Source organism: Echeneis naucrates, chromosome 13, assembly GCF_900963305.1.
Source record: "Echeneis naucrates chromosome 13, fEcheNa1.1, whole genome shotgun sequence".
Taxonomy (NCBI): domain Eukaryota; kingdom Metazoa; phylum Chordata; class Actinopteri; order Carangiformes; family Echeneidae; genus Echeneis; species Echeneis naucrates.
Genome location: NC_042523.1, coordinates 10,414,544 through 10,968,251, shown reverse-complemented (window position 1 = coordinate 10,968,251; position 553,708 = coordinate 10,414,544). Strand labels below are relative to the sequence as shown.

At 39.4% G+C, this 553,708-nt stretch overlaps 17 protein-coding genes across 30 annotated transcripts; 8 read left to right on the top strand and 9 right to left on the bottom strand.

Moving 5' to 3' along the window:
* Positions 1-10,680: 10,680 nt before the first annotated feature.
* Positions 10,681-15,131, bottom strand: LOC115053178 (zona pellucida-like domain-containing protein 1). The gene is made up of 9 exons (XM_029517744.1): positions 15,035-15,131; positions 14,511-14,731; positions 13,939-14,123; positions 13,768-13,840; positions 13,526-13,623; positions 12,093-12,173; positions 11,610-11,778; positions 11,409-11,511; positions 10,681-10,817 (listed from the first exon to the last, which is right to left on the bottom strand). The coding sequence occupies exons 1-9, from the start codon at positions 15,129-15,131 to the stop codon at positions 10,681-10,683; spliced, it is 1,164 nt and encodes a 387-aa protein (XP_029373604.1).
* Positions 15,132-17,382: 2,251 nt separating this feature from the next.
* Positions 17,383-22,934, bottom strand: LOC115053456 (zona pellucida-like domain-containing protein 1). The gene is made up of 10 exons (XM_029518174.1): positions 22,829-22,934; positions 21,099-21,319; positions 20,802-20,983; positions 20,332-20,404; positions 19,560-19,657; positions 19,174-19,254; positions 18,803-18,974; positions 18,607-18,712; positions 17,762-17,791; positions 17,383-17,555 (listed from the first exon to the last, which is right to left on the bottom strand). The coding sequence occupies exons 1-10, from the start codon at positions 22,932-22,934 to the stop codon at positions 17,383-17,385; spliced, it is 1,242 nt and encodes a 413-aa protein (XP_029374034.1).
* A 6,313-nt stretch (positions 22,935-29,247) lies between these two features.
* Positions 29,248-46,513, top strand: picalmb (phosphatidylinositol binding clathrin assembly protein b). 6 transcript variants are annotated; one of them, XM_029517177.1, is made up of 22 exons: positions 29,248-29,848; positions 34,630-34,772; positions 34,884-34,959; positions 35,054-35,156; positions 35,619-35,712; positions 35,851-35,962; positions 36,100-36,206; positions 36,322-36,363; positions 37,470-37,555; positions 37,721-37,844; positions 37,944-38,077; positions 38,596-38,696; positions 38,845-38,997; positions 40,360-40,452; positions 40,642-40,752; positions 41,850-41,966; positions 42,064-42,094; positions 42,196-42,295; positions 42,472-42,531; positions 43,669-43,773; positions 44,159-44,264; positions 45,083-46,513. In XM_029517177.1, the coding sequence occupies exons 1-21, from the start codon at positions 29,719-29,721 to the stop codon at positions 44,249-44,251; spliced, it is 2,115 nt and encodes a 704-aa protein (XP_029373037.1). In that variant the 5' UTR covers positions 29,248-29,718; the 3' UTR covers positions 44,252-44,264; positions 45,083-46,513. The 6 variants fall into 6 exon arrangements, with proteins under 6 accessions (XP_029373037.1, XP_029373040.1, XP_029373038.1 ...); XM_029517180.1 differs by lacking the exon at positions 38,845-38,997; XM_029517178.1 differs by lacking the exon at positions 44,159-44,264.
* Positions 46,514-48,211: 1,698 nt separating this feature from the next.
* sytl2b (synaptotagmin-like 2b) lies at positions 48,212-63,948 on the top strand. 4 transcript variants are annotated; one of them, XM_029518075.1, is made up of 21 exons: positions 48,212-48,322; positions 49,534-49,684; positions 51,199-51,362; positions 51,687-51,798; positions 52,916-52,964; positions 53,041-53,143; positions 53,231-53,657; positions 53,724-53,929; positions 54,085-56,547; positions 57,192-57,314; positions 57,402-57,452; positions 57,556-57,650; positions 57,742-57,852; positions 58,090-58,259; positions 59,444-59,546; positions 59,669-59,830; positions 60,046-60,130; positions 60,901-61,003; positions 61,100-61,305; positions 62,391-62,571; positions 63,406-63,948. In XM_029518075.1, exons 2-20 carry the CDS (start codon positions 49,584-49,586, stop codon positions 62,537-62,539), a joined length of 4,983 nt encoding a protein of 1,660 aa, XP_029373935.1. In that variant the 5' UTR covers positions 48,212-48,322; positions 49,534-49,583; the 3' UTR covers positions 62,540-62,571; positions 63,406-63,948. The 4 variants fall into 4 exon arrangements, with proteins under 4 accessions (XP_029373935.1, XP_029373934.1, XP_029373936.1 ...); XM_029518074.1 differs by lacking the exon at positions 63,406-63,948 and having other exon boundaries at positions 62,391-63,055; XM_029518076.1 differs by lacking the exons at positions 57,402-57,452; positions 63,406-63,948 and having other exon boundaries at positions 62,391-63,055.
* A 1,235-nt stretch (positions 63,949-65,183) lies between these two features.
* LOC115053176 (zona pellucida-like domain-containing protein 1) lies at positions 65,184-73,052 on the bottom strand. Its single transcript, XM_029517740.1, has 11 exons — positions 72,880-73,052; positions 68,424-68,539; positions 68,125-68,351; positions 67,701-67,885; positions 67,538-67,610; positions 67,351-67,448; positions 67,185-67,265; positions 66,890-67,061; positions 66,686-66,785; positions 66,222-66,251; positions 65,184-66,039 (listed from the first exon to the last, which is right to left on the bottom strand). The coding sequence occupies exons 1-11, from the start codon at positions 73,050-73,052 to the stop codon at positions 65,903-65,905; spliced, it is 1,392 nt and encodes a 463-aa protein (XP_029373600.1). The 3' UTR covers positions 65,184-65,902.
* Positions 72,989-78,109, top strand: LOC115052722 (heat shock cognate 71 kDa protein-like). Its single transcript, XM_029517003.1, has 9 exons — positions 72,989-73,136; positions 74,899-75,108; positions 75,201-75,406; positions 75,693-75,845; positions 76,047-76,602; positions 76,697-76,899; positions 77,014-77,212; positions 77,291-77,523; positions 77,624-78,109. The coding sequence occupies exons 2-9, from the start codon at positions 74,904-74,906 to the stop codon at positions 77,819-77,821; spliced, it is 1,953 nt and encodes a 650-aa protein (XP_029372863.1). The 5' UTR covers positions 72,989-73,136; positions 74,899-74,903; the 3' UTR covers positions 77,822-78,109.
* Positions 78,110-78,649: 540 nt separating this feature from the next.
* Positions 78,650-79,850, bottom strand: LOC115053475 (lens fiber membrane intrinsic protein-like). The gene is made up of 4 exons (XM_029518210.1): positions 79,676-79,850; positions 79,007-79,156; positions 78,791-78,925; positions 78,650-78,711 (listed from the first exon to the last, which is right to left on the bottom strand). The coding sequence occupies exons 1-4, from the start codon at positions 79,848-79,850 to the stop codon at positions 78,650-78,652; spliced, it is 522 nt and encodes a 173-aa protein (XP_029374070.1).
* A 6,106-nt stretch (positions 79,851-85,956) lies between these two features.
* Positions 85,957-128,587, bottom strand: LOC115053174 (roundabout homolog 2). The gene is made up of 25 exons (XM_029517739.1): positions 128,467-128,587; positions 120,483-120,809; positions 110,459-110,616; positions 108,976-109,096; positions 108,745-108,883; positions 107,030-107,157; positions 102,500-102,624; positions 100,330-100,501; positions 99,672-99,877; positions 97,424-97,505; positions 97,034-97,202; positions 94,633-94,799; positions 94,209-94,330; positions 93,835-94,051; positions 93,161-93,279; positions 91,219-91,396; positions 90,202-90,417; positions 89,268-89,310; positions 89,036-89,172; positions 88,652-88,936; positions 88,263-88,401; positions 87,070-87,389; positions 86,735-86,851; positions 86,436-86,615; positions 85,957-86,099 (listed from the first exon to the last, which is right to left on the bottom strand). The coding sequence occupies exons 1-25, from the start codon at positions 128,519-128,521 to the stop codon at positions 85,957-85,959; spliced, it is 4,065 nt and encodes a 1,354-aa protein (XP_029373599.1). The 5' UTR covers positions 128,522-128,587.
* On the top strand, positions 128,557-179,656 carry esamb (endothelial cell adhesion molecule b). Its single transcript, XM_029517738.1, has 8 exons — positions 128,557-128,617; positions 172,043-172,188; positions 173,185-173,386; positions 174,586-174,741; positions 176,132-176,176; positions 178,674-178,796; positions 178,874-179,003; positions 179,185-179,656. Exons 1-8 carry the CDS (start codon positions 128,557-128,559, stop codon positions 179,654-179,656), a joined length of 1,335 nt encoding a protein of 444 aa, XP_029373598.1.
* A 1,488-nt stretch (positions 179,657-181,144) lies between these two features.
* Positions 181,145-186,507, bottom strand: acad8 (acyl-CoA dehydrogenase family, member 8). The gene is made up of 11 exons (XM_029517317.1): positions 186,358-186,507; positions 185,322-185,422; positions 184,885-185,054; positions 184,472-184,581; positions 184,290-184,366; positions 184,046-184,183; positions 183,777-183,912; positions 183,163-183,260; positions 182,864-183,016; positions 182,682-182,784; positions 181,145-182,598 (listed from the first exon to the last, which is right to left on the bottom strand). The coding sequence occupies exons 1-11, from the start codon at positions 186,473-186,475 to the stop codon at positions 182,543-182,545; spliced, it is 1,260 nt and encodes a 419-aa protein (XP_029373177.1). The 5' UTR covers positions 186,476-186,507; the 3' UTR covers positions 181,145-182,542.
* A 396-nt stretch (positions 186,508-186,903) lies between these two features.
* Positions 186,904-189,192, top strand: thyn1 (thymocyte nuclear protein 1). 3 transcript variants are annotated; one of them, XM_029517319.1, is made up of 8 exons: positions 186,904-186,978; positions 187,745-187,803; positions 187,885-188,060; positions 188,152-188,220; positions 188,425-188,517; positions 188,616-188,711; positions 188,798-188,948; positions 189,037-189,192. In XM_029517319.1, the coding sequence occupies exons 2-8, from the start codon at positions 187,755-187,757 to the stop codon at positions 189,081-189,083; spliced, it is 681 nt and encodes a 226-aa protein (XP_029373179.1). In that variant the 5' UTR covers positions 186,904-186,978; positions 187,745-187,754; the 3' UTR covers positions 189,084-189,192. The 3 variants fall into 3 exon arrangements, with proteins under 3 accessions (XP_029373179.1, XP_029373180.1, XP_029373181.1); XM_029517320.1 differs by having other exon boundaries at positions 186,931-186,978; positions 187,752-187,803; XM_029517321.1 differs by having other exon boundaries at positions 186,956-186,978; positions 187,733-187,803.
* A 599-nt stretch (positions 189,193-189,791) lies between these two features.
* Positions 189,792-194,027, bottom strand: LOC115052879 (vacuolar protein sorting-associated protein 26B-like). Its single transcript, XM_029517318.1, has 6 exons — positions 193,339-194,027; positions 192,331-192,487; positions 192,029-192,193; positions 191,352-191,527; positions 191,113-191,255; positions 189,792-190,919 (listed from the first exon to the last, which is right to left on the bottom strand). Exons 1-6 carry the CDS (start codon positions 193,559-193,561, stop codon positions 190,782-190,784), a joined length of 1,002 nt encoding a protein of 333 aa, XP_029373178.1. The 5' UTR covers positions 193,562-194,027; the 3' UTR covers positions 189,792-190,781.
* A 6,671-nt stretch (positions 194,028-200,698) lies between these two features.
* Positions 200,699-212,590, bottom strand: jam3a (junctional adhesion molecule 3a). Its single transcript, XM_029518173.1, has 9 exons — positions 212,527-212,590; positions 204,894-204,965; positions 204,675-204,788; positions 204,323-204,475; positions 202,991-203,193; positions 202,067-202,166; positions 201,063-201,192; positions 200,917-200,968; positions 200,699-200,796 (listed from the first exon to the last, which is right to left on the bottom strand). Exons 1-9 carry the CDS (start codon positions 212,588-212,590, stop codon positions 200,761-200,763), a joined length of 924 nt encoding a protein of 307 aa, XP_029374033.1. The 3' UTR covers positions 200,699-200,760.
* Positions 212,591-223,639: 11,049 nt separating this feature from the next.
* Positions 223,640-281,210, top strand: igsf9ba (immunoglobulin superfamily, member 9Ba). The gene is made up of 21 exons (XM_029518172.1): positions 223,640-223,712; positions 238,295-238,492; positions 244,661-244,807; positions 251,277-251,428; positions 256,083-256,200; positions 259,258-259,399; positions 261,094-261,239; positions 263,219-263,361; positions 263,699-263,839; positions 263,953-264,072; positions 264,218-264,368; positions 266,192-266,315; positions 267,886-268,061; positions 270,765-270,991; positions 271,576-271,660; positions 271,751-271,912; positions 272,507-272,552; positions 274,080-274,166; positions 274,882-276,507; positions 280,777-280,907; positions 281,002-281,210. Exons 1-21 carry the CDS (start codon positions 223,649-223,651, stop codon positions 281,208-281,210), a joined length of 4,395 nt encoding a protein of 1,464 aa, XP_029374032.1. The 5' UTR covers positions 223,640-223,648.
* Positions 281,211-287,943: 6,733 nt separating this feature from the next.
* Positions 287,944-310,777, top strand: LOC115052849 (rho GTPase-activating protein 32-like). The gene is made up of 22 exons (XM_029517250.1): positions 287,944-288,094; positions 292,980-293,090; positions 294,030-294,135; positions 294,887-294,978; positions 295,245-295,329; positions 298,294-298,380; positions 298,471-298,608; positions 298,791-298,883; positions 299,868-299,990; positions 300,183-300,260; positions 300,662-300,743; positions 300,860-301,009; positions 301,740-301,842; positions 302,623-302,767; positions 303,166-303,248; positions 303,524-303,631; positions 303,767-303,912; positions 303,994-304,207; positions 306,194-306,342; positions 306,521-306,595; positions 306,683-307,357; positions 307,532-310,777. Exons 2-22 carry the CDS (start codon positions 293,005-293,007, stop codon positions 309,787-309,789), a joined length of 5,076 nt encoding a protein of 1,691 aa, XP_029373110.1. The 5' UTR covers positions 287,944-288,094; positions 292,980-293,004; the 3' UTR covers positions 309,790-310,777.
* Positions 310,778-324,622: 13,845 nt separating this feature from the next.
* On the bottom strand, positions 324,623-457,465 carry cadm1b (cell adhesion molecule 1b). Of its 2 annotated transcripts, XM_029518084.1 has the most exons (11): positions 457,373-457,460; positions 363,253-363,273; positions 358,733-358,879; positions 353,227-353,379; positions 351,671-351,808; positions 347,350-347,508; positions 345,604-345,700; positions 345,159-345,331; positions 337,330-337,380; positions 327,778-327,906; positions 324,623-327,624 (listed from the first exon to the last, which is right to left on the bottom strand). In XM_029518084.1, exons 1-11 carry the CDS (start codon positions 457,446-457,448, stop codon positions 327,506-327,508), a joined length of 1,263 nt encoding a protein of 420 aa, XP_029373944.1. In that variant the 5' UTR covers positions 457,449-457,460; the 3' UTR covers positions 324,623-327,505. The 2 variants fall into 2 exon arrangements, with proteins under 2 accessions (XP_029373944.1, XP_029373945.1); XM_029518085.1 differs by lacking the exon at positions 363,253-363,273 and having other exon boundaries at positions 457,373-457,465.
* Positions 457,466-480,952: 23,487 nt separating this feature from the next.
* Positions 480,953-550,166, top strand: ncam1b (neural cell adhesion molecule 1b). Of its 3 annotated transcripts, XM_029516845.1 has the most exons (21): positions 480,953-481,225; positions 509,454-509,528; positions 510,105-510,314; positions 512,360-512,503; positions 513,545-513,682; positions 514,521-514,638; positions 517,849-518,009; positions 520,337-520,479; positions 529,138-529,167; positions 532,608-532,758; positions 532,977-533,164; positions 533,455-533,551; positions 534,530-534,703; positions 535,463-535,591; positions 537,742-537,744; positions 539,298-539,426; positions 539,943-540,116; positions 541,380-541,382; positions 542,354-542,552; positions 545,144-545,260; positions 549,918-550,166. In XM_029516845.1, exons 1-21 carry the CDS (start codon positions 481,174-481,176, stop codon positions 550,036-550,038), a joined length of 2,556 nt encoding a protein of 851 aa, XP_029372705.1. In that variant the 5' UTR covers positions 480,953-481,173; the 3' UTR covers positions 550,039-550,166. The 3 variants fall into 3 exon arrangements, with proteins under 3 accessions (XP_029372705.1, XP_029372704.1, XP_029372706.1); XM_029516844.1 differs by lacking the exons at positions 529,138-529,167; positions 537,742-537,744; positions 541,380-541,382 and having other exon boundaries at positions 539,298-539,422; positions 539,936-540,116; XM_029516846.1 differs by lacking the exons at positions 529,138-529,167; positions 537,742-537,744; positions 542,354-542,552; positions 545,144-545,260; positions 549,918-550,166 and having other exon boundaries at positions 539,298-539,422; positions 539,936-540,116; positions 541,063-541,418.
* The last annotated feature ends 3,542 nt before the right edge of the window (positions 550,167-553,708 follow it).

Here is a 553,708-nt window from a genome sequence, read left to right as displayed (position 1 = left end):
GCTGACTTCTATTTGGCAGCATTTTTTTTTTTTTTATAAATTGTTTCAAGGCTTTTTGATATCAATAGAGAAAACATAGGGTGAGAAATGTGCAGTGACATGCATGATGCTCACCATGACACCTATTATATGGCTTGATCCAGGTCAAAAGCCCGATGAGTGGGAAAGTCTGCATTTCCATCTGACAGTGAACTTCATTTTCAGTCTGAAAATTAGCTAATCAGCTGATTTCAATTAGCAATCGAAGAATCTCTTTGAGAAGTTTCAGACTGGCTTTTAAACTGATGATGAAAGCTCTAAATGGCTATTTATTATGAGCTAATGGGGGGTAAAAGCATCAGTTTTGAGCCATTCAGATTTCACTGTAGCTTTTGACACCAAAGATTATGTGATTTTCCCTGATGCTGCCGCGGCATCAACAGCTTTAAAATGGTTTGACTCTCTGTGTTGGTAATGGAAATTCTAGCTCCCCTTCAGTTAGGGATTTTCCTTCACGTTCTGTTTTCCTGTCATTCCTTGCTCTTGGGTCATTGGACAGAACATCACCACCTCACCTTCACCTCTTACGCAGAAAATAAAAAAATAAAATACTAAATGTATCTGATGACCCAAGAAAAAAAGGGAAAGGAAAAAAAAAAACTCAAATGAACTTCTCCTTCACTGGCTTCATATTTCTTGGAGGTTAAAAGTGCCAAATGTTAGCTTGTCGTTGAGGGTAACTGTCCCCAATGTCAGTCTTCTTGGATCCAGGTCACATTATGCTGTCTACCATTTTAGGTTATGTATGATTGTGTCAAACAGCAGCAAAGTCAGTGTGCTTCTTTAGCACTTTAACCACAACTGAAATATTTTCACAACTTTTGAGTTGATTGCCGTAAACTTTGATCCAAACATTAAGTATAAGTCTCAGGAACGTCATTGTGTTCCACCATGATGTTGAAATTTAGGCTGACACTTTATCAGCCACTGTACATGTAATCATGTAATGAACACCTTTTTAACCAAAAGTATTTATATTCAATGTGTTTAATCTCTATTTATCCTCAAGTTAACTGCTTCAACTTTTGAACTTAATGCCGTTTTTAAACCATCAGCATTTTTTATTGTCCTTGTTTTACTCACTATTCACTATAATAACGATAAGCTCCACTCCTGAAACAACATATATATTTTAACTTCGGTCGGTTCGTCACTCACTTCACTCGGTTTCAACAGTATTAGCGCCGTCGGCCATATTGGATTACTTCGGGCTCACTCGTCTGCATTCAAAGTCACGTTAAGAATCTTTACACATCACAATCACAGCCTGCGGCTTTTACACATTGTATTACTTCCACGTTTCATTCCGATTATGATTTCTGTGCATTTTACCTGCAGGAGCAGCAACAAAACACACGAATATCAGCCCCGCGTGCATCACTCGGAGTCGGCCGTCTCACTCTGCTCGTGAGCGGCGTCAGCTTTTGACACCTCGTTCACACAGCGCCCTCTGCTGGCCAGGTGTTCCCACCATGTAAACACAAACACCCACCAGAAACAAAGACAAATACAAGATGCTAACTGTGCTAGCTGTAGACATACCCGATATGTCTGGTTAATCAGAATAGAGCCGATCGATCGATCGATTCGTCTGTTTATTTTAATCAGTCAGCCAATAGAGCTGTAGATCAGCTAATTGGAGGACAGCTGCAAGCCAACCAGAATGGAGCTAAGAATCGACCTATTAATTTTCAGTTTTTCAAAAAAAAAAAAAAATAAATAAATAAATCTCTAAAATGTTTGTATATGCAGGCGGCTTCGTTCTCTGTCATATAGTTTGAACAGATAACAGCATTTCGCTTTCCACTTTAGGACAGAAATGGACTTTTTAAGCACAGCTTAGCTTATCCCCAAGTTATCCCTTCTGTCGTTAAACTACCTATCAAATGTTATGTTTAACATTTAATGAGTTACTGTAAGTGGAACATTTCTGTTCACAGCTAAGCCTCAAGTTGAATTTGCTTTTCGAACCCTTTACTTTGTAAAGATAGGATCAGTTATTGTTTTGTATGATGTAATGCCAAGGGTTTTATTTCTATAACCTTGTGTTTCAGTTGCCCTTTCTGTGTCCTCGCTTTGCATCCTTGACTATCTCAGTTGTGTTAGTTTTGTATATATATATATATATATATATATAAAGCAAACCTTATGTCAGCTTTTATCCCTCATCCTGCCTCCATCTGGCTTCTACTTAATGCAAACATTTTACTTTTAGAGACAGTTTGTGCAAATATATGACATGGGTGATAAATCAAAAACGATGCCATTCGTCTTATCTTTCTTTTGACGTATTTTCCAGCGTCTAGGCTGCAGCCTTCAGAGTAACAAAGCAGTTCAAGTGGGCTCTCAGACAGACTCTCAGACAGTGATGCTGTCACGCAATAAGAAATATAAGGTACAATGACGATGCCATATATGACTCCGTGTACAGATCTAGATAATAATAAACAACCAAATCTTTGGCTTCGCCTCAACAATGCCCAGGCTTTTTACAGGGCTCCCTTAGCGAGAGGCCTTCTCAGCTGTACATTATTGATGGGGTTCAAATTGAATGTGCCTTTGTTCCCCCAACGATGGATACAAGGCATATTTCTCCCTTACAGAGAGAGTAGTGCTGAGTGGTGGGGGAGGGAGAGGATGGGTGACTCACCCCCATCCCATCATGCAGCGGCTAATTCATCCATCACATTAAGAGGTGCCACATCAATCATTAACAAGTAGTCCCCTCTTGAAAGGGTGATAGACAGCTTGACAAATAAGTTAAGATGAAGTGGAGCAAGGTGATGCTGGGTTTTTTTGTTTTTGTTTTTTTCATTTTTTTGGGTATTTTATTCAAGATCCAACAAGAGAATATAGAAATTTAGCAATGAAAAGATCCTAAATAGTTTGGGCCATTACTCTAAAAGGAGGAGAGCTATGGATATGGATATTATTATTCTCTCTCAAATTTAAAATTTGACAAAACTGAACTTGAAGAAGTTTTCAAATGCTTTCAAGACTTAGGTGGCTGGACACAGACAATGCAGATGATTATATCTTTGGTGACCAGCTCTTTCATGCTTTTTTTTTTTTTTTTTTTTTTTTTTTTGCACACAGGTGAAAAATTAACACTCCGATAAAATAGAGTCCTGGAAAAACTTTCTGGGGATTCTTCCTGCAGGTTTGGGGAATGATGGAGACTGAGCAGGATTATTTTGGCCTTTCTGGGGAATTTGCCATTTCAGCAGACTTTCTTCTGACCAAAATCCCAAGATTAAACTACCAAAATCTCAAATCTGTTTGTCCTCAGTCAGCATACCTGCACCTACTCTTAACGTTACCTGATGAGTTGTGTGATTAAGTGTTGTAGACATGACCAACACCAGGGTATTTAAGGTTCTGAGGATCATATAACTCTATTTTGAAAGGATTTAGTTCGGATTAGTTGTTGGGCTTTTTTTACAAAGCCCAGTTTTCATCAGTTGCAGGCTGAATTTCTAGCCCCACCCCCACCACAAAAAAGTCTGAAAACAATTGCACAGTACCTGCACAAAAAAGTGAGGAAACCAACTTAGCAATTAACTTGTGAGCATAGTGGATTCTTCCCTCAGGAGTTTTTTAAGGCCAAAAACAATTTAAAATGAATACTAAAGCTGCCCCATATCTGCTACATGTGCAAATTAGCTAAAAGTTTGACATATATTTCTTGGTTTGAAGTAATAATGATGATACCAATATTCTTATGGCTTTTTGAGACTAATAAATGGTTAATTCATATATTAAATATGAATCAATAAGGCAGGTAATTATTTGTTCTTGAAGTGTTTCAGGATCTCTCGAGTTAGTCCATCTGTCAATATCTAAACAGAGATCAATACATAGTAAAAAAGAAAAAGATAACAGTGGACGCCATCGTGTTTTCAAAATGTAACTCCAACAAGAGTATATAGCACACTTAGAGGAACTGTAATAAATTTTTTTATTTAACAGTTCACAGAGAAAATAAAGAATTAATCACATCATCATCAAAAATATTCTCCAATTATCTTTAGAAAATCATTCACATCAGGGAATTGAATAGGGGAAATATGAACCAAAATATGTACAGTCAGATACCTGCCTCTGAGCGAGACCAGCTGTCCGGGATTCAGGTAATTTTGAACTGAGGGAGCAGCATATTTAGATTTTCTTTTCCCATTTCAGTACGGGCTTTAGGGACAGATATCAGCAATGGTGCCAACTTCCCATACTTTTTTTAGTATGCTGTGTCTGTCGGTGAAATTGAGGAAAACAAAGAATAGCATTAAAAATGAAGTGCATGCCGGTGGACAAGTCTTCAAAGTCTTTGAGTTGACCTATACCAGCAAACCAGGCCCACCTGTGAGGAAGGACTTTAAGTCATATATCTGTTGTATATCCTGCATGAAAGTCATGACTCAGGCAGATTAATGTTCTTAGGTTTCGCATGAAAAACCATCCTTGATTAAGAAAATGATGGTGAGTTGGCGCTGATGGATGTGTTTAAGTACAGTTTATGAGTCCTTTATTATGTAAACAATGTGACCCAGCAGTCAGACAGCACAAACAGCCCACCCGGTAATATTTCAGTCAGCAGCGTGGGGATAGGTAGGTGGGCAGGTAAATAAATACAAGACATGTGGGCAGCGAATGATTTCATTTACTTGTGTCAAGCCAATGAAGTCATACTGGAAGAATCCTTTCATAGCAGAAACTGCAGGGCAGACAGAGGTCATGCTAAGCTAACAGGCTTTACTATGAAAACAGCTCTTTGGAGACAAACACAAGCTCCAAGTCTAACAGGCTGACTGTCGCAATTCTGTGGAGACTCGTCAGACACCATCAGAATAGTGAATGTTAACAAAATGATGTTGTCTCCTTTGTGTTTTTAGTTATATCTTTGGTAATCAATGATTTAATTCACCGTGAAGCACAAAGGCAACAGCTTCCAGCAACTTTGAAGATGGAATTTTTTTCTTGCCTGTTACTCTGAAAATTATTACTTGGAAACAAACCAATACACTTTAAATGTCAAGATTACAACTTTGAGCACTTCATTTCTTTTTATTAGCTCTCTCTTTTCGCTTAAGCGATGATCTTCAAGTGATTTATAAAGCCTGTATAGTGCAGGTTTGATCAAGTGCTTTAAAAAATCTAAGGTGTGCTCAAGTGCTACCTTCAGTGGAGTTTGGGTAGGCTGAATGATTATTTCTACTTCTCTTTCTCACACTCAGGCTCACACTGGTTTTACTTCTTTCTCACACCAAGAGGAGTGTCTGAGCAGCAACTTGAACTGGCATGTCCACAAATAAATAAATAAGCAACCAGATAAATTTAATGCTGTATATATGGTTAACATCACTGAGTACAGGTGGTGTGAACAAGCCACCTACAACAACATAGATATAGAGTATGAACTGACAGAGTAAATTCTCATCTGCTCGGGTTAGCTAACAACAAGAGAAATCACATAGACTCTCAGCAGGCTCAGCCGTATGGAAAAAAAAATTCTATTTCGCAATGTATCTGCAATATTTATTCTCAGAAAATGAAAATTTGCATCCAAGACACAAATCTAAATACACCGTTAGGACAAAAGATGATTAGCACATTTAATTATACATTTATTTCCCAAAATGTATCCAGGTGCTGAATTTAATAATAGTGACTCCAACTTTTGTTTAAATTTGTTATCACAAATAATGTCTTCGTTGGCATTTAACTGAGCTGAACTCAGAGGAATCTGACTGGCTTGAAGTTCACTCTTTATCCCTGAAATTACACCATTCCTTTCTACAGTTTAATGTCGGTCTCAAAGTCTCCATGGCAACTGATTTACTTGAGAAAATCAATGCTTATCACAGGCCCAAGTGCTCATATTTTCACATGATACATTATGCTTCAAGCAGCATGCCAATCAAACTGATTTCATGAAGCTGTCTTGCCTTCCTTGGATTCGTTTTTCCTCCCTACATTTTGCAGTTATTCATGATTGATTGAAATAATCTTTCCTGACATTTACAGTCATGTCTTCTGGTGTCCTCCCTTCACCGTTGTCCAGTTCTGCTCTCAATTGAAATGGGACCTACACTAACACATCCACTTCACACTGACGCTGTAGCTACACGTCTGCTGCATTATTGTGCTATCACATTAACACCCGTGCTAAATGAGAAAAGCATCTCAAAACCTTGTTGAAATAACAAATAGGATATTTTTTTCCAAGCTCAAGTAGCCCCCACTTTTATAGCAGCAAGGTCGAAATGGTGAAAAGATTTTGGGGGGCTGCTATTGAATTTCTCACTCGGAGTGAGCAGTAGCCTGTCTGGCTCTTTCTACATTCATCCAATGTGCAAGAAAATAGAGGAAAGATTCCTGCAGTTTAAGTCCACATCACCACGAACTCAACAGCTGTGTATTTAAGGAGTACATTGTCTGACTCAACTGGCAGTTCAACTCTCAGAGGAGCCAGAGATGTAGATTTTTTGTTTTGTGTGTTAAACCTGGTATCTACATTTCCTACAATTTCAGGTGACCAGTAACATTCGGTTTTGATGCTGGTAGTGGCCTGGAGCCATGAGGTTAAATGAGGACCAGCTTTCAGACTGAGGTCCGGTAAGTTCATTACCTTGTAACTCCACACTCCCAGACGCTTTTCATTTTTAAAACTGTTGTCCATAGGCCCATTGAAAACTGACTCCTCTTTAAGCAGATCAATATTTATACTTATATATAGTAATGCAGTACTCACCAGAACCTGCAACAATTAAAAAGGAAAAATAAGTAAATGCGTGCAGTTTAATTAAATAGAACAATAGATTTTTTTTTCTGATATCCATATTGAAGATATAAGGAAAAACATTTGTCCATTGAGTGTGTTGTTTTGAAAGTAATTTAACCTGTGGCAAATTTACACACACACCGTCAATATGACCACATGATCAAACAGGAAACTGACTTCGACAAAAGCTGCATCATCTTGAGAAAAATACACCACCAATAAGGGCAACAAACATCCAGCTGAGAGTGTTAGGCGCTACCATGAGGTTGTAATCAGGTCAATGAGCACAAGCAGTTTGTGTGTTGAATGATTCAATTTACTGACTTGGGCTGAGCAAATGAGGCTGAATTGGAAACATCCATTCAGAGGAAAAGTTGCTGTGCAGGCGGAGATCAAGCCAATCCAACGGGCTGCGCTATAAAAACATAGCTAAGATTTCATCTCCTGCAGCTCAGTGGAAGCAGCACAAGCTCTGAGTTGAAGAGGCTGACTGACATGCTTCTGAGTAACTGGATCACAACAGCTACAACAACAAAAAAGAAAATAATAATAAAAATAAAAATGTCAAAAGAGTGGAAAAGAACTGAAGGACATTTTCTTTATTGATTCATGGTTTGACTCACTGTGAATCTCAGAGGAAACAGCAGCTACTGCCAACTGTTCAGGTCTTTGCATGTGACTAAATTCATGATTGATGCTTGGAAATCACTCAGTGCAGCCCAAACGAACCGTTAACAACAAAATACGAACGGACTTATTGGAAAATAAATATCATCGTTCTAATGTGAATTAATATTTTTTCACATTTTCACTGTCCATTCGCTGAATATAAGAAAGGCTTAACTATGATCTTAGGACATTAGAAATGGGAAAGGCTAATGTGGCTCAGTTCAGAGGCAGAAAATGTTAACTAATAGGCTTGTTAAAAGGCGGTGTTGGTGTTTTATAAAGAAATTGTCAAATAAGATAGTGGTTTGAAGAAATGAATGACTGTTTTCACTGTTTATGCTGCTTTAACATAAAGTAACCATCTTTCAATTTAGCTACCATGCAGATATGATGTAGTATTCATCTTCTCATCAAGGGACCTCTGGCATGAAACAAAAGGGTGGGACTTGAAATGTTGACCTCCCCTGTAAAACAGAAGAACGTAGCAGAGGAATGCTGCTCTGGGCTCTCATGACATGACATTAAACTTTGCTCACAGTTTCTGAGCTTCACTCACCACAAAAGGTTAATGGAACAGGCAGACCTTCTAGTACAATACTTTTGTTAAGTTTTTTTTTTTTTCTTTCACATTTACCTGCTCTGAATCCATCCCAGCTTTATTCCTTAGCACATTAGCACGTCCTATCAGCCCCCATGACCACAACTGTCACACTGTCGCAGTTTATTCCAACTCATCATATTCCTAGAGTCTCCTTGTTCATACATCTGCCCTAAATTACAGCTGGGCTATCAAATTTTCATGATTTTGCTGTCTACTACATCTAATGTATAGCCCACAGACACACTCATATGCATATTAATCAGAATGGAAATGACAGCATAATTATTCTTTCAGCCGAGCACAAATTCAACCAAAATCTTAAGTCTGATAAAAAAAAAAATAAAAATAAAAATGGACAGTTTCATCTTCCTCCTGGAAAGAGATTTCATGCCTGTTGCCAAAAATAGTGTGAAATAAACAGTTCCAATGGCAGCAACACAAACACTGCTTACAAAGATGCATCACAACATGAGCTGACTTTAAATATGATAAGACATAATAAATATGCACTGTCAGGAGCAACATGAGCAGAAACTGCAATACAAATTTGAGGCTGCTCTTCAATCCGTTTCCCCCATGGCTATTAACATTTTAGAGGGCAAAGCAGCTGGAACCAAAGGTTAATGTCCACACCATTAGAGAGCAACAGAGCATGCGTTTATTCCTGTTTTTTTAATTAAATTACAGAGAACTAACAAAGGGTGATTTGTCCTCAACATACAGTTACCTCAGTCCTAATGGAGCTCCAGCATCCAGCTTGGCTGATTTATATCCCTTATTTTTTAAAGTGGGTCGTCCTGTCATGGAGTTTGTTATGGCCTACTTCACAAAACAGGAACTTGTAATTAGATCATTTGTCAAGTAAGTTGTTGGTCTGTTAATTCTTTTGAGGATATACGAAAGAAGAATCCTCACTTTTCCCCGGGTCACTCAGTAAATTATAAACCTGACGTCCTCATGACCACATACACCAGAAAAAGGGGCCGCTTGTTTCCTCTCTTTCGGAGAGTTGACACAACTTAACCTTGAAAATAAATTTGCCAAAAAAAAAAGAAAATGAAAAAAAAAAAACAATCTTATCCTGGTATCATGAGTCAGAGCTTCTTCTTTTCTAGATGCTGACCTATCCAAGTTGTGAATTAATTAATGACACAGCGGCAATTACACAACAGAAAATATCAGCCCTAAAAAAATGGGGATTAGACACCCTCTAGTGGAGGATCATTACAAATACATTGTTCAACAAACCACAACACAATCTTTTTATGTCATTGGAGACAACCTCAAAGTGAACGAGTCTTCAGGAAGCATGAAACACGACATACATATTGAACAGCTCCACTTTCTATACGATCCACATTCCTTTAGTTATAAAACAACACAGAAGTGTGTGTTCCAGTTATGCACAGTCTGATGAATTAATCCCTTTTATTTTCTTTCGATTCCCAGGCTGAACTGAAGATAACCAAAGCCTTCTTTCATGTGGACTGTGAGGTGTTCTCCAGCTTACAGGGTTGTAACATGCAGCATGTGCAGCGTCTGCTGTTGGAAGACACAACTTCTTGTTTCATATCCTGCGAGTTTTAATACTAATAATGCATGAATAACAAGTAAAAAGATTGCACACATATACAAAGCAGCACACAAAGTTTCTCACATAAGTTGCCGCAGACTATAGTCTATAAGTCATTTCCCCTGATATAATACAGGTTTTATACCTCATACACAACAAGTATATTCTGTCAATAAATAACAAAAATTACCTGATACCTGTAAATCTTTTTGGTTTTTTTACACTAAGCCATTTGATCAGCAGAATGTGGGGTAATGTCACAATATCAATTCCATCTATGATTTAAATCATTAGAAACATGTTACTACAGGAAAACATGCAACGTGTCAGCTCGGGCTTGTAAAAATATAAAGCATGCTGCTTGTAAAACCGTCTAAGGTAGAAGGGCCTCATGGTGAGCAATCCATCATATGTGTCATTCAGGTTCATGAATCATACACAGATGTTGATGTTTATTCATGGGCTGCGTGGCAAATAAACAAGAACTCTGAGTACATGAATCAAAGAATATTTAAATACCGACAATAAACCATTTTTAATGTGAGACAAAAATTTACAAATTCTGATTTATTATCATGAGAATAGTTCAGCATTGTGGAAATGATGTATATTTCTTCTCTTGATGAGAGTTCTCTGAGAAGATTGATGCCACTCCTGACTCATCCTTACATCTGTTTCTTTGGACTGAGCTTTTGAAGCTCAGTATCTACCACCCTCTAACTTGTTTTCTGAATTAATTCCCAAAATGTACAGCTATTTCCTTAAAAATAGCACTGAATATTCTTTCTCTTTTCTTTCTTTCCTTTATAACAGCAGGTGCATTGATCAGACTTCGCCTTCCATAATTTCTGACAGTCTGCAGAGAAACATTAAGTGCTCCAGTCAAAAGGTTGATTCAGTAAAGCAGAGTCCTACATATATACATTATGCACCTCCACCATTATGCAAATGCCACCCTGTCAAACCCATTATGTCATTTAGTCTGGGCTGAACTCTCTTCATCAACCTTATGGGCTGCTGCTAGCTTAGCTGTCTCAGTTTACGATAAAAAGATGCCGCCATGAAAATGGCTGCCACCCCTATCACAGTGAGGACGGCCACAGCAATTCCCAGGCCAACAGACGTGGCCTTGCCATCAGACTGGGCACCAGACAGCGCTGTGCACAAATGAGAGTGACACAGTTATGGGATGCTTTAGAAAAGACACAATGAGTTACTTTTCACTTCTGGAGGAATTGAATCAGTGAAAGCTTTGTGAATTGGTGCTCTCATGGCGTTCAAGTCAATATATTTCATACTCACCCTCTTCTTTAGACAGAGCAGCTGCAAGAAAGAGGGAAACTCTAGTTTATTGTTAGCGGTATTTTCATTTCATGTCTTCATATGGGGGATATAAGAAAGTATTAGGCTCTATTTTGACAGCAATTTAACATTTATCCTGCTGATTTATACACAGAGGTGAACTGCCTGGGGCTACCTTTAGCTTCCTGTTCAGCTGAGAGACATGAGACAGCGGTTAACTTTATCCACCTCTCAGCAGGAACTCAAACCAAAAATGTTCAGCTTTAATTTTGGAGTTCACGTTGACATTTGACTCATAAACTCGGAGCAGAACACATCTCATGTAGAGGAACACTGTCACGTCAATGAAGAAGAAAAATGTTTAAAGCTAAAGGGAGCTGTCATGACAGGCGGGAGATCGTTTGTCTGGCTCTTTCAGATTCTCAAAAAAGTAAGAGGGGACGTACGGTTCTCAGTCATGGCCCTTATAGCTGCTGTGAGCACAGACGGCTCAGTGATGCTCTCCTGGACCACAGCAGTCTCCACACTCCTCTTCCTCCTGTTGCATTGCTGCAAATTAGCCCAGGTAACAAGACATGGGTTGAGCAGGGTCTAAGAGATTTCTAATAGGAAACATGCAGAGAGAGGCGAGGGGGGGCTCTCTTCACCTTGAAAGCGCTGCAGGTGGTGCGCTCGCAGAGCCGGGTGATGCAGTGCAGATAGTAGGTGGAGATGGTCTCGTTCTGCTGCTCAATGAAGCGGAATGCCGGGAAGTAGAAGCGGGCCTGTTGGCTATCCCCGTTCTCCAGCATGGTAGTCAGCTGATCTATGGAGCACCTTTCAATAAAAGGCGAACCTCACAACTGCCCCGTTTGCACATCACAAGGATACATGCAGGCAGTGTATTAATGATAGAACAACAAGTAGACAACATCAAGACTAGGGCTCCCTCTGGATTTTGTGGTTGTGCTTTCCTTATTACATGGATGAGAGGAAAACCTGTAAATATCGGTAAAGGTTTAGCTTAAAGCTGGACTAGTGGACCGAGAAAAAGACCTCATTATCGGGCCTCAATGGACTGAAAGAAACTTTCCAAAGTTCAAAAAATTAGGCTGCTCTTGTAAAACATTTAATATGTTTTTGTGACTTACGATACAAAAAGGTTAAAGAAGGTGGAGTTGGTCGGCTGTGGAGACACAGAGGCGTAGCACCGGTCCAGAAGAACAAAGTACCTGTGGAGAAAGAATGAGGTCCCCAGCACCGAGTCAGAGACTCCAGGTCACAGGTGGAATCCTCAAATTTACAATCTATCAAGAGACAGTCATGTGTTTGGAGACCAGGAGATGGAAAAGGTCTTTTTATTTGTCCAAGAAATTTGAACGTGTTTCTACACGTTTCCGTCTTCCAGAACCTGTACTTATCAAACCATTAAAGGCAAAAATTGTGAAAGTAAAATCCCTTTAACATTGACACCGACACACCGACTTTAGAATAAATGGTGTTTCTCATAATTTGTGATGATGAGTTAGATGCCCCAGAGGTTTCCTAAGAGACGAGTGCAGAAACAGGTGATTGCTAATGCAGACATGCCTCGGAGTGAACGTACAAAGTTTTAAGATGGTCATTATGAATAATGGATGGAGTGAAAAATGAAAAGTAATTTGTTTCCTTTACATTTTCTGAGCCTCTCCATTGTCTACACATTTCAACAGTGCAACAAAAATGTACACATCAGATTACAGTTAGATTTTCTATTAATTTTAATTTTAGCCCGTTTCCATTTTATCTGTATTTATATAAAGCATTAGATTGATTTCAATTATAATAGCAAATATTAAGGATTTCGATTAAAAACATGAACTATATTAAAATACAATTTTGGAATAACAATAAGTAACACTAACAGTCCTGTCTGTGTCTTCTGCTCTAAACCTGATATCCTGTGTTCCCTTGTGAGCTGGTCTTAAAGATTTAACTTTAAGACAAACGTTTTTGTTTTTTTTGGTTTTTCAAGTAGACATGAGTCGCCTCATAAGCGTGTCAGGGCCCGGTAGTGTTGTGTCTGGTCCACTTCCTGTTTTATTCCGAAGTGTTCCCTCGTCTAGCTTTTTTCCCTCCAGTTGATGGTATCCCATACCCTCATGTGATACAGCTGTGTCTTGTTAACTCCAGTGTATATACGTGGTGCGTCTTGTTGTTTCCCTGTCAGTGGTCCAGCGCCTACTGTCCAGGTGTTAAATGATCAGTTTTGCTTCTTTGGATTCTGCATCCGGTGGTTTTGTACCTCTGCCGTATAGTTTGGATTTACGGTTTATTTGACTTTTGGACTGACTGAAATGACTTGAGAACTTTACGTCCCTGTGTTCCTGTCTGTTTTTTGAGTCCAGTTTGTGCCTGATAAAATGAGTCTAAGATACTCGGTTCATATCATTTGCTGTAAAAATGATTCTATCGGTTCTGATGATCAGCAGAGCCATTGTCTGTGAAACTTGCATCCCAGCAGTAATTGAGAGTTTGATAAATACAGGTTCAGGCATAGACAAAGAAAAAGCTGTGGCTTGGATATAATGTTGATAATTCTTACTGTGATGTCAGGTTTGACGCAACCACCTCCACGTAGATGTTTGTTCTCAATTCAACACCCACAGCTGGCATAACAAGGGGTGTGGTGAAGTTAACATCCTGGGAAAGGACATGAATATTAATAACAAAAGAGACTAAAAGAAAATTTTCAAGCTGTCATATTAGAGTAATCTCCAAGAGTTACAATTTGCAGCGGCTGCAGGTAGGAATGAGAGCATGCATGGTATGTGAGAAAGGTGGCACCTTGTACAAGGACATGCTCAGAGTACTGATGAAACTCCCGTTGTTGTCCTTCACAGCAATAGAAGAGGAGGACCTGAGAGGAGAGAAGGCATCAGATCAGACTTTCCCTGGGAGAGAAATTCATTAAGGTGCAGAGTGTTTTCAGCCCATATATTCTAAATGTGTACTTACACATCCACCTGAGTGTTGTTGATGAGGTACTCCAGTGGATAAGTACATGAGTAGTAATACTTGAGCTCTGCATTGTAAGTGATTGTTCCGAATGTGGGGTCAAAGGATCGAACCACTCCACTGACATTGACGGACTGGATGTTGGAGAAGTCTGAGAATATCCCTGTCCCTGGTCCGCTCGTCGTCTGAAGAATTATTTGTGAGAAATATGATTATTTACGAAATGGTTAAAAATAAATGGTAATCAATATTTCTTGGCACAGCAGGAAGTGATGAAAGCACATCTCTTAACTTTCTCTTCAGAAAGGAGGCTGGAGGGATTTGTGACATATGGAGTCAAGAGCAGAGTGATTTACTGCATGTTCTGCCTGTCTGGTTGAAATATTTTTACTTTTATCTTGAATGTCCTCTTTTCCTCCTCCACCAACTCCTGTCTAACCCACAACTCAGCACACAGATACCTTCTACTGGCCTATATCTGTTCTGACGCTCCTCAGCTAAAGGTTAACAAGCTCCATAATCACAATCCCTCAAGACATGAAATCAGGATTCATCACTGATGCAAGACTCACCAAGAAATTACTCCCGCAGGCATTTCCTTCTCTGATGGGGAAGCTGAATCTCACCAGAGGAGGTGCCACTGATGTATCCAGGGTCCCCTGACAGGCCGCATTGTCCCGAATGTGGTTTAGGATCAGTAGGCTCTCGTTGTATCCAGTGTAGACAGCTGGGCAGATTTGAATGGCCAGGTCGATGGCAGATGTGCCGCACATCACAGAAATATCAGTGTATTCTGATGACAATGAAGGTGGCATTATCATTGAAAGATATTGCAGTATTTCTCATTCATTTCATTAGAGTTTTGCTAATGAGAGCCAAAGTCAAACATGCACATTAATACAGTCCACATATTAGGAATATTTGCACTGCAACTTTGGTATACCTTTTTAAACATTTTATAAAATCTAACAATTGAGGAAATTAAATATTGGACTAAACTAAATAAATATGTATTTGGCAAAGGTCCACATCTGATCTAAAATGAATACGTCCTCCTCAGCCTGAGAGCAGAACGTGAGAGCGAAGGTTGTCTTACCTGGTGGTCTTGCAAACACTCCACAGTCAGATAAGCTGAGGGCCTCTCGGCCCGCAATACACAGGGAGGTCAGGATAAGGAAGCTGAATAAAGCCATCTCCCTACTCTGGCCTCTGTGAAAGAGCTGGGGCAAACACAACAGATGTCAAACACACCAAATCCTGAAAAAAAAAATTAAAAAATCCAGCACAATGTAGAAGAAAAAATAAAATCACTAAATCCATTCAGGTGATTTTAATAAAAAAAAAAAAAAAGAAATTAAATGTTTAATCCAGAGTTGCCAATCGAGGAAACCCTGCCGTTATCAGGATCTTACCTCCTCAGTCACTTCTCTGGTTCAACATAAGACAGCACTGGGGTGTTTTATATATGTTGACCATGACTGTTGTGCAGTCACATCACTGTTTTCGGATTGGATGGAAACAGGGTCAATACCACTTTGGTGGGGCTGTCTCAGTCTGTGTGAACAATTTACTTTTTATGGCTGAAGCACAGTGGTCCTCTCCTGGAGGCAAATGATGAAACCGAAGACAGGCCCCTTCAAAGTTATGTGCTTAAACAATATCTTCCAGGCTTTGTGCTTTTTGTGGGAAACGCAGCCCCCTTTACCAACTACTACGAAACTTAATAAAGTAAGGGAATGTTTGCTTTTCATCCGCCTGGGACCTCACACACAAAAGAGGAAAGAGGGCATGTTGACTTCTGAGGTGTTTGTTGGTTTAATGTATCCTGAAAGTCCCTTAATTTGGCAAATTGGTACAAAAGATGGATGGGTGGTCAGAACTTAGTCATATGTTATTAGCAGCTAACTCAGCAACATTGTGTCTCACAGCTGTAACTGTTATGTGTTGCATCACCAACACAAGACTTAGAGCTGAATTTTGGTGGTTTGGAATTAAAGGGAAAGTTCCCATTATTTTAGAGGCTCGTTCAAAATGATGTTAATGTTTAAGTTGAACTGAATGAAGATAATTGAAGGATGGTTAGAAACATGATCTTGTCAGGTGAGCCACCTGGGAAGAGAAAGCTCTGATTGGGGTCAAGGTGGAGGATGGGCGTCTCCATCAACATATGAAACCATATGAAATGCAGTACAGACTCTTATTGTCATGATGTGCCCTTTTAAATATGCAGCGATACAAGCACTTACATATGTGACTCAAGGTCTTAACAAAGTAACGTTTCTTTGGTTTTGACTCACCTGAACTCAGCTTCAACTTTCAAAGCCAAACCCAAGCCTCATTTCTCAAATGTGCAGAGAGTTTAATCAATTACGGCTGATAGTAAACCGAGAGGGGAGATGATTGCGTTTATTCCTCTCATTTCAGGTGTCTTTGGTCATTGTGGATGCTGAATGCATCGCAGAATGGCTGTTGAAATGAGGGATTAGAGTGAAAAAGTGAATGCAGCAGAGGCATGCGGGGCACAAAAACAGCCGCAAAGACGACACGTGATATGCAGTTGCCGCCAACAGACATTTATATAGGTCAGAAGAAGAAGAGAATCAATATGGGAAAAATTTTAAGATTAATTCTGTCATCAAGTGAACGCTGGTGGTTCTGAGTATTTTCCTAATTTGACATTGTGTGAACATGACATTTTCAAAACTTTCTCAGATACGTCCCAGTATTGTTTTATATCATGTTATGAAGGCTAAATAAGGCTAAATAAAATAGCAAGGATCAGTCTAACAAACACATGGAATAGGTTGATGATACAATAATTTAATAATGTCCATACAGAGTAAAGCATACATGCAAACTGGAGTAGAAACACAACAGAAAGACTATGTAGCAACATAATGACAATAAAGAGGTCGGTAGGATAGGTTAAAATACCGCAGATGACATACATTGTAATTTTGTTGTATATGTTGGTCGATATGTGTGTATGTACTGACAAGTTGTTGCTGATATTAGAATGCATTCCTGTTAAAATTTAAGTGTAAGGATAATAAAATTGTGCTGCCTTCATTATGGTAAATTATAGAGTTTCATTGAGTAACTTTCATTAACAATCATTATTTTCATCTATTCCAAATCATTATTACACTGTGCAGTTGTATCCTGCTCTCTAGACTGATTAATGCATCTCCTCCTCTAAAATCTCCAATTATGACTACTCAGGGCAATATTATTTAACACCTCTTGCTTTTGTTACATTCATTTTTGGAATATTTCTTCTTTTTTTCCCCCTCATTTCTGTACCTGGCTTTCATGTCCTTGTTGTTGAAACACTTCAGAATGTATTAAGCCATCATAAAGAAATTGTGTCAACTCCTTGTCATGAAGTGTGCCTACACTGTAAATATTTTTATAAAAATTGTTATTTTACTATATACATTTCGTCTATTTAAAGCTGGGGTTCGAAAGACCTGAGACAGTGTTCGCCGGGAGACGGGACTTCTGCAGAAGGTGAAGTGACAGCAGGACAAAACCCACGCTGACCCCACCCAGGATGACTACACCTGAGATCAGAGCATTGGTCACCGGGTTCATTTGCATGGAGGCATCTCCAGATGCTTGAGGGGGGAAGGTGAACAAAAGCACAAGCTTAAACAAGACGTTTCTTTTTTTTTATTATTTTAATATTAATTTTTTAGAAAAAGCACTGGCCACCCTTTGTTGCTGCCTTAAATCATCAGTTTCCACAGGTAGCCACTATCTTTATTCACAGATTACACTTAAATCCTTTGTATGTTTGGTAACATTGTGTAACAGAGCTTACCAAGTTGAGAGTTGTTGGCAGGGGTTTCGTCTGAAAGATTATTTTAAGAGCGTGAGTCATTTTTACAGCAATGTCATTCTTCAGCAGCTCTGTGTTTCATGATGTGAATTTAAAGGGCAGCCTGTTCATTAATCTACAGCTAGAAGCCAATTAGCTTGGTTTAGCAGCAGGAAAGTTAGTGTGACTGCATCCAAAACTAACAGAATCAATTCACCACCAGCAGCTAGAAAGTGTGATTAATAAGCCACATTAGCTTATTTGTACATCATAAAAAATATAAAGTGAGTTTTGCTTTTTCTACACAGCCTATATCAGTATTAACAGCTGGTTACTTAACAGTAAACAATCATTGTGAGTTCAGCATCAAACATCTTCCCATTATGTGACGAGTGCTGTCTCCAGCAATGGAAATCAATGTCAGTGTCAACTTTTGTGTTTCCTCTATTTCTATTTCTATTTCTTTTTGTTGTGCTGAAGTTAGTGAGCTAACCAGCTTATTCCAGACCAGTCAGATCGCCTCTTTGTTGTCAAATACTGAGTTAATGAAGCAACAAGGCTTGCTCAAAGGCCATGTTATAATCTCTTTTATTGTAAACACAAAGATGGCAGAAGCTCTTGGCAACATTGCTGTTAATACTGACAAATAGCTCCCCGAAGTGTGAGAGTGATCACTGTGGCAGTTTTATTCTTTGTGTTTTTGGTTTTTCTTTCTACCGATTGAACTGGATGCTGGATTTTGTATTAAGGACAAAACTGGGAGAGTTATCAATCTTAATATTAAGCTCTCAGCGGAAAAGTGCATAATTGTATCTCTAATCTTTTATCAGTCAATTTATCCTTCATACCACTCCTGGTGATAATTGGTCCGGCTGTGATGACTGCGTTCCCAGATCCTGCTGGTCGGGAATCAAAGCTCTCCTCTTCATCCCGCCTGCGCCGTCGCCCACAAATCTATCACATCACATTATCATGTTTCAGGCTTCAATGGGGTCAGACAACAAGCATGGAGTCAGAAGTGAGACTCATCGTTTTTATACTTACTGGCATGAGCATGATGCAGTCATCTGCCCGGCAAAGCTTAGTGACACAGTGTAAAAACACTGTTGACATCTTCTGGTGTCTGTGCTTAACAAAACGGAAAACCTCAAAGGAAAAGCGCCCTATCTGACTCTTCCCGTTCTCAAAAACCGTTGTCTGCGGGTCTTTGTTACAGCTGTGTTAAAAAAGACAGATAAACATGTACATGAACTGTATATGCACACAGATTTAATGTGTAAATGTACACTTAACTGCTCACTGAGTAGAAAAAAAAGCATTCATGAAGATAAGCCATTTGGAGGACCTGAATGGGTAACAACTCCCTTTTGTGGTTTATCAAGTCATCATCTTGAGGGGCGAAAAGGCAAGATTACCCAAAGAAAAGGTCATAGCGGAGTTCATCATTAGGATTCCCTGAGGGCGTTGTGTAACAGTAGTCCATCAAGATGTTCCACCTGCAGAGGGACAAATGGGACGATACAAATCATGCTTTTTCTGCTGCAAGCTGGCGCCTTCTCTTAGAATAATAATATAATTGTCTAATGAATGTAAACAAAGAAAAGGGAAAAAAGGCTAAAAGTGATGATGGGAATAATGCTGTAATTGACCAAAACATCATCTCTGCGTTACTCAGGTTGTTGTTGTAGATGTGATGGCAAAGTATCTGTTCCAATAGCAGAATTTCTGCAGATATTTCTGAAATATGACAATTTGGAGAAAATCAAAATTTAATAATGAATGAACAGATGTTATCTGGTACCGTTTGTCTAGGTTTGTGGCTTTCACAGCAGCAAATACTCTTGTTTTGAGAGGCAGTCCAGCCATGGGAATAGAGAGAGGTTGGTTGTATGTCGAGTCCTGTCAAGAAAGAAAAAGAAAAGTCTTATTTTTTCACTCAAAAACGTGAGGCTGGGAGCCAGAAGGAAAGTCTGGCCCTGGCATACTGAGTAGTCATTACACTGATGTTTCTCTATATTCATGCTATTGTCAACAACCTGATGTAAGCAATTAAACCAACATCCAACATTTTATTGTTCAAATGTCTTCTCCTGTGTGAAGCACGAAACAGGCTTTCATGTAGACATAAAGATTTGATATCCAAATAAAGCTGGCAACGTTTAGTTTTTTTTTTTTTTTTTTTTTAAACAAATATGAAGTGAATACTGCATTCTTTAGGAACTTATTCCTGTTGCAGATTTATACACATTTGGGGCTCTGGTGAGTTTAAATGGCAGAAATAAATATGTTCGAGGTAAAACTGAACTACAGTGCCTAATGTCTGTATATGGTTATTTTTGGTACTTTCAGAGGATTTCTTAATTGAAAACGTAAAATATGACACAAGCAAATAAATTTGATCAAAACATTGAGAGATTCATTACAGGAAATACAAAAATGACTCAGAGATCATGAACTCATGAATATTCTTCTAAACCTTGTATTTAAAAGTTTCATAGCTCGTGAATTGCCATAAAACATAATGCTATGATGTATGATTGTACATAATAAGCCGAATGCGGCGGTGAACTCACATTATACAGGATCAAGCTCAATGTGCTCACAAAAGTACCATTGCTGTCCTTGACAGATATTGCAGCAGAGGAGCTGTGAGGAGTTGGAGACACTTATTTCAAAGTTGTTTTTCATCTTTTGGTGGAGTATGCTGCACTTCAAAACAACATTTTGAAAGAAGAGGTTATGATCTAATCCATATAAAAAAAATTATAGTAACTTTTTTAACTCACATGAACAAAAAGCTATATTTTCAATTATGTAAATCACCATCTGAGTCCTTAAGGAGCATATGTTTCATAAAAACAAAAATTATAATATACAAACCCACTTAGGCGTTTAAGCTAGATGGTTTAATGTTACCACACTTTGGGAAATAATGAACAATGCTTTCAATGAAAAAATAAATCTTAATATCAAATCCCCTGGGTCACTCTGAGAAGGTCAAGCACTCTTTTGAACACTAAGTGACTTTTTGGCATTAACTTACGATGCCAGCTGTGAGTTATTGACCAAGTACTCCAGAGGGTAGCTGCAGCTGAATTTATACAACAAACCAGGCAAGTAGCTGATAATAGCTGGTGGGTCAGGGGTGTCAATATAGCCCGCGACATTCCCAATTTGCACCAGAGATATGTTCCCATAGGCATTGGCCCCATAGGCTGTGCTGACCTGCAGAAACAAACATTTCAAATAGCCACTTTGCTTTTTTCACAAGTCAATAAACAACATTAGGAAGGTGTCCAGTATACATGCTAAGAGCATCGAGTATTTATGTATTCTTTACCACCAAGCTGTTACCACAGGCCTCCAGAGTGCTGAGGCTGATGCTGAACAGAACTGCCGTGGGGAAGGTGTTGTTGTTGATGAAGCCTCGGCACTGGGCGTCACCGTGGTGACCGTTCAGGGCCAAATCTGTGTCAGTGTAGCCGGAGAAAAGCACCGGGCAGAAGTTGATCTTTAAGGTGATGGTCTGAACCCCACAGTACACACTGATGTCCCGCTCACCTGCAGGGACAGAAAGGAAGGCAGGCAGGTGAGTCCTCTTGACCCCGGTCACTGCTTCTCTGCCATCACTGCAGTATTCACCAATCAGACATCAAGGGGTGTCTGCTTAGATGATGGACAAAAATGGTTGTCCATCATCTGTTCTCCACTGCTTGTGAGCAGTGAGAACCACTTACCAAACAAATTACTCCAACTCACACTAAAGTGTAAAAATCTCAAGAGATAATATTATTATGCACATGTATGCTCAGAGCACACATGGCTTTTTTATACCATATTTTTTGAATAAATCCCCCACGATATGCTTTGTTTTTTTTTTTTTTACGTTAAAGTTATGTGTGTAAAAGCTCTAATATCCCTGAAGGAAAATGTCTGAAATGTAAAGAAACAAAATTCAAATTAGGGGAGAAAAGAAGTCACGTAGCTGGTTTTGATCATAAAACCCCATAAGGACCATTGGATGGATGAAGGTGTGAGAAAAATAATCAATAGAACACGGCAGTTTTATTTATTTGTGCTTTATCGGGGGGTTGCTGAACTAACTCCATGCATACATCTCTCTTCAACTATTTTCGAGTGGTAATTTATGAGCAGGAGCAAGGATTGCAGGGCACTTAGTTTTGGAGGAGCAGGCTAACAGATTTTAAGTCTAAATCTCAGTAAATCTCAGTAATAAATTTGGATTGAAAATGTGAACCAACACTATGCATAAGCAAATGGAAGCTGCAGCTGTTAAAAAGAGCAGCAGCATCACAAAGAAGTGGTTCAACAAATATAATCCATCCTCGTTATGGGTGTCATTTATATGCTGCTTTATGTTAAGCTACCAATTTATTAAGTACACCTACCTCAAACGTGTGCAATACAACTCTGTAATCAATCCTGCTTTAGAAAGGTTGTTTCTTTTTTCCAAATAAATAAATAAACTCTCATTTGAGCAGCTGTTGTCTTGAATCCTGTCTTATTGACAGGTTCGAGTGTAGACAAACTATAAGACCACTATACCTTGTATAACCATTTCTCCTTAGTCATAGTGTCTCCATTATTTTGTCCAACCCCTGGAGAAGCACTCAGAATCTTTACTTATGCATAGATGTAATGTACCAATGCGTAATTCAATTCGAAGTAAAAACCTTTCTGTACAATTTTGTCTGAAAAATATAACAAAATAATATTTTTTGTTACTTTGAAAAGTAGCAAAGATAGTCCAGATTATACAGAATGGTTTTTAATTCGAGTTTCAATATTAATGCATCTCATGTTAGCATGATTGCAACTGTATCTGGTCGTTTTAGGGCAAGATTGACAATTAAATTGTAAAACAAGTTACCGCATGCGATATTATATTTTAATATAAATCGTTCTATACCGCACATTCATGCACAGAGTCACAGTGACAGAATTTCAGTACAGCGGTACAGCATGTATACCTGAGGCACATATCCGCATTCAGAACATAAGATGGAAAAGAAAGTAGAGTCTGAAAAGAGTTTCAGTTAGTCTCCTCACCAGGAAACCTGCTGTGGTAGTTGGCATCACAGTTGTATCCATTAAACTGTGAGGAGACTGAAGAAGTGCTAGCCGTCAGCAGGAGGATGAAAAACATTCGTGTCATTGCAGCACCTGGGAGAGGTTTGCCCACTGTCATCTTCAAAGGGTCAACATTGCATTAACCACATTCCTCAGATATGTGTTAAAAACAAGGCCCTTATCTCAAAATTAGATGATTGACAACAGCGCTCTTCCGCCTCTCTTGTTTCCTTGACAGCCGCACGCTCTGACCTCTATCAAAATGGTACAACCTTTTTTTCCGAGGTCCTCTAATCGTTGGTATTCCGTCTCCTCTGCCCCCTTATACCTCAGCTGCTCACGCTGTCCCCAAACCTCTATTAGTCAACCCCTTTTAAACTGAGGTCACCCTTCTTTCTCTCCAGCTCATTTCATTCCACTCCCCCTCTCTCCACTTGTTTACCTGTTTCCTGCTTTTTCTAAAGTAATTGTTTGCAACTCCACTTACCCTGGTTTGTGACGAGAGAAAAGTTCAACACTGCGGCTTATACTTTTGGTAGCATCAAGGACCTAGACCAAACACAATGTCAGCCCTGCGTGTATCTGTTGTGGGTGCACAGATGAAAAAGATAGAGGATCTCTTTATCTAAACATTTCAACAAAAACTCACTACAGTGCAGAACATGGGAAAGTCTGTCTGATCTGAATGGCCTGGACAAATCTTTTCATATTGCCCAGAAACCTGAGCATACTCAGAGGGTTCCCATTCGTTTCTCCTCAGTTGGATCTCTGTCTGTCAGCCTGCACAAACGGTGGGCCTCAGCAGGGGGGGCCCAGCCCAGGAATTAAGCTGTCATCAGCTGCCACTGCAGCCCCCATTCACAGGAACATAAAAGTCAGCTCATGGTCTGATGCAGGGCTGCATGTGGGTAATTGTGATGCACAAAGCATCATTAGAGTACAGGTATTCATCAGTGCATACACCTACACCGTGGTGTGTTCAGTGTTACTGAAGGTAAAAGTGAGTTCTTAAGTCTGCTTTATAAAGTTTTGATCTTTAATGTTACTTCAGTTATTGCATTATAAAGCAAAAGAAGAATTAAAACGAATATGAAGAATATCTTCCTCTTCTCCAAATTTCAGGTTTTTTGATCTTTAATTGATGTGTAAATTTAAAGAGCTGTAAAGTGTGGGGAGGTACACTGACTTCAAACTGCACATTATAATCTCCATAAAGAGAGAGGATTTATTAAAGAGCATATTAAAGAGGTGTATTAGACTGCTCTGGTTTTATCTAGCTGTCACTAATAAACTACCAACCATGAATCACATTAAAAGACCGAAGTCTGTGCCACTCTCTCCTTTCTTGGCGGCTCCTTTTTTTAAAAAGGGCAGAAATAAAACTGGGGGTGCTATAGGTTTAAACATTAATCAAAAGGGTGTATATGGCACATTTCCAGTGGATTAATACATATTTAACACTTTTTCTTACTGATGTGTACTTAAACAGGAAGTCACAGACACAGTCATAAGCTACACTTCCTTTCCAATCAATTGAATAGCCTGGATTTTTTTTCTCTCTCTCTCTTCAGTAAAATTTCTGTCACTAAACTGACGGTTTGAATCAATTAACTTCTTGTTTTCTGTTATTAGACCGGTGACACAAACGGCAATTTAAGTTGTATTTTTGGGAATTATCATTATTTCCATCAGTCTGTCCCTCAACAGAAAATCAAATTGTTCCATTTTCAACTATTTCAACACAAGGTCGACTCGCTGTTCTTGAGATTTTGGCCATAACAGATTAGATTTCTTATTGGAGTTTGCCTGTTGTTTTGAAAATGTAGGTCGGCAGTTCCTTCAAGAATGTTTGTGCAGTACTGTCTTCTTGTATTCATCTCACTGTGTGTACGCTGAATAACCAGATGTAAAATTACACAAAGGAGCTCACAGCTCAAAATTTGCCTGAGGGGTCACCTGGAAGGTTAAGCTGGCAGTTTGCCCACCCATCTTAGGTATTTACAGCTTAATACTGATTTTCAATTTGAAGTTCCTCTACATCGGCTTCACACTTCATGACTAATTTCATCATCACTGCACTATAATATGCGCTGGCAGCACATATCAGATGATGCATTACTTTTGTGGCCAGACTATCAATTTGCATTGTATGGAAGCTACATTATTTCCTCCAGCGCCGAAAAGCCAATCTGTTTTCTACAGCTGAAATTATTTGAATTACTGACACTCATCAATAACTTATTAATGTCCCAAACTGATTTCTATTTTCAAATGTAAATATGCTATTTGCTAGTTTCCAAGATTTACATAATAGTAAATTCCACTCGTTGAAGTTTTTAACTCAACAAAATTAGCGTTGCTCATACTTTCTCACAACAAGGACCCCCATTTGATACTTGATTGCTCTGGGGTCCATCTTACCAGGGTTGTTATACTTTAGAGAAAGTATAACAAATATGTCATTATTTTCAGTCAGATTCAGTCTCTGCTGTTTCCTCCCAAACAACAACACACAAGATATTTGTGTATGAGCACATAGAAACATTATACGGCAGAATTTTCCCTCCCCACTCATGTCCTCACCCAAGAACTCTTCTCTGCGTCACTCTGTTCAGACTCATCTTGGCCTGGGGCCTCATGTGCCGTTCTCACATCCTCACTGTGGGCCTTGCAGGTACCCGCTGGCCCACAGCTGGCTGCAGGTATTGCTGTTCACTCCAGCTCACCTGCCTCTGTGATGAGGTAGGGCTGAAATCAAATATGAAGCTCTTACAAGCAGATAAGTTCCGTTCAGAGCCAACAGGATCAGATGGCCATGTATGCATGAAATGAATACATATGCTGAACCCATTTCTATCCTTCTTATTTTACAAATCCCACCCAGCAAATGACCTCTTTAGCTTGTTTGTGTTTCAGCCGCGTGACTTTCTGTACGATTTTCTTTAAGACTGGAAACTACATGCATGTACACAGAGAGAGAGGGAGAGAGCCATAACTATTAAAAATACTATTTTTAATTTGAAATTAAAATAGATATTATTTTATAGGTATATTAAAAAGGCCAACTTTTTTCACCATATGTTGGACCTTATTGTACCTATTGACTCAAATGTTGTAGGAAAACCTTTTTCATCTCCATCCATAATACCACCAGTCTCTGTGCAACACTTTGGAGCTTTGTGAATGTTTCCTGCAGGTCTTCCTTTTTCGAGGACTCAGACGTACTGCCACACTCGGATCTGACTGATATAGTCGTCTGTATCTGATCAACCTGAAACATCCAGGCTCAACAAACAGGCACTTAAATCACACAATCTGGACCTCATCACAAAACCTGTGAGAGTGCAGCTATAACCTTACACTCCAGCTTTAATGGAGGCAGGAAAGTGAAGTCCTCATCAAAGGCCATGTTGCAATTTGATCTTCGATAAGCAATCTTTGAAAAAGCCAGAAAACTTTTTTTTTTTTTTTTTTTTTAAACACAGTATAAGGGAACATTTATAAAATGTGCTGGGAAAAAATATTGTTTATTTCTTATCATAGCTTGTATTTGTACTACAAATTCAAGTGATGTGCATAAATTGAAAAACCTGAAAAAAGTAAATATAACAATTTAATTTCTAATGCACTACTGATGCAGGTTATCAAAAGAAAATGTTTTCTCAAGTTGGTCTTTTTGAAATCAAAAACAAATGAACTTGGCATTTTTAGTGTTTCTGTGCTTGCAAAGGTGTCTGGTGGCTGTAACCTGTGAAAATTCCCAGCTGAGAGGAGAAAACAACAGCCTCACCTATTGTTCATGTATGAAACCCAACCCTGTATGAAGAGAACCACATGTGAGCTGCACTCCTGTTCAATACCATGACCTTGTCAAAGAAAAAACTGTTTTGTTATTGCAGCCATATATATGTAACTGGACTGATGCAAGGCATTTTATTTTTATTTGGGTCAACTCACAAAAATTCAAATCAACTTTCACTCCTTAGAGTTAGTAACACTCAAGAATCAGTCAGAATCAGACCTGATGTGTTGCTGCATGTGAAAAAAATAAATTAGGTGACTGAGATCACAGTAAATGTGTTGAGAGCTGTGATCTAAAATTGAGTTTGGTGTAAATCAGTGGATATGTATGTTTGTTGCAAGTTGAGTGTCTTAATTGGGGCTGATAGGAGATGCACAAGTGAGGCCTGTGTTAAACTTCATGTCTGGAGATAATGATGGCATCGTGCTGCCCCCCTGTGGTTTTTGTTTTTCTTTGTCGTTTCATGACCTGCCATGTTTATTTTACCTGTTAAAAAATATCCAACAACTGTTTTTCCTTAAATTCCTTAAATCGGTGTTTGTGGTGACATGACCTGGGGTGCATGGGACCCGGGAGAACAGGCTTTAGCTAATGTTTGAGCTTTTTCATTGCTGCACCTAAACAAAGTGTAATTCCACCCCCTCTTCAGTGGGAGGCAGCGGTGCTTTCATGCGGTGTGCCATTAAACGCTGGGGATGAAGAAAGACCAGTGTGTGTGTGTGTGTGTGTGTGCAGAAAACATTAGTCAAATGAATTGACAGACATCACAGCCCAATCACTCTGATAAAACGCTTGAGTCTTTACATTAATCTGTAAAGACTTCATCACTTTGATTAAAAAAATCAGCACAGTTTCTTTCATTAATTTCTTTTTGTAGGTTAAAGTGTTTTATTTGCATCCGACATAAAAACTGCAGCTAAATCAATCATGCAAGTCACAAAGCTGACTTGCTGTGGCCACCCTGAACAGGGAAAAGAAGGGGAAGGTGAAAGAAAGAAGGTTTTTTATTTGTTATGCTCCTGAGATAATGATGCTGATAAATTGTATTTTTTTATTATCTTATTCATTTCATTTAAGTTTATTTTGCAGCAAGAAATGGTTTGAGCAGTTGTTGTAAGTTTGTGTTATAACTTGTTTCCTGGAGATTGTTGCAGCAGTCGCATTCTTTTTTTTTTTTTTTTTAGTGTGTGTTCATTTTAATTGGTATACAATGTTATGCAGAGGTGTAGGCCTACTTGAAGCAATTTTATAGACAAACACAATACCTATTACTAGAATAGTAATACTATATTAAAAAACTTTGCGTGTGAGACATTTACTGCTGAGTTTACTGCTTCGTAGGGGGATCGTAACAGAAAACAATAGAGAACCACTGCCTTAAACCTTGATGACCTTTTATGTTTCATAGCTCTAGTTGTTTGTTTGTTTACTTGAAATGCTGTACTTTCTATGCTTAATTTACAGCTTAATCTATACCAGTTATGCTACATATGAAATTTTACATATAAAACATATGATAGGCTTATAAAATATTATCAAACCTGCAAATTTATATATATGCAGTATATTTGTATATTGTATATATATGTATATATTGCATATATAGAATATCTGGTTCAAATGCATTTTAACACCAGTTTGATGAGGTTGAAAACACAACAGAACACAAGGTTTTAATACAATAATATTATATATATATGCCCAGTGTTTTATGCACTTAAGAAGGATAGGCTTCTCTAGAAGATTGAAGCTTTTTTAATGAAATTAAGACAGATGATGAATTTGTTTTTCAACAGATCCATCTCTGTGGCAGATGAAAGAACTGATCATGGCTGAGATAGTGGATATGAGTAGGTACTGTATTGTCAAACCAAACTAGTGGATTTTAAAAGGGCCATAAATGACTAAACGTAAACCAGGCTTGGTCAGGGTGACTTTATCCTAAAATAAAGCTTTGAAGGGACTCGGTGTGGGAAAATAAAATCATACACATCTGAAAGGTTGGTTTATGGATCACCCATTTACTGAGGACAACACTGTTTGTCTCCCCTTTTTGTATTGTTCTCATGACTGTGTCTGAACTGCTGTAAAGTAAAACAATGGATCAATTCAGCTGCAAATTCTCCACACACCCAGAAGAAATGTGGCTCTGACCCAAAAGGTGTTCAAGTTTTGCACAGACAAGCCTGTTCTCCGTGTGCCCCTTCTCCCCCGGGCCTCCTCCTCTCTCACCCACCCAGGCCTCCCCTTCTCACCCCCCCTCACCCACCCAGGTCTCCCCTTCTCCCCCCGGACCCCCCTCACCCACCCAGGTCTCCTCTTCTCACCCCCCTCTCTCACCCACCCAGGTCTCCTCTTCTCACCCCCCTCTCTCACCCACCCAGGCCTCCGGTCCCTCTGTGCAGGTACACCTGCTCCACAGGAAGCCCTTCACCGCCTGACTGACGCCCTGCAGGCCGGTGTTTGGAGCCTTTTCGTGCATCCCCCCCTCAGCGGTCTTTGCTTTTACAGCGAGCAGCGGCTGGAGGAGGAGGAGGAGGAAGAGGAGGAAGAGGAAGAGGAAGAGGAGGAGGAAGAAGAGGAGGAGGAGGAGCAGGAGCAGGAGCAGCGTTAGCGGCGGCGGCGACTGGAGGAGCGGCGGGGCCAGGCAGGAGAGGAGACACAGGGATCCGGTGTGCCACATCGGGATGAGACCGAGACAGAGACCCGGGCTGGATGAGTCAGCGAGCGGACTCCCTGAAATTTGAGCGCGTTTGGGCGGAAGCGACTGAAACAAACTACCATTTTTTCTATTACTGTTGTTGTCGTTAGATTCCGCTTCTCTTCATTCCGCCCTCCTCTGGCCCGCGTCTGCCATAGCCTAGTTCAGATTTTATTTCCAAGGTGGGAGAGAAAAGGGGAGGGGAGGAGGGGGGCCCGGTAAGGTTGCGGAGGAGGTGGAGGTTTTGTTTTATACATATATACACACTTTTTTTTATTTTTGGAGCTGCTATCCGAAGATAAGCCGGAGGTGAAGTTCACATTGTATCTTTTTCGAAGTGTCTTTTGTTGCGCGGAGTGAGCGAAGATGTCGGGGCAGAGCATTACGGACCGGATAACTGCAGCCCAGCACAGTGTAACGGGATCCGCCGTGTCCAAAACTGTGTGCAAGGCCACAACTCACGAAATAATGGGCCCGAAAAAGAAACATTTGGATTGTGAGTATGTCTTTTATGCTGGTTACAAGTGTTAAAGTGAAATCACGGCGAAGCTGAGCCGAGTTATGGCGATGAGATGCAAGGCCGCAAAGCCTCAGGACAGGCTACATGCTACATGCTACATGCTACAGCCTGTCCATGTCAGGAAGATTATACTGTTTTAACACCGAGGCCAGGCCTTTTCACACGCTTCTAAAGATAACCAAGAAGCATTTCAACATGTAGCAGCCTTCATAGACGCTTGTGTGTAATTATCATTATTTTTAGCCCCTAGCTGCTGCCCATCTAGCTTGCCTAGCTGCTGTGATTTTTGTCGGTTTTGCTCTCTTGTGCTTCTGTTTCTCATCTTTGTTTACCTCCTGGCTGTTTGACTCGGTGTGCAGGCTATACAGCATCAAATCAGGGATTTGTATGTGGCAGGTAAGCCTTATAAACCGGTGTGAGCAGGTGGGCCCCTGCACTTGCAGGCCCTGAGTCAACATTTACAAGAATGCTTGCAGTCCAGTTGGATCTTCCATCTTGGAGGGTGCACCTGCAGCCGGACCAGTCTGTCTCCTGCCCTGTCTCCTGTAGTGAAGGCATTGAGTCATGTGATACCTGCTACTGTTTCTCCAGGTGCTGCAGGACACAATGTACGGGCAAAATAATGATGATTATAATAAAAAAAATCACAAGCTGGCAGCAGAGGACCAAAGCAGGCTCCTATATCTATAACCTAACATAAGCATTAAAGCTTTAATCTTTTTCTGATGCACTCAGTCGGAGAAGTCAATAACTGTCTCTACTCAGAAATGCAGTGTTAGATTTTCTACAAATCGATCTGCGCTTGGGAATGTATGACGGCAGAGATAAAAGTGGTTTTATTGAAGGCCCTGTGTTGTCAAAAGGGTTCAGTCACATCCCAGTAAAACAGGTGGATACTGCATCTTAAGGATTCGTTGAAATGGTCTGTGGGATGAAGTCTAGTGAGACCCAGTAACTGTTCAAACTTGGTTAGTTGTGGTGAATATTTTTAGGTTTGATGTTAAAGTTTCAGACTCCACACCTGTTGTGTGGCGACTCCCCTGAGGTGAGATGAGTGGAAGTTGGCAGAGTGACACCCTGTTGGCTCATTGCTATTCAGCCAGGAATCCACTGTGACTGAGATGTCTCAGTGTCAGCCTACGAGCTCGCAGATAATCATGTGCTGCCCTTTTTGCTCTGTGTTGAGAAATTAGGGAGGTTTTCCTGTTGCTTTGACAGCCATGTGGGCGCAGGTTTTGTCCAGATTGTTTTTACTGGCTTAATGTCAGTGTGAACACCATGCCTCATTCACATGCTGTAGACACTATTACTTATTGTTTTGTATTATCCATTAGTATATTTTAGGTGAACATATGCACTTTGTTTGAAATATGACAGTATTGGTGAGAGGCAGTACAAGAATGGCCAGGGCCAGGGTACCCCTGTGTCCATCAATCAGCAGTTGCAACTCTTTGGAAGGTTTTCTTTTTGCCATCACAAATGCACCATCGCTAGAGTGATACAGGTTTTATGAGGCCCTTCACAGAGTTCAGCAGTCACCACGGAAAGAGGTGGACACCTAATTTGTGTATATAATATTCAGGCTTCTGACACGTACTTTGTCGAAGACGCATTCCAAAAATATCCAAATAAGATCAGATGTTATATATAACATTATGCAGATATAATTGGTGACTATACACAAAACGTCAATGAAACAGGTTGACAATTAGATGAGTGTTTAAAACAACAGTTTTATCCAAGTTATAGTAATAGACACAAAAATATTCAGTTCACTCAGCAGTGAGATGAACAAAAGGGAAACATACTCACATATTAAATGTGTAAAATTAATACTTGTGATGTTACATAGACTATCCAATTACCAAACCAGATTCTCAATCATTCAGTTGAGGTAATGTATTTCCAGAGTTTCTGTTCTAATGCCCAAAAAGTACTTAACTTGTAAACACAATCAGAAATAAGCAAGCACATGATCCTAATAAGCCCCATTAATTTTACATTTTATAAATTAAAATAGTTTTTAAACAACAAACGCTGACTGACTACAAGTCATTCTACTAGAATTGACCTAAATTGTTTTCATATTTGGCAACATCTGGACTAATGATTCAAAACTTAGCAAATTATGATTTTGATGTCAGTTTTTAGTTCTTGGCAGGTTTTATGATTAACACGTCTTATTGATGAATCAATATTATGTAATGATGTGATTAGTAACCATGTGAACTTTATTTCTATGGTATCTCTCTGAGTTTATTTAAGAGGAAATAAGTTGTGGAAAGAATCTCAACAACATGTATAAAACATATGTTGAACATGCAGATGGTGGCAAAACACAAAAATAAAACAATATATCAAGGAAAACACTAACTCATTTAGAGTAGAAAATATAATGAGGTTATACAATTGGCAGCCTCTAGAGGTGGGGCTTTCAAAAGCATTTAAAAATGCAGCTCTGACTCTGCTGATCTATTTCTGAGGAGGAATTTGTTACATGGGGCTGAGGCCAAAATAGTAAAATCATCAATAGCCTTACTCTGAAACTTGGACTGTAAAGCTTTAGACAGTATCATGGTTTCTGATCTGATTTTCTGACAATGGCTTGACATGTGTGAAGAGTTCTGTTATTTATGTTTTGGATCAAATTAAAGATTCACTAAGATAACTAATATTAACACAGTTTTCAAAGAAATGTGCACTAAGTTAGTTATTTACACACAAAACAGTCCAAAAAGCAAACATGACAATAGCTGTAAGAGGTGAAGTAGATAAGGAATAATAGTAGTGGCTAGTCCATAGATTTCCAACAATATACAACACTTTAAAGTGACATATTCTGTCAGACGATATCCAAGACAAATGAAAAAATCATCAATAGACAGTTTAGCTACATCATGCACTGTCATGGCTTTTACATGAATTAATTTGCATCTGGTAAATTGATTCAACAATAAGTCATTCATGTCAGCCGGTTTGAGCATTTTGCAGACTGACTGTAATAGAACAGTGCAGTCAGTTCCTCCTCCCCCCACTATTCCTCCTACTCGTGTCCTCTCCATCATCATCTTCTCTGGGCAGTTCAGCCACCCATGCTAACTGCTGCTGCTGCTTCTCTAGAAGGTTATCCTGTCCTACTTTGAGTCCCTCTGCCTTTTGAAAAGTCAAATATAGGACAGAAAGAGCGGCCCAATTTACCCTGTCAGTCTGATCACCACTGTGAATGGCGGGGTCATTAGCACTGATGGGCTTGGCTGCTTTGATTAGCATCATTCAACCAGCACATGGATGTAACGTGAGCATATGAGCAGAGATGTGGGACATGTTTCGCTGACATCTGAATGCTTTACACTTTATATCTGTCTGTGGAAAGAATGTTTTACTATGAATTAATAATTAGAATTGGGAATTTTGTATTTTATTCACCCTTATCTGCTGTAAGAAAAAATACTCCTTAAAAATCTGATTTCCCATTTTAGGGCAGTTTGAATAGGATAATGGCCCTTATTAGGGCTATTTACATTATCAGTGAATTAGTTTCATATGTTGATTTATTTATACCCAATGAGTAGTTTATATGAGGAAAAAGTAAAAATGGCATGACAATTTCCACTGCCAGTACTATAGCTACTTTGAAGATGTGATATTTTGACAATTTTAATTGTTTATTGAATACTTTTGAACTAATAACAGTCCAAAATGAAAATATTTTATTAAATTAGGCAAGCAACAAATACATTTATGCATGTATGCAATACATGCGCACCATGAATGACTTGAACAACAAATGTTATTTAAAAAGAACAATAATAGTAATAAACAATTTTGTGCCTTTCTTAACATGTTATGTGATGTATTTAATCCAACCAACTGCATTGAAGAGAGAAATGTGATGTTTTTTAAGATAATTTTAAGATCCATTTTTAAACAGTATAAACTGTTAATTCCATACTTTCAGTTTTAATCTGTGAAAAACATCTACTGGAATAAAGAAGAGCGGTCTGTGATTCAAGCTGCTTACAGGTTAACAAACTGCACACAAGCATGAGCCACACCAGAGTTAGTTTTTCTTCCAAAAACTAGTAATAGGCGGCAGCAGGTGTTTGCTCACCGGCTCAACATTAAGCCTGCTTGACAATAAATTCACAGTACATGGGGTTAATTATGACTAAGTCTGCCCTTATGGAGGAAAACTGGTTTCTAAAAATGTAATTATGTTTGGTAATAGAGAAAATGCATCACAAAAATCTGAACGTTCTGTCCTGTACATCAGAAATCATCTAATCATCATCTAATATCTGGAACAAGCTAAAATAAGGGATACAGCTAATTATTGTTTTGAGTGTCAATTGATTTGCAGGTTATTTTCTTAACTGATTTAAGAAGTTAGTTCACAAAAAAGTTTTATACATTGAAAGACCTATGTCAAATGGGTTGATGGTTAGCAACAGGAAGAATTGAAAGGAAAGACACAGATGAAGAAGTGATCTATCCTCCATCAAACTTCAGTTCAGTCCTCCATGTTCAGCCATTACCATTAAAATATACTCAGATTCTTTCTTTGGGTTCTATTTTGTTACGTGATGGGATGCATTAGAGATTTGCACCCTGTTCAGTATTGCTAAATTTCTATTGCTACTTATGCTAATTACAAATCACCACATGGCAGTCTATTGTTGTATTGATTATTACGTATCTGCTGTCTAATGACGGTCAGCTGGACCTTGTGGTCTCACAAACTTGTCCTCTTGTTTCAGATTTGATCCACTGTACCAACGAGATGAACGTCAACATTCCCCAGCTGGCCGACTCACTGTTTGAGAGGACCACCAACACCAGCTGGGTGGTTGTGTTTAAGTCACTCATCACCACGCACCATCTCATGGTCTACGGCAACGAGGTGAGACTGTTCAGCAAACAGTAACAATATATACACAGCTGATTATCTTTAGATTACATTTGTTTTTAACTATGACTGTTTTGTTTTTGTGTTTCATAATTTTTCATTCAGCGTTTCGTCCAGTACTTGGCTTCAAGGAATACACTTTTCAACCTCAGTAATTTTTTGGACAAAAGTGGATTACAAGGTAACAGTTTGATTGTGACTATTCTGAATTCATCACACTTTCAAAAAGACATTTATCTAAATAATAATTAATTCCCTGTGGCATTTTTTCCCAGGCTATGACATGTCCACATTTATCAGGAGGTATAGTCGATACCTGAATGAGAAAGCTGTTTCCTACAGACAGGTTGCGTTCGACTTCACTAAAGTGAAACGCGGGTAAGAACTTCAAACAATCTACAAAATCAAGAATGGGATTTATTTATCCCCCCAGTTTTTGTAGGCTTTTCTTAAATCTGCAACACATAATTGTTTGTGATATATTTGACATGAAAAATGTAACTAGATAATACAAAATGTGCTTCACAGTTTTCCACCATTCAAATCTTCAAACCATTATTCTTGACCAAAATTGTGAACAATAAGAAAAAGCAAATGCTCACATTGATGAACTACCTGAATGATTTAATTAATAAAATTTTTTAACTAACTTTTACACTATAAAGGCTACATTCATTCTTAGAAACTTTCAACTTTGCAACCAAAACAACACCCAACTAATCAGCTGGTGAAAAATCAGAGCAGCTTTGTTATCATGTGTTAAGAACTTCAGTTTGCTTCCCTGTCCTTCCCTGTCCTCTTGGCCCTCTTCCTGCTCCAACTCTCCATGTGTTCACACAGAGTGGACGGTGTGATGAGAACCATGAATACAGAGAAGCTGCTGAAGACCATTCCTATTATTCAGAACCAGATGGATGCTCTTCTTGATTTCAATGTGAGTTTCAGGTGATGCCTCCCGCAGCTCAAGTGTGCTGATTGTGCTGAGGCTGCCACAAACAAACATGCATTACCTGAGTCCATAGGAGAAAATTATTCTGGAGAAACTGTGAGATTATGTCTTGCTTTCCCTCAGGTCAATGCCAATGAACTGACTAATGGAGTCATCAACGCAGCCTTCATGCTCCTCTTCAAAGACTCCATCCGACTCTTTGCTGCTTACAACGAAGGCATCATCAACTTGCTTGGTAAGGCCCTTCGAACAGTTTCAACATTCTTCTTCTTGGTTAATTTTAACAAATATTTTTAGTGTTATAACCCTTTTGATTTTATGTATTTAATTCATTTTCTTTTCTTTTCTTTTCTTTTTTTTTTCAATGAACAGAGAAATACTTTGACATGAAAAAGACTCAGTGTAAAGAAGGACTGGACATTTACAAGAAGTTTCTCACCAGAATGACTCGGATATCAGAGTTCCTCAAAGTAGCAGAGGTAATTCACAGCAAGTGTTGTTGTTTTTTTCCCCCCAAAGCTGTCAATCAGTCAGTCCATAAGTACCAAATTGGAGCAGAGAAATTATTTTAACACTGGTTTTCTCTTTTAACAGCAAGTGGGAATCGATCGAGGCGACATTCCTGACCTTTCACAGGTAAGCAACTCAACGTGAAAACACAAAGGATTTCTGCTCTCAATAGGAAGTTTTCTTTGCTTTCAGTGTCTTATTTTCCAGCTCTAACTGCTCTTTCTCCCATCAGTGTTGTCTTTGTCCAGCAACAGTTTAGTACATCCAACAATGTATCAATAAACAAGACACATTGCATGGTTTCCTTCTCGAACGCATGTTTGCCGGAAGAGGTGGTCTTTTCTCCTGTTTCTCGTTTCCTCTTCTGCCTCGCCTTCTCTTCCTCTGAACTTTACCCTCTTCTTCTCCATCTTTCTACAGTACATAAAGGTGTAAAAGTCTTCACTCAGTGTTTCACAATTGCAAACCCTTGAGTAAATCTGCGCAGTGACAGTTACATGTATCTGAGTTCAAAATCAGCTGCACATACTGGTCCACTGTTGGGACACATATTTCCATCAATGTGTTTAGTCCCTGAGAGCTGCATGTAAAATGCATTTGCCCTCTGACCATCACCACCTTTATATTCTGTATTTTCCCCTTATCTTTCCACTTTAGTTCACAGTTTGTGTAAGTACTATCATTTCACTCTTCTTCTATGTCTGTGACTTGCCTCAGTGTTGTCTTTTGCATGCCTCTGCTCTGACTTTGTCTCCTACATCGTGGTGAAAAACAGTTGAAGGAAAAAACTCTTGCTGTGGTAAAATTTTGTTCACTTTATTATTGAGGTGTAAATCCAGTGTAGGTCATCTACTGTAAAATGGCTGCCCTGTTGTGCTTAGACACGACCAGTTCAACAACGAACCAGGTTGTTGAAAGTGTCGTGGTGCAGTTCGTCATCCCACACAGATCTTACTCTCATCCAAAGTAGCTTTTTGGTTGGAATGCGGTCATTGATCAGTGGTGGGTAACTAACAGACCAAAACTTGGAGTTCAGCAAATGTAACTTCCTGATCAGACACATTAATTAGCTACCCAAAATTTGGATTTTAATGGTGTGGTGTGTTTTGTGCTGTGAAGTGTTTTCTGCTCAATCTTGGTTGCCCACCACTGTCTGTTATGGTTTTAATGTCCATACAGACTACATTTTCTGTCTCAGGAACTTGCTGATTGTGTGTATTTTATTATGACAGGCTCCCAGTAGCCTTCTGGAAGCTCTGGAGCAACATTTGGCCTCTTTAGAGGGCAAGAAGGTCAAAGACTCAACTGCAGCCAGCAGGTACTGCCATCACTATCTTTTATTCCCTGTCATCTTTTCCTACTGTCTCAAACTCAGCCTTCTTTTCCCATCTGTATTGCTAGAGTATTATGAAGCATTAATGGATCAGTAGCAGTCATTCCTCTGTGCTGCACCTAGTGTGAATTTGCGTTTTTTTCCCTGCAGGGCCAGCACTCTCTCAAATGCTGTCTCATCGTTGGCCAGCACGGGTATGTCTTTCACTAAAGTGGATGAGCGAGAGAAGCAGGCAGCTCTGGAAGAGGAACAGGCTCGACTCAAAGCTCTGAAGGTTATTGTGCAATCAAAAAAGAAATATATACATTGGCTAAATATGTCTGTGGTGTCTCTATTGTCTGTATATTTGATCTTGGTTTTCTGGAATATTTAGGAACAGAGGCTTAAGGAGCTCTCCAAAAGGCCTTCCTTCACTACTACTGATACGTCACCTATCTCTACCACCGGTGGCACGATCAGCACAGCACCAGCCATCGACCTCTTCTCAACACCCAGCTGCTCCAATGGGTACTGCTTCAGTTTACAGTATAACCCTTTTCAAATAAAATCTTTTTCTGTTTAAGTTGCCTCAATGGTGGAAAAATTATATTTCCCAAACTAATTGTGTATTCTCAGCTTGTTGAAGGATATTACTGGATTTTAGAGTTTACCCTTAATTAGTTGATTGAAAATACTTTAGGATTGAAGATCACTTAGAAAAACTATTTTAACCTCTGGCTTAAAACTTCAAATTTTTGTTTTTGATTTGGGTCCGTATGTGTGAGTCTTAGTTATCTTTTTATTGTCTTTTATTTTTTAATTTCCCAATTATATCCGTGCTTACTGAGTCATTCACATTGTTCTCGACAAATACATCATTTTGGATATTGTGACACAATATGTTAAAAGCCTACATCCTAACCATGTCAGTGTGTTTGTAAATACAGTTTAGGATATTTCTTATTGCATCTCAAAGGTTGACCTCTTTGGTCAAATGTAGAAAAAGGGGATTTCTTTGCAAAGTTTTTTGCTATCTGTCTCTGTAGTGCAGTGAAGATGGAGAGTGACCTTTTTGACCTGCAGTCAACTTTCCAGCCCTCCATGCAGTCAGGCTCAACAGGGCTTCCAGTGGCAACGGCATGGGCAGGTAAAGGCTTTCCCTCTCCCACCTAACTTGTGTGTTTTCGGCATGCTCTCCTTCTCTTTTTGTTGTCTGACTTGATGATGCCCTCCTCTCCCTCTCCACTCTCTGCTGTCTTCTTCTATTCTGTCTTCTCTTTCCTCTGCCTGCCTAGATCCTTTCACCTCTGCTGAAGCTGGAGATGATTCCATGCCAAACCTCAACCCTTTCCTCTCAAAACCCGTTGTCGATGCTACTCACTTACCTGTCGTGTCTTCAGATGCTGTTAGCTTTTCCTCTAGGACTTCTGGTCCTGAAATGTTTGGTGGTAACAACTCATTTTGTTTTTCTTCTAAAAGTCTCATCACTCTTGTTCATTTCTCTGTAGTCACATATATGCATGATAAGTTTGCATGTTTCTGTGCTGTTGTGGTTTGAATGTGGATTATCTCTCTCTGCAGATGCCTAAATGATATCTTTCTAGAAAATGCATATCATTGCAGTTCATACCAAGCTGCATTATGTTGTTTTAATAGTGAAAGCAAACCTTATCTCCTCTTGTATATTAACCAGGACCCTCCATGTCCCGCTTGAGGCCATATACCCATGTTGCTTTACAGTGACCTTTCATCCTCTCTCAATGGACTTTTTAGTCTTGCATTGTAATTCCAACATGCCGTACAGCTTTAAGATGAAACCTGTTCTTCACTATTTTTGATTCTCCAGATCGTTACAATCCCTTTATTGACACAAACTCATCCGTTTCAACCAATTACAAACGCACAGTGCGGATAGAACACTCCATCTCAGGTACTATGATGGCTCACCATCTCAGCCTATGTTTCCTGAGCCCTGGCAAACATAGGATCCTATAAAATAACCCTAGGGCAATTGTCTTGATGTTTATTATAGAAATGTGGACATGAACACACATTAAAAGAGAAGTTTTACACTTTTGGGAATATGCATATTGGCTCTTCTTCCAAGAGTTATATGAGAAAACTGACACTACTGTAGTGTCTGTACAGTTAATATGGAGGTGCAGCCACTGGACAGTTATCTTAGCATAAAAACTGAAACCAGGGAGGAACCTTTGACCCTGAATCACCGCACCTCACTGATTTTTACCTTGTTTTAATCTGTGAACTAAAGTGTAAGTGTAAAATAACATGCTGTTCTGCTATAGTTGGCTATTTACCACACTGCAGTATATCGCAGTATATCTCAGTATATCAGTATATCTCGCACCTATACATCCAGCATTACTGATGCAAAAGGTATCTAATGCCTCTAGCTGCATAAACCTAAAAGTAATACAGCTCAAACATTGTTGCAAGGCTGTTTTTGTACTTAATGTCTGCCTTACTTTGGATAATGCCACGTTTATTGTACAGAGTGGTATCAATTGACCTATTTGGAAAGTAAGTGATTAATCATATTCCCAAAAATATCAAACTCCTTAGGTCCCTGCCTCAGGGTTGCTGTAATTCTCTGAACTATTTTATCAGAAATTTTCTCAAACGCTTTCCACAAAAGCAAAGTTATGTACGTGGTAGCCGTCTTCTTCCTCACCATATTACTGTCATTTTCCTCATCTCCCTGGCCTGGTCTTGAAATGTCTTCTCCTTTTGCTCTTTCTTCCTTTTTTCTTTTCTTTGTCTTCCTCTCCCTGCTTCCTGTGGCATGTCAGACTCCTTCTGTGGTCCAGTGTCCATTGCCCAGCATCTCCCACACCAGGCTCCTTTTCCCTCTGAGCCCTCTACTGTAGCAGGTCTATTCAGAGGTAGAGTACTGCAGCACATTCAGCAGCAGATCAATACTATTTTTTTTTCTTCCGTAGAGAAGCTTTCGGTATTCAGCAAAAACATTCAGTGATTGATATATGAACACTGTACTTATAAACCAAAAGTTCAGTCATTTCATATCACATCAACTTTTAACTACATCTCTATTCTATCCAATTCTTCTCAAGGATACTCAGCACCACAGGGCCCTCCGCAGCAGTCGGCAGGGGGACTCCAAGTGGACTTTGAGTCAGTATTTGGAGTCAAAGCCACAGGCACTAACAGCGTCAGTTCTGATGGTGAGGGTTTCACATTCTTGTTAGTAAAAATGTAATACCTGTGCAATAGTTTTTTTTGCAGTTCTAGCAAACTTAATTTTAGTTTGTGGATGAGGAATTTCAGGACTTCCTCACATGAAGCTTTCCTTTTCGTGGAGCATAAAACATTACAGTACATGCAAAAGTCGTTCAGTAGAAAGGAGTCGGCCAGAAAACAAGACGGACATGAAATGTTTCAAGATTAGGAGGCGCCAGCATCTTAAAGGCCTTTTTAAGATGGTTCACTGATTTTATTCTATACATTCTTTTGATGGATCACCTGTAGCTATAGTTGAAATACCAGAGAAATCTTGATGGCAGTATTTCTCCTAGTGCTATCTGGTCCCAACACCAGATGTGGTTCAGCAGACTTGACTTAGTCTTGTGACCAGTGCAAGAACACGTTATCATCCGACTTTACTTTGACTTTTTACTACACAGTCATAATCTGAAAGCAACACAAGTCTTGTCTTATCTTTGGCCAACCCTGGCATAAAATTAAACTGACCAAAGTTTAAATTGTTGTTGTTTAAATTTTTATTCTTAAATCAAAGAGGCTTTTAAAATGCTGCTGGCAGGGAGAACTGGAAGCCAGACTACACATTGACACTTTGGAGTGATTTGCAGCCATTTAAATGTAATGTAATGGGCTGATTTCAGTCAGTTGTTTTTGTCTTAACCACATCATTTCTGATATTGATGACTTAGAAAAATCCATTTTAATAGGCTAAAGCTAAATGTATTTATAACAGATTATCTGCCATTCATTTTCTTGATTTATTGATCAATTATTGTGTTTGTAAATGTCAGAAATATGCCCATTATAATTTCCACCAGCCCAATGTGGTGTCTTCAAATGCCTTGTCTTCTCCAGTCAAATAAGAAAATATAAAATCAATTCCAATATAACTAAAAGAGTCCGTCCATCAAAATGCCTGGCTACTTGGTTTTATGTTGTCTGTTTTGATGGAGTTTGTGTCTTCAGTGATCCTTTTCATTCTTTGGAGAGTTGGGACCAAAATACCAAAATACTTAGTGATTCACTTTTGTTGAATCATCATGGCTGTTTGTCTTGTCAGATATTACTGGAGGCATCCTAAAACCAACTCTAGCTGGATCCAACCAGCCGTCCAGTCAGCAGCCAGAGAAGCTGGTGTCAGATGACCTTGACTCCTCCCTGGCAAACCTTGTCGGCAGTGAGTATAACTCTTTGCTTGAAAGTGCAATAATTCAAGTTTGTGTTCATACATGTAGAAAATTACATGTAAACACTCTGTTAAATGTCCTTCTCAGACCTTGGCATTGGAAACGGGACAATGAAAAAGTAAGTGGTGGATCATGGCTCGGCTTTATGGAAATGGCAGCAGCTCAGTGCTTTCAAGGCACTTACAAACTGGAGTTAACATCCACCATCTTAATCTACAGTGACATCCACTGGAGCCAGCCGGGGGAGAAGAGGATGACCGGTGGCACCAACTGGCAGCCCAAGGCGGCGCCAACCACGACCTGGAACCCCGTCTCCATGGTGATGAACACAGACCTTTCACTGTAGTGCTAACTGCACTCTTCATCTGCATCTTATTTTACTGCCAAATGGCTGTCGTCGTCGTGCTATGATGCTGTTCTAAAGGCATTTGTTTTATTTTTTTAAGGTAATTTGTGCTATAAATTCTCACTGCTTTATTTTTTTTCTTCCTTCAGCAACCGTCAGTCATGGCCTTCCCTGCCACTACACCCACTGGCATGATGGGATATGGCATGGTCAGTATTATCTTAAATGTTCATTACACATTTTAATTCCTGCTCACGCCTCAGTGTTGATGCCAAAAATTAAATCACATATTTTATATCACATTACACTGAATGTTGATGAAACTGTTCAAACTTTGCTGACTCACTTTTTCCTGAGTTTTGACTGGTTATCAACTGTCTGTTTGGTTGCCTTGTACACTGTTCAAATACAAACTTAGCAGCTGTCATAATTTCATATTTTATTTAAAGCGCAACTCACGGTGGACTGTATAAGAATGATGCTCCATGCTGATGTGATATTATCCTCATGAGATGTATGTCCCTAAATTAATCGTGTATGTGGCGTCTGTAGGGTGGCAGCCAGTTTTTCCCCAGGCCCCCCTGATAATTTATGGCAGCCATGGTTCATGTAAAGCAAATTCCGTTGTTTTATTTTTACCTGCTCTTTTTCATTTAGAGAATAAATTAAATATAGTCAGCTATTGTTTTGCCGTTATGAATGTTCTGTTAGGCTTCACAAATAAAATTAACACTGAGGGATTCTTACTTTTTTTTTATTTCAAGCACACACTCATAAATATTTCATTATGGCAGCAGGCACAGGGATTTCTTTACTGTTCATTTTTTCTTGTTTTCATTGCCATTCACTTCAGAAACTAGGTGATTATTTAATACTTTTTTTTTTGCTGTTTTAATGTACAATAGCAGCATTTGTGTAAAAAATTTATAGAACAAAAGCCATTTTGTGTCAAGCTGGATATTTCTTTGAGTTTGGTTCCCTCCAGTGGTCGTACAAAATATATTTTAAGTTTATTAACCCCACGTACTTTTAAGCTTTAGAATGAATTCTTTGCCATTTGAACCAGCAATGTAATCAAGTACAACCTCCCACCATTTAGTGGCAGTTCTGGAGCTTTTTGATGGAGTTTTATAACAAATGCTATGAAATGCCAACTTAGAAAAGATGTCCTCAACGCAAAGTGAAGCCAAATAAAAAAAGACCTTGTGCCATTCCTCGTCTGCTGGGTCAACAGATAAAGTTCACATGATGATTGAAAGTAGAAAATGAGCCCAACAGTAAGATTTCGTCAATAATGTCTGAACTGCTGTACAACTAAAACAACTTCTCTAATCTCTGTGCTGCAGCCTCCACAGATCGGCTCAATGGGGATGATGAACCCACCAGCTATGATGTACAGCCAGCCTGTGATGAGGCCACCCAACCCCTTTGGCTCCGTGTCTAGTGCTCAGGTGGGTGTGTGGCAGTTGGACTCTTGCGCCAAACTGATGCACAATGAAGTCAGTATCTATTTGCACAGTTATCAGGTTGAGTAAATCAGTGTATCCATTGTGGTGTGATGTGTACCATGGTTAGTCACTGTGTAAGCCTGGTTGTCAGTGTGAACACTGCTGAAGATGATGACAGTTTTAACAACGGGCCTGTCACCCTGTTGAGCTGAAAAGGTCCAAACTGTGAATCATCTCTATCCTTGTTTCTCCCCAACATCTACTTTTTATTAACCCTTCTTCCATGCATCACAGCTTCTCCAAACTAAAATCATCCCTCCTACAGTCTCTGTACTGATTCTGACTTCTCCTCTGGTGATCCTACTTCCTGTATTTCTTCCTGAAATAGCCCTCCGCAGCCTCTAGTCCTTCCAGCCAGAGTCCTCTTCGAGTCCCTGGACAGGACCCGTTTGCACACCTCTCTCTCAAGGATTTCTTGTAGAGCATCTCTTTAGGTACAGCATGCTCTTTGCTTGCGGATGCACCTGCATGCATTGCATGCTCATTGCTAATGCCCTGTTGTTTTTGTCATACTTGATGTCTTATTCACCTGAGCAGGTGCTTTGTGTATTTTTGTGAGTTGTTCTGTTGTGGCCTTCGTTGCCTGGACATTTTAAAATTAGCCAGAATCTTCCTGATCCTTTGTTCCTCCACTGTCATCGCATATTGCTCAAACCTGTTTTCTCTGAAGTGTGTCTCTGTAGCAGAATTTAACTAATTGAATGTCTGCTAAGCTCTGGCTCTATAAGTTACTGCAGTAGCTACCATCTGTTGATTTTAGGTATGATGGCATGCTGAAAGAGTGAACCTAAAGCCAACAATCAAATAAAAACACCTCTGTCCTTATAAGAGTGAACATTTTTACATCAGGCTTTTTTTATTTCCTCTAAATCTAGACACGCATGATATAGCTGCTAATGTTAGCTCTTTTTTTTTAATAAAAAAATTCAGTGAATCTCACTATATGGGATTTTTAAATCTTGGGTTTGCTTATTTGTTCAGGAAAATTAGCTAGTTTAATTTGCTATTTACTGCTCCTGCTATATACCATTGGATATACTGACAACTATGAGTGATTTACAATAATACTGAAAAAGAATTTACAGAATCTGCAGTTGATTTTCAAGCCAATTATGGACTTTTATTTTGAAATTGACATCAGACTGAGCTTTTCGGTGGAGGGTTTTAGTTTAGTTTGACTTGACAACAGTTTTTTTTTTTTTTTTTCCCCCATTTCTACTTTGGCTAACATCATCTGTTGCTCCTCTTGCAGATGCAGTTCATGTAATTTGAAGAAAAGCGTCTCTTGGAAGATGAAGCACTTAGCAGCAAAGCTTTGTCCTCGTTGCAGTCTAACTCTTCAGAGAGATATTCACACGCCCCCAAATACAGACATGTCAATAACATGATGGTACAACGACTGTCAGAAACCATGGTAACCATGTCCAAATGACGTTTGGCAATAGCTCACACCCATTATTCTATAACTTTGTCCGAGACGTCGAGTGATGCTGCTGTCTACCCCCCTTAAGAGGATATCCTTATCCATTTTACAGTGTAATCTGTAAAGATAGTTGGGTGCTGAGAAACTTTGATGTTATGTATTTGGAAGTACTATGGTTGGATGTAAAGGCTTGATGTTGAGCGACGAGGTGGTGGACGATAAAAGAGAGCAAAAGTCCTTCCCTTTCTTGATCCAATCATCAGTCATCCATTTCCCTACAGTTATTTAACTGTCACTCAGTAGTGATGCTAATGACGTTTACACCTGTTTAGTTTTTGTCTTTTTTACCGTGTTTACAGTAGACATTCCTTGTGTGTTGTTTGTATTTATTTATGATTATTGGTTTAAGATTGGGGAAAACAATAATGTAAAATCTACAGTACATTGAACACCTGTGGGAGTGCTTCAGCATTAAACAAGGATCTCATTGAGAGGTAGAGTTAAAAATAGCTGTTATATAAATTACACCTATTCAGTGGAATGATAGAGCACTAAATATTCAGAGTTTTGTGTTAAGAAAATTTTTTACTAGATGAAAGATTTCGCAATCTCCATTGTACTTCAAGTGCAGGGGTTAGAGTATGAGTCAGTAAACATTATATAGTCGATTCTGTGCCTAGGGTTTTTGCAATGGATCAGTTTCCTGTCTTGTTGAAGAAACACTTCATCCATGAATCTGAATCGTCGCACTGGGTGGTGGGCTCCATTTGCTTTAAGCTTGGCATGCCATTGACTCACTGACCGTATTCAAGGCTGCCGTTACTCTGAATGTGGAAGAGTTGTCTTCATGTTGCACACATCTTTCCACACTACAGTTCCTCAGCAGGAGTTGGGGAGGGCAGGGTGTTGGGGGCGTTTACGAGGACGGAGTGTGTCTGCTTGCTGGTTAGCTAATGGAGAGAAAAGGTCACAGAATTGATGTAAATGAATTGTATAAATGATCCAGAGGACCGGGGTGGAGCGGGGGAGCGCTGTTGATCGGCACTCTGTGTATATAAAAACTGACTGTTCTTTGAGTGCAAAAGTGAAAGATGTATGAAATATGAAATCAATTCAATCAAATTTGACTCTACCTAAGTTTGATTCAGGATACTCTCTGCGTTTGTCTCCGCAGATATTTTCTTTAAGTAGTTAGAACGTGTAGCAGACAATGACTGAAGTCTTTTCTTTCTTTTACAAATAAAGAGCATCTTCCACAAACTCTTGTATATCTTCTGTCAAAATGAATGTTAAAAATTTGTAGCTCAATTGGTAACAGTCTGATTTAATGTGTCACATGAATTTAAAGATGCACTTTAATTCTGTAATGGACCTAATGAATGTTAGGTTTATGCTGGTTGATTTTTATTTAAATTTCATCACAACACAACCAAGTGAAGTTATGTCATTTCTAAAAATCATTTGGGATGATGAATAAAGCCAGACATCCTTTGCTGTTTAGCACTTCTCTACGAGCAGTGCATGTTTCCTGATCTTTCACAGTTTAACTAAATACAAATTAATATCCACCTTTTGAACCAAACTTCACACCTAAAACACAACCTCTAACCTTAACTTCCCATCATTGATCAGGCCAATGAATGAAAGTGAGGAAGGAAAAACTGTCAACACTAAAGGTCATAATCTACAAACAAGTGAATGGAGTCACAAGTCCAAAATGCTGTTCCACTCATTCAAAGTGTAACCTGAAGTTAGCGTGTCTGCAAAAATAATTTGTGGTTTTGTCTTTGCAATCATTTAAGGCCAAGCACTGAGGTGCAGAGGTGATTCGCTGTCACTGCTGTTTTTTGTCAGGCTTGTGTCTGGATGGATGGGAATGAACCAGGTGAAATAAGTGCTTATTATTATTATTATTATTATTATTATTGGTGTTGTTAGACCCAAGGGACTGAGGGGGCCCAGGGGCTCCAGCACAGGCTCTTCTGTGACTGATGAGCTCTACCGGGATGTCTCCTGGGAGCCCTGACTGTCGGGAATGACCTCAGGCTGCCTTGCTCTGTCCTGCCTGTGAGGGTCCACACTGATATGAACATATGGACACAGTGAGGACACCTGCTGGACACGGCGGACGGACGGACCTTCCTCAGTCAGAGTAGACCTGAACCTGCTGCCTCTGACAGAAACAGATCACTATTCAGAGCTGTGTGATGCACATCTCCTCCTCTTCTTCCTCCCCTCCTCCTCCCCCTCCCCTCTTCTCCCCTCCCCTCCTCCTCCTCCTCCTCCTCCTCCTCCCCTCTTCTTCCTCCCCTCCTCTTCCTCTCTTCCTCCTCCCCTCTTCTTCCTCCCCTCCTCCTCCTCCTCTCCTCCTCCTCCCCTCTTCTTCCTCCCCTCCTCTTCCTCTCTTCCTCCTCCCCTCTTCTTCCTCCCCTCCTCCTCCCCCCCCCCTCTTCTCCCCTCCCCTCCACCTCCTCCTCTCCTCCTCCTCCGTTCTTCTTCCTCCCCTCCTCCTCCTCCCCTCTTCTTCCTCCCCTACTCCTCCCCCTCCCCTCTTCTCCCCTCCTCCTCCTCCTCTCCTCCCCCTCCCCACTTCTCCCTCCCCTCCTCTCCTCCTTCTCCCCTCCCCTCTTCTTCTTCTCCCCTCCCCTCCTCTCCTCCTCCTCCCCTCCTCTTCCCCCTGCCCTCTTCTCCCTCCCCTCCTCTTCCTCTCTTCTTCCTGCCCTCCTCTCCTCCTTCTCCCCTCCTCCTCCTCCTCCCCTCTTCTTCCTCCCCCCTCCTCCTCCTCCTCCTCCCCTCTTCTTCCTCCCCTCCTCTTCCTCTCTTCCTCCTCCCCTCTTCTCCCTCCCCTCCTCTCCTCCTTCTCCCCTCCCCTCCTCTCCTCCTTCTCCCCTCCCCTCTTCTTCTTCTCCCCTCCCCTCCTCCTCCCCCTCCCCTCTTCTCCCCTCCTCCTCCCCTCCTCCCATCCTGCCCGGGGACTCCAGCAGCAGCCGGAGATCAGCAGAGCAGCCAAACTCTGCGCCTCTAATTTTCCTGCAGCATGGGACTGATATGAGGGATCTGACGGTAAAGGTAGGTCATATGTCCGACACCGGCAGAGTCCAGGGCCACTGAGAAGGAGAGAATAACTTTGTTTCCGGTGTGTCAGGGCCACAGAAACTGAGGTACCTGTGGAAGATGAGCGTTTTCTCATGATTCACTCAGCAGGAGCCCAAACTTTTGACAAACGCTGTTTCCACTGAAAAACAAATGATTTAACGGAGATCTGAAACAGCTGTGGGTGCTATGACAGGTTTAACTTCAGGAAACAATGTCGTCGAGGGAGCTCGATTGAATTTATTTTTCATTTAACATTTTATCACATTCTAACATGTCAAAGTGTTCAACCTGGCAGAACCATGGTATCCTGATGTTGACAATAATATCAATGTTTAAACAAAGCAAAGTGGATATCATGTTAATATTAATGTCCATTAAGTGTAGTTGTGTATTTGTTGTGCAGTTGCACAGCCTCCCTACAGTTTCATTTGAATGTAATATTCAGAAACAAAACACATAGTTAACACATTTTACTTACAATGTTCTATAGAAATTGCAATAATGTTGTGAAAGCTCAGCTGAAGTGAGTGTGGCTGTTAAGTCTACCTGTGAACAACCTGTTTCCTGAATCAATATTTACAAAAGGGGAAAGTCGGATTTCAATAATTTGTGGCTGGGAATATTTTAACCCTTACTTAAGAATGCGTACTGAATATTGAAGCACTCGAAAATCTCTCCATTAAAGATAAAGAAATGTTAATTAAAATTAATATAATACACAATAAATGCTTTTTAAGAGAAGCAAGATTTTAGTGGTGCAGCTGCTCAAGATGCCAGCCAGGGCGCCCCCACCTAAGGATCAGGCCTCTCCTACTTGTCACAAGAGAAATCATTAAGGGTTCTGAGAAAACATCAGATTTTTTTTTTTTATGAACTTTGTTCAAAATGTTCAAGGTCTTTTTCCTTTTTAGATTTGATTATTGAAATGAAAGCATGTGAGAAGTCTGAACTGTGGCCAAAAAGTTTGAGAACTGGTTGAGTGAATCGTAGTTTTTTAGCTCACTTTGTTGTTCTTGTGTAAAATCTCTATGCGTTGTTATTTTAAGTGTATTTGTCAATAAATGGAGCAGATGTAGCCGACCAAACTGCACAATAATGAAGCTATAAAATATGGCCACAAGGAGTAAGTGTACGTCTTTCTTCGAAAGCTATGTGAATTTGTTGCCACATGTTTTTCCCGGCAGTGATCGTTCGATGCACATCTGTCTGCTGAGAGAAGAAGAGGGGAAGAACCATGATTGACCTGAGCCACCTGACGGAGGAGGAGCAGGGGGTCATACTGGCAGTGCTGAGGAGGGACGCCGAACTGAAGAGGGCTGAGGATGAAAGAATCAGGTGGAAAGAAGAACAATCTTACGATTTAGTCAAAGCACGGAAGAATCTTGAATAATTGCTCAGCTTCTGCTCAGAAACACGAGCTGCAGTGTTGTTGGCTGACATTTGAGCTAATGTCACATCATTCATCTGATTTCATTTCAAGGCTTTAAGGAGGACTCTTGCGTCTTTCCGATACGTGTTTTGTCACACAAGGCCTGTGAGGACGACACTTGTCTGGCCATAGCAGAGTAACACAATAACAGCTTGGTTGGCCACACAAGTTGCTTCCATTGCTTGGAAGCCTCAGTGTGAGATGAACAATTAGATTAGAGCCAAGTTCAAATGGACAGAGAGGAGAGGGAACAGAAACCCTTGAAGGCATCGCGGTGAGAGACAACTTCACCTGTGAGCAGCCTGATGGCCAAACATTCAAACACAGCAGCTGGAAAATCCCGGCCTGCTTCCTTTCATCAAGCTTTCATCAGGTCAAATTTACAATCGGCGGCTCCCAAGCTCTTAGTTGAACCTTTGGGAGGAGTCAGACATTCCTGTTCAGCACATTAAGGCAAACAACAGCCCTCATGTCTGTTTTGAGTTCTTCTTCCCAGTCACATAACGCAGTCACAAAAACAAGTCTAAAACAAATGTGCCGACTTTGATTATGCGCGTCATATCAAGTTCAAGAGTGGAGAAAGTCGTGAAGCAATGTGCTTTTCATTTTGTTTAATGGAATTGGCTTCTTCATCTGCAGGAGGCTGAATGCTCGCTGTGTGTAAAAGGATTAAGCCAACAGCCTGTAATAATGTGCTGCCCTTTTTTCACATGACTTTGGTGGAAAGATGCGTTTGAGCGGTCACATAAAGATGCAGGAATTTCTTTTTTTTCCCCCCTCTTAAATTCAATTTTAACCAGATGAAAATCTCTTTTTTTTTTCAAATTCCTCTGTTTTATCAGATCATGTGCAAAGGTTGTATAAAGCCGATAATAAGTCAGTGAAAAACAGTGAAGCAGAAGGAACGTATGTTTTGATAATATGTAAGTAGACGATTATAAAATAGTGAAACGAATCAATGAAAGAAAAACAATAACTGTAGCACACAATAAAATCTAATCTTCAAGGCAATACTTAAGTTCCTTTATCAACATAAATCTTTGGCAAAACAATGAGTTGAACAGAAAGTCATTTGTGACCATGTGTGAAGAACTTGTGGTGTTTTGTCTCCTCTTTGTCTGTCTCTGGCTTTATATTTCACCTCATATTGAAACATAAGGAGTTTAAACGCTCCTTAAACTGAATAAAAACGGTGTCAGATTCTCCATTCAGTTAAGCAGCTTAAAGCAATTCTTTTCTTGTATTTTATCAATAGTCATCATGTTGAGAGGAACTATATCCAGACTATTTTTTCTCTTTTTATAACTTCTATTCAAAATTAAATGGCACTCAGATAGGATTAACACAGTGCATGAAAGAACAATAACTGACTCTTAAGTTTAAGCTTTTGGGCAAATTTTCTTTTGTGTTTACCAAACAGGAAACTGGAGAAAATATTGAGCAGCAGCTCAGAGTCAGACAGCAAGCTGAAGTACCTGACTGGAGAATGGTTCTACGAGGCCAAGTCCCACAGACACATGGACAAGATCCACGGCTCAGAAATCATCCTGGCTTCCATGAAACAGAGGAAGGCTGCTGGTCTGGGTGTGTTGATAAAGGCCGTCATTAGAGCATGTTTGCATCTTCGGCTCTTATATTTTTCACCTTTCTTCTGTGATGTTTTTATTATCTTATCGATGACAGCCTTCAGCACTAAAAAGAAAAAAAAAAAAAAACCTAACGTTTGAACCTCACCTGAGCCTTTGTGGTTTTTATTTCTCACTGCAGGGAAAAGCGCCAGCATAAAATAGCACAGTTTGTGAAAATATTGGATAGAAATGTTGCTTTCGCCCCAGGCAGAGGTTTTTTATCCTTCTGTAGCAGACTGTTGCCATCTGCCTCAGCTCAACATTCCCTTTTCACCCGCAGATGGAGCTGTGAGGACCGAACGACCCAGAACACCCAGCGGTCGAGGCTCAGACCTCGTCCCTCCACCAAAACCTGCCAGATGTTTGGAAGCTTTACGACCACAGGAGATCAAGTACACGGTCATTTCTTATTCATACATGTACCCAGTGGTCAGCGTGTTACCTCTTCAGCCTGCCGTGGTCCTGGCTGTGCTCAGGGTTAGGGTTCTGGGAAACGTGTCAACCTGTTAACAAGGTCAAGAGACTTGAAGAAGCGACAAGTCACATTTTTAATCTCATCGTGAAGCCTATATCGTTGAATTCTCCAGAACAGAAGCTCTTCTCTCTTTCTATGAATATTCATGTTTATTTGTTTGTGCCATGTGTCTGCTGTCTTGTGACTCAGCCTGTGTAAACATAGGTGGCGATGACTGAGAAAATGTCTGCTTTATAGTCCAGCAGCAGCTCACACCTGTTTGCAGTACAGGATGTGGTCTGACAGACGAAAGGAAAAGAGATGAAGTGTTTGGTCGAGTTTTTAACTCAACGGAGCACTAAGAGCTAATTACTCTGAATGAGAAGTGACTTGACGTCAGTATCAATGCTATTTCTGTAATTAAGTCCCAAGTATCACTGTCCCATGCCACTGATTTGGAAAATACTCTTTTTTTTCTTCACTTGTGATGTTATTTTTATCCTTCTTTATAATTGTAACTTCATTATAGCAAACACTTACTGAATATTGGACACTTAGAGAGCAGCTGAATACAGTAAAGGGTTCTTTCTCTGTTAAGACTTGGCAAACAACACCAAATATATGAAGTAACTTGTAAACCTTATAACAGGACTGCCAATATTTGCTTTGGCCAGGCTTCTGTGCTCTGTGCAGAGGGCTGCATGTTTCGCAAACTCTGTTTGTAGTATGCAGCATAAAACCTGTGCTGCATTACTCAAGCAAGCATATTTTAAATAGTTGTATCCTTTTTTCAGTTGCTGTGCTTTTATCCTGCCGAGTCTTCTCATACTCATACTTTTGAAGTTCCTTTGAGATTTTGCTCAGGAAAACATTTTCCTTTTTGATATCAGAGTTATACACAAGCCAGTAAGCCCCAGTCATGCATACAAGTGTGCTACACTTCTCAGCAGTGTACACGTCAGTGTTAAATGTTCTTTATCTCTGTAAAGATCTCAACATTGGCATGCCTTTCAAATTGACTTTACTTGACAAAACCTTTTAATTTTTTCCTCTAGTGATGCTGAAAAAGAGAATCCTAATTCAGCCATCCGTTCTCCAAGATTGGTGGGTATATGTGTTCAAAAACATTGGTGTTTAATTTTTACTTTTTACTTTTTTTACTGTGGTCATTTTCTTCAAGCCAAGGCACAACCCTTTCAACCGTGCATCCCTTATTGCTGTTGAACCACCTGAGAATAATAATGACATGTTGACCGGTCAAGACCAGCAGTCATCTGAGACAGGTCTGAATGGAAATGGAAATTTAAAGCAAACATATATGTTAGGAGGCACAAAGTGACTCTGTCGTCCTTCTTCTGTGTTTCACTTAGAGCCGACATCTACACTGAGGAATCATCCGGCAGGAGATGCCAGTCAGACTTCAGGCTCTGTCATTTTAGAGGGCTCTTCTGTCGGGTTCAAACCAGTGCCAAGGAAGAGAACTTTTCTCTCCAGACATCAATCCTGTCAGTCGGAAACCAGTGGCCCGGGGTCAGTAGGATCAACAGAGATCATTCCTGCCTCAAGAAGAGGCCTCCAGGGTGGCTCCAGCGGGAGCTCCACCCAGTCCGGCCTCAAGAGCCAAGATGAAACGCCTCTGAAAATTGCAGTTCCTGCGTTTAATGAAGCATGTAAGTCCACTCAGCCATCCAGCTCTGCAGATGAAGCCTACCAGCAGCCACTCTGTGCTGTATCTCAAGTTTCCTCTAACTCCAGTCTGGAGAAAGACAGAAAGCCACCTTCCATACCAAGAGACAGGTCAGTGGAAAAAATCTTTTAGCTAAATCTTTCATGAAGTCCCATTAAAACCATGTGTACTTTCAGGCCGATCACATATATGAAAGGTCACATCTCACCTGAGAGAGAAACAACAAAGAGCAATGAAGGAGATGATCCGACCCAAAGACAATATGCAGGGCTGAATAGTGTCGCCCTGCACACAAGCAGCATTCAGGACTCAGAAAGAACGCACAGCAGCGTGGGAACAACAATGAGGCCGGAGGAGCTGAGTTTGCCCCAAAGCACCATGGGTGAGTTCAGTGACAGCCTTGAGTTTATGTACTTTATTTAAATGCATATTTGAACTAGTTACTCAGTGCCATCTAAGGCAGTGGTTACAAGCTTTCTGTCAAGTGGACCTTGAAGATACGGCGACTTATAAGAGCCAAGAACTGTCTTTTTTCAGATCCTGATCCTCCCGTATCTTATGATCTCAACTTTATTGATAAGTCTGATCTGCAAACACAGAAGAAACCAAATCAGAAACATGCATTCAGCTTATCCACTCAGGCGACCAGTCCCATCGGCGATGATAAGGACTCCATTGCGAAGGTGCTGGACTGGTTCAACCGCAGCATAGACAGCAGTGATTGGCTGAATACAGATGACGGTCTGGAGACCACGAAAAGCTCTGACAAACACGTGGAAATCAGCAAAATAAGGCGTGAAGAAACACCGAGAAAAGATGGTGGGGGATTTAAAAGTGAAAGGAAGAAGGAAATTCTTGAAATAAAGGGAATCAACTCACAAAGATCAAGTTATGAAGCCAAAGAGCTGAGGGCAACAGAAAGAGCAGGCAACAAAGAACACACTGAAGGACAAGAGGTGGTGCAGAAAGATACCAGAGAGGAAATGCTGCTACAGGAATTGGAAGACAATGACAATGAAAGCCAACCAGCCCAAATCTCTCATCTGAAGTCATTCTGGGAGAAAAGCATCCCAGGCCATAAAATACTAATCAGCAAATCAATCGCAGCCAGCAACCAAGGGCAGCAACAGAGCAACCCAGCAGTGGAGGAAAACAAGGAGACTGTGAACAACCCCCGCGTAGGGATTCATGAGAAGTATCGCTCAGATCATGGGGATGAGAGAGACCAACAGCTGGTAATCGGTCCACACAAAGATACTGGAGACAATGTTCACTCAGAACACAACCAGCTGGTGGAATCTGAGGTGATGGATACTTCATCTCACAGGAACAATAATGACAACTCAGATTATTGTTATGATAAATTACTGTTTAGCTCCTCCGATTCTAAAACAACAGACCCGGACACTGAAAGGTTAAGCGTTACAAGACCCAGTGCTCAGCCGAGGACAGGCGACCAACCTAAGCCAGAGTCTAAGAGCATCCCGTCAGTCAAACCAAATCCAGCACCTGATAGTAGTTCAAGAGAAACCCCACAACTGTCGAAAATGATGCCTGAGTCTCACATGGATTCTTTTGTCCACACAAAGAAAACTCCAGACTCTGACAAGCTCTGTTTCTCTAGAAACAGCCCACATATGGACTACAAACCAAGTGGGAGTGATGCGCAAAACCCATCAAGAGCGCAACTTCACATAAGTTCAAATGAAGACATAAAGGGGCGGAACAATGAGGACAACAGCAACCAGCTGAGCATGTCTCCTAAACAGATAGAGGACAGAAATAACAGTTCTCCCTCAAAAAGACAAGATTTACCACAACAAGAGAGTACAGCTGAGAGGATCAAGCAGCTCAAATCTTTCTGGGAGCAGGAGAGAAACAAGCCCATGTTTTACTCTGGCAAACCGAAAGCTGTTGGGAATGGAAAAGTTGCTCGTGGTGCAAATCAGGCCATGAGTAAAAGATTTACAAAGTCAGAGTACGATCTGAGGTCAGTTGGAAATAATTCAGGCAGTGATGAGGAAGATTCAGACAGAAATCATGATAACTTTACCATTCTCCCTTTGAGTCAGAGAATAGAAACGTCACCCCCTATCCTCAGCGAGCGCCGAACCCAGTTCAGCATCCTTCGCGAGTTCTGGGACGAGGCCACATCAGATTCTCAGGTAGCATTTCCCTCAGAGAAACCCAGAAGCCCTAGAAGGAAAGAGCCAACAAATGCCCATCTTCCCACTCAGGAGTTAAAGAGTGGCGAACCAGATATTTTCCGCTTGTCCACCACTGTTGAGAAAGCAAGACCAGCTGCTGTGAAAGCATCTCTATCTCCACAAAATAGATCCACGTCCCCACACGATAGGCAGATGGGGTCAGGGTCCAGAGCAATGAACGACAACAAAAACAGCCCGTCTAATGATGTGGCAGCCGGGTTCAGAACGAGCTCAAAGGAAAGAGAGAAATCAGTTCAACCACATGGCAGTTCAAGGAAAGAGATTCGCTCTCCTAAGAGCAGAAAAGACAACTTCAGCACTTCAAGCAGTCGAGGGAATTCTTTCCGTCGCGCCAATAGTATGTTCATGCTGAGTGTTTCTGATGAAAATGATCAAGGAGAGCTCAAAATGGACGTGAGCCCCGTCCACTCCCACAGCAGGAAGCAAAGGCAGAACACTGAAAACAGTGAGACTCTGACTCCACGCGCAAGAGCATTTGTCCCCAGAGACTACAGGCATTACCTGGGCGTGACGGATAAGACCAGCGTCCACACCTTGCTCGCCCCAGCTCCAAAGAACGAGGGGCCAGAGGGGACGTTGGGATGTGAATATGACCTGACCGGGCCCCTGACAACCAGCACCCCACTGAGTTCAGAGGAACGTTACAGCAAGAAGGGTAACAGGTCAAGTCAGCGTCCCCAGTGGGCGAACTACAGCAGTTCTGACACTGGTCAGGAGTCGTCTGTGAGCAGTGCATCAGAAACTTGGTCCAACTCCAGGAGTAGTTCAAACCGTGAGCATCAACTTCAGTTTTTCTGTGTCATAGAAATCACTGAACTATTACACTACACTGTAATTTACTATAATATACCAAATCTTTTAATACGAGATGCCACGTTAGTCAGTTGCTGGCGAAACAAAACAAAACAAAAAAAAAGTACATTTGTTTGTAAAACTGTTACATTGGGAGTAAATGCTGAGAACTAAACAGTGAAGGCCACGCATTAACAAAGAAATGGATTTTTTCTACAGGCAACATTAAACGGACAGTGCATGGAAATAAACACTGATCTATTGGGTTGTTTCCAACAATATCCTTGATATTATGTGCATGTTAGATTATCTCTATTGGCTCAAAAAAATCAGTCAGCAATGTGTGTACCTGGAGTCAGCTGCTCATGTTTAATTTGTGGGCTGAGCAAAACATAGCTCTAACTTTATAGGCTGCACACAAAAGTTTCATCAGCCTTCCTTCACATGACAGCTTGTTTGAATAGTTTTTTTTAAGCAGGGCTCCTCCCTGTATATCCCTCCAGCTCAGTATTCACATGATTGTGTTTCCTATCATGTCAGTGGCTGCCTCAATTAATTTGAGCCTGGAAATGTCTCCTCAAGCAAACAAATAGATAATTAGGGCTTTTCTTCTCTCACCGACAGGTGCTGGAGGTGAAAATGATGAGGAATACCAAAACCCAGTCAGGAAAGCATTGAAGCGAGCAGAGGCTCGGCCGAAAAACCTGGCCAGGAGCATGGAGGACATCACAGCACCTTTAGCACCAAGTGAGTCTGTCGTCCAAACTTTTCGACCGCACCAATCATTTGGATTGAGACTTAGGTGACAAGAATTCCTCTGATTGTTTCTCACAGCCCAAGAAAGAAGGCAAGAGCCAACGTCTGACCTCAAACGCGTTAGAGATGGTTAGATTGTGTGATTGTCTTTGTTATGAATATTTTTGCCACTGGCAGTCTCGTACAGTGTGTATACAAAGTATGCTTTACTTTCCTATCAAATTCTCTTTAGTATCATCCATCCCTCCTCCCTCCTCATCCTTATTTTTGGACCCAGAGCACCTGAAAAAGATGAGCAAATCAGTTCCTTCATTCCTACAGGAGGAGGTAAACCTACATCATTTAGTGCAGAAGGTCAAATCCTGCTCTGCCTCCCAATGCACAGAGCTTCATGCTCATCCTGCTCTCCATGTTGCAGGATGCTGGCAGGGACACTGACTCCATCAGCAAGGACAGTTACCATGGAGGTAGCCTAAAGATGGGCAGCTCGCTGACTGACCTCACCAGCTCCTCTAGCAAGGCGTCCTCTGTATGTTCACACACAGCAGCATGGCTAAGACATGAGCATGTCTACCATGTCGACGTTCCTCTTCCAAACCTCACAGCTGTGCTCAGTCCTCTCTATTGTAAACCGGCTGACCTGAAAAATCAGAGGCCTCGCCCTTTGAAACTTTACTGAAAGCCTCCAATTTAGCCATTTATGAAAAAATTGCAGTCTTGATTGGAAATGCAAAATGTTGGTTTGCTTGTTTGCGTCCATTTGCAGCTGAGTGGAAGTGTCATGACCATATACAGCGGGGACTTTAGGCACGTGGACGTTCAGGGAAACATCCAATTCTCCATCAACTACATTCAGAGGCTCAGGGAGTTTCACATCTTTGTAGCTGGCTGCCAGGACTTGGCTGCAGTTGATCCAAAGAGGGCTCGTTCAGATCCGTGAGTACTTTACCTGAATTTCATCTCTGCTTAATGTGTTTATACTGTGTAGCATTTATTCTCTGATTATTTATGACCTGCAGAAAAAGACACACCTTTTCTTGTGAGGCGTTGGCCTGTGTTCTAAAGCCAAAAACAAGCTGCACACACTTAATGTTTAATGCAGTGAGATTTTAAAGGCCCTGTAAACAGAGTTTCTAACTACGGTGTTAACAATAGCCTCCTTCATGGACATTTAGTTCATCATTTCACAAATAAGTTGTATGCGTTTTTTGTGCCTCCATATAAACATTCACTTAGACTCAACGATGAAGTGATAAGATGTGGGGGGTCAAAGGTCAGCCACTGTGACCTCAAACACCTTGTGATGAACAGTGTGTCTCAGTAAATATAAATATTGTTCACCCAGGCTGAATAATCCGATTAGATATTTGTTATTACAGGTCAAAGGTCACAGTGACAGTTTATAGCTGTGTCCTGATTGGTTAATCTGTAGCCTTGCTATAATTGCTGGTTAATATATTGTGATCAGTTTTTTTAAATTTTGGGATTTGAACGAAATAACCCCCAAGATTATTTTGAATAAGTATCAAAATCTCATATCTCTTATTTCACATTTTTTACAACTCACAATTGAGTTTGGTGCCATTTTTGTCGAGGGGAGTTGCCAAGATGGCGAATCCCGCCCCACATCACTGCCAACAGTTCTTTGTCACTGAGTCAGTTTACTCTGAACTACGGGAGCCCAAGGAGGTCTTGTAGTTAAAGAGAAAGCTGATCTTCATTAAAAACAAATCGACCTTCTTGATTTAAAACAATCTGATTGTTTGTATATTTGTATATTATATTATATTTGTACATTCATTTGTATTCTGACTTGATGGTGTATTTGCTGCTTTATTTTGATTGGTTGGTGTGTGTTTGTGTTCTCATTTAATTGATCCCTGATTTAACTGATATAACTGAATACAGTTAAAAACATTTGCAACTTGTTTCACTGCCAGTGTGCCCAAAAGTTAAGTTATGAGTGTCCAGTTTCTGGTCCTTTCTTTTATTCTCTAACTTAGCTGAAGAACTGGGAGTCATGATGAATGGCATAGTAAAAAACATGTTGGTTTATGGGGTTTGCCTCCTAACTGTGACTACTGCCATATAAACGTAACTTCTTCGTTTTCTTCTTAAAGGTATGTGAAAAGCTACCTGGTACCTGACAAAGCTAACCTGGGAAAGAGGAAAACATCTGTGAAAAAGAAGACACTTAATCCAACTTTCAATGAAATCCTCAGAGTAAATATCCACACATAAACATAATAGGCCAGCTGTACTCAACAGACGTTCTCATGCTGAATACTTAAGACATGCCTGAAAAGCAAAAGAAAAAAGCAGCTCCCTCTTCTCTGTCCTCACAGTATCGTGTTCGCATGGAGTACCTCAGAACTCAGACACTCATTCTCTCTGTTTGGCATCACGACACCTTTGGCAGGAACAGTTTCCTGGGTGAGGTTGACGTGGACCTCTCCAAGTGGGACTTTGACCACGCCCATATGAACAACTCAGCTCTGAAAGCAAGGGTAATACGAAAGACACACACACACACACGGGTGGCTGTATTCCCTTTTTATCTAAGATTGTGGTCAGCTTGCTCACTTCCCCAGAGTCTATTTGAGCTGGTTATATCACATGTACTGTAGCTATTGTGTAATTTGTGTACAAAGGAATCTTAAGCGTCATGGGGATGCCTGGGGATGGACTGTTTAGGTAATGTATCCTCTGTAAAATCTTTCAGATTACATCCACTCAGGCGCCATCAAATGGCCAAGGAGAGCTGAGGCTAGCCATTCGTTACCTGCCTCAGATCACGCACAGTGAAGGTCAGCACACAAGTCCTCCTCCAAAAACTAGCAGATTTAAATAACTTCTTCTCCAGGCAGTTTTACGTACCACTGTGAGCATTTACATTGGGTTATACTTCAGCAGAGAGAGACACAGTTTGGTGATTTTCATGTCCATCACAAATAAATGTTCAGTAACAAAGACAATGCTCCTTAAACTAAACTAAAAATCTTTAGTTTTCTTTGGTATCACAGTGTTTCAGTGATAATAAGCCCTAATTCATCCAATATATCTCAACAGAGAGGGCTCAAGTTGTAGCTCACAGTGACAGAGCTGAATTTCCTGTTTTTATTTATTTTATTAAATTTTTTTCGGAATTTGCTGTTTCACTCTTAAGACTTCACATGTATTTAATATCAAATTCTAAACTAAGTGGGGGTAATTTATCTGACTAGTTTTGTGAAGTTATTTAATGTAATCCAAAAATTAATTACTAAAATGTCATCTTATCAAATTGTAAAACTGCAGGTGAAAGCAAGGGAGGTATTCATTTAATCTTATTTGATGCAGTATTTACTGAAGCCTAAACAGAAATACAAAGCAAGAAAACAGAGTGATTTAACTTTCAGAGTAATGTTCACTAGCCGCAACTCATCTCATTTGGCCGGAAATCATGACAGCAGAGCAACAGCCAATATATTTAAATTCTTGTTTTCACTTTGTTTTTTGATCAAACAATAAGCTTGAACTTCACGGGTTGCGTAATCACAGGATCAGAAAAAAGTTGTCTCTCATTTCTTCTTTATAGGTGTAACTAAAGACAATCCCCACACTGGAGAGATTCACATTTGGGTGAAAGATTGCAAGAACCTGCGTCTAATCCGGGCCAGCATTGACCCATATGTGAAGTGGTATGCCCAAAATGCTCTGCACCAGTAAGAATTAGTTTAACTTCTCCAAATTTGTCAGAAACATTTCCCCTTTTTTTTTCTCCTCATCATCTCAAGCTATATGCTGCCAGACACCAGCAGGAAGAGTCGGCAAAAGACCCGTGTGCTGCGGAGGACAGCGGATCCCGTGTTCAACCACACAATGGTGTACAATGGCATCCAGGAGGCAGATCTGACCGAAGCCTGTGTGGAGCTCACCGTCTGGGACCGAGACAGGATAGCCAGCAACCTGCTGGGGGGCGTGAGGATTGGAGCCGGAACAGGTATTGGAGGGCAACTTACTACTTATTTGTTTTATGCTCACACTGGAAAACTTTTGGCCAAAATATGTTTTGCACCTGTAGTGGGTCATGAAACTGAGGAAACTGCTGCGAAGCATCACTGACGACTGATATTTAATCCAACTTATTCTGTGTGAGATCGTAAAATCAAAATGCTGCACATTTATCAAATTGAATTTTGGGCTACAACTTGAAATTATTATTATTATACTGACAAACATATAAAAACCAAGGTGAAAACTTATTTAAAAAACAAATAAAAGCTGAGTTCTTTAACAGCTAAATGCTTCATAGTAACAGTGACATTATGACACGTTTCCTGTTTCGTACAACTAAGATGTTATTCTTGCTGAGAGGTGACATTAGGTTTTTTTTACTTCTGTTCATCTTGTAGGTATTTTTTTTCTGTTTCATGCACTCATCCATTCTCCTGCTGAAGGTGTGTCTTATCATTAGATATTTGCACCTGCTGCACAATTTGTAATAATGGCAGCTGAGCATGCTGATGTGTCGCGTATGTACATAATATTCAACTGGGCTAATATAATAACCGTGTCTGTGCAGACTGATTTCAGCTTTCAGCACCAGTGGCCATGAATGGGAAACAAAAGAAACAAATATTTCACAGTATGAGTAACATGCAACAGAGACTGAGGACTGAGAGTAGTTCAACACAAATTTCTCATTTGAAAAAACTGAACAGCAGCCACATTGGACTCCAGTCTCTGATTGTGTTCATGTAAAGCTGTGAAATGTAAATTCACAAAACACATTATGAAATAAATAGGAAACCTGAACTGAGTCATTATGTGCAGGAGGCTGTGACCTGTTTGTATCGTTTCTAGAGCAAAGATTGGTTCACATGTCAGTAAATATAGGAGTTATTTCCATTTACTTCCATTATGAAATGGTAAATATCATGAAAAAAAGTGTTTCTATGAAAATGAAAATTAATCTCATACATATACACAAGCTGTAAAGTTCCTAAATCTGTATCACTGTCCAAGTAATAAAAAATATAAGTTGTCAATAAATGTTATGTTAAATGATTTTATTTCTCTTTCTAGGTAAAAGCTACGGAGCAGTGGTGGACTGGATGGACTCCACTCCCTATGAGGTGGCCCTGTGGGAGCGAATGTTGGCTTACCCCAATGAATGGGTGGAGGCTGTGCTCCCATTACGAATGTTGAATTCTTCGAAGGCTGCTTTCAAATAAGTGGACGTTTAAAGGCAATATATGTGTGAAAGGTAATAACACACAAAATTAATTGCTTTAAAAGTCCAGTGTTGTGATTTGAATTCTAAATATTATGATAAATTAATAGTGAGGACACTGCAGTGAAAAATTGGGAATCAACTGCATAATTTGATAGCAACTGGGGTGCCACTTAACCAAGCATTTCCTTAAATGGGAGGACACTTTCAGATCTTTATTGGAACCCCAGTGGTGTTTCAGGAAAAGGCGGAAATAATAAATATCAAACCCCGCTGAAGAGTGTTGCACTGTTTAACTGTTTAACTACACAAGGTAACAGAAAATTAAAGACACCTACCGGGGTAATATTTTGACTTTTTAAAGGAGTTTTAGCAAAAATGTCACTCTGCAAAAAACAGCATGGAAGTACTCAGGGAAATGTAAAAGTTACATGCATTGATGAGTCATCCCATAAAAAGGTTTAAAAAAAAAACAACTGACCTTTATATAACAAAGGCATCAAAATACCAGAATGAAGTAGTATTTCGTAATTATTAGAAGCAAGACTCCAAACATCTTTATGCCTCCACATCAGGCCAGATGTATGATATTTAACACTTGTTCCTCCATCCATCCGTTTGTCAGTTCATCACTTTCTTATGAACATCTCTGTGTGACTCACTGGGAGAAGATCTTCAAATATATGTGACTATTTGCACAAGTGAATGGTACGAAAATTCACTTGGATTCGAGGATGAAAATTAATCAGATTATCACACTATCAAGACATAAAGTGATTGCAGAAATGCAATGGCAAATAGACGTGACAGTAAAAAAATGTTCTTTTGCATTTAAAAAACATTTCTGTTTATTATATTGTCTTAAAGACTGGCGGCCTGCCTGGGGTCTACCCCGCCCCTCGCCTGATGTGAGCTGGGTTTGGCTCCAGCAGCCCCGTGACCTGGAAACGGAAAAAGGGGTAGAAGATGGATGGATGGATGGATGTTTTCTTATATTAGATGTTTCTCAAATGGCCACAATAATAACAGTTGAAATATTCAGGGTGACTTTATTTTGAAATAGAAAAAAAAACAAACCCCATACATTTCTGCACACAAATTTGACTCTAGTGAGACATAGGTCTTCCCAAGCTAATTTTACTTTGACTCTTTTCAGTAGTAATAAAACACAAGGTAATATGCTTTTATTGTATTTATCTTTAAGAAGCCAACAATAAGAGCATAAACTGTATCTTTCTAATGTGACCTTGAAGTGATCTTACAGATTTTCATCTGTGTTATCTAACCTAGTGTCTGTGACTAACACATTTTGTACAGTATTGTAATAACTGGCATTTGAATTTGTCAGCATGTCTGACAGATGAGAAACCTTTGCAGCTAAATGCCACAAACCGGATTAAATAAATAATATACAAACATCTTTCACAAGTCTTTCCTTTTTAATTGTCCTGTTTGTGGAAGAAAAGTTTGAATCCCTGATATTTACTGAGACTAGCTGTCCCTGCTCACACACCTTTTTTAAAATGTCATGTCTGTTTGCAGGATTGAAGGTTTCCAGGTGATGAATCTTACTAACTACTGATCACAGGACATTTTCTCCAATATGACCCACAAGCATTTATGCTTTTGAGAAAAATGCCACAATTATTAATGGATGGATTACAACATTTTGGCACACTGGTATCTCCTTCAGCATTAACTGCCTTCACTTTGTTGAACCCATAAGATTTGTTTGGGTGTTTTCATATGAGTAATTCATTATTCAGTACTTATTCTGCAAACGTTACCACATGACTGCAATAATTAATGTGCAGTAAAAGAAAACACATTTTAGAAACTTTACCACAGGATGCAGCCATTTATCAAATAACTACAATTTTGACTTTTTTTAACGATGAAAAAGCATCCATCATGGCAAGAAACTGTGAAAAACTTGTAAAGGAGTTCAAAGAGTGAATATTTTCATTGCCATTGACTTACTTACGAATTATGTTATGATATTACTGCAGCAGAGAATCAAAGTATTTTCACTGGTGGATATTATTTACTACTACAACAAAATACGGTTGTTATCCAAGAAAGACTTTTTGTCCAGCTATCTGTTCTCCAAACTCTTCTTTGATATGCCATGAAAGAGTAAAAAGGCAAGAAAGGAAACTTGTCAGACAATAGAAGAATACTACCTGGGTGTTAAAAAGTCCTCACAGTGTCTTAGGTGTTTTTGAGACGAAACTCAACTCTCAGCCATAATTATGACCACGTTCATAATATCGTCTGATACTGTATACCACACCCACTGACTGTTAACCGATAACAAGATAATCTTGTGTTTCTCCCCTGACCCATCAGTGGTCTAAATGAGTCTGCCTGCACCATATTTATACACCTGAAGTGGCTTTGTTAAACTTGTTCATTCCAGAAGCTGAACATAAGGATGTTTAGCAGGTATAATAGCATCTTTACCACAGTGTAGCTAGTTAGGCTAATAAAATTTCATTACTATTGTCAATAATTGACCATAAACCAACAAATCTGGCAAGTTTAAACGTCTGGTGATGATTCCTTGATGAGTAAAAGATCACAACTGATATGAATGTTCCATTAAATGTTCTACTGGGGGCATTTCATGCCTTTATTAGATGGTGATACAGATGACAGCATATGAAGGTCAGAATGATGTAATGCTCAATGTGATTGAGATGCAATCCATTTCCTGTCTTCATCCCTAACTCAAGGGGACACCCCCGTCTGTAACTGATTTCATAACTGTAGTTGTTAAAATATTTCACTTAAAACCACAAATAATTACATGATCACAAACCCAAACCCACACATCATCCACAAACCCTTCAGTCTGGTGCAGACCGACATATCTCACCAACTACAGCAGCTCAGTGGTGCAGTGAATCCGTGATCCATTCAGGCCTGTCCTGAATCTGGTTATCCCCAGATTTTTGGTCGCTTTCGTTCAACCAGTCTGTTCAGCTAAAAAAGACAAAGTGTGTAATGCAGTGTTTTAAAAAAAAAGAAAAAAATTAAAAAAAAGAAAAATGGAAATATTTAATACTTCTTCATTCTTATTGAAAACCTTTTGAAAGCAAGCAATTTCTAACTGATTATAAAGAATGCCACCAATAATTAAATACTGCAGTATGACAGGTAAGGTGATTAAAGCTAACACTTAATCATGATAATGTGTAGAGATTGTGTCCCTCATCTCCACATCAATGATCTATGTGATTTAAATTGATTAGGGAAGTTTCATGCCCAGATAATTACTATGGTCTTATGAGCTTTGTATGGTAAATGGAAAACTGGCAGTCTGAGAAGTAAGCGAAGGGACTCCACTTTCGGTCAGGGAATCTCACTGGATGATGGGTTTTCTTCGCCTAATGTATAACATAAAGTATGCAGCCATGGCGACGAGGAGAATGGACAGGATGACGATGCATACAATCACAGCAACCACAGGGCTGCTATAGTTGCTCTCAGATGCCAAACCTGTAGGAACAATAAAAATCGATTTAAGATATCACACATCAATGTGCTTCTTGTGTATAAGATTTAATTTACTATTTAAATGAGTCCATCCAAGGCTAAATAATTCAGGCTGTTACAGTATGATGTGTTTCTATAGATAATCCCATACAGTGACAGACAAACGCACACAATGCAATTCTTACCATGAGAGGCCATGAACGTCGGAGTTTCTCCTGAAAAATGCCAACAAAACTGGGTCAGTAATAGACAGGATTCATTTGTTGTGTCAGTGGGGATAATATAGCAGCCCCTTATCTTAGCTTAGCTCCGTGCAAAGGCTGAAAAAAATCCTCTCCCCAGCACCTTTAGAGCTCATTGATTATTATCTTCTCTATCTACTCAATGCATTTAAGGGCATACATTTTGTGGTTTTGTGTGAAGCTTAGATAACCACCCTCTGACTCTAACATGCAGGCACCAAAGTATCTGTCGCTCTCTAAACAAGAAACCAGATTGGCCAACCCTAACCCTAAAACTATTCATTGAATCGTATAAAGATGTCCTGAGACATAAAACAGCCCCACTTTACTGTATCTATCTTTTCTTTAGTCAGATGAAATCATTTGAGTGATATTCTGTAAATAATACAATGTCGTGAAAGACGCACCAACGCTCTGTTTGCTCACGAGTATGGCGGGTGAGGTGACTGTGGTGTTGGCTGACGCGGCTTCGGTCTCCCTCTTCCTCCTCTTCTGAGAGTTACAGTTCTGTTGAGAATGAACAAAGAGAAGCAATGTGATTTACCTGCATGACGCGCTGATTGTAATTAGTGACCCTTAAAGGTGAGTTTATTAAGAACAGGTCTACTCACAGGCAGTAACTTTGTACATGAGGACACCTCACAGAGTCTGGTGACACAGTGCAGGTAGAAAGTGGAAATCGTCAGATTTTTGTGCTCCACAAACCTGAAGGCCTCAAAGGAGAAGTGCGCCACCTGAGACGCCCCATTGAGCTCCACCTTAGTTTGTGCGTCACGTGTGCACCTTGGTTGACAAAGAGACAGGCAGTGTTACTCCACATGGGGAAACATAAAGCCTCTCATCTTAAGTTGAGCGTCAGCCGAAGTGGGAGATATTATGCACTGTAGTTAAATACATGAGACTCACCCAACGAAAAGATCATAATAGATGTCGAGGAATGGATACGGATTTGTTGTTGCATAGCATCTGTCCAGCAGCACGTTGAACCTTCGAGGGCAAACGGGTAGATTTAAAGTATTTTCTCTTTTTAATATAAGTTACAGTTTATTGTAAACAGGCAAACCCCAAATACCTGTCTGTAAGATTGGTAGCTTGAACTGCAACATAAATCTTGGTCTTCAGGTTGAGTCCTGTTTGTGGGATATTCAGCATTCTTTGGTAATCCTTATCCTATTCCAAAGGAAAGCGAGAACAAAGTCCAGTTATAAAATGCTCAAATCTAATATCTCTGCATGTCTAAAAGCTGGGACTGGCCTTACTTCGTAGAGCTGCATGCTTAGGGTGCTGATGAAGCTGCCGTTGTTGTCTCGTATGGCAAAATTTACACCTGATCTGTATTGAATGAGACAGAATTCACAAACTTGAAACCACAGCCAAGTCCTGCTTCCATGTCCAGGGCAGGATGTTTCGCAGCATACTCACACGCCCAGTTCAGTATTGTTCAGGAGATACTGCATTGGGTAACGACACGAGAACTTGTACAGGATCTGCGGGCGATAGGTGATCATCCCTGCTGAGGGATCTACGGAGGTAACAATGCCAGAAATATTGACGAACTGGACATTTGAGAAATCCGAAAACTCTCCGCTTCCAATCTCATTGGTTATCTATTGAAAAAGAATCACGTTTCAGGGAAAACGATAATTAATATCAGTGTCATGACCATTAGTGGTTTTATTCCAAGAATCCAACAGACTTTTATGATATATGACGGTATATATTTCTCTATATATATATAGAGAGATATATATGTGTAATTTCTTTGAGACATAGAGTTACTCAACTGCTGTGAATACGATATATGTATGTATAAAAATAATAGAAAGGAGTCTGTCACGAAGAATACCTTGAAGTCACTATTGCATGTAGAGATGGCAGTTTGGCTTATGGGGATTTTAAATCTTAAGACCGGTGGATCAACGCTCCAATCGGCAGTCCCCAAACACTCAGGTTTGTTTAACTCATTGTTCAGGACCATCAGAGACTCATTGTACAGAGCTTGGTACACTGGGCAAATATAAATACTGAGGTCCATGTGCTCAGTGCCGCAGACCACCGTTATGTCAGAGTTTTCTGGGAGAGAGAGAGAGAGGACATGAATGTAACTGTAAGTGTGAATGACTTGTAAAAGAAAATGTCACAAACCTGGAGGTCTGTTTGTAGAATGGACAACGCAGTCTTCTGGTATCTGGGCTTCAGTCCCCAGAATTAGTGCCAGCTGGCACACAAGGAGAACCAGCCTCATTGTTCTGAGTGTTGACCTGTGAGAATTAGATTAGACAATGGCAACACTTGAATAAGGCGAAAGCACTTTGAACGACAATGGGCAATTTTTGGATGAGTTAGAGGATGATCTTTAAATTATATCTAATGTGTCAAATTGATCTTAAAATGAATCCGCCCAAAACTGTCGTACTTGTTCTTTAACATCTTTTTTTTTTTTTTTTTTTTAGGTAATTTTAACAAACTCTTGCACACATTTACAAAAGCCTGTAAATGAAATACTAAACTACTGAAAAAAAGAGCTGCATCAGTTATATTAGCTCCTCACCTGCAAGTCTTCATGTTGTGTCTTGCTGCTCACTTCCAGATCTCTCCATTTATACTGTCGCCCCATCCAAAGGGTGTGTGAGGGAACATCGCAAACAATAGTGTAACATGAGTTGAGCCCTGAACATTGTCATATTTCATGGACTGCAATTTTAGATTTTATTTTTTTTTTAATCAATGTAAAATAATCTTAATTTTGTTCAAAATGACAATTAGATCCAGCTCACTTTTTGATGTAGCTATGCTGTCAAACATTTTTTGAGGACAGACAGGACTATATTCTGGGGTTAAATAATGAAATTAGTTAATTACATATACAAATTGAGTTTATATATGAGTAATTTTGTGCCAAATAAAGAGGCATCCAATAAGTCTGTAAGTGTGATTTTACTGCTGTAGCTTAACTTCCTTATATAGACCACACTTTATGATTTAAGTCTGGTGAGACCAAATCAAGGCTTTGCATCCTTTTAAAGGGTTACAAGATAAATGCGAGAAAAACTGTTGTTTCAGTGAAACCAGAGACACATTTAGAGAGAGAGAGTGAATTTGCTTTTATGTTTAAATAAACCTAGAGCAGTCAGCTTTAAATCAATTCAGAAATCCGTTGGCAATTATCTTAAATTTGGGTCAAAGATAAAAATGTATATTGGGCCATATAAGCTTAATGTAATGCGACGGAAGGACAATGAACTGCTGCCCTACAGCAGGTATGGGTAAGAGGATAGTTGGATAGGAGACCATAATGTATGCACAGAAGCAAGTTTCAGGTAACGATTTATGGTCGTTTTATGAATTACCAGTATCAGTCATCTGATCAAAAGTTTTTATCTTTTTAGATCTCTTAATGTAATGTCTTGTTTGGTAATAGATCAGTTTTTGTTATGGCCTCAGGCTGTAAAGTGTAAATAGAAAATTTCTGAGCTATTTTGTACTGTCTGGAGAGAAAAGACACACCTATCTGTGAAAGTCTTTTGTGAAGCATCATAACATGAAAGGAACTCCTGAGCAACCGGTCCCCAAAGAACGGCACCACAATACACCATGAGGGTACAGCCTGAAAACGGTGCCTGTTGGATTACTGCAGTCATATCCTATGTCAAATGCCAGTTTTAATCTGTCTTTGTGCTCTAAATAAGCATTTGTCTGCAAGCCACGCCGTCAGTGTCACTGAAGGCATCTTTCTTCAAAACTTGGACCCACAAGCAGTCTGGTCACCCCGGGGAGTCACAAACACATTTAGGTCAGGACCCAGGATCACAAACACAAGTGCTCTCTACCAAAAGGCCAAAAGTTTGTTAGTTGCAAGTCTTTGAAATATTAAATTCACACAAATATAGTTCTTTTAAAATTTCTTTTTAAATAAATACAGTTTGTACACCATTTATCAATCAAATAGCAGCTGAGGAAATGACACGGGGATGGCTTGGACTTTAAATGGACATGCCAACTGATAAAGACAATATTTCTTCATTCATATTAGATCACAAACCAAGTTTATTTAAAATGATTCTTGTGGTTTTGATTGGCTGAAATTGCCATAAACTCAAACCAAGTTTGCTTGTAAAGCTTTCCATCTCATCTCATGGATTTGAGTGAATGGAGGCACCACAATAATGATCAGAATTATAAAAAATTGTCACATAACCACTTGACTTTTTTTTTTTTTTTTAATCATCAATTTTATTCTTAAGCATGAGAATACATACACTGACGACACGTGTAAACATGCAAACTACAACAAATGATGACTGAACATTGTTTGGACATTATCGATAGGACAATATTGTAAATTATTCTATTCTTCCTCTTTTTTAATCAATGTTGAAAAAAACAAACAAACATGGCTTTAGATGTGTCTATTAAAGTCTAATTTATCTCCAGCTGCAGAAGCTTCCTCCATTTTCCTTACGTTTATGTCCTGACTCCTTTTTTCCTTTCTCTGCAGACATATTACTAGCAATGCTAGACAGGTCTGTACATCATATCGACATGTGTCCAGGGATAGGATTCACAGAAATGTAAGGAATGATAGACTGCATACACAACGGTGGAAACATCAGTGTATATTTCATGCAAGTATCAGGGGACAAGTACCTATAGTGCTGCAAATGTAAAGGCAGCGACTCTTGGGAACATTATTATGAAAAAAACAATGTTCATTCACAGCCTGCATTACATAACATACATGTTGAACAGTTAGCAGTTTTCATAACATTGCCAGTTTTTACAGTTTCTCATTGAAAAAAATGTTGCTTTGATTTCAGCCTCAGCCTGTGCAGAAATGTGAAAACCAGATAATTCAACTAACAAGCAAGTACAGCAGTTAACTGGAAAAACAACAAAATCATTATGTTCAGGCCTGTCAATGTGTCGCACAGTTCATCTGATAATTTGCATTTCTCCATTTGCAGCTGAGAACGAAAATTGGAATTTAAAAAAAAATCATATTTTACCCCACAGTATATGGTTATTGTTCTGTTTTGTGTTACTGCTTCTTACTGCAAATTTTATTTTGTATAACACAGAGAAACACTGTATGCTATTTGTTAGATCTATCTAATCTGATCTTATCTTTTTACTCCTTTTTTTTTCTCTGTTGTATAGTTACAGGGTCAAATTAACTTTAAAGTATTGAACTGTTTAGTTTAACTTCACAATAGATTTCTTTTCAACGCCTCTTGGCTGTAACTAGACCATCTTGTTTGTTTAGTCACACAGTCAAACACATGCAACACCCGAGCTGTTTCACATGTTGTGACAGGTACAAGGACTCTTTTTTAAAAGGTCACATGAGGACACAGCTCATGCAAGTACTGTACTTTAGAGGATAAAGTAATCCCAGTGGTTGCAAGAAAACCCTATGATCCTTGACCCACTTTTTTTTAATCACACCCTGATCTCAGTTTCAACTCTCTTATTAATAATTGGTGTCACTCAATACATTGTGTATTTAAGAGATATTAACCTCCATATCAGTGTCATCGATGGGACTAAAAAGATTCACTTGGTTTCTACCTGAAATTTATAGGTGTGGTTAATTTTGCTCATCATTTCTCTCCCAGTCTGCTAGTTCTTTCACTTACTGAAATTCACAGCACAACAGTTTAAAATAAAGGTAGCTCTGTGATAACTTGTGTAATCCCTTCGAAAGATCACTGAGCTAGCCCCTCTCTGATTGACCATGTGTCCAGCTTTGGTCAGCTGCAACTAAATTGGAGTTGTTGTCAAACTCAGATGAACATCCAGTAGTGTTGTGATTTTAGCTCGTTGCCAATAGACTGAACACACCTTTGCGCCTCTTTTTTTTTAAGCAGCAGTTCATTCACTTTTCTTTCTGATTTCTCTGTGACTGCAGGGAAGCGGAGGAGCTAAACTAAGCCTCCACTCTGGCAAATGTTTTTATTCTATTGCTATCATTATTATTATAGCTGAAGGAGGCATGAAAATGTTTTAATGGCCACCAAAATGAACAAGCAAAAAATAGTTGAGAAATCACCCTAAGATAGATAGATTGATACTGTATTGAACTCTCAGCCTGTTTATAGGGCGGAGGCCTCTACATGCGCACTTTCTTACCGACCCTCCGTCAGGGTGTAGTCCTCCTACTGATGTGTCATTCGTGAACGATTCGTTCATTTTGAACTAATCTTTTGTATGACTCGGGTGTAACAAGTCATCTCAATGGGTGGTTCGTTCTTTTTTTCCTGGTTTGCGCTTGCACAGGCTCAGGTTTGTTCACGAGTGGGTCTTTCTGCTTCATATTCACTGTGTAGAATGGCTGCTTCGTTCACGACTCATAAAATAGGGTCTTCGGTTCTGAGTCTTGAATTCACTTGAGTCATGGCTGCCGCGCAGGCTCAGTGTAGGAATGAGTGATTCTGTCACGACTCATAGCTACGCGTGTTGTGTTGCTCCTCAGTGTTTGAAAGCCGTCCTTTTTCAGTCACTACTCAAATAACAGCTACAGCGCCACACTGGTTCCGATGAACGAAATGAACGAACGACATGGGAAAAAAAAGATTCGTTAATTTTACTAAAAGATCGGAACTTCCCATCAATAATTCCTGCTAGCAACTGCTGCTGCAGTCGGTCGGCGGCCTTTCTCATTGGCTGCAGAGCGGAGAGGGCGGGGCCAACCGCGGAGGATTGGCCGCCATCGCTCCTCCTGACTTCTGGAGAGTTCTGATGCGGAGGGGCGGCGGCCCGGGACCAGAGCCCCATCACACCGACAGCACACGGAGGACAGCCGTGAGGACAGCCGTGAGGACAGCCATCTAACGCAGCAGAGCCGGTGAGCTGCAGCAGGTGAGTCCAGCGAGGAAGAAGACCACTGAGAACTTTTAGCAACCGGAAGTTGTCATCCTTTTCGAACGTTAAAAATGAATCCAGCAGCTGCAGCCGTCACTTTGAACGAGCTGATGTTTGTTTTTACGCACAGCTTATTTCTGTCCGCGTGTGGGAGCTATGTAGAACTTTTTATAGTCAATATCAGTGAACAAGGTATGGACAGATGCATAAATAAATGAATAAAAAAATAAAAGCTGCTGCCGTCCTGAGTAAGTTCTGTGGCGACTGCAGAAAAAAAAACAGCCGCTTCAGGAAATGGACAGTCCAGAAAGTTCCCGAGATCCCGAAGTGGGCGGCGGCTGTCAGACACAGCTGATGGTGCAAGGAGATAAACACAAACACCCCTTTATCGTGTCCTGCAGCGAAAGTAAAACTAATGTACGTCCACTCGACTTTTGTAGATACTTCAGCACATCTTTCCAAATACTTGTGTTGGTTTTGCACCTCGTAAACACTGAGCTCCGTGCTGTGGACAGAAGCAGTCACTTGCACAGAAAACCTAACCTGCGCCATATCCAGCGTAATCTACAATGATTGCACTGAAAGATGTCGTGATTAGGATGTGTCTGTGTTCAAAGTATGATTTCTTTTAGGTTGCATTAGTGTCTGTGAGTACCTAACCAGATATTTAAATGCAAAAAAAATAAAAAATTGAAACACAATACATAAGTTTTCTTTGAACGAGAATGTTATTTTTAAGTGAACTGTCACAAAGAAATGAAGAAAAATCAGGGACTTCACAAACTGACATTTATTAAATTAATTTTCCTCGTCTGTCTGTCTGTCTGTCTGTCTGTCTGTCTTTTCATATGGCATACTAAATTGATTTGAGTGCCTTTCTTTTAAAAGCAAAGCAGCAAACCCTTGTATTTTTGACCCTGGAACCTGAAAATACCCATTCCTTGCGTTTTCTGATTGATTGATTGATATGACTAATTGTTTCACTTCGATTTCTTTATCAAAGCATGTGAAACCTCCCAAAATGGTTCCGTTCCCTCTCAGGATGACCTGCCACAATTATAGAATCATTTCCTGGTTTGGGTGTCAAGTCTCCCGTGTGGGTTAACATTTAGCTAACATTAAGGTATATTGATCATCTGCTACTATAGCAACAGTCGGCACATTTCTAAGAAGTTACATCTCACTGAGTCATCGCTGTAAATTTGTTGCTGTCAGACTAGGAACACATCATCGCCTGCTTTTTGTCAGTATATAATCCAGCCCATTAATCAAAGTAGCAGAAAATAAAATTGATGCCCATTTTATCTCTGAAAGGCATCTCAGTTTAAATTTATAGCTGGTTGTTTTTTCTCAAACCAAAGATGATCACTTAAATGTCACACTAGACACTGTTTGTCATTACCCAAATGATGAATCAGTGAACACATAGTGAGCAGCTTATCAGGCTACTGTAAACCTGCGTCCTAGAACAGACTCCTGCGTCTCTGTTGTCATAATAAAGGCAGCTGTTGCTAAGCTGTCTAAAGTAGGGAGGCTTGAAAACAGGTGTTGTGGACCTCCACTTCACTGAGACAGTTTGTTTCCACTTCTGTTTGAGCAGATCAGATGCTGATAATAGCCTCATTACCCCATACGACCAATGTGTATAATGGCAGCCACCCGCAGTGGTCAGGGACAGCTGAAGTTATTCAAGTTTTATGTGTAGATTTTTACTTCATTGCCAGTGTATGATTAAATGGGTTTTCTTTCATGTTCTCAGCAGACATGTCTAAGGGACCAGCAGTTGGCATTGACCTGGGCACTACCTACTCTTGTGTAGGAGTGTTCCAACATGGCAAAGTGGAAATCATTGCCAACGACCAGGGAAACAGGACCACGCCCAGTTATGTAGCCTTTACTGACACTGAAAGGCTGATTGGCGATGCAGCCAAAAATCAGGTGGCACTGAATCCCAACAACACAGTATTTGGTATGAGCTTTTGTTATTTATTATTTTTTTTATCTTTTCATTAAGCAAGACTCAGTATTCATGGTTGTTCATCACATCATTTTATTTTTCAGATGCAAAGCGTCTTATCGGTCGTCGGTTTGATGACAGCGTTGTCCAGTCAGATATGAAACACTGGCCCTTTACAGTCATAAATGATGCGTCACGCCCCAAAGTGAAAGTGGAATATAAGGGTGAGACCAAGACCTTCTACCCAGAGGAAATCTCCTCCATGGTACTCCTGAAAATGAAGGAGATTGCAGAAGCCTACCTTGGCAAGGTATAACTTTTTTTTTTTTACATACATCTTTTCAATCTTAAATGCTCAGACCAAAGATATGGGGGTGTGCACGACCAACACACACCTTTCCAATTAACACCACAACTAAACTTATTTTGGCTGCAAGACTACTAAATTTGTGTCTGCCATTTTAGGAGTTCTAGGAGAACAAGAGCTCTGTTAAATCCAATATAACTCCAAATGATGCAAAAATTTGTAATTGGTGTTCAAAATGTTATAAATGTCCCATAAAATGTTGTGTCATGAAACTCTTTCCTTTTTGCAGACTGTAACAAATGCCGTAGTTACTGTGCCTGCCTACTTCAATGACTCCCAGCGCCAGGCTACCAAAGATGCTGGGACCATCTCAGGGCTCAACGTGCTTCGAATCATCAATGAGCCAACAGCTGCTGCTATTGCTTATGGCCTTGACAAAAAGGTACCAATAATTCTGTGGGTACAGCTTTTTTTCAAACAGTTTAAGAATCAGAAAGGGTTTTTTTTCGCATTTATTGTGTATTTTATGTAACGCTGTAATAGTTTTGCACGTCCTTAGCACCACAAAAGAAATTAAGTTTTGAAAGGAGTGTCTCAAATGCTTTTTACAGAAAAGTAATTGTCAAATCATTTTAAAACACAGATTGGATCTGAAAGAAATGTCCTCATCTTCGACCTGGGCGGTGGCACATTTGACGTCTCCATCCTTACCATTGAAGACGGCATCTTTGAGGTGAAATCCACAGCAGGTGACACACACTTGGGCGGAGAAGACTTTGACAACCGTATGGTCAACCACTTTGTCTCAGAGTTCAAACGCAAGTACAAAAAAGACATCAGCGACAATAAGAGGGCGGTGCGTCGTCTGCGCACAGCGTGCGAGAGGGCCAAGCGCACCTTGTCATCCAGCACCCAGGCCAGTATTGAAATTGATTCTCTGTATGAGGGCATCGACTTCTACACCTCAATCACCAGAGCCCGGTTTGAAGAGCTGAATGCAGATCTGTTCAGAGGCACTCTGGAACCTGTGGAAAAGGCTCTTCGTGATGCCAAGATGGACAAGGCTCAAGTCCACGACCTTGTGTTGGTAGGAGGCTCTACTCGTATTCCCAAAATCCAGAAGCTCCTGCAGGACTTCTTCAATGGGAAGGAGCTCAATAAGAGCATTAACCCAGATGAAGCAGTGGCTTATGGTGCAGGTGTGGTCCCTGTTTGGCCATATGTATATAATGGCATCTAACTTGTACTCATAAAAAGCAATACAATTGAACCTCAAATCTATTTGTTTTGCAGCTGTGCAGGCAGCTATCCTGTCAGGGGACAAATCTGAGAATGTGCAGGATTTGCTGTTGCTCGATGTTACCCCCTTGTCTCTGGGCATTGAGACTGCTGGAGGGGTCATGACCGTACTCATCAAGAGGAACACCACCATCCCCACAAAGCAGACCCAAACCTTTACCACTTATTCAGACAACCAGCCTGGGGTGCTCATTCAGGTGTGACCAGCGTTGTTTATCCTGTACTCAGCTAAAGATGACACTTTATTGTTCCAAACATTAAAGTGTTTTGAGTCTTCATTGATGGGCTGATCTGATGGATTTTATTCACAGGTGTTTGAGGGCGAAAGGGCCATGACCAAAGACAACAACCTTCTGGGAAAATTTGAGCTGACAGGAATCCCCCCTGCTCCGCGCGGGGTTCCTCAGATAGAGGTGACTTTTGATATCGACGCCAACGGAATCATGAACGTATCTGCAGTTGACAAGAGCACCGGAAAGGAGAACAAGATCACAATCACTAATGACAAAGGTAACATCAATCACTTTCTCTTAAGTGCGAAATTGTGTATACAGCATTAAATTCACTCTTTGTTCTGCTGCGGTTCAGGTCGTCTGAGCAAGGACGACATTGAGCGTATGGTCCAGGAAGCAGAGAAGTATAAGGTTGAGGATGATGTGCAGAGAGAGAAGGTGGCTGCCAAGAATGGTTTGGAGTCTTATGCTTTCAACATGAAGTCCACTGTGGAGGACGAGAAGCTGAAAGATAAGATCAGCGATGAGGACAAACAGAAGATCCTGGACAAATGTAATGAAGTCATCAGCTGGCTTGACAGAAACCAAGTATGGTTGAGAATTTTATATTCATAAGTTATATTCCAGATTGGCATCTGATCAGAGTGATACTGAAATTCCCCCCCTTTTTTTCTCTCTCTTTTCTCAGTCTGCAGAAAAGGAGGAGTTTGAGCACCAGCAGAAAGAGCTGGAGAAGGTGTGCAACCCCATCATGACCAAACTGTACCAGAGTGCAGGCGGGGTTCCAGGAGGGATGCCAGGTGGGATGCCAGGTGGTTTCCCCGGAGCTGGCGGAGCTCCTGGAGGAGGAGCATCCTCTGGCCCAACTATCGAGGAGGTCGACTAAACTAGAGGTTGACCAGACTTGCATGAGTTTGTTCTCTTTCCTCTTTCAAGGTTATTGTGACACATATTTAGGTTCATCAAATCAGTTTTCTGATATATCTGGTCATATTATGCCAGGCTGACGCTTGACCCTGCACTGTGGCTTTTTTGGTTAGCAGTTTTTCTGCACAGCACTGTTGCATTTAGTTAAACCAATTCATCTTTTTTCCTCTTTAAATTTGTTTTGTGGTCAAAAGGGTTGGATGCTACTTTGAAGTTAAAGACTAAATAAAAATCTTTTGCAATTTGGGCTTGTACCTTATCTTTTCATCACCTTAAAGGATTAAAAGGTTCACATTTATTACATACAATATTTTCTTTCTACTTACTTGTGTCCCCACCACCTCCAAAAACCAAACTAACACCCTCATCTGTTCCATCTGCTACATCACTCCCTGACCAGTTCTACCGAGTTAAGCACCTCAACAACCGAATTGTCTGTTAAGTTTCAGTTCGCTTGTTTTTAAATTGTATGTTAAAGCTGCGCATTATCTTATATTTAGCGGTTAGCTCATAACTTTGTGAAAACACCTTAACGCTACAATTGGAAATACATCTTCAACTATATGAGGCTCAACACTGGTTCCAGAGACGATCTAACTCTACACCCATGTTTAAAGTCTTAAAAACACAGTGAGACAAAGTAGACAACAAAGCCATTGTTTTCCTAATTTATTTTGCTTTCCCATGGATATTTAATTTAGCAGTAAGTAGTTGTAAAGTTCATCAGGATATTGCTTCTCTTGGTCGTACATTTTGGACCAGTGTAGGTGTTTGAGTCTTAGGCAGGTCAGCGTGAGTTTGAGTTTCTTGGGCATTCGTGCATCCGGTAGGCACACATGTAGAAGATACCTAGAAGAAAAGAACATGTTGAAGGATAAAGGCACGGCTGCTGCAGCCTTGGCAGTTGTTCACGTGGTAGGATGAATACCTGAGAAGAAGGTGAGCACCACCGCCACCCAGCCCATTATGTAGGACCAGGAGAATCGCCAGCTGCCATAGCGTTTACCGTAGTAGTTCACTGTTACTCCAGTGTAGACGGCCATGGCCAGCAACACAAAGAAGCCTGCAGAAAAGGCCCAACCAGCTTTATATGAGCAACATCTTTAGCCAAGGATGGGATACAGCTATGAGGTTATGAGCTTACAGGAGATGAAGAAGAGGATTCCGGCTGCGAATGTCTTATCAAATCCGTCAAAGGAGGAGTAGTGGATGAAGGCCATGACGCCGATCACAATGCCGATGAAACAAGCCAGCAGAGAAAGAATCATGAAAGCCCTGGTGGCATCCCAATACGCTGTAGGTGAGAGGAGACAAGGAAGAGCTGACACATGAGACAGCAGACTCAAAAACAGGCAGCTGTGGCAGATTCTTTCCACTAAAGAAATTCAAAATCTTTCGTAGTTTTTTTGTTGTTGTTTGTTTTTTTTGTTTTGTTTTATTTATTTTTTTTTGGTCGTGCCCCAACACTATACATGTGTTTCTTCATTTGTAGCTTGCCATTTAGTGTTCTAGCCTGTGCAAAAAAAAAAAAGAGGATAAATGATTGTCACTGTGACACTGTTCACACAGGAACTTCTCCTCCTCCAGATTCCATTCTGGTACATAAATCTATTTTCTTGTAAAAATTTACATGAGAGCAACACAATTTTCCAATTTCCTTACACTTGAGCTCCGGATTTCCTGAAAGGAAAGTAACCCCAGTGCTGATCAGGGTTAGTGCAGAGGTCACGGGCTGACTGTCAGTGAATTCATAAATATAAATGAGGATCTGCCTGCCTACACTCATGCAGTGGAAAAGGCAGATGAATCTTACCAATGCTGTCTGTGTGTGTCATGCATTTCCCAGGCACACAGTACCGCCACAGGCCCTGGTGCATATAATTGCTGGAGTGACGGTACTGCATCCAGTAGTCAGTTGCCGTGGAGACAATGAGGAGTATGTTCCCAACTCCGGCACAGAACAACCCACCTCCCATGAAGCTGTACATCCTGACAAAAAACACTGTCTGTCAGAGAGAGAGAGAGAAACGGTGCAGGTCAGGGCCCTGTCACATTTAGCCCAAGCTGAACCAATTACACTGGGTACCTCCTGTTACAGAGCAGCGAGCCACACATGAATAAAACAATATATACACAACAAGATGCCACAAATGGTATGCTGCCAGTAGACGCATATGCCTATGGAAACATTTGTCATCAGCAGCCAGCTCTTTTTGACAAAATCATTAACCTCTAACACTTTTTATGCTGACAAAATGTTTCAAACATACATATTTTGATGTGAAATTCGAACCAAGAGCACAAAGTTTCTAAAAATAACATACAGAAAGCTCAAGAATAGAAAAATGTGGATGAAATTATTTGAACTTTAACTCTTAAAGACAATTTTTCACAACAAGAAAGAGTGGTCTAAATACAGGGTCCAAATATTCACCGCTAAATGCAAAAACTAATTACTTGCTGTCTTTTCAATTTAAATGTAGAATGTGACTTCACAAATTATGATTTCATATTGATTACATACCTTAAGTCAGAGATTCCAATATTTCAGGTTGTCAAAGCACAGAGGAGCCCAATATTGGCCAGGGCAGCAGGAAAGTTTTGTTTGTGTGAAGGAAACCAAGCGAACAAACGGGCTGGTGGAACAATGGGCCAAGCTGGGCCACAACCAATCACAGAGGATGAGTTTTGTGTTTTAGGGAATCTGCTGAAAATACAAAACTGGTAAAGCGCTGCGCACATCTCAGTGATACTGATGACACAGGGCTTTTAATTCAAAGTGCTGCACAACCATCCACAGTTACCCCACAGCCTGAAACAGGCGTACCCATATCATTGTGGAAAAATTCATTTAACAGAGATTATTTTAAGCAGTAAAAATGTAAAAACTCAATTTCAGTTGCTGTTTCTTTTAAATCCTGTTTGTAATGTTCGTTAAGCAGCTTTATTTTCAGAAAATATCAGTTACTTCTTCCTTTAAATTGCAAATCTCTGTGCCAGTTTATTTACGTTTTTTCTATAATTCAAATTATGCAGTGTGCTCTTCTACATAGAGCAAATCCAGCGTTCCTATTTTTCATAGTAGAAGTAACGGAGGATCTACACATTGTGACACATTCTGAGTTCATCCATCAATTTTTACTTTTCATCTAATATATAAATTATCTTCGTTTAAAGGGTGCAGTTGGTGGAATGCATTTTAGAACAGAAGTCTTTAGTCATTTATAGAATAAACTTGGGCACAACTGACAGCATGAGTTCACAGGACACAGTACGTATGGAGAGCTTAATACATATGTTTGTAAATACAATCTGAGTGTTACAGTTCCAGTACAGTTCCAGTACCAGTACCATTTACATTTATTACTTACTTTGACTTAGGTCTTCAGACCATTTTATCAGGGTATGTGTTCATATTAGTCTTTTTCTGAGCACAGATTGAATTTCAGTTTTCTATTTTGCTGTCACTGTCATCATCCTCATCATCATCATCATCATCCTCATCTTCCTCCTCCTCCTCATCATCATCATCTTCCTCATCCCCATCTTCATCATTTCATCATTTACCATTTCATCAACATCATCAATATTTAGTATGCATGTTGTCATCTAGTGAATCGAACTGATTTGATATGAAGCATGCAAAGGTTAGATATGTGTACTCCTCGCCCTGTGAGACAGAGATTCAACAGTCTTACTAGTCGGTGACATTATCCTGATTAATGAAACTGACCATTTAGGTGACACTGTATCGCCCCTGTCTGCTGTTTCCTGGTGTCTGTTCAGGTTAAAGTGGTGGTTTTAAAATGACATAGCCAACATTTGGTGGTGATACTGGGCATCCAGGTCATCATGTGTGTCTCAGTTAAAACCACTAGGTGGTGCCTTTTATTCAGCCTTACAACAAAGATTGACAGGCTGCTTTGGTTTTCTCTCATGGTTGCCAGAATGGAACAGAAGAACCGTTTACTCATCTATTTATTGATTTCCATAAAATTATAATAATGAAATAATCAACGAGCTCTATTCAGGAGACATTTCAGGTGATTGTTTGAATGGAGGTCACTAATACAGATGATTTTTCTCATTTATTTTATCATAATATGCAGACTTCATGGCTTCCACTCAAAAAAAGTGATTTGCTCCTCATTGCCCACCTCTGTTGCCCAACACACAGTGGAAACTTTAAATCTCCTGTGTTTTCACACTCCACTGTGAAGTAGGAAACACTTTGGGTCTCCGTTGGTTAAATCCTTTGAAATGAAACATGTTGATATTAATTATGGATTTTTAAGTGATGGAGTGGGACTAGCTGGAATTTCAAGATTTCATGATGAGAAAACTGTCAGAGCCAAGTACTTAGCCTAACAACATGTCTGAAGGAATTAATAAAAGCAAAATGTCTGGATATAATTTTTTGACACCATTAACGAGACACAAAATGTCCTGTTGATCTAATGGAGTGCATTTTATGTACTTGTGAAGTGGCCTCAGTAACACACTGACACTGACCGAGCTCAGACCCTTGCATGCATGCCACAGGGGAGTGGAAACCTCAGAGACCCTAATCCATGCTACAGACCTAAAAGCATAAAACTGTAAAAACCCTCTAAATTGCATTGGATTACCATTATCCTCCCAGCATGGTAGTCCCAGTGGGTGTTTGCCAGTGGCAGAGGAGTCCAACTCTTCCCATCTCAGGCACTCACAGCAAATGAAGGTGCAGACGTTAAAACAGCCTATCAAATCCCACAGCTGTCACTTTTCAGGAGCCATGCAGGAAGATGAAGGTTGCCTCCTCCCAGGCAGCAATGTTCACATGCAGGCCTTACAATACTGCTTTCTGAAGACGGCGCCGAATCATGCTCACTATCTTCTATCAGAGAAGTCATTTTACTGGAAACACGAGATAACAGCCATGACTTCATTCAGAGCTCTGGGATGTCTGCCTCAGATGGAAATCACTCTCAGCATTATTTTCATCCTCATACTGACACAGCTCGCATGCTACAATGTTCAAGTTACCATGTAGGAATCCTGAACATACTATTATTATATTCTGAATACAGGTTTGAAGTGGAATTGACAATAATTTGGTTTTGCTTGATTCACCTTCAGTCTTGTGTCCTTCACTGTGATTGGATTTAATATAGCTGTTTCCAAACTGAATGTGACATATGGGTGCACTTCAGATTTTGGCGAAGACATTGAGTGCAGTGAGTGGAAACAGACTTTTTCCACTTAAGAACTAACAGAGGATGTCGTCCAGTGCATGGCTCGCAAATTTCTAGAATTTCCTTCTAACATTTGGTTTACCTGCAACTGTCAAGAGGCTAGTTTAGTAAATCATGTGCAAAAAACATCATTTACAGAGCATAAACTATGAAATTGTATGCACAAATTCTTTTTTTGTCTGCCAGTGACATCTCACAGGTCCCGTAGTTCCTCAGCCACGTGATGGTAACTGTAAACAATGTCAGATTACTACAAACAGACAATTTTGAGTGTGTGTCATCGCTTTTGCTGCTCTCCTGTGACATTCATCATACTTCACTTTAGTAACAAATGTTTTATTGGTCAGTTTAAAAATGTTGACAACACATTGGTAATCTACAGGGATATTACAATATACAGCCACACAGCAATGAGATTAAAACAGGAACACACATAAACACTGCACACATACACATACACATACACACACACACACACACACACACATACACACAAACACACGCAGACCAACGTGATGGGTTGCTGACAAATTTTCTACCACATATGTTTTCCAGTCTGTCATCAAACCACTATGGTTTCATGGGCAGGAGTAAACAGTAAAATACATTCAATAATCTGCTGTACAATAATGTCATAGTTTACATTTACTTCCCATTGCCCAAAAATACAATACTCCCCCCTCAGAGTTTATTTCCCAGTTTTAGTAATATATCTGATAGCGTCTTTTCAAAAATTGCAAAGATGCCTATGTACACAAAGAAGGGTAGAAAGAAATGACGAAAAATAAACATTATCCAGACAAATCATTCAAATAAAATAAAAAAAGAATGCAAACAGTTGGCGAAAAGGCAGATGGCAAGCCTTGATGCTCTACCCTTAGTCCACAGTTTTTAATTACCATGGCAACAATGTGATGGTTTGCAAACAGAGGAAATTAAAGTAAAAAGGAGACCAGCTTCCATCTACACGAGGTTCTGGAAAGAAAACACACAACATGGAGACTGTTGGAACAGAGGCAACAGACTGTACTAACAGTGTCACATAAACAGAGTGAGCTACAGAAGCAAGGAGGCTGTTTGGTACTGCAGAGCACAGTCAATGCTGGTTTTCATTCTATTTTTTTAAGTTGATATTTTTATTCATATACACACTGAGCAAATTATTTACCTCGTCGTTTATTTCATCCCAAGTAATCTCAGTAGGAATTTTCCTGATAAGAAAAACATAGCACGTAAATAGTTTTCTAGTTATAAGTTATAAGAAAGTGATCAACTGGTCCAGCTATTTTGAGCTGAAAGGTGAAAGCCAAGCATGCAAAATGTGAAACGTGTCTGAAGACAAACATACAAGCAGGAACATGAAGAATAAAAATGCAATGATTAATACATATTCATTGCGATTTAAATTTCATTCATGGGAAATCATGTCTAAACCAAAATTAAACTAAAATGGCTAACCACTTTTTCCAGTGATTAGTATCAAACCAAATTATATTTTGCAGAAACTTGCAAGAAAATGATGGACAGGTAAAATAATGCATTACCATATTTCTAATACAGGTAATCTCCATTCCTAATTTAAATATTTATCATCTTTGCTCATATGTAAATTTAGTTTCTGGATGAAAGGAAACACAATCTGGAAAAGCAGCCAATATAGAAATAGGTAAATGAGCAAAATGCAGTGAAAAAACTTGGCATATATGAAAAATGCAAGAAAAGATTTGTTGATGTTTCTCCACTTAGGAGATGAAAACATCATTTAGAACAGGAGCCATAAATGAAACAAACATAAATATGATATCTTCATCAGGTATTCCACACAGTTATAGTTTGGTTGATGCTTTGACTGAAGCATCTCCAATTATATCTCATCTTTGTGTCCTCTTTCTCTTTTCTTATGGTACACACGTGGACAATTAGCACAGCCAGCCCCTTATATTGTCTCCTTTGACAATTTACTGAGAAAACCGTTGAAACTTTGAGACGACTTTGGATGAAAACTTGTCATGGTTCTGCTGTACAATTTCCTGCTCCTTATCAGCTGACATACAATCGCACAGTGTGTGTCAAATGCAGTAGAGAAGAGGACAAACTGTCTGATGATATTGGAGTGATAATATTGCAGTGCTAAAATATAGGTCAGGCTCTAACGCAGAGGAGAAGTAATCCTGCTTTTCTGTGCAGCTCAGATTATACTGTAAATCCCTTTTATAAATATAAAAAAATGCACCTTTTATGAGAGTTCTTTAAAATCAAATTTTGCTATTGTATAACTAATCCTGCACACAAACGTCTTTTCTATCTCCCTAAAAATACAAAGTGAAGTAACATTACTATTCATGATATTGCCTCAAAAAGAGACCATCAGTTTAAAAAATGAGCTTCGAAGTGATACTTGGACACAGAGGCGATCTGAACCATTTAGCTCTGATATGAAAATGATGCGTTACCAAACCCGTTGAAATCAAGTTCAATACTCCTCCTGGCACTCAGCATACATCAAACATTTGACCTTCTTTGAAGCATACAGGAAGTGAGTTTCATTCCGATTTGGGGCGCAGTAAAGGTTTGCTTTCATGATTGATTTCATTTCCATATATTAAATAATACATGTTTCTTCAAATCACTCATACACTCAAACTTGAGAGACAGGTCTGAATATTCTCTCCATATATCTGATACGTCTATATGTCAGAACATTCAACAAGATGACAACTTTTTGGAGAAACTATGTCAGATTTTTTTGTCCCTCCAAAAACCATGACGAGCTTGAAGTTGAAAAGCAGCTCAGACTGCCTCCAATTTAATGATGAACTGTGTTTGACCCAAACGGCAGACAGAGTCTATTCAGCTGTTCCTATTGCACGTCTAGACAAACCTCATCTCTCCTGTCGCCAGTGGTTGAGGTTTGTGGAAAGACTCCTCCACCAGGGGACCCATTGCCTGACATCTGGACCTTAGGCAGGAAGTTGGACTGTCCATATGGGATTACACTCTCATCTGGAGATGACAAACAATTGACTCAAAGTTCCAGCTGTATTTATATAGGTTAAATCCAAAGTCATGCAGCAGACTGAAAATAGACCCCCTGCTACTAAAAGCAGGGCTGCCGCTGCCGGATAACATGTTCATACACTGGTGGTTTGGTTTTTACTAAGCTTAAAGGGATTTATAGAAAGCATCAAAATAATAGTAAAACACATCATCACAGATGTCCAGCTGTTGACACAAGATGGCATTTGTTGCAGGGGGAGAAATTGTTCTTTTTTCACAGATTATCTTCTTTAAACTGATGACAAAGACTGAACAATGCAACTGAGGTGAACACATGCTTACCCTGCGATAACCATTTGGTAGCTCCTCTTTTCTGGGATGAGAACGGTTCTCCTGTCATTGAAAGTGTAGGTGAGTCACCAAGCTCTTTGTTTTCACTGTCTGTTCGGCTGCGGCTCAAAACATCCGACCACAGTTGCATGGAGTCCTCTGTCGAAGGAGGAGCTGGTGCTGGGGGGAGTTCTGCGTATGATAGATCATTGATAATTAATGTACCACAGAGAAATTTATTGAATACTGATGAGTATAAATTTTTCCTCCCTATAAATGACAACAGATATGATACAAACCGTGTGTCCTACCTGCTTGGTTGTGTGGCTCTCGCCTGACTTGTCCTTCCTTGGGCGTTTTCTTCTTACTCCTGGATCTGTGAGGCAGAGATGTGGGGCTCAACTCGCCAGCAGGAGCAGGGGATTGTCCTGACAAGGAAGCACATTGATGTCATCTTCAGGACACTTAGAGGGAAGTAAAGAACACTGAGCTGCACTTTGACTAAATGCGACATGATTTTCATGTACAAATACTTTCTGTGGGGTAACATCATAAACTAAATTATACATGGCACTGTGTAGTTGTGTGCTGCCTCTTAGGAAGCAATTTCTGAAGATGTGAGGCGTAAAATTGGATTCAAACTGACCTTTACCAATATTTTCCCCCGTCAAAGTGTCTGCCCATTGGCTGGTGTGGTACACCTCAGTGGCATCCTGGGCCCTGGTGTTGGTAAACACATCTGGGTTGGACTGTGAGACCTGGCTGCCCAAGTGATGACGGGCCAAGGGGTCAAAGTGCTGGAGCCGCAGGCTGTCACCAGGCTTGTCTGTATCTCGCTGGGGGGAAGTCATCATTGGTGGTGCGTCTAGTTTGGATGGGAGGCGGGAAAGCTCCTCCCTGGACGCGTCCATCAGGTAGGTTCTGGCAGGCAGCGGAGGACACCAGTCATCATCTTCCTCCTCAGAGCTAAAGGACAGAGTAACAGCAACAAGAGTGTGCGTCTCTGAGCGCATGAAACCAACCTTCAATTATTTGCAGTTACTTAGAATGATTACATCAGGAATTATTCAAACTCTAACATCTACACAATGACAATCCCAATAAAGTGATGTTTAGTTGGATGTAGATGGTCTTAGTGTAGTGTACCAGCATGGTAACTTTTTATTTATTTCTTTATAAAGGAACAAAGTGAAGCACAAATTTGGCTTCCTTAAAAAGCAGATCAGATAGATCAAATCAAAGATATCATCCACTGTGCTACAACTTCCTTAAAATATTAAAGACGATCAAAACATATGAACAAAAACAACAGACAAAACTAAATTCCAGCAGGGTTCCAGAGGGTGCGACCACCCCTGTGCTTTGTGTTGTCACTTCAGTGCCGTCGGGGCTAATTAAATGATGGACGTGTCATTGGAAATGGAAAAGTACTAATGGAGACTGTCAGATGGTGGCTAATGTTATTACAAACGACATGGCACAGTCAGAACTGCCCTCTGATCCCTCACTGTTGTGTCCACAATCTAATCTGTCAGAACCAGTTAGAGGAGATGCTCTCCTCTGAACCCCCAAGCCCAATTGACTCAATGCCCCTAGAAGCAACTGCTGCTAATTTGAAAACTCACCAGACTAAAAACTTCACTCAAGTTTTGTTTGACAGGCTTGGCAGAGTTACAGGGCAGGTTTCATATCCATCTTCCTTAATTCTCTCTGTCATGCAGGTGTTGTCAGGGGCCTTGACGCTACCAATAAACTGGCTGAATGGAAATTGGATAGAATAGGAAGAAAAAGGGCCTTGATGTAGAGCTCAGGCTACATGTGCCGAGAGACAGTCCTCACCTGTGCTGCTCTTCTTCTTTGTCTGCCTTTGTATGACCCTTGTCTTTGTTGGCAGGAAGAGGGAGTGACAGAACATCGACCCAGGTGAGAGAAGTTGACTTGGACGAGGACCCGCCAGACTTCTGCTTTGCTGGTTTGTCTAAGAAGACAAAAGCACAACGTGACGTGATTTAAACAGTCACAGCTAAATACAGGCTTCTAAAAACCCATTTGTCCCCTGCCTTGCCTATAAATATATAAATGAATGAGATATAAAGGAATAACATTATACAAGCACATTTCACAAAAAAGAACTACATTTTATCATAAAAATCTGTCCTGCAGCGAACAATGCTGTGTTTGTATTACTGGCATATTTGAGTTAACACCATGTTTGTAAAAATGTTCACCATTATTTTTCTTGGTATATTGGAGTTTGGCATATTCAGACCCAGACTGACAAGACTGGATGGTCCACTGGTCCAGGTCCTGCTCCAGCCCCATCAGTCCTTTGTTGGACAGTACTGGGTTGCTGCTGTACGGGTCAGGACCCTGGTTGTAGGACATGCTGGAATAGGTGTCGTAGTACGCCAGCAGGTCGTCCCCAGCAGCTGTGTTGATGGTGCTGTAGATGGGACTGTCGTTGGATGCCGTGCTGCGTTTCTCTGACTGGTTGGGATAGGTGATGATACCAACTGCTGAACAGCAAAAGACTGGGTTACATTAACAACAACCATTTGTTCAGTAATTTAAATTTGGCTGTTATCAAAAAACCTAAGTCAATGAGCACTTACTGTTATAATATCTGTCGGAGTCCAGTTTGACAGAGCAGCAGTTGACTGAGTCTTTGCTGCTATGATTGAGGTTTGGAGTGGGCCAAGAGTCAGCCAGCCAGGGGTAGTTACCCATATTTGAGCCCAACAAGCTAGGCCTTAAAATGGAGGTGAGTTCATGTTAATCATATTGTACATCATTTTTAAATATGCTGCAAATATTATCAATATCAAATCTCAGTCTTCATCTTACCCTCCATTTATGATCCCAGATCCTTCACTGTGAGCAAAGCCAACTGGAGCAAGAAAAATAGATCAGAAAAGGCAAAACTTTTGTCCTTAGGGCTTAATCATGCCCAGTTCCACATGAACACTTGATCCCACATAGGCATGCAGAATGCAGTTGTAATTATAATTATTTTACAATTATGGATGTAAGGTATAAAAATGGCATTGGATGAACTGTTGAACTGTTTCTTTCTTCTACTTCCTGTATCAAGACATCAACATCATTTAAATTAATGGAAGATGGGAACAGAAGTCATACTAAATATTATACAAACTTTAGTAGTACTTTAAGCAATAGTCATTCGGAAATATTAATGGTGGACTTAATATGTTCTTCTTAAGACCTTGAGCCATCCACTGAGTATTTATGAAGATGAACAAACACGTTTCAATGTCAGTAAACAACTGATGTGTTTATGTGTAATATGAGCCAAAGGGCATACATCTAAAATAAACTGTATGCAGTGGTTACTGTTTACATATCGTTCAGTGTTTTGCTGTGTTCCTGCCATGGAAACTGCCCAGGGGCGATAAATATATTTTAATTAACTGAACATGTGATGAAAGTACTGGCATTGCTTTTCAAACTGCAAACTAAAATTGGAAACATGAATCGCTGCTGAAGATATCGCCAGTTGTCTTGAAGGAAGTTTGTCATTGTCGCATACACAATGAATTAGATGTGACCGAGTTGATCTGATGGCCTTTGAAATTCGTCCTCGCTCATTTAAATTGAAGCTTTTTTTATTGTTTGCAATTAATTCCTACCTGACATCAGAAATACAAAAGTGTTTATCTCTTAATTAAAAAAGCCACATTTTATTTTGAGTTCTCCATTTGATGCACTGAACATCCACGCCTTTGCAATAATACAAGTCAGAGCATCCTCTCAGTCTCACCTGCTGGTGTGTAGGCAAAGGATGTGGTGTAGTGTCCCAGCTGCTTCCTTCGTCGGTGGCGGCAGTAAAGCCAACCACTAAAGCCCATCAGCACCAACCATGCAGCAACGCCCAATCCCGCAATGAAGGCCGGCTGACGGACAACGCTTGTGATCTGCTCTGATATGCTGAGATTGCCGCCTTGTTTCACAGGTCTACTTTTGTCCAATGGCTGAGCTGAAAGAAAAACAGACAAGTCAGGGCAACCATAGCCGTCAGCATCTTAACTGTAAAATAAAATGGCCTTTCTATGTGTTCTTATGCCTTACCGTATAATTTTGATTACAGAACAATAAAACATTAATTTTGAAGGAGTAGCTCAAGATTTTGACATAAATTTATAATTTTTTTCTGACAGAAAGATGAGAAAATTCTGTACAGTAAATATGTTAAATACCATTAATGTAAATACCACAGGGCAGTTTAGGCTTTGGCTTAGCATTCAGATGGAAAATAAGGGGAAATAGCTAGCCTGTTTACAGATAACGGAACCCAAAGTAAGCCCCTCCAGTCACTTTCTTCAAGATATGCATAAAAGACATTATGGGAATCCTGCAGATACTAAATCAGCCAAACACGGACATTAATCTAAGTGAAATCAGCAACAGTCATAAAGAGGACAGTGAGGAAGCAGAGGGAGCTGCAGCAGAACACAGTGATGTAACGTCTGTAACGTACAGCTGAATGTGGATGATCAGCTACACAGCTGGAGTTAATCAGCCAATGGAGCGTGATTTCAATGCTCTGTCTAAATGAAGCTTCAGTTGTGTTTTTACAGGGAACAACACTAGACAATTTGCTCCTTGTTACTTCTTGGGAGCTTTGTCAAGAATGTTTTACATGTTCACATTAAATGTTAATTCATTCACATGGCACAATCAGCATTCACACACTCCATTATTCTGAGCTCAGCTGACCGGGAGCACATATTGCCATATTTCTCAATCTGCAGTAGCTGTAACAGTTTGAGTGACTCACTGAGAACCACGCTGACAGGTGGGCTTTGAGCACCTACACCCAGGCTGGTCACAGCAGCCACCGTGACGGAGTAGTGGACGTCAGGCAGCAGGCCTGTCAGCAGGATGGACAGAACCGCTCCATCCACCGTTCGGTTTATCTGCTTCTCCTGATCCACGCTGCTGCCCAGACACCAGACCTGATTGACAGCAGACATGTAGGGTTTTACGTGTGATGTTTAAAACATGTAAACACAGGAGGACATTAATTTATCCTGCACACCCTGTGATAAGACATGGCCTGTCACGAGAAAAATGCATACTGCGTGCTCTTCAGCTTTTGGCATTGGAGCTTAATCTGGCAGTACAATTTGTAGAATGACAGCAAAGATAGAGAAGAGATGAAAGAAATGGTGATATCAGTGCAATGACAGATAAAAGTCACATTTAACATCTTGATTCTGCAAATACAGCGCATGACTCCATTCATGTGGGATTTATGTTGGACAGTATATGACAATGGTGTGTAAGAAATAATCCCTGAAGGAAAAGTAACAAAGCCATCATGTTTAAATCAATTTTTTTAAATGTATAATAATGTTTATAAAATGCCCAAATCTTGACAACAAACACTGAGAAAGACAAAAAGCTGCCTTTGACTTAGTGTGCACTGCTATACTAAATGTCACCTTGGCTCTGAGACAAACAGCACCAGAGAACCTCTTTTCCTGACAGACACTAATGCACCACAGCTTTTGATGACACCAGCATCTTGCAGTTCCCCCAGAACATTTTTCCTATGGCTGCAATCTCACTGTGGGTTTTATCTGCACCAGGCACAACCCAAAGTTGCTCCAGAAATAACCTCCTTCTTCAGTGGTGCTGTAGGTGGTAACAAAGTCACTCACTCACTCACTCACTCACTCACTCACTCACTCACTCACTCACTCACTCACTCACTCACTCACTCACTCACACACTCACACACTCACACACACACACACACACAGTCTTCTTTCCAAATCACTCAACTAACCACTGAAATCAGTACATGACAAAAGACATGACAAGCAAGAAAAGGCAATTCCAGGAAGAAAAGTACTTAAAGATGAAAAGACTTTGGAGGTAGGTGAGTCTCTGCTGTTATAACACAAGATAAAAAAGATGTTGGTAAACCACAATGACAATGTTTTAAATCATGATTTAAATCAATTGGCAAATTTGCGAGATCAGATGACGCCTGCTTGACTAATGGATATCCAATAAAATTAATCTTGAGGTTGTTATTATCAGCTAATATTGTCTCACCAGATCTGTCGGGAGGTGTGAAAAATACTGATACTGTACATTACATTGCTTAGTATAATGAAAACACCGGATCCTGTAATTCCTTATAACATTTCATTTTTCACACCAAAGCCTTTAAAGGTTTGCACAAAATACTGACTATAGTTCTAGGAAAATGGAACATTTAAGCGGATTAAGTGTGATCGTTGCTTTTGGCAGATGAGCCAAGCATGCAGACACAGATGGCGAGAAAAATAAAAACAATAGAAATGCATGTTCAATTTAATTTTATTCTTTTTTGCCTTCTGAGAAAAGTGGCCTGATGATTAGTAATCAGTGTTCTGCTCATGCAAAGAGACAGATAATCAGAACTGGGTGTTTTTTCACCGAGCAAACAGATGACAGACTCAGTCGGTGCTCAGCTGACAATCTGATGATAAAACTCAGTTTCTTTTGGCTGCTGAAGCGCTTATACTGGCAGCAGATAAGAGGCAGTGAGTGACTATTTGTTAATTAAAAACAGTATTTGTCATTGAAAAGACAAATATGAGCAACAGAGAGCAATGACTGCGTAAAAACACAAACAACTTTGCTTGAAGAGAACAGTTTGTTGCATTTTACTGTCAGAGTTTAAGGCTGCATCACAGGCTGCTGTCATTGTGTGATGAGCGCCCCACCTTGTATTCTCGAATGATGCCACTCTGAGTATTATGGGTTGGAGGCTCCCAGGACACACTGATACTGGAGCTGTTGGTCAGCTGCACCACTGATACAGCCTGTGGAGAAGCACTTAACGCTGGAAACAGAAAAAAGAAGAAAATCATTAATGGATAATAATAATTACGATAATAACTAACATGATTTGGTACAAATGGGTGAACTTGAATGAAATGTTTCATTTAAAACAACACAAATATTATTACTATATACTATATAGTATATATATTATTTATTATTTTACTAGTTAATCATTTGAAACATTATTCTCTTTTTTGTGTTCTGCTGATTCACAGATCTCTGACCAAGACTCACAATTATGACCAAATTAATTTCAATATTATTGAAAATTGTGCCAATATTATCTACACAATGTAAATAGCTATCTCAAGGGAAACTTTCAATATAAATAGAAAAAAAATAATACGTCATTATGTATAACTAAAGCTAAACCAGCTTTTTCACCTCGAAGCTGTTTAATATGATACACTTTATGTTTTTGTTATTGTATTAATCATTAACTTTTACTGTCATTTGATCCATTTTCTTTCTTTTCAGCTTCACTTTTTCTGTACTTATGCTGCAGAACATTTCTCAACTATAAATAAATAAGTAATTGAAAAGCTTTCCTTACCCTCCTCAGGGGTACGCAGCAGAACCATTAGGCTGTCGTGGCCCTGTAGCTCATTGAAGTAAGGGCGTATCTTGATCTCATATTCTGTACTGCTTAGCAGATCCACTAAGATGGTACTGTGGTCCGTTGTGTCTTCTACATCCTGGACCATCCAGGAGTTGCCAATAGTCCGATAAAATACACGGTATCCTTGAACATACTGAGACTGACGGGCAACCTGATGAAAGTTGGCAAGACCCAAAGATATCGAAACATCAATTCACATTTGCATCAGTAATCAACAATGGAATTTCTTTCTTTTTTGTTTATGCTTCATTAATCTGAATTGCCCGAGGAGCTTTTGGAGTGAATTTTTGGACTTTTTCCAAACTCACCATCCAATAAATCCTGGCACTGGTGGGAGAGAGAACCACAGGCTTTTGCAGGTAGACAGACACCTCTCCAAGTTCTCTCTGGACCTGTCTGTGGTCCACACCCTGTTCAGTTGGACTCCCATCTGATACAATAAAGAAATACATTCAATAGTGGCCAAAAAACCTGCTGAATTTAAGCCATGAGCTAAAAAAAGAAAGCTTTTTGATGAAGTGCTGCATTGCCAAGGGCAGAGGAGCATCACTCTGAGAAAGCAATGTATTTTGAGACTGCACAAACCAAACATTTACACGGCAATTTATCTTTGACTCAGTCCTACATTGAGTATATCTAATTTTGCCATTCTTACAAAATACAAATTGAAATCAAGTTTTTACTGTCTAGAATGATACCAAAGGGAGAAATCATTTTGCTTATGTAACTCACCCTGTGTCCTGACAGGCTCAGAGATTGGGCTAGGGTCACTGAGGCCATAAGAGTTGACTGCTCGGACAATAAAGAGATAGACAGTGTTGGGGAAGAGTCCAACAACTGTGTGTCTTTCCTGCTTCACATGGTCCGCCACCGTTTGCCAGGTGCTGCCCACTGACTGACTGCAGGAAATAATTGATATTTTCTCGTAAGACACAAGGAAATTATAATATTTGATTAATAAAACAATTAAAACTCATATTATCATTCTATTTCTCTTGTATTTAAACAAGTGAGTTTGATCATGATTTAATGGTTAAAGTATTTTTGGAAGGCCTCATAATGGAGTCACACTTGAAGGTCAAGGTCTTTGTCCCGAAGGTGTTTGGGGCCTTTAAAATAATAATAATGCTAATTAAACTCACAGTTGGCAGGCACTCTACAAGTGCTGCCTCAATGGGAAAACGTGCTGCCTTCTTTCTTTGTGTGAATATTCATTCACTGTTATCTTGAAAGCACAGCTTCATTATTATGCAATTTTGAGATAACAAGGTAATGGGTTTGATCACAACTCTTGGCCAACTGCTGATGAACTGATAGCAAAGATAGATGCAAGTGAAGCAGACAATGTCAGGAAGATCTTAATCTGACATTCTGGGTACAACACAGGCAATGTTGCCACTGGAGTCCCATTTTTCAAGTCATCCACCTTAAACCTTGTCTGGATGAGAAAATTGTGGTATGTCAACTAAAGGTTGCAACTAAAGGTTATTTGCACTAATATTTTTTTTTTCTTAATGCCTGAATTGTTTTGGTCACTGAATGGTGAAAAATGACCATCACTATTTGCCACATCACAAGGTCAGATAATCAAATATAATGTGATATATCATGTTGTTTTGTCCATCAAATATATTGGATGAGCATAACAACATGATATGAACTGTAAACAATCTGTGAATGTGTTTTGTTCACAGAAAGTGAACAAAAGATGTGAAACTGCTCATTTCATTAACCAGGACAGAGTCAAAAAACCAATTCAAACCAAACCAATCTGAGCAGGCTGCCATACATGCATCTACAACCAAATCAATGAACAAATTAATGGGTAAGTATATAATTGTTTGTTGGACATGGCCAGTCTCAGCTTGCAGACAGAACAATGACAAGCTTTACTGCTTTTTTTTTTTTATAGCTAAGTGTGATATCTGCAGCAATTTCCTTTCATCAATGTTTTTCCTCCGCAGCTTTTCTCCTCTTTAAAATTCATAAGGAAATGAAGTTTTGCTCCGTCTATGTTAAAGTAGCATCAGAAATATTAGTTTACATGTCTTGTTCTGTTCCTGCTGTTGCTTGAAAAAACAAACATTTGCAAGCAATTTGTCAGGGGTGGCGAGTGGAGCAGCGAGCACGTTGTTATCATTGGCTGTGCATGTACATCTTCTACAATGAGCGTCGACACAAAGCTCACTGAACCCTTTGTACACTGGACCAGCAACCCCCCCCCGCTGCTTCTGCAAAAAGTGAGCCCTTCAACTGAACTGGCATCCCATCCTCTCATTGTCCCACGACAGGACTGAGCTGCTGATCTGACCGCTGCAGTAATTGTCTCCCCTCTTTCACTCACTGTCTACCTCACTAAAGCCAGTGGTTTTTAGAGCTGCCATGGCTCTCCTCGGGATAAACACTGATGAAGTGAGTGTCACAGTTTCATTTCGGGACGTCACTTAACAGAACACTTGCTCCCTCGGGCGAACACGAGTCACTCCAAAACTGTAATGACTCTAAATGAAGATGACTTCATTATCTGGAAATAGTATGAACTAACAAATATAACAGAAAGAGAGAGAGTGTGGATGCACTTCAAATAGCAACAGATAGTGAGTCCTTAATCAGGGGTGGAAAATTAAGTAGGGGCTGCTTGTGCTGAACGTTACCTGACAGTAAAATTTGTGTTATGCACTGAAGGATTTGTGTTTATTTCATGCTCAAATGATCAGTAAAGTAAAAAAACAACCAGACAAGCAAATATAGCTGCATGTATGACAAAGACAATTTACTCAGCCTGTAAAAAATGTTAGCATGCGCTTGCCTTGCTAATTGCACCTTATTAGACACACCTACAACTAATACAACATAAATCCTCCTCATTAATCCTCCCATCAGGAATGTTATTAAATCCAGTTTGTGTTCAAACTATCTGCTGCAGGTTTTGCTGCTGTTAAAACTGCATTTCATTACACAGAAGGGTGTTTAAATATCTGCAGATTGCCCCAAAATTAAAAATCACTAACCAAAAAATAACTAAAAATCACAGGAAATATTCTCAAATCAGATGTATGTATGCTAACTTTAAATGAGCCTGGCTGTATTTTGGTGCAGTAATGCTGAGAAGAAGCTGTGTGCCACTGTTTACCTGAAAGCTTCAATAATGTAGGAGGTGACAGCAGCCCCGCCCTCGTGGGGGTTAGACTGCCAAGTGAGGGTGACAGTGTTTTTGGTCACCTCTGTCACAACTGGTTTCTGTGGAGGCCCTGGAAGCTGGATGAACTCAGAAACTCTGGATACTGTGGGAATTACATTCTCTATAACAAGCAGGAACAAGTAGGAAAACAACAGATCAGTGCTGAAACTGCAGTTTATGGCTTTTTTATTTTATTTTTTTTGGGGAGGGGAGGGGTTTCTATGTGCTTTTATGAAGAATTTACATGAGTGTGGAGCTTATTGAGCACAGGAGGTTAAGTGTAAAAGTGACAGAGTGTGAAATGTATCAGAGAGACAGCGTGGAAAGTTTTTGTGTAAGTACCTCTGACAGTCAACATCCCACTCCAGCTCGTTGCCCCTGTGGCGCTGGATACCAGGCATGTGTACAGCCCAGAGTCCTTGTTCTGTCAAACAGCACACAACATGTGAGCAGTGTTTAATTCTTAATGGATGTTTTGGATCCATGCAGACAAATGACAAACTGTTCAAGGCAAAATCTTGTTTTTAATGTAGACACTCTCCATTCGTGTGGCAGTGTTGTAAGTCAGCAATACAGCTGCATTAGATATAGTTTTGGGGTACTCCAATAAACTTCAAGAATATTTTACCTACAATCTACAGTTTGCAGTATAAGTTCTTCACATATTATACCTGTAGCTACATACAACACAGAAATATAGAAGTATAGAGCAATTTATATAAAAATGAATCAGTGATTTATAACATCAGTGTTAAGTGAAGTAGTTACCAACTTAACCTCAACCTTATGCACTGTTTACCAAGAAGTGGGAAAATGGGAATTTCTTACAGAGATAGGCTCAGTTTCCATTATTATTTTTAACTGGAAACTTTATTCCATGTATTTCTTGAGTGTTTTCTTTTTTCAGATGTTGATCTGGTCTTGTGTAGTCGACAGTATGCGATTTAAATACAATTTATGTAACACTAAAATGTGTTAACACAAAATGGACATATTATCACTTCATAAAGTCCATACGGTGAACACATTTGCTAACAGTTGTCTAATTACACAATACAGCTGACAGATAGGCAGCACGGCAGCATAGAGCACGGTGGTTGTCCCACAATAAGAAGGCTGTGGGTTCAGTTCTTGGGCCTGGGGCCTTTCTGTGAGAAGATTTTGTTTTTCTCCCTGTGCTTCTGAGTGTGAGTGTGAGTGGTTGTTGGTCTCTGTGTGAGTGAGTGAGTGAGTGAGCTGACAGATACTGACAATACTCTGTTTTGTTCTCCTGAATGAAATGTCCATTTCATTTTCTCCCCAAGAAATGTTCACCAGCTAGCTGCTACCTTTGTATGTTTAGATGATGTGTGTTTATGTGGTGCAATTCTCGCTGGTTTTGGTTTTGGTGGTAATATTGGTGGTAATATTAACAACAAAAAAAGTTTTTTTCTGTTGTTAATAAACAAAATATTGAGTTTAGCAGCTTTAATCAGATTGTCTTAATACTTTTTTGATAGCAGATAATTTTTTCATGAAATATAATCCATGCACACTGGTACATTTCCTCTGAATAGCCATGACATCAACCTCAGTAGCTCTAAAAGCTTCAGTTCAACACATCACCAGGCACCACACCCTACCCACCCTCCTGTTTACATTATGAACTGTACACTCGCACTCACACGCTTCACTGACACTCTTGCTGTTTGCTCCAGCCTTGTCCTGGCTGAGAGCCAGTCTGCTGGAACTATCATCAGATCATATGAGCTCATCCGCAGCAGTGTTGACCTCTGGCTGACAGACAGCACAGCGTGTGGGCAGGTGAACTTCCTTAAATGACTCCAAATACTGCTAAAATATGGATGGCTGGTAGGGGCATCAGCAGGGTAAATATTTTTAGTGCCTCGCTCGTCATCTCCATTTCCTGTATTTTTTTTCTCCCTTGTCATCCACTTGATGCCACACTAATGCACATCTTCTGTTCCATTGAGCACATTGGCATGGCAGATTTCCCCCGCCTCAGTGGTGCACTGGACCAAATCTTAATGCTCCAAGTTTGCTCAGCACCACTGCTGAGAAGCAGGATGAGAAAGGACGGGAATAAGCAGAGTTCAGGCAGCAGATTTAATTAAAATGCAGTTAAACTATTTATCATCTATGGCCAGTCAATTAGCAGAAACGATGCTGCTTTTGCCCCGTCATTTGTGCACTCGCTGACCTCCAGGTGGGGTTACAGCACAAAGGGGCTGCTGACTGCTCTTCAATCAAAGCAAAGCACATTAGCATTTACAAATAAGCACCTTCATTAACATTACAATTACACACTGTATGAGCACATAATTGTGCTGGAGACATATGCACTGCCTTGGAGAGATTGGTCTTTGAAACTCAGCCTCCCCTTTATTTACAACCACAAACCAGATTCATAATGGAAATGGAAAAAAAAAAAGTCACATCACTGCCGCATTTTGGCTGTAGACAAGGTAACAGAAGGTCAGAGCTCGAGTGGAGAGTTTACAGAATTCTCTGCAGTTAAATTTAAAGAAAACTAATCATTTTCCCATGAGTACCACTGACTCACCACATCAACACACACACACAGACTCACCTCAGTGTCTATTATTTGTAAAGTGCCATTATCCATCAAGGTCAGTCGAGGTTCAGTTCCCCGAACTCTCTCGCCATCTTTCTCCCATGAAATCCTCACTGAGGGCCCACCCGTTACACGGCAGTGCAGTAGTGCTGTTGCGCCCTGAGATACCGTCTGATTGGCTGGGCCTTGGCGAATGATTGGCGGTACACGACCTGATGGACCTGCAGACCGGAGAGGTGAGGGAGCAGAATATTATGTTAGAGGTGTCACCTCTTGCATATCAGCTGTATAGCAACGAAAAGTGTAGAATATATTTGGAGGGCAGGGGGCCTTAAGGAAATTAAATACCAAGTTATGATCGATTACAGTTTCAAAGGTGAGCATGTTTAGGTGCTTAGTAGGCAGAAAAGTATCGGCTGCATAGTAAAGCAAAAAAAAAAAAAAAAAAAGTTTCCAAGCTCTCTGAGAAAAAAACAAAAAACAAAAATTAAACCTGAAATTCATTGTCCTTTCTTCCAGCACAGGATCTCTTCATTCTTGGACTTAATGAGCCTTATTGCTGTGCACCTACTAAGTAATTAATATCTTTCTCCCTCATTAGCTGATGGTGCAGAATAAAGAATTACCTTCTCTTTCCCAGATTCAAACATAACTGTGTGAGCTGGAGTCTCACCTCCCTCCACCTCCAGCAGCGCCTTGGTCAACACACTTCCTGCCACACTAATGGCCTGGCAGATGTAGAAGCCAGAGTCTTCGGGATGGACGTCCGTGATTGTCAACTCCCCGCTCATGGAGACAGAGTAACGACCAGACTGCGATGGCGGCTGACCAGGGAATAACAGCATCTAATCACACAAACATGCACAACAAGTTATTCATATGGCATCCATAATCAATCTACCTGTGGCAGCATTTCTATTTATTGTCAATTAATCTATTTATCATCTTCAATTATTCAGTTCATTAATTTAGTCAAATGTCAAAGAAAAATGTTTCTCAGAATTTTCCATAACCCAAAGCAAGTTATTAAATTTTCATCCATATATCCAGAAAAACAACCCAAAACCCCAAAAGCTAAATTCTCATGCTGTTTCACTCAGGAAGAACTCTACTATTTTCATCAGTTTGAAATGTAATCTTTCAATAATTAAGAAAAACATAGCAACATTATTCTGGCTTCCTGTGCATCGGCCCAAGTCCAGTTCACATAATGCATGACAATCAGACATTACGTCCACATCTGGACCAAATATGCCACACAGAGAAGATCTCCCTGTGTGCCTGTCTCTCTATGTTTCATATGTTACAACAGCAACTCTTCAGAATCTTTGCTTTATGAATTACTTTAGCATAAAATTACAGTTTTTTGCTACTAATGAATCTGCATATTATTATTATAGATATATATACATTTTGTAATTATTCTTTAAATTTCCAACCATAGAAAAAGTTAACCAGCAAACATAACATTAGAGATATGATAATTCATCACATAAATTGTTGTTGTTCACTTTCTGGTGATCAGCTAATCGATCAACTGAATGACTATATTAATTATATGTTAACACAATTATTCAGGGCATATCCTACAAACATTTTAACATTTTCATAGTGGTAAGAATGATGTTGGCAGGTACTGGATGTTCACCATCTTAGTTTAGCATGCAGTACTGCTTATGTAATATTTTTTAGAGACAGAAATCCGGACAAAACCTGTCCCTCTTGTCATGAAAATCATTAGGTGCTATCACCATCACCAACTGGGCACCTTAATTGTATGTAAAAAAAAACCCACTTTGTGTCAGTTCATAGTTGCTGGGATTTTTCAGTCTGAACCTTACAGTAGACTGGACATTGCCACTAGCACAGCAAGGACCAAAGTCAGAATGGAAGAGATGGGTTGCTGTGTTTTTTTTTGGGGGGGGGTGATGCCCACTAACAGACATTTTAGAGCTTCTCCTTTCTGTTTTTCTGAGAGTGAGACGGATGTGAACAAGGGGGAAAGGACACACATCAATCCATTCAGCCATCCATTTCATTCGTCTAAGAGGCTTAGATGTCAGTAGAAGGACCAAGGTTATAAGGCTACAGATAATCCCCCAAATACAGCAGAAAGCTCAGCAAACAGCCAAGGAACGAGTCAACCATCCTGCAGACTGAAACTTATTCACAAAATCTGCAGCTTAACTTCCTGTTTGCTCTCCGAAAAGCTCCTGGAAACATCTGAAGCTGCTTCTCCAAGTCACTGATCCCAGCTGCTGCTAAGAAACAGGGTATTTATATTTGGGTACAATGTGGAAGGAGGACAGTGTTTGTCTGCAGGTTTGCCCTGAAGATGTGGTTTCCACACCTGGTGTACATCCTGCCAACCCTCCCTTCATCTCAGTTATTCCTCCCCCATCATTGCTCTCTTACACCACGGTCGCTAGGAGGAGAATCATAGCTCGCCAACGCATTACCACAGTGCCTTCCAACACTTTGTCTCCACTGATATGTGCGAGCCAAATGCAAATGTGCCACATTCTCTTGTTCATTTCTCGCCTACCTCACTCGAAAAGTGTCTGAATAAGAATGATTAACTCTGACAAAACCCTGCTCATGTTGCGGTGAGTCATGCTTGTTTAAAACAAAGAACATGTGAAGCTCTGCTTATAGATATGATAAACAATACAGTTTCAACAAGGTTTTTTTAAAAAAAAAAAACATCTCTTCATCACACATAAACAATAATCTAAGGCTTGTTAAAGGACAAATGTGTACATGAAATTTATTGTACTGCATGTCTGCTGGGGCTTGGGCGTTCTCCATTTGAGGATGTATTGTTCTCTGCTCCAGTCTCTTACCTGGCTGCCCTCTTTCTGCCAGAAGATGGCAGGTGGAGGGTTTCCTGTAGTACCACATTGGAAGGTGATGCTCCTTCCCTGTGTGGTAATCTGATCTCTGGGCTTTGAGGCAATCTGAGGCGGAACTGGAAGAGAAGAATCAAGTCACCATCAAGTGAAGGAATGAAAACTGTGTCAAAAACACATTTTTCAGATATAAATTTCTTTGGCTATTACTATGAAATAAAAGTCCTGGATTTAAGGTATTATGACTGAGACGTACTGAAAAGCATTACAGTAAAAAAAAAAAGATGCAACAACTTACAATAAATCTATATTAAATGTTTAAATTATTAATACACAGATGATTGAACAACACTTAGAGTCACTCTGCCATAAAATATATCGTTTTTGTCTGGCCGGCAGTATCGGCCACAGTATGTAAAATACATTTTATGTTTCACTAAAAGATTTCTGCAACACCGCCGCCCTCAGACTTTCTGACCCTCACCGTGACCCTTACCACCCTATTTCTAAGATGGCGACTGCCATTGCAAAAAGAAGAAGAAAAAAAAAGGAAAGTTGGCTGCGATGGCTGCCGCTCCCACGACAGGCGGAAATGTTTGCATTTCTTTCCTGTGATATACGAAACGACAGCAGACTGTGGCAACTCTTTAAGGAGTTAGTAAGGAACTCAATGTCAAGAGACACCAACGGTCGAAAGATGCTAATGCCTCAAAGCTAACAGGGAGCAAAAAAACCAAAGCAATGTCACAGCAGCTTTTTCACAAACTATAAAGAGTCACATCTATATACCACGAAACTAACTACTAAATAATGCAAACCTTTCACGAAGATAAATTTATCAGAGACTGGGGTAGGACGACGGTGGAGAATATGTGTCCCGAGAAGAAACAAGAGTTTGCCCATGTTAGCCTGGCTGCTAACACTGTAACGGAGATCTAAATGGCTTCCAGAGCCCAAAGGACCAAACAAGAGGAAGTGATTTATGTGCTCCTGTTTGTCCGCCGTGGATGGCATGAAACTACGATGGATTAAAGTCAACGGGATTATTCCGGCCGGATCACCTGCCGTGGCTGGCTGAGTGGATTATCAGCCCTCATCTATAACAACGAAGGAGGTAAAGATATTAAACTCTCTTCTTTTAGCCACCTACATGTTCTCTGCGCTAAATACGATCTCAAATATGATCGTGTTATGAAGCCGATGATAAAGACTATATTGGCTTTATTTGCTGGCAGGGCAGTGGCAAAGTGGTCGGTGTTGGTAGTGGTTAAGAAGGTGGTGGGTTCGGTTCCCGGCCTGGGGCCTTTCTGTTCGGAGTGTGCATGTTCTCTCTGTGTCTGTGTTGGTTTCCTCCCACCGCCCAAAGACATCATGTTTGGTTTAACGGTGACTTTAAATTGTCTGTAGGTCTGAGTGGTTGTTGGTCTTTGTGTGTCTCTGTGTGTTGGCCCTGTGATGGACTGGTGACCCCACTTTCACCCAATGTGAGCTGAGATTGGCATTTATGCTAAAGCCCTATCAGGAGAATGGTTGGCCCTCACCTCATTACACCTCTGAAAAAACTTTGGACACCCTTGGTCCTGGGGCTCCCCCCTAAGGGCTGACTTAGTCCAATGGGCCAGAAGAGAAACCTTGATAAACGTCCGCTTTTGTTTTGTGAAATAAATGAATTACTTGTTGAAGTATTTCCTACTCCTATCATGTAAAAATCTGAGGTCACATGATGACACTATTTGGAGTAAAAGTATAAAATGACATATAATTTGATATTTAAGTACCTGAGAAAAGTAAATCTTGAGTAAATGTGTGTAATGGCTTCCCCTGCCTGTTGAAATGAGTCGACGAAGCAATCATCAGCCCCTAACAAGCAAGATTTAAGAGCTGTCTCTTTAACTTTTTGATCCGTCACTAGACTTTCTTCACCCTTTCATCTTTAATTAGGGACGTCACCCCTGTGTCTTCGGAAAAAACTCATCATCACAGCGCAAGGCAGCACCATTCTGGTGACATTTACTCAGTTATTTTGGGAAAGATCTGGGCAGAGCTGCCAATTTTCAGCTCGGGTCAGCTCACTGTGTTATCTACATCATGCTGAACACTACCATTGACCTCACGTCTGAATAACCAGCTTCGTGTCAAATGAGGCTCGTCAATAGTCTGGATTCATATACTATAAATCAGTGCATAGTCCCACACATATTGGCACGGTTTAATACATGAGGAAACTGAGTCATCTCTGTTTTAACGGTCTGAGTGAGAGTACACTGAAGGTATCTGATATACTCTGTGTTGAAAACAGCTGCACATGAACACGTGGCAGACAGTGTTTTCCATGGACTCTGAGGACTAGTATTCATTTTATAACTTTAGTCATTATTTAATACATGTGTGTCTCAGATGGGGAGGATTGAGATTCTACACAAACTATTGATATCTGATATACATCTTATCTGCTGAAAATGAGCTGATCAGATTGCTCAACACCTTCCTGTAAAGAGAGCGCCTGTCTGATCATCTAAGTCAGTCTCACTGGAGAGCACAGCATCAGTGAACTCTTTTCCCTTTAACAAACAATGAAAAACAAATCTAATCTCATAATCCCAGGCATCTGTGGTGGCTATTCTCAGTAACCAAAATTTTCATAAAACAAACTCATTCAGCACAATAGCAAATAATTTTTATTTTTTTCTTCTCAACAAGCTGTAATTATTATGTTTGGTATTCATTGAGATACTTCCTCCACAGTTTTTAGGTTACATCTCAAACATTAAGCCATTTTACTCTGTTTCCTGCACTTGTCTTTTACTGTATTTCACAATGAAAGAAAACAGACCAACTTTTTAACTGATTTTGGTAGACTAGTCTGCGGCAACATTGAAATACTTTACCATAATAAACTTTTAGAAATTTCATTCATCATCTGTACTAAAAGATAAGCTTGTTCATTCTCTTTAGTTGTTTCTTCTGGTGGTTAATTTATCTCCTGCATCCAAACTTGGATATTTACCTTTGCCCGAGTTCATGCTGAATATAAAACACCCTGTCAACAGCAGTGTTCTAGTTGTATAGGGTGTACTTCGGGGAGCAGGGAGCGAATCTAACTTTGATGCTGTACATTAGTGTAACTCTCACTTGATGTTATCTCTGCCTAATCTGGCCCGGACCTTTTTGAAAGGAAAGATTCTTGTACTTCAAGGGGTTTTTATGCTTCAATAATGGTAGAATAAAAATCAAGGGTATTTTTTTTTTTTTTTTAATAAAATGAATAAAAACAACAGTTACAACCAATTTTACTATTCCTAAAGGGGCCCTACAAGTATTCCAAAACTATAACTATTAAATGGTTACTACACAGGGTTCACACATGCATGTTGCTGTAGCTATCAGAAGTAGTATTCAGCCTTGTAAGCACTGTAGAATTCTTCTGATTTGGAAACATGTAAGAAAGATGTGACTGTTTACCATTCATGGAGGGTGTAGCAAAAACCCTGTACAATTGTAGCTGCACGTAAAATGCAGGCTGCCCGTACTACTCATACTATCACCCATGCTATGGACTCACTGTCTGAATATCGCATCCTTTGATGCAATTTTGACCCTTCATAATTTCCAAAGTGAATTATTGAATGCTACTTTAATTATTTTTATATCTAGCATTATTAAAAAAATAACATTGTTTTTCTGCATGTGATAGCGCGGTTGTGTTTCAGAGAAAAGGATAATTACATGTAATAACAATAACAGTGAAAGTAATGGAATGATAATGAAATGATGAGAAATGTCGCCTCAGGTCAACCCATGCCTGTCCTTCCACTGACTTGTAATTAAAAGTCTTAAAGTACTGTGGTCGCAAGTGAGAGAGGGATTTACATGGTGTCACAATATCCTGACACACTCCCCCAACACAGCAGATGTGTGTTCGATGAGAGTCCTTAATCTGATGTACATTAAGTCCGTCTGTGGTTTGCCTAACATGTCAGTCCTTAACGGAAAAACTCACAATTATCCATTGAGTGACAGTTTAAAAACGATTAAGAAAACAACAGAGAAAAGAGATTTTTTTTAAAGTAACTGAAATGGATGAATTTCTGAGCCACAAAAGGAAACTGCAGAGAGTATAAAAAATGAGCCAAAAAAAAGGATGAATAGAAAACTGCTAAGTCATTTAACCCATGACACACATACAGAGAGAGGAAAAGGCAAAGAGAACGAGGCGGCAAAGAGGAGAGAGATAAAGTAGCAGGAAGAGACAGGACGAGAGTCATGTCTTATTAATACTGAGACTGCTCTCTGGCAGTGAGTTAAAGCACACATCTCCCAAACATCTGTCAAATGGCGTAATCCACACGGGTTAGCATAAGCTCCTGGCAGCACCACTGGACACGGACTCACAAAGACACACTGATATAAGAGCACAGAGCATTGAGCCATGTGCCTCTTTGTTACTTTATGTATGAGCACTTTTTTATGCATGTCTAAGTATGTGTGTGTGCTCATATACAGTATGCCTGATGTGTTTCTCACCGTGGACCTGCAGCATGGCCGAGGCCTCTGTCTTGCCCACACTGTTCTCAGATGTGCAGGTGTAAGTCCCTTCATCCTGTTCTTTCACACGGAACAAACGGAGGCTGTTGCCATTGCGAATTTCAAACCTGCAAATGAGAAAAGGACATGATGAGAGCTCTAACGTAGAACTGTAGCAAAACATAAATGGCCATACTAATCTGCACAAAGTGAGGAAAATCTTCCAGTGGTACAAGATAATATTTCTTTGCTTGTCAATCAGCCTATTGCAGGGATTCTTTTTTCTCAATCAGGTGACAATATCTTGAAACAAGTAGAACAATGTGTCCTGTCGGTCACTGATTCCAGGAGAATTCTTGAAACAGTCACCAATCAACCAGAAAGAGAAAGGATTATCTCCCAATATTTTGGAGAAATAACATTTTATATCTTGAAAAAATAGAATTTTCTGAGAAGAATAATTTTACTAACCAGAGTACACAGAGTTAATTCAGTTTTTTCTGTCCAAGCAAGATATAAATTGAATCAAATAAATGTAATTTAATTTATTTTGTGGACTCATACACCACAGAGGGAAAAGATAAAAGTTATCAAAGATAAAAAAAAAAGATGAAAGACAGACCATGATATAGCACTTCAAAAAAACAACAACTGGATAATATTGTCATCATATTAACTCAAAGTACAAATAAAACACACCATGACTCTGATCTAACTGTATTTTGGAGCTGGACCGCTCAGGAACTAAAATGACCAATTAGGCGTGTGACTATGGCCTGATATGTTGAGCACAGTCGCTCCATAAACATCTTTGTAAGGTTTCTGGAGGACCTTACGGCTCAAAAGACTGAATTAATTACAGAATAAATGTATCACATTTTGTCCTTAATTCTGTAACATTTCAGTAACTAGCCTATATGGGTTTTATACAATGTCAGAGGCCTAAAACATACAGAACATACAAAACAGTGTCATATTTGCACTGATTAGATAAAAAAGATTCAAAATGTTCATTCGTCAACTGTAAAGGTGCTTTTGTGCAGTTTAATATCCTTGAGATAGAGCCAGACTACATCCTGTCCTTATGCTAATATAAGATGATTGGCTACTGGCTGCAGATTTAGGCTCAAACTATTCCACAAACTCAGAACTAAATCCGTCCTTGTTACATTTAGTTATTATCAAACTATTTCTGGTAGCCATTAAATCTGATATCATGTCAGCACCATGATGGGACAGTGTATTAAAACACACAAAGCCACATGCCTTTTAATTACAGTTTTTCAAAAATTTCAGATTGACCTGCAAGAAAAACAACCCTTTACATCCCGGAGTAGTGACAGTAATGTATAAGTCATTAGTTGTGTGCAAGTCCTTTATTTTTTACAGGTTTACTGTATTATATAGGTTTTATATAACTAACTATAACTATATAATGTTGAAAAATCAAAAGAAATTGTCAGAAAAAAAAAAGACTGAAACGGTCACGGCAGAACTCTAGAGAATAATTAATCTTCTTGGGTCTCCTCCCCTTATGAATTTATGTTAGCAGACTGATAGGCATAAATTACTGACCAATAAGTCCACATATAACTTTTCTAGGTCACATGAGCTAATAATCCAACACACAATCCGGCTTCATGAAAGGCACTTTTTATACTTTTTATGTACATGCGTTGCTAGTCTGACTCTGTGCTCATGGCCGTGACTCTCACCTCCCACGAGGAAGCTCTCCTCCTTCTCTACGCCATCGCACAGTGGGTGCAGGATCTCCATGGACCTCACACAGGAAGTCAACTGTCTCTTCCTCCATGACGACTTGGTTCACTGGCCTTCGTACCAACACAGGACGCTCTGCAATGGAGAGAAAGCTTGTCCATCTTATGCCGCTTAAAAGATGTGATACCACTGCACTAACATTTGCTCCTTAAATATCATGGACTCACCGTATACCACCAGCTCTGCTGGATCACTGTCTCTCTCTCCAACCATATTTGTCCCCACACACACGTACATCCCAGCATCACTCTTTCTGGTGTGAGAGATCATCAGCTTGCCCCCACGCATCTGGAAAAACACCATTGTGACAGCGTCAGTGTTTAGGATGCCCTAAATGAAAACACCACGAGTACAACACAGCACTATCCTCCCAGCCGTTAATGGAAAAGTCATCCACATTTAGATAGCCTTTCCTTGCTTATAAATTATTAATCCTTTGTGCGAAGGCAGTGTATGAGTCATAGTGGCATACTCAAGTCAAGTGGTGAAATATAAGCACATTTATTCAAGTATTGGTGTAATTGTACTTATCTTGAAAATGCTATTTTCTAGCCAAGTTGCGATCCATTACAGGTCAGTTCTTCATAAAGAATATATCATTAGAAATTGTTTGGCCTTAAACAGCCTTTTGAATTATAACACTCACAGGGACCAATTTGACTCCTTTTTATTTTTGTATACCCACTAAGTGGCACTTGATCACTTTCACTTAAGTGGCATTATGAAAGCTGTTTCTCTACTTGTCAGGGGGTGTTTGTATGATGAATTTTACAAAAAGTACCCATCAAAAATGGCCAGAGATTGTCTGTAAATTTTACATGAGAGGAAAGGGAAAACACAACTGATAGCAAAATCAGCAACATTTCCAGTCTAGTGTAAACTAATTGTGTTGAATTAGAAGCTATTGAAACACTTCAAGGGATAGTTATTGTAAATGTGCCTGTATCTCTGTTTTTGTCATTGTCGTCAATTCAAGATCAAATTGAAATTGCTTTAGTCTGTGTCTTAATGATTTCTCAGTCCACTACCCTATATCTGGATCTCACCATAAACATAAATTCTTAAAAACAAAAAAATTGCACATTACACTTTTTTCCCCTAAATGTCAATATAATTTGACAAATGTTCTTATCCATGGATTCATGTAGGTTAGGTGCTGTGGAGTACAGCAGCAGAACAGCGTATGTGTTCATGTTAAAAAAAAAAAAAAAAAGCAACAGTATAGTAAAGGGATATATTTTAAATTGTTTTCTTTCTACAGCAGAGAGAAATAACCTATGTCAAGCTTTGGCTACTCAGAGAATATGTTGCTCTCTGGTATATGTTGTGCTCATTGTTAGTTTTGGCCTTTTTGTGGGATTTATGAAATGCAGACTATATCACCTGCATTAAATACAAGGCTTAGCAAGACTTATAACTAAAATGTTCACTGTATGGTTATGCAGGCCATTTCATGCAGATTTACCTTAAGTATCCCATTTAGACATATTGTAGGCTAGTTTTGAAAATGGTGGGACATTAACAACTGGAGCAGCTGCCACCAAATGGCCAAAAAAAAAAAAAAAAAAAGAGTTGAATAACTATATTTGCTCATTATTTTTCAACACAACACAGTGAGAGTACTTGCTCAGTGTTTTAAGTTAAACTCACAGAGATGCGTTCATCCTTGGTGCTGACTCGGACATTGTTGCGTTTCCAGGACACAGTGGGTTCGGGGTGTCCACGTGGAGGCACACACTCTAACACAGCAGGCTCACCAGCAGCCACCACCACATCGCTCGGGGCCTGCCGGAAATCATCTCTCAGGACTGAGATGAAAACACAAAGAAATCTAATTAGCTTCAGAGACCCTGTCTGTCTGATGTATTTAAAAACAAAGACTGGAAATCAGACACACAGGTCAGTGAGCAGCAGCGCAGACAGAAGACCAGCTATCATCAAGAGAAACACCAGTTTGTCTTGAAAATCCTTTGGGCTTGTTTTCTTTACTGAAACCTTCTTCTCTTGCTTAAAGTTGGCTTCGAACACAATAATTGAGTACATCATTTTCCCCGGCAACATCCTTGTTAGCCTGTGTACTGCCTTAAAAATCTGCAGGACTGCAGGAACTCAAATTGAAATCAGCACTGAACAAGTGAAGCCTATCCCTGTGCCAACCCTGATGTTTGCACTCCCGCCACCCCTGGATGACAGCAGGATGAGAAGTTTGACACCGAAGCCTTTGATATCGTCTAATCTTGCGCTCTGATTGACAGATGAAAGCATCAGTATGAACTGTGAACTGAAGCTTTCACATGAGACCGCATGTACAATGGAAACTCGTACTGAGATCCTGACAAGCTCACATTTTCAAACATGGACACACATACAGACACATGCACGAACAGCTTCAGACGTCATATTGGACCACATCCTGGTGGCTACAGCCTCTTTTTTGTCAGTCAGAACTTTTCATTGTGACATAATCACTTGCTGCAATCTCTTTTTACACGTTCATTCATATATTAGCTAGCTTTCCTGGATATAGAGATGAAAGATCATTTTCTGTCAAACTCCGATCCATGCTATACATCAAACCTTCCACTTCTCAAAACTCCAACTTCAAAAAAGCAATATCTGATGCCTGTATGATCTGATCTGATCGTAATTAAAGAACCATAATTAGGCACAGCAAGCCTGTCAAGTAAAGGATTTTAAGGGTAGTGTCTTTTTTTGATCTTTTCAAAACCAGAAGTTCAAGGCGAAATTCATGAAACGGATAAAACTATTTACTTCTCTGTTCTAATTCCAAATGTTAGCACAACCAGCATTAAAGGATACTTCAAGAGGGCACTGACTATTATTATGTCGGAGGAAAAGTAGGAGCAACAGTTACATCTAGACAGCTAATGGATGAGACTCTCCTATAGCTTCTTGGGAAAAATCATCCCAACAGTCTTCATTCAAAAATACTATTCTTTTTTATTATTTATTTTTATTATTTATTTTTGCTTGCCAAAGCATGTCTTTTCTGTCCCTTCTGTGTCTGTGTTCCTATTGAAAAAATCTTGGACAGTGAAGAATACTGAAGAGAGAACAGAAAGCAGAGTATACTGAATTATGCACATTTTCAATGAAGCTTCTCTAGTCCAAATACTGTTTAATGCTTCATATCTAGCACTTGTCTTTGCATGTTCAAAACTTTTTTCCCCAGAAGCCTGTGCCAGCTTCAACTCGCTAAGAAAACAAATAGTTAGTGTTCAAAGTCACTAACTCATTCACTCCTCCGTATTAGCTTTTACATGGAGTTCGATGTGGAGGACTTTATCATGAGCTCATCAGTTAAAGTGATTGGCCACAGCCTTTTTCTGCTTTTCACCATCAACAATGTATGATTGTCTGCATTGATTGGTTAGTAACCATCAGCAACAGCACAAATACAGAAGGACATCTCCACAGGCATCACCATGAAGTAGACTTAACCATCCGAACAACACAGTTACTGTAACGCAGTCAACTCATCCGTCACCTTTTGGAGCTAAACTCCCACAAAATTCTAACATTTAACAACACAAAGGTTTTATCTTTACCGTTATTTTTATCAAGTACCTCGTTTACAATTTTAGCATTAAAATTAGGAATAAACCATGCACCCGACCACCAGGTACATAACTAAGGCAGATTTTCCGGTTTGTTTGTCAGTCGGAAACATTTAAAGTGAACTGAAACCAAGCGTTGCACAAAATGCAGACTGACCATTAGGTTACAGTGGTCAGAGATAAATAGGGGTGTGGCAAAAAATCGATTCATATAAGAACCGTGACTCTCATTTACTAAGATTCAGAATTGATGTCCTAAATAAAATGTCCCAAAATCTATTTTAAAAAAATAAACAAATCCGCAGGCTGTCTGCCTCCATTTTGTATGTGGTATGTCCTGATGTCACCACGGAGCTGGTTCTGGAACGTACACATGCATGATAAGCACCAAAACAAGGAGAAAACTACAATAATGGAGGAAAGCGAGGTTCAACCGGCCCCATCCACGTTGAAGGCAAAGATTTGGACTGATTTTGGTTTTTACCCAAACCCTATAAAATCAGTTTTATTTTTTCCCAAATTCTGTTTTAATTTTTACATTTTTTCGGTTTTTAATTTTTCATTTCATTTCATGAGGATCCTTTGCACACCTATAGTTTGAAGCAGAAATCATTATGAATCAAATCGTTTTGAATCAAAAAATCGAATTGTGACATAGTAAAAGATTCCCACCACTAGAGATAAAACATTTTTGATTCGTGAAAGGTCTCATTTGCTTCATTTCTGTTTATTATAAATATTCTGAAATATCATCATATATATCAAATATCATCATCATTATCAATTGTATTTTAAACCAGGCACAAGAAGTCTCACTGACCTCTGCAACAACAGCCAACAGTGGTGTCATCTCTTCTAGTCTCATCAGGATTTGTGACATTACTATAATCCACATTAAATCAAGTTAATTAAGCACTTAGTTGTAAGACAATTACTCTGAGTACATTTAACTAAGTCTATGCCACATTAATTATCTACCACTTGTCCAAGACAGGTCTGTGTCAACACGGCCTGGCCTTTCATACAATATTCACACCCATTATGTTTGAATGAAATCTCAGTTATCTGAAAACAAGAAATCTGTCCTCACTCTTGTTTGAGGGCAGTGATTGTCTTGGGTTAGCAGCTATTAATATTCCAGAATGAAGAGTCAGATAGTTTTGCTTCAGGTCTGAATTTGTTCATCATTCGACTAGCTCCCTAATTTGAGTTAATCAATCACAAATACCTTTCTTAAGGTATACTTTATGACACTGAAATGGCAGTTTACTCTTTACCTTATGGTAGAATGGCATTTGTCATTTCACTTTTTTTTCTTTTTTTTTTGCCCTGACATTTAGACTAAGGGGAAGTGAGAAGTCTTTACAAAATGGAAACTCATTCAGGACTTGTAACCTTTTTGACATTATTAAATTTCCCATTATGCAGCAGTGATATTTTAATTATAGCTCATACTCAAATCCTGCAATACATCTCAGAGGAGGTGATTAAGTGACACTGAATAAGCTGACCATAGGTATGAGTGAGCTTGTAGGCACAGTGTGACCATCTTCCACAGAGAAGGAAAAATCCTGAAAGACAATTAGAAGTCTTCGCAAGAGCGCTAACAAAGACAGGGGTGGACACAAACCAGTAAAGGCACTCACCCTGCTCTCAAAGGTCTCTTCACCAAATAACACCGACCCTGTTCACTTGGCTGCCTGTTTCAAATGCTTTGCAGAGCTGAAGGGCTAATTGAAAACACTGGATTATTTTTAGACCTCCATCTGTAAGGCCTGGTTAGACGGGTGCACAGAGACCTTTGTTTTACTGCCATGGTGACTGAAGTGAAAAAGTTATGGACGGAGCTAATCTCTGAAATGCACGCACACACACAGACAGACGCAGATACACATTCACATGCACGCACACACCTTTAGCATTTGAAACCCAGAGTCCCCAAGGCACAGACTCTCAGAAAGTGGGACATTTGAGGGTGGAAACACATGCCAGAGAGCAGAATATATCCCCAAACACTGCGTAACATGAGCTCCAACATTTTCTTTGAAGCTGCTCTCAAGCTAATGTGATCCTTCCTTGCTCCTTCAACATTAGCGCTAAGTTTCCCACAGATATTTGTGTGTGCAGATGATCAACCAATCTCCTCAGAACCCCCAACTCCCCCAATAAGGGGCGACTGTCCCTTGCTTTACGTTTCAGACATAAGGCAACTAGACCTGGTAAATAATCTCCTAAACCAGGCTTAATTCTCGTGTGTCCATGCCTGCACGCTGGGCTAACATGGGAGTGTGGTTATAGCAGGGCAGCTGAGGTTTGACCCGGCCTCTGCTGAGACAAATCCTCAAGTCTCCAAGGCACTTCCTGTGAGCTTAAATAATGGCAACATATAGCTAAATGACTGTCAGCAGTTTCCCCATTACTTCTGTGGGCAGTACTTTGAGAGCACCGATGCATTTTCATATTTTTAATATCACAGAGAGATACAGATGAGGAGATTTAATCTACCAGAGAATATTCATCACTTGAAGTGTAGAAAATGTACATTTGTATTTGATTTGCAATTTGTACACATGTATCGGACTGAGTAATATTGAGTTTGGTGTTTTGTTTTGTTTTTTTTTTTATTTGTCATTAATTGATGCGACTTAGCTGCAGATTAAGTGGCCACAGGACAAATTAGTTAACAGTTCACAGACCATTTACATACCCAGCAAGTTGAAAGAACCATGATGGGTGAGTGTGACTGACAGGATAAGAGGGAAAAAAAAGCTTTTGTGCTAAATTTGAGGTGACAGTGAGTGTGGGGGCTCGACAATGTGGGCTGGACAGATGGATGGATGATTTTCAAGCTCAGTGTTTCCACAGCTGACAGGTAGGACGTTGGCCGCAGAGGTTATAGGATGGTGAAAGTGCTCATTTTAGGAGCCTCAGACAGCCCAGTGTCTGGCTCCTATTGTTCTTTTATTTTGGAGAGCAGTTAAACCCGTTAGGGAGGTGGACTAATCCCATTGCCATGATACTGCCCTGTCAAAGCTAATGGAGGCTTTGCCTACAGAGAAGAGAGATTGCTTTAATCCATTCATTGTCTGATTGTATTGATGGAGGATGAGAAGTGACTCTAGGGCAAATGGTCTTTATGAGAAACCTTAGGCCACAAATTCCTTCACTTTCCCAAAATGCACTGATGTTTCAATTACACACTTTGGGTGACAACAACACATTTAGGATTATTCACAAGACTTGACAGGGTTCACATAAACCACAGCTGTGAGGATTTGAATGATTGTATAGTATAAAGTGGCCGACAATATGAACATGCTCTGAAACGACACTAAATCATATTAATCTGGGCCGACATATCTGAAGACTCTCCAGTGAAAGGAGACCATAGAGCAGAAGAGGGCAAGAAACAAGCTGCAACAGAACTTTGATTCCTTCGTAATCCCTCATCAAGGGTAAGAGGAACATCTGGCTCTAAAGCCTTTTAAGCAAGTTTTATTTTTCATTTGTCCTACTTTATTCTAATCCTGCCAAATCATGTGACTTGTCTGCTCACTCAGACAGGCAGACATTCACAATTTTGAAAAAGACCCTTCTACTCTTCCCCCCTTTTATGTAGCAAAAAGGGGAAAAAAAAGGAAATAGATTTCACTCCATCTCCACTGTCTCATCATTCAGTTGAGACAGTCATTCGGGCAAGTCAGCTGATCACTGAGTGCTTGGAGGGGGGGTGGCTGAATGATGATGCCTCCTGGCTTATCCAGTAAAAGGAAGCTCCTCTCCAGGAGGTAGTCCAGAGGGGAGCAACAGTGGGTATATAAAACATGACTGGTGGACCTTGAGGTGCTACCAATAAGCGTTTAAGCAAATGTGCATTGAATAGAGACAGACTCTGCTGAGAGGTATGTCTCAGTTTTTGAGGAATTATTTTTGAACACATACCACTATGACTCAGAGTTGAATTTGACATTTGTCTCTCCTAAATTTCCTTCTGTTATTTGAAATATGAACTCTTACCTACCTTATTCTTAGCCCCATATATTACTGTGCTTTGGGACAACTCCTTTTATTCCTGTAACTGGCTTGCCATTTGACAGTAGTATTATCTGCTGTCTTATGGCTTTTTGGGGAAAAAGCAATAAAGTGAAAACTATGCAGAAGTTCACATGAAAACAAGAGAAAAGACATGACTTGGCTTGTCAACATCAACATATTTGACAGCAGAATCAACGTCAACATCAATTTCCCAAAAAGTGAATACTGGTGTTGTCATTAATTTTCAGAATCATTTCCCCTACAGTAACACTGTTAAATAGAACACATCCATCGGTAAAATACAAATGACATTTAGGATTTATCTAACGGTGTCTTAAAAAAGCTATTTATTTTCCTGTTCTGTAGCAGCTCACTTATGATGGAACCAAGAAATAGAGATCAGTTCTTGACAAGATGTTCCGTCAGCTATTCAACCACACATGTCCACACTACGCTGTTGAGATTTGTACAGATGGTACAGGCTCAGAATGAAACATTGGGTCCAAGCAGGTTCAATCATATCTAATTTATTTATAGAGGTTACCTTTGCAAAACCTTTTCATGACAATAAATCAGTGTTCACTCGGGAAGCTTAAACTCTATCAAGCCAGATTTTTCACCCCCTGTACGCTGGTCTGTGCTGGCTGGGTAATAAACTGAGCCAACTAATTCTCCACAGTCAAATAGGCCTAGTCATACCTGGTTTACTGTCTGGTTATTACCGATACTTTTAGCTGTCACACAGTCTAAATACTAGGGGTGTGCCAAAAATGTTCATTTAGTACGATTCAGAATCGATTTAAATCCATAATAATCCAATAATCCATTTTGTATGTGGGATGTCCTGATGTCACCACAGAGCTGGTTCTGGAACATACGCATGCACTCAGCCGGCCCCTTCGCTGGTGGGGGGGCGGCCTTATTAGTCACCCCCTCAGAGTATTTCCCTGACGGATACTTTCCTTTTTATTCAAAAAAAAAAAAAAAAAGGCTAGGGTTAGGGTTAGAGTCTAGTCTCTGGGGGGGGTCACTATTCCTTGCTGTAGCCCAGTCCATTACTCGTCACCAATTAACCAATTAGCTTTGACATGTTCAGGTGCTCCCACTGGGAATTGAACTGCGCCCACTACGCTCAAGTCACCACATTCATTCATTCATTCATTCATGGGTAGGGGTGTGCGCATTATTAGTGACCCCCTCTGAGCATTTTCCCAACATTTACGTTCCTTTTTATTCCGGGAAAAAAACTTTTATGTAAAATGTCGGCCAACTCTGTTATTCCGTGTTTATAATGAATTCCGTTTTTTCGTAATTGCAGATTTCATAGGGCTCTTTTTACCAAATGCCCGGGAAGACTGAGCTTGACATCAGCTTTGCAGTGTGCAAGGTTTGCAAAATGAGGAACCCATGTTTAACTGCACAATATTTTTTATTATTATTTTTTTTTTAATAAAGAGACACTTTTATTATTTTTTATTACTTAGAATAAGTAATATTATTATTATTATTACTTATTACTAAGAAACAATTCCATCTCAGCATGGATACATTTTTAAAACTTAATAAATGTGAAAAAGACACATTAATGTCTCTGTTTGTCATTCTGTCTTGCAAAGCAGACTGGGAGTAGATCATTAGGATCCTTTGCACACCTATAGATTGAAGCAGAATTCATTACGAATCAAATAGTTTTGAATTGAAAATCGATTTTGAATTGAATCGTAGCCCCAAAAATCGAAATCGAATCGTGAGATAGGAAAAGATTCCTACCCCTACTAAATACATAGTTACAGAGTGTACAAGTCATAATAAAAGCTACAATATACCACCACAGCAGCTGCAGGGGTTGCTTAAGTAAACATTTTTCTGTATTTCACTGACTCTAACATGGTCAAATGTGGATGTTAATCACACTTGTGTAAAATTATGAACTACTAATGCCAATTACAGAAGTTACTCTGTATTGTTTTCAGCACATACGCATACCACAGCTGTGTGTGTGAACTAAAATTCTTGTTACAGCTTGAAACCAAAACAAATGTGTGTACCTGTGAATAATGTATTTATTACAATAGTCAGCAACACTTGTCATATGTGTGTGTGGCATTTTCTCAATATCTGAATCACAGTGTGATTCAGATATTGCTCCTGACTAACTGGATCCAATGCGGGAAGGACAATGTGACTCACAGGTTTGCAGAGATGCGTATCAAAATAGATGCAATTCCACCTTAACATGGATGGAATGAGTGAAGAACAAGCCTGTGAGAGCACTGCAGGGAAAAGTCTTAGTCATGCAGCAAAATACATTATGCATCATTCACTAACAATTAATGAGTAATTGATGTGGTTAAAACCAGGTTAGTGCCTGTGCCCGACTCAGAGCTGTACTAACAGCTGAACAGATGCATCAGTATTAATTACTGCTCAGTGGGGGCTTAAAGCTCTTCTTCCTCCCACCTGTTGTCCCTCAGACTCCTGCCACACACACAAACCCACACACACTTCAGTAAGACCACCAGTGTACAACTGGCCCCTCATTAACACTGCATACTTCCCCACCTCCCTGCCAGAGCTAATTGGGTCACTATTTACAACAGAGTCAGCACAACCTTACACAGAGGGGAGGGGGAGTATAAGACCACCACCATGCTGTCTTAGCATATGCCCTCACTGGCCTGAGGCAGTGAGATTAGGACAAAACAGACAGTTATTAATGCTGTTAGTCACTCTGTACCCAGAGGTGAATCACCCCTTTACCAATATACGACTGGATCGTAATCTTCAACTCCTCACAATGTAAAATTTCATTATCAACAATGTAAAAGAGTGTGACAGTATCTTATCACAGCTGGCTATTTGCTTCGGCTTTAAGGTTCCCAATATACAGCGTATCCGAGGAGGCTGTCACTATTTTTGGACACAAGCCACAGATGAGGTCAGCCAGCCATGAGCACTTACACATACTGTCAGGGAGGAAGCCTCAGGATGGTTGGTGGAGGAAGATGCTGCTCAAATAGCTGTTTTTTGGGTTTTTTTTTCTGTATCATGAGGATAAATTCGACCTTGCTAATCTGTCATGCTCCTTCCCCTAATCAGACCACAGACTAATCCATTTCCTCATGCCAAAGAGAGCTGCAGCTCAGCCCAGGGACGAGCCACACTAGCAAGGGAGAGGGAGACAATGACACGTGTCCGGGATCAAAGAGGGAAAATAATAGACTCGGCTTCTTTTTACCTCAGTGCACTCAACAAGATATGAGAAGGTGCATAATCCCCGGCTGTACTACTCTTCAGCTACATGTTTAGAAGGAAAATAGAGCTATAGATGATCTGCCTACACATTAATTCATTCATTCATTCATTCATCTTCAATCGCTTATATGCTTCTGGGTTGCGTAGGTTGCTGGATCCAATCCCAGCTCACACTGGAAGAGGACAGGGTACACCCTGGACAGGTTGCCAGTCCATCACAGGGCCCTGCTTACACATATAAAGTACAGTTTTACAATGATCTACAAGGAGCTGAAATCACACATATGTATTTACTATATTTACAAGTACCATATTCATTTTCGTTATCATATATCATATATATTCTTTCGCTTCATGGCATTCTTTGAAAATCTGACAGGAAACCAGTGCATGAGATTCAAATGTGAAAGAGGAAAGCCATATTACTTCTGTGAACTTCTTCAAAAAGGTTGTTCATGGTGACTGCAATAAAAACCCTATACAAGAAAACAGGACCAAAGTACATCCATTCATTTTTTTGTCACAGTAACCCAAAATTAGGTCCAACTGCATACGACAGTGCTTATTACTGAATTTATCTCCACATGCAACACCATCCTATTGGGGTTGGTTCCTACAGTTGTTTCATGTCATTATTCTCTCTGTGGATCTCCACAAAGCTGCCTGACGGATGAAAAAAGGATCTGGGACACGCTGTGGGGCATCTGTATACTGTAAACACTTGTATGTAAATGTGTGTAGAGCAAAAGGAAACACACACACACACACACACTTTTAGGACAGTGATCAATAACATAAAGCCTTACTTGCAACCTCCAGTGAAGCGTTACGACTAATGGCTTCTCCGATGTAGTTGCGAGCCACACAGGTATAGACGCCTTCATCTGGTTTGCTCCGACGTCCATGTACGATGCGTAGGAAAAAGAGGGAGCCACTGGGCAGGAGCATGCGGTGGGAACGGGGGTCATCTTTGTCGGTCTCCACACGTTCACCGTCTTTATACCATTCGATGGTGGGAGTTGGTCGGCCTTCTGCCTTGCAGTTGAGGGTGGCCGGTTCCCCTTTGGAGACAATCAAGTCTGAGGGGTTCTCCACTATTCGAGGCACACTGTCCTCAAAGCGTGCCCGGGACCCTGTAATGTAGAGATGTGGACAGATATTTTCTGAGCACGACCACCTACCATTCATGAACACACATCATCTATTTGTAACAGTGCTGAGAGGAATAAAGACGCTTGAAAGGTATGAATATGTTTCTTTGGAGTTGCCATACAAAGACGCAGACAGTGTGGTTGATAACTGTGTGTGAGTGTGTGTGTGTGTGTGTGGAGAAGAAGTGAATCCTGGCTAATCTCCCTTTGAAGGCTGACTCTGGATTCAGTGCAAAGCGTTGCATATTCCATTAACAACCTGTTACACACATTTGTTCCTTCAAAAAAGCAAAAGAATGTGACCGCTGTTGCTTTGTGCTTAAGAGTACATAATATATAGCAGAATATTTACCAAAAGACACCAACTGTACCAAGGAAGCTATCACTCATGTGATGTGATAGTGGCCAGTCTTGGTGTCAATCAGGACTGTGGCAGAGGCAGAAATAATAGCTGGTGGAAAGGTGGAAGTACTGTAAGGAAAGGGAGACCCAAGCTGAGAGAATGAGTGAGGCATAGAGATATAGAGATGCAACTCCCATACTCCCTCTCTCTAGGGATCCATTACTATCTTCCCTTTGGCTGTAAGGGAAAGGCACACTGCTTTAAGACCCAAGGTAAGCTTTTAGAGCAAGACCAAATGTCTCTAACAATGTGTTCCAGTTATAAAAATGAATAGTTCAAAATGCCGTGGCTTTTAGTTTAGTTCTTAGGAACAGATGGTCTCACCCTCACTCTCCAGGAAAAAAAAGAAAAGCAAAAAATGGCAAGAAAATGAAATGGCCACTGTGCCACTGATTATCATGGGTCTCTCTTTGAGGCATTATTTCCAGTACATTATCTAGACTGCCTGAAAGTCTACCATTATCATTTGAAAGAAACAGTCAGGACTCACCCAGTGACACATATGTTGTTGCACATTTCACTGTTATATTACACGTAAATCTGAGGCCTCAAGATAAACCCTCACTTTTCTGCTGTAAGCAGATTTATGTCTATTCGGGAACTGATTTGATCCCTGCAGGCCAGGAATCACCATCATGGCATAAACCTGAGGTAAACATCTAAAGAGCAATGAGCGCTCAAGCTAACACCCCGGGGTCACAAATCAGGACAGCTCAAAACACTAATGCAGGATGTGGATGAATACTAATCGAGCTGTTAAAATGTGCCACAGCACCTCCACTTAGTCTTGACATAAAAGCACACTTTTTACAGACTGAGAACAAGTGTACTGTAAATGGTCTCATGCTATGTGAGTGTATGCTGATGTGTTAAGATATGATAATGGTCTTTCCTTTAGATTACATTTGATCAAATTTATACAGTGTTTGTGCAGAGTACTTCCAGAGTGTATTGACTGGATAGTTAAGCATATAACGACTCATCTGACTCTTGTTTGTTCAGTTTTGAAGACGTGTGTCCTGGTGGTTAACTGTGATTTCAATCATGCAAAGGCTGCACTGGCAGTTTCAAATCCCGACTCATGTAATGTCGTTACATCACAGTGCGTGCCCATCCTCTTCAATCATAACTTGTTTTTGATCACAAAAACAAACACCGAATAAGAGAGAGATGACCTCTTAAAACAGCACAGTATTGCATTTCAGTGAAAACAGAGAACTTATGAGACAGACTGAATCAAAATTGATGCAGCACAGGAGTAGTGTGTCACACTGGATCATATCATAAATATTCTCACTGTGGGGCAACAGTGCTAACCACTACGCCGCCGCACTGCCCAAGATGTTAACAACTTCACATTGTTATCAGCAGCAGTATATATTGTTGGGATTTTTTTTACTTTGAAAAATAGAAAGGTCTCATCGGAGGGTTGCACTTGTTGACAAATCTGCCAAAGCTCTAACAACCAGAAAATGTTTTTTTTAAAGGAATTAAATTTATCACAAAAACCCTGGCCCCAAGATTATAACACAGTACAACAGCATAAGTGTGTACGTGTGGAATAGTGTGGGTTATTTTCTCAGAACTGACAACAATCCTTCAAAGCCTCATGAGAAAAATAAACAGTTGTTGTCACAGGTTTAGAGGGACTCGTGACTCATGTCAGGTAGACTTGTAGCAATGTGATCATATGAGCCGATCAGAATATTGATCTTTCACTTATTCACAGGAAAACAGACAACCACATAGATAAACCATTGATCTTCAATTGAAAACAACAATTAACAATCTGTCCTTTTAATGTTGCTATACACTTTTGTTAAGGCCCATTTGTTTTGCATCGTTTTCACTGTTCCACTGCTTGGACTTTGTCTAAAGCTTAAAAATGTCACCATGACAAACTGCTGTGTATGCCAATATATGTGTAAAATTAGTACTAATAATAGTTAATAACTCCAACCATGCAGACGTGGTTGAGTTTAAGAAATAGTTTTGGTGGCTGGAGATCAGTTATGAACATTTAAGGGCACTTGTTGCAGCTGTAGTTATGCATGTGAATCAATTTGATGCAATGTTGATGTATTAGAGAAAAAATCGTCTTGTCAAACAAAAGAGCACCAAAACAGCTTGAGGTGGCTGTCCTGTGACAAGTGTGCAATCAGTAAAAAGTCTTAGCCACCTTGAGCACGACAGCAAAGCATTTTTTTGTGAGAAGGAATATTTTCACAGTAATGTTTACTTTGTGACAGGAAGATTGTGGTGCAGCGGTTGAAAGCACCTTTCAGCAAACAGAAAACTCTGTCAGCCACAATTTGTGACACAGATAAAACATACAACCATTACAACCATAATGGGGACCACCGTGAAGGTATGTTTTTAGACAGATCATAAACACAGCCCATTAGAGCCCACGGTGGCTCCTCACAGACATCAAAGTGCACATAGTAATTTGGAGTGTGCCTTGGTTTCTGTGAAAATTATTAATCTGGGGCATTCTGGTGTGAAATGACTTTCAAACTTACAAGGGATGAACAAGCAGGGGAGGACATCATCTACTGATGTCATTGTGGCATTTCAGAACAAATTACATAAACACAAGAAGAGATGTTTCACAATAGTGCTTCAGTTAATTTAAGCAGTTGTATCAGTTCATGGAGTTCACAGCTTTTTCCATATGGTGCAGCAAGTCACAGCATTTTAATCACAAGGAACATCCTCAATTTACTTTACGTTCAGTTTTATGAGGATGTTATTAAAGACCTCAAAAAAAGAGTCTTGACTGCTTCAAGTGGATTCTCTGCAGTATTTACAATGTGCTAATATCCGACAAGTTACAAAAAGGAACCCATGTTTATCAGTTCTACAATCCGAGCCCTGCACTATTTAATAGTTTTTACTCTTTCTATTAAAGAGCACTGTATTGAGTCTCACAATGCCAGAAATCGTTGTTCAAAACAAGATAGGTATGAACCATCATCTTTGTACTGAAGTTTGGGCCAGATCTTCCAGAAACCTTCACCACGATGTGCAAAACAGAACTAATATAATCCATGAGAGTGAATGGTAGTCAACCTTGAGCAGTCAACCTCGCTAGATATGGAGGGGACACTGTGAATTTGAGTTTTTTTTTTTTTGCTTCATGCAAGGTTATCATGCAGCAGAATATTCTCAAAGCTAGTCTGCACAAATTAGTTTGTCAAGGTGAGAGGCAGAGGTGCTTTTCAAAGAGAAATACACACACACACACGTGTGGATATTATGTCAAATATTGACAAATAGTCACTTCTTTATTTTATTTAGCAGTTACAATCATTCATCTTATGAATCTGGATAATAGCCTCCCTTTTAACAATGTCTGTGGTCTCCACCATCCCCTGGGGGCAAAATCTGACTCTTCATCTGTTAAATGCTCCACCAAAGTCAACAACTAGTTGTTAACTGTCTGTTGTTAGTGTTGAGCAGAGGCAGTGTTTTTAGACCTGTTGTGGTTAAGACAACTCTGTGCCACAGGCTAGAATCAGGACTACGAGAGGAGTGAACAAAAACAGTCAGTGTTGGACATTGGAGCTGAACAGTGAGTTGAAAGTAAAAAGGTCTGGAAGGCCAGGAGAAGATGCTGACTCCAGTTGTTCATCACAAGCTTTCCATGCTGTTAAATAATTTTTACATTATTATTTGATGCTGCTGTTACAAAAACAGTGATGCTGGTGTCCTTAATTTCCAGGTACAGGCCTTATCCTTTATAATGCAGTATAGCTGTGCATGTCTATATGATCAATAATGTTCCAAATATTGTCAGTAACGTCGGTTATGAACAGTGTGGATGATTCTTGGCTTTCTCTCCAGTTGAATTAACAGAAAAATAGCTACAGACTCATTACAATGTGATCATGTTTGGATGGTTGGTTAGATGAAGTAATTCCCAGGATTGCGTATGATCTGTGAAAATTTCTCCATTTACTCAAAAAGCATGCAAAGAAATACAGAGAGCAGGCAACCACAGTCAAATAAAAGCCCATTAGTGCTGCATGCAGCTCTGATAGACAAGTTATTGCATCGTTCCTAATTGCAAACTGACACACACCCACATGCTTGCTCACGGCATCTTCTACATTTCTGCTTCATCAAACACCAAGTTAGCAGGCAAAGAGCTGAAGGGGGAGCTCAAGATTGTGTCTTTAAAAACCCTGTTGATTCAGGCTAGATTTGGCGTTTCTTGGCTCCCAGCTGTTGCATTCCATAGTGGCGGCCATTCTCATTAATTAGTATTTACAAATATTAACCCTGCATCCTCCCCCGGGGGCAGAAGTGCACTGCTGTCACGCTAATGTGTGAAAACAACAAAGCTGCAGAGGGGGCATCCTGCTTTGCTTCTGATCTCAGCGCCTTTTAGCAACAGGCTGACTCATACATCGACCTGTCTGAGTTCGCAGCTTGATACCTGCGGAGGAACACAAAACTATCTACCTGCGCAGAGAAAGCTCAGAGACTAACTTGTTTTTCATGCTCTCACTGTTCAAGCAAGACAGCAGCAGATGGCTGGCAACTTGTCAGTATGGCTGTTTGCAAAGATATTCTTGTCTTTTAAGTTCAGTTCATTTACATAGTTAAAAAGGCCAAAAATATCCAAGGAGCGCTCATGACATTGCCAACTAATCTCTGCAGGGGGGCGATAACATGCCACAACAAACAAAATTTCAAAGCAAAGAAGACAGGTTTTATTTTATTTTCTGGCATGAGTCCGGGCTTTTGGAGCCTTTGTTTGGCAGCCATCCTCCCCTATCCATCGTCTAATCTCTAAATGATGTCATCAGCAATTGTACCAGAAGTAGGACATCATCGACGTCCGGCAACATGACTCAAGACTGTGGCACATATGACGACTAACTGGGTTCTAAAGTGGTTTTATCATCCTTGGTCATTTCATCAAGAGGGACTGCAAGAGACTTTAGTCAGCCTTCAGCCATATTTGTCACCAAGTAATGAGCTGGAGGACTGAGTGGACACAAATCACCGGCTAAAGGTTGTTTAGCAGCAATTAGTTCCACAGTGAATGCAGCTCAAGATAACTGAAATTTCAATAAGATACATTAAGGTCTAGACTGATGTTGTATTAATTGAGATTTGTGTGTCTGTGTGTTTTTGAGGGGGGGCAGAAGGAGACAGAGAGCGAGAGAGGGGGAAGGAGACAAAGAGAAACAGAAGGAGCTGCTGTGTCAAATTGAACAGAGCGTTTGAAGGTTACTGCTTTCTGTTACAATTATAGAAAGGTTTGACACACAACCACAAACAAAGCACATCTCACCATAATGCTGGGATTTCCTCTTTTTTATAAAAATTACCAAATACTGTCTACAAATGAGCATTTGCCTCCACACAGCTTCCATAGAAGTCATGAATCCTGTTTCCTCAAATAGTTTTATGAAAAGGCACATCACTCCACTTTGAATTAAGCTGTATAACTGAGGTTCAAATGAGAGGAAATACTAACTCCAGATAAACAGATGTAGGCAGATGGTGTGGGTGTTAAAAAGTACTTTTAAAAATTGAAAGCTTTTTTTTTTATTTTTTATTTTTTATAAAATTTACTACCGGCAGGTTTTGCGGCAGTAATTCCTTTTGGTGTCTCTAATAGAGACTTTGTGACTTGGAAGGTCTTTTACAACAGAAGAAAGACATTACAAAGGAAAAAGGGACGAGAACGAGAGCACACAGCAACAACAAAATTCAGTAATGTGCCAGTGTTTTCTGGCAGTGAACCAACACATTTAGACAAGAGTTTCACACTCTTATCCCAAAATATACAAACAATAATCAAACTACATTAAAAATATATTTCAGTCATTTCAGTCAAGCGTATGATCAAACATGAAATAGTCAATTTCATGCTAGTGTTCTTGGCACATTTCAAATAATAATAAATACTCTTTCACACTTGTATTCAGCATAATAATTCAAAGACATGACAACAGTCAACTTCAGTCACAGGGATTACTGAGGTAAAGTGAAACATTTTTTATCATTGAAGACAATGGAAAAAAAGACTTAGACAACTAACTTGGCTGGACCAGAATATTATTTTACAATTTTTTTGTTGGTATTTTGTGTCATCATGTCCTTAATGTTAAAAGCTGTTACTATCAATGTTTTCTTCTATACAATGGATTGAAAGGTGCATCTCTAAAAGGAGGCATAGTCTGACAGACAATCATCCTCCAACTATAAAGATGTTTTGACATCTTCAAACTTGTTTTCTTTTCCCTCACCCCAGTTTTAATGTGTTGTTTCACTGTCATTTGTCACTGGCTTCTCTGCCAGTGACAAAAATACAAAGATGAAGTGAACATAACATAGCATTGAGTAGCTACATAGCCAGATATGTCAAAAATAACTACAACAGACTAAATAATAGCTATATTTTGGTAGATAGCAAGAAAAAAAGTGGAAAGGCTGAAGGTGGGTTGTGTGTGTAGCTACCATATCACCTTTTATATTGTTCATGGAATTTCTTCTGAAGCCTATTTTAAGGAAGTTCATATTTTGTTGATGCTTTAATGCCACCAACTCTCAGTCAGTACATTGAGCGTAACCAATTGTATGACTCAAATCACATCACCACACACTCAAAATGTTGTGTAAATAAATTCAGTTCCAACATGCATCATCACCTAAAATACGTGGTGTTGTTTTTGTTTTGTTTTTTTAGAAAATCACATCACATAATCTCAATGTGTACGGAAAACCCATCTGCACTTCATGTATCGTTTTTCTGATCCCTGCTTTTATTTGGATTAAGGTTTGGAAATGCAAACTCTTATTGGAGCAAACGTTAAAATATGTAATCCTGCTCTCAAGTGTAATCAAAAATGAGCTTTTAAAAGCTTTTTTTTTTATAACATCTCTGCACCTCCATCTTTCACTTGTCTCACAGTGAAGCCTGGTTTGACCTCCTCTGATGCCTGATGGGCTCCCTGGGTGGCCCCCACCCTCAGAGCCCTCAGAGCTCATTCACCAAACTACAAATGAATGCTCATGTGACATTTCCCTGCTCCTGTAAATCTGTTTTCATCATTGAAATGTTTTCGATATACAAGCAAACACAGTATTTATAGCCATCTGTTCTATCTGCAGGGACAGAAAACACAACAGGGTAGTCATATCACATGCAGTGTGTGTGTGAGAGAGAGAGAGAGAGAGAGAGCTTTAAAATACATTTGCGCTTGCTTCAAATTTTACCTGAAGCGATGGTGAAGAACGAGACAGTCACAAATAGTAAATTTCCAAAGTTCATCTCCGCACTCCTGGTGTCGGATCCTCGGGGTCAAAATGCCAATGAAAAATCAGGGCTCCGGTCCTGAAGCAGCGCCCAGATCTGAGCGGAGAGCAGGTAAACTGGAGCGATCTGGATCTGGATCTGAGCCCCAGCTGGAAGATTTCAGGCGAATAAAATCCCCCCGAAAAAACTTTGATGTCACTCCCAGAAAGCCATGACAGCAGCGGGATGAGCTTCAGCACCTAATAACCAAACTCAGCAGCATCACTTCTCCGTCCCCGCATGGTCCCGCACAAACACACAAACACTCAGAGACACTTCTTCTCTCTGATGCCCTGCTGCAAACAATTACAACAACAACAACAACCAAAAAGGCGGAACTCAATTTAAATCGGTCCTGAATGTGAAGGGAAAAGCCCCCCTCTGTCACTCTGCTGTGATCGGGCCAGGATGTGAATCGCTGCACATGCCGAGCCGAGCCGAGCCGAGCTGCGCACTCACTCCCTGCTCTCCGCAACAAACCCTGCCAGCCTCCAGGAGTCAGTGTTTTAAAGAGACAGACACGACATCTGCGCCGTGTGTGTGTCCAGAGTTTATATTTCGTCCTCACACGATGGACGACCGAGATAAAAACCTACAGAGTCATTTCTGGTACAGCAGATTTAAATTAGAGATTTGATGTGAAGGTTTAGTATCCTGCTGCTTAAACCCAAGTGTTCTCACGAATGCACGAATAACTTGTTTTTTATTTTTTTAGCATGCTCTGGCCCTCTTCATTTTACAGATAGGCTGAAAAAAGGAGAGGCTTTAAAACGATTTCAAGGTTTTAGTTTAGGGGGGATATTCAAACTGGGGGGCCCGGACACATGATGAGGAAAGAAGATGAGGGAAGAAAAACAACTGTTATTGTTATTTTGCTGGCTTTCTTCAATTTCGTTTTTTTTATCATCAAAAACTGAAACAGAAATCCAACAAATCATAAAATCACTATTTTGTGGAACAGCTGTCAATTCGTGAACCAACAAAGACCCCCATCTGTAATGTGGGTGTCACACACATATCAGGGACAACAGACCTGCAGGACTATTGTGTTACATTATGAACAGTCCACTTTTCCCAATTTTCACTGCACTTACATTTTTTTAATTCTCCGAGGAGACAAGTTGTCCAGATGACAACTCCCACTGACTCAGGTGACCTGGATACAGCACCATGTGAGTTGGGAGTGTTGGGGCATATTGCAGTCCGCAGCATGATCCTTGTGTTGTATGTGTAAGTTCATATAAAAAGCTGCTGTAAAAATGCACAGTGAGAAACAAGCAAAACAAATGTTTGTTGTGTGAGTGAAGATCTCCCTTCTCAGAGTCAAGGATCTGATATTTGACAACAGTGAGGCCTTCAGGGATGTTTTTGTCATTTTGCCTTGCATAAATAAACTTATTCTGGCACTCAACACTGATGATTGCTACTGTTTAGTAATAATCACTCTCCAAAGCAGCATCACCCCTCAACACAATCATTACTTTCTCAGCCTCGCATCCTCAATATCATCTTTTCTGTTGAATATCTGTGCATTTTAATGGTCTCCCCTGTGCCCCTTACCACTCAACACCACTGCACCCCTGCTATTCAGCATCCAGCCTCTGATTCTGTGTGTTATTTATTAAGCAGCTGTTGTTTCACAACCAGCCCTCCACAGTCTGGCCCTGCTGGACCCTCTGGTGCCTGGGCTGGGTTGTCCTTCTGGGGACTTGTGGACACACATGGCTCCCAAGGGGGTTAGGAGCTCTGTTTCACTCCGTCCCCCTCCTCCAACACAGACCAGACCAGTTCATCGGTGCTGTTGCTTCTTCTCCTTCGACTCCATTGTCTCCATGTCAGGCTGTGAGAATCCAACATGATAGAGGGCGATTCTGGACAGTCGGATGCCTGCTCTCTTTTGTCTTCTCTCAATGGGACTGAAAATTGGGCAACAGAAGAGCCCAGATGTCTGTAGCAGGGCATGACACAAAGAGGGGCCCACAATGGCTTCAACCTCAGTTTCAGAAGTGTGGATGTTATTAAGGGCCACAAAGGCTGAACAGGCATAAAATAGAGGCATCTCAACTTGAGTGGGGCTGGAGTCCAGGAGGTGTCAGATGGGAACAGTGGTCGTAATTTAAGTTTAAAGCCATTGGTAGACAATCTTTTAATGGCCTCCGCTTTGATGTAGCTAGAGCTTTGTTTTTCAGATAAAAAACAAAAACAAAAAATGTAACATTTATTTTACCCCCTTGTTTTTATTGCGATTGTGGATCCAATTTTGCAAATGTTAATTTCATATTTTGCATAAAACTGAAAGCATCTTTTAAGAGCCTGTCTTTTGTCTAATGTCAGCTAATCCCTTACAAGCTTAAAGGGTGCCATTAGGTTTTCAGCCCCGTCCCGTCCACGAGATTCTGTCTCATTTGGACAAGCTGGAGCCGACATTGCCACTCAATCAAAAGCTAGTACAGTTCGCATTCCTCGTGGAAAGACCTGGTCTTCAGATTAAAGCAGTAGACACCATTTTAAAGGAAGAGTTCAACATGTTTTGATGTGCTTTTCCATCCACTGTGATGGTGTGAATATTGTGGGGCATCATTGAGCTGTGGAGTTTAATTCTCTAGTTGGGGGCTGGCCAACCATCGCAAAAGAAGTGGGTGCTGAAAATACATTTGAAAGAACATTTAAAATGTGATATGTGTCTCTTTAAAAGACCACCAATCAGACCAGGAACAGCAGAAAAATTACATAGAAAACATGAAAAGCAACATTAATGTTTGTTTCCTGATTACATTTGAGGAACAGTACAGTGTCCTCCAGTTTTATTCCATTTTATTCATCAACTTTCCCAACTTAACCAAGTCTAAAAGCCCCTTTGGAAACAGTTAGCCTCTTTGTAACTGCAAATAATCCTGCTGCCAACACTTATAAAGCTCATTACAACACTTATTTAACACGTTTTTGTTTTTTTTTTATACTTGTACAAAAACAAGATATAAAAATGACTAAGTTGTTTTATGATGGGAATGTGTGAATTTTTCTTGTCGGGGTGCTGTGACCTGCTGAAGTCCATAAGTGGTGCTTTTTAACACTCAGCAAGGAGAAAATAAACATACTTATGAAAAAGGATGACTACAATAAATCTGGAAAAAAGCAAATATTTGCAGCTCTAAAGTAAACATTCATCTGAAATATTTATTTGTTTGTCTTTCTTGCGTGTGTGTGTGAGTTTTAGGATTTAACTGGATTTAGGGTAATTCTTGGTCTGTTTTTCTGCTTGCTGCAGTCAAGTTAGTGTGTATGTGTGTGTTAGCATGTGTGTTGACAGTGCAAGGAGGTACAGATGGTGTGATATGGTAGTCTGTCTGTCTGTGGGGAAGAATGTGAGATTCAGCTGTTGGCCTCTTGCCCCCCTGGCTCTGACCTTCCGTGTCTCTGATCGCCGTCTGGCTCTGCCTCATTATGAAAAACTCTACTTTGCAGTGTTTTTTTTTTGTTTTGTTTGTTTGTTGTTTTACTTTGCTGCTACAAGCATGGCTGAGAAAAAGGAGACTCCCAAATATTTCACTCATGGATATGCTGATAAAAGCTGAAAGACCTTTCCAGACTCATCTGCAGTTAACTGAGCTCCTCTTATCTCCCTTCACATGGCCGAGGGTCTGAGCTGTTGACCTGTTCAGATACCTTGTCAGCAGATTTTATTAGTCACAGGAGCAGGGCTTTTGTTTCCCTGTGGTGAGTAAATATATGATTGTATAAGCAAGTGGAAAGGACCATCAGATGGCCAGGAGGACTCCAGAGTTTATTTATAGGCTGAGTGTCACAGGAGCGCACAGGACCCAAAGCAGCAAGGCATTTATATCTAATGCACCACAATGCAAAGATAAGCAACAACTATTGCTGCAACCTTAAATTCTCTGCATTTCTTTTTTTTTATGTTCCAAGAACTTTTCCAACAGAGAGAGCAATACATTTCAACACAGCCCCTTTTTTGTCATGCTTTTAAATGGCAGTGTCACTTTGTCTAAGAGTTGTTTGTATTGAGATGTGCGCAGAGCTGGAAGAGCCCTGGAGGAACTGGAGGAAATTCCTGCTACGTCTGATAAACTGATATAATGAGCCTGTAAAGGGATGCTTACACTACAGAACACTGTGTGACAAATATTAGTTCCTCTGTACTCATTTGACAAGAACTTTTCTCTGAAATGATGGTTCATGATCCCAGAAGAGTTACAAGTGGGGTTATTTTATTGCGCTCCACTTGTAAATCATGGAAGAAAATTACTGCCAGAAAAAGACAAACTGTTCAATAATAAAAAGTTAGTCATTGCAAAATATAAAAATTCTCATGTAAAGTGAAAAATAATGAGAAAAACACAGAAATGAGAATTAACAATGGAGCGGATGAATGAATAATGTAAGTTTTGTTTCTAGAGAGTTAACATTAATAAATAAAAGTTAAGTAAACCATATCAGATGGAATATGGCATGAAAAGTCATTAATATGAATAAAGCATTATAGAATAAACGCTTCCAATTGGAACAAAGTTCAAACAACATTTTGGCATTTTGGGATAAAAAGAGTCACATTTTTGGCGAGTTCTAAATATGAAACAAAAATTCAAAATTACAAGATTGTAATAAAAATGATCAACTTGAAGTCACAGTGTGGAAAACACTTTCTATTTTAATTCCAGTTTCGTGATCTCATATCTACCTTTTTTTTTTTTTGTTTTAGGAAGTTTTTCTTTTATGTTGTAGAAAATAACAAAATGGTATCAACCACAAGACATCCTAATTTTCTTTATGAATACATGCATATTTACAATTCTAAATGACTTTATTCATCATCAAACCTTCCTTTCTTCCACATTTCCGTGATCTGTTGGCATCCCACCATGGTATGTGACTTTGTAATTTATATAATGATAATGTCATTCTGTTTCAGGCAGCTGTGTTTGCTGTTTTTAGAGACTGTGCAACTTGGTTGGGTGAGCTGTCTGTTTTCTTGGGGAAAATATTGCATTTCATGCGATTGCAATTAAAATGGGACTTGTTTTGCTAAATTGTGAGACACTGAATTTCGGTGGGATGAGCTCCAATTAACAGCAACAGAGAGTGATTCTGATATTTCCAGAAATGAGGAAGAAGAAAAAAACTACTTCTCAGTTTGCTCATCTTTAGCCACTGATTGTTTGGTATAAATAGATCGCTCATGTAATTGCCACTTATGCTTGAGAGCCTATTTATCTATTCTACAAGATTACATTGAGTTTCCATGTTCCTCTGATGAAAATATCTAATACAGTATGTCTACTACTATCTGCCAGAACTAAAACGGAGTTGAAACAGAGTTAATTTGCTGAGCTTGTGTATGTGTGGACGTATTTTGCAGCATTAATCCTGACCACTAGTTATACAAAATGTACACACTGTACCATGGGGATATTTGTAATGACCTTCCAACAATGCTGAAGAAAACCATGAAATAACAGCGATGTGGTCAGAGTTTCCAACAGTGGTTCAGAAGAGCCCTCTGCTGGCCTGAAGCTTTCAATACATTTCTGTACAGGGAGTGTCAGTGCTACACAAGCCATCACAGGACACAGCAAGGAAACAGGTTTTAGGTTTTAGCTCGCAGGTTGGTCACCACACTCCCCAGGGGCACCTAATGAACTATCCCAAAATGTATTAAATGGTTAAATAAATATGCAGCATCTGTGAAACACAAGAAACTCAAGAACAATCATAACAAAAACAACTGTTCACACAAATAAGAACTAATACATCAGTCCATATCAGCAAAACATGGCCACCACAATATAATTATCCCAACAGTAGATGCATACAATTTTTGAGGAGAAAATGATACACAATTTCCCCAGACTAAATTAAAACACTCTTTCTTTCTCTGCTCTCAGATATTCAGTGTAAAAACTCACTGACCTGCAGCATAAACACTGAACTAATATAGTAGAAAGCAAAGCGAAAACAGCAAATGCTCAGCACTTGGTGAATATTTTCCATTTTTCCAAATCATTCTAGTCTAGTGACTGATGAACTCTCATCCAGCTCTGCTTGGCTCACTGGCTGTTTTCAGATGCGTACCGTAGCTAACTTTAAGCATTTTGGTATCACTCCCAGAAACCGTACAGTTGTAATAATTAGTCCATTAAATAATAGATCTCCAATGATATCGCTGACGATGTGTTAATATGTTCTATGTGATATATTAGTCCGAGGTGAAACTTAGGGGTGGCATTCGGTTTTCCAATTGTATTAGCTGGTATTTATGTTGAAAGTCTTTCTATTTCTCCTTATTCTAAAATTGAAGTTTGTAATGTTCCGCATGGGAGAGCCTGGATATAAGTGAAATATAGATTTTTGCCCTGTAAAAATATTCAATAATGATTAAACATGCAGCAACGAGAATGTACCAATATCCCCGTGACTGTTATGGTCTGAAGATATTATCTGACGGTAATTATTACTCATGCACCCTTGGTTAAACACCGTCTTACGGTTGTGGTTTGTTCAGGTGGAACTAATTGTTTACTTAATGTGTCTTGTGTTCAGTTTGATCAGTATTTCCTAATGATCGAGTGTTAGTGTGTTAGAGATTAAAGAGATAAAACTGAACCAGCAGCTGAAATCCTAAATCTCCACTTTGTTCTCACCAAAAGAGAAAAAAGACTGAATGGAACTTGTCACTCTGCTGTTCACACATCGCTGGAACACATTATTCAAGGCTATATCAACATAAAAATCAAACATCACTATTTTCTAAAATAGTCTCTCCGCTCTCTGTCACCTGTTTTTGAAAGATATTCATTATTGGATGGTGACTCACAGTACACTCCATGCTCCCAAAGAAATGGAGGAAAGGCTGTTGTGCAGTGACATTGTCAGGACTCAGCTGTGGTTTTTCTGATGTTTTGAAAAATTTTCATGCCTCTTTTGTCTGTAAATCAAGACAGGTTGCCATGTCTGCAGGCACACGCTTAGCTCCTGTGCAGGCTGCAGAGGAGCTAAGCGTTCAGATTCAGCAGGTTCACTTTTAGGAAAATTTTTTGTTTTGTTTCATGTTTTCAGCCATGCTGAGCTAGAAAACAGTCGTCGGGTACAGTATCACGGGGGAGAGCATAAAACAGATGCAATGCTAGTGTGAAGTTAATTGGCAATTAAGATTAAACCAGAATCAAGCCTGCCTTTAGTGAGAAGTAGGATGAGAATGAAGCAGAGTGATCGCAGTGTGATCTTGCTGAGTCGCATTAGAGCAGCCTGAGAGGATCAGTGCCTCCTTACTTAAAAGGGAATCTTAAAATGTAGAAATGCAGATTGAAACTCAAGCACAGTGGTTGGGAATGTGTTATTGTGCGGCACAAGCACAATTGTATTATCTCTTCCCCCCAAAAAAATCTTTGATGCATGTCTGAGGCTCAGACGAGGTCATTTTCATATCCCCTCTGCTCATCCAAATCTAATCTCCTCTGTAATGACAGTAAAGACTGATAAATGACAAGAGGCCTTGGGGCTTGCATCACCAAACATGCGGCAGACGTCCAGCCTCTCAGATCATTCACAGGCTCGACTGTGACATGACTCTGCTGCACAGTATGACCATGTCAGTGTGACGCCTACATTTTTCTGCATTCCCATTAAAAAGCAGTCAGTGTCCACAGCAAACTAATATCTCAGATTTCACAGTGAGAACTGCACCAAACTCACCTTTAAACACAGATGCCTCCAGCACATTTGATGTAAGAAAAGCAAGCTTTTACAACACAGAGAGGAATTTATTCAAAAGAAGAAAACAAAAAACAAGACATGCAAGTAAAATTTTCATTTCACTGAGGGGATAAATATTATTCTCTGATTCTTTTGAATTCAACGTTTTCACATGCAGGACAAACTGAACTGTGATGTGATGTATGAACAAGTTCACTTAAGTTGTCTGTGTTTTGGTCTCTTTCTTTTTGGAAATTTTAAAGTCACTCATAAAACATGACAACTCCTTCAAAAAGACTAATTCCACTTCCTTTAATTGTGCGTTCTCATATTAAATGGAAGCTTAGTGAAGTGTGTTTGTCACCAAAGCACATATCACTTTATACTGGCCGAACATGGATTCTGTGAAAAGTAAAATTACTGTGAAAAAGACCATGCTCTGAAAATGTTGCAGACTTTGGCATCACAGCGACATTAGTGCAAAAAAAAAAAGCACAGTGTAATTGGAAACATTGAAAACATTTGACATTACATGAAGCATTTGGTCCAATATGTTAGTTTGCAATTCAACACTTGGTTCTGAGGATGTTGGTGTTATTTCACAGTGATTTAACAGAAACAGCCCTGATAGTGTGACAGTGACAGTACATTAGAATCTCTGATGTCCTTTCCCTTCCCATAGGTCCCATAAAGAAGAATAGCAAAACAGAATAAAAAAAGACAAATATATTGAAGGGAAAAAAGGTCAACAACAATGAAATCATGAACAAAGTGTAATATACTTTTAAGTGTAAGATTTACCCAACTGTGTAAGATGTGAGTTTAGATCATTATTAATAACTTACTACAGGGGCATGTTTCCTCTATTCTTACCAATATTAAGAGAGTGAGTACTGATACCTCATCCTATTCAAAGAGGAATCAGTGGAGTCTGTATTTTCTAAGATTTTATCAGCTCTCTTTTGCTGTTGTTTGGTTGAATGCGGTTTACCAAGTTACATTCGAGGCTGAGAGGGAGGAACTCAACACAGCTACAGCTATGATGGAACATTTCTAAATATTGTCTTATTCCTCGTTTTTTCGCTTTTGACTCACCCAACAACTTTCCCACTGACTATCTTTTCGACAGATTGTAAAGATGTGCCCAGGCAAAACAAAGATGTCACTGATACTGTGAAATAAAAGGACTTTTCCAGTCACCTCAGTATTTAATAGAAAATTTTATTTTGACACATTACACAAGGCTTGTCGAGTTTGGGTTTGAATGAATACATGTAATTTCTTTCTTAGCTTACTGATTTTACATCACAGTCTGTCTCTGTAAAAATGTATGCACACTGACATTTTTCAACCTTATGAGCTACTGGTTTAATTCCTGGCTGTTGCCTTTTCTCAGAGGGCATTACAAATTCTCACCATGTTCTCCTGGGTGTCTCCTCCTTCTGTCCACAGACACGCAGGTCAGGAGCTGAGACTGAAAAAACTGCCAGAAGATATTCAAGCATGAGTGTGAATGATTGTCTGTCAGTCTGTGTTAGCCCTGCGAGGGACTGCTGACCTGTCCACAGTTATTTCCTGCAGCCAAACCAACTGCTACAGCCCCACCAACGCCTAAAAATAGAAAATACAAAAGGTAGATGTTATGACTGACGGCACCAAGGCTGTTCTAGTGCTTCACGGATGCACCACTAGGTGGCACAAAAGAACAGACAAGTCCTACCATTTAGTAGAAATACCACTAAACCATCATCCTGTGGTCCTCAGGAGAACAGAGCACCTAACAGAGGTAAAATAAGTATATTTGCTCAGCTAGTGCGCTGTGTATGTAATAGCTTTAGTGATGAATACTTACTATTAGTTACTTCCAAACTAAGAGTTATCATAATCTGAAAATCCTGCACAGCACAGTCATTGTTAATAGATGCATGGCTACAGAACCTCTTGGCTATTGATCCATTGCATAAAATCAATGATTAGTTGAGGCCATGCTTATCTTTTGCAGGTAGATTTATTTAAATAATTGTGTCAGGGTTAGGGTTAACTGTCCAGTATTTCACAAAAGTGTGGAGAAAAAAAACCCAAAAGAGTTTCTGTCTTATGGCTGATTAATAACATAAGCTACCACTCAGATTTATTGTGACCTCTGGAGAAAACAACCGCCCCAACGTGTGCAGCAATAATATGTTTCTAACTTTGATTGATGCATCAGTTTTAACAATCTACTGTAGTAATAACAACAGGTCATTTTTCTGTACGGAGTATAACACTGCGATATGATATAGTGGAACAAAGTGCAACAAGAATGATCTCCACAAAGAAGTCCTGTCATACTAACTAGGAGTAGTCTATCAAGGCTGATCATCCACCGTCCGGCAAGAAGATAACAGCGTCTTTGCCAGAATTAACAATAGATGTATTCAGGAAGACAGCAGGGAGTGTGTTTCCTCTTATAGATAGCTGCTGAAAATGACACAAATCAGAGCAATGCTGAAGAAATCTACCACAGAAACATTTTTCCAACTAAATGCCAGTGAAGATTAGATTCTGTCATTTCAATGCTGTCTTTTGTTCAGCAATTTATCATGTGTGCACTGCGTGAATGCACACGTTAACATTTTTTACTGAAATCATTTCAAAAATGTACCTGACCTACAGAAAATGTAGCTTATTGAAGGGTAAAGGGGCTGGAAAGGCCCAAACATGCAAGCTGTGCAGTTTCATATCGGTGCTCCTTTCACGCTCAAGCAATCAATTATTCACACACAGCGGTGACATCAAGTTTCTAATGTTCAAGTGCCCAAGATTTACACTTTTCTCACACACACACACACTTTAACACATACATAGAAATATAGAAATAAAAGTCAAATATTGATAAGTAACACTCCAGAAGCCACAAATCTGCATTCTGAGATCGGGAACCAATAAAAACCACCGATGCTGTACGTTAACTTTTCCACTTACCAAGAACATATTAAATAATAACAAGGTAGAGGCAGAGCCCCTGATGTACAGTCAAGGTTGAACCAGGATAATTTATCAGGCCAGGAATGCAACACCAGCTCAGGTCAATCTCTAACCTCCAGTACAGATGAAAACTGCTTCAAAACAACCAAAAACTGATCTTGCTCCAGTTCCGTTTAAAAAAATTACATAATTGCATTGCCTAACTGAAAATGAATTAATGTTATTTTACTGCCTTCTTGTTGTGTGTCTGGGCCAGTCAGTAATGCTGTCTGTTGTCAGATTCAGTTCTTGTCCTTACTCCTCTGTCCTCCTGTGCGTGTGATGGTGTCCCTACCCTAATGTGTGTTACCTGAGTCCTGTTATCACCATCCTTGTGTATACTTAAATCATGCTCCCCATTGCTCCCGTGCTAGATCCCCTTGTCCCTTGTCTCAGTGTCACAGCTTTCCTTTGTGAGAGGTTTCGGTGTACCTCCTTGTCATCTTTTTGCCAAGTGTTTTGGAAACTCTGTCTGCTTCTGACTGCTTGCCTGGTTTTGACCTCCTTTTTAAATAAAAGGACAGTGATTAAGCTTTTAAACTTTCTTAATATGAAGCCGTAATATGGCCATGACTAATTTAATTCCTTGTTAAGCTATTGAATAGTATTCCTATGAAAATATGAATTATGTAATCATAAGTGAGTTAATACTCCCTTACTCATTTGCCCTTTGTTTTTTTTATCGTTTGCCCCCTTAAGGAACTGCAAACACACATCTATAGTAAAATAAAAGGTCCTGGTATTAATTCATTTAAGCTTCTTCTCTTGTAGTTTCACATTTATATTTTATAACCACAACATTATGAAACGCAGACTTAGTCCTCACAAACTTGTATGCTTGATGAGCAGTAAGAATCAAGAGTCAACCTGAGCCGTTGGACTATGAACTGAATAAAAACACTTTGTTTTTTCAAAATAAAGATTTTCCAGATCTAACCAAGAGGGTGAAGGACAGCAGGTTCTCCTATATGACAGTAATATAAATAAGTCAGTGGTGTAACTGCCTGTCGGATAGTAATTCCAGATTAAAAAAAAAAAAAAAGACACCCCTCAACACACATGGAGCCTCACATGTTCTCATGTGAATAAGGTTTGTGGGCTTCCTGCGTGTTTCAGTGTGAATTTTCAACCCTCCAAAAACATGTAAAGCTTAATACCATGTAATAAATCCATTATGTTGCATTAAAAATACAACACATGGCCCCGCCTGCATTAATATTTCACCTGACGACACATTTACTGTGAGCTGAGCCAAGACCTTAGACTCACATTACAATGTAAAATCCCACAGCAGCTCCGGTTCTCCTGCATAAGTGGCTGCACAGTGTTTTCCTGTGAGACCTTTACCTGTGACAGTCATTTCTGCTCTGAATTAGACTTTGTAATATCTCACATAACGTATGCTAATTGAGTTGACTTTACATTTATTTGGACTTTTAAGTGTATTTCAATGTTGTCATCTGGGATTTTTTTTTCTTTTTAATTTTAATGTTACCAGATGAAATAAAAACCATCATTGACTTTGATTGTTTTATTCTCTGAAACAAAAATTGCTTTGTTGACCTTGTCAGAGTAGCAGAGCAAGCAGACATTTTTTTTCTTTGTTTTTATTTTTTATTTATTTTTTTTTTAGCAGAAATGTCGCAGCAGACCTGGTGTGAGGCCCTGAAGGAACCCACAATGGTAAATAAGGAATGCAACATCCTATTGGTCTAACTTGGGAAGTAAGATTTATTGAATGATTCCCCCACTGCTATTTCATATCAGCAATGTGCCAAATGACTTTGAGTTTGTGTCAAAAGAAATGTCACCCAAAAACAGTTTCCAGAATCTCTAAGCTTCATTTTCCTTTTTTTCTGGGACATACGTTCACTGTGTGGTTCATTCGCAGCACAGCAGGGAGCTGTCAGTGAACTAGCTATAAAAACTCACTGTGCAGACAGAGTTAGCAACCAACTGAACAAAGAAGAGCATTGCAGCTGGCTGGTGGAGATCAAAGCTGAGCTAAACTGAGACAGAATATACCTGGTTCCCAAATCCATGTGAATATTTAATTGCCACCACATCACTTACTGAGGGGCTAAATTATCCCTCATGGGCAACAAGATGAGTCCTGATCAGTGATTATAGCTGGGCAGCTTTTCAAGAAGAGATTTACTATTGGAGAACTATTATGAGGAGTGTCCAGGTTGTTCTTTTAGAGTGGCTGCACAGTGTCATTTCCATAAAATATTTTATACTTTTAGGCCGACAATGCCACAAGTTGTTTCGTGCTTGATTCCCTTTGTATAAATATTTCTGGAACAGCTAAGTATCCCATCACTTAGTTTAAGTCATGTGGTTTTGCAGCTGTATATATAAATACGTATATATTTATAAAATTGACCCTGTATATTTAAATAGGTAACTGTATGCCAGTGCATCTGCTGTGTCAACTTGATGTGCTTGTTTCCACTATCCTAAGTTTGAATCAAAAAATGGCTAAACACTGACTGAATGGTACTAAAACACTGAAGTACAATAATGTTTTGTCTTTGTCATAATTTTATCAGTATAAATAACTTAGTTATATTTATATTTATAGTGTATACACAAACAGTTTGGTTTTCCACACAGCTCCCTCATGCATGGCAAATGCAAATAAGACAATAGGGTCAGTTGTATAATTCAAATATAGCATATCAATCATGAATATCAGCTGGCCCAAAGTCAAAACATCCATCTCATCTGTTCCAGGTGAATGACAAACGTTATGGAAGTGAACAGTTTGTGCTAATTTTGAGGGGAAAAACAGAATGAAAGAGGGAAGAGAGGGCCTAATGTTCTGCTTTGTGTCATAAAATAGCCCAAGCCAACAAAAAAAGTGACCAACTACTATTATAAAAGAATAAGAGAAGAACCTAAAAGCATTTTTGGCCTTTGTTAGAACAGTGAGGGAAGTAACTACATTTTTTGACTCAAGTCCTGCACTAATTCATTCACTTTTACTTTGAGTTTTTCTTTTTCATGCCACTTGACTGAACTAGAATGTTAAAAAAAATCATCACTATGAGACATTTTTAAACCAAAGTCTGTGTAATTGATCAAAAAATTAACTGGGAAGTTCTGACCAGTATTCATTCAATTATAGAGTATATTTAAGGTTTGAACTAAGAAGCTGGCATCTATTGATCAAAAAAGCATAATAAAAACTTTCCTTGGTTGTGTTCAGTATTTTGACAGGCAAATTTAGTAGTCTATTGATGAAAATGCCATTTTGTTTTAGTCATCTGAAATACTTCCATTTTTGTTTAGTTTTAGTTAACGAAAGACAATAATGATTTCAGTCTGACAAAATCTAGAAGGTTTAGTGTCAGTGCAAATGAAAAATATTTCTGTTGGATCTCCACCCATTGGGAACATCTATTAATCTGATCAAATGGACTGATAGCCAGTTTAAAACATGCAAAACAGACACGTGATTTTAAGCGTTAGCACCTGAAGCGAGCCTTTGTTTGGGCAAATGGTAAGCCCCGCCCCCACACCGCAAAGAGGTCCGCTCTGATTGGCTGACGAAGAAACAAAAAATTCAATCACCGTCTGTTTTTTATGGTCAGTTACTTTTTATTTAGTTTAGTTATCGTTACTGATCTTTATAGCTGTCTTTTAGTTCTTGTAATGCTTTCCTCATTCGTTGACGAAATTGTGGCGAAAACATTTTCGTGACAAACACGGACTGTTAATTCCCCTCAACACAAAGTGAATACCATAAAAAAGCCGATTATTGACTACTGCATGGCTGATTAACACCAATATAATGTTATAAAGCATAACTATACTATCCTAGCTATGACTGACGAGCTTACTTTCCCCGATGCCGGGTACCTGATGAATGAAAGTCCACTTCGATGCTCTTTGCGATACACAAGATACATTTATTTTGCGCTCACGTCTTACAGACACGCACGTTTCCACAGCATGCGGTCCAAAACTGTTTCGTGATGGACCAACAAAGACTCCGAGGCTAAGTAGGCCACAGCACCCCTCAGCAGCCATCAGCCCGCAGTCTGCAGAAGTCACGGTGCTCACCTGTGAGCGGACTGGAGCTGCAGGGGGCGGCAGAGAGCGGCTCCGGCAGGTGAACAAGCTCCTCCGGTTTACTATGGGAGGACACGCACACACACACACACACTCACACACTCTGGAAGACTGAACCAGGCTGGAGATGAGCTGAGAGCAGGAGCCGGGCTGAAGCTGCTGTGTGAGCTCAGGACCGGGGGACCCGCCGCCGCTGAGCTCCGACTATCCAGCCGCAGTTTGCAGGGGGGCGAGATGGGAAGAGGACCGGGAGCTGCCCCTCCGGTGTCCGATCGCGGCTACCTGAAGACGGCCGAAGCAGCACTTTGGGGGAGAGCAGCGCCTGTTTGGGTGTAACTTTTCGGTGGAGCCATGGAGCCGAGGAGCAGAGTCCGAGCCGTGCTGCTGATGGTGGTGATGTGGATTTTTAAAGGTGAGCTAACTCACTCTCATTAAGCAAACAAACATTTCACTCCCGCTCTTTCGAACATAAACCACGTTTGTCTTAAACGCCTCGTCTGACGTCCAGCTCCACTTTGGCACTAAAACAAAGTCGAGAGAAAAAAAAAAAAACAAAGAATTGCTACATTTGAACCAACTTCTCGGTATGACCTTTCACATTAACGCCACGTTTTGATCCACTTTGCTGTAAATGGAGATTAAGTGGAGATGCGTTCAAGAGCATCGCTTTGTGTGCTTGCCAAAAGTGTGATCAGCAGTTATGAGAAGCTATTACCCGGCTCAGAGCCCAGAGATGTGTCTTAATTCTCCCCCCTCCTTCACCATCTTTCCTCTCATCCTGTTGCAGGACTTTGAATTCAAATCCAGAAACAATTCATGAAATATGTAGTTTTTATTGCTGTGAATTCCACAGTGGCTGCTGCTGCTTGTTTTTACTAGAGGTCCCCTTTTAGGCACACAGCAGTACTCTTCATCTTAAAAGGGCATAATTTGTTGCATGGTTGAATGCTTTGAAATGCGTTTCAAGGCAAGTCCAATGTTTTTCATTTGGTTTCTTTTAGTGGTTGGTTATTGTCCCTTGTCAGATTAAAAATAAAAGCAGGAGTCTACCTGAAAGAGCAGTACGTCATTTTCAAGGGATTGGCCAAGAAATCTTGCCTCTAACATTCAGGGTGAAAGTCACTCATGATGTTTGTTGCATTCAGCGGTGGCTGTTAGTTGGTATCGCATGTGTTGATGTGGTGAGCAATGAGAGGAGTGATAACTGATGACATTTCAAACGAATTGGATGGGTAACAGGGATTACAGCATAAATCTGAAGTGACAGAGTGAAACATTAGGATTTAAATGGTTCTAATTGATTTTGGTCGAAAGGCAACTGGATGTAAAAAAAAGAAGGGGCTTTTTAATCATGTTTATTCCTTTGTTAGCCTCCAGGTTTGAATTGAATGCATTTTATTTGGAGTCAAAACTGAGGGAGCCTCTAACCTGCTGGATTACTTTGCAAAACCTAAATATATGCAAAAGTGTGTTCATTGTAAAAAATTTCCTGTCTTTTGGACACATTTGCATTCAACATCGTTCGCACTTCTCTTCAAGAAGCCCTCTGGGCTCTCGAGACTCAGCCAATCTTGTTGCTGTCAGCGCTGTTGATGGGTTGTTTCTTACCAGATGTTGGCTTTTCTTCAGTGTGGAAATCGGAGTCTGTTACAGCTGGTGTCTTTAATGTCAGGATTAGTTTTGTTCAAACTCGTGTTCCATCAGGGAGCAGCTTTGAAGAAGCCAACAAATTGATGCGTACATCTGGATGCTGAAATGAATAACTAATAACATTGAAGTGTGAGTGTGTGAGGCTCCACCTGGTGGTACAGCAGAGTCTGCTACTTTGTGAGCAAGTAATAAGGTGGACACGGCAGTGGTGATAGCAGGAGAGGTTAATCTATGGAGTGAAATAAATTAGGGGGACTCCGTTTGCGGCTCACTGACAAGCAATTGCAGGCACTCTTTGCTCTGATGTTCATATGGATTTCTTAATTTGCATGATGGATTTCCTTTTTATGTTCCTCGCAGCCACTAAGTAGCTTGTCAAAAGCCAATCCTGCCGTTCAGAAACATCAGAATTAGTTGTAGCACTAAACTGTAGTGGCTGTCTGACTGATATGAATTAAAAAGAGCAAAGAAGACTCGGTTTGTATTAATGAAACCGAGCAGCTCATTGCCTTTTCATGAGAAGACACATGCTGTATCTAATGGACTAATACATTTTAAAATAAATCTGTTGATACTCAGCTGCCTCCAGGATTCTTTCATTTCTGTTGATCAAAGATGGAGGCAGATTGCTTCTTCCCACTGACACAAGTAAATCACAGTTATTTAGTCCCATACACAATGTCCATGATGAAACATGACCATTCCCCATCAGACAGCTCAAATGGGCCTGAGGACTGAGACAAGGTGACTTGGCGCCCAGTAGTCTGAATGCAGAGTCAGGTTAGCTTTCCAGACTCGCTCCCCCTCTTGTAAAAATGCATTTCTCTTTGGCCCAGCTATTATAATATTGTCATGTCCTCGGCTGATTTGTGTTCAGTGACAGCTGGTTAATGAGACGGGAGCCACTTGGCTCTAGTGTAAGCTGGTGTTTGTGAACCAGCTATGTCCCCTTTCACAGAGTCACTCACAGAGCTTAGGGTAATTCTGATTATGTATCGCATGATTAGCTAAACAAGAAAATAAATGGTTGTGATCCAGCGTTGGAACAAACATTGTTCCCAGCAGGCTGCTGCATGAGAATTAACTATCTGCACAAAGTCAGAGAGCGTCAGTAAGAGAGACATCTAGAAGTCAAAGTACTTATGGACACCAAAGTAGCTGGAGGGACCTTGTAAGAGTGTTCTGACTAAAATAACACTCACTGTTTTGAGTGCTGACTAATGTATGTCAAGTTTGTGCACATGCAAGCATTCCAACTCATCAAACTGATAAACAATTGATATTTTTTTTTTCTTGCACGCTATTAAGGTTTAAAACATTTTTTTATTTTTTTTTTTTAATCAAACGTGTTAACCATCATTGACTCTTGTCACCAGTAGGATCCTCTGCAAATGCTGTTCGTCTTCTGACTCACCACACTGAGCTGAATTTATCTCCTTTGGTTTGAACTGGTAAATTGCCGCTGGTGTCACACGTGCTTGCCATTTGTTAGGCTGACACATGCCTTAGTGTGGGTGTTCCTAATTGCCCACAGTCCACTCTGTATCGTGAAGACTCTGAGGGCCCCTGCAGAGAGCCGGACTCTTATTGGAAGAAAGGAAAAGCCACAGCTACCTAAAGGATTCATGTAGAACTGGGTCAAATTAATTGGCTCATGTTCCCCACACAATAAAGAGGACAGTGATGCTCAGATTTTTTTTATGTTTCCATACACAGCTCCAGCGCGTTTTGGTTCATACCAACATAAATCCAGTGAGGTCTGTAGATTGTCCAGTGACGTCTTACAGTCGTGGGGGCTGAGAGGTGTTGATTGGACATTAGCATGCTGGCCAATTGAGCTAATATGACTTTGAGGGAGGAGATCAGAATTTTTTTTACATTTGGTTACAAAAACAAGTTTTCTTGTTTGGAATTGAGGTCAATATTCTCCTCTCTCTTTTTTCAATAAAAACACCTATTAAACTAATTTACTGTGAATTTTTACTCCTGTTCTTAGCTTGCGTGCAGCAGCGTCATAAATCTGACACAGACGAAACAATCTTATTCTCATTCTTACTGGCACAACCTGTAGTTCCTTTGTCATGATGATGCGCTGTATAAGGTTTGTGATAGTGATGTCTGTGGTGGGACAGCAGGGATTTTCTGCCTGACCTTTCCAGCCTCGTTGTATTGCTGTTTGTGGTGATGTTTAAGGCAACCCCAAGGCTAAAACTATAAACACTGTTTCAATGTGTGTGTTGTTTGTTTGTTTGTCTTTTTTTTTAAGACATTTGTTTCTTTCAGTACATGTTAGAGGGTCATCTGTTTAGCACCATCTTTGTTTATTCTTCCTGTTAATTTGAATTGTTATTGCCCTCCTGTCACTGCAGATCTTGCCACTATCTGCCCTGCATTTACCTTATTGCCCTCACCTGAGCTTCTCCACCCTTTTCTACGTTTGGTCCTCATCAGCATCCCCCCCCCCCCCCCTTTTTTTTTTTTTTTTTTTTAATTTACTCCTTCAGATTGTCAAACCACATACTCTGCTATTGTTCTGCCTGTTAACTTAGGGTGAGGTTTATTTAGGGACTTCCCTCCCTCAGCTTGGCTAACATCTTTGGTTTGAAGTGTGTTGTTTTCTTCTTCTTCTTCTTTTTTTATTTAGCTTGGACCCTTCGTTTCCATTTGAATTCTTGCTTTTTGGTCTAGCACATTTCTGAGTTGTTACAGTACAAGCCCAATTGGATTGGTGTTTCTCGGATTTTCTTCAGGATTTGTTGTGTTATTTTTATGCTTTTACACACTTTAGTAGTTAGTAACATAACTACAGTATAACATTTGCTTGTTAGGTGAGTGTTGCTGGATGGATTATGAGATACTGGGCCCGTGAGCAAACAAAGCTAAAATGACCAAATGTTGCCAAAATATTAACACTTCGTTTAGAGGCACTTGCCCCTGTTCAGTAACCTGTACATGACTCAAGGGCACAATAACTGATTCATTGAATTACAAGTTGTTATTGTTATTTGCAGTTTAAAATTAAACGAAAATTAATAAAAAAATTAATGAATTAATTAATGAAAAAAATGCCACTGTATTATTAAATTTGTATTGATTTCTGCCATTCTTATCCACAAAACAATGGAAAAAATCTAGAATTTCACTATACCTGGTATTTTGATTTATTCTGTTAAACAATGTAGGAACCCTGTTTATGTTTATACATTACAGGCTACAACTGCATCTGCAAATTTCCAGTGATTTGCAAGTTGTGCTTTTCTTTTACAAAAGGAATATCATTATATTTCACCCATGCACATTTTAGCTGATGCATATTAAACGAACGGTACGTTTCCCCTGCATCAGAAAGAAAAATGTGGCACACAATGTTAATCATTATCCTCAGAAACTAATCAGCACTTTGCTAACTGGATGGCTTTCTTTGATGTTAGGTACACTGAGTGCATTAGTGATTTTTCTATCCAAAGCACACTTTAGCAGTCCAATAGCACTCATCATTATGCTGCTCAGTGAGAGATTTCAGCTATAACTTCTTTGTTGACGCGAGAAAATGTTATGTGCTGCATAGAAGAAGAGGCATCATAGGTTAATATCTCAATCTCAATTCTCCCATTAAGACTGTAACAGGCTTCCCGCGGGTCCTTAAAAAGTCTGAAATTCAAATCCAGGTAATTAAGGCCTTAAATTGTCTTAAATTCACCATAAATTTGCTAAAGGTATTAAATTTCCAGGCATTGTGTTTAATGCCGACGGGAAAGCACAGTGGTGACTGTAAAGCATAGTGTGTATTTGTTTGATGAACTTTGTACAAAGACCGTTTAGTTAACAAGAGACCCTGCGATCAAAGCCGTTTTACGGTATGTCAGCGACAGTCTGACATCGGGCTGCGTGCCACCATTACGTGCCGTGGTTGTCAAAGTGAGCGGTTCAATATGCAAGGATGGGGAAGTGCAAATTTAAAGACAAATGGATGGAAGAGGATACATTTAGGAGGTGGTTAGCACCGGCTGGAAACAACGAGGCAATGTGCAAATGATGCAAAAAGACTTTTTCGTTGGGGACCATGGGTCTCAAAGCCGTTGAGTCACATATAAAAGGAGGAGCTGGCCACGGCGGGGCCAGGTTTGAATTGTCTCAAAGTAAAAAAAAAAAAAAAAAAAAGCCTCCCAAAAAAAGTCTTACATTTTATTTGTTGAGGTTTTAAAAAGCATACAATTTTACTCTTAAAATGGTCCTGAATCCTGTGTAAAAGCCATTTTATTTGAACTGATAGACAGCAATGCTCTACAAGGCCAGGAAAGTTAACAAGTTCATGGAAAACCCAGCCTGGTCATTAGTGCTTGATATGTTTATCACTGTAAGTTAATTGAGTCTGGGAAACAGTTGGCTGGGAGCGTATTAGAATTTAATTGACCTAAGGTGATGCGCAGTGCACCAATCGTCTGCCCTCTGATGTGAGGTCCCCCAAAGCACAAAGTCAACTCATACCCCTAAGAGACAGTGCATGCAAACACTTGAGAAAACAGTTTATAGCTTTAATAATTGTAAAGAGGGTGCAAACAGGCTTGTTGCATGGATATCTGTGGATAGCAGTGATAACTTGGCCATCATTTCAGCCTTTATTGAATGGCTGTACAAAATTTCAACATACAAACCTTGACAATGAGAAAAGGGTAAACAAAACACCTGAGAAACACTAATGAGAAAAATGATACCAGCCTCTTGAAGGCATTCATAATAAATCTGAAATGAAATAGAATTGGATTGCCTGGTTTTGGTGACTGGAGGCAATAGATATCCTGTTCATGATGGAGTATACGGGAAGCGTCAACTCTCCCTGCGCAGCTAAACCCCCAAATAAAACATGACACAAAATGTCACAAAATGAACAAGTTAAGTTTTTGCCCCAGTTCTCACCCTTAATCCCTCCGCTCACTTTGGAAAAGAGGCTCACCGGAAACAGTGTGGAGGGGTCATGTTGTGTTTTCTTACCTCCTGACTTCACTGTAGGACGCCGGTAATGACTTGAATTATTGAAGCTACTTGAAGAAAGGACAGCTCACATTTAGTATTTACTACATCTGACATACACGCAAGCCTGATGACAAAACATCATAAGACAGAAACATAAAACAAAGTAAATAGTTGAAATATCTATATCTGGTCTCGAATAAAATTTTGCACATGCACTATTAATTAGCATGTCAAGTCTTCAAAGGTGCCATTTCTGAGGTACGCAGAAAATCCTTGTGAATTGAAACTTCAGTGATTACATGTCATGAACACTGAACAAATGAACAAAAAAATGTTTTTACCTCAACATATCCTGTATTATGTAAATTGAATTTAACAAAATGACGGATTATGGCCCTGTGATGGACTGCTGACCTGTCCAGGGTGCACCCCGCCCTCGCCCAATGTGAGCTGGGATTAGCTCCAGCACCCCCACGACCCAGAAACGGATAAGTGCTACAAGATGAAAGAATATCTCCCTTATGACATCTGCTCTGTAGCCATGAAAAAAGCAAGAATCAATCTTTAAATCCCTTTATCCTACAATTCCCAGATATATTACCACCACACTAATTAATGAACTACTAGAACAGCAGATTCTCTTAATAAATAATAATCAATTTAAATGCTTATTTTCAATTGATTGGAACAAAGCATTTGATTTCCTTGTTGTTATGTGATATTGGTTCGTTCAAAATATTTTAACTCCACATAATTAAGATATTCACTTGTGATGAAAGTGTTACATCCAGTTTTAATTGATATTAAAAAAGGTGACTTGGACAACACTCATGGCAAACTGAATAATATTTTTTTGTTAGTTTGAGCGCATTTAAAAAAAAGTGATTTTAATATATATTATATTTAATATAGTTGCAATCTTCTTTTTCTTTTTATTATCTCGCAGACTCATGGGAGACGGATCCTCTCAGGTTGAATCATTAAAGCCAATTCCAAGTTAGCAGTAACCACAACTACTCCAACAACCATCATCCTGTCAACTGATAACTGATTAACTCTGACTGCAAAAGAGGCTTCATTTCGATGCAGTTGCGGCATGATTAAAATTCATCTTTAAACTTACCTACAGGTTGTGAGTCAGGTTAAACTTAAATTTTCAGTGCAGTGACTATATCTGTCAGGATTAATGAGGCCTGACTGGGTGAGCACTGGAGCAGGTTGACAGGTGTGTTACCCCCTCCGTCACCTCTCCAACCATGTTCCATCTTCATGAGACTAATGATGTGGTGACCACCAGAGCGATGAGGACACCTCAGTCTTCCCACTTTGTCAGTCAGAGGGTTGCTGGTTGTTTGCTCTTTAGTCTTACCTCAGCGACAGTATCTTCTCAGTATCTGAATCATAGATATTCTGCAGAGGAAAACAACCAAATGAGGCGTGCTGCAATTGTGCTAGCTGCTGGTTTTCCTGCTGGTCTTATCCCATAAATGATGCATCCTCAGAGGAGTGTGTCATTTCTGCCGCAGGCGTAGGCGAGGGCCGCAATGATTTAGACCAGGTGCACCCTGAGAAAATGGCACACACTAATGAGGTCCATTCCCTCTTAAATGAAACCAGGAACAAACACACACACACGTGTAATGCAAGGTTAACTAATGAATGTGTGTAGCTACATTTGATGTGCCAAAAGACATTTATACTGAGTTTTGAGACCAAGAAATCCCATTAATGCTGGTTCATGACCTGAAAACCTGTTAACCTGCTGAAATTAATTTTCACACATTTACTGCTGTTCATCACAATTACTCACCTCCTCCAGATGAAACCAGCATGAAACCAGTAACTGTTTACTGTTGTTACATGAAGAGAGAGGCTCTTTTTTCATTTTAAGCAATGTGACTATAAAAAAAGAGGAACATTTAATTAGGATTTTACAATGTTTGTTTTTCTCTGAAGAGTAAGATTGATTTTCCTGGGCACATGGCGTGAAAACTGCTGGTCTATAAAGTGTGGGGGGGGGGGCACATTTAAAAAAAAAAATTAAGTCAGTGCAGGTACATAAGAAATGCAGCAGATGAGTTTTGCATGAAGACAGTATTAGTAATGCCAACGGAGATGGGATTTTTCACTGTCCTATCATAGGTTTGTAAGGTTTTTCTGTCAAACTCTGTCGGTAATTGGTTAGTTTCGAAATGGTCGATGATACACCTGTGAAGCTGGTGAATTTTTGTGTGCGGACGGGCAAAATTGATGTGTTTGGAAGCAGGAACGCCTTTGTCCGAGGAGAGATGAGAGATTAGTATTCATTGAGGAGTGAGAGGCATTCTTGCTCCTTTCTCCTGTAGCTCGACTGTCTCGACAGATGGAGCGGGGGGGGTGGGGGTTGTTGTGGCCAGATTAATGCTGTCATCTGGTTTGAGGTGTAACCTGGCCTCACGGGCTTCAGGCGTGGTTATGTGAGGCTAAAGAAGATCACTCAGGTCAATCCTGCAATGGTGAGGCAACTCAACCACACAGCCTGCAGTTACTCCTCCTCGCAGATTAAAACTGCATTACACCGTGCCTCTGTAATGTCACTGCTGCTCATGTAATGCACCCTCCGAAAGCTTGCCTTTTTATTTTCCTTCATATTTACACTCAGAAGTTTAAGGTCCTCTGAATATACAATATGAATGCGTTTGAGATCTTTTACGAGTGTAAATTTCTTGTTTATAACAGAGTTGATTGTTCTCCTAAATGCTTAACATCAAATAATGATTTATTTTTTTTTACCCAGACTAGAGGCTTGGCTGCACAGGCATTATTTGGCCAGCTGCTCTGGTCCATCCTGATATATTTTTTGCACGTTTTGGTGGAAAAGTATGATATGATGAAACCTAACTTTGATGAACACATTATTTTATATTTAGAGTGCTTCTTAGCTCGCTGATGTTACCATTAGCAATCAGCTCAAAATAGGACAGTCCTTGGTTATAGTGTCACGAGGTTGTGAGGATAACTAAACTGTGTTTAGTCTGACCCCCTTTGAAGCAATTTTTTTGTTAAAACTTGAGCGCCATTTAAGCATAAAAGGTAAAACATAAAACTAAACAAAATTACCTGACCTTTTGTTGCAATGACTGGCTAATTTGTGACAAAAAAGTCAGAGTATGATGATAAGAACACGTTTTCCTGTTCTACCTCATGTGCTCACCACTTAATAACAAAACCTCCTGGTCTTTCTTTTCATAAATCCCCTCACTTACTTCTCCAACCCTCAAGTGTCTGATGCAGCTCTAACATCAATTCAATTTGTGGATCAAATTTTCCTTGTTTTGTCCCCTTGGTGGTGGTAAGGCAATTGCCTTTAGAATGAAAGCGCTGAGGCCTTGACGGTCAAAATAGAAATAACCCTACCAAGCAGAATGTGAGATGTAACCGCCCTTTATAATCTCAGTGATTTGTCAAACCCCTGAATAAATCTTTGAGTTGAAGTAGGCCAGAGTAATGACCTTACCATCACTGGAGTTGACACTCTGTAAGCTTGTCCAGATGTCATTAGTATGACCAAGGAGGTGTGATAAGAGAAATTTCTCCTTACGTTAGCCCTCTGCAGAGGACTGTGTGCCTGCCCAGGTGAGATCCACTTAATAGGACAACATTAGTATTTGCTTCCTCTGCACAGCAGCAGAGAATATTCTTCCTAAAATGAAATCCTACACCCAGCAGCCATATCTGAAAATGATCCATCTTAACTGTTTTAATGTATGTCTCAACTACCTGCTGTGATTCAGTTGATATATGTCCGATGATTCTGTAGCCATGTCTGTTCCCACGCTGTTCAGTTTTGAACTAGACACCAGCATACCAGCATACATGTGTGTATGGGAGTCAATGTAAATATTTCCATACACACACAAAAAACCCCAAACGCTATAGACTTTTTATGGATTCTTGATATATAGAAACTGGTCAGTAGACCAATTGATTAATCAACAAAAAATTCATCTGCAGCTAAGTGAGGAATGAAAAATTCAAAATGCCTGCTTGTTTCAATCTCAAATGGGAACATTTGATGGTATTCTTTCATAACTGTCAATGTAATATTTTAGGGTTTGGACAGGACATTAATCAGAATTAGACATTTATGGAATCTAGATGCTGAAATAGATATGTTTTATGAGCTTTTTATTTATTGGTGTTTTCATTTGATTGATTTTATTGTGATTAGTCATTAGTAGCAGCCATTATTTGAACATTTTTGTTTTCTGAATAATGTGAGGTGTTTACTTAATAGTGTCCTCTATTACACCTCATGTGTGGTTGAGTTGTTTCCACAGATGCTTAGGTACTGGATATTCAATGCAGAATCTCAAAATGGGATGTTTTGTTGATTATATGTTGCATATGGACAATGTATTACCAACAGTAAATACCAATTCCCCCCACTGTCTTTTGCAAGAGCTTTGAGCTGTGGGAATATAATTTACTAAGAATCAGTTTAGTGTCCATGTAGACGTCGATTATACAAAAGATATGTGTCAAGATAAACAAAACAAAAACTATTTTAACTCTACTGACTGTGGCACAATTAAAATTGTAATATTGTATGGATTCCCTTACATAGTAATTTGGTAGCATATCTGCATATAGCTGTGTGTGTGTTGAGAATAGCTTTTTTTTAAATCATGAATATTTAGGTATTTAGCTCAGCTGAACTTAAATTAGCTCAGATGTTCCTGAAAACATGAAGGCTTTTTGAGCCCACCCCTATATCTCTATCAGCGAAGTGGCAGCAGGCAGTCATGCATTAGGTTGCATATAATAGTCTCTATACAGCGAGTCTCAGCTGATGTAGTTTTTTTTTTTTTTTAGAGGGAGAATTTTCTTATTTCTATTTCAAACCTGGGCTTCGTAGGTCCTCTAAATTGATCTGGAGCTTCTAAGAAACCTGCTCGGGCCTGATAAGCACACCAGCTGTGGTACCTTTGCTGGAAAGGCTCAGACATCAAATATGCGTCAGTTCAGGTGGCAAGGTGAAGTCATCAACTTTCTCTCTTATCAGGGCAGCCACTAAAAAGCAGCATTTATACTGAAAGCGGTGAGGCACAGCAGAAATTGTTTGCAGTGTACCGAAGCAACTGTTGTCAGGGGCATTCTAGTGAAGTCATACCCACATGCAGAAATGAAGGCCCAGACACTGATTGGTTGTGATGATCATTAAGGATGTTATTGATCGATGAGGAAACAGGACTCGTCCAAGGATTCAGAATCAATATCACCCACTGTCTCAAATTGGATGTAGAAGATTACAGCATTTTATAGTAAACTAGAAAACAAAGAACTAACATGATTGGCTACTCTCCAAAAGCCAAAACTGACTATGACCCGATGATGTAATTCACACAACACAGATGCTGCATGGTTCACATTTGTCAGGGAAGAACTGTGACCTTACGTTCTTGTAGGCCCAAAAACAGAATATTTAATAAACTTAAAATTGTCTTACTATTACAGTGTAATATATTCTAGACGCATACATTCATTCAGTCACTACTTCAAATTTCAGATGTGTTGGCCGACACTCTGCACACAAGATATTTCCATCAGTTTCAACATTTGGAATGAAATAAATTTCCATTAAACCAGGAAGTGCAAAAAAATTCATAGACGAGTCAGTGAATCGCGAGGTAAATTCAACCAATGAGCTGTTAAAAACAATCTTAAAGCCTGTTGTTTTGTATATTGATGGCTTGATTTTTGCTATTTCTCTTTCTTGCAGACGAACAAGCAATGTGGCCTTTTTTTTTTTTTTCCAGATTGGGCTTTCAGCTTTTTAGTTTTTTCAGCAGTTATGGAGGTGTCTCCTTAAGATTTACTTCACAATTGAGAAGAAAACAAATATGAGATTAACAGCAACTTGAAGGATTAAAGGTTTTGTCACAGTTGGTTTGCATAAAGGTTATCACCGAGGTGCTTCTATGCTCAGTGCCAAGGTGAAAATGGACCTGAAAACGGACCACTGGTCTTTCTTGGGATATACTACAGGAAGTCTTATGTAGTTTGTGATCAAGTGTGGATTTAGGCTTTTCTTTATTTTGTAGCTTTTAAGTCTTTATTTTATTTTGAATCTGTTCTCAATGTCAGCTCCAGCAGGAGTTTTCAGTGAAAACCTGCAGTGAAGATGACTGTTGTGCATTTAGAGCCACTCATCAGTGACCTCATATGTGCTTTCTGATTTGAAATTTAAAATTTTAATTTAAATTTTAAAAAAAATTGTGTCAGTGCTGCAGTCACAGAAAGAAAGCTGTTATATTAAAACACATACAAAGTCACTGGCCATACAGGAGTCTGTCGCTGTCGCTGTCAGTTAATTTTCTGTTGAATTTTTTTACATTACATTTTTACGCTGATAGCTTTACTATTATTGATGCTTCCTCTGCTCCAGCACAAGGCTTCTTCTCCTTTCTCCACTTCAGCAGTTATTTACATGCCACTGAGATCTACTAGTTACTGTTGCATCACAGTCCGGCAACAGCTCCTCGCTCTCTTGCTCCCTTGCTACTCTCTCACTCTCATTAACTTGGATCAACAAATAAACGTGCTCAGAAGAGCGTGCGGTGTGATGTTTATTGCTACTTCAGGGATGTCGACACACAGCTCTGCTTGCTTACCAGAGCTGCTGTAGATTGCGTACACTGTGGCCTTCAGCATTGCTAGCATTGCAATATTTCTGGTGATGAGTGGTGAGTACTGATAAATGGAACATGTTTCATTGGTTCAAAGAAAATAACAATGTCAAATCAGGAAAATGTAGAGTAATAATCAGCACATTTTTTTTACAATCAAATCCATTCATTCATCTTCTACCGCTTATGAGTTGCAGGGGATGCTGGAGCCAATCCCAGCTCACACTGGGTGAGGGCGGGGTCACCCTGGACAGGTCACCAGTCCATCACAGGGACAGACAGAGACCAACAACCACTCACACTCACACTCAATTTAGAGTCCCCAATTAACCCAAACAACCCGAACCCAGATAAGCGGATGAAGATGGATGGATGGAAGGATGGATGGATGGATGGATGGATGGATGGATGCATGTCTTTGAACAGTGGGAGGAAACCCATGCAAGCACGGGGAGAAGATGCAAACGCCACACAGAAAGGCCCCAGGCCAGAAACCGAACCCACGACCTTCTTGTTGCGAGGCAACAGCATTAACCACCATGCCGGCATGCTGTCACTATCAAAACCAATGTGGGATAAAATCACAGGTTATGTTTTTCTTGTATTCCAAGTAAATATATCCTTTCTTTTGGAAAGTAGAGCCACAGGTGTCCAGGTGTAAGAGAGGTGGGCGGATTGAGGGCAGCAGCAGCACTCAGTCTTAATTGGTTTAGCTGAAGGTCTTGACAATGGTTTGTGCCCTCAGGACCTTACTGTCCTTCCTAGAAGAAAAGGCTTTAAAATAAAAGGTTAAGGACTTTGTGCGGAGTGTGTGTGTGTGTGTGTTTTGTTTGTTTCTAAACCAGGTAAATGGTTTTTGACACTAAGAAAGGCTGTGTTTTGTGTCACATCTTCTTTCTTAAATGTTTGTATGAAGAAACATAAATGTGTTTTTTCCAGACCCCTTTTTGGACATCCCAAATCAGTGATTTATGTGATCTCAAATTAATTCCAGTTTAAATGTTACAGCTTGTAGAAGTCTACCATCCAAAGATGTCTTTCCATTTACACAAAAGCTCCTCATTCTTGAAAAAAGTAAACTAATAAGAAATGATCTGGTATTCAAATAGAAAATACTGTAATCAATACAACTATATTGATTTTTTTCTTTCTGAAGATGATTGTTTGTATCCAAGTGAGTACTGTATTTACTGAAAACCTTTATTCATCAGCCTCACGTCCTGCCACAGCCTGTCTGTCTCACGCAGCAGGTTTGTGTTTCCACTATAATGGGATTGTCTCTGGAGTCAAAGGACAGTGGTCATGTTATGATGTCTTCTTGTGTGCGACTTTTGTCTATCCTGTCTCCCTCCCTGCCAAAGCCAGCTTGGGCTGATAATAAGATTACTGTAGAGTGGCAGCTTAGGGACCTGGCCTAAGAAACATTGACCATTTATCTGTGAGGCTGCAGCAGATCGACTGATATGAGTGTGTAAAGGGGTCTCAGAGTATAGAGCGGGTGTGAGGCTGCAGAGGTTAAAGGGCAACAGGCCACATTGTGGCTCTGGCTTTAATTGATAGAGAGGAAGAGAGTTGAATTTACATCTAGACACACTTCAAAGCACATACATCATAGCGTCAGAAGATCCTTTTAAAAAAAAATGCTTTATTGTATGTGCATCCAAACGCGCTATTTACCATTTCTAATCAGCTCCCCGACAGCAAACACAACGTTCTCCTCCATCAGTGGCCCCATTCCTCTAAACTAGTCAATGCTCTGTTGAACTGTGTTAAAAGCTAACCCCTTTTCTGCAAAGCTGTCTACAAGATCTTAACAGGAGCAGAGATTTCGAGAAAGCCCTCTAATTTGGCGCACAAGTCACATATAACAACATGAAACTCAAAAGGTCACTTCGCCGTCAGGGTTTCAAGTCTGAATGGTTTTAGCAATAGGTTTTTCTTTTTTCAAGTCATCTGACAAAAAGGCTTTTTCATGACATGTATTCAGGGTGTAGTATTATGGGGAATTAACGTGTTAAACACATGGATATGGATTACTTTTATTATAATTAAATACCGGACAAAGGCAATCTTTTGTAATTGTAAGGCTGTGCAGATATCTTGTTAAAGAATAATGACAACTGTAATGTTGGAAAATGTAGTCATAAAATAATATATCATTGTGTTAGTCACAGTGCTAGACTAAAGTACCGATTTCATTGATTCCACCCATTTCTTTGTGGCCCAGATCTTGGAGTAAATACCACTTTGCAAATCTGCTCTGATTAAACCAGCAGCTTTTTTATCTATCAGCGTACTGTAGACTAAAGTAGCTCAAGAGGAGAGAAGAGGATTATATAAACACTAGAAAACATCTCTTTCATATGTCTTCGACCATTACACAGAAATGCCACACAGTCTGTCTCAAGGGAGCAACGCTTCTCCATCTAATCCCAACACTGGAGGGGAGCACTTTAACAAAAGCACAGTTTATTATGCATCCACAAGCAGACCCTCGAGAGGCCTTAAAAGCCTCTCTCACTTAATCTATCATGTCACGGTGTGGGAGCCATTGAATCCTTTTACACTCTGATATAATCCTTGTTGATTACAGTCCTCTCACCTCTTAAATTACTGCTGCTCTTAATTGTGGAGAAGGCAAAGCATGCAGCAGCTCTCTCTTCTTGTGCAGCATCCTTTTTCCCTTGTGTCTACTTGTGTCTTCAATGTGGGAAACGAGATACAGTAGCAGAATGATGCGATTCAGTGCTGTTCATGGCACATATATTCACTTTGAAATAAATTCAGAAGAATGATTATACATGTGTTTTTACTTGTACGGGAAATGTTAATATTGTGACAAGACAGCTTTCGGCGGCATATTGAATTTGGTGGCTGCTCTTTAATCACAGGCCACAAGTTTAAACCCCGGTGATGGCAAAACATCCTTCAACACGACACTGAGTCTTTAGCAGCTGCAGGGCAGCTCTCCTGGTACTGACCCCACACTCACACCTTGCTGTGAAAAGAGAATTTCCCTACAGGGATCAATAAAGGACATCACATTAACACAGTAATGCATAGCGAGGAAGTAAAGCAAAAGTGAAATTACCTGTACAAATCATGGGGCCACATTAATCACGCCTGTGATTTGTCAGTTCAAAACAGATGACTACAAGCCATTCCACTCAGCAGTAAAATGTCACACACTGTTAGCTTTGACAGCAATGGACAGTTAGGACTGCTGGCTTTATATAACTGCAGAGTAACATCAACTCCTGATGTAGACAAACATTAGTGAATTACACATCCATGTGAGTTTAAACAAGTTAACCATCTAACATATTATATGATGTTACATGTTTTGTCCATAATAACAGCAAATACACCGTTAGGACAAATTTATCTCCGATGTGCTTATTTGCTCTGCTACTAAAACATCACGGGGCATCATCTGGTTTACTATGTGTATAAATGCTCATTAACTGGTTGATCCGGATTACTTCATGTGAATTTATCACAAGCAACAACAGTTGTCTACCTGAAAGCTTGAATCTTGTGTCGTAAGAATGAATTAGCTGTGAGTTGCACATATATGCACAGTGGTACAATAATATACTTGATTGAACTGCAAAATAGAGCATCAAGCATAGAAACGCAGCTGAACAAACCATGAATGATCAAATTATTATTGTGATAAAAGTCACAATGAATAGTGTCTCCTGTAACATGGTCTCTTGTATTGTTTTAATTCGGTGCTGTTTTTGGTTTAAACATGTGCTAAGTTGGCGATGATCTTTCTGTGATCTGGGAATACTGACCCTTGAACATGTTCTTGTGCTAAATCAGAGAGCTGAGCAGCTGGGAGACAGGCTGGGCCGACTTACAGTATTTCCTATTGGCTCTACAGCTACAGATTGTGACTCCCCTTTGGTCAGGCCCCTCACCTGGACTGTAGATGGACAGGTGAGGTTGTGTGTAGGAGCGTCGGCTGGAGGAGAGGGTCAACACAATCCACGTCTTCTGTATCTGCTGCAAAGAGAGAAACTCATCACACAGCATTTCTAACTTTATTCAGGCAGTTTAAAAGGCTAGTCTTTCTAAACATTAATATATTTTAAAAAGTCCTACTTTTTCTCTAAATAATGGCTAGAGATAATTACTTTTAGTCCATACCTCTTCCTGATCTATTGTGGTATGTGCAGCGACTTTGGCCTTCCATGGTAATATGGTAGGCTATAATTAGGATTTTTTTGAAATATTGATTTAGCCTATGTAATGGCTTGTGCAGCAGGAGATGTTAATTATTAATGGAGCCATTTTTGTGCTTAAGGTAAAGGTAGAGGTTGAGATGTAGGGTGATGCAATCATGTGCTTCACTGCTGCCCAAATCCAACCACCTCTATAACAGTGAAACTGTGTTGTAATTAAATCTTATATAATCTGTTTTCAATTTGAGTTCAGATTATGAACCACATTTAAAATACTTTTGTACAATATATATATTTTACCGGCCCTGTGATGGACTGGTGACCTTTCCAGGGTCTACTCTGCCCCTCACCCGGAAATTTGGCTGTAATTGGCTCCAGCACCCCCGTGACCCAGAAAGGGAAAAGTGGTAGAAGATGGATGGATGGAAGGATATTTTACCAATTTGAAAATTATTCAGAATGAACAGCTCTATGATTTAGAGGTATTGGCTTACAAAGTCCACAAATTTAGCATCAAATATAATTTTCTGTGAAATCTTTCATATCAATCTTTCAATATAAAACCATTTTGTGATTTTATTTTTTGTTTCGAGATATCAGTTTCGTAGGAAAGTTAATTTTAGATGAGTGTGGGCCATGCAAAAAGTTGTAAAAAGCATTCAGTGGAAGCTCACTCCATTTTTGTTCATCCGAGATATTGGTCAGGAACTAAGAAGCAAGTGGCAGAAAGCCACTGATGTGGGATTACTTTTACCCCCTTACCTTTTTAACAATTGTGTTGCTTTGTGGGTAATACAACAGGTCTGTAGCACGTATCACAACACACCTGATGTGATTTTTGGGCTTCCACAACAAGCAACCCTAACCCTTAGTAGTTTTCTTTGGTTTTGAGAGATACTGATATGTATTCACACACCTACACCCTGTGTGAAGGCACGAAAGTTTCAGGGCCTTTTCTATAACTTTGGCCAGCTGTTTATTGTTTTAAAATACACTCTGTGAATGAATTTGAGTGGACGGAAAAAAGTAACGTCAAGTTTAAATTGTGAACACTTCAGATGAATTTTGAAAAAGGACTAAATTTGCACATGTTGGTTTAAATAAAATTTTCCTACAAATAAATGAATCAATCCATGAAAAGCTCAAGTGATTAAAATTGATTAGTCGGGGGAAATTCACATCACCTGATGGAATACCTCTGTGGAAACGGATGATTTTATGGCACACATGGACCAGCATTCAGCCTTTTGAATGTCTGGTGAAAGCTTTTCTTTACCATTAATCGCTCTTAGGGATAAAAATAAAAGTTTGACATTTATGAATATGCTTATTAATATGCTTTGTGAGGCAATTTAGACTAGAAGAGTGATTCAACCCACTATAACACAATTTAGCCTTACGAATAGGACCACGGGTTAGCAGCTAGTGTGGCTCTCTCTCGTCTTCATCCGCTTCATCCGTATCTGGGTCGCTGGGCTGCTGGAGCCAATCCCAGCTCACATCGGGCGAGGAGCGGGGTACACCCTGGACGGGTGGCCAGTCCATCGCAGGGCCAACACTCAAGGACATACAGAGACAAACAACCACTCACACTCGCATTCACACCTACGGTCAATTTAGAATCGCCAGTTAACCTGTACATGCATGTCTTTGGACGGTGGGAGGAAACCCAGGCAGACACGGGGAGAACATGCAAACTCTGCACAGAAATATTAGAGCTCATTTGGACAGTTTTTGGCTCTGACCAGTTGACAGGCGAACAGCAAAGACTCTAGGAGGTCACTGCTCAACCAAGAAATTGTGTAACATATAAGCCACCGATTTAATTTTAACACTGTCTGTCAGGGTCTGTCTTTGGACTGAATTGACAATAATAATCAGTTTTTGAATGCGTTCTCTCACAAACATTATACATAAATAATGGCTAATTATAGGTCAGTATGTTGCTGGTCTCAGCCTCTATGACTTTGACTGAACCTTAAACATACAGAAATGAAAGATTTACCAAGGCTGAGTAAACACAAGTTTCACTTTATATATGCATCCCCTGCCTCACCCTTCACCTCTTGTGATAAACATGGGAGGCATTTCATTTGACTATCTGATGCTGCAGATGGATTATTGGCCTCATTTTATAATTCCTCTCTGATGAGAGCTCAGTTGAATGAAGTTTGAAATCAGATCAGTTATCAACTTCTTAATTACAGTCGGGGTGCACTAAGCCTTCCCCATGTCCCACAGGCAGTTGTGGGGGCTCAGCCGTTGTGTTCAGCCCTGGACTTGTGTCGCAGTGACCCTAACAGCTCTCACCCTGTCACTCTGTCAGCACAGCTCCCCTCGTGCATGGTAGCTCATGACAGATCTGGGAGATAAAAAAGCCAACCCTCGCCCTGCTGCCACACTAATGGTTTATAAATATCTTCTTCAAAGGCCTGAGACGGCGTGAGGGGTGGCAGGGCGGTTGAGGTCTCTGTTGTGGTGTAACATTGCAGACCCATTTAAGCTCTCAGTTTGCCTTTCATTCCCTGCCACTTGGACCCAGGAGGTGCCTGGACGGGGGGTTGGGAAGGGCTACTGTGGGACTAGTGATGGGCCACTGGCATCTAACTTCCCTGCGTCAGACTGACCAAAACACCACAATCACAGAAGACATCAACTGCAGCTCGGACTGTTGACCTGGACTTTTGTTGGGTTTTAAGTTGTTCACACAGCCCAAACAACAATACTCACTCACAAACAAACTTGCACATTTCAGCAAAGTTGGTCTTCAATAGGAGTCTTTGTTTTCATGCATAAACACCTATATCCCCTGTGTGTGTGGTATTTGCATGTGATCAAAGACTCAGCCCACTGCTCCCTCCTTCCCCCGCCGACTATAGAAACGCGTTCCTCTGTTTCCCACTTGTCTGTCTCATGTTGTGCATTGGGGTTGAATGTGTTGGATGTCAGCTATAAGAAGACATGAAAGGCATTCAGCATAAATGCACAAGCATATATGCCTCTGTGGCTGCAGGTGCATAATCATGCAAGTAAAATAAACGCAGGAGGGGTTGAAGGACAAACTGCAGGCGAGTGAAAAGGTTCAAAATGTCATTGAACTTGAGTGAGGTCTTGTATTCAGAAGAGAAAGTGCTGAAGGCACACGAACGCCAGTATGCAGTAGATGAATACATTTAAAGCGCCTGCTTTGTTTTTCAGGCTTGTGATTTATTTATTTATTAAAAAAAATTTTCTGAAAAGATCATTATCAGATGTTGTTATGGTAGCAGTTGTGCCTCAGATGGTTTGATGGTCCTGAATTAAAAGTTATAAATAGTGTCTGTAATGAGAACTCACATGGTGTCTTTAAAAAAAATAGTTGATCGGCACTTTGTGTCTCACCCAAGCCTCATCCTCACACTTTTGTGTGGGCAGCAGCAACAATAGCATGGTGAGCGACGAGGCTGCAGAAAGGAAATAAAGAGTCAGTGAGTTCTTTTTTAATTTTTTTTCTTTGCTTTGTGTTTTTCTTTTATGTCCACGTGTCATTTTTATATTAAATGTGCGTCACATGACCATTTTGTGAGCGATGTCTCTAGTTGTGATGTGTACCTATAATGATCATAGGGAAGCTGGAAATGTCAGACAGACAATTAGGGACTAGCAGGTGATCTCAGCCGAGTGGAGCATGCAGCCATGAAAGAGTGGAGGGGAAAATTGATCTAAAAAGAGAATATCGGACTCAACCATGAGGCCAAAAACAACTTGGGGTGAATACTAATGTTCAGCTGATGGCTACTGTGTTCACCCTTTCCAACTTTATAAGAAAGTAGTCTGTCTGTTCTATGTCCAGGGCTTGTGCTGCCAGCAGAGTGGCAGATAATTTACTATTGATGCTTTTAAGGCTCTTTTTTTTTTCCCAAAAACTTTCAATACAATTAATTTTGGGGATATTAAAGACTTGAATCCTGTTGATTCACTTAATTGAATGAATATGCAGAGGAGGATTAGTCGATCTATGGGCATGGAAATATTACCGCAGGCCATTAAGGAGACCAACACTTTACTGTACTGTACAGATTCAACATTTTTATTAGATTTTCGAAATTTCCATAACTGCCAAGCTTTCATGTTCACTCAAAGTGCAGTTCTAGACTTTGTCTTCAGGTCCTTACTTTACCTTAAGGTCATATATACTGTAAGATACTGTAAAGACATTTCTGTTTATCTGCGTTTTTCTTGTCTGAATTATTTCATGTGTCTGACAATTATTCAATGTCATTATATATCATAATAGAACATTTTTCAATAACAGTGATGTGGTTTTTAAACATATCTATGATGTTTCTATATACATCATTCACAACACCTGTCACTGACTGACATTCATGAGGAGACACTGCCGTGTCAGAGCAAGACGGGTGACGTCATCACAGGCTGTAGTAGGCTCGGCTCCAACATGGTCATTTTTAGCTACTAAATGTGAACCTCTGTTCACTCCAAGAAACACAACATGATAGAGAATTTATCCATTTTGTCCATCCCTAGTCCAAGTACATGCGAGAGTCAAAGGCGTGAGTTTGCAGTGAGAACCAAAGGGAGGTTGTGGGAGTGTAGAGCTGTGTGCGAAGAGAATCAATTTAAACACAATCAAAAGTTAAGAGGGATTAAAGCTACTGTGATGAGATAGCACACTCAAAATGGTTTAAAATAGCTGCAGAGATTACACTAATGTAATCCAATTTAAAGGAGCCTTCCCCAAATATTTATTATTGAAGCACCATCTGGTTGAAGCCTGTAGGGTCAATCCAATGTGCAGTTTTTCACCAACAGGCCATTTTGTTGTCCTACATTCCTCCCTGTCAAAAAGACACAGAATAACCCCGTTTTCTCTGGTTCAGCAGTAATCTTTGTTCATATTTGTCCTCGTTTGACATCAACACATCTGGGGAATCAATTTTCAGTTGCTGTTTCACAGTAAAAAATGGCATATTTCAAGTTAAATTCAAGGTCATCCAGTTCTCAAAACCAGCCAGACCTCTGAAACATTTTAATGAGGAGCAGATGAAAAATATTCTATCTGAAGACTTAACTTAGTGTACGACCTGCAAAGCGAGTGTTTCCCATATGGCTTTGCTGATGCTTTAATAATTCATCCCTGTATTGTCTATTCTTGCTAGCTAGGCGTTTATGGGGTCATTTGAAGACTTTCTAAGCACTGCTGTGACACAGATCCCAGTTCAGACACACAGTTTCATCTGCAGTGTTTGTCTGAGCAGAAAACTGATCTTCAATTTATAAAGTAGCAGAGGGTTGATGCAGTGGGGGTTAACTGGCGTTGAGGGAAAGATCTTGACTATCGGTACTGTCTACCGTCAGCTGTTCTTTGTGTTTAGTGCCAATTAGCAAATGTTTATACAGATTGTTGATTTACAGGTCTGAAGTGTGAAAGTTAAAACGACCATGCTTGGTCAATGTAGAACTGTTATATTTCTGTACCCCCCCATTCAGCTTTTCCCTATTTGGGGTCGCCACAGCAACTCAGCTCTGTGACTTGCGTGATTTATTTGGCTATTTGGCTCGCCGGATGCCCTTTCTGTCGCAACCCTCCCCATTTATCTATGCTTGGGACAAGAACACGCCTACAATTGGATTGTGTTGTGGCTGAGGTTGCAAACTGGGGCCTCTACTATTGAGCTACGTCCCAGGACATTTCTATTTCTGTTAATATAATTATCACTTTTTAGCATCTAGGGGTACATTTTGCCTAGGATAATGATGGGAATGCTATTTCCAAATCGTTAGTGAGCGCCATCTTAATATTGCCTTTGTGCGCTCATAGCATGCCAACATTAGCATGTAGCTCAGTCCTGCAAACCCGCGAGCGCAGCAGTAAACCTTTAATCGGTTTGCTTTCTAGGCACAAGAAAGACAGTTTTCGATGCCAAACAAACAAACAAACAGAAAAATACATAAAATGAACATTTCATTTAGCAAAAATATGTTTATTTATGAATTTATCAATCAGGGTTAGGGTTAGGCTCTGAAAAATGCGAGTAATGCTTTTCTCAGTTTTATATTTTAGTTTACATTGATTACAAAGGATTTAGTTGAAAAAATCAAGCCCTAATTTTTTTTTTTTTTTTTTTTAATGACAGTATATTTATTTAAATAAGCCAAACTATAGATTTAGGAGAACAAGATTGCCTTTCCACTCAAAATGTGAAGACAAATGTGGTAAATCTGAAACCTGTAGAGATAAAAAAAAAAAAAAATCTTATTTCCAATGACAGGTGACAATAATGCATATTATAGTAAAGGCTAAAGAATAAGAAGGCATTATTTCTTTTTGACTGTTACAGCATAGCATCGTAGAAATTCTTCAGAGCATCAGTTCATTTTTCAGGCAGTTGTAACGATGAGAAAAAGGGGTGGAGAGGTGTAAATAGAGAGCATCGGCTGAAGCTTTCGAGAGAGGGACTCGCATGAGAAAAGACATGGATGGAAGCAGAGATTACTCAGAGAGATAGAGTGGGGCTGGTTAAAGAGGATCAGTTTATCTTTACTAAGGCCTACACTGCTCCCCCAGGGCTTCAACAGAGGGACTGACTTTTTATCCTTGGCTTTATCACATCAACACGCAGCAACATAGGGTTGGGATGCCTTGTTAGACATGCAAATTACACCTATTTCAGTAAAAAGATAAACACCTATTTGCTTATTTTTGGGCTCATCTGCTCATCCTGGTTTTCAAAATCTCATTTCTTCCTCAGTGTTCACTCAACTTGTTTGATGAGTTTAATATCTAGAGATTTATCTGTTCTGGTGATATGAGGATTTTCCCTGTGGTTTTATCTCATAATCAGATGATCTGTTTTTTCACATGAATGTGCTGCCCCCTATGGACGAGTCAGGATACCACAGCAGATGCACATTTGAGCTCTTCACCCTCGAGTTATCTTCGGGGTCAAAATTGACCCAAGACCATGTTTAACAGCACAGAAAACACCCAAATCATATTTTTTCATCTTGAAATTTGATGACTTTTCCTTTAGTGAGCCAAACATTTGAAAAAGTGAAACACTGCCTTTGTTCATATTTCCATGACAGCTGTATGCAAAAAGGGCACAAAGATTGTCCTAGGGGTCATTTTTGACCCAGCAGATCATTTATGCACCACAAAAAACACAAAAGCGCACACACACACACAATGAGAAGTTGAGATTATGTGTGCTGCTGGCTGAACTCAGATGAAACTCTAACTTTCTTGCGCATGCGCAGCATCTCCCCTCCAGTGACCACACCACAGACAAAACAAACATTTCTTGAAATGTTCTAATTTTTCAACAAACATCTCCATTTGCTCACTAAGATAGGATAAGATTTAACTTTTTTTTTTTTGCCTAATTATAAAAAATGTAAACTTACAACAACATGACAATGAAATGACAGTAGGGGAGAGAGCTGATGTGTAAACCCAGATATTCACAAAGTTTGTGGTGAGTGACAGGTTGTTTCAACATGCAAAATAGATTTGAGACTTCAAATGAAATGATTTATTTTAGGGGTTTAGTGCAGGCGGGTCATTTTCGACCCCGAGGACACGTTGTGTGAAAGTGAAAGTGAAGACAGCACAAGGGTTTATTGGGCACCAGTGCAGATGTGCGTCACAGGGTTGTCTTTTCCTTTGATTATTCTTCGCAGGTTTGCAAGTTGGGCATCCCATCTGCCTTAATTGCTGTTGTAGCTGAGGCTCTGCTGGTCTCTCATAGCCAAGACACCCTCCAGGAAAACAAAAATCATTATTTATTCTAAAGAGAACAATCCAATTAGGTGATATAAAGCGTGGCTAGGCTGAGCGACAGCCTTTGGCAAAATATAATTGGGACGGAGTTCATTGAGACTACATAGCATCACGCCCGTGTCCCCTTTATTGGCAGTTTACTCATATCAGACCCTTATTCCCGTCTTAAACTGTCTCTATCTGTCTGTGTCTGCAGCCATACAAACACACATCCCAGATGGAGACAACAATGGATTAGTGAAGATTTTCCTTCATTTAATAAACAATTGAATGACACAGTTCTGAGGATAAACCTGCTCAAAGAAGCACACGAATAGTCTGGCGAGGGGAGACCACGGGGCGTTATCCTACTTCATCATGGAATATCTGTGTGTGATTTAGAATTACTGTCGACACCCGCTACCCGTTGTCTCATCAACCTACAGAAACCCTGATCCGTTCTGATTGCGTGCTCCCTGGTACACAAAGTACATTCATCAAGACGCAACACCTGTAATGCACAGCACTTTATGGCATTATACTAGGAATGAGATTCCAGACATTCATTGTCACTGCAGGTACAGTCTGATTCCAGGCAAGACCTTTTTACTGGTGCTTAACGTGTTACGGCACGTTCACGTCAGTTCATTGGATGCTGCTCACAGCCAAGACAATCGCGGGTGGAAATGAAATCGGAGGAATAACAGGATTTCTGAGCGAAAAACTATGTTGCTAAGCTGGGAAATAAAAGACAGTTCCTCTCTACTCTGTCCTGCTGTTCATTATCAATCAAAACTCGGGCTGATATGCTGACAGCTGCAGGCGTGAATATGATAGAGATGTTAATCTCACACATGCATTTTCAATAGATGGCTTTATTACTTGGCACCAGTGACATGAGTAAAGCATGGATGGGAGACAGACATGCTTTATGAGTAGATGGAGGAAGATTTTGGCATCTATGTCTCATAATATACATCAAGGATGGCATCTTCTCGTGTGCTGATGATAAAAGGGGCTGTGCTTTGGGTGGATGTCGTAACTGTATTAGCAGCAGAGCTCTGTGGATGGTGAACTCAGTCTATCAGTCCAAAACTTCCAGAATGAAAACATGCAACACTTTTAATGCCATAAAATTCATAGCTGCTACAGAAAGACCTTTGAAGTTCATGGCCCTTAATTTTGCTCAATCCCTGAAAACAAAAACACAGGAGCAACTGCCGCAGACTTAATTACATTACAACTACTGAAAATAAATAAGTTAGCATTGTAAGTGTGATCTTATAGGTCAGGCTTCACCTTTGTTCACACACGGACAGTGAATTTACACCTTTTTGTGGATGTAAACGGTGACAAACTGTGCTTGGAAAGAGAGAATTTATCATCATAGCAAAATGCACACTATTTCCTGTTAGTTCTGCATTAGGAAGAGGTTTGTGTGTAAAATATTTTAGAACGAGTTATTAAAAGGTATTTCTTCATTCAAATAAAATATTTCTTCCTTGTAGCAGGCATATATGCAGACTAAACATATAAATCAATGTCCTTCATAAAGATTAGCCTGGCATGTACAGACCCAAAAGTCTTTTTAATAGTCATTATGGTAATCTTGCTCTTTATTTATTTATATATATATATATATTTTTTTTTTTTTTACTGCTACACAAAACTACCTACAGGAACAAATAATGAAACCTGAAACATCCCATCCTTTTTGGGTCTTAGGGTAGTTTTGTTGGAGTCTCATAAAAGAAATTCTATTCTCTATAATTCTGTAAATCATATTTATAATTTTCTAGCCAAGGTGTGTGTGTGTGTGTGTGTGTGTGTGTGTGTGTGTGTGTGTACGCCTTATGGCAAACTCACAACATGTGGACTCCACAAACGGGCTCAGCAGATATTGCATGTCATGTATGATTAAATGTAAAGCAAAGCGATCTGCTAATCGTAATTTAGAGAATATGAATGCGGGTGCAGCGATGATGATGATGGCAGTGACAGCAGCCTTGGTGAGGGAAATGACCATGTGTTACATCATATCCATGTCCAGCTGAGCCCCTTTGCTCACGTGAGGTGAGAGGATTGAGCCCTGGATTGTTTGAGGATTAGTCAACAGGATTTACCAGATTCAGAGATTCAGAAATTACAGGAGTGGGGTCACATTGTCCCAGGAAGAATAAGAAACCAGGAGTTTTAAAAACAACTTCTCTTCTTTCTGCTTCTTTCATGCACAGCGTCTCTGTTGCGCTCTCACACATACACACAAATATACATTTTCCTCCTCATCTGCACCCCCCGCTTCACCAATTGCCTGATTCTCCAGCCTCTACATGTGTCCAGTCCTGAAAAGAAGGAGGGCGTGTCAGTCTGAACAGATGTGGAGCTCTCAGCTGGCCGTCTGTGGATCATCATCACACTCTCTCTCTCTCTCTCTCCTTCTGTCTGTTTCTCGCTATCTCTCTATCTTCTTTATCCTTCTAACTTTATGAGAGACATTTTTCATCATTAATTTTTCCTGCAGTCAAAGGATTTTAAGCACAAGACTTTATTTTCCAACCTTTTTTTTTTTAACCAATATTCAAACTGGAGGCACAGACAGACACCGGCTGCTGGGATCAGTTGATCCAGCTTCAGCTGTCTGGTTCAGGTGACTGGGCACCATGTGAGTTGGAAATCCTCTTCTTTTTTTTTTTAATCATTTCTAACATTGTCATTGGTTCTTAGACTGTGCTCGACATTGTTATAACGGTTGTTTTTCTTCCACAACTTTTCATTTGCTTATTTTCTGCAGTGTACTTAAACTTTCCTTGACATCTTCGTATTTCTTTGTTTTGTACACACTTTGGGGCTTTAATGATTTCCTTTAGTCAGCCAACAGTGGAGCAATGACAGGAACAGAAGTGAGCAGCTGCTTAATATTGTTTTAACATTTGTGAGCACGACTTTATCTTTATTGTAGAGGAGTCCTTGACCTGAGTGAATGAAAGTGTCATTCTGATAATCCTTGCAGCACATTTGCTTCAAACTAAACAGCTTTGAGGTCTGTTTTGCTTTTCTTGAGATTGACTTTTTCTTTCTTCGATTACATATACTTTTTGTTTTCATGCAGGGCTGTGCTCATGTGGGACCGGAAATGTATAGATTCCTTCATTAATTTTACATGCACACTAGTATAATTTAATGGAGAAGAAAATATATTGGATTAGAGTCTGATGCATCATTGTAACTAGGTTTGGGTTTGCTTGATTGTTGGTCAGATAAAACAAGAAACTATAGCAGGTTTTTTTTTTCACGTTTTAGCAAATACATGATTGGCAGATAATAAATCCTAAAAATAAATCCATGTCTGCACACTGATTTGATCCAACGTAGAGACCTCAATATGCAAAAAATTAAATCGGACAAAACTAATTATTATGGTCTCTGCTACACTGCTGCACTGGTCTGTTTGCTGTTCCAGGTGACACCCAGAAGGTGGAGATCCCCAGAGGAGAGATGGAGGCAGTGAAGGGTCAGATGGTGGTGTTGCACGCCTGGTACAGCCCCAGCTCAGACATCTCCAGAAACTCTGTCGTCTGGAATTACATGGGAAATAAGTCCACTCAGGTGAGGAGGTGAAAACACACATCTGTTCCATAGATAACCCTGTTCTGACCTCTAGTGGAGTAGAAAAAGGAGAACCTGCGTGAAGTGAATAAAATATAGTGTGCATCCATGTTACTGTCTTACCATTGTTACATCTCCAAACCAAAATACAAGAGCTGAAGAATGACGAGGCAATACTGCTGCCCATTGATTCATATTTTAAATTCACTGTGCAAATTTTTCACATAAGCAATGTGAAGATGTTAACACACACACTCCATCATGTAGATTGACTAATTAAAAAATTACTGAACAAATTGATGAATATGAAATGATGATTAAAATTGATTTCATTCATTCATTCATTCATCTTCAACTGCCTATCCGTTTCCGGGTCGCAGGGAAATTCATTTCACATAAGTGTTTTTATTGGCCCATCTCTGTGTAACGTGACTGTCCTATCCTGAGAAACCTGTGTGTTGGCAACTAAGGTGAAAAAAGATGATCTGTGGAGATTCCACCACTTCTGATGTCTGATAGCAGTGGAGGGAAGGGTAGATGAGGCCACTAATGACATTTTATCCTCAATTTTTATTGCATCCTTTATATGCAGCATAAACTGCTGGGTGCAACTGTACATATCTGTGTGTGTCTGTGTGTGTCAGATTGTGTGGGGTCTTTGCATGATTAATATAATCTAAACAGTGTCAGTTTCTGATGGCTATGAGCTTAACTCACAGAAAATCAGCCTAAAATACAACATCCACCATCTGTACATGTTAGGATAATCTTTATGAAGGACGTTGATTTCTGTTATATTTTTAATCTGCATATCTTCACATGTCCACAGCAAGTAAAGTAAAAATATTTCATTTGAATGAAGAAGTGTTTTTTTTTTTTTTTTTTTTTTTTTTTTTTTTTTTTTTTTTAATGCCTTATTTCAAAATGTGTTGCTTTTTCTTATAAGGGCATTCCTAGTCCTCTAATTATTATAATTAACTGTGTGTCTCTGCGCAGGTGATAAACTTTAGCTCAGGTGAGGTCGGGCACGGCCAGCATGATTACACCAAAAGAGTGGGCTTCAGCGTGGCCATGCCCTCAGCCAACCTCTCCATATACATCAACAACACCCAGGAGTCTGACTCTGGACGCTACGTGTGCAACGTCATCATCCCCGGAGAGACTGGCCTTACCGGGGAGGTGCACCTTAATGTCAAAGGTAACAGAGGAATCTCAAAGGTCACATTTGATCAGACAGTCTGCAGTGCAGCTCACACGTCTCCTTGGTTCAGAAAAATCAAAGCAGAGTAAATGCTCAACATATTTTGAGCGATTTTGGGTTGAGTCAGTTAAAAATCATACATTTATGTGAGGAAGCACTGTACAAATAAAACTCATCTGTTGTTTAGGGATTTGCTGGACTCTGAGGTCATTATGTCATCCTTCAGCAGCAGATGGATTTATTTCTTTATATATTTATTTGTTTATTTTTCTGGACACTGCCCTGAGAAATCTCCATGTCATAGGCAGTGGATTAAAACTAACGTACAAGTTCAATCAGGGTTCATTGATCCCACATTCTTATCAGACATGTGTTTAATTCAATAATACCCTGTCTGTCTGTCTGTCTCTGTCTGTGTCTGCCTGTCTGTCGGTCTGTCTGTCTGTCTGTCTGTCTGTCTGTCTGTGTCTGCCTGTCTGTCGGTCTGTCTATCTGTCTGTGTCTGTCTGTCTGCCTGTCTCTGTCTGTGTCTGCCTGTCTGTGTCTGTGTCTGCCTGTCTGTGTCTGTCTCTGTCTGTCTGTCTGTCTCTGTCTGTGTCTGTCTGTGTCTGCCTGTCTGTCGGTCTGTCTGTGTCTGTCTGTCTGTCTGTCTGTCTGCCTGTCTGCCTGTGTCTGTGTCTGTCTCTGTCTGTCTGTCTGTCTGCCTGTCTGCCTGTGTCTGTGTCTGCCTGTCTGTGTCTGTCTGTCTGTCTGTCTGTCTGTCTGTGTCTGTCTGTCTGTGTCTGCCTGTCTGTGTCTGTCTCTGTCTGTCTGTCTGTCTGCCTGTCTGCCTGTCTGTGTCTGTCTGTCTGTCTGTCTCTGTCTGTGTCTGTCTGTGTCTGCCTGTCTGTCTGCCTGTCTGTCGGTCTGTCTGTGTCTGTGTCTGCCTGTCTGTCTCTGTCTGTCTGTGTCTGTCTGTCTGTCTGTCTCTGTCTGTGTCTGTCTGTGTCTGCCTGTCTGTCTGCCTGTCTGTCTGCCTGTCTGTCTCTGTCTGTCTGTCTGTCTGTCTGTCTGCCTGTCTGTGTCTGTCTGTCTGTCTGTCTCTGTCTGTGTCTGTCTGTGTCTGCCTGTCTGTCTGCCTGTCTGTCGGTCTGTCTGTGTCTGTCTGTGTCTGTCTGTCTGTCTGTCTGTCTGTCTGTCTCTGTGTGTCTCCTCAGTCCCCCCCTCTCCCCCAGTATGCACCATGACTGGTAACCCTGTGATGAGGGGCAACGTGACTCTGAGCTGTAAGTCCAGCCATGGAAAACCAGTCCCCCAGTACAAATGGACCAAGGCTGCACCCACGTCCGAGGTCTTTTTCTCACCAATGCAGAGTGAGTATTTTCTGAGCACATGATGGAGGATCCAAGTCAGACTACATACAGAGTCAGATGAGTGTCAAATTCATTTCCAAGAAGGTGAGAACAGACCCCACCTTTTCCAGTTTGGGTTTTTATTTACTCACCAAAATCCCTTATAATGTTGTACTTTGTGCTAAAGCATGGAATGGTGTAGTTTTATTATATTATTATATTTTTTGACGTACGTACAAGTTGCCCTACGTTACAGGGGAGGGGTTTGGGGTGGTAAGCAACCCAAGAGACTACACAAGGGCTGAAAAAGTACTGTTTAGAATGATCTGAGCAAATCGTTTGATACATATTCTATATTTTCCAAACATATTCAAGAATTGCACATTAATTAATCACAATTTATCATATTAAAAAATGATCTGGTATAACAAGTTCAATCCCACTTAGGGTAAGTACATGATATTATTTTGATTTTGCTAATATAAAGAGAGCTTATTGTCAGTGAGCCTAACTGTCCAGTAAAAAGCAGGTATGAATCTAGAGACAATAATTGTAGAGGAATGATTCTTGGAAGCCTGTTTTATGTAGAGCTGCTGATCCTCATACCTTTACATGAAGATGAAGCTGAGCTCCTGTTCAGATACAGATACAGCCTACAGGCTGCATGTTGCATGTTGCTGATAGAATGCACCTCAGAGGAAGATCCTCCATCATGTAACATGTCGTATAAAATCCTCTTTACAGATTTAGGCAGACAGCATGCTCCTGCCACAGTGCTAGAGAGGGAGCACTTTGCATATGCTTCTACTGTTGCATTATTTTATAGATGTTTGTTTCCAGATAACGCTACAGAGGAATCACAATCTGGTTCTGAACAACAGGATTTAGGATGATTGATTGAGTATTGACTTAACTGCTTTGATCTCTGGCCCTCATCTCTTTAGAGCAGTAAAGTTATCAGACTCATAAAATGAAAAGTATTCCGTCTGATTGTGCATTGAGCCGGGCTTTGTGTGTGTGTGTGTGTGTGTGTGTGTGTCTGCCCCCTCTTACATGCCATTGACACTCGAGTTCAAAGCCCCCGCTCACGTTTTATCTGCGCTGATGTTTGCTTTCTCTGTGACACCTGAACTTTACTCTGCTGTCATCCCCCCATCTCTTTCAGAAATTTCTCTCAGGTTTTCCCTCTCTGCACTCCTCATTTCCTGTTGACCTTGCTGCCTAATCTAACAAGCCGCATTACAATTCTTTACCAAGCCCTCGGGGAGGCATAAGTTGGATCTGGGGCTGAGAGTGTGGTGCTTCTCGCTCTTCCCTTTCCCCTTCAGTCTAACTGCTGCCTTGCTACCTCTTATTCATGTTCACCGTTTCTCTGTCATCTTTCCCTCTTCCAAAAAAAATCTAAAAACAGAATGGAGACCCTGCCCCCAGCCAATGCTTGTGCTTGGGTTCATGGGTAAGGGTTTTCACTCTTACATTTTCCACCTCACCGGCAAACTGTGAGCTCCTAAGGAGTCACTAGAGTCAACTTGTCAATTCCGAAGTTACAGACAAGCTGTAGAAAAGCTTTAAAGGCAAAAAAAAAAAATCAACCCAACTTATGTCTGCTTATAGGATTATAGCTCTGAAATCACTACACTCTAAGGCAAAAAAAAAAAAAAAAGGTCAAGCGTAGGTGTCAAACCAAATATTAATCCCATTTTGTCAAAGAATCACATTCTCTGCAGAGTCATCTAAATCATTTAAAATTAAATAAAGAAAAAACTTTGTAACTTTTGAGGACAAGCAAGACAGTTTTCTATCTTTGCTGTAATGATATGAAATTATAAACAGCTGTTTCACTTAGAAGATTAAGTATTTCTGACTTGCATACTATTTGTATAAGAATGGGGTTGAATTTGTCCTTTAAATCTTTCTACTAAGTGCTGTGTTAGATTTAGTTGTCAACCTATTGCATTCATTCATATTTTTCCTTGTGTACTATGTTTAGACTCAGTAAGCCTGAATATTCTGAGCCTTCAAGGCTCATTAGTCTTTTTGAGCTAATTTAGAAATGTTTCCATCTGGATATAGGGATGTGTTGATTTTTAATTATAATTTCAAAGTCTTTATGTTTCATATAAAACAAGGAATCTATTTTAGTTTTAAACATCAGTTTCCAATCAACAGCATCTCAGTGGAGGGAATGAATGAGAACAGAGATGGAATAGTGAATAAACGAGCAAATGTGTCCTGTTTCAGTTGGTTTTTCTTAAATACCCAGTTGGGTTAATCTTCATCCATTAGTGTGGATAAAAGTTTGTTTTTGATACACGAATGCATGTTTTGATATGTTAATTTTGAAGGAGGCTGCACAGTAAGCGACCTGCTGATTTCCATTAATGCTGTGTTATGTGTCAGGGCTTTAATAAATGCTGCTCACCGACCTTGCACTGACAGCGACGCGATCTGCGTAACGTTTCTGCCTCGATTTAAAGCGCCAACAACTGCACCGTCAGATCCCCTCCAGCTCTGCTCAACCTGATCACTTTATGGGCTTGAATCCGCTCCAAGCTCCCAGTCAGCTGATGTTCTGCTAATCTGTCACAATTGGGTTTGGTTCTTCGCAGCTGGTTTTCATGAGCAGGGATTAGATATTCAGAGAGGAACAGGTGGACATCACACTCGTCTTGCTGTGGTTTTATTTGGCAGCTGCGTTTTTTTTTTTCATATCTGAGGGAGGATTTTAATATCTGGTCAAAAGGTTATCAAAGCAGTATTCCAGCTGTTAGTACATACTATTTATTATTACTTTCTGTGAGGTCATGTTGTACTCGTATGTACAGATAATTGATGTCAACAAACACTTTCTCTTTCACTTGATTCAGTTTAATAATTGAACGGATTTCTTGATGTTTGAATGTTGACTATAGTTTGACTGTAGACTCTTGATGCCGCTGGAGCAGATGGTGCACACAAAATAAATCTCGGTTCACCCTTCATTCTCCCAAACTTTGGGATGAAAACAGCTGTGATACAATGATTCTGGAGGATTTTCTGGTCTCTTGCATTAATATGTTGCTTGCTGGCACAGCGTGAGCCTTGGCTTTTCATCAGGGATGAGTTGGATGAGACTTTTCTCTCTGTGCGGATTGACATGGAGCAGAGTGCCACTCACCCCCTTCACAAGGATGAGTCCGAAATGGACACACTGCCACTCTTGGTTTCTTACATCCGACAAAAGCAAAAACACATCAGATGAAGATTTGGTGCGATGTGACGTCTAAGATTGGATTTGAGATGATTGGATGTGATAAGTCCTTCATAAAGCTTGTTTATTTTTCTTCATGTTATTTGCAACAACGCAGCATTTTAAAGCCAGATGTGCAAAGAATAGATAATTTTGATTTGAAACTTCCAGACCCGAGCACATTTACTGCTGTCTCATGGAAATATTAAAACAAACAAACAAAAAAAAGTGTTGAATCATCTGCAGAGCCGTCTGCTGAGGCTTTGTGCCACAATGTATACAGTTAGCACTGGAAATGGGCCAACAAGAGATTAAAATCTGGATTCAGTTATGAAAGATGGAACTGATGTTGATTTGTTGCACACAATCATGGAATCATGATCCAAAGTGCCATAGCTTTTTATTAAAAAAAAAAAAAAAAAGAAACCATACCTCCATAATCTCAGACTAAATTATCTGGAATCACTCTATTTAATTTAATTTTATGTTAGCTTTGGTATCAAATAATGAAAAAATTGATGATGTTTTTAACGTTTATAAGAATCTTCTGTACTTCTATACATACAATTGGTGTTGGTTGCTTGTGTTCCAATGAGTAGATTTGTGGTTTAGTGCATCAGCGTCAACCTATGTAGTTCCCTTGGCTTGCCCCACAAAGTCTGCTTGTGCATATCACATAAATATATGATTGTGCAGAGTGTGTAACTGTGTGCTTGTCTTGCAGATGAGAGACACGGAACCCTCAGGCTGAGCAACCTCACTAAAAGCATGTCAGGGAAGTACGTCTGCCGAGCCAGCAACACAGCCGGCTCCGACAGCTGCTCCATTAACCTGGAGGTTATCACCTGTACGCACACCCTAAAAACTGTTTTTACTGCAGCGCGCACTTAGACGTAAATACTGATACTGACTCGTTTTCACCAGCTTCCAACGCAGGCATGATTGCAGCAGCTACTCTGGGGTCAGTCGTGGGTCTGATGGCCATGGTGCTGTTCCTTATATTCATACTGAGAAGGAGACGGGACACTGAGGAGGAGATCGCAAATGAAATCAAGTGAGAGGTTTATTACTCACACGTCAATGAATGTACCTGTGCACTTCAATTAAATTCCTCCTCCTGTGTAAAAGGGGACATTCTTTCTAACACCCAGGGCTGAATTAGTGAGTCACTCCTTTTATATGTGTGGATATGTTGTTAAATTCATCACACTCTGTCTCTTGTTCCTCTGCCACAGGGAGGATGCTCAGGCACCAAAGCGAGTCTCGTGGGCAAAGAGTAATACTGGCTCTGACGTTGTGTCCAAGAACGGCACACTGTCTTCCATAGCCACCAGCCCTCGACCGCGAGACCCACATCAGCCCAAGTTCCACTACCCGTACTCCCCCATGTCGGCGTCAGACACAGGCTCAGTCATTAATGCGTACCAGCTGCGTCCTGGAGAAGCCAGCACTTTGCAGGGACTTCCTGGTTATAACATCGGAGGAACCCCGTCACGTAAACACAAGCGGCCTCCCAATGCAAACGGGGGCCCGCCGCAGGTCCTCAGAAGCCCTGTAGTTGTCATCCCCAAAAGGACTGAGGGGGCACAGCCTCAGGTGCCAACACCACTCACTGTGTCACCACAAATCAGCTCCTCCACACTGACACGCATGGGAGCTGTCGCCGTCATGGTGCCTGCTCAGAGCCAAGCCGGCTCGCTGGTGTGACCGGCAGAAGCGTCTGTGACAGGAAAAAAAAAAGATGGCGGTTATGGAAGGAGAGAAAGCATGCCTTGAAATGGAAAGCACTTTCTCCACGAGGACCCGAGAGGTTGTGAAAGACCAACATGTCTTGAGGGTGGTTTGTTTCTTTCAGTTTCACTTTCAGCTAACTAAGGACAAATCTGTTTTTATTTGCACCATTAGAGACCTTACAAAAGGTCAGCAATAGTGTCAAATTGCAGATAATTATTAAAATACTTACTTTAACGATGTCCATCAGGATACCGTAAACCAAAATTAACAGTTGACCTTGCATAGTTTTACAGTTCTTGCAAAATATAATGTTTTAAGTACATTTGTATAATGATGAAGAGACTAAATATGAACGATTTTTTTTTTTTTTTTTTTTTGGTAGAATTTAATTTCTTTTCGTACCTGGCCATGTAGTGACCACTTTCAGACCACTTTACTTTTCTCAGGCTAACTGCACTAGTTCAAACCCAGCAAAATAACAGTTCAGGTATTAACAAATGTTCTTAGACCCACATTGAGCTGTGGTCACTGAAGGGTTGTTTATTAAGCTACTGCAACAATGTCCATATAATTTTATGATGATGACTGAAAGAGCACTCCATGTGCGTTTGCCTGTTATGATTGCTGGAACATAACCAAAATAGTGAGTATTACATTGTTGTTGGATTCTGACTCTTTTGTTCAAAGGTGCTTGGTATAACTTGATGTAATTACTGTAATGTATGAGGCCATTAGTTGAGTCACAGTTGAGAATATTCGACCAGTTCTGCTGCTGAAGCTCAGCTGTATGGGGCCGCCATTGTAGCAAAACCATTGACAAGTATGAGTCTGTAAGCGTGAAATTAACATGTGAAGTCATTGAAGGTTTTTTTGCTGCTAGACTCAGAAAAAAACATCAGTTGTAACTTGTGAACTTCTAAATAGTCTTTATACACTTCTGCAAATTTGTGTTTTAAACTAATTGGGCAGACCGTCCTAATGTCACCCACTGGTTTGTGAAGTGGTATTTTGAAGCTTCAAGTTCAAAGACTGTATATTTAAGGATTTTATTGGAAATCATTGCCTTTACTGTAATATTCATCAGCATATAAAAAAACAGCAAATAAGTAAGTCCAATAAGAAATTGAACTGAAAAAGCTGATGAATGTATCCAGTTCACAAAGTCAGTGGTGAAAAATGAGAGCCAAATGAAATGTTTTTGTGATGAAAGCTTCATGTTTCAGGATGTTTTCAGAGCTCAGCTTGACTTCAGAGAGCAGCTTAAACCTGAATGGGTCACATTAACAAACAAAAACAAAGTCACAAAGCTTTACTTATTTGTTTTCTGCATGGAGCCAAATTCCAGCAAACATTTACGCACCTAACATTTTGTTACAGTACATTCAGTGTTAAATAATTTACTTAATTCAACTTTTACATGCCAACATGGAAGACTTTTGTTCTAACGGGACATTTGGTTGCAGGACAACAGAAGTTTTCAAGCTGTCAGATGGGCGAGACAATCAGAGTGCCTGTCCTCAAAACCATGAAGGTCAACTGAGTAAGTTTCAAACAGTGAAAGCCTTTTGCTAAAAGCTTGTCTTAGGTTTTATTAAAGTAATCAGAGTTTATTTAAATGAAGAACATTTAGAAATGTCAGTAATTTGAATATATCTTGTATATTCAGAAATATCTGCATTTTGTCTTTTTTTTTTTTTTACAAATCTGTTATGTACACACAGATAATTACATATCCCTGCTCACATTTGTAAATAGCTTTGCTACAGTAAAAGGCCCATACATGTGTTTTCTTGTAATTATCCTGAACTCTGGAAATAATGTGGCAGTGAGTAAGGCTACCTGTAGCACTTTTACTGCAGTTCTGATGGTTGATGTTTTCAGGTTTGTTTTTTTTTTCTAATAAATGTTCTGGAGGCGTTTGGTTTTAGCTGAATTACTTAAATCACATCATACCACAACTCATTTGAGGCATGTCAATAACTACGGTGATTCCTTTTATGAAATCTGATTTTATTCGGAGTATGACCTGGAAATTGCAAAGTAACACGTGAAGACAAACCCCAAATACAACAAAACACCCAATAACACACAAAGTACAGTAACCATGAACATGAATAAGACCTAAAAGGACACGTTCAGGTCAAAGACACCAACATTCCATGTCACGTACAGAAAATGTGATTTTGAGTAACAATGTAATTACAGTGGCACTTCAGTTAGTGTTAAACCATTTTCAACTCAAAACTGTTAAAGAGCAGCTTTTTATGTAAGAAGACTGAACCTCTATATTCACGCAGCACGTTGGGAAACACAGTTTAGATGGAAAAATAAAAAAATTTCTACACCGCTCATGACTCCTCAGAGTCAGGCTCACTGTGTCAGACATCATCTACAATGGACTTAATAAGATGTGCTCTGAGTACTCTATCTATCAGCTACACTGTCATGTTATCATGCTAATGTTTAGCATTTTTACACGACCTCTTAGCTTTGATCTTTAAGCACAGCTGGGAAGTCAGTCATTCCTTTGAATTGTGCGAAATTGGGCTTGTGTACATTTGGACCCGCAGGTGGTGCTTCATGGACAGTCATTTGGATTTTTCCTGAGCTGTGACTCCTTATTCAATTTGATATCAGTTTCAGTCTGGACCTGAGGTGACATCTATACAGTGATGCTACCAGTCTAGTTGAAAATGAGGTTGGGGGCAACACTATTATACCACAAAATATATTTGGCTTCCCCCAATACCCAGCTCGCCACTGACAATTCAGGAAAGCAGTCACACAGTAACAACACCGGAGATGAAGACCACAATTATGGTCACAAATGAAGTCACCCAGGCCCATCAGAGGAGTTTATCACGACTCTGTCAGCAGATTTCGGGAAATGATCATCCTCATCACCTCGTTTGTTCCTTTAGGGGAAACAAAAACATTGTGGGAGTTTCACAAACTGTGCAAATTCATCTCTGCTCGTCTGCTTGTTATCAAAGCTCACCCTCTAAGATCTGATGTACTCTGATGTCACGGACAAACTGCTGCACTGCATAGTCCTTGAGGTAACCATAGCCACCATGCATCTGGAGAGCCTGGTTGCAGATCTGTTCAGGGAACATTGACACACTTAATTCAGAAAAAGTAACAAGTTCTTGGGTGCTGTTATTGCTCAGTAATACTCACATTAAAACATTCATCTGTTACAAAGAGCTTGGCCATGGAGCAGAGAGAGACGGCACAGGGCTGATTCTCCTGCAGTGCAGTTGCAGCCTCACGCACCAGAAGGCGAGACGCCACCAACTTGGTGGCCATTTCTGCCAGTTTGAACTGGAGAAACTACAAACATCACAGAGATAGAGATGGAAATGTAACTAGAGGAGACTTTGAGAATCACTGATAGACCAGAGACTGAATATTTTCATTTTTCTCTCTAAATCCATGTGTTGAACAGACTGTATAAAAAAAAAAAACAAGTTACTTACTTGGTTGTTGGAAAGTGTCTCTCCAAATTGTTTGCGTACCAACAAGTGATCCTTCGCCAGCTGTACGCAGGCGTGTGCTGCCCCGAGAGAACAGGAAGCTGTTGGCAGACAGCTCATATGAAACCTGTGTCTAAGATGCTGCTTGTGGTTGATAACGTTAGAGCATTATTACTGTGAAAAACTTTAATATATAACAGCAGCAGAGTTTACCAGCAGCAAAACTAGAAAAATTACTAAACTGATCTCAACTGGTTGAAAAATTCTCAAGGTGTCTCAGTTTAGTTCTGAATCTTGTACGTTTAGAAAAAGAAAGATGTTTTATGATTTTAAAACATGAATTTGTCCTCATCAATCATACCTAAACATCATTTCATCACCTCAAACTTCCGTCCTTTTCAAAAATATGCTCCTACTTAATGCTGAAATACTGCTGCTCACTTCTATTTTAGACACAAATGAAGTTCAATTCTTCCATGCATAAAATAAAAGTCAAATTCTGTATTTGGTTGTAATTATCTACAATAATTCTCTGGCTATGGTCATAATTGACACATTTGGATGTATTAATCGGCTCTATAAAGAGACATGACTGCTTGAATAGTTTTCCTCCTCACCAATATTGATCCGGCCTCCATTCAGGCCTTTCATGGCGATACTGAAGCCTTGTCCTTCCTCACCAAGCAGGTTGCTGACGGGTACAGCACAGTCCTCAAAAATCACCGCCCTGGTTGGCTGAGAGTTCCAGCCCACCTGAAGGACAGACTGACAGCTGAGCTTCTTTGACCTAATCCTCCCATCTAGTGTTTACCTGTAAACACTTTGTGAGAGCAAAAACACAAATTATCTTAAAAATGTTACAACCTCAACACCTGCGACCGCTTACCTTCTTTTCTTTTTTGCCAAAACTGAGGCCCGGAGTTCCTTTCTCCACTACCAGGCATGAAATGCCTTTCGGCCCTTTACCTCCCGTTCTGCACATGACAACATATACGTCTGTGTCTCCCCCTCCGCTGATGAAGGCCTGCAAAGTCATCATTTAATGATGAGGCATGTTTCTGGCTCTGTTTTCTTTCTGGTCTAATGGCCATCAAGCCACTTCTGAGCCTCAGCGTGACTAAATTTTATACCTTAGAACCATTCAAGATGTAGTGGTCACCCTTCTGCTGTGCAGAGGTCAGAAGTGAAGCAGCATCACTGCCACTGCCTAAAGAGAGCCACATTTTGGTACAAGTATGCTCAAAAATGGATTAGATATTTTTTGTGAATTTTTTTTTTTTTGAGTGAATTTTGAAGTATGTGGTAAACTGACCTGGTTCGGTGAGACAATAGGAAGCAAACTTTGCCATCGAACAGAGATCAGGACAAAACTTCTCCCTCTGCTCTTTATTGCCAAAAGTGTCAATCATCCAGGCACACATACTGCAAAGACACACACACCGTAAATTATCAGGAAAGCAAGCAGCTGTAACTATAGTGGTCATCACATCATTTATTTAGCTGCTTTCATAACGTGGTAACTTGAGGAAAATCGTGTTTCAAGGATAAATGAAATGCCAAACTTTCTTTTCCTTATTTAGAAATAGTTTGAACTTTCTCCAGATAAAACTATACATACTTAGTTTTAATCTGTGAATAATAAACTATCCACTTACGCACCACTAAGGTTTTCTTTACATTTTAGCTCCAACTATATGTCATTGCTTCCTTATGAGGAATTCATACTTGTGGATGCTGATGTACGCGGTGGTGCTGACACAGCCTGTGGACAAAGCCTCAAAGATGACCGATGTGTCAAGCCGGGAAAGACCCGATCCTCCCACATCGGGCTGAACATAGATCCCTCCAAACCCCAGCTGGGCTGCTCTCCGCATTGTTTCTACTGGAAAGATTTCCTGGAAATGTTTGGTTATCTTAGTAAAATAGCTCAAACCATACTGAATCAATGATGTACATATTGACAGCTGTTATAGAAAGACAACATGTTAATCTAAAGTCATTTAATATAGTAAACTTATAAACCCTTTTGTTTGCTCTTTTAAATAAATGTGAGTGGGACATCACTTGCTCACTATTTCATAAGAGATGAAGCATTTTCAACCCAAACAACATTCATTCTCTCTCTCTGATGCCTTAACATTTTCTCGGTTACGTCAGAATACCTTCTGATCCCACTCTGCCATGTGTGGAGCCATTTCATTCGCTGCAAAGTCAAAGGCCACTTTCTGAAACTCCTTCTGTTCCTCTGTGAGTCCATGAGCAGCTGGCAAAGAACAAAGGCAAAGTACAGACAGAGACGTTAAAATGCAATCCTCGGCTGTGCTCCGAAATTCGCTGTCAACGGCACCAATATCAGATTGGTTTTGGATATCCATGGAAGGCACTAGCTTCTGCTTCACTTCAGGCCATTCTGGCCGGACTGAGTCTTTCCCCATAAAAACTGTTCCCTTTCGCCTCGCACCAGCGTCGGCATTACAGTTAACTTTCTGAAAACCTGCACCTTGTTTGCTGTTCCTTGAGCACATGAACATCTAAACACATGGGCCTATTTCTTCAGCATGTTCTCTGCTTTCACACAGGCTCACTGTGTTGGGCCATCAGCTGTCCTGGGACCTTTCAGTGTCTGCCACTCCAGGTGTTATGGACTTAGGGCCTTTATCTGTTTATAAATGATTTTTATGACTTCCCCATCATGACTATCTGCACTGTAAACATGTTAGATGACTATAAACTTTGCTCTTACTGAGGTTTCTTTTGGAAGGTGGGGTTCTCCAAACCGAGGGTCAATGATCAGAGGGGCAGAGGTTAAAGCAACCTGAAGCAAATGTGTGACATTGAGCTGTAAAAACTGACAATGACTACAAGAAAAAACGAGAGACTCAGAGGAATGGGGGGAAGAAAAACACCCCCACATTTAAGTATAAAATGATGAAATTCAGGTTTGGCCCTCTCTCAGAGGGGGGGGGTGTTACAGGGGGTGTATCGCTCCCTCTGCCTCCTGGCTGGAGGACCAGGTGACAGAAACTAACCAATGGCAGCTGCGTTAAATGAACAGTAAAGGTTTAAAATGCCATCGGAAACATTCAGTATGTTATCTGTGTGCCATGGAGCTGTAGCAGAGGACGTCCATTAGTTCCTAACGCTCAGCCGGTGCCCTCCATCTTTTATTTCCCGGCAGCTGTGTGTTTTCGGACTTACGGTCGACACATGAGGCCACTCCTCGTCTCTGCGGACATCGGCTCAGGTCCAGAGTCCGGCTCCTGCAGATGCTGGAGCTCAATCTGGCGACTCTCGCTAAAGGTCCGACAGCCGCCATGTTTACCTCCAAACTGTTATGTCACCGCTGCTGGTGCTGCTGGGAAATGTAGTTTTAATTGCTCTAGGTGCGTAATGGCTAAAAGTTAACAGAATTTTACAGTTATTTTCTGTATAGTTTCTCTGTTTCACCACGCATTGGCGAAGAAAGTCAACTTAAAACCTCGCAGATATTTGAAACAAATTTTACAGTCATCAATCGTTAAATAAATATCAAATGACAATTTGATCGTGTTTTCTCCAAGCTCACACAATTATACATATCTAACGTAGGCTACGTTACGTTAAGTAAGTAACTAAGTAACTTTAACATCAACGTGAATGACATTAAACCAAAATGGACTGAAATGGGGGGCTGACGTTCACCGCCCGTCAAACCAGCGTCCCCACCGGGAGATCTAAGTGTGTACATGAAGCGCACCGTGGAGGTCACGTGTTGGATGTTTGTCAGGCGGCGGGGAGCGATGGCGGACTGCAGCTAGCTGCACCCTGGTCCAGCCGAAGGTAGGCCTCCGTCAGCCCGCTGCCCCTTCATGTTGTTCACTTTGTTTGGTTTGTTTACTTCAGTGGGTCGCTGGTGTGTTCAAGCTGCAGCTGCTCCCTGTCGTGGTGCTTTCTGAAGATTGACAGTGGAAGATTTCTCCCTCCACTTCATCCACAGACTCCTCCTGCTCCTCTGGCCCCTCAGTGTTCTGATATAATTCAATGAGTGTATGAAATCAAAGCAGAAAATCCCTATTCTGAACTGGCCAACTTTAATACTTCTACATTTGTGTTAATGCGTTTGTTTTTTTTTTTTGTTGTTGTTTTTTTTGTGCGATGCAGCACACGTGCATTTGTCACTGTCAAGCTTTAGCTTTGCATGTTTTTTGTACTCCTTCTCATCACATAAAAACAAACAAACCAAAAAAAAAAAAAGATTAATTCTTCTTGTGTTTCAAATTCAAGTAAGATGTGGTTATGACACGGGCTATGTGAAATTCACTTTAACGTTATGTCACAGTGTCCATGATGTGTCCACGGGAGACACCTCTGAGCATCCCTCGCAATTTGCTGAGACACATTATAAAATAGCCCCAGAAAGCTCCTCAAACATTGACCACACCCTGAGAGTGAATAACTGATGGCGGGCATGAAAATGTTAATATTACCAGGTCCAACCAGCAGGATATGGAGATGTTAATTGGTTTGCTTTGCTCCTGGGTTGTCCTTATGTGAGCAATAATGAACTGTGTTCAACTAATGCACTGTGACATAGAAATGCACTGTGATTATAGAAAATGCCACCGAGGAAAAAAGCCAGAGTGGGCAAAAGAACACCAAAATCTGGTAAGAAAATACAACCTGTTGTCTGATACATGAGTTATTTTCTAATCAGCAGTAATTAAATTTGCTCAACAACACGCTAAGGTGACGAAGGCGAAACAGCCTCTTCTCCAAAAGAAAGAGCGGGTGCTAAGAGGAAAGCTGCAACTTCTGTGGACACTGGAGGAAAGCGTCCAGATTCGCCCGGTGTTTCACAGTACTGTCACTGGCTGATGAAGTCTGAGCCTGAGAGCCGCTTTGAGAACGGGGTTGATGTGAAGGTATGTAGCTGCAACGCTCTCATCTGAACAGTCTGTTGGTGTAAAACGTCTTTGGAGTGCACAGAGCTGATGCCTCTGCTTCATTTGGCAGTTTGGGATTGAGGATCTAAAGGCTTTGCCTAATCAGACTGGCTGCTGGGACGGAGTCCGAAACTATCAGGTAGAGCCACAAAAAAACTGACTCCTATTATGAAAAGAAGTTTACTTGAAGTCAGGGACCAGCACAAATCCAGTCTGAAAAGGCTTTTTGTCATTTTATTCTCTTCAGCCTTGGGTGTATTCTTTGCTCAAGTACAGAATGAATAAAACATATTTTTTTCTTTACTTTCTGGGAATGTGCCTCGTAATTATCTGTCATCTGCAGGCACGCAATTTTATGAGGCAGATGAAAGAAGGACAGTTGGCTTTCTTCTACCACAGCAACTGCAAAGAACCGGGAATGGCAGGAATTATGAAAGTAAGTCTCTCTCTCTTCTTTTCACCTCTGGGTATAAGTGAATGATGTATACACAGATACAGATGGGGGTGATGTTTGGCTCTATTTTTCTTTTCCAGATTGTGAAAGAAGCTTATGTGGATCACACTCAGTTCGACAAGAAAGATGTACATTATGATGCATCCAGCAAACCAGACAACCCAAAGTGGAGCATGGTAAAATAATTAGGGAATAACAGCACATAAATAAGTTTATCACATACAGTTGCTGACAATGAACAACTTGTCTCCTTCTCTTTCAGGTCGATGTCCAGTATCAAAGAATGTTGAAGCGTTTTCTTCCCCTATCCGAGCTTAAAAAGTACCACCTCCAGCATCGGGCCAAGGGAGGCCCTCTGAAGGACATGGCGCTTTTTACCAGAGCCAGACTCTCTGTGCAACCTCTGACAGCTGGTATGTAAAAAAACTTTTTGCATTGTTTTACTTTGTTACATAGTCGTCCACAAGGTGTGAACGCTCGGATCTATTTGTTTCTTTGCAGAGGAGTTTGACTTTGTCTTGAGTTTGGAGAACAAAGAGCCGCTGTGAGCAGCTGTTACCTGTTACCATCAGCCTGTGTTTATACAAAGTGTCATCAATATGACATACTGTCGTATTTTACTCCTGTTTATATAGTTAATTAAATGTTCTTTCCTTATTAAAGCTCCAATGCAGTTCTGTCTCTCTGAAAGATACAGAAACAAGTTGTTTTTGCCAGACAACTTGATGTTCCAAAATCACTTAAAACGTCATACATTGTACGCTTAACATGATATATGAACAATATAATGTGAATGAAGGAGGAGTTTAATATATTTGAACGATGGGAATGTTCTGTGAATTGGTGGCTTTGGGATAACAGAATGAATAGTATAGAAAAACAGTTGTAATGATAATTGTTACCAAGTGCTATACTTTGGTTCACACAAATATACCTGTTTGAATTATAGCATTATAAATGATTAATTTAAAGTAGGTAAGGTGTCGTAAGATTTTAACTTTCCGAGGCTGAATAGTTTTAGGTTGCCCTCTGCCCTTACAAGTGTCCTGGTTTATTGCAGTTGTTCAACAGCTCTTCTGTTCTCTCACAGGTTAAACATAAATTCCACTAGATAAAAATGACCTCACTTCATTACCCATAATTTTCTATCACCAGGCCCATGTCTGTCCAATTGACAAAATCTTTCTGAAATGCAAGTTTTCATTGCGAGGCTTATTAATCAGCCAGCTAGTTTCCCCATTCCTACAATACAACAGTACAAAGCCTGATGTTTTCTCCATTTGGCATCAATTTATTTCACTTCTGGGGACAAGGAGCAAGTGATTAGCATTTTGCAAAAGATATATAGTTATACTGTAACTTTTCTCAGGTTAAAAGACTAAAATTATGTTAGAGGCAGAAAGATTTCATTTGCTTGATACACTTAGGCACAACTTTCAAGTCTCTAAGAGAGAGGATACAGAGAACTTCGTAGAATCAGATCTTAATACAAACACTTTGACACTCTTCCCTAACACCATTGGAACGCTAAGGTAAAGCTTATGAACATGAAAAGTCAATTTGTGGCACTCTTTACTGTATAATCAGTGTACACTAGCTGGAACAGGACAACAGGGTTTAGCTGGTCTTATATACAGATAAAAAATGCGAGGGATAATACTTAAAAAGGTCAAAAGGAAAAAAATTCCAGTTTTAACTTCCAACATTTTTTTGTGCAAATACACAAACAGAAAAATGTGTTCAGCAAGATATAGCAGTGCAACGTTATCTCAGATTTCAATGTTGGGAAACAATGTTAGGAATGCATTCAATACATGTGGAATGTAGGAGATACATTTTCATGATTCAGTTGCAATAATTAGAAATTAACTAGAGATTAGAAATCAATTTGTCCCCTGAAAGCAAGAGAATGTTACAAACAAATATGAATAAAAATCCAAAAATTTTACATGAAAGATTTCACACAGTGGATATTGTGACAGATTATTAGATTGATTCCCATAAAGAAGAAGAAGAAAAATAAAAAGCAATAATAAGGAAGATCAAGACCAGCAGCCTGAAGCCACTTTGAATGCCTCATGCAAAGTGTTTCATTGGTCACATACTGCATTACTGTATGCCTGGCTTCATACATCCTCTACAAGCAAATAAAACAGCTGCTTGACCAGATGCACAGTTGACAGGTGCCTCCAACCACTCCAACGTAGACGCAGATGAGTCTTGTTTCAAGAGACTGAAGGACAGCTCTAGCCGCTCTCCTCCTTTGCAGCTTGTTCCAGAGCACTCTCTGAGGCAGCCGAGCCCTCGAACCTCTGAGAGGCGATAGCAGCCTGATGAGACATGCTCTTCCTCACCACATCGCCTTTTCTCCACAGTGTGATCTCCTGTAGGAGACAAAAAAAAAAATTCCTTTTATCCAGTTTATTTACAGAGAACAAGCTGCTGTTTTTCTTGTGGTTTGAGGACTAATGTTATATTTGCTGTCAGTACTTTTAAATAATAGTAATATTTAAATTAATATACATGTCAACACACACTTGGAGCATAAAATTGGCCTGCTGCTGTTCATTATATTACCTGCTGTTTGAAGTAGCGTCTCTCCTCCTCATCAATGAGCACCAGGTTCAGGTAGTAACGCACAGAGAACTTCTTGTTGATGTCTCGCATTGTGGGAGTCAGATCATAGCCAGCCAGAAATAATCGGATGGGAATGGATTCTCCTGAAATGTATTTTAAGAAGATTGGTAATCTCTGTTTTGATGGGAAAAGCTGCTTTATGTTGGAAATAACTGAATGAATGAATAAGTGGCATTTACCCCTGACTGGAGCACCGTCCATGATCTCGTACTTTGCAATAGTGTCATTTTCGTGGTACACACTCGGGCCAGTGCCTGTTGTTTCACGTTTGATTATGTCAATCTCCATGTGTTTAATCTTAATCCTCACTAGTAGGAAATAGATTTTCCCCACAATTACATCTTTCAGATGGTACCTGTCAAATGACAAATTGAGACATGAGCATTAGTTGAGAATAATGGCTAAATAATGATGTAGTAGCTGGACACAGAGTTTTTAACATTAATAATATTAGATTGCTCAAGTAACCGGATGCATTAGATTGATAGATTAATCAATCAAAGACTGAATATCTTTGGGTTTTGGCAGATAGACATAACAAGACACTTAACGGTGTCTGAGAACTTTGACTGACACCGTCTCAGACTCAAACTAAAACCGCTACACTGCAGTAAGACTCAAACACTACTATTTCCAAAGGATGCTGTGTTTATATAAATTGACTTATTTGATAGAGACTGCACAATCATTCATGTAAATTAACCTTTTACAGTTTTAATCCATTTATTTATTGATTTCCCGTCTTTAAATTTAGTTTATTACTTAAGTGTTTCTTGAATTAAATAGTGAGGCTGTCTTGTCTTAAATGCTTTAGCGGGTGTATTGAAAAGGGGGGTTGCAGCCCTACAAGTCTTACTTGGATTTGTTGTACTCAAACTCGATGTGGAGACAATCCTCAATTCCAACTTCCATTTTAATGGAAGAGTTGAGTTCGGGGTAAGTGCTCAATGTGTGGACAACAATGTCCATCTCTTTACTGATGTCATTGAGTCTTCTGATCACTGTTGCGCGAAGAAAATATCTGAAAATGGAACAAAAAGACTTCTAACACGTGCAGGGCAATAAATGCAACAAAAATGCTCAGTTGACATGTAGGTTGAAGAGTAACAACAGTTACACATTCTCTGCCAATAACTTATATTGATTCATCAAACTTACCTTAGCTTCACATTCTGGCCTGTGTAGGACTCGTATGGTTTCTCAACATGAGTGAACTCAAAGTCAAAGGTCTGTGACTGAGTTATTTCACCAGGTCGGGCAAGATCTTTTACCAGAGAAACAAACTCATGATGGTTTCCTCTGTCGTAATACAGCTCTAGAAAAGAGGGACACCAACAAAAGCAAAGTAAGTGGAATACAAAAAACTTTTTTTCCTCCACATCAATCTTTGTCGAAAGAAAAGTAAAAAAAATACAGATTTTATTATGCAGCCTGTCAGCTCTGTGTTTGTTTTATGATTGGTCCTTAACAAGTCAGTGTATTTCATAAAATGACATGAATCACATAAAGCAACATTTTCACTTAAAATGACTATAGTTGATGATCAACAAAAGTGATATTGTGTTAATTGAAAAAAGAGTCATTTCTGAGGGGTGTCGTGGAAGTGGTTTCTGTCTTCACTTTAGTGTACAGCCCACGGAAAGAAGAACTTAAGAGTAAATTCAAATGAGAATGCAGAACAAAGTGTCCTCACAAAAAGCTGAACTGTGGAAAAAAAAAATGGCAAGTCACAGTAAATGAATTTCTCAGCCCACCTAATTTTTTGTGCACTTCCAGTTAGTTTTTTAGAAAAGAGGAAAAATATACCAATCAATATATTTGATGGATGATTAACCTAATCAAAAGAAAATATTGATAAGGCTGAATCTGGAGCTTCTTGTGAATTGCTATGAAACACAAGATAATGGAATCCAAAGAAATCCAACACATTTTCTAAACAAAGTGAAGACTGAATGAATTGAGCTTTAAAATAGCTTTTGATTCATTTCCAAATGATCCACTGGTGGTTGAAGCTCTGATATTATCATTTTCCAAACACATTGGTACTTACGCTTCTGCTGAATATTGTTAAATAAAAACAAATCTATTTAAAACAAGAATATTGTTTCCAGGAGTTACACTACGAAGTTTATGTGTAAACGTGTGAATTGTGAGTATTTTTCATACCTATTTGGCCAACAAATTCAATTTTGATCCCTTGGTGCTCCAGCCTCTTCCCGGGGTTCTTCAGGGTCACATTCACTTTCCCACTCACAGTTTCTCCGTCATAGAAAAGAAAGTACTTGTCTTTCTTTCCGTCTTCAGTCTTGTGTTCAACCTTCTTCCTCGTCTCGGCATCATTCAGGACCACATCAATGTCTGCACTTTGTCCGAAACTAAAGAAGCTCATGGTAACGTTACTCTTGTCTTCCTCACTCGTTAGCAAACTCTCTCGACTGAAATCGTCCTGCTAATTTTCTCTAAGTCGAGCGAAGAGACGCAATCAAACGCCTGCAGGTTCCCTCTCGGGGCTAACACAACAACAACACAACAAGCACGCCTCACACACTCAGGAAGATATTTCACAGAAAAGTCCACATTAGCTACATGTCCACACTCATGTCAACCGATGAAGCTAAACAGCAAAGCGACGGCACGGGGAAAACGCACAATAACACGTCCATTAGCGAATGAGCCCCTTTTCTTTTCTCTTCCGGTCAGATCGGGGTCACCGAAACACGACGTGCGGCGGCAGCTGGGTGTAAAACGGCTTCAGATGTACAGAGAGGATAAATAGTCCATGTTTGTTTTGAGTAAGACAAAACGATGAATGTTGTCAAACGATCAGGATGTAGCCGCTTGCGTCAACAAGACTGCTTCCGGGGTGAAGCTTTTCAAAATAAAACCAAAAGAGACCGGCTCCGAACCGGAAGTGATGTTTTTTTTTTCTAGGGGTATAACGATTAATCAATTAATTGATTAATAGATTTATATTTTAGCGAACCAACTGCATCGATCCGCGCAAGGAAAATTGGCATTCCGGACGACGTATATCAATGAAAATCGTTTGAAATGTTAAATAATCAATTTTCATCGATATTTGTTAGATGCGTGTATTTGAACACAAAAATTGTATGAATATGTGTTTGCTTGTTTGTTTTTAGCACTTTAGACACGTCAAACGTTACTCGATTTAACCTGCCTGTCTGTGACGCCATCGGCATGCGCCGACAGCAGCGCGAAATTTAGAACGATATCAAAACGTAGCATAGCGAAGGAAACGAAATTTACAAGCCACCTTTTTGATCATTTCAAACATTTTGGCTTTTGCAAAGACGGGGGTGTTCTCAATACGTCGGTCACCGTTTGTAGAATATGTAGAATCCAGATAAAAAACAACGGAAACACGATAAATCTTTCCAACCATCTACTGAGGGACTATGGTAGAGGTCGGAGGGCGAGCTCACTTTGGAAAAAAAGTGAACAATTGATGGCCAATTGATTTATTTAAGCTTTTTTGTATATTTATTTCCTTGGAGATTCAGTTGCTCTTGTGATTTTAAAATACATTTTGTTTTAATAGCTAATAGCTTGCTTGCTCAGAAGCACAAATGGAGCGATATTGAATGCCTCCCCAAACCAGAAAAACTTGTGTTCGACACTTATGTGAGCATGAAAAAGTACGCATGTGGAGTCCTGTCGATCTTTGGATCCACATATCTGTGCGAGTAGATTTTTTCCACAATGAACTTTTATTAAAGCAACCATCACTCACGGCTCACAGATGAGAGCCTGCAATCCTGCATGAAGCTTAAGTGAGCTTAAGGGTCTACAACCCAGATATTGATACGCTGTCCAGTGAAGTGCAGGGGCAGAAGTCCCATTGACCAGGTGAGAGAAATAATTTAATGAGATATTATTATGAAAATATATATTTCCATATCGGACCCTGAACTGATGTACTGTATTTGTGTTTCATATTCAGGTTGGCAGTTTGGTGTTAATAAATGGCAAATAAAAAAGTCAGTCATTTTCTGTTCATACTTTATTTCATAAAGGTAACACACTCTAATAAAGCATAAATTTAAAGAAACTGTATGTAATAGCTTCAATTTAGTGGTCAAATAGGTTGTGTGGCTCCGAATGGGTTTTAATTTGGTGGGCCCAAATGGCTCTTTTAGTGCTAAAGGTTGCAGACCCCTGGGCTATGGGATTAAACAAAACGCCGACACTCCAGACACTCCAGGCACCTCTCCTGAAGAAATGTTGGTTGAACCTTACTGTGTACTGTTTATTTTGAAAATTACAGCAAAGGGTTCTGTTTGCACTTAATTCAAATAAAAGTTTAATGTATTTGCCATTAATTGTTGTTCATCTGCCCCTGTCTTCTATCCACCTATTTTAGGTCCTTTGTCTGTTGTTATTACGTCTTCCTCTGGCTTCATAAACTGACTCTCCATCATCTCCAACAGAGACTTCAATGAAAAAAACGCCGGTTTGGGAGCTGCGTTCATGAAAACTCGGAACATAGAAATCTATATTACATCTCGGAAATTATCGACTTCCGATATCATAGCGTTCATCCAACAGAAAAATAAGTTTGGCATATTGCCATCATTTGGTGGATGCTAAAATATGTGTAGTAGCCATTTATGTTTATTTGGAAGCAGTAATTCCCGAGTTTGATAACTTAGAGCTCGTTTATTTCTCAAGTTGTTTCTAATGCAGCATCACCTGCTGCTGGATCTCAGCCAAGTTTTCCCAGACCACACCCCCTACGTCTGATTGGCTGAGGTTGACAAGAGTATACAGGTCTGCACTTTAGCTAGCTCATCTTATGCTAATGTAGCTAGCTATGTTTCACCTCAGCTTGGCTCTTTGACGCTTGTAACCATAGTAACTCGCATCCGGGCTAATTATGCACCCAGAAGAAGAGAGGTGGAGTAGTTGAACACATGGACCGGCTTTATTCAGCATCACAACACAGGACTTTTAGGAGTTTCATCACACTGACTATAAAGCTTACGGCGGCTACAGCTGGAGTTACTTCTCACACCATTCTCAGGAGAGAGGGACAAACACAACACAACATGCCTACGTGCTGACTACGTCACACATTACCCAGAAGCCCACCTGCTTAAAGGGGAATGCTCAGGTCACACTGCGCAGCGGCCATGAGACTCAGGACAGAAGACCCGGAGTCTGATCCCCTGAAGTGGAGCTGTGTGGATATTAACCAGCTGTTTTAGCACAATATCTCATGTGCCACAAGTACCAACATACATTTCTATATAGTTCCCCATTTCTGAACATATTTTGTGTTTGAAAACCTTTCATCATCTAATCTCTACAAAAACGAGCTGTTTGTCATGTTGGAAGTAGAGCAGATTAGAGGGTAAAGGTGAGGCAGCATGTCTCTGTATGTCTTATTGTTTGTCTGTTGTGTGAGTGAAGCATGTAAGTGAATTTCCCTCTGGATAAATAGATATCTATCATATATATCATATTTCTAATAAAAATATAACATTTCTGTTTCCTAGTTCGGGATGTAATGGAAAAATACAGATGGAGGATGCTGATCAGCACAAGTGGTTAGCGCTGCCAACCCGCAATAAGGAGATGGCGATTCCCGGTGGGAGCAAATGGTCAATTGGCGACTGGGTTACAGCAAGGAAAAGCGGAAATGGACAGATGGTAAACAGATCAGGGAGAAGCGGTTCGACTTCTGGTGCGGACAGCTGAACACGTCAAGGTTAATTGGTTACATATAAAGGACTAGGCTAATGCAAGATACGGCACCCCTCCAAAGCCTGGACCAGACTACACCACAACCGGGACCGAGAATAGACTAGATCAGACCAGAGAAAACGGGCCAGGAAAAAACAGAATGAATGAGAATGACTTATTCATGGAGGAAAATTTGACATAATTTAATATACCAGTCCTTAATAAATGTATATAGGTACAAACATTTTTCACTATTTAATTAATGATTTCATGGTCCTGTTGCAGCGCTTCATGAATTTATTTTATCTGTCAAACTCAGCCATCGAAGTTTCACCCCCCCCCCCCCCCCCCCCCAACAAATGGTTTGGCCACCGAGCCTTCGCTAAGCCCCGCCCCCCTTGGTTACTGTTGGTATGCTAGCCTGTTTTCTCTTGTCTGAAGTTCGGTAAGAAAATGTCCAGTCAGTATCAGCCCGGTGTTCAGAAAGGAAAAGAAAAGAGAATTAAAAAAATAAAGGGTTAAGAAATTTTCTAAGCAAATATGTAAAAAAAGGTGGTGACAGTGAAGCTGGGACGAGAAACGTAGAGCAAGGTGAGAAACAACGCAGTTAGCTTGTAACATAAGCTAACTGGACAGCTCTAATGCTAACGCCCATTAGCCTAGCTTGTATTAAAGCCCGACACAAAAGTTATCTTTGACAGAAACGACACAAACTCAGCTTCAGCTCAGAAGCTTAGTTTGGTAGCTCCATCAGAAAGGAAGAGAGAGAGGAGAGGGCTCCAGCTGCAGACAGGTGACAGAGAGAGTCACATGGGAGGGGATTTACTTAGGATGTTGGCTTATTTCCACACTTTCCAACAAAGATATTGACCGCAGATCTAGAAGAAGTACTCCACCGCTTCAGACACAACAACGCACAAAAGGACCGGGACATTACTCGTTGTTAATGTTTTTTTTTTTTTTTTTGGGTGTGCAGAAAGACAGACCTGTATTCTGTGATGAGGAGTTGGACCTTGTTGTCAGTGATGTCCACAGAAGACATCCAAACTCTGGCTACAAGCTAATGTGTGCTCCAGGTAATAATACTGCCACGATGTATGATGTAGAATGAGCCGATCGTTATGAAGAAATAATCCAGGTAGGATTATACATCGTGGCCATATTCTTACCTGGAACACGCACAGAGGTGTGCGTGTTACAAAAACAATTACAATTGAAAACAATGAAAGAGTAATGTTAGACTAGAGCAAAAGTAGCGAGTAAGATACTATCAATAGAAATGTAGTGGAGTAAAAAGTAAAATATTTGTCCTTCAAATGTGCTTACGTGCAGTGCTCATGTAAATGTACTTCGTGACTGTCCACCACTGCTGATTGGCTGATGTTAGTTTGGATGAGAGGGAAAGCTGTGTAACTCTCATTCTGTTGACAGGTGAACTCAACTGACTGCTCCAATATCCCGCATCAACAGGTAGCAGTCCAACAACACGGTACAGTGCCGGAGTACTTTAAGCCTTGTACAACAGGGATCTCTGAAACTTCACCTGCACTGTCCAGTATCCAGGTTTTTATTTCAGAGTCACACTGGTTGAATTTTAGGCTAAAAAGTTACTGAATCGATTTCAAGTCACTGTGTAGTTAAATCGTTGTTAAAGTGAATCGTTACACCCCTAGTTTTTTCATATTGAAATCCAAACATCACTCCAGCATGATCGTTTCTACCAGACTTTTAAAATAAAACCAATTAATGTACTTTAGTAGAACAGTGTTCTTCAGTGGAAATGTATAAAGTAGCACTAAACCACTTTCCTACCTCAATATTGTGCTTTAGTGAATATACGCTAATTACTGTTCATTTTTATTTTTATAATTTCCATACTGTTCTATTTGTACTGTGACTGTAATACATCTAGGATGGAAATGTTGTATTTCTGACAAAAGTAATTTGGTCTCAGCCATCTATAACATAAAATGGTGCTTTAATGTTATGGTAATATTAATCCAAAAGCATGTCTGTTTTAATTAGCATTTTTCTAATGGCACATGACCCTGACTGATAGGCGGTCAGAAAGGAACGGCATGATGGCACATACTGAAGTTCAGTTTCGAAAGCAGAACATGTGAGTCTGTGTAGCTAGTACACATTAATTAAAGTCAAGGATCGCTGTGTTTTTATCATCAGAAGTTGTTTAATAATTTTTTATGACGCTATTAATGTATACATAAATGTCTTCCAGTTAACATAGTTATAACCCAAGTTGACAAATTATCTACCTTATTTTTAGTGAAGCATATTGACCAATTGCAAGTTTAAATAATACTATGATGCCTGTCCTGGCTGCAATGTCTACCATCTTTTATACTCGCATTATACTACCGTATTTTGCGGACCATAAGGCGAACCGCATTATAAGGTGCAATATCAATGAACGGGTCAGCTGAGAGTGCTTCAACAATCATCAAGCAGAGCGGCTTTGTTGCTTACCAATCGCACTAAAACATTTGGACAGATTTTTGAGCACAGTATACCACATAAAATTGGTTCAAGGTCAGTAAGCACAACAAGAATTCATACATAAGGCGCACTGCTGATTTTTGAGAAAATTTAAGGACTTTAAGTGTGCCTTATAGTGCGAAAAATACGGTAAATATGCATGTTTGTGACTTTGGAAGGAAACCGGTGAACCGGAGTGAACACACTCAGGAAATACCCTTTAAATGAAATGAAATCTGACAACACATTTCTACAAGAAACATTTGCCTCTCTAAAATATTTTCAGGTCAATTGTATTTAATAGTAATAAAATAACATTAACATATAGCAATAATATCAAATGAACAATGGACATTTTAAAACAGTTCCTGAGTTGTTACACAAATCATTGACACTAATGTTTGAAATGATTTACTGTTATAACTTACAGGCTCAACACCGTAGATACAGACACACTTAATAGTAAGTAATGTAAATTTATTTCCAACAAACAGTGTTATTGTCCTATTTACAATAAGGTATGGAGTGCAATGTATGAAAATTAAAAGATTGAAAAATGTATACATTTATGTACATTAAATACTGAGTCAAAACTAGACAATATGTCCAATACTCAAAGAATAATTAGTAAAGTACAGAAGGTCACTTGTACACAGAAACAGCACTCTAAAAATCATACTTCACCATCTTTATAGTACATATTAATTTTGCAGCATAGTGGGATATACGGTATTCAAATGTACTTGTATATATTTGTTATGTCTGTAAATACATTAAAGGCTAATAAATTGTGCCATTTCAATCTGAGCTCATTAGCCGTTTACAGTCTGCTACTTATTGCATGTTTAACTACAGTATATACAAAAACAAGTCTCTGTTCTTCCCCACATGAAACAAACTAAGAACACGTTTATCTTATGAACAAAGACAATGTAAAACAATTTCAGTGTACACAGTAAAAAGTTGTAAGAATTATAAAAGAGGATTTGTTCAAAAAACAAGGAGGAAGGAATGTAGCTTCCAGCAGCTTTTGTCATGACACCATGGGCCAAATATCAGATTTCACAGCTTTTAAATGGTGCTACCATGTGGAAAAAAAACAAACAAAAACAACAAAGGTTGATAAATGAATAAAAAAAAAAAAAACAACATAAAAAGCCAAGTATTTAAATGATCATTAATTCTAACAGAATACATCTTAAGGAAACAGTCTTATGGTAACAAAACAATGAAATGGTGCAATAAAATGATATCAAAATTACTTTGGCAAGTTGGTTGATTTGATTTTTATGTGCATCAGAGAATAATGTGCCATTTCAGAACCAACACTAAACCATCTGGCGCATCCTTGTTGCCATTTAACCTCAACAGAAGTTTTTGTCTCGGCTGTCAAATGACGAAGGAAGACTTGTGGCGAAAATGGCCCTGTGAATATTTGAGAATTACAAAATTAGTACATGCCAAACTTCTCCTTTAACAATTCCTTTTTGTTTATAGTAAATAACACACATTAAATGCAGCGTATATTTTGCAGGTTTTGTTTACCTCGTCTGCATCACCATAATCAACACCATCATTCTGTTCTGACCAGTTGTAGCTGAAATAAATAAAGTGATACATAACAAAATAAGGATAAAATAAGTTTAGAATATTACAGATTCTCCATATTCAGATATGTAGTTTATACTCACTTATTTTCATTGTGGCCTTTTTTGTGGAAGCATCCAAGTTTAAGGAAATTACAGATGGAAATAGTCAAACCAAAGAATGCAACCACTCCACCAAAGCATTTCAGGAAAATCCCAAGTATGTCCACATCATCTGTAACAGAACACAGAGATGATAACTTAATAGATATAGGTGGTCTGAGAGATATCAGTACTATATATGTATGTTTATATATATATATCTGGTGTTGTGTTTTAGTTTCTAATCTGTGTCATAACACTTTCTCCATGTCAGTGTCACACACATATATATTTATTATCATTATTACAATTTTTTTTTTTTTTTTCAGTTCATGAAATCATAACACTAATCATTCAATGGTTTAACTGACCACCATAAGAATGATATTGAGTTTAATGATCAAATGTTTTCAGCAACATATCAAGAAAAGACATCAAAAGATTTTTGCTAGCAGCTTAAAAACTTCAAATCATTATGAAGAAAAAAAAAAATACTTATTAAGTTGCTGCATTCTGCTGCATTGCAGCTTTATCGATATCCGATGCTAAAATACCACATGATCACATTAAGTGATCATATAAGACAGCCTTTTATAAAGCCATTATGTGAAACATCTTTTCACGGATGGAAAAATTTGCTCATTTCGACACTTCTGAAACTATGTAGCAGTATCATTAAAAGCTTTATGTAACACATACTGTTAACCACAAGTAAAAGGTTTGCTCAATATATTGTTTACAACAGAAAACTGATGTGTTCTTCTATTCCCTCCTTATATCTACTGTAAAAAAAAATTTTTTCTATCCTGTTTTGTATTTAAAATTCATGCTTAGGAATGAAACATAACAATTGTCAGCAGTATGTCTCAGCATACAAACTCTCTACAAAGGAAGTCTGTCTGAGTTGACTGACTTAGCCGCTGGGTTTGAGTAGTGTGAACAAACAGGCCATCTCTTTTCTCAGGAAGTAATTCCTTCAAAACTGGACACATTCACATGTCACTCACAGACTTCCATCATTTGTGGGCTACACTGTGCATTTCCCACATCATTCTTTGCTTGGCAGTAGTACTCCCCTGCGTCCTCCTTCCTCGCTCTTCGAAATTTCTGAGAAGAGATTTTTATAGAATATTCAGTGCATTTACACACAGCTGCATTGTCAACAAAATGCTTTCAGATGTCTGATTGCCTTTAGTTGTTGTTGTTTAGTCTCATTTTACTATACAGCCATGAAATGTGTTAAGCAACATGATTTAAGCTCATATTACCTTTTTTTTTACCAATTCATTGTGTTTATGAGGTGAATCTTTACATAGCACCCTGGCTTTGATGTAGAATTATGTTCCATTTATAGTGTATGCCAATTTATGGTGAAGGTTCCTCACTGACTGTCGTTTCAAGTATGGATTAATCCTGATGATAATCCTTAGTCGAACAATGGTTAAGGGTTTATTTGGATTAAGCTGTTTCCAGTAGATGGGCAGTGTTAGCACTGTTGCCCCACAATAAGAAGGTTGTGGGTTTGGTTTCCAGCCTGGGTCTTTTTGTTGCATGTTCTCCCTGTGCCTGTGTGGGTTTCCTTCGGATCCTCTGGTTTTCTTCCACCGTCCAAAGACATCATGTTTTGGTTAATTGATGACTATCTCTGTGTGTCACCCCTGTGGGTGCACCCCACCCTCGGCTAGTGTGAGCTGTGATTGGCTCCAGCACCAAGGGGGTAGACAGTGAATGAATGTTTCCAGTAGTGCCACTGAAAGTTCTTGATGCTTGAGTTAAATTAACAAACACAACTGTCAGTCTATTACTTCCTCTTGGTTGAAAACAAACACAATAGGAAGAAGAAGGTCATTTCTAATAATATAACTATAATCCACATTTATAAATAAAATAAACTAGTGATAAACAGTAATAAATTAGCTTGTCTTTCTTACCAGGCTTCCAGTGTCAGGGTTGATGATGTAAGAAGAGTTGATAAACTTCAGGCTGTTTTTGGGGTCCTGAGGAAGTTCCTCGTTGTTGTGGAACCAGTGGTACTGAGGAGCAGGGAAGCCCTCGTTCTCCAGACATTGCAGCTCTGTTGATGTTCCCACAGTGACTGACTCTGGCACGCTGCACTGAGGTACAACAGGTTTCACTGCACACACAGACAAACTTCAGTGAGAAACAGTTGTGGGTTTTTGGTTTTTTTTGTTTTTTGTTTTTTTTTTAAATCAAATTTACAAGACAATGTGACTGCCAGATGTTTTGGTTATAAATATTATGATTAATATTTTGATGCATAAAATATCAAAATATGACACCATTACAAGGTAACAGACCCTGAAGTAATGATGCAAAAAAATGGTTGACCTTTTGCAGAATGTACTTATTTTCTTCTGGCTGAGTTATATGAGAACATTCATACCACTCTCATGCCTGTACAGTAAATATTAAGAGACATCCAGAAGATTTTAGATTAGCATAACGACTGGAAACAATAGTTATAAAGATTATTTTGCACTTTTCAAAACTAAATATGCAAAGTGCTCCAGAAAAATAAAATCTAAAAATTATTATTCTGTAACAAAAAACAAGAGGAACAGGAGCAACTAAAAACGAACTCAAACATTAACAGAAAAAGGATAGGCTACTTAAAATGGGAGAAATGTGAATCCCACAAAGTTTTTGTTTTGTTTTGTTTTTTTTTTGTATTCATTTTTTTCTTTTTCCTCAAACTGGATAATCTATTAGCAAGAAGTAAATTACTTGAAATCTTTAGGGAACAAGGGCATTCCTTTGTTGCTCCTTCTTCATTAGAACAGAAATATCTGGTAGACATGGGCTGGCTGAACTGAGAATCTGTAATTTTGAAATTACAAATATCGAATCGATAATGACTAAGATTAAAAATTGACTCAATAATTCTACAGAGGGACCACTTTGACTGGTGAGAAGACCAAACATCACAGATGAACAAAACTTGAGGAAGCCACTCTATGCAACACAAAATAGTCCCTTTGGACAGGGTTGAGCTATTTGTCTCATCTTGTTTTGTCCACAAAGAAAATAAACATAAACAAATAAATATATAAAAAATTTAAAGTAAAAATTCACAACCTCCAACCCACGGCTAAAATATTTTTCAGTCAAATCAAAGGAACTAAATTTTTGATTTTTTTAAGTGCAGTGTTCTTCTTTTAACCCACAAGAATGTAAATCTAAATGCACAGTAGTCATCAGTCATCAGTGGAAATGTATCCCAACAAACTATCTGTCCACCATACCTCTCACAGCAAGGCTAATAAGTATCTCATCAAAATCCCTTTGATCATCGATGGCAGCCACTTCACAGCGGTATTCTGCAGTGTCTGACCGAGTGGCGTTGAAGATCAGAATGTTGGCTGGCTCTCTGAGCTTAGCTCTGTGCTCCAAATCCCCTTTACAGAGAGAAAAAGCACTTTACAATTGCTCATTCAAATACACAGCATGACTTCACAGCTCAAAAACTGATTTCAGCGCCAAGTTCTTTCAAGGTACCATTCATTCAGCCAAGCTTCAAGTCCTGAGACATTGCTTTGAAATGCTGAGGTCTGATAGCTGAGTAGGTTTTCAAATAGGAGTTTCCAAGCGGTTTACCTGCTATCTTGTTCTGAAAGTACACATAGCTGGGGGCACCGTTTTTAATCTTTTTCCATTCAATCCTTGGGTTGTTTGTTGAGATGGACTCTATTAAACAGGTCAGTTCGATGGCTGTGAAGGAAACAGAATCCATTATAGCAGGAGTAAGGTAATTCAACCCACGAAGGGAAAAGCTATTTTGGCTAAATAGGTTGGAGTGATTCTCCTGGAACTTACGCTCAAATTCGTTTGCCCACACAACCTTGTCTGTGGTTCGAAGGGTTACCCCAACTGATACTGGGATGTGGCCTGTGGAGGGAAAAAGAGGAAGAAAATACTAAATGCTGAGTAACCCTGATGGCATACACAAGCTATTTCATTAGCAGGCACTATCTTCTGGGCATGCTGCCTAATAAATAATGGATTAGAGAGTTAAATATAGAAAGTAAGAGAGTGTGAGAGGCCTGGGATTAGTTTTAGGGTAAACATATCTTATTTATTAATTCCCATTTCTGTTTGAGACGATTAACACCTGGGGCCAAATGTCTGAAGCAGTACCTTTTTAATCAACATGAGCACTGCAAATTTACTGCGTTTTTTATATAAACTGCAAGTAGAAATATTCTGTCTTCAGTGTTCGAAATGATTCTTGTGGTTAACCAGGCAATAATAAGAAAGGAGTGTTCAATTTCTGCTGCAAAAAAATAAAATAAAATAATGTAAAATGAAATAATAGTAATGATGATACAGTCGTGACTAAATATTTGCACTCTCGAACATGTTATTGTTTGGCTTTGTTCCAGCACACTGCCTTTAGAATGAGACCCTGACTGAGGTTAAAGTGCTGACTTTCAGCTTCTCAGCATTTTTGTTCATGGGTGTTTCCATACATACTGAAGAGCCAGTGTGGGAGGCTTTCTGCACATGGTCACTACAGAGTTAGAATAATACAGCAGTTCAAGACAAGCTGACAAACAAGGCAACCAAGGCTTTTTTTGAAGTAAAGCCAATGTGTTTTAATTAATGAAAACCAAGACCAAGCACAAATGGGATGTGGAAAAAGTCAAATATCAAGAAAGAACTTGGGTCTTTGTGCCAAGATAAGCTAACCAACTGTTGGGTTTAGCTAAAAAACCAACTAGCCTAATATCTTATCTAATGCTTTGCAAGAAAGTGAACAGAAAGTCCAAAATGTCAAACTGTTCCATTAATTTATTACCAACAACTCCCAGATTCTAAAACAAGTCTTACATTTCAAAACATTATAAAAACAAAGAAAAGAAAGACAATGTTGACTGCCTCTAAATTCTAACCATTGATTTCCATGTAGGCAACAGGGAAGCAGCTTCCTCTTAAAAAACAAAAACAAGACTCTTGTTGGCTCTCAGTGAAAAACCAATGGCATTACTTTGTATTTAGTTCTGGCAGGTCTTTGTTGCCCTCTGTTTCACTACTATCTGAAATCGAATGCCCCCCTTTACTGTGTTTTCTGTTTTATGATTTTATTTTTATGTGGGATAGATAAAACAATGAGAAATAAAAAGGCAGCATAATTGCCATTGTCAAGTTTTCCATTTAATTATAACAGTAAATGTATAAGTAAAAAGCAACACAGAAAAATGTGCATTGTATTTTATTTTATCTCCATGTTACATTTATTTGCATTAAGCATTTAAAATAAAGTATACAAGACTCAATGCAAAATGCTCCTGAAACATATCAAATCTTAAGACTGCAGTCTTCTTGCAGCACTGTACATTGATCTGGCAAAGATTTTCAAGGAATGATACAAAGTAAATTTTTAAACAAGGGATCTGCTAATTATTCATGATGACTTCATTTTAATTATGGTATGTATTTTAGTTTAGCACAACCTAATATGATGCGCAAACACTTGACATGTAGAGGTTTACTGGGAACAAAAGCTATCAAAGATAGGGACAATGGATAAGGTGTAGCATGAGTACCATAAAAAATATCTAAATATCAACATATGTACCTTCATCATCTCATGTTTGTGTGATAACAGGCCTCTGAGTAATGGCGCAGAGCATTACAGAACAGTTTTTCGCTGACAAACCACATACCAAACTGTTATATAAAGGCCACACACCCGAAGACATTACAAGGTAAACAAGCTTTTTCACTAAACTGCTGTGACACAAATTTACACAGAGATGCACACAATAAATAATTTATCAAAATCCACAAACAAAACACATTCAGAAACACCAAAATAGCTTCACAATGGGAATGCGTTTATATTCAAAACATATTTAATCAGCATCAGTTTTTCCCTCTGGCACAAACAACACAAGATATACTTATTTTAAGTTCTTTGCTTGAGTGAACTCCTTAAAGCAATTAGTGTTATTTTGTAAATGTCAGACTTTAATGGCAAGAGGCACAATTCACAAGTTTTGTAAAAATTAGGCCAGTACAATGCCAACTTGAGCGGAAAATGGGCTAGTATAGAGGGGGAGGGGATGTACAATGTCAAATATGGAACATGAGAAAATTACAATTTCAGATGTAGACAGAATCTATGTATTGCTAAAAGGCTTAAAAGGCATGTTTTCACATTCCACTGGTACCCTACACTCAAACAATTGTCTCTGTGCCACCTCCAAATGTTGTAATTGCTGGGTACACATGCAATTAACAGCCCCATGCTGAGTAATGAAGGCATTCACTCCCTGTGTGGGCAGTATGAAGGCTTTCAAATGAAGTAGACAATAGTAGTCATCACAGCAGGCTTTGAATACAGCATGGCATTGACTCCCACTTGCCTGAGGTATTCTGACTACCTCTGAAGTATTTAGTCAAAGCAACCTTGCACACTAGTGACCCTGAGATGCTCTGTACAATTTGGGGTCAAAGCATATCACTGATGTTCAGGCTGAAAGTGATGCAAACATGGATCTTGCCAAAGCATCTGGCCATATATAAGCACAGCTGCAGACACTGATGACATCTGACTCCTAGGTCTCAGCTTCCATCTCTGTTCCTGACTTTCCCACCCTGTGCATCATGGGCTATTTTTACCCCAGCAGTGAGTGACTGGACATCCTGAGAGACACAAGGAGAGCCTGTCCAACAAATACTCCCTCGACATATGCACATTCTGCGCCCTCAGCCTTAAAGCTAGGCTTTGAACTGCTGACTAAGATGTTTATGCTTCTCCTTTTTGACTAAAACTGCAGAGTTCATTTCAGAGATTACATCATGATAGTGTGTAATATATTAGTCCAATTGTTTTTTTGTTTGGAAAGCATGATGTAACTCTGATAAAAGGTCCTTGGAGACAACCTTAATGGATGTCACCCTACCCTTATTCCTTTGGCCAAAGATGTCCAAAGGATAAGCAACTATCTTTATTTTTTGCAGTACATAACTGATAATGCACTTAACTGATGTTTTGGTTACCCACAACCACAATATCAGGGGAATACAAATTCAAAATGAGTGTAGCAACTGCACAGTGGGGTACACTGATACATTATTTGGTTTAAGAGTCGTTTCATCTCTACCAAAACAAAATAAAAAGTAGGCCGTGGGAAAGAATAACCACAGTTAATTAACATGTCAATGTGTTACTAATTACAAAAACAAGCTTAAAATAAAAGCATTTAGACAACAATGCTTGTTCCCCCTGTGACACAATGTAGGCCGAGGAAAAAACTATATTTTTGAATTATGAAAATAATCTCAATGTAGGGTGGAATGCAAACAGAGGCTCCTTTTTAATCCCTCTGTTACTGTAATGCACGGACAAAGTAGGTCTAGTCTCTTCTGAGAGAAATGCTCTTAAATAGCCACATTCTACAATCCTCTTATGGACTAAGTGAAAACAACAACCCATCCCATCCCTGCAACAGAAAGTTGTTGATCCAGTCCTTCTATAAAAGGCCTTTTTTCCAGACATTCCGATGTTGTTGCTGCAAATACGCTGAAGGCAGAGTTAGTGGAGAAGACAGAAGACCAACGTCGGATGAGATTCACAGCATACTGGAGTCGCTGTGTAATATTAATTAATTACACCAGAAGATTAGGTGGACGGTCATGTCAGAGATAGTTGTGGGAAATGTAAGAAAGGGACAAATAAACTGTACTTTGCCCTTGTTTTTTCTAACAATGCTGGTTATGAATCCCCACACTGCAGGATCCCAGAGTGGGTTCGGGTGAAGAAAGACAGTGATATAATTTAATTGCAGAGGGTTTAACCTCAGCGGTCCCACCAGACTGCATGAAGCGAAAAATGATAAAAGATACCAAATGTAATGGGCTGTGTTTTTAGGGAAAAGTACACAGCAAATGCACGCTATTTTCATGTGATAGAATGGTGCGTTTATAAAAAAAAAACAAAACATGAGGGTTTGTATATTTCACTCAACAACTAGAAAATAAATGAGGCTGGGTAATGTAATTTTTTGTATATAAACAGACTAGAGTTCCACCATCTCAAATATGAAGAACTTAATTAAAATGAGATAAATTGATTAATAACTCGCTTCAATTGACTAGAAAAATGTCTTAAATTAGATTTTGATACTGTCAATGTAAAATCCCACAGAGCTTTAGTAAGTTTTATTAAATTATCTTTATTAAGATAATTTTACAACATAATCAAAACCAGAGGAAGAAGGCAGATTTATTTTTTTCTTCTTGGAAATTGTTTAATTTTAATTAAATGAACTCATGTGCCTCAGCTATAAGCAGCACAAACTAAAGTACAAGAATTACAATGTACCTTCATTATTTAAACCAAAGGGTAGTCTAAAAGAAAAGGGTAGAATTCTCAAACATTTGTCTGAAAACATGAATGCTACTATACTTGTGAGCTACAAGGTCCGACCTATTTCAGAACTACAAACGTGTCAACAATCTAATAAATTTAAGCTTTGCCTGTCAGCCATTTAGTCACTCGATTCATACTTGAGGGCCTGGGTCAAAAGTTCAACACTTACTGATGTTATCAGCCATTTGTAACTTAACCACTGCCAATTTTCTCTTCGCAGCGGCAGGGTGACCTCACAGTAAATGCACATGAGTGTGGAAACAACATTTCACCTACCACCAGTAACATTAATAAACCTAAAGCTCCAGCTGTTTTCAGAGGAAACATCATGAGACTCCTCAACTATGCAACCTATGACCAACTACATTTTCCTCAACCTGCAGCACTGGTAAGGCCACATCCACCAGCATCAATCACTGCATGGTAATCAAAGGCCAACACATAGTCATATCTACTTGGACTCAAGATGGTTAGGAAAATGGTATTTGAATTTTGAATCTGAGCAGCTCCAACTGGTAGCACAACTGAAAAGATCAGTTAATACATTTGAATTGGCACAATATTTACCAGTTAATAATGACTGAATAACTGAATAATCATGGGAGTAATTTTCAAGTTAAAATGTACTTTTTTCAGCTTTGCAAACATGACAGTACTGTTTTATATCATCGTATATTGAATATGCTTGGGTTTATGACTGTGAGCCAAACAAAGTTGATTTTCTTTAGATCATCTTTCAATTATCACATTATTATCTGACCTTTAAATTATAAATTAGCGCAATAGTTGGCTGATTAAACATATTAATTAAAAGCAGTTAGATTGGGATGAACTATCAAAAGAGAGGAGATGGATGATCTGAGGGGTAGTCAGATGTAAGGCCATGCCTTGCCTTATAAGAATTTTTTAATCAATTCAATAAGTAGCTGCCAGTGTTTTTAAAGATTTAAAAATTGCCATGATGTGTGCTCTCCCTCTGGTCTTGCCAGAACTTTGGCTGCAGTATTTTGAATTAACTGCAGCTTGTTTACGGTACTTTGTGGAAGGCCAGTGAGAAGAGCATTACAGTCTAGCCTGCTAGTTAAAGGCATGCATTAGTCTTTCAGTGTTGCTAAGAGAGAGAAACAGCTTCACTTTGCCAATGTTCTTGAGATGGTAAATCGCTGTCCTGCTAGCATTGCATATGTCTGGTTTGAAAGTAAAATCAGAGCCAAATACAAACCCTAAATTCCCTGCATCTTGGCTCAGGTTCAAGTTCAAGTGTGTGCAACTTGGAGATCGGTTTCTCTTTCTGAGATTTTGGGCCGATGACAATTACTTTTGTTCTGTCCTTTTTGAGCTGAAAGAAGTTCTGTGACATACAGGACATTTAAAATACAGTTAAAAAGTGAGTCAATTGGCTGCCCAAGGGTAGACAAATGTACAAATTAAAAAGTAAGAAACACTTTCAGTCAAGGTATCGATCCTTGCGTTGCCCGACAGGCAATCTCTTAATATCTTGAGTACTAATGGGTTATTGTACCTAAAACTTTCTTCCGCTATCAATCAAACAGAATCTGGTGGTTAATAGTATCAAAGGTAGCACTGAGGTCATGCAGTAACAGAACTTATGATTTAGTTTTGTCAAGGTTTGTTCTATTATCATTTTGTACTTTTAAATGGGCTGTATCTGTGCCGTGATGTGTCCTTAAATCTGGCTGAAAGTTTACTACTGAAATTGGCCTGTAGTTACACTGCAGTAAAATATCTAGGCTCCCTTTTTTAAAATAGGTCTATTTAAGAACAACTTTTAAATCCATGGGGAATATACCAAGCTGACAAGAGTGATTTACTATTGCAAGGATGTCTTAAGATACAGCAGTAAAAATGAATTTAAAAGGGGTTTTGGAACGAGATCAGGGAACAGGGAACATGTGGAGGGTTTTAGTTCTCTTACCACTTTCCTCAGTGTCATTATCAGTGATATGCATTTTAGTTCCAGTAATTTTCCAAGGAAAAATTTTAAACATTGCCAAAAATTCTCAAATTCAAGCCTTTTATTCTTTATCATGGGGAACTGAATATCTCTCAACATGAATCACATTTGACTGAGAATTTGTGATGGTCATTTTTTGCTGAGTTTTTTTTTTTTTCTTTTAGCAATTTTTACTTTAAACAAAACAAAAAAAAAAAAAAAAATGAAAAAATGAAAATAATTAACAAATGACTGCGATTGCCTATGAATTTCCCATCCTCTGATCAACCGGTGAATTGATGAATCATTTCAACACCAAACTGGTGGCTGGTTTTCGGGCACTTGAGGAATCAATGAAACCACCATGGACTGTATTGTCAGGGGTCAGACTGAGAAGCGAATGTTTGCTCAGGCGTTTAATAGAGTCTGTACTGGCAACCTAAAGGTTGTTATTAATGGCTTGAAACTGATCTGCAAAGCATTAGGTCTTAAAACCACAATAAAGCCATTAGTTACAGGTCGCACAGCCTTTATAAAGCATCCCTATTCTGACAAATTCAACATGGTCTGTGATGTAGGGTGGCTGGTGTGCAGCAGGCACAGACATGCTGAGGATGGTTTCTGAGATGCTCTCACAGGCCTGTGCTTTGTTGCACCTCTCATGAGTACCGTCAGGTTCAGGTCTGATGCCCTGAGCTGTGTTTGCCCTTTATCTCGTCCAGAGTAACATCTGCTTTGTTGTTGTCATTTTGGACGTTTCCTCTAAATGTCTCCCTCCATGACAAGAAAACATAACATTGAGGAAATGAGGCGACACTGGACGGCTGCTCCGCGTCCTCTTTCCGCTAACATCCGTTACCATTTACGGACAAACGTTACAAACGTCCGGAGACTCTTCAGCTGGGACACGACATTTATCAGAAAAGGGGAGAAATCCGTAACCCCAGCGGTAACACGAGGGTCGACGTTTCTGGACGAATACCAGCAGGTTTATGCCGAGCTAACGTCTGCTTTACCTTTAGCACTGACGGCTCTCATTAACTAACTTAACACCAGCCGCTCCTCCTCCTGAGCACACAGTAGCGAGGACAAAATGAAGGGGGGGGGGAATAACTCACCGAGGCTGGTGTAAAGAACAAAACATGCCACGAGTCGGACCATCGCCATCTTGCAGCGTCTCATTAGCCGGTGACAGCAGCCCACAGTCAGCACCTCGGAGGTATGAGAACGGGAGGAGAGCGCTGCAGACTGCTGGATGTTGCCATCGATGAGTTTCCATAGCTACAGGAGCGAGGGAGGGAGGGGGCGGGGCCGAACATGAGCTCTGGATGAACCCGGGGTGTCGTGGGAAAGAGGCAGCGTCCACCCTCTAGTGGCCATAGTTTTCTGTTCAAGTGCTATTTTTCAATTTGTCAGCCAATTAAAAAATGGAGTTGTCAGTCATTTTAAAGTATCTTACTCTTCAAACCGTGCGGTAATGCTCAACATTCATGGGCTCCTCTGGGTGATTCCTACCAATCAGGTTTTATTTTTTTTATCTCAAAAATTAAAAACAAAAAATCCAATTTAATTTTAGATAGTGCTCATATTTTGCGTTGAAGTGAAAGTAAAAAATTATCTCTGTAACTGATACGGCTTTGTTTTGAGAAAAATGTTTTAGTTGTTTTTCTTTTAATGCATGGCTTGTGTTTTCATCATTCAATACAATGTCCTTACATAATACAACATATTTGCAGATCAAACTAGTGCTTACCAATCTCTTTTTCTTGTGACTCATTAGAAATTATGTTTATGAGCTACTGGTTGTTGCAAAGACATTTTCCTCTTCTAACTTCTCTGTCTTCACAATTTGAGGGGCACTGGTTGATTGTTTCTGTATCACCAGCACATTTCAAAATCAGAACATAATCCCTGCACAAATAAAACAGAGTTGGATGTTGCCTGGAAGACCGCACTAAGATATTTATTCAACCATTTAAAAATCACTACAAGGGCACCAAACTGGAAGATGGTCCCTTCAAAGACAGAAAATGTCTGTGCATTGTGTGTGGGTGCTTTTTTTTTTTTTTATTTGTTTGTTTGTTTGATTTTTTGTTTTGTTTTGTTTTTGTTTTTTGCAATATTAATTTAGTTCCTTTTTAAATTGTATTTGACTTCATTGGTTAATTATCACATATCATAGGTCCTTAGATTCCTGCAAATCAACAGCAGATGGCATCATAAAGCCATTATTGCACCTGACACAACTAGCCAAGCTAAAAATGACACAAATATATATTTCATTAATTAATTATATTCAATTGATTTTTTTTCCCCCCAAACCTTCTGCCACATTGTAACAATGGGAACAGAGCAGCCGAGGCATGGGAGAATACCGGGGGCTTTCTTTGAGTTTGGGTTTGGGTGTTGGGAAAACAAAATAAAATTTCCCATTCAAATGAATAAGATCATCTGCTTAAACTCTTGAATGGTAACTTTTCAAATCAAATCTATATCTAAGTTTATATATATACTTCAGGCATGTGTTACAGGTATACAGGCCTGGATGACCTGAAAATATTTACTTCTGAACTCAGGCAAAATTTAAGTTATTGTACTTGGCCCTTAAGACCATAGAAAGCCCACAGTATATTATAGTGCTGTAACATAATTAAATTAAAAAAACAAAATTCCCACACTGTTAAAACAGCTGTTGCTAAACTTTTTATCCAGAAAAAATCACATAGTGTAGTCAAAATATTTAGACTAAAGATTGTTTCATGTTCCAAATGTTATTTTCAATTCTGATTTTCATGACATATCTACAACTACACTCAATTGTAACTGTATTTGATATTGAATAGCTGCATTTCTTATCTATATTTTTTATTTTATTTAAAGACTAAAAAAAGTACACTGATTTTTTATTTTTTTTTTTTTATAAAATACGGTAACAAATCATCCTTCAATGTCAAATGTATTCTTAACTGTTTGATTAGTGTTTATTATTATCATTATTATTATTTAGTATTAGCTGTAAAAGAGAAAGCCATAACTTTCATTTGTGTGAGTTGCTTTTTACCAGCAATGCACCCAGAATAACAGTTTAATGATTGACACAATGCAAATATTAATAGAAATGTGAAAATCATACATAAGGCCATACCCTGCATGAATGGCAGGACCTAAGTTTCTCATTAGCATCACACTACACTGTGTGCATTGCCATGTCTTCTTCAGTTGAGCAATGCTCCCCACACACAAGCCCATCCACATGATGTGAAAGGAACTGAATCTGCCACTATCAGGTTCAGCATCTTTTCTGCAATCTGAGCTACAGTAGATCTTTGCTGGATCAGACCACACAGGCTAGCCCCCCCACACACAATGCATCACTGTGCTTTGGTCATTCTTGACCCTGTTGCTAATTCATTGGTTTTCTTTCCCTGAACCACTGATCTCTGCAGGCTAGAAACATTACCCATTTGGTCTGCGTCAAAGTCACCCACATTTTCAAATTTTTCCTGTTTTAACACATCAGCTTAATTGTCCTATCACTGCCCTTCTGCCTAATGTATCCCACCCACTAACAGATGCTATTGTAAAACGATAATTAATGTTTTTCACTTAGCCTGTCACTGGTCATAATGTTTTGCTAATCGGTGTATACTACATCGTTATAAATCTATTCAGAAACTGTGGACCAAGTAGAGCCAGTAAATTTCAAAAATTCAAATTAGCATTACATGTTTTCTAATAAATATTTAGTATATGTGATGAGTGGCAAAGTACCATACAAATATAACGTATATTAGAGCATTCTGATGTACAGTGTAAGCTTTTGTAACACATGATCTCAATCCTAACTACTCAAGATAAGTGATACACAGGTTGGCTAGATAATGGCACTCCAAGTCTTAAGTGATTCAAAGAAATGCTGATGCGTTCTATGTATGGCTATAAGTTGGTCATAACTGTCACAGTTTCTTTGATGGATATTCTTATCTCTAAGTAACCTTCTGTGAGTGTCAAAAACCTGCTCTTTGATGATTCCCACAGAGCTCCCAGTCCCCTTGCTGTAGCTATTATTAGTGTGCTTGTGAAGTAAGTCATATCCTCTCCTCCTAATATTTGTGCTACTCACTGTTCTTCCACAAACTCTTTCATTTTTAGAATTTAAGGTACATATCAACATTTTAACTTAAAGCACTACCATTTTCTCAGGATGGATATGCTGTTTTTGCTCCCTGCTCTTAGAATTTTATTTTCTACAGTGAAGCCTACAGTTGACACACATTTGGATTTGGATTTCGTTAAAAAGCTGCAGCCCAAAGTGTCAGCATGGCTCCTCAGAACTGGGGTGGGACTTTAAGAAACAGCTCGAGTTAAAATTTAAGACATGATGATCAGAAGGAAAAGGCAAATGAAGAAAGCAGAGAGGCCAATGTTTCAAATCCTTCTGGCTACATCACTTTCATGTAGCAAATAAGGGGTTTGTATTTCAGCAGCTTATTGGCTTTAAGATAGTGTAAGGAATATAAATTATTTTCATGTAGTTTCATTGTTTCACTTGAACTGAATCCATGGATTTTCGAATTGCTTTTTAACAACAGCAACAACAACAACAAAAAGGGATTACCAATGCTTTGTGTACTGAACGTATTCAGTAATTATCCTGTAGTTAATAAGATTTAAATGTGGAAAGATTGAAAATGGGCCCATGTTAATAATATGTATACAGTTTAGCTAACTTGTTTTAGTTGACAGATATTACTATGTGATCACTTGCAGTGTTCAAACACAGGAGAAAAGGGTCAGTCATGTTTTTGGTGGCAGCATATTTAATGAGTGAACAATCCACTGGGATTAGTTAGGTAAACTTTACAAAGACATTAAATGCAGCCAATTGGATTTATTAATATGAAAAACGGCTGTAACATTAGCTACCATATTATGAAAAACATAACTAGCGTGTAGAAAAATAATGGAGAAAGCTACCACTGTCAAGATCTAAATTGTTAGTACTTTGCACATATTTGAGATTGAGTTAAATAATTCTTGTAGCACAACAGTAGGAACTACAACACCCAGCAGGCCCTGACGCTGCGCAGACTCAGTAGGGGTCTAAACATGGCGCCTGCCAGTGTTCACCAGTGTCTGTCAACAGTTTTCATGTGAAATTATTTTTTCTCCTGGTTGTTTTCTTTTTTCCTCTTCTCTTCACCGACGAGAAACACCTCAGGAAGGAAATGGAGGACGTGGCCGTTTTTATCGGTGAGTTTGCAGCGCGAACTTTTAAATAACATCAACCTCAGCAAGCGACACAACCGACTTCATGCATTAATGGAAGTGGGTTTCCTTTCATAAATCCCTGGAAAGTCGGTCCAAACCGGGGTAGTTTGAGCGCTGTTGTGTTTTGCTGTGTCTGTGATGATAATCGGCCCTCATGTGTGAGTGTCTTCTGATCCATCATCAAACATAATGACGGCCTTAACGTGGTGTTGAACATGTTGACATGTTCTGAACAGTGTTGCCTGCTTGGGGAAGTTTTCAAGTTTTAAGATGACAGTTCCTCATAATCACTAAATTATATAATAATTCCATTTAAACATTCAACTAAAAGTATACAGTCTTGTAATAATAATAATAATAATAATGCCTGTAAGTTGCCGGTGATATTTAAACTGCTGCTAAATAACTACATTTAGGAAAAGTGAGTGAATACATTGTGAATGAATTGTGTAACAGACATTTTTGTATTCTTTACTCACAGGTGCATGCCCATTGTTGCTTGAATGACACTTGTTTTCCATGCTTTCAGAATGTACTTGATATTACAAGACTTCCAGTAGCTTGTTCCTCAGGCAGACAATCTGTGCACATGGCCAGTGGATGGGAAAATGTTCTTCGTGCTGATCACGACCCCAGGTTAACAAGTTCTTAAGGTAATATATTGTATTCAATATTAAAAACAAACAAACACAAAAAAAACAACCAAAGGACAGTTTAGACATTTTTGAAATGAGACTGGTCAGTTGGTAATTTTATAGCTTTTCTTTGCTAAACAAATAAGACACCAATCAACACCAGCACAGAGACGTGAAAAATATTGCTTCAGAAATATTAATTGCAAAGTATACTATTTAAATATTAATCCAACACTATGTGTTATGCTCAACTGTGTAGTTGCTAAAGGTGAGAGCTCGGAAAGTCCTGCAATCTCTGCTTCCCACATCCATCTGCTGAAGGCAGCAATCATAGCCATATAGGTCAATTATCAACCCTGTAGGTTTCACTGAATTTTGTTTAGAGGTTTGTTCTGCTTGACACGGTTAGGTCCATTAAAGGAATTTAGTACATTTATAGATGATGTTTTATATTCACAGCTTATTATTTGATGCATTTCACCACTCTGGCATTAGACTACCTTTATAGACTGAATGACGTTCAGTAATTAGCGAGGTAGATTTATTTGTTTTTTTTAACAACATTGCCATCTAATGTTCTTCAGCAGGTGCATGACTAAGGTTACTGATGGCTAAAGCCTGGTATTTTATCAATTAACAAAAGGGATATTCATCAATTCCAGTGGCTGTTCATCAATACGAGCTCAATACTCTAAACAAAGTGCCAGTTAAGATCTGGTGCATGCAAAATAGCTGTGTGGGTTTATGTGTTTCAACGTTAATGACAATGTCAATATGACAGGAATATTAAAAATGATGTAACAACTCACCCGATTAATTAAATGTTCTTATTTTAAAAACAAAGTCTGTGAATTTTTTTTTTTTGTAGTCATAGTTTTTTCTGGAGCCAATCCCAGGGGCGGGGTACACCCTGGACACGTCATCAGTCCATCACAGGGCCAACACACAGACACAGACAGAGACCAACAACCACTCACACTCAGACCTACAGACAATTTAGAGTCACCAGTTAACCCAAACATGATGTCTTTGGAGATTGGGAGGAAACCGGCAGAGGTGGCAAAAGTACTCATATTCTGTACTTAAGTAGGAGTACAGATACATGTATAAAGAAATACTCTTGTAAAAGTAGAAGTACTGATTCTACTCGTTTACTCACGTAAAAGTAAGAAAGTACAGGCTCTGAAATGTACTTTCAAAGTAAAAAGTAAAAATGAATTTTTGCTGTTAAACACAATACATCCTTTGATAATTTCTGCTCCAGTACAAGTTCTTGGTTCTCTCTCTAATGTCCCCTTACTCCCTTGACTTCTTCCCGCGGTTACCTGCAGCCCCCCCCCCCTCCTCCAGTTCATCGCGTCTTTTACGTATGCTTTAACGTCATGTTGTCATCTGTGGAAAAAAGTAATTAGCCTGTTTTTACAATATAAGGCGTAGAAAGTACATATTTTTGTGTATAAATGTAGGGACTAAAAGTAAAAAGTCGTCAGAAAAGTAAATACTCAAAGTACAGATACCTGAAAAATCTACTTAAGTACAGTAACGAAGTATTTGTACTTTGTTACTTGTCATCTCTGGAGACCGCGGTACCTGAGGAAACCCACGCACACACGGGGAGAATATGCAAACTCCACACAGAAAGGCCCCAGCCTGGGAATCTGAACCCACAATCTTTATATCGTGGGGCAACAGCGCTAACCACTATGCCGCCGTGCATGGGCTCAATAACACAAGTTAAATGCATGTCAATGTGATAATGGAAGCTGAAGTGCAGTTCTTCTAAAAGCAATGGCAGTGCTGACAATGTGTTGAAATAAGCAAAGGTGGAGTATACTCACTCCTTAATGAGTGGGCATGAGTTTATTTAACAGCCAATTATTAAACTTCTTGTGAAGACACAGTGTGAAGACGTGGGGTACTTTTTTGATCCAGTGCACTTAACTCACTCCCAACAGATAGACTGTTTGGCTGGGTTGTTCACAGACTCCACTGATGACCACTGAACATGACAAGTGATTCTCTTCTGAGCAGCAGTGCAGGGAATGAAAGTGACTTTAAGGCCCCGAGTTCTCCTGCCAAGGCAATGCATGTGTCTTTCACACCTGCTGCTTCATAGATGAAAAGAAAAAAAAGACAGTCAATGTCCGTGAGTTTGACTTATTTCAACACTGGTTTAAAGGGTTTTATTTCGCATTTAATTCCCACTTTCAAACCCAATTTTACATGCAGTCACTTCTCTAAACATTGTACTATCTACCAGCAAAAAACAGACTAAAACAGTGACCTAGGTATAATTATGAAGCATTCAATGTTGTTTCAGTGGTAATACTGTACAACTGTTGATGGCATTTTAATTAAAGTCACAGTCAAAATCGCATCCTCGAGTTCTGACTGAGATCAATTGAGTCTTCTGACTAACTTGATCTCAATTAGTCAACAATCTAGTGTTAGGACACTCCAGAATAAGAAGAATGGAGCACATGATTACAAAGGGACTCAAAAACCTATTTGTTCAATTTTACTTTGTCAAGAGCCCCTAAATTAAACAACAGTTGCAATGTACTATTGAGGCTCTGATCCTGAACTCTACCTAAAGGAAATGCCTTCTGTCAATGAAAAAGATATCTAATCTTTATTGTACAAACAATGTTAGGCCTTTTTTGTTGTTGTTGTGTCTGAATTTCATCCCTGAAAGTAAATTAGCCAATTGAAATCAGAACAAGAAGTAATTTCCAATCCAGCTGCTATATCCAAAACATCCCAGTATTTACAATCAGTGTGTGGTTTCATTATGATCAGCTGGAACCAGTTCCTCATTAGCTGGGAAAATTACTTTAACTGTTGATCAATAAAATAAAAAATGTCATATTAATTTTCTTTTGATCATCTACTCAATGGATTAACTATTCATTTAAGCACTTATAATGACAATATAATTTGTCACTAGGAAATGTTATTTGGTCTAATACTAACATTGCATATTCATGTATTGCTTAGGCTGTCCTTAGTAACATTTTAATAAAAAAAAAAGAAAACTGAAAAGCAAGGCTAATCTCTTATGTAAGACACTGCTGAACATGATTGGTCAGAAGCATGAATTATACTGACAGGGAGTGTGAGACTGTTAGGACATGCAGAGCTTATAAAAGACCATAAACAGCCATGCAACAGAACATCTGTTCAGCAGTCTGTGTTTGGTACAGGCAGGTTAGGCAGCTGCAGGCTGACTGACTGATGCTGGATGGAGCCCTCACTGTACACATCCATATGTCTCTGTCACTGAAGCATGTGAGTCTGGAAGCAACTGGGTCCATACTTAGTCACACCAACATAAGGATTTACAGTTCATGGGAATAAATGAATAATGCCAGAGTTTGCTGTGATTCTTTTTTAGCCTTATGTATTAGTAATATCATATTGTAATTTCAGTCATACCCTGTTCATCTTCTTACAGAGCATAAAACAAAACCTTCATCACTGCAGGCATCAAAAAGCTACTTGCTCATAGTAGTGACAGACTGAAGATCTAACTGGACAATGACCCTAAAAATAAATGAGTGTGCTCATCAAAGGCCGCTGCGTCAATCGCAACATAGTTGTGGTGAGGCACAGGTCCAGAGAATACTCTCTAATTAATTACAAAGCTCCTCCAATTCATAGCATGAGCATTGTGTCGTGTGTCTCACTGTGGACACAGACTCACCAAGGCTTGTGCTACAGAACGTATGGACGCACAGTATGTTCTGGTGTTGTGTCAGCACATCTGTAACTTAAATTGAGGGAGGTGTGTAGGCGTAACATGACCTTGTCTTGCCATGCAGCAGTCACAGCACAACATTGCACACCTCTGCTGACAGTGATGCTGAGAATTTGTGAGTCTGATGGACACGCCATCTGGTTTGGTGAGTGACACTACACACTAACTGTGAAGAGTTTAAAATGTGCAATCATCCTTTTCCCTCTGTTTGGTCAAACAGCTGTAATGAGTCGCCAAGGAGTCCCTGCTGCACATGTACTGGTAACTCAGACTGAAAACATATGACTCACAACTTTGTTGTTTTTGCCATTGAGTCTTCTTCAGAATATATCCTTGCCCCATTAACACCCATGTTGCCCTCTGACAGCCACTGAGCCTACTATTGGAGGGTTATATGGACACATTTTCTTTAGCTTTCAACACTGTCTTATAGCTATACTATTTATACTAATGTTCACACTGAGGCATGTACAGTAATGTATGTAAATATGCTGCACCCAACTGGGAAGGAGAGAGAGAGAGATCTGATGATACTTACTTTGTTTTGGACTATAGCATCTCCCAACTATTTGGTTAAAAAAAAATTAAAAGATATGCAATTGTCATAGGTTAAATACGTCCATGAGTTAAATCCAAGAGCCACATTCACTGCTCAGAGTCATTAATACATTAATGGCAATCATTTTAGTTTTTCGCACTGAAAATTAATCAGAGAAAAACAAAAATGTTAAAAATGTGGACTGGAAATGAGATATTTGTTCGTCCTGCTCATCTACTCATCTCAATTTCTACTGATTAGTTTCCTTGAGGAACTGCAGGGTAGGGATACAAACATTCCACAGCATTAATGAAAATCCTGGAAAAGAAACGAAGAAACATTTGCTAAGTGATCAGGATAAACGTTGCTGGTGAGTCTGAGTTACAGAATGGTTTAGATTAGGACTTTACTGTCATCTGATCTCAACCCGACACCTTTTGAGTCTGCTGGACTAGAAGAGATTTAAAAAAAGAGAGTTGTCATCCCTTCAGTAGAGCTTGGATTGAGAGAAACTATGACAAGGAGCAGGCTGCTAATGACAGACCAACACCTTATTGACACACTTTGTTTTATTTTTCGAATTTACCAGCCCATCTGTATGTGAAATCCAGAATCCAAATGTGACGCCTTGATATGACCATGCAGATGAAAGGTGACTGGTTTTGGGTCTGCTTCAGAGGGGCCAGTTTCCATTGTCAGAGATGGCCAAAATGCACCCCTAACCCTAACCCTTTTAACACGGAGCTAAAATGTTCAAACGTGTCATTAAACTATTACCAGCAGGATTTTAGTGCAGGACTGAAATGGTCTGCAGAAAACAAATGCCTCTGCTTTAATGCTTAATCACATATTTTAGGCTTTTCTTTCATTTCAGCAGAAGTATGACAGTTTTGGGGGGAAAGAATGGCAAGGAGGGGCCAGACAAATTATGCCAAATTCTGCTATAAAGACGGAGATCTACCGAATCTGGACTGTTGTCCTCGCTGAACTCCCCTTACATGAGAGATCCCCCCCATGTGTGAATGCAGCAGTCCGTGTGAGGAGGATTACATGGGTGAGATCTGAGCTGATGTCGAGCACCAGAGGCGCACAGGGCATTACGAACCCCTCTGTGGTCATCATGCATGTGGAGAAACAGGGAATTAACGTGAAGCAGCCTTATCTGTGGCGACCATGTGTGCGCAGTGGGCAGAGTGATGGAGCCGCATCCTCGTGTCCGCGACCGTCGAGGAAAAAAAAAGACACACACACAAAAAAAAAAAAAACAGTCAAACGGTATTGTATCTGTCGCCACACCCATCACATAAAGCCAGACACGGCGCGGTAACCCCCCCCCCCCCCTCACACACACACACACACAAAAAGAAAGGGAGATCGTTTCATGTCTGTGACAGCGACATGACAACAGCCCGGGGCTGTGGGTGAGCGACAGATGAGTCACCCACAGACACAGTGAGCAACATGCATCAGACATGTCAGGAAGGTGCCAATGCTGAAGGGAGAGAAAGAAAAAGAAAAGGTGTGGGTGAATGGATGATGGGCGGTGATGGTGCACGTGGGGCCAGTTTGAGGAGAGGTATTTAAAGATGTGGACGCGGCTCTGTCAATGCGCATGATACTGCGGCTTCACTACTACGGCACGCTCCAACTCACCTTGAATCGGCGCACGGCCGCTCCGCTGTCATTCGGGTTTGCGGGGCGTCGGGAGGACCAATACCCGCCCCAAAGCCTCGATCGGCGGCCAATCGGACGCCGGCGGAGGCGGACCTGTGGCTGCATTCTCACTCTGGCTTTCACTATGCGCTCGTAAAAACGGCTCCGTCTACTACAAACGCGGCGGTGCAGGTGCTCTGTCTCTTCGGCAGAGGATGCGGATGGAAGGACGGGGGAGGGAAGGGATGAAGGGAAACGCCACGAGGAAAGAAAATAGGATATGAGAAGGGGCTCGTGCTAAGAGAGACCGCGAGGTGCAAGGTCGAATATGAGAGATTGGTTGAACGGGGCACTTTGCGTGGTAATAGCTGGTCGGCAATAGTACTATGATTTGGTATGTGGCCACTCTGATAGCAAGTGTATTCAGCACCAGAGGAACGGCCGCTCAAGGTGAGTTGAAGTGCAGTATATCTTGTGCCGCACTTGGCGTATGATTTCTCCTGTCTTCCTGCTGCTCTTTCTGATCGCATGATATCCCCCCCCCCCCCTCCCTCCCTCCTCCTGTGTTGGGTTCATTTGTACTGTGGGGCTATTTCATTCTAACAAATGGCTGCATATCTCATATGTCACGTGAAAGTTCAGCCCTAGTTAAAAAAAAAAAAAACACGAATAAGGGAAACATCAATTGTCGTGAAATTGCCTTTTGCTCATATGCATGAAATGATCAGAGATGGGATCATCCCCATGCCGGTGTTGGAAAAGACCAGTGTCCACAATTACAGAGCATGGCAAAAGGAGCTGGAGTGATATGGCTGTGGCTCAGGCCTGTATTGTGAAATCTGTGAGGCTCATTTTGTGTGTGTGTGTGTGTGATAATGCAACGAGTAAATTGGAAAATAACGTCCCCGCTGCTGAGGGGAAATGTGTGCACTGTATCATAGCAAGCAGTCCCATTTGAGTTCTCCAGAGAGGGGTGTGACCGTCTCAGCTCTCAAGATGGAAAAGTAACTAAATAATGCATCACGTGTCAGATGAAATGCACTCTTGGTTTTGATAGAGCCCGTTGCTGCATGCATGAGATTCATATGCTGATTTTAACATTGCCCATGCACAGGGTCTGAGTGGTGTGTGTGTGTGTGTGTGATGCATTGAACACATGGAAGCTGCAAGGCTCGCGTGATGCTGATCTAACTGCCTCATAGTCATTCCTGGAGCTACAAACTGCACAATATCCCTTTTGTTCATATCTGGGTACTCTGTTTTGACCCATGTACTTACTTAACCTTGCTCTTCCACTTATGTCCAGATGAGGGAGACATGTGCCAAGCTGTCGCCTGGTAACTGATCCCAATGACCCCACATACCCAGTCAAAACTGGTCTGTTCTCAGGTCTGGCTCCTCCTGTGCTGACAGCCACATCCAAGCTAAGCACAATGTGAAAACTTCCTCTAATAACGCAGTGAAACACGTTTAGTTTGGGAAGCAGGAAACCTCTCAGTGTGGTCCTTGCTTAAAGCACAAATTCTCCATTTTATGAAGGCGTAGATGTGGCTTAATAATATCAAGTGTCTGCTATCGACACTGCACTGAAGGTGATTTGCATTTGAATGATAGGCTGCGCCAGAGAGTCACAAATCACAACATATTAGAAATGAGAGCTGGCTGACTTCTTGCAATTCAGTGTCCCAGAATATCGTGTTTGATCATAGTCTGGTGCAAAGGCGATCCGCAGAAACGCATGTCAACACCAACTGTCTTATTTTCATCTCTTATTGCTAATGTTAAAGACAACACTGTCCGCGGAGTTACAGGCTTCTTTGACCAGAACACTAAGTTATAATGTTATAATGTCAAGTTATATCACTCATTAAATTTGGACTTTTTAAGATGTACATAATGAAGGTCATAGTAAATATATGATTACAGCTTAGAATTAGATAAGAAAATTGACACTACTCTTGTGTCTGTATGATATGCAAAAAAAAAAAAAAATCTGATTGTGAGTGCGACATGAGTCAGCTGAAATATGTTTTACTTCACTGAAGAAAATTCAAAAATGATGATGATGTGACTTGTCTTGGTGCTTGTGCCAACAAATCATGTTCCCTCACATGTTCAGAGTATAATTTGTAGGCTGTGGTATTGCTGTAGCACCACAATGCTGATGGTACTAACCATGCACAACAACGTTGTGACACAGTTTACCCCCCAATTCGCAGTGTCACTTTGTCTTTTCTTGTCACTGTGATAGTAACAGGCAACCAACAGAACCTCCATGAAGTCACTCATCCCAGCCAGCAAGAAGGCCAACATGTTACCTTTTTTTTTTTTTTTTTTTTTTTTGGCTTTTCTACTTATTAAACAAGCAAAAACCAACAAAAATTATAGATACTAATTTGTGGCGTTCTGATTAAAAAGCTAATTAGTTTATTTTATTATATTTACCCAAAGCAGAGCAGAGACACACTGTCCCTGGTCTGTGTGCAAAACTAAGCTAAATTGCCTAATATTCACTGCAAACATGGTCAGTATTGATAATCTAATCAAACTTTGCATTAAAGTGAATATGTATATTACCCACAATGTTGAACATTTCCTTTAAGAAATGGAAATGCTATAATATTCCAGTCACTTACTCCGGTACAAAGCTGAAAAGCACACACTCTCCCATTGGAAAACAAAGGCTAATGATATGCATGTTAGCCGCTGAAGCGCCTGCCCTCTCCATTGAGCGCCAATATGACCCCATCCTGTTGGACTGGATATAACACTAACAAAATGTGGGTCCTCCTGCCAACAAGAAAAAACACAGAGAAAGTTTGATTGGTTCTCCGTGGTCAGATGTGGCGCTAATAATGCAGAGGATATGATTTAATCCATTTGATGCATCAGAGATTCAGCTCAGATTTCCAGGTACCATTGGACATTGATGAAAACAGATGGTTAGCAACGAACATGCTCCAAAACAAACAAAAGAAAAGTAGGATTAGAGCAGCAGAGCTGAGACTTGGCTCATTTCTCTGGAGATATTTGCTTATATTTGCACTTTGCTTAGTGTTGGGGATAAACAAAGGACCAGTGGGTCCACAGCAAAATGTCGACAGGAAATGGTTCAATTTCCTGTTGAAAATTACATTTTCGAAATAACATAACCCCAGGCTGGATAATACATTATGAAGTTTGCCTTAAAGACAGATCAGGTTGCTGTATATTGCGATGCTCTATGATAGACTGTCAACGTATATTTTTATTTTCATCTATTGTGAAAAAGAGTCCACATCAAGACAGCAAAAATGAAGCGTAGTAACTAATCTGTCCTAACTAAATTATAATGGCCGCTTCGCTGTAATAATGGACAAACAGAACAGTTTTACATCAGACACGATTGTAAATACACAATTACATCTATGCAAATTTCAACAGAAAAATTAAAACACCAAAAGAAATACGATACCCTGGAAAGGACTGAGCAAGTAGTTACGTGGTAGTAAGAACATGACTGAATGTATGTTCTGGCTGACAAAACCAAGAAAACACAAATCATTCGAGATATAGTTTCTCACGGGGCTGTAGTAAAACCAGAGCGGCGTTAATGCCATAGGGATGTGGAGACCAGGAAGGTGGCATCATCTGCAAACAGAGGTAGTTTAAAAATGTTAGACACGCGGGCCTGGATGTTAAAGAAGAAAATCTTGATATGGCTTGCTTTCACTTCTTTTGCGTCCACACACTGCAGTGCCAGCTGGCAAGCTGCCAATCAAATGCAGGCAGGTGCATCCTCCTTTTTGCATATGCATCACTTTTCAACATAAATACTGTTCAAGGGTTACAAGAGCCTTTCTCCAATTATAAACCAATGTGCATTCCTAACATTATTTATGCAGTCGACAACTCTCTGAGGAAACAATTGTACAGGATTAATACCTCAATAACTGTTTAACAAATTGAATTACACAAAAATGCTTTAGCCCCATATTATATTGCATTTCACAACCAGTTAAGTACATCTGTCAGTGTTTCACACAGGGGCCAGGTATGAGCCATCAGTCATAGCAAATGGACAGTCAAAGAAGTTTCCTTGTGCCAAATGCCAGATAGGGAGGCAGCATATGTTCAGGGAGACTCGAGGTTAGTTCAACAAAGTCAGTGGTGACTTGGCAACCAATCAAGGTGAAGCAAGAGGGACGCTGATGGGAATATAGAAGTAATTAAATGTCATTGGCGAGTGTTGGGGAGTGGTATATTTGAAGCACTGTTTTCAGGCCGAGTCACTGATGGCAGACTGACTCTCCTCTCAGGTCCTGTGCTGGGATTTGGTGTTTTTTAAGCGTTTGTTGAACTGGCTTTTGGCCAGATGGTATTCATCTGTAATTCCTTTCTTGTGAGGCGCCTCCTTGATGTTTCACAGGGTCCAGAGATACCTCATGAACCGTGCCTTGGCACACTCGTTCTTGTCACTAGGTTTTCTCTGAAGGCGCGTTTTTGCAGAGATGGAGATATAGAGAAGCACACGGGATTGTGAAGGTGTCAGAGCTGTCACTCACATATCTGAGGCCTCCTCGCATTAGTGCTGAAGCTGCACCTGAAAGCCCTCCTACTGTCTCTGCGGGTCCAGTTTCAAATAGATTGGGCTGTCTTCAGTCTTTGTCAGGATGTTGAGCCTGCCTGGGACATTGTGTGAAGCTGCTTTCCCTGATATGGCTGAGAAAATGTTTTCACAACAATGTTTTAATCTGTCTGACATCTCAAGTGTCTCCAAATGTTTTAATGAGTGTCTATTCTTTCCACACTCACTTCACAGCAGTTTAACTATCTTTTTATATCTGTTTTCCGTGATGGTTGAAAATGAATTACAACATTTGAATACTGAAAATAATGAAATAATTAAAATAAATTCTATATTATTTTTGGTAGAAAAAATACATAAAATTAATCAGTCTTAGATATTTCAATCAGGCCAGCTATGCAGCTTCAGTTCTACAATGCAGCAGAAATGGTAAACAACCATAGAGGGTTTTGTAAATCCAGCACTCTGCTGAGTGCCGTATATTTATCTGCTAAAATTATTTATGTTTGTTGTTATGGTGACAAAACCATTGTATATGAGTCACAATAGGATTTTTTCTTCTCACCACTACAGTGACTGGGCTTATATTAAGTAGCAACCAAGCACTTACTGTGTCGCTGCTGACTATGCTTGACCCATGAGATTAGTGACACCTCACCATATTTCCCTTCTCATTCATTCACTCATTTCTATTATGACTTATTGCTGGAGTAGAGGAAGGATTCAGAGTAATACCACATTGTAAAAATCCAAGTCTTGTATTTAAAAACATCAAATATATAACTGCTTATAATACAGAAAGATCCATTAAAATGACCTTATACCTTGTTAGTTGACTGTCACAATTTCATAATGGAAAATGTCATGTTTTCTTAATATGCATACATAACATTTAACATAATATAACATGATGTACGTAATATTTTTAACCAAGCGGCCACTATAGTTGTCAGCTCTGCAGAGCTGGGTGTGATGTCTTAAATTTTTGACCACAAGTCAAAATAAAAGAAAATCACCAGCTTTGTGATGATTTGTAACAGAGAAATTCATCTTATCCCTTTTTGGTTTCACTATAAATTTACTTTCAATACTTAATTTTTTCAACTAGTCATTGCTGTTCCGACTGCCATGTAAATGCAGTCTCTCCATGTAAAGTAAGGTTTAATGCACTAAATGTCTATCCCTTCCCATGCCTCACTAAGGCTTTGCATTGGAGCTGCAAGACCAGGAAATGAACTGTCCTCAAACGCACAATAATATAACTCACTTGGTCCGTTTAACCTGCGATTTAGGCAGAGCTGAGATTGTCAGCTGTCCTCAATCATCACTTTTAGAAATCTACATTCGAACATATGAGCATAGCGGCATTGAGGCAGTGCTGTTCTTCCCTAGCCATTTAATTTGTGTCAAGTTAAATATCTTTGCTTCAGTGATGCTTAAACCTCCCGATTGTTGGTGCAGACATGCAGTACAATTTAACTTCAGCTCCCTAATTTTTTTTTTTTTTTTCCCCCCGTGCCGTACTTCACAATCATGAGAGTAGAGCTTAGTAATGAGCTTAAGAGAGTGCCTGTGCTCAAGCTATGGATGGCAGTCTCTCAGTACTGGGCATCTGCCAGCTCTTTCTGGCAATGCCCCACCCCATCCCTCTCTACTCCTTTTCCCTCCCTCAGTCCAGTCAAGTCCCATTTGAGGTTTCCTAACAAACCCTACTGGGAAAGCCAGTTTTTCAGATCATGTGGTTTTGGTTTGAACTTATCTAGTATAAGTTTTTGTTAAACTTATACTAGATATTAGATATTACACTTTCTGTGGGCTCAGTTTGGTCTTTGACTTTGGTCTCATCATGCTGCTGAATAATAACTATTTATAGACCTGTGATTAATCAGGCACTGATAAATTAACTTAATGCTTTAGATGAATTCCAGCAGCCAATGGATTGAGGCTACGCCGTGCAAAGTTGCAGCTGTTTTGTAGACATCCCCTGTCCGAGCCACAAAAGGACTTTACTTGGAATACATTTTTCTATTAATAGAAAGTCTAGTAGTTTGTATCAGTCCCATTTTCACAGACCATAAAATTTTACTCCTATTCAGTGACATTTTTAGAGATTGAAAATCAAAATCTCAGAAATGTCGCAGTGTTAGCAGTAAACACACTTGACACAATGTAAATTTTGCCTTTAACAGACAATGACTTTATGATTGTATACCTGCACCACAGGTCCCATTCATACTAGTTCTGCTCCTGTTCAGGTCTAAGGTCTTGTGAGATGAAAGTGGACTGAATATTAAAAATGATGGGTTGATGAGGTTTCTTTGTTATGGTGCCATAAATCTTCTTGAGTTGGAGGCAGGGTTAATTGTTAGTTTCTATATGCTGTATTATAGCCACATTTAAGATAGCCGTACTTCATGTTGGGCAAACTTCCCTCATAATTTTCAGAAAATCTGCATGTATTTAGCTGTTAATTACAAGGATATCTCTGAGAACAACCTGCACAATCTGGTTCCAATTATAAGGAACGATAAGAAAGTGCTAGTGACTATGTATATGTTCTCCGGGTTCTCAGAAAAAATTAATGTAATAAGTGAAGAGATGTTCATAGACATAAATATCCATGTTCCCTAGAAAGACAAACCAAACTTAAGTTTGAGTCTTGAGATAGGGAACTGCCTTCAGTGCAGATCTGCTTGTTAATCAGTAATAATGAAATTCATTAACATTCATGCTGCATGTTGATGGAATTATATATTTCATTTCAGCTCCACGAGAAATTCCTTAGTTTTGTGCTTAAAAAAATCACACCAATTCCTGGGACATTTCGCATGTAGTGTCTCCAGACGTTTTTGTGTGTCATTCAGTGAAATTTTGAAGGTTATGGGGTGGTTCTTTGGTCAGATGCTTAACCAATGACATGGCCTGAAGTCATGAGAGACCTGTCTGGCGTATTTCAATCTAAAAGCATATTTTCCTCCTTGATTTCCAGACCGAATCAATGACATGACACAGTTTGCACTGAAACAAGAATTCTGAAGTTTTGGTTAATCTTGCTTACACAAATATACATTGGCATTGCTTTATTCATATTTTTTCACCTACCTGCTGCATACTTTTATCTAAGAAAGTTGTCTTAATCTGTTCATGATGATGAAGACATTATTTTGGTCTTCATTATTAGCTCTATTGTGTTTAAGAGGTAGTTTAATGTATTTGCAAAGGTTTTATCAACTTAATTTTGTTGTTATATAATCTGAAAGCAGTTGAAATAGCTAGAATTTCACGAAGCACGAAATGATCCATGAAAATGATCGCATTTTAGAAGCTCTGCCCTTAAATATTAGCATGCATGCTTCTAAAATGACTGAAATGGGTCATCAATTTTCAAAATAGTTTGTAATAGTTTTTTTTATTTTTCAATTATTTGGTTAAATGTTGGAGGAAGATTTATGACCATTTACCACAGACTCTTTTAATTTTCATTCAGGAGTAATATAGTTATATTTGACATAAAGCGTCATGATTGGAATCATTTCCGTGATGTTATATTGAAAACACTATTGGCGCTATCCAATCATATATACTGGAGTGGTGGCATATAAGTCATCTGATGAGGACCCATAATCAGTACTATTTTCATCTTTTCTCAAAACACCTCTACACTTGCTAAACTTACACCATCTTCAATCAAGAACAATTTTCATGCGTCTGAAAGGAACTTCACAATCTTGAATCTGTCATGTCTTCCTATATTTTGGGGAAACACACAAACATCTGGACAAGAAGCACTTATTTGAAAAGATAAATGTTGAATCCACGCTGAGCACACTTATGTTGCTCTGAGCTACAGCTCAAGTGTGTATGCTAGAGAGTCATAGACAGAGGAAGTGAGTGAAGAGGAATTATATGGAAGTGGATACATTCATCCGGAGATATATGAAGCTGCTGTTCGGTGTCTGCCTCAGCAGTTCACATGCAAGAGAGCTGGGCTGCTTTGGCTTTTTCACTTAGTGTTACATATGATTTATTGATGCTGAATAATCACAGTCTCATAAGCAGCTGTAATTACACAAAACACATGAAAGCCCTAATAAGAGCTATCAGCAGCAATATGCCTCTTAGTGTAATTACTTTTAAACACTTTGGCTACAGCATTTATAACTCTTGTAAAAAATGCTGTAAGCAATTCGAAAAATGACTGAATCATGGCTGTACTGAGGAATTTCTGTGTGTGTGTGTGTGTGTGTGTGTGTTACAGCTGATCCCAAAGATGCCCTGTAACATGCACCTCTGGTAGTGCAATGCCTAGCAATGTTGGTTTGCCCTTTGTAGCTTTGGCTAGCTGAGCCAATTTCACACACCTCTCTCTCTCCCTCTCCCTCTCTTTGTCTCTTTCTCCCTTTCTCTCACACTCTCTGGCTCTCTTTGCCTGTCCTGACTTTGTGTTTGAGCAGGTGTCAGCACATCTATACATCCATTGCATCCCTGACTGAGCATTGCTTGTGTGAGAGGAGAACTTTCCCATTAAATAGAGCTAAATAAAGACAAACCCCAAACTGTCTTGGATTGTCCCCAAAGTAATAACAGAAGACGCTGGGCTTGTTTGAATACCGCCCTATGGAAAATACCTTGTGATCTGCAGACTGCAGAGTAAAGTGGGCAAAATCTAGTTGTTTACACTTTGCACCAGTTGTGAATGATGCAGATGAGTAAGTTATGTGTAGCGATAAATGACATCACCCTTTGAACATCTGCAAAAAGGAAACTTTATTTTACTTTCTTCAAATCTACTACAAGTGAGGCCTTCATCTGTGTCAAACATCGAAGTTTGACAGAGGAGGCGCATTGATGAGTGAGCTTGATGGGTCGTGCTTAGTTCACGTTTTCTTTTTTTTTTTTTTTTTTTTCATGGAATCTGTTCATGAAATGTTATTTGAGTTTGTTTGTTAAATTTAATATCACATTTATTTTCTTCTTCTTCTTTTTTGAAGAAATTATGGGAGATTTCACCATGTTACATCAGTGACTGGAGACTGGAGACTTTCCTGGACGTGTCCTCTGTCTATGGAAACAGACTTTGTGAATAAATCATGACTTACATGTAGTATGTCATTTAAACAACCACTCAAGCTTCAGCTCATACTCCACTGAAGTGCATGAGTGGAGCCACGACCATGATCATCTCTGTAAAAGGCCAGCAGCAATATCACCTCATGTCAATCTGCTGATGCATGTGTTCTGCAAGGCCCCAGGTCATCCTAGGTACAACCATGAAAAGTAAATAAGTTCTTCAGGAACCACACAAAGTCCAAAGGCGGTTCATGTCAACTTTGGTAATGTTAATTGGTAGTTAGTAATTCTAAACTCTCAATTATTTGTAGGGATCAGCGATCTGGTGCCTTCACCCAGTGTAAGCAAGGACTGGCTTCATCGTGATGGATGGATGAGAAGCGTGAAAATGCAGAGGGGTTGACTCAAATGTAGAAGAGAAGGCAAAGTTTGCTTTGGTCTTCATTGTTATTGTGCAAGCTACAGTATATAGTGCCTATTTGCATATTATTGAATGCTAATAACCCCCAACACAACCAGAAAGACCGTGTGAGCAAACAAACTAAATTACCAACCAACATAGCTCTCGTTTCTCATCGCTGGGGATGAGAAACAGAGAAGCCAAAACTTGCAGAGTTGTGAATAAGTTCAAAAAGTATTCTAAAAATCCAAACTGGTTCCTCCTACAACTGCAGACTCATGTATGTAGGCAGATGAACAACCATGTGTCAAATCCAGAATATAGCCAACCACCTGAGAAGGATCCTGCTCTGTACATGAACGTACTCAGTGCCGCGGCACAGCTGTTGTTTTTACACAACAAATCCAGTTTGTATATCATACATCATACAGTTTTTATTCAGTTGGACTTTGGCTGTTATACTCGAACTTTACAGATTAACACTAAGATATAGATATGTACAGATACAAACAGGCACATCACCAACACCGCTACCACCAGACACGCACGCACACACACATACACACACACACACACACACAAACACAAACCCAGGCCATTCTCTGATGTGACCTTCAGCACATGCAGGCTGGCATTCAATTACCGCCCTGTCAGTGGCCCATCCAGCCCAGTGGCTGCACGTCCTTGAGACTCTCGCTTCAGCCTCTGTCCAGTCTATATTCCATTACATCCTCCACACCGGGAGCTATGTCCAGCATAAAGTGGTGCTCATATTCTCACAACTGTGAAACGCACATAGCGTTTCAACTCTTGATGCATCCTTTTCAAAATCTCCGGCTGCAGTGAGCAATGGTTACCCTTCGCTTTATACACTGAATCAAATCCAAGCATGAGGTAAATATTAGATTTTTTTGTTTTACTGGGTGAGTTATTGTGCTGGTGTCAAAAAAGAGAGGTTTAGCACACCCAAGCTGGGCTCTAAATGTGAAATTGTCTCTTGAACTCCTTCAGTTTTCATATTTTTTCTCAACATTGTTCAGTGTGTTATTGGGCCTCATTACTGTCAAAACATTTCGCCAGCTCTGTGCTGCCTGATTATTACCTAAAATTGCCTCAAGAGTCTGTTTACTGTACAAATCTGTGATCATTACTGAAAGTACAATATAGTGAAAGGGCCATTTTCAGCTACTGCCACTTGAAAAACATTCTGAGTTGAAATTTGATTCATGTGCCAGGCCGTAGCGCTGCCGATTTACCTCCAACAGATGTCTCTTATTGGTTTATGATGTTTGTTACATCACATTGTGTGTGTCAGTTAACAAGTTTTGTTTGGCCACTGATATTTTTGCTCTCATTGGCAGATGTTTTATGTAATAAATACAGTATAGAAACCTCTTGGATAGAAACCATGAATAAAGACTACTGTATTTGTGAACTTAGAAAAGCACAACTCTGATTCAAGTTGAATAGTGAATTAATCAATGAATTAGTCATCAAACATTCATTACAGTATCATCTGCTCATCTCAAGATGTTCTGCTTTTTTCCTCATCCAGCGTTGAGACACCCAGGTTCATCCACATTACCTTTTTCCATTCTCTGTTCTTATCCTTAATCTGTAACCACCTTGGGATTGCCTTCTGTGATTTTATTGACCTGGACTTGATGAATGATTAATTTATAATAATAATCAGCAATGTAATCGATAATGAAAATAATCACAGGTGGCAGACCTGACGCTCACTTTCACTAACTTACTGTGACATTGTGCTCAACTATAAGGAATTATGCCCTCTATATTTTGCTTTTGTACATGAACTGCCTGCCATATATATGATTTATTTGACAGGTGACTGAATTGTTACCCTTCAGTAATTCACGATCATAGCTGTAAATCCACTACAGGCTGAGGATAGATACATAAAACATATTGGTCCTCTGGATTTATTAGCTGCTTGATTTATGCAGATCTTACTCAACAGATTTCTGCCTCTGTGTACTATTATTATTATTTTTATTTATTTATTTTTTTTTGGTGGAAGGGTTCAGTCTTCACTCTCTATCTTCAGGTGAATTTATATTTACTGTGCCAAAGCAATCATGACTTGTTGTCACCTCCCTACTATATTGATGCCTTTACGTCTGCAGTACTTTCTATTTGGAAGTTCTTAAGCACGGATCATTGTGTCACATTTATGTCTCATTGAGAGCATAAATAGTCCCCCTGAATAAACCATAAACCCTACATTTCCATTAAGGAAATGAAAAAGGCTGAGCAGTGACCAAGCTTGTGCTGATTGTCCCTTCATGAGGACCTCATAAAAAAATTGGATAATTATTAGCCTGCCAATATATTACCACAGGACTTTAAAGTGTCTTCTCTGTCCAAGATGTGCTCCTCTCGCCAGTGGGATCCAAAAATATTATCAGTACGAAAGCCGAGCCACTAAATTTCTGCAACCTGAACTGGCTGCAGAGAAAACAGTGGATTTCAGCTGCAGACACTGTTGTGCCAATGGGTTTAAGCCCATGCTTCATGTCAAGTGACTCTACTTATTCAAACCAAACAATGTGTCCAGTGTGTTACATTATGGATAGGAGCCTGCCTGCTCTTTACCTCTGAAAGCATCAGAGCTGGTCCCAAAGAGCAATTTAAGACGAAATATGTTTTGAGTGTTCGCCATTATTTGTAATCTAACCCCGCTGGTCTACAAGTGCAGTATGTTTTCAGGATCAGGATGTACCTCTGAGCTCTGTTTTTGGTTGCAAACCTTTTTATTGAGTGGTCACACTTAAATATGGTGATTTTCATATTATTATTCTTTAAATGTAGAGAAGGAGTTAATGTGCTGTGAATGTCACAAAGTTTTTGATATGGACTTAGTACTCTACTGCTTATTAAGAAATACCATTAATACATTTATTTTAGCATATCAGATTTGGAGGTTAAAATTTAAATTTGAAGTAAAACTGCAATTGCAAAGTTTTCACAGTTTTATAGGTTTTATTCTCTCTTTTTTGACCAAGGGTTAGTCAACATGACGAGGTCAAGACCACACAGTGTCTGCACATGAAGCAAACAGGTCAGCTTAGCGTATTGGAGACAGGGGAAACAGCAAAGAGTAACAAAATTTCCTGCCAGCAACTTTAAAGTTATTGAACCTTTGGATTAAACAGTTCAAATCTAACATGCAAATCACCGGGCTTTCGAGGTGCTACTAGTAGTGGGATTTTGTTATTTTGTAGAGAGTCAGAAAAGCCAAATTGGGATAACAGCTACTGCCCGCAGCTTCATATTTAACAGACAGATAACAGACTGGGAACTCAATAAGAAAAAAAGATCTGAGACCATTCCTTTAAGACATCTAAAGGTACTGCAGCAGGTACTTCAATTAAACTGCAATCGAGCTTGCTTAGGTTTGAATTTCAGGCTTTGGAAAGCCTGAAGGATTAGTTTATCAGATTTATGATTTTCTTTGGGCTTGTAACTGGATGAGACAGGCTCTTTGGAAACATAGTGAAAAGGCCATGGCTCATACGGTCTGCAGGGTGTTGTCATCGCCCGCATGGCACTCTTCACTACAGTGAACTCCTTTCTCGATCAGTCTCGAGATTTGACACATCAAACTGTGCTTGATCTAACACAGTCTCCCTCAGAGTTTCATTTTCATGAAAAATGCTGCTTTATTGCTGACATGATTTAAATGGTCCAAATTAGTTCATTTTGTTGATGTACAACCTCTGTGGCCTCCAGCTGACAGTCTGTTCCCCAATGAGCTTATTTTTCACTAGTAACATTTACAGTGCCTTTGTTGGACTTTTAGTCTCGCGGGTTTTTTGCTGCAGCCTCTTGCATTCTGGAGCTGGTCTACCGAAGACTTGCAGTAACTGGCTGACCACATCTCCACTTTTGAAAGTGTAATTGTAATTAATCGACTCTATTTCGGTCCAGAATCTGTGCTGGTTGAAATAAGTAAAGAAGATTAAAGTAGATCACAGGATAAGGCAGATTAAACTGGCAAACACAATCACTAAGTGATTGTGCATACGGCCCTTAGGAGCGGAGTTAAAGCTTTTATTTTTCTAAAAGAAAAGCCGGGCAAAAATATTTAGGTTTTATTTCAGCGTTCACCCTCAATGTGCTTTCGGTCATATGAAATTTCCATTCTGTTCACAACAGTGATACGCTGTTACAGACTGCAACAGCAATAATGACGAAGCCCATAATACCTCTACCTCCCGTTGCTTTTGTTCTTCCTGTAAAAATTAGCACTGATAATGCAAATGATACTGCTAATGAAAGCATACGTTATTCAGCTAGTGTTTCTCTGGAGGGAAACGTCAGCATGTCTCTGGGTCCCTGAAGCGATTTCCCCTCTGGGTGAGGGCGGGCAGTCATGCTTGCTCTGAAGGTGGAGATACAGCCAGTTCAATGAAAGTGGGGGTGGCAGCTTGAGAAAATCCATTCCCAGAGTGAGCGTTCTGCTGAGGCAGGTATGCCGACCTTTCAGTCATCTGATAGGTCAACGCTCGGCAGCGTGCCTGGACATTCGTGGCTAAACGCCAGGCCTAGTGGTGCTCATAGTAAAGCTGAGCAGCAGCCAGCTATGATCAATGGAACCCCTTGGCAGATCATTTATAGTACAGTATGGCACAGCCACAAACAACTCACCATCATATGCAGGTGACAGATGACAATGAAGGCGTGAGGAAAGCCGATGAAAGGGAATGAGTTTAGCCATGTGCAGTGATCTTGTTGTAGGCAGTGAACATCTAGTGCTCAGGCACGCGATCAAGTGAAGCGTAGGAGTGCAGTCCATCACCTTTAACTCTAATTATTATTGGTAAATGAGTCTTGGGTGATGTGTTTCTGCATGGTCTAGAGGAATCAGAGGCGTTTTCTTGTTTCTCTGTCTCCAGCACCTCAGACTATTGCTCCGTTGAGATGATCATTGAAATTCCTTGGTTGTGCTGAAAGCTGTGTCTTTCTCATCAGGTGCCCACGGAGTGAGAGAGGAGCCTCGGTTTGTGACGGCGCGCGCTGGAGAGAGCGTGATCCTGGGGTGTGACGTGTCCCCTCCCCTGGACGGCCAACAGCCCCCTTATGTGGTGGAGTGGTTCAAGTTTGGAGTGCCAATACCCTTCTTCATCAACTTCCGCTTCTACCCCCCTCATGTGGACCCCGAGTATACTGGTGAGACTGGTGTTGTAGCCAAAAAATAAGCTCAGAAAGAATACAGAGACATTATGAAACGTCTGTTTCATCTGTAACAGATTTAGTTTAAAACTTCTGAAACTGAATCAAAAATTATTTAGGTGTTCTTGGGATTAATCATAATCAATGACTTTTTAATAGCCAAGTACAGTAAATCCACAGGAACCTCCAGATACAAGGTTAACACCGTATTAATAAACAGTGGCCATATAGGACACAAAGGCGAACCAAAACATGTTAAATCCACTCACACAAAAACCGCACATTCCTTCATTCATCCGGGTTTCCGGGTCATGGCGGGTGTTGGAGCCAATCCCAGCTCACTCTTGGTGAGGGTGAGGTCACCCTGGACAGTTCACCAGTCCATCACAGGGCCAACACACAGACAGAGACCAACAACCACGGACAATTTAGACTCACCAGTTAACCAAACATGATGTGTTTGGACGGTGGGAGGAAAGCTGAAAAAAAGGTGGAAGCCATTTTAGCAAGCTTTCCACTAGTTTAAATTTGATGAAGCCGTTGTGAAAAACACTTTCCCGTGTGGACAGTTAAAAAGTGAGCAGTATCAATGACGGCCTGAACCCAGTCCAACAGGTATTTGCTCCTAAAATCACAACATTACACTTTGTGTAAAAAGTCTAAAAACTGTGTATTCAATTGTGAGCATTAACTGCGAGCAGATTTTCACCCACGTGTCTAGTCTTCCGGACACTGTATCGAACTGGGCGTGTCATATTGTAGCTTTTGTAATTGTTTCTAATCTGTAGATGATGCAGCCTGATGGCACTGGTATTATCAACCAGGCAAGTGTAACCTGACCAGTGTATTGCATTTAAACCATAGTGACATTACCGTTGTGAGTCCTTAGAGCTGATGGGTTTAACATAGATAGATAATGGAAACTGAATTTTTCAGCTTCAAGGGTGTTTCATGAGCATTATTATTTTCCAAACATCTCTACAATCATAATCCTGACCTAATTTTGAGCCTCTGCTGGAGAGCGTAGCCATTTCTGACGACTAGTTAAATATAATGTGGTGCAGATTTGTGTGTACATGTCCGTCCCGACTTCGTTGGACAGACTGACCTGAAAATTCTGCGTGATCCAGAGTTCTTTTCCCTCATGATGGCATTTCATCTGTTTGGGCTTTAGGTGTAAGACATGGCACAGTACACTGAGGCCTTCGCTGGCTTTGCTGGCTGCTCAGCAGCATTTCACTCAGTTTCAGCGTGGTTTTCAGGGCTGTGCAGGTGCAGCTGCTGTGTGTCAGTGCACAGAGGGAAATAACTGTCTCAGCAATTTATGGCTGCATTGTACATACATGCTTTCCTGCACACTCCAGTGATGATGCAGCACAGAGCACATGCAGTGTGGCAAAGAGTCAATAGACTATATTAGAAAAGCCCATGTGCTGTACGCATCGAACCAAGGTTTTACAGAGAAAAGTAATCTTATAAAAACCTTTCATTTTATCAAGTTTGAACCAGAAATTGCTTTCTGTGAATTGAAAAATATACACTTAACACAATGCATGTGATGTCTCTAAATGAGTGTTTTTCTTCGCATTCACCACAGCGTCGCACAACCTTTAATGCTCCCCATCCCTGCTCAGACAATATGTCTGCCTTCACAGCAGGAAAATTGTTCTTCTGATGTTGCTTCAGTGACTGTAGCAGGCCCGGATTATTCTTTACTGTTCCCACCTCTCTTCCAAGTACAGAGCCTCTGCTTGACCTGACAACAACTGTGAAATAATGGCAAGCCATTGCTTGTTTAAAAGCCAGATGATTCATCTTCCTAGTGTATGCATCCCAGACATAGGCTTTCCTCTTTTCTGATTAAGAGTATAGTGAAATTGGTCTGTATCAAATTGAATTCACATAAATTCCTTCCTATGGCCTTTTTTTCATGCAAGGTCATCACTGAAAGCAAGCCTAATGCCAGTGACTCACTGTCTGGGGAACCCTTTTTGTTTTGTAGTGGCTACTATAGATACTGCAGCTGCTGGAGCCTTTCACTGTTTACTTTAACCTCCCGACTAACAGCAGGGTATGAGTGAACAGCACTTTTCAAACAGCATTATGTTCCACTGTGCTCACTCCGGCTCTGGTTGTGAGCTCTGCCTTGTGCCATCAAGTCCGGTGTTGAGGAATTACCAGTGAACAGATGAAACTCAAATATGGCCAGTCTCATTACATAGATTAAAGCGGATTCAGGGGATTGCATGTGCATGGTGACAGTGTGATAATGACACCGGACTGTACTTTGTGAAATGCTTTTGACTTCAATGCTGTTAAGTTTCAGTGTGACTCATTTTTACTCAGTCAGTGATCATTATCTATCAACAGGCCCACAGTATATACATTTTTATATGGGTTTGAAATGTAACGGGGACATTTTCTCATTACAATTCTGCATTCTCCATGTCTAAGTCGCTGCTAAATGCAGACTAAAATCCGTCCTGGATCATTTTGCCATTTTGCCCTGTGGCTATATGGAAATTACAACATTTAAAAACATCTATTTTTGTGCCCACTCAAACAAAGATGCAATCAATAATTCAGATGTGCTGCTTGTGAAATTTTGGTGTCAGATTCTCTCGCTTTGGGAGAAGCTGTGTGCAAAACTAAATCATATCTCTCTTAGCACCAGGTTTAGCTACAGACCGAACAGAAATAATATCCACGTGTTAATTTGTCAGGTTTTTTTTTTTTTTTGCGGGGGTTGGCTCTACTTTCCCTACATCTACACTGGTATATAATTAAATAGGAGTTAGTAACTTTGTGGACCTGAAAAAATTATTTTTTGTAATTTCCTTTTTTTTTTTTTTTTTCCTTAAATTGTGTTTCTGGCCGTCTATGTACTTAGTACTGATACTTTTTGAGTATCTGTACTTTACTTGAGTATTATTTTCTTGGGGATACTTTTACTTTCACTTCACTACATTTGAAGGATAAATATTGCACATTTTACTCCACTACATTTCTATTGATGCTCTCGTTACACACTACGTCGTTTGTTTTTTTTTTCAAAAATTCTGAGACAATTCAATTTCTCCTGATTCGTGTATGGTTTGCCTCAATCGTATTGCCATACCTGTACTACATCATGCCATACGTCACGTTCAAGATTAAACATAACTTTGGCGTTGTGGATGAGAAAATGGACAACATTTGATTTGTTTCAGTTCAAATGTTTGCTGTGCTTACCGTGAACAAGTTATATCACGGCCTACAAAAACTCCTCATCCAACCTGAAAAAGCAGGTTATGAAGTAGAGCTATCTAGTGACGTGCCGTTTGGGATTGATTCTTTCATTGTGAACTAATTTTTGTATGACTCGAGATAACAAGTCATCTCGGTGGGCAAGTCGTCCTTTTGTCCCCGGCCCACACATGCACGCCACAGGCTCAGATTTGTTCACAAACTGGTCTTTCTGGCGCATATTCTCTGTGTGGAATGAGTAATTGGAATCTGTGTGGATATTAACCAGGTGTTTTAGCACAATATCTCATGTCCTCCCTGAACCTAGAGGCGTAGTGATTAGCGCCGTCGCCCCACAGTAAGACGGTCGCAGGGTCGGTTCCCGGCCCGGACATGTTTAGGTAGATAACTGGTTAATTGGTGAATCTAAATTGTCTGCAGAGTGAGCGCTGGACTTGCTTACTGAGTTGTATCTGACAAGGAGTGTTTGTACTTTTAGCGAAGTTGTGTACTCTGTCCACCTCTGTCTATGATGCAGACAGTGGTTAGCTTGCTACAGCACTTTTTGTCAGAGTGGGAATACACTGATTATTGTTTGACTGTAATTACAAGCCGCCTGATGAGGGAAAAACATGAATTCTGCTGATTTTAATTTAGTGTAAGAGATAAGGGGAATTTCTAACAGACACTGTATTTACCACCTGATACCAAGAGTGACACAATCTCCGTCGAAATAAAGTACAATAATATTCTCTCAGTTGCTTTGGCCAATTTAAGCTTTCTGTCTAATTTCAGTTATGAACAAATAGCGATGTAACTATCTGTTACAGCTAAATTAACTATCAGCTATTCATGTTATTACTATTGTATGAAGGCTCCTAATTAAACACAGCATGTAGGTTTCTCATTCTTTACATTCTCGATCACCACGTAGGCATCAGTCTCAGACAAAAACTGAAATTTTTATTAATTAAGATTAACAATTAATAATTAATCATGGCTCATTCTCCTGCATTATCTGCCTCCCATTCAGGGTACTGTTTTTACTCATTAAAAGTTTATTTTTTATTATTTATTTATTTATTTATTTTTTGTCCGCCAACTTTGTCACTTTGGATTATTAGTATTTCCTTTGCCAAGCTTTTCTACCTGACATGGCTTGTGATGTGATCTGAGCAAGGTGTTAGATGCTCTGTTTTCACGGTAGACAGAACCCTGACTGTGTAAGTGGTGTATACCCGGGGGGACAGTCCCGATGTGGATACAGTGCAGTTAACTCTGTTTACAGCAGCACCCTCTCACTCCTTGACAAATGGGAGATGAGGCTGATCCCTTCACTTCACCACCCGCCCCCTCTCTACACTTCAATGTCTGGACAAGAATAGACCTGACTTTTTGTAAAGACCAGCTAACCCTTTTGCTGCAAGACTGCAGCGGCCACTCCTTCATCTTCCTCTTTGCTGTAAAGATTTTCTGCTATCAAAAAAAAAAAAAAAACCCAAACTGTGGCAGAAATCGCAGGGTTGGGGTTATCTATCGCTCCCATTTATATACATTGCTGGTAGAACACTCCAGCCCGCCATCAACATCAATACGTTTGCTTGACATTCACTCTGAAGTAAGTGGAAACAGTGCTTACAGTATATCTACACATCAAAGTTTTGAAAAATGCTTCATCTGAGAACACTTGTCAGACAGAGCAGAAGCGAGTGTTTTAGTCTGTTGGGCTGTCAGAGGCAGCCGTGTGAGCAGCAGACTGGAGGCTTGAAGACAGACAGCTTAGCCGCCGAAGATTTCACCAAGCCTAGTTTCCTGAATTTCTCTCATCCCTGGTGATTTTCTTCTCTTAGAATTCCAATTTATCCTCAACCTTGAAGAAAAAAGGGCCGTGGATGGAGAAGTTTTATTAGAGATAGATGATTTCTGTGAAGTAGGAGGAGGGACTCACCAGACACCCGGCACAATTTTAATTCATATTCAGGAGGCATGGCTCCCTGGGTAGTTTCATGCATAAATCCTAATGGTTCAAGGCACACGGTCCATTTTTTGTTCACTGTTGTGAAAGTTTATGGTATTTATTTGTCGAAATTTAAAATGAAACAGCAAAATCAGTCCCTTGTCTGTTTATTTATCTGTCTGTCTGTCTGATGTTTTGCTGAAGCTAACTGCCAGCCAACTGTGATTTCATAGTGAAAAGATATGACTGATATTTGGACAAGAATGCAAATAATAATAAGAAAAAGGTATAGCCTTGTTATTAAAAATGTCAAGACTATATTTTAAATCCAAAAGCAAAAAGGATTTTGCTAATTAGCCTTTTTGGAGTTTTATCTTACCCATCGTCTGCATGCGTTTTAAGTCGCTGCCAACAGTCTGACTCCAGGTTGTCAGGCTGATTGAAGGCTTCAAATTGTGTGAGCATATGAATGCACAAAAAATGCTCGGGACTGTCTGTCTCTGAGAGACTGGAAACCAGCCAAGGGTTTTCCTTCTCTCTTTCTCACACTTGAACAAGACCCACGCTGTCGCAGTCCCTGACCAGGAGTAAGTCAGTAAAAACCAAAATGAATTTGGCTTGGGCTTATTTTATTAATTACTGCAAAGTCTGAATCTATTGGGCTTTCATAATGTTGAATTTAATCCTAGTAGATTATCATTCTCGCAGCAAGAATATACAATCTCTTGAATCTCTTTTGACCTTCTGGATCTTAATCAAAACTACTCAACCTACAAGACTTGTAGACTGCTATTGATTCAAAAGGCCAACCCAGCCCGTCACGAATGTGCTTCATGCTGCGACAAAAAGAACTTTCCAACTGCTTTGATGGGTCTTTGTGGTGGCTGGCCATCGCTGGAGCTCAAATTTGTCTTGCAAGAGAGAAAAATATATGTAGCGCAAAAGAGGTAATTGTGTTGTTCTTTTTCCCCTGGGCTTTGCAGGTAGAGCCTCTCTGCATGGGAAGGCCTCCCTGCAGATTGACCCGGTGCGCTCCGAGGACCAGGGCTGGTATGAGTGCAGGGTCCTGATGCTGGAGCAACAATACGACACCTTCCACAATGGCAGCTGGGTGCACCTCACAGTCAATGGTGAGTCACCTGATCATACGACCTCTTTGGCGCCTCAGGGGGACGCCATCCACCATTTAAGCTCCATATTTAGTCCTCTTGTATTTCTTCTCAGACAGCCATTTGTATTCTGATGATAATGATATTGTATATTCAGCCTTTCAGTGTGCAGCCGTCCAATACAGTGCTCTGAGGGTTTATTTTCAGGCTGCATAAATTAGAAGCTTCAGATTTGAGTTCTTTAGTTAAGCTTCAAGATATTTTTTTGCGAGCAGATGGAGAACTGTTTGTATTTATCTACGGTCTTTCTGTTGCATCTAATGTACTGATAGAACTACAAACACGGTATTGATATTTTTAACGTACATATTTCCTCCTATTAAACATTTATAGGCTGTATATGGACATAATTTCTTAGTCCTCTATCGAACAATCAGTTGATCAGTGGACTGAATTTTTTTATCTTGTGAGGACTTGCATCTTCTTCAGTTGGAATGGGAATCAATGTCACCGCTTTCAGCAGTTTATAGTATATGGACAATACTTTTTTTTCAATGAATGACCACGTGCTTTGAATATTTACATTCCAAATATCTTAAAATATACTCACCTGTACTGGACATAGATTGTGAAAGGACTGACTCTCCTCTGCTCATTGCTGAACTTAGACTAGGGACACACACCCTGCACCTGTTAAAAAGAAAGTGAAGAAAGACTGGTCAGGCCTTTTTTTGAATAAGTGACAGATGGCGTTTTGGATCATTCCGGTATTTTTTTTTTTTTTTTCTTCAAAAAGGCCTGGTTCTGAGAGGCTAGTTAGAGGAGGATTGATTATGGACTCTTTAAAGCGGTTCTGGCAGGGATTGTCTATGATAGTCTGAGAGCTATCAAAGTGATGATCAGGCGGAAAAAAATCTGCACCTTTGCATTTCCCAGGAATGCCCCGGTGGCTCAGAGAATACTGCATGAAGTGTCTTTACATTGTTGCAGAGCACCAGAGACCACGGAAACACTGATGACTTGAAATTTTATTTTTTAAGCCCTGTATCTGTTTCATACGAGGGATGCTTTTGAGACAGATATTATGTTAAGCTGCTTCATATATTTTGCAGTGTAATTGAAGAAATGCTTGTTGTTTGCAGATCCAGTAAAGAAAATGCTGCAGATTCATGTATAGTGATGTTTTTTTTAGTAAGTAGCTATTTTTTTGCCCTGCTCTGCACTCCTTCCATTTCCTTGTTTTATGTTTTTGCACTTAGCTAATATGAGTGATGGATATTTCTTTAAAAAGTAAAACATCAGGCCAAAAGTGGTGAATATCTTGTGTTAAAGCTTCAGGTCTCTCACTTCAGAAAGCTGTAATCCTCTGTGTTGTTCGAGAGAGACTTTGCAAGTCCTGTCAAGCTCATTCACATGTATATTTTTGGTCTGTGAACTTATGAGCGCTGTGTGAAACTCATGCATATTCAATTTGATCATGCATATGTTTTACAATGGATGCAATTCTCGTATTTGAATAATGATTACAATGCGCTCTATGGAAAATACGGTGTAAAGAACCATTTATAAAGTCCAATGCGCCGCATAATCACTTTGGAATAAAAAATGCTGATCTGTATAAATGGTTATTATCAATGCAGAACATAATGCTTTCTTTTGTGTGTATTTATGTGACGGTGTGCGTTCATATATTAGGCATTACAAATTGCTCTGCACTTTTGTTCTGTGTGTAGTGCATTATATCAACATTGAAATGCCAGCGTCCCATTGTGTGTTTGTATGAGGCTAAATGAGATTTCTCCCTGCTGGTTGAAGTTGTAGTTGATGAGTGAATAGGTCGTAATCTGCCGCCGAGTGTCACCTGCACACTCTCGTGATGCTTGGAGTGTGAACGTCTGTAGGCATTCGTGTGTGTGTGTGTGTGTGTGTGTGTGAGTGAATGTCTTGTTGTGTAGGCATACTGCATCTCTGTAGCTTTCCTCATCAGTATTCACTCTTAACTTCAACCCCTCCCTCGAGCTCTCCCTCCCTCTCTCTTCTGCTGCTCTCCACTCCTGTCAGGCCTTTCAACAGAAACTGAGCTCTGCAGGCTGTAGCAGAACTAATAATATCCTTGAACGTCATATAATATTTAACATTTTGGATTTCGACATTTTACATGACCTGATGTGTTTAACATGTGTAGCTGAAAAGATGCAACAGCACCCATCTGACCTTGTAATTTGTAAACTGGTACGAATATTTAGTTTTTCTGGGCCGTTTTAATTGATTAATAGATAGAATAGAAATATAAAAAGCAGCAGTTGTTTCAGTGTCTAGACATCGAACAGAGGAATTCATATGAAGACTTTATGCTACTGTTGTCCTCTAAAGGGCTGTCTGTGAGGGAAGCAGGTGCCATTTTCGTCTGGCGTCCGCACAGACACTAAGGGCACCCATTTCCTTTGGCCGTTGGTATTTGCATACACTCCTCCTTTGAGTTCCTGTTTGCTGGCCTTCACTTCCTGCCAAGCGGACAGGGAATTCATGCCCACTCAGTGGCAGGTGTCAGATGGCAAGGCCTTGTGCCCGAAAAAGACACTAAGGCTACTCTCTCTCTCTGTCTCTGCCTTCCCTCCATCCCCTCCTCACCTCTTTAGTTCCATCTCCACTGTCTCTTCTGCTTTACTTTTCAGACTTGTAGGAGATCAAGAAATACACAACTGTTGGCCATCTATATGGAAACAAAAAAAAAAAAAAAAAAAAATTAGACCCTGCCACTGCTCGTCACTGAGTTAACGATGGCCTGACATTTGGGTCCCATTTGGTTGACCCAGTTGGGAACCAAATGCCAGCTCATTTGTCCAACAGCTCTGTATATTCCCATCCATGTCTGTCCCTGTCACTCACTAATGGGCTCAATGCAGCTCCAAGTGAAGCTCATATGAGCAATCATCCCCAGGACCATATGGGAGCCCAGGGTGCAAATTTGAATAATGCTCAAATGCTTACATGAACTGAAATCAGATCCCTTTAGGAATTCATATGTGGCCTGTGCACACAAATGAACATTTGGAGAAGATATAACAAAAAAATTATAATTCATCTCCATGAACTCTCAACCCACAAAGGTCTACCATGATGTTCTGAAAAAATAACCAACACACAATGACTTTTATTGGCTTTTCTCTTCCTTATTGTTGCCCCAGCAGCTGAAAATTCCTGTTGTGTTTTAGCACAGGAACATTGCATCAAATTAAAGAGTACATTTAACAGCAGGCTGAAAACTAGTGCCTCATCAGTACCTGTGATAAAACTTTCACTCACTATTTTGAGTGATATAAAATATCTGACAATAATGAGCAGGTATTAAACACTAGTGCTGAATCCTCTTAATACAATGCATCATATTGTGCAATTGTTAGAAACCAGTTGTGTAGATGCCATGGAAACTATATAAGACACTTATTTTCCACTCTGTATTGAGGCCTTCAGAAGATTAAGTGCACTTTTGAGAGTTTATAACTATCCACACTTCATAGCATTGTCAGCATTATTACAAGTTTTTAATTTGTCAATATAGTTCACATCAACTTTTAAGTCGTTTACAGCTGAGAAAATCAGATTTTTCTGAAAGCTCTGATTGATCCTACTTGGCATTTAACCAGAACAGATGATAATATCATGTGGTCAGATTCTGCCATTACAGTAAAGACAGAGTGAAGAAGTGAGTATTGAGATATTAGGGAGGAATGAAAGGCTCCTGGTGTACGGGTGAGCCTTTTCTTTTGTAACAGTTAGCCCTGAAGCATTTGAAGCACATGATGAGAAATCAATGAAAAATGTGTACTGTATGTAGCTGTGTTCTCTTAGGAGCAGAGACAAGAAAAGAACAACCAAGTGAGGGAATAAAATGATGCCGACACCCTCGACTGTGAACCTTCAAAGAACAGACCAAACCGTGCATCTGATGTACTGTGTGGTCTGCAGAGAAGAACAGTGGGGGTGTAGGTTCTTCAAGCATCTTTTAATGTATATAACTGATGAAGAGCCGCAGTAAGTAAGGTGAGAATTTCATGCTCATCTTAATTTTGTTATAGTGCAGCTCCCAGGCTTCCCAGCTATAGTGACAGTGTGACGAGCCGTACCTGATGGTGTGAAACAACTCCCAGGTTGACCAATGTACCCGCTGTTGTCACCACCACATGCGCCACCTATTTCCTCTCAACTGATGCTTAATCCCTTGAGAAAAATCTGAATTAGGAGTAGAATTAATTAGAACTTTATTAAGTGGTACACTCAAGTACAATTTTGTGGTACTTCTACTTGGGTATTTCCATTTTCTCTTGTTTTATCCTTTTTGCTCCATGACATTTATTCCACAGCTTTAGTTACACGTTTCCTTTAATATCCTGATTAATTTAGCAAATAAATAAATAAAATGGTATGTATTTTCACCAGTAAGACTTTTGAATTTACAGCCTAGCGCACAACCCACACAGGCAGGGGGAAGTTGTAACATCAAAGCAAAAGAAGCAAAGACTCACTAATACTGATAAAATACGCTTCAAAAAGAGGTTTATTGAAAATAAAGAACAATCCAGAGCCTTGTCTCTGTGAACACATCAGCTGCTGCCATCTGCTTCTTATCCAATATCAGGATGAGCTGCTGAAATATCAAAACATATTGGGAGATTCTGATGACGTTGTCTGTAAGAACTCACAACAACTGTGCAAAACTCCTTGCAAAAATTGCTGAGCTGTTGCTGGCTTTTTATTGTCAGAGTGTCCTCTGAAGTTGTTATCACAGAAAAAGTAAAAACATGATTTTAACTTCACCACTTAAAAAAAAAATGCTAAAACCTACCAAACCCAGCCTATTAGTTGAGGAAAAGTGTTTAATTTTTTGCATGGAAAACTACAATGTGCTGTGTAGTAGCTCATATAATCAATTTACTTATTGGCAGTATTGGCGGTAAACAAAATATAGTTTTGGTCTTCCGTAACGTGGTGGTGTAACACAAATAATCATATTATTCCTGTTGGGAGGATTCAGTCAGTAAAAATTTGAGTGCAAAAACAACAACAGTGTATTTTTGCACTGTGATGGTGATACTTCTGTGTAGCTCCAGAGCATGTTAAAAGCAAACCACAAAAATACCCCTGCTTTCCCACGTTTCCTGTCAATCTTCACTTTCACTGTCTAACAGCAAGATCTGCAAAATGCTCAAAAATTTGATTTAAAAAAAAAGAGGGGAAAATTAAAGTAGTTGTTCTGTGTATGTGAATACAGCAGTGTGTTAACAGCATTTTACTGGTGAAGCTACAGAGTTAGGAAGCTTAAATCCAAGTGTTGGAATAGTGGAAGCAATCTATAATGTTTCTCAAATAGTTTTGAGTATCTCAAAATTGATCTGTTCTGTACTGAGTAAATGTCCCATTGCACCACCGAGAACTTGCATATAAAAGGAGGATGAGTAGTATTTGAAACTCAGTGGTTTGATAATTAGGATTAAAATCAGTGAACCAGATCTGAAGACAAAAGCACAGACTTACAGTGATGCATCCGCACATGGTTTCTTAATAACTAACACGATGCATCAGGATCCATTTGAACTATTAACTACATTAGCAGGGGATACATAAACCAGTCATGTATTTTATTACGCTCTCTATTAATCTACTGTATCATCTAATGTAATGAGTGCTCCGGAGTGCAAGGGCAGTATGGACAGGCAGATGTCTAAATGTGTTAATTGGCCAATTTGTTTACTCCATACCAGGTGTTTGTGTGCACGCTGAAGCAAGGCGACATTCCCAGCGGCAAACGGTGACCCAGTTGTAATTGCGGCGCCTTTTTTTTCTCTTTAACTAGACACGATGCCACTATTGATAATCAAAATATTACGTTGTAGAGGTGAAAGCAGCTGTTTGAGATAACTACAGTTTACGGGCCTGCAGTAGGTGGGGATGAGCTCCTCTGTGGTTGTCAGTCAGGCCCAGAGGGATGAAACATACAAAAAGTTTCTTTAGGTCTAGAATAAATGGCAGCTTGGCACAAACCCTTGTACGTGATGGTGTCAGACTGGTACCAGTGACTGTAACTGACCCAGCATCTGATTTGTCAGAGTGTTGTTCCTCCTATGCTCCTCCTCCTTAAAGCTAACCACATGTTGGGTATATTGTCTATTTTTGTTGACATAGCTTGAAATGGGTATTAACAGAACAAAAGGTGTTCCCAACATGCTGTATACTTGAGTACAACACAACACAACACAACACAATTCAACAGCATCACAAACTGCAGCTCATATTAACTGTCACCCAGGTGATGGCCTCAGTTTGGTTAACCCTAGATCAGACAACATGAGTAAAAACACAGTGAATGAAAACAGAAACATGAACTAGCCTTGGAAAAGAATCTGAAATTTGATGCAGTGTTCTGATTACTTTCTATACATATGGACTGACCGTTTTAATGAGGACTGTTGCTCTGTCACTTTCTCCGCAGCCCCACCTTCATTTACAGCGACGCCACCTCAGTATGTGGAGGCAAAGGAAGGGGGAAGCACTCTGCTTAGCTGCTCTGCCCAGGGAAATCCAAAACCAATGATCAGCTGGCTGAGGGAAGGGGAGGAGCTTGCAACCAACGCAAAATACTCAGTAAGAAAAGCACAATGGCCATAATTCTGGTTTATGATTGAGTACAAAAATAGAAGCAGGATTTTTGCACAGATGGTGTCATCCAGTGCATGTAGCTGTACTGAAAGTATGTAACGGACTATATCTCACTCAGACAAATATCAGTTTATTATGTTGCTGTTATGATTTCATTGAATTATCCTTGCATCACATTTTCACACTGTGCACAAACTGTACCACCACAGCAGTAGTAGTAGTGCTAACAATGCACAACAACGAGACATATCTTACTCCTATCCAAAAAACAGCAGCTCCTGTGATTTTTTTTTTTTTTCAGGTCCTCCAATTCAAACGTTGCTTTTGACCACATTGTGATTATTATTATGTTATAATTAAGGGCCACACACCCTGATATTCGAAGTTCAAAGTTCGAAATAAGGACCATTGTCTCCGATCAGCCCAATGACGCTGTCAATCAGACACTTCCTCTGGGTAATGTCTTCAGTAAAAACAAAAATTCATCTTGACTCACTTTAACAACGTTAAGAACAACTACTGGCAAAACACCTCCCATTTCTGAGCTCTCTTTGTTGTCTGAGAACGCCTGATTTTTATTCCCATGGATAAACTCCCAAACGTAGACAGGCTGATGTCATGACAAGATATTTCTGGCACAGCCACAGCGCGGTTTGATGGCAGCGAAAATGTCTCAGCTACATAAACCACCAACAATAAACACAAAATCAGAGACCTATCACACGCCGTACCATTACAGATGAGTCACACTGAACGGAGCTCCAACAGACGGCGATGCACTGCAGCCACAGGATGTTAGATCTTCAGTAAAAGGTGCAAATGTCACTTTCTCTGAAGTGGGGAAACTCTTGCTGTCCTTACACACCAGATACCAACACAAGTGCCTCGTCCACCTACATGTGTAACTGCCAGCTGAATGCAACAGGTTCACACCTGGGGATTGTCAGGAGTCAATCTTTCAAAAGTAGAAATATAAATTAGATGAGGGAGGTCGAGGTAAGCAAAAAAAAAAAAAAAAAAAAGTGTGCAACATCTCTTGTGAAAAAGAAGGGGAATAATTTGAACACGTAAAGTATAAAGAGTAGAAGAGCAATGAAGGGTGTATTGTACTGTTTGTGCTTGTTTTTGGAGCGCTTTAAAAGGTGGCTGCCTCCTTCCTTCTCTGCCTTCACCTTCTCCTGTATCACTGATGTGGCAGTCTGCTGCAGGCGCTATCAACTCTTCACAGCTGTCTCTGTGATACAGTGTACAGAAAGTGACAGGAGCATATAGTGTCTGTTAAGGGCCGGCTTCACATTTTTTTCTTTCATTTTTCCCTCTCTGCTCCACAATCTCTTGCTCCAGATCCGTCTCTTATCAACACCATTCCTTCAGTAAATGATTAGACAACATTCTGATGCATTATTAATCCCCTTCTTCTTCATCAATATTACATTAGACCTAATATGAATGTTACACTAAAAATGAAAATCGCTAGTGCTAACCAAATGCCAGACTTCACTAGCTTCATCGTTTTATATATATATGGAGAAATTAAAAAAAAAAAAAAAAAGCAGCACAGTTATGAGCGCTCTTCATCCATTTTCCAGGTCTCTGTTCAAGCAAAGACTTGGGAAAGATCCTTCTTGTGGTGAGAAGAGAGCTGTGTGTGAGCGAGCGAGCAAGCATGAGGATCTATTTGTTCAGATCCATGGAGACGTCATGAAGAAAGGGGAGAATGTGACAGACAGGGTTAGTGAGGAGGAGGAATTCTCATTCGCATTCTGTCTTTTGCTTTACTTCTTTATTTCTTGTTATTTCTTTCTTTATTTGTCCATGCACAGCATTACAACTATTAAATAAAAGTGTGCAGGAAACAGGACAGAGAGCAGGGTAGGATTCTGCTCCAAACTGCATTCAAGCAAATGCAAGTAGGAAAACGACAGCAAGCTGCTTTTTCAGAGCCCAGCGTCAGTCTGTTTGGAGGTGTCAGTGATGTGCCTTCATCTAATGTCTCACCTCTCTAAGGTTCCTGATTTTATCGACTGCAGACTTCCTCCTCCTCCTCCTCCTACTCCTCATGTTTTTAGGTTCAGCTATGGCACAGAAAATACTGGAACAGTCAAATGACCATTGCTACAGCATCTATCAGACCAAGTTTTACCGCCCCGAGAATCAGATTGATTTAGATTCATTGCAACATAAAAAAGTAACATGTTTTGACAGGAAATTTTAAAAGAGGCACAACAGAGTACAGAACTGATGGAGATGAGAGGAGCAGAACAACATCGAGGGATAGTCAAGGACACACACATACACACTTGGTTTATCTCTAGCTTACCTTTTGTACAATTGGTACAATTCTATGCATTGGCTGGTCGGTACATATTAACAATACTGAGAAGCTTGTTATTGTCAAAAAATAAGCAACTGCTAATTTCTCCAGTTGCTTATTTTTGAAGTGTTGAATTTGTAGTTTTATGTTTATCTTTGTATTCCTGGAGTCAAAGGGCATAGAAAATAATTGAAAATACGGTAATTATAATTTTTTGGTCCAAATCCTGTGTGACTGATGAATTTCACGCTAATTTTCATGAAGATACATTTTTAAACTTTCGATGCTTTCCGTCAGTTGCACTATAGGTCAGTCCCGTATTCCACAATATACATTACAAAGGGGATTTGTTCACGCCCGTTTCCTTTCTTCTTTTTGGTGGAAATTTATCACAGAAACTCCAACTGGTCAAATTCAGGCAAATGAGTCATGGCAAAAAATGTGTCTCACTTTATCTGAATTTTTTATGAATTCTAGGAGTCAACAAGAATCAGACACTGGTGTGTCACAGACACTCAGCAGGAATGGCATACATTTTTAATGTAAAACAACAGACTACTAGAAGTTACTGAAGAAAGCTGAACAGAAAATCTACCAAATCACCCTGACAGTACTCAATGTGATGAAAATACAGATAGTTACAATCAATTCTTTGTTGATTTAATCTTTTCCAACTTTTTTTAATCAATGCAAGTGTCTTCCTAAACCTCAGCACATCAGTGTTGAGTTTTCACTCTGAGCTCTCATTGCACCACACGTGTTGTATGTTTCATCAGCGAAAAACAAAGTGTTATCTTGTGATCAGAGTCAGGGTGACACAGTTTGCCAACAGACTGACACAAGTGAAATGTTGCTCGGGTTGATCTATTAGTAGCATCTCTTGGCTGTAAAACATTTGAGAGACTGATGAATGGGAATAATTCTGCAGGCTTAGCAGATTCCCCCTCAGCTGCATGAATGGACAGACTACAGCTGTGTGTGACTTGAATGGACAGAGCCTCTCGCAACCTGTTGCATAATTTATGAGGGTATTTCTATTAGGTTTGGTTAATGTGTTTCTTCACCACTTATTGGTTCTCATCAGTGCCCAAACTCAGGGATGCAGAGTCACATAGTATGTGCGTTTCCACGGTTACCACATGCAGGAATCGGACCTGGAGTTAATTAAAACATGACATATTCTTGACATTCAAGTGCTTTTGATGTATTTTCATCAGTCTCGCAGTTGTCTTACATTTCATAGTGTTAACAAATATACAATTTACAATCTGCGACTCAAGAAGAAATGAATGATCATTAATAAAGATGGTATAACCAACTATAATACATTGATGCATCATATATAATCCTTTTCAATACATTTAGTTATTTTAGTTTTGATGATAATATTAATGTATTTCAATGCAGAACATATACTTGTGATCCAGTATTTTCATTCATTCAAATATTTTTTGTCAAGTATTTTAACATTGGACCCCACAAAAGGGAAACCTGGCCATTGCAGTCTCCACAGGTCCAAGATGAAAAAGGCCTTCTCTGCTGGCCCAAATCATCAGAATATAGATATTTTTTTAGCTTTTATCCAATCCCGAGGCCTTCAGCGTCAACAGCCTGATCACTTTAACAGAAACAGAAACAGAAACATACAGTTGCGATAACCAATCAAATTTCGATTGCACACCAGTGAGAGGCAGAGCTATGCTAAGTAACCTGTTGACCTGCTAAGTTGTAGACTCGCTGTATCTTGTTGTTGTTTTTTTTTTTTAACCACCAATGGCTAAGGGAGGACAGGAAATAGATCTGGTCCCAGATATACTTTCAACTCCATTTTGAAGGCAGACCTTTAAAAAAAAAAAAAAAAAAGCTGGATATAATGAGGACAGGTCTCCTGACCCACCTCTGCTAGTTAGCCTGCCCAGGCCGGAAAAGGGCGTGTCTTGGTGGCTGCTCACCTCGCTGTGGTTGCTATGCGCTAACTTCCGTAGCAACAGAGCGGCGGTGTTTGTTCTGTCCGGAAATAACCACCGCAGAGGCCATTGACCAATCAGAATGGAGTATTTCAGAGCACCACGTTGTAAATACTCTTAATGTAAGCTAATGTTTATTGATTTTAAATGCTCTAATGGCTTTCTAAGCCAGCATGGTGGTATTAAGAGGTGGATGAAGGTGTGAAATTCACCTAACCTTTGTTAATCATAGACAATTCACATTTTGGAAGCTGAAAACAGTGAATTAATAAATAAATTCATTCATTCTCACCGAGTCCCCACCTCCTATGCTTTGTGTTGGAGGTTTGATGTTAATCTGTTTCTTCTGTGACTACAGGTACATGATGGCAGTCTAACCATCCTTGGCATCACCAGAGATGACAGAGGGGCATACACATGCCGAGCCTACAGTGACCAGGGAGAAGTGCTTCACACTACCCGTCTGTTGGTTCAAGGTACAGTATTCATCAAATGAACACACTCAAGCAAGGCCATCACAAAGCATTTTTTAAAGAAATCCTCTTCATAAATATATTTGCATGAATCAGAGGATTTTGAAAAACCTGCTCCCTACCTGCAGCCTAGTATTGCAATTGCATGTCTTTCTTTTCACTATTTGTACTTGAAGTTGTTTACTGTGGTAGCATTTGAAAGTAAAGTCTTACAGCTGGTATATTGATGTATATAACACACCTTGCAGGTCAGTCAATTGCTCAGTCTGGGGCCTGTGTGTGTTCATGCGCACGTGCTCTTGTGCACAGCCATGTGTGTAGAACAGGATCTGTCTGTGAGAGCGTTACTGTCTCTCTCCGGTCCATTAACTAGGCTCTCTGCTAGACACAGATCAGATAGATGGTTGTGATACTGGCCTCCACTTCTCTCAGTCTCCTGATTCAGCAGGACTGGAGGGAGTTAACTGTGTATTTAACAAGTAACTGCACGTCCTACCTTTATGGTAAAGGTAGGATAAGGTCTATTTTAATCCTTGAATTCTGTGGGTGGAAACACAGCAGTGGAATTACGCTTCTCTTTGCTCCTGGTAGACTGAATGTATGCACACACAATGAAAATCACTGTGTCATAATCTAGTGAAGAGTATTGCCATTGCCATTGTAACCACTGCAGCGGGAATGAAACCTGTGGTCAGCTTGTCAGTTATTCCCCCTTCATATGAAAACAAGATTAAACATTGTAAACAAATAATACCTGTACTTCGATTAAATTTCTCTACATTTTATTTGGGCTGCAGCTAAGTTTTATTTTTGGCGTTTGTTCATCTGCAGTAGATAATTTTGTGATTAATTGATTTGTCATACATGCATAGTCTCAGAAAATAATGAACAAACACTTGTGAGCCAAGATGGCAAGTTTAACAGTGGAAAACCCAACAATTGATATCAGCATACTATTAAAATAAGGGTTATGGTTAGGCTTAGGCAGGTATTATATGTAAGAAACTGATGCTGCATTATTTTAGCCATTTCAAATTTATATTTTCAGTCGATCAACAAATCACCTAATTGATTAAGCCTCAATCTAATATTCATATAAACTTATAATATATAAACAGGTTGTTTAGATGAAGAACTGTCTACAATCTACTATAGACTCACTCATTTGTGGACACCAAATTTATGGCTGATCTGCTGTGTGAATATGTTTAATATTAATACATTTTAATTGGGATGTATAGTCATCCTTGTCTCCACATGTAAATGACAGGGGACCATTTACAATAGAATCACTGCTGCCCATTGTTGTTCACCTCCATGATTTGGGTTAAATCAGCCTCTTAAATTCATCATCTGAAAAATGCCCATTCGCACAACTAAAATGGTAATGGTTGTTATGTTTACAACAGCAGGCACTAAAACACAGGGTATACATGGGTAAAATAAAAAACCAGCCAGAAATAAATGTCAATTTACAAAGAAAGAAAACAAAAAACCAATATAGAAATTTTTTTCCAGTGATGCCCGATTCATGCAAAAATAACTTAGTTTCCACGGGAAAGTATGGTGTGTTTATATACACTGGAAAATACATGAGACCAGAGGGTTAGGGTTAGGGTTCAGCATTGGACAATACCAAAATAAATGTATGAGACCTTCTGGTTTGGTTTCACATCTGTCACTGAATAGAAACACAGAATTTTAGAATAAAACTTTTTTGAATTCTCAGGGATCTCACCTGGTATGTGTGAATTACTGCCACTGCAATGACCTCTTTCATCTTAAAGCAGCCTAACATCAGTATCAAATGTTTTACTCACTGACTGTAAATAGACATTTCATCTATTCCCTCATAAAACACTTGAATAACATAATAGAAAAATAAAATCTATAAATAAATCTTAAGTGACCTAAAAAATAAAATGCTTTTCCAATATGCTGGAAAACATCTTGGAAAGAGGTTGCTTTTTCCAAGCTGGCCTTTAATCTCCTGTTCCATGAGGTTGAAAGTTAACATGAAAAGTTAACTGTGAAATGAAACGGAAGATATGATTAGGACTTGAACCACGAGCAATAACAAACAGATATCTTAAAGTGTCATGATTCTCAGTGATCTGTTTTTAATTGTTATGTGAGACGTCCGCATGGTTCCGTCAGCAGTCGTACGTGATGTATAAAGCTGTGCACGTTGAGAGGAAAATAACCAGAAGGCTTGTATCTGGGCCCACTCATAAAGGACAGCTTACCTTTCATGGCTTCTGCTGTTTTACTGAGAGTTAAAAGCAAACCTGGAGCACCTCAGGGCATGAAAAGGTTACGATGTGAAGCATGCTAAGCTTTCACGCTGACTACTATTAAGGTTATGATAGCTGGCTGCTCACTGTATTTTACATCAGACTGCGGTAGTAATGTAAATAATACATAGAGTATGTTCTTTCTCACTGAAAAAGAAAAGTTGACATCCTCAAAGTGGATTCTGCATTTTCTTTAATAAGATTTTTGCATTTTATTTATACTTTTTTTTCCCTGTTGTTGGAAAATAAGTAAACATAAAGTGAACTTGTTTATAGACAAAATCCTTTCAGCGGCAGAGATTAAAACTAATAAGATAATACAGTATATAAGATAATACAATTTGTTAAAATTGTTATTTCACTATCGTGTTTTTAAATGTTTTCAAATTCAGGGACACGTACAGGGGATTTGGTAAATCCAAGATGTAACTTACTATCTATGACCATTTGGCAGAATGATTGTGGATAAGTAAAAAAAAAAATAAAATAAATAAAACTCTAATCATGTGGGCGCTGTCTGTCTATTATGGGTGTGGGTTATTTTTATATGGCCATTGGTTTTTTTATTTCATGTATGAATCTTTAAAATGTTCAGAAATCATACTGGGTTTTATTCTTCATTTTATATATTAGTCTTTATTCTTATTTCAAATCTTCCTCTGGAAATGGATTTACTGCCCAGAGGAAATGGTGGATCTGGGTTGGATTCAAACAGTAGACTGAGAGTTACATGTATAACAAACTAAAACGTGTCTGTTTCTTTTAGGTCCTCCATACATCGTGTCACCGCCAGAAAACGTCACTGTAAACATATCCCAGAATGCACTCTTCACCTGCCAGGCGGAGGCGTATCCCGGCAACCTAACCTACACCTGGTTTTGGGAGGAGGATAACGTCTATTTCAAGAAGTAAAGTTATGATCAAGTTCACTTATATAACATAGCTGTTGTAACTCTGTGTAGTTAAATCTCCACCACACAGGCTGCATCAGGTTTTTATCCCAAAGCATTTGTGATGTGCGTGAGAATTTGTGTCTCTGAGCCCTTTGTTGTGGTGTATTTTGAGTGGCTTTCAAAGGCTATCTGGTGTGTGTGCGTCTTTATATAAAGTATGCATATGTCTGTTCTTGTGCCCTGTCCTAATTCGGCCAAGAGGCAGTAAGAGTGGCCCTGGCAGGGGCCGGTCTGGAGTGTGCCAGGCGAGTCAGTGCGCTCTGAGTATCACATGACTCAGGGGCTTGTGTCATCATGCGCCTCTCATGCAGCGATGATCTGAAGCTTAGCCAGGACCTCTGCGGTCTCCCCAGAGCAGGTCTTTAGAGTCTGAGGGTTTTTACACTGAACAAGTGACAGGCAGAACAAATGGGAAGGAAATACAAGTGAATGGGGTTTTGACTGGCAGTGAAAACATGCGTCTGAGGGATTTCAACAGAGGAAGTCTTTAAAAGTGTCCAAGCTAATTTTAAACAGCTTTCATAGTGTCAGTCTGCATTTTTTGCTTTGTTTTGCAGGATCGGTAAGATATACTTGAGGGAATTTGAATGCAATTTTATTTTTACCACCTCGAAATAAGCAAAAATGTATCCACAGCTTTTTTTTTTTATCAAACATCTCAAAATTCCTCTAAAAGAAAGCATTAAGGAGTCAAGATAACAGCATTATATTACTAATGAAGCATTGCATACAATGTATCATTCATATATTGAAATATGCATTATTTATTCTACATATAATATACATCATACATAAACTATTCCATCGATATAATCGAAATACACACCATGTATTTGAAACAGCTCATGAAGAGAAAAACTCATCCACAGAGTCAAAAAAAATGAAATATGTGAAATTCCACCCTGCAATCAATAGCCCCATCTCAAGCTGTGACTATTAGCTTTATTAATCATTCATAAATTATTAAAAAGCACTTTAAGGCTCAGTCAGAAGGAATTAATAAAAAAATACTTAAGGCCTTGCATGTTGTAAAAAAATATGCGTTTGGCAACAGTGCAGCTACAAACATTGTTAATCCATAAATAAATATTTCATGGACCTTGTAATTAATGTTTTGGGTTTTTTTTTGTCTGGATTTTCAAAGTCAGGCAATTAAAGCTTTTTCCTTTTAGGTGTATAACTGAAATAACCGTTGTGTAAGTCATGTGTTAATCATTAATAAAGTCATTAGCCATGACCTACGACCTCAGTACCAAGGAGGTCTGATTAGGATCTTTTTATTTCAAGACATTCATTTTGAATTTCTTATTGGTTTGCGATTAAATGTGATTTCAATGTGAGGACAAGGAGGACAGCTCCCTTACAAAAGGAAGCCATCTGAATGCATGCCCCATCATTCACATGCTCATTTTTAAACGATGTCAAGGGGGAAAACATGTACCATTTGGTGATTATGACAATTAGCCGATTTATTTAATTCTCTTGCTCTGTACTCCGTGTTCTTTGGATCCCTCTCAGAAATGGCTGCTGTTTGACTCTCTGCTGCTCTCTTATGGCACCATGATGTAATTTAGCAAAAAAAGCAGGGCTTCTTGTCCTAATGGTGTGTTTCAGCGACACGGTGTGAGAAAACATGTGTCTTTTTGCAGTGATCTGAAGCTCCGTGTGCGCATTCTCATCGACGGCACCCTTATCATCTTCCGGGTCAAGCCAGAGGATGCTGGGAAATACACCTGCAGTCCGAGCAACAGTCTCGGCATCTCGCCCTCGGCATCAGCCTACCTGACTGTTCAGTGTGAGTGTAACCGTGGCAACAAAGTGGCGGGGGAGGGGCGGGAGTGGGCAGGGAACAGCAGCAGCAGTATGGAGGCTGCTGTATTATTTGGCAGTGCTACTCTGCCACTGTAATACAAAGTAACCTTCTTGAATTTCAAGGTCAGATGTTTCAGAGAGGGAGCAGAGTTCCCCCCCTTGTCATTTTCACTCAGTCTCTGTGGCCATTTTCATACTCTAAGGATTTTAATGATTGAATTATTATCTATTCCGACTCCAGCCTCATTCCTGTGCACAAAGATGGAGATGGGCTCGTCCTCAGACTCCATTTTTCCTGGTCTCTTTTCTATCTATGCCCACACTAAATGAAATGGTGACCTTCCTGTTGGTCAGCCGAGACTGATAAGAGAGACATGACACTCTCTGCCATCTGATGTTCAGTCAGACTTAGTGTGGTGTGCTAATTTGCTCCCAAGTTGCTGCTGGTCATTGATTACTGTGCTACAGTATTAGGGGGGAGGGATGGGGGGAGGGTGCATGCACTGCAGGCACTGATTTCATCATTGGGCTCAGATACAGCACACCATAATGAAACCAGCGTCCTGCATGCTTCTTGAAAAACATACTGTCTCCATATTTAACAAGCATCATAGAACGGCCCTCAGGAATTGCACAAAAGTTAATGCTGGATTAAAGCTAGATTAGGTATTTTATGAAATGTGCTACTCTTACATTCAGCCAGGAGCAGGATAACTGTTTGATGCAGTTTAAGTTTTTTATGTTCTTCTACATATACCAAGGATTCCTTGAAACCAGTATTGACTCTGGGATTGCCCTTATTGAATAAAGTTCATAAAATTCAAATTCAATCCAACAGCAGGTGGCTTAAAAATCTGCATAAATTGAATGTTTCAATACATAATTATTGCCCTTCATTTCCTGACCCACTTGTTCATCAAACAAGCCCTCACAGTCTCTGACACTGAATCTGTGCTGTTTTATTTGACTAGTTAAATACAGTAACCAAGGCTGTGTATGAAAAACTATGATGGTAAAATTCATTAAAGTCGTACTCACTAAGATTACTGTAAGGCTGTCTGCCAAGAATTCAGAACTAGTATATGAACATGAAATAGCAGGTTTATACAAACTATAAATGCAGCTGTCAAGCGATTAGTGTCTATTAATATACTTTATTATTAAGTGTATCACTTTCAGTTGAAACCCATAAGTGCAGGCTGCTGGATAATGACAATGTAGTAAAACACACCTATAGCAATAATAAATTTATCCTTGGCTATAACTTTTTTGAGGAAGTACACATTGATCAAAACTGTCCTCATAGTTGTTTACAACTGTCTTATATGCCATTTATTAAACGTTTATGAGCCTATTACCATGGCGACGATTTTATAAGTTAAAATCAGATGTAAGGTGTATCATCAGTCCCACATCTATGAAAAGTCCTCATCTGACTTTGGTCCTGGCTTCTCTTTCATTAATGCCCCTAAAGTTACAAACACATCTCCTACATGCTCGTATTTCATAGTCCTGCTAATATTCTGCAAAAATAAAAACACTAATGGAATGCACTTGGAAGGAACCAACACAGGCACATGGAGAACATCCATTTCATGTCATACAGATACGCTTCACTATCCAGCAGGTCTTTCATTATCCAAATAATCTGACAAAGATCTTTTGTGAGTATTATGTGATGCAAAGAGATGACCTATGTGAGATTTATCAATGTCAAAGATTGTGTGAGAATTTGTATTTCTAGATTGCATTATTTGTTCTTCTCTGCAATCTTCACAAACTTAAGCTCAAAACGTGAGTTTTGTAAAGTTCAATGTGAATTGTTGCTCTTAGATACTGATTTTTACCATCAAAACCAGGTTGATGGTTTCTTGTTTGAAAAACACTTATCAATATGAAAGTTCAGTTCAGATATTGATTATTCATCATAGAGTCTAAAACACATCTTTCCTTTATATACAGACCCTGCCCGAGTGATCAACATGCCCCCGGTCATCTACGTCCCACGGAAACTGCCAGGCATCATCCGCTGCCCGGTGGACGCCAACCCACCTGTGACATCAGTCAAGTGGGAGAAAGACGGCTATCCTCTCCGAGTGGAGAAGGTCAGCCTGTCTCTGGGCTTCCTGCTTTTGTGTTGCTCTTTACATCTCAGTGTTTGATGACTTGTCCCAATTTAACATTCAGGAACCAGCGATTACGCAAAACCACTAAATTGTATATTAAATAAGTTTGTAAATAGATTTTTGTTTTGAATAGGTTCAGTTGGATTTGCTTAGCATAGATAAAGACAAGAGTTTAACCTCATAATACATGTTTACATATTTGTGTTCAGAGTCCATCCAGGTCCAATGGTCTTTTTTTTTTTCATGAGCAGTTCAAATACATTAAATGGTATCCTGAGATTTGAGGAACCCTGAAATGAAGCAATTTCTCTTTTAGTACCCTGGTTGGAGCCTGATGCCAGATGGAAGTATCCGGGTGGCGGAGGCCACAGAAGACTCCCTGGGCACCTACACCTGTGTGCCTTACAACGCCCTGGGTACCATGGGCATGTCCCCCCCTGCCAACTTGGTGCTAAAGGTACACAAGGCTCAAGCAGTAGTTAAGTGTCTGTTTCAGTTTCTACTATTGCTTCCACATTGATTCCCCTTTCCACTGGTCTGCATGATGTGTATTTGTGTGTGCTCATCAAGGATCCCCCTTACTTTAATGTGAGGCCTGGGGGGGAGTATCGTCAGGAGGCTGGGAGAGAGTTAGTGATCCCTTGTGCTGCTTCTGGAGACCCTGATATACCAACCATCACCTGGAGAAAGGTCCGATAGACAAAAATTTACCATCGCAAATTTCTTGCAAGTAAACCATGTCGTGCTTGTGTTTTCGATTATACCCATTGTTTACTGAAATGTGGTTGACTGGCACTTCTTCACCATGTTGCTGTAATTTTCGTGTCCACTGAAGGTGGGGAAGCCAAGCAGGAGTAAGCACAACATCCTACCCAGTGGCAGCTTACAGTTTCTGTCCCTCAGCAAGGAAGACCATGGAGAATGGGAGTGTGTAGCCACCAATGTGGTCACGAGCATCACTGCCAGCACACGTATTCTAGTTATTGGTATGAAGAATCTGCACAGCGCTCTCAACTTCCTCCACCACTGGCCTTTCTTAATTTCTCTGAGTTTATTGTGATTTCATTCTACTGTGTCTTTGAAATGATTTGCATGACAAAGTAGTGACCCTTATCCCTCTAGCCTATATCCCCTTGGGCAAATTTTAGTTGATCTTATCTGTAATAGCTTTTATCCGTTACATTAAAGCCCAAATATGTAACTACAATCTGCTACTCATGTCTGCTAAAACCCTGTCACATCAGCGTTTGTCTGTTCAGGCATTCGGCCAAGAACATCTTTTTTACTCTTAAGTTGATTGACTTAAGACAAATGCATGCAGGGATATTTTTAAGTTTAAACAGAGGAGCCAATATTCTGATGCACTAAGAAAGCTTATTGGAGGACCATGCAAGGAGCCATGAACACTGAAGAAAGTCTCATTTTACACCAATAGTACAAATTCTAAAGATCAAATTTTAGTCATTGTGCCTTTGCCTTTAAATATGACTCACAACCATAGTGTCCTTTGATATACTTATAGATTGTAGCACTTGCACTGCCCTTTTCTTTCCTTAAATTGTAGCAGCAATAACACCAGCGATTTTGAGTAGATAAAGGCTCTATACAGAGTTTTAAACCAGCTTTAAGTCATTATGCAGGTGTATTACCTTATTGATAATAACGATGCTCAAATATTTAATTGTATTGCAACAAAGTACACAAAAGTCTTGTTCTTCAGGGGCAGTTTAGCTAAAGTGAAATTGGAAATACACACATTCAATATCTCACCAAGAGTTAAATAAAAAAACTTATACTAATATGAGTCAGTTGTCTTAGTATAAGAGTTTTTGGGAAGAACAGTTTGGGTCTGATTAAAGGAAAAAATTCTCCACTTAACAGCAGCTCTAAAGTAAATAACGCTTTTGACTCTCATTTGTTTAATCTGAACAGATACACAGATCTTTATCTGAATTTAAAGTTATCTAGAAAAAGACTATGCTTTGTACTTCACAGAAATCCAATATATCTTATAAAACTTTTCTGGATTACACATCTTTTTTCTTCAAGGCTACAGATATTTACTTCATTAAAAAAGGAAGCCACATGGAAGTAGAAAAGTTCAGGAAACCCTTTATTTGTTCAAAAAGTAAGCTACTTTGTGTTAACTTTCTCCATCTCCTGCCATCTGCTGGTCCCAACTTTATGGTTTACTTACATATATGAGACGGTGTCTGTATTTTTATGTAACTCTCAGCGAGATTGTTAGTGGCCATATTATATTCCCCTATTGAGCCCTATATATGTAAGTTCTATATAACTGTGGTAGCCCATTAAAATCTCAGTAAGACAGTAGGTCTGGCCTAGTGACCCATTGCCCTAGTGCCTATGGGGTGGATGTGCTGTGGCGAAGCTGTGTGAGCAGCCCTCAGGTGACAGGTGTCACAGGCCGGTGCAGACAGCTGTGCTCCTCAGACCACACTCTGGCCTCTTCCTCAGTGAGAAGGAGCTGGCTTTGGGCCGTGCTCCACAGCTGCCAGGTGGGTGGGATGAGCGGAGCTGCAGATAGTGCCGCTGGTCTTGAACTTGGCCTTACGCTGGTCACCTCAACCAGCATGACATTATCCAAGTAAAGCAGACACATGATGCAACACAGCCGTTTGGGGATGAAAATAGCAGTAATATGCGCACAGTTTGCTTTCTTTGACTTGAGCTCAACAAGTATGATTGAAGAGTCTGGCTCACCAGCTATATAGATAAAATGGTGATACAGTATTCATATGGACTAATTTATTCAATTTTTCTATCTCTGTCTCTACAAACCACTCAGGCACCAGCCCACACGCTCCTGGCAATATCCATGTATTGCCCTCAACAACCTCTGCTAATGTGTCCTGGGAACCAGGTTATGATGGTGGCTTCGAACAGACCTTTTCTGTGTGGTACGGTCCAGTGTGAGTGCTCTTAGTTCACTTCAAATCAATCATCAGTCAGTCTGCAGATGTGGAAACACTATCTGGAGGTTATCGCCTTGTTTGCTGTACATTAGGAGGTTTTTTTTTTTTTTTCCCATCTGCCTCCTTTATTGATGGTGATAAAATAAGAAATTCAATCAGTAGCTCACCGCAGAATTGTTTTGACAGCTTATTTCTCAGGGTATTTAGTGGGTGTGTATTTACATAATTCATAGTGTGTATTGGGAAAGTAATGGAGTGTCACTGCAGTAACATCCCACTCAGCATCACACATGAGATATGCCCCTGCTACAAGTCAGAACAGAGTCTATTTTTCATTCTTCCTTTATGCGCGTGAGTAACCCATCCATCATGGTAACAATAGATGCACATGTGTTGATAGTAAAAATGAAAAAAGGGACATTTTTGAATGATTTCCAAAGAGGGTTTTTATGTGCAGTAATATATTGCATGGAGATGAAACTACAAATTGTGATCCCTGTAATTACCTTGGTAAGAGATAATTGATATACTTAAAACATTTGAATTTCACAATGTACAAATATAAATCAGGTTTTGATTTAGTTTCTGCAACGATCACGCCTACTTGGTGGATGTTTTAAAGTAGTTTTAAAAGTTTTATTAGATGTTATTAGACGTCAGTGTTTGAATTGGCAAATCATTGATTCTAGGAAACCAAAAGATGCAATTTTTTAATTATCTCATGTCCCCTCCACGTCTCCCAATCAATGTGATGTATTCATTAGCAGCTCTCTGAGCAGAGTCCAACAGAGTCCAAATGTCTCTGACTGTTCCAGCCGCCATAACTCAGATGAGAGAGGAGAGGACTTAAATGAAAATAGTCTAGAGGGGCATAATCAACCTAAAATATTGATACGCTCATCTGGACTGTTTCAATTTATTGATAATCCCAAAAAATACGTTTTATGAGAACTAGTGAGTGATTCCCAGATTTTCTTTTCCTAAAGATTTTAACACACATTCAATATTTTGGTTCCAATTCCAAGTATAATAGAGAGCGATTAGTCTGTTCACTTCAGGGTATTTCTAGTTCAACCATGAGAAGGAGAGCTGCACATTCACAATCTGAAAAATAAAGAATTAATTATAATTAATGTTTTCAATAGTAAATTAATAGTTAATATCCAATGCACACAAATTTATTTTCCCTGTAATAACAATCCTTTTCTTGAAAACAAATATAGATGCTGCAACTAACTCCTAACTCCTTTTCCTGTGTGGGCCTTTTTTGGAAAATTCCTGTGACTTGAAAATAACTAGCATCTAATTTTTAGATAATGACATTTTCCAGGAAAACAGCTGAAAAAAGGGGAGCAGCCTGGTGCAAGACCATGACATGCTTCAAAGTGAAAAAAATATTTTAAACTGAGAAAAATCTATTCAGTGCTCAATCCCTAAATTAGCACCACATTTTCCCCACCCACTTTCAGAGCGCTATTGTCTTGAGATTAATTGCAGCTAGGACTTTATTCACCATTATACAGTTTTACCCTCTAACTAATCTTCAGTTTCTCTGCATCATTCTCAGGTCAAAGAGAATAGACTTCGGTCCTCACGACTGGCATTCAATGCCTGTCTCTGGTGCTCAGACTTGGTTGGTGGTGCCAGGGCTGGAGCCTGGTACAGAGTACCAGTTCAGTGTGTTGGCACAAAACAAACTGGGCACGGGCCCATTCAGTGAAGTTGTGACAGTCAACACTGCAGGTGGGTGCAGTTAATCAAAGGTTTTTCCATCCATGTTTGCTTCTTCTTGACTTCCGAATCAACCCACTCAGCTGCATTGAGACTATTTCTAATTTTAGACTCTCATCAGACACAATGTGGAAGATACTGCCCTCTAGTGATATTTGAATTCATGTATATAATGGTGTAATTTCCACTCACTTTGAAATCCTATCCTCATTTGCTCAGCATTTCGGGTTGATTATTTCAGAGAAATCTCTTCAAACATTGACTGTCTGACCCTCCAGCTGCAAAAATACACATGAGAGAAGATATGACTCAATAAAAATATTCATCTCAGTCAGCTTCATAACTGCTGTGAACTCAAAATCAATATCCTGAAAGGTAGACCCTTGTTAATGCCCCGTGTCACATCTCACATAAATACAGTCTCTTCTACCTTACCTGTACAGGCTGTTGTCACCAGATAGAGAGAAAAGGGTCTGACGAGTCTGTGTAGATTTGGGGCAGGAAAACATTTTCTCCTTCTCTGATTATAAAAAAAAAAAAAAAAAACAACAACCAAAAAAAAAAAAAAAGTTTAATATGGGATTTAGCTGACTACATACGCTTACAAAAATATGTTGAACTGAACATCGATCAAAAAACAAAACAGTGCAATATGGAACTTTCTCCAATAAAGATGATCTGTAATTTCAATAAAGGAAACTAAGCATAACTTTAACTAGGTTTGTCATTTTAATGACGTTATGACCCAGCATGCCTTCCGCCATTTATTGCTGTGCCTGACGCCAAAGGCATCATAAGAAGAACTGCACAAAATTGATCAGGAAAGGCACTGAAATGTGCCAGAGTTTAAATTTGAAATGTCTTACGTAGCACTGTGGATACACTTCAGTGCACTGAGCAATTCAATACATAACTCTCACTGCAAACATTATTGAAACAACATAGCAGGATGAGCACAGGAGTAACTATGGCAGTAATGATGGTACACTTCCATTTAGGTGTCCCATTAAAGCCACATGTACAATCCAGAGGCTTTTATTAACATTATTATTTTATTATTAGTTATTATTAAGTCCACATGTTTGCCTTGACAGAGATCCATTACAGTAAAGCTTAGTCTGTCAAATGAGCTGAATGTAGTAACTCAAGTTTAGTTTTGATGTGGATGCTGCCAGGTCAGTCTTTGTATGCCTGGAAACAAAATTGAAGGTGTATACTATTCAGTGTCTCAACAAAAATACAGGCATGAAGGGAGTGGAGTGCGTGACTACATATTCCACCATGCCACTGGAAAAGACAAAGAAGTGAAGGATTTAAATGGACAAATGCATACAAGAATTTACACACAAAGTGTCTGTTTGTGAACAGAACAAAGAAAAGCAACTGCAATAATACAAACCCACGCAAATGCAATTGGCGCTCCCACATAGTTCCTTAAATATGGACATCAGTGCATCTACCAATATAATATACAGAGTTTTGGTTTGAGGCAACACAATAAAAATGTTATTATTATTTCATGCAGATCTCTTTGATTAGTCTAAGACTAATGACTAAAGACTAATGATCCATGATGATCCATTTATCCCTTGAGTGTGAGCAAAGTGAACACCTCAACATTAAACTGTCATAATAGTTCTTGATCATTCATACAGACCTTTTTCAGATTGGTGGTTTTATTGATTCATTTAATTGAAAATGAACTTTTGCATGATTCTAATTTAGTACAAAAGCTGATCAAACTGGAGTTTCTAATTAGTTTTCCTGCAGATCATTTTTTAATCTTTACTTTACTTTACTTTACTTTGTGGGAATTGTTGTGTCTCCATAAAATATTTCTCATGAGATGGTCTTAACCTGCTCCATGTGGAAAATGCCTGGAGAAAACTGTGAACCGTTGTTACATAAATTAAAAAACTGACTTGAAGCAAACGATTTTTGGTTTCTCAGCAAACAAGATGTGACATCAAACTTTAGAGACCTTTGAGTTTGATTTGTTTTTTCACTTTGTTGTTGTTTTTTTTTCTTAAAATCTCAATATAATGTAAAAATTAACATTACAACTCAAATAACCCCTGTAGATATAGAGAATATCCATCTTTTCCAACACTGAGGAAAGGTAATATATATCACTGAGCTCTGGATGATTTGCTCCAGATAAACACCATCTTGTTGACTCTGTCATCAGCTCCAAACTTGTTCATTTTGATGAGACAGTTCAACAATGTGATCATAGTCTTTAGGACTTGAACACATTAACTTCCTGGCAATACAAGTCTTGTTTTATACAGTCCAAATTCAGATTCTGCTATAATCAGTGTTTTGTGAAGCTTTCTTTCATTCAACAAAAGCTAAATGGGGCTTGAAGGTTCTGACCTAGTTCACAGAGAGCAGCCAGTAGATGAATGGTAATGCAGAATAAGGTTTCAGTTGTGTACTGCATTGCTCTATGAACTATTGTCTATTTTTTGTTTAATCTTCACAAAAGAAATCAAACAGCAGTGATTCAAGCCCAGCTCACTGCCATCATTTACAGCCTTATTACCATTTGGGGATCTACAAACAATTTTTCCCCTGTTGTGATTCTGTACCTGTTGATACAGCAGCCTCACAATGTGGCTGCACACATTCATGTGAGGGGATCCTGTGAAATATCTCAAAATGTACAACAGCATTTAGTACAGACCCTCATGGTGTCCCATTTCTGGTCCACAGGCTCTCCTCTGGGTACCCCAGAACCACTGGTGCTTCTTACTCCACCACGGTGCCTCACAGCCAATCGCACGCAGCACGGTGTCCTCCTCACATGGCTTCCTCCAGCCAACCACTCCTCACCCATCGACCGATATATCATGGAGTTCCGCCTCGGGGAGAGGTGGGAGGTTCTGGATGACCTGATCCCATCCACTGAGAATGAGCTTGTAGCCAGAGACCTTGTTCAGGTCAGTCACATTCTCATTTTGATTTGGAAACATGAGCCTATGGGAGTTTTCTCTCATTTTGTACTTTTATTTTGTTGAGTGTACTAGGCACAGTGGATATAATTATAGAAATAATTGGCTGAAAAGCTAATCAACAGAACCCTTCTTTGTTAACAATCTCACTACTTCATGCTGCCAAGAATATCTGGAAATAACTTTTTCAATATTCTCCTTCTATGCAGAGCACGTTTTTATCACACAATATGCAATAAGATTTAGAGGAGTGACATTCATATGAAAGCTGTCACTGCCAAAAATTAATTCCTTATTTTTAGCCTTTTCCAATTCCGCTGCAACTTTCAAATGGAGACTGCGGCTGGAAGAAAATTACAAGGCAGCCCAGTCATTAATATAATATAGACTATAATAATATAGTTATATGTATAATGATTACATAAACACCTATTTAATCATGTGATTCCAATGTATTGATATATCACCCAATTTGAACATTCAGTGCTTAACCATGATCTCCAAAACTATATACAAATACCAGTGTATGAGATGGTCATAAGAGGAGCTTGCCCTATGTCTCTCCATGACAGGAGTCTTGGTATGAGTTTCGAGTGATGGCTGTCATGGATGACCTGATCAGTGAGAGCAGCAATGTGGTGGGAGTATCTAGCACAGGTCAGTTTCTTCACCGTAAAACATGACAGACAGCAGAAATGATTGGGCCAGGTGTGTTCCAACTCTGTTCTACCCCCTCTGCCACATCAGATCCCTTCCCTCCTGCAGAGTTGCCTGATGAAGGGCTGGCGCGGCCGGTGGTGGCAGGTGTCGTGGCAACTATCTGTTTCCTGGCTGCGGCAGTATTGTTCAGCACTCTAGCAGCTTGCTTTGTTAATAAGCAACACCGTCGCAAACTTAAGCGTAAACCAGGTCAGTGTCCCTCCCCTCTTAATTCACGTGTTAAATATAGTACATGTCTACACATGGATGGATTACTTAACGGACACAGGCCCTGGGGTTCAGCGAAAGCTTCTTATTGAAGTGACTGTTAATATTTCAATGAAAAAAGACATAAAGAAGACACAAAAGACACATTAAGACCATAATACTATGCAGAATAACTACAAATATAAAGAGATTCATAACAGCTGTAAAGGCACAAGAAGAGATGAGACACAAGTCATCCACAGAGACAAAAAACTTCCACAGATAACTATGAACAGAAAAAGGTCATAAAAAGAGAAAAAAAGGCAAAGCACAGCCATCTTAGATGTGTTAAAGTGGACCATCAAAGAGACAAAAAAAACACTGAAAATAGACACTAATTGAACTAAAGAAGACACCGAACAACCATAAAGAAATATAAAAAATTGACACGCTGCTGCCTGTGTATGAGGGGTGAGAGGGGCATTGCATGTGTGTGCTCAGGGCCCCATAGTCTCCAAATCCCTCCATGTGTATGACTTCCACTGATGGTGTGTAGCTGAGGAATTGCTAAATTTGAATGCTCGTCTCTCCTCTCAGATCCTCCACTGTCGGTGACACACTTCAGGAAAAGCATTGAGTCACCGTAAGTAAAACCAGTGAGCGCCTGCAGTCTACCAGAGGTGGCTACTAGTGTACATATTCTTTCAAACCATTTGTAAAATTTCACATCTAATGCACGCCGTGACAGCTCTTAAGAATAAATAACAATGAAAACTTCAGAAGAGTTTTTTAGAGCCTTTACAGTAAAGCTGTTTTTGACACAGGTGTGCATGCATGTGTTCTCCTATTTTGTTACAAAGCAAAATGACTGTTATGATATCAGGTATGTGACTATATAAACTATGAGGAAGTGTCATGGTAAGCAATCAAAAGTTCTGCGATATCAGCCATTTTCCTGTTTGGTGCCTTTAATATAGCACCTCAAGTGGTCAGAATTTTTTTTAATGCATCCTAAGGGTGGGGTCCCAAGTTCATGTTTGGTGGCTTTGCTGCCAATTTTGATTTGCTGAGACGGGCGAACACTTTTGAAAATGAAAAATCCATAACATTTGTGAGGCTTGTTTCAGAGATTGAATGTGTTTCTTAATAAAGTTTCTTAAATAAGAGATTTTTATTTTTTGACCTGTGAAAATTAAGTTTTGTTCTTAAAAAATTCAATGTGATTGCTAAAGGTTCAGGTATGTTCATAATTTGTGGCTTCACTTGCAATTTTGATTGGCCCTGGTGGGCGAACGAAATTCTAAAATCCAACAAATACCTTATTTGATATTTGGTCTGAATCTGCCAATTTACGCAATCAAACAAAATTTTTGAATGCAGAATCTTTTTCTCCATTTTCAATAAAATTCAATTTAGAAATACAATTTTCAATAAAGGTATATGGGGGTACCATAGACTTCCATTGCAGAAGACAGATGTGGGATGATAACAACAACAAAAAATATAATAATAATAAAATAAAAACATAGGAACACCATGAGTGCTTATGCAGCTTCTCTGGTTGGCCCCCAATAAGAAGAGAGAATATGAAACAGCCCAGGTGGATGCTAAAAAAACAGAACAAAGCACATACACTCACGTTTCTATGGAAGGTGTTGAAGAACATGTACAGTAGCAACCTCTAGCGGATCATGGTTAAGATTAAGAAGAGCTCAAAGCAGCTAAATCAGCATTTTAATCACATTACCCAGAGTGCCCAAGCTGCAGTTTGTGTATTGATTTTTGATCCATCTGTATTCTTTAACCTCAGACACTGTCAGCATTCTGCATGATTCTCAGTGGTGAATAATGCTATTTTTGTTGAGCTGCACATTTAATGTACAATATCAGCCACATGTGTATTTGTCTGTCTGTCTGTAAAACCTGTGTACATGTATGACTGCATTCCAATCTCAAAACAAGCTCATTTGTGACAATAATCTGTGCAAACCTCATTTCAGAGTAAATGTTTGTTTGCCTTAGAATTCAGAGAAGTCATTAACATCAGATACCTTGGTATATTTTCTTTTATTAAATGGTCCAGGCAGGTCAGGTAGTTCACACTCAGTCCTTCCTGCAAGTGGCATAGATAAAGATGAACCAGGCCCATGTCGTTTGTCTCCCATCGCAGGCCTCCTCTCACCCCCTTGCCAGGGGTAGAGCCCTGCTGGGACGAGCCTGCCAGGAGCAGTTTCTTGCCCCCGCCCGCCAGCCCCCTGTGAGTGCCTGCCTGCACCAAAATACAGTGTGCTGCACTGCACTGGCTTGGCTGCATGGTTAATGCATTGCATAGAAATGATCAATTGACAGTGACTATTTTTTGGAGTGAAGCCTAGTGCTGGTCTTTCTGCATGCAGACACACCATACAGGGAATCAATTGCATTAGCTCAGCTGCATGTACAGTAGAGTACTGTGTATATGCACTCTTTATAATGCATATCTACGTGACACATTCAGTGACCCGGTAAATGTTGACCATGCTGCTCCTGGTGTGGGCAAATGAGGCCTGGTTAGATGTCATCTGCTTTCCTCACACCACCGTTTGGTGCAGCATATGGAAATTGGTCTCACATCTGCTCAAGAAGATGTAGATTCAATAGATAAGTGATATGGTTGTCATGGTTCTGTCGTTCTTTCATCTTGTCATCCTAGCTTGGTTCATTAGCTGCTGTTCCATTAGGATGCCGCTGCCGCCATACTCTGGTCATTATCATAATGCTCTTCATTATGGCTGCCTTGATATAGTGCTTTGGCTTTGTATTGTGTCAATTTGTCACTGTTCAGTTTAAGAATGAAACTTGGATCATGCAAGTTAATTTACAACATCAGAGGTTTTTCTTTTCTGTAAAAATAGTTAATATGCTTTCCCTTTGAGTTTCCTTCAGTGTGTGTTAAATAATGCCAGTGTCTTGTGTCTGCATGTTTTGATTAGGTTGTCATCGGGGAAGATAAGTCCAGAGAGCTCCCCTCCATCTCGGCCACGCTCTCTTTCTTCAGAGGGTTCCCACGGTCCAGGCCTGTATGTCAGGAAGCTGCCCAGCCCTCAGAGAGAAAAAGACAAAGAGCTTTCCTTCTACAAGAAAACCAAGCGTGCCATAGCCAGCAAGAAGTACAGTGTGTCCAAGCATGAAGCAGAGGTCACCACGCCTATTGAGCTAATAAGCCGCGGCCCTGATGGCCGCTTTGTCATGGAGAGCAGCCCACCGCCCCGTCGCATCCAAGGCTTCCCCTTCGCAGAGGAGTCTGACATGTACCCTGAGTTCCGGCAGTCTGATGAGGAGAATGATTTTGATCCTGGGCCTCTGCCGCCCATCATGCCCACGCTGCGGCCCCAGCTCTCCCCAACGTCCTCCAGCCTGGAGTCAACGCAGCCCCCCACCTACAGCCCCCGCCTACACAGGCCCATGGAAGGTATGAGCTTTGCAGAGGGCAGTGCACTTCACGCCTCAGGGCAGGCCCCCGCCTCCCGCTACAGGGGCTTTCCCCAGGGCCCATTCTATGGGTATCTAGGCAGTCGCGCTGAATCAGGGATTCCACCGCCATTCTACATGCCTGACATCAGCCCGCGTAGCTCCGCTCTGTCCTCCCCGCCAGGCACCGCCGAGGGCCCTTTTGGTTACCCCTCCATCCCTGAGGAGAGTGGAGAGATGGAGCACCATCAGTACACTGCCTCGGGCCATTCTCTGTCTCACACACACAGCCCTCCTCCCCGCTCACCTGAAAGCTGGCAGCCTCATGAGCTACCCTTTCTGGGTTTAGAGGGTCCACGGTTCATATACCCACCCCACCATCCCTTACATCATCCCCAGGACCTCCCTGACCCACCCCCATACCCTCCTCACTCTCTCCCCCCCAGTCGCCTGCACCTCCCTTCCCTAAAGGATCCGACAAGCCCTGGACTCCTGCAACTGGAGGTCCCTGTGGCTCCCCCAGGCAGAGACAGGCCCCCAGGGCCTCCGGTTAGGCGCTTAGCTATGCAACAGGCCCAAAGTCTCGGCCAGCTCAGACACACGTCCCACGGTGTGGGTGTACCAGTGTTGCCTTACCCTGACCCGGCAGCCCGTGCAGGGAGCCCAAGCACAGCCCCCAGTAGTAGTCCTCAGTCCTGGCTCAGCCCGAGGGCAGGGCGCCGGGCAGACCCCATCCTACCCCCGCTAGTACTCCAGCCTTCGCGCCTCTCTCCGCTCTCCCAAAGCCCCCTTAGCACCCAGCCAGGTTCTCCAGATATTCTAGTGCGCCCCCCTCCGCGCCCCAGCATCCTCCGCACCTCTCGGTCTCTGGAGATGCCTGAGATCACCCTGCAGCCCTCAGCCACTGTCAGTTTCTCCCGGAGGTCCTCCTTGACCGCCTCTCCCACGCAAACCCAGGGCACCACGCAACCCAGCCCCAGTTACCACGCCCACATGTCCTATGCCTCCACTGCAGCCAGTTACCCCTCCCAGTCCCCCTCTCCCCCTCCGGAGGGCAGGGATGTTTTCGGGCAGAGGCCATCCCAGAGAAGGACAGAGGAGGAGATGCTACCCTCAGAACCCTCTCAGCTCCAGATATCAGCCTCAGGGTAGGTGATCCATTCCAGTAGAGAATAGTCACATATTTATTAAAAGAGGAGACTTGTTTCCTCATCTGCTCTCTAGTCCAAATATCCTCAGTATTTATCCACAGTTTTACTTTGATGTTTCCACTTTGGAAATAATTAAGATGCATATTGTACTCAAATATGCAGAAGGCATGTAATTGCATTTAGCACTCTTTGTAACATCATAAAAGCAACAGTTCTCTAAGCTTTGACAATTTAATGGCATGTTAAAGCTCAATTTGATTTTAAGATCATGCAATTTTGTCTTTATTATTTGATAGCTCATATTTAACCTACTAAAATATTGATCATAAAAATTGAAAAATGAATTTTAACTTTAAAAATTATGACAGGAAGGAGATTTAGATGAAACACTTCAGGTGCACAAACCCTCAACTTTACTGCTTTTAAAACAATGCAATTTTTTTCTGTCTTTCTTATTGAACAGTGAAGCCTATTTCCCACAGATTGACAAAGACTTTATTTGATGGAGTCGATTATTGATAGAAGTATGAAAGTCAAAATATGAATGAAGCAAATTAGCCAGAAATTACTGTCCTACTCAAGATTCGTGTATATTTATTGAACATTTTTACATTTATACTGTTACTTTAAATGGTACCACTTTCTGAAAATTCACACTTTATAAATAACTGTTTCATCTGTGCTTAGTTAATTAATCCATAATCAGGAGACAATCAAATAAATCCATTAATTACAGCCTGTATACAGTATTATTATAAAAGGTAACACACAATCAGTACTGCTGTTGAAAGTTTTCATAGATAAATCAATAATGCAACATTCATAGATGATTCTTATGAAAATCCAGGTCTGCAATTGTAATTATTAATAAATTATTAAAAGCGTTTTGGTGCAGATGCTGTACAGACCTCTTCCAGAAGGTCTTCAAGCAATCCTTTAAAGAAATGTTCAGGATTAATGAAGGGTTAGTTGTCATTAATGATTTGCAACTGTCCTCTAATGCAAACGTAATTATTTATCAACCATTCAGTTTACAACTTAAAAATTTTAAATCATCAGATGGCCTTTATAAAACGTGGCTTATTAGAAAGTGGTAACCAGGACAAAAACCCCAGAGAGTCAGGAGACACAACAGTTAATATCAGTAGACCGTATTTTTTCCAATATATCCAACATTTTCATACATGAGGGTCCCTGGATGCAGAACTGATGCAGGAAAGCTCATGTAAACATAGCTGAGGCTTATTACTTTTATGCCCCCTAGTATTTCTAGACTGCACACATTCCTGCGCCCCCTCACACCCACCTCACAACCCTAGAAGCTACAATCATACAGTAGCTAAAGCCATGAGGCAGAGACTTGCTCCTGCACTATCACTGGCCATTAAGGGAAAGTAGCTTATAGGGCTGCTGCTTTATAGAGGGTAAGGGTCTTACCTGATTTGTTTTTGATTGATCTCAGCTATCTGGGCAGCGTTGTTGTGACCCGGTCCCCTACGCCGCAATAGGTAAGGGTCGGACCCATGTCTGAGAGGGGAGGGGTCAGCAGGGGGAGGGCTCTAATCACTCTCTCCTTTAAAGGGGAATCGCTTTGGGTTGTGCCTCTGTGCTGGATTCAAGTGAAGTACAGCTAATGGTAACAATGACTGCAGGATGCATTTGTCAATACACTTCCAAGGCAGAGTAAGCCTGCTATACTGTGGCATAGGCTGCAGTGATTACGCTTGACAGCAAGCACGTGGAGCGGTTTTGGACTGTGGAGAAGCATTTGATTTTGTGTCTTGATTGTTTGAATACAGACATGTTTCCCTGCACCAAAAAAAGTCTTGAATCAATAGAGGACGCACATGAATGATAGACTGGAGTATTCCCCTTTAAAGTTTTGTTCCATGTGCAAAATGCCATGCATGCATTCTCTAAACTTCTTTCTATGACCAAACAAATAACAACAATTCTCAAACTAAATTCTTTGTCACATTTGTTGTCCTAAGTGCTTTCGTTTTTCTGTCATGTGACTGTTTTTAATGGCCATTTCCTCTTCCTGTCATGTGACTTGTTCTTTAACGGCCATTTCCTCTTCCTGCCATCTCCTCCCGTCAGCATGGTGAAGCCTCTGTACACAGTGTTCATGTTTATGAAAGTGTGCTGTACAGTGTTTATGTCTATGGAAATGTACTATATTTTAACAGACTGTGGCACAACTGTGTGAGAACACAGTTGATGTGATAATGAAAGTGTTCTCTATCTGTCCAGGACTGTTGCAATTCTCAGTTTTGTCTCACCCTCTCTGCTAATGGCTCTCAATCTCTCTCTCCACAGTGACAAATGATGGACAGCATCTCTAAAGCTTTGTGCTCCTATGCCCTTTGAAACAATACATGTTTGGTACAGCAACTTGGCTTAATGAAAGCATTAAGTCAGGTTTTGAAGCTGTTTGTATTCAGTTCTTTGAAATGCAAAGACCTTGAGCCAACATAAAGCCTCATGGACCTCATCAAACTTAAACGTTGAGTTTGTGAGGCTACTTGGATTTTATTTGACTTTATTGAATTTTTCTATGAGAGATGGACAACAAAACCAGTATTCGGTATGAGGTGATGCTACTAAAACATACTGCATATAATGAAAGTGAAGATCAACTCGATGTGATTATTGTTCTCCTGATTAAACATTGATTAATTTTCATTTAACTTGATGTAGAATGTATCACTCATGAAATGAAAATAGTTCTTCAGGTATCAGGAGCAGATTCAGATTTTTTTGGTTTGAGACGTGTTACAGTCCGACTGATGCAACTGTCGAGAGAAAAGCTCATGCAGCTTCTGCAGGGGTCAGCAACCTTTGGTGTGACAAAGGTCCGTTTAGATAGGCTCGCCAGCAGTCATTAACATTTCCATAGATTATGATCAAGAAGTTAAGTTTAGCTTTGTAATAGCTTGACTATTATTTACAAAGGAGCCCCTCTTTCACAGTCGTGTTATAAGCGGGGCTAGTAATATACAATTTGGTGATTACTACGATCGCTGCCTCTGGCTACTAACTTCCACTATTTCACCAATGTGCCTCAGTTTTCCAAGCACAGAGGCAAGTCTGTAATTTGGGATATGGTGATATTCCCCCTTAGTCCATCACTGCTGAGGAAAGCCTCTTTTATTTACTTATTTTCTCTGAACAGTTTCTCACATCTGGCAATACACTCAGAATGTTACATCTCCCTTCTGTGGACTGATGTTATTTAAATTTCTTCACATATCTCCACTTGGTCAGACTCTTATTTTTTTCTATGCTCTCAAATTGGCATCTCACGCAATATGCCACATTCAGACGTAAAAATGGAAAAAAAAATGTACGAAATAGAATAATAGCAATGTGGTGAACGTGTCTGCTATCTCCATTTTGCCATGATTACAGCTTTGGGACAGTACAGCTTGATCTGGGTGACGTTTACCAGTTTGTAATTATGATACCAACTAAATATTATATTTAGCAAAATGGTGACACATGGCTATATTGTGGTATATTATTTACTTTTTCACATTGAAATTGAAAACAGCTTTGTGTGTCGTGTTTTGCTGACCCCTGACCGAGTGTAGACTAAACAAAAAGTGTATCATTGGATTCGAAAGGAACATCTTGTCACAGGAACAGTAATTTACAGTTCCAGAGATTATTTTCATTTTATGAGTTTTATACAGAAAAGAGACGAATATTGCCTGCATTTCTGAAGCAGTTACTATTTAAAGACCCAAACCTGGATGAGCACAGTAGAAGTTTCAATTATTGTCTGTCTCACTTTCCTTTGGCACCCTTGCTAAAATTAGAAAATGTCACAGATTTGAAATATCCATTTTGGTTCTTTAATGACTAACAAACACCCTTTGAAAATGTTTGTATCACCATCATTTTTGTAATCCTGGACTGGGTCTTTAATGTAGTGATTGTTTGAGAAGAAACTTGTAGCCAATAATTTCACCAAATCCACTGCCACCTTATGTCAACTACTCTTTCTTTCTTTTTTCTTTCTTTCCCTCTTTCTTTCTTTGTGTCTAACTTTTATCATCCATCAATGCAGATAGAAAGTGGAAATGCACCATCTTAGTGAAAGGGCTCTCAGTAGAAGTACAAGAGCTCATATAATCATATGATAGCACCAACTGCAAATAGTAATGAAAGTGCCATTCTGTATTTTCACTCTGAGACAGGACCAAACAAAACTGTTGGACTAATCCAGTACAATGTGTGCTGTGCTGTCTCTGCTCTTCTCAGGGAACCTCTAGGTACGTCTAGTGATCCTGCCGGGTCTGAGAGCTTACCAGCACTACTGCACCACTGTATTACTAAAGCCAAGGGAGTGGCCGCCAACAACAATAACAACACAACCTCCGGACGGAGATCAGGTTTGTCTGACAAATAGAGAAAAAGACACAAAAGGTTAATGTAAAATATGTGGGTGGTGTGTCACCGCTGTGGTTCAATCTGCCTTCCTTTCAGGTGTGTCTCCCTCTCAGACCCAGCAGCAATCTCAGACACTCCAAGAGGGAGAGAATCTCAACTTCCACAGAAAGAGGAAAAGGCAAAACAAGAAGAACCCCTATCTCTATTTGACCTCCCTTCTGCAACGTAGGCAGTCTGAGGAGGACCAGACAGGCATCCTGGCCAGTGCAGACTCTGACGGCCCAAATTATGGTACTCTACGCTGACCTGTGTGCCCACCAAGCCATTGGAATGCGACTAAACTGACCCCCATCCCTTTCCCTCCCACACACACACACACACACACACACACACACACACACACACACACACAAGAAAACAACAACAACAAACAAACAAACAAACAAAAAAAAACAAAAAAAAACACACCTCAACTCTCTCTGCTCCATTCTGGTCTATGTATTAAGGTAATACGTTTCTCATAATCTCATAATCTAAAAGTTCATTGTGTCCGGGGAGCAGGAAACAACATTGTCACCACTATTTGTCTCTGAGGAATTTCACTTGAAAATGCTCTGAAAATAAATAATGTATATAAATAGTCAAACAAGGGAATTAAGCTTCCTCCTACAGTAATAACAATGTGTTGGTTGAGTATGTGACAACACGTTAAAGATTTTTCACTCACTGGTCATTGAGGGGTCCATATCTTTAGGTTTTTCAGTGAAACGGTGTACTGTTAAGCCTGGTGCGTCCTCAGACAGGGACATGAGTCTACCTTTCCTACAATACAAATAGTGTCAGTATTTAAACACAGGGTTCTTACCACAAAATATACCTCAGAGTAAACGCAGAATTGCTGTAATTCTTGTGGTATACTGTACGTGCTTGACCTTTTTACATATGAAACGTATGGATAAAAAGGTTTATATCACACCCCATTCTCATTCAAATGGATAATATGGCCTAACTTGAGCTAATTTAGAAGCTTTTTATTATCAGTGATAGCCGGCATATTGTGTTTCTTTTGATTTATGATCTAATGCCAACCGTGAGGCAACAGTGTCTTCATTTTAGTGCTTGATGGCTCAGTGTGTTTACACTCATCATTACAGCACTGCATTGAGACAAAGATCATAGCCTTTTCATGAGAACTCTCAAAAATAATTCGGGACTGACTTTCTCAACAGAGGTTGGACTTGTAGGATTAAAAGAACAGGGTGTCGAATTGTGAAGTGTATTGTAGTATGTATTTCATTATTAAGGAATCATTTGTGACGTGGCACGTCTAGTGGTGCCTTTTCTTTTTGCCTTCATTCTTTCTTGTTTTTTATAACATAAACTGCCTTTGTCTTCGATTTCTCATACTTGTCTCTTCTGGGGGACTAAGGGACTCCAATAGTATGTGTATTTTTACTTTCTCTGCCAAGGACACATTAGAGAATATGCTACAGATGATGCATATTTCTTTTTTTATTTTTGTTTGCTTGTTCTCAACATTTTCCACGTCTTAAATGGGTACCTGCTTCAACTGTGTATATCCAAGTAATGGGACAGAATTAGAATACAATTAAAAATAATAATGCAGGCAAATAAAGTCAAATCCAGTTTGAGTGGAGGAGTACATATGCATTTTCATGCAGAAAGAACAAACCAGAACATTAAGGATGTTAATGTTTAACAGCAGCTGTTAGAGGAGAATGTGATTGCTTCATAAATCTGTTAACAAGCAATGGAAAATATTCAAAGAATGGCCACCTTGACTGTTTATCTTTAACAACTGTATATTGCTTGCTAGCTACTTCTCTGTATGTTTGTTAATTTTTCAACACTAACCGATAATGAATGTATGTTTTGCTGTACAGGAAATGAATGTCCCGATGTCACAGTACATTGAATGACCCGTTACATTGTTAAAAGGTGCGGCTGTGACTGGTGGGATGACCAGTTGGCACACAAAGTCCAGATTGTTTTACTTCTCTGTGTTTTTCCTGTATGAGATAATAACTGGTGGGCCCCACACAAGTTCTCAGCCAAACTCCTTTTTCTTTGCCATCTACAAAAACAAACAAAAGAAACCCTTACTCTTTCTATTGCTAAAGCTAGTTCAGTTACTCAAAGACATATCAGATTTCTATCTGCTACCATCAAATCAGAGGTTTTCTGGCAAATATCCACGTGAATGACTCAATGTCTGCTTACTGACAACTCTTAACAAGTGAGAAAGGGATGATAGCCTGTAAGTGAGCATCGAAGTGCATATTCTACTTTAACAAATTGGTTTCATGTAACATAAAAAAAATCTATATTTGTTATGTACTGTACATGGAGTGTATTGTGTTTGTAAAGATAAATCCAACCATGTTTTACAGGAAGACATTATTGTATGAGTATGAGGGTATATCAAAAGATGGGAAGGAATCCCAAGGTAAAAGAAATTAGATTATATATAAAAAGGTAATTGCTTACAGTATGGCTTTAAGTGGATAATGTTTTTGAAACATTTTAAGGTGGCTCATTTGTCATACTTTAGCAGACATTATTTTATCCGAGAAGAAAAGAAACCTTAACGCTACTACCGTACAATGTATTATTGCCATAGCCCGCTGGCTGCACAAGTTGAGTAGTCTTTTCTCTGATGTATAGTGAATGCCCACTGGAAAAAGCTTTAGAAACAGAAGTGTGTTGCCCTCTAGAATATTTCTGGAACAAAGTAATACTGTATTTTGCCCATTCATGAGCACACATGTAGATTCACTTCAGATCTCGTCGCCTTCAGGTGTCCAAAGCAATTAAACTGAAGGAAACTTTTTTCTAAGAGTCACAGACATGCTCTAGTCATGTACAATACGTGCTGTGGAGGAAATTGTGTTTACATTAGTTTGATAAAGAAAAGGTGTGTTAGGGCATAGTTGCTTTTGAACGTTACGACTTGGTGCTATGTTTAACTTTGTGGTGCTGTAGAATAGAGGTCTAAAGTTCTTTGGGTTGTTTTTTTTTTCCCCGTTTCTTGTTTCCACAAGCAACTCTTACAGCCCTGTGTGTTTGAGCAACTAAACTAGCTCCGGTAGACACTCTAGGTCCTTATCATAACAGTATCATGGTGTGATGACAGTGATAGATAATAATGGAAATTTGTAATATAACCGCAAATAATAGAGACTTGTGACATTCAAAATGAGCTCACCATGACCTGTTTTCTATAGTGTGTTTGCAATGTCTGTCCGTGCTTCCAAGGTACCCTCTCTAAAAATATATTTGTGATGATAATGAGAATATTAACCAGCCTAAAAGGAGAAACATAACCCAATTTAGACTAGTACACACAACAGGACACACGGGAGGGAACCAGAGAGCATTGTCAGGCCATGAGGGGATCTTTACTACACACTTCCTGTAGGTCTACAATCTTTTGTTAACAGCACTGTTTTCCAAGCACACTACTGCAGGGGCGCAACCGTCTCACATCATCCCACCACCTTTTTGACGGAGGAATTCCTATTAGTACTGTACAGTATAACCATGACCAGTCACCAGACCACATTTGTATTTATTGCTGAGTCTCCTGGCAGAAAGGTACTGGGGGGGGAAGCTGACACAAAGCTCAATAGCTCTCCGTGGGGTTTTACGAATGGATGTTGTCTTCCGGGCTCTTTTTTGCATATTCAACAGAAACATGTACAGTGTTAAAGAGGGCTGCTTTGGACGTACTGTTAGCTCCGTTTGATCTATTTTGCTTATTGTTTTTTGTTTGTTTGTTTGTTTTTTTTCTAGAGTTTTCTTTTGTTGTTTTCCGCTTACAGCTTTTAGCGCATCACTAGGTGCTGGTAGGATGATACTTAGAACCAATTTGATTTTTTATTGTATTAATCTTGCATGTAGAGACAATACAAAAAAAAAAAAAAAGAAAACGCCTATTTAGCAATCATTCATGGACATCTGAGCTGGTTGTTATTGGACGGAAAATAGAAATATGTAGTATTTTCTATATTCTCTGTTTTTTCATGTGTACCAGCACTGAGAAACTAGAATGTATTATTATCGTAGGCTACAATAAGCACTACATCGCTGACTGTTTTAGCTAATGCTCATACTCAAGCAAACCAAGTAGTGCTTAAAAGGAAGAAAATTTACTACATTTCATTTCATTTTCATCCACTGAACTCTGTGCTGTACATCACATGTTTACATTCTGTATTATATGTTGTTTATTCTGTTTTTTTTGCACATAATGTTTCCATAATGTCCTTCTTTTCAGTTGAAACTTAATTCAACAATGTTCATGTGTAAATAATTCAAAGCAAAAACATTTTTTACTTTACTCTGTTATAAAATGATAACCTGATGTTTCTTTTTTTGTTGTTTGTTTTGTTTTTTTTCTGTTTGTTTTTTTTTAGACTTAGTCATTCTGTTTTCTCACTTCATCAGGAAATACGCTTCACTTAACTTTTTGTGAGCAATTAACTCATACTGTATGGTGCTGTACCAAAGCCTTATGTATGATATTTGTATTACTTTCCTGTCGTTTGCCACTGCTGTCCAGTGAATTCTATATCGTCTGAGATCATGTCTTACTCACACTTCATGTTCAACTGCCATGGATCTCATTTCTTTATTGAGTGAAAACAGAAAACCTGAATGAAAGATGATGTAAAAACACTCGGGCCTGTTTCCAACTAGCCCAGCTGTATAGTGACCGTTGCCATCTCAAGCCTTTCTAGGGAAAACGCACAGGCTCACTCCTGGTAGCTCATCATGACGTAGACATGGGCCTAGCACATGATCTATGCTCTATCTATGGCATGTCTGTGAGAATATGAAAGCAGTGTTGTATTCATGTCATCATATCATTTCAAATGCTTAGTCCCATACGAAATTTTCCTCTCAAATTTTTGTATTTTGATATAATAAAAAAAATCAAAAGAGGTTTTATTTTTGTTGTGGGTTTGTCTCTTGAAACTGTGACAAAAGAAGTGTAGTTCACACGCTGGACACAGGGTGATGGTGTTGGGCAGAGAGTGGGGAACATCACTGGAGCTGGTTAATCAGGTTTTTGTTGTTTTTTTTTTTGCTTTATCTGTGTGTGTATGTGTGTGTGTGAGAGAGAGAGAGAGAGATTTTTTTTTCAAATATATGTATTCTAAAAATAAATAATTAATAATAATTAATTATTAACAATCAGAAATGCTATATTTGTTATAACATTGAAGAAACAAACTTCAGGAAAAGTTCAGGAAAGATCAAAGGCTGTGCTTGAACACATGCTGTTATGTGATTAATATTTTGACCCTGGAGCTGCCTCATCCACCCAGATGTCAAGGACTGAATTATGTGGCGGCTGAACCAGAACAAGGAAAACAAATAACTTGACCTTTGCACTTTTGTTCAAATTCCCTCTGGCAAGCTGGGAAACAAACAAATGTGCAGCCATCTACATACACCTGAGGAAAATTCAAAGTGCAGTTAATCCACAGGTCAAACACAGGCTAACCTTTAGACATCTGGCTGTCTTCATTTCACAAGAGGACGCTTAAACATAAAGGTTGATTTTTTTTGTTATGCTTGTATTTCTGAGGTAAAACAAGTTACTTCATTCAGTAACTGTTTGAATAATTATTTAGTTGGATGTTTGTTTGTTTGTTTTTTGTCAGTTCAACAAAACACAAAGGTATTCAATATGCAATGACATGAAACAGAAAATATTCCACTACCAGACTGGTAAATATGAAGCCCCAGTTAGCAAGCTTAGCTTAGCTTAGCATAAAGACTGAGAATCAGTTTAATTTTCATATGAACCTAAAAACAAAGTTGTAAAATTGTTTTGGTTTTATGAGAGTTAGGTGGGTGAGTATATATCAGCTGAGATCAGCAATATCTCATGAAATCGGGTCAATTTTTAAGGTTTTTGAACTAACTCAATAAACTGGAAATAACATGTTAAACCTAGTTAGTCAGATTTGAGATGCTTGTAGGCGGATTTGTTACCTTTGGACATAGACCAGCTAGAGGAGAAAAGGAGTGGCCAAGAAAATATGCAGAAAAGTATGAAAGTACAACCAGAAAATGTATGTAAGTTTTAAAAAATTAAAGTAGTCAATATAAAAAATAGCTCTATGCTTGTTATAGTATTACAGTTATTACGTTATTAGTCAAGCAGCAATGTGATATGAAAGTAGCATTTGACTAAAGTAGCTGGTTGAAATTGAACTTTTTTTTAGTGTTTCATATTGGACTACAACCAACAACGCTCATTATGAAAATGGAATGATTTACTTTCAAATGAAACAATGGTGGGATGCTACCAAGGACGATAATAAAACATTTGCATAGTTTATTCTATCTGAACTAACTTCAGATTGATCTGCTTTATTGTAACAGCTGGGGAAGCCTCGTTTTTGAGGATGTGGGAGGCCTAAAGTAGGGAAGCATTAAACTGTTAGTATGTCTCCACTGGATTTCAGCTTTAAAAAAAAAATAGACATTTTAGAAAACCTCCAAATTTTCACACGATGATATAACCAATTACTTGTTGATCCAGAAGATAGAGTAGATAGAGTAGCTCGCCCCCCCACCCCCAGCTAAAAGAAGAATAGTTGATAGTTTCCCATCATCTTCTCCAGTGCACAGACATAATGAGATGATGCATTAGGATGAGTTATATGCACACCATGTCTCACTCCCCTCACTGTTACTACCCCACCTACACGAGATGCTTATGTAATTCTGTACCAAGCATTACCTAACACCACACCACTTGCCAGATGGGGCTGGCGAATTGTATCAAATGGGGGTCCATGCACACTCACACTCCCACACCCGCCTCACATCCGGGTCCTGGGCTTTAAAAAAACCTGGGAACCCCGGGGTCTTTATATTAAAAAAAAAAAAAAAAAAAAATCATAGGCGCGGGCACGGCGCGGGTTTTGCACGCTCCCGATGCTAGGGCAGGTTCCCAGTAGTGAGTCAGTCAGCAGCCTCGCTGCTGCGGTGCCGCACCAAACATCTACCTCAGTGTGTGTCCACCGTGAGCGGCTCTGCACTGCGATGTTCACAACATGTTTCCTCGCCGAGAAGCTCAGCGCCGTGCGGCATAGAGGAGGCAGCGGAGCGGAGGTAGGCTGTTCGACCGCCGCTGCACACCCACAGCCAGGTTAGTGGGAGCCACCACAGACATCACAGCACCTGCCGAGGGGGCTCGGCCATTGATCAGCCTGTCAGTGTGTGTTACTGACCGCTGATCCGTCAGGCCCACCAGGTCAGAGTACACCGGCGGTAAACTTTTCCTAGTGGACTCCAGTTCCGTGTGTGTGAAAACATCTGAGTTTATCCGTCAGGAGGATTTTGGGGCTGTTTTTACCAGGAATCACTGTAATTCAGTGGGTGGACACATAAACGATGAGGATGATCTAACGCAACAAGTATGAGACCTCATTTTAAAATTTCACATTTTCGACCCTTATTGTTATTTATATTGTCCTTTCGCCAGCAAATATATCAATTAGTTGACTAATTGTGGAGACAGGTCATTGTTGATGATACATTCATGTCAGGGTTTTGTTATTTTCTTCAAGTGAAAAATGTTTCACTACTTGTTGGAAGGTGTGTCATATGATAACATATTTACTTTTATTAGGTGAAAACGCCAAGTGTGAGGATTTGCTTGTTTTCTTTGCCTGACTTGATAACAAAGTCAATATCTTTAAGGTCTGGGTTACTTGTTGGACTAAATAAGACATTACATTTGGTTTATCTTCCCTTTCGTTGAAGACATTGTAATTAGTTTTACCCACAAAAGACAAAATAATAGCTGCGTAATGGGTAAAGGGACAAGAGAGAAGGGTAAGAATTAGGAACCCATTTTGACAGTTGACAAGTTGGTTCAGGGAGAGCAGAAATTCCCCAATTTACTGCTTTCAACTAACAAATGTGAATATCCGCTGATCCATTTTGTCTAATGTCATAGAAAAGTGGGTAACTTTTGTGGTTTGGATGGGCTTTAGGGAATAGGCAGCCACAAAAGAAATTATAAATAACGGAGGTCTTGCATTTTATTGTGACGACTGTAGCCACTAGTATGTTGTTACAAAACAATAGTTTCATGTCATATGTTTTACCTTATAGTGCCTACAACACAATCTCGGCCTCAGAATGATAGCCCCAGGACTGAGCCAGGTAGTAGGTATTTCAGAGAGGTTGTATCGGATCACATTAGGTGACCGTGTAACAGTATTGGAGCCTCAGTGGATCCATTTAGGGCAGATGTATGTATATCATCCACTATTACTTCCAAAATTTGTCCCACAGAATGAAAAATGCAAATTTTCTTTATTTGCTCTAAATCATCAGTTCTTTAAGGAAATAAATTTGTGTTTTGAACAAAAAGCTCCATACTCCCTGTAGGGCTGGGGTTATCTTCCCTGGTGACAGATCAGCTTTTTGATTAAATATTTGGGTCCATGCTGTGTACAACTTAATCGCCCTGCTGTCCACCGTGCTCTGCCCTTCATCTGGACCCTCTGTGGCTCTGAAGATTGAGCTCTGACACCCACAATGATGAAATAAAGTTAATCTCACACTGGTAGATGTCATAGGATAGATGTTATAGGATCTTTCCCTCACCGCCTCACACACAAACATAGACACCCCTCCTCCTTCCCCAATAAGGGACAATGCTCCGGTAAAAATGGATGATTTAAAGTGTTTCCTGCACCGTGACCTGCTCGGCCAGCAGGACACTGGGGATATGTAGTCCTTGGCCAGATAGAGTGATGATGTGTCAGAGCTTGTGGTCAAAGGTTCCTGTAGGATTTCATTTACCTCCTTGTGTTGCCTCATCCTCAGTCTCGAAGAGCAAGTCACGATGGACAGGATGCATGTTGCCATGGCAACCGTGGGCCTTTCTCCACTGCGTCTCTGGGTTGTATTGACTGCATTCCAGAGCTCAGAATGAGTGCATGAAACCAGTTTTCCCTGACGTTGTCAACCTGTCACTTTGGGGGAATACAGAAAAATAAAGGAATGTCAAAGGTGCAGTTTAAAATGCAATAATAAATATCCTTGACTTTAACAATGGATCCCAGGTGTGTGGCTTGTGAAGAACTCACTAACCCACTGACCTCCTCATCTTTGTCTGTCGTTAGATGGCCACTCCCATCTTATTACTATGAGACACAGCCAAGGACCTAAAAACACACTATACACCACCTGTTTAGCAACACACAAGAGATGGAAAAAGTTATCAACTAGCAAAGGCAGTGTTCCTGAAATCTCCCTCTGGACTTGGTGGAGAACAAAGATAGTGAATATTGTCTTTAAGGGGGACTGACTTTTTTTTAATTATTCTCAAAAAATGAAATGGCAGTTTTCATATTTCTCTTTTCCCTGAAGTGTACTTCCTCCCTCTTCTCAGATTTGCTAAAGTAGCCGTAACCCGTTGAGACCAATCTGCTGTGTGCTTGTAGCTGCAAATATGGAGTTAGCCATTTCTTCATGTCAAGCCATTTGTTCATGCTTGCTGATACCGGATTCACAAACAGTGTGTGCAGGATTGTGTAGGCTGCCCTATTTTTCATGAAAACTCCATGTAGGCCATCAGATAGCCGGGCGACATTCTTCTATGCTGTGAGAGTCTGCTGACATCAATACAATGTCTCTGCCTTTAAGTATGGCAGGCACACGTTGCTTTATATTTTAGATATGATTGGGAGAGAAGAGAGGCGATGATGCGCTCTGCTTGATACAGAACAGCTGCGTTCTGTACGGATCACTTTGAGGGGCTTGCTTCACTATTGTTTTACCTCCTAAAACACTTTTCAATCATGACACCTGTTTTATAACCCAAGCTATTTGGGGTATTTCCAGAATACTCTCCTTTTTATGTGTTATGTTGTTCATAACACTGAGGAGTACTCGCTGTAAGGCACTCACTTGTTCATATGTTTTTCTCTGTTTTCTTCACTTCATCTCCCACAAGGTCTTTCAGATAGAACCAAAAGCTCATGATACCCTCACCAGGCAGGCGGCTTTAAAGCCACCTCTGCATTGTGAAGTACAACATGTTCCTACACTTGTAAAGACTCGCTGTCTGATGTGGTACAATCAGCAAGGTCAGGCGTTATCGTGCATTGTGTATCATGCTACTTTTTTTTTTTTTTTAAGGATTGCACTTGGCCACAGCCATTATCTGTCCTCTTTTAGTTCACATAACTTTTATTTTATTCAAATCGTACATCGTTTTATGACTACTACTCTCTATGTTCCCAGTATCACATAATTTTGCGGCACACAGCTTATTCATATGACTTTCCACAGTTGATCTCCCCAAGTGACCACCATAATACTTTATAAACAGTGAATTAATTTCCTGTCCGTGTAATACACGGGCTCTTCTCTGGCAAGGTTACAGTGTCTGTTAGAGATGATATATAGTATGAGATGTGGATGGAGTAGAGTTCGACCTGGCCTGTATTCCCGTCCGCCTGTTCACATTCTGCTGAGTCAGGAGGCTTTGTGGAAGTCAGTCAACAGAAACTCAGTGGGGCTCCAGGCCAAAATGGCTGGTGGGAAAGTGCTACTCCAGCAGTGGTTGGGGCTGATGGGCCTTCTCGTTACTCCAGACATTTCTGTGTTGATTAGCAGGCCTGTTTAGAGTTGAAACTGCCTCAGTGTTAATTGAGGATATTTTTTCCCCTCAGTGCTTCTAGCAGTACACTTCTAAAGCGTGAGAAGGGCCCTTATTTGCACCTACATGCCCTGCGGTCATTGTTTAACTGTAGTCATCAACATACACCTGGAAGCTAGTTGTAGGGGGATTGTAGAGGAAAGTTTCACCTCATCAGGACATTCCTTCTGTTTGTTTTGGAGAAAGTAAGAGTGATAAGGGCTCTCTCAGTTTTCTCTTGAATTTGAATATAATCCAATGGGCAAGGTCAGCAGTATACTTTCAATCTTTTTATGTAGAATTTATGGACTGGTCCATTAGGTGGGACGACATGTGAGATGTCTAGTTAGTTGGAAACAGTTGTTCTCCCTGTGCGTGTGTGGATTTTTTCACATACTTCCGGTGGTGAATCTTAATCGCGTGTAGGTGTGAATTTGAGTGGGAATGGTTTGTCTCTATGCTAAGCTCCATGACAGAATGACAACCTTGAAAGGGTACCACCTAATGTGAGCTGGGTTCTGTTCCAGGCCCTTGGGTAAGGAGAAATAGATGAGTATGTACACTACAAAGCTGAACTAAAAGGTAATAAGGAATCAGTCCTAGCTGATAATGAAGTTGAGAGGTTAAAAATTAGCTATAAATCAAATAATCTAGGTCTCATCTATAACATAGCTGAAACGCAGGGAACCTGGGTTTTTGGGGTCTTGTTACCATATATTGATCCGGGGGCTGAGAGTGAAAACTCTTGATTGCAGCATTGCCTTAATGCATTTGTGGGAAAGCCAGGATGGAGCAGTGGGACAGGCTGTATTTGGTGAACAATATATTAATCTCAGTAGGTTTTTACATAATGGGGGTTGATTTTAACTATTAGACTAATACACTTTAGTCAAACAGGTACTGTGCAAATGGTAGAATACAAAAATCTGAAAATAGGGGAAAAAAATATTCACGACTGGTAAGAGTAAGAGTAACAGTCATAAATGTGCATATTTTATCCTGGGACACTGAAGCTGCTGTGGCAGTCTTAACATTTCTGTGAGAAAGATAAAAGTGTGTTTTGCAGCAAAAATCCTGACAGTGCTGATAAAGAGGATATGATACTCTAATGAACCCGTCCTATGAATTTGCAGTGTGACATGCACTATCTCAGAAGCGCCCGCCGGCGCTGTAGCATGATGTCATTGCACATTACAGTCTGGGCTCTGTGGAGTGTAGCCTTGAGAGTCACACACGCTGCAGCCTCAAGTGGGTTAACGTCTGGCGCCTACATTGCATCGGACTCTTCCTCCCATCTTGTGCTGTTTTACCCACCCACCTATCTTCCCTTCCTTGCTCTCGTTCCCTTTTCCCTCCTACTCACGTTTCTCCACAGTGGGCTGTTGCAGTAAGGCAGCATCATGGAGGCTGGATGTGTGGTTGCCGCGGTGATTGAAAATGCTTCAGGACTCAAGGGAGAACCAGGAAGTAGTGACGCCCTTGATGGGTGAGATCTCTTTTTTTCTTCTTGTTTTAATCCAGCTGATCTGAAAAAGTAAAACCACACAGACAACTGTCTGTAGGCATTGCGTTGTTGCATAGTTATTTACACGTGATTGCATTTCACTAAATAAAAGTTGGTACAGTTTAATATTAAGACTAAACATGCGCCCGCTCTCAATAAGACAAAAAAAAGACACAAAGAACAGAGACAGAGAAAAACTATTCAAAGCACTATCAGGCCCAAAGCACATTGTGTTTTCCATGAATTTGCATAATGTATATATAATTAGATGTGTCACAAATGACACTGTTGCTGTGTTTGTGGCTTCATGTCCTGATCTTATCAAGCTGAATCACTGTGACAAATTAAAGGCCCCTCTCTCTCTCTGCTCTTTGTTGCTCAAGGAAGTTCAGCTGAATGGGTCTCACCCTCCACTCCCAAGTACACTCACTCACATTTCAAGTGAAGGTTTTGTTAAGCGCTCCCTTGTGGGTGGATTGCTTTTATGACTCTCTGAATAGACAAGCTTTTGCTTTCCAGGGTGCATACAAAAGACACCTTGGGCTTCTGTTGACCCTGTGGAGGATGCAACCCTTTTTCAGACTAATCTGTATCAAGGATGAATGTACAGCATTTGTTCCTGTCTAGAGCTGATTGGGACAGATGATTCGATTCTCATGTTTTATTAATGATTTTACAGATTCAAATACCACAGTCCAAGTACAACATGTTTTCTGGGACATGCAGGTGCAGTGTCATGATTTGAGTCCAAGCCACATATTGTCAATCTATCCCCCTCAATTGCTCCATCTGGTGCATTACAAAAAAACTACAAGACCGCCTCTTTGAAAAAATAAAAAAAGAAAAGAATAAATCCGTCACAACACGGATATTGACATGTCATTGTTCATTTGTTTTGACTCCTGACGTGTCTGTCTGTAGAGATGTGTTACCATCTGCTCAGCTGGACAAAGACGATGCCTTACCTCAAGCCACCAAAAATAATCCTCCAGATGAGAAACAGCCACAGGAGACATCCACTGCCATGGTACTCGCCCACACACAGCTCTGACTCACCACTCACACACAGAAACATAGACAGACATAGAATAGGAATTTCATGAGAATACCTAATACAAACATGGATAAACAAACTGATATGTCATTTAAATTTTATGAGGCTACATTCCTGGAGATTCACCCAATGATATCGTATGGCAGTCACATGACAGCTCTTTGTCACAGTGTCAGGTGTATGTTGTAAAAATACCGGAGAGTGAGGTGGCATGTTTGATAACTGCTGAGGTAAAAATGTTTTGGCAGTGCTGTCATCAACAAGTGACATCTTCTTCTCTCCTCTGTTGTTTGCTTCTGGTTATGCCAGTTCCTAGTTTTCTGGTTCCTCATGTCATATATGCATTTTTATGTGTATCATTCATTTTCTACGGCTTATCCATTTCTGGGGGGTTGCTGGAGCCAATCCCAGCTCACATTGGGTGCACCCTGGACAGGTCACCAGTCAATCACAGGGCCAACACACAGAGACAACAGCACTAACCACTGTTTCACTGTTCTGCCCATTTTCATGTGTATATTTTACATTTTGGCATAGATATTTTTTCTTTGCAAAAATTTTCAAATATTAGGCCAACATAGGAAAAACATTATGCAACCACAGTTTTTTTTTTTTTTTTTTTTTTGGGGGGGGGGGGGTGCACATGTGATCTCAACTGTAATTGCATCTCCATCTGCTGTCCCACAGCTGGCAGATACTGATCTTTCCTGTCTCTGTTTGGCAGGTGAGGAGTGATGATATCACAGAGCTTCCCGCCGAGCCCCTCCTGCGCTCCTGCGTCAGCACGGCTAGTATGAAGGTCAAGAACATGAAAAAGTAGGTGCTCTTCGTGACAGCATTGCTTCTATTATAGGCTATAAACCAGGGCTCTTATCCAGGCCAGTGAAACAAGGACCTGTAAAATGATGGGCAAGGGACAGAGAGACAGACAGACAGACAAACAGACAAATCAGCTTGCCCAATCTGTCCCTTCCCCTTTCCCCTTTTTTTTTTTTTTTTGTTTTTCACTTTACGTTTTCTCTCCATCACAGTGAGACTGGGTTGAATACTGATGAGCTGATGTTGTACTGTTTCATATTTAGGCTGACGTTCCCCAGAGGTCATTTCCCCAGGTTGGCAGAATGTGCCCATTTCCACTATGAGACTGTTGACTTTGGCAACGTTCAGGTGAGCCCTAAATATACTTACCCTGTGTCTTCTGCAGCATGGAGTTACTATATTTAAAACATTTTATCTTTGGCTCATGTTCAGTGTCCATTTTGACAAATTGCCCCAAGGATATATTATTGTTGAAGTACAATATGACAAAGAACTCTGATATTCCAGCATTTCTTGTCTACATCCCCATGAGTGCACTTTCATTCTGTTTCTTTAAATGTCACATTAATTTTGTCAGTGTGTTGTTCTGTTAGGAGAGACATACAATCTAAATATGTTGAGAAGTATGCTTTCCCAACTACAGATGTTATGAATCTCATTCATTTTGACCCAAACCATGATCCAATTCCAGCTAAAACACAAATAAAGACCGCAGTTTGCTGCATAACTAGTACACACTCATTCTAATTTGAAAGGAAAAACCTTTTTTGAGAGAGAGAAAGAGAGAGAAAAAAGATGTGAGGTTTTATGGTTATATATTCCAATTCCATTACTTGCCCCACAACTTTGAAAATATTGTCGATAAACTGAAGTGTTTTTTAGCCGGCCTAGCAGCATTGCTCTATATATTATTTATTTCATGGCTTGTGACCCTGGACATATGGATTTTCTTTTAAATATAAACCAGTATATTTGCAGCAGTGATAATGAGTAGCAGTAAAGTACTACTGTTTCATCTGTTAAGTGTCAAAGTGGCTGTTCACTGCCCAGTTAACCATGGTGCAGTTTAAATAGCTGGCCAGCAGAGTGCAGCAGTTATCTCTACTAAAACAGAAGCTGCAAGTGCAGCTTTACATGAGAGAAGGCACGAGCAGCGCATGTGTGCTGAGGAGCTGAATCCCTACATGTAACATTGAGGGAATAAAGACTAGAGGCCAGGGAGGGACTTAAATCCCGGTCTGCTGGGTAAATGACCTGCTGTGTCGGTCATAGCCAGTGTGGCTTCATCATGAGGGTGGAAGGAGTTGAAGCTGCATAACAATTTCATTGACCTTGAAATGGTCCACAGAGAGAATAAAAAGCGATCTGAGCTGGACGAGAAAGATCAGTGAAGGAGAAACACAAGACACTGAAGGATGTACACACTGCCTGAACATACACAAACAAACGCAGAGCAGGCCCATAACCCCATTTTTTTTTTTTTTTTTAAGATTTTTTTGGGATGTTATGTTTGATTAACCTCTTCACATCATCCTGGGATATTAGTCTTATCCCATGGTATTTCCCATGATGCATTTGCCCGTGTGTGCATTGACAGATTGTGGCGGCGGGGAGGAAGGGAGGGAGTCGATCAGGTCTCATGTATCCCACTCACAGAATAGCACAAGGACAGCAGACGGTCTCTGTCTCCAGCCTCCCTGACTGATTCCTCTCCAGATTAGCTCCAGTCTTGCCTTGACAGTGGAATGAAGGAGACTTGTTTTGAAATGAAGATGGGCCGCCTATCTATCCACTGCAGCTTTGCCCCTGTGTGATGGATGAGCTTTTGCATCTATGAGTGCTGGTTGAGCCCATTTACTGCCAAACCCCCTTAGCTACCAGAGAAAGGAGTAGAGAGGGGGAGGGCGGGATGGGGGGGATGGGGGGAGGGAGGCAGCATACGAGAGGAGGGTGGAGGGGGATGAGCTCGAAACAGGGAGGGAGCAAAGAGGGGGGCAAGACACACTGAGGGAGGCATCCTCTTTTCATATTTTCTGCTTTCAATAGCACAGTAAGCATGTGGTGAGGCAAAGTCGCGCTAATGTGCATTTTGTATAAGGCGGCAGGGGATGGTAAACAGGCGAGTGAGGGGTAGCATTTAAACTCTGCTGCCGTCAGCCAAGACTTGGCTTGGTGTTGGAGAAGCTGTACTGAGGTCCAGGACTGCGGCTGCACACAAAGGGAGAGTCACTTCCTCCAGTTGGGGATGAATATCTGAGCTGCTGTAGTGGCAGGTAACACCAAAATGTCTTTGATTAGCTTTTGGCATCATGTCGTCCCTGCAGTATGTTTCCGTGAAAAGGGCAGAGTGTTTGTTGTTTGAGGTGTCATCATAATGGAGGAAGTGATGCTCAAAGATGCATTCATTGATGACTGTCAGATTTTTGCTGTTTCATTTCATAATGTTTTATCCAGCTAGCTTCTTGTTTAATTTAAAAAAAAAAAACAACACAGTGGTTTATTTTCACATCACCCTTTTGGCCCTTTGAGACTCTTTAATTTAGCTTTTTAAATCAGGACATTCCTCCCATCATATCCAAGCAGTGAATAAAAGCATTTCCATCATGACTCATTTAGCAACAGTTTCTCATTCTTGGTTCTTTGTCAGTCTGATTTGCTGTATGACTGTTGAGCATTAACTAGGTCGCTGTGTGTTGTGTAACAGTGTTTCTGGATGAGCTACAGTTATAAATAACTAGAACTTGCCTTCGCTTCCAGGTCTTTGAAGTGTCTCTTACAGAAATGTCCATCAACATGTCCCCAAACTCCTGCAAAGCTTTGATCTTCTCAGTTTTTGGGTCATATACAATATCAGTGAGGAGAAGAAGAAATCAGTGTTAAATCTACACCAGCTCCCTGCTCCGATATCTTAGCCTGTAATGTAGTATGCATTTCATACTGCAGGATTGGTGGTGAAGTGAGAATATGAATCACTTCTATGTTGGCAGCAGAGGGAATTAACTTACTTTCTCAGTAAACTTTATCATGAAGGCCAACATGTTTAATTAGTGTCAAATTTTGACAGAGCCAATTTCAGAACAAATAAAAATATCCCCTCACATCTTTCCTCTTCCTCTTCATTTCTGTGTTTTAAGGTGTCTTTACTCCATGTAAAAGGGGTTTTACTATTTCATGAGGAAATGGGGTTGGACATGATTCTTTTCTTGTACACCAGGTCACATACAGAGAGGTTTTTGTATCATACTCATCCATTATTTAGAATATGAGTCCCTCTTAATATTTACTGTTTTTGCTGGTTCTTTTCCCTCATAGTTGGCCTTTGCAGAGGGGCAATGTGAAGGACCGAAAGCTGGTTTAGACTCCAAAGAGCTGGTCTTTCTGGTTCAGGTCACTTGCCAGGTACAAATATCAGATTACTTTCTGACATTGTGAAATGGTAAGTGATGTTTTTCTTCTGTTTCACCGTACTATTCATCTTCTCCTCATCAGGGTCGGAACTGGCTGGTAAAGAGATCCTACGAAGACTTCCGGGTGCTGGACAAACACCTGCATTTGTGTATCTATGACCGGCGTTACTCCCATCTCACCGAACTGCCACGATACGACACGTTAAAAGACACTGCTGAGGTACTGCAGAGTTTTCTCTGCCATCCGTTATAAATACAGACAATTATTTTATGTCACAAATTATGGATTATTCAAATCAATAAGGTTATCTGGTATCTGGAATGTCTTTTTTCTATTAATTGTTGCATGGAAAATGCTGTAAATTTGTATGCACACCTTTGGGATGTAATGATTCTCTGCAGTCAGTAGCAAAGATGTTGGCGACCTACCTGTCTCGTTTCTCTGCCATCGCCGACAACAAAATCAACTGTGGTCCTGTATTAACATGGATGGAGGTATCAGTTCTCATTTTTAGCTGTTTGCTTATATTGCACTGAATTATCCCTTTTGCTTAGTATTCGCTTTTCCACATCAAAGTTCATTGAAATGTACTTTATCATAAATGTAGCTGAGCAAAATGATACATTTCAGCTTTCTCTTTCCAATATAAGCACAAGTGTTGGACTTTCTGGTACAGGTGTGTTATGGTTGCTTCTCCTAGTGCAGGGGTCGGCAACCTTCAGCATTTAAAGAGCCATTTGGGCCAAATAAAATCCACCTGCGGCCATAAAACCTACCTTAGCTCACTGGGCGTCGAGATCTTAAAATAAGTCACCAGCCTGTCGGCAACAGGTGATGCAAACAAGGTGGAATGCCTATTTCAATTGACAAAATATATATATATATTTCAGTGTTGTAAGATAACCTAAATCTCTAGAATCATAACTATTACACTGAAAAAAATTAACTAAGAATAAAATTTATTTAAATTAAATAGCTATTATTTCTTCACATTATTTTCTCAAAGCCACAGGGAGCTCCAGCAGCTCTGGAGCCAGCGGTTGCTGACCCCTTTCCTAGTGTGTCTTAAATGCCTTGCAGTAGTGTTGTAAAATTTGCAGTTTTGTCTAAAATGTGTCTGAAATAACAAGTGCTCTTGCGTAGTCAAGCTTAGAAAAAAGGTAAAAGAACTTTGAAAGGTCTGTGATTGAAAGGCATATTAGAGAAGGCCGAGCTAGAAAATACTAGTGCTGTTAGTGCAGCATCCAATTGTTAAAATCAGAGATACCTGAAATGACAAAGGAAACGTTATTACCAGACTTTATGGCTCATAATCCACCTGACAATAAAAATAAATATATGTTTTCACATGATAAATGAAACTAGAGTAGCAAAGCAAACATGACTAAATATGAAGAAGACATCTTCTCAAATGACAGTTTTTTGTTTTGTTTTTGTTGTTGTTGTTGTTGTTGTTGTTGTTGTTGTTGTTATTCCAGATCGACAACAAGGGAAATCATCTGCTGGTTTCTGAAGAAGCCTCAATCAATGTCCCTGCTATTGCTGCTGCCCACGTCACTAAACGCTACACAGCACAGGCCACAGATGAGCTGACCTTTGAGGTACCCTTTTGGATATTTTGTTTATCGTGAATAAGGCAGTTTGTCGTTAGTTTGACAACTCTCTTTTCTTTTATTATTTATCACTCACCGCATGTCTTTTTTGCAAATGCACACTTCTGGTCAAATCAATATACCATTTGAAAGTGCTCATCTGTGGTCAAAATATTCACATTTTCACATTGTGTGATCCAGGTGGGCGACATTGTGTCTGTGATAGACATGCCTCCTAAAGAAGACACAGGCTGGTGGAGAGGGAAACATGGCTTTCAGGTAAAATATCTGCTGTCTACACTTCGTTGCCACTGTGGTCTTATCAGGCAGACTGCAAGCATGATTTCTCTGAAATAATAGTCAACACCTTGTCCTTTCTTCCAGTCATGATAAAGTAGCAATAAACTAAGCGTGGCTTCCATTTTCTACTTGTTAAAATTAAGTTAAACCCCATAGCTTTGAAATCACACTAACAAATCAAAGCTTGTTTGTCCCTATAGTTTAGTGACAGCAAAGATTCTTGGCACAATGTTTGGCCTGAGGCAGCTTGTATCTTCATGCTTAGTGACCTGCTTTTGCATTCTCACACTGCGACAGTCTGTTACAGCACTAAACACCCCCAAAAGACACAGAAATTGCAAGTGTTACACCATCTCCAATTTACTTTTCTCTACCCGCAGGTTGGTTTTTTTCCCTGTGACTGTGTTGAGCTGATAAATGATAAGATTCCCCCCAGTGTTCAGAGCTCCATGCCAAAGCCAGGTACTCGTCTCTTTAGTGTGTCTGTCCTGCCATTGATGACTTATTTAGCACCCGCTCCTAGGATATTGGTTAGATTGATTTAAAGTGTGTGTGTGTGTGTGTGATGTCTTAATCAGTGTGTAAGAAGCATGGGAAGCTGGTAACATTCTTGAGGTCTTTCATGAAGTCTCGACCGCCGCCACAGAAGCTGCGGCAGCGTGGCATCCTCAGAGAGCGAGTGTTTGGCTGTGACCTGGGGGAACACCTCCATAACTCAGGACATGAGGGTAAATTATTCCTCTTATTCCTGCAGTGGTTTCGTTTTTCATTTTCCGTTGTGTAATTCCTACATTTTGGCAGTTCAAAGCAAAACGTTTCATGTTTTAAATACCCAGTCGATCTGCTGTCTATGTAGTGGATTTGGGATACACTGCTGTGATGTTTGATGTGAATTAAGCCAGTGGTGTGATTCTGCATCGACCCCTGAAGATTTGCCTAAAGCTTTTTCAGCTTTTTTCAGGCCTGTAGTCCAATAAGCAGGCGACAAATTTCCAAAGCTAGGGTCATGAACAGAAATGACAAAAGGCCGAAACATTTTAGAAAAACAGCTGAGAAGTGTGAGATTTTACTGAAATGGTAGAAATGGTGTATACAGTGCTGATTCATTTGGGGCCTGTTTCACATACATTTGAGTGCGTACTCCCTGCGTCAGTATTAGTATGTGCACAGAGTGCACATACTAATGAATGAATAGTAATGAATGGACATGGAACTCAGTGGATTTTGTGGCTCACTGATAAACATTAACAGTTTTTACACACCATGGAAGCTCGGGAAGAAAGAAGGATCTGTGATATTTTGGTTTAGTTCTCTTTATAGCATTATAGCAAAGTACAAGATATCACAGGAGTTCACATTTCAATGTGATTGACACATTTTGTCTTCAGACATCCTCCAGTGTTTGTGGTTAACAGAAACTTAACAGGCTCCTCTCGTGACTGTGATTGTGTCCTATAGTCCCACAGGTTGTTAAGAGCTGTGCTGAATTCATAGAAAAGCATGGAGTTGTGGATGGAATCTACAGACTGTCTGGGATCTCCTCCAACATCCAGAAACTGAGGTACATGTCTGTTTTTGTTCTATTTAAAATCTAAATAAAATCTGGCACCTCGTTACAGAATGTTGTTGTTTACGAAAGAATCTGGTAAGTTTAGGGCTGAAAATGTGTATATATGGATTTCTATTTAATTTAGCATATGATAGATTTATGTAGTATGATGCACTAACTGAAAGTTATTAGAAATAGACAGTCCACAGTAAGAATGCTGTTGCTAGTGGTGCTTTTTTTAGCCATTTCTTTTGAAGTCAAGCAAACGCAGTTTGAGGCTTTTTTCTCATTTTACTTCTGCCAGGCAGTGCTGATGAATCACAAATTCAAATTAATTGGAGACATATGATCTGATGGGGTGTTGACAGCCATTTCACACTGATTTTTCTCACACAAAATGTGTTCACTGTCACCACATCACATCTCATTCTTTTAGAAAATATAAAGACATGCTGGGACTTAGATGTTTGTCACAGTTCATACTCATTAACGGTGTTGAAGGACCTTCATCTTTACCTGCTGCAAAAAAGTTAGCTAATTTTTAATTTGGGAGGAATATTATTGGGGATTGCAAAGAGATGGAAAATGGTCATTATGATGCAGTTTCTCCATTATTATCAGTTTATGATGGAGAATTTCAGAAGATATAAATTAGCTGAGCAAACTATCAAGTCAAAAGTATCTTTACAGTGTAAAAAATGTCCTTGTTTTTGTGTTATCATCCTGACAGATGGGAGGTAGGATGACTCCCACACTGTTCTATGTTTTCTTCTTCTGTTTGGCTCTGTGTAGGCACGAGTTTGACTCTGAGCAGATCCCAGACCTGAGCAGAGACGTCTACAGACAGGATATCCACTCAGTGGGCTCTCTCTGCAAGCTGTACTTCAGAGAGCTGCCCAACCCGCTGCTCACCTACCAGCTCTACGACAGATTCTCAGTGAGCACCACAACCATGACATTTGGGCACAGTCTCCTTAATGGGGTTGAATGAAGGGAATGGGAACTGTGGCTAAGGGTTGCAAAAATTCAAGATGAACATAGTATAAAATACTAACACGATAACAAAATAACAAAAACCAAAGAAAAAAAAGACAGAAGAAATCACTTTAAAATTTCAGCTCATTTTGAAATGGGCTGAAAAATTGGGTCATTGCATCACTCTGAGCTTTCTAGGAACAGCAACGGATGTGCATGCTAATAGTAGATTAAGTGTGCCCAAACACTGGCTGCTGTGAATATAAAAGGATAAAAAGAGAGCAGGAATGTTAAAGCTACTCCCTCTGCTGTTTATCAGTCTCTCATGTGCGATGTGCTCTTTATCCTCCGTCTTCGCAGGAGGCCGTGTCTGCAGCCACGGATGAGGAGAGGCTGGTCAAAATCCATAATGTCATCCAGCAGCTGCCTCCTCCACATTACAGGTCAGATTTACAGCTCACTGCTGCTCCCTGGTGGCTTGAATTGAAAATGTCAGATTTTCTAGAAATGGAGTGCTGCATCAAAATTGTCTCTGCTGCAATGCTGATTTGTTTCTCAGAAAAGCCGGTTCTAAAATCTTTGGTTATGACTTGTTCTTTCCTATGACCTTGGAGTGAAGGTGTTTATGTTTTACAGGATTATTTATTTACTTATTTAAATTAATAAGGAATTTAAAGGTTGAAATTTATATTCAACATTTGAATTTGTCTGTTTACAGGACTCTGGAGTTCCTCATGAGACACCTCTCCCATTTGGCCACCTTCAGCTCCGTCACTAGCATGCACACTAAAAACCTGGCTATTGTCTGGGCGCCCAACCTCCTCAGGTGAGAGCTGGATGAAGATGGCGACACTGTTAGCGATGCTGTTTCACTCCAGCCTCTCTTTGACGGTGAACTGGGCCATGTCTCAGCGGTCCTGTGCTGTGAATTAGGTTGTGTCGTACTGTGACTGTGTTTCAGGTCCAGACAGATCGAGTCGGCCTGCTTTAGTGGCACAGCAGCCTTCATGGAGGTGCGTATTCAGTCGGTTGTGGTGGAGTTCATCCTCAACAACACTGAGGCTCTCTTCAGCCCGAAACTCAATACCATCATAAGGGAAAGCACTGGTGGGTCATCTTTATTTAGCTCAAAAATTTAAATGGAAGGAATTAGATGGGTTTCTAATGAATTTATCCAAACACCTACAGGTAACAACACTTTAGCCAGACCGAAGTCCCTGCTGGTCTGCTCCCCGTCCACAAAGTTACTGTCTCTGGAGGAGGCCCAGGCTCGCACTCAGGCCCAGCTGGGCTCCCCAGCCACCACCCCTTGCTTCACCCACAGTGACTACATCGAGGTCGGAGAGGGACCTGGAGCTCTGCTCGGCAAGTTCCACACAGTAATCGAGCTCCCGATGGAGAGGTACATTTGTTGACTGCCAGAGCTACGTTTGTTTATTTCTTTCTTGTGCATCAGTCCACATTCCAATCATAGTTTTTGTGTCAGACAGGGATTATTTGACACAAAAACTATGTCTTTCACTCCTCAGGGGAGGAATCCTCTTATTGTCATCTTTTTATAACCACCATCATCCCCTGCCATCCTCTTCAGCTCTCTCTGTCTCTTCCAAAGTTACCAAAGTTTACTTTCATGCAGTCTGAGGACCCTCCTCCACTGGGCCTTGATTTGAAACTAATTTAAAACAATATAGTGCTCATCTATCAAAAGATAGCTAATTAGCAGCACCACAGAGAAGGAGACCTGTGTAAATGGCAGTAAATCCACTCGTAGTCCTACCTGGAGCCTGCTTGGAGCAAGGCCAAAGAATAATTCAGACACATCTGATATGTGAAGACAGCTAACAGCCAGAACCAAGCATCAGGAGGTTAGAGATAAAACAGGTTGGCCTATACTACGTACCTTCACACAGGAGGGTCTCTTCGACCCCAGTCCCGAGGAGGAAACGGCCATGGACCACCATCAAACAGGAGTAAGAGCAAACCGGGATTTGCTGGGATAACAGATGTGCTCCTCTTGCTCAACCCCGTAACCACTCAAAAGATAGCTCCTCTCCAGAAACTGGAAAGAGGTATGAGACTAAATCATTCAGTAAATGGGTGCAGAGAGCTAACTACTGGGCCTCAGGCACTGATTGTGGGTGATGGAGCTGTGAAAGCAGCATGTACTGTACTGTGTACATGCTGTACTGTGTTTTCCCAGCGACATGGTTTCTGATGTTTCTGAGAAAACTTTGAACATTGCTGATGAGCATCCGATAGTGAAATCTCTCATCATACACACGGGAGCTTGTGATGTTGTGAAACAACAATCAGATGTACTGAAATAGGACTTAATCGATCTGCTGAATAAAGTTCAGAGTCTGAACGTGGATGTGTGTTTGAGAGGACCTCTATCAATGGTGCAACAAGGAAATGAGAGATTCAGCAGGCTGATGATGCTCAGCAGATGGCTCGAAGATAAGGCAGAATAAGTCTGATGGATTCTACCTGAACAAGTCAGGAGAACAGTTCCTGAGCACCAACATTTTGTGCGTCAGACACCAACAACCCCTGCCAAGGACAACTGACAAGACAACACAAAACAACAGACAAGTTGACACTCTGGGGAAGAACTGCTAGTGCCCAGGAAGAGGTGTCAGCCCCAAAATCAGCACCCTCACCCCAACAAGAAGAGTCTCCCCCAGCCCAAGAAGTCCAACAAGTGGAGTCTGCCAGTCTTCACCACCCAGCCGCCCCCTTTCCCCACTGCTGGATTTCACTGACAAAATGTAGAACCTTGTCAATACTGAAAACTCACACCACGTCCAAACTCCATGTCGTCCTGCTTCCCCCATTCCACCACACCTGAAACAACCATCAACCAAAGGCATCAACCCCCCCCCCCCCCCGAGTCGGACTGTGCCCAGTCCAGGCTCTGATATTGATATCAGCAATGTTCTCCATTGTTCAACTGGTAAGACTGATGAGGAATAAAAAAGGGTCAACCCTGAACACACACCCATGTCTCAACATTTAACTCATTAAATGTAGCTCTTTTAAAGTCAGGTATTTGGCAGGCAAGTCATTCTTAATCAATGATTTTATCAAAAAGCACATCTTGCATCTTATGTTCTTATCTTTTCCCAACCATGTTACAGTTAACAATGCAGCAGTTCTACTGTAGCTTAATTTAATTCTTCAAAATTCTTTTTTGTTCTCTTTTAAATATGTTTTGTCTTTTAATCACGTGTGATTCCTCTGCCTTCGTGTATGAATTGTGCTATACAAATAAACTTGCCTATGAAAAATAAAAGCTGTTAGTATCTACTGTAAATGTTTTCCTTTTAATGTGACTGCTTTTGATAAATGAAATTTCAGATGTTAAAAGTGATCGGTTTTTGTGTTGCAGTGGCAAACGGCCCCCTGCTAAGGCTAAGAAGTCTCCAGTCGGGAACTGGCTCTCCTTTTTCCACCTGGGCAAGTCCCATTCTGTGTCCAAACGTAAATTGAAGCGACACCCCAGTGAGCCTAACGAGATAAAGAGCATTGCACTGCCAGGTCAGATCACCACGGCTGTAGCACCGCCACAGAGCATAAAGCTTCACCTTCTGTACTTTTTGAATAATGTGAACGTGTCGAGTCAATATCTAATCTTGTAAGCTGTGTGTGCTAAAATTCTCTTTTCTACCTGATAACTCATTTCACCGAGAAATGTCATGTGCTGTGATATTTACAGGTGGTAGAGGAGATAGTGGGACATTGCGCTCTACCAAAAGTGAAGAATCTCTCACCTCGTTGCACAACGTGGACGGTATTTATTCAGTCATTTATTCAGTCGATGTATTTTTGGACGATTGAAGGCTCACTTTGAATGCTTATGTGGATTTTTCCGTCCCAGGTGAACCTCCAAGTTACCACCCCCTCAGACCTCGTTCAACTAGCGAGGCCATTTCTGCCGTCAGTAGAGATGACTTGCGCAACACCAGAAGTAAAGGCGACAACACAGCCCACCCACTGACCGAGAGGCATAATGGTGCTGACCGTGCTCACACCGCGCCGTGCATTTCACCTCCACACCAGGAGGACGATCTAGATCTTTGTCCGCCAGTTGCGGGCATCTCTACCTTGGACTTTGACCCGATGTCTTTTCAGTGCAGCCCACTGTCAGCAAACCCTGGACCACAGCATAACAGAGATGGAAGTAAATGGAGGAAGAGTGCAGGTTGTTCAAGTGAATCAGAACCAATTTCCTCACCGAACAACAACATTAGTTGCTCCCAATCTCCAGATATTAGTCCAGTCCTGGGTAAAGGTGGGAAGAAGGTCACGTCCAAGCAACTCTCTCCTAAACTCAGGAAGAAATCATTTAAGACACATACGGATGTTCAGACTGCATTTGCCCCCCAGCCAACTTTTCCCCCCTCCCTTCCTCAAGTGGGAAAATCTGAAGCTCCAGCAGCAGATGGAAAAGAGCCAAGAGCATCCTACCAACACTGCAGCCCGCTCAGCACAGCGAGCCAGGCGTCAGCCCTGACCGACCTCAGTCAATCTGCTCAGAACCTGCCTGATCCAGGTCAGTGCCTCTTTACCATCGTGCATTTATTTGGTGTATATAGTTAGTATATTTTTAAATAATAATGCATTCTGTAGTTTCTTATGAAAGCTTTTGTGTTTTGTCCCATCATGTCTTACCATAGCTTTGTTTGTCCTGTCATACTGTAGCGTTGTTTGTCTTATCCCTCCCCAGGAACAGATAGACTTATGAGTTCACTGTCTGTTCTCCCTCATCACCCTCCCTTGACGAGTGCTGCACGCAAGTTGGCTTTGGCTCTGGCTGAATCTGCTCAGAAGGCCAGCAGTGGCTCTCAAAGAAGAAACAACAACCAAACGCAGCCTTTCCAGAGACATGAATCTTCTCATACACAAGATAAACCCCCAAGACCCTCTGTTCTCGATCTGAAGGTTTACCCCCAGGAATACTGCAGCTCTCATGTCTCCACTTCTGTCTCCCAGTGGCAAACATCAGTACACAGCCCCTTAGAGAGCCTCTGCTACACTCACCCTGCTCATTTCCCACCTGGACATGTCTGTCCCGAGCCGCTGCAGGTCACCGATGGACAGGAGAGCATCTGCAATTTCACACCTAATGTCAGCCCGCTCGGTTCAGGGAGCCTGGATGGAGATAGCACAGAGAGGAGGGACCGTAAAGAGGAAAAAGAGCTCAGAGCTGTCACACAAGCAGAGCCCACCTATCAGAGCATTGGTGTTTCAACACCACCTCAGCCTGTCTGCTCAGCTCAGAGTCCATCAACCTCGCCTATATATGTGAACACTGACTCTATCAATGTCTTTAATTTCCGTGCCGTTCTGGCTGAGACCTCCATGCCTGCCTCCATTGAGGAGGTTCTTCCGCGGCCATCCTCAATCCAAAACTACAGCCCGGTGGAGGACAAACCTCTTGGAATTGTTGAGGACATCTACATTAATCATCATCATCACCAGCTTCACCGGCCAATTCAAGCAGGACAAATGCCAGCACCTCACTGCCCTTGGCCTGATGCTCTGCCTCATCACCTTTCAGGGCCAAAAAGCCTGTACAGGCAGTCCTCTGAAAGCCGCTACAGCACTTTAGGTTTAAGACACCCTTTGTCACCTCAATACAGACGTTACCATAGAGATGAGCACCTTATCAGTGGACGCCACAGACAGCAAAGTCAATGGCCGCGGTCAGACGACAGAATAGTTGGGCATCCAGCCATCCGTAGGGCTCGCTCCTTTCATGCCCCTCAGATTAGTCACTATGAGCTGGCAGAGGCAGAAGTCCTGCCCCCTGATACCATGTTTTACATGGAGCAGACACCGAACCATGAGACGCCCTATCAGAGGCTGATTCAGACCGGCATCCACCCCATTCGGCCGCAGTTTGAGAACATGAGTAATGATTACCGTTGCACCACCTATGCAGAGAACCCCATAGATGGTTCCTGCTATTATGTAGAGCCTTGCCGACAAAGCAGCATCCGACACAGTCAGTCTTATAGCATGCGTAACATGAGAGAAAGCAGACAGTCAGATTACTACAACTACTCTCCACGTCGTACCCCTCCCGTCAACAAGGAGCTTTACGTAGAAAGCAGGGACACTGTGGTTTACCAGGCCAGGGACGCGGATGTTTTCGAAAGAGTTGTATACCAACCAATCAAGCAGGAGAGTAAATCCAGACGTAAAAATACGTGTCCAGCTGTGTCTCCCGCTGAGAGTCCTGTCTCACCCACTGACGCAAGAAACAGAGACATAATACACACGAGGAGCAAGTCAGACCCTGGAAATGCGTGTCTCCTCTCCACCGACAGGACAGAAAGTCAAAATATTGTTGGTGCTACATCCCCAACGTCAATGAGTTCTCAACATGCAGACCCTGAAGGCCCCAGGCAGCTGCGGGGCCACAGGTCAAGCACAGAGCTTGGACCCTCCAGGCATATTCACATCAAAGACAGCTCTTCACAGCAGCCACCGCTCCGCAAAGTCCCGTCACTCCCAGAAAGGGACTGTCCTAACTTAAAGAACAATGAGCACAAAGACAGAAGCCATGCACGAGGCCATGACCAGGATCGACTAATGATGACCAATTCTGTCAACAGCTACTCTGGCAATGTTAAGCCCGGCATCCTCAGGAGACCTGGGCGATCGCAGAGCACCAGAGAAAGCCGTCACTATTATCATTATCACGGTAAATCTCCTGAACATCTGGGTTCCTTTTCCACTCAGCTCAACAGAAGGACTCAGAGCACCAAAGTCAGGCCCACACAATACGACCACATGGAGGGGTATTACGCAGCTCCCAAACTCAAACCCACAAGATCCAGTAAAGCCATGGCCGGATATTTGCCTGGCCAAGGATGCATGTCTCCCCGAGGACACAGACTGCTGTCCAAGGCTCTGGGTCAGGAGGCTTTTTGTCATGCTGCACTGAGATCAGAGGCCGGAGTCTACGAGGGATTCTGAACTCTGGTTTTTATCTGATTTTACGCCGGGGCCAAAGGAAAACAGCACTTTATCTTCTGCCAGACCAACAGACTGTTGCGTTGAAAATGTGTTTGTTTTAACCTTCAAGAGCTGCTTAAAAAAAAAAAAAAAAATCTGTGAAGGGAGGCTGCTGATGAGGATTCATACCGTCACCATCACTGGTAGTTTTAAAGGGGGGAAAAAAACGAATCGTATGCATATATTGTCATAACTTTAGTGATTTGAAAATAAGAGTGGGCATGTTTTGAGTTTGAGAAAATGATGGCTTATATATTTTATCTTCGATGGAAACAACATGAGATGACAAGTTGAAGTAATTGGTTTTATCAATATGATTTTAAACTATTTATACAGTAGGAATGTATATAAATAACCTCCATTTCATAAATGTATTATATTTCTATGAATAACACACAGCTAACATGTGGCCAATGTGCTGTACATTTTGTTTTCTATTCTAGTCTGCTCAGACTTCAACAAGCACTTTTGGGGATAACTGTGTATGAAGCACATTGTCTTAATGTGGTGTATATGAAGCCTCTTGATATACACTATATATTTTTTTCGTAAGAAATGGCTTGCTCTGAATCATTGTGAAAATACTAATTTAGCACTTTCAGGTGGTGGTGGTTGCGGAGGGGGGGGGGTAAAAATGGATTATAACCTCATGGTTTGTAACTTTTCACATTTCTCTTTCACACATTGTATAATGCAATCTTAACATAACAACGAATGCTATGAGTTCAACATCAAAGCTACCATTGCAGAATATGCTCATAAATGCAAATTAGCTCATTCAGTTCGGTGAAAAAGTGTATTTTGTATGGCAATGTGGTTTTGTCACAAAAATGACCATTTCTCTTCCTCTTTTAGGGAAACTTTTAACAACGTGGTGTTTTACATGAACTATAATGTTGTTTTATTCATTAAAGTTGATATTTCAAATCCAAACACTAGATGAGGATATTCTGTTAAGACGTGTTAATTGCATTATTATAGTGAGTCTTAAAAAATAAATATATTATCAATGATTATAGTTTGTGTCGTTATCTCATAAGTTGTGTGTTGGGCATTTAAGAAAATTTGGGGTGTGTGTGTGCGCGCGTTAGGGTATGAGTTAAAATACCGCAAAGAAAATAAATCAATAAAAATAAAAATAAAAAAACTTCTAATCTCTCAATTAATTTAAAAAACATGTACAATTTATCAGTAGCCTAATAAAAAATGTCCATAATGTTACAGTTACTAGTTCACGCATTTATGGGCATGAATAAGTAATTGAAACATTGAAAGTTACAGTTCAAAAAGACTTATCTCAATATTTAACTTGATTTAATCCCCATCCTAAAGGTACAGCAAGCATTCAGCTAGCATTACAGAGGAGAACTGTAAACATGTCTACATGCTCAGTTCACTCTTGTTCAAAATGTTCCTTTCAGCTGAGTGTGATTCAGATTGAGTTAATGTTGCAGAAATAACAAGTGTGGTTTTATTAAGATGACCGTTTTTCATTTCCCTTCCACCATTTGAATCACTTGTTATCTTTTGGTATACGGTTCTCCAGAGTGCCGTATCTTGTAAAGTCAAGGGCAGTAATGGGTTATAGACTGAAATGATGTGGTCTGTGTGGACGGCAGTGATGGTGACGTCAGCCTCCTCATGCAGGAAGATGTTTGGCACACTCAAAAGGGCTGCAGGACGCCTTCCAGTACTCTTCCTCGCTGTGTGACTTCGGGGTTTGAAAGAGGTTGCCGTCACAGCAGGGGGTTGATCCGTAGAATGAACTGCTCCTTCTTACCGGTACACCTTTTATTAGTTTGAGCTCAGGAGTACCTTAAGTTGCTGTTTTCCTTTCACTTCGTGTTCACTATCCTTGAAATGTTTGTACAAGGCATCTGGGCCTCCTTCAGAATTTGCTCTTTGCCTCCATCATCCTCAGAGCAGCAACAACATTGCTGCACTGCAGTTGAAGGTGACATCCCAATGCCTCATTGGCCATCCATTCATCTATGGTGAAAGTAATTTTTGTTTTGGCCTCTTTGACTCTCTTCAGAGTTGCCTGACTCTCCTGAAGTTCAAGGTGTCTCATGTCTTTAACGATCTTATTGAGAATGCAATCAGTGAGTCCAGCCATGTGGGGTGTGTGGGCAGAAAATCCTTTTTTATGGAAAAAGTCTTGCACACTTGCAGCTCTGGCTCTGGGAAAGAAATTCACACACAATAAAAACATTTTTACGTGGCGACTCAGAAGGAGAACATGAACACATTTTCACAAACAGAAACCGATGAAGACGACAGAGCCAATGACTAATGACCAATGACCTAATTTACATCAGGACACAGCAGTTACACGCAGGACTGAGAGGTGTTCTTAAAGATAAGTAAGCAGAGCATTTGGCAGGCAGGCAACAACTGTTGCAACATCATTTCCAGTTCGGTTTGATTTAGTACAAGACTGTTCTGTCAAATTGTAGATTTAACAGCAAGATTTTTAGCACAACATTAATGGAAACCAAAGTTGTTGTTGTTTTATACGCACATAAAACTCCTAATGCTGTAACCTGCTGTGGTGCTGAGAAGCATTGTTGCTTTCCTATCCTTTGGCCTCTGCTCACGGCGGTCTGCAGTGAAGACTTTCAGGCACTGGCTCCCAGCCAACAATCAGACAAAACTGAGTGCAAGAGTCTAGATGCTTAGACTGCCAACAAAGACCACAGGAAAGAATGGGAAGCGCTTTGAATTAGTGGACTAAACAGTTCATGTGCTCTCACTGACTCTCGTGCTGATACTCCAGTTTTCTATCGATACTTTGGAAGTTGATCTGACTATACGTACCCAACATATTCTCATATGTTAGCTGATGGTGGTCAATCAGGTGATTTCTCTTCTCAGACTGCTGGATTGTCGTATTTTCTTGAACCTCAGGTTGGGAGAAACTGCCCTGAAGTCCGTGCTTCATCTGAACAATTCTGTCTTCTGACCACCAGGTGGCACTGCAGTACTTCAGAAAATACAACACTCCTGTTGCATTTTGCGGAGATCAAACATACAAACACGTGTAGACACATGCACACACTGATTTGCTTCTCATTGCTTCTCACATTTCATACCTGTTGAGGATGCTGACCATTTAATTTTGTTGTGCTTTTGAATTTCAAGGACACGGCTCTAATATCTACTTGTCTTGGATGTAGAAGCATAATCCCTTCAGTTGACAATGGCAGTGACCTTAGCTGTCGATTACACCCTCTGAATGTAAGTGATGCTATTGCACACATACCATAAGGTAGTTGCTGCAGAAAGCCAACTCGATTACGTCTTAAACAGAGTTGAGAGTCTAGAGGATAATCAGAAGGAATCAGCCAAGGTTGTCCAGGATGCCATGGGAATTGTTGCTTTGTTAGAAATTATAAAAGTGTTCCTCCCCAGGTCAAAACAGCGTCCCATTCACAGCTGACTGAAAGACTTGGTCTGTGGCAGAAACCATTAAGAGGGCCTGTGGACTCAAAGCAATGTCTCCTGGCAGCTCTGCATTGCTCCTGGAGCACTGAGCCATTGTTTATTCATTGCCACATTGGCATTCAAAGTGCATCCTCAGTGTTCTCTCTCATAACCAACAAGTTGCAATTTTTATGCATGTGAAGGTTGAAGGCAAATTATTTATGGGAGACTGGACCTGAGGAAAGAGAATGGCCTCTAGCAAAATGGTTTATGTTGAGAGCAATCCTTTTCTATAGGCTATTGAATTCTCTGGATCACAGCAAGATTTGGATGTATTATTCAGCATTCCAGAGAAAGAATTGTTGCCTTCTTGGCAGCCATCTGCTTTCTGGACATTGTGATTGTGTTTCAGACATGCTACCTTTCAGGATCAGGTTAAAGTCTTATTTTTCAACAGGGGGCAAATGAAATGAGTAAAAAAAAAAAAAAAAAAACCTCTCCAGTGTCCCTCCCGCTAAGTTTTCACCTCCCCCTCACTGCAGTGAAGGTTTTAAAAGTGAGAAATATCAGAGGAGAGCTTGCGTGCACCTGCCTTGATGTGTCTGTGTTGGAAAAAAATTCAGAGCAAGTCTAAGTTCGGTTGCAAAGGGAAAAGACCTTTCACCTCTACGAGAAATTATTCAAGAATATCTGGTGGCGTCCAGATGCAGAGTTGGGGTATGTGAGCGTGTGGTGTCAAACACCAGCAGGTGCAAGGTGAAAGGAGCGTTACCTCTCCCGGCGCAGCTGATCCGCAGGGTAACAGTTGCCTCACTTGAGGAGACGACTCCTTAGACTTGAATGAAACTGTGCATGATAAGTCTGGGATGCTGTGCTTTTATTCCCTATTAGAAAGGGTCCTACGTCGTCCTTTTCACATTCAGATTGCATTTGGTCACTCTCCTCCAACCTAAAGGATTCTCTGAACTACATACATTGTGTTGTAATTGCTTGTCTCTTTCGCCTTCTCTGCTTTTGGTGCTCATCTCTTTGAGCTGCATCAGTGCCCTTAGTCTGTCTTGCGGTGGCTCCCTGTTCTCTCTTGGTTCCATGCTTCTTCCCCTCCACTCTGAGCACTTCCCACTTACTAACAACATTGTTAAAAAAAATCCAATTGCTCTTGAGGAGGGCCACACTCTGAAATGAGCACCACATCAGGATGGTTTACATTACTCCGTGAATTTAGATCTGTTAATCCACATTCACGTGGCACTGCAATCTTTGCAGAATCGGCCACAAACTTTCTTTTTATGGCCTCAGTATGAGTGACGTTTTAAAACGTCGGTGCACTTTAACAAATTTGACAGCAGCTTTAACTGTTTTGTTTAAAGAAAAAGACATATTCAAAATTCCTGTTCATAAACTGTTTCTTGAGAATATGCAGATTTATGTTTTGGCTGAAGGCCAGTGTTCATATCATCGACACCTGTGTGTAAATGCTGTAGTACAAAAACATAGGGAGCATGTGACCTTGCAGCGAGATGGAGAGGAAGCGGCATCCTTGGTGAAAACTGACCCATCTGATGTAACGCATCCAACCATTTATTTGGCACCTAGCACTGGTGCAAATGTTTCCTGCATTATAAATGCTAGGTTTGAAGGAATCAATGAGATTATGCACAACGCCCACAATCCTGCACTGATATTTAAGGTGCGACTTACGCAGACGCTGTTGTGTGGCACATCGTGCCTCTGAGTCCTGGCATGTTACGTAAAATCACAGACTGGGCCCCTATTATGCTGGATTTGTTTGTTTCAGTGTGAACAAGAAAAGCAGGGTCTTCTTTAGAGTGGGGTCTGTGTTTAACAGAGATGGTGGGCTGTCGGAACAGTTTAAAATGTTTAATGTTTCTTACTGCAGCTCCATCTGGAATATAGCACACGGCGGTGGCTGTGTTTCTCTGGTTCATGGCACTTTAGAGGCTCCATATAGAACCGTTTTTGGTTGTTCATTACAGTGTAATGTTCCATTGCAAAACATTATTGGAACTTTATGAATGTACACTTCCTTTTTTTTTTCTTTGATGGATCTTGTCTATGAAGTGCAGAGCGTTTTTGTAGAGTAAAATGGTGTGATAGAAGCAGCTAGTTCTCAAAACGTTCTTTGGAATATATGAATTCTGCAGAGGCTTATTTTGGAAATTACTGAATATGGCCTTTTTTCTTTCACTGAATATGCAGGAAAAAGGTCTTGTCTTTTATAATACTGCCACTGTACATAAAGAAGTTTGAGTTTGACGGCCTGAAATTGTGCCTTAAAATAGCCCTAACAAATCGAGAGGAACCTCATGTTATTACGGGCCCAAACATCCAAATTTGGTGGCTTGCGTTGTTTGTGCGACAGAGGAAAAGTGTGATCCACACTTGCCTGTCTAGCTTGATGCCACATGCTCCTCCATGTTGATGGTTAAGAGATGAGTTTCACAACAGTTAAACAAGTAGATGGCAGTTTCTACTTTTAGAAACCCTCCCGTTTTCTATTCAACAAATCACTGATTATGGAGGAGGCAGTCTTGTTTGCGGTAATCACCAGCGAGTTCTAGATCTTGCGTCATTTCTATACTTATTTTTAAGATGCAGTGTTGATATTTATATGAGAAAGGAAGGAATCATCTATAGCTCAGCTGATTATCTAGTAAACAGCACAATGCATTTTCATTTAATTAGAGCAAGTGAAAAAAACCTTGATACTACTTTGGGCATCTAATTAGGCTCATGCTATTGGCAGAAATACATTCCTTATTGGAGTGTAGCCATGGTTTTTGGAATAAGACATCAGGTGGTTTCTAGAGGTAGCATTAGTGGGGGTGGGGGGAGGTGGGAGAGGGGACACAATGCTTAGTGATTGAAAGTGATTAGACCTCAGGTTTCCACAAAGGTAAGCCACTCAAAGTAATGCCGGCCGATTGGGGCTCAGTTTTTTAATTTGACATTCACATGCATATCAAAGTGACTAAGAACCTAGAACACTGTGTGTTGGGCCATACAATGCAAGGCTCAGTTTGTGTAGCAAATAATGCTCTTGACCTTTAACTGATGAATAATAGCCTGAGAAACAGAATGTAATTATCCAAGGCATTACAGTTGGTTCAAAAGGTAACCACCAGTTGAATAAGCTTTAGCCATGTGAATCCATCTGGGGCATTTACTTGCAAATGATACATCTGTTATTTGGGGCATGACTCTTTGGTGTTGATTACAGTTCAATGATTTTGAATTTCGTAAAATTTAAAACCATAAGGCATTACTAATGAGGAAATAGGAACAAAAGCCAATCAATTCAACAGGTTCCAGGCCACAGAGAACAGGTTTTATCCATCAGGAAAAAAAAAGGGTTTGTTTAAAGCTCCCATCTGGATCACTGAGCATTTAGTCTAGCCATCAGATGAGAGGCCAGAGTAAACAGCCGCACACTCGGTTGCTGTGCCGACTCAAAGGGTGCATGCTTGCTAATGGTGTGCTGCTATTGCAGGTGGACAAAATGCACTAATTTATGGTTGGCCAGGCAGCCTGAAGTCAGACAGGTAAGATTTGGTGGACATGAAACAAACAGAGGATAAAAATTGCACGTTAACAAGAGAAACTCATAACTGGGCAGGAAAGTAATTATATCCGTGCAGTCATTTTACTGAGCAGAACAGAAAGCTTCTACTCACTTCAGGCGACACCTTCTGTAATTTTGCAAGTATTTAATTCATGCATTCAAGACCTCAATCTAATTTCTATGTTAAGAAACAAAGCATGCTCGTATATAATTTATCTTTCTGACATGCCCTTTTTAGATTGGACTAAATCAAATATGCTTTAGGGCAGAGGCAGAGTATTTTTTTTTTTTTTAAATCTCTCTCTCTAGTTTCAAATGAAGTGAGTACATGTACAATAACATGTAATATGGTTCAAAGCTTTATTTTTACCATCTGGTGTTTATAGTTTTCTATAGCCGAGCAAAAACAAAGTTGTTTGTTCTTCCAAACCTGATGTGATAAATGAATTCTCGGTTACACTGTGTGTCAGTGTGAGTGTGTGTGTCGCTGTGTGTTGGCCCTGTGATGGACTGGAGACCTGTCCAGGGTGTACCCGGCCCTCACCCAGTGTGAGCTGGGATTGGCTCGAGCACCTCCCGCAACCCGGAAACAGATAAGTGGTTGAAGATGAATTAATGAATAATTAAATGTAAATAATTCAGACACAGTTCAGCTCCACGCTGAAATGCAACAAATTACTGAGCAATTAACGAGCAAGAAGTGACAGCCTGTCTTGACAGGCTAAAGGGCCTAATGTGTTATTGGAGAGCATTGTTCATCCTGGCTACAATTCTTGAAAAGTCTTAAAATAACATAACTTGATAGTATTACTATTCCTCAAAATACTAATTAAGTGCTGTAAAAAAGTGTGTTCCATTTTATTTCCATTAACTTGTCTCTGTTGTTTTCTTGTTTCACTGTCTCATTTTTCCTTTGTTCACATCACAATGACTTGGTATAAGAGTGTGCTAACACTGAGTACTTACTGCATCCCCGGCTCAGCCTTTCATGTCTTAGAATGACTACCCAGTGATAGCACAAGAATAGTGTATTAGATGATGGCTTTCCACTTCTTGTGGTGGATTATGTGTTTTGCATGTGTGCAAGCTGAACTGGGGTATGAATGTAAACTCTGAACTAGATGTGTAGAGATGACCACACAGGGAAAGTGGATAAACAGCTCTGCTCAGCAATGTTATACCAAGCAACAACTGAATCCTTTGCACAGCTGAACAAAGGAAATAAATACCAAACGTTTCTCTGTATTTGTCCGCAAACCCCTATTTCCTGACTGTCTTTATCTGTGCTGCCACACAAAGTTACAACACAATAATTATTTTGCGTCTTACCTTGTTACAGAAAATTATCAAAGGAATTTTACCTTTGGGCAAAAGATTTGTGCTGTGCTCTGAACCCAACTTTTTCCTTTGTACAATCAAATTCAGCTATGTTTCAAGATCTTAGCAAATAAATGTATCACATAAAATATACCAGTAGCTGCTCTTTACGTCATAATGTCTTCCCGGAAGATAAGTTGCTGAAAGCTAAATAGTCCATTATGACAGAAGTAGATTTGGCTTCTGTAATTCAGGTGATTTCATTTACTTAAGCTCCCTTTATGGTTTAGTTTATGTTTATGATTCTGTTATGATCAATTTAGTTCCTCAGTCTCCGTGTTTTTTCTGGATATGAATGCTAAACATATTTTACTCTTTCTGTAAAGAAATTGGTTTTGATATTCTGGCGTTCCGGGAACAGTTTTTTATATATAGTGAAATCCTAATGTGGAAAGCAGTAACAAAATGAATCAAATCTGAATTGCTATCATGCACTGTGTTGCCATCTGTAATTAAAATTTAAAAAACGAGGGACTGCAGAGGTCACAGAGCATGAAACTGATAAAAAAAAAATAAAAAATTAACCTACCCACATCTTCCAAAATGAAATTGAATTTAAATTCAAGCTCATTTAAGCTGATGAACTTCTTCCCATCATGCCTTTCTTTCCAGGTGAAGGCCCTGTGGATGAATTCAATACTAATTTAATTTAAAATTTTAACTTTTAATTACCTAACTAATTAACTTCATAAGTGAAAATAGACTCAGACTGATAAATTATTGAGACAGCAACGTTCTTTCAGCAACTCACCGGCTCACTGAAGCTCCTTGTGACTGACTTCAAGGCTGTGTACAGACATTTTTTTTAGACTGTAACAGGCTGTCCCACAAAAATAGAACACTTTCATATGCTGACAAGAGAAACACACACAAAAAACATGAGTGAAAAAACATCCATAGCAATGTTTCGGCGTATCAGAAAGAAGCTGGAGACTAAATAAACTTGTATTGCAACAACTGAATTTTTTTATAGCTATCTTAAAAAAGATAATCGTGAACAGATATCTAAGTGTTTCAAATTAAAAGTTACTTTAACTGAAAATTAATGATGCATCAACAATGCTAAATATGACAGAAAGATTACACACAGATGTAGCAGAATAAAAAAAGATAAAGAAGAGTGGGAAATGTTTGCCTTCCTTATTGTATCTGGGTGGTGGCTATGAAGTGGAACATCAATGTAAATTTGGGAAAAGAAAACATCCCTGCCTTTGCAGAAAGGAGTCACCTTGAGATTTGAATTGGGGAACTTCAGAGAACGCTTCTTGAAGCTTGGGTGCAGCAGATAATTACAGATTTCCTGTCTGAGACACTTAACCTTATTTTTGGTGGTGGGGAGAGTTTTCATGGCCTTTTCTAATTAATAACACCTAAAACTTTCACATCAACACTGAGCACATTTTCTCCCTCTGGTAAACATCACTCTCTGATTAAATATCGGACTATTAAACATCAAGCAGCAACATCGCTGACATTAGAGCCTACAGTATAGTGCTGCTCGCAGCATCTTTCAGGTTTGGAGTTAATCACCTCACAAACACAAGTCTCCTCTCCCTGACACTTTCATACAGGATTAACAGGCTGGTTGTGCGTGCTTTAATTAATGCAGATTTCTCTGGGTCATACTGTAGCAGTCAGAGATAATTGTGTTGTGGTTATCCCAGGCTTCAGGTGCTTGTCCTTCATCATTGTTTGAAACAACTGCAGATGGGCAACAAATTAAAGGAAAAACCAACTTAAAGTGTCCCATTAAAGTGTTGGATCACCGCAAGACTCTAAAACAGCATCTGTGGTCTTGGCATTGATTCTACAGGTCTCAACTCAGGAGATATGAACACGTTCTTGCAGCTTTCCCTCATTTGTTTTGATGATGCTGGTGGACAGAGGTGTTCACTTCAATTGAAATCTGATGACTATGAAGGCCGGAAAGCCATTGTCTCAATAGCAGGCCATTCCCATAATGACTGAAAGTTTCATCATATTCACATCAAGTAGATTGTTTCATCTTGCTATCTTGAGTTGACATCAACTGGATGTACTCAGTGTCTTTATGCCACGGAGCATGATGGGCTATTAATTGTGTAATTGTGCCATGTTAGTGTGGCTTTTTGGAAGCATCTGCATTTGTCTCTTCACTCATTTATTCAGGTTCTTCTGTTGCTCATCTGTTTCATGGAACATGACTTGGCATCATAGACGGACTGGCATGGTTAGTCTTTGTTGGACTGAATTCATTTTTAATGCTTTTTGTTCCTGCATGTTATCTTTTCCTGCAGTACTTAGCAATTAGTTTCTGTTGGCTTTTCTTTGTAGCTGTAACAGCAGGAGAGCTGCGAGGGCTCTCAGGACTAACTTCCCTGCCATTGGCGGCGGAGCTGCTAGCATCCTCACCATCATCACACAATGCACACATTTAAAAAAACACTCAGACATTTTTTGTCTGGCTTTCAGACATTTTGGGTGGAGTCCATCTTGAGTCCATCTTTGGTTTTTGAGGGATTTCTAACACTCAGGTTGTTAATTGCTCTTAACCTGTCTCTCTCTGCTTTGCTTCACTTTGTGTGGTGAGATGCTTAGAAACGTTCTGTGAAAGAGAAAAACCAATTTAATATGTTGTTGTTGGGTGTTTTTTTTATTTGGGGTGGGGGCTGCTTACTGCATTTTAGATGGTTTCAATATACTTGCTAAAGTCATAGACCTGCTTTGATTTCTTTTGTAAAAAACATTCACCTGTCCCCCAGGGATAGTTCTGCTGTTGCTGTTGTAAATAAACAAAAAAGCTTTTTTTCATCATCTATCAAAAAGGACAAAAATATCTGCATATTGAACTAGTTGAACGATGTTAATATAAAGATATTCACATATTCACAGTGAATGTGTGACATAAAGAGCTAAAGTACATGAGTAGTTAGTGGATGAAAGATCGCAATGTCCAAATTAGGTGGGTGAAGATGTTTAATGACAGCAGGTTATCATTGAAAATGGGAAATAGTAGATGTTATGGAGACATTTAATGCTGGAGAAAATCTGATTCTTACTGAAGAATCAAGAGAGAATGTTCTATAGAATCTGGCCGCCGTTTATTGATTGTTTTAACCCCGACACAAGTCTTAGAAGTGCTCTCAACCCCAAATAGAAGGAAAGAATTTATTTATTAAGAATTATTTAGTTTTACTTATTTATTACTCCCTTTTTTATTTAGGTTTGTTTTTTTTCCTTCTCTTTGTGAGAAACAAATATATATAATCTTTTTTTAATGAATCCCCTTCATTCATTTGAGATATACAAGTTAACGTAACTGAAATGACCTTTATATGTAAACGTGTATGTGTAAATGTGTATGGTGTCTGTTATGTTTTATGTTCATAATGAGAAAATCAATAAAGAGAGTTGGTTAAAAAAAGATGAGGGAAATGATGAGTCGGTGAAGGAATACTTGAGACTATCTGTAAGGTGCCCTATGAAAATGCATAATTAAAGCACATTTTCTTTCCTTAATATTCGTGTAACCTTTGAGAAAATTTCCATTCACAGTTGTTCTATCTTTTAAATATCATGCAGTATTGCAACATTATGGGAAATGTACTGAAGTGCCATACTACTATATTTAACAAAAAAAAAAAAAAGTGAAGTAAAATGCTGTGATTTGTATTTTCAGGCAAAGGGTTATTATCCTAAAAAAAAAAAAATCTTAAGAGGAAGGAATCTTGTGGTACAAGAGACCGTTGAGTGGATCTCTGCAAGGAATAAAAATATAGTTTATAAAGGACATGCTAGATAAATTTCTTGTCCCATTATCAAATAAATCAGCCAATGTGTACGTAAATGGGCAGCATGGTGGCATATTGTTAGTGCTGTTACCTTACAACAAGAAGGTTGCGCGTTCGATTCCTGGGCCCGAGGTCTGTGGGTCGGCCTGCATGGGTCCAAAGACATCATGTTCAGATTAACTGGCGACCAGTCCAGGGTGACCCCGCCCTCACCCAGTGTGAGCTGGGATTGGCTCCAGCAACCCCTGTGAACTGGAAACTGATAAGTGGAGGAAGATGAATGAATGTAATGAGTACGTAAATGGGGATTATACAAGTCCTTGACTATTTGTGCTAAACAGCAGCTGAGCCTGTTGCGTTTGCTGTTGTTCACCCACTATTTATTCCCACATCATTTAATTATACCTCAGCCAAGCCAAGTGCTACATGCCATCAATCTCAATCAATCAATTAGGCAACTAAACAAGCCATGCTCAGACATTCGTTCACTCTCAATTTCCCCATTGTGCTAATTACACTTAAACATGTCATTCTAAATTAAAATTGAACATTTAAATGGAATTAGTAGCGTCTAACTGAAACATCTCCCTTGTTTGTTCATGATGAACTGAAAACTGGTTCAGGCGAACAACAAAAACTGTAACTGCTTTTAAGATTTTTTTTTTTTTTTTTTAATGATGCTGCTGATGCTGTAGCTTGAAGGACAGTTCCCCAACCTTAACTGCATGTTAAGGTGCCGATGCTTTATTTAAGAATTTAACCTCATATGCATAAATAAATATTTTAAAAAAATCTCATAACCTACTGTGTTAAAAAAAAAAAAAACAAGGCGGGGATTTAATATTCCTTGAGGGAAGCATTATATTTCAGTGATTGTATGAGTGAGGGAGGAAAGTGGTTGGATTCTGAGGTTAAAATATTCCCATTAAAGTTTGAATAATGTTATTGACCTTAACCTGGGATGGATCACTTAAAGTAATGGGAAATGGTGACACTGACAGAATTATAATGACAGAATAGCTTATGGTTATGAATTAGGTCTTGTTCCTTGAAATGCCTATCAATTTGTCAAATCACTAACATCCACATGTTCAGCCGGGTGTCACCAACTGACACCCCAAGCCTGTCGGTGTCAGTCATTTTGTCATTTAAAACATTTCTCGCCTCCATCTTAACCACCATGCATGTGTCAGTCACCGATTGGAGCTGAGATTTCACCCACATCACACCTACATCTGTACAGTACTTTTGCCTTATTTTAAGATTTTTCTCTTCGTTGTAAGTTTGACGGTGCCTGCAGCTCAACATGAAGGTTGGGCCCAGCTTAAGTATTCAGCACACAGAATGGATAGAGCAAATTTGACAGTAAACATAAATGAATAAATGCTGCCACTCAGCAGGACAAGCAGGACAGGACAACAAAATAAGACTCCGCTTTAGATCAAGTCACAGAAGCAAACACCGCTTTAAACATTGATATCTTTTTATTAAGACAAGTACTCTTCTGATTTTTTTTTTTTTCTTTTCGTAAAAATGTTGGTGTTAACCAATACAAAATATGCATGGTCATATGAGAAATGTCCTCTTCACTACACAAAAGAAAAATGTCGCCTGGGTACAGAGAGAAATCTAAGATTCAACAACAAAAACAACCATCTGAAGGTAACAAAACAACTAACCCCCAACTCCCGCTTCATCCCTCCCCAGGCTGAAACAAGAGTTTCATTGAGTTTCAAATATCCAAGACATGTTACAGATCATTCATAAAACTTCGTCACAGTAAATACGCCATCTTTTCATGTATGAAAATTGAATGAATGCAAACTGATGCTTGTCTGGCTGTGGTCACACCCTATAATTACTAAATAACCAATACTGTATGTAAGTGTTACAGTGAAAGAGGAAGATTTATGAACATCATTGTGATTTTGTTGACACTGACTGTACATAATTTTTGTTTGCTTAACAAATCTAGTTTTCTTTCTTTGTGAACTAGGTCTATGCAAAATAATATTTAACGTTTACTGTAACAGTGCACCATATTAAGAACACATAAACATGTACAACTGAGAAAAACATGTACATCTTGTGATTTCTTCACTTTTCGAATAGCTGTTGTACTACAGTATATACTTGGGGCCTTAAATTTGCATTCTACCTGAGATGCAAAAAACACAACTATTAACACTCATGAACCTGAGAGAGTGAAAGCAAACACACTAAATATCAAGTAAAAAAAAAAAAAAAATTGGATTAGAATGATGCTTCTGACAATCTTTTAATGTTCCTCAATTAAAAGCAGCAGTCACTTCATAACCATTTAAGAAAAATATCATACCCCAAAAAAACATTTGTCATGCACGTAACTGTTTCGATGACACCAAAACTCCAAAATCCACAAAAATGTCCTTTTGTTGTACCTTCCTATAGCTTTTAGTACTGTATTCCTCTCTGATAACAATACTGAGCATTGTCCTTGAAGATATCCAAATAAATAACAAATGAAGTGAAGCAGAGAAAACAATTAAGACCAAATTGAAATTGTTTTGCGATCACTAATCAAGAAAATACACTACATCCTGGCATATGACATTCGAGTCAGAGGAAGCTGCCACACCACCCTGGTAAACAAATAAATACCTATTTTTATTTTTTGAAATATCAAACTCATTCGAGCTTTTTATTTTATGCTCCATGTCGTATATTTGATGGTGGTCTATGGTGTGTGAACAATGTGGATAAGTACTGGCCCTGGAAGTTAGAAAGAACGGAAATATACAAGATATACTCTAAGAGTGTACATGAGGATACTGTACGATACTAACCATATGCCTCAAAATCAAAGAAGGCACTAAATTAAGTCCTTCAGTCTTTTCTTTTATAGTGATAAGTATCAAGAGGTGGGTTTAAGGCAGTGGTTATCTTTTTTCAATACATTTACAGATTTTTTTTTTCCCATAATTCAGGCAATACAATTAAATCACTTACTGATTACCAAACAGGTTTTTCGCTTCTGGCTGTGACAGAGTAAGAGGCATGAAGCATTTATGGTCTCTGCCTGCGAGCATAGGATCTTCTGATTTAATTAGATCGTGGGGAAAATACAAAAAAAAAAAAAACAAAAAACAAACAAACACACAAAAACATTTTTTACAAGAGACGGCTCTTCTGTGAAGTTTGAGGCTGCTGGATGACATTAAGAAAATGATCTTTCCCAAAACAGGTCTCAAGCTCTATGCAAATCTTTGATAACTTGTAGCGGCTCTCTGCCTCACATGTTATCAAAGATTTACAGCCCAAAGGTAAAACGTCTTTACAGACAGCAAGAAAATATAACTCATTCATGTTTGTACTGATTGAATGTCTTTATACTCGGGTGTGGGCAAGGGCAAAGAGTCTGTGTAGCAAGGATTTTTAAGCCACAAAATAAGCAGTGAATCTTTTTTCACTTGCTTGATACTTTGTACATCACTGAAAGGAAAATGCCAATGAATGTGTGACATTCGTTCCTTCCTTTAACACAATACAAGCAAATAAAAAGATAAAACCTTGAAAAATAAAATAAACCAAAGTCCTTGTAACATTTCCAGTTAAATGCTCAATATACTGTATTATCAGATAAAAATCGATTATTTACAGAGAAGCACTCTGCAAAGTGGACTTTCAGCCACTGAAGTAAATACTTTTTCCCTCCATAAATGGACAAAAGCATAGTGATGTTGTTTGGTCTAAGGTTGATCATGTGGATGGTATGAAAATGGGAAAACATGTAATCTTTTAACCATAAACACACACAGCAGTCTGTACCAAGATCTAACAAATATTCCATTTCTTTACATTTTAAAAATCAATGCTGCAGGACTGGTCGCTTTTAGGTATTAGAGAGTATTAATACTCTGAACCTGCAGCCAACAGAGAGGAAATACTTTTAGCTCAAACCATGAGGGCAACACTTTCTACCTTTTTCTTTCTTTTTTTTTTTGGTCCATCTTTCCCAAAAATATAACAAAATGAAGAAGAAGTCTGATGAAAACAGTCAGGAAAAGTAAATGTAAATCTAGATTCAGAAAATGCTTTTGAAGAAATAGTTTTGACATTTTGGGCAAAACACCTCCTTGACAAAAGCTGGACGAGATGATTGAAACCACCGTCATGTTTGCACAGTAAATATGAGGCTATAGTCGGCAGATAATTAGTTTAGCTTTGCACAAAAGTAAGAAACAGCTAGTCCAACTGTCCGAATGTTGCAAATCCACCTATGAACTGTAAAAGCTTTCTTTGTAACATGTTTAGTTTAGTTTAGTTTTTAAAACCCGAGTGTAAAAATGACACATTGCAGTTACATGGAGGGCTGAAGGTAGCTGTACGTTTGAACATCAGAGAAAGCCAGTCTAGCTGTGGCTAAGATAACCACCTGCAAGCTGCAGCGCTGCATTTATTGCACATATAAGAGTGACATCAATACTTTCATCTAACTCTCAGCAAGAAGGTGTGCGCGTATATTTCCAAAAATGTTGGCCATCTCTTTTTTTCTTTTCTTTTTTTTTTTTATTGGTTTTCAGAACAAGCTAATGTCACAAAAAGGGAAGAAAGCAGATGATAGTAAATATTCTGCTATTGTCAATTGCTGCTCTCTAAATCAGTAAAATAATAATAATAATAATAATAATAAAAAAATCCTGATGCAGAGCTTTAAAACGAAAGAACAATTGAGATCCCCATTATAGAAATTTTAACTTCATATCATGGCACAATACAGCTGTAGGGAAATCTTAGACTGTACTCCACAATAGCCTAAACAAATGCTAAACTGACCTTACATCTAATTTTTCAGATGTTTTCTTGAAGCCAACAAGGAACCAGTTGTACTTTGCGGTTTGGTATGAAATGATACTGAACAGCACTCCTACGCCACTTTCAGGAACAAATACATTCTATTGTGAGCAAGATTAATCACGACTGTTACGTTAGTCATCAACACAGTGACCTCAAAAGGGTGGTGGGATATCTGAGCTGAAATACCAAGCTGAAAACCAATCAGACCTGCACATATTTTGAGTTGGTGATGCACTCGCAGGGATTGTTGGATTTCTGACCCACTGAGGATAAAATGTGTTGACACTGTATTCCAGTTACTGAACTCTGGAGATTTACTCAAGTGTGGATGAGCTGGCTCCTCAGATCTGGGTACATGAACTAAAAGCTAGCTGCGGCACACATTGACAACAAATGAAACAAACGAAATAGAACAAGGCACAAAATTGTCTGTAAAATAATCGAACTGTACAGAATATGCCCCAGCAGTCCAGGAAGGGTCGGATAGGAGACTCAGCAACGGCTCTCATTCCCACACGGCCACGGCAGTCTGACATATAATTTTTTCTTTCTCCTCTTCCTCTTTTAATCTTGCCCTCCCTGCCCTTAAGCCGTCTTGTAACCAATCAGAGTTAGACATAATGCTCCTACAGCTACAGCACCACCTTCACCAGCAGCTTTCCCACCCGTCTCTCCTGGCCTGTCCAGTTTAGATATAATACTCCTTCTTCTCATCTGTGTTGTTGTGTCCGCCCTCCGCATTGATGATGGCCGTGTCTGCGTCGGCTGCATCGTCTGCCCCTTTGGCTTCGTGTGTGAAGTAAGTTCCTGCCAAAGAGTACAGACAAATTAGCCGAAACACCTCCGGCACCTCCTCGTCCTCTTGTGTCACTTCAGTCCTATTGCACACCACGCACACCAAAGAACACTTGAACTCTAAGATGTTCATGATCAAGTGTGATTGCACTGCTGGTGTTTTACCTTTGTGTCTAGCAAAGTATCGACCAAGAACAATGAGTGCACAGAGGATGGCAAACATCACCACGGCAACGACTCCTCCGATGACAGCATGGTCAATTTTCTGCGGTGCCCCCTCGCCGGCTCTGGAGTCTGAAAACAGGACAATAACTGTAAAAAATTCATGATTGGGACCTTCTCAGGTTAAATCCGCCACACAGACGTCCACGTTCAAAACAACGCTAAATAAATCATTAGGCTGCCAAAATTGCCTAATGTGGTTTGTTTTTTCTGAAAACATTTTCACATGAAAAAAATGTGCATTTATGTATTTCACCAGTAAAAATTAAATGACACAGAGGTACACATTTGTCCATCAGGCATAATATCCCACAAAGAGGCTGTTATACCATTTAGTTACTTACTGACAAATCCTTTAAATCCCTGCCAGTATTCATAGTGGACAGACTTTCCTTCCCAGCTTTACACTTAGTGATTGGCCACCCAATAATTCAAAGTCAAAATCAAAAATCAATCACAAAATCCATTTACATGTTGTATCTAAAGGAATGTTTGGGGAGCACTTTGGGAGAAATGCCTTTAATTCCTCAGCTCGCTCTTAACATTCAGAAAATATGAAGCTACAGTTAGCGCCTGCTTAGGATCTACTAAAACTCACTTGAATGCACCTCTGAAGTTCATTAACAGGGCTGTTTAACAGGTTTCACAGCTAATCAACTGGCTACTGGCTGTAGTCTCACACAGAGATAAGAGTGGCACAAATTTCTCTGTTAATTCTCAACAATAAAGGGCACTTTTATTTAAAATATAGAACTACTGCTTGAATCAAAAAACAAAACCAAACAAACAAAAACCCTGAATACAATATTCATTGCAATAACATTTTTAAGATGAAGTTCAGTGCCTCTCCTGGTTATAAACTACATTTGTGGCTCTTGCCCAGCTCATTATATGAACATTTTCAAAGCTTCAGATTGTTGTAAAGACAGTTATTTCGACAATGTAACATTAGACAACCTTTGCAATTTCAGTGAGAGTTCACACTGTGTAAAATACATTGTGATTTAAGAGGCCATTCCTGGAAGTTATAGAGTTCAATCATCAGAAGTTTAGAGATAAATTGGCAGGTGGTGTCCCCGTGTGGAGAAGTACGTGGTTGCCACAGGTGTCCGAGAGCGCCGCTGTCCAGCATTTAGCCAGATTTATTCGCACACCGCGGAAGAACAAGGCAAAATTTGAAGCCTTTAAATTTCCAGTCTCAGAATAGTTCAGAGGCATTTATCTAATAGTCTATATCTGGGCACATTTGGACTGATGGAGGAGTGGCTGGTGATGGAATGGCTGCACTGTTCTTTGCTGCTTGAGAGAGCAGCTCAATTTTCCATCACTCTCACTAGTCATGGTTTGAACTTGAATGATTTTGATAAAAGACGAGCAGAGATTGCAGTATTTCTCAACACTGTGAGGGCGTAATAAGTGGAGCTGAGGAGTCTGGTGACACATTTCACATCTCAACCGAAGAACAACACTTTATTTAAGCTGTGAGGCCATCTTGGAGGGAGAACTGCAATGAAGCTAATTAATGAGAAAACTTTTGTTTCAGTTGAGCGCTCTCTTAAAATGGACTCATCTTCACTGAGCAAGCCGCCACTGTGCATTGGTATGTGTGAAGCGTGCCGGGCGCAGTTTGTTTACCGGATCGGGGATGTCAGATAGCGCAGCTAGCTCTTTGAGAAAAGGGAACAGCCCATGCTCCATGCTAATGAACATGCACGTGCTACCCGGCCTGTGCCCGGTCCTGTCCTCTCTCTCACTCCCCCACGCCTTCCTGCCCTCACCTTGTTCCACACTGTCTTCCATTTGACACATCCGCTATGAAACATGCAGGGTCTCAGCCGCCTCTGCACTGTGAGGAGGAGTTTTATTTAACAGGTAGAAAAATCTGCCCAGAGTAATCACTGAGCCTTTATCACAGAAATGTCAGAAAAACTAAAATCCCATAGCGCCAACAGTATCGACTGTTATGGTTGGTTGCATATCATGTTGACTATATCAAGTACAGAACTGAACACTGATTTTCTGTCGGTTAGGTATTTATTAAAGAGGAGGGGCACAAAAACATTATATTGAATTCAATATACATCCAATAAATATTACTGTTGTGCTCATCTTTATTTATTTCAGGGTGTTGCTGTTTGAGTGTATTATATTGTAAGGAGATAAGATGTGCTACATAATATAATGCAATACAAGAGTCTGAAGTGTTGTAAAGGTTATTTCACAATAAATGTCTCTAGTCTTGAAGAGTAGTTGATAAGACAGATGTACAGCATTTTTGCTGGCTATGGAATTAAAAATAACTCTGAATAACAATATATCAGGGTCTGTTATTGGGTTTGGGGGTCTCAATCTTTACCTGAGGATTCTTGCTTTTGTAGTTAGTATAGAAATATTAATTTCCCTGAGCCCGATGCCCTATTATCATCATCATCAATAAGGCAGATGTTACCTTTACCAAGGTTTTTGTAGCCAACAATGCTATTTGCACATGGGAATGTAGACTACTTCCAACTATAACGGGTGAATGTCTGACGGAGCAGCTAACCATATATGTGTTTTCAGTGAAGCCTGAGTGAAGCCAGTGAGTGACCCATTCATTTTCCCCAAAGTTTTTATGCCTGATAGCAGCTTTTAATTGTTACCTGATATGGTGGCAGACATTCAGAATGCCTCCTGGTGCAGGGCACTTATTAAGTAATACATGGCATTAATTTGTGACATCCGATGGTGTTTTTTTTTAAGTGCATTTATATGCTTATATCCAGTGTGCTTTGCAGTGTTGTACAACTACTCACTTCAGTGTCTTGCTTTAGAATGAAACTACACCAGTTATTACCACATGGATCCTAGGAATCAATCTGCCCCGGAATTACTAGCCCTAACCCTAACCCTGCTACTAGACAAATGAAAAATGATAAATGAAATGATAAATTGCTGGAGAATGTCTTCCATGTTGCTGTGACGCTACAACATACTTACTTATCCACCTGTCTTTATTCTTATCTCCATTTTTCAGCATCATGAGCCCTATTGCCAAGCAGAGATGATCACTATGGTAACTACTGCTTCAAGACCAACTACTCAGAAAATCAGATTAAAGCATGTCGACTGCCCAACTGTTTACTTGAACAATCATATCACAGTAAAAACTTCAGCTGTAGTTTCTGCAGGATTTTATCATAGAAAAGTGATCAAAAATCAGTAGATGTTTTTACAATCATTAAAATTATTAAAGTTATTTTGCTGTTCCAGGCTGACCATGTGACCATGAATAAAGGGCTATCAAACTAAATAATAACGTAGTAAGTGTCATTTTATGTCATGTCTCATGTCATATTAAAATACTTCATTCATGGTTTGGGCAATGTTGCTTGTCATTAAGAACTTTGACTCTTTCACATGAACACACTTGTAGCTGTATCGGTAAACCCAGATTTGAACAGATTCAATTGACAGCCAGCTTTGTGAGAGAGAGATTTTCCAGGACAGCCAATGTTGGTCTCACTGAAGCCAGGTACCCCCAAAAGAGCCAGAGTAAGTTGAGCTGTTCACAGGCTGTTGGTTCGATTGAGTTAAGTTAAGTTCTTTTGGACTGGCGTTTTGTTAATCATGTTCATATTATTTTGTCCACTTACAGCGTTTGGGTGACAATGAAATAGGAGTATAAAGTTCTTGCCTACTTGACCCTGAACTCAATCTCATATCATCATCAAGCGACATGCAGTATAGCAGTTACAATATTTCTGTGAAATTAGTTCAATGCTCTAACAAATCCAGGCTCAGGCATGTGATACCATGTGGCTGTCAGCACTATGTATATATACATTCATGATGCCACAAGGTACTTGGAATAGGAAGAAAATACCACCAAATGACAGACAGTGTTATTATAGTTGAAATAAGTAGAATTTGATTATGTCTGTAATGTAGCTGGTGTCCATACAGCCAGTGCAGCTCTGCTCATGGGTCGATCGGGAAGTGCTGACATGCCCACACCAGCGTTCTAACAGGATGTGCACAGCCGTGGGGATTTATGGGGGAATAAAGAGGATTTGCAACTGATGCCTGTGTCTGCACAGTGGTGAAATCTGCTCTGCTGAACTCCTAGTAGCACCTTTCTGTCTCTGTATGAGAATGACTAACTGCCACGCTGGCCAGTAACAGAGCATCCTATCAGACTTATCTGTCAGCTTGGAGATCAGAGCGCCAAGATTGTGACCAGACTGATTATAGGGAATATAATTTCAGTTTCCACATATTTCTTCTTTTAAAATATACTTCACACGACCGGTCATATCACACACATCTACGCTAACCCATACAAATTTATAGATGTAATTACATGGGCATAATTGAAACAATGACTCTCTTGCATTGATAGAACAAAGGCTTCACTCGCTCTAAATAGACTCTCCCAGTAACTCTTTCCTGAACGGTAACAGGACAATGGCGCGTTGCTGCAGAATCAACTTAAGGACCTTCAATTGCCATTTTGCAGCACTGAAGCACTAACATCCGTGGCTTTTGTATATCTTGTTGTTTGAAAAGGAAATGAATGTAATGAGATGAGCATACATGGACAATCTCAGCCAAATCATTTTATTTTTCACATTACTATTGTAGCAGACCATCAACAGAGCACAATATTTTCCTCAGCTGAATTTCAGTGCCACTGTTCGAACGCTAAATTGATTCGGAGTCCTTTGTAATAACCCAAGCGATGATTTGAAGATGTACAAACACACCTCTAACATTTCACAGAGGTACAGAAATACAACTGCAAGTCCAGCGCCAACTAATAAAATGGCGAAAAATGGAAATTGTTACAGTGAATTTGAATTACTGGATGGTTGTTTATTGTATCTGTAGCGATATTGAAAGGAAATTCTGCTGAAAGAAGCCGTTAGCACTCATCTCCACTACATACTCTCCCTTCAACTTGTTTTTTTCCCCCAGCGGAGATTAAGGCGACAAAATAGGTTGACAAAACAGTAGAAATCACTACTCTATTCCAAAAGTTGCCTCAAGTAACATGCCACAAAAGTACACTTTATCAGCTGAAAGTGAGGACACAATTTGAGCTCACTGGGACATAACATTCAATCTCCAAACCTTAATGTGCTCCGGAAAGCTTTCACACCTGCTCCGTAAAAAAACAAAAAAAACTAAACAAAATATTATTGCAATGAAACATTCTTTTAACTTCAGGGTGGACAGGCATTACTAACATATTCCCTGGAGACCAATTAAAATGGACCATTTTCTCTCTCTCAACTGTTTAAAGCAAAGACAATTTCAGAGTAAAGAAATAATAATTAGCATTTCTAAATGATTCTTTAATTTTTCCAATGAATTACTTCAGAAAAATTATACATATGAGACTTAAAACAATGTTGCTAAATGTTTAATGACTAATTAGATGAATACTAAATACACTCTTAACAGTCTTTGTTGAAGTGAATTGTGTGCATGGAGTTGGGGCTTGAATCCCAGGACTAAACAGCAGTGGAAACCTGCCAACACCTAACATGAACCAGTGCTGACTGAAGAACCTGCAATTTATGAAAACCTGCCAGAAATGGCTTCCTAAAATACTATCTGGTGCAAAATAACATGATTTCCGAGCTTGTGGAAAAAAAAAAATCCTATGTATATGTTGGAAAATAGTGATGGTAACCCTGAAGCCATGTATGCATTCAGTGCACCACATGTAAAAGTCAGAGGGATCTACAAATCCCTGACAGCTTGGCAAAGAAAGCAGTAAAAACTTCATTATGGTTAGTAGTATTATCAAGTCTAACGGGTGCAGTATGAAGGCCAGACTGAGGTTCCTGTATAGTGCAATGTCTGCTTGTAAAGCTCTTAGTAGCCGTTCATTTACAACATTATATTATCCTTCAACTGGAAGGCTGGTGACCTCAGAGAGCTCTATTTAACTCATCATGCTCTGAAGTCGTTTTTAAGTTTTGGTCATTTTATTCTTTTAGACAATTAAGTTGAGTGAGTTTGGTTTCAGAGGTCGGGAAAAGCAGTCAACACTAACACCAGAAACTATTTCATGGATAAAGCAGTTCAGAAATGACATTAAAATTGTGTAAGACAATGTACCAAGAAGACAATTTATTGCCAACCTTCTTAAAATAACTTTTGCTTTCTGTCATAGATACCTTATTATCTTATAAGGGTGTCATGAGTGATGTGACTCAATTAAAATAGAATTTACAAAATTGTGAATTATGTCTGCACGTTGGAATTTAAGGCTGCATAACATTAGAACAAATAACAGAAAGGCAAAGTGGCGGCTGTTTGTTAAAGTTATTCTTTTCAAACCCAAAGTGACCTGAGCTAAAGATAGAAGGGAAAAAATAGGAAAATAAGTTTGAGGAAAGTGACAGGAGTAATGTAAATTCCATCCATGAGTTTAGTTTACTGTGCAGAGGTCCTGCTTTAGCATGCTTAACAACAATTTACCCTGGACGGCAGATCTGCGGAAACATGGGGTCTTTTTAATCAAGTCTACAACATAATTCCTTGTTCTTTGTCTTTCCTCTGGCTCCTCTTCACAAGCCGGGGGGAGAGGGGGTTACTGAAGGCTTAGCTGGGATATGATGTCCCTGCCTTGGATCATCTCTGAGCATCTGACGAGCTGGAGCATTATCGCCACAGACTCCCTTTTTATTCCTTCAGAGCTAGGGATTCTGGGTAAACTCTACCCTCTGCTCAAAAACAAAAAAAAAAAAAAACAACAACAACAACAACAACAACTGGCAAAGAACTTGTGGAGCACTTTTTTTTTTTTAACTTTAAACGTTGCTTATTCATGACAATATTTTGCATAGTTAATGACGCTGTCTAATGGCGACATGGAGCAGCAGTTGCACATGTGACGCGTGGTTTGGTTGTTTGTTTTTTTACAACTTGTACGATTTTAATGTGTGTTTAATGTATGCTTGTATACCTGTTACATTGCTGGCTGTGCAACCAATTGCCCCTTGGGAACATTAAAGTTGAGCCGTAATAGTTACATTTAAAATGACATGACTAAACTTGATATATCTGAATGTCTGGAACAAAATCACAGTCCAACATGGTCTCACATATCTGCTGACCTTTTTAACACATTATGTTATGATATGTAAAGTAAAAGCCTTCTGTTTTAGTGTTCTTACAATTAACATGCTCGTTATGGCCATGTTTACAGAAAGTTGGGAAATGTTGTAGTTTATGTGAAAATGCGTTCATAACTTGACATCGATAGCCATGTTGTGGAGATGAACTAACTAATTTATTTCTAAGCTGAAACAGCAAAGATGATTGAGGACAATTTGAAATTCTAACAATTTCACATTAAATTACAGCATATCATTTATGAGAGGCAGGGCCATTACAGATGTTCAGAAACCTTCCTTGGTTGTTTTTTGACGGTACAGAATGTAAATATTGGGCCCAAGTGGAAGTGTTTGCTAAATGACAGGAAATTTAATATTTTCATTCAGTAAGTTCTTTCAAGTCATGACTACGATTCAAACTGATTGACCTATAGTTCATAAGAACTGCATTTACAATCTATTATTATTATTATTGTTGACTTGTTGACTATTATTAAGACTTCACCTGTATAAAAACTCAGCATATTTTTTTTTTATGTGACAAACTCTCATACAGCACATTTATAAATAATCTAATAATCTATTTATAGTTCATTCACAAATGAAGACAACAAGGGTGCAAAGCGAGAATTTCATAATTACAACAACATAATCACATTTACTTTATCTCAGATAGCTAGTGCTTTTTTGCTGGGGTTTTACTTCTCCACTGTGTTTTTTCATGGCAAACTTCCATCAGTTGTTTGGTGATGAAACTGTGTGAATAAATTTGGTTTTATTCCTGACTATCCAAACTTTGTATTTGTAATCAAAGAGCAAATTCAGTTATAGGGATTTGATGATTTCTTTCAATAACTGCATAGGACATTGTCTGACTGGACTTCCAGAATTGTTAGCAGTCCTGTTGCCTCTGACCTCGAGAGAAAATCACAGCTGGTGGTGACAGTGGCAATAAGGATTCATGCAAAGTTTAAAATGGATCCATGAGAAATTGTGCTACATTGTACACTTCCTTGTTGGCGAGGGGAAAATGCTATACTGTGCCGTTATGCTGATTAAGGTGGTGCTAAGCAATCTACCACAAGCCAGCTTAGCATTGCCCCTGTGACAGGGTATTTAGAAGAGTAGTGAACTGCAAGAAAGCTCAATTACATCCTCCCAGCATGTACTGCATAAATCACGGCAAATCCTCTTTCAAGCTTGTCTTTCGGAAATTACTGGAATGTTACAGCAGAAAACACAGAGACAGCTGCATCAGTGTTACTCCAAGGAGAAGAGCTTAAAGAAAAATGCAGAGTAATGCATAGTGCTGCAAAAATTAACTTCCTGTTTGACTGGGCCACAAACAGAAAAAGTAAGGTAGCGGAAATAACGTATCAATGCAGCATCATCAGTGAGGTACTGCCAATACTCAAACTGTGACATGACCATGAAATGTAAAACAGGCCCCCCTAAAAAAAAAATAAAATAAAAAAAAAAATAAAAAATCAAGAGACCCCCCTGACATAACTATGGCAAATGCTTTTCATATGACTCTTGATCCAATCTTTACTGAATAAACACATAATGCACAAATAAACTATTGGACAGCTAATTTTTCATCACATTAACATAGAAATGAATTGTTAAGGTGAATATTGCCACTCCACATTTTTACAAACGCATGAGTTGCAGAATGATCGTGACAAAAGGGCCAATATTGCTGTATCTCTAAAGCTGCTATTGATAAACCGATCTATTCTTTAAGGATAGTTTTTGTATTGAAATGTCACATTCTGGCATATCCAAATGTCAACTCCCAAGGTTGCCTCGCCATCTGTGTAGCTTTAGTGGTACTTTTGAAATAATGGCATTTTTTAATGGTTAATATTAAAATGAAATTTTGAAACTGGTAAATCAAAGTAAAATAGTGTGCACAGAAGATGGCAAAAGGTTACTCTGCTGTAAAACGCACAAATGAACTGCCTTTAGTACACGTGTCTTTGAGAAAATAGTTATTGATGTTTTTTGGCCTTGCAAAGACGAAAATGTGACTGGCATTTGTTGGAGAGATGCAAGGGGCATTATAATATGATGGATGGGCCGGTTGAGATATAGCTGCAGATGCCAATAAGATAGCAGAACAGCAAAGCAGCATCTCTTATATTATATTCTCAGATCAAACATGTGACAGGAAAGGGCCATGACAGGTGTCTGACAGCTACGCTGCTTGTCCACAGTGTCACCTATCAGCAGCACTATCTGATTAAAACTGGCCATCCACAGACTCTCTTAGCCTCGGGCACAACTTCTTTCTCTCCTCCATCATCTGATTATACATGCATGCAACACACACACCCTCACACATATGATTGCTGACAGGGAAGGTAGTGGGGGCATACAGTACCTTGCGTGTTGACTGGGTTGGTGGTGGGTGTGGGGATAGTAGTGGGAGCATCTAGATGAAAAGAGTAAAAAAAAATAAAGAACATGTATAAGAAATAAAGGACGACAAGAGTAAAGAAATAGACAAAAGTTATTGAAGATGAGAGACTGCACTATAAAAATCTTAACATGCACATGTTTTAGCTGCTGCATTGAGTTAATTGTTTGCTGGTAGTTCTATGAAGCTGTACTTTAGGGATAGCATCACACGTTTTCATGTCTACCTTGGAATAATAAAGCAGTGACCATATGAACACTGCAGCAGATTGGTTCACTAATTATTCCTCCAGAGCTTCCTTTCAGTTTACAATACTTTCTCTCTGAAAAGTTATTTCCAAACCTTTATCTGAAACAAAAATGAAGCTTTAGCTGTTTGAGTTAGACAGATAAAGTGAGTGATATTTTTACTAGGAGATCTTTTTGTGTTAATAATGTATCATTGCCACTCAGCACAGAAGTGCCTTAAATGGTACCTGATTGGGAGATAGGCAGTTAGTGTGAAGAACTTCGACTACTTAAACTTAAGATAAAGCACTTTAAGGAAGAATTTATTTTAGGCCAAATTAATCAAGGGGAATCATTGTCATAAACATTACTACAGTACAAATGGGCACCTGAATATTGTTGAGACAAACTTGAAAAAACATCTGACCCAATCTCCTTTAAGCAGAACCTAAAAGTCAGCATCAGCAAGTGTGCAAGCTCACAATGGCAATGTTTAAAGTTTGATCTGAATATTCTGTTCTAGCTAGTGTACAGAGAGGCATTTTAATGACAATATATCTAGTAGATGCTGACACATTTCATTAAAGACGAAAAGTCAACCTTCTGGTAGTGCTAGATCTGGAAGTCAAAGGATCAACAAAGTCATTAGAAATAATTGCCCCGGGGATTGTCTCCAATAGTTGTTGAAATGTTTCAGTCAACGCAGAAGTGGGCGATTGACACACACTTCAAAATCCTAGTATGTCAAAACAAACCGATACAAAACATTAATGTTTTCATTCCCGTTGTCTTGGATTCTATTACGGCAAGTGTCTAAATTTCCTTTTTTGATCAATCTTCTAATTATCTATGAATATATTGTCTGGCAATCATGGAAAGGTATTGCTATTTCCCACAGCCTCTCTCAATAATTAATGTCAAACTACAAATTAAACCACTCTGGTGGTCTTCCGCTGCAGCACAGCAGAGCCACGAGCAGCATCCTCCAACCCACAATGTACTGATTAGGCCTGTCACTAACCCCCAAACAAAATAATCAGAAAGACAAAATGGAAGGCAATTCAGGTATGTGATGGTACTAAGGAGAGCTTAAAGCTTCCTCATCAGGGGAATATATGCTTGGCTCTGGTGCCGGGGAGAGATAGCACGACCCCTTGCTGTGGGAGAGTCGCAGCAGGGGAAATTGGCTGGCTGTCTCTGTGCCTTTACTGTCTGCACTCCATCAAAAGACAGCAGTGGGGGACCACACACTCCCAAACTAATGATAAAACATCAAGGACAGCATAATGTTGCCGCGGGGAATGGAGTGTATGGCGGAGGTGGTGTTGATGGTGGTACGGGGGTATCAGGGTATCAGGGTATCAGGAAGAGATTCTCCTCTGACAGCATTTGAAGAGGGGGGTGGGCTGTATTTCTTTTCCTGTGACCGAAGGCAGTCTGATAGCTGAAATGTCACTGTCTGGAAGAGGGAAATTGGCCATTCAGGGAAGAGGGTCTTCACAAAGGCCGGGATAGGATGTGGCACATATAATATCCAGCCGAACAAGAATTCTCCATGGGCAATTTCCAGGCTGGATAACCTTGGGCTCAGCATTATGAGGGCTGAAATATGAGTGTATTTTGGAGAGGCCATATTTTCAGGGACTATTTGTATCAGTGAAGAATTTGATATGAGAAAATTTAACCATAAAGTGAAACAATGTAGTAGAAATTGTTTATCTATGCCTGCTTAAACCAGCCTGCCAACATGGCAGCAAGGAAGATATTTTGCTTTCCTTTTGTCTGTTTGTTTCCCTTGGTTAAAAGTTCATTTTACATGAACTTCTCTCAAGGAATTGTCTAAAAACAGAGAGAAATACCTATAAAAGATGTTGTTAGAATGTATCAAATAAATTCTTATTGTGTAAAAGTCCACAAGCTGATGTATTGTAAGATGTTCCTCATTATGCTGTATATTTGGCAAATTGGTGTGATTCAGAGGGACAGTTTTTCATAAGAACAGGGAGACCCTCAAGTCCTGTCTGCTCATATTATGTCAAAACCCAGATAAACCCCAACTGTCCAAATCCTTGTGATTCTTTGACTTTGTGTCCTTTGAAGATTTATAGGTCAAAAAGTCAACTGTGACTAAACTGTGGTGGTAAAAGCAGCATTGTTCTCCTGCCAACAGGCAGTATGTGTGAGTTATAGCAGCAGGTAACCTTTGAGAGAGAAAGACCTCTGTCTGGCCAGCTCTCTCCCACTCTGCACACTGCCCAGGGGGCACAATTCACAGACAACTGCAGACACACCCTCACGGACAACAGCATGACAAGCCTCTTTCTCAGCCTTTCGACCAACCGCACACAATACGTGCGCCACAATGGGACTTGATGTGGATTTACATCGGCCTCACACCTGTCTGGGCTGTCGCACACTGAAAGGTCATTAGTCTTTTTGAAATAGGAAGAGCCCGAAGGACTAGTGCCAGTAGAGGGTGGCAGCAGGACAAGAGCGCTGATGGACAATTCAGCTGAGCTCTATCAATGACACTCACAAACAAAAAACAGCTCATTAAAATAAAGATATTTGTTGCATGCAATTGGTAAAACAAAAGTCAGACAGGTTTGATGGCGAAGAGATAATCGAAGAAATGGTGATTCTGTAGTCTGAAGTTAGTAGCCAGGATGAGAAGAGGGCCGTATTAACGTATTGCTGCTGAAAAGCCACACACACACACACACACAAAAAAAAAAAAAAAGCCCAAGGTTTTCACGCTAAAACCAATCTATGTTGCAGAAACACACACTAATTAAGCCACTGTAGCAAGCATGATTAGTCTGGGACAACAAATCCTCGTATGGACCACAACATGATTTTGCCAGGCATTAAATCCTCCAGAAAAGAGGTGTGGGAGTCGCAGACATAATTATACGCTGTTATGAGTACCTTTTGCCAATCTCCTGTGTCTCATTATAGCAAACTGAAGTCATAGAGCTTCCAATGCCGGTCCTCCAGAGAAACGGTGTTTAATGGAAACTGGTAAAATATGTGGATAGGAATTTACTAATTGAGGACGCCATGGCAAAAGGCATATGCACTGATAACAGAGATCCTGTAGCTTTCATCGTGGACCAGAGGACATTTGCTTCTCATTGCTTTCATGCATTCTTGCAAGGGTTACAGGTGTGACATGAAGCAAATGACATATTGATTTAACAGCGGTGGACACTCATCATTTATGAACTCTTAAAAGCCCACTATAAATTCAAAGAAAATCCCTGTTAGAGGATTATAAAATCTATGCTTTAGACAACTGGTTCATTAAAAAAAAGTACAATCTGGGAGGATTTACACTCAAGGAGGAAGTACAGTTAATCTGAGTTTCAGATGAATCTTTGCACAAATTAGGAATTTAGTCATGAAAGCTTGAATAAGTCAGCCTTGAGTGAGCTGTTTTCCGGCATATGCTGTCCTTTTGTTTGGGAGTGATCATTTTGGGCCCGTTGGGAGCAAGCAGATGTCATCATCTGCCTGGCAGAGCGCGATGATGAATAACCATGGGCCAACAGAGTTATGAGAGTCACAGGAAGCCTATGTCATAGTTACAAAGTCACACATGTCAGCTGGTGAAATAAACACATTAATTCTCTGAACATCGACTAAGCTAAATTGCTGAACATTTGTTCAGCAATTGAACAGTTGTTGTTTTTTTATGCAACTGAAGATATTTCGAGAGTTGAAAACAGGAATTCCAATGCCTCTCTGAATGCTATGTACCTGGAAGATTTGGATTAGTGAGATCCTGCTGTCTTTGAAGCACAGGATATAAGACATTTGTAAAAACCCCACATGATTAGGCTTTGTGCATTTCCAAAACATCAATAATACCTATCCACTAAACCGTTCAGGAGATTGTTTTTAAGTTTTAAAAGTTTCCAGGTGTAGAAATTGAGTCCAGGGTTGCTTTGACCTAATAAGGAGGGGAGGAATAGTATTTGTCCCACACCAAATCACTCCTTGTTATTCTTCTGCAATTTCCTCTGAATCTGGCAGGTTTTTGCCGACTCTGCCTAAGACCTTGTCCTTCCATTAAAATCCTATTCACTGCTTGCCCCACAATTAGTGAAATGGCGTTGATGGGAAAATGTTACTAATGGATTTAATTTTCACAAATGCACATCTTCAGCAATAAGACAGTTGCTCATCAGCCAGACACACACAAAGTCATATTGCTGGTTTTTGACACACAGTTCATGGCTGTCAAAATTAACTAAATAAGCAGACAGAGTAATAGGAATCAGTCTGAAACCTGTAATTGGCTCTCTCAAAATCTACAACAAGGCGGTGTGCAGCGACAGCTTTGTTTCAGGCGTAACACTGCACCTCATCTCGCCTCGTCTGAGCCTGCCTCCTTGGCCACATGTTTGGTCTTAACATGAGTGGTAGTTCCTGTGCCCAAATCTAACAATCTGCATCTGCAATCTACGTGTGATTAAGAAACTATAACAAGTCTGGCAGCCCCTCTTTCTTTTACAGCTTTGTAAAGTTTAAAAACTGTAAATAAAGTAGATAAAAAAAAGGAAACTGTAACAACACGCTTCATACTAACTATACTTGCATAACCTACCAGGGTGTGAACATTCTAAAGAAATAGAGTGTGGCAGCGTTTATTAAGGTGTACTCAGACACATCATTATATAATTTAAAAAATATTGTCATAGTTTATAACAAGCATGAATTCTCTCCGATAACTATTTACAGAAAAAGTTTGATGTCAGCGCAGTGGCTTCTGAGAGTTACAAAGTGTGATCATTCATTTAAAAAAGTTTTACTGTCCTCTAGTTCTTCTTAACCTCACTGTGAATCCTCCTCTGGGTCTTTGGAGTCAACGTAGCTTAGAGTGGAGAGAGAACTGATTAAATTTTCTCAAGCTGTGGACTGATCAATATCTAAAGTCTTTGAGATGACTTTGTAACCCTTGTAGCTTTATGCAAATCAGCAATTTCTGTGGGCCATTTTTCTCATCAGCAGTTATTTCCAGTGAGCAGCAAACTCAAAATGTTCAAGTTGTTTATTTATCTTTTAACACGTTGAAGCCTTGAGCCTGCTTTTGTTTATTGGACTTATTGGACTATTTATACTCTGTTTTCCAATTAGCTTTAGTTGGTGCAATTACTTTTCCGAGCTACACAGTGAATGTTTGAATGACGTTTTTAATATGAACAAGATCAATGAACTGATCTGTTTGTTCATTATTATAAGTTAGATAAAAATCTGAGTATATTTTGAGACAGATTTATACATAGATGCACACACTTCCACCAATTTACCATGAATGTGTATTGATGTGAAAAAATGTGTGAACACTCTCACCTGACATTAACAAAAGATGACTGGAGTCCTTTTGAGTTAAGCTGAATTAAAAACAACAATTGGAAAAAAGGAGCCACGAAAATTGTCCAAGAATTCAATAAGTCGTGGAGTCCTGGGTTAGCTGGATGTGATCAACAAACAAACTGTTTTGTTGGAAGAATGATACAAAATCCCCCTAAACAGTGTATAGGTCTGACCACTAGCTTCTAGAAGAGCTTGTTTCAGTCTATTGGTGCAAAGGACCAGTTTTTTCCACCTTCACTGCAGGTGTTTAACCCGTGTTCAATAAAGACATGAGAGTTTTGACTTTGTGTGATATTAGCTGGAGGACATTATGTTTCTCTTGTTGCTTAAACAAAGATCAGATTGTGTTTTTGTTTTTATTAATGTCTGATTAATATAGAAAACCAGGTCAGTCCAACCTTTCCTGCTACTGTAAATAATTCTGCACATTGAGGCTGAAATATGCAAATGAAGTAACAATAAGGGACACATTTTAGAGTAGATGTCAACTTTAAATTCTAAGCCAGGTCTGCTAACTATTTTAAATTTGATATTATAATCAACAGGTTTGATTGACAAGATTTCTAATTAAAAATACAACAAATTTAAAAATCTGTATAAATTGCACATTAAAGGAAAACATTTTCACACATACTAGCAGAGCCACCCTTTTCCATTGTTTTGGATGAGGTTTCTTTTAGACAATGTTCTTGGCATGTAGACGGAAACAAATTGAAACTTGGGAGCGAAATACAAAATCCTCTTCTAAACAGCAGGGAACAAGTGCTCTAAGGAGAGAAAGCTACTCACCAACAATGGCTGCACCTGCCGCAAATTTATTTTCCCCACTTCCTCAACATCCTTGCCAGCCACCAAAAATAGAAAATTAAGGGCTGAGTTACATGAATCCTAAAAGATTAAGTCCCCTTCACTTTCAAAACTTCAGACAGGTCTCTCCTGCTGTTTCCACTTGCCCATTCAAGTGTAAGGATGCTCAGCACACCACTAAACAGTTGTGTTTAACTTTTTCAGATTATGTGTGATTACAGCCGCATACAGTCACCAAAATATTTTTCTCTTTATGTATTTAATATATTTGGATATTTTGGGATTTTGTTCAATTAACTGACGTTTTGTGGGTAGTGATGCGTTGAAATGTAAACAGGAAAATATTAGTGTACCATGACTGATAATCATGTTAATGTAAAAAGGAGAAGAGGCCTCAGTGAAGAGAAGTTCAAAACAAGGGGATTAAACCATCCACAGCATTCATTGTCGATTCCCTGGAGAGATGGTCCCTCTATTGCCCTTTACTGGTTGGCTGCAGAACACATTGAAATTCCACCCACTTCAATGTGAGTCAACAGCACTGAGACCCAATAAAGTCATCTGTCTGATCACATCAGAAATCAAAAGACTTCATAGTTTTGCAGTTTATACTATCCAGATTTTCAGTCCCTGTGTAAGCTTTTTGACAAGTTAAAAAGCTGTGGGGGGGGTTGTGAAAAGTACACTCCCTGGCTCCTGTCTGACCTCCACCTAGCTGGCACATCCATAAATGAAATGGGTTTGATTGTCAGATAGTCATTTTCAGAACTTGCCTAATACAACAATGGAAAAGAGTGTATGTGTATTATCTGTTTGTTGGGGGGCGCAGAGTATAGATTAATGTGAGTGTGCATGTAGGTCAGTAGTGTCTGCTGTATGACGATGGGGTATGTGTCAAAACGTGATGTTCCACTTGGCTTATTTTACTCTGCTATACCAACTTTTGATTCAAAAGTATAAACCTACCATGCAAAATCTCTCTTCCTGGTTTTCACACATGGCTCTCCAAAGTCAACATCTACTTTATCTTTCCACTCTATATGGTTCAGCCTCATCATCATGCATTAATAATACAGCAGCAGTTCAAATCTTGAAGATAAATTCAGAGCACTGTGGATTTGCTAACTGCAGCCACCTTCTGTGTTTTGGTTTCCCGTTCCTCTCAATCTTCCATATACATTTGAAATGTCAGTCTGTTTGTGGCATTAACACTGGAGTAAATCCTTGTTGTCTCAATACCATCCCCGACTGCCAGAGCTCCTGCAGGCAGTTAAGTCTTAAAATATTACGATATCAGGAATACACACTGAATTCTGGTGTAAAAGAGTGGTGATGGAGGTATTTCAATATTGTGAGGGAGCAATGAAATGTAATACTTACCATACACATAGAGGATATAGTCGTCATAGGCTTCTCCCACAGCATTTGATGCCACGCAGCGATAGGTGCCGTTGTAGGACTTGTTGAGGTTCTCAATGTAGAGATCAGAGCCGGTCACCACAGCATGCGGCGGCACATCCTCGTCTACTCTCAACCAGTTAATCTGATGGGGACTGGAGGGAGCATAAATACCACCCACATCACTCAAGCTCTGTCTATCCACACTAGAAATCTGAAATAAAGGTCAAATCTAAGATCGTCTGAGGAGGGCCATTGGCAGGGCCTGTCTAATGATGTCCTCTATACAGCATGCTAACAACTGCTAACATTTAAATGGTACAATGAAATGTAAATGTTAAAGGGTGCTCGGGTGGCCTGAAAAGAAAATTTTGATCTGAATTTGTATGTGTAAAGTTATACAGTATCCATGAGTATAAACACTCACTGTGGCTTTCCGTCCGCAATGCAGGACAAATCTAGATTATCACCCTCTCTAGTTAAACCTTCAGGATATGTCACCACAATCTTCACTTCTGGTTTATCTGAAAAAACACAAAATATCGACAAGCAGTTACAATGAACCAGGGTCATAGGTTGTGACAGCAAAGCATTTCTTTCTCCCTTCACACCTGCAGCCAAAGCAAAAGTTAAATTATCATCATGCTCTGAAGTGAATCACTGAGAGTAACAGACTTCACTTAAATGAAAGCAAAACAGCCGACAGTAAAACATAGCAGAGGATGAAATGATTATCCTTTCGCTCAGTAGACATCCAGTGAGTCTACAGTAGCTTTCAGCAGAAATGATTTTTTCCTCTTATCAATGCTCACCAAAGATTACCAAAATGTCAAGCGGTTCCAGTCAAGCTTTCTCTTTTTCCTTGAAAGGTCAGACAAAACAGTTGTCTACCTGAAAAAAAATTAACATTCTACACAGACTATAAAGGGCTACTTTAACCTTTCTTAACGTTTAACAGTGTAAGGGAGCCTGTATTACTTCTTCAATCAATGCAGCATTTAAAGATCAACTAAACATCATGTGACACTGGACTTAATGCTTTTTATTCCCTTGTGATAACTGTATCCCATGGGCTGAGGCACGGGAGCACTGTAAGATTAAAATTCCACCAATGCTGATTCATAGATGACAGTGAAAAACGCAGACTTTTCACAAAAGCATCCTAAAGAGTAACTGTATGTACTTTTTCTTGTTCTATCTTCTGCTGTTTGGCCTCTTTGTAATAGTTTTAAGTCTCTTTTTGTTCACGAATGCCTAATTTTCTGATTGTGCTTACTTTACATTATTGAGGACATTTTACATCCCTGAAGTTGTGATTTATATCATTGTCGTAACTTGGCATTGCCTGAATTTGCTTACAGTTTCTGTGCAATTATTTTGCGTAACTTTGCTGTTTTTATTTTGTTTGTGGTAGTTTGTGTACCTTCATAGTTATATTATTTCCCCACATGAAAATGTACATCCATTCCCAAAAGACACTTTGTCCAAGCGCTCAGCCATCCACACCGTTGATTCACAAAAAAACACATTTATGGAAAATGTACCAAGCCTAACATTAACCTTTACCTATTCCAGACTGCTGCATATTCTTTTTAGAATTTTAATGCAGTTATTTTATGTTTCTGATTTTTTGCATGTTCTTTTAACATGATCGCTCATTGTTTCAGCACTGTTTTTATTTCTCTCTGTATGACCTCTTATGTTAAGCACATTGAATTGCTTTTGTGTATGAAATGCTCTACATAAATTAACATTCTCTGCTTTGCCAAAGACTTAATTTTAAAAACTAGCCTCCAAAAATTATATTGGCCATCGGTTTTGGAAGGTTTTCAGAAAAGTTCATTTCTTTGTGTTGGCCCTGCGACAGACTGGCAACCTGTCCAGGATGAAGCCCGCCCTCGCCCAAAATGCCACCTAGATGTGGTTCCAGCACCTTGTGACCCAGACAGATAAGTGGTTGGAAATTAAATGAAAAAGAAATGAAAAACGAAATTATCAGTAGGTGGTATCGATGAACAATCAAAAGTGTCTGTGCAGGTACATGAGATCAGAAAATGCCACATCCTCACCTGTAAGTACACACTTGAGCTCCCCACTGGCCCAGACAAGAGGCAATCTCTGACATAGTCTGTGGGGTTGAGGTCTAATTCTAGTAATGTCTTAGGTCACTCACATAGCACTTCCAAGTGTCTTTGAGCCAGGAGGTCCTTTACAGCTGGGTGGTCAATGATGCAGTCCACTGGCACTCCATCGTCCTCTTTGGTCACAGAAAATTTTACCCGGCTGGTGACAGTAAACATCCTGTCATACGTCTCCTCGACTGTTGTCTCACCTAGAAGAACCATCACATGCATGATTTTTTTTTTTTTGGGGGGGGGGGGAGTTAAGAGCAAAACTGCTCAAAGACAAATTTGAAATACCGCAGTAGTACCAACCTGCTGTGACCATAATGAGCAAACAGTCGTAGCTATTAGGAATGCAGGAGAGCATTTAAATGGCATTTACATTTGATTTACGATTCAGTGATGTGGTGCCTGAATGAGACTTTAGAGGATTCAGGTGGGCTGGAGGCCTACAGTTCTGACAAGAGCAGAGAGGAGTGACTGGGTCATACAAACCTGATAATGAATACCTCTGCAGCTTGAGGGCTGAGCATTGTTGGGGCTAACCCTGCAGTAATCTGCTGCCCACTAGGCCCTAGGCTGTCAGAGGGGCATTCATTTAGAGAGCATTACAATGCCACAGGGGCATCGCATTAGCTGCAGTGCTGAGTGTGATGGTTTACTCGCACTTAATGAAGTGAGGAAATAATTACAGCCCCACTCTGACCTGCAGCACACTTCCATTTCAGCCTTGTCACAGGGGAGCCCAGCTGGACTCAGGGAGGGCAAAACACTGTTGTTCCACAGTTGATGATCACCAACACACACATATGTGGCCTCTTGATGGATATTAACCCCATTTAACACAAACATCCACCCAAAAACCTGCCTACATAAAATTTAAAGTACTGGGACTGGTAACTGGTCAGTGCGCTCGCGGGCATTAAATTTGACCACTCTGCCAAGTATGGGGAGGCTGTTGGAAAACAGACTGACTGTTAGAGAAGAGTAGGCACTAACAGTAAACCACTAATGATAATAACAGCAGGAATGAAAAACTGTACTGGTAGCTACACAAGTGGGATCTCCTTAATGTTTTGTAACAAACAGTTCATTTGTTAACGTCATTGACACAACTCTTTAAAATAAGTTGGAACTTTACACAACGTACAAGACATAATGTACTCCCAAATAAAAAAAGTTAAATAAGGTTTTTACATTTATTTTCCCCTTTTAAAGGCAGAATACTGTGGTAACAATCAGAGAAAAGTACAATCTTCTTCTGCAATAAACAACATCAGAAATGTCATCTTAGTAACCATGCAATCATGAAGACCAAAACCAGACAAGAGATCACATTTGCAAGGTCAATGAGGGCATTTCCAAGAGCTGGGTGAAGTGCAATATGAATTGGAGGGTTGTGGTGATTAGCCATTATCCTCTCAGCCATTCCAAATGATTGTCTCATACCAGCCACTGTGCTGCATTGCTAAATTGGCTCAGAAAAAGGCTTCTTAAAATAGGAAATAATATTAGTGTCAAAGAACTTAAAGTGCCATAACACAGATATGGGTTCAATCAATATTAACATGTCTCCAGTTTCTATTCGAGCTAAAATCCTTTGTCAATAAGCTGAAACGCAGAAAAAATATTATTAATCATTATTTATTTCATTCAATTTATGGCAAAAATTATAAACTACCAGCATCTAGTAGCATTGTAATAATTCAGTCTCTTAAATGAAAAAAAAAAAAAAAAAAAAAAGTTTTGTCATAATACTTGTTTTTTTGCAATTCTGTAACATTTTCTGGATACATGAAAATAACTGTATGAATGTAGACTAACTATAAAGACTTAGTTCTGCTTCATGTGATACAATATGATATGACTGCACTCCTCTCCATGGCAACCTTGTAGATGACACATCTACAATTGCATGCTTTGTGACACACACACACAAAAAAAAAGTTGCTTTGGTGCAGTGTCTTTTTTTTTTTTTATGAGAATTCCTTTCTACCATGTCTGCAAGAGAAATCCCATGATGTGGTGCCTCTCATATGACCTCTGCACCATGCAAACTACCAAAGGGATGGACAAAGCACATTTCAAAGTCAGGAAAATAGCTCTGCTTGGGCTCGTCCCAGTGCTGTCATGAAAAAAACTGTCTTTACTTTGACTTCTGGTATGAATTACATTTCCTTATTACTCTTTAAAGCAATTTCACCACGACAAAGAGTTGGAAAACATCGTCTGTGCCATGTTTTGAAGATGTGACACCGACAGACAGCGCCATATCAGTGTACTGGCCAACCAACGCTTGTCAATTAATAGTGTCATCTGTACCTGGATTAGGAAAACAACTATGGATCAGGTCATAGAAGGACTCCAATCTGGATGCAGAGGAGATTTGAGTGTTGGAGCAAAGATGTCAAATCAAACGCTCTTGTGAGCATCAACCACCGATCAATCCCAGCGCAATCAAGCATAGCGTCTTCTCAGGGTGACATTTTCTTTCAGTCAGCTTCTTTGCACGAGTCTCCTCCCTGCCATCACAGTGCAGAGCAGTCACTGATCAAGCTGTTAGAAAAGTTCTCTGACAGACGTGTTACAATGACATTAGCGTGAACAGAACAGGCTAAAACGAAGATAACTGCCAAATAACACTGGATCAATATTGAATGATAGCTGTGCCATTTGACACATTCATTTTAATTACGCATTCCAGCATTTTTCTTTTTTTTGAACATGACTTGACATGGTGAAGGAGGGAAAGACAATGCTATCAGTTTAAAATGAGGCACTTTTTATCTACTGTCTGCATTGGCATCATTAATACTTTATATAAAAAATTCTTTACGAATGATTAAAGATAAGGTATATGCTTTAGGTTTGGGTTTGCAAGGCTCCCACCCAACCTCTGTCTATTTTAGTACTTTTTTTTTTATTATTATTAATTATTTCTTGTTAGAGCAGCTTTACCCCAAGGTCAATATTAAAAATATCTGTTCAAGCTCTACTAATTTTTTTTTTATGAAATTAAAACTAGAACCAGAAAAGCATTTTAAAAAAATGCCTTTGTTTGATCTGGGAGGATATTCCTGAAATAATTTTGACTGAATACTGATTGTCGTCATAATTAAAAATCTTTAAAAGCTAAACTTAAAATTACAAGTGCAAAAATATATGCATATAAAGCATTACATTTTAAACAATTTAAAATGTAATAAGAACTGAATATTTTTAGTTAAAAAAAATATACATCTACTCTCTATCAAAATACAGATTCAATCCAACATATGCACTTTCACATAACCGCATACAACATTTAGAAACACATTTAAATAGGACTGGCCAAAGGAACAAATCGCCTGCTGTACTTTAGCAGCGGTCACAGCTGAGCACTGGGCTCCGCTACATTTGAATAATATTGCAGCTGTCATTTATGCTAACAAGCATTTTGCCACCTTGTATGTGGAGTCTCTCAAGCCAGAACCTGTCAGTCCTGTACCTGCCAGGATGATAAATGGTTGCAAAAGCCATTCCTCCAATTTGAGAGTGTGTTTAATTTAGCCAGCAAATGCATTTCTTGACATTACAGTTGTCTTTGTGGAACACACACACACACACACAGACACACACAAGACAAGACAACAAACATCATCACAGAGACTGTAAAACCAGCGTGATGTGCGCCTTATAGTGTTGATACATGCAGGAGCTAATGAATTGTTTAGCATGTCCATAATGAGTAGTGATTTCCGTTTCCTGGGGTACAAGAGGAGGTGACTCTGTGACTGCTCTTATGTACCCACTGCCACTATGGATTAGCCCCATTCAGCATGTCAGTGGCATTTCGCTGATCTAACCATCCTGTTATGTCTCCCTCCCCTACAAAACACTTGACAACTCATAAACAGAAATTGACTTCGACTCCTGTAGGGAACACTAGAGGCACAGATGGCATTTAGCTTCAGATTCACTCTTGTCTAAATATTTCATCGCTCAACAACCCAAATGAATCCTCTCCATTCTAATACATATATAATTTGACAACAAGCCCAGCGATATCCACTTTGTGTAAATACGATATGACTAAAATGAATATCTCCTCTTGCTGTACAATAAGTGCATAATGAATAATTGATGACCTCTGATCATAACTGAGAGGTAATAAGGATTTTTCACCACTCCATATTATATACTCCTCTCTGCAGCAGCCTGTAGCTGGCCAAAGGCACTGAAGTTGCTAATACGGAACACCAGACATTAATAGCTCAGTGGAAAACTACAATTTGTTGACAGAGAACATGATTCCAGCAACTAAGACTTGGAGAGAAGTGGGCAGGCCTTCAGCATGTGGAGCAAACCAGGGGAGGCTGTTATTCTACTGACCTGTCAGTTCTTCCTCGCCTTTCATCCATCTGATGGAGGCAGCTGGCTTGCTGCCCATGGCTGTGCAGGTGAGCTCCGTCTCGTTCCCCTCGCTGACCACATCCTCGCGGCTCTCGATGATTGGACTACCTGGCGGGACTGACCCACAGCAACGGCAACGATCAAACACCAGTGTGACACCATTTACACATGAGCACACAAAACATTTAAGAATAAGGGTACATAACATATCCTTGTCTTTTTCTCACTATTTAGGAAAGTCATTAAAACATAAAGCATCATCAATATATTTTAGATCACAATTACTCCATCTACAAATTTCTATGACAACACATTAGCAGGAAACGGCAAGATTTACATTTGAAAGGACATTTCAGAAAGACATTTCATTAGGCCATCTGAAAGGAAAACATTACCTGTCCATGTCCAAATTCATGTAACTTTATAAACGCTGATGATTTCATGTGGAAGATGATGATAAAGTAATGATGAACACTTCAGGTGGCCTATTTTCTCTCAGAAGAGAATTTATTGGACAGACTAAAGCCCATCTGTTACCTTCAACTCGTCTCTCCGTTTTCCCCTCACTTGTCAGCATGTACCTGGAGCTGGATGTTACTAAGGCTAAGGTTGTTCTAAACTCTATCTTGTAACTGAGAGATAAACAAGGGGCGGTCACGGAGAGCTTCCAGAAAGCATCCAAGTGACATTTAGAATCAAGTCTTCAATAGTTGAGCCATTAATCATAAATTCATAGTTACTCAGTTATTTTTGACGTGAGCAAATTAATTTATGATATATTTACTAAATATATTAAGTCATCATGAGTCATGCATTAGTTACGCTTTCCCTAAGGACATATTTTATAACCTCATTTCAAAGTGTTAACGGAAATTATATGCCAAAGTTACATAAGTAAATGTGATTACAACTCATAGTTGGATGTAAAATCTACAGAAGACAAAATAAGGCTCAGTCCTCCCTTATCCTTTGCATTAGTCAATGCAGCGAACTTGCTAAACTCCAGTTGCTTGAAATCAAAAAGTCAGTGGGGTGTTTATTTCAAGGACTCTTCAATGCAACCCTTAGTTCAGAAATATTGCAGCTAGGTTTCAATTGTACAACTAGAGTAATTACTTTAAAGTGCTTTTAATTCCTTTCAATCCCCCAGGATGTCTGCATGTATAATAAAGCTTAACTAGAGTAATTTCACTCCAAAGCATCAAAGTGTGGCACAGCTGACTCTCAATAGGGAATCGTTTGAAGCAGCCAAGTCAACATTCACCAGGATTCACAGAGTCAACACAGCTGCCAAAACCAACGCGGTCTGAGCCATCAGTTTCAGCATCTGCTCCTTTTCGTTATGCTGTTGAGCACCGCAAGAGCCTAATTGGCTGACATTTTGTTTCAGTTGCTAAAGATAACGGGATCAAAGATTACTTTTATTGTGCATCCGATATCTATAGCCGAGTGAAATACAATGAAAGTGTGTTGGAGTATCTGTGAGGTGGGGTTAGCTGTGTGTGTGAAATTCACACATGCACCTTCACACTTACCCAGGACAGTGATGTCTGCGTAAGCTTCCTGAGGAGGATCTGTGTAGAGCTGGCACACATAACGTCCCTCATCGGAGAGTGACACATTGGACAGAGACACCCGCAGTTCGTTGTCAGAGAAATTCACCAGCTGGAACCGGCTGTCCTTCAGAGCTGTGGGGATACATGTGAGACAGAGACAGTGAGGATATAGAATATGGGGACACAAAAATGAGACACGGAGTGAAGAAGAAAAAGTGGAGAGGGCTGAGAATGAGAGGGAAGCTGGAGAAGACTATGGAATCACTAGAAAAAACACAAGAGAACAGTGGAGGAGTGGGGGGCAGCTACCCTTTTGTGGGCTTTCGCCTTAATTGAGAAAAAGAAAAGTGAGTTTCAAAATGATTCATACAAGTTGATTTATAAAGTAGCTTTACAGTCCACAGAGCACTGGCAAAGACAGGGAAGTGTGAAGAGTGCTCATGAGGACTCCTAACAAGCTTGGAACTCTTAAAAGGGGCTGCTGCTGGTCATGGATGGATGAATCAGACTCACATATTCCGCAAAAAGGAGAAGCATTCAAACATACATAATGAATTAAATTACAGCGCAGAGGTAGAGAGGGTTGGATGCATGAAAATCCAAATCAAAAGTAGCCAAGAATCTGTATACTAATGCTTGCCTCTGAATTTTCTTTTAGTGTTGTCAAACCTGGTTATCCATCTCTCTCTGAGTTTCCACTCAGTTTTTTTTTCTCATTTACTAGCCTACATCCCTGAGCACTCTTTTACATAAACAGCTTGTGTTGATTTGATTGGGGGGGCCCTTTTGATGTTTTGACCTGGCTTCTCTATCAAGTCCTCTCTGCATCTGTTGAGCTAACGAACTCCATTCAGCCCATATTTAAAGCAAAGGGAGTTTGTTATTCCCGTCAGGCTTTACACTTAGCATCATGATCATTACCCAACGTCTCAGGGCAGTGTCAACATGAAACCTCATCCCCCAATATAATTCGAGAGCTCTTTGGAAGTCTCTCCTCAAAGGGAAACAATGACACTGATGCACTTTGAGAGTCGAAGCACCTGCTTGGGAGGGAAACCCTTCACTTCTGAGATGCTGAATATGGTTTAAATGAGGCAGTTTCATAACAGCCTAACTGCTTACATAAGAGCATGGAGTGTGCACAGCATCTAGTATTTATTAAACGGTGTTTAGGCATATTTCATCAAAACATCTCAACATATTAATGTTGCAATTAGTGATTAATCTACTGTTTGTTTCTTCTTTCTTCTTTTTCTCCAGAATGTTGTCTTTAAAATTATTAAACATATTCCAAAAGGCCCTTGATAGTTTTAAAGTTTTGGGATGTCACAATCCCTATCAATATCCCTTTACAAATAGAAAGGTATTAAAGTTACTCCTACGGAAGACTGAAAAATTATTGTTAACATTTCAGAAAGTAATGCTGCTGAATCTTAAACAGTTTCACTTAGCAAACAAGGTACATGATTAATGGATCAGTAACCTGTCCTTGATTAATTTTCTTTTACTCAGGTAACCACTTAATCAGGACAGTTTCAGCTTGGTTTGTGCTGATGCCCTCATTGACTCTCTAAAGATCATATGGAATCTAATTGATTAAATTAATTAAACTAGTTTTTTTTTTTTTTAAAGGTTCTATGCGTAAGACTTGACCAGCTGTTAAATTCAAGTACTAAAGAAATGTTAATGGAGGGTTGCAGGGTAAGCTGATTCCATAAGAAGTGAAAAAAATGTCTTTGGTCACTTCTCTTTCCTCCCTTTCCCTCGTGCCACAATCGGACAATGTGTTTGGCACACTAGGACAAATCCAAGGGAACGTTGACAGTCCTCTCTGTACCTGGAACCTCGTTGTTTCAACTTCCTCATCCTCACGTGGTTGAATCAGGGCAGACTGGACTCTACAGTGACTCACTATCATCTCTTAGAGCACAAAGTGGTATATCAGTTGGATGGACTAACATACTAACTTTGATAGATGGCATCATGTCCACTATTATTTCATCATGCAGTGTTGACAATTTTAGTAAATTTTTTTAACATTTTAAACTACATACATACATACAGCCTCTTTAAACAGCTAAAATGAATACATTTAAATGACCTTAAGTCTATTTATATGCACCCACTATTATTGGTTGGACAGAAATGCCATGAGATTGAATCAGGAAAATAAAACTGTAAAGCTGAAGGAAGGTGGAGATTTTGGTGGTAATTTTCCATAGGTTCTTGCACACAATGATGTTCACACTGTCACACCGTGTGAGCACTGCCAGTTGATGTAGTTGTTATAGTGTTTAAGGCAGCTTTAAGAATTAAAAGTAGGCAACCTACAAGAGTCAAATATTTGATGGGTAGCAGGGAGACATCTTTTTTTATCACTTTAAACATGAAACCTGCATATCCTAAAGTCTGACAACTGCTCATGAAAGATACAGTGAATAAATAATGGTGATATTGCACCACCATCCATAGAGGTCCACCTTTGCTCATAAATGCTCATTTTTCTCATTTCAGATGACAACTCTGCCAAATTGCATGTCATTTTGCATATATCTGACCGAATAAACGGCTCATCCAAACAAGACTTGCTCAGCCTTTATACCTGTGACATAATTCATCTTTTATTTATTGCAATAGAAATTGGTTTATTGGGCCTCACTGGTACTGTAAAGCTGCTATCATTTTGGTATTCGTGTGCGTATGTGTTTCTGTGGCTGCCGTTTTGCTCGTAGCTGCTGTTCTTGTAGCACCTGGTGTGTCTCTATGTCACTGCTGTTTACTTCCTTGTATACAAAGATCCGCTACTGTGTCGAGCGGCCCTGTTGACAGGTAACAATGGCAGTGGCTGAGGGGGGTCCCCACAGAACCAGCAGTCCTTTAGGAACAGAGCCTAGAATAGCATTGCCATGGGGTTCACTAGACCCCATCACAAGAAGCACAAACATGCCGAGGCAGCCGAATAACATTTTGGCCGCCTGTCACCAACCTGACATATATTCCGATCTAATTGTAGATAAACAAAACTGTTTGTGTTTTGAAATTGACCAAGGTAGAGAAAATTAAATGTTTACAAGCACACGCAGAGCAGCTCAATAGAGAATGAAGAGGACAAGGTTGTTTTAACCTCATGGAAGGATTTGGTTAACAGTAGAGAGCTAATATTGATTGTTACCAGGATGTAAGCTCTAATTATTCATTGTTGTTTTTCTAATCTGAAACATCCCCAATCGTTATCTACTCCATAGTGTCTGCATAAATATTTTTAGATACAGGTTACAACACGGCCTCTGCTTTACATTTATCTATGCTCTCTGTCATAATCTCATGAGTGTTTTTTTTTTTTTTTTTTCATTTTTTACAAATATGACCAAGACATGTACTCAGGCTTCCATGATATTCACAAGTGAGAAAATGGAACACATGTCTCGCTACCTAGACTTGTGAAATAACAGCTGGGATGCAATACGGACTGAAATGAAGGGTGTTTCTCGTTCACCTTGAATATTGGCTCAGATCCCAGACACAAACAAGTAAAAAAGCAGAGACAAAAACTCAGTTCAAAGTAAAAGTAGCCCATATGCTCATGCATAATCATAATGTTCAATATCCTAATCTAAGAGATTATCGTAAAATCGAACAGTGACAAGGACACAAAAGTATTCCCATTATGGTAGCACTGTGAATTATCTCTTATTAATCTTGCTGCATTCAGAGCTTAATGACTTGTGCAAAAGAGTTAGAAAGTCAAGGACAGATGGAATCACATTTGCAGAGAAAATCTAACCTAAAGCTGCAGCTGATCTTAGAGTGATATCTGATACCTGCACGGTAATGTCAAAACCAAAAGGGATTCATTTAGGAAAGGCTGCCCTGAAATTGACAATTGACACAAACACAAATAGAGGAGGACGGGAAAAAACTGCAGCAGTAGCTCTTCCTTTGCAATTTTTTTTTCCTCACAAATATAGTGAAATAAGCATCTGAGGTGTTGACTGGGTGTTGTGAACACAGGTATGTGAGGATTATTCAACTACAAACGGATTTTCAGGTGCAACATCAGCCATACCAGTTTACCCTTTTTTTCCTCTGATAAGTTAGTACAACAGCTTATCATAATAGTTAGAATGGTTTCACATGCTTTTGAGACCAACTATTTTGGACCCAACTGTGGTTCAATGTGTAACTGAAACTAGTGGGATGCAAACGGCGAGTTCAGAGGAACTTTGGTCCAGTAATTTTGTACTAAGAAAAATAAAAAATATTCACATCACAAATTAGTATTACCAAATCTAAAAGAAAAGGTTCATCTGAACCCTGAGAAATATTGTTACAATTCGGTTTTCACGTGACGTCAGGCTATTGTGGGAATGCCCCCCTGGAGGGCAAAAGACGCTACTTCCTCTGCCTGCCAGCTACTACTTTCTTTTTTTTTTTTTTTTTAACTAGTTTTGGCTTAATTTTTACCAAAGTGCCACAACTGGAGACTTTTACAGAATCCCGTCTGAGAAAGAAAACCCAGAGAGTAGATTGTGGATATGCGCCTTAAGACGTACCTCCGTCCCCGGGGAGGGCAAAGGATGGCAGCCATCGAAGTACACACGTCTTTGCAGCGAACATTTCATCAAAGGTAAGGTTTGCTCACAGATGCTAGCAAAGCGTAGAGTAAGAGTGTGAACACACTTCCCCCAAACCTGCCATACAGGTGCAGTCCCTCTTCCTCCACAGCAACCCAAGCTGTCAACTGATTGAATGGTTGACCCGACAAATGGGAGGGAGGAAGTTTACATCAGATTTCTGATATAAGGGTCCGTGTCAACCTGACCAAAATATTCACGCGTTGTCATTGTTGCCCTAAAATGCTGACTGAAGAAGTCAACTGACACTAACGACCCAAAGCAACGTTAGCTAACGCTAACACTCACCTTTGCTTTGACAATGAAGGATTTCTTGCCCTTCACCTCCCGAACGGCAGCATTATTGACCCATCCAGCCTGAAAAACTGTCCGTACGTTTGTATGCTGTCATCCCGGCGGCAGTGTGAGAGGAGGGATTCTCCACAACATAAATGGAGGTCTGGCAGGGACTTCGCTGTTTTTAACGTGTATGGGTCGCAAGTGCCCCACACTTGCAGTTTAATCCTATATCTTGTGCTTTCTTCTTGACAGAGATTGTCTAAATATTCGTGGCTCGAACCCGTTCGGAAGGTTCGGCTGTTGTTCTCCAGTGTTTGCCGCCATCTTGGACCCGGATTTTTGCCCTCCAGTGGTCAGCGCGAGTCACGTGACTGAAAACTATGAATAGGTATACGAAGATTTTCAGGTAACCGTGTATGGAGAATATTAATTTATTTTTCGGACAGTTGTAGGCGTGAGACCTTTATGCAGTCATTTTGTTGGGGGAAAACAGATTTCTCTCTTATTATACATGGACCATTTTAGGACATTTTGCTTAAAATTTGAAATGGTGTCGAGGTGACAGCACTTACGTCTAACATCTTTGAAGTAGATTGTCTGTCTGTTGGGGTTGAGCAGCTGGATAACCGAGTCGTCGTTGTTCTTCACTCTGCAGCTGATGGTGGCCGTCTCTCCCTCGATCACCGACACATTGTCAGCTGCCAGGTTCTGACCTTCGACTTCAATAAAATACAGAAAAAATACAGATGACAGAATGATATTTAAAATGGGAGACAAGCATCTCTGTCTGGATATTTATAGACTATCAAATATGTATATTTCTAACCACAGGGGCTGCATGTCAACACACACACAGCGTAAAGATATGTGAATAGGCCATGTAAATTGTCTGTTTGCATCCATGTATTATCCTTTTAATATAAGAGCCATGTGCAATGTTTGTCACTATTGATCCCCCCCCCCCCACTCAGAGTGGGCCCTGTGAGTCACTGCCAGATGGGCTGTAAGCTCTGCTGCCCACGAAGGTAGTGACAAGAGGGCAGAATGAAAGAGAGACAAAGAGTGTAAGAAAGTGGCAAGTGGTGGATATGGGTGGGGCAGAAAAGAGAGGGAGTTAGAGAGGGAGCAGACAGAGATGAGACGGGCTGGATGCTGTTGATGGTTAAGCTTTATCAGAGCTCTCCATCTGAGGTTCCATGTGACCAATGTGTGCTCAGCGGCTCTGTTCTGTGTCTCGAGGAATGAAAGTGCTGTAACCATCTGAGTCAGTCTCTACACACTGGCACTGATGCCACAGACAGGCCCCGGCCCTTGTCATCATACCTTACATGCCACACAAAAACCCCCCACGCAAAAAGCTTGGCTTTGTTGTCTCTGTCTTCCAAGAGAAAGAGAAAGGGAATAAAAGTCACCTTGTGCTATATTTATCTGGCAGGAGCCAAAAAGCATAAAGAAAATGTGGTTTTGATGTTTTCTTGGGGCTGTGGCTGAGAGTGTTGTACCTCCAGCACCAGCAGAGCAACAACTACCCCCCCCCCCACCACACACACGCACACACACACACACACACACACAAAAAAACATCAAACGCGCATTTGCATGCCCAAGTTGTCAAACACCTCTATTGCATTCTGACATTTACAAAGTGGAGGGAAAAAACACCTGCATTTTCAGATAGTGATAATGGGAATAGACAGCCAAACTAACATGATTCAAAATGAACCCTGTGAATGCAGTAAGCAATAAGAAATTAACCTCCTGTGGAGAAACGCTCCTCAGGCCTGTCTGATGCAATGAACTATTCATTTTATTCCACTCTGTTGCTAGGCCTCAGGTTCAAGAGAAAAGAAAGGTAATAGGTAAAAACACACTGAGATTGCATCCAAATTGTACACACGGCAACCCATTCATTGTTTATAGTTAATCCAAATTGGGGTTTTATATTTACTGATTGTTCATTTGCACTGAGATAATTTCATATTAAATAGAAAGACGCAGCAGACATAAACCAAATGAAACAGTACAGCAGAGGGTGATCGTGAATGATTCCTCTTCAGTGTTCAGTGGAGATAAGCAGTACCTGCTAAGAGCCACTGATGACAGATAGGACAAGAAAGAATTAGAATAACTTAAAGAATTCACTTTTTTTTATATTGATAGTGTCAATGTAATATATCATAACACACCTGTTACGATTTTCATCTTGTCTCCTTCCTCTTTAGGAAGGATTTTTTAAACTAGCACTTACATCACACTGGTTTTTATTCCTGTTGACTTGTCAGTCACAACAGTAACAGGAATGAAGCACACAGAGATTTTAAGTAACATAAGTGGGTGATAGTGGCCCTCGTGTTGTGACAAATGAAAAGGTAGATACCAGGTGACAAGATACAGCCAATCAACCTTCCCCTTTTTACTGTATACAACATTTTACAAGGAAACTACAGCATGGTAAAGGTTGGGAAAGACTTCTGTCACCCTTATATTTGTCCATCAAGCACCATACAAATAATTTTACTGAAAGTTGTGCATCAGATCGTCGATTTGCCTTTTACTCTTTAATTATATTGTGGGTTGAAGAGCTATAAAAGATACTGGTGGGCTGATTTGGTTTGCTTGAACCCATATCTGGTAACATCACTTTTCTCATCTAATACTTGGGAAGAGAGTATCTGGCGTCAAACTGATCACTTAAGGCATAGATGAAGATTCAGGAAAGGATCTGTTTCTGCTTTGCTATGTATAGAGCGCAATATTTGGTGAATTGGTACTGAACATCAACATTTAGGTGCATCAGTGGATGAATTAAGGAATGACTTGGGGGAACCCTTGGTTACTTTCAAGCTGCAAAGCTGTTTACGACCTAAAAGTAAGTGAAATAAATAAAGAGAGATAATCATAAACATGAAATCAAAAATAATCTTCATGCGGAGATCTGAAATGCATAAGTCTGTAATGATATCAAGTGTGTTGGAGCTCCTCATTTTCTGCAGCGCTTAGTGCATCGGCGCTGCAGAAGATGAGGCGAAAGCAATGCGAAGGGTTTTGATGTCTATTTTATTTAATCGCTGTAAAAGTAATATATTTGGCAGTCAAAACAGCAACATAGAGCAGCCTCAAAGCAAGGTTACTCTGCTCCCAATCTGTTGGACTGAGAGAAAGGGAATGCAAAAGATAAATTCTCCATAAGGTTTAGCAGCCCCAAGCAAGGTTGGTCCCCCTCCAATATCCTGGCCTAGGCTCATCTCCAATTCAAGACACACATAAATAACGTCGCTGTGATTAGCAATCCCATCAAAGTGAAAACAAGCCACTTTGTGGAACATGGAGGGTTTTGCGCAATTGGAGTAAACATTTTCAATTGCCTCGGCATCCTGGTCATGATTGGGTGCAAATGAGGAGAGGCAGTCATTAATTCTGGGTAGTGGGTGGGGATGGAGGGGGAGTGGGCAGAGGCATGGCACAGATGACTGGCTGATAAATTCACACTCATTCCAGCAGCTGTCTGGAAGAGTAAAGTGCCTGTATCTCTACACATGGCTGCCCTCCTGTTCCTGCATCACAACATACTGAATGAAACAGTCCGAGGGAAATACAGACCTTCAAAAGTCTGTGCACTCTCGAAGGGGGATGTACAATCTGGCATCGAGTATCTGGCGTGGAAGCTCGCCTCATCAGCTGTCCTCCGAATCCAAAACAGCCCCCACCCCAGTCAAATTCAACAAAAGTTGAGGAAATCAGGAAATATTAGCAAAAAGGCTCTTCCATCAGAAGTTCCGAGACAGGCACCTTTTGAAACAAGTTGGCTCTGTCTTTGATCCTTTCTCTCTTGTTTTGACATCAAAAGACATGAAAGGGGCGGCAAAAAGCCGGACAGCCAGCCCCCCAATTCCTTTCCCCTGAGTCACAGCTGTCTTCTGCATCCTTTCAAGGAACCACCAGGAATATAGACAGTCATTAACAATAAAGGTGACTCTCTCTCCTCCTCTGATGATGCGTTTTTACCACTGTGTGTCTTTATCCCACTCAGTCATTAAACCCTGATCCTCATGATGAAATGCTGTTTTAAGGATGTTCACAAGTGAGAAGGCTTCTGTCTCAGGGTATAATTAGTGCTGTGCCATTTCTCCTAGACTCTGTGCATGGGAAGGTTTCAAAAATTTCATACCCACTAATTTGACCATCCTCCTATTTCTGTCTTTCAGCCACAAGTTCTTAGAAGCTCTATGAAGATGGTCTGAAGGGTAATAATTTATTCATCATTTAACATTTATAACACTGTTGTTGCCAAATTAAACAAATAAACAGCAACCAATGGATGATTTCACAATATGACAACCCAAAGTTAACGTAGAATTGATTTATAAAACAAGAATAAAGTATCCGTCAACCATTTATGTATAATCTGTCTGATTTAGTCTACAAAGCATTTTGAAACAGTTTTTTGTAGCCTCCAGACAACTTTCTTCACAGACGACTGCTCCCTGTTTTACATTATTGCTTTAGGAAAAGCAACATGCTTCAAGGACTGACCCTGACAAATTCAAAATCTACAACAGTAAATACATTTTACAAGAAAGCCTCAAAGTCTTACAGGAATCAGCGTTCCAATTTTTAGATTTGAGTTTTTCACCTAAATCAGAAAGCGAAGGCCGCTTCGCAATTTTTTTCATTTATGGCAACAAAATTGACATTAATAAGTGTTATATGCTAAGGTAAAAAAAAAGAAGAAGAAGAAGAAGAAAAATAAGAAAACATTGAAATGAAATTTCTTACTTGCACACTAGACAGAGCACAACATGGCGAGCTAATGGATTAGTGAGAAAAAAGGATGGTGAGCGTAGACAGACATTTTGAAACCTGCCATTACATGCGGCAAAGTGTGGATTTGAGGATTAAAAATAAAAAAGAATGAATTGGCATGGTGAGTGCATGCCTTTTTTCTACTCCTTTCTGAAGAGAAAATACCAACATAACCAACCATTTATGTAAATATGCACAGATGAACAGACTGCGATGGACAGCCAATCAACAGACACAGGCAGAAGCAAGCAAGTCCAAATGAACAGCAGGTAGAGAAAAAAATGAGTACCTGTCACAGTTTCAGCAGCTCCTGTCTCAGCGCAGGCAAGGACGAGAGCAGAAGAGAAAAAACAGACAGGATGTGAGCAGATAGGATGCAAACAAAGAGCCAGTCTATTTACAAAAAAAGAAAACCTGCTCATAATTTGTAATATGTTGAAATTAAAGCACGTGTTTTCAGAGAGTATCAAGACCCTTTCACTTTACTCTCATTTTGTTCTGTTCCAGCTTCATTCTGAAGCACAATTTCAAATGTTTGCAAATTTCTTAAAAGGGAAAAACTGAAATGTTACAATTACATTAGTATTCAAATCCAGTAGTCAATACTTAGCTGAAGCCCCTTCGGTAGCGATTACAGTCTTGAGTCTTCTCTGGTATGACAGGACAAGCTTTGCATACCTGGATTTGGAGATTTTTTGCCACTTGTCTGAACAGATCCTCCAAAGCTCTGTCAGGTTGGATGGGGATCTTTGATGAAAACACATTTTCAGTTCTCTCCAGAAATGTTTGATTGGGTTCAAATCAGGTATGTGCCTGACTGGATTGCTCAAGGAAAGGACTGATTTGTCCTTTAAGCCACTCCTGCATTGGCCTGGCTGTGTCCTCTGGGTCACTGGAAGATTAACTTTTGGACCACTCTAAGGTCCTGAGCACTCTGGACCAGATTTTCACTAACCATAACAGTGTACTTTTAGCTTTTTGCTCAAACCCTTGCTGCTGAAAAACACGCCCACAGAACAATGTTGCCGCCATCATGCTGTACCATGCAGATGATATTGGGCAAGTGATAAGAGATGCCACTCACTGAGAGGAGGCTTCTGTCTAACCACTCTGCCATAGTGCTCAGATCAGTGGAATGCTGCAGTGATGAAGTGAAAGTTTCTCCCACCTGTTCTTCATGCAGAATCTCTGGAGCCTGGCCAGAGTAGCCAGAAGGGTCTTAGTCACCTCTCTTAATAAGGCCTCGCTCCCCTTATTGCTCTGTTTGGTCAGGCAGCCAGCTGGTTGTTCCAAACTTCTTCCATTTAAGAATTATGGGGGGCGCTGTCCTCTGGGGACCTTTAAATGCAGCAGATTTTGCAGCTTTCCCCAGATCTGTGTCTCGGCACAATGTGCCTTAGCACTGCAGGAGGTTCCTTCCTCCTTATGACTTGGTTTTGCTCTGATGTGCGCTGTCAGCTGTGGGAGCTTCTATAGAGAAATGTAAAACTTAATTCTTTTAATTTACCATAGGCAAATTCCTGTCAAGGTGGCACGTGGGGTTAACTTCAGGTGTCACAGGAAAATTGTCTGAATACTTATGTCATAAATATTTTTTTGTTTTTCCCTTTTAAATAAAATAGCCAATTTTTTTAATTTAATTTTTTTGAGTATTTAGTTTTGATGTATGTGGCAGAAGTGAGGGGTCTGAATACTTTGTGAATGCACTGCATTTGTGTACATTAACCACCAATTCCTAAAAAAAAAAAAAACATCAGAGTGAGCAATTTTTACAATCTAGCAATTCTTTTTTCCCCACAGGTGTGTACACTCCAACATAGCGAGCCACTTTTCTCCCTTTATCTATTTTCCCTAAGTTTTACATTAACATGGAGAGGAACAGGGGGAATATGGACATTGTTTTCTCCCTCTCATGTGCCTGATTGAGATTCCAGCCAGTCCTGTTACAGAGCAGCCACTGCCTGGAGATGCTCCCCTGGGACCCACCGTGTATTCTAGAGAAGAGAGCACCCATTCGGAACGGTGCCCACCCAAACTGGCATCTCACAGGGCATGGGAGACTGGCATGTTCCCAAGTCCCTGCAGCAGGGCTCAGGGACTGCACCCTCGGGAGAGCTTCCATCATTCATTGTCTGCTCTTCATAAACAACAGCCCCATCAACCCCTTCCATTCTCCCCCCACACACACACACACCTCCTCCTCATGCCCTCTGCTGCACATCCATATCTACATTTTTATTTTTCACACACCATCTTCTGGCTTCTGTACTCTGGCTGTGAGCAATGTGGGCTTCAGTGCCGAGCATACAGTATGTAGAAGTGACTGCTTGTCTCACTTGTCATTGCCAGCATAATAAGGGTGTAAGGTATGACACATGTCCTTGTTACCTTTCTTTGTGCATTTTCAATGTGTCAGCAAATCCCCCAGGACATAAGAGTGTGAATGACAAATCACACATGATGGGAAACAAGTTTTTGAACATTGTCCAGGGGTCTGCTACAATATCTCACTGGCTGCAGCTCCTTTAAAACTTTGAGTGTCAGTCAAAACTTTATCTTTATTATGCAATAATTCAATATAATGAGGCTTCCAGGGCAATTTTGTTCCAGCTATAAGTGATTTAAAAAAAAAAAAAAAAAAAAGACTGCAAGTGATTGAGGTTGATTGCCAGACTCCAACTCGAGCTTGAATGAGCACACCGTATGCGTCCCAGTCCAACCAGCCCTCAGGACAGCCCATAATGAGGCATTTGAGCTGCTTTAATTGCCAGGTAATTATAATGTTGTAGCAACATTATGTAAATGGCTCATTATCATCTTGTATGTGTAGTATATCTGCTCTCATTTTATATTACTTTGTCAGGAGTGTAACCCAGAAAAATGTAGCACCGTGGTACTGGGGCCACTGTTTAATCTTGTCAATAGAGGCATATATCTACACAGAGACTTGTGATATAGAGTGGCTACACCTTCTCTAACCCTTCAGTATGATCCACTTCCTGCTGGTGGCCTCTGAAGAGGCTATAAATAGCTTTGTAGTGGCTGTGGAGCGTCTGCTGTGCATCCCTCCTCTCCTCTGTACCTGCAGCACATTAGGTAGAAGTTATGAGGTGCCAGCTCGCCTGTGATTAGATGTCATGGTTGTCGCTCTGCTTAGACAGTGCTGACAGACAGATTTCTGTGGAAATGCGTGTGATGGCATTCGTGTGAGTGCAGTCGTTGCACCAATCTGTCAATCACGCAGAATGAGAGCAGGAAGGCCAGCCGTCCTCTCAATAATGTCTGTCCTTGTCTCCTTACCTCTTCTCCTTTTCATCCAGATCTGATTCTCCTGTTCCACACAATTATGTTCAGTAACAGAAAAGTAGAGCATTTCCTCCTCTCTACTTCCCAGGACTCCACATTTCCGACTGCAAAAATGCTCATTCATTACGTTTTCTGTAAGAAGTGAAGTTCTAAGTATTCAGCCATCTGTCTTCACCCCTTCCCACCCGGTTGAATCCATAGTAATTTATTATTTTAGTCGGTGAGGAAAACTCAGATCTCTGGAGACTGGATGTCTTTCTGGTAAGACTGGCACATAGCCTTCCTCTCTCTCTCTCTCTTTCTCTCCCTCTCTCTATAAAAGCAGTGGGGTAACACTAATGAGACAACATTTCTCTTCAGTACTAGAGTGATGCCTTTGAATTGATGTTCTCCCATTCAGGTAAAACACTCCCAATCTTATTTTATGCTCATGATCTGTAGCGTGTTTCATGTCAACCTGGTGTGTGATTGCACTACACAAGAGGACAAAACAGAGTTGGATGCTGGAAGTCTGTAGCTCTCCATCAACCACACCAGTCACTGTCGTGTGTGTGCATGTGAAGCGACACTATCTTACTGTGTGTAGCCCACTGTGTTTTCACATAATTAGAAGGATCAGAGGTGGGCTTCAAACTTTCTTCTCCTTGTAGGAAATCAGATGGAGACGTAAACTCCTGCAGAGTGACAGAATAAATATGCACGGCCTCTGAGGTCACGATTCTTACAAAAGAAACCAATCAGACTGTTTCAGTTGTGCACACAGAAAAATTGCATTCTATTTTTTTTCCTCATCTTTGTTGTCAGGGATAATTATTTTCAAATTCCTCATTTAAGGATTCACATTTTACCTGCAGCCAAATCAAGACTCTCGGCATATGTGAACTGGTATCGAAGATTTCTTTTCAGCAGATGGGATGATTATGTGTCAAACATTGCCCCTCTCTTCAGATTAATATCTTCTGGATTTTTGGTTTTATGATCATAAACTGAATGCTTATGGGCTGATTGTTGAACAAAACAGAAAGATTGAAGCTGAGGACTCATCATCTGATTAATCTGTACCAAAAAATAAAAATTTACAGCCATGACCATATCTAAAACCTAAATCCCTCCTTGTGTCCCAGAGCACTTTGCACATTCCTACGAATGTTTGTATTTGTTGCATTGCTGGATTGGGACCATGTTTCCCCTCATGTTTGTGCTTTCACTCTTGAATTTGCTTTATCCGTAGGGGCCACTGTAATAATTAGCAGCAGCCCTGCTCAGTATGCTGTTGAAGAAAAAAAGTATCAACGAGGTTCAAATAAGAAGTAGAAGTCTTGCTTTGATTTCAGTTATATAATAATAGCTACTGGTGTCATATGCTAACTGATCCACGTCCATGACAACTGAAAAAATTCCTCCCACCGAAGAAAGTACAGCAGAGGTATTTATTATTTTTACTATTATTATTATTATTACCTTTTTATGTTAGTTGAGAATTTTCTTGTAACACGTGACATATATATTCTACCCCTGAAAGGTGTTCACATTATGCTATAAAATCACAGTTTTGCATGCATTTTTGCAGTGCATTTTTTAAAGCACTAATTGAGCAGTATTTTATTTACACACTTGATCTGCTTCTTTTATCATCAGCTCTCAGGTCCAGTTTAATTCAGCCCAACCTGTCAGTGAGATACCAGAAAACGCTCACCTGTAAGCACCACTGGGAATATTCAGATTAATTCTCCCCAAAGTCAACCAAAACATACTTATCAGGCTGGCTTACAAGAGATGCAAAGCATGTTTTTGCTTGATAAACTGTAATAAAAGGGAGATTTTGCTAATATCCCCACAGAGATGGTTAATTGCTTATTGACTGTGGATTGAATACACTTTGTAAAAGTCCAATATATAAGCAGAATGTTGATGCTGTACTCATCTGAAGTGTATCTGAAGACGCTTGAAGATTAAGGGATAACCCTTCAGAAATGCCTTCAGATAAAAAATACATATTTAATTTGGTGCGAGGTCTCCTCTTACTCAAGTGCTATGATTATTTACAGCTATTCAAAAATAGCAATAGATAGATGCCCTCATGAATAAAATTAAGATACTTCAGCATCAGTAACGTCTTTCAAAACAAAAAAAAAAAAAGTGCAGTCACATTGTTGTACGTGACCGGGGCTTGTCCGTCACCAAACACATGAAAACATCTCTGCAGCTGGCAAAAAAAAAAAAAAAACAAAAACAAACGAAAAACAAAACAGCCACCAGCCGCTTAAATGACAACTCTGCACAGCTCAGGTAGTGTTCGTCTCACACAGTCGTGTCAAGAAAAAAAGAGCACAAACACATTTCTGACAACTGTAGATGCCAGGCTGCTGCTCCACACAGCCTCACATGACAGACGCCGAGCTCTCCCAGTTACACAAATAAAAGAGCAAAATGCAAAAATATAAGTTAAATAAAAAAAGACAGTGGTTGCTCAATACAACAGTGACAAATCTTTCAAAAGATAATTTGACATTATAAAATCACTATTCTACTTGGCAGGTTGTCTCAAGTCAACATAATATAAGGCAGGAAGAGTGTTATAGTAACACACTATTAAGTCATTCTTATTGTGACAAATGTAGCAACTTCAGAGGTCTATAAATCAGCAACCAACTGCATTCGCTGAGAGGTACAATGATTTCCTTTTTCCTACCAGGCACAATCATCCACTATGTTATGTTAACAAGACTGGCTGACTGAGCATGGACTTAAGTGTAGCAGTGGCAGTATGTTCTGCCCTCAAAAGAATGCAGCAGCAAGAGCTTCTTGCTTAAAGCCGTGACAAAGATTAACCTTTGGCAAAGTGGCACATCCCATCTCATTCAGATTGTCTATTTCGGGTGACGTTGCAGCAACCCCCCTCCCCCCTTTTTCTTTTTTTATCCTCCAGGCAGGCGCTATGAAGCTTCTTTTCAGCCCAGTCTCATCTTTTAAAGGAAAGTTGCAGCAGGAGTACTGCACTTGTTACCGCAGGAGAGAAACTGAAGCTCTGATTCTGCCCGGATCAAAACACACGCAGCGCGGCTCAAAACAAAGCTTCCAAAGAGTCTTGAGGGGAGAATTTTTGCTATTCTGGAGATGCAGTAATGCCTCACCTATAGTGTGGTCTCTTGCCAGGGAAACTCACATGAACAATATTCACAGAAGCTGTGGTGCGTTTGTGAGTGTGTGCTTCCCAGCCTGTCCGCCTGCATATCTGCTGACTCACAGTGAAGGTGCAAGTCTGCACAAGCGTCCGTGTGTGTGTGTGTGTGTGTGTGTGTGTGTGTGTGTGTGTGTATTTGTGTGTGAGAGGTAATTAGGACATTAGGAGATGCTTCTGACAGGCTTGTCATCACCACAGTCTACCCATTGGAAAGGAGGTGGTCATAGGGGTAAGTGGGGGTCCAGCAGGGTCAAGAGACAGCTGCTGCACCACCACTCACTCTCTGGAAGCACTCAGAGAATATTAAACCACTGGGGTCTCAGCCAAGACGCTCCCTCATTTATGGAATACACAAAGCCTTTTCTTAAGGAGGTAGCATCTAATTTATGTGACTGATGTAAAAGTGCGATTGTTTGTTTTGTTTCGTTTTTTTTTTTTTAATCCTAAAACATAAGAACACAAGGATAAAAAAATTGAAATAAATGGCGCTGGCATTGAGGTAATTGAGGTTATTTTGTAAACCATGAATAATGAATTTTGAATGCAGTGATTGTTGATTTCATTTTTACATTTACATTTACGTGATGATAAATGTGTGTGGTCTCACACCTCCTGTGTATCCGTCTCCAGCAGGAAGAGGCTCTATTATTACAATATGAGCCATATCAAATACTGCCCCCAACGATGATGACCTTGGCGACAACATACCATTAATTGTATAGATAGATTATTATCATGCCAACAATAACATGGCGGCTTTTCTCTCCATAACACCTGCGCCCATTCTTTGGCTGCCTCTGCTCATATACTCATAATCACATCGATCAGCCCAAAACGTTAACTGCATCCGGGGACGCTAAACACGTCCATTTGTTTGCAGTTGTAATGTCTTTTGTGCGCCTCAATCAGGCACCTGTCAGACACACACCTGCTACCTCAGTGCTAAGAGAAAAGGCAGAGGGAAGGCCTTTTGTTTCCTCACAGAGTTTATAATCAGCACGTTGTTTCCAATCTTCTTCCACCATTTTTCAATTTCCCATTTCCCTTTTCTCAGTCAAATCACTGCTATCAATCAGGTACGCATTTGTGAGAGGAGAGAGGAAGGAAAGTGTGTGTGTGTGTGTGTGTTAGCGAGAAAGAGGGGGAAGTTCCTTGATGGAACCAACTCCAGCCCCAGGCCTCATTAGTCAGAGACTGCAGGAGGAAATGTGTGTGAATGTGAGTGGCGGACACGTGTGCATGCACATGTGATAAAAATGAATAGTGGTAGAGTGTGTCTGTCAATATGAGGCCATTTAACATTCCCCATTCCGTCCAAATGATGCACAGCAGACATTATGCTCTCTATTTGAGTTCCTCTAAAGGAATACTGAAGCAGTAAGTTCTATTATATTTTGCCCTTTCCCTCCACTGTGCTTACTGATATCATGGCAGACGATGACCTATAACGTCTCAAAACAATTTCTGTGCAACCATGACAACAGCTTCTCCATATCAGTGTGCTGCGCAGTGAAAACATCACAGAAACGAATGCAGCTGACTGATGTGGCAGTCAATACGAATCAAACCATAACAGCTGCATAGGCACAAGCCATATTGATCTCATGTGACAAGAGGAACTTGTAGTGCATCGACATCTCTGAAGAGAGTCAACCTGTGTACTTTGTCAGTCTATTTCACCGAACCTGCTGAACATTACAACAGAAATAGCCTCCCTTCATATTCAGTACAAATTAGGCAACGAAAACAAAGAGCTAATGAAGGATGAGTCGAAGCAAGCCCAGATTATTGCCAATGTTGCAATATGCTGGATGTTTTACTGAGTGTATTGATTATAAAAGAGATCTATTTGAAGTGGACAAACAAAATGGCAACTATAGTAAATTCACAATGGCAGGGTAATATACGGCTTCACTGCTTTCATTTATTCACAGCTTGACATTTCCTTCCTTCCACAGAGTGTGTTCTAACTGCGTGCCAATGGCCACATCATTTAGACTGGACCCACATGAATATTTAACATTAGCGCCTGGATCGTAGCTTGCAGAAAATGAATTATTTTTAGTGGGTTTTGCAGAAGCACCATGAAAAACTCTCACTCTGGTGATGAATCGCTGGAGAGTTTATGTTGTATTAAGCAGGCAAAACAAATGGCTATCAATCATTTGAAGCTTTCCATGCTTGCCAGCTATGCATCCTTTCCTCCCCTTTCAAAGATTCTGTTGGTTTTCAGGGGAGGTCAGCAGCTGGCCTTGGCTGCGTGAAAGAGGGTCAACCTTGACTTCATTGTACTGTATCTGGTGAAATGAACGTAGCACGCATTAGAGTAGCAACAGCCCTAATAAAGATGTAGATGTAAGTAAACATATAGGCACTAACACATGATAACAAGTTTTACTTGCAGCATTTTAAAGCAGTTCAGTGTCTTATTCTCATACTTTAGGCTACATTTAATCCAATCTAAATTAGCACTGAAGCTTGGTTATGTGGTCATGGTTATTTTCATCATTTATATATAAATCAACTTGCCAATGATTTGCTCTGTTGAATGACAAGAAGATTGTAATAGATCGAGTCCGAGGAGGTGACTTTGAATTGTTTTTTCTGAGCAACTGTCCAGAACTCACAGATAATGAGTTTACACAATTAAAAACTCAAAACGGCAGAAATCCTGTCACGTCTTTGGTCCTAAGTTGTCCTATTAGGCCTGTGCACCAAAAGCTGATTTAGAGTGCGGTTACATAAAGGCAGCCTGAGATGTCAAACGCTACGAATATCACTTTGCCACAAGCAGCGTTTCAAAACCGACTAATTTCATAATTTGGAACAAAATGAATCACAATACAGCTCCCATAATCGTACAAAAAAAGGAGGATAAAAAAGAACATTTAATTCAAATACACTTAGGAATCCATGTTTCCTTCTTTCCCCTGACTTAAATACTTACATATATACGTAGCAGTTTTAATCTTTTTTATCTTGTCATTGTCTTGTTGTCTCTGTCTTATTACCTATTCGCTTGCCTTTTGCTGCTGTGGTATTAGAATTTTCCCAATGGGGATCAATAAAGTATTATTTAACCTAATCTATACATATATAACACACACACACACACACACACACACACATATATATATGCTTGAGAGGTTTAATTCAGGCATTTTTAGGAGAATTTTGTTTACACTATTAATACAGTAGAACTTTTTGATGCTCCATAATAAGGAAAGATTCAGTGGTGTGATGTCTAATCACTCGAAATGGAAAGTTCTACAGATGATTTCAACAACCTATTTCAACTGATGGCTGAATCAGAGCACTATCATGGACAGCAGTACAAATGTGTGAGTCGAGCAAAAACACATAAAACTTCCTCCACAACTGAAATGAAAAAATAATAAAAAAAAAACAACAACAACAAAAAAGTATGTTCCTGTCAAATTAAGACAGCTAAGAGAGCAGAACTAAGAACGCATAAATGACCAGCTCCTATGATTAAATCAGCTCTTTACGCTTCCCCTACCTGCTTTGAGGAGTTCTATTTGATTGGCTACGTAATAACCTTAACATTAGTTAATTGCTAGTTAATTTACCTCTCATAGCAAACACATAACCATCTAGTCTGCCAATCAGCCATTTAAAATTATCTAGAAATTCAGTCAGCCAAAATACACAGACACACACAAGTGAGCACCCAAAGCACACGTGTGACATGGAGTTTACTGATTCTCAGATTACTTGACAGTTTCATTAAAACAGATTACCATGACCCTTAAGTTTTAATCTTTCAGATAAAGTGAACCTGCTTTTACATCCATTGCACTTCATTTCCAAAACATCCAACTTGAGATGAGATTTGGCCTCTTTCAAATACAATCTGAATTGCTTCAATTGATTAAACACAGACTGGCAGGCTGAACAGAGCAGAGCAGAGTACAAGCCTGTCTACACAGCCACTGGCAACTGTGGACACAAGATTGAAGGAAAGATATCTATGAGTGGCCTGGCACCTGAGTCAGAGAGATAGTCCCGCTTACTCGGGGAGGGAGAAAGGGAGGGGTGGTCGAATTGGAGACAGACTGGGTGGCTTTGCCTGTGTTTCCCCTTCAGGTTAATATTTTATGGATGCGCGATACAGTTCAGATGACAGTTTGAGATGACTGAGAGTCGGTGTGCAGGCGGAAAGAGTTCAGAGATTTATTAGAAGGGAGTGAGTGCAGCGGGGGAAAGAGTGAGGCGGAATCCCAGAAATCGGTTAGGAGCTGCTAATGTGAGGAGTCTCAAAATGACTCAAGCTTGGTCCTTGTACTCTTAAGGATGCACATATAGGCGTGTGCAGGCAGGTGTGTGTGTGTGTGTGTGTGTGTGTGTGTGTGCGCGCATGTGTGTGAGATGAGTGAGTGCTATGTTCAACCCGAGCCTATTAAAAAGCAGCGGCACTGGCAGTACAGATGTGTCTGTCTGTGAGCCCAACATGAAACACAGAAAACGGCCTCTTTGATCATTACCTACCTGTCAATCTGCCCTCCACAGGGACCGGCTGTTATGACTGCTTATGTGCCACACTGACAGGCCAGAACCACACACACAAAGACGTTAGAAAGAGGGGGAAAAAAGCAGCACTGCTACCAGTCTGACTGGTGTCGGCATTCAAACTTGTCCCTGAGGAAGTATAACCATGACGACCAGTAGTGTGGGCAAAGCGCAGGTTTATTATTCTATATTTGGATTCCAATTAGCCTCCCCTTCTGAGGTGCATATGCGCATTTGTATCAACGAACAGTTCAGTCTCCCATCTCTGTGGTTGTGTGTTTGTGGAACGTGGGCTGAAACCAGCAGAAACCCATGTGATGAAAGGGAGCGCACATCCAGAAGCAGTGAGGCATAGGCAAACAAGCTTGTCCAAGTTCGACTGTTTGACTTGCTGTTTCCACAGAAGATCTGTTGAGCATATTTGTAGACAAACAGGAAGCATCACAGCAACATATAGACATGGTCAGAAGTCTTTCTTTATGTGATTTAGCCAACCAGTCTCTACACTTAGTGTGTGTCGTCTTTTTCTGTGAACTATCAGCCGAACTGTCCCATGGAAGAAAACAGGGAAAAATATTCTCTTTTGATTCTGATATTTCATTTCTTCCCTCGCCTTTGTGCAATGACTTACATAGAGTCTTTTTTGAAGTACGCATATCTAAAATTACTGCCACTCTGCACAGCGGAAGTAAAAGGGCTTTTATTTGTAGTGTTTTATTTTTTCTCCACCTAATTCTTGTTTTAATTCTTATTTTCTTCAAAACCCACTTATAGCAATTACGAGTATTACGTGTATGATCAGGATAAAATCTTGGTGATGCCTATAAAATATGTTGAAACAGTTGGATAGCATAACAAAGATCTTGATTACAATCAATGTTGCAACTGGGTAATTCTGGAAATCAATCTGTCGCAAGCAAAGCACTCCACTCCCCCAGCCCTCCCTCCCGGTCAGCTTCATCGTCAGCTTGTTCGCTGTCTCAGCAGGAATCCAGAGCTTGCTATTTTGTGAGTCAGCTGAAGTGAGGTACTCCTGCAGCTAATACTAGCGTGAAGTGTTGGTGTGAGAAGAGCAGAGCAAGTGTTATTTGACAGCCATGAGGTCCCTCACCCTCTTTTTGCCTCTTCTGATTGGTTAGAAGAAAACTTTGCACTGCTGCCAAGCTTCGAAAACACCTCGACACATCCAGATGTTCTGGATTACATTTCAACTAAAACAGCTCCATACTGAAGCTTTAGTAAGATTTGCGGCAGAAGGTATATTCTGCGTGCCCATCCACAACTCTTCCGCCTTGGTTTTCTACGTAAGGTGTGAGCTCAAGATTATCAGTGTAATACTGGCAAAATCATCGGAGAAAGTAGACTGGAAAAATGACATGAAAATAAAATACAATACAATTTTATGAGGCAAAATATCTCTCCAGATTTTTTATTCTGCTTTTACACAGAACAAATCCAGAAAATGCGTTTGCTTGATCCAAACTGCCAGGAAAATAATTGGGGGTAAAAATCTCCAATCCCTGCAGACTAATTATGAACAGGCCCCTGTGAAGCAGGCCAATGAGATTATCAATGATCCATGACACAAATCTACATTCAGAATATGAACTGCTGCCCTCTGGCAAGAGGTACAGGGGTCCTCACTTTCGACTGGACAGGTTTAAAAACTCCTTTATTCCTCTGTCTACTAAGGCTTATGTGATAGGTAAACTAGGATGGCCACAGGTCCATGCCCTCTCTTGACCGTGTTTTGCATTAATTCCTGATTTTATTTATTTAAGTAGTTGGTATAACAACTGATTGCTGTTGTTTTGTGTCTGATATTGTGTGTCTGCTGCTGGGCGCTGTTTTAATGTCGGCTGCAGCTGGGTTGAAGAGCCCATGGCAGATTTCTCACTTGCTCTTTAAGAAGCTATTTTACTTGGAAAAAGTTACAATGAAATGTGTTCAGTAAGAGCAATAATAATGAATTCATAGGTTAATCACAAAAAGGGTATCTTTTGATATCAGTTTTTTTTTTTTTTTCATTATAAGAAGAAAAAGAAATATCTATATATGGTTACCTTCTCTCGAATGTGAAAATTAGCTGCCACTCCGGGTCTTACACTATTACATAAATAATACCATTTGGTCAGATGAAAAAACTGTTTTTGTGCTTTTGGAAATTGTTAATGGCTTTTTCTTCTTCTTCTTCTTTTTTTTTTTTACTGTATTCTGCAGCTTTATATCTATGCAGTCAATTGTGAAAATAGCTTGAAAATGGAGTTTTAAATATATTGTATTTACAATATAATATGCCATAGCTGCCTATATTCTGCCTCTTCCTGGGTAAAGACCAGTCTCAGTACGAGAACCGGCTCCACCTCCCGCACAGACCTGCTGCCTTTCACAAAAACTAACTATGCTAACCAACTCTCATTGTGCGATGGTCAAACGGTGTTTTAAAATAGTCACTCTGTGCTGTCTGTGTCGCCTTAGTTTGTTTCCATAGGCTAACAACTGTTGGTTAACATTTTCAAAAGGAATCCTTCGGAGGCTCAGCTTGCTTAGCTTGTTAGGGGAATATCTGCACCTTTATGATCAACCAAGCAGTTTCTAAATCCTTCTCTACACTCCTGCATCTGTTGTGTTTTCATACCGTTCCCTGATGCTCTTGTTCTCTGATTTTCCTGCCACTGCCGATTCTAGCTTCCTTGGGTCAAAGTTACGGCTTTAATCTTGGTATGCCCCCACATGCATTGAGTGTAAACAAATGAACAATGTAATGCAGCAGCAAGTATACACAAATTTATATGCAGAGCCATATTTCAGGCAATGTTGACTTTATTCGTGTACCACCCACATGACTTAGGTTGGTCACATTTGCTTGCAGCAATTTACACAGTTTAAGTTGTAATGGTTTTTCCACATCTCTCAGAAACAGCTAAGACACCCCTGTAACTACTTTGGGGATACACCGTGCGACCACAGCTCCAACACCATTAGCATACATTGTACTGTCAATTTAAAGGTAATGTCTGGACCCTATTCTAATAGGAATGAGTCAATTCGTTTTGAGAGTAGGATGAGAATATGAGAACAGAGAAAACATGAAGCCGAGACGTATTGTACACTAAATCTCCTGATGCGCATCTCGCATGATGTCATCTCTGACATGCTCCAGATCATCCTCAGATCTTGCAGCACATCAAAGACTCAACACCACCAGTCATGCACACACCAGCCGAGCCAGTCCAGCTTATTGAATCTGTACGACTATGCATCTGTGTTTGTGCCTTCCAGTGAGCAAAAGGACTAATATGATCACATCACACAATGTTAGCTTATCCCTGTGGGTCTCACCTCAGATGTCCATCACTACTTCAATTAAATATTACTGTTTTCATACTTACTGTGATTGAAAACATGTTCACATGCTTTAACGCAGTAACGACATGTGAACATGTGGCATGTTTAATGTGAGTCACTTGACTAATGTGACCACACCCCATTTTAAGGAGCATCTTCAAGGAGACGAGCTGTTGCCTCTGCAATTAGCCTGGCAACAAAAAGCTGACAGACACACAGCTGGTAAAGATAGTGGACTTCACCCTAACCCTCAGCAGTTATGCAGACCAGAACAGAGCTAAAAGATGAAGATGTCCAATAAATGTTGCAAAGTAAACATATTTTGTAAACCTCCACAGCATGTGGAAAAGACTAAATTTTGAAAGAACTTCAAGTACCTTAAACTTGAACATGCCGCTTTGCTAAATGTTCTTTCCTTCTTTCCACAGCTGCTGGTGCTTCATTAGGAGCAATCTATTTTAATATTATTTATACAATAAATCCCTTGAGAAGCATAAATAACAACATTAAGAAACATTTAAATGAATATAAATACGTAAATAACAGTAATGATAATATAATATAATAATCGATTCAAACAATCATCCAAACACAAAGGCTTACCAGCAAGACAAACCATATGGGAAGTATTATAAAAGACTTTTTCCAAACAGGATGAAGTGCAAGTGATAAAGTGTTTTTAGTAAGTCTGCAAAGAAGTCTTGTATCCATGAAGGGCGGTAATAGATCTGAGGGAGTTTGGAAAATGAGTCCAGTCTGATGGCATTTAGTATCTAAAAGCATGCCTCCCAGTTTTCTCAGAAATTAATGGCACAATAAAGAAAGGCATTCAATATGTCTAAGTGAATATGATCATCTAAATGGAGATAAAAGCTTCTTCTTTATCATGAATAAAGTATAGTTATATGAAATGCATTTGCAAACAAAAAGCCACCATTAAAACAATGGTTTCAATAGTGATCTGGGGACATTGTTTAAAAATTTGCTATACTGATGAAGATTTGGCACTTTTCTCTAAAATCATCTTTGTCAAATGCTATCAGAACAACAGCATTCATACAGGAACTTAGATTTGATTTGCATCTGTCACTTACTCAGTACTGTGCAACATCACAAATGTAATCACACATTTCATGTATTTTCATTACAGTGAGTCCTCCAACCCGAACAATTACAAGGGTTGTTTGTTATTCCTCCCTCTGATAAAAGCATTAGGAGCGTTTCCTGAAAAGGCAGTAAGGTTCGAGAAACTACTGTGATCTGGGTTTAAAAAAAGTTCTTCCTCAACTTTAGACTACCTAAAAATTAGACAACATAAACTCCCACTTTAAGTAATTTTGTTGGCCTATTCATCCATCTCATCCTCTTCTAGACACAGGCTTCGTCGTTCAACAGACAAAATCACCACACTCTTCCCTGTCACCAAACAACAACACTTAAGTGCTATAATAACCTACTGCACAAATTACCTATGATCTTCACAGGAGGCCAATTCCTGATTCTTGTTTTGATGGATAAAAGTTGCAGTAAGGAGGGTACATGAAGGGTAGTAATAGAGCCAAGTGAAGTTGGAAAATTTGTCCAGTTTGATGGAGTTTGGTATCTGAAAGAATGTAACAATAACTCCCTGTTCAATGTCTGGTGTTTAATGTTTGTTACATTCTCAGTTGATAGAAAGAATATTAAAATAATGGTTCTGATAGAATGACTATCACAGCAACAATCCAGCTGCTATTACTACAAGTAATAACAATAAAATGTGAATGTCGGATGTCGCACAGCGGTCCTTGCCGGAGGAGGTGATGAACACAGAAGAGATGATGATCATGGAGGAAATAAAGAGGAAGAGCGGCCTAATCAATGACACAACACTACTGACACTTCAAAAGAATATAGATGGGTCTCAGTCTAAATCAGCCCTCTATCTGCATTACTTGCTTTGTGGGGCATTGCCCTCAGGGGTGCATTGCCAACACAATGGTGACAGCCAAGCTGTATAGCGGGAACACACACACATGCATACATTCACAATCTCACAGACAGTGAGTGAGATGAGTCAAATATGGTTGTTAATAAGGACAACACAGGGAATCCTTATTGAAAGTCTCTGGATGTTCCTGTGGGCTGATAGTCATCGTCTAAGTGGAGGAAACTACCCAGCAGCCTCTCTTTCAAATCGAAATGCAAATGATTAGCTTGAGCTTTAATTGGCAGAGAAAAATAAAGCATTTTATGAAATGTTTCTGCTTAACCGAAAACAAAGCGGTTCGCCGTGGTTCGTAACTATTCATAATGTTGTTTGATGTATTGCTGCTGAAGGACCAGGGTAAATACCTGGTTTTGTCAGGTCTCTGTGCTGCTGTTTGCGATCCAGAGGAACTACAAGATTGGGATCAGAGAACATTTTCATCCTCTGGCTTAGAGACCCACAAACTGCAGCTTCACATCCTCTAAGCTGCCAGCCACCTTTACTCCTTGAAATACAAATGGCACCACAATAACTTCTCTTCACATCTGATTTGAGCACAAGTCATTGCCAAGTACAGCTTGGGAGTTTTGTTTTTCATTGTGATACAAGGAATTAATAATATTTTTTGCAGCCCCGCTGTTGAGAGCAATAACACAAAATGACAAGAGGGTTATATTTTTTAATCAAGTGTATTGAGTTCATCTTGGAAAAAAAACAAAAAACAAAACAAAACCTCAAACATATTTCACCTTTCTCTTTAGACATGCAACATCCTGCTCTGTTTGTTATTTAAGAGGCGCGGGGTTCTACGATGGATTTTTGAAATTAAATTACCAGAGTCAATTTCAACAATGCAAAATACCTCACATTGAACATGGCAATAACACAGGCCTCTATAATGAGGTAAAATAAAGGCTAAATGAATCCAAATCAGAGGAGCCATGGGACTTGGGGAATGTGAACTGTGAACAATTAGCTAGCTCATCCAGCATACAAATCAGCTCCTGGCACATTATACACATACTGTAAAGCTCATTACTGCTGCGAAACACACAATCAGTTGACCAAATTCAGTGACAGACGAGTGAGCGAGCTCTGTCAGGATCCGCCTGTCATTCAGCTCGGCTCTCTAACCCGCTGCTGCACCCTAATCACCCGGCGCAGACACAACAGCCTCATGTTGTGTTTTAACAAGTCATGCTTCGTTATGTGCAGGACTTTTCCCAGAGGTTTTTTTTTTGCTCTTTGATGGATGCTGACTGTTGTGATACTTTCATCCCCCCCACCCAACACCAAAAAAAAAAAAAAAAGGAATCCTTGAACGCAAACACCCATGGTTAAACATAAAAGGGGTGAGATATTTTAAAACTGACATCACTTCAAAGGAGTGAGTACATTCAAAGGGTATCACAGGAAAGAGATTCAAAAGCCTTCTAGTCACCTGTAATCCACTGCTAATACTCAGTCCCCACAACTGCATATTAACATTCAACCCATTCACACACATCCTACTTGAATATAGAGATGCATGCAGCCAATAGGTGATTCATTAATATTCAACTGATCACCAACAAAATGTACATCAGCAAGATTTTCTCACCCAGATCAGTATTTGGTAGCTGCCGCGTATTGATTACGCATGCCAAGAAGAAGGATCCACACACACACATGGATGTACATGGATTATCTCATGAATAAATCAGTGTCATTACAGATTAGCAACATAGCGACAACTATGCAGCTGCATCCACCACTCTGTCTCTGTCTTTGTCTCCGTCTCCTTCTTTCATCGGCTTTGCCTCTGCCGACACATTATTTTGACTCTTTTGCCTCAGTCAGTTGTGTTGAAAAGTTTTGAAGAGAGGAAGCGCTTTACCTCTAAGTAAACCAAGGAAGGAAGTGTACCTTCAAAGGTGTTTTTTTGAACTGCTGGAGTTTTTTAAACGTTGAAAGAAAAGCAGTAAATCTTTGATGCAGCATAAACAAGCATTTATGAGACACAGTCGGGTGTGATATTTCACTTTGAAAGTGAAGCTATAAGACGCAGAATATAATCTCACAACATAAAGAAAATGATGGTGAAAACTCTCTGTTAAAACTTTCTGAGGTGTTTTCTGTTCTCTTTTTTCTTCCTTACTGGGAACTGTGTAAGACTTTGTTCGGTAAAATAAAACAGAGGTTGATGATGCACAAAGACCACATCAGCCATTTACTTGGTAAAATATTGGAAGAAAGCAAAAATGTTTTGCATAAACTTTTTTATTTTGTTTTCCTTTTGTCGTGATATTACCAGATAATGTTCCAGGTGTGACTGTCATCCCATATGGAATTAGACCAGATGTTTCTTATGACAATAAATAAAATTGTTAATTGATAAATGTGTTACCTGCAATCCAAAAAGTCAAATATTTTTAGAGGAGCATTCTTCTTAAGGGAAAAAAAGTAGATGGCAAATTTTAGCAAACACTTTTGAGGTCATAATGGACCAAAGGTGCTGACTAACAGCTCATATCAAAGTACTGTTTCTGAATACAGACTCTGCATTTCTGCATGAATTGTGTGCTTTGATATTGTCATGGTAGTCTTGCACCTGCTTTATAATCAAAAGACATGAAAATCTCTCTTTGTACACAATGATGAAGGCATACAAACAGGAACTAATGGAGATGAAATACACTTCAATATCCAACATCAAATAAAGGTAAATTAAACCATGAGTGGCTTAAAACTTTCTATAGAAAAGCAAAATGGAGTACAAAAGCAAATCAGAGCAGGACAAAGCCACTAACTATACCCTGAACTACCATCTGCACAACGAATGTTTCAGTCCTTTTCTCACAAAGTCTGTCGGCCCCCAGGCATGCCAAGTTATGGCTGCTATGATTACTTCGAACGAAACAAACTTATGAAATATGAATAAAGTTATCAAAGATAGTAAAAATTTTCTGAAAAATTATTCATTTGAAACCAACATTAAGTGATGTGTCATTTCCAATAAATGGTTGAGAAAAAACTTGCAGTATTGTTTCAGACATCAGGCTCAGCATAAGTTTAAACAGTGTATAAGAGAAGGAGGCTCTGCTCATCAGCGTAGATGCAGATGTAGAGTCACAGTTTAAAAAAATAAATAAATAAATAAAAAAAATCACAATTTTGTATGACACTCACAAACTTGAGGGAAAAAATTAGCTTCTTTAAGCTGCTCAAATTTCCATTTCCATTTGATTTTCCTCTCAAACTGCTGCACATCAGTTTGGCGCAGCAGGAATATAAAATCCATTCTATAAAACAACTCTTCAAACATTTTTTTTTTTTTATTCTGGGCATCTGCTGATTTTCGACCCAAATATCAGCACACAGATAAGCAAGCCAAGCAAAGGAAATCAAAAAACAATGGCAAGATAAATTCCTTTGTGGACCAGATATAAAAGATGAATATTTAGTTTTCCATCTTAGGACAAGAAAGGCCAGTACATTTTTATTTTAAATTTGTTTCATCGATTTTTTTCTTACAAAGCCTCCAAAATGCCTCCAGCCAGCTGATTGGTATTCTCCGCAAAAAGTTTCTAAATATCTCTTAAGTATGGACAGTCAGAATGCAGTGATGGCCCTGATATTTGATATTTGATCTTTCATTTGAAAGGAATTATCTTTAATCCTATGCAAAATCTATCTACAAAATATTCCAGTGCTGTCTCTGTTTGAAGCCAAATAGCACTTGATGGATCTGAGGTGGTAAATGAGATAGGTGTTGCAGAAAGCATACAAACTAAAAGCATCTGAGGTTTCTATTCTTTTGTTGTGGCTGATGATGATGCGTGTATGTAAAAAAAAAAAAATAACAAAACAAAACATAAAGCTGAGAGCTGCAAATCTGTCAGCTCTGATTATTGCTGCCACTTTGGATTCAACCATTTCATAGCCTTAAATACCATCTCCCAGGGAGATGCTAAGGTCAAGGAGGATCCATAAATAATCCCTAAATCTGTGACTCTTCCACTAAGCGTTATTCAAAGAGAATCGATAGGACGGTGTGATTCAAACACAAAACCTATTCTTTTGCTTATCAGCAAAGCTCTCTCCCAGCACTTTCTGGTGATCAATTATTAAAATCAACTTCACATGGCCCCAACGTGTCAACAAAATGGGGAAATCAGATTTATTCTATAGGCTAACACTTTTGAAAGGTAATTTTTCATCTGAGTGGCCTTTAGCACTTCGTATTAAAATACATTATTGTTCTTGTAGATTTATTTATTCAATGTGATAGCTCATTAGTCAGATTAATGTAATGTACTCTCTCTTCTCAGAAGAAATGGTCTGCCTGCAAAGAGGTCCAGGATGGTGAATAAATAAATGACACAAGGTAAAGTTCAAGCCTTTTGCTTCTTGCAGAAGCACTGCCTTTCACGACGCATCCATTTTTAAGGACATGGTGATGCAAAACTTTACATTTAGTATTTAAGCAGAACAGAAGATCAACTCTCAGCTTCAATATGAAAATTTATTTTAATGATGAAGTAAAATGAATAGAATGGCTTAATGCATTCACATAATTCGCCTTAATTCAGAATTTTTAAATAAATGTTTTTATAGTCTCACTATGTTTAAACAGTAACTACAGATGACAAATTTATCTGATAGTAGTATTTTTTTAACTATAAAAATTTTCTCCATAATCTGAAAGAACTTTGTATTAACTTGTGTTTTATTTTGAAACAGCTTATGTGTTTACCAAGCAACAACCTCCAGAGCTGAAAAAGAGACCCTAATGTAACACTACCTGTAAACATGTTCACTGCCATAAAAATGGAATTTGTCTCCATTTATAAAGGACCTGGATAGTTACATAGGCTGTGAAGGCCAAATCAGAATTCAATGTTTTTCTCAACCTTATCAACACATGACGGTTTTTTGATGTAATCTCTTCTGTCAGTGTTGTTTGCTGCCATATTATATTCACTGCTGGCAAAGAAACTGTAGATAGGTTGAGCCATGAAGGCTCCTGATAGAGCCTTCACTGCCACATTTGAAGGCCACATTTGAAAGAGCCGTTGAAATGGGACAGGCTGGTCACAACACTGTGATGCAATCGGACATATCTATTGTCTGCCCTACCCTGATGTGTTTCACCTCTGACCGCTCGTCTCTGCCTCCCCTGTGTACTCAAGTCTCTGTTGTACTCTCTGTCTTTATCACTTTCATCTGTTGTGTTCCAATGTGGATTTCCTGTTCTGTTTCCCTGTGCTTCTCTCTAGTGTTTACTTTTTTATACTTTGGATTGCTACCACACCAGATTGGATTTTGTTTTTGCCTTTGAAGTGGGTCTTTTGTGTTGTTGGATAAATCTTCAACTATACCAGTAAGCTCCCATTTGGGACCTGTAAAGCTGCTCCTGACAGTGTACTGTACTGTATTTATACTAAATATACAAGTACCTCAAAATGATTCTTAACTACTTTAGTAAGAAAAACTGAAAAAAAAAAGAAAAAGAGAAAGTTCACATGTAGCCTTAAAAATACGAGTTAACCTTATTTATAAATGAGTTTTCAAGTTAGTGAACCAATCTTTCTAAAATGCTTTTACTTAACCTTTCCTTAAGCTTCCTATGCTCATGAAGAAGAGATTGAGGTCAAAGGGAGGAGAACAGTATACACTTGGACAGCGGGAAAAAAGACTGGATGTTAGGATGTTACCATTTCATTGTTAAATCTAAACACAAAGTACAGATTTGGTTTTCCATGTACTTGTTCATAAACCATATGAATCAGGTTACACAGTTGGACACATGAATGTAATAACTAAATTTAATGGCAATCTGCACAACAGAGAAGTTATTTTCTCACCCTCACAAATAAAAAATGTCAAATTCAGTGGCACTATAGGGAACGTCACGGGGGTCACTCAAGATCTTTCTGTCTTGCCAGTCAGTCGGTTAGAATTTCATGCTAATTTCAGTATTATTGTACAATACAAGTGTTTTTTATTATATTCACATAAGGAGCTATGTATGCTAACAACTATACTAACGCAATTACCACTACATAGACTTTCATTCAGGCTGCATTACTCTCTTAATGAAGCTTTCTGGGAAATGGGGAAACTCGAGTCATATAGTATGTTTGTCAGGTCTCTGATGATCTCTCTTTTTTTTTTTTTTTTAAATATAGATGCCCATTTTGATTTCAAAGTTTCTGTGCAAAGTCTGCTTCACCTCAATTATCACAAAAGATTGAGTGTTATTATCCTCTAAAGCTGAGCTTTAATTGAGGGGAAAAAGAAGTGAAAGGACTAGTTTATATATGTGCCCCATCATTCAAGGACAGCTCAGACCCAGCACCTCTTAAGCTGACACATGACATAGCTTGCAGAAAAGATAGGTGGGACATTAGGTATGCAATTTCACTACTATTTACAGGTATTATGATACAGTATCTGAATAAACAAAAAGAAATAAATGTCTCTCAGACAGAGGGCAATTGGCTCTATATACTCTTTAGTGTGTAGGGGTCTGGAGATTTCAGAGTACAACACTTGGATAAATTAAAATGTTCATGTACTTACATAAAAACAGTTGTAAAAGTGAATGCTTGCTTTCAGGCTCAGTAGATCCACTGTAATATATCTACACCAGTTAAAAATGACAGTAATGCAGTAGACACGCTAATTTGAAACATTAGATGTATTCAAAATTAAGTCGACCGTTGAGGGGTTTATATTTTGGGAATATAGATTCTCAGATTTGACAGTTATGATAAAAACAGGTACTTCGGTAACCTTGGTTAAATATCCAGACTGGCTGGTTGAGCACGGATTTAAAGCCGAGGAAGAAAACATTATATCATGGATTCAATTGTGCTTTTATGTTACAGGAATGAACATTGGGTTTAGAGTTTGTTTGTTTTTTGACAGTTGCAAGAAGCCAATCATTTACATACTATTCTTCTAACCACAGTCAAAGATACATTACCTCTCTGAGCTAATGCGTTGAACCATTTAATGATAATATAATTTGGAGCAGTAAATCACTGTGAACCATTTTATATGTCATGTTCAAATTAAAGCTCTCAAGAGGGGAAAATAGGTTCTGTGCTTTTTCTATTGTTGTTCGCTTTTTTATAAAATGGTAAAAATACAATTTTTAGTTCCTGAATTTTGGATATATACATTTGGTGACAGGGTCATACTGGGCTGTGGGTCCTGGGCCACGCGTGCTGATGAATGGTTGGTCACTTACAGCCAGCAAAACTGATTGCGTGAAGTGCTGATGTTTGTAAAGGTGCTGGTACGGTTATGGAAGAGGTTTGTTTGGCCACGCCCCCCGCTCCTGCTGTTTGTGCACACAATATCAATGCAGACCATCTCTTTTCAAATTTTCTAAACTTTTTTGTGTGGTAGAGAAAAGGAAAAAAGATAATGTGTTGAAAGTGTTTCTGAGAACACTCTTCAGGCAAGAAGATGTTTTTCCTTCATATGCATTTGGAGAAAAAATTCAATTTATAGAGATGATTCCTATAATGCACATAATCATTTTCACAGCTAAAAACGCAGCAGAAAGGTGAGAGGGTCACACACATGCTGCCAATGTATGTTAATGTGTTATTTAGGCAAGGTGAATAACATTAAGTTCTAATAAGACCTCCATTATACTTGCAGCAAACAAACAAACAAACCCCAAAACAAAAAATCTAATTTTCCTTCCTAGATTCAGCACTTCATTTGTCTTGACCAGCATATAAGGCATCACACAACAAAGCACTTAAACAGACGCTCTTAGTCCCGTGCAAAGTAGGACACACCTTCACTCTGGGGAAATGCTGTCCATCTCTATGGCTATTTGAGGAACTACTTATTCTCAGAGGTCCAATTTTTAAAGTCAACAGTATTTGTGTAAAGCACAACACTGACTCATCTCTCTAAATGCCATCCTCCACTCAAAAGAAAAAAGGGGTAAAATTATGTATTTTTCTTTTTACGATGTCAGAAAAAAAGACGGCGATTACAGATAAACACTGTTTACAAAATGTTCTAATACTGTCTGTTTGAGATGATGTGAATCCAGTATTTGATCACAGTCCTAAGGCAATTTTTCAAATCTATCTATACTACAAAACAGCCTGATAGAAAACACATTTGCTGTGCTCTGATTACAGATTATTACAACCCAGTGAACAAACATTTGTCTTGTCAGAATCTTCAGAATGAACTTCTTCCTCATGATCGTGATCCTATTTGAATTTTAGCACAAACTATTTTTTATGTCAAAAATCATCAGTCAAATCAAATCATCAAAAGATGCTAACAGGGTATCCAGCTGCACAGGGCAGCTGGGGGAAACACAATTTAACCACAACATCCTGGGCTTTAAAATCCAGCTGAGGACCATCTTTCCATGTCATCCTTGTACTTTCATCCTGCACCTCCCACCGTTCAGTCCAAACAAAAGTACCAAAATCTTGAGTCAACTTCTTTTTTTTTTTTTTTTTTTTTTTGACAGATCCAAACTAGAAAGTACAAATTGAGATGCTGACCTTTATGGATATTGTAGCCACAGCATGCAACTTTTGACTGAAGACACAGAGCTCATTATTAGTCTACCTGATACACTTTTTGAAACAAGAAACAAATTCAACATAATTAAAATAAACACATCAGCTTTATTCTGTTCGTCCCTTTCTTCCTGTTGATTCCAGTAAACTGTTTTTCTAGAGGAAACAGACAGTTTTCACTGATGCACAGCAGATTGGCTCACTAGTCATAATGTGGAATGTCTATTTGGCATGAAATTTGACATGTATGAAGAATAGCTTCCATGTTTCCAAAACCATGACAATGACTATGAATAATAAGTGAATATGTTAATTTAAATCAAGTTATAAAGAATTTTTGGAGGTAAATTTATAAATCAACATAACCTACTACTGTACATTTCCTCAAAATTTTTATATTATTTTTATATTTTTATATAATTTTTATATAATTTATTGTGTGGAAACTTCAGATATTATTAGTGTAAGCTGCATATTATAGCAGCTTTAGAATTACATGGGAGAGATCATGAGCCTTGTCCACAGGCCATGTTCCCACTCTCAGACCTTTGGATCATACTGTATTAAAAAAACAAAAAAAACAAACAAAAAAAAAAAACCTCTTCACACAAGACCTTTTCACATCAACCTACATTGTAAGGCCAGAAACATCACAATCACGCGTGTGTAGCTCTGTCCTGGGGCTCGTCTCATCTCACTAACTGTACAGGTAAAGAAAATGTAATTCTAAACCACATGAGCATATTTTCAACTATTTTTAATGTTTTGAGAGTTTTGAGAGTTTAGGGAAGGACTGCCCTGTTTCTAATCAACAATATCCCACTGCACAAAGCTGCTTCAGGCAGGCTTCCCTTCCTGAGTCTGGTGAGGAAGAACTGGAGTGGCCAGCACAGCCCTGACCTTAACCCCACTGAACACCTTTGGGATTAACTGGAACGAGGACTGCGAGCCAGGTCTTATCACCTAACATCAGCAGTCGACCTCACTAATGCTCTTGTGGCTGAATCGGAGCAAATCTCAGCAGCCGAGTTCCAAAGTCCTATGAAAAGCCTCCATACAAGACTGCAGGCTTTTATAGCTGCAGATCAAAGCGTGTGGCTTGGAATGAGGTGTTTCACAGTCTCATATGTTTGGCCGTCACATACACATACATCTACCATGCTGAGACGTTCACCGAGTCATTTATTATGTATGAAACTGCCGTAAATGCCCCTACAGTACCTGAAGCCCTGCAACCATCACCTTGTCATTCTCCTGTCCTCTGCAGTCATCTGTTTGTTCAGATTGTTTGGCAGTTTTTGTCACTCTGGACTATCATCCTTTAATTTATTCTTTTATAAAATCTGAATTTTTTTTTTTTTTTTTGTTTTTGCTAGGTGTGGGCAAGAGGACAAAGCATATGAAGTTTCAAACAATGCATTATCATATGACAACAACAATCTGAGAGCCCCCCCACCAAAAAAAAAAAAACAACAACACACAAAGGGAGAGCAGTGACACAGTGTGGAAGATAACAATTTGTGCAAAACAATACTTCCCATGGGATTCATCTTATACAGCCCTAACTGAAGCTTTGAACTCAGTGAGGGAAAATAATTTCCAAACTTGAAAGTTTTCCTGCAGGCGATTCAGCGTTGAGGCTGAACTTCAGGTTTCCTCGACAGAGCTGAAGGTTTGAACTGTGAACTTTACTGACCCTTGTATTGCTGTCTTAATAATAAGATGGGAGCTGCTTTAATAATTCAGGACCTTCATACTTTACAGTTGTTTTATTTATCAATTGTTAGCCACTATTAAATGATTTATTCAAGTGTATTTACTATTCACTGATAAGGATGAATAATTAAACAAAATAATATGTAAAGCTGTCACTGTAATGGAGTTGTTTTCCTCTGCTGCAGAAGTGTAATCACACTTGTTTCTAAGTGGGGTTTTTTGCTCTTTGTTTTATTTACTGCTTTGTAGCTGTGTGTCTCTTTCTAGCAAAGTTTGGGGGATTTTTTTTTTTTTTTTTTTCATCACAAAAAAAAATATGTGATAAGAATGCATATACTTGTGTTCATGAAAAATGTTTACTTCAATTCAAAATTATGTGATACAAAGTCAGTATTTCAACATGAATCAACAGTATCAGTGTCAGTTGTTTTGTTTTGTTTTGTTTTTTTTTTTGTTGCTGTTGTTAAATTTCTCATGTATTGTTTCATAACTTTAATTTTATATGATGGTTTGATTTACCATGAATGTGTTTCTTTTCAGAATTTGTCATTTGAAATTAAATTTTGCGCGTGCTTCCAAATGGTTATTTTGGTTTACGAGCCATCTATTTACTGTGTCAGTGTCAATGATACATGTAGAACTTGAAAGTTATTTTGTGTATGTGAATCTTACTACTTTTAAAACCATGTCGAGGAAATGCATGTAATTTTCTGCAGAGAGCTTTCGTGACAAAAGTGATCCACTCGTGTGCTGCCCTATGCAAATCCATTTACTGTCGATGTGCGAAATGAAGTCATAAACCCTCCATAACCCCAAGCCAAGCTCTCCATCCTGAAGTTGCTAGTGCGGTGTTCCCTGTTGAGGCCACCTTATTAAGCCGAATGACACCACTTCAGTGCTTGAAGTGAAGAGCTGCTGCTGGGGGAGGAGGCATGTGCGTTCCCACATTTCGACCGCTTGTTAGTTTTCCAGACTACTTTATTTTTCTGCGGTGCCATTTTGAACACCATATCAACTTCAGATGCTGGTTTCTACAGATTTATTAAAGTACTGTACTGAAGTACCAGGTTTGGGAATAGTGCTTGTGTGTGTGTGTGTGTGTGTGTGTGTATATATATATATATATATATATATATATATATGTAAATAGTCTGTATAAGAGGGGTAGTCTTACAAAACATGTGATGAGCCAACAAAATATATACTATGGCTGTATTTAAGATGGGTGGAATTATAATTTTACTTTAATATATTAATAACACCTTGATAAAGTAATAACAGTACAATATTATAACCACATAACATTTTGCAAATGATAATTACATTTGGAGTTTCACTTGGGATGGTGCATTTCTACATTGTAGCCATTAAAGGTACCTTGGAAAGTGTACATTAAAATAAAATAAAGTAACACTATGGAGCTGTTTTTCACTAAGGTAGCTCCCTGTTTTGTTTATCTTGTGAAAATGCATGCGCAAGTGTGTCAACAGAGAACACAAGAGACAGCTCTGCTCATGGTTTCATGTTATTCCACAGACACACTGGTGTCGGTAAAGAGAGGGAAGAGGATGACTTCCATTTAGCAAACACGGTGCAGTGGTAGCAATGTGTTTTATATCAGCCAGAAATGATTGGTTTGCTAGAGCCGAGGAGAGAAGCAAACGTAGGAATGGAGACAGAAACTACGAGTGTGACGCAGGATCTCTCAGAAAAACTGGGAAACATCAAAAAAAAAAAAAAAAAAAAGTTACTGATGCTTGAGATAAAACAGAAACTTGCAATTGGAAGGCAGAATTGAAGTCTAAAAAAGAAAGCTATTGATGGTAAGGGGAAACAGAGATTACTATCAGTCAAAAGGGCAGGCATGTTAATAGTGTTGGTGAAAAAAATGGCACTGGCAGCGGGGGGAAACAAAAGTTTGGTAAATCACACAAAATGTAAACAAAACTTTTGGCTATTCTTCAGAATAACCAATCCTAAGTACATATCACATTAAATAAAGGGTCTACATTCTTCATCCAACACTGAACTGCACACTGACAGTACAGACTGTACTGACCACATCATCTATAAATGAAAACAGAATGAGAAAACCTGGTGAAAACACAAAATCAATACCAAATCTAATAGGTCAACTATACACTGAACATAACCCAGATGATATTTAAATGTATTTTCCCTGGAAATAAACTGCAACTTCTCATGACAGACCAGGTCCAGACTGACAGGGCAAGTTACGCTCGAGGCAATGCTCCCACAGAAATGCACTTTAATAGTTGCTTTTGCTCCAGCACCAAGATATTTCCCCCACTGGCTTTCTAATTCAATGTATGACCTCTCGCCTGAGAGTTTTAAAAGTCTGCAGGCAAAGATCCAACAGTTTTAGGTCTGGCCAATGACAGATGAGCCACAGAAGCAGGAGCAAGACAGCTTGCCCTGGGCAAACCACTGAGCTTTGGTCAGCCTGCAGGGGTGAGCTGCTGCTGCAGTGATGGGAAGGAACTAACTCCTGTAAAAAAAAAATAAAAAAAAAATAAATATATATATATATATATATTTATATATTTATTTATTTTTTTTTTTCTCTTTTAAATTCCATGATATGGCGTCATCCATTCAAGGAAACCACAACTCACAGCATGTATTATATGCATCTGAACAGTAGGAGATCATTATGATATTGTCAGTTTATCTTGTCTGGTTGTGTATAATTTAACTAGCAGCTGTTTGTCACAAGCACCACTGGACTCTATGGAGGAAGCAGTCACCTGTTCAGGAAATGCGTGTGTAAATACAGTATGTAGCTTGTCCTACACTCAGAGAGACACAAGTTTAAATTTAACTAGATGATCAGTGCGGATCACAGTCCACGGATCCTGTGATTAATGACACCAAAGGGAGACAATGCGATAGCAACAAGGAGACGAGCAATGTTACCCTCTAGTGTTACTAATTGCTACCATAGAAATTTTTTTCCATGAGGATTTTTTGGAGTTGCTGGAATGAGGCAAAGCTCATTTAGTAATTGGATATGCAAGCAAGAAAGTGAATAATAGATCTTAAGGAGTAAAAGGGCTGTTTTGCATATGAGGGGAAGCTGCTATTTTGCATATTGTAAGTAGTACACTGGAGTATGCTGGTCATTTTCTTTTCCCTGATGAATGAGGTTTTCTGTTTGTATGATGTATGACATGCAGGACGACACCTATTTGATAATTAAAAGAAACTATTCAACCAGAAACGTTTTGATTTAATTCCTGTTAAAAGGGTTGCTGTGTGTTTCTTATTAAAAGTTCTCTTTCCACATCAATGTAGCACCGTTTTATTGCATTAGACAAAGAAGAACGAGATGAGAATATATGTACTTATACTGGCAGGGCTTTTAAAATTAAACTCTGACCATTTAAAGATAATTAGCTGCACATCTATTTATTAATGCACTGATCATCAGTAGATATAGCATTTTCTTGTCTCATTAACTGTTCCTCTTTGACTCCAGCCTACAGCAGAGCTTCGCTTAGCATCCTCTGTACTATTGTCGTCCAGTGCTGGAGGGAGCCTGCCCTCCGGTAACGCCGTTATCAGACGGCTCAAAAAATGTTAACAAAGAAGACATTAGAAAGCAAACGGGAGACAGCTGGTGCAATCTTCGCAGAGCAGAGCAGCAGCGGAGATGTCAGACAGTCATTCTGAGTTGCTGCCAAAAGCCACAATATGGTCACTAAAATTGTACTGCATGGACAATTTGCTTCTCTGTACAAGAAAAAAGAGGCTCTTGAAGACTTAGTAGAGCATAAGAGGAGGTCTTTTCATCGCCCTTAATATGTATCTGTTTCTAAAAAAATCTTTGCCTCAGTGTTAGATGATTGGGCTAGTTGAAATCACAAATATATTTCTATGAAGAACAAAAAGGTATTCTCTAAATCAATATCAGCTTCCTTTATTTTATTTTTATTCTTCTTTGCCTCAGAGAACAGTTGACATGCTCTTCTGAACTACACTTGACCTTGAACCTCACCTGTTTTTGCACACCCAGAGGCCAAATGCTAACATGCAGAGTAAAAGGAAAGTGTCAATTAAAGGCACTGAATACACACGGAGTCTGTCTGGAATATGAATAGTGAGAATGATTGTTTAAAGGCATGCTCAAAGGCTTGTGAAGGCCTGACATGTAAAGCTGACAAGTATTTGATGTCTCAAAGGCTAACCCATCATCTCAGTGGAAACATCCACAGCGCTGAGTTAAATGCATCATCTCGTGGGAAGTGGAGAGCTGGTATGACCATGGCCCATAGCCTCTGTAAGGGCACAAAGGTGACAAATATGACAATTGAGAAATCTTCTCACAATCTTTTTCGGTCACACTGAGGTTAACATAGCTCAAAGTCAGCTGCTGACAGTAATGGATCATGTGGACAGAAATAATGACTTTTATGGCATAGTGTTATGGTTGAACATCTTTAAGTGAATTCCCCTGCCACGGGGTTAGGTCACAGCAGAGCTTAATCAATTGTAAACTACTCTCTTGGTCCTGTTGGTTGTGTCTTTGAGTTTATCTTGGAGCCAGCAGGACAAATCTCTGGCCTGGCCTGCAGCAGTCAGCAATGAGTTCTGGTGGTGCATGCTGCACATTTGTCACAATTGTCTGCAGGCGAGCACACAAAAATAGTAGTTGTGCTGGTTTCCTGCCTCGCCAAATAAACATACTGTAGGGGCACACACCCAGCTGTACGACTGGTTGGACAGTTGGATAACGTCATGAAGTTCCCATTTTTTTTCTAAACCAGAATTTATTTATTTATTTATTTATTTATTTATTTCGGGGGGGGGGCAGGTAACTTCCACAACAGAAAAAAGTTTAATATTAAAAATGTTAGATTATGTTTTGTTTTTTTTGCTGAGCTTCATGGACAGTCTAAAATTGCTGAGTAATGATATTCCTTTAATAATGCACGTATGTGTGTAGATATTGGGAATATTTTTTGTTGTATCACATACAGCCCTGTCATTCATCAAATCGGGTGACCTCTGGCCAGTGCCCTTAGCCACATCCACAGAGTCTAACTTTGATGGATGCCTTATTAGAATCCTTTATTAGTGTACTTTAGCCGGGAGATAAACTTTGTAATTAATGTCTCAGTTTGAGTATATCTCATTTATTTCAATCGGATAAAGGTGACTCTTCCAGCCGACCGGAGAACAATGGCCATCGGAGGAGACAGCAGCTTGGCAGGCGAGCGGAGCCTAGGAATGCTGAATAACAATCCCGTCATCCATCATGGTATGTAGGGAGTCGGCAGCCTGTGTTCGTCCTAAGGAGAAGCTCCGAGGAGCAGTTCACAACCATGAGGGATGGCAAGGCAGAAAAGAGCCCCTCTCCCCTCCACAACTCTGCCTCACACACCGTATATTCTTCAAGCAGGAACAGAAGAGCAGGGTTGTGCTTGCCTTCGTAACTCAGTGAAGTGGACTTCAATTATAATTCAAAGCGTTTTAGCACCTAGGGGTGCCAAAATGTACTACTGGCCTGCTGCTGTAATCTACAGTCCAGTATTACCCACGCATCATTAAAATCACAACTGATGAATGACATAATGAAGAGAGCAGCCCGAGTTCTGCTCAGCTATGGTCTGTGATGACGGCAGTAGTAATTTTCCTGTTAGGCCGGCCCCTCCTGTTTACTTAACCTTTCCGCAGTCCTCATTAACTCACCAACACCAGCAACTATGTTGGGTTGCCAAGGGCAAACACAATGGGCAGATGGAGCTGAGCTCAGACCATCACTTAACCAGGCTGCGGTCACTCTGCTTTCATGCTGGTTTGAACTCTTCACTCTGAATCTTAACATGTCATTACATTACTCCTGCTGCTGGCAACACAACCAGAAGTAACCATTATCACAAGCTCTCATACTCATTTATGGGTAAGGTGAAACATAAATCAGCATGGCGCCGTTGAGGGAGAGAAACTACGCAGATTCCTTCTGCTCGACAGATACTGCGATTATTTCAACAGAAATACCCTTAAGTTTTGCTCAATGAGAGAGGACAAAATGCACAGCCAGCACTGGGGGTAATGGGATATACAGTCATCCATTTTGCTGCCGGTTCATGCTCTCTGGCCAGATGACAAATTGGAAAGGAGCCACGCTGATACAGTAGCACCTTGTGAAATCACAGCAATTATTAATACAGAGAAGGACAGCAGTGTGATTATACATCGCTGTAAAAGAGACACACACAAAGAACAAAACACCAAGACTTAGCAATTCCCATCTGTACGAAGAAAAGCTTAACACAGCACTGGAAATGTGTGCAGTTAAACTTCCAGTAACTCCAATGGAGTGATAAAAAACAATCTTAAATCTGCAATCTGTTACTTTCCTCACACTCAAAGTACAGCAAACATTACACAACATCTGACTGTGCACTTTACAAAACCGTCTTTTTGTTTTTGCTCGTAAGCAGTAAAAAGTGAGAGCAGGATTTACTCTGACAGTGAAGTTAGACAGTATTATCAGTGTCAGATGGGACCCGACAAACTTGGTCAACATTTATCAACGGAAGAATGTGGAGTCTGTTTGGATGAATATTAAATACTGCTGTGTGTTTTCAGTTTTAGCTTTAATTTTTGAGTTATGGGATGGCCAGAGCAGCTCATGTACAAATGGCAAACATAAAAATTATATTACCACACCTTATTGGGATCCCTTTTAGTTTATAAGTGAAATTTTTAGGAGACAATGTTAGACAGCTGAATGGTTAAGGCACATACTAAATTAATGCTTCCTTCGGTGCATGTCATATTTCTCTCCTTCTCCCCTCATTTACTTTCTATTTCCCCTTGTCTACTATTAAATAAAGGTGAAAATAATCTTCAAAATAAAGAATCAACTGAAGATAGCACTGTGCCGATAAGTCTATTAATCAAATACTCAGTCGGCAGAAAATTAAACTGCAAATATTTTGATAAAAGGTTAATTGGTTGAGTCAGTCTTGAAGCAAAATCCTGAACATTTCCTGCTTCCAGATTCTTAAATGGGAGGATTGAATGCTTTTCCTGGCTCTGTTTCTGTCTTCTGTGATAGTAGACTAACTATCTTTCAGCTTTGGACTGTTGGTCAGATAAATCAAATAATCTGAAGCCTTCATCTTTAGCTGTGGAGGGCATTTTTCACAGTTCTCTAAGTTTTAATCAACAAATAGGCAAATTTAATATGAAATACATTTTCAATCAGATGAATGCATAATCAAAATTGTTGTTAGCTTTATTTAAAACAAACAAACAAGCCCATGCCTATCTCCATGACTACTGTGAATAAGTAAGTAAGAAAATTAGTCTTAATTTGGTTTTACTGAGCCTTTAATCAGTGTATCAGTGTGACTAATATGACTACTTAGATTTGAGCTCAAATTTAGTTGGCATCTGGAACTGTCAAGAAATTCAAAGACTTGACTTTAGAGATGGTGGTGGGGACTTGCCCCTTTTTGACCAAACACTTATATACTTATATGTTAAGAAAATAATTAAGTATGACTGTGAACTTTATTTAGTTCTGAAGGCACGATAAAACTCACCTACATCTGTAAAACTATCACAAAAAGTGTCAAGAACTAACTGATGATAGAATTTATTATTTAATGGCAAATCCCTCATGACTAAAAATAAAATCTAAAGCTGCTTGCACAATTTTAAGTACCTGCTTCTGTAGTTTTCTCCCAGTTGGCCAGTTAAAGCAGATGGCCAGTAATGTCAGCGCTAGCAGGAACTTCCTCTCCTAAGCCCAACTTAGTCTTTGTCAGGTCCCTCTGGTTATTTGAAAAGCTCATGAAAGGTCATGTCTTCCATGTTAGAGTAAACAGAGGCCGCTCATTCCAACATGTTCTGTCTCTGTAGCACTCTCCACGGGACGCTCACACTCTGTTTTGTTTAAGTGGGCCCGTCTCCAATCAGTTAAATCAACAGCAACCATTTGGAACTGCAGCTGGAGTGACAGGTGAACTGTGGCACTGTCTGCTTTCCTTCGCCATGTTATCAGCTCCCTGGTTTGTGAATGGCAGGACTTGAGCCACTCTCCTGTCGATAGTGAAACAACCCAAAGGGACATGCAGGAAATCCATCAGCCCAATGCTTCTGTTTGACATGCTCTGACTTCACTGCACTTAGTGCTATGTGAGGGTGTCCTAGGACTGACAGTTACCTACCTGTGGTTTCACTAAAGGATATAATCAATTCTAAAAAGTCTTTTTAATTAAGTAATCCGATCAATCAAATAAATAAATAAATAAATAAATAAAATAAGGGACCATTTTCATTTTCTTACTCATATTTTCATATTTTTTATACATGTTTGGTTTGAAAAACTGAAAGAGTTTCAGTTTCCTCCTTTACTGGACAAAACACGCCAGAATATTATTATATTAGATTCTTTCATAGAAAATGAAACCAGAGAGAATGGTCAGCAGACCATTCACACCGCGGTTGTATTCTTATCTACATTATATATATCCTGATTTAATGGAAGTAGATTAAGTTTCATTTTTGTGTACAGCAACGAAAATTTTTCATTAAAAAAACAAAACAGATAAATAAATAAATCAGCGGTACGTATCAGCCAACACTGCATAACAAACACATAAAATTGTTCTCCAGTACCTTGTTGGAGATTTTGAGAAATATGCTCATCTCCATCTTTGGTGGCATTCCAATGTAACTACAAATACACCAACCAGCAGCTGGTGAGTTAAGGTTAACATGGAGACTTTAAACAGTCAGAAACTGGGTTGGCTCTGTTTAAAGCTGACAAAAGGCTCAAAGTCGCTCACTCATTCAAGTTTTAGTAACAACAAAACCGACAAGACGTAATTTAAAATGCACGTTCCTTAAAATATCATCATTTCTTTAAGAGAACTGAGAAGATGTTATTTTGCAAAAGAAGGCACACTGATGTTTTCATATTTATTTGTTTACAGACTGAACTGAGGTTAGTTGCACTTGCCAACCGCAGAACGTAAACAATAGTCCCCAGTGAACAGGCTCCCCGTTCGTCAGGGGTAAAGGCTGCTGACTTTCAGGCCATCTGGTGACCTAAAAGCAACTAAAGAGACATTTCTCCTGCAGAAGCCGAGCAAGATAGCACCTCGGCTTTTATTACTGGTTCGCAGGTGTCCTTCAGCCCCATTTAGGTCACTCCTTCCACTGTGTTATACAAATAAAATTACGCACAGGATAGCAATTCAACAGCTTTTTTCTCCACTTGGCAAATTGCTATGAGGCCTGGAGAAATTGAAAAAGCTGGCAAGGTCTCAGGTACCTTACAGTGACTGGGACTATGATGAAGCATCCTCCTGTCACCACTCTTGACTTTGCCAAATATCAGAGATCTCAGTTGTCTCCGCCCCATGCTCCAGGCCTGCCAGCTTTATAAACAGAGAGGAATTAGTGCCAATACTTCTATAAGTAGCACCAAAAGACCAGCCTGTAGGTTCCTGCCTCTTCAAATATCTTGCTGTGAGGTTACTTCGTCTTCATGTTCTGTTTTCCTCCTCACTAGATTTTCAGATTTCAGGACTGAGTGGCCTGGAGGACTGAGAGATTGGAAAGCTGAACTGTTCGCAGAGAAGTTGTGAATCAAAACAATTGGTGGCAGCAGCTAGTGTAAAAAAAAAAAACAAACAAACACAGTGAGGGTTCAAAAAAGAAAGAAAAAGAAATCAGCACCTGTGTTTACACATATGCATGCACAAACATAAATATACACACAATTTGATATCATTCTGGTTTTTGATCATCTGTACAACTGATAATTTCAGGTGTTTTCTTTTTTTTTTTTTTCCTTCAGGTGCTACTCTAATCAAACGCCATTATTTGAATAGTGCAAAAACAATTCGGTCCAATTTTCCACTTCACACTGCTCACACAATCACAAGCTGCTTTCCTCTGGAATATCTTTCAATCAGCTGACATCAGTGTGAAGAGGAAGAAGGCTCCTTGATGAACAAGAATCAACATATGATTCATTTCCAAACATTTGTTTTTTCAAAATTTTTGTTTTGACGTGATATTTTCAGCATTTTCCTCCAAACTTTAATACAAATTAACTTCTACAATATACCACCATGGATGATTCCTGTGTACAGAATATCCACCTTGTCAAACACTGAGTAAAGCTCTTTTCCTCCCTGAGCTGGGTGATTTACTCCATGTAAACATCATCTTATTAATTCTATCCTCCATCGGTTTTATGAGACGATTCAACAATCCGATCATTTTCCTTTTTCCATGTGAAACTCATATAGCTCTATTCCATATAGTGCCTGTATTATATATTCCTTTAAGCCCCATTTCCTTACAGCATGATTTAGTATAGGGAAGGCAGGATTCATAAGATTAGACACACATAGCCAAGATCATTACATGACTTCAGTTTCAGTAGCACTTTCCAGTAGAGTCAAGCAGGGGAGGAAAAAGGGCCTATTAATGGGACTCCTTCCTGTTTCCTATGAACAAATCTGCAGGCTGAGAATAAAGCCGGCATTACTGAGCCATAGACCAACGTTCAACACTGAGATACATATAAAGAATCTCTTTCATAAAAAGAAAGGGACGTCGTTCCATTTCCAGGTAAACCAGGATCCTTCATATCTCTCAGTAACACTGACACTACATCAGTATCGCCTGTTAATGATTTTCATTGAGTAATACTTTTCTTCTCATTACAATGCAAGTAATCATGGACTTGGGTGATTTAAATTATTCTTGCTGGGTTTAATCAGCTATAAAGCATGGTGACATCCACACAATGGAGGTTGGACAGTGGCAGTACATTTTCTGTAACGACAGGGGAACGTGCACACGCAGGATCCAGCAGGATCACAGTAAAAACAGTCCTTTATTCCAAAGCCAGGGTCAAAAACCAGGAAGACAGCCCGAACAGGGAAACACTACGAAAGGCAGCAGGCAGGAATCAGAGGTCGAGGAACAAAAAGAGAGGAAACAACGGCTGGATATGACTGCAACATGCAACAAGACGAACTGGCACATAAGGTAGAGGAAGCCGGGTTCTCTCCCTACTCAACCCCCCCGTGTCTCTCTCTCTACCCAACCAGTCGAGGCAGATGGCCGCCCCCCTGAGCCTGGTTCTGCCCGAGGTTTCTGCCTCTTAAAGGAAGTTTTTCCTTGTCACTGTCACCAAGTGCTTGCTCATGGGAGGATCTGTTTGGGTCTCTTTAAATAATTTTTTAATGAGTTTGGTCTAGACCTGCTCTATATGTAAAGTGCTTTGATGTAACTTGTTATGATTTGGCGCTATATAAATAAATCTGATTTGATTTAAATACACTACGGAAGGGTAGATAATGAGACACTGGTGCAAACAATCTGGGAGAGGCAAACAAACAACAAGGTGGGACACTTAACGGGAACACAGAGGTAAGACAGACTTCAAAATAAAACCATAAGTGACGAGACAGAAACAGTGCTTTCAAAATAATACATACAGCAGACAATTTGACATTAATGGACACTGACACATTTTTGTTATTCTATCCAAAGACCTATTGGCAGAAACAGTGAGTTTTGAAGATGGATAACCACCAGGTCTATACCGTTTAAATTCTTCTGTCAGAGGGGGGCAACTGCCAAAAATAAGCAACCCAAAAATCTCTGTGCTTCATCTCTGTCAGTGTCAATACTTTCTTAACGCTCCCAATTCAGCAATGGCAGCAGTTGAAAACATAACATTTTGTGAAAATCAGGTGCCCAAGACATATAGACTGTGGAAGAACTTTAGCACCGAGTGTGCAGGAGCTGCCAGTGACTCAACAGGTGTAAGACGGTTCACTTTCAGTCACAACACAATGGGCTGCACAAAATCCTACACACAATAAGACACAGTGTACTGGCCTTCCTGGCTAATTGAAAAAATATCAAAACACAAATTCAAGATGTGAAGAACGTTCCATCCTCCAGACAGTAGCTCTCACAGGTCAGCTACCCACATGGGAAACACACACTGTGGGGTGACGCTCGGACAAAAATGTCCATAAAACAATTTCATCCAGGAAAGAACAATAGAAAAATATGCACAACAGCAGGCACAATCATTGTCATTTATATTTCCTCACACAAAAATCTCTTAGCTTTTATGATATTTTTCAAATCAAAGTTGAGAATTCATCATCCATCTTCCGGTACTTGGCTAGACATCTACTAAATAAAGCACAGAAAAATGCAACCTAAGAATTTCTGTGTATCCACGCACACAGATACACATTCAGACACAGAATTTCTCCAACAGCTGAAGTCAGAGGAAGAGACAGGTTATGACAGAAGTAAAGTGGTTATCTGAGATAAGAAACGTCTATCCTTCAACCGAAAATCATATTTCTCACTTCACATTTTATCTGTGGATAACACCTGTTGCAATAACAAGTCAAATGGATACAGACACATGAGGGGTATTCACTTGCCAATATCCTTTTAGATCCAGGGCAGGGAAATTAAGTTTCACTCTAAATAGTACCCCATTTAAAATGACACTTTTATGTGTAAATTTTGAGCAAAGTCACACGGGGGACTGCAAAATGTCTTCCTCACTCTGTAAACACTCTGTACCCAAAAGCCTCCTTCAACGCTGCAACTACAACAGGTGGTAGTTTAATCTAATCCCACAATCACCGATTCGCAAATTTCAAAAACACGCAGCATTTATCTCCGAAAGCACGCTCAGAGAAATTCGGCAGGTCATTCAAGAGAATCCACAGTTATGTTTGCTCCAGTCTGATGACCTCAAACCACTCCACTGGCCTGGTGACATTTTGTGTTTTTTTTGTTTGAGACAGAACACCCTGCGTTTAAGGCCGAAAGCCTATGTTTATGTGGCTGCTGCCAAACTAGGCTCTAAACTACATGTGGCCTGGAAACCTGATCCATTTATCTTTTGTATTGTCAGGATGCATCCGGACTTGCTGCCCTGAGGAAACGTTGATACAGCTTTTTAGCTACCTTATCATGACTGATAGCATTAACTTTGCTATGCAGCTTCTGTGTTACACATCAGCTCACATGTGCATGAGCGTTGAGTGATGTCTGGGTTGCTGTGCTACAAAACACGGTGGCTCGAAATTGGATATTTCTCTGGCTATATAATATAATATTTGGAGAAAGTCCTTGAATGTACTGTTTAAAGATTTACATGGCACTAAAAACACAGTGCAGTGCTGCTGAATCGCACTCTGTTTGTGCTGCACTCATGAGAAAACACTATAAATATGTGTTTACATTATCCTGCGCTGTGCACTTCGGCGGATGCGATCCAAGCATCATTCTTGGCATCCAAATGTGTATGTTCTGATAGGGCTTGTCGGGCAATGGCCATATCTGCCATACCACACAAAAAAAGTGGCAACATGATAAATGAGGTCAGAGATAACAAGTGTCAAGCCCGTGGCTGTGTCTCCACCTCGCTCTGCATCCTCTGTCCAACGTGTTCACTTTCTCCCTGAGCTGTGTCACCAAAGGGACCCGCTGAACTGCACCTGCATGTCCACCTCTATTGTGTTGCAGCCCATTAGTTTGTACATTAAGTCTACCAAAGCACTCGGCATTGGTACTTGATACTTACTCGGCTGCATTTCAGAGAGAAATATGTCACTAACTATATTTATCTGACAGATGAAGTTTGGAGCTGAAAAAATTAGTCAACACATCAATTACCTGGAAACTCATTTTATAATGGATTGCTTTTCTTCTCCCGGGTCTGGGGGACAGTGCAATAATTTGAATGCCATGCGTGTGTGTGTTTTGGTGTTTTACTTATTTATTATTTATGTTTATGTACTGTTTTTCTATGCTTTTCACTCTTTTATTACTGCTTGCTTTTATGCATCTTTCTCCGCTGATTGGAGCTGCATTTCACTTTCTTTGTATGACAACAGAGATATACTCTAATCTATTTTTTTCCTATTCAATCAAATGCTCTTTAATTGAAAAGCCTCTTTTTTTTTTTGTTTGTTTTGCTCTGCATTGTCGTCATAAGTGAGATCAGTATTGTTTTTAGATCATTGGCTGTCACCAGGGGTTCTCGGAAACTATCAACAGCAGCAGCAGTTACAGACCACAATACAGCAGTCTGAAGGACTGTCCCTACTGGTGGGGGAAGGGTGTTTCTGACACTAACTATATTGAGACCTTTAGCTTGATCCTGTTCATGTAACGACAGAAACTGCAGCATTTCTCATGTTTTCAAGAAATCCACTTCCTGCTCCTGGAATTCAAGGACAAGTTCGTTGTTTGAACTCAACATTTGGTCTCAGTGCCAATGCAAACCCACTGCAACCCATCACTTTCTATTTGTATAAATGCTATGTGCTAACCCCTACATGAGCAACTCCAGCCTGGTCAATACATTTTGGCCATCTGCTGTTCCTGCAAAGAGAAACTATGGCGATGGCCAGAAAAGGCTGCTTGATTGGAGAGGCAACACAGCATGGAAGAAGATGAAAAACCATTTTATAAATGTGGATGGCTCATAAAATGATGCAGCATCCAGCATTCTTAATTAAATTCTTGTCAACCCAGATGGATATTTTTCTTCTTTATGCAGTTCGCTTATCATCTGAGGTCCCAGAATACAAAGTTGGTCTCTTGTCACTTCAGCTCATGGCCAGCAACCTGACTCCTGGGACATTTTGAAGATTGTGTCCTTTGCAGAAAGCCAAATACAAACTAACTAATGAAAAATAAATTTGTAATTATGGACCTGGCAAATCTCCTTCCAACTATCCTTGTTTGGTCTGGCTTCAAGTCCTGCAATAGGTAAACTCTTCAAACCTCATGATCTGCCCAATTGTCCACTATGACTTCCTTGTCCCGTCTGAAGGGAAGCGTGGAGCCTGTCCCCCCTGCACTGCTAATGTCCATCTGTTGACCTCTGCCGGTGTTACACCATCCATGTTCACACATCTCTATTGGATTCGTTACATGTGTGTTCCCTCATGTCAGGAAAATAGCTATCATTGTTATCCAGGTAAGTTCTCCCTCAGCTGGTGCTCTGAACTTAACTCTCCACCTTCAGCTAAGGTCTAATTGATAACTTAGCAGCCACTTCTCTGTAAAATGGATTCAACATGTTTCCACATACAATAATTTGTACCCTCAAAATTCTCACATAATTCAACAACACATAGTTCTCCACAAAAATAATAACAGTTGTCAAATGTCCATAGGCAATGCGTGTTTGAATTTTTAAGTCATTTTTGTCCATCAGGATCACAGCGGGAAGTAATGACGCTATCACCTCTTTTTCAGCAACAATCATGATTGCACCCAAACCTAGTGATTTAACCAAAATGATGAATGTTACAAATCTTACCCAAGAAATGACCTTAAAACAAGGTATGGTTTCTCCAAACCCCAGAAAGATCTTTGCTATGGCTAAACAAAACTAAATAAAAAATAATCATCAAAATTCTTATCTTTGTCTTTCAAAGCAATTACAAACAACATATCTTCTTATTTCATTTGAGAATTGGATGAGCAATAATATATGGATATGCAGCATTGTAGATGAAGATTGGCAGTAAAATTGTCCAAGACTTTGTTGGTCTGTGGCTAGTTTTTGTCTTTGCTACATCTGCTACAGTACATCATCTCTGCTCGGAGTCCCATCGTAAAAAGTGTGATTAAGACAGCTAAAATACTTTTTTAAAACTTAGTGCAAATGATAAGCTGATTTTCGTAAAAAATGTTTATGTAAATGCTTTTGAGTAGGTCTAAGAAAATAAATTGTGATTAAAACCTCCAACAATAATCACAGTGCTCTTGTGCTATCCAGGCTGCAGATGAGCTCAGTAGTTGAGCAAGTAGCATGGAACCAACATTAGCACCACGCAGATCTGCTCATCTCTGATTTACTGTTCCCAGGGCTAGTGATGGAGGAGAGCATTACGTCACAGCTGATAGATCAGAGAGTCCAACAGCAGAGCAGGGCTCCATCAACTGCTGCTGACAGTAGCGTTACTGCTGACAACCAGCGAAAATGGATTTATGAAAAAACACAGACACTCTATGCACTGACACAAAACAGTGGGAGAGCTTACACACACACACACACACACACACTCCCACACATGCACACAAACACCCCAGCACTCTGCACTCAAGAATTATGTTCCTGTACTGTACTAACACCCACAATACATGGAGACCTAAGTGCAGAAACACAAAACCTGCAGTGGCATTGCTGCTAAAAAACGAAATGCTAACTGACAGAGTTAAAAAAAAAAAAAAAAAAACAGAAGAAAGTCTCTTAATGTTTAAATCTGTGTTAGGAAATGGATCAGTTATTATTTCTTTATGGGTGGCTGTTACACAAAGGTTTCTGTCTACCAATAATGTGAAGGTTATGGGAGCTGGAGACCATTTACTGCCCACAGTTGTCCTTGAATTTAATTTGTCTGACATGCACTTTGTGATAGCATTGGTGCATCTGTTATACTGTTTTACCATTCTGTCATTCTGTGTACTGCTTTTTTCTCACACAGATAAATTCCCACCAAATATTCCATGTGTCTATCGGCATATGATGTTATGCTATGTACATACAATACAATAACATTTCCTTATTGTAGTATCTATTAATAGTTTTCTGTTTCTTACTTTATAAAAACTACATTACTCATGTCTTCAGTCTTTTATGGTATAGTGCGGTGCATCTGCAGATAAACTGCCTCGCAGTCTACGTCATTGTCATGTGTTAGCAGTTTGATTGGGATGCCTCCTTTTACAGGCGTAGCCTGATGTTGTGTGGAGCTGTGTGTGTGTGTGTATGTACCTGTGACGTGGGAGGTGGGCGCTGTGTGTATGTGTGACGTCAGTATGTGTGCGACGAGAAGAAAGTACGGTAGGCCATGATGGTGAAGGAGTACATCCAAGTGATACAAACAGTTTTTGAGTATCAGCCACAGTGAAGAGAGTTTTGTTGTTGTATTGTATGAAGACCGTGACTCTACGGTCCCCTTACTACAGTTCAGGATCTACAGTCTGGATAGTTAACACTCCATTCATTAACTGCGATGTGGCAACATTAGATTTGCAAACAGACACAGAAATGCAAATCCTGGTCATAATTCAGGAAAAAAAAAACAAAAAACAAACAAACACCACAAAGTGTTTCTTCTGCTGCTAATAGTGCTTCCAGACTAAGTTTCAATCACACTAAACACCAGCAGAGGAGGTTGTACTAAGGTTTGGTTCGAAAGTAGTTTACTTTGCTACTTTGATGCTCTCAGCAGAGATACAAGAATGACAGCAAATACAAATATTACAGGTCACTTTGAAACTACACAGCATAAGAACTAAATGCAGCGATTTGGCTGACAAAATGAAATTGGCCTTGGGGCTTAATGACTGATGATTCACGGGGACTGTCCTTTAAAAAACGACCCCAGAGGCCATCTGTGCAAGCAGTTTAATAAAGCCTGTAGTTATGTTTAAGTGTTAGGTGACCTCTAGCACCCATAAAATTATAATTACTATGAAGAGCAAAAGAGGAAGTCAGGTCAAGTATGGAGCAACAAAATCTGCATTTGATGGATGGATGGATGGGCTGCCCAGTTCACCTGCCACAGATTTACTCCTATGGGCAGTATCTAAGAGTACGGAAAACCAACATTTGAATTAATTTAAGTGTTTGGTGTGTTTGGTTTGCTTTTGCTTTAAGCCATCTTCGCAATTTGCAGTGCTTGCACTGAAAACTGTCCTTAGTGCCTGGTCCATAAAGTCATAGAGGAAAAAAAAAAAGAAATTATTTCTGTGCTCCTAATCCTTCAGGTCTGTGATGAACTAATAACAGGAGGCACAAAACTGGGATAGACTGTGGTCTCCTGTAACCCTGCACAGGGTAAAAGGTACAGAAAGTGGATAAATCATCATGCTGTCCTGATGCACAAGCTCACCACTCACCATCAGATGCCAAAAAGCTTTGAAGCATTCTTCTAAAAGAAGAAAGGTTTCCTGTAACACTTGCATGGACCAGGAAATCTCAGTGAAATGTATTTAGGTTCATGATTTATTCAGAGCATACCTGTAGAGCTGAAAACTAAGATTTACAGGACCCAGAGGCTGCAGTTTCTCTATACAATGAATACATGCTTGATTAGGCAACAGTTATGAACAAGCAATGACAAATTATCAATCGTACACTAATGGATCTATGGAAGTGAAAGGCATTTCCATTAGTTTGCTGATCATAGAGCTGTGTGATAATTGTTCTGAAGCTGAACATTCACATCGGCCACTTTGCTATCGTTAAAAGATTAGTATTATAATTATGTTATATTATATAAGTATTAGGCCTACATTCAGAAATACCTCTTATTAATAATGACACTGCAGAAAGTGCATTGATTATCATTATCCCTCTACCCAATAATTATTGGTTAATAAAAAACCCTATAAAATAATGGGTGGTAAAAAACTGATTTAGTTTTGTGCTAGGATCCAGTTGTTTAGCTGCACCTGCCTCAGGGGTAAAAACTCAGGGGCAAGAAAAGCCATTGCAAATTTGTTATGAGTTCTTCATGTTGAATTCAGTCCAAAGGCTGTTCAAGGCAAAAGACAGTTCCATTCAAATCTTACTTCCAATCACAAAACAAAAAAACAATTAATATATGGAAATTGCTTCTTATTTTTACACATGGTTCTTTTAACCACTTCAGGCTAATTTCCCTGTGATTGGGGAAATTTCAACAACACAACTCAGCTTTGATCTACCCAGCAACAATACCAGAGATGTGAGTGCTTATAGGCTCTGCATACCAACTACTTATCAACACAAATGCAAATGTGACCTTTTAGTTAAAAAAAAAAATATGAATGAGATTCAGATTCAATAGCTGGCAGACATGAAACATATTTCCTCACTGGATAGAAACATACAGCTGCCACAATGAGCAGTTAATCTAAATTAGTCTGTTTGAGAAATACAAATGCTGACTTAACAAGGGATGACATGACATGAGTTATGATAGTAATAAAGTTCATGTCCAGACAAGTCACCTCATCAGATCTAGTAAATGCACAACAGAATAGTTTCTACTGACGAATTCAACATAATGAGAAACACTGTCTATTCACTCATTGTTATTATATATATAATGGAAGGATTTAGTTTAATTAACATTTTAACAAAGATTTGGTTTAATAAGGCCTTTGACAATATTCACATGAGAGATTCCTACTGTAAGCTGTTGCTGGTTTCCAAGAAACACATGATCAGTCGTAGAATCTATTTGCAGTAGCTTACTTTGACATTTAGTTTTACTGTTGAAGAGCAATGATCTGGAAACAGCTCAAGAATGTGAAACACAAACTATGTTTTAGCACCTCACTGTGAAACTGCTCCAGAATAGTTGGTCAATTCATGTGGTCGCTTTTTCAGCAGGCTGTCTTAAAAAATACAAAACAATGCATTCAACAGATTCTACATTTAATACTGAGCTTGTTGAACCATTGTGCAAGTGACCCAGGTTTACATTTTAGATGTAATTTATTTAGTTTAATGTTGCTTTTCTTTAGGGAATTGTTTACTCATTTCTTCAACTGAAATAGATAGCAATTTTCAATAAGTGACCCGGGAGTCCAGGGTAAACTGCACCAATGTTTTCAGATAGCCGTAACATTCGTAATTGTTTCGTGTGTCTTTGTGTTTGTGTGAGTGACTTTATAAGAAGTGAGATTAACACTCACGCTAAACAGTGTGGTAGGTTTATTTATTAATCCATCCATGTCAATAACTACAATGAGCTGAGGAATGTGCCCTGACTGTGCATCGTACCCAAACGTGCCGGAAGCTCAGACATCTTATAGTCAGCCTTACAACTCCATATACCACTGGCTGGTTTCAACTCCAACAATGCATCAAATTTTATCACCTCATCAACCGTTCCGCATGTAAAATCTTACTCAGCAGAGTTACAAGCTACAGGCAGAGCAACACTGCCTTCAGATAGAAGAGATAGATAGATAGAGAGACAGACATTTAAATTTTAAAAGTATATGAAATGTGTTTCTAAAAAGGGTACTAATTGGAGCAAACCTACAGCACACTCACACTGACTAACACTGAGGTGCTAAACATTCACTCAGCACGAAGATTTATTTATTTATTTATTTTTTTGGAAGAACTGGTCACATTTCTAATTAGCAGCACAGCTGCAGTGCAGTAGCAATAAAGGAGTCCCTTCAATTTTCCTTAATCAGATCTACGAGACAAAGGCAGTGTGATAAGGATTATTCCTAAGACATTTCAGTGATGACAGGCTGTGGGTAATGTGCATTAGCAGCATGGTATGTGCTTATTAAGACTAATCTATAGACTTCCTCAGGACATGAGATAAGTGTCCCATTTGAACATATGGCACCCAGAAAGAAAAAAGTCAAGCAGGGAGCCCTTTACCTCTTCGCAAATGACAACCACCCGAAATCAACATGAATTTTGTTATTTTATGTTGTTATTTTTTTTTTATACTCAACCACACAAATGTAAAGTAATTTTGCCATCACTTGTCTCACAAGGTTGTTGCCTCATATTTTGCCCTTAGCAAACTCTTTTCCATCCCATTCAGGCAGGGAGTGATGAGCCCTGCGATCCAGATTGAGGTGAGAAAAGGGTTGGTCTCCTGCCTCCAGCACCATCTGCTCCAAAGGGCCACTTTTAGATATGCTGAATAGACAATACTGTACTTGCAAACACAGACGGCGGTTATCAGGGCCCTGACATCATCAATACAGATGGGGCAGTTAGACAGTTAACGGTTTCAGAGAGGATTGGCTGTGCACCAAGCTTGTACATAATCTGTGTATCCTACAAAAGGATCTGCAGTCAGTCGGATTTAGATATTTATCAGAAACACAAACCTATATTCAAGTATAAAGTGTATTTTTAATATATAAAGAATACCAATTTGAATTTGGAAAAGGTCACTGGTCAGAAACTGCATTCGTGTAAACTTGAGACAACCTCAGACACCTAACTGATCCTCCTCTGTGTGCCTAATTTAGTACTATATATAACTATATGGTTTTTATGAGTATTGGTGACTTGGCCTCAAATAAACATAAAATTCCATATTACACACGGGTCGACACTTTCCTCCTATTTTTCATTATACACAGTACCAATCTTTGCTACTACATACTGTAACATTTCATATCCATGCACGCAACAATGTACAAACTGGCTGGTGCCCCTGAGCATAACAGAAAAATAGTGTCTTAAAAGACCTGTAATCAATATTTTATAACACATCAATCCAGTGAAAATGTGAAAGGGCTTGCTCATAGTGATGAACTTGAATAAACTGCGGCAAGTTTGAGTTTATTTTTTAATCACTCAGATTAGCATTGTGGTTTGCACTCTGACCGCAACATTTTCCTCTGTAAGTGAACCAATGAGGGGGGCCAGAAATAATAATTTTCCTCCATAATTTCTATTATATCAGCTTAGAGGACGATGATATTTTAGCTTTGTGTTTGAATCTCCAAAATCAACAAATCATCATGTAACCTGAGTATATAAAGACAAATTTAATGATCAGCAAAAATCTTTGAAGATACTTACTGTTGAATATACCCTGGAAACATTTCTGAGGTTATTAAACTGTGCCTGATATAACTGACATATCAAGAAATGTGAAACCGGCAACATATGTCCTTTTTTTCCTTTTAAACAAATTTAATGGAGCTCAAGTTTGCCACCATTATTTCACGTGGAAGGATTTAAGTCCACACCATTTTTTCTATAATGTTGCATACAGTATAATGAGGCACTAAGTGACCAGGACTGGTGTTAAAGGCTTCATCCTTACATCAACTCAAATTACAAACAGCCGGCGCCTGGAGAGAAAAATGGCTTTTGAGCTACTAGATCAGAACAGCAGGCCAACCTTTGAACCTAGGAATGAGAGAAATCCAGAGAGAGGCTGGGATGGGGGCAATTGACCAAGGGTAGAGGCAGGGCTGGAGTAAGTGGAACCTGGGGAGGGGGGGTGGGGTTCCTTGTCAGTGGACTCATCTTACAGCCTCCCTGATGGACCACAGTGATGTCCCCCGGGGCCCAGATGGGATTCAGTGGTCAGCTCGGTGACAGCTGGAGAAGGGTGGTCAGGCCTCATGCATAATGGAGGCTCAGCAGACCACACCACAACCAGACCACTGCACTGATGTGGAAGTTGTCCATCACTGTGTCAATACTGCAGGGTTACTGGAATATTAACTGCTGTGGAAGTCTACACCTGACTATAAGGCGCAGGATTTCATATAAATTTCCTTTTTAGCTTCATATAAAAGCCAATAGAGTGTTTCAATTAAAGTGTTGATTTGATTTTAATGAGGTTTCACCAAAAATCATCTCTGCTTTATAACAACTTGGATCTAAATTTTACGTGATACCCATAATTCCTACCAATCATTCAGCGAAGTAATCAGGTAGGGCTCAGTAACAATAGCGCGTATTGTGATTGAAACACAACACTGATATACTAACACCTTTCATAGTTGATTTGAAAATCATTGTCAATTGTTGCATATTTACAGATACATTAAACACAGAGCAACATTACCATTCATTAAGAGAGCTGTTTTTATCAACTTGGTGAACCTGAGTGCAATATTTACCCTTTTTGGAGCGCTGCTTTTAGTCTCCACTAACTCCTGAGGGAAAGGTCGGGCTCTTTAGCAGCTAAATGCTCCACTTTGTTCACCAGTTAGCTGATAATGTTGTCTGTCTGCCATGTGGTGCTGTATGCAGGGGGATTTTAGAAAATTGTCTTTGAAAAACAGCTGCCTGACAACTGTGGCTGTGATGAGAGCAGTGGGAATGAACCAAAGCAGTACATTTGTGGACCTTGAAACCAAAACAATGAGCTGATTGACACTAATATACTCCGTAAACCTGAGCAAAACTGCAGAGTCAAGTGCTGATACTCTGTGGGCTTGTTGCCACGGGTCCCACTTTTCACATTACAGGTATTGCGCTGACCCAGTGTTTTGTAAAAATATTGATTATAGCAACTTTAAATGCACTTTGTATTACCAAAAAAAAAAAAACAAAACAGTACTGTAAAGCAGACATCTTGGTTTAATTTATTTGTTTTTCTTGTGTTTTGTTCCATTGATTAAATTTTCAAGTCCATTTGAAATCCAAGTATGACGTGACTGCATAACCAATTTTGCCGCAGGGATGAAGGACTTCATGTAAAAATGTGAAAAAAAAATTGAACAATAGTTTTGCTACGTTCCATTTTCATTGTCTTGGGAATTTGTTCAAAACCTGACTGATTTGCTGATGATTCAAGTGTTTTGACTTATTAGGCTTTTGGAGTGTTTGTGTTGTATTCCCATTCCCACATCTCAATTATTATTAAAATAAACACAAACAAATGACAAAATGGCAAAGCATGTAACTGGAATTTCTTTTCAAGAAAACTACTCAGAGCTTAATAGGTCTTGTGTCTTCACTTGTCAATGTGTTGAGGAATCAACACAACCAGCTATTGTGTTTTAAGAGGACACACTGCAGTACATCACCTCAATCAGTCATCTCAGCCCTTGTAGGCAGCCTCCACGACTAGCGACCCGACCCCCATCCCCGACACAGCAGCGAGAAAGTGCTTACCTAGGAGAAAAAGACAGAGAGGACATTAAATCAGTGAGCATAAAATTCTAGTGAGCAGTGGACTCGCTTTCACAGATTAGCCAATCTCTCCTCCGCACAGGGAACTGCCACAGAGCTTTAACCCTCTCTAGCTTCAATTGAAATGGAGAGAGGGGAGATTATCCCTGCTATTTTGGTGCTCAGCATTTTCTAATGTGTCTAAATATGGGCAGTGACCAAGGTCGATACACAAGTGTGGTCCGAGGGGAACAATGGGAGTTAATCAGAAAGGTAGTGAATAATGGCATGAAAACTAATAAGAAAACATAAAAGCAAAGGCTGTGGCGTTATCTTATTTTCTGAATATTCACCAGGCAAAAAGGGCTGTCCCAATTAACAAGGTGGTGACAATGAAGAAAAAGGTTGTGTTGAGTCTGTGCTTCATCCTGGGATGGACTGAGCCCTGCATTCAGTCCATAGCTCTGTGTAGTGCTATTCACTCAGCTCGATAAAAAGACAAGGATGTCTTCCAGTGCCGGATGTTACATCACACAGTTTGAGTCTCAACAACCTCTTATCCATTTCTCTGCTTATTTGTTCCCATTTAAGTCCACCGCCAAGCAAGGCGAGCACACAAACAATGCTAATGTACAATCGGAAGAAGGATGCTATACAACTACCGAGGGAAAATAAAGGAGATCCCTTCAGTGAAGGTGATGTTGATCAATCAGGTACCTGTTGTCGCCATATTGTAGGGGGATAAAATAAACAAAGAAAGCACAAGAGATGCTTCAGAGGCTACAATGGATATGAAACTGGATTCAAACATCTGAAGCCATAAATGATGCAAACCCCTCACAAAATGGGTGGCATTTAAATCAAGATCTAATAACTTCGATTTTAATGTGCTTTAGACAAGTTACAGTGTTCTACGTATGGAACATACAAAGCAACACAAGTGAAAAGAGTGTCAGCATAAAGGCAGGTATCACTGGGAGAATGCAAAATGTAAAAACAAGAATTAAAGACGGCGTGATACAAGGATGTTTTGAGCAGTGATTTAAACTGGGGAAGCACCACTGATTAACTGATTTCAATGTTTTGCGTTTGGCATTTTTGACAAATATCAACTACAGACACTTTTTAAGGACAGTGCATAATACAATTGACACTGATCTATAGATATATGATTACAACTATGTCAAAAATTTTATATCATATTGAAAAATCAGCATTTCAGAATCAGTTATGCTTCATTATTGGTTTCTGCAGAAAAATTACAGAGTAATAAATGGTGCAGCTGGTAGAGTACCACTCAAGTAATTTTTAGCTGTTTGTATACAGACTAAAATCTCAAACTCAAAAAATCTCAAAATTAACACATTGGGAATCCAGAAAAAAAAAAAACACACACAGGATGAACAGAAGAATATGTCTATTGACACAAAGTAACTATCAAAGTTAAACACTCAAGTATAACATTGCGATTATTTTTTTACTTTGAATATAGCAAAGGATCAACTGGGCTTGTATACAGTCTCCTGACGTGGGCTCATCATTAAAGGCCTCCACCTTTCCCTCCATTGGATTCGTGGGCCCCAGGTGCTTCAAAGAGCTCTTTTTTTTCCCCTTCCCTTTTTTTTTTTTAAATTGGTTGCACTGTGACAGCCAATAGAGCAGGACAAAGATTGACTCACAGACAGAATAGGACCACACAAAGCCTGGGAGACATGGGGCCAAAGCACAGTGTCTAGACTGCTGCTGATAATCAGTCAAAATGCATCGGTGGGTCAATGGTTAGGGGGAGTTCAAGGTTGTCCACCTGTGTGGCTCTCCCTCAGTGGGAGCTGGCAACCGCCCATTCAATACAATTGGCATCGGATTTCTGTGATCCCTGAGAAGAAACTAATGTTTTTCAAAGCAAAACTGCTTCACCTGGAAACAAGGGGAATTCTATCCACTGATTTCTATTCAAAAACTCTTCTGTACATTTTGTGGTATCTCTGTACTTCAGGGTCCAGTGCTTCCAACCATAATACCGCTGCTGTCAATGCTTCGCAGCACAGCCATGTCACTGTTGTTATGTGGCCTTGATGAAACAAGCAATAAGAAGGACACGCTCTAATGTTGTAGCCTTGAGCAGAGTTAAGTGCAAAGATTGTTTCCAGCTTTATAAAAAGCTCTGAGCCGCAAATTTGCAAGAGTGAGTTGAGCCTCCATCAAGGGCACAACTTCAACAAAGTTGGACAAGTGCAGATATTCAGACCACCCTGAGGCTCCTGTTATAAAACTTTGGAGTAATGATAATTTACTAATAATAATGAATAGGATGATGTCACCATTACCTCTAGTTTAATTGAAGTAAGGGTTTAAAGGGGTTTTTAATTCACTGGTTCAACTGCGACAGCATAGTGGTTAGCACTATTGCCCCATGACAAGAAGGTCACAGGTGAGGCGTTTGCATGTTCTCCCCGTGCTTGTGTGCTTGCATTGGTGTCCTCTGGGTACTCCGGTTGTCCAAAGACATGCACGTTTAGGTTTAGATTAGTTGGTCTAAATTGTCCATAGGTGTGAGTGGTTGTTTCTCTCTCTCTGTCTCTGTGTGTTGTTGCTCTGGCCCAGTATGAGCTGGGGCTGGCTCCTGCTCTCTCCATGACCCAGATACAGATGGTGGTAGACGATGAATGAATGAATGAATGGTTCAACCAACGGAGGAAACTTTCTGACAGGAAAACTGTCATACTTCACAATTACTCCAAGTAAGACACTGTAATACTAACTATAATACTATAATACTACTACTATAATACTATAATACTAATAATAATGAGATATAACTAAAGTCGGACTTTGTATGTCAAATCTAAAAACAACAAAACTAGATGATGAGATAATTGGTAACACTGTTTAACGCTTAAAGTTATGCTTAATGTTTAAAGCGTGAATGTTGTGACTGTTTCTTTTGACTTACTAAGTGAACATGTTGGTGAACTTAACTGTTTCTTTTGCACATGTTTGTGTCTATTTTGTATTTTCCCGGTTTAAATAAACATGCACAAAAATACATCCATAAAAGTTGACCATGTATCAACGATTTAATGTTTTCTTGGAAAGCTACAAAACTCATTCAGATAGAGTGTAATTTTGTCCATTTATGATGTGTTAAATAACATGAACTATTGAAAAGGTCTTTAGAACTCCCTTGAATGGCATTTGTTCATTTTGCTATTAATAACAGCCAAAGGATTCTCCAATAAACCAACGTGATCTCAGCAAATGAATCTAGTTAATTATATTTCTCTTTTGTATTGATTCCCAAAGATCAATTTGTAAACTGTTGCGGTGCCATAGAGCTGTGTGAATAGTTTTGTCTCCAAATAAAACTCAGAATAATTATTCAATTAAAGAGGCAGGTTTGCCAGCTAATAAATTGATTAACAATAAATCAACTAATTAATAATAATCAACCCGAGGCCTGTAGCAATTACTTCAGCATTCAAGGTGACACCTCTTTCAGTCTTATGTTTATGCTTTATGGATACATTTATACTATTTAATCAATATAATATGTGAATGAAACCAAGTGTGTAGTTTCCCACTTTACAGTTCGCAAAATCTGACAGTCAGGTGATGAGCCACTTCAATAAAAAAAAAAATAATAATAAAAATTGCTTGCTTGGATATTTCCTGAGGCAGTGTTATGCAAAACACACCTCTAAACCCTCTTGATACTGCCCTCAGTTTTGAACTGAAGACTTCGAGCTTGCCCATGGTTGTCAATCTGCGGCACACTTAAAATTTGCTCCTGTGTCAAAAAGAAAGACATGAAGAGTGAACAACAATCGAAAGCCGCATAATTTTTCCAACAGACAAGGGCAAGATGGCACTGTGTTTGGGCATTGTGCAGCATCTTAAACCACAGACACAGCTTCATTATTTTAGAGGGCTTCTACCCCAGAGCTGCAGCAGCTCCCTGTGGATCACATCAGTGTCAACTCATCATCTATGACAGCAACCCTCCGCTGCTGAAGACAGCAAATCACACCTCAAATAAACACACAGCAACAGCAGCCCGCCCTGTGGTGTAGTTGAAAAATTTTACATCTTCTAACAACGAAGTTAGACCGCATCAATTATCAATTACACTTAATGGTGAAGGAGAAATTGAATTAAAAAAGAGCCATGGCCGACCACAGGATACGAAGAGATATTGTTCTTGGCAGCCGCATTCTATTCATTCATCATTGACATAAAGGTAATAGGACTTCAGAGCTGTACTAATGACCAACGACAGCCTCTCTGTAAAATAGATGAAAGGTGTGCCATTATGGGGTGGACTCATGAGAGGAGAGGCCATGCGGCTAATGACTCATTAGAGACATCTATAGCCAGACAGGCTGGGAGCCAAAAGGCCAGGAGTCCTTTTTAAGGACTCAATACCCCAGCTGACACTAATTGTAGCCGTCAGGATAGCATGGATTTTCATCGCAGATAATAACAGTCTGCTCCCTTGACACATCTTGGCCTGTTACCCACAACTGGCACTGCCCAGGTCTGTCAGCCCCGCTCAACAGTGTCTCCAATCCTAAAGAGATGGTGCACAACAGCACCACAATAAAACAGCAAGTGCTCAGTGCAGTGATCATCTGATAAGCTGGTAAATGTGAACTATCATGGAGTTAAATGCAGCGGGGAGGCTGGCCTAAAAAGGAAATGCCAGAAAGAGTAATTTTCAATATTCTCATTGCATCATTCAGCTCCTGCAAGCACCTGCAGTGTTGAGCAGGCCCATCTCTCATTTGGACAGAGGCAAAGCGGGATGTTTTATGGTCTAGACATACTCCCTGTCACTGTGCTAATGTGATTCAGTTCCAAAACAGTCAGAGGAAATGAGAAAAGCTACTCCTTCCCACCCTTGCAGCACTCAGACATGATAAACATGCTAGCAAGAGCAAAAAATGGCAAAAACCTTTCATGATGCATTGACATAAGGGGAGGAGAGACACTTACCACCAACTGCAGAAGTAGCAGCGTGAGATTCTTGATGCTATTTGATTTGAATGTTAGAGTAGAAACTGTGGAGGAGAGACTGGTGGCAGTTCATTACACTTCAGGCTGAAAATGACAGCCAGCAACTCTATTTTGGGCTAAATAGAGAAAAGGTGTGTTGTATTCTATAGAAGGCAGTCTATCATACATTCTGACAGCAAAAATAATTATCTGAAAAACATTCTGTCAGAGCCTTCATGAAAGGTTCTACAAATAGCATGGCAACATTATTTGACCACAGTGGCTGCAGAGTCCACCATTTGGCCTTTATTAAATAACCTGACAACCATGCAAATGCCTGGAAAATATTGTAACTCTCTTTAGGTGAATACATTTAAATGGGAAGTTGATGTGCACGTATGAAATTCGTGGTCCTACTTAGAACATTCCATTACTGTGACTGGGCAGAAATTGTGTAATGCTAAGTGTTGGCATGACTTCTTTTAACTTCTATCAGCCAGGCCTGCGTCTGAAATAGATTTCTGTGGACGATTATGTCTCATTCCTCCTGTTCAAGTATATTGGATCATATTATTGGAAAAAAAAAAGAAACCTGGGTTTTCTGATTTCCTTGCTCTTACTATTCATGCTGCTTTCCTTCAAATAAAATAAAGTACCTTGGATGTTTCCCTACTGTCTTGATGAATAATGTACCCTTCCTCAGCACTAATTTCACCAGTCTAAAAGAAGCTCTTTTATGCAACTCAAAAAGAGAGTTTTTCAAATTAAAACAATTATTTCCATAGTTCATCACAAACAAACTCCTCTAACACTCATTGCTACCTGCAATCCAGAAATGGATAAGCAGATCAAGATGAATGAATGAATGAATGAACTCATTGCCACTTGTTCCACTTTATGTGCTAATCCAAGTGTTTTGTCATCTCAGTGTCTTTGGGTATCGGCCTGTTCTATTGCCGAAGAAGCCATAATCTCTCTATCAATGTATAATCTCTAAATATTTACATTTTTCACTTCATGAATATGGTACCCAGCCTTTAAGATTGCTGCTGTTCATTTTTCTCATTGTTTCCTTGTTGAAGATATTCCAAGTAGGATTTTAATGTGAAACATTAGAATTGAGCATACAGCCATATAGTAGAAGCAATTGGAAATACTAATAGCGGCTGAAACCATTTTTGTAAGAAAAAAGAAACTCAGAGCAACAGATTGATGAGACTGCTGTGCCGAGGAAAAATGGGACATTATACTGAATTTACCATGTGAGCCATTATAGTAATTATACCCTTTTGTTCTAGCTATTATTTCTACTCTGCAATTATCAGATGTTGGCCTTTATTTGAGAATTTATAGTTCATTGTATATAAAGTGGATCATTAGACTTGAGAATTGAACTTGATTGTTGTGAAATTTGACTTATTCGAAACTTATGAGCAAAAATATTCAGTGGATGCAACTGGAGGTAAATAATATAATAGCTGTCAGATCTTGCGTAGCTGAACATGCTCGCTCTCACTGTGTCCCTCGCACAGCCTCTGCTTCTCTCTCTCTCTCTCTCTTTCTCAACCCAACTAGCCAAGGCAGATGGCTGCCCTCCCTGAACCTTGTTCTGCCCGAGGTTTCTCCCTCTTAAAGGAGGTCTTTGCTTGCTCTTGGAGGGATCTGTGTGGTGTCATTAACCACTCCACAAAGAGTTTGGACCTGCTCTATGTGCAAAGTGCCTTGATGTAACTTTGTTGTGATTAGGCGATATATAAAACCCATTTCATTTCATTTACATCTTCAATATTTAAATCATTCTGAATCCTCTTTAATGAAAATGCTGAGCCCGCTAACAGAGCTTTGAAATAAAAATAACTGTCATGAAAGGACAAAAAGGAACAATGACCTCCTTTACATATGCGTCTATTTTTAAATGTATAATTACTCATCACTGATATTAAAGTTGTGTTATGACATTTTATTATGAATCAAATGAAAGAGCCTTCTAATAGTCTAATTTGTACCAAATTGTTTACATGGCTCTGTCAATTAGTGGATGTGACTAAGATCAAATGTTGCAACCTAAAAAACTGTCATTACTTTTGGAAGATATTGCACATCAATGGCTGCATGATGAACATAATTGGTACAAATACATTTACTGTATATGAGGCTATTAAAGTAGTATGTGTATATCTCTAGGCTGCTCTGCACTCCAATAATGGAAATGTCACCAGCATGAAAACTAGAACATGATGACTTGCAATTTTCTTTTGAAGGCTTGAGATTTGACTTGGACTTTAAGCAGTTATTTTCATTCATGTAGTCACTGCTTCACAGTAGCTTCACATATGATGGTTAAAATGCACCTGACACAGCGGTCTTGTACCCCTCCTCTCTGAAATACTTTAGAAGCTTCACTGCTATGAAACTGTTTGGTTTTTAAAGGGCTTCCGGAAGAGAAGTGAAAAACTGTGCCACCTCAGTCAACCAATTCATTGAGAGGAAACAAATCTATAACCACTAGCTTTAAAAGGCCACAGGACCAACAAACCTTTTAAAAGACCAAAAGAGGTGTAAGCTGAGAAACAAAGGTCAATCTAATATGGACTTCTTTAACGATTGTTTCACTCTTTGACTAATTCCCAGAGGCGCAAAAAGAAGCGAGGAAGGAGGAGGGAGTGAAGAAAGAGACAGTTAGCTAGCACACCCGACCTGTCTACTGAGGATTTGCCTTATGCCCCAATGATCCCAGTGAGAATTTAACCAAGGTGAGGATTTTCTCCAGCCCCTCATGTCCTCTTCAACTAGTCGTAAAATGGCTCTTAAAGTAAATGTTCACAATTTTCATAAATATTTCAAGCTATGGGACTGTACTGATGGCAGGGCCAAGGCTAGCCCTGCCTTGTGTCTGCTATTACAAGGCTAATCTAAGCTCCCCATGAGAATTTCTAGATTTAATTTAGGCATTTGGGGATGATGCTTGGCGGTGACAAGGGCCATCCATCTTCTCTTAACAGTCCTAATCTTTATCGAGGCTCCAGACTTCAGGTAGTGCATGTGATGGATAGCACCCAGCGCTGAGGAGAGTCCATTAGTAGAAAGAGAAAACCACAAAGCCAAAGCCAAGTTACACTGTCTTAAGTGCAATTCAGAGGTAGTGGCAGTTCTGTATACTACATTACTAAGGAAAAAAGAACAATGTTTTGGAACAAATGTCCACCCCAGTTAAATGTCCAAGCGCCCCTCATAGGTTTAGATTATCCAACTCCAAGCCTGTAGAGTTTCACCTTGACTGCTAGAGAGCTCAGCAGCATTTTAAGACGGAGTTGCTCTTGACTTAACAGTGGGAGTATAATTCTGACTGAGGGCAGAAGAAGAGGTGACTAGAGTGCATCCACTCTGAACTTCATTTTGAAGCTTCAGTCACAGAAAAACCCAAGACATTTTCAGTAGTTTAGCCTTGAAATAGCAAAATAAAAACTTGTGAACTCTGATTGACAGAACTCTTGATACAGCGGGGTGATTGACAGTGTATGACAGCTCAGTCAGTTTTTGATATAAGTCAAACGTAACATTTTTTTTTTTCTTTCATGAAGACAGACTCAAACTAGTCTATATTTTGGATTTCAGAAAAATGCGTAGGTGGGAGAAAGAAAAATCATAATTCCTGTCTGGAGGACTTAACCTTGAAGTTTTAAGATGTATAATGTGTTTCTGTATCTGTTTTGACACCCCTCAAGCATTAAATCATACTCATACTTTGAATTTATTGCTGGAGCTAATTTGTGTATCTCAAAATCTCAGTGACCTTGCACTGCATGACATTATTGGGACAACATTACATAAATAGAAAATAAACTGAAAAACAAACTTTGCTAGTTAATCAGTTCAAGTGAAGATGATGTGTCTTTACTCCCCCACAATGTCCAATTAAGAGTTGTGTTTATCACTGGAGCTCTGCTGCACAGCTTTTTTACAGGTACACACTGCCACCACCGCTTTTATCTGCACAGACAGCAGGACACCAGTTCAAAACAAAAACATGGATTATGTATAAAGTAAATGGGGGGAGCAAAGTCGCATCCATATTTGCAAAGACTTGTTTGTTAAATCATTCTGAGCAAACACAAAAACACTGTTTATCACACATTCATTTGGCATTATGGCAAGCTTCAGTGCATTTCAAGGGAGTAAATAAAGGGAAGATAAAATGCAGCAATCCATCACAAATCATCTCAGGCCTCCTGTCATCTCACACAGCATGCTAGCCTGCCTTGGCTTTAATTAAGTTATTCTGCAACTGCTGACACCAAAATAAATAAAGAAATGGAGGGAAAATAGAGAAGAGTGTGAAGTGTGGGGAGTTTCTATGGAGACCTGAAGCATTTGGCTTGATCCCAATAATTTGTTCTCTGCTGTCTTCATCTCTTTTTTCTCCCTCTCTCTCCCTCATGCACAACAGTTTATAGACACTTAAACGCAAATATTGCCTTGACGCCAAAAAAACTTTAGCTTTGAAGACAATCACCATCATTCTTCACACAACAGCAATTCATCACATTCAATGACTTAAAATACTGATGTCCGCACGTGAAGTCCTGGAGACTCTGCATTTTCTGAAACTTCTTTCATCCCCTTAATGAAGTATTTTGATGAGAAATGCTCATTAACTTGCTTTTGGACTGATGTTTCATGAGTCTGTGACAGAAATCGGTCCCAAAGCATGGCTCAATAAAATGGACTTTTATATACTCACAATCTGTGATTGGTGTTAAAGCCATGTTTTATGCAGTGATAACCAAAAATCCCAAATGATAAGAGTTTTATAACAGTTTGGTCATAAGAGATCCAACAAGGGCTTGAACACAGACTGTATGATTTTTGACAACCAAGCATTGCTGTGTAATTACTATTAATCACTTCATCAAATTTGAAAGTCTGACAAAGAGAAGGGGTTACCATTTAAGTGCTTTTACTTTTTGGTTTTAAATAAGGACAGAAGAGAAATATCTACAGAAGAAGAATGGATTAATTTTGCTGTTATTTTTATTTTTTATTTTTTTACACTTGCCAGCAAAACAAGAATTACCAAACTAGCAAAACTGTGTCCATTAATTACTTTTCTTGCATAAAATGCAAGAGGGTTTATTGCTCATTTCATGCAGGAAAAAAAGGAAAAATGAACACTACAATGGGCTGATGCGATACCTTATTCAGCAGATGTCATCAGATTCGTCGCCATTTACTGTCTTCCATCAAACAAGACCATTAAACAAGGGAACATCAGCCAAACTCAGCAGAATAAAGGATATAACAAAATGTTAAACCTTCTCCACATTCTCTCATGTAGCTCACAGATGGTGGCATTGCCTGCTACTACAGCAGACAGCAGGATAACTAATGGTGTAAAGTGCTAAACTGTGCCACTCAACTACAGTGTTCACTCTCAATTTGGACAGACATGGTGCAACACCTTTCAAAGCCTGTGGTTTGTTTTGAAGCAATGATGGAAGATGTCATAACCTCCTCCTCCTCTCCCTAAAATCAGCCGTAGAGGCTGATTTTAGGGAGAAAAAGGAGGTGTGACAGAGGTGTGATCTGTGATTTGACCAAAAGTGGTCAAAGCAAACTGTGTGCATTTTATTGATTGCTGAGAGATGCCGTCTTCAAAATGCCAGACTACAACAATATTGACTATTAAAAAGCATAGATCTGTGCTTAAAAGTGCCGGTGACAATAGAATAAAAACTACTTTTTACAGCACGGTGACTTGATATTCACATTTTTATTAACTAAAATCTCCCACATTATAATGGATGACTACCGACCAAAACTAACATGCATCTCTTCAGGTACTGAGGAGGTGACATGAATAGGTGAAGGATATTAACACCAATGACTCTCTAGTCCCATCTTTTGGTTTGTAAAGATGTGTAATTTTTTCTGACTCGCATTAATTGTAGAAAATGTAATATCTTTGGGCTTATGAAATCTAAGTATCTGAATTGTGTTGAGCACTTATTACTACTTTTTAACATTTAACTGGAGTAAATTTTAATCAAAGTAAGAGAATACATTGAAAATAAATGCAGAAGACTTCAGCAAAGAGAACAGACTTAAACAAGCAAAAGATTATCTGATTATTTTGAAATGAGAAAACTAATTTATACTCAAGAAGAGGAATATATCCCTTTGGATTTTTTATTCTGAATTCCCAGAACCAGAAATCCCTCTGCACTTAGGTTTCCCATCTCTGTTTCTTCCTTCATGCAAACTGTTACATTTTTCTTTTGATGCTTATTCTGAACTGAAGCAGTGTCAGACGTTTACATGGCTCTGCGGAAATGCTGCCCTTAAAATGCTTCAAGAAAACCTAAAAAACACAACAAACAAGAAAACACAGCTACTCTGCACTTGCCTCAAACTGTGCACATGTATGAGTCGAGCATTTAATCTAAACTAATTTCTGATAATTAATAATAATAATTCATGTCTGTTTTTTAGTCATGCTTACTTTGTGATGTTTAATTCAGTCAAACTTTAGCAAATTTGTTACATGAATTGGTTCATTGTGAGTTTCAGCTTCAGCCACTGCTGCAAAACAAAATTTTTGCTCGATGCAAACTTTTGCTGAGCCTTTAATGTCTTTTCTCTTCTTGCTCCCTTCAAAACAAAATGATGTGTGAATAAAGAGGTTATCAATATCCTCAAGTTTATCTGGATATTTGAAAACCATTTGAGCTATTGAATACAAATAAGATGTGCTTCATGATTTCTCGTGCCCTGAGAAATCTACAAATTTGGCATTTAGATAAGGACCACAAGTGTGAAATACTTCCACACATGACAATGAGTGGGCAGTTTGGCAGATTAGATTTTTGAAATAAGACAAAGCAGAATGGAGGATTTCCTCATGGGAGGAGAAACCTTGGCTCCCAACTCTATCTATTGTCTCCTAGTCTTTTATTTTCCTGTACTTCAACAGTGGGATAATCTGCTTCAAATGACACCATATTGTTGATAGCAGAGAGGCTTATTGTCCTCCTTTCATGTCTCTGATAAAAGACACAGAGAGCTACTGTTCCAGCTGCCGGGATGGAGAAGAGAGTACCATTACACTTGCTCATCTCCATAAAGCCTCCATTCATCCATTTACCTCTCAGGACTCTGGGCTCCACCAGCCTGAAGGAAGAAGCAGTCGAGTGCAGAAAGCTGCTTCCCTTTGGTCTGCTCAGTATGGTACAGCACCCAGGCTGCCTGATGTGCTGAGTAGTGACAGTCAGCAGATTCACTTTGTTGTGCACTTTCATTTAGGCAAGAAGGGACTGCTTTCGTTAAGTGCAACTCGCTGGGATGAAAGAATTAGAGCTGGCGAAGGTAGGCAACATTAGTTTTACTCTGTCACTTTGAAATCCAAGCTATACCCATCTGTCTAACTCACTCCAGAAATTCAAGCCAGCAGAACCGGGGAGAGATTATTCATTTCAACTCCTACGGTGGACATGCGCTGCAGTTATGAAGCTTATCTTTGCAGCACTGACGCAGAAAGTAGACAGACTAAAAGTTATCACAATTTAATATTAATATTACTTAATTATCCTTCAGGGGAGATATCAGTGAGGCCATAGCTGATGGGAAAGCTAGACCTGCTGGAGCATTTTCCCGAGCCCTTTAGCAGCTCATTGTTAAGGAGCACTAGCATTTAGGAGCTTTTAGTGATGACAGAGGGCACACTTTTCTGTTTTTGTTTTTTGTTTTTATCTCACATAAAATCTGCACGGAAAATTTTTTAAATCTGTTTTAAAAGAGTTCAATGTCTCACTCCTGCATCGCGCCCAGATGGCTGAGCATTAGCAGGGAAGGCGGGAGTCCAAAACCTGACAGTCATTCAATTCACGCATACACTGACCCGGCCGCCTACCTAAAAACACACATAGCTACATACACACGCACATGCACACACGCAGAGTAATATGTATTTACAAAATAGAGCCCTTGAGGAACATAATGGCCAGCAAACACTTCTGTGAGCTTTAAAGTGAGAGGTGACTGACCCTTACTTGGCCATCTTCATTAAAGCCTCTGGGAGAGCAAAGAGAACTGCAGGCCAAAGCTGAAGGAGAGAAAGCTAACCAGCAATCTCCCACATTTGTGATATACACACAAACACTTACCCACAAGCTCACAGTTTCACACTCACTCTCCAACACACACACATTTGTTTATCAGGAAACAATGATCAGATATGAACACACTGTCAAAGTCTATTCTCACACTATAAAGGTCATATTCACAGGTGCAAGGATTGTCTAATTGCACTTTTCATACAATCTTGAGCCTCTGAATGGAAACTGCTAAGGCATTTCTAAAGATAAAAAAGCAATAAGAGCTCACAATATTATGTTTCTCCACAAACGTATTTGGTAGAATCATTGGCATTCAAATTACAGAGTATATTTTCCAGCTGATATACTTTAAACAAGATAATCATCAGCAGAGGGGAGAGGGGTGGAAATTTCATTGAACAAACAATGATTATTTTATTCATAATCTAGGAGAGAGGGAATAGGGAGAATATCAGATGAGACGATTCAGGCTGAGATGAGTTTAAAGCCAAAGAAGAGTCTGTTCTCGTCAACATCAACTACTACTGTCACTGCCGGAAATAAAAGGAAAACATTGTCCTATAATCAATAAGATGAAATGAGAATAGTAAAATGGAAAACACATTTGAATGTAGGAAAGGATCGTTCAATATGACTAGATTCTCATAAAGAGACCTTGTACAGGAGGCTTATAATCTAAACAGAGATGCAGTCATTCTTCTGCCATTACATTATGAAATCAACCATGATGTTACACACACGTGTGTGTAGCCCTAAAAATCCATATTGCTTACATCAGGTCTTGGATGCATCTCACTGCTTATGTCCAAAATCTCTCCCTCATTCACAAATTCACATAACTTGTTTACAGTAATGCCAACAAAACACATCTTGTTGCAGCTTATTTACCACTGAACCAGCTGCTTTTGTGCCAAGCGGTTGCTGCTAATGTAAGAGTGCTCACTCTTGCCCCCAGGACTGTGTGGCATTTGCATCTGTTGTGATAATTCTTACTCAGTCTGCTCGTATTGTGTGTGCTCTTCATGACTGTCCTGCAATATGCTGTAGTACTGTAAATGAAAAGCGATCTCACTTCCTTGCATGTTGACGTGCATAATAACAACAGACTACACTAGTAGTTCACTCTACAATGACCAGTAAAAAAAGATCACCTATAAATCTTCAGTAGTTTGTACCAGAGCTGAGCAGTGTGACGTCAATTCAATACCAGGATTATTATAATGCTTATCTGCTGTTCTTTTGAGCTTTACACTCTTCATATCTGTAAATGTAATGTTACTTCAGGTGATTAAACTCATTTCTAGTGTTGCCTTTGGTTGCCATCCATGTTGACTAGTTGTCATGACAGACAAGACACAAGCAGGAAATGAGGAAGGTGTCAGTGTCACTGTCTCCAGAAGCTGCTGTTTCTGATGGCACAGATTATAAGACAACCTAGAAAGTAAAATCCAGCACTGTTTCTAAAAAAGTTTCAGTTGGTGGGGCACGAAAACCAAATGTAGCAAAAGAGATGCATTTATGTATTAGTCTGAATGCATGCACTCATGTCATCCACATCACCAGCTACACTTTGAGTGAATGTGGACTATCGCTATTGGAGGGCAGGGCAGGCACACTATCCGTGAGCTTGTATTCCTTTAATTGGATGTTTCATGATTCCTCACAGTTTAGATTTTTTTTTTCCTCAGCTCTAGTTTTATCATTGATGTCAAATGTGAAGATGCATTTAGTCGCACTGATGTGACGTCAAGCTGCATCTATCAAATGTGTCACATTGTATTTGTGTGATTGCAAGATAAGAAAAACAGGTATAATGCTGTTGACCAATGACTGGATGTATTAGCACCATTTGAAAATGAAATGTCACTCAATGGAAAAAAATGCTCGCAGCAAGAACAATGTGAAAGTGGCATAGCACATGAACACGAGGTCAAGTAACTGTTACTTATAATACACTGAATAAGAACTATATTTGAAGGCTATAAGGATTCAAATGACTGCCACTGATACCAGAAAGGCAACATTATCTAAACATCAATGGAAATGTCTGACCTCGAGTTGGAACAAACTGGTGATACATTAATAAAAATATTTAATCAGCAAAAATTGTGAGGAGTGAATAAAAATGCCAGAAATTTAGCAGCACAAACATCTCCAATGTGAATATTTGATCACAGTAGACTGAATAGCTTTGGCATTTGGAGACGAAAAACTATTCATTTATAAGATTTGATCTTCTCAGCCACAGGGAAAGTGTGATGGGCATTGTCAGTTCTCTGTTTTTGACTGGAATTATCTGAATAATCAGAAAAATAATCAGCACATTGTGTAAAATATGTCTATATTCATTACATGTGGAGTCTGTTCTTAAAAAAAAAAAAAAAAGAAAGAAAAGCTGCGGTAATCAAAAAAGTTTCATTCCTAAAATGAATCGATCAAAATCCCTCGAGTGCACCAGTGAACTACAGTAATAAATAGTTTGGCTGATGAGAAGCAAGAAGGATAGCACACTGTTATTTATACAGTCATGTTACTAACATGGAGCCTGGATGCAAATGTTGAATTTAGAAGAACAGTAAAAATAGCCCAAAGTGTGTGTGTGCTTCATAAACACATATCTATATTGTTCTCTCCTGCTTCACTAAACAGATAGATGCACACACTATGACGGGTATTTCCAGAACATTTCCTGTTATGAAAGCTGATTAAATTGTTCAAGCACACATACAACATCCGGTCAAGCACCATCGGGAGACTTCCTTATAGAGGATTCACACGAAACTTGTGAATGCCTTTAATGCATCATTTGAAATGATAGCAGGCGCTCAGCATGATGGGTGAGGTGTGAAGTCAGTGTGAATTGATCTTTAGTTTTTCTCAGTAGTTTTCAACAGAGAACATGTCAAAAACTGTGGTCGTTTGAACTACGTCTAAATTTGTGACAGCTGTGAACTGCGGCTTCATGTGTGAATGAAACGTTTTGTATAAAACTTCATGCTGTTTACTCAAAGAAGAGTGTGGAGCTACTACCTTTGATAGCATTGTTGGGAATCAAAACACATTTAAAGGATGCTAAAAGTCAGAGTCGCTCACGTCTCTAAAGATTACTCAAGTACAATTCTGGTAGCATGGCTTGAGCCTTGGTGCTTTGAGCTCAATGCTAAGGATGGAGGGATGCTGGCATGCTGATGTTTACCAAATACAATGTTTTATAATTCAGCTTGTCTTGTAAGACACTGTGAATTCAGCTCCATTTCAGCTTAGCACGATGGCATGGTAACATTTTCAGTACAGTTGGGAACGTCATTAATTTTGAAAATAACTGAATAAAATCCAAAGTATTGAACAAATTCCAATTTTGACTTGAGTGCAGAGTGATAAAAGATAAGACAGATAAAAAGTCATGTGCTTTCCTGAGAATCACAAAAAGCTTATTTCATGAGAATACTAGTTGAAAACCATAAATGTCAACTTCACAGTGAAGTTGAAGGAAAAGTTGGGCTCACCAAAGTGAGTAGACTCCATCTGTGAAGTGACACTGCATATTTGAATATACAATTTCTTTCAGCAGTTGCAGAGTTATTTCATCCCAGACCACAGTGGTTGGAGTACGTGTGAAATGTAGCCGTGTAGGAAAAAAGTACCGCTGTTCTTTTTCACTGTGGCTGCTCATCAAGTGGTGGCTCATCCTGCTGCCAACTAATTTAGAATCAGGTCTGTCTTTTGGGTTTGTTTAGGACTGGGGCCTACTGTCTTCATTTTGGATGTAGTCTTTTTGTTTTGAAAACTATTTTAGTCATGTTTGATTTCTGTAAGTGCCTCTCAGGTGCAACACAAACACTGAAGGTTGTAATCCTTGGATTGTACAACACCACTCTAAGAAACAAAACCTGGCTCTCGGTTTATTGCCAGCACCACCTGTGCAGCTCATGGCGCTTTTGGTTTATGCAAATATTTTTCAAATAATGACATTCCAATGAATGAAAACCAAGCAGTTGTGTAATACAACCGCAAAAATCACAGAACCCATTGAAAGTGCTGAGTGCTATGATTGTTACAGGTTTAAACAATGCTGCAGAGAGATGCAATGCATACCATGGATATGCTCATTGCAGAATAAGTCAATATTTAAAAAAAAAAAGAAAAAATGGAGCGAACCAACTAAGTCATTAAATCTAACTTGCTTTCAAAAATCAAAGGCATGAAGAGAAAAATCACTTATAACTGGCCCTGAGAGGATAACAAAGACCAATCATTGTTCACATCCCATCAGCAGATGAATCTACAACTTTAACACATCGACAGACAACTGAGATAAAACTAACCAGCCACACAGGAGAGCCAGCTGCCATTTTGTGAGAGATGCACACCTGTAGCCAGCTCTGAGTCTCCGTGACTGCTTGATCAAAATAGAAACCACCAAATAAAACAGACTTGTAAATCATACAGATGTCCCTGACGAATATCAACATTTCCTTAGAAGGCTGCTTAATTTATTTTTCAGCCATGCATATTTAACAGTTCTCTCACTCGGGGAAAACAGGCCACTTCATGGAACTCATTCCAGAAATTCATCAGTGCTCTGTCAGGCAATATGGCAGCCAAATATTTCTATGTCAGAACTATACAGGCCAAAAATAAAAAATGCTGCATGGAAATGGGACACATTGATAATCAGCTGTGCAAAGGACGAAAAAGGCCCTAGTTAAAACAAAAGGTACTGCTGTAATTACTCAGATAATTCCATATCTTCAAGTTGTGTTTTCACTGAAGAAACAAACAACCCCCCAACCCCACCATGCATCCTTTCTTTTTCACAATGAGTTCCTCTTTTTCTGTCTGCACCACCACTGTTTTAGTATTTAAAACCCAGATCTTAAGAAAAATGAGAATACTGTAAATTGTAAATAACTTTATTACTATTCTCTGCATCTATACAGGAATATTTAAGGTGGAATGTTTTCATTCATTCATCTTCAACTGCTTATCTGTCGCCAGTTCACGGGGCTGCTGGAGCCAATCCCAGCTCACACTGGGTGAGGGCGGGGTACACCCTGGACAGGTCACCAGTCTATCACAGGGCCAACACACAGCGACACACAGAGACCAACAACCAGGGGCAAGAGGGGGCAACAGCGCTAACCACTACAGCTTACTGCCGTGCTGCCTCAGTTGAACCAGTGAATTAAGAGAGGCCCCAGGCCCAGGACCTGAAACCCCGACCTTCTTGTTTTGAGGCAACAGTGCTAACAACTATGCCGCCATGCTGTCCAGATTGAATTCTTTTAAAATATATATTTAAAAAAAAACACAAATGTCCTTTTCAGAAAAGTAACAGTTACACTCTGACAGCAATGCGTTTCCAGCTTTTATCTACAGACACTTTATTTGTTGCAACTGTAAAACTTTGGAACAAAAGAAAGCCAAAAAAAAAAAAAAAAAAAAAAAAAAAAACAATAACACAAAATGAATATTTGGTAGACGACCATGAAATCCCAAGTTCAAAGACACATGGACTTGCAGAGCATTGCATCATGTGGGGGCAACACCAGTGTGTCATCTGCCACAAAGACAAACCTGCAAGCTGAGTATGTGCTGCAAAACAGAAAGACCCATTGATCTCTGTTCCGAGCAGCAGCACTTCATTTAAACAAACCAACAAAAAATAAATAAAAAGATACATCTCCTTCATGATATTTATGGAACATAAATAATAACTAGCCAAATCTAATTTATTTCAGGGTCAATTCCATCAGCTACCAGTGTCAGAGCAATCAATGTCTCTGAAAGTACGATTCCCTTATAAAGCAAAAAGGAACAGAAGTAAAAAGTAAAATCTCCATAACTATCACTGTAGGATCCAGAGGGGCTACGTGGCTGCATCATAAAGGTCTAATTTAACTTGTTTTTCTAAGCGAGAGCTGCATGAACACACCCACCGATTGCCACATGACCTCCGCAAAAAACTAAAATACAGGGTGTTTTCCCTCAGCACAGCCATAATGATACATTACTATTTATGTTCCGGCAGCTGGTGGGTGGCTGTGCTGAAAAGTCACTCAGTCTGCCTCCTTTTCTTGCCCCCAGGATCTTGTAAGACACTGTGAAGTTCAGTTTTATGTGAATGCTTCTGTTAGTTAAGATGTAAATTCTTTTTACAAGGTGACTGATGGTTCAGTGCTTTTTTTTTGTTGTTGGGTTTTTTGGTTTTTTGGTTGTTGTTTTTTTTTTTTCTTTTTGAGCTGTGAATGTAAAACTCTTCACCATGTAACTAACTTCTTCCTGCAGACCTGTTTTAGTGCAGTTAAGCAGTGAGACCACTGACTGCGTAAATTACTGCGAAGAAAGGAGTTGGAAGAAAAGGAATTTACATTATTATAATAAGTCAAATCATTTTTAGAAATCTGTCTTTCCACTTAATTTTTCACTTTTTACATTTCACAATGAATGGATTATCGGACAAAATAATAGTCAAAATTGGGAACACTAAAAAGACTAAATGTACTGCTCCACTTTTAGCCTCTCAGTCTGAATATTTGTGGCTTTTTCGTTGTCTTTAATGAAAGTAAACAATCACTGTAAGGTTTGGCTTTCTGGTTTTTTTCAGGTGTCACTTTAGGCGTCACTTTAGGCTCTGGGCAAACGGGATGTAATGATATATATATATATATATATATATATATATATATATGACTTTTGACTTATTAACAGTTTCAGTGCTCCCTTCACCTTTAATAGAGTGTTTATCAGTTCCTCGTCTTAAAATCAAGGTACTAAAAATAAACACTCATTTTGAACATATGGCTCCCATTTGCAAATGTCCATGTGTTGAATTTTAAATAAGCAAGCTTATGGTATTATTTAGCTGGTGTTACAAACACTTACTTCTCTTGTTTTTTTCTGAATATTTCACTAAAGATGAACAACAACAGGCATTAACCAAAGCTGCACAGGTGGATATTGTGCTTGGAATATCAATGTTGCGACTATTTATGGCTAAATAATTGGGCACTTAGGAGCTCTGTCTTTTAAGCATTTAGGAGAGAAATGGGCAAAGATTTCCTGTCTTTGCTTATTCAAGATCAATGTCTAAACATCGTAGGTCACCATGTTCTCCTCCTCAGTCTCTCATCTGTTCTCTGCTGCCAAGGGCACTCTGCAATATGATGCATGCAGCACAAAACAGTAGGCATACTGGGCACATGATGAGAAGTTAGATATGCTTTCTTTAGGCATTAAATACTGCACGCAATCAAAGGTGAAATTAGCACTTTATGCTTTATTAAATCCCAGGGAGGGAGTCATTTGATTATTCTGCTCCTCCACTTGTGCTTCTCACCACTGTCACACCTCAAACTACAAATTAATTGGGTTAAAAATGCAAAGAAGGCTGCACCTCATTTTCTTCCAGATTCTTGAGCAAAGGAAAAAGCCTCTCAAATCAACTGTTTCCATTTCCTCCACAGACCAGACTTTCACTTGATCCAGACTAGTCACGTACGTACTTAAGAATGTATATGTATATGTATACATTTGTTCTCTCCTCAGGCCACATACCAGAAATGTGGCACTGACAATTAATTGTGAAGTACTGTCACAGAGAAACGGAGAATAAAGTCATCTATTAAGAATCTTGTGAGCCATTTTAATTCAGGAGCCCATAACAATGCAAATCAGAGAGTATAAGGTTCATATTGGAGTACAAATTCTTCTCTGGGTTCAAGAAGTCACTCTCCTATTCTACAGTGCAACTCCAGCTTTAATATTAAAGATTTGATGATGTGATTATATTATGTTCTGTGATTTCAGACCTGTGAAGAGAATTGTTCATGCCTCTTCTTTATCTGAGGTGTTGCATATATTGTTAAATCAACTCTTATTCAAATAAGCAAGGAAAACAGAGTGAGGAAGCAGCATTATTAGGCAATGTAAAAGTATAAACATTTGGAAAAATGGTAACTTTTACTTCCACCCTGATTTTATATATAAAGCAGTATGAAGACACATCATTCCATATAATTAATGGAATTTTTGGCATATGTACAATAAGGACTATAGTCAATCAGAGCAGCTTCACAGGAGAATGATGACATAGTGACAAGTGAAAAGTCCTTCATTTAAACTGAACTTGTCTGTCTCCACTAGTCATTCAGTGTCAATGAAATGTCAAAAAACATGCCTGTTATAATTTCCCGAGGCCCAGCACGTGTTTTTTTTTTTTTTTTCACTTTACTATTGTGTAACACAATAGAACAAATTAACTCCTTACAATTCAGAACCAGAGCATAATTGGCGTTTTTGCTGAAAAATGAATAAAATGATTATTTGATTATCAAATAATTGATCAACTAATCATTGCAGTACAAGTGGTCTCCAAATGGAATACTTTGGCCAGTGATTTCCTCATACCAGCCACAGTCTGAAAGCTGTATCAGCCTCTGTCAAACATTATCAAGGTTGTGTAAATAGCTTGTCTAAGTTCAATATTGATTTTTGGCTACTGCAGTTCTAAAAGTAAACTTTATCCATCTATGTATCTGAAGACTAGGTTGAAGGCCCTGCTCAGTTCTGTTCCACTTGACAGGCCCAAGCCATTAGTGAAGACAAAAACAATGCTTAGACTGCTGCAGAGAGAAGAAAGAAGTTTTTGACTCTTTCATCTGCAAATTAGCCATTGACAAGATCCAAATGGGTAACCTTAATTAACTGAAGCTGCTGCACTCCAAAGTCTGAACCACCTGGCTGTCAAACCAGGAGCACAGATGGCCGTCGATGTGTGGTCAGCGAGAAATGGACTGTGTGTGTGTGTGTGTGTGTGTGTGTGTGTGTGTGTGTGTGTGTGTGTGTGTGTGTGTGTGTGTGTGTGTGTGTGTGAGAGAGAGAGAGAGAGAGCTTGTGTATATGCAGTTTCATTGAACTAAGACCCATTATTATAATATTCATATTATTCAAAATAATGGACATAATTACATACATAAATGACCCTGGATGGACCTCTGAGCATATATACTTATGACCCAGAGGACAAAATGTACTTTTCACCATATATGATCATTCCTCTGTGGGATCAATACAGTCTATCGATCTGGCCCATCTATCCATCTTCCGAACAGATGTGGAAGAAATAATTTGCTCCTTTACTTAGCTCAAATCTTCCATCAAATAAAAAATTATGACAGTGGTAGATAAATATTATTTATGTGGTACCCCACATAAAATAGTCATATTCAAATTAATATGAATTTTATGTAAACTAAGATTAGAATGATACATATTCTTAGAAATGTCCCTTCTATAGATATGTATGTAAATATATGTGTGTGTGTGTGTGTGTGTGTACATCAAAACACAATTTAAATCAGTTGGTGCTGCTCATAAAAATTGCACTTGAAAACAATCAAAAGTACAATCAGCTCAAATTGCACAACGCCATTATACCTGGGTAAATGAATAATCCCCAGTCTGGGTATATTTGCGTTATGGAAGATTACTGGGGATGATCATATTGTTTTTCTTTCATTTACATAACAATAGTATTCAGCTTCTAGGTTTAGAGTTTTGAGTTAGTTCCTGAAACTCTTTCCACATTTGCAGCAGCTCACTAAAGCGTCCTACTAATTTAAATATGGTGTCTTTAAAAGTAAAAACGTGCTAAGGCTTCTTAAAAACTGTTATCATTTAAGTTTTTAAAAGTCATGTACTTTGATCATTCATGCTGAACAACCTGGTGACAGATGTGAGCAGGTCATGTACTTTGGTTGAGCTTAAGTCTGACCCAGAAAATTGAAGTGAGAATATTCATGGATGTGTCCTTGGAGAATTCCAGAGACTCTTTTTTTCATGACCGTCATACGACCCTTCCTGTAGCACACATGGGCAAACTGCCACACCATACTGTAAAAGTGCTACCAGATGGCCTCCATATCCTCTTACTGCCTGACTCTGTGGTTATGGGTTAACTGGGTGACGCCCACTCAAGTATTTTCACTGTGACTGTAGCCGGTGCCACTGGGGCACACAAAACAGAACAGCCAGCTTCAAAATCCCCTAAACACCACGATAAAAGGAGAAAACAGCCAAATAGGCAACTGTTTCTTTTGCTTTTGATTTTTCCAGAAAAAAAAAAAATCATGTGTATTCAGTATAATTGGGTATAACATCAGTAGCACTAGTTTGAAAGTTGCAACTATTTTAAGATATCCATCCGAGCCAAGAGCGCTAACTTTTTGGCCTCATTGATGCTAACCCAAGTTTGGTTTTTGTCTATTATCTGTTAAGCATATAGACAATATGTTTTCGACAAGCAGTGTTCATTTCAGCAATCTTTGAAATAACCAGATGGACTGCTAAACACTTCCCACTATTCTGAGGGCAAGTCTAAGAAAGATTTTTAAATCTAATAAAGATTGTCATTTTTTTCTGTCATTCTGTAATGATCTCTTTTATAGTGGTCTGTATTAGTAATGGTGGAAAACTATGTATTTAGTTTTAGTTAATTTTACAACTCATCTCTGCTTAAGCAGTCGGTTCTACCTCAGTTCTAGTCTACTTTAAGGATAAACTCTGAATAAAACGCTTTGTTTAAACAGATTGTTTGGCTGCACATAGCTCTCTTTTATTCGACTATGTGGCTGGTCTAGCAGTATTAAACCACAGCTGCTCCAACCATAATAACTACAACTGTCACAATGTCACTGGATTTACATTTTAAAGACTGCAATGTTGCATTTTGCTATTCTGTATGAAAATATAAAATTTTGACGAAGCAAATTGAGAGACATAAGAAATTCAATCTGTCTTATCTGGCTAGCTCTAGTTTGGAGAAGGACCAACCTTTTTGAATTGTTTGTCCGACAAATCTACAGAGGTTTTAAGAAATGTTAAGTTAAATAAATAAATAAATAAATAAATAAATAAATAAATAAATAAATAAATAAATAAATAAATAAATAAATAAATAAGTTAATTCATGGTTAAAAAGGGACAAATAATTACAGCTAAAAATGTTATTTACAATGTTTACTTCTCACAAGAAACAAGAAATGGTTATTATTGTTTAATTAGAGATTTCATTTATTTTGGAAGCTTTGAGTTGAGCTATGTTAAATCCTTTTATTTTGATACTACAAACAGGAAGTAGCGAAGTAATGTGCTTTAGTTTTGGCCGGTCTCTCTGTGTGAATGCACAAGTGTGAAGATGTGGCCTAAAGGTCTATTATTTATCATTCACTATGCTTGTTATAAGAAGCAGCTAATCCTCAAATAAACGCTTACTTTGACCGTTTATACGCTCTCTTCATTGAAAGAGGCTCCAACAACAACAGGAATTGTTGTCATCAACCCCCAAAGATTGTCTAGTATTTATTTAGAGCATAACAGCATTAAGGTCCTTGGAAACTTGGTTTTAAATCTCTATACTGTAAAGTATCTATAGTTAAGGTAACATTTCCATGAAGTACCCTCGTGTTCAATCCCGAGAATTTGACACAAAAACGTTTCTTCATCTGGACTGTGTGGGTGCGGTCTCATCGGATTCCACTGACCAAGGCCTGACAAAGAACAAGCGGCCTCACTGCTGTTGTTGTATCCTGATTGATGTACACAAATACTGTACATGACGCCACCTTTTTCTGACTGTGCCCTTCCCGCTTCAAGTCTGCGTGAAGGGCAAAAACAGACAAAAACACACGATCTCTGTGTAATAGAAGCAATTCCCGATTTGTGTTCACATAGAAGGGTGTCGTTTGCAGTGACAAGCGTGTGAAGAAAATTTGCCTTTAAGCTCTATGACTAAAATATAATGGTAATAATATTAATAACATATATCCATTGAACCAATGAGCTGTGTTGACTGATCATGCTTGACATTTTATTTCAATCAAGCTGGAGCAGTTATGCTATCTCCCTCTGCATTTCACAGAACAGAAGGTGATTTGCCGCAACTTTAATCAATGACTCACAATGTACTTCAAAACTGGATCCAGGAAGAATGTCGGAGTAAAACAAAAACAAATCAGGCCTAATTGTGTCTAAAATTAGAGACAACTGCAAGATAAGAGGATTTGTAATAGTGAGGGAGGTAGTGGATGAAAGAGCAAATCAACTCAAGATCATTGAGAGGTGAGAAAAAAAAGCCTGCCAAGCTTCACTGTTGTGTATAAAAAAAAAAAAACCTCTTCACCTCAAGGTTAGAAGCAGCCAGGCTATGTGCAGCAAATGAAATACTCAAGGAAGACATAAGTCTCATTAAGGCCCATAAAGGACATCCCTAATAAAATCCTCAGCCTGACATGCAAGCGCTCTCCAGTGATGGCTGATTAATTGCTGGTGCAAATGAAAGCATGAGAGAGAGTCGGGGTTCTGTGGCTGTAATTTATCCTCTCCTGTCCTGTCTTGTCCTCCCAGCCTGGGGAGATTGCCCAGGAAGACAGGAGACGAGAGTGGGTGGCTGGTTTAGAGGTTGTGGGGGGGGGGGGCAGCACAGGGGTGGGTATCATCCTCATATTATGTGATTATGTGGAGGAAAACATGTTTAGATGGCAAGTGAGATCATTTGTTTTGATTGTTTCAGTTATAACAAGCCGCCTGTGTTGACATCTGGGTGTTTGACTGGGTAGAAAAATTCCCCATGCAGGTCAGACTGATAATGATGACTGCAACATGGTCTGTGAGGAAATATGGTGGCAGCAAAGATGACCCAAAATATATCCTCAGCAGTCATACATCAAGTAAAGACTGTGCCATTTTATGACAGCTCACTCTGTAATCCATCAATAATATCATCTTACTGATTCTCTGTCAGGATATATATATTTCATCATCTCCTTCTGTCAGATCTGTGTTTATGATTAATAGAGGGGTTTCCAATGCCAGGAGGGTGTACTTGTCAAACATATGGCTAATGAGTGAATAATTGCCTCCATAAAGTGCTTTGATGCTTTGGCTTTGATCATTTCTGAATCAGGCTAAAGGGGAATAATCAATGGTAAAGAAAGCTTAAGGAATAGCCAGTGATGTATGGGGCTGCTGCAGCGGAGGTTATGAGACAGACACGGGTGTCCAAGGACAATCTGGGCCAGGATAATGCCCAGCTGAGGCCAGACACACACCTGCCCTCTAACTGTAATAAGTGGCTGTGGCACATAAAGGGGAGAGAGTAATACTTTCACACTTGCATGGAAAACAATGTGTTGTTTTTAACAAATGAATTTGCCGTTTCACAAGTCTTTATTGTTCCAATCTGTTTCCTGTGTTAGATGCTATAAAATTTTCCTTACATCCGTATTGCTAAAAGAAATACTAATTTTGTGACTTATATATACTTATATTCAACTGGGAAGACACCAAAGGTAACCTGGAAGAGTAAGGCTGGCAAAACGCTCTCTTAGTATCAACTCACTTTTTAACAGTAGACTTTAACAGAACAGAGGCAACCATTGCATTCGTTGAGACTATTTTCAAATGCAGAATAACACACACTCAGTACTGTAGTGGGTAATCCTTGCAGCAGGACATTGTGTGTGTGTGTGTGTGTGTGTGTGTGTGTGTGCATGTGGAGTTGATTCAGAATAAACTACAGGGCCCGTGTTTATGGTCATAAATCCACCACCAGTTGTCAGTTTTTCCTTTTAATAGATTTTGGGCGACAGTTCGGATAAGCCACAGTGTGGCAGGTTTTGGATGCACGAAATAATACTTGTTAGAAAGATTGTTTCACTGGATTATTTGTTTTTAACAGCGGCGTAGTAGAACAGTGGTAAGTACTTCTGGGTTTGAACCAAGGGGTTTGTTTGTTGCACGTCTGCGTGAGCTTCCTCCAGGTACTCCAGCTTCCAGGTTTAGTGTTGACTATAAATTGAGTGTGAGAGTGAATGGTTGTTTGTCTCTGTATGCCGGCCATGTGATATTGGGACTGGAGACGTGTCCAGGGTGTATCCTGCCCTCATTCTACTCCAGCAATCCCCCCCTCGCACTGTTAATGGATGGATGGTGAAGAATGAAGAAAGAAAAGCAGGTTTCATAGCAGTTAAGATGTACTTCTACCTATTTCTCCCTAACCCTAACCCTAACATGGCCGTACAGAGAGAGAGTTCATGGCCCAATCATGAAGGCAATCTGACAGGTTCCAAATGACTTCCCAGTTTAATTATGTTCATCTCAGCTGCTTATATTTACAAGTGAAAACAAATGTGAGTGTACCTGAAAATACTGTGACAATATTAATGGCATTCTTTATACTGACACAAGATGAAAAATGTATTTATGAGTGAAAAACAAACCAGCCTTCTCAAAAGCAGTGTTAACTTTGACAGGCAATTTCCAGTTATTTTTATTTAAACTCTTTGGATGAAAATACTATTTAGTTTTATCTGAAATGCTTAAGCTTGTCAGTTTAAGTGAAAAACATAGATAGATGATAGACTTAGTCGACAAAAAAAAAAAAAAGTTTCAGTTTAGATGCAACACATTTAAAATCCCCATTCATCTATTAACCTGTTCAGGTTAAAACAGACGATACAGACACATGCTTAATTATTTTTTTTGGCCCTATTCAATAGGACAGCTTGAAGAGTGACAGGAAATGGGGGAGAGAGCGAGAGAGTGAGGAACGACATGCAGCAAATGGCACAGGCTGGAACCAAACCAGCATCACCGGCAGGGACCTTATAGCCTCCTGTTCATGGGGTCCTCCCGCTACCCGGCGTTATGGCTCAAAACAAGCTTTTATTTAGGCAAATAAAATCAAGTACAAAAAGAAAAGCAAAATCTGACATCTGCGTTTCTTATGAGTTTTGGTAACAATGGCTTCAAAGACATTCTGCAGAGAATCAAAGCTGTTGACTTCCTCATAAGCACAATGGTCAAAATCGCTCCCCTGCCACCGAAAACTGATTGACTGTGATTGGCTGATGAAAATGATAAAAAAAAAAAAATTAATTCTGATTGGCTTTCTTTCCAACTTGTCTAGTTGTCATTGGTTGACAAAAATATCAGTTACTTTTATCTAATTTTAGTCGTCATTACTAAATTTTTTATTGGTGCCATTTCCATGCGGATGTCTAACAATGCCTTGTTAGACATGAACAATCGAGCACAGTGTTAGTGCAATCAGAAGAAAAGCTCGGATAGACAGAACTGCAGTTTCTTTTGCCTGAATATGAAGACTAGCCAGCTAACTCTGTGCACGTACAGACAGCTGAGCTTGAGTTGAACGACATTTGAACGGACAGAAGAATCACAAGTGTCAGAATCTTCAGTCTAACACGCTCCTTCAAGTCATGAAAAATTCAACTGGCCGCATCACTCAAACAACAAGTAGGACAAAAAAAAAAAAGAAGCCAGAGAAATCATCCCCTAAACCTAACTGGCAGCTTAGGTGATGCTTAACACAACAGCACGGAAGCGATGGCTTAATAACGAAACGGACGCATCAGATGCCTGTGGCTGCTGAACGGCTTGCTGCCAGACTCATTGTCAGCTGGTGGTGCGTATGCTGCAGCTCTAACAGGTGATATATCATGCGAACTATCATGCAGCTGGCTTCAGTGATGATGATTTAAAAGTCTCGGTGAGAGGAGACAGCTTGTCTGAAAGCCTTGTTCCACTGTGTCCACAGCCTGATGTGACGCATCCCAGAGTCACCTTCAAACGCTGCTCCTCTTGGCTGAAGGCTTGATGGGTCTCATAAATACCAATCGTAATTATGATCCAGCGGCAAACAAACCTCCATTTTTCAGGCCATTCTGACAAGAGTAAGGGTAAACTGAGTAGGCCTCGCTGGCATTTTGCATATCTTGTCTGACTGATGTGTCATTGTGACGGTTTAATACTCCATAATTATGCTATTGTGGATTCCTGATGGCCGAGCTGGTCCGGGTTGGCAACACAAGGCCGCCGAGTGAAGAGTGAGATGTTTTTTGCCACAAATTGCATCAGTGTTGATGACACAAGAGGTGATGAATAGTCAGAGGTGACCTACTCAACACAAAGAGCTATGGCTGGAGACAAAAACTAACATGCAGTTGGTTTGTCTGACATGCTTGTGTGTCTAGGCAATCATTTACCACAATTATGCACAATCGCTGGACAAAACATGTCAGTCATCTCGCTATTAGTTTGTTGACTGCGAATTTATAATTTCAAATATTATGCATTATACAAAATTATACATTACACACACAGAAGGTGACAGTTTCCTAATAATGTCACTTACACTTAGAATATATTTTGAGAGAAAGGTGCTTCCCTGGGGGCCGTCATTCGACACTTCATCAGCCACGGGCTCAAAGTGTCATCCCAGTAACTATGAAAGTTCCCTGTGCGTGTGTTTCATCTACTTGTGTTGTTGATCAACAAGTTATCAAGTCAGAGACAAGAAGTATCTCTTTACTCCACAGATGTGACACTCACTGTGAATAACCAGAATACACATGTCAAAATAAATCTGTTCAGACTTTTTGAACAAAGAAAGATAACTCCAGGTAGAATCACAAAATGAAAACGTGGTTCCATATGGTGAAGCGTAAATAGCTGCTTTGCTTTATAGTGCTCAAATTTGCTTAGTTTCATTTGGTACTTTTTGCAATCTTAGTTTGTTATTTATGTCTATGAATGAAGTCAATGTCATGTTAATAGTGACCTCTAAAAGAGTCTACGCTAAAATCACATCACCAAAAACAGCCAAGTACACGGAAATAAAAGTGGAATTTAATCCTTTTTTTTTTTATCCTACCCTGCAGAGTTTAAATGTTACATCAAAAAATTGAAGTATTTGACAGCGAGCTAGATTAAAGTACCAACAAAACAATTCTCATGAGATGATAAAAAACTGACTATGGTCATTTATTTCGCATTATAGCCATATTTAGTCGACAAAATTCAATTTTGTCTTATATAAACACCAAAGAAGTGTGACTGAGGTTAAGGGTACAGTTTTGACCTTAAGCACACCAAAATGCTGCTTAATCCATTTTTTACACAGAGGTCCCTTACCACACAGTCCAACCTTGAGATTAGACACGGCAACAATAAAGAAAAACAACCTCCTGATATCTGTGAGCTGATATCTGTGTCAATGAAACCGTCTCAAAGCACACTGGTCTCAGCCGCAACCTTGACTGAAATCCTATCTTTGTTTTCTTCACTACTCTGTTCAGTTTTCACCCATTATGATCCAACTATGGACTTCAAACCAATTCCCCAAGGCAACAAGAATGTAGAATACAACTTAAGTTAAAATACAGGAAGGTGTGAATGTCTTCAGTCAGCTCTCACTTATGCAGACTTTTAAATGCCCTTGTAACTGCAAAGGAATAAATTATTATCTTCTCCATTTACTGCATGGGCGGATTTCAAACAAATATTTTTTTACTTAGTTGTATCAGATGGGAGCATTCCAGTGCCGTTTTCTTTGCTGCAATCTGCAGCAACGGCTCTTAAATACAGACTGAAGACGTAAGCTCTGGCAAAAAAAGGAGAGACCCAGTGGTAAATAAGTGCAAATATCATTATAATAAACTATAATTATACAAAGTGAGTGTGCAACAATGAGACTACTTTGTAACTTTTTTTAAGTATACAGATATTTAAAACAAAAACTCAAAGCACTCATTTAAAAACATGAGGGGAAATTTAGGTGTTTATGAATCTTGGAATTAAGTGTGGAAACTAGATCTCTATTTCGCAAGCTGTTTCTGCTTTCCTCCTAAAACATAAAATTATTGCATTCGTGTGAGGATGAGTCTGTGTCTTCCGTTTTTATTATAGATTGTAAAACACTTGTATGCAGCAGGAACAAATGATTTATGGCAAGAAAAATAAACTCGTCAGGCAGGTTTGGCAAAAAAAAAAATCAGGATGCTCATCCTCAAAACCACAAGCACAACAGAGTAGGCATCTTCATCAAATGTCTTGCAAAAAAAAAAAAAAAAAAAAAAAAAAACAATTTTTTTCTCCTCATATTGACCTAAACTGCATTTTCATTCACTGCAACTGACACAAAATAAGTAATTTACTCCACTGTCTTGGTAGAAACACACAGCACTACTAGAAATGAGATCACAAACCCATACTGAGAGACAAGACTTCAGTTTTACAACTATGTGATTTCACGCTGTATATATCAAGATTTTTCTGTTCCCTGGGTTAAAACTTTCAACATTTTCTATCTCCACTCCACACAAGCAAGGCTGCTCTCTGATGATACCAATAATTCCACCCCTTCTCTTCAAATGGAACATTTTGATGGATTATGCAGTGTCAACCTTCACCGCACTGAACACATTTGAATAAATGTAGATTTGAGATTTACTGAAAGATGAGGCCAGCATGTCAAAGTGATACACAACTGCATGCAAATGCTCTCTACTTTGAAGCTGCCGCATGTCAAAAAATGTTGCATCCAATTCTGCGAACTTCCACGGACCAAATCGAAAATGTTTTTCACGTCAATACAATTTATTCTGGTCATTGTCGCATCACATATTGCCATAGTGGGGTTGATAGTAATTTGTCTTTGCTCTGAGATCTATTGTTTTAACTGGCTTCATTACAGACAGACTTCTCATTTGCTATCATGTAGTCAGAAATTCAATAAAAAGAATTTGAAATGAGAGAGGTTCTGTTCAATGGGCCTAAACGTACAATATAAAAACGATGTCGGGGATAAAGCAACAATTTGCACAAATAGTGCGAGACAATCAGTGCAAACCTTAGAAGATGTGACATTTGGATACAAGTGACAAAATCAAATCATGTACAACGATCCTGTTATACGTGTGTGCCATGTGACAACCCTTAAGTCTACTGATATTTCAACCAGAATAATACATGTTGTCGAAGTCCCACCTATTTATTCATGCACAGATCGCGATTCTCTCAGGCTTTGGGAAAATCAGCTTTGGCCTCAATACCGGCTTTGTCACACAAATACTTCCCTACCCTCACTAACTACACTATCTCCCTGTCTGTTCAAGCAAGACTTTATGCTAAGTAAATCATTTACATCTCCCAAGCAGCCCATCTACATTTTCCAATAAAACCCTAAATTGATGGATGTCATCTTAGTGCTCACAGGCAATAACTCCTGCTGCTTCGAAATAACAATATGTTTTGGTTTTATGAGGTCTAGACATGCTATTCTCTTTAATGACATCCCTAGGCCAGTGCTGTTTACATTTATTGATATCTGTTTTTAGACAAGAGCAGCTCTGTCTTCCTCTGAGGTTTTCTATACAGAGTTAAGTTTGACTTGTGCTGACAAAACAGAACTTTTCATGTGGTAAGTTTGGAGCACAGAGTCAAGTTGTAAAAATATTTTGCTCATATTTCTCTGAGATACAATGTGCTGAGATTCAGAATAACATTTCTAGTACTTAAAATCTATATACAAACTGCTTCAAGCAGTAATATACCCACTTGTGTTTGCATAGATTCAAATCATTAGATGTGCTGTATATATTCTCTAAAACTTCAATTGACATACACATGAGGTGGTTACATTGTATTTTGTGGCTGCAAATAAAAAACTCAACATTGAAATGTAAATTAACTGAAATCTAGCTACGAGCTAGCCGTCATCTTAAAGCGGATACAATCCTGTTGCTACGAAAATACTTTTTTATATAAACCCAGCAAGATTTTTTTTTCCCAACCAACTTCCCATGAGCAAAAAGATCCTCCATAGTTAAATCAGTTTTGGATATTTCGGCCTATGCTGTTTTTCCTCACCGGATTTATGTGATGTGACGGCCACAGAGCTGTGATGCACCACCCTGCACAAGCAAACGGAGTGGAATTAGACTGAGGCTATTATCATACATCAATGCTGAGGGCTGGAGACAATCAGGGCAATTCACGTCAGCCCCTCTCATCTCTTTTAAAAGTAATGTGACATACAGATTGGTAACGTGTTGGAGGTTCTCAGGGTTTTCCTCCCAAAAGAAAACTCACTCAGGATGCGAAAGAGTTGCAACTGAAATTATGCAGGTGACAAAATAAATTGCCCACGGCAATTCAAGATGCATATTGACAGGCCAGAGGGCTCCATATTTCAGCCATAATGCACATTAAATAATAATAATAATAGATACAAATATGTCTGGTTTTCTCTGTTTTTACTCACATTTATATTGAGGAGCATTCAGTTGGATGCTCTTGAATCTGCATGCTAGTGAATTACTACTGCCAAGCAGAGGATGAAACAGTATTTATGACTGCATAAAGTGACGATTTCAGTAATGATCCTGTTTACGACTCGCAAATAATGATCTTGCTTATGAACCACTGCGCCTGAAGAAAATAAGAGTGAAAAGTTGTTCTTTGTGTAATGTGCCCTGCCATCAGATTTATTTATATAGTATAGCACTTATAGTACCAACAGCTACTGTACTCCCATTAAGTGGACTGACAACTCTTGAGAAAGGAGAGATTGTTTTAAGAGGACAACGCTGAACCGTGCAAGAGAAATATATGGTTTATACACAACATGAGGGACAGAGATAAGTTCAGGTTCAGCATGCAGAGACTCATTTCACTTGTTACTCAAAACATCCTCAACCCAAAGCCACATAAAAAGCACAAAGTCACAGAAGATAGGTGCTGAACCTCTTTTTTTCTCCCCAAACAGCAGCTCTGTGCTAATGAGTGCTGGCATGTGTTCTGCCTTGGAGGATAACAGAAAACCAATTGAAACTGTGTTTTAGAGAGGGCGCAGATTTTACAATCCCCAATTAAATTTATAGGAGTATCACTGGCTGTCAAAACAAAATGAAACCTGATTGCAGAAAAGAGCATGAAAGTACCTCTATGTGAGGAATGAACTTTGCTTGTTCCATCAGCTTGTGTGAACACTAATATATAGATTTTTGCTTGTGAGCCACATTGCCATCCAAAAAGACAAAGGTCCCTCTTGCTCAAGAGCTGTCACTGCACTGGGTACCTGAATGTGTGGCACTACCACTTTGTTATTCTGTCACTGAGCTGTCCTGTGTCAGCCACACATCTAATCCATCGTATTCTTATAATTTGGTTATAGAAACCTCCTGTAGCTTCTAGTCCACATACAGTCATTTAATTAACAACTGTAGAGTGAATATATTGGAGCCCATTAGCCACAATAGCAAGTACAGCAATCTCTGACTAGCTTAGAAAATAGTGACGAACTATTTTCCCCTGCAGTACAGTATCTCAAGTTCTACTCGACTATTACATGCTGAAAGTGGATTTATGCGTCTAATGATTAACAGAATTAATTCAATCACATATAAGAATGTTCAAGATGCCTGTCAGAAAAGGCAGTGAAAGTCAGATTCACACTATCAATAACCTTTAGTTTATGTACAGATACAACTGCTCTTGACTTTTTTTTCTTACAGCAGTGATACAGTGGTGGAACAAAGAACCAAAAGACATTCAAAAGAATTAACTCCAAGTATGACAAGTGCAATCGGCTTATCTTGACAAAAGAATAGCGGTAATGGAGATCTTTCATTGAGATCCATCCGTGTCAACTATCTCATTAAATGTAAGTTGTGCAGGACTTTTAATAGGAAACTTAGATAGGTAGTATAAAAAAGAAAAACCACAAAAAACAAACATCACTACTTAAGGATAAAGAAAAAAAATGCACTGCTGACTACATTAAAAGGGTCCATAGCTCATTAAGGAAGAGTCAACAAACTTCAACACCCGTTAAAAGCCACTGGGAAAATAGGGAAGAGACGGAAAAAGGAAAAAAAAAAAAAAAAAAAGGAAAGCAAAAGCCAAACAAAAACTTAATTCAAAGTTATTAGTTAAATGAAAGGAAAGTGTGTTAGGAGAAGATGCTAACTTTGCAATGAAACTTAAAAATTCATCTACAGCTCAAACTCTTTATCCAAGTAAATATTTTTATACCACAAACAATTTATTTTTAGTAAAATGTGGACTTAGCTCTTCTTCTTTAGACAAACTGAAAGATACTAGCATTTCTAGTTCAGGGGGTTAAAAAATTTTATTTTGTAGCAGAAATACAAAAATGCAATAATATGTTCTAAGTCTAGAGGCAGAGACTTTCTAAAATTAAAAATACATATTTGGTTTCATCAGTTTCTATAACGTGGTAAGAATGGAAAATGATTTTTGAAACAGTTGGCACGCTGACTAAAAAATATCGATTTGAAGTTGGCATCAACGTTGAGCTCAGAAGATAATTAAAACTAATTCTGTGAAACGCAAACACCTGTGAGAAAAATACTGTTAACATTTTTGGAGAAAACGTTTTACTGTCACTTTAAGTTTAAGTGGCAGAAGGATTTTGGAAGTGCTGTTCGACGTCCACTGGTGTGCATCCTGTTGTGTATATGTAAATACTTTGTTTTGTAATATATAATATTCGACAGCATCCCCACCCCCCAAAGGCCAACCATGTGACAGAGGTCGTGTGTGCCTGAGAGATGTTGAGCATCCTTCCATGCACAAGTGAATGTATATCTATATTTTTAAGAAAGCTTACAGAAAATCAAAACTGTCAGTTGTTCTAAGCAGAGCCATGCATCTGATGTAGAAACAGAAAAGCTGCAGTGCGGTCGGCTCACTATCTGAACAGCAGGGCAGTTGTTAGTTTGGCAGCTCTGTGTTTACTTTCCTTGTTAGTTACAGACAAACTGCTGTTTGGAAGCCATTGGATCAAGCCCATATTTCCTTTCAAATACATTTACCTGTCATCTTAGATGTAAACAATGTGACTTTGAGTTTTCCCCTTCCATTAGCTCTATTGCCTCCCATGTCTCTTCACAGCGCAATGACTCAAGTATGAGAACAAATCAATAGGCTTCTGGTTTGGGTGAATGAGCCTTAGTGCTTGGTTTGCACAGTCTTGATCTGCCTGACAATGACAGATTATAGTGCTGTATCTGAGAGTAATTAAGATGGGCCTATCGTCACGCTGATAATTCAAGAGCATGATGTCCCCAAGGCAAGCGGCATCAACCTGTCAGACAACAGCTCTCCTCTGAGTAAACAACATCAGAATTTTCTCATGATTCACCTGCAGAGCAGGAAACCATTCAATTGTCAATTGTCTGTTGTACAAAAATGACCTTTCCTTTGCATTGCTGGCCTTACTAAGACCACCTCTGCAACAACGTGTGCGTTTAATCAGAAGACTAAACACATACTGTAAATATAACTGCACACATTTCCCTGCAGAACTATTCCTCAAACAATCAACACAATATACTAGGTAGCACCTCAAACAAGCCAGGATGTGTCGTAAGCATCTCCCATAAAACAAACACCCTGAAACCCTCAAGGAATTTCAAATGCCAAGTTCACATTTCTGAAGAGGAGTTGTGTCTCATTGATGTATTGACTTCTGACATCTGAATGTTACACTGACCTTGAACCAGCAGCCGGCATGAGACTGAGTCAGCCCAAAGCATATATGGTTGCGCTCATTGTAAAAATCAACACACAGCCAACAGACCAATTATGATTGATCAATAAAACAACAGAATCTTTATTCTCTTATTGCGTTATATTGACAGCATCTGGTGCTATGGATTTACTGCTCTTTAAGTTTGAGTTAGTGAAAATGAGCGAATTGAAGACATTACCTGGGACCAAGGGGGGAAACAACTCATATTTTGGCTTAATCAAGTAATCAGTTCGTTGGAAAATCGGTGACAGATCAATTAATTGGGAATATAACTGTTTCTTGCAATTCTTAATCAAAAACATTTTAAGTGGAATTCACAACCAAGCACTTACATTGGATTACATTACAGATGGGGTTCAGTTTTTGTTTTTTTGTTTTTTGGTCCCTAAGTGTATTTAATGTTGTTTCTTTGAGACATCTCTGTTCTTTCCAGCTGGCATCCCTGAGTATATTGTTCAAACAAAATTAGAAGAGCATTATGTTGCAATGGGGGCACTGCTGAAAATAAAAGAAGAAAAAGAAAAGAAAAGACATAAACTTGGAAGGAGCAGACTATTCTAATACTGTCACCAAGATGAGCTGTATCCTGCTGTGTAAGGGAATAATGTGCATATATTTATATATGATTCCAGATAAGCAGCGAGAATACCTGTACTAACACCTCACTGTTTATAACCGAGATAGAAAACTGGGAAGATTTGATTTGATTTTTTACTTTTTTTTGCATGTTTAATCTTTATTCTACAGCAAATTATGGCAGCTGCAGAACACATCCCTTAGTGATTTGAGATTTATTGATTGGTGTAATGTTTGCATTCTGCTGGTACTCACTGATACAGAGTACTTGTATTTTTGTTTTTCTCCAGTGGCGTTGTATTACTTCCACCTATGTGCTGCTGCTTACAGAGGACTCTGGGTACACAGTGGTTATTTTATCAGGCACAGATCTGCCCAAACAAGCCCAGAGAGGAGACAGGAAGGTGCAGCTACTCTCCTGTTGTCTGAAATGCAAGGTGAAACTGAGCTCTGCCAGAGAGGGGAAATCTCTCACCCTCACATTTCTATAGAGTTCAATGGCCTGCCATCAAACCACAGAGGACACGGTAGCTAGGACAGGTCCAGAGGAGGGCGTGGGCCAACCAAGTCCCAAACAGTCCCTCAAGCTAAAAGCTTTTTACAGTATGTGACAAACAAACTAATGTGTTGGTCATTTTTCTTAGACCAGACAAAAACACTGAGCAGGTGCTGATTAAAGTGGCAGAACCATTTTCATCCTGGCTCAAGTAGTAGATTAGTGGGAGCTTGATAACTAAATTTATTGATTAGAGATTCTTTGCTCTCAGAAAGAGTCTTTCCTATTCCATATGGATCAACAATTAATGTTGTGGGCTTTTTGTTATCTGAGTGTTTGTGTTATATTTCTCTTTCGCTGTGACCCAATGACAGAATACCTTGAAAAAGATATTTTCAATGGTTCATAACAAGACAGCAATAAGTAAATGATACAATTACTGTCTGGATTGTCATCAGTAAGCAATACACTCTTCTATTTTCTAGGCTGCAATTGCGGTTCCCATTTGGCCCAAACACTGTCATTACGAATGCTGCGATGCTCTGATGAAATACTTTCTAATATTTGTGAATGTAAGATCATTGAAGTCTCCAGTATTGCATATGACACATGGATGAGTGAACAAATTATGTAGAGTGTCCCTTTGGGCTGATCAGTGGATTTTTTGATAATGTGAACTGCATCTCCAACTTCTAAGACAACAAATGTTGCTCAGCCCTGCTGGGCCCAGACAACTTTTAAAATGCCCATGGCACATTGAGAGACACATGGCATTCAGATGATTTATAGATCTGATAACATCATTAGGTAAATCCAGGATAGCATATCACCATTAATACTAAAACGCAGGTTTCAACTTGTTATGCTGTGAGAGCACTGAGCAGCGCAGTTCACAGGCCTGGTATGTGATTGGCAGTTGCTTCAACCTGGATGAACAGAAAGCCTCACCTTGTTTGTCTCATCTCAGTTTTGAAAAAAACGCATTGTATAATTTTACAGATAGTAATAGTTGGGATTAGCCCGCTGTACATTTTGCCTTATATTCATTTAAAGATTGACCTCATTTTGTCTTATTCATTTATCTAATATCTCCAAAACAAAGAAGAGCCTTTAGAAGCCATCCAAAATTAGCATTTCCAACCATATTCTCAGCTATGATATCTGACAAGCCCCAGCACGGCAGCAAGGGTAATCAGTGAAGGAGGGTGTAGTGGAAAAACCAACACCAACAAGTGAAAGGGACACTGGTTGCTGCCGTTTGGACAGTTTAACAGTTGAATTACTTTACAGTGCTTAAGAAAAATCACACAATGGGACAAAACTGGACAACAGCATCCACTTGCACTCAGTTTGCAATCACATTTTCCCTCCAGCTCCACAGCCATTAATTTTAAAATGATCTGGCAGTGCAGTATATTGTTAGAAAATTTAGGGAAAGCTTACAGGTGTCAAATCTTGGATCCCTTCCATTCCTAGCAGGAAAAAACACAATTTGTGGCATCTGTGATGTGTGAGGGACAGAAGAGTTGTCAGGCTGAGGATGATCCTCAATACCTTGCCAAACATTACCACAGGGAACATTTAGGGGAAACAAGGGAATTGTCTCTTGCCATTGTTTTTCTCTAGTATGTTCATTTTACTGAACTGGACTCTCATTTGTTAAAATCTTGGTTGACTTATAGTCTACCCAATGGAGTTCCTGTCTAAGAGAGTACTGTGCTTTGACTGCTCCAAAGCCTTAATGGTGGCTTGTAATTGCTCCATCACCCATACTAATGTGCACTCTATGGCCCTTTCTAAACAAAAACATTGCATTTCCATTTTTTTTCTTTGTCGACCTGGTTGACACCGTCTAAGCATCACAGCCAATGGACTGGAGTTCTCTCAGATCCAGGGAACAGAGAGAACAATGTCATATTCATAAGCAGAGACATCAGCTCTCCTCCTCATTACCACAGCAGTCATGAATGGAAGCTTCTGTCCCCACAGTCATGAAAGGACCTGTCGTCTGTCTGTTTCTGGTAATTGACTGTTTACTACATTTCAACACAGACAGTCAGACACATTTTTGATCGTCCTTAGTTTGTCATTCAGTTTGACACTGCTGTACAAATCCCTTGCATAGAAACATCCAGAGTTAATACATTTTTATTTATTTTCTACATGACCCAAAGTAACAACATGTCTAAAGCTCCAACCCCGGTGACCTTGACAAACAGATACAGTATGTACCTGAAGGTCTCACGATAAAAAGGCTTCGACAAATACCCAAACAGACATCCAATGTGATGGTTTTTTTAGATATTTGAAGTCTTTCAGAAGCTGTAAATAATAGAAGGTCAAGGACTGAAAGAGGTTTTTTTTTGTTTTTTGTTTTTTTAATTCCAACCTGGCCCCCTTCATAACCAACTTATTTCTGCGTAAATTGGCTGACTTGCTACAACCTCTGACTGAAGGACAAACACTATAGTGAAATCTGCCTATTCACCCCAAACTGCAAAGCACTTCAGTGTTCAGGTCTATTTTATAAGCCAAGTCCTTAAAAGAGTGTGAAGTTTGAAGATGCACAGTTACACACATTGCTATGCAGTGCATATGAGAATGTGTATCTTCTCACAGATGCACAGCAGCTCATTTCAGAGCAGATAAATCAGAAAAAAAAGAAACAGCTTGGAGGTGTGATGTCCTCTGTAAAATGATGACCGCATAGCCCACATGACTGCGTTATATCAGCTACTAATGGCCAAAAATTCCTTACATGCATCTGCTGCCAATTCTCTGCCAGCCCCTCCCTTTTCAACAGTAAGATTAGCTGCCACCACATAAAGTAGTACCATGCATTATCTAGCAATTAGAGTAAGGCTTATTAAGCAGAGTTTAATGTAAATTTAATGAGCAATAAATTCAATTTCTTTAAATAGAAGAGTGTATTATTGTTACAAATGATGTACTGTGGTGATCCCAACGTACAGGCAATGAAATACATCACACGTGTGCACATATCAATGGGCCATTAAGTACTGTATTAAATTTATCCTGGAATATGGTACTGGACAGTGAGTACCATTTTATACAGACTGGACAGAGGATCTGATCATTTTGCTCCAGAGGCATCACAGATGCACTGAGAGCTGAAACTATTGCACAATTAATGGATTTATCAATCCACAGAAAATTAATCAGCTTGAATTGTGATAATTTATCATTCCCTTGTGCTTCCTTGAGCCGATATGTGAGACCTCCTCTGGTTTCAGCTTCTCAGTCATCAGGATTGAGGCGGGAGGCTTCTTTTCTTTTTCTCATTTATTAATAGCCTGTTAAACTTTGGGGGTTTCGACCACTGTTCAGGCAAAACAACCTATTTTAACATCACCCCAGCCATAGTCTATGTTTGAAATGGCTGTTAGTTCCTGCCGTGGTCACTGACATTGTAAGGACATATTCTGCTGCTTTGGATGTGGTTACACTTCAATATTTCTGCTGTATGTGTACGTCGCCATAACAGCAAGTGGTTATAGTCCTTTTTCACAATAACATTTTACATACCAAACCAAAGATAAACTAAAAAAAATATGCTGCATTTCTGTAGATGTATTTAACGTAAAGTAGTTAAATAGTCAATAAAGTTGACTATTTATGTTTTTCTATTTTACATTCTCATTCATTCATCTTGTACCACTTATCCGTTTCTGGGTCGCGGCTGGTGCTGGAGCCAACACCAGCTCACTCTGGGTGAGGGCGGGGTTAACCCTGGACAGGTCACCCTTCCATCACAGGGCCAACACACAGACACAGACAGAGACCAACAACCTCTCACACTCAGACCTACAGACAATTTAGAGTCATCAATTAACCCAAACATGATGCCTTTGGACGGTGGGAGGAAACCAGAGTACCCGGAAGAAACCCACACAGACACGGGGCGAACATGCAAACTCCACACAGAAAGGTCCCAGGTCCAGGAACCGAACCCACAACCTTCTTATCGTGGGGCAACAGCGCTAACTACTATGCCGGCACACTGTCCATCTATTTTACATTGTATATCTTAGTGAATTTGTGAATGCAGGAATCTGCTGTTTTGTTATTTACACAAAAAGATGCGAACACATCTCCCACCTCTGGCCGCATTTCTCCGCTCTCAATAATGACCTTATCTTTAACACTCAAAGAAGTATGCGTATGAAAAGTATCATAGTGTTTCCTCCGGGCATAAATATGGAGCATTGACAGAAAGAAAGCCAAAAGCACCAGGAAAGCAGCATTTTTATGGTAAGTGAGGGAATAAGAGACGGACAAACAGAAATTGAGGGGAAAGCAGCACACTGCCAGCTGATTTCAGCAATATCCATTTCAAAGCCAAGCCCCGCCATAAGCAGCCAGACAGACATCTTCAATCACTCGCCATGTCACATGGCAACTGGCAACCAAGAGCAGCGGAACAACTGTGCGTTTCCTTTAGTTTCTCTGAGATCCTGTCCTTCACTGGTGCCTTGAGGCTTCATGACAGCTTGTATTGATCCACTTCACCATCACTCAGTCCTGTCAAATGACTCTAAACTGGCAATAAGTGGGATTATGCAACCTTCAGAAATTCGACCATCTGATATGCTACAACAGGCTGGAGCCCTGGAGACGTGGGGAGACAGTAAATGCTGCAAAACAAATTCCTTGGTTATAATGCATGTCTCCATGTTTCATTACAGGATGCTCAGCCATGGCAGCTCTTTAGCTTCAGCTGTCATTATAGGAACAACTTCCCCTTGTGATATCCCAGATCAGCCATCTGCCTTTTCACTCCTTTAATTAACCCTCTTTCTTTAGTATTCTTAGAATAAACTGAACACCTATTCAGTCAGTCGGATTGCTTTTCTCACTGCAGTTAGGGACAAAGTTCAAACTAACTGATTCTGTATAATTAACAAAAGAACATTTGAAACAGACTGTCAGCAGCTTGGGCCTTTCTCTTTGCCCACAGCAGTCTGTCACAGCAAGCCGATTTCTGGACTTGAGATTTTTCCTGAACCAAGAGAGACCGAATCAGTTTCCTGACGCTGCAACCTTCAGCGCATTTAGCTTTAGGTTATTGCGCATTCATGATGCATTATTTTATTTGACTAAGAGGTTAATTAAATTAATGTGACAAGGAGATGCAAGACAATGCTGTAAATGTCATGCTGCTGCTATTCAGCACACACATTAATAAATCTAAGTGTGACTTGAAAGCTGTAGTGACTGGAGAGCTGTAATTTTTAAAAAAAAATTAAAAAAAATCAACATCTAAATTTATAACTTCCTTCTAGTTTAGGGAGCATGTTGCACTCACACACACACACACACACACACACACACACACCAAAGCAGACCTGTTGATGGGTGATGCAGATAGCTCTGCGCAGTATGTAGTTAGTGGCAATAGCTGAGGCTGAAATTAGCCCACTTAGAAGTCACTCAAGACTTCGGGTGCAACCCTGTCAACTGTTGCTTTCCCTTTTTAACAACCTGGCTTTTGAAAACGCAACAACATATCCCATCCTACCTGTTGAGAGGGATTTAAAGCGAGCTGCGAGCTGACATTTTAATCGTTTCACATGCGTCAGTATTGTCAGCGGACACGTTTTCCAGGAAAACACACACACACACACACTGACGCATGCAACTCTGATGCAACCGCGGCAGAATGACTGGGGAAACCATCGGAGTAGGGGACTGCAATGTTCGTTCCCATGCAGGGTGACCCTGGTTCATGCGGTTGCATTGCTGTAAAGACCCACCACCCCCTGACACACACACACAAAAAAAAAACATGCCAGATTGATATCTCCGGGCTGACTAACAGGAGGAGAGGAGTGGAGTGAGGACTGCGGAGAGAGAGGGGCTGCAGTTGTGCGGCCAGAGGACACGGTGCGAGACTAGAGCTGCAATGCGTGTTTTTCCTCCAAAGCGCACCTGAAGCGCTCACTTAGAGATTTTTTTGACAGTGCGATGAGTTTGGATTGAGGTGGTGATGGTGGTTGGGGGGGTTAATGCGGTATGACTGAAGGATACAAGCGCGTTTGAGCCACGTCCTCTCACGGTGGGAGAAACGGTCTCGTTTGATACGAAAGAGCGCCGTTCCCGGGAGCATTGCCTTCAACTTGCCCCGTGGCTGCAAACGCTGCGCTGCCCGTTTCCCTCGGTGATCACTCCCGGTACTTTCCCTCCGCCTCTGCCATTGTGCAGCGCCAACATTACTTTTTATAGCGGTCCTCTGTAGCCTTTGCAGTAAAACTCAGAACACCCTTTCAATCAGCAGATAAGTGGCCCGGCAGTCCGAGGGGAAATCGACCGGCGGCTTTCGGAGTCGACCCGCCGCGTCGGAGCGACAGAAAGTGATGCTGAGATTTCAGGGAGGAAGCTGGTGCGCATCTAGCGCGCAAACGCACCACAACTTCTCCCACAGTACTCCTCCGGCTTCAGCTGGTGGAAAGGGGCAAATCCGCACCGCAGACACAAAACAAGACTGGAGGAGGTGGGGGTGGGAGGAATGAAAAGAAACTTACCTTTCGGAAGAAACGCCGCTGAAATCACGAAAACAGAGAGAGAAACAGCGAGAGATCCGCTCCCCGTGATCGCCATGTTGGACACCTGCTTGAGACTGGCGGCGCTAAATCACCTAGAGACGGCCATGGGATGGAAATGTAGACACATGAGAGGCGGAGGGAGGGCTCAAGCAGGGAGCCTGCTATCATATTGGGCTGCATTATGTTGCAATGACATCTAGGCCTATAAAATTATGTCCGGATATTACACGAACAGCTACTTCAGTAGAATAAAGAAAAACAAAACATCTAGAAATAAAAATAAAAAAATGACCAAACTGACTGATGGAGCGCGTTGACTGCCGCTGAACACCAAACAGCAAACAGCACTCTGTACTGCTCAATAGGAATAATGTAGGAATATTACAGTGGGAAGTGTGAAAAACCACGGAGCGCGGTGAGGTAACCGTAAACTCACCACCGAGAACCACAGACACTTTATAGGAATATTATAGTAATTTTCTTTTATGGTTATGGTCTGTTAGTTCATGTGGGTGAGACCAGTCTGCTCCTCAACTGGCTGCACTTTGGTTTTATAGCTGGGGCGCAAATAATTCTCAGATAAAACAGCCTTTAGTTTATGTTTATGTTTATGTTTATATTTATTACATCGAGGCTACAGTACTTGGGCCAATGGCGGAGCAAGCTGCTGTTTGTTAAACGGAGTGCGAGTCTGCTCGGTTTTATTATACTTTAAGAGCTGCAGAGGCAAAGTAGAGGGCGGTCATGTGGAGCTGCACACCCGCAGTCACATTAGAAGAAGTTTAGCTGAAGTTTGCCTCTTAAAACGTGTGCTTTTGTTACCAAAAGGGATCACAGCTATGCTACAACAACTGCAATGATGTTCAATTAAAGGAACAATATGTAAAGTTTGTTTCTCCGTCGGTTTTGCTCACTGTGTTCAAAGAGCGCCCCCTCCTCCTAACAGGGAGAATTACATCCTTTAATTCAACCTGAGGTCGCTGAAGAAGGGGCTGAGAACACCAAGTATCAAAATTTCACAATTTGAAAGTCAGACTGCCTGGATGGAGAGAAAATCCTGCAGATTATTAATAAGTGTGACCATCTGAACTCTCTCTACTTCTCCCTGTCTCTTTGTCTCTCCGTGTGTGCGCACGCTTTATTACATCTCACAATGTTTCAACTCCCAACTTATTTTCACCTGAAACATGGTGCATTTGGAATATCTTGTGGGAATCATACAGCTACAGAGGAGTGTGCATGACAACGTTGAATCTCATTTCCCTTTTTCATTGTGTCGAAACAGCACAAAGGCTGCTAATTGCACAATCTATTCTCTGAGACTGCGTGTCAGTCCTCATTCCATGGATGAGTAGATAGCATTTAGAACTTCACTCTAATGCTGCAGCCGTCCCTATCACTACAGATTCAATTCCACACATCAAATTTATTTCAGATGTTATTATCTGTGGCAGCTTGCCAGTTCTGCCTGCCACTCACACAATGTCTCCACAAGGTGTTTTCTCCTCACAGCACCGGCCAAGCTGCTTTACTTTCCGACAGCATAGCACTGCCAGGCACCAGCCTGCAAGGTGGACTTGGTGGAGCTATGCTCAATAAGTTATAGTATTTCCCAACCTTGTGATTTTGTTTGCCACATTTGAAACTGTTTTTCTGTTTGTTTTTTTAATCTGATTTACACTACGCTTGATGGTTCAATTCAGACCTTGTGCACTCACAATACACCACACATTCCCAACTTTTGTTTTCACTCCTAGTCTTTCTCTCTCTCTCTCTTTCACTCTTCTGCTGTGTCGGTGATTCACTCCACTACTGCATGGCATTTCCTTTGCTCATGAGAATAGATGGGGTTCCTGGGTCTCTCTGAGAAGAGAAGCCCAGTGCCTCTGTCTCCCTGAGCAGGATGAATAATGGATGGGAATGGATCAGATGACTGAACTGCTTCATCTGGAGCCTCTGTAGTAATGGCCAGCCATAGATTCTCAGTGGTTGTGTGTATGACTGTGTGCGCGCAATCTGGGTATTATGCGGTGAATGGTCATGAAGCTTGCAAATAGTTAAGTAGTTTGTTTTGAAGAGCTAGTCGAGCACTGAACACTGGCAGTGCCATTTAATAGGGCAGCCGTCAGCATTTTCTATTTAAATTAGTGGGGAAACTGGTAATAAAAAGATTTTCACCCAGGCCTCTTTCCCAGTTAATGTTTGATTAGAAATGCAATGGTTTTAAATTAAGATTTCTTTTCCCCCTTGGTATGAAATCAATCAAATTAACGGAAATTGAATTATTTGAGATAGTAATCTATTTAGGCAAACCATTCACCATGAAAATGTTTTCCTCCTGTTGTGAAAGAAAGAATAATTGAATCAGACCCTTGTAAGTGACCCCCAATGGCTGAGCAAGAACAAGGCTTATTGAAATGAAATTTAGATTTTCTCATGCTTAGAAGACATAACTGAGCAGGCAGGAGCATGCAAAATTCAATTTTCCTCACGTAATATGTCCAAAGATTCACATGTATATGATGTGTAACATAACATGATTGGCCCAAAGGCGGAAAAATGGACTGTAATCATGTATGCAGAGAAGTCGGCAAGTATTGTCCGTGCATCTGCCTAAAGTTAGACAGCATATATATATATGGACAATTTTAGTTTTGTTTTTTGTTTTTTTACTTATTTTGCCACAAGAGGATTTATAAAATAGAATAGCATTACTGCAAAATTCCATCCCCACCACCCCCCATAGAAAATTATTACAGGAAATGATATTCCAAATATATCACCACAGGTCATCAATTCTTTATGCCTTCCAGGGATGAAACATGAACACTCAATTGGTTTCCTGCCTCTTTTTGTCACACTTGTAAAGAAAGCACTTGTAAATGACGTTTATATACTTTATTTTTTTAAGAAAGGAAATCTTAGTTTTGCAAATGAACAAATAACTGTAATTTGGCACTTGGTTTGTCTATATAATAATCTAGGTGAATTCTGTTACCTGTCTGCTTAAAAAAAAAAAAAAAAAAAAAAAAAAAAAAGGGCTTGCTTGCATCCGGTGTCTCTGCACTGCGAGCAACAGGATTAGGTGTTTTCAAATCTCTATAATTGAATTTAAGTGGCATACAGTAATGATCTCAATCACTCTCTGCCTTTCCTCTAATCTGAATACACATAAATACTTAATTGTTAGACACATGCTGAACATTTTATCAGCCAGCGCACGCACAGGCAATTCTGCATCCCACCAAACAGCAGTTGTACAGCAGGTGAGTGTAATAAATCATGAGTCACGTAGTGCCTTACAGAAGCTTAATGGTCATAAATTTGTCAAGGTATAGTGCATGTCAAGTTGGCTGGATGGGCCTGAGTGGGCCTTTCTTGTCTCCATATGCATAAAAGAGAAATATTGTTCCAGTCCTCACATTTATACAAGTCTAAACTCTGAAGGAGACAGGGGCTTGTACCGTGCATTGATACAAGACTTGGTACCTGACCTACTTCCCGGGTTTTATCTGCTTCAAGGGGTCCATCTATTCCAGCACATATGTGGGGCAAAGGCACAGATTAAGAACACATCACATGAAATCTGGAGCATCTTCAATTCCTTTTCAAAATTTTTTAACGGTGTCATGTAAATTTTGTATTGTTGCAAGACAAACTGTCAGTGTTCACACTGGTTGGGTCAAATCTGCATTCATATGACCTACTGGCCGGACAACATCACTTTTTATCTTGTTTTCTTTACTTTCACAATGTCACAATTTATCCATAACTTTGAGCCATTCGTTCATTCATCTTTTATTGCTTATACATTTCCAGGTCATGGGGGGGTGCTGGAGCCAGTATCAGCTCACACTGGGTGAGGGCTGGGTTAACCCTGGACAGGTCACCAGTCCATCAAAGGGCCAACACACAGAGACAGACAGAGACCAACAACCATTCACACTCAGACCTACGGACAATTTAGAGTCACCAGTTAACCCAAACATGTCGTCTTTGGATGGTGGGAGGAAACTGGAATACCCGGAAACCCACGCAGACACAGGGAGAACATGCAAACTCCACACAGAAAGGCCCCAGGTCTGGGAATCAAACCCACAACCTTCTTGTTTCGGGAAAACAGCGCTAACCACTACGCCTCTGTACTGCATAGACAATCATTGAAATAATCTATTTTGGCCTACTATATATAAAAGGTGTGTTCAACCATATTTACTACTGAACTTTTTAACAGGATAACTTTAAGTTATCTTTCAGTAATTTTCAGTTTCTTCCTCACTTTTCCTCAATTTTCATGTACTCAGCTGGTAGTTTCAACTCAACTACAACATCCATGTTTTATAGCTAACACAGTTCTCTTTAAATAATTAGTATCTCTCTTTGTCAAAGAACAATGGAGTTGCATAATCTTTCCATGTGGCGCTTGGCAACTGTAGAGGGATCCATGGGGGAAATATTGCCTCTGTGCCATCAGCAAGCTTATATGCTATAATGAGATATAATGACAGGTGTTTAATGTACCTGGATTAATATATAATGTATACACAATAATCCTATAATGATTATGGGCCTCAACGACACCCTCATTACCACGCACAGACCCACCTCAGCAGGGATTGAAATGGCCAACACAGATGTAGGCAGTTTGGGTGTGGGGGCATTCTTCAAATTAGCACAAATATGGATGAAGAAATAGAAAAGAGAGAACAAAGCCTTGTGGTTATGTATCAGCATAGTGACCAGGGATGTATTGGTAGCTATGCTTCTCTGGAATTATTTACACAGCTGGAGCGCTGAGCTGAAAACAACTGCATACAGTAGACTTAATAGCATAATACAGGGCCAGGACCATTAGCATCAAAGTGTCCATGACTATTTCTGCAGGGAGCCAAACGGCTGGTGGCTACCTGCTGTTAGTAAGGAACACCATAGCAATACTTTTCCAAATTAGTTCAAAGTGAAATTAATGACATAACACACGTAATCGCATCTTAATATATAGGGCCATGGCCAAACATAGATTTATATCCCTTTTGTTGGCTGAAACTTTTCTACAACAAAACCAAGAAACTTCAATGTTGACAGTGTGGGAAAAACAGACTGCAAGATACACCAAAGAACTACAGCACACATGAACATTTTCCCAGAATGCCTCAGTGTCAGGACATTACTGTGCTTCCTCCAAATAGTAATGAACGGCACATGGATTAGAGCTCCTACCACCCATAAAACGCTGATGAATAATTTAACACAAACTATGCTAAATTCATTCTTTGGAGCAACTGGTCTTAAAGAGGTCACTTATTTCTGTCTGGTATGTGTAGGTTTGGGCTAATGCACAGCCACCCAGAGGTGAATCTCCAAGCTGCAGTTCAGGGGGGGAAAAAAAAGAGCCCTCGGACTTCAGGTCATGACTCAAACCCTTGACCCATTTGTGTGAGAAACAGTTCATCCTGTAAAGCTCAACTAAACCCAACAACAAAAGCACATTCCAGGTCATGGTATGCTGTTCTACACTATTCAAAGAAAACTAAAGCACTATTTTCCCCTTGTCTGTGCAGTTCATTATCAATGATTACACTGCAAAACACACTCCAAAACCCAACAGAGGAGAAAAGAAAAAAAAAAATCAAACCAAAGAAAATCCAATAAAATGCTTTAACCTTTACAGTGCATGTAGCAATCATCTGTAATCCTTTTGGATACACAAATTAGTCTCTAAGAATATGCTTTTACACATCGCAATCATTTCATTTTTCAATTACTGAAATGAAAGACACGAAAATATGGCTTAAAAACAAATCCTAATCTTATTTTTTATTTTATTTTTTTTAAACAGCAAATATTTAGAAAAACAGGGAAAGATGAACAATTTTTAACCTGTTAACAGAAAAGGTTTCCTTGACAACACAGTGTGGCAATATAACAGCAACATATATTGCTGAAAACCTCCACCAACAACTTTTTGACTTACATAGATTTAATTGACTTCTGTTGAAACGCGGACTATTAGGCCTCAGGTTGTATCTGCAAGGTCACAATGGATATAGATTAAAGACAAACATGACTGAGAATTTGCACTTTGTGGTCCCTGACAATGTCTGACAACATCTGATCACCTTTCTCTATATCTATATAGAAGCAGAAACAAATGATGAAATAAAGTTCAGCTGATGCCTTAGTTTTGTCATATTTTGCTGGAGTTGGCTTTATGGACACATGATGAGTATGAGTTATTATTGCAGATTTAATATGATGGTTTCATTAGATAGTTACTGAATGGAAAACCGTTGAGCGGACTTTATAGTGTCCTAATTTGTATGTAAATTTTTATTGTTATGATAATGAAACACAGTTCTGTATCTTCTTGCTGTCTCATATTTGGAGGAGCCTTTTATTGCACTTTAGATTCACTATACATCCTTAATATTCTTAACTTCCAATATGATTTTTTATGCACTTCTAGGATAATAGCATATTTATGTTATAGCCATACATGTCTGTGTATTGTACAGCACATAAACATATGAGCTTTTCCTCGCAGACGCAGTCTGCAGATTTATTCTCAAATTAAAAACCTAACCAATGTTTCAAATTAGCTTCACATTAAAGCCAGTTAGACGTTAAATCTGTCGCTTTTCCAATTTAATCATTCCCTACCTGTTACACTAACAAACAGCGATACACTATCCAGTTTAAATTCCTCCTATAAGGCTACTGTTATTCATTTTTTAAATCAGTTCCTCTGTGTTAAGGACACAGTTCATTGAGCAACAGTCTTGGCATTACAGATTACTTTTCCTCCCCTGTGTTTTAAAAGTTCCCTCATTTAATAAATGAATGGAAATTGCAGAATGAGGGTCTTTATGAAAACAGACAGGATTTCGTCAGGTGTGGAAAGCAGTGTTTTAGTCAAGCTCATATTTTTATTCCTCTCTCATTCTGTTGCTGTATAGCGTACCCAAAGCAGGTTTCAGCAGGGCCAAGAGAAACAAGGTTTCTCAAATTTACCAAAGTTACTCATTGTCAAAACTATGTCTTTTCTTCCATCTCTGCAGTGAAGTCTGCAGAGTAAAGGGTTGAGGGGGTCCTTAAAGCATGAGTAATGTGATGTATACTGAAGGTTGGATCTGATTACAGACAATATTATAACTTATCATATTAACATTATTGCTGGTTTCAAAAATATTTGAGTAAATCAGTAACAAGAATTACAGCAATAATTCTGCATACAGTGAATTCTGTATGCAGAACAATTTAAAAGAGCCAATAATTTATAAAGTGCAAATGTTAAATGCACCAAACTAACAATTCTAGCATACAAAAGATGTTTCTAGAAGTAACATTTGCTTGAGATGCTAGTTCTGCATCTTGGGGGGAAAGCTATATGTATGAATCTAGGACTGAGTCCTTAATCTGCCCTGAACAAGGAAAGGCCTTGATTATAAGTAAAGTTCACAGAATGACAGAATTTGAGATAAATATTGCTGAGAAAAGACCAAATAAAGAGATTTTTCATTACGATTTCTCCCAGAATTTAATCTCTTTATCTTGAGCTTTCAAACCATATGTAACACATTCAGCCACAGGAGACATCCTCAATGAAATTACATCTAACTCATCGCTAACATATATTTGCAGCATTACTTAGAGAATGGTATGAAACATGGTCCCTGTGAATGCAACCGTTTACAAAGAATGACCTTCATTTTTTTTACACTGCAGCAGCTTAGCTGCAGCAGCAGAGCCCTAGAAAGGGTTTGGACACACAGCCAAAACCATGATAGAGTGGAGAGAGTAGGTGCTGCTGTCCTCAAGCAGCAGTGAAACCCCGAACCAGGCAAATACGGCTAAAATAATCGTCACAGCACAACTGCTTCCTCTCTATAGGCAGACACCCGGCAGTCATATGTATCATTTGGCCTGTTGTGCACCCCAAACAGGCAAGTGACATACGGTAAACAAAGAGGATCCACACCAGTAAACCTCCCAAAGTAAGAGCAGCAAGATGTAGTGAATGAGTCAGAGCTCTAGGTAGTCCTCCAGATGTATCGAGGACTGACAGCATAGAGTTGTGTTGCATTCTCCGTTTCATTCCACACATGGACGGGTGCATCCCGATATGGATGCGATAGTGAATTTTCACTGTGCGGAGTGAGTCCTGTAAGGCCTCTGTGATGAGGAACTGGATCATGACAACACACAATAATATCAAAAGCGCTATGCTACCTTCTCATCATGACTGTGCAATGAAGCAGACAAGAAATCATTGTAAAATTAAAAGGGGCCACATTTCAAATGAGATTCATTACAGTGAGGCATCGCAATTGGTTTTATTAACTAGTTTGTGCACTGAATTATTCAAATCACAGCCAGGGGAAAATGATGGTTTGTGTTTACACAGTGACCCTAATTATCAAAATACTTCATTAGCATCATCAAGTGTCCTGATACATTGGCATCATAATGTTTGTCATGTGAGCCAAATAAGTATTTTGTGGCATATCGTTCCAACAACACACATAAGGCTCTGGTTTTTCAGAGCACACTAACCATCTTAAAATTGTCCACATATTTTCAGTTTTCTCAAACCTCAGTAGGTTGGGAATAAACTCCTAATATACATACATTATGACACTTTAATGGCCACAACCAATAGTCAAACTATGATATAAACATACTTTTAAATTCAACTCTTTTATTTAAACGCTACTGAACTACTAAATGTTACAAGACTGCTCCATACTGCAAAGATGCTGCAAAGATAACAATGTAATATTACCAAATGTAATAGTCGGGGTTAGGGTTAGGGTTTAGTTTTAGAAAGTAAATCTGAAGGTTTTTTTATTTTGGTTTTTGGTTTCTTTTTGGATTGTTTGTTTGTTTTTTGTTTTTTTTTGTTTTGTTTGTTTTAAATGAAAGGAAAAATCTAACTTTTCAACAGACAATGAAATGGCCCTTCATGAACATTCAATAAGTATAAGTCAATAACTATCTGTAAACTTCTGGGGGAAAAACTTTTGTTGTTCCTGAGTTCAGAAGGAACATTATTTTGTGTATCATTTCTTAAATGATGTACTTGAGAAAAAAAATCATCTTGAGTGCAAATATGCAGGGGCGGGGGCATCTGCATTGAGATGGTGAGCTGCACTGGCCTCTCTACCTTTTCTATCCCACTCTCATCCTCTCATTGGCCTCCAGATACTGTTTTACTCTTTACTCATCCCGGACCTGACCTTTGATTTGATGTCTTCCAGCTGGATGGCAGGCTTTAAAAGACAAGATAAAGCAGCAGATGATGCTGCCGGGCATGAACTGACTTTTGGAGTGCATATGTTCTCTGTTCAGGACCTACTTTGCTATTGTGTGATGGAGGTTGGTAAACTTATTCCATTCAGCACATTTCACTCAGTTAAGTTGGTCAAATGAATCATTTTTAAAAGTGAAGTCAAAGACACTCTCCCACAACATGCTATAAAGCTCATTTGAAGTTACCATGATCTCAGTAAAGAGAAATAGTTCATCTTAATGTAATTCTATACCATATCCAGTTATTGATTTGAGACACTCCTTGAATAAAAAATACAAACTTAAAGGCGGGACTATAAGAAAAGTCAAGTGCGTGCCTGGAGAATATTTAATAGCAATCCTATTAGTTGCTGCTGGACCAAATTGACAAACCAACTAGCATGACTTAAAAAAATAATAATAATTCAATTCCATTTTAAAATGTTTTAAGCACACAAAAAATCTCAACCTCAACAAATGGTCCCTCTGTTTGTGATGAATAGAAAATGAGCCCACCTATTCTAATCTAAACTAAGTGAGAAAATAGAAGAGAATTAAAGATGCTCTTCCCTCCTCAGAGGAACTTAATAAAATCCATCACTACTGCTCACACGCCATCAATGAGTGTTTAGCTGGGGACGCATTCCTCTTTATATTTCCTTTGTGTGAGATAACAGGTCACTGTGAGAAATACTAATGAAACCACCAAAGCCATTCGATTCTTTGCTGAAACCTCTATTCATCTGCATTGCTTCATGGATGACTGATATGCCAATTACTTTAAGTCTGCCTCAGAATCTGCCTTTTAATACAGCTGTGCATAAGTCACTGTAACTATATGAGTATCAGTGATCTGAGCTATTGAGAGACTCAGGCCTGAGCAGGTGCACGTAATATCAGCTTCACAGAATATCTAAAATGCCAGACTACACTTTGCAAAAACTATTAGGCTTACTCTCACATTATTATTCTGAAATGTTTCATATTCCTCCCCAGACACACTACAAAAGCTCTCACAAGTATCTTTCATCCCCGTACTCTGCATAAAGACACAAAAAAACGACTTCACAATTTGAATCGTGCTGGATGAGCAGAGTTACATGGGATCTTATTCCTCACTGAAAGCACAAAGTGAAAATGCCCAACCTTTGGTCACAGAATACATCTAAGGGGCAGTAAGACAATCACAGGAATAAGTATACATCTAACAGCATGATGATTATTTTTTCTGACTTCCTCCTTACTGTGTAAAACATTGGACACTTCAACCCTCGAAACCTTAAAAAGTCTTTCTAGAATAATGTGGGACAGCACCTTTGATAAGGACTCTCAAGTCGAGGCTGTATTTTAAAAATAGTTTGACATTTTTGGCAAATGTACTAATTTTACATTCATCCACATCCATGAGTTTGACAAAAAGATCTCTTGGCTACTCCCATTTCTGCCAGGAGAGAGTTAACGGGGGACAAGGGGAAACGGGAAACAAGGCTCCACACACCTCTAAAGCTCATAAAATATATGAAATAAACATAACATATTTCTTGTTTTACCTGTGTAAAAAATGTGTGTGTGTGTTTGTTAATTTCCCTTTGCCTCTAGTGTTTATATTAATCCAAGCTGCTGGCTCTTGCAAAATATGCAACAATGTCTTTAAGCGGTGCAAAAAAAAAAAAAAAAAAGCAAAAGGTGAAAACTGCTGCGTTATTTAGATGCTTAAAATTAGTGTGCACAAAGAAGGGCTTTGATGGGTGTGTAACTGGTGCAGGGGCCGTACCCTTACTTGCTGATAGCTGTGGAGACCTGAGTCCAGCTTCTGATGGGGCAAAGTTGGCCAATCCAGCAGACACATGGCAGTGACTGCAGATGGGAATCCAGGCACGATCAGATCCATCTACAAGAGTAAAATAATCCACATATAGCATTAGCTGCACTGTATCCCTCTATGTATTAAAGAAATGCTAACAGAATAGTTAAAGATAAACCTCTATATTGCTGAAACTATAAGTAGATAATGTAAACACTGCTTTTTCCAACACAGATGTTATTTAAACTGTAAATATGTTTCCTTGTGCTGCACATGTAACTGAAGTTGGATTATATTTAAAAGATGATTTTGCCTCACATATTCAGCCATTCCAAAAGAGGATTGTAGACTATTGCACGTATTGTCACTTTATCTGAATGACTGAATACTGACTAATATGAGATATCTTTATTAAAACATGTCCAGGTCTTCAGTCCAGCACCTTCCTTTTCAACAGTCACATGTTGTTCATTAAGGCTCCCTTTTTTTCTGTCATTCATATCTCTCCCTGACCATAACTCAGCTGGGGACATGAGTGATTACAGCACCATCATGGGCTTTTTCAATTAGTTTCAGGGATGAAAAATATATAATCCTCATCCTTCATGCCAGGATGCTTTCCCAGATTACAAAACTGTCTGTATTAATCATAAAATTTATGAACAAGAAGTCTGTGCTTGCATAGTCCTGCCAGTCACATTGTCTGGCTCTAGGCACTGATGACTACTCATGCTAAAGCATAACAAAGACAATTTAGGCTTGAAGTGTGTGTTTGTGTTCTACTTGTGGTAGTCTTTTATTCTAAACAATAAATACTAAAAAAAATGTGCCATGGCACTTTGAGTACTGGGACCGTTGGCTAAACATTTACAGAAAATAAAATACAGCATAATGGTTATGCTAATGAAAACGTACTCCAAAAAGACCCAGCTCCACAGTTTTCTTTTACTGTTACTCAACTAAAACTTCAGCAAACATTTATATGATGCTGCCATGTCGGTGGTAGTGTGATACCTTCCTGATTCTTGCTGCATGCATGTATCCATGTACATGATGAGAATGACAGCCCATAGTTGCAGACTGAGAAATAAATTAATTAATTTAAATAACAAATTCCATGATGTCTAAAGATTTAATGATCCTCAGGTAATACAGTTCATTGGCTGAAGCACTAGTGTGCACACCTCAGTATTGTAAGCATTTGTTACAGCGCTCAGCATAAATGAACACATCCCAAGCTACTTTCCATGAAAATGTATTATTATAAATGAGATTAGTCAGTATCACAGACAAACTGGAACTTTTCTTACAAAAGCCTTTAAGATCATGGCACAGAAATCAGTATACCAATGTGAATGTCTTACGCGTGACCTGATAAAATTCTAATTAACAGGAATTCCCCAACAGATGAGTCTAATCGATCATCACACGGGAACACACAAGATAACTGAGAATTTAGGCCGGTCTTTAACACAGAAAATCCCCTCCTATTCAATGCTGACAAAAATGACACCACAATGAGGAAAAATGTCACAAGAATTGAGGAAGAAAATTATTTCTAAGTGGAAGTAAAGGATACAAGAAAATTTGTAAAGCATTGCTAGTAAGATATAACAGCAAAGGTTATATTTCAATAGGCAAAAAAGTCTGGTATGGTCTTGACATTGGCAAAGGCGGACGCACTGAAGGAATGCTCTAATGGTTTGTCCTACGGAGAATACCCTACAGTGTCGTCCTTCATAGCTGTCATAGACTGTGAAAGCCAACTTGAAATGATGGTCTGCAGAGGATTCCTCACTTTGTGTCCCATATTGTTCCCACCCCTGTGACTGTATCACAAAGCAAGGCACTGTTTCACCAGACCTTGTGTCATTAGCTGTTGGGATCCTCAGACTTGCTGCCTGTGTTGCTTTCTGCCAAATTATTTTCATTACAGCAAACAGTGAATCTTGGGATAGGCTTGACCACAACGGTCCCACAATTGAATTCTTGATTGCCCACAGAAAAAGGCCACATATCCTTCAAAATTGGACAGCCAGGTTGTACTATTGCAATGCTATTGTTCAAGTGCAGCCCCTGAATTGGAAAACTATTATCTCCTTGCTTGCATTGTACAAAGTGGATGAGCAAACATCGTGCTATAGGTGTGGCTATGGCTAGTGAGCCTCTGGCCCAGTGGTGACAATAATCTGAGCTTAGCTCCTGTAAAATTGTGAAAACATACTGATATTGCATACTGTTGTAAATCCCTTGGTTCCAGTTTTTATGAGAAATAGCAAAAAGTATATTTCAATAAAAAGTGGACAACATAACTTTCCTTAGGGAAGGATTTACTGCAGGACTCTTATATTAGAGTACAATAGTTTTAGCTGGGTCTTACTAATAAATTGAATGTGTGGCTTGCTTCAGCTCACAAACATGTTTGAAAATAAAAAAAAACACAAACACAAATGTGATGTTACTGGGCAATGCATCGGCTGTTGGAGTCGTCCCCCTCTGTCCTGTCATTGCAGATAGCTATGATATATTTACAGTCTGTGACTACAACAGTGGTCAGTTTACCCAGAGTGCACCTGCTAATCAGTCAACATTTTCAGGTGGGCCACTTTTTGCCACTGATTATTATTATTTTTGGGCAACGTTTTCTTGCCCATGCTAATCTTAAGCAGGGCTCCATAATAACTGCGTCCTTAAAATGTGCGCAATTTTGTGCATTTTCCACCATCTGTCTGAGTGGAAACATACACTGATACTCATGCAGGCTATGAGCTCAGGCTATATCCTCCCTGAACGCAACAGCTACAGACTCATCAGCAGTCTCTTTCCTGCAGCTCATCAGATTCCCTCCACTCTTACTACATGTACTTAAACATGACTTCATTTATAAGAGTAAAACAAGTCTGAAATGTAAATATTAGTGTGTTTTAACTGTGCTCCTTAAGAATATTAGTGGTCACATATTTTATGTGATTTAAAAAGCTGTATCACTTTCAAATACAATGCTTGTTGAACAGGAATGAAATGATGTTGCTGTTTTACTGTAACAGTACAAGAAGGCAGTTTTGCGTAGATATTTTGTAAGTGGATACTGTGGTGGCTATTCTGGATGTGGTCCTAAAGATAACAACTCATTTAACCTTCCTGAGGTCACCTGTGAAATCCTGGTGCCCTTCTCTTTCATGAAAAAGGTGACAATTGTATGAACAATGGCAAGTGCAAAACCTGAATCTAGATTTCAGTTGGGCTGTTATATACTGACATTTCATGTTACTGTTAAACATAACTTCAATGTAACTATCTTGCAGAAAGCATCCATAGAGATAGTTCTGTCTTTTCAGCTAGTGATGAATTGAATCAGGCAGAAGTGACATGCATATGAACACTGTCTGAGCCTAGACAGAAATTAGAGCCAAGAATTGAATTGATGAGGACTCGCTAATTTCATCTCACAGCATTATGAAATGAGCGCAGTAAAAGGACTCTGTATTGACAGTTGCAATAGGCGTTTCATTTTCTACATTTAGATTTTGGGGGCTTTTTTTGGTCACTTTTTTAAAAAGCTATTTAATAGCTTAATGAAGGCAATTAATAATCAGAATTGTCACCAGCATGAATTGAGAAGTATATGTTGTGACATTTAAAACTGTAGAAAGGGTGTGAACAATTCACTCCCCAAACTGAAGGTTAATGGGCCAGGTAGATACATATGGACAGCAGAGCCATTACAGTGTAATTAATTAGCACACTGCATTTGCATTCCCGCTTCTTTGCCGAAAAAAAAAAAAAAAAAACGGGCAAATGAAAGATATGAGGACATTTTGCACTGTGAAATGTGAACGTATCAATTCAGAAGGCTACCGTTGTTGCATGCAGTCTTGATTGATGCTCTTTATTTGGTTCTCATCTCATCACAAGATATGATAACAGGCACAAATTCTATGTGTGCAAAGCTGCAAAACACATGAAGGCAAGGTGGTTTTATATTTTACTCTTGTCATATTGTAAATATATTTAAAAGGTTACAAAGTGTGAATTAGTGAGTATAATGGAATTGTTTTGCCACCTTAAGGTAGGACATAACCATGTTAACGGTTGTCATGTGTTTCCAGTCTTTGCTGGCTGCAAACAAGTTAGCTGGCTGCCATTCGTAGTATCATATTTTCACACAAATACGAAAATGTGCCAAGCTTCTTATCTTATCGCTGGGTAAGGAAACATTTAAGTACTTTTTCTTTAACATTTTTTCTTTATGTTTGTCTTCCCAAACATAATTTCATCAAGTTTTCAATGTTAACCCATATTTCCTGGAATAAAATTTGACTGAATTAAATGTATTTTAAATTTCTTTATATATATATATATACACACATATATATACACACACACACACACACACACACACACACACACACACGTGCATAAATAGAAATTTCCTGCTACATAAGACAGACCAGACAAAATCCTCAGCTTTGTATTTAAATATAAATGACATCATTTATCAGATTGTCTCTCATTTTGTCTTCCTCATAGATGGTCATTTTCCTCAATTCTTCCTGGACAGATTGTACTGAAGAGTTGAAAGGATAAAAAAGGTAAGATGGACAGAAAATATAACAAAGGTTCATGGAGAGATTTGAACTGTGGTCATTCAGGTTATGTGTCATGTGCTATGTTAACCATGCCGAAAGTATAGCACACTTTATCTTGTTTTCATTTTGTTTTTGTTCATTTCTGGTGTTTCGATTTTTCCAAATTCATTTAAGAACTGAAATGACACTCAGGAAGTTCATTATCTGTTTGAAAACATTGTAAAATTGTTTTGAATAACAAAGGAGCAACTTTGCAGGCTATAAATGCATAATAAAGAATCTGACAAACAATCACAAATGTGCACTTATGGCCATAAAAAAGACATACGTGACACATGAAATTTAAATAGAATTTAAAATGAAACAATGTTTATAATCTTATCTCTCGGTGACACTTAACTGGGATAAAGTCTAGCACAATCCCCTCAAAGCAGAAAAGAAATTATACTGTAAAGACATTTGCTGGGTCCATCTCTCTATCAGCGCATGATAGGGGGGATAATGAAGAATGGCATGAAACATTTATGGAATCACTTCAAAGATAGCATATGCTTTCATGATTTCAAATGTGTTTTGAATAGGCTGAAATTGACAGGACTGCCTTACATTATATGAACCCCACTTTGTAAGCTCTAACTCATTTCACTATGTTATCACTAAATTGCACACATTTTAGCTGTTGGACATGAGACACAGTTTCTGCATAATGCTTTAAATGTTCACTGTGATTTTTCCCCCCCTAATATTTATGCGTTTCCAATTAAAATACACTAAATTGTAGTTTAGATGCTGAATCAAAAAACAGTAACATTTGGCAGCTATGGCAGCAAAATTGTTCAGTTTATTTTTAGATGCAAAGCAAATTTTAAATTCAAAGTGGGGTCACAAAAATTTTCACCTCCACTCAATTAAAATTGCCACCTCCCCTTCAAAGTCCATGTTATTCTTTTTAAAATTCCTATTGCATTTTAAAATGAAAGTAATGTCTGCCCTTAGCTGTAAGTAAGTAATACAATATTATAAATTGCTTTAATAACACAAATATTGTGATACAACAGGATTTACAAATTATTCACCAGAGTATATATTTATTTATCACAAAAAAGGTCTTTTGTGGGTAGGACACTTTATAATTTTTGTATTCTGCCCTGTTGGGCTTTTAATACAGCAGGGTGTGAGTGGACATTTGTTTAGAAGTCGAGAAAAGTTTCAAAGATTTGGAAAATACACTCATTTTCTTCCTTGATGACAGTGTGGTTAAAAGATGACATATCTATCTATCAATGTAAGTTCACACCCAGCAGTGTATGAGATTGTTTTAGCTTATTTCTGGGCCTGAAGCATTGGTTTACTAGAGTCTGTACCGGCTGCCTGAGCACATTACCACATTATGATTCTACATCTTTTTGTGAGCTTTAGAGAGGCAGGCAGGTTTAGAGAGAATTGGGGAAGCTTGGTCCAACTTCTTAGCATTAAGCTCAACTACCTGGATGCTGGCTATAGTGTAATATACACTGCACAAGCACAAATGTGGTACCAATCCACTCATCTAAATCTCCAAAAGAATGCTGGTAAAATTAATCCTCAAGGATTGAACTCTTCATTTAAGGGCATTTTGCAAGTTTGCTAGATAAATCAAATCCGCACACACAGGAAACCAATGTTCTTTTATGATATGTCATATGTTTTAAGATGTCGCTGTGCTTTGACTGAGGAACTGGTGCCCACAGATGTTTAGCTCACATCTTATTTCAAGCATCGATCTAAAGGTACATTCAAAATGCCACTGAAGTTATAGTGGGTCCGCAGCCAACGAACCATGGCAGAGTTAACTTCCAGGTTGGCTTGGAGGACAACAGCCGTGCTGGGCTCAGGAGGTTTATAGGGGCCATAACATTATGCACATGCACACTGCACAGTGAAAGACCTGTTAAAGACTGAATGAGCCAACACACAGAGCACAGATTCACACACTGGCTTCTACTGGGAACTAAATAACAGCTAAATGGGTTCTAGGACATACGAAGAAAATAACAAATTGCCTTTAAGGTGTGGCACTTATATGCACAGTGCATATAGGCAGAAAGAAAGTACCTATTTTTGTTCAAGTCAGATAGGCCAATTGGATTTCTGATATCATCCCTTCATATACCCAACTTTGTGTATTCAATTTGTTGATCTCATACTTGACATGTAAAAGATTATCCTTTTGATCTATCACATATTTCATGCTTCTCTCATCTTCTTACTTGAACGGTGGTTTGGTGGTTCAGTATTGCAGACAGCATCTTGAAGGCAGTTTGATGACTGAGAGCAGTGTTCTGCATAGTCTGGGGTTTGAAATGGGGTTTGAGTATGTTTGAGGCTTGTCATACAGCTTGAGAGAAATCCAAAGTGACAGGCTTCTTGAAAGACTGAGGATCTGATGCGAACTGTCACTGCATATTACAGAAGCTGGTGTATGCTTAGCTCGGTTTATAGGGTATTTGAGTAGTCTGCGGTGAAAATCTTAAAATCAGTCTGTTACTCTAATCGTTAATAGCATTTATAAATAAGACAAGTGCATTTGGGAGAAGGGTGTTTCTTTGTACTTAATGGATCTATAAAACCAGCCAGCTTTTTGCCACCTGTTCAATGTGTGTGTGTGTGTGTGTGTTGATGGGGAGTGCAATAACAGCAGTTAATTTTGATTTTCCAATATATTACAAATGTATTATCAAATGTCATTAAATGCTTACGTTTAGCACAAAAGCAGAAGGTTTTCTGAGTACTTTGTTTTCACTAATTTGCATTGGACTCAGAAAATAATTAAAAAAGATGAGATGGACATGAGTGATAATGGAACACTTAATGAATATTCAGCTTTGTTGCAAAATGTCTCAATGCGGAACGTTTTATTTGACATAGTCTTGAGTAGCAATGATAACGTAGACACTCGCATTGCAAATTTGGATCCATCGACGCATTGGTAAGTCATAGATACAAAGCGAAGTGAGAAAAATTGTGTGAAAATATCCTAAAATCAAAGCGGAAAAATGAATGCAAACTTCTCAGGTCTGTAGGTTCAATTTTTTCTTTTTAAATAAATAAGTGGGAGCATTTCCCTGAAAATAACATGAGAAACAGATGATGAAACACCAATCAAACAAATACCACTGCTATTCCATTGTGCTAAATCTCCCATCCAGCTGGAGCAGACAGTTCAATTGGTGCCATATTCCATGGAAACATCATAAAATCTATTACTTAGCCCACTTTTACAGTAGAAAAGTGATCAACATTAGTTCTCATTCATTCTTAATTGCATTTGTGCACGATCCATGCATGAATTATACAGAGACAAATCTGTGGGTCCCATTCAGCATTAGAGGTATGCTGCCCCCACATGCCGAAAAGACCACATCGCATGCAAAGTGGTATTTGAAATTGTGTTGTCATCACATCTAAGACTGCGTTTCCCTTTTGTTATGTTTTTACGTCTCAAGGTGGCAGCAGATAGCTAAACTTTATTTACTGTAACATGGACGGTTGTGACTGACTCACCCTAATGCTTTCCATGTCGTTGTCATGCTCAGTTTCTGCAATTAAGCTCCTTGTTTCTTTAAAATGTGCAGGAGATGAAAAGAATACAGAGAGAGATAGAAGACGTTTGCGAACCCTTCTTTGCTTGTGGTGTGTCCGTTTTTTTTTTTCCTTCTGGTATTATAATAAAAAATAATAATAATAATAAATAATATTACTTTTTTTCAGTAATTTCATCCAAAATGTATTGTTCAGTCAAAATATGTAATTGGTGCACTTAGCAGGTTGACTCAACCAAGGGCTATTAAGAAATGTGTTCGCATTGTACATTTAGAAACTCTCAGAAGTGTTGACGGTCTTCAACATCAAAAACTTTACTTGAAACGCTCTCCATATTCAATTGGATTGTCTGTGTGATTTGGCCAAATTTGTCATCATGTGGTCACAAAATATTGTACTGTGTATTACTGTAGTCTGGTATACTGATGAGTCAGAGATGAAGAGTTGTCACTGGTCTGATACAAACACTGGACTATGAGTGGAACTAAGCCCTCTTTGTACTTGGTGATGATGAAAGTTGGTTAGAGCATTGCAGTGACATCTAGCAATGACACCTTATGTCTGCAATGGTGGTGACAAATGTGCAAGTGGACTGTATTGTGTGAATCCTCCCCAAATAAAGAAATCTTTATGGAGGGGGAAGCTGCATGGAGCTGGACACGGCATCCTCTCTTTTTTTGCTGTTAAATAATGAATATGCATATGGCAGAATCTGTGTTTGGTGTCTCTGTGTGTACTTATGTGTGGTTGGATTGGAGTTTAGTCAGACTTATCCAGATCTCTGCCTACGCAGATTAATATCTGCAGTCCACAAAGGAGCTCTGTGTGCCTTGCAGGACAGACTCTCAGGACAATGAATGCACTGTCTGTCAACACTCAAGCTAACTGATATGCAGCCCGTAGTCCTGAGATTATAGGAAGCTCAGTCTTTTCAAAGGTGATAATTGAATGATAGAGCTGTGTTCCAAGCTTTCTCATCGCTTTCCATTACATGTTTAATCTAGACTGCAGAACACTGAATTTCAGTAGTTACAGCTTTGGCACATGTGTCCTTCATGTTTGTTACATGTAAAATATATTTTTTTATGTCTTGCAGTAGAGCTCTACTCAAATCTAGTGTTTTGCCAGGTCATGAAGCAACACCACTTTAATTTTTTTCTTGCTTGATTTGGAGATTGTAATTGTTTATGTAATGTACACTACTAGAGTCTATTTGAGAGCATTATAATAATTTTAACCAGTCATCATGGTGTCAGTTTTTCCTCATTAATCAGGCTGACAGGTGCTAAATATGTTGCGTTCATACATCTCCCTGCACCAGTGACCTCCACTTTTCCTGACACAGAATCCAATGTTCATAACAGTGCTGTATATTGGTAGTGGAGGAGGTAAGAAAAACTATTTTAGAACCTCCTACATTTAAGGATAGTCGTGGGCAGTCTCTCCAGAAACTATGTAGATCAATAGGTCAATAGATAGATAGATCAATAGTTCGATAGATCGATCGATAGTTCAATCGATAGATCGATCGATAGTTCGATCGATAGTTCAATCGATAGTTCAATCGATAGTTCAATCGATAGTTCAATCGATAGATCGATCGATAGATAGAGCAATAGCTCGATGAATAGATAGATATTACCACTGAGGAAGCAGTATCATATTGCACGTGTGTGAGTGTGTGTGTGTGTGTGTGTGTGTGTGTGCATATAGGCGTAAGCTCAAGAGAGTATGCATGTGTGGTCGTGCTCTAATGGGTGAAAGAGAGTGAGAGGCAAGACAGAATGGAAGAGAGATACTGTAGAAGGAAGAAAGACCAACTCCCACAAAATACCCTCAGACAGCCCAGTGTGAAATGAAATGTTAAGAATTGTGCGTATTTGTAACATGGTAATTTTCCTATTATGCCATTCTCTGCTACAAATTGAAAAAAAAAAAAAAAAAAAAAAACATTTCATGAATAAGCATTGCACATGTACTACTACTACCGCTGCTACTTCAGTATGTTTGAACAAAAGAAGATTTTGAAAAGGATTCTGGGTGGTTTGAGTCGCCAAAAGAGCATGTTCTGTCAGCTTTGTAACAATTAGGCATATTCAGTTTAACAAAAATGTAGCTGATGGCTAACCCTTTTGGGAGTGCGATAATTTCTGCAAAAGTTCTATTTCATGGTGATTGCCCATGATATAGCGTGGAGTATAAGAGTATTATAGATAAGATTTTAGCACAAGTTAAAAACACAACAGTATTAAAATTGTGGATTTTCTTTTTTTTTTTTTTTTTTTTTTTTTTTAGTTTTGTGCAGACTAATTGAAAATTGTTTCTCCAGCTATCAATTAAAAGGAAGGAATTTGGTGGACTGGAGATTTCAAAATCATAAATAATTACATGAGCATTTATTCTCATTTCTATCCCTTAAAAGAAATCACTTGAAAATTGGTTAGTAATACAGACATTAGTTGAAACTAACAACATAACGCAAAAATAAGAGCAAGTTTGGTCAGCTTTTTCACTTCAACACAAACAGAATGAAACACTATAGTACATTCAGATGATATTTATGAGTCATCAGCTGAATCATTGTTTTCCAATCTGTGATGCTGAGGCATAGATACTGATCAAACATCCCTCCATTTCTCCAATGGCAGCTTCCCTCTCTGCTTTGTGTAGTTATTTACCAGTGAATGGATGGTTAGAAGAGTAGTACATCTGAACATTTTTGGGGTCACACTTCCTGTAGAGGTATGTTTGCAAGGAATTACTAAAGAATAATAGGTTGCAGTTAATGTGCAAATTTCACCACAATGCTTTTCAGTCAGCCTATAGATTGATTTGGATTTATTACATTTTGGCCCATTTCATCTCTCTGCTGGCCAACAGTGCAACTCAAAGGCAAACCGTACTTACAGGGTGCCAAATGCAATGGTTGTCCCCTGCTGTGCAAGCAAACAACATCCCTTCCCTTGCATATCTGTCCTCTCAGGTGCAATTCATTTTAAAGCTTAAATAAACCATGTTGCACAAGGCTCTCTTTGGTCATTGATGGAGTACATGATGGGGTGCCAGGGGAGTGTTAGACTCACAGCAGTGCTTTACAAGAGTATGATGTGATGACTGTCATTACTGGTGTTTACTTACATGTTATTGCATTTGCTTTGTTTTCAAATGATAGACTGATAGACTAGACTATTTCAATCTTCCTAGATGAGATATAAACTAATTTCAGAATGTATTTGCATTGCCAGTATGAAATTATATAGGTAAAAATCTATTAATAAATGCTTACAAACTGATGAATGAATGCTGGTTAAGCATCCCTAGAGTCTTAAAATTTAAATGGTCAAACGTTCAAGGGGAGTTTTTCATATCCGAACAAACAATTTGTTTATAGATTGCAGATTATGCTGTTGATTATTGTAATTGTGTGATCAAAGTGCTTGCTTTATCTGGCCAACTAACCAAACTGAAAGCTATTTAGCTTGCAAAGAAACACGTGACATCCACGAACTGGGTAAGGTTACAAAATTCCTGTTATGATTTATATGTAGGCAACTATGTTATAACTAAGTACAACCTATTTATGCAGCTTTAGTGACTACATCCATAACCAGTGTTTATTAATTCATTGATAAATTAATTGTTTATTTAATTAAACTCTGGATCATTTTCCCTTGTTTTGTCTTAGCCGCGTGAATTTCTAAAAAAAATAAAATAAAATAAATTATCCAGAAAAGACGGTTCTAAATGGATACCTTTCCTACTTATTTGGCGCAGGCTCTAAAAGGTCGTGTTTGAAGGGAGTTTGTGTTTTAAGTGTTTATTCTCTTCCCAAAGACGCAGAAAGAGAAGATGCAAGATATTTGCAAACAATCACGCAATGACACATTGAGACAAAAATTACCATCGAGCTAAAAGACCTGCTAAATCCTAAAAAGACACCAGCCGAGCACAAAGGAAGAGCTTGAGAAAGAGCCACAAAACAACTAGAGAACTGCGACACGACCACAGGCTGCAACTAAACCAAGACACAAAAACGGTCCATCATGTTTGCTGTGGTCGTTCACGTTTTTTGCCCTTAGTATTGCATTAGCACTTGCAACACTCCTTTTTTATTACAAACACTGTAGATATTGTGTAATTTAGCGTATTCGCAGTGATGGCCGGGGTTTCCCTCCTACACTGATCTCCTTCGAAACGCGCACTATTTAACGAGACGTTGTTTCTCTCGGCCGCGCGGACTGATCTCGGTGTGTGAGCAGGCGGAGGTTGTCAGTCAGACTTTGAACAGAGCTCTGGCGCTCATCGCCGCTAATCTCCGGCCGCTGTCTGTCATCACCGACCCGCCGCTGACACTCATCGCCGACGAGCCAGAAAAAAAAAAGAAAAGAAAAAATAACAGATACTAGGATGAACAGCATCTGAGAGGGGCCAGGAAACCCGAGGGCACCACCGGAGGGACCGAGCGGAGATTAGCCGTCAGCTTGGCCGTTTAACGTTCACGTTACTCGGGAGTTGCAATGGTCCAGTCAAGGGATGTTTTTTTAGCCTTGCTTCTCGTGAGCTGTACAGGTAAGAGAGCGACACTTTTTTTTAAAACTCCTGACTCGGGATAAATGTTTCTGCTTCCATCCCTCCATGAATATCCCGGTCCCCCCCTTGAGGACCGCAGGCATCCCTTCGCCCCCTCCCTCCCCCCCCCCCCTCAGTGTAGCAGGTGCAGCCGTAACGATGCTGCGGTTGCTGCTAATTAGCTTAGAGCCGAGCCGCCGCTGTGTTGTTTCAGCTGAACACGTCAGTCCCTTCGTGTGTCGGGGGCTGTTTTCCCCACACCAACACGCCGCTCTTTGCGTGACCAGCCCGCACGCTGGCTTTGCGTTATTGTGTGTTAAATAATAATATATGACGTATAAAAAGGAAAAAAAAGGCTTTAAAATTTGCATTAGTGTGGATTCAGACAGTGTGTAGATGGATAGTGTAAGAGAGAGAGTGTGTGTGTGTGTGGGGGGGGGGGGGGGGGGGGGGGGGGGGATGCATTCCATTTATAGTGGTGTTGTGTCGTTAGCTTCTGCCCGAATGGGACGTGTTGGTTGTTGTTGGGGGAGGATGCTGCTCTGTATTTGTAGATGCATACAGACACACACACACACACACACACACACACACACACACACACACACACTGGGTTGAGTCACGGTCTCTCAGTTAAAGGTACATTGTGCAGAATAAAGCACGTGGCATTTCTTAATGCACCTGACAGCATGCACAGGTGTGATAGTGGCACTGAGGAGGGGGCAGCTGAAAATCAAAGCCATCAAAGCTCTTTAGGGGACAGTTTTGGTTGATTGTCTCCCTGCCACAGTGATGCAAAGCAAGCACAACTGCTACTCTGAATCATCTGTTATGTAAAGCTGATGCCACGATAAAGGCTTTGAAATGGGAGCCTCATTTTCCCATGCATAAGATGGTAAAATGTGTCCTTATGTCTGATTGAGGGAGTTTTGTGTCCAATTGCGTATTTAAATAAACCTTCCGTGCCCATTTATTTGTTTTTAATACCAGCAATTTGACATGCCTGGGGCCTCTGCTAGGAATAGTACTCTAGCTACACTCAGGCTCAGGGTTTTCATGGGATAGCCTTTTAATCCTTCATGTACAATCCAGCATGTGCAGGGATGTTCCTTGGGCAGGAGAGGAAATTGCAGTGGGAGTTGAGCTCTCACTGCATTGTAATGGTAATGCAATTTTTTTCATGGATGATTTTATGTAGAAGTATGTATTTTTGAAAAGTGCTTTCTAATGTAACAGGTATATTTTAATGTATTTGACCAGTTTGGGCTCCTTGTATATTTGTGTAGTATCTATCATCACATTTTGTTGTGAAGCTGTTGGGTACTTAACTATGAATAACTGGAGAAAAGCAGCTGATTTAATTAAAGCCTCAAATGAGATCAGAAAACGATAGAAAATAAATTATAAGCAAATTACATAAAAAAAATATATGGCCATATATATATATATATATATATATATATATATATATATGGCTAGGTTAGAGGGTTAAGGGGTTAGGGTTCGGGAAAAGTTTGTAGTTGAAATAAGCCAACACCTTTCAACGTATATTCAGCATTTCTATAGTTGTTGTATTGGTAATAAACTGATGTATCAGTCAACGGATTAATTACTCATTCTTATATAAGACAGTTTTTAAGAAACAGATATATAATTTGGGTTTGGTTTTGACTTAATCCTGCATGACAAACTAACAAGTATTACCTTAAATGTATAATATTGTGCAATGCAAAGTGGCCAGTGCAGTTTTAGAGATAACACTGCATACTCATCAATTCAATTTGCACTGCCTGTTAACTTGCATGTTCAATGCTTTTGTGATATCGAGCCATCTGTATTCAGATGTTGAAAAATATTTACTACCTTTAACAGACTGGGGACTTTTTCATACAACCCAGGTGGAAAGAAAACACTTGTTTTGGATTTGTTCTATGACTTTACTGCACTTATGGGAAGAACAAGTACTTGAAAATGTCTCTTTTTTACTTTTTTGAGCAGCAGATTCAAGTAAAAAAAAAAAAAAAATCATAATCGTGGAACTGAGCAAATTAAATCAAATTTATTTATATAGCACCAAATCATAACAAAGTTTCTTCAAAGTACTTTACATTTAGAGCAGGCCTAGACCAGACTCTTTATTGGCGTATTTAGAGAGAACCAACAAAGACCCTAAAGAGATGATTACATTGCATGGCTGCAGTATATATGATTGAACAGAGATTGGAGAGGGAGTAATAATTTTACTTCTTGCTTTTCCTCTCTGCTGGCTCCACGCTCAATGGGCCTGTTAAGCCTCTTGACATAATTATTAATTGATCCTCTGGAAACTGATAAGTGGGCTATGGAATAATTTCAAGACTACAATTGCGCGATAATGGAGTATAACCCACAGAAAGCAAAGTGAGAGAAGTGAAAAGAGCTGGGAAGATAAGAGATGAGTTAATGTCCTCAACCTGTGGGGCAGAGAAAAGATTTTCAACTGTGCATCCAACCATGTGGCTCATTTTTTTGTTTTTTTTTTTTTTTAAACAGGAAAACGTTGCTATAGTTAACAGTGGGGTTGTTTGACTCAGCCTGTTACATCATCAGTCAGATCACGTGGAAATGATGACGTAGTTCCATGCTGCTCCATTTACAAAGGAAGATGGAGGCATGGCCGACAGCAGGCTGACTACCAGAAGCTTCAGACTTCTTTATGTCTGACTAAGCATTGTGAGAGCAGACATCACTGTCAAAAGCAATGGCTACAAGTTCAACAGCAGACCTCCCTTGCTTCAGGAAGATACAGCTAGTTTCCTTCATTCTCCTGCATGCCAACAGCCGATCAGTTAACTCATATACACATCATGATTGAGTGCAAAGGCCGAAGGATTGATCAGTTTGCTTCTGAAATTGCTTAGAATTGTGAAAAAGTCTTGCCACAAGTTCTCTTTGCATAAACTGAAACATTGCAACTTTTCACAACTAGCACCAAACCCAAGTGTGTTATATGAAGGCGAGAAAAGCATTGAATCTCCACTCCAGTCAATCATCTACCTTTTCAGCCGAGCATATAATGATGGCTTGGTACAGTATGTGACAGGGCTGCTAGAGTGCGTTTTACATTGGGCCAGTTATGCCAAAAAAAAAAAAAAAGTCACTATTCTATTCTGGATGTCACAGAGACCAAATCTTTTGAGTGTGGGAACAAGGAGTAACTACCCCAAAATGCATGTGCAAACTTTGACAAACTAAACTGGTCCTTGACTTAACTGTCAAGTAACACCATGCAAAATCTTGTTAAAATCAGACGGATCAATGAATTTTGGAGGCAATTAATGATTAACTTATTAGTTAATTCCCACCATAGCAGGTTAAGGGCCAAGACAATATCTTTTCAACTGATCTGTTTTTTTTTTGTTTGTTTTATTTTTTGCCATGGAAAACTGCTAAGGACAGTATCTTTTGAGAAGCCACTGCTAAGCTTTAAAGGATTTTACTGATCCAGAATTTGTTAATGATCGAAAATATACTTATACTATAAAAAAAGGAAAGAAAAAAAAGAAGCACAACTACTGGATTGGGGGACAATTTCTGTGAAACTGTCAGCCACACATGACTCAAATGTTTTTTTCTATTCTGACTCTGTACTTTCAACAGAATCATATGTTATTTTAAGTGCAAAACAGTCGGTGAAATGCCCTATGAATCAAAGTGTAGAATAATTTTTCATATCTGTTGCACTTTTTTTTTTTTTTTTTTTAATAATTTTTTTTTTAAATCTCACAGATGCTAAAGGCTTTCTTCCAGTGTTAGTAAGGAGAAATAAGGCAGGCCATAGTTTTGTTCCAGCCATTGGTACTTGACTCTTTGGTGACAGGAGTGGATCAGACAGATCCAGGTCTGCGTGAGCTGAGAGGAGATGCTTTGCCTAAGGACACTAAAAAGATGACATTATACATGCACGTGACCCCATAAAGCACAGGGGGAGGAACTTAAACATACTTTCCTAAGGGGTTGTTCACAGAGGGGGCGTAAGCTTTGGTTTAGTAGCTTTTGCAGTAATTAGATTGTGTGGTGGGAGCGTCCTTAATGTCATTCCTGTGAGATCTGAGTTATTACAGCTGGATTAATATTAGTCAAGTTAAATCTAAGGGCGTGAAACAGGTTAAACTGAGAGGCCTGGGAGGTGAACATAGTGTGCATCTCGTTACTAGAGTATCCGTACACATGGTTTCTTACCTTAATGTTGTGAACTTATTAACTTTATACTATGCCTGTTTTTCTCAATATCAGAAACATGATCTCAGACTAATCAGGAAATTAGAACAGCATGTCCTTGTCATTCATCATTTTTAAAAAAAGAGGCCAGTGCTGTGAATGCAGGATCCCTGTGGACATGTAACTGTAGATTCCTGTGTGGAACAAAAGGAGCCTGTGACAGGGTGTTGGATGTGTGTTGATTGTGTTAAGGAATTTTGTAACACGCCAGTTATGTGGCGGTCACTGTGGTACATGGATAGTATGTTTTGATTGCTGAAGGAATGCTTTATGTTGTGGATGTACAAATGACCTGTTTGTAAACAGCTGGGCCTCTTTTTGATTAAAATATGGCTGCAGTTGTTCACTTATACAGGCTGCCAGTTCCTCCTGACAATGGTAAAAACAACTTTGAATGTGGCTGTTTTACCTCCCTTTCTGATTTTCATTTAGCCAGTCACCTTCAGCTGTGTAAATGCTTGGTACTCTTGGCAAAATGTTTCACCTTTTCTCACTAGGCCATTCACTCACAAATAAAAGCTGATTTCCCCCTCTGCTTTGGTTGTTATGTACCAAGAGCACCTCCTGGCATCTTCTATGTGCCTCTCCATGTCTTACTTGGCAAAGAAGCAGGGAAAAGCAGGGCCCTTGTGACCTAAACTAAGACATCATAGCCTTCCAATACAGCCCCTGAAAGAGGAAATTGGCTTACAATCATGTCACTATCTATGCCTGAAGGAATTATATCTCAATTTAGAAAAGCTGCAGAGAAGTCTTCACAACTCAACACCTGAAAGCAAGCTTACAGTATGTCCAGTGTAAGAAAATGAGTGCATGTCTCATCTTACCATAGTAAAGCAATATGCTGTTGGCAAGGATTTAGCTTGCAACTTCTTTTATATAGTGTGAAGGGAAGCAGTGTATGTGCCTTCTCATGCGTCTATGCACATCATGGCGCATTCATTATTGAAACACTATGGGATGCATTACCATGCACAGAGCAGGGAAAATTTGGATTGCCCTGCTTCAGGCTTTATTTTTATGCAGTCACCATAGTCTCACTTTCTATAGCATGATACTTTTCTATGGCTTAGTCATTGCCTGACAATTTTGTGATACCACTGTATCAGAAAAAGAAAAACTCATGGCATGCATTAATATTATTATCAAAAATCCCCATCATTTAATAAGTAATGAGATGTTCATTCAGGAAAAAAAGTTATTTTTAATATCTAATTAGAACACAGTAAGAAGATACTCCACAAGGGAGCAGTTGCAGCTATAAACGTTTCTGATCCATTCAGGGTACAGGATCCAGTTTGAAATTATGTCAGTGATTCCTTAGATAAACTATACTTAGGGAGCCTCCACAAGTATTTTAACAGTCAGTCAAGTGAATTTGAACCCATTTAACAATTTCACATGCGACATGTTTCATCTGGTCTAAGTCATGGCTGTCGAGAGTAGCACATTGTATTCTACATGTAATCTCGGACAGACAGAACCGCTAATGCTCTATTCTAAGGCTCTTTGGCCATTGAAAAATTTGCCTACTCAAAAAAAGATAATGTCTAATAATAACTTTTTTAATACATCTATTAGCCTACAGCTACAGGGGTCAGTGAACTGTCAGATTATTCTCAAATTGATCATATTTTATGGGTACATGTTTCAGTATTAGGGTTTTTAGAGGAGTAGATGGAAAAGGAAATTTAGAAAGTGATATCCCAGGGGATGGGAATTAACCTGATTTCATCCTCATTCAAGCAGAGTAATTTAGAATTATGTAATAGACATGTCCAAAGATAGAAAGGAACCTACATGGCAGCATGGCACCTCTGAATTTTGTGTCAAGATGAATGTATGTTAAATATTGAATATTTTCATTGTTCCTTCTAATTGATAATATTTTGGCCTACAGTGAATAGTTGCTTTTATTTGCTTTATTTATTTTATTTTTTATTTGTTGCTTTCTGTTGCTTTGTAATTTAGCTTCTATTAATCAGATCAGTTATTCAGATCTACAGATTACTCCATGGTGGTAATTCAAAAGTTCAATGTGAGATCTTAACATTCACTATGACCTCGTCTATCTGGACTGTACGTGCAGGCTTGTGGTCATTGATCTCAATGAATAATGAATGAGTAAGGCCAATACACATCTCTTGACTGACATTTGCCTGGGTAATCCTCTCTGCAGTACATGGAGAGATACTACTGTTGTTAATGCCCTTCCAACAGATGGATTGTCACAAACCAATTTTCCATTTTTTCTTCACTTTGACAACCACTTCCTTTCAAATTATTATTAGCCACCTGATGTCACGACAATCTCTTTTTTCTCCAACAGAGTATCTTCACAGGGAGGGAGTGCCACACAAAGATTCACACATCCCACATCTACCACAGAGCCCATCCCTTTTCATTCACAGACACCTCAACCACTCAGATGTAACTGCTGCAGTCTTTGCATTGCAGGAAACTTCAGAGGTTATCTAACATCTAATTTTAAGGTGTTTTCATTCAGGGCACTGAACTGACAACATTTACTTGCACCCTCAGTGTCAGATGAATCTTAACATACACACGTAGTGGAAGATTCAAAGGGATTACGGTCAACTCTGAGTCAGAGGTCACTGGAGTACTACAGTTAACTCTTCAGTAACAGGGAAATGGGGGTGGATTATAGTTTCTTCTGAAATGTTAACGGCTGTTTTGATATTGTTGACTATATAACAGTGTCCTTGAACAGGTAGAACGGCAACATTTATGGGATGTTTTCAGCATCGTTTCCCCCCTTGAAACCTGCTTAGGGTGGTGGAAGTTAGCTCAACTCTTTTGTCAAAGCTGCTATTCACCTCTTTTTTTTTTTTTTTTTTTAAATGGGAGATTCAGTCAGTTTTTGACCCTCTGACATGATTAAAGGGTCATTTCAAGTCAAGGGTTATGTCTGGAAGAGGTACATTTCCTCTGTTATCCTGGCCAGCTCATTTTCTCCAGGTTTTGTCTTATGACTCACATTTGCTATTTTAGGCTACAGTAAATACAATGATGAAAAAAATAAATTATAAAAAACAAAAAACAAAATCTAAATTAGTTGACACACTTAGGACTATTTTGGGTAGATCATAATACCTGACAGCAGCACATCCACCACAGACTGTAGATAGTGTTTGGCACAGAACTATTAAGCTTCTTACAGCTAGCTCAACTAGCCTACTTACCCTAAGTTGTAGTAGTAGTCAGTTGGGTCCATGATAGAAAATTTTAGTTAGTTGATTTGCAATTTGGTACAGTGCATCAATATTATTTAAAATGCAACTTTCCACCCAACTATGTAATAAAATGCATATATGATTGATAAATTATAAACCTGTCGTTAACAACAGGACTTTGTTGAAAGGTGTAACTGGAAGGGTGTAATTTCAGAACTATTGGACTGGTTATTGTAATTCATTAATTTCCTGCAACCTATCTGTTAGCACGATACACCAAGACATAAAATGCACAGTGCTGGCATGTTGAAATCTTGGCTCCATTGAACTGTGATTCAAAGCAAAGCTAACAAACTCTAAAGGGTTTACAGGTTTGCCCCCATGTGTAGTTACAAGCTTTGGGGGTTGATCAAGATGTAGGTGTTTACTGCGTTACTCTGTGATATAATAACTTGTGAAGGTGTCTTAGTTTTGATCAACAGCTCTCTCAGGTGGCTGTGCTGCATACTCAATCCCACTTACTTCCACTCCAGCTCCAACATTTTGCCAAATCTGGCTTCAGTAACTGACAAAGATGTCAACTAACTTTAAATCTAAATCCAGACTGTGAAAAACACCTTGCATTTTACCTTTTGAAAACTGTGAGAGCCAAGAATAATCTTCATGATGGGCAACATAGAACATTTAGGTTAAAGCCAATATAAGAAAGGCACTAATGAGCCAAGGCTGAGGGAAACTCATTTCTTTGTCCCTGCAACAAGAGAACTTACCAGTTGGTCCAGTGGGGCTGGAACTGGGGTGACAGTGTGAACCATCATTACATTGTGCCTTTCCATACTAACCATGAATTTGCTGCTTCCAAACTGACAAGGACACTACTTTGTTGGAAACTGACCATTCAAAGAAAAAATAAAACATATACAATTAGATAGTATATTACATGATTGAATTTCTAAATTTATAAATTTTCAAAGCTCTTTGGACCAAATTTGGCTGACTGAACATATATAGATGAGTAATAAATTATTAAGTGGCTGCACTAGAAACAGAAAGTTGGTTTGACTTAAGATTAAGAACACTTTATGTTTGCTTCATGAGCAAATCACTGTGAACAGAATATATTCTTACCACAATGAAATGGGTTATTTTCACATTTTCATACACTGACTTGTACCTGTAACACTTGTTACATTAGAATGACACATATTTGTGATTTATAACTCATGAAACAGTGTAACTCCTGGCAATTAGCTTATACTGTTTTGAATGTCACCAACTTAAGCAGTATCATTAAACAGTAAAAAACATAAAATGATCATGGTAAATTTTACAGCATTTGTACAGTATTAGTTAATGCTGATCTTTAATTACAGCTTTGCTAAAAATCATGAGTAAATGCTGCATGAACTAAACTGCTTTACTTCAGGTTAAAGCCGCTACCTACTAATTTTTTATGTATTTAATCTAAATTGATCACAATTTACAAAACGGAGATAAAGGGCAGCAGATGAGTTTCAGAATTATTCACCTTTGAGAAAACCGATATGGCAAATGTCATAATAAATTGAATAGCAGGTCAAGATTGAACAAATGAAACTATGAGTTGAATTTTTAGAGGTAGTATAGCGTAAGTAAAGCTCCTGATATTGATCATAATACCCCCTATATTTATTGATTGTTGATCTTAACAAAACTTGTGAGAGGATAAAAGAGAAACAACACAAGATGTACAAGATTACAAATCTGAATAAAATGCAGAATCGTGTAAGATCAGTATCCCCTTGTTCAACACAGATGAACAAAACAAAAATCTAAGTATTGTCTATCCTATGGTGCAATCTTTTTAAACCTCACTTTTTCTTTTTTTTTAAACAAACTTGCACTGTCTGTTTGGCATCGTGTCTGCTTGTCTGTATTGATATTTTTTTTTGCCATTTTTCTCATGCCCTCTCCTTCAAAGATCTCTCAGTATGACTCATTGACTTCCACTGCCTGAAAGCTGTCTTGCTCTCTTTGCCAGCAGGAGCCGGATGTGTCATGAACCCCTTTGTGCTTCTTTTCCATGGATGCCATACAGTGCAAAGTCGGAGGACAGGACATCTGAGGCAAATGAAGTATCTCAGATCAGCAGTCATAGTGACAGGGCCCGTGTAAAAAAAGTGCATTTGTGCACGATTAAAATGGCACCAAAACACGAATGAGCATTACTGCTGTCCAAAGATAATTGTCATCATTGCCAGTATTCTAAACACTAATGAGTACTGATAACTATCAATCTGCAAATTAACCCATTCAAACCTGAAGTTTAAAAAAAAAAACAACAACACCAACAAAATTTTGAAACCTAGAAACTGTTTAAAAACAACCTCCTAAAATATGAGTTTTCTGACGAAGTTTAGGACGGACTAATACATGAATTAAAAAGTGTTGGAGAGCTTGAGTCTTTTACTTTCATTGTAAATAGTTGCCTTTGCTTGGAAATTGTTGACACTTTATTATTATTATTTTGTAAACCAGGAAATGATTTAGAATAAAAGCTGATACTTTAAGGTTAAAATTTTGGTCTTAACTTCTATTTTGTGTCTCCATCTGTCTAAGAGGTTGAGAAAAAAAGTTTTAGTAGCAGCACTGCATCAGGTGAATTTTTACCTGGCTTGCACATCCTTCTCCCCCCTCCTCTCCTGACATGTCTCACACTGAATCTTTACTAGCTGGTTAGCAGCCTAGCAGGTTTAAGTCAATGCCCGAATCTTCTAAAAAGTTATGCTAGTTGTTTTCAGCCCAGTAACTGCTTTAATCTTCTTTCTTCCTTCATTCATAAGCCATTGTCTGAAATCAAACTGAAAATATAAACCATAACAGGTTTGCCTCAGTGAGAAAAATTTCAGTGAATCACAATTCATTTCATTGGTCACGTCCTAAAAATGACAATCAAATACTATGTGTGTGTATCACATCCTGGTCCCAGAGAAGCGCACAACGCAAATAATAAATAAATAAATTCCAACCCAAACTCTGATAGGCTTTCATGGTGCTAACACCATAGTCCTCAGTTTGTTTTGTTTTTTCCCCTGCCAAATACACTTTGTAACCTAAGGAGGCTTTGTGTAAGAACAAAACAAAAGCTTATAAAGAATGCAGGGACTGTTTTACGAAAGGAGTCCCTGCATTCTTTAATAATGGAACATAATTAGAAATAGAATTTATATGGGTTTAAAGAAGCAGTGACTGTGCTGCTTGCATACTATTACAGAATAGTAATAGTCCACTCTATTCTCAACAACATACTGGTGACTCGTACGGCTACTCCCACTGGAGATCCTTCACAACAACCACCATTAGTAGGGAGAGGGGATATGCCTGTGAAGAGCTGTTTTCTACCTCATGACAACACATGGGCACTTTCTCTGCCTGAGTGGCTACAGTTGCACACAGGTTAAAACACATTTTGACTGAACACGGTCAGAGTGCTGTTTCAGAAATGGTTGTAAGCCGCCATGCTGGAGCTTTATGGATGTTTGACATCAGCTTTTTTGGTATTCATAGTATTGTATGCCTTACTGTACCACATTTGAAATTGTTTTCGCAGAAAGTTTTGGGTATCATGATTTAATGCGGAGGCTGAGTAGTTATGTTGCAATACTGAAACTATTAAGCATTGCTTATTTCCTTCTTGTCTTCCAGAATCATTGGTACTCGTTACAAGCATCTCAACATGTCTGTCATTATCAGAATTCTTCTTACTGTTGGGTTATGTGATACCTTTTGGGTTTTTAATTAGTAAGAAAGCGGTATGTTGGCCAGTCGCAACAAAAACTGATTTTAGTTTTTGTTGTAGCAAGTCCAGGGGTTGTTTGATTGTGGCTGCTAATTTTCTTCTTTAATTGTCTTGCATTTTGTTTGCTTTAATTATCTTTGGGATGTTTATATATTGACTGAAATCTGTGGTAAATTTAATTTGTTTGTATTAGTTTATAAAATTCCCAAAATGCATACTTACATGTCAAGACAAAAATCAAGACCTGAAGTCCAAGCTACTCTCTTTAGACCTCCATGATAAAATGTTGTATCAAGGGACACGTCTTGATAGTGCATGTTGATGACAAAATCAAGTTATTGACAAGGCTTCTAACAGGAGGGACAGGTTTGAACTAAACTGAACTGAACTTTTCTTGGGTCACCCAGCCTGTCTGTGAAGAGACCTGCAGATGGCAGTTGATAGAGGCTCCTCATGATTGAGCTCAAGAGGATAGCCCAGAAATAATGAGATAAGCCACCTAAATCCAGGTGTGCAAAGCTTTTCAAGACTTGACTGTAAATACTCAAAGCTGTAATTAAGGTAATTTAATTGAATTGGGTTTGAATACTGCTGTAAATTAAAGATAAGACTTTCTGATTAATACTAATTTAAAAAAAAAAAACATGTAAAACATGTTTTCCCTTCTAAACATAGTGCCATGATATTATGTAGTGTTAAATGTTAAGTTAGTTAAAGTTTTACTTGCTGTTGCTTGTTATTAGCTACATAGTCTTCCCAAATTATGGATGTGGTACATAATACAGTATTTACAGTGAAACACAGTATGTACTGCAAGCATGAAACATTCCCATAGAACTTACTTAGAAAATGAACTTGGAGTAATGCAGTGTTGAAATCCTTTTGCAACATAAGAAATTGTGCCTGATGGGCTCTATTTTGGAGCTGCTGCGTTGCATTGGGCTAAGATAGTGTAAGGTGACTGACTTTGGTCTGTGTGTCTTAAAGAGATTTTATTTAAATAACCTTAGGAGAGATACTCCCCTAAACAACAATTTCTGCACACAGACTGAGTAATTGCACTGAAGATTTCAAATTCTTCGGTTAATGCGCAGTTTTGATAGACTTTAACTGTGTCTGTTGCCAACAGTAGACTAATACCCATGAAGTAAAACCCATTTGCATTGGTTGATTATGCAAAAATCATAAACACACAGCAGATATAGTACCTGATTTAGTGCACGACTGAAATAAATTGTCATAGTACAGGTGTTCCTTATAATCTGACAACCATACTGCATTCAAGTATTTACTAATTGTCTTAGCTTGGTAATGTTTGTTGGTTGGAATGATTTTTTGGTCTGTTTAACAATGACTGTGGCTATTTGTTATGCAAAGGTGTTTTAATAATGATCGAGAAAAAAAAGTGTCTGCATTTTCCAGCATGTAACTTGTTAGGCTAACATTGATTAACATTGACAAACACAGAGTCATCTTTTTTTCCTACTGTTATCAAGATAATATAAACCCCTAGAATCAGTGGAGAAATGGAAATGTGCTTTTTATCCAGAAAAACCACAGTGGAAAGGATAATTTGGAAAGTGTCAAGTGAGCACTTGTCATGATCCTGTGGTTGCAGAAGCAGAAATGCTCTCTTTAGATAATGTCATGTGCAGAAATACTTTCTTGTGAGAAGATTTTCCAACTCACAGTCATACTCTGTTGTGTACACTTGCATTGCACTCTCACTTGGTTATTCTGGTTATTATGTGAACAATGTTTGAGATTACTAAAGGCCACACTACTCATATGCCCATTGCTAAGTTAAACCAAAACATAAGTTGGTAGTGATTATTTCAGAACAGAATGCCTCCCAATAAACAATGTGTTCTGGTAAAAGCAAAAGGCCTAATTGAAAATAAAATTAATCATCCAGCCGTACTACCCACAGACTGATAAACTCATAATTATGTTAAATTTTTAAGATCCCTGGTTTAGACATGAGGAAATTTAGACAATGTACTATCCAATGTGATATCACAATGTGATATCACGTAGATGTCAGGCTGCAACTCATTTTACAAATGTTTAATGAAAACTGTTAAAAACTGTTCCAGAATGTAATTCACAATTTCTCCAATGCCTTAATTTGCTTGTTTAGTTAGACTAATTTTCCAGACGCTTTAAATATTCAGTTTTCCTGACAAATTTATTTTGATATTGCAGCCCAATGGATTCACAACAGAACATTCAATGAACCATAGCTCACATGTGGCTACTGTCTGGCTTTACCTTGGGCTGAAAGTAATGAAGGGATCGGTTGTAACCACAGGGCTTAAGTCCTTATTATCTCAAGGTCAAACAAATGAGGTCCATTAATGCCTGTCAATATAGAATATATAGAATCACTGCCAATTCAGTGACTGTACAAACGTGCAATGCCAATCAGTTGTGTGTTAAACATTATTTGCTGCTGTCAAAGTAGCCTCCTGGAAAAACCATTAAAAGGTGTACATGACCCTAAAACGCATGCCCACTGGTAATGAAATCAATCTAGGCCACTTATCTGAAACTGGCACGTATCATGCATATAATGAGCAGGCATAAAATCAGGAAAAAGGCATTAACCCACTATAATTCATCACCAGGCTGTTTCTAAGTGCCTAGATTAATGGCAATAGTCTTTCCTCCCTGTGGATGCCTCTGCAGATTCTAACCCTAAGGAATAGAGCAGTCAACTCTCTGGAGGCTAGCCCTGTCCCAGTGTCTATTTATAAAGTCTAGGCTCTGATTGGCCGGTAAGGTGTATGTGGTAGCTCATGTTGTGTCATAAGGTGCCTGTGTGCCATCTGTCGCCCTCAGTGGAGCTGTTGCGAAGACAGACCACACCTAGTCAGTCTGTCTCAGAATGCAAAACACAACCTTGGGCTTTCCTTGCTCTTTTGCATTGACAACTATATTACAAACATGAGGGGAATGCAGGATTCAGCTTAACAATTAGTGCTTTTAATTAAACCAAAAGAGTATTTTCCTCAAAGTCTTTTTTTTTGGGGGGGGGGGGGGGGGGGGGCAATTAATTGCATTCTTAAATATATTTTGACTGCGCATTGGATTTAGAGAAAAGAACCCCTGCCCAACCCATGCCAAGAGTAACCATGAGCACTTTCAGTATCAGGTGTGGTAACTGGCTGTTTCAATCATTGTTTGCCTGGTGAAAGTCTGGACTAGATGCCTCACTAAAAGTGCTAAATAATCAAATCACAATTGTGTCTTGGCTATCTTGAAAATAATGCAAAAGAAAATGCTACTTAAAAATGTCCCTCTGAATAAACCTCATCCTTCTTAAGCCTCTGTTACAGTACGTATCAAGTACTTGGCAACCCACCTACCAGCGTTTTCTTTGGGTGCTGCACTTTGTCTCTCCAGAATTCACTCTTAAGTGTTATCCTGAAATTGCTATCCCCTTGTGTACCTTAAGGTGTCTGTAGACCACTGATAAGTTTTGACTTATCAAATATTTCTCAGGCTTTTACTCATTGCATATTGTGAAAAGTTTATTATTTTACTGCCTTGGTAGTTTGCTAAAAAAAGGGAAGGGGTATACAGGACACCAAATAAAATCTATTAGCAATGTGTGCCACATTGAGCCTGGACGGTTTTGTCCAAAAAGGACTTGACTGGGCATAGTGTTGGTTAAGAATGCAAATGTCTGGCTGTGATGGCTTAGAACAATTAGATATGGCACGGATTAATGAGGTATATCAGGGATGGCCTTGAATAACATGGATGTGTAACGGAAGCACAGTTACACATCCAGTGCCCTCATCAGAGTGGCTAGACACTTTGTATTTTGTAAATAATCTGAGAATTTGAGAACTCAAAAGTGGTATACTGCTAGAGTGATAAATTCAAAAAACTAACTGCAATCAATTTTTTCCCATGCTATTGCTATCCATGCAATTTACTACATTCCCTTGAGAGTTTTCTTTATGTGAATGTGGTTAGCTGTGTTACCTAGCAATTTAATGTTGAAACTATAAAGAAATTTGTATTTTATTTTATTTCTTTTATGTTATGCAAACAAATTTACACTGGATTTTGCCTTTTGCCATTGCCCTTAAACAAGGTGCTGGCCTCAAACTGCTGCCTGTCTCCAGGCACTGCATTGTCATTTCCCAGTCCTCCGAGATAGGATGGGTTACATTCAGAGGATAAATTTCTCCAGAGGAAAGTATAACGGATTTTATACAGGATAAAACAAATGTATTCCTTAGAAGGGCATAGATGACAGTTGTGTTATGATCAAATGGTTTTATTCTTATGTGTAAGACACTGATTTTCCAGCAAACATGGAAGACCAAGATGAATTGAAATGAAGCCATTTCAGTGGCAGTAGGAAAGAAATCCTAGAGAAAGATAATATTATGGAGCAAATATGCAACCCATTCCTCAGTCTGGGAGGGCAAATTATGCTGTTTTGTGCAGGGTATCTGGCTGATTGTTCATAATGAAAACAGAGTTTTGGCTTTTTTTTTTTTTTTTAAATTACAATTGATGAAAAAATTGTTGGCACACGGTATGGGGTGATGTGGGCCTTAGTAATTACTCAGAAAATATTTAGGAACAAAAAGGTCATGCAGAGCAAAACTGCATGAATGCTTTTCTTTAAACAAAATAAAGCACACCCCATGACCTGACCTCACATAAGCAGATGAGGATGGATGGATGGAAAATAGAATACAATCATGTATCTCCTTACTTTGCTAGGTGATATGAAAAAGACAATAAAAATAGATATTGTTAGAGTCTCCCAGATGATAAAAAGGTAGTGACTTTCTACAGTACTTGTCAGTTCCTTTGTTTTACAATCCATCTGTTTGGTGTGACTCAGAGCTGTAACCCAGCTTGTTTCCAGTGCCGTTTCATCTTCTAAATTAAGTCAGGAACATTGTGAAAAATTCAGTGAAGAGATGAGCAGATACAGGCTATGATGTCAAACCTGGTTACTCCCTTCTTCAATAAATGTATTCTGTGTTTTCAGATTTTCTTCCTGCGTTTTATTGTTTTGGTTCTTTACATGTAGTTGCCTTTAAACCAGTATTAGTTAGGATAAGTGCACAGAGTCACCTGGGAAATAACAGTTTATTTATTTATTTATTTTTCCTGAGCCAATATAAGGGACAGTTAATCTGAAGCCTGCTTGATTCACAGCCCCTGTTTTGTTTTGATTTGACTGGCTTTCAGATAGAGAAAATGTACTGTGGTCAGCAGGGACAGAATCTGACGATTGGAAAAGAGCAGCTGAGGCATCATCATCTTGGCTGTTGTGGTGGATGACCCTTGTTTATTTACTGGCAAAGACAAATTTTACTGGCATTTCATACTTGGCAGGTGTTAATTTTAGAGTCTGTTAGTATGGGAGGTGGGACATCGTCGTCTGATTGACTGCTTGTGGGTGATGTCCAAATGCTCAACTGCAGCCAACTGTTTCCATGCCAGCAAGCGAGGGAAAAGACATGACCATGGAGAAAATTGTCCAACATTTCTCAGATCATAAGATGGATTTGGGCTTCTGTCGACCTGCCTGTCTTCCTTCTGTCAATGTGTTCACAGAATTATCTTTCTCGGTTATGTAACCTTGATAAAGACACGCTCATGTCAGTTTGTATTTTCATTAGTGCTTGAATGCAATTAACATGTGATCTGCCCTAATCTGTAATGGGTCCACAACGTTTTCCTCCATTCATAAATAACTCCAGAAGTGGCTGTGCACACTGTCATCCTACTACATAATGAGTACTCAAGTGCTACTCTCCCTCTCTGCCCTGCCCCTGGCTCTCTCTGGCTGTATCTGAAATGGTGCATTCCCTCCTATTGATCCTTTTCCTGGTGGAGTCACAGGCAGGCTTATCCGGCTCGTCCCAGCTTGTCTGCCTTCTGAATGGACGCACAGAGAGAGCTGTGTGCATGTGCCAGGCTTTGGGGTTCTGTGTAGTCCCAGGCAGCTTGTGGCTGAGTGGTCATTGTGGCTACCCCCCTCTTGCCCTCCTGCCCTCCCTGTCTTCCTTTTTGCCTTTTTGTCGTTGAAGTAATAATTACAGATGCATGAAATTTTGGCCAGTTAGAACAGTGTTAGTGCATTATTCCCCTAAACATTAATGGCTTCCTTGCTAGTAGTAAACAGAGCAGTTACTTTAAGGGTGTTTTTTTTTTGTTGTTGTTGTTTTTGTTTTTTTTTTTACTCGACTATGTTGTGACTAGTGTTAACAAGGAGGCCACCAGAGAAATACTTTAATGATTAATCTGGAAGAAGGAGCATTACTTTGCAACAATCAGTGGTGATTCACGTTTTTCACAGAAATGTTAACATTTCAGTCATTGTACGTGCCATGCATTCACCCTATTCTTATATGTAGTTGCCACACAGGATTCCAGCCTTTAAAAAAAAACAAAAAAAAAAACAACAAAGTTTTACACAGTCCCCAGAATTCGACCTCCAAGAATCTTCCTCTTGCACTGATTAGGCATGTCTCTTAGAGATGGCAACGGACTGTTCCTTCTTAGTCCTTGCACAGGTTGTACAGCTCTACTGGAGCTCTAAACTGGATGAAAATCAAACTTGGATTTTTGGCATAATTATTTTCTATCATCACTTTGTTTTTCTGGTGGTGATGTTGAAATAATTTTGCATTTACTGAATTAATTTTACACACCTTTAACGTCTCGTTACTGTAATTTTCCAAGAGCCTTCCTTTCCCCTGAATGATAAGTGTCCCTAACATTACACTGTCTGCATCTTCTTCTGGCCTTGACTCATTACAGGAGTACACAGTATGCTATGATGGGCCACAGACAATCAGCCCTCTGCCTCCCTGGGCTTTTGTTGTGTGGTGCACAGCTGAGGCAGATGCTGAGGGGCACTCACACTAAATTGCCTGAATGAGGGTGAATTCTGCTGCCTGCTGAAGTGGAGTGCACCGCAGCTCAATGAGTCAGAGCTTATTTTCCACTAAGAGTGGAAGAGGAATGTAGCCCAGAGAGGCATGAGGGACAGTTCATTTTAACTTAAAAGATCTTATAGAATCATGCCAGTGTTTGGGACAGCTATTTATCTATCTATCTACCTATTTATTGTATTTATTGTTATTTTCCGTAGTCCATAAAAATGCAGATCAAAGTGCCAAGTCTGGGAGAAAGGTGCAGCCATGTGCAACTGCATAGATTGTAAAATATCTTCCTTAATCTGGATAGATCTTGTGAGTGTATTGTCTCAACTTGGCAAGGTTATTGTGCTTGCACTGGATCTTTTTGCTATCCACATTCTTGCAAAAGATTATTTTCACTCCAGATTAATCGATCAGTCGTCTGTAAAAGGGGGGAAATGCGATAAAAACAGAAGGCTAAGAATACCAAAATTTTGATACCTATGAAATTCAATGGATTTCAACAGCAGAATAGACAAACAGCAAAATGAGAAAACAAGAGACTCCTGTGTAGCAGCCATTTAACCATGGTGTAAAAATATTCACTTAAAAAGCTAGTTTTGTATTTTAAAACTGAATGGAAATGACCTTCACAAGCACCTATTTAACATAATGCAGCCACTGCCAATCTAAGTAAGCCTTTGTCAATCACGGAGTGGATCTTAACTATAACAGATGCCCGCTGTGACAATTCACAAACAAGGTTTACATTTCAGGAGCTGGACCTTCTTAAGCTGAACATTGGCTTTAAGGCACTTGGACAGGTTTAAGATGTTTCTTTCTTTACAAGGCTTGGTTACACTTTCACAATGGCTGTTACTTGTTTATAACTCGTCTTTGCTGATACGTGTAAAGATCAAAACATCTCCATACGACAGTCTTGGCTTTTCCCATCACAGAGGACATGTTGCTCATATCTGCTGCCATTCCACAAGTTGTTATTGCCAAATACTGGTTCTCTTAACATCCACAGATAAAAATCCGAACGGCAATACTGTATTTAGTCATATTTTAAATTGACAGAAGAATTAAGACGGCTTGTTTTGTATAAGCCTAAATGTTAAGTATAGTTTCATTTACATCAAATCTAATTAGTAGAGTTACAGATTCATTTTGTTTTTATCAAGTAATTGACTAATCAACTAATCATTTTAGTCTGTACGGCATTGTTAGTAAGATCACACTGCCCTTGTTGAGAAGAAATCCTGCTTTGTTATGGTTGGCCAATTGGCCATTGGCTTGCTAGAGTTACATACAATTCAGTTTGGTCATGTTATAGTTAGGCTTAACCATTTGATCTCAGAATAGTAATGCTTTAAAGCATATGTTTTGAATTTCATTTATTTTAAGATGAATTAGCTCTTATAGTCATGCACATCACGCTGCAGTACATAGGACTGAAATTATTATTTTGATTTATGACAAAATGATCAAGGTAATACAGAAGAAAGCATGACATTTTATGATACTTCAATATCACAACCAAACATTTTTCAAAAGGGATCTGGATCATCTCTACTGTGGCAACTCCTCTTCTTTGTGTGTCTTGCCCTATTACGTAACCCATAAATAGGACCATTACATCAGGATTTTAAGCGATATTTTACACCCTCATTTATTTTTAACATAGAGAATTCTGCTATCATGAAGTAAATCCTGTTATCTACTGATTGTAACTGCAGAATATATTAATTTTCAGATGCCATTAATCATTTCTGACTTACAAAGAGGATTTACGTGCATATGAATTACACTGCAAGAGTGTTGTTGATGCAACAACAAGACAATTTGAGATTAAGATTTAATAGAATAATTTTGGTGGAAATCTTCGAAATAGATATAATTAAGAGTAGGCATTCCCTCTGTATTCATTCTGGATTGAAACATGACCATTTTTTTTTAGAGCTAATGCACAGATTTACTGTAAACTGGTGGCCATCTGTTATCCCTTTGTCACTAAAGATTTCTATTGTCCACCTGAATTTTTTCATAATTGGGCAAGAAAAATTTCCTGAGTCAGTGCTTTTTTCTAGAACACTTGCAACAATCGATATCCGGCAGTTTATAGTAAACCAAAGAATGTGTTAACGGTTAACGACAAAGAAATGGATTCGACAACTTCCAGCAATGTGAGTGGAATTACTATAGTGACCCTATACTTCTCAGCTTCTGGAATTTCTCAGATAAAGCAAACATTTGCGAATTTATGCTAATCCAAAGTGCGGTGGCCGCCAGCAACCTTGGTTTGGAAGGGTTTTACAGGCTTATCATGGGTAAAAAGTGATAAGCAAATGAAATGCCCCAAGTGCCCAAAGCCTGTTAGATATTGACGTTCATCTTGGGGCAACAAGAGCAACACAGCCTTAGCCTCAAAGGAATTGTTGAAATTTGTGGGCTCAATTAATAATATTTCACACAGGCTTGAATTCACTAACTTTATGTATTTAGAGTATGTGGATGAGTTGTGCAGACAACGGAGTATCATACTACCAATACTCCACCTACTGAAAGGAACCACAATGATTAGCTGAAGTTGCGCACTGCATGTTAAAATCCTCTTCAATGTAAATAGTCAATCCTTAGAGGCTGCACTGCTGTGTGCCATACAAGAGGGAGAGAGAGGAAGACAGAGGAGAGACGGATAGGAAAGAGCGAGAGGGAGAGCGAGCAATGATGTCAAAATGTGGAGAGAGGAGAGCCAGGAAACGCGTTTCCATAGCAACTGGTAGAAGTAAGTATAACTGTGGCTGAGAGACATGAGCAGCAAGCAAATACTGACTTGTTTCTTAAAACTAGTAAGCACTGAATACGCTCACTCTAGGTGTGCATTGTCACTTTAATGCAAAAAAAATAAAAATAAATAAAAACCTTTGAAATGCTTTTCAGCTAATTTCTAAGAATAAGAGGCTGTTGTATTTACAAGTATCAGTTTCAAATTAGACAGCATTTCATTTGTAGGACAGATAAGATAGCTTTGTTCTTGATTACAGATTGTTGAGCTCAGATTTTTACTGTTACTGTCAATTTGGCAGGTTTTGAGTTTAAATGGTTGTATATGTGTGAGACTGTTTGCGAGTGTGTTACATTGGCAGAATAGATAATGAGCATAATCTCCACATGACAAGTGAGGCGCGTCACGGCTTGGGTTAAGGCTTACTACAACATCCAGTAGCAGAAGCTGCAGCACCTGAGGTGTTTTTCTAAGATATCTACAGAGGCTGGAGGAATCAGGCTGCATAAATTCTCATCTATATGGTGTCCTTACAATCATATGTTATCACTTACTTTCTATGTGTCGATGAAAGAGGTTAATTGGAGGTCCAACTCAAGCTAGAAAGGATGGGTTTAGACTGTGTGAGACTATTTAAGGACCTCCAAATGTAACCATTGATTTCTGTAGCTCAAGGACATTGATGTACATCATTTTAATTAATGAAACAACCATCTTCTACCACCATTCTCCAGAAAGACAGACAAATACAAGCACAGCCATACATGTGCAAGCAGATGTGCATGTACTGGTATTAGGCAGTACATTGCCTCAGAGCTTTGCTGATTAAAATGACCCTTAAATAGAAACACAAAGAGCACTGTAGTCAGAAATGGGAACTACGCAGTAATTTCTGGTTCTAAACTACACTTTCATTCAGATAACCGTCCCAAAATGTTTAGTACTTTGTTGCATCATGTTGTGATCCGCATTGAGAAGCATCAGAAAAATAAATTATATAGCTGATAACTGATACCCAACCAATAATATACAATTTTCCCACGTCGCTGTAAATTTAATGGGAAGATTACAAACACTGTTTCACTGATGACCTACAGACACATGAATTATTGACACTTCAAGCTGTCTCCTATAATGATAAGCCTACATCCAAATATGACATTGCCCATAGTAACAGTAGCTGTTACATCACAAATGAACTGATAACGTCTGCCATGATTCCAGTGTTACATTGAAACTGCTTTGTGCTGTTTGTACACAGAAAAACAGACCAACAACTAGATGTAGCCTTTTCTCAGTATTTTTCTGTATAGTATTAAATAGTATTTAATTTGCTGCTTAGATTATGGGGAAAGACTGGCAATCTTAATCCATTTGTTGGCACTCCAAACATATTCTGCATCCATAATTTGCAATGTCTTGAAGGCAGAGATGATTCAATTTAATTATGTCTGGTGGTCTTTGTCAGTGTGTCTGCATTTTTTGACTTACTCGCAATTCTTTAGTCTCATTAAGAGTATTGCTAATGTAAAATGATCAAATAAAATGTTATTTAATCAACAGATTGATTTTGAGGGGAAGGGGATTCAATTTTTCCATCTTAGTTTTTGCATTTTAGATTAGGAGAGCCAGTTTGAAGACACACTTTAATATGAAATGTCAAGTTTAACTGCAGGGAGAATGCATGTTTTGCAGAACTAGGCCATTTCTTACCTACTTGAAATGTTTATCTCTCTTTATGTCTCTCAGCACCTCCTGTGTTGAGGGCCCTAACAACTGCAAAACTACTGATTTGGGCATACAACTCCTACAAGATTAATGAGCCTAAGGTTAGAATTGCCAATTAGTGGTACATAACACCTTCTGATGGTCTCAGGGCAAGCTTCCTTTCTACGCTTTCTTGCCCTTGTTACAGCATAATAATGTTCATAATAGTTAAACTTTGAATTGTATTTCATAGAACTCTGCTAAACTTCAAGGTGTACAGTAAGTTTTACTTAGGAGATTGTGCTTTATGATTAGCATACCAGAGAAAGTGCGATAACTTGGCATGAAAAGAAAACAGATTGGAACACATGACATATAAATCCACTAGGAATTTAAATACTGAACTATTTTATGTAAAAATCTGTGGATTGTGTTTCACAGTTTTAACACAAGCATGTTCTCTCATTTTTAAAATTCTCATGCTGCTTTTCCATTTTAAAATTCCTTATTTGTAGGAAGTGGGGATCAACAGCAATTTTCCAATAGCCACTTCATTCTAAAAAAAATGTAACAGCTTATGCAATTTAACTCTTAAAAAATATGTTTCATTGTTTTTACCGGCACCTTCTGCACAGGGGCAGTATAGAATTTGATGCAGCGCTTTGAGATGGACTAGATGCTCTTATACCAACAGGTGACCAATACAGTCACAGTACAAAAATAAATGAAACCAAGGTGCAGCCCAAACTGTGAGGTTAAGCTACCACGGCACAAGTCTATGTAGACTATGCACAGTCAAGTGAGAGCAGAGCACCTAGCAGAAGGCGGTAGCCTGTCCACAGATCACAGATTTTTGTCTGTGAACAGCTTTGACACAAGAAAAAAATCGTCACTTTGTCTCCGTCTGTGTGTGGAATGGAATGGTCAATTATCAAAGAGTATTTTAGCTTGAAATGTCCATTCCTACTAGTAATGGAAAGGTTTAGAGTTTGGCAACATGGTACTATTTGCTGAACAGAGATACTGACACATTCTTGATTGTTTAGTACTGTATATGGTAAATCAATTAGAATGAAACCACGTGAGCAGCTCTATCTGAAGCTATACTTTGCATATCAAATTTAATGCTTAGCAAAAAATGGTGACATACTCTCAGAGACAACACTAGCTTGGGGATGTTGATCATGAATCAAAGTATTGGAGATTTCAGTGAAACCCACCAATTATATGAGAACCTTAAATGTTTTTTAAAAACAAATTAGCCAGTCGCTAGGGACCAAAGCTGTCAGCCAACCATCTCCAGTCAGGCTCCAATTATGGCTAAAAATAAGCTTTTAAATGAAGTAATTAAATGACAATGGCATTTATCAGTAAATATGTTTAAAAGCTGTGCTAGACGCAAAAACCAACTGTAATGTATCTGCAATGCTTTCTTGTCTTTACAGCATGCTCCTTTTAACTTCTGTGGAGCTACAGTATCAATGCAGTTTTAGCCCTTCTTGGGTTTAAAAAGGGTTGGTCACTTGGGATTCACATTCTGATTACATTTCTAGGACACATAGTTGCGTTGTGTAATTTGGCCACCCCCTGCTTTGAAGGAGTTTTTGCCCTTTAACTGGATTTGAGTTACAGTAGCTTGTTAACCCCTTTAATATTTGAAAAGTGAGCTGTTGGTTGGAGAGCAATTAGCCTAACCTCTTGTTCATAACTATCTATGAAGAGGAGCCACAGCTCTGCCTTCGATCTGAGAGAACCAATTAGTGCTTTGGATAATTTAATTTGGAAAACTCCCAGACAGTGCAGGTGTGTTCTTCTATTCTAATATTCTACAGAATGAAAAGAGAAAAACATACAGTGATAGAGAGGTTGGCTGACCATGTCAGAGAAAATCTCTGGTGGCTCTTGAACCTTCCGAATGGCAGCTTTGCTGAAGGATAAGAAAGGGGTTTTGCATTGTTGGTTCTAATATAGGAAAAGCTGTGTTATGAAATACACAGGCAGCTTTTACAATCTGGCTCTGCCTTTTGACTTCATGACATTTATTCAATGCACATATCTGATATCTCTACACTTGTGCTAAATGGACACTAATCTTGATGGAGTTGTTTCTCGTGTTATTAATTTTCCTGTTATCTGTTATTTAGCCATTCATTCATTTTCAACCACTTAATCTTCCGGGTCGCAGGGGGTGCTGGAGCTAATCCAGGTTCATGTTCTAGGTGAGGGTGGAGTACACCCTGGACACGTAGCCAGTCTACCACAGGGCCAACTTACAGCAACAAACAGAAACAACCATTCACAGTCACATTCACATCTACAGGCAATTTAGAGACACCATTCAACCGAATCAACCTTTGACCTGTGGGAAAAAGCCAGAGTCAGAGCCAGAGGAAATCTCTGAAGACAAAGAGAAATACAAACTCCATACAGAAAAGACTCAGGAATTGAATCCAGAACTTTCTTGGCAACTGCACTAACCACAGTTCCACTGTGCTGCCTGGTATTTAGCCAATCATGTATCAATAATACTGTAGAACCATTTGTCAGTTTATAGAGTACACACCTTTTACAGTCTACTTCAACAGTGAGTTCTGCAAATACTACTACCTAGTGAGGCAAACACTACTATGTTCAGATTTGGTTTAAACTGTCTTAACTGTGTTAACTCAGGTTGAGGTTATATTGGAGGTGCTGTTTTGTGCTACAAGTAGGTGATTTTTATGTACCCACACTGAAGGCTTCATTTTATAACCTTCACAGGGATTTTCTGATTCTGTGCATCATGAATAATTTTACACTACAAAAGCAATATTATTGTTGGCATTTAAGCTGTATATGCAATCATTATCTATTTTATTTTCATTATTTTTGACGGCATTTTCTGTCTCTTTCCCTGGAAATATTTCAAAGAAAATGTTGACAGTAGTTTCACCTTCACTGGCCCTTTTGTACTTTATTGTGTTTATTAAATTAGAACTGAACCTGTTAGTTCTACTTTTCAAATTGTGGTCCAATTTTGTTTTACTGTAATTTTCTCGTTTGGTTTTTGTGTGGGTAATATGTTTTAACAGCATAAGCTTTCAGACATTTCATGTGAATAATCATCATCATCATGCCTCCTCTGTAAATGAGTTGCCTGTTTGTGTCGCTAAATGAATACCAACCATATTTATTTCCTCAGCCCAATTAAAACAAAGGCCTTCTCCATGAAATTAGCATAACATTGCTTTAGTTAGTAGTTCATATGAAAATAAAAACGTATGAGGTTTTGATGTCTTGTTTTCATGTTCCTTCACTTTGAACAACAGTGTAAAATAAAAACTTCAAACAACTGAATAATGTTCATGCATCTGAATGAATGAAATGCATTGTGCTTAATGTTACATTGACTAAAATGTGGAAAAATGTACAGCAGCGACAGTGCCCACTACTGTGAGTCTCTACCTAACACTGATGCTTAGATAGGATGAGGGCTCAAACTTGAATTGCCTGCTAAATATCTCTGAAAGATGAAGCAGTCATCCTTTGGTGGATTCAGAGTTGGACATATTGCACAGGGTCTAATCAGCCATCAATGACAGCTACATTTGATTGATTCATTGTTAGTACAAGGGGGTCGTAGCCACACGAACACTACCACCACCAACAGTTTTGGGTTTTTCCATGTTCTTTGTTCCTTCTTGCTTAACAGAGTCATAACAACAATAGATCTTGCACTTAAAGTATGGACACGCTTTTACACTTTATCTCAGGTTTTCTTTTTCAGGCTGACACCTTTCAGTATCAGTAAATAATGACTTAGTTGATTACTTAAAAGAAAAAAAAAATGCAAAAAATCCACTGCTTCCAGAGTCTCAAACATTAATATTTGCTGAGTTAATTAAAATTTTTTTTCTCAACTTAGAAATAACTGAGGAGAAATTTTTCTTCTTCTGAGCTAACTGAATCCATATTACAAAGATGTATTTACAATTCATCAAATGAGTCAAAACTAAGAAATTAAACAAAAGCTCAAATTAAATAAAATTGATCTAATATCTGGTTGAGAAAGGACATGTCATTAAAACTATTGTGTTATCGAAGTATTACTATAAGTACTACTATTGTTAGAAAAAGAGTTAGTAAATTTTATAGCCCTATCACACAGGAATTAATCAACTGTCAGAGTTGCCAAATGTGACAAGATAGAGCACCTATTGTTTAAGAAATTTGAAGTGTTTTACCTTTATATTTTCACATTTAAGGGAATATCACAACATATGGCCACTCTTACTCTGACCTCAAGTGCAAACGCAGCCACACACGCTTACTCATTCATGATATAAGGCAGGATTTTGGACCCCATTTAGTCACACTTTATGGTCAACCAAAGGAGCCCCTGATTACCCCCCTAAGAGATTCCACAGGCATAAAATAAAGCTTTGCTCTAATTAATCTGTATGAAATAAGAGAACTTATTTGTTTTCTTTTGTTTTTTTCTTTAAATCTGGTCTTTGATGAAATGCAGTCTGTCACAGAGTGATACAGTGTATTTGCCTTGCTCTCCAGACAGCATGATTAAAAACAAAAACAAAAAACATCTTTTAAAGCATTTCAAAAATCTCTCCAGGTAAATTGGAAGCACAAAATTGATTCTTACCAAAGCTGAATGCTAACTAAATATTTTTAATACCTGCTTGATGTTATTTCTATTGATAGGACAGGAATAATGCAGGAAAAAGGCGAAGAAGAAATGTAAAAATTTTTTTCATAATATGGATGGTCAAGCCAAAACTGGCAGAGTCATTTTCTTGATGTGCATGAACATTGCTTTACACATATTGTGTCTTTTGCCTGTCTCTTCAACTGGAGTAAAAACATTGTCGCAAATGCAAGCATGGCACTTGCAGGCCAGGACTTCTGCAGGAAATCCATGCCATAGTTTGAGTTTGATAAAAAATTTTAAAGCTGTTGTCTGTGATGAGCACTAACGATTAACTAAATATCCAATAATCAATGGAAAGTTTAAAAAAAAAAAAAAAAATTGTCTTGCATCCACCCCCATGGTTATCACTGCGCTTGTGACTATGAAATTAGTTAAATTTTCCCGATACATGTTACAAATGAGCTCAGTACTGTAATAACTGCAAACGGTAATAAATACTGATCTGCAGGTATAATCGACTTGTGGGATACTTAAAATAGAACATAGCATTCGTTCAAGTTGGCGAAGTAGTCAAGATATGCTCAGCCCTGGCTTGGCCAACCCTCCAACAGCCAATCCCTTCCTATGTACTTAGTTTGGCACTCTTACATAAACTGCGTCAGCCTCACTACCTTTGCTGTTTCCTCTGTATGCTACCTCTGACTCAGGTCCTCCTTCTCTTTCTCTATATTCTGACTGATCACTTTCATTTCTTCCCTAACCCTAACCCTTTCCGCACATACGCGTGGAAGAGGCCAAACCACCAAATTTTTCATTTGGAATTGTAATAAAGTTTTTTTTTAAATAAGTGGTCCTGATTGCAATGTCAATGTGTGTTGTTGCACATTTGTGTCATTTACTATGTTGTAAATGTTATAATTTTATATTGTTTTGTTTTTTTTCCTGTTGTAGTGTCACTGGAAGTGATGATCACACCAAGTTATGGTGAGATTAGTCTGGGAGAGTCCAAATTCTTCATGTGTGAAGGTAAGTTTTTGTCATTCTAACTTCTGACGCTTTTGTGTCAGAAAGAAGAGAAAATATAGAATGCTTCTTGAGAAGATCAGATTTCAGTCTGAAACTAAGTAACTTCTAAACTAGCGACAGTAACTCTTTTTTATGCAAATTCATGATGTGCTTGAATATGAAGTGCTGATTTAGAGTAAACAAGAATAGCCCAATAGAAGTGATAAGCAAACAGCTATCCTCCTGTTAAACTAAATTCCTCTTTAAGCCACATTTTAAAAATATTTAGTGCCGTCCTAGTGATTTGAATGTTGATGATGCATCTAATGTTGGTGGTTTTCTGTCTTATCAATAAATGACCTTTGCATGGTTTGGTTCAAGGCAAACAATGCCATTAAGACAGAAACCACATTTTTTGACCCTTTTCTAGTTTTAAAGAGCTAAAATGTTGCAGCAACTGTCTTCAGCTGAACAAACTGTACAGCAGAAGCATGTACAGCCCACAGTCTGTGGGCACATGTTGTCTTCACTGCTGTTAAATGTGCACCTTAAAGATATACTTGTTTTCTAATGTCCTGCTCTTTACTGTGCTCTCAGTTGTAGGCGTTGCCAAGCATATAGATTGGTTTGGGCCGAGTGGAGACAGGATAGAACCGAACAGACCAGACATAACAGTAACCCGTAATGATGAGTCATCATCCACACTCACGCTGTACAAAGCTGGCACTGAAAATGCAGGGACATACAAGTGTGTTGCTGCCAATGGAGACCAGCAAGCAGAGTCAACTGTCAAAGTGAAAATCTTTCGTAAGTTCTTCCCCTACCTTTTACCATCTCCAAATTATTGAGTCATATAAGAAAGAAGAAAAAATCCTGTTTATTGAGCTATATTTTACTGACGGCTCAAGGACAACACATTACACTTTTTTGTGAAGATGTAATTTTCATCAGTTCAATAAATGGTCGGAAGACCATCAAAGGGCTTCTTAATGACCCTGTCTGCTATGCGGTTTCTTCTGAGTAATGTCTTTTATATTTTCCATATGAACACCCAACATTAGCTGATGTCCATCAGAGACAAAATCCCAACTTTTCTGTTGGTTTAAGTGTTTATTTTGGGCTACGATTAGAAATGGTCATTCCTGTAGATATCAGACATTGAATGTCTCTCAAAACAAGACAGCAGTTTTATTTTTCTACTTGAGCACTGTTTGAGTGCATCTGTCTATTTGTTTTTTACTTAATTTTCTTCTTTAGGTATGAAATACATACAATTAACAAAAGTAAGCAGCAGGAGTTTGAGATGTAATGGAATGGAAGCACAGCAAAGCCAGTAATGGCTACAGTATTGTAATCCCTTGATCCTCCTGCACTCAATTACATTCCTATATAACCGTTTTCTGTGTGTGTCTTAAGATTTTTGATCACTTAAAAAGCATCAATTGTGCAGAATGCATATACAGCTCTGGAAAAGAGACCACTGCATTTGTTTCAGAAATCTGCATCTCTACATATGTGACAGTCATTCCTTTCCAGTGACTGTTGATTTCCAACACATGCACACCTGTTTCTACCTAATAAGTTACTGATGAGGTGATCACCTGAACCAAATCTTATTTAATGAGGACATCTATAAAAACCATTGCTGCAGTCATCACTATTATCTTGCAATAGGACCAACTGGATGGCAAAAACAGTGCTAGTAGTACATCAAAAGTAACTGGGGGGGGGGGACAAAAACAAAACAAAACAAAAAAAAAAAGGTTTGAGTGAGGAAAAGAAGGGTTAAATTCTGACTTTACTAGCAGAGGCAGGGCTCAAGTCGTGTTAAACTAGAAAAAAGCCCTTCATCAACGAGAAGCAGAGCAAGGCTGAAGTTTGAAAAAGACCATAAGGATTGGCCCATATAGGACTGGAGTAGAGTCATCTTCTCTGATGAGTCTAATTTCCAGCTTTGTCCAACACCTGATCATCTAATGGTTAGACAGAGACCGGGAGAGGCCTGCAAGCCACAATTTCTCGCAGCCACTGTGGAAATTGGTGGACAATCGGTGGTGATCTGGGGATGCTTCAGCATGGCTGAAGTCAGGCAGATTCGTCTTTGTGAAGGGTGCATGAATCAAGCCACATACATGGTTATCTTGGAGGAAACTTGCTGCCTTCTATTCTGACAATGTTCCCCAACTCTAAGGATTGGTTTTTCCAGCAGGACAATGCTCCATGCCACACAGCTACAGTAGGTCGATCAAGGTGTGAACGAAGGACCACAAGATCAAGCCCAATCTCCAGAACTAAACCCCATCGAAAACCTGGAACGTAATCAAGAGTAAGATAGATGCTCACAAGCCATCAAACAAAGTGGAGCTGCTTGAACTCTTGTGCCAGGAATGGCGTAAAGTCACCCAACAGCAATGTTAAAGACTGGTGGAGGGCATGCCAAGACGCATGAAAGCTGTGATTGTAACTCAGGGTTATTCCACCAAATATTGAGCTCTGAACACTTCCTAAGTTAAGGCATGGGTAATGTGTTTTTAAAAATGAATATGAGGTCTGAAAACACTGGACCTTGTTTGGTGTTTTTCATTTTCTAAAAATAAATGCTCTAAATGGCAATATTTGTACTTGGAATTAGGGTAGTTCATAGAATAAAAGAAAAATGTTAATTTCACTCGAAATAGTAATTCAAAGAAACTGATAATTTTGCAGTCGTCTCATTTCTTCTCAAATTAGTGAAATCAATCTGGGCGTTATTCAGAATAGATTCCAATCCAACTGTTTCACCCAAGAGCTTTGATGAGACACATTATAGTTATAGCTGTGAGTAGCAAATATGTTTTCATGTTTGATTACAGAGAAAATCACCTTCACAAATGCGCCCTCTCCCCAAGAGTTTACTGAAGGAGACAACGCCAACATCATCTGTGATGTGATCAGTTCACCTCCTCCCACTGTTCTCTGGAAATATAAAGGAGCCACCATTCAGGTGGAAAAAGATGGTAAGGTTTCTCTTAACAGCATGGGGCTCATATTTCAGTTTTACCTATTATTGTGACTATTTGTAATTTGGTAGTGCTCAGCATTTGTAATAATACTCCCTTCTTCATACATTGTTCAATTCTTGACACTGTGACAAAAGTTGTCTCATGATTATTAGTGGTAGTTCAACAGAATTTGATAGTATGGTGTGTGTAAAATACTTTTAAATCCATCATATAAGAAATAATATGTGCTTGTTGTTATGTGTCTCAAAAGTTCCCTGTAAATCAGGGAGGTAACTAAGTAGTATCCAGAATTGAGTTAGCAATAATGTAAGGGCCAGAAAATACAGAAGATTCTGCTCAGAGTTTTAAATGACTGCAGTGTTGCAGTTTTTCCATGCCATTTCATGTATGAGGAAAACTTGACTAAAAGTGTAATTCAGTTAGTGCTACATAATAGACGACCATAGTCACAAATACAGACGCAGACTCCTAATAACAAGCTATGACATGTAGAATTGCCACTATTGGAGAATTTAAATTTACTGTATGTGTGTGTGTGTGTGTGTTTCAGTATTATCATGTGCTTTGAAGGTAAAAATATATTTGAGTTTGAATTATCCTGACCAATATTATGTCTATGGTATTTTTGGTGTTGCAATAGTATTACTACATGATTACACTTATTTAGTAGGGAGGACTTTCGGATTCAAAATATAGTTGTGATTATTTTAAATGAAATTAGCCCTGAGACAAGTAGAACTACTCGCAATACTACACATACTACTCCTAATAATGCAGACTGGTTAAGATAGATAAGTATCTAACAGTAGTGCAGAGATACCAGTGATTAACACACATCAGTGTTAAAATGTTAAAATCTGAGCCACCAAAGTAACATTTTGCCTTGGCATATTAATCTGAACAGATTTCAGTTTTATTTCTGTAACTCCCTCTGAAACAGCACAGCTGTTCAAACACTTAAATTGACTGACTTTTGTTGGATTTGCCAAAAATATAATACACCTGATTGTGCATTTATTCTCCTCTGCCTTACAGTTCGCTTTAAGGTGTTGAGCAACAATCACCTACAAATCCGTGGCATTAAGAAGACAGATGAGGGCTCATACACATGCGAGGGTCGCCTCATGGCCCGTGGCGAGATTGATCTTCGGGTCATCAAGGTCGTGGTGAATGGTTAGCTACCATTTCTCACTCATGTTATTTCTTCTCTTTTGTTCTTGCAAGCCTGTTTTTTTGTATGGAAGGTGTCCCATGATGTTTAAATAAGCTGAAGATCCTTAGAGGCAACCAGCCACAGAATCAACAGTTGCTGAAACAGTGGAAACCAGGTCTCAAAGATCTTTCATGCTAATCAAGTCTGTTTCCCATAACTTCTGAGCCTCGCAAATGAGCATGCCTAAAATAAGTGTTCTGATATCATCACTGTGTCTGGTCCTGTTTTCTATCCCCTGCTATTTACACATCTATTGTACTCTGTGCTAGGGATGTTCCATTGAGCTTTTTCTGAGTGGATCACCGATTGCCAATCACTTGAAGGATCTGCTGATACAGATTACCGATCACAGACATGCATTGCATGGAGGGAGTTTGTTGTCTTCTTCAGATATCATGAAAAACTACCAGACTGGAGAACATATGGGCTAAATTGTTGATCCCCTTCCATTAAAGAAGTAAAAATGCACATTGGTCACTGAAATAACTTGAAACTTATAAAAGTAATAATAAATAAAAATGTATGGATAATCAAACCTTTTTATTTATTACTTTTGTCACTTTCAAGTTATTTTAGTGTGCATGCTGGGTTTTTCTTTTTTTCAACAGAAGGGTACCAACAATTTTGTCCAAGTGTGTGTTGTTGAGCCACGCTCAGAGCAAGTGCCACTAAAATATTTTGAGTGAAAATTAGCATCATAATGATCAATCTAAGTATCCCTGCTCTGTGCCTGTGAATGTGTGTGTTCATCTACCAATTTAGGTTAATTTCATTTTTATGCGTCTCTCTTTGTCCCAGTACTACCGACCATCAGGATATGGCAGTCAGAGGTGAATGCCACAGCAGATGTCGGGCAGTCTGCCATGTTGACTTGTGCAGTTGACGGCTATCCTGAACCCATGGTGACTTGGACAAGGTAAAGTTCTTCTAGGAACTGGAAAGACAAATGGTGTAGTTGCAGCAGTATGTGAGAGAGGCTATCTTAAATTATTTAATCAATGTACAATGCAATCTGTTGTATAATTCAGCTGCAGTTCGGTTGAACTCTTACAAGGTCTAATTTAATATCAATTTCATAAACGATGAGATTTTTGACTTAATCCAATGACTGTTTATGTATATTAGGAACTTTCACTTGCTTTTTACTTTTTCAGTTATTTATGTATATTTTTGTATGATTTATTTCTAATATTTATTTTATATTAATGTATTTTGGACAGCTCACACATATACATTTAGAATTTTGAGCAGGAATGATCCTTTTTTATTTTTCATCTCTGAACTAACTTAAAGGGTGTCAAATTCACAGATTCTCTCAAACGCTGCAGTAAAAAATGTGAGAATTATGTCACTGACGTGTGACTATCAAAGAAATTTGAGAAAAACTAAACCTTTTAATGTCTCAATTTGTCTTTTCAGAACATGGCAAACAGTTGTATGGGTTTTTGGGCACCAGTGCAGACTGCTAATGTCTGCACACAAACATAGCTCAGAATGATAGTAGTAATAACTTGCATTAAACATAAGAACTGATGGGAATGTGTGTTTTCCCCATATTTGGTTATGAACCAAAGTTTGGCCCCTAATGACGATACAAGTAAATTTTAGGGATCACTGAGGCTATAGCAAGTTCTTCCAGAGGAAAATATTAATATCTGTGTCAGTGTTAGTTATTTAACTTTTTAATTCTTAACCAAAAATGTCATATTATTGATGAGGCAAGATGAAGGTCATTTTAATCACATGACTAAATTAGTCCAATATTTATTAAAATGTCTCAGCTCAAAATGGAGAATTGACAAACAAACACATACGCAAACCAAACAGCTCACATTTGACTTGAGAGAGTTGCTTTAAAAGTGCATCCGCAGATGTTTGAACAGCAACAGAGTAACAAAAAAAGTTGAAAGACTAATGAGGCAGGTAAAATCCAATATGAGCTATTTCGGCTGGCAGTGTGCACGCGCGCGCACACACACACATTGTGTTACAGTCTTGATTGCAAATTGGATATCGACTGAAATGCCAATTTCAATCATGATCTCTTGATTTCAAAGACTGAAGATTGAAAACAAACGTGGAATTGAGGATGTAGCCACCCCCCCAATTTCATGTCCCGCAGGCATGGGAAGAAAAAAAAAAAAACAACATACAAACAACATAAGTGTGGTGAACATTACATCAACATAACATCCTCTAACTTAAATCTGCCGCCAGCCAATTTCACTTCTCTCCTGAGAATTGTCAACAACTACAGCTTTTAAGCTTTGTTACACCCGTCTAGCTTACTCTGTAGGCAACACCACAAATATGGAAGAACATCTTCACAGGCATCATGTAGAAGTAGACATAACCACGAGTTTACACAGTCAACTCTTCATCATCATTTACAAGTAAATTCCCACAAAATTTAACTCGCAGAAAAGTAACTCTCTGTAGCAAAGTTTTAGCATCAGGCATTGAACCTTATTTGGTGGTGGAAAATCCTTTAAGAATTTGGGTGTGTAATTTGCATACTGGAACCATGCTATGAAATGCCCAGCAGGTCGCATCTCAGACAAATTATTGTTACGTAATATTGTTAATAAATCATTAGAATTTGACGTTAAGGCATCACTGTGGTACACTGCAAACAAATGGTGATTATATCACTCATGACACTGTGCAGACTATTAAATGAAATAATAAAAAAATTTGTTATCATGGCATAAAACCAATTATAGTAAACTAGATTACACTAGTGTAAAAATGGCAAAGCCATCTGTCCTAAAAGTATCAAAAACAAAGAGTAAGCACCACATCGAATGGCTTTGCGATCTAAAACGTGTGCGTGTGTATGCATATTTATGCATCTTAAAAATAAACCAGCCTTTCTCCTTCATCCTCACACTTGCTTATGTATGGTTTTTTGAGAGAGAGAGAGATATCGTTTATTTATTTGGGTCTTACATATTAATTAAACATTAAATTCATTATAGCCTGTTATTCTTCCATATCATCAAGGTTGGTGAAGCTGTCTATAACAGGATTGCATAAAGTGTATTTTACTCATTACTGATTACACATAGTGACTATAGTTCCCATCAGGGAATATTAAGGAAGTCAGAGCTTTTGGAAAGAGGAGGGGATGATGTTTGTCTGTTGGCTTTTACATGCAAATATTGAAGACAGACAGTAAGTATACAGTAACACACCACAAATAATTTGCTATAGGTTAGGGGCCAAAGCTTTTGGTGCACAGTTGGGTCAGATACTATTTTACCACTGACTTGTTAATTGAAATAGGATACATAGGTAGTAAACATAATGAAACCTTAAGCGTAGTGTCATCAAGGGCTACATTACACTGTGAAAATGAATATAACCATTGATAGAGTCCTGCTTTGTTAAAGCACCCCTGTTTAGCTTGTTGCCAAGACAGCAGTCAGCTTTGTAGAATGCATAGACTTGGGGGTGCTTGGGTACAAAGTACAAAGACACCATGTGCATCTGCTGGTCTTCATATATTGTTTGATCCACTGAGTCATTTTCAATACTTGTCTAGTTAGACAGCACCAACATCTTGTTGAAAGCTCTATTTAAATAAAAAACGAATTGCATTCAGGGGTCAAATGACATTTGCTCTTTTGCATATTTGGCACAACTGACAAAAAATGTCTACTTAACTATGACCAAAAAAAAAAAAAAAAAAAAAAAAAAAAAAATATATATATATATATATATATATATATATATATATATATATATATATATATATATATATACATACAGTATATATATATATATATATATATGACAACATTTTAAATTGCCTCTAAGTGCCAAATGTCAAGTCTTTAAACAAAAAAATATCATCCCTCCCAGTTTTTGAATGCATTTTGTGCTTTGGGATTCTCAGTTTACTCTTTCTTCATAACTGCACTTCATTACTTCTTCATCTCTTGTTCTTTCTCACACTAATTCATCTAGAAATTCCTGCATGTTTTCCTATTCTCTAAGGGTCATGTTTCAGAAACAGTTCATCTTTTTGAAGAACAGTATCCTGTTAATGTGGTGCAGTTGAAAAATTATGTTTGAAAATGTTTTGATAGATTTAAATAATCTTTGAGTCTTGTGTTTTCCACAGGGACACAATGGTTCTCGAGGCAGGAGAGAAATATAGCTTTAACGAAGATGGCTCGGAAATGACAATAATGGATGTTACCAAGCTGGATGAAGGAGAGTACACTTGTATTGCCAAGAACAAGGCTGGGGAAAGCGAGCAGGAGCTCAGTCTAAGAGTGTTTGGTAAGGAGAGTTGTTTTACATACATACATGAATATAAGTGACAATTTGAAATGTTCCAAGTGTGTGGGAATGAAGTACAAGAGTATGTGGGTGGGCAGAAACCATGCTATGGTTGTGTTTCTTTTGAAGAAATGCGAGATGAGGTGTTTCGATGTAGGTTGTGTTGTTTCATGTAAGGACAGAGCCTCAGGTTGAGCTCACCTGAACTCTTTGAATACTGTTACCTTGTATCACACTAGGTGGTTCCTGCCATTGTTTTGTTGTATAACACCAACCATAAATTCAGTCACACTCAGATATCAGTTCATGTCTTCATGCTAGTTACATTTGTATTAACAGATGCAGTTTATTTTCCCAAGCAAAACAAGTGGCAAAGTTCTGGTTCTTTAGAGCTCACAGAGTAAACAAATTACTAGAGACAGCTTTCATACCACATTGTTTACTTTTTTTAGGAAAATTGCCTCATTATAATGAGGATTTGCCCTCTCTAAATGTCAGTGGGACAAGCTGTAATTATGTTTTTCCCTTTCAAATTTCCTTTTAAAATGTGTTTTCAATTTTTGGCCTCAAAGCTGACAGTTTTTTTTAATATATTTATATATATATATATATATATATATATATATATATATATATATATATATATATATATATATAAACAATAAACATTGGCCAGAGTTAGCTCTGTACCATCAGCAAAACAGTCTCATAAGTGATTAAAAAGTTGTTAAATTGTGATTGGGCAATAAGAATAAGAATTATTAGACAGCTTTTCCCCCCTGAATCTCACCTGTGAGATATTTGCATGTGAAAACAGAAATACAGACATGTCACAATTTAATAATGAAACCTGTTTATGTTTTGAGAGGGCAAAACTAAATGGGGAAACACTGAAATTAGACAGGTGAATTATTTTATTTCCTGAACTAAGAACATATTCTGCATCAAACGCTATGAAGAAAAGTATATTTGTCTATAAGCCTGAGGCTGGATTCCTCTCTAATTCAAACATGAATAAAATTGGATTTTAGAGCCATTTTGCACCTAGAAAATTATTAAAATACAAAATACCTCACTTGGTGATACGCATCAACAATGTGGTTACTGATTGACAAACTCCTGGCCACTCGGGCTGGAAAATCATTAGATTTGATAATCATACTAAAAAATAATAAAACAAATGGAGTGATATTTATACACATTTCTGATATACATAATTTACAGCATCTATCACTGATTAACATTCATTACAAACCAGTGTAATGAATGACTTCAATGCATTCAAGCCAAGCAAAAGAGCAGAACACAACAGGCTACACTGGTGCGTCACAATGTCACCACAGGCCCGTGATCAGCAGCAGTAGTAGGCTAGGCATCGATGTGCCAAATGTTAGCTGGTAAATGTGAACCTCCGACTGTAACACAAATGTGACTGAACTAGCTTCCCCTGTTGTAATAAAGCAGCTGAAATAATTGACAGGACATAAGAAATTAATTCCACGGTGGTGAAGACATTCCGCTATTGAAGATTGCATAAAGTTCAGGTTTCAGTGCATTGCCAAAAGTGCCAGAGAAGAGCCGAAAAAAGTGTTCCAGTGTTTTAAGGACAAAATCTGGATCATGGTTTACATTGCTGACACAGCTTTTATCTAAACCTCGCAGTTCTGTGTTCTGGTTCTTTAGCCCTGGCTGTTATTAAACTGCCGCATGGTCAAAATGTCAGAAATAACAAAACAACATTGTTTTCTTTGTTCATCTAATAATTTTTTGTGGTGTCAATAGCATTTCACTACAAGGTTGCAGTTTTATTAATTCTTAATATTTTCAATTCCATTTCTATTGAAGAGACGTGCATTTTGCAAAGCCATAGTGTGCATTCATCCTTCATGGAGTGGAATAAAAAAACATGAGAGCATAAGGTAATGCACTTCCTTGTACTTCAGAAGAAGCAGTTGAAATTGCTTCGCTCTGCTCATGTCACAGTTGTGGCGCCCTGCTGTTCAGGTTAGCGCAGGTGTACTTTAATTTGACAGTTTGCTCAAATGTAAGCCAAAAAAATGAAGACAGGCCCTTTTGAGAAAGATCCACATCTATCTCAGAAGGGCTGGATCCACACATGGCTATTAGAACTTTGGGGACTGGGGAAGCTTAAATACAGTTTTGCTGCCATAAAAATCCCCCTCACCTGTCAAGTCACTGAGCCTCATCCTCTCTTTGAACTCATCCCAAATGCACAGAGTTGCTCTTATTGTATGTGTGCTGCCAAGCCACCTGTTTGTCTTGTTATGCTCATGCAGATGTGACGACTATGCATTTGTGTTTTACAGTCAAACCTAAGATCACATACATCGTAAACCAGAGCACATCAGAGATGCAGGAGCAGGTAACTCTGACTTGTGAGGCTTCAGGTGATCCAACTCCCACCATCAATTGGAGCTATGGTGAGCGTGTCTTCACTGAAGGAGAACAGGTAAAATATTAAAGAGGGTATGGGTGACGGTGGTAGCCAAATAACTGAATCTTGGGAACATAATTTTAGTCCTTAAGACCCAGTGTCCTGTGTTCTTCCTTTTGGACCTAATGAACCACCCATCCAATCTGCATACTTGCTCTTACATAAAACCACTTCGTGCTGTGTATGTGTAAAGAAAGAGAAACCATGATAGATGTTGGTAGGACATAGTCTGGTGATGGAGAAGGCTTACTAAAAAAATTAATTCACAGCATCATTATTATTATTATTATTATTATTATATATTTTATCTTTACATCACCACTAAATTTGGGAATTTGTGATTAATTTTGAAGCTTCTATTGACTGATATCAGCTAATCTCATGCATCATTTCTTGTTACAAAAAAAACCTACATTTATTGTTTTCATTTTCTTAAACTATACTTCATAAGGCATCAGTATGTGTGGTGTGGAACTGGTACACTGACTCCTAACCATCCTGAACCAACGCAAACTTGCAAGACACTGGTGTTTCAGGGAGAACAATTGAATAGCTTAAACCTAAATTCAAGAAGTATATTGATGTGCAGTTTCCTTGTGAAAAAAAACTTTGACAAGGTCCTGCCTCATCCCTTCCCCTAAATTAGCAGTCCTGTTGAGGCGACTCTGTGGATTTCTTGTAATTAGCTCAGTGATATTCAGCCAATAATGAGAAGTACACCAAGACTTCACTTGAGTTTTCCCAAATGTCAAGAAAATCTGCATCAGAAACGCAATTATAAGATTCCCAAAATAAGTACTTAATTTGAGGCAATAATTAAACTTTGCTGCTTCTTATTGTATTTGCTAGAATGAGCACTTGAATGATCAAGTGTTTATTTAGCATTTTCAATCACTATTGCCACTATTCTGATCACGCCAGTGATTGAAAGTTGTTTTTTTTGGTTTTTTTTATGTTTTCAGTTTTATTAGTGGATGTTCTTCTGCTTTCTTTTAAGTTTGTTTCAGCACTGCATTGGTTAAGAACTAGCTTTTTACCTTCCATTACATCCTTGATACCCCTGTATGCTCTTGTGGTAACATATGCTATAATATTTCATGTGAAACCTATCAAAAACAATGCGTACTTGATTGGTATTCTCATTCACCTACCGCCCACATGGGCTGGTTTTCCAAGCTCTTGGTGTCTTGCAACAGTTACCAGGTAATGACAAGGAAAATGCTTGAGAGATCTACTGTAGCTAGGTCGTGGAAGTATTCTGGAGCCAGTACATTACATGCACTACATTTTCTTCCTACAGGCACATCTAAACAGGATCTATCAGGTATGAAATCCGCGTGGCACAGAAATGTACTGGAGTAGTGTTGCATAGTATGCCTCCAGATTCGACAAAACCCCCACTGAATCAAATAATCCCTTTTACTGAAAATTTCCCAGCTGTTTCCTGAAAACCCCAAGGAATGACCTCATCAGAGTTCATGAAATTGATTTGACTACTGCATGCTTTCCAAGTATAGCCTGAAACCTTCACTGATCTTGTGATACAAAGTATATGGAGCTTATCTCATAAGATCAGATGAAAATGTGGTCGATAACGTAATGATAGGAAAACACCATTTCTGTGTCGCTGTTGCCTCATCATTTCAAACTTTCCATCACAGCATGAGATGGCCTGGATTCAAGCCCAGCTATGTCTGTCTACCATCGCCATAATTCTGTTGTCTAACATTAATGTTGATGTCGCCTGAAAATTTGAGTAAAAAAAGAGCTCTGCCTCAAACTTATCTTTTGAGTATCCAACAGCCAAAGCCTGCAGACTAAATAGTGTTTGAGAGATACTGATCATAAACACAGCTGGTGGAAAAGTGGCTTTACTGACATGAATTCAAAACTGCAGGTAGAATGCTCTGTGACATATAGGAGTAAAAAAAACAGCCTGCCATCAAAACCATAGGGTTGAATGTTAGATATTCAAAAGTAGATTTTGAGTGGAGCTTCAAAAGTGCAAAACATGCTACCACCATATAGCATCTAAAAAACAGGCCATTTTTTTTGAGGGGGACACTCAGTGCACACAGAGACCCAGTTAGAGTTTATATCTCATTCTTATTATCTAGTGTCTTTTTTTTTTTTTTTTTGCAAAACTCCTCTCTCAATTGTTGTAGCTCAACATCCTCTTCTGTCAGTGACACCCCAGCTTCCCAGCTTCATAAAGCTGTCACAAAGGATGAGGGAACTCATCAGAGCAGAAGACGAAGAGCTCTACATCCCACAGTTTCACCATGAAATGTTACAAAAGACATTGCTCCGCTCTGCCTGTTAAGATTAACTCTGCAGGTGAGAGCTGCAGACTTGTTCTTATCAATAAAAAAAAAAAAAGTAATGAAACCCAGGAAACTACAGATTACAGGACCCACCCTTTTTCTACATTGTGTAGTCACTGACATGATGCACCATGACATGTCACGCGGTACATGTCATGTGACGCACAGCCATGCTGCAGTGGCAGTGTGTTTTGCACTTCAGTCTGTAGTATGCTGCGTGGTCTGTGGCATCTCTTCTTTAAAGTAATGATTAGCAGCCTTACTTAATCACTGTTAATTAAGAGTAGACAGATTGTCCATATTCTAGTCTTATCATTCTGATTATCAGCTGAGGAAATTATTTCCAATGCAGGGGCTTTAAGGAATGCAGGAGAAATGGCTGCTAATTATTTAATTGTCCTGTTCTGTTTGATCATTTGATGTCTGTCTATCTGTCATGTTGTAATCATTATAACAACAGTATTTCATCTAGAATTGGTGTGACAAGTTAGACAACATTCATTTGGGGTGGACATGGTTAATTGAAAAAAGAAAAGTGCAGCTGTCATTACACTTAAATTGCTGTACAATCTTAAAGGCATGTTAAGGGCAGGATTGGTCAGAAAACCAGTACAGATCTGTACTGTGCCGTTTCAGATGTGTGGTGATAATGAATAGATGGAATTCATTAGGTGTTTATTGGAATGTGTTTTGGCTTTCTTTGTCTTTGGCTCCTGAGCACCGCAGCTCTTCAGTCTTAGCAAGATCACAAGGTTTGAGTGAGAGTCTCCTATTCGTTGTTGCGCTTTTTAGATGAATAGACACAGTTTATATTAGTGGGCCAACATAGCTCAATAGTTTCTTGATATAGCTTAGGACTATGACTCTTACTCACCCAGCCACCCTGGCTATTCACTGAGCCTCATCTCCACAACAGCAAATAAACTATTTTTATCATTTGTACCATTATTAAAATGAAGAAGTCACAACTGCTTACATCAGTTGTTACACAGAGAAAGAGGGAGCAGGAGAGTGGGAGGAGATACTGAAATAATCAGTCACTGCAGAAGGAACTAGTAGATCTGAACAGCATGTAAACAACAGAAGCAAGTGGAACAGAGAGACAAGACATTAATTGCAGCACAGCAATAAAAGACTGGTTAAAAAAATAAATAAAGAGGTTCTGTCCACTGAAACTCTACAGGGCTTTTAATTTTGAATGGTTACAGTAGATGTTGAGTTTGTAAAAAATGTTATGCAGCAATTTCATCACAGGAACAATTGGGTTGTGGATCCCAGAAGATGGTGGTGTACTATGAGAGAAACAAAGTAAGGAAGATACTCTGCCAGCAATCCCTTCACAAGCAAAATAAAAAAGCTGACAGCTAACTGGCATGTTTGGCAGTTTTATCAGATGATGTGATGTTTATAAAACTACAGAGCAGCATCTTAGAGATTGCCTGGAAGTTTACATGCTGTCTTAAAGTCACGTTATGAGTCACTTTTTCATACTTGCTCTGTTGTCTGAGAGCAGAAACAGAAATATGTCTAATTGAGAACAGCTTTACTGGAAATTTCACTGGATTGAAATACTGTATGTGATCAGAGAGTAGGCAAGAAGCAGACTGATAAAGGGCTGCAACTAGCTGGCAAGTTTTTTTCTTGTTTGAGGAGCTCTGGCTATGTAATTTGTGTAGAAACCTGTGATAGTATGTAGTAGGGATAAGCCAGTAAACCACTATTCACATCTGTTCAACCATCAACATTATCTATACCCATATTCATATTTGTAAGGGGTGGGACCTAAACCAGAAGTGGGCGTGGTTTATACAAAAGCTGTATTTTTAAGCCTGAAATTGATATGGGTTGATCAGACATTTCTATTTTTATTGTAAGCCTCAATATATTTTTTATTTACAGCCTAATTTGTATCACAGCAAGCCGACAGGAAACAAACCTGACCCGGTGAAGAAACACAGAATGAGAAATGGGCTGCATGCTGCCCTGTCCTGTCGCACAAGCACCATTTCTGTTACGAATTAGATTTTTTCCCCATAACCCCATAAAGTGGGGCCCATTTGAAACGTCTGGGTTATAAAAAGCTATTTTAAAATGATGATGTAGTAGTGTGGATGTAGCCTAACTTTTTATCACTATTAGGTCAAATGATGATCTTACCGGGGACTCCATCAGGTAGTTGTAAATATCGATGTTTGTCACCTCCGGCCACTCAGTTTGATCATTTCTCAATAAAAAATAAGGCAACCAGAAGGGACAAGGAGAAAGATATGTGAGGTTTTCATTGTACCGTTTTTTCTTTGGTACAGCTAGCGTGTTAAAATAATCATCTGGCATGTTGAAATAATGATTTAAACTCACTACCGGGCAGTGCTTTTTAAATTGTGCCTCCGATTGTTTTCCCCTCCGGTGGGCGTGGCTTTCGGAGTATGACCCGTTGCACTCTGTCCTATTACAGGACGCCCTGAGGAGGCTTTTCCTTCAGCTCGAGCGCAGAGATTGACTCGTATGGTACTTGTACTCATCACAATTGCTATATCCGTACTGGATACTCATTTCAGCCAGATTATCTGGCTAAACCCTAATATATAGCACTCCATTTGATAACAAATGTCAATAGTTTATAGCTGTGCCTGAAATTCTGCATAGGAGAAGAGGATCATCAGAGGTGCGTGATAAATGCCTGATTAGATGCAATATTCCTGGTTTTAGAAAGATGCTGCTCTGCTCCAACGGTATAAGACACTGAATTGCAACCTTACAGATATACACTGACATCTTGGTAAAAAAAATAATTTCTTCATCTTTTTTCTGCAGTAATATCATGGTATCTCTGTTATACACTGGATCAATTAAGAGTTTGTATTTGAGATGGACTAAAAAGTCTTTCAATAGTATAAAAACTTCCTAACGTTAATGCTGTTTCAGATGTCCTTGCTCTTAAAAGCCGGAAAATAGCCTTGAACAAACAGTTGTTTACAGTTTAATAAAAGGTGCCCTGTGGAAAAAACAAAGTTTAGAGATTTTTTTCAGATGCTACTCAGTAATCATGTAAGAGACAAAGACATTTTATATTATATTATTAAAATCTATTCCCCTTTTTTATATATTGCTTCCATTTAGTTGTGGTTCTGGATTTTAGGGGTTAACATGAGGACTGAATAAAATCTTTAGTGTCAGAAGACAAAGGCATTGTCTGATAACTGTGTAAAAAAAATGCACAATGTGAGGATTGAAGGAGATTACTGTACCATACAATAGAAAAGCTGTTGTACTGTGCCTACAAAAGGATAAAAAAAAAGTATGTAAAAAAAAAAAAAAAAAAAAATGGTTGTACACTCGTGGGTGTATGCTGGCTTATAGTTACAATTCAAATTCTAATTAGTACTTATCAGAGAATAGTTTTGTTTTTGTTTGTACATCAATTAAAGTTAAGTGTTTAAATTTTATTTTTAAACTTTCACCAACGTAATGTGTGGTATCTGGTCGTTTCAGTCCTTTGAATGTATTCACTGAATCGCACTAGATAAGTGTGTCTTTTTATGAAATGAAAATGTAAATCAAGTATTTATCCATGCTTTGTACATTATCTACATAATGAATGTTTTGCTTATTTGAATGCATATTAAACATTCTGCTTGATGCTGGGATTTTTAAGCTGTAATTATCTGAAAATATTTCAATAATACAGGGAGAAGTTATGGTCAAATAAGACTAATGTACAACTTGAAAGCAGAACAAAGTTTGCAGTCGCTTAGTGATAGCACTTTATGTCTGCAATCTGTGTGCTTGTAAAATTGAAAAGGAACTAAATTTCAAATTTAAGGACACAAATCGGCTTCTAAGGCCTGCTCTATGTAATTTCCAGATTTTCAATTAGAAATTAAGAGAAATTAATGGTTATTTTATTTGTAATGGGATGCTTACAGAAAATTTGTAATTAATGCTGTATGGCATCAGTGTAGGCGGGGCTTCGTGACATGCTGCCATCATTGCATGCCAGAACAGAGACCATTGTTTTCTCAAAACACAAAAGGCTGCTCATTTAAAGCAGCACTGCTCGTGGGGTGAAGTATGGGTTCCCCCCCGACCCCCCCCCACCGGAATCCCTTTTCGATGATGCACTGGCACAGGCCCCAAGGCTCAGCAATTAATGACACAGGATGATGACAATATGCATTCCCATTAGTTTCAGTCAGGCATTCCCCAGTAAATAAAACGCAGCCAGGGTTCAGTGCATTTATGTATTTAGTCTATTTGTGTTAGCGTCTCCTCTCTCTGCATTGGCCTCTTCATGCTGACATTACAATTCATATCAGAACAAAGAGCAAGGGAAATTCTCGATAGAATGAGATGACAATGGGGTGGAAAAATGATAAGTCCGTAAGGAACCGTCACCATGTTGTCCTACGCTTTGGCTAGGAGACACGAATGCTCTACGGTGTCTATAGTTTTGCTTGTTGACATCTGCTGCTGTTCATCATCTTTTTGTCTGAAACAATGGCCTGTCACAGTTATTACAGTTATAGTTGCAAGCTCACTTTCTGTAGTGGCAATACTGCAGATGAGCGTGGTGACGTTACAGACCATTAGTTTGCCTGTTTTAACTGGGCTACCACTCATTCCCAGCATGCTGGCGGTATGCAGCCAACTGCTGTTTGTAATGACGTACAGTGCTCCCTGTCTGTTGCTGCGACAGTAAAGGACTTAAGACTGCTGTTAAAAACGTAGTGAAATTACACTCATACAGTATTTCTTTTTTCCAATTAGTTTTTTAGTCTCCTCTGTTTACCGTCCTCATTGTGCTGTCATTCTAAAAGGTGAATTGGATATATCAGTGATATAAACCACTTGAATTCAAACAAGCCATATGTTTGTTGTGTTAGTAAGAAGCCTCCAGCATTGATTATCAGAGGATAATACAGGGGCTTGATTCACTGTTTTGACCTACAATTATTCCAGCAGATTGATTCCATTTTTTTAACATGTTCTTCCTGTTGCACCTGATGAAATAGCTGTTTATCATTTCGCTTGTTATGCTTCAGTACCTTTTCACTATCTGGGCCATCACATTTCATCATCACGGTTAACATTCCTCCTCAGCATCATGAAATACATAGAGCATGCTTTCCAAAAAGCTTTTTGTAGTGTAGAGCTGGGCTTTACCATGTCACTGGTTTATCATTAACTTAAACTGGGAAGGGTTTTTTACTGTATTCAGTAGAGTGGGAGATGTGATAATTAATGAGCAGAGACACTATGGATAATAATTCTTATTTATTTCTCCCCAAGTAGCTCTCAACATGAAAAAAAATGTACTGAGATATGCTTTGTGTGTTTTCACAAATAATATACTGATACTGAATATGATTTACTATAGTTAAAATGACACAAGACACACGAGATCTGAACTAATACTGGCATAATTAATTAATATTAATTAATTAATATTAAAATCATACAGTTTTGGTCAGTTAGTGAATCCTTGCTATTATACAAAAATGAAAAAAATTGAAAGCAAATGTGTCATTCACTCACAAACATCCACTCACAAAGCTTTTTTTTTTTTTTTTACAAGTTTTTACACTTACAAGTTTTGTCCATCTTATGGAGTACTACCAAAGTATAACAATGGAGAAAAAAGTAAACAGAATATACCCTGCAAAATTACTAACTTAACATGGGCCACCTGCAGGAAGATTTATTTCCAGGTCTCCAAGAGAGTGGAAACCAGCAATCAAATTACTTATTTTAAAACTGCCATTGTTTATTGAGAAACCCAGCAAGTGTTGTTCAATGACTTGATCCTCTAAGGGAACAGGAAGGGCTTTTTATATGCATCGCTAAAGACAACAGGGAGAGTAAATTCTATTTTATTGACTTTTATCCACTCATCATTGCTTCAAGCCAAAAAAAAAAAAAAATGGATTGAGAGTCGATAATTGCTGTAGAACTTTTATTTAACAGGCTGACATATAATGAAGTCACTTTCTTCTGATAAACCAATAACCATTTTATCTGTAAGCAAATATACTATCATGAAGCCAATGGACCTACTTCTTTTAGGCTGAGAAGCAGAACAGAAAAAGAACAGGCCAAACATTTACCTTAAAAAGTAAAACTTACTGTCATGCAATATGCTTCTTGGTAACATAAAGCTAAGGCCATACCCCTTATTATCTCTGAGGAGCCTTTGTAAAATCAGACAGAAAGCTCAGATACTAAGGGTGCACAGAAAATAAATTGTGGTTATTTAATGTATGCACTGTGCAGAATCCCAGCTTTGTCTGGCTAAGGATTACTCTCTAAGAATTGCTTTGGCTGTTTGTTGTTCTGTCTCTGTCCTCTACAGGCATCATGGACTCGACCAGAACAGCATAAGGTATTCTAAATGCATGACTTTTTCCTACACCTATCCATCTTTCATGTCGGGAGAGTCTAATTCAATTTAGGATGGATGCAGATCAGAATCTTGATCAAATAAGGGTTAGGGAAAGTATGAACCCTCAAAATGTGGTAATCCAATATGTCTCTTTGTCTTACGTGTTTGCTTTCTATCTAATCTTAACAAACTGTAGCCTGTTTTTTTTTTCTTTCTCTCCAGACCTATAACTTAGCTGCAGCTCATACAAGACACCTGCCTGTTCAAATATGATTTGTAAAATGACTTTTATGGATTGAAAACCTTAACACGTTAAATACAGTTTGTCAGCCTGATTACCATCAATGTCATTTTTTTTATAACTTCAGCAGGTATTTTTGATATAAGAAAACAGTTTACTGTAGTTCTAAATCTGTGACAAAGATGACTAAAGTTGCCCAAAAGAGAAAATAAAACTTGTCGTGCTGCAGCCCAGAATATCAGTGGCATTTTTTTTTCCTGAAAGAAAGTGAAAACTGGAAATGAAAGCGCTGCCCACATAAGCCTCTCTCCAACTTCTTTCACTACTGAATATGTGTTTTACATATGTGAGAAAATTGGTGAGAAATACCTCTTTTTTGGCTCCAATATTAGTGCTGAGTGCAGCATACTGGAGGATAGAGCTGGTAGACTCATTTTCTGGCTTTTAGATTAACAGAAATTTCTTCTCTCACAAAGTATGTCATCCATCATCCCAGATGCAAGATCCTACATTAGGGTTGCCATTGTTATTTATACTTTCATACCATTTGAAAAGAAATTCATATATATTTTTAGACCATTTGGTTACACAACCAAAAGTAGCAGTGCTATTTTATTTCCAAATTACTGGGAGCATTGCTCATAAAGTGAATTAGTCTTTTCCTTTTACTCTTTTCTGTGATCTTTTTGAGAATTTTTTTTCTTCTTAATTATTTCCAACAGGCAGTAAATATTGACAGCTGATAAGCATTCATTAATGGCACCTGTGATTAAACAAACTTTGGAAAGAAAAATCTTATCACTCACTCCAGGAGGTGAGGGAAAACCTCCCCGAAGAGGCACAGGCTGACAGTAATTACTAGATTTGTGTAAAAGTGTGATTTACATGTGACTACACAAAACTTTCTGGTGCATCAGCTTTAAGAAGCTGTAGGTTTCCAATACACTCTTAGTTATTAAGTGACAGTAAAATGCATACTTTTGAAATTTACATTTATGATACGCAGACTGTACTAAAATTTGGCAACTGAACAGGCATAGTGCATTCATCAACCTGTTTTGTTTTGTTAAATGGCATCCTTTTTCTTGCATGAACCATATTTACTTAGTCAAATTACATTTTGACTGCATACATGCAGCACATCTGAGTTTTCAGGCTGTGAGTTCATTATTTTACATTGAAGGATCAGGGGATGATTTTCACTTTGACATTAAAATATGGCCTTACAGTCCACTTGCAATATTAATTGATCAGTCTGTCTTTCTGCAAGACATCCCGTTATATACCACAGAGCGGAAAGTATGGGCACGTAGCAGTAAGAGCATGTTGAGCATGTTTGTTGCAAATTTTCAGGCAGGATATTGTTGACTTAACGGGCTGCTGGAAAAGGTACACATGTTAACGGTGACAGTTAAGATATAGTGAGACATGAGAGTATTCCCAGTTTTGTGGTGCAATGTTGAGCTGGTTCGTGAGCTACGAAATTTGTTCAATGTATTAGAGGAGCTTACGTCTAAAAGTCTTATTTTTCTAGTTCATGTTGTGTTTTCACACAGATACAAAAAGAGGTTTTATTTACGTTTGTAAGAGGCAGCAGAGCCAAAAACATCAAAAACAATTTCCAATAGATGGCTACTCTAGTGCAAGATGCATTAATAATGAGATTCAGTCATGAAACATTAATGAATTGTACTTTAACGTTGCAGTGAACATGTAATTTTCTTCTGGTACTGTAGATAATGATATTAATTACAGCTCCCTGAAAAATTGCCATGTGTAGTTGTGTGGCTTTGTTGCCATTTTAATACCACAAAGTTAAAAAGGAGCCAAATTTGAGGCTCACTGACTGAGACTTCATGGTTGTACATTGTGTGACATGTTGCACAGATGGAAGAGTCAGAAGCACTACCACAGGGGTCAAGAGAGAACACTCTCTGCACGGGGGTCAGAATAAAAGGGTAGTGTGTTATGTAAGTGTCTCCCTGGTCTTGCTACCCGCTATGCATAATGAATGCCCCAGACATGCTTTGTCTATTGAATTTGAATACAAACTAATGAGGGTTTCTCTTACATTGCTTCACAGACTGGGCCCTAATTCAGTATGTGTAAAAGCAACCAGGCCTTGCTTTGCCTCTGTCTTGGATCAAAGCCACCAAGGCAACCAAATTCGAGGCTTAGAGAGTTTCAGTTATGCAGCGGCTTGTGGGAGCAATTCTCAAAAACACCATGGATTACTCTATGAAAAAGTAGAGTATAAAAAGACTTACATGTGTAATATCTAATAATTTACTTTTGAATTGGCTTAACACAGATTTACTGATTTCAACTACACAGCAGCACCATTTTCTGTCCTATTAGCAGCCAAAATAAACCATAACTTGAGGTTCACCCAACTCATTTGTGAGGAAAAATTATTTTTGCCTGATGAATAATTTCGAATAGTCCAGTGGGGAAATTTTTGATTAAAAGGGAGAAACATCTCCAGTCTGTCTGATACTTAACACCCCATTAGCTGAGTGTCAGCAGACAACAATAATCGCAAAAACACAGCGTTACTAACCCTGGAGGTGAGAAAACTACTTTAATTGGATGTTGTAACTGCATATCAAGTTAATGAAACCAGGTATCTTGTGAGGACGACGGTCATTTACTCATCTAATTAGCCAGCTGTCTATTGTTTTTTCCCATGATTCCTAAACTATGAGACTTGGCATTTGCTACGTGTATTCACAGTGCATTTTACACTAGATGCAATCAACTTATATATTTCACTAAAAATATTGTGTAGAATGACACTCAGTCACATGTCCTCAGTGTAAAAGTGCAAGTGTGGCATATAAGGTAATGCTCTGTCTAGTCTCGTGCATCAGCATATTCATTGTTAGGCCTTCGTTTGAAACACTCCACACAGTTTCTAGTGCCTTCTGTCATCAATTATTGAAAAGCTCCCCCGTGCTGTCAACTGTGTCCTTACGTTTCCATGTCTTCACAGAGCAGAATGTGCCTTCCTCATGAATGTAATATCTCTGCTCATCAAAGGAACATTTTATGAAGCTTTTTTTTCCAGGTCAAATGTCCCTCTTCTCAATGTGCTTAGTTGATGTAAATGTGCAATATGGTTACGAAAAATAACTGATAAATGGTAATGGTAAATGGTTTGTTTTGTTTTCAAACGAAGCTATTTTCTGCTCCTATTTAGAGCCTGGATGGAAATGTGGTAACGAGGAGTGATGCCCGCGTGTCCTCCCTCACTCTGAAGTATGTCAAGTACACAGACGCGGGGCAGTATCTCTGCACAGCACGCAGTGCCATTGGGGAGGATAATCAGCCAGCACACCTGGAGGTTCGCTGTAAGTATTTCCTTCATAACAGAAGCATTTAGGCCTAAAACATTTTCACAGTCTATTAAAAGTGACTTCAAGTCAACATAGATGAAAAAAGTATTTCCTGATCAGAATGGAAGCTATAACTCAATGTTTCCACAGTCCTAATTCCAGGAACTACCGAAACCACAAAATCAAAAATACTTTGGCAGAAATTTTCCATCAACTGTATGTTTCATTTCTAGATTCCCCTAAGATACAAGGTGCAGTGGCTGTGTATACCTGGGAAAGGAACGCAGTGAATATCAGCTGTGAGGTGAATGCTCATCCCAACGATGTATCCATTGTTTGGCTCAGAGATGGACTGCAGCTCCCCAACTCGAACACCACCAACATCAAGATCTTCAGAACTCCATCAGCCAGCTACCTGCAGGTACACGAGATCACAATGTACTCTCTAGAAAATAAAAGTGCACTCAAACACACGTGCACCGTGTATATCATCAAGATTTCATGGCCATAAACTTCAAGTGAAGGGTTTTCTTTCAGCTTATCTGATGAATAATTCAGCAGGAGGAGAGCTCACAGCAAATAAAAATAGGCTACTCTAATGGACAAACAAAAAGGTCACCTTCAGAGTATTTGACACATAGGTTTGTTCGTCTGCTTTGGTACACTGCCCTTCATATATTTGCCGCTTTCTTTTTTATTTTCCTCCTCTAGATAACCCCAGAATCTGAAAATGACTTTGGAAGCTATAACTGTACTGCCTCCAACGAGATGGGCACAGAGTCCAAGGAGTTTCTGCTCATCCAGGCCGGTCAGTGATGATACTGTGATTTAAGTCCTTTTTCATTGTGTATTTATGTTTGCATCTGTTTTTTCAGCCTGATCAAATTTTGAAGGCATTCTGTTGGTATAAGTAAATTTTACTGTATGTCATGGCCCCAGGCTTTAAGAAAAGATTTTTCACCCATATTCAAAACAAAATGGACCCAAACAATATGAGATTACACACACTGCTGTTTGCTTAAATAGATGATGAAGTGAGACTGAAAAAAACAAATGCAGGCAACATAAGACAGTTTAACTTTACTTCCCTCTGGTTGTTTATGAAATGCAGTAGATCTGAGCTTTTTATTTCATGCAATGCAGAAATGTACAATAGTACATATCATTGCACACATTCAGTTTCACTGTGTGTAAACAGTTTAACCTCTGTGACTCCAGCTTACTGACAGACTGACTGTATATTACAATCAGTATATAGTCATTAGCTAAATGGAAGCAAGAGCAGAAGCATCGTGCCACGATCTCAAATAAATTAAAAATGATTCAATCCACAAATGTGTTCACATCAGTGTGCACGTATTTTGCCACTAGTAATACAGAGAGTGAGAGAGTAGTGGTGTCAGAACCAAAATGAGGTTGTTCTGACCAGCTGTCGGTCTTTCCACGTGGTCTTCCCATTTTCTTCAGCACTAAATATTAAGGATACTTATGTGAAAATGTTCTTATTTTCTTCGTGCAGTTATTAAAGGCAGATGTTGGATCAGTTACTTCAATCAGTTTTTAGAGCAGCATTTAAATGTTTTCCCACCTAGATTTTTTCTTAAATAATGCAATACTCAACGCAAGAGAAATGGTTTTACTGTCATATTTGATTTCTTACTCAGACAAAACCATGTTTTAAAAGTCATTTGGAGCCATTAAGAGCATGAGCTTATTGTAAAACTGACAGTATGCTGCAAGATATCAGGTTTTGGTGTAATGACACTACATTGCCTCCCTTTACCAGATGTGCCATCAGCACCATCCATCAGTGAGGTGAGACCCTTCCCCACCACAGCACAGATCCAGTTTGAGGAGCCTGAGTCGACTGGAGGGGTTCCTGTGCTGAATTACAGAGTGGAGTGGAGGACACAGCACAGGGGCAGCTGGCTGCACAAACTCTTCGAGGTTGAAGATGATGGTGAGAATACAAGTTTCAACTAAAATTATAATTTGGGAAATTGGATTTTCTTTTAGCTCTCTTCTTTTCCTTGTTTTTTTGTTCTTTGGGGTAGGGGGATCATGTCCGGTAAGAATAAAATTATTAGAAATTTTTGTTTTGCCATGTTTTCCTTTGCACATGTGAAATGGCATGGCATACTGTGTTTTCCTGCATACAGTATTCATAAAAGTAGAAAACTAGTCATTGCATTAAACGCTCATTAAATTTATTTATTTTTCGATAATATGGGATTTTGTGATAATTTCTCTATGGAGATAAATATTATGTTAAAAAGGTGTTTAAAAGCAACTGATTTCAAAAATGTAAGATACAGATATTGTATAGTGCTTGTTATACAAAAGAGAAACTATGAATATAAATAACAAAAACATAAGATGGAACTTTAATTTATATTTTTAACAAAAAAAAAGGCAAGATTAATAATATTTGCCACTTATTCTGAATAACAAAATTCTATAAACATAGTGGCTAGGGAACAGCTGCCAGTTACCGCTGTGTATGGTTTTAGACCTTTTAGACTATCTCTAAATAGATTAATCTGTTGTTTAAATATTGTTGGAATGAAATGAGAATTGCTCTAATCACTGTGTACTTGCAATGGAATCAATTATGAATGTGTTGTTGGAACAGAGGATGTGTTTGTTTTACCTCTAATCAAAATGATCAAAGTGTTCACAGCGGGAATTGATATTTGCCACCTCTGATATATTGTAACAGGCTTCATCAGTGAGCTGACTATCACAGGCCTGAAGCCAGACACCAGCTACGAGGTAAAGTTGTCAGCCATCAACGGCAAGGGTGAAGGTGAAAGCAGTCCTGCAGAGTTATTCAAGACAGAGGCTGTCCGTAAGTGGAATAATCTGCACACTGTACAGCACACCACTGAGCACCGATCAGACCTTTCTCACCTCTGCTAACACAAACAAATTACCTGAGCCTCCTTTGTCTTGGTGTAAGGAGTGCTCATCTGTTCCGTTACAGATGTAAAAACTCATTGAACAATAGAGTTTGTTGCCTGCTGGACAGCAATACACAAGTGAGCACTAGAAAGGTTTGACGGTGTCACAAAAGCTTACAGTTTCTTTTCAGTCAAGCTTTTCTTTGTACTGAAATAAAACTAACAATTGGAACTAACTGACATGTTGGGGATGTAAATTAAAATCTAAATCCTACCAGGCAGTGTTGGTGGTGGAGCGGTTTGAACACATGCCATGTAATTGCAGCATCCAGGGTTCAACTCGAGCCCAGGACCTTTGCAGCAGGTCATTTCCCTCTCTCTACCTGTTTCCTGTTGGCCTCTCTGCAAATTACAGTTGGAAATAAAGGCTTTGAAAAGCCCCCCCCAAAAATTAATCTTTGAAATCTAAAACTCACTGACCTCCTTGTTGTGCTGACTTCGATTTCAAGGGTAGGCATTAAAAATTAAGGGAACATTTTTATCATCAAGTCCAAGTGGTTTAATGTCATTGCCATTATCCACATGGAACTGCCCTATGATTTCATCACATAGTTCACACTTGAATCTAATCATGATTATTTTAAATCCACAGTCCTTTATTAGCCTTTTTGTGCAGACCATGAATAAGAATGTGAAACAGTTACTCCCTGGTTCTTTAAATAGCAGCCTTGTGGTGATTCTTTAACTCATTATTTAGTTTTTAGCCCCCTCTGTTGGTTAGAGATGCATGTTATTTGACAAGAAACCTCAATCTGCTGTTGGATTAACATCGACTGTCTCTACTAACTCATAAGTGATCCCACTGTTGTGCATAATTTGCTCATAATTGTGTGCCTGCTTTTCATCACCATATATTTTCATTTTATCAGTTTAATCATCTTTTTTTTTATCCATTTGTCATCATCTGTCTGTACATCTGATGTACACATCAGGCCACAGTGGCAAAAGTAAGTGATTTACCTCTCCAACTATTAATATATTTCACAAAATGCCATAACAATTGAAAGTGATTAAAGGTGGGTGAATCATGTAGGATTTTCAATATTTTGTAACAGTAAGTTATTACACTGAACAAACATTGTTGGATGTCTGTCCAATAGTTAGCTAAAAACCAATTATGATAACTGGAACATATCCATCGGTTCATACCTCCTTTGAATCCATTTCGTAAAGCAACCTTTGTTTCATGTGTTCCTCCTACGTCTCATTGCAAGCTTGAATCTGGCAGTCATTAAATAAAATGTTTAATTTCCTCCTCCTCTGGCTCACGCCGCCAAAAATGAGTCTTGGTAAACTTGTCAGTGAAGAGTTATTACAGATACTCAGGTAGTCATTTGTCATGATTCTCACTACCTGATATCTTCTCTTTTATGTCCCTAGACGGCCTTTTTCATTTTTTCACTGAAGACACAGGTTTGTTCTGTAGTGAACATAATAGAAGATTAGTTTTTACTGCTCTAGCTGTTTCCTTCCCTACAGGATAGCCACCACCCTGATCATCCTCAGCTCCTCTGTAGAGGTTATTTCACCCACATTGCATGACTTAACAGCTGTTTTATCCTAATCTGAATATTAACATGATTTTGATTAGTATCTTTTGAATCACAAATTAATGCCAAATCTCTGCTTTTTAAAAGGTTGACATATTCCCTCCGGCTGAAGCTATTTGGTGTTATTTGGGAATGTTTACATTTGACTTAGGTCCATCAGCATTGATTAATCTGTTGCCTTGGAAATTACAAAGCCTGTAAAGTCATGAGAATAAAGCTGTTAGATGCACTTTTCAAATTGAGAACCCAATCAGAGGAATTCTTGTGCTCATTTGATGTGTCTGTATGAGCAAATAGCTTTGTTGCGATTCCATGCTTCATTTTAGGTTGTCCCTGGCTCATTTAAGCTTGTTTTGCCCTCTACCTGTATCTAAGTTGGGTTGTATATTTATGTCTTTTATGTCCTTCTTCCTTCAACCACTCACGTTTACATTTCATGTGGCTGTTATTTGACTTGCATGGGGCTGACGATCTTCTCCACTCTGCAGAAGGTAACTTGATGTTGCAGATTACTGAAAGAAGATTCATAACTATAACCGGAGACTTCCACAATTAAACAATACATTCATTGGTTCTACACAATCATGTAACACACGTCTACCTCAGACCTATTAATCAAGTCATATAGACATCGCCTCAGCAGGATAAATGAGCAAGAGCCAGAGCTGTTGTCACTGTCACATTTAAGTCAAGAGCGCTTAATATCAGCATCACCTGGATGCTTTTGATATCCTGCTATCTGAAAGATTTTCCCCCTCCTCCTTCCTCGATGGATCACTTGAAATTCTGTATCCAATAAACACTTTGCTCTGATTACAAGAGAAACGTAATCAGAGCTCTTGTACCTTCCCACAAAATCTGACTCCTTCAGGCGATTCGCTCTGGTTCTCAATCACCAAAAATCTGCAATCCTGCTCAGTATCTTCCATATTGTTCATCATCAACCTCACCGCAGACCATCCAATTAATCAGGGCTTTGGAGGCCAGAGACCATCCATTCAGAGTGCAAGCCTAAACTGCGAGCACGTCCTCCTTCCTGTCCTTTAGTCAGCTGTGAGCTCAGCCTGCAGTCCACGGAGCTCCTCACCTGTTCACAGGAGCCCTCAAACACCTCGGCCGCCATTAGCATTACCGTGACAAGCTGCACACAACGTTCAACACAACTAAACAACAACAGGAGTTAGCTCATGCTAACCCGCTGATGAAACTCACTTACATGAGGAGGTCTCTGTCCGCCTAAAACCGGACCGGTGCCAGCTCCGACCCGCGGTAGGACTGAGTCCTGGCTGGGAAACTTGGTTTGTCTCATGGAGGAGAGGTCCTGGTGACCTGAGGACTGAGGCCGGAGTCCTTTCTCACCTGTGGGCGGGGTCAAAGTCCGTGTCTCTTAAAGGGGACAGGGTCAAAGGTCCTCAGATGACATCAGAGGCTGAACCTGCTCAAACACCATTACTTTTACTATTGTCTGATAACAAATTGACAAATATCCTGACAGAATCAGCTAAATTTGAAAATTGTTGAATACCAGATCAATTGTGGAAATTAAGCCTATTAGTTTGAGAATGACAAAACATTTCTTAATGCATCACATTAAGTCGTACCCAGTGGTTATCTGTAAAGCGAAAACTATTTAACATGTGACAAATCCGACATATACATTCCTGTCACTGATAAATAACTTGTCACCCTGAGGCCCTGTATGACATTTTTCTACCCATTGAATGTCACTCAGCAACCAGGACTGAATCAGATAAGCATGAGGCTGTATGTCATTTTGTAATTAGTTAGACTTGAGACATGCCGTCCTGAGGCAAGTGATTAAGAGGTACAAGTGACCTTACACGACAACTATAACGAGAACGGCAATTTTAAACTTTGGACATTATTTAAATTTTTTATGACGTTTTCTGCCTCCCACTCTGCAGTTTTAAAGGTGGACTGACATAACTGCCTTTGCCCCTTCTCAGAAATTAACTAATTTCTGCATTTTTTTTTTTTTATTGAACTTTTAAATAACATTTGCATTCCCCTTCTCTGCCTGCAGGAAATCCCAACCCTCCTAAGCTTGAAGGAGTACTTCAACCAAAAGGCAACTCTCTTAAAATCAACTGGATCAAGCAAGATGATGGTGGCTCACCCATCTTACATTATCTTGTCCGCTACAAACCAGTGAGTATGGTTAATGGGAGCTGATGATTCATCTTAAACTGGGCTTCGGGTATTTTTGACAATTCCTCTGACCTTTCATACTAATTCATTAACCAGTTGATCAAGAACTTCATTTGCAGGCTCAAATAAATCTACAATTTAGTTTCAGCCTTAAAGATATCCAAGTTCAAGTCTTTATGCTCCTGTAATATACATATAAATGAAACAATTAACTGATTAATTGATCACCAAAAAATTAATCAGCATCTATTTTGGATAATTAAAGCAAATTTTCAAGCAAAAATGATAATCATTTTGAATGTCCTCCCTTTAACCTGAGAGAACTGTAAATCGTTGGTTTGGACGGTTTGTTAAACATGGGACAGACAGACAAAATGTCACCAAAGAAACTATGGGGAATATTCACAAATTTTTTATAGACCAAACTAATCAATTATGAAAGAATATAAACTGCAGGCCAGCTGACAATGTAAGAAAAGGCACATACTGAATATCTGTCTCTTGTGTCCTCAGATACAAGCATCAGAGTGGAAACCAGAAGTCAGATTGCCCAGTGGAAGCGACTACGTGGTTCTCAGTGGGCTGGAGTGGGATACAGAGTACAACGTCTATGTGGTGGCAGAGAATCAGAAGGGCAAGTCCCAACCGGCAACCATGTCCTTTAGGACGTCCACAGAGCCAGATGCCGTCCCAGGTACCCTCCCTCAATTCACCTAACTGAAACTAAGCAACCAGAGAACCAAGGAGCCAAACTCAAAGCTCAAAACCATTCTATTTTTAAATCCTGAGCTCTGAGAGGTGAATGACAACTAAAATAATCTACTGAAAAATAGATTTCCTGGACAGTGGTGAGCCAGAAATGATTTTCCGGCTGAATTTTCTCACTTTAAAGTTTAAAGTTTTGACAGCCCTGGCTAAATGAGATTGAGTTTGTGCTCAGAGAACTGGGACAGGCGCTTTCCATAGAGGATGAAATGATTTCCTCTCAGTGATTGTAGTTTTTCTACAGCTTTGTTAACTATTACAATAGAAGCTAGAGTGGATAGTTTGTTCCTTTGTAGAGGCAGCCTTCAGATTGGCCCTGACTAACCTCTGATTAACTCAGTTGCACATGTGGGTTTTATACTAACTGTACAGAAGACACGTCAGGTGTTTAAATTACCTTTAGTTGTTTGGATCCTGTCAAGGGTTTCACCGAAACATTGCAGCTCGCACCATTATGTCTTTCTCTCACTTCTTTTCTAATTCATTTCCCACTCACCCACCACTGAGTCACCTTTGAGTCAACATGTAGTTTTCTCCTTTGTACCGTGCTTTTGCTTTAATGTGTTGCTGTATTTTTTTCCCCTTGATAAAAAAAAATCAGTTTTTTCCACTTTTGTTTTTCAGACCTGACACATTTTCACTTTCTCTCTTCCTCTGTTTCCCCACCCTTCTCTTTTTTTCTTCTTTGTTTCCCTTCATTCCCTCCCCTGTATTTGTCCTTTGTTCTCCTTACCCTTCTCTCTTTATCCCTGCTCTCAATGTTCCTGCTCTCTTGCCTCTTCCTGGACATTGGTGTGGTGGACCACGTGAACATTTTCGGCCTGACCTGTGTGCATTTTGGTGTGGTCGGGGGTTGTGCTGTCCTCTCCCCTCAGCCACTCAGGGCTGTTCATCTGTGACATGCACTTTGGTATCACTCATCTTGTCCCTCATCACTGTACTTCTGCTCTCTTAGTTTTCGTGGGGAAGGCACATCATAACAGTAGTGGAGAGGCTGCCTTTTCTCTGGCCTGGTTGTCTTGCTGGACGCTTTCACTCCTTAAAACAGACTTTGTTCATGACGGACATGTCATTGTTATGGGTGAGAAAAAGGTGCTGTGCAGCTTGAGAACAGACCAGACAGACGTGCTGAACCAAAGGCAGTGGAAAACCTCCGCCTCCCATGAATTCACCATGCTCAACATTAGCGAAGCCAGTCGTCAGTAATAGACAACAGAGGAGTGCCAGTTTACAGTAATGAACAATAGTGGAATTGAAATGAAGTTATTTTAAAAATAGATAAAACAGAGTAAAAGCTGAGTGCTGGACCTGCCAGTTTATATAAACACTATACTATATTCTTAAACGGCTCACAAAATTTTGCATATGTATTGTAAAGGTTTGTAACATTAATGTTTACATTATTAAAAACAAGAAAGGCTAACTGAAAATGTTTGTAATATTGGCACAGTTGATCAGCTGTATTATCACAAGAAAACTGCTATTTTTGTGTTGAATACTAAGACATAAATCCAGATATTTCTCATGCATGTAATATGTATATCAAATGTAATTCAAAAATTCCAGTTTTATACATTTATAATTGAAGGGTGCTTTACTCAGCTATATTTAATGCACTAGCAGATGTTTACGTGTTAATTATTGGCATCAAAAGACTTATATGTATCTCTAAACAGAGAATATTATTTAGTTGACACTGCAGTCTACTGCTCGAATTAAAATGGACTTTCCATAAATAGTCATGATGCCTCACAGCTTTTGTGATTTCTGGAAAAACTCACACGCTGAATTTGTCCACAAAATATCCTGCATGTCAACACAGTGTAAGCTTTGGTTTGCTTTTCTTTCTAATACCAAATAAACAGGTTGAATATATATTTTTAAATTGGTTTTGTAAGGCCAGGCTTACCTTAATCCATTTGCATAAAAGTTCTTTAACATGCTTTATATTTAATATTAAGTTCTATGAAGTAAATACAAGTCACACAAACACATTGAACTGTTTCTGGATTCATTCTGAGACAACTAGAAACTATCAGTGCTCATAACAGGTGAGTCTTTTATGTGTTATGGAAGTATTTGTGATTACAGTAGCATGGTTGTTTCTATGAAACTGTCACGCTGCAGTTGTTCAGCACTCTCTCTCTCTTGTTTCATGTCTGGCAGATTTGGGTGATGAAGCAGCACTCTCCATGGGCATCATGCTCTGGGCAGGCATTCTTGTTGTGGTATTTGTTCTCCTGCTGCTGGCTGTGGATGTTACCTGTTACTTTGTCAACAAATGTGGCCTCATCATGTGCCTCTGCGGCAAATCAGGCACAGGGACCAAAGGACACAACTTGGAAGAGGGAAAGGCAGCTTTCATGTAAGTAAAAGAAAGTTAAAGTAGATACAATTCTACACAATTCAGTGACACAGGACCAGATTAACATTAAGGTCCAGTTATACTATGGGATGCATCTTTTCCAATCACATACTATATGTATTTTATTTACAAATTTGCAATATTGATGTAAGTTACTCTCATTAATATTTTCTATTTCAATAAGGGATCAGATAGGGCACATATCATACAGATAGAATACATACCCAGCAGAAGGTCCAGATCCAGATCCTTCACTGAAATAATTGACAAATAACCAATGGATCAGATGAGTGTAATGCAAATGATGGCACTGACAGTGAAAACCACTGACATTTATTCTGCAACTCTGAAGAGCTTGCACTTATCTTTCAGTTAGGTGTGTTCCTCTCAGGGCTCACAACTTTATTTAGTGTATATGGATGATGAGTGTATTTTCCAGATATTTTCTAAAGTTTGGAAAATGTTTATTTATTCAGAAAATAAATTTACTTTTTAGAAAACCCTGTGCAAACTGGAACGCTAGAAGATTTCTAATGCCTCATATGGGCTTTAGATAAATCTTTTAATAAATTTTTTTATGAAAGATTTTTTTCCCCATTCACTCACAGTAAAAGCTCCTAAGGGAGGACTCTTTTAAAGGCCAGTATGAACAGGAGGAATGATAAGTGAGGAAAAACTGTATGTTTATATTTGTCTTTAGACGGGCTTGGAAACCACCCTACCCCTCCCTCAGCAGTTAGCGGGATCTTAAACACGTCTTTTATGGAGATTGAATATTGTAACACCATACGCATTCTGCATTAAAGAACCAAACTATGTATCTGTTTGTTTAAGGACAAACATGTATTAATGCAAGTTATGTGTTATATTTTCATGGACAGACAATGTGAGAACAAAATACCTCCAGCTCTGACTTGTATCAGCACAGGAGCATGAATCATCTGCCCGTCAGCTTTTAACATCACCTACTGTAATGCTGCTTTTTCCCCTCCTCTAGCAAGGTCGCCAAAGTTACTAGTAGTAACTCAGAGCTAGCAAATCTTCCCTCATGAAAGTTGATTTCATGGCACTGTTTGTTGTCCATAAGTCCAAAACATGAGGCAGCAATGCAGCAAAATTAAAGACACTGAAGACACTGAAAAGCCTAATTGATGGTGCAAATGCACAGGCCTGCAGATGTTATGGTTTTGCAGTATAATGGATTCAGATACACATCATTATCAGGTAGATTTGGGATCACAAATCAGTGCTAATGTTTCTAATGCTTCCTTTCCTGGTGGCTATGTTAAAAGCCAGCAGCCTGTTTGATAAACTGATCCTCTCTGCTCAACTGTGGTATGTTGTGGAAATATAGCCTGTTGTGCTGCCCTCAAGTGGTCATAAAAATATTAATTAAATATGTCCATATGCACTGTTTTGGGTAATAAGTACTACAGACATTGAAATCAAGTCCTTATTTATCGTTCTGTTGTTTGTACCTCATCTACAGCTGTTGTAGTTCAGTGACTCCCTGCTTTTCCCAGAAAGCCTTTCAAGGAATGACATTTAGGGATGATGAAGAGCTCCAGCTGCAGGTTTTATGTTTAGGCTGATAAAGCAAAAGATAAATGGGGAATACTTTTCCATTAGGAAAAACTTAAGAGTTGTGCCTTGAGAGCAAAATAATCATGTCTTGTGATGGTCCATTCAGTCAGTATCTAAAGGAACAGGGAAAATACACAAATCAATAATATGAACCATTAAATGGGATGAAGCTTTTAGAGTGGCTTCTCCTCCAAAGAAAATATGAAGGATTCTGGGTTTAAGTGAGGCAGTGAGATAATACGCTTGTCCACAACAAGGCAGTTTCGAATCAATTAGAGTGGGATGTTGTATGTTTTGATGTGTTCTACATCTTCGACTGCTGGCTTCTCTAAAATGCATCCACACAGGCTACTTCATGTGTCAGCCGATGAAATTGTCAGCCTGCGATGGGGGTAGAACAGGTGATTCATTTGGCCTGAGGACATAAAGTGCTTTTGTATCTATGCCTGCAAATAATGATGATTCTGAATACCAGTTATTTTCTGTTAGTCATTCATTATAATGTTAAAAATTGCTACAAAATCTGCTGTGACATCCTCAGCAACACAAAGGCTTGGCTTATTATAGTGTAACATAACAAAGTCTTCCAGTTTAGAAGTTGGAAGTAGAGACATGCAAAGATTGTTTGATAAATAAATGAGTTGGTGGTCAGGATTAGAATCAGAAACAGAAATACTTCATTAATCTACAAAGGGGAATTGTGCTGTTTGGTAGTTCATCTTCCAATAGTGAAGGAGAGGTAAAGTCTGATGGTCGTGGGAATGAAAGACTTTCTCTATCTGTCTGTTCTGTATTGTTGTTGGATTCGTGGATCAGAGAAACGACAGCAGTGGGCACTTACAGTGTAATGAAGTGGATGGTCGTCTGAGGTTGGGTTCTGCCTTCCTCAAATAACAGAGTCACTTTACCAGTCAATTCAACTGAATACTGATCACTGTGGTAGGACCTGAACTTTTCAGATTATCTGTTGCCATTTTACCAAGATTTACATTTTTTCTGTGTTACAGAAAAGATGAGTCCAAAGAGCCAATTGTGGAAGTCAGAACAGAGGACGAGTGCACAGCCAATCATAACGCAGCAGGACCCATAGAGCCCAATGAAACCACACCCCTCACGGAGCCAGAGTGAGTAAACGCTGACATACAGCACATAGCCTTTTTATTGTCTTCTTAGCTGTTGTACATTGCACTCCACTTCAAAGAATGACATTATTCAACAGGACATTTGACCCTTGAAATTCAAAGTTGAGGTCATTCTTGAGTGGAGTCCACTGAACTGTGTTGCTTTTCTGTCTTTATTCCCTTTCAGAGGGATTACTGCACTTTGTGTTTCTTCTCCAGCCTTTGGAGATTTTCTCATTATTAACAAGGTTGAAGCAATACCAGTTAAAGACACTGAAAGGCTTTTGTCCTCTTGAGCGTGGTCAACTCATTTGAAGTCATTTGACAACCTCAGCCGCCATCTGTTATATGAGCAGTGTGGAAAAATCTGATTATACAGTATGACACTGTCACTGGTACTGTTTAACCCTTATAGGTTGTTCTGCGTGGTGCTGTAGTTTTCTGCAGGAAGACTGGTGCCTTTTTTTGGAAAATTAGTTTTCCTAGTCAGTGTACTCTGTGTTGGTGTGTGTATGGGATGTATCCTTTAATGTCCACTCACAGCATGACGCCCTTTTTTTCTTTGTCTTTTTCTCACTAGGCTTAATAGCTGCTATTTTTTTAGTTGCTTTGTCTATGTTTGTGTGAATTGCTAAAGCCAACTAAACCCTCTGCATGCTCTCGTCTGAGCCACCCTTCCTCTGTCACAGTCACCCTGGCGTCTAGTCTGTGTGTCTCTGTTCTCTCCCTGCTCTCTCAGGCTGGCGGCTTACACTGCTGGTCTGGCACTGGAAACCCTCTCCTCCATAGCCACCAACTCTGACACAGCCACTGCAACTATTGACCCCTCCCAGGACAGCCCCTCTAGCGAGACCACTACACTCACTTGTAGCTTGTCTATACCGGCCAACGACCCCTCACCCTCACCCACCCCTATCCCGGCCCCAGCCCCAACTCCAGAGTCAAATATGACACCGCCAACCCCCCTCCTTTGTACGTCTGCTGTTGAGGCTAAAATGGCCCCCTTAGTAGAACAAAGGGCAAATAATGCCCCTGAGGAACAGGAGAAAAAAAACACCCCTCCCTGTACACCTGAATGGACAAAACCTCAAAAGTCTGGCACACCAATACCACCGAAACGCAGACACTCTCCCAAACTTGCAGCTCTGAATGCTAAAGGTAGCCCCCCTGTATCTCCACTCGCTGCGTCCTCCTCATCTTCCTCTCCAACTATCAACACCAAGAAACCTGCTCCAACTCTGCCGGTCACCAATCTTCCCATGAAGCCAGACACTGCAGCCTTAGTCACTGACACATCCACTGATCCTCTAAAACCAGACCCTGTTTCAGATGGCACTGCCCCAGAGTCCAGTGGGCGTAGCCTTACTGCCTTTGACACCAACAAACCTACTGACCAAACAGTTGATAATGACATGCCCACTGCCAAAGATGCTGTTACTAGTTCTCCTTCAGTCATCCACAGTGCTGTTAAAGTCCTGGATGCTGAATACCCAGCTCCTCTTGTTGCAGATGTCCCCTCTCCTCTTCCCATTACTGCTATTCCTTCTGCCCCTGCCCACCCGAGTCTAGTGGCGCCTGTTTCCAATGATCTCCTCACAGCGGTGCCGGACACGTATGACTTGCTAACTCCTGACGTGACACCCAGAGGTCCTAATTTAGAGTTAGAGCTGACAAATCGGACCGAGAGACCCTCCCTGCCCCTGACAGACCTCATTAGCTTAGAGAGCCCGTCCTCTGCCCCCTCTCTGCCCAACGGTGATGGAGCAGACCTCCCCCCCTCAGGCCCAGTTCTGGAGGCATCAGAGACTCTGGCCAAGACCGCTCCTCCTGTCAACGATGAGTACGGCTCCCTCTAGAGGTTTATCTGTGTGTGTTTGTGCGTGTAGGTGTGTTGTGTGTTTTGTGCGTGTGTGTGTGCGTGCGTGTGTGTGATTTGTATACCCATTCATTCACCACCGCATCTTGCCATTGACCACACAATATTAAATATTGTAATGGTAAACAGTGGTAATGACACGGGTATAATGGACTGTAGGATGTTGTGGATAGAGCAGTGATTTAATGGTTTTGTTTATGCTTGTGTGTGATTGTTCGCCATTGTGGGATGTCTAATGTTGCAACACTCACCATAACAGAGAATAGCTGAGCCCCTTTCAGACATGCAGCTCATTACATAAATGTGATAAATATTACAAATCAATCTGTTGTCCTAAAAAAGTGCCTGAATCACTTTTAGAAAACTCACAAGAACAGTGTTTATTTTGAACCTTTTAATAATTCAATAAAACCTCCAACATGAGGCAAGATGGAATCAGGTAAAATGTCTGAGTCATTCTTGAGGCTTGTTTTTTTTTGTCATCAAATCCTGTTAAAAGACCAAAACCAACAATGAAGTGATCCATCCATCCATCTTCAACCACTGGGGCAAGGTTACCAGGGCAGCAGTCTAGGCAGAGAAGCCCAGAGCTTCCTCTCTCTGGGTGTTCCCAGGCCACCCAGCAGGACATGCCCAGAACACCTCCCTAGGGAGGCATCCGAAACAGACGCCTGAGCGAGCTCAACTGGCTCCTTCAATGTGGAGGAGCAGCGCCTCAACTCCCCTATCTCTGAGGGAGCACCCCGCCATCCTGCAAAGGAAACGACCGCCTGTATCCGAGATCTTATCATTTCAGTCATGAGCCAAAGTTCATGACCATAATGCAGGAGAGGGTAGACAGATTGACCGGTCAATTGAGAGCTTCACCTTTTGGCTCAACTCCTTCTTCACCAAGACAGACCGGTACACTATAGCCTTCCATCAATTATGAAGAAGACCCCAAGATACCCCCAGATACCCCTCCACTCCTCCACAGTCAAATAATGCCCTCCAACCTGGAAGGGCAAGCCACCCTTTTCTGGTCAAGAACCATGACCTCAGACTTGGAGGCATTGATTGTCATCCCAGCCTCTCACTCTCAGCTCCAAACCACCCCATACGTTGAAGGTCCTGACTGAAAAGAAGCCAGCAGGGCAACATTATCTTCAAAAAGTAGAGATGAAATCCACAAACCGCACACCCCCCAGTCCCTGGCTGCGCCTAGAAATCCTGTCCATGAAAATAGTCCAACAGATCTGACTTACTGCCACCCACACCTGATTTTTTGCCTTTGCAACCATCCGGGCAGCAGAATGCTTTGTCTGCCGGCAACCATCAGTTGCCTCAGGAGCCCAACAAGCCAATGAGGCCTGGTAGGACTCCTTCTTTAGGCTTGGCGGCAGCCCTTCCTTCTGGTGTGGTGTCCACCGCGGGGTGCAGGGGTTGCCGCGTTGACAGGCAGAGAACCTGTGGCCTCAGCTTTGAACCGCTCGTCGATAGTGGATTTGGAAAACATGATCCACTGACACTCAAAGTGCCAGCTGTCTGTCCAGCTTCCTCCTCCACCAGCAGATCCAACTCACCACCAGGGTGGTGATCAGTTGATAGCTCCACCCCCTCTTCACTCAGGGGTCCAAGACATATGGCTGGAGGTTAGATGGCATGTCGACAAAGTTTATCATTGACCTCCGACCTAAGGCGTTCAGTGCACGTAGCACCAGGACACCCTTATGCTCGAACATGGTGTTCTTTACGGACAAACTGTTTCTAGCATGGAAGTCCAATAACAAAACACCACTTGGGTTCAGTTCTGGGAGGCTGTTCCCAGTCACACTCCTCCAGGTGTCATGGTCAATAGTCCCCCAGTAGAACTACGGAGTCCCCAGCACCCTTTAGATTTTTATAGCCAAATGAACCCAGAAAATGATAAATTATCACAAATTAATGGACAATAATCAATAGCTACTATCAAATATGCAAAAATGGGATTAAAATGAGTCTCAATCCTACATTTCCTATGTGTTTGATATAACATTTGTTCTTACAATCTAAAGATGAAATGAATATTTAGTGTATATATATATCTATAATATATATATTTAAAACCAGTCGCTGACAAAACTATTTTCTTTGTAACTCCCTCTCATGGATCACATGCCAAGTATTACACAAGCACGATTGTGCTTTCCATAACAGTCCTGTCAAATGTGACTAAAATCACAGCCGACACCTACAGGACGTATGTGAGCCTTCACTTTAACTGACAGCTGAAGCCATTAATGCCTCACATTCCATGTCTGAAATGGGCCTTTTTCAAAGATGAAGCGTTTTGTCTCAAGCAGTAACTGCGTTATTGAATGTTGCCGAAATCTTCACCAACTCTGCAGCTCCATTAAAGGCAACAGAGGCTAGCCTGGTGTTTTCCTGCCTTAGACTGCAGAGGAGAAGAGAGGCGCTGTAGGCTGCAGCTAGAAGCTGCCTCGCTGCTTTACTCGAACAGGGACATCACACTCATTGAATGTCCTATCACAGTTAATACAAAGTATTTGTTACACACGGTTTCAGTTAAGGAATGAATTATGTGGCTATGTCATTATCTGTTTTATTTTATCTGTCCGTAACTGAGGTGGTGAAGAAATATGTAAGACGTCTGAATGCATCGTTCCTCTTACATATTAGATGGAGGTGTCATTAAGGATAAATGGTTACATTTGTGTTTAACTGAAGTGTTTGTTTGCTGAGAACTTTGCTGTTTCTTGGCTTAAGTGTTTCTAAATTCTGAACTTTCTCCCTTTTCCACTGCAGGAAGATTTTTGCTGATGAGAAAGTCAAACTGGAAGAGGCCGAATTATCAAATGCCCTGACGGAGATCGCTGCAGAACACAACAGTGTCAAACAGACAAAAAGCACCGAGAGTAAAGCATGATAGGTTGGGAGAAAACATGTTGCAGCAGCAACAAGCAAGAAACACTGCAGGAGTTTTGATTTCCAGTGCCCTTAACTACATATTCAAAACACACATTGATTGGTTAGAGTGCACTTTGACTGTGCTTTTATTTCTGCTTTCCTCCACGAAATGTTTACTACACACAAGGAGTTTATCTTTAGGTCATAAGAGATTTGTTTTATTTTTTTATTCTTATTTTATTTAACCAGTCGGGATGATTAAGAACAATCTATTATTCTCATGATTCCTTGGTAAATACAGGAAATTAGACTCTGCTTTCTATTCTAACAATTTAAACTGCAGTTGCACACAGGTATTGGATTATTTTGAGAAATGTAAAAACTAAAAAAACAAAAAACAAAAACAAAACCTGACGATATATAGAAATTATTTTTGTTATTTTCATGTTCTATTGCTCAAATGTAAAACTTTGCATTTTATTTTTCTGACTTCTTGTTCTGCATGTCTGACCTGCAAGTGGTTGTACAGGTTTCTTTAAGATTTGTTGATTCACTTTGTCTGTTCCAGGGATGTTTCATCTCTTGCAGATTTACTGACACTGATTAAACAAAGGCCCAAAAACAAGGTTTGGATTAAAACCATTTTCGCTATGGTTTTAAAAGTACAGGATTAATCCATAGCCAGCTGCAGGGAGAAAGAGGCTGACAGAGAATCCAACAACACATCGACAGTGTGCTTCTTCAGATCTGGCTCTTTTTGCTATCAAATATATTCATTGTCATGGCAGTTAAAAATACTCAATAATTAACTGTGTTTGATTAAAAAAGGCAACGTATTCAACACAAACATTCACAGGGAGAAAAATGCAGAACCACTGATTCTCAGGCAAGGGTTGAATAACCATGAATCAAGTGAATGTCTTCTGATCTTGAGCTAAATATACACCACACATTTGTTTGGGGAGCAGAAACTATAATAGTGATGATTTCTTCCTCACATTAAAGCAGATCAATGTTCTGGCTTGTACTTTGAGTTGTTTCTTTTGAAACAAAAAAAAAACAAAAAAAAAAAAACAACAAAAAAAAAACACCACAAAAAAAAAAACCAAAATCAGTAAAAGCTCTCAAAAGCGTTTTTGTACTATTTAAAAACTACAAAGATTTTTTTCTCATCCCTGCCTGCAAGCTTGTGCACTGTGCCCGTGTGTCAGTAGATTGTCTTGTCATCAGTTTCTATGATAATCTGCATAGCTTTGTCGTGAGACATTTAGCCTATTCTTTTTATTTAATATATTCTATTATTAGAAGAAAAGTACAATAAATGGACTAATGTGGTCATTATAACACGTGTAGTGTATAAAACTGTCCGTCTCTGGTCACAGCACTATATATTGCCAGCTATAGTGAAAGGAGGTGTTTTGAGCCTGGCATGAATTCAGTTGGTACTTCATAATGTAAAAATCCAGGGCAGATAGACGTGCCCATGTTTATTTGAGGCAAATAGTTCTCATGTTGATTTAATGAGTGTTAGCCTTTGGGGTGTAATCTGGCATAACTACACGTTATTTTTATTTTTCTCCCCCAGGTGTTATTCAAGTGTTCTGTAATGTGGTCTTTGGATTTCTTTCTTTTTGTTTTTCAGTTTTTGTCTTTTTGTACAAAAAAAAATATCACTCACCAAGAGTGGCTGTTGAACAAGCTCAGGACGCAGGGTGGTCCACCTGAAACAGAGGTCAGACTTTTTCTAAAAGCTTTGTTAAAAGATGTAATGAAAGGTGGTTTGAAAAGCCTTGTGCTCCGCTGCTGTGACCAGACCGGACCACCTTGCTCCCTCATCTCTGTGGACACTTCTTTTGGTTTTATTGGGTCAAACTCAGAAAATATCGCTGTGTACAGTCTGAGTGCTAACCCATTTACAAAATAAAAAATGGTTTCCGAATCTACTTTTGTCCTGGCCCGGTTTGTCTTTACATTCTGCTGTCTGACTGAGGACGTGCAGTGACATACTGCGGACACAAGGTGGCAGTAAATACTTGTTGTTACTTTGTCTTTTTGTTTTCGCCATGTCATGGACACAGGACTATTTACAGAAAGGTTACAGTGCAAACAGGTTGTGTTGAGGGTGGACATTCCTGGAGCTGCTGGTTGAGAAAGATGGGGAATAAATAAACAAGTGTTACATGATGCGTGTTTGTGTGGGATTGTTGATACTTCCAGGCAGTCCCCTGTCCCCACTGCAGCGACCTGCCTCAGACGGAGCCTCGGATCGGCCCTGATGGAGAGAAGAGCAGGCCGACCGCTGACGGCCGTGACGTCTTCAGCCAGTCAAGCCAGCGGCTGACACAGGAACTTCGGCGAAAGGTCTTCAAAGTAAAAGAGGAGAGCGGTGGATGTGGCTGACAGCAGAGCACAGGGCTTCATCACAATGTGAGATCATTCATTTCCACTCAGAGCTGGAAGTGTTTTTAAGACAACTCAGCTACGTCTTCAGACAGTGGGACAGTGAACTGTCTCAAAAAAAAGTAACAATTTAAACTCAGATTGCTGAAAGGCTGCTGTCTTACAGGCCCAGCTGTTTGGCATGTTTCATGTTTCATCTATGACTTATCGCCTGCTGTTCCTACCAGATCACTGCACATATTGTTAGACTGTCCGCCACAAACATCAGGAGACTGCTGCTTTAGCTTTCGTGATGATTTTAAGTAGTTCATGCTGGATGGGGATATCTGCTCTGATTGTCCCATAGAGGAAGCACACCTCTTCACTTTCTTGGGAAAACTGAATGCAAAGCACTCTGATATTTAGTAAAACCCATTCTTCCCTCTATTTGTTTAACATTTTCTGTGCCACTGGCTTATAAACATCCCCAATGAATAATATTTCCAGCCCAGTGCTTAACAGTGGCCACAGGGGGGTTATGAAGTAATGAATACGGTTGCCAACACATTCCATAATTGCTGCTGTTTTCTATGTCTAAGTTCATGAATTAAAGAAATAAACATCTGAAGAAAACTCAGCTGTAGTATTTTTCCACTGTGGGGGTTGTAACTAACGTTTCATAATAAAAAAAAAAAAAAAAACACTATATGTAATTTGCTCACATAATCTAATTGTATTACCATGATGTGGGTAATTGATTTACATGGACTCACTATGTGGTTATATTTCACCACTGACTAGTAAAATGTAAAAATCTCTCAGGTGATCAGGTGAACATCTTTAGTTTCAGGACATACAGAGTATATAATATAATAATATTTTTATAATATTTTTGAAACCTGGTAGAGTGAAAAAGGTCTAGAAATTACGTTCAGTCCTTCATGTTAATAAAGTAAGAAGTGAACTAAAGCATCAGACTACAAAGACACCAAAACCTGAAGATTTCTGAAGTCTGGCCAGAAACACTCCTCTGATCAGATAAAGATTAAAACTGATATAATTGCTGGCCCACTGACAGAAAGGTGTAAAAATCTTACCATTAAATCTGAATCCACAATGATGCTTTTTTTTTTTTTAAATCAAAATAAGCAAAATTGATGCAACAAATATAAAAAAAAAAAAAATCCCCCAAAAATATCCTTGATCCAACCAACGGAGCTCTGTTTAGATGTGATGATTGCTAACAATATAGATTTTAGATAAAATTATTCTGTAAATATGAGACTTTTCTTTGACTTTTTAATCCCAAC

What these genes read in the sequence shown, in the direction of transcription:
- LOC115053178 (XM_029517744.1), bottom strand. Translation starts at nt 15,131, where the DNA reads ATGGCTTTATTCAGCTTCCTTATCCTGACCTCCCTGTGTATTGCGGGC. An exon ending in AGTGTTTGCAAGACCACCAG is followed by an intron (nt 14,732 to 15,034) that starts GTAAGACAACCT and finishes CATTGTCATCAG; the next exon opens with AATACACTGATATTTCTGTG. An exon ending in GCGTCAAACCTGACATCACA is followed by an intron (nt 12,174 to 13,525) that starts GTAAGAATTATC and finishes CTTTCTCCACAG; the next exon opens with GTACTTTGTTCTTCTGGACC.
- LOC115053456 (XM_029518174.1), bottom strand. Translation starts at nt 22,934, where the DNA reads ATGACACGAATGTTTTTCATCCTCCTGCTGACGGCTAGCACTTCTTCA. An exon ending in CCTGTGGTAACAGCTTGGTG is followed by an intron (nt 20,984 to 21,098) that starts GTAAAGAATACA and finishes TTGTTTCTGCAG; the next exon opens with GTCAGCACAGCCTATGGGGC. An exon ending in CGCTATGACCTTTTCTTTGG is followed by an intron (nt 18,975 to 19,173) that starts GTAATCTTGCCT and finishes TTTTTAACACAG; the next exon opens with CTGTAACAAAGACCCGCAGA.
- picalmb (XM_029517177.1), top strand. Translation starts at nt 29,719, where the DNA reads ATGTCGGGGCAGAGCATTACGGACCGGATAACTGCAGCCCAGCACAGT. An exon ending in ATGCTCTTCTTGATTTCAAT is followed by an intron (nt 35,713 to 35,850) that starts GTGAGTTTCAGG and finishes GCTTTCCCTCAG; the next exon opens with GTCAATGCCAATGAACTGAC. An exon ending in GCATGATGGGATATGGCATG is followed by an intron (nt 42,532 to 43,668) that starts GTCAGTATTATC and finishes TCTGTGCTGCAG; the next exon opens with CCTCCACAGATCGGCTCAAT.
- sytl2b (XM_029518075.1), top strand. Translation starts at nt 49,584, where the DNA reads ATGATTGACCTGAGCCACCTGACGGAGGAGGAGCAGGGGGTCATACTG. An exon ending in AAGAGGGCTCGTTCAGATCC is followed by an intron (nt 58,260 to 59,443) that starts GTGAGTACTTTA and finishes TTCTTCTTAAAG; the next exon opens with GTATGTGAAAAGCTACCTGG. An exon ending in GAGGATTGGAGCCGGAACAG is followed by an intron (nt 61,306 to 62,390) that starts GTATTGGAGGGC and finishes TTCTCTTTCTAG; the next exon opens with GTAAAAGCTACGGAGCAGTG.
- LOC115053176 (XM_029517740.1), bottom strand. Translation starts at nt 73,052, where the DNA reads ATGGGGCTCTGGTCCCGGGCCGCCGCCCCTCCGCATCAGAACTCTCCA. An exon ending in CATGTACAAAGTTACTGCCT is followed by an intron (nt 66,786 to 66,889) that starts GTGAGTAGACCT and finishes CATTCTCAACAG; the next exon opens with AACTGTAACTCTCAGAAGAG. An exon ending in CGTGAGCAAACAGAGCGTTG is followed by an intron (nt 66,252 to 66,685) that starts GTGCGTCTTTCA and finishes GGCATTTTTCAG; the next exon opens with GAGAAACTCCGACGTTCATG.
- LOC115052722 (XM_029517003.1), top strand. Translation starts at nt 74,904, where the DNA reads ATGTCTAAGGGACCAGCAGTTGGCATTGACCTGGGCACTACCTACTCT. An exon ending in CTTATGGCCTTGACAAAAAG is followed by an intron (nt 75,846 to 76,046) that starts GTACCAATAATT and finishes TTTAAAACACAG; the next exon opens with ATTGGATCTGAAAGAAATGT. An exon ending in GCTGGCTTGACAGAAACCAA is followed by an intron (nt 77,524 to 77,623) that starts GTATGGTTGAGA and finishes CTCTTTTCTCAG; the next exon opens with TCTGCAGAAAAGGAGGAGTT.
- LOC115053475 (XM_029518210.1), bottom strand. Translation starts at nt 79,850, where the DNA reads ATGTACAGCTTCATGGGAGGTGGGTTGTTCTGTGCCGGAGTTGGGAAC. An exon ending in AATCCTCTTCTTCATCTCCT is followed by an intron (nt 78,926 to 79,006) that starts GTAAGCTCATAA and finishes CCTTTTCTGCAG; the next exon opens with GCTTCTTTGTGTTGCTGGCC. An exon ending in GGTGCTCACCTTCTTCTCAG is followed by an intron (nt 78,712 to 78,790) that starts GTATTCATCCTA and finishes CTTTTCTTCTAG; the next exon opens with GTATCTTCTACATGTGTGCC.
- LOC115053174 (XM_029517739.1), bottom strand. Translation starts at nt 128,521, where the DNA reads ATGAACTTTGGAAATTTACTATTTGTGACTGTCTCGTTCTTCACCATC. An exon ending in CCAAGGATGAACGCATCTCT is followed by an intron (nt 109,097 to 110,458) that starts GTGAGTTTAACT and finishes GTGTTTTTCCAG; the next exon opens with ATGCGTGGGGGCAAGCTGAT. An exon ending in GCATCATTCGAGAATACAAG is followed by an intron (nt 91,397 to 93,160) that starts GTGGGGCGCTCA and finishes GCTGTCAATCAG; the next exon opens with GTCTGGTGTCTGGGCAGCAG.
- esamb (XM_029517738.1), top strand. Translation starts at nt 128,557, where the DNA reads ATGCCAATGAAAAATCAGGGCTCCGGTCCTGAAGCAGCGCCCAGATCT. An exon ending in CAGATCTGAGCGGAGAGCAG is followed by an intron (nt 128,618 to 172,042) that starts GTAAACTGGAGC and finishes TTGCTGTTCCAG; the next exon opens with GTGACACCCAGAAGGTGGAG. An exon ending in GGTGCACCTTAATGTCAAAG is followed by an intron (nt 173,387 to 174,585) that starts GTAACAGAGGAA and finishes GTGTCTCCTCAG; the next exon opens with TCCCCCCCTCTCCCCCAGTA.
- acad8 (XM_029517317.1), bottom strand. Translation starts at nt 186,475, where the DNA reads ATGGCGGCTGTCGGACCTTTAGCGAGAGTCGCCAGATTGAGCTCCAGC. An exon ending in GCGTACATCAGCATCCACAA is followed by an intron (nt 184,582 to 184,884) that starts GTATGAATTCCT and finishes GTGTCTTTGCAG; the next exon opens with TATGTGTGCCTGGATGATTG. An exon ending in TTGGCAAAAAAGAAAAGAAG is followed by an intron (nt 183,913 to 184,045) that starts GTAAGCGGTCGC and finishes TCTGTCCTTCAG; the next exon opens with GTGGGCTGGAACTCTCAGCC.
- thyn1 (XM_029517319.1), top strand. Translation starts at nt 187,755, where the DNA reads ATGCCACCGAGGAAAAAAGCCAGAGTGGGCAAAAGAACACCAAAATCT. An exon ending in CAAAAGAACACCAAAATCTG is followed by an intron (nt 187,804 to 187,884) that starts GTAAGAAAATAC and finishes CAACACGCTAAG; the next exon opens with GTGACGAAGGCGAAACAGCC. An exon ending in GAATGGCAGGAATTATGAAA is followed by an intron (nt 188,518 to 188,615) that starts GTAAGTCTCTCT and finishes TTTCTTTTCCAG; the next exon opens with ATTGTGAAAGAAGCTTATGT.
- LOC115052879 (XM_029517318.1), bottom strand. Translation starts at nt 193,561, where the DNA reads ATGAGCTTCTTTAGTTTCGGACAAAGTGCAGACATTGATGTGGTCCTG. An exon ending in TGAATTTGTTGGCCAAATAG is followed by an intron (nt 192,488 to 193,338) that starts GTATGAAAAATA and finishes CCTCTTTTCTAG; the next exon opens with AGCTGTATTACGACAGAGGA. An exon ending in GGCCAGAATGTGAAGCTAAG is followed by an intron (nt 192,194 to 192,330) that starts GTAAGTTTGATG and finishes TTCCATTTTCAG; the next exon opens with ATATTTTCTTCGCGCAACAG.
- jam3a (XM_029518173.1), bottom strand. Translation starts at nt 212,590, where the DNA reads ATGAGACGCTGCAAGATGGCGATGGTCCGACTCGTGGCATGTTTTGTT. An exon ending in AAAGGCCACAATGAAAATAA is followed by an intron (nt 200,969 to 201,062) that starts GTGAGTATAAAC and finishes TATTTATTTCAG; the next exon opens with CTACAACTGGTCAGAACAGA. An exon ending in ATTATGGTGATGCAGACGAG is followed by an intron (nt 200,797 to 200,916) that starts GTAAACAAAACC and finishes AAATATTCACAG; the next exon opens with GGCCATTTTCGCCACAAGTC.
- igsf9ba (XM_029518172.1), top strand. Translation starts at nt 223,649, where the DNA reads ATGATTTGGTATGTGGCCACTCTGATAGCAAGTGTATTCAGCACCAGA. An exon ending in ATCCTCTCCGAGTGGAGAAG is followed by an intron (nt 263,362 to 263,698) that starts GTCAGCCTGTCT and finishes TTTCTCTTTTAG; the next exon opens with TACCCTGGTTGGAGCCTGAT. An exon ending in CTCCAGATATCAGCCTCAGG is followed by an intron (nt 276,508 to 280,776) that starts GTAGGTGATCCA and finishes TGCTCTTCTCAG; the next exon opens with GGAACCTCTAGGTACGTCTA.
- LOC115052849 (XM_029517250.1), top strand. Translation starts at nt 293,005, where the DNA reads ATGGAGGCTGGATGTGTGGTTGCCGCGGTGATTGAAAATGCTTCAGGA. An exon ending in AGTAGTGACGCCCTTGATGG is followed by an intron (nt 293,091 to 294,029) that starts GTGAGATCTCTT and finishes GTCTGTCTGTAG; the next exon opens with AGATGTGTTACCATCTGCTC. An exon ending in CCATAACTCAGGACATGAGG is followed by an intron (nt 301,010 to 301,739) that starts GTAAATTATTCC and finishes TGTGTCCTATAG; the next exon opens with TCCCACAGGTTGTTAAGAGC.
- cadm1b (XM_029518084.1), bottom strand. Translation starts at nt 457,448, where the DNA reads ATGGCGATCACGGGGAGCGGATCTCTCGCTGTTTCTCTCTCTGTTTTC. An exon ending in AGCGGCGTTTCTTCCGAAAG is followed by an intron (nt 363,274 to 457,372) that starts GTAAGTTTCTTT and finishes GCGCTGAGACAG; the next exon opens with GAGCTGCTGAAACTGTGACA. An exon ending in AAGACACTTGGAAGTGCTAT is followed by an intron (nt 345,701 to 347,349) that starts GTGAGTGACCTA and finishes GTGTTTTTTCAG; the next exon opens with ATAAACCAGAAGTGAAGATT.
- ncam1b (XM_029516845.1), top strand. Translation starts at nt 481,174, where the DNA reads ATGGTCCAGTCAAGGGATGTTTTTTTAGCCTTGCTTCTCGTGAGCTGT. An exon ending in CATCAAGGTCGTGGTGAATG is followed by an intron (nt 513,683 to 514,520) that starts GTTAGCTACCAT and finishes TCTTTGTCCCAG; the next exon opens with TACTACCGACCATCAGGATA. An exon ending in CATCAGCCAGCTACCTGCAG is followed by an intron (nt 533,165 to 533,454) that starts GTACACGAGATC and finishes TTCCTCCTCTAG; the next exon opens with ATAACCCCAGAATCTGAAAA.